Raw genomic sequence first — 556,084 nt, forward strand, 5'->3', positions numbered from 1 at the left:
GCAAAATAAAACAATATTGTGTTGAGTGCGATGGCACTTCAATATGCCAGCATAAAAAAACAAACATCCCTTTGCGTCAAATGCAATGGCGCTTCCATTATGTCAACAAAAGTCTCAATGTAAGATATGCAATGATGAAATTAAAGTTACTATTAATCAATGGATTATTAAATTGCCGATAAAATGATAAAATCAAAATCGATTCGATCCAAACCATTTCATCGACACTGACTTTTTGTGTGGATTAATAGAAGATCACGAGTATTGTTATTACGAAGATTGCAAAATAAAATTACAATTTTTAGAATGTAAATCAGACGCTACTACTATAGAACGATTACACAGTTCGATAGGTCATATTAAAAGCAACTGCGTATTGTGCTGCCTGTCTTGCAATGCTAAGAAGAAATCCAATAGACCTAAATCAGATGATGAACCAGAATAAACCGAGTTATTTTTTGCTTAACATTTGTTTTAAATTGCTTGAATCAGACTAATTCAGCATGGTTCCAACAATTTTTTATCTGTTTTAAATAAATGATACCATTGTTAGAATATATTCAAGTAGTTATTCAGCTACGTATTGCCCTAAATTTAACGTATTACACCTACGAGTACCTACACGCCAAGCAAACGTTAAACCAATTTAAAACACATATTTAAATAAATGGATGGTATCAAAAGTATACTCAGCGCAAAACCTGAATCCGCCTCCGACTCCCAGCCCAATGTTAAAGACCGACTATGCGCCGAAGTAGCCTCGGGCAAGTCTAAAAAATATTTCGAAAAGGAGTACACCGTAAAAGACTTACTTCAGCTGAACACGAAAAGCTGTTTAACTTGTATGAAGTTTGCTTAGGGAAAGACATTGTTAAGACGCTTGGTTATTCGATTTTGAGCCTATACGTGCATATCCTTGGAATAGCTACCCCAGTCGAATTCTTAGGATTTAACGTAGATTTGAAATCGGAAGAGGACCTAACCAAAGGCCTGAACAACGACCTTATGATCAGTTTACTTAACGAGCTGTGCTATAAACATGGCGCCTACCTATTGCCTTTGGTGGCCACATTGATTACAACGAAACACCTAGCTATTAATAAAAATCTGCCTATTATGAAAGAAGATGTCAACAGAAGAGAAACAATTACCAGCACCGAGCCCAGTGAAACAACAAGTTCTAAATGTTACGAAAAGTAAGAATCCCAAACGGGTAGCGCAAGGGAAACGTTTAGCGGAACATAACAAAAAATGGAAGAACAGCTCGCCCAGCTGAAAGTCGGTGAACCCGAACCAGAAAGTAAAATCTATCCATCTTTTGCACAAAACAGAAACTTGATTCTAGGCGGACTGGTGACCGGAGGAATAGCTCTAGCGTTGTTTTTAAAAAAGAAACCTCAACCGGCTCCGACTCCTGCTCAAACCGTAGCACCTGCGCAAGAAGTTTAGATATGAAGTAATTTAAAAACCGTATATAATAAACATAAGTAACGCAAAATCGATCGACGTAAACTGGATTGCCAACACGGTATATCACGGTGCTGTAGTCAGCGTCATTTCAGTGGGTTATGCCATGCTTGGTAAAGGCTACTGAAAATTAAACTTCCCGATCTAGACAAATTATCGGTAGAAGACGCTGCCAAAATGACCACTATCACCCGTGGTGCATTGGATATACAGGGTTGGCTCGTGGTGCAAGGTGTCATACTAGGTAGCTTCAGTTAAAAACGGTTTATTATAAAAGAAAATGGCAGAAGGTGGGTTTGACTATGAAGATATACCTCTTGACGAAATAACAGAGGAGCGAGAACAAGAAAACCAAGAATAAGTAGAATGGGGTAATTCAATTGATACACCGCAAGAAGAATCAACGTTTGTAGAAGGCCAAGGACTAGACTCGTCAGATTTAAGAATGGTGTTAGTCGAAGATAAAATCCATGATTTTTACGACGCGATTCAAAAAGAAACCGGATATGAAGCGCTAGTTAGGGATCAAGACATTCTTAATCTCGATAGGAAAGATCGTTTATATGTCAAGTTTGAAAGTAAAAAGGTTCTTTGACTCGAGAGCAAGACAATAGTAGGTTTATTAGTCTAAGCAACATTAAAAGTAAAACAAACACAGATTTTATAAGACGCGTTTTAGGGCTTAGAGTTTACATTGCTGGTAAAACCAAACAAGAAACACGAAAAATAGCTATTAAACGTTCACAAATTAGCCCTGAAAAAAATTGAGATGCAAGAAGCCCCCCCCCAAGCCAATCGAGTCAGTGATATCGTAGAAGAGTTTACTGATAACCGGGGAGCACAAACCGAAGGGTTAAACTACCGAGAGTTAGTCGCATTGGACCAATCGTTACAGGCGGTTAAAGGAGAGCTGATATTGAACCTTGGACGAAAAGATTCAACAAGTCAAAAACGAATTAGAAGAGGCAGCGTCAGCAGCAGAACGTGCACAAATTCAACAACGGCTGGATGATCTAGAAGTGGAAAGGCAAGGCAGGTTAGAAATTATCAATAGAAACACCGACCAAATTAGAACTCAAATCAATCGCATCAAAGAAACGATTAATGCAATAATGGACGGCGATTTGACATTACGCGAGAAAATTAGAACGTTGTTTAGAGAACAGGGCGTAACGATCGTTGCTATACGTACTATAGTCTCGAGTGTAGTAGCTGCTGTCAGGGCTGCTAGTACCCCAGCACCTATAGTCCAGAACCTGCGCCAAAACTCTGTCTAAAGGTGTCTTAACAGATTGGACAATTACAGAATTTAGCGAACGTATTGAAATAAATGGGCTTGAAAGCACTTGCAGCTTTAGCTGGCGTCATTGGGAGCGTATTGAGTTGGTTGTTTAATGTGGCAATCAAGGCAGTCGGTCGGTTGCTAGTAACGTTTAGACTTGATTTGTAGGTGTAGGCATTTTTATTATGACTTACGTGCAGAAGATGTAAGTGGGCAAAACAAGTTAACCTCCTCTCAAATTTGAGAGGGTTTTTTTAATGCCTTTTACTTTTTGGTTTACTCTAAAAGTTAATACCTTACACAACGTAACACCAAGTCCGGCTGCTGCAATAGCTCCTACAGTTAAAGATAATTTCTCTTCGTTGTGAACGTCTAATGGCTTCTTTTCTTGTGGCGCTGTGGGTGGTAATATATTTGGAGTAGGCTCTGCAGGTTCTGTAACTTCTTCATCAAAGTCGGTACGCTCGGGCACAACGCTAGAGTTTAAATTTGGAACATAACCTGCCTGCATGCCAGCTGTCGCAATTTGCAAATTATCATTGTATCTTTCAAATGTTCCTATTCTCAAATCCATACCGACGGTACCACATATAAACCCGGCGCAACCACAAAATTCAACGGCGTTTTTGCGTACTGTAAAGAATCTTGAAACTGGTCGATTGACTGTATGAGGTCGGGCCCCGAGTTAATTAAACATTCCACCATAGTTATGAACTGCTGTTGGGCATCTCGTCGGTGCCATGTGCCATTCCGCTTTTCTTTGTTTGGGCTTGGACGCCTAAACAACGAGTACACATAAGCTCTTTTGGATTCGTTCACCTTTATGATGCCTACGTCTATCAGGCAGGACTTTTTCGGAATGAAATCCCACCATGTTAACTTGACTTTATCAGACTGTTCGATCCAAGTTACCGTATAGGTACTCACGTGACCAGAGCCTTTTGGCGGTTTGGCCAAACCGAAGCCCATGTAAGTAGAGCCCGCATACTTACCATTGGTCACATGTAAATCGTGGGCGTCGTAGTTTTTATTTGGCACCGGTAGTGTAACTATTGTTGTAATAATAAGCTGTACCGAGCCCGTTTGATAGAGTATCTCGAATTTGTTTAAATGACTTCTTTTGGTCTACGTTAAACAGTCGGCAGGTGTCTATAAATTTCCGACGGTCGTAATTGTTGTGTAACGCGTTGAATATGTCGTCGCTCGGAATGGGCATAAGGCAGTCGTGAAAGATTTTTTTTCACCGTATAATACATATGAAACTTAAACAACGCCAATACGTATGGATTAGACGCAGACAGTAAATCGAAATCTACTCCACATGCTGGTGTAGCGCAATAGACCGCGAAATTAAATTGGTTATGATAAAACGAGATAGGATCTGTAACCAACGGTTAACTGCTTCGTCTATTGTCACTTTTGGTAATTTATAAGCCGCGGTTAAATTGGGAAATACGGCACTAAAACAATAGTCTTTATTGACCACTTTTGATAATTGACTAAAGTTGGCTCCCATCTGTTTTATATAAACCGGTTTTAAAAAGCAGGCGCGGTGGGTTTCCTTGGTTCATAAGCAGGCGGTTGTTCTTGAAATTGGACAGACTTGGTCAAAGTTATTCGCCAAGTTTTTTCATAAGGTCTTTTCTAAAAACTGCTGCCCTTTCATCATTGGCTAAAGTTTCCGCTTTTGCTTGCACTTGACAGTCAAATTCCTCGTTGCTTGTCGTTTTGTTTTCCTGTAATTTGGTCGTTGTATTAGACCTTATCTTTTCTTTCAGTTTAATAGTTAAATTTCCTCCGCTAAGACAAAATCAAAACTAATTCTTCTTGAGACACGTCACCGTCTTCGATAGCGTGAGAAACGTACTCGTCTATTGTAATGAGCTTGGCGTCGGCTATCATGCGGATTTTGTCGTACTCTTTGGCGTATTTCAGCAACGCATAAGCACTAAACGCTCCGATAGCGATACCCTCCATCACTAGTCCGATGGGTGCAGTAACGGCTCCTAACAGTGCGGGAATGCCTATGGCTGCCGACGCAGTGCCCTATGCTTCGGTTGCGTATTCCGCGTTATCGAGTGCTGTTAATAGCCGTTTGATCTGTTTATAATAAGCTTCTCTGGCATAATTCTCTCGTAAGATTTGCCCCACGGATGTCTGCGATCTTTTGAAGGCGGTAGACTTTGGTTTCTGCTTGTTCGGCTCCGTTTAACTCTAGCTTAGGGTATATGTTCGGCTGAATGTTTGTTGCCATCTCTTTTGATTACATACGCGTTTTAAAAGATATCTAGCTCAATTAAAATTGTGTCGTCTTTATTGTTGATGACTTCTCCTCGCTCGTTTCTTAACGAGAATTCAAAACTAGTTTTGCTTGGGTCAAACGCGCTACACAATACACATGAAGGCTGTCTGTTAAAAAAAATCAAAATGGTTGTTTATTTCTCGGCACTGTATTCAAAGCCTCCTTGAAAGGGTTTGTATTTATCTTCTCTTTGTAAATAACATTTGGAAACGAACCTACCTCTCGGTAAATTTAACAGTTTACCGACTTCTTTGCCTAACCGCAATTTGAGATTTGAATTTGTTATCATAATTGTCACTAAGTTTGAGTTCCAGTGAACTTTAAAACTCACACCCGGAATAGCTTTTAAAATAAAATCGAACCAATCCACGTTGCAAAACCCTGGAGGAATGATTATACCACCAAGTTCTCCTCCTTGCAAAAAATCACCAGGAGTCTTCTCTCTTGTGCAACCGATGCATCACTGGGGCATTAAAACAAGAAGTCGTAACGAAAAGAGTGTCTCTGTCGTCAGGTTGTGTGGCTCTAATGGTTCTCTTTCTTTCTTCATTGTCGACGCTTATGAACCCTTCCCGAATGAATCTCAAAGCGATGCAGCGGGCTTGTGTAATAGTATCGCTTTTTTCTTGTGATAAAATGATTAGATAAACTATAGTGTCATCTTTATCTTTATCAAATGCTTCGGCTTCTATCGTTTTTAATCTTGAACGATGGCCTACTAACGTTCTCATTTGATTGCTGAGGACATTTGTTTTTGGAAAAATAGTACCTTTAAATTCTTCTGAGTTCCCAGCTTATGCTCGAATATAATCTCTAATTAGATCATAAAGGAAAACTAAACTGTCTGCCTCTAATTCTGACAACGGCACTGTAAGTTCAAGTGCTTCTGCGAAACTTATAATAACATCTTGACTAGGAGGTTCTGTATTTGCTGCTCGCGGTTGGCGTTCTCTAACTCCTTTGGCTCCCCTTTCAGCAGACCTTCCTTCGAATTGAGTTCGTCATTCGAATTCGGTGGATTTTGTAATGTTAAAGTATCACGGGTGAAAGTTTTTTTCACTCCTTTAAATTATTGATGGTATTTTCTAATCCACTACGTCTGCTTGCTTTTGGTCAAATAAAAAGAATGCATTTCCATTTTATAATCAGCCGGTTTTAAATTTATTGACGGCATCGGAAAAGTGTTTCTCCAAGACTTGAAATAGGTCTTTTACTTTATCTGCAGGTTTTTTTTGGCACGTCTTGATAGCATACAGCAATTAAAGCGCAAAGTGGTTTGCCTCTCGAGATTTTACCTGCTAAAACTTGGTTTAATTTGTTTTCTATGAGACCCGCTTGTTTGGTAGTCAATTGAATTTCTAATTGTTTAAATATTTTCTTTGTTTCAGATTTGCTACTTCAAAATCTGTATAAGGCTGTAATCCTCTAAAACAATCGAGGCATTATGTGTCCGTTTTTTGTTCTTTTATTCGCATGTGAGTATGTGTCTTTTTCGATTTTCACATATGCTGATTTGGGTGGCTTTACGTTCAGTAAAGCATACAACTCTCTCGTAAACGATGGTAAATACATGTAATAGCCGTCCACTTTTAAACGTTTATTTATTTGAGGACGTAAAAAACCTCGCTACCACAAGGATAACGAGGCTTAAATTTTAACTACTTGGAGTCACTGTCAGATCCCAATAATAATTGCAATGCTGTTTTATTCGAAATGACATTGCGGTTATTGATCTTTAAAAACAACCTTTTCATTTCAATACCAGACGCCGGCTCCGCAAGGGCTCCATGTGTGCCGTAGTATACATCTTTGGGAAAAATCAAAGAAACCACGTCACAAAGTTTAGCGATGTTCTTATCGAGTTAATCTTGTGTTATTTGATTTCCATGTTGGTCTAACAGCGTAGTTGCGTTAGGTAACTTGACATACATGCTGATCTTGTCGGTGTACCCAGGTTTAACCACATATTCTACCCTTTTTAGGTCTTCTATATCGTGACTGGCTCTGTAAGCGTTGATCGTATTGGGTGGAATGTTAACTGTTTGCGTGCTGATGTATTTGTAAGCCGCAAAGTTGATATGATCGACGGAGTATATCCATCGTAGGCTGTTGAAGTTCATAGCAGATTTGTTGCCCAATGATATTTTCGGGAGTTTTTTCCTTGACGCCTTATTTCTAAGCATGATTCACGCCGTAGCAGAGTGTTTTTGGAAGTATGATCAACAGTTGATGGGCGAATAATGTTGCGTATGTTTGTCCCTCTTTTTAACTACGGGGTTTTCTATCACAAGTCTGTCGAGTTCAAAGGGTCCTTATACGACGTTTGGGTCTGCGTTTCGGGCATTGAGACGTTCGTTGAGATGTAAGTTTGGTTTGACATGGCTCTGGTTTTATAATATAGGCTATTATATTTTTCATTTTTTCTGGGGTTAATCTGCCACGTCAATTAAACATGTAGAATGGTCTTCGAGTAAAGGTTGAGTTGGAGGAAACACATCTTTGTCATATTCAATTATTAAGCCGAGTTTTTCTATTCTGGGTAGGAATCGTTGTTGTCTGGTGTTCTAAATCTCATCCTTTTGTAGCAACCACAACCAGTACTGTCGTCATATACAAATATTAAAAATGATTCGCCGTCTAGGTCTTCGCAGTTAATGCAATATTTACAATAGGTATAGTTATTACATTCGATGCAATTATTGGAACCAGTACAACAATAACAATTGTCGCAATCGGCGCAATCGGTGCAATCAATGCATTCTATGCAGTCTATACAATTAGTGCAATTGATACAAAAATCACAGTTTTTGCAACATTCACAAGGTTTGCATTCGTCACAAAATTTACAACAGTTACATTTTTTGCAATCATTACATCGATAGATATAATTAGAATATAAACAATGTTTGGAATCGCAAGCGTCTACCACGTTAACAGATTTACTTGTACTTGGCGCCAGCTCGGACCCGCATGGGACTAGCTAGCTGCCCGCTGGTATACGTATGTAAAGGGTGCACCCTGGTAATTAGGCCCTAAATATGTCCGCCGAGCTCATTAATAAAAGTTATACACTCAAAATATTCTATATTAGAGAGTCCTGAGAGCCATGAAATTGAGGAATTGGAGAAATATGGTACTGAACCACTGGCCCGGACTCTGGGCTTCAAATTCTGAGTAATTTGGATGCAGTTGGGTCCGAAAATGGCACTACTTGGCCATTTTACAGAGGGATGGTTTTTCAACTGAAATGGCTACTTTTCTGGGCAGGGACATTTTCTTCATTTTAGGGGTGGTCTGCTTCTGGTGAAAATTTCTCAAAAATTCATTGGTCAACCCCCGAAAATTGAAAGGAAAATGAAAGAGGACATGTGGAACATCATTTTTCTGTGCAGCCTGAACACCTGTGAGATTTGTGAGTATTTTTGAAATATTTGTGAAGTATGGGGATTTATCACTGCTGTCTATGGGAATTTATTTGTAGTGGTGCACCCCGAACGGCCCGCCGTTTTCCCGCCTCGCGCCTGCGCAGTCCCCGCCTAGACGCCTCGTGTCTAGAGCTTTTGGATCGACAGTGTTGTAACGTAAGAGAAATACACCCAAAGTTTCTTGGCCGGAACGGCGATTTGTGGCTACCCAGTTGCAGACAAATATAATACACACTTGGGTGCGTGCGTCCGTGTAAGCGTCAGAACCCTATCAGTAGGACACGCTACAATAGTAACCAAAGGCCCTTACGCATGCGCGGAAGTGCAGTGGACGTGAAGCCCCGTTGAAACAGTGTAAATAAGCACTGGCGGCCCAAATCAGCCAATAACATGCAAAACGACATCCCTTATATTTCTGAAACACAAATTAAATTATATCTTGTTCCTAATCTTTTACTTTCTTTTCAATTTTAGTAGTTCAACCAATTACATTTTCAATTATTCCCACAACTTGAAAACATAATCACCCCCCCCCCCAAAAATGATTTGTCCGAAGTCTGCTTGCAGCCGTTTTTCAAGTGACAACCCTCAATTGTCGGGGGCACTTTGGACCATTTTTCAACCGAAGTTTATAACCATTCTGGTCTCATATGAAAGTTTTTGTTTAAAAAATCAGCTGTTCACGTATATTATGCACTGCACCCCGAAGAATTTGCGGATGAGGGTTCGCCACTAGAAATAAATTCCCATAGACAGCAGTGATGAATCTCCAAACTTCACAAATATTTTTAAAATACTCACAACTCTCACAGGTGTACAGGCTGCACAGAAAAATGATGTTCCACATGTCCTCTTTCATTTTCCTTTCAATTTTCGGTGGGTTAACCAATGACTTTTTGAGAAAATTTCAACAGAAGCAGACCACCCCTCAAGTGCAGAAAATGTCTGCGTCCAGAAAAGTAGCCATTTTGAAAAACCATCCCTCTGCAAAATGGCTCAAATAGTGCCACTTTCAAACCCGATTGCATCCAAATTACTCAGAACTGGAAGCCCCAAGTCCGGTCCAGAGGTTCAGTCTCAAATTTCTTCAATTCCCTAGTTCCATGGCTCTCAGGACCCTCTAATATAGAAATTTTGAGCTATATAACTTGTATTAATGAGCTCGGCGGACGTATTTCTGGCCTAAATACGAGGGTGCACCCATAACGCCGCGTCAGAAATGGGCTTCCGAAGCTACTAAACGGCTAGGTCTGTTGTCTGCGCGTCTCCACGCATTTCCAATGGAGCGAAGACGTAGCTCTATACAACATAACTGATCGGCTGAACTTGAAGGCCATTTCGCTCATGCGCAAATGCGTGCCACTGGCCATGAACGTACGTCGTGAACAAATTGCGACACTGCATTTTATGAAATTCGGGATTAGAAGGCACTTGTGAACGACATTTAAGCTGTCTTCCCTAGGTAAAAATGTGCGAAAAAAAACGTTGAAAAAAATTTGCATCGTAGGCAGGAGGACTTATTAGTACCCTGGACATGCTGGGCGTTATTTGCTATGCATAGGCGACGTCAAACATGGAATAATATTAATACTATTGTTAGTAAAAAACAAAAATAGGGCCTAGGCCTAGTTTAGTATGTCTACCTCCATGGTTTAGTAAATTAACTGTTTACTTTCAGTTTAACTTTTATCTGAGACATTGTTAGGTAGAACATAGCTGCGGCATGTAAAGGTCGGATCGATCTACACGTACTCAAGCTTAAACCACTGCAAACGTCGGTTCATACTTGGTCATGTCGTGCATGTTGGTGAATGTGACGTAGACAGACAGTCAAGCATGTGCATGATATGCATTTTTTCCACATGTATGCTTAAATTTAGTATGCCTAAATAACGAAATTATTTATTTCCAACTAGACCTATGCCATGTTGGCCGGTTTAGATAATTAATTAGGCCACCGATGCGAAGTTAGTTCCTGGTTGGATGTTTGACATTCAGTGCTAAACAACTGAACAAGTAAGTGTTTGATAGTCAACATTGAATAAATATTAAGTAACACCCCCAGTATGATGTATTTCGTACATCCTGAAACACCTGTGCTACCATTGCATGCATCAGAACTCGGAGAGCTCGAGAGTGCCCTTAACCATGTTAACTGGGGCGGTTTAAGTCCCCTAGAAGAGAGAATGTTTGGATGTTTTCCATTTAGGTAAAAAGCATGCCTAAATCAGTTACTGACGAGGTTACTGATACGTATGTATGCAGATGACACCACTTTCACAGTAAACATGGTAAATGGAATGGGAACACGTACCTTGGACAACTCGTACCATCAACTCAACATAACTGCACCAACTCATACCTTTGCCGAGTCGCACCTTTGCTCATACCTTATTATTATTGTAATTAAGTTGAACAATAATCTGATTTCTTAGTCATGTGTTTGGCTCCTAATTTGCCGTTTTTTAATGTGAGACGCTTCGACGTCATGCATGTACGCACGAGGTCAGGCAACTGGCACTGGTCAACGTGGCCAGTCGTCGTTGCATGCAATTCAAAATCTTCACCGTGCACACTGTGATGATGGAGCTATGTCACGTTTTCGTTTACTTCAAAGTTTGTAAAGTTATGGCCCAATAAAAAAAAAAAGTTTTGATAAGGAAGGCAACTACCCCGCCCAAAAATTTAAAAGTGAGACCAGAAACTTTTTCAAAAGAAAGCAAGACCTAACAAGTTTTAAGTACTCCCTCCCCCAAGTTATTAAACACAACCCCCCCCCCAAAATTTAGAGTTTAGTAAAGTCCTTGCCCCCCCAAAAAAGAATGCTAATAAGGAAGTCAAGTGGTAAACGGTTGGGTTGTTCAACACCCATCACGTAAACCGACAATGCAAGTGCCCAAGGCAGAAAACCATGCTGGCGCTCAAGATCTCTTTGGGAGATTTATGGAGATGTTTTCTTGATATGTTTGTCAAATTTGATCTTAAAGTTAAACATCTTGGAAAGGAAGAGTGAAAAGTTACGACCCAATTGCAAACATGAAGGTATGGTCTTTACTCGAGGTACGAGTTGTCCATGGTACGAGTTGACTCAAAAGCAATGGAACTAATGTTGGTGAAGTTGAAGAATAAGTGACCAATGGTGTTTCTGGTTATGAATTGGATAAATGCCAACTGTCATGTGCTTAATTTAAACAAACCTAATGTTATGATTATTGGGTCCCGAACAAAACTAAACAGGATTGAGAACTTCAATGTAATCATTAATGGTATTATTTTAAAGCATGCTAAGGTTGCCCAATGTTTTGGAATTTTAATTGATGAGCTGCACTAGACACCCCAGGTGGACAAAAATACTAAAACTGTACAATTGAAATTAAGCATTCTTCGAAGGGTCAGACCATATGTTCCTTTAGAAAGTTTGACCCTGCTTTATAACTTGTTTATTCAACCTCATATGGTCAGAAAGATATTGCATGTATACTAAGCTTGAGAAACTTCAGAAACGTGCAGCAAGAATTACATTGAACAGGAATTATGATACTCCGTCTGTTGACCTTTACGCAAGCTAAAATGACAGGGCTTATGGAAGACCAATGTGTTGGTGAATAAATTACCTGATAAATATGAGTAATAACAACAATAATAAAAATATCTCCTGATCAAAGAGACCTTTTCTGAGGGGGCTTTGATAAAAAAAACTGTTTTAAATTACGTGTACATGTATTTCATTTTGTTTATAAACTTTGTACCATGTCACTCGATTTACTGTATGTAAAGGATCAATATTCAGAAAAATTGTTTCTGATGCAGTCTTTTCCCAATCTTTATGTCTGATTGCGGACTCCTCGTTGTTTTATCCCCAGAAGTAAACAGAAGAATTTCCTTCTGCTGAATCCAGTTAAAAGGATTCCCAGGGCAATTGTGGGATTCCTAAACCCACTTAAATTATCCCTGTTTCTCTCTTTCGGGAGATCGATTAAAGGAACACCACCAAGTTTCAAACCAGTCTCAGAGTTCTGCTGTGCACCACTTCTGCATGTGCCTGTACGCCCCTGTCGAGAGAAATAAGTCATTACTGCAGATTACCTTGCTCAAGAATACACCACCAATAAACCACAGTATACTGTATTTAAAATGTCATGACTCTGCTTGAAACATGCATCCAATACCTTGATTTTTGGAGGGGTCTCAATTTCTTTGCAGTTTCAGCCATTGAAGACAAGAATCGCATAAACCATGGCAACCTCATCATCCTTGGAGCCGAGTGTGCCACTGCCTCTAAGCCCTGACATCCTGAACGACCTCCAGGAATCCTCCAAAGACTGGGCCCTGACCCACGGACTGGTGGTCATGTACATGTCTCCCGATCAGATCTGTTGTCCAGATCGCATCACCTATGTGCCGCACACTCTCCTGCCCTCGCCCATCCCACGTCAGCTGTTTGAGCGTATGGTCAGTCTACAGCCGCACATCAACCTACTGATGCACAGAGTGGCCGAAGACCGGGAGTTTATGACTTCAGCTCTCAAAAGGTTGGAACTGTGAGATCAGTGAAATATCGCAGAGAAAATAACGAGGATGTGTTAATTTTAAATTCCCTTCAACTCCTTTCAATTATTTTCAAAAGATATTGGAAGATTAAGATGAACATCTTTCTTGTCGAAGTATTATGAAATATTGTGAAGAAGGTTCATCTCATGTCTGTAAATTTGTACCATCAATAATGTTTCATCACAACATCGTACCTGGGACAAACTAATGGTCTTGTTCCAGGTGGGTGATTATTCACAATATTGCACCAGTTTGAGCAGTGGGACAAACATTGTGCTATCTGTACATGTATTCTTAAAATTCCACCAAAACTGCTGTGGACGGATGTGTTGGGCTGTAGCTATGGGTCAGTGATAGCTGGTTATGGAGGAAAATGAAGCTTGGTTGAAAACACTGAAATATACTTGTAGTATTGTCTAACTTCCCTGCTTGTTTACTTAAAACGTGTGCATACAAGCATGTACATGTAGTCAGTTGGCCTACTATGCACTGTTTATTTTTGCAGCAGATCAACTAGCTCAGCCATGCGGTTCAAATGCAGCTGGCTCTAAAATGTTTTTTGCAGGTACAACCGTGCATGTATAAAATATTTGCTGGATGAGAAGCCATGATAAAGACTGGGCCTAATCAATCCACATGGCCGATACCATTCGCATCATTCTGTTTCCACACATTTCTGAATGTGCTGAAGTTGTGATGACTTGATTCAGTGACTTGCCTCGAGTCTGACTTGAATCACAACAGGCAATTGACTCAACTTGAGTCACTGAGAGTAAATGACTCGAGCCCCCAACTTTGTTGACTTGTCACGCTGGTAGAGTATGCAAATAACTTACATGTGTACATAAATTAACAGCATAAAACTGAAAATTTATAACTTGAGGAAGGAAAATTCCTTCAGCCTTCATTATTGCAAAAGACAATTGGATAATGACTCATTGTTGGTGAAACTGATGTAAGTTTTCTCCATGTTGATAAACTTTTTTGTGTAACTTTGTTTTTACCAGCACTATAAAAGTGGATGATTTCACTGCAAAATTGTTTGAAATATACGAAGAAATGCACCAAGCAGGCTTCACAAAGGTATGGTTAATCAAAAACATTTTCTCAGAGTAACTAAAACTGATTGAAAAGTCTACCTGCGCAATGTGGTAACATTTATGTGTTAGGTAGACCAACGAGTTCAAAGAACTTCTGGTCCACCCTTTTTAAACTTTTACAAATTTCTAAGTGAGCCTGATTTTGTAAAAAGTGCATGTACATACACGCAGGGTATGTTTTCATATTCTCAGCAAAGTTTCCAATGGAACACTGTCACTTTATTGTTGGCCATTTTCATTAATGCCTTGCTACTTTCAACAGAATGGTGGTCAATTTGTTTTGTTTGTTGCTGTATTTTTTTCCTACTATTCCAGCCTGTGAAGTTAACCCTGCTTCGCTCCGACTACATGATCGACACCTCAGGCCCACAGCAAGTCATGAAGCAAGTGGAGATTAACACAATGGCCAGTAGTTTTGGGGGCCTAGCAGCCAACTTGACCCATCTTCACAAGTCAGTAATGCAGTCAATCAGTCTCAGTCAAAACAGCCAAAACTCTGACCTCTTGGGTATTTTTCCCTAAAACTAATTCCAAATCATCAATCATTTATTGAACCTGAAGAGGATTTCTTGCCCTCACCATTTACTTTCCATCCTGGTGAAAAGTATTGAACCTTGAACAGTGTGGATCCCATACTGTGCCAAGATTTTTTTTTTGGAAAGAAACTTTGAGCACCTTTGTAAACAAGCACTGCATGCATGATCAGTGAACAATGAACTCCAACTAAAATAAGTCCACTTCTGCTGTGACGCAAGAGCAAACATTAGCTGATGAAAGAAAATCAAATCCCAGGCTATTGCTGGCTGTTAATAGCAGGTTAGTTGCTAAACTGTGTAAGAGTGACCTTTTCCGTATGCTAACCTGTTTGGAATGGGGTCGTACTGGAAATGGAATTGTTTAACACAGTTCTGTTTGAGTGATGTAATGTAAATTCTGTGAGCAAACTGTACTAGAGTGGTAGTCTTAAGTCTGGATATGTCCAAGACTAAACTTCATGTGAGGAACCAGTCTTTCAGGAAATGAAATTGATAGACTGAAGGAACCCACATTTTATTTTGTATCTATTCACTCTTCCATTTCCACCAATGCAGTGCATACAGTGTAGTTAGCCGCTGCAGCAGAGCACGGCAATCAGTATATCTGAGCCAGACGAACAATGGTTTCATTTTCAGTCTTTGACAAGCTTAGCAGTTGTAATCTGTGGTTGTTTTTTGTTCGTTGTTTTTATTTTAGTGTTTTTTGGTAGGTTGTTTATTTCTTTTTTCCTCTTTCTTTTTTTCAAAACTTAGTGATTTTTCAAAAGCTCTTTTGTTGCTGACGCTCACATCCCTTAGAGAAACCTGTAGAGAGAAGGCATTGGAAAACTCAGTTTCACTGGTGGGAGGCAAACTTTAAATATATATGTTGGGGGGACCAACAGAAAGTTTTAGGAATGGAGACAAAAGTCCAGGGATTTAAACCAGGGTCTCACAGGAGGAAGACAAGAAAATGACCACTACACCAACCTGACTGTCCACTGATCCATTTTCTCCAACAGATACAACTTGGGCCTGCATTCGGGTGCTCAAAGCAATTTTGAAGACAATTTGCCAAAGAATGAATCACTTGAAGCACTGGCTGAGGGAATGGTAAAGGCGTGGCAGTTGTATGGAAGAACAGAGTAAGTTATGAGAGCAGTTTGTTTGTCTATTTATTCAAGTCGTGAAAGTCATGCAAAAATGTACAACAAAGTCGCAGACCTCGGAGTATAAACAGGTACCTGGGAGGGTAAAGGTCAAATTACACAGATCTTAAACAGGTGTAGAAACTGATCACATGGCTCAGTGAGTAGGGATAATGGCATCAGGACCAATAAATGTTGTTGTTTATTTATCATTAAATGAATTGGATTTCCCAGAAATTGATTCCTTCTTCACAAGAAACTTCGGAAATTTTTTCCCCACAATTTAGCACTCGTTTTTCGTCTTTGTTTATGGGATAGGGCTGTGGTCTGTTATGTGGTTTGCTGTCCAGAGCAGAACATTTTTGATCAAAGGCTGTTGGAGTTTATGATGAAGAAAAAGGTGCCTTGTATCCGGGTGATTCGTCGAGGCTTGTCAGAGATGGGAAAGAAAGGCCACCTCTCTGAAGACCGACGGCTGTTTGTGTGAGTGCATCTTTTTTGTCTGTCTTGTGTAGGGATCGCTTTCTTGTGTATGCTGTGCAGTGTCTTTGTTTCTGTGCTTCATGGCAGGTTCAAACTTCAGGTGAAAGTGAACGCAAATGTGACATCACAGAAGAGTGTGCAGCAAAGTTCGCTGGAGTTGAAATGTGTTGAACTTCAGTTGGCTTGAGTTAGTAACACAGACATTTGATCTGATGTCACAGGTTTGCATTTGCGTTCGTTTTTGTGCTGGTTTTTATTGCGAGTGTCCCTCAAGTACTGCCCCTGTTCACGCGTGGTGACTGCTGTTTTGCTTGCAGAGATGGGCTAGAGGTGGCTGTGGTGTATTACCGAGTCGGTTATGTCCCCTCCCACTTCTGCTGTGGTGAAAAGGTCAGTTGGAGTTGAGCTCCTTAACCCTGCCAGCTCCTTCTAAATCCACCGGGGCATTTCGGAGGATTTGGCAGGATTGTCAAGCAGAGAAGGATGATGGACCTCAGCCCATGGAGCTGTATTAAATTACCAGAGCGCTAACTTCTCATTCGCTGCGCAGAGAAAATTTGACGCCTTCCTGGGAGCAGACATTATGAATCCATATGCGTGCTTGTGAAACATTTGAAATAAGGCAGAATGACTATCGAACTATGTGCTCTAAATGCAACGGGCATTGGGTACTGATAAAATCTTTATATTTCTATTCGCCCCCCTGGATGGGATGCCAGTCCATCGCAGGTTGCCTCCCCAGCTAATGCTGGCACCCATTTATTCTCCTGGGTGGAGAGAGGCAAGCAGGGGTGAAAAGGCTTGCCAAGGGTCACAACATACTGCCAGCAGCTGGATTCGAACCTCCAACCCTATGATTGGAAGCCACAAACCCTAACCACTTGGCCACATGCCCCCCTCGCTGTAGAGTGAGGGTTGACCTTAACAGGATATTTTTGGACAATCTTGGAAGGGATAGCTCCTAAGTTCTTGACTGTCCCTTGTCCAATCTTCATGAAATGTGGCCTGTGTGTAAAGACATTCATTGTGAGTACATTAGTGAACCACTCGTTGCCAGGGTTCCAAGTACTAGAGACTTCGGCCGTATATTCATGGCCAGGGTGACCTAACTCGTAACAAAAGACCAAACTGCTGGGACTTGCCAATCAAGGTTCATATGCTGTCAGCACTCTGTGCTGACATTGGCGGAGGTAATCCGTCATTGTTTTGAAACAGCACCATGGCTTGCTGCTGTGCGCGCTTGCGGATTATCAGCAGAGCTCTCCAGCGCTCCAGCGATGGGTGACACAATACTGCTGTACGCTCGTGGAATCTGGCCACATTACAGCACCACCATCCAGCAACGCACTGGGCCAATTTCCGGAACAAAGAGGAAATTATACAACACTGTGCAATGAGGGCTCTTTACTTGGTGGCGTGCGTGGCTGCAATACATCAGTGGAGGCTGCCTGTCAGATTAAAGTCCCCACAAGACAGTCATTCATTCGGGTGCACTCCACCCGGCATGGTGTGGTTAATGCCCTCATGTGTACCAGCCCACATGCATGGAGCACATGTCAAAGGGAAAAGATAGCATATTTTGCTAACCTGTCTGGAAAAAAGTAGGTCCGATTTTCATAATTTTTGTCCCTATGATCATAAGAAATTGCTGGGAAAACTTCTGAAAGCTTAATATTTAAATACTACAAGGATAATGAAGGAAATGTCCAGGACTGGGTGGTGCCCCCCCTGCAGATTTTTCAGGGTTAAAGGTGTTATCTTTAAAAAATTATCAGGAAGTTCTTGAACTCACTTCTGACCTGCGGATCAAAAAGTGTCTCATTCCAACAGTTCCATTTTTTTTTTTTTTTACATTACCTTGCTTCACGCAAGGCGTGGGATGCCAAACTCCTCGCTGAAAAGTCGCTGGCGGTGACCTGTCCTTCCATCGACTGGCATCTAGCTGGTACCAAGAAGATCCAACAGGAGTTGTCTAGGCCAGGAGTCTTGGAGAAGTTCCTGGATGATCCAGCTATCATTGCTGACATCAGGGCGACATTTGCCGGCCAGTACCACCTGGAACTGGTGAACATTTGTCTTGAGTTTCTCACAGTGCTGTGTTTTTTATGTCCAATTCCCTTGGGCAATGTTTGGCCAACAATAACTTTCTATTAATCATGGATATCTGTGGATGATATCCTGCCAGTGACAGAAAAAGTTGGAGGGCCTGATGTTGCAATCCTCGTACAGTTTTTATCAAAGGCCATCAAGAAAGATTTTGCAAGGGTTGAAATGTCAGACCCTCTAACTTTTTTGATCTGCTTACAGTCACTATAGCAGTTTTGCATTTTACATTTCTGCCAATGGTTTACAAGCACCAACTGAAACTACTAAGTATTTGTCTTAGGCTGATTAGCTTTGGTGAATCTTTTAATACATCTTCTGTCCCTCAAAACCTGACTTCATGATATTCTTACTGTTCAGATATAAGTGGTTTGCCAAAAAAAGTACTCCAACAATTACAAGCACTTGCTTGTTGCCAGATGTCTCAACAGAAAGGCAAGGATCTGATCATTTCCATTTCAGGTCCGAGGCCGTAAGCAGTAAAATAAGGAACGCATCTAAAGGCCACTGGCGCTTTCAGTTGTCTCTTCGTTCCATTTATCCCTTACCTCCCTGCCCTTCCTCTGTCAATACCACCAATTTTGTATGTCTCCTTAACTCTTTGTTGACAACAAGGATGAAGAGGGTGATTCAGCAGCTATCATGGGCATCCGGGACCCTGAGAGATATGTCTTGAAGCCACAGAGAGAAGGCGGGGGTAAGAGTCACAATTTCAGTTAGTTTTAAATTGATGTTGCTTCTTCGCCGACTATGCGTCTCAAGGTCTCTTTTGTTGGCATTCTGAGTTCTTGATTTGATGGTTTTTCTTTTACCCGCCTGTTTTGCAGCTTCAGTCACAAGGCATGTCAATATTTCCAATGTGGTATTTGTTATTCCCTATCCATCAAGTGAGTTTGCTGGGCCTTTTTTGTAGCTTGTTTGGTTTAATTACTGCTTAAAAATCCTTTGGTGTAGTTACTAATAGAATCAATTTTGATTGATTGTGTTTTTGTCATGACTTTGAGAAATAACCATAATCCAAGTATGATTCTGCTCATTTAGATCAAGTATGGCAGAAACCACCTTCATCCAATCAATGGTGTTTTTAATTAAGTTCGTTTGAACTTTCCTTGGTAGGTAACAATTTCTTTGGAGACGAGCTGATGCAAACACTGACAGAGTTGCAAGGGAAGGAAGAGCGAGCAGCATATATCTTGATGGAGCGGATCCATCCCCAGGTCATCTCCAATTATGAAGTCCGTGGAAATCAACCTGTACAACTTAAAGACATGGTCAGTGAACTGGGAATCTTCGGCATATTCGTGAGGTAAGATGATGTCTGTTTTCAAGTGTTTTGGTAGATGATTTAGATCAGATCATTGCCGGACTGGCTCAAAACTCACAAATGTTCACAAAATCTCTCCCCTTGCTATGTGGAGTTCAGTTGGCCAAGTGGTACTTCCCTTACCACTGTGACCTGGGTTCAAACCCTACCCAGGCCAACATGGGGATTGGTTTCCTGATTAGGCAATTGATGGGGTCTTATACCTGGTTTTATCAAGAATGATACCGTTCTGAGTTGTGTTTACCTCAGTTTGTACTGGCTTCATGATGATGATAAGAATCCATATTAAGAATTAAAAGCTATACAAACAGCGCAAGAGAAATTGTTAGATGGGAAGTATTTATTTGGTTCAAAACTGCCTTTTGTAGATTATATCCTGGATTTTTTTATGTTGCGTTTGTTCAACAGCAAAAGCAGCGATGTTGTTATGAACACATGCGCCGGTCACCTTCTCCGAACGAAAAATGTCAAGATAAACGAGGGTGGATTGGCGATGGGAGCATCGTGCATGGACAGTCCCTACCTTGTGTGATGCACACCGGGTGACAGCGAGATGGAGGGGAGAATCAGAGAATCGGTGTCTGGTTTGCTTAAGTATCATGTAAAGTTCCCTCCTCTGCTCTATGCAACATTCACCGAAGACTTTATTACCTCAAGGCGTGTTTGTTTTACCTGGATCTGGATCAGTGGTTCCAGCTCCGGTTGGCACCATCCATTGATTAGGTTCTTGTGTCAGTGAACCAGTGACGGATCACTGATCGAGACTTGGATCTGTGTGAAACGAACATGTCCTCACTTTTGCTATTGTGTTGTGCAGACTACACTTTTGATGGTTGGTTTGTGAAATGAAAGTGCTCTGTTCCTGCGCAGACTGAACCATGTCTTGAGATGACTAAATTAGTTACAATTCTGTTACAAAAGGTAAAACACAGTGTTCTAGGAGTTGCTTTTTGGTTTTGTTTTTTTAGTGATGTTAAGTTAGAGTGAGACCATTTGGAGCCAGCCGAAAAATAGTCAACCAATTTAGATTTTAAAATTGTAATTGGTTTGTATAGTAATGGCACTAAACCCATGGTGAAATGATTTCATCTTGCATGCTACCACTTTGAAGAAAATGATGGAAGAAAGTCATACTTTTCCAATGTGTTCTGATTTATAATCGGGCAAATCTGTGTGGTAGGGCAATATTTGACAAATCCTAGTACATGTATATTACTGATATACTGAACATATTACTGATGTAAACGCTGGAGTCAGGCCATAAAAATGTATGTAGGATCTATTGGTAAGTGGCAGTAGAAGTAATTGTTTCTGTAATTGTTTATTAATCAACTACCTCTGATTTTGTTTTGATATCTTGACTATAGAATATAGTTCTTTTTACTAAAGAACAGGAATTCAGAACGTTACACTTGCAAATATTTGAATGTTTGACTCAACCATTTCCTGTAAGACGACAGAATGCACACACACAAAAAATTCTGTTTTGCTTGCTGAGTGAACTGGACAGGACTGGTTTAGGCTTTAAGATAGCTGTGGTTGTATCAAGTCCCATAGACCTCGCTCAGCCCATATCAGGATAAGCAGGTCTGCTTGTAAGTCAGCGTCTGCCGAGGGGTTTGCTGGGAGGATTTATGTGTACGAGTGTCCAGATTTGTTGGATTGAGAAATAAGTGCACTTCGTCAAGAACATTATCTGCAGAGCTGAAACTTCATCGGTAAGATTTGAGATCTTTTGTTGCTTCACACCCCCAGAAGGCACTTGTAACAGAGGATGCATTCTACCTTTAAATCAATTTTCAGTAATTTTGAAGGATGACTGACTGAGGGAATTGTAGATATTCTTGATAAGCATTACAGTTATTAGCTTTTTAAATGATTTGATCTGTGTATCATACTTGGTTATCGGGATGTTTACCAGTTTGTTTGGCTTTTGAAAGCTTTTATTAGTCCATGTAAGCCAGGTTTTAAAAAAGACATTTTCCTGTCAGGCTTTTTCTTTAACAAGTAGCGGAGGCGGCCACTTTTTGGAAAGATGGGAGGTGGAACTTTGAACTCTTTTGCCGATACTTTTGTGTATCATGTGAAGGAATTTTAACCTGTTGAGCCCGTTTTAAGTTTGCATTAATAGCTAAAACATTGAAAAAGGGAGGAGGGGTGGGGGAAAAAGAAGTTGGGCGGGGACAGGAAAGTCCTTTTTAATCTGCTCAGTATGACATCATTCACGTAATGAACTAGTGTAACACAGGCAAAGAGAATCCATTAACTACAGTGAGTTAGTCAGGGCCAGCATTGACAAATGTAGGTATTTTTGTCCACTTTTTCCAATGAGGATTCTTCTCCTGACTTTTTCTCGGCCTGCCCAAAATGAGTTAAAAAATCTGAGGGATGTACCCCTTAAAACTGTTGATCTGCTCTTTAGACTATTTTCAAAGTGCTTGTTATGCTCATGTATAAAAAGATGAAAGATGATATTTTTCTATATTTGGAAACAAAAGAAGGGAGGTGTTGGTTTTAGATAGAAATGAGGTGATCAGGTGATGTCAGTTTCCAGTTTGATGACATCACAGAATGTTGATGTATGCCATCAGACTGTCTAGTTGGTCGCATCACACTGAAGCGAGATATCTGTAGTACATGTACTGTATGTTAAATGATCAAGTCAATTGAAGAGGAAAGGGGTCATCTCCAAATTTGGCCCTTCGGTGACTTCCTCGATGATGGCGTTACTATTTTGGAACTTCCCAAAATACTTTGTATCAAGTGGTTTTCATTTGCTTTCTTCAAAGTAAAGAAAAACATATTGCAAATATAACTTTAACTGTCTTTGATGTGCCAGAAGGGGGGGCCTTTCATTTTATTACATTAGCAATTCTTGTGTTAAATTGTCGCCCAACTCAAAATCTCTCATATCCCAAAATACACCATATCTGTAAAAGTTTGTGAGGTACTGCTGGTAGAAGATATATTGCTCTTAATTTGATACCAGATGATATCATATCATATGTGTATGCATGTGTGGGAATCGAGGTCAAAGTTCATATCAATTGTCACGTTTATACGGTATACTTCCTCAAAGAAAAGACGTGGAGAACTATCCAGGATAAGGGAGGAGAAAGACAGACCACAACAAACCCTATTAACCGAAAACATCATGACATCATGCTTTGTTTACATGTGCACTTTCCTGTGGGGCTTGATGAATCACATCGCACCTGGATGCCATAAGAAATGCATAGGTATGCAAAGCATAACGTCATTAATGACGTCTCAGGTACATAGGTGACCTGGCACTGCCCGATTACCTAAAAAGAGAACAAATTGCTGATTGTTGTATTAATAAAGGATTTATTATTTTGGAGTAAAATATTCTTCATTTGAGTATCAGTTTACAATCAAGAAAAAAGAACAAAAAGATAGAGGAGTGCTTAGAAACAAAGTTCAATCCCGGCCGTTAAACTTTTGAGAAATGCAGTTCATCCAGATATATCTTGAAAGAACTATATGGGTATACCAAAAGAAACCAAAACTTGGAAACTAAAATAAACACTCAAATTCAAATCATGTTGGATAATTCAGGACAATACATCTATGATTAAATTATGACCCTTCTCACTCTACCCATTTCATATCTCTGGCTAAATAACTAGAACAACTTTTTGATTTGGATTTGTAAGTAGAATGCATTACATTGGACTTGGAGAAATGCATGTACTTCCTACTCATTCTGCTGAATAACTTGTGTAAAAAACTCAAGTTATTCCTTAAACATACAAACATAGAATACAGGCTTGCAATTGAACATTTTTATACTGCTCAAAAGTGCCGACGGTACTAATTAATTACTGTATGATTTCAGCACCACATCAACTTTTGCCCTTCAAGAACATGCTGCCAATGGGAGAAAACCCTGAGTGATCTAAGATGGCAGTAATCATTGGTCATCATGTAACATGGGAACCAGCTAAATTAAGAGACTATCATTTAGGAATTTCTGGAAAAAAAATCATGCTAGAACCAGTCTAGAGGAGAATGCCCTCAGGCCTAAAAATGCTATGAACTGGTCAGTTTGAATACGAATATCTTGAAAGGTTTTCCATGACATTTGTATACCTAAATTTTATTCACCAGACCAGTTACACCATTGTTGTACCACACGAATTTGGACAAGTGGTACAAGACTGCTGTCTAGTTCAGGGATGTCTAAATCCTTTGTGCTACTTCTACACATTGTGTATTGTTACTTGGTGTCTCCTGTGCACCTGTGTGAAAGCTTGACCTGAGCCATTTCAGATAACTCTTTTGTCTGGGGAAATCAAAGTGCAAATTCCTTTGTTCATTAATTGGGCTGGATAGCACTCCAGATATTATTCTAAATCTCGAGGTTGATGCACGGTTGAAAACTGGCAACAATTCACACTTGAATATTGGCAATCCCTTGCCAACCCTGAGATTTTTCAACCAGGGTTGACAATTTTTTGTGCTCATTTCCAGGTCGAACTCATCCTGATAAGCTCAATTCGCACAAAAAGAGTGTGAAACAACGCGGGGTTGAAATCTCAAATTTTCAACCCAGGGCGGTCATGGGTTCACCCAGGGCTGAGTTCAACCCAGGTTGAGAGTTTGTAGTGTGAAAAGGCATTTTTGTGATAAAGGGTATTGGTCATGTGCGAAAGGCCTGTTGGGAACATGTGTTGGAACTCCATTCTAGCCCAGAACATGATGGACAAATTTGTCATTCCTATCAGGAACTTGACAAAGCTTTAAAAGAGAGGGAATGCAAGGAAAAGAAAAACTGTCCGCTTGAGGTTAAAAGAAACCATAGCACTCTATTTTTGGGAGGAAAGGTTTTGTCAAGCTAATTATGCATACCATGTTAATATAATGTGCTTCATTTATTTTGAAAGTTTTAAAGTTTCATTGCATCATTTTCAGTTTAAAGAACAGAAAATGTATTCCTTATTTTAGGTTTATAAATGAACCCATTTCCTTTATTAATCTTGGGTAAACTTTCTATTCTGTACATAAAAAAGGGAGAATAAATTTATTAGGGACACTGGTGGTACAAACTCTTGAAATAAATTCACTAGATACAGAACTGCCATTCATTTTGTTGGTTTTATTTGGTTGTTTGCTGATATGAACATACTTTGATCATGGTTTGATTATGCAGAAATGTATGTGTTTCTTTACACCCAGTCTGACTCCATCTTTCCACCTCTCACCAAAAGGTGATCGGGTGTTTTACATCAGTCACTTTCGGTACTGCTTGCTGCTTTTTCTGTTGCCTGTTCTCGTAACGCTTGCATAATGTTGGGATGGGGTCGATGAATCCTTGTCTCCTTGCATGTTTGATTCCCGTTGATTTTGGCCAAGATAACATCTTTATTGTACCTGTCAATGTACTGACTGACATAGGAGGGGCACCCCCGGGGGTCATGTGCCCCGTCCTGTTCAGGCTTCCTCCAGAATTGTATCTGCGCCTGGGAGACGTGGCGCTGGGAGTTCAGCTCTATCTCCTGGTGGAGCCACTCCCGCAGGTCGTCCGGGAAGAGTTCGCGGAAGGTCTCGTCGACGTGCTGGCCGCGGCACAGCCGCAGCTTGCTGGCTGTCCTGGGATGGATGAAGAGCTTGAATCCCCTCCAGATGCCCTCAAAGAAGATGCCATGGTTGACCCCAATGACCAAGCCCATCCTCTCCGGATAATGTTCGGCAACAATATGGTTCACAGCACGTGCTAAAATGGGATTGCAAGCTGCCAGAGTCAACCCTGAAAAACAGAGACACAAGAAATAAAACACTGGTCTGAAATCTCATGGTTAATTTCGTATCAGATCAGCCTTCCATCCTTTCTCACATACTAAGCCACAAATTCCTAACACTGATGGATCTGAGGGGGCCCCCCAGCAAAGATTTTGTTTTTGTTAAAAGTAATGAGAAAAAAAGCTAATATTTTGGAACTTTTTCACTTCTCTTCCTTCCAAAAGTATTAAACTGTCCCAAATAGCATTACCCTGCGGAATGGCCATAAAAGGTTACAGAAATTTCAATATTTTGGCCTCCATTTGTGGCCCCTCCCCTCTCCTAAAAGTTGATTCTGGATCTGCTCTCGCTTTCATTTGTATGTTTTTTAAGCAATCCTAATTCAGTTGGAAGTAACCGTGACATACTCTGAAAAAAACACTCAATTTAAGAATCGCCATTAATCATCTGTATGCCTCCTTTTCCAAGCTTACCAGAGCAGTCTAGTACCCAGACCCATCTGTATTCCTCAGGTCTCATGCATTTCTTGGCATTTTCCATCAGGAATAGCGTGTGTTGTACATTGTCTTCGGCCGTGAAGTGCTTCGCAGCTTGAACAAATGATGAGTACACAACAGGTCGACCCAATTTGTCAATTCCAACCTGTCTCTGTTAAGATGAAAATAGTATACATTATTTTAATACACATGTGCATTCCTTTTTAACTTAAGTTTCAATAAACCTTCATGAAAAAAATCTTGTCTCTGTCACATTGAGATCTGAATCTATTCAAAACATGTCACTTCATGAAATACATGTAACATCAATTATCCAATGTTTGAATGTTTGGCAAAAAGACCGTTTGATGCATGGAGCCATTTGGGGGGGGGTTGAAGAATGGCTGTAATGTTGAAATTTATAAGGAATGGAAAATAAGATGACCTCCGAAAGAAACTTTACTCCGCAAAGCAAAAATTAGCACTTTTGTACAGGGTAGGAAAACTGTTTACTTGTGAAACTGTTTTAGTTTGTCTAAAAAATAAAGCATAAGACAATGTGGAGTTCACTTCTGTGCAATGTAACAGCTTACCCACGAGTGAAAACCCGGTCTCTCCTCGCAGTACCTACAGTCGGCTTCCCATGGCCGGTGTTCTTGCCTCCATTCCAGCGTAGCTTTGAGTTTGTGATAAGCCGTGTCTACATCCCAATCATAGCCCCGTAGGTACCTCAATAAACTGCACAAAACACAATGCAGCAGTCAAGGCTAGTGTAACAAAGGTTTAACAGACTGTCAAAACTCTTTCGCCAAATGAGCTTCCTGTTTTTAAAATTCTGCATGCGGACTTGCGGAGAGTTCGCCATACAACCAACTATGACATGGCAGGCTCAGCCACCGTACTTTCACTTTGCCTGGTGCGTGAGAACATTAGCGTAATACCAGAAGTTTTCTTCCTTCAACAACAACAACAACACACCAAAACTTATCCTAAAACTTTACAACATATTTGGTTTCTACTTACGTGATTATATTTAAGAACTGCATATCTTGTTTATGCATCCCACAGGTCTGACCCAAACGTAATGTCATAAATTCATTGGCGTCTCCAGGATTTTTTTTGGGGGGGGAGAAGGACGGGGAAGTCCTTTTTCTGGGGATGGAAATTTTCGGGCGGGGCACTGATCAGCAACGAACTGATAAATCATTAAGAAGGGAAGGGCTCAATTTGGATGTTTTCACACAAATTAGTAAGTTTCCTCCCCTTCTATTCTTTTAAAATTTGTTTCGGTTTTCTTTTTCTTTTCCCACCTTTTTTAAATTTTCCAATTTCCCCCAAGCACCTTTTGCCTCTCTCCGGGCCCTCGGCCCAGCGAAGGCGATGCACCTATTGATAATTCGACCACCCGAGCTCGCACGACCAGCCACGGTGTCATATGTGACATTCCTAAATTCTGGACTACGGTAAAACCCGGCTCCCTTTCTCCTTCACCGGGACTTTCTGTTTTCGTATGGTTTTCCACTCATGTTCACCGATCGAATCCTTAAATGTTTTGGATTTACCCAAGTACATTGGAAACTTTTAGAGACAGCTATTTATTAAATACAAACTCTTTAGCTCAGATTGATAGCGTTCACTTTCAAGTTAGAATAAGACTGCAAGATTTTAAAATACCTGCACAAGGCTCTAACAGAAAGGTATATGACCAGGTGGGAGGCTGTCCTACGGTTTATACGCTTGAAGTATTCGTGTAATAAATTTGGTTGATGGGAAAAGTAGCAGAATCTATTAACTTGTATTTGTCATTCAAGAATCCTTCTTCGTCTTCCAGTCCTTCCGATCGGTGCTGCAGTTCGTTCAGCCGCTGACTCTGTTCCTCTTCGTCTGGCTCATGGTGATGGTGGCCGTGTGGGGCCATCTTATTTAAGCGCTGATTAGAAACGGGCACTGATTTTCCTGAAAAGGAGATCGTTCACGTTAAACACTTCACATCAGTCTTAAAGATTTGTGATATATTCGGGTTTGTGGGCTCATAAAAAAGTATCAGTCAAACTGCAGTGTTACTGATGCTATCGTCGTGGCAACCTCTTTATTTATTCTTAATTAAAAGCCCTTAAGTATCAGATATAAACTGTTTTCCCTAGGGCGCCGGGGGTGGGTAAGAAAAAATATTCCGTTTTAGACGTGGGAGCAGTGGCATATGTTTGTGCTGGAAACATGGGGGATGGAGGATGAGGAATTGTGGGGGGGGATGATTTTTCTGGCCGTGGAAATTTGAAAAACGGGGGGGGGGGATTGACACCGGCGAGGAAAGTACTTATCGCTGCGCCAACCTGACTCCCCGCGGTTTAAAAATCGAGAGTGAGCTTCTTTTCTTGTGTTTGAAAGGCTCAAGATGGAATAGAAAAATTGGTTTGTTGCTCCAAGCAACGTAATGCAACCACGTATCCTCGTTTAGGCAGCTACATGTACGTAAGAGAGGTGCCGCGTAAGGGACAAGATCCTCCCCCAACAATGTCAGCTTAAGAAAATGACACCCCTCCCCCAGAAAAAAAAAACCTCAGGATGTTAGAACATTATAGTAAATGTGCACGACCGCTCTGCGGGGAAAATGGGTCCTTGGGAAATTCCTGGGTGTCAGAGTATTGACGGCACCGGCACCCCCCCCCGTCTATTCTAATGCAGACCTCGGCCCACATGCGTGATGATATGAGCCTGGAATGTGTTTTGCCTACTCGACATCATTATGAACAAAATAAACGGTATATTAAAGAATGAATGAATAATCAAGAAGCAGTCCATGAATTATTTCACACCGAAATTTATGATTTTTCTTCAGTTAACATACAGATTTTGGGGGACCTGTGCATATATTTACTTTATATGGCAAAATACTGTGCACTTAAAAGAAAAATACATTTTAATTTAATTTATTTATTTTCAATAATGCGATAAATCTGTGATGGTTATGGTCTATTTTTAAGATTTGTATTATTGGTTCCTAATGTTCAGGGAAAAGGTGTACGGCATTTCAGCCATCAGAGAGTATCTAAAAATTCCATGTAAGAAAAAATCCTCCATATTTTACGTTTCTATGCTTGTATTGTTTTTGTTTTTGGGGGGTAATGATTATCACAGATGTTATTTGATTCGGATCAGATCTAACTTTACAGACCCTTCGGACCACTGGATATACAAGGAGACAAACAGACAAACCTAGTACATGTACATTCACACGAAAGCCGGCAGAACCAGCAATACCCAAACTTACCCACTAGTACCCCTTAACCCGCTTCGATGTGCAAGCAGTTATCAAGCTCACAGTCTACTTGTATCTGAGATTCAAGGATCCAGATGTGATGTCTAGAACTGAGCCACTCGCTTACTTGGAAAGTTTCATACCCAACCTCCAGAATGCGACACTGTTCCTACACCCACAACAATTGCATCAACACATGTATACTTTGTATAATCACGGAGGAATGGTATGATACGCCTGACGCCCTTTGATCCCCGCTTCCCTCTTTATATAGCCTTGGTGTACATTTCATATGCAAATGTATTGACTTTTCAACAAAGGGTACGGTTAGGGGTAAACGGACTGCAGTAAGTCTTTGTATGTACATGTAGTCTATGGGTGGTAAACTCATGACGTCAGTGACACCATAGCGATGTGCATTTGGAAATCCCGTGACCCGATAAAAGTAGAGATAAAAAATAAAAGGTAGCGTAAACTGTGAGAAAATGGACTTGCGAGTCCCTTTAAGTTCGAAACGGGAAATACGTAGTCCCGTACCGTGGACGAACGCACCTTAATCAAGGAAGCTTGAAGACAAGTCTTATCATGAGTGATTTCCGACTCTTTCATGCATTGTTAATAAATTTTATTTATATATGTGCAATGTTTATGACTGCATGGAAGTGAAACAAAGTAATACATGTACATTAATTTTAGCCAAAAGTGCAAGATTTCTCCTCTCATGACTCATGCCATGTGGGCTTAAGAATGGGAGTCCGGCCTGGCAAACTACGTGGATCTAGGACACAACTTAGCTAGTGGACCGTAGGGGGGGGGCAAATTGTTTCCCTGAAGACAGTGTAATATACCTGTGTAATATACCTTATCTAATATGCGCAAAAAAATTTAACAATCTTTCTTCTGACGGTGTGAGTGTCAAAATTGGATTTCATTTTCTACACAAGAATTGAACTTGATGAAACCACGAATTGAACCAAACTACAGTGCACATATAAACTATTCAGAAACTGATGATGGTACTAAGTTTCTAGGATAATTGTGTTGCCTTCAAGTTGGACTTGTTTTTAAGCTAGGTTTACGTTCCCGGCGGCCACGGCAATCACGTTTGCCTAAAACGTAGTGCACTGTGGGATTTTGGCAATTTCTTTTCGCCGTAGTCAAGTTTCATAGGTCCTGCTGAGTTTTCTCAAGGTCTATTGTACTGCCCATACAAATCATGTTCGGATTTAATATGTAATAAGCCACTGTAAAGTCTGCACATTTCTAAAGGTGATAGAAGTTGCCTTCAGCTGATTTCTCGACAAAAGTAGTTTTTTATCATGTTGCATGAATAGTTGCCCTGCCTGGCCGGGCTTTTATACTCCCTCCCCGACCGCGCTCGCCGTACGTAGTAGAACGCAACGTGCCGCATCATCCTGCGCACGGGGCATGTAAACCGTCACGCATTTGGACGGCACTGTGATTGGACGCGACGAAACGGCTACCGAACACCCTAGCTTGCCGTGATAACCGTGACAAAACGTGGCAAAACAGCGTGTCAAAACCTAAAAGGATCGTGAGATGCCAGGGAATGCACATACTTCCCGTCCCATTATATACAGACCGTCTCCAAGCTTCGTTACGGCCTATCACGTTCTGTCCGCACGTTTTGTTGCGTTCACCCCGTGAACTACGGCCTACTAGGTTTCTCATCCGCATCGTGACTGCCGTGGCAAAATGTTTGGACAGTTTAAAAATCTGGCCCAGCATCCCGGGCAATCACGGACTGTCACGTTTGCCTATCCCACTCCCCTGCGTTGTATCACGTCCATACCGTTTTGTCCACCGTGGCCAGAAATGATTGCAGTGGCCCCCGGGAACATAGTGTAAACCTAGTTTTAGATACAAAATGGAAAAAACTTCAAGCGGTCGGATCGGATTGCCGCGATCACGGTACACACAGAAACACTGTGTACAGGCAATGTATGCTGGGTCATTGGAGTTCAGCAAGGCCTTATGATTGATTCATGTATTTTGACTCACACACCTACGGAACAAAAATTCACAGGCTGCGCATGTCGTCGCGACGCGTGACGGTCGTGCATAAACAAGTAAAGTTGGCATCCCCAGTACCAAAAATGGTCGAACCAAGACTGAGGAGCAATCTTTGCCACTGGTGAGCTTACCGCATGCGCAATCTGATAAAGACAAACAGCATGATGAACGGATCGTCGTCGGGTGGAAGCGAGAGATCGGTGAGTAAAAATCTCATAAAAAAATACTCGGTCTCATGGTCTGAAATCCTTGTTCCACCCCCTTTAAGAGCTAAAGGTTACAGAAGTTTGCTGTCACGGGAAAATTTGATTTAAATAGCTTTGTTCCACCTGTGGATTATTCACCTTTCAAGTTCGGTTTAAAAGCAACCATAGCGCTGCGACTCCAAAGAGTATGAAAGAGTAGTTACTTTGAGTTCTCGGAGCATAAAATTATCATATCCCTTCACGTTGCAACCAGGGGATTGACCCACTTGATCACCCTCACTCTTTAATGTTGGGAATTCGGAAATGCGTATTTTAGGTTATTTCCAACTTAAACCGTCAGACAGAATGCAGCAGTGTTTGAGGAAAGGCCTACAACTTAATCCTCGTCAGTCCACCCCTTAGTCGCCAGCGTGGATTTATGCCGCTGCAAACAACTCACATCGACAAAAAGCCATGACATCTGGCGATACTGAAAGTTGTATACAACCTCTTTTTCGGCGTGGTTGTTTTCTAACCACTGTACCTGGTCGAATATTAATACATGTATTGGTGATTGAGTGTGCAATGACAAAATCAGCCGGGGAATCCCCAACCGACTTGCATACGAGGTTGACGATTTGCTATATTATTATCAGTATCCATAGAGTACATTTCCCTGGGATCAAGTGTGAAACAGGAATTTCCCGAATTTGCATACCTCATGTGAGGTAACACAAATAGTCAGGCACCCTTCGTCGCCTCCCTCAAGTTGTCCATTTGAAATATTCGCCCCAGTTTGTATGACGTCTCGGTTTCTGCAAAATAAATTTTAATTCATTTCCGCCGTTCTTGATGACATGAACAAGTACGACACCTTGTTTGGGAAGGTAAACTTATCAGGACAAACAGATGTTTCTGTGCCAGATTTTAGAAGTAAAAGTTAGAGTCTTTCGTTATTCTCGTTCATTATTCTTGTGAGAGAGTTTGGTTTCAATGGTTTTATAAAGTGTTGTTTTTCAATGATCGACACTAGATCAACACTAATGCACAATAGGCCTAGGCTAGGCCTAGGCCTATTGTGCATTAACTAATTCAATAATTGGCAAACAAGCCAACATGACCAATCGTTTCAGTGGCTCGCACGCTGCTGGGCGTGATTGGGTGAGCTGTGAGCAATCCTTACTTTTGCTTCTTAAATTAAAGTTCTTGGACACTCCCGGGAAGTTTTGTTATAATGGGAGAAATTATCCCTTTTACAATTGAGGAAAATTACTTCTTGAACTGTAAGGTTTACATGGTTTATGCAAACCTTTCAGATAGCCATGTACTAATTCCCATAAACATATTTTGGCAAAATTTTGGATTTTTGCCCTTCCTGACATGTATTTTAACACTGTATACTCAGTGTATGCCCCCGAAGGCTTGTGAAAAACCACAAGCGTACTCGGGTGGGACTCGAACCCACAACCTCCAGTTTACTAGTGCAGACATCTTAACCATGCGACCACTGAGCTTAACAGTATTAAAATACACATCGGGAAGGACAAAAATCCAAAAATTTACACCTTTCCGGCACAAATCCATCTTCTAAATACACATTTTGGCTGTTTTGATTGTGACAACTTAGCCTTCAATCATGTCCATCACAGCTATTAGTGCAACCAAATTTCATACATGTCAGATGGGAAGGTTTGTTCACCTTATATCCTCATCAAAATGGAGAAATTCTTGAGCATTTTGCCCATCCACACTACAGAAATCAGAAGCATCACTAGACTGAGCATGTACTCTCAATAACTGTCAGCTGTTCGACAGCTTGACCGATTCTAACACAGCTCCTATCTTTTCCTAATGTTTACCTGACCCCATCCAAATGAAAGCTGAGCTATGATTGGTCATTGGAATGGAAGCAAATTGGACCAATCGCAGTGTGATTTCAAAATAGCAGGTAATAACCACACCGTGATGATGAAAACAATCACCATGGTGATGTACATGCATACCAACCAGTCAGCGGATTGGGAAAACAATCTTTTCTTTGATCAATGTGTATGCGCACGCTTGTTGCAGTTGTTTCCATGGGCAAAACTTTTTTGCAAAACTCCTGGATTACCGCACCGCCTCATTTATAAAAAGGAAGACTACACGTACATGGACTCCAAAGGTAATTTTGGAATGGTTGTCATACATGTACAACATGTCAAGATGTGAGAAGTCAATAGGCCTAAATTCCTACAGCATGCATGTGAGAAGCCTGGATATCATTGAAATTGCTGACAGCTTTGCCAAAGGGCCCGTGATGCTATGCCGATAAATGGAAACATCTTGTCGGGGATTTTCCCAATCGATGCAAATTTCACAAATAGGGACAGCTATCAACTTAGCTGACTGTCTGTATTGACTCACCAGAGTAGACCATGTATTTTTGTATGCTGGCATGGCTGGCGCACAACAATGTCTTTGGCACTTACTGTCATACAGTTTGCCCATTTTCTCTGTATTACTAAAAAATAACACCCTAATTGTGAACAAAACAGCTGACCATAAATGAACTACATCAAATTGGTGTATCAGTTTGGTTTCAAGACAAGAGGTATATCTTAGGGCATTTCCAGCAAAAAATTTACAAGTTTCGGAAACCGTTTCCAGCAAAAACTTTACAAGTTTCGGAAACTGTTTGGTTAATTTTCTTGGTAAAATGACATTTCTTTGACTGTGTCTTGACATCTTGCATGTGGTTGGCATCCTGTCACAACCATATGGAAACTAGGTTTTAAGTTGAGGCAATTCCAGTTACAGCGTACAAGTTATCTATGTTGATTGCCTAATAGTAATATCTTGGTTATTTGTGCAATTTTTTTATCACTAATTTACTCAGTTTTGCATCTACACTTTTCACATCCAGCACATTGCACTAGAATTTAAAAATGAAACATTTGTGTCTTCCTTTACAAATGAAAGTGAAATGACCAGTTTCAACTGCGTCACAGCTTGTCATATTGGAAGGAATTGATTGTACATGAATTGCTGTTACAACTTGGAAGGTGCACACACGAACCAGCAAAATACATACTGCACGACAGCACCCAATTCAAGTTTCTATCCATGCTGTTTGCTGTAACCAATTAAACTGTAACCAATTAAACTGTTCCTTTTTCGTTTAGTCGTGTTACATGTACATGATCTAGGATGGCTGACCCCCTTGCTGTAGAATGGAATCACCCGGGTGCCTATCAAGTCCCTTCAGACACGGAACAGACAAGTTTGGGCTCTGGGTGGTTTCAGCATGTAAAGGATCTGCATGTGCAAGTGGAGAACTACATGAAAGCGCTGCCGGTGAACGAAGAAAGCATTAAGAAGGCTGTGGACACGATCGTCCAGGTGGACTGCCCTCTGCCCGCAAAATTCTCCAAGATCAGCATCACTGACCTCCTCAAGAAAAACAAGAACATCAGGGTGAGAATGCCATCTTTCGTAGCACAGAGAGGAGGCCAAGCATAAGTGAAAGCAGTGCTTCAATACTTTCCCAGCAACTCGAGTTTTGTCTTGACCTTCCTTCTTTTTTTTTTTTTTAATATATTCTGCACTATATCGAGCCCCTTTGTGATATTCTGGCCACACACTATCTTAACTAGTTGCTGTCCTGCAAACCAAGCTGTTGCAGGCCTTTTCCACTCTTGGAATGTGTGGAATGATCTCATTTTCATCTACATGTAGTTGCCGTCGCCCACAGCTCCTCCAAAAACTCCAACCTCAAATTGGAGGCTTTGAGATACTTGTGACAATTAAATGTAAGATGTTGCTAATGCCAAATCTGGATATATGTGTTTTTTAGGACAGTCAAACGAATTATGAATATTTTGATATGCTGCTGGTAGTGAACACAAGGATTCCTCAAAAATGTCAATGGAAGTTCAGCTTGTAAGCCTGAACAGACCTGCTGCAGAGTGCTGACAGTGAAAGAATATGCAGTTTTACATTTGGGAGGAAAACCCCAGACAGGGGTGTAGTGAGGGCATTTTCTTTGGGGCTGTGCCAGAGACAATTTGCTGACTGGTAACTTGTTCGCCAACCTGGTGTCGTGTAGAATTCACACAGTGCAGAAAATGGAAATCCGTAGTACTCTAAGTTTCATGCTTCTTGGGAAATGCCACTTTATGTACCACTTTTGGATTCATTTGCCAACCAAGGCTTTATTTGGAATTTGGAATAAATTATTGCCCCCCCCCCCCGGTCGCTACACCCCTGCTTACAGATAAATTTACCCCTTGGCCAAAATTTATAGATACCTTATCCACATGTCGGCTCAACCTCAGTCATTGAGTTGGAATGCCAGGAAAGTACCACTGTGTGCAAATCGTTGATGGAGCGATATCACTGCAGCAAAGTTAACACTTGCATACACAGATAAGGATAAAGGCTGATATGCCAAACACTCGCCAATCAGTGCAAAGCTTGCATTCATATACATGTACAAACATCAAGCTATTGATTATTGGCTTCTGTAATGCAAATAAATGCCCCTTCAATCCTTCACTGAGAATAGACCCAAAACATGACATCACACTTTGTTAATATGCACAGTTTCATATGAGGGCTTGATGGATCATGTCCTACGTGTACGTGACATGTGCATGTATCTCCCTGCCACTGGAAAGCACATGAGTACAATAAAAAGAAACCTGACATCATTATGTTAGAATGCTATTGAAATTGGCATTGCTGCCATCGTAGATCCATTAATCCTTAGTACCTTTGCAATGAGTGGGAGGCTTGTGTCAGAGGGCACTGCACTGTGAGGCTCGCCCACGTTCTTTGGACTGCCCCATCTGAAATAGGATAGTGCAGAAAAAAAATAGTAAAATGGATATTTCCAAGGCATGAGTCATTACTAGGAAGCCTGTTACGAAACTAGTCCTTGTTAAGAGAAGGAGCACAGCAAGAGTTGAGTCTTGCTTTACTAGCCGGTCTTGAGAACAGGAAGAGGTCAACCAAGGTATCCCCCTGGGGACTTGATTAAATTTCCTTAGTTAGATAACTGGTTTATTTTGCATATGTGGTTCCAGCTTTTTAGGGAGCCCTGTTACCTGATGATAGGAGGCCATTGACGCACATGCACGAGGCCCAAATTTTGGTCAGGTCCCTAGATTCTGTTCATTTATATGCATTTGAACATTCTTTTAAAGACTTGACCCATCCCTGAAATCCAGGGATATTTGTTTGTGTTGTGCTGTGACGTACAAGTGGTCAGCATTGACGTACATGTAGATATATCGGAGGCCCTATATAAAGCAAAACATGAAAATTTTTACATGAATATAGTGCTAACAGCACCTGTAGTACATTTATTTTTTTTAGTTCAGAGATTGCATATAGTGCTGCTTACAGTTTGCAACTTGCCTGTTGTTTTACAAATGGTGTGGAATATTTTATGTAAGTACATGTACGTGTATATTTGATTGAGGTTATGAAATGACTGGAGATGCTTGCGCCAAGCAACTTGTCTGGATCAGACATCTCAAGTTTACATTTGTCATTTATATCAATGATCTGTCTTGGGTTTTGTGGTTACTGGCTTGTCAGTTAGATGTGTGAGTTATATTTTACTGTGTGTCAGCTTAAACACACCCACGCACTCGGCAAGCAATCTCCACTTCCGGTTGAATCTTTTGGCAGAATGTCAAGAGGAAGAACTGCAGTTTCTAAAATTGCGTTTCACATGCATGCATACATGCCTGGCTGTTGTACATGATTCATGTTTTGTCATCCTGTTCCAGGGTTTTTTTCACCCACAAGGAGAGATTTCAACCAACTTTTAATCAGCAATGTCTCACTGAAACCCCACTTTTTTTATATGCACTGTATGTTGTGTAATTTCTGGCTAAATAAGCCTCTGTTTGGACATCAACGCTAACACCACTTTTTAGGGAAGTTTTGCTGATTCAAATAATACTACTGCAATACTTGAGTGATAGTTACTTAGAATTCGTACTTCTGGGCTGAAACTTTTTTGGCCATGGATTTCACCGGCTGAAAATGATATCATGCTCGTGCGTCAGACATAGCCTATGATTAAATGGGTAGTTCTTATAGCAACATTGTGGCACCCCGCTTTAGGACAGACTTTTAAAAAGTCTTTTAAAAAGACAGTTTATATACTCTTTATCCTGGGTTTGTACACAAAGGTAAGTTTATTCAAAACAACATCTGTAATAGTCAGGGCTGTGTGTTTATGGGTATTGTTTTGGACCAGGTACCTGTTATATGGCAATATTGACTACCTGGATGCCCTTAAAATGACAAATTGCATTGGGCACAATCCTGGCAGACCATGTGCCTGAAACAGGGCTCTTTTTGTCATACATAGGAAGCGGCATATTGTTTTAGACGTTAGAATCTCCCCCACCTTTTTAATAAACGAAAATTGTGTTACCTTTAATTTATAACAAAAGAGTATCTCCTTCAAGCTCTGACTGGAGTTATGACTGCGGTACCAGGTTTTTCAGTGGCACGATGATTCTTTGGCAATTCACTATTTAGGTTCACATACGTTTTTACATGTGGAATTTTCTACTGGTGCCCAGCCCGAAAAAAATGGAACAAGGTTTTGATATCGATGGGCGGGCACTCGGGTACCCAGGTACCTGGCACAGGCCTTGTAATCTACTTACAGTAAGTCTGAAAGAAAGTGTGTCTATGTGTCCTGTGTGGGGACAATAAGCATGGGTAAGGTAATATTATATTTCTGTGAATTGACCTACATGTACATGTATGTCCCTGACTGTTAAGTTTGATAGAGTTTATTTAAAATTTATCTCTAATTCTCATTATGAATCTGTGTGAAGCTAGAGGTCTGCGTGTGAACAAAAACGGTGTGTTTTCACCACTGGTGGTGGATGGGGAGGTTTCTGACTGGGGGCCCCCCTTTTGCATGGCATATAATGGGGTGGGACTTAATGGATGGGCCTATTATACAATGTATTATTAATAGCTGATGCCTGATGGTCTAACAACTGCCCCCCCCTTGAAATTGTTCTGCCGCTTTTGTTTTTCACACCGTATGCACTGACTCTTGATTGTAAGAATGACCAACATTGTAAGTTCAAGCGTGTATGGCTCTGAACACTTGCAACTGATTTTTACTGTAATGTACCAGTACCTTGCATGATGAAGGGTGCCCAGAAGAAATGGTTGCCCAAAAGTCTCATTCTTCTGTGCTGGGGAAATCTTTCCTGGCTGAATATGTAGAAAATTGAATGAAGCAGGTCTGGTACCCGTTACATGTACATGTAATCTCTCAATTATTTTTCAAAGGAAATGGATTTTGTCAATTAGTACCTGTAAATGAAGTTGCAAAGTAAAGCGACAGTTTTCACACACAAGGCGCAAGACTAGCCACCAGGGAAACATCAAGAATTACTTTGTCATTGATGTTCTTGTGTAAATTTATTCTCTGCTTTGGCAATTTTTTTCTGATTTCCATTTTTGTCATCTTTTGTGCAGGGTGACAAGAGTCTATCTACATTAGTCTCAGCTTTGGGACTCCTGGAAAAGTACGGGCGCAATTTACTGAAACCCGAACGTCCGCCACTGTGGAAGTGCATCTACTTTGCAAATAGTGTCTTCCGCACCAGAGTAGACATCATCAAAGTAGGCAGTTGATCACTTTTATTTACTGAATGTACTGCTGAGTTCTTACTGAATAATTGAGTTTGAGAAAATGAACAATTGTGATATTAGTCAAAGGAACAATGGTGTTTGGGAAAATGGACAACTGAGATATTATTCAAATGTATTCAAAATGAATTAAGAATTATTAACATGCATCATTTTTACATTGTAAGCTTGGTGATTACTGTTTGGCTTCTCAATTTGTAGCATTTTTGGCTTGATCCTGCTAAGGTAAATACAATTGATTTGATGTACATGTACCTCTTTTTTTTCCACTGCTCTTTTCTTGCGCAGGGTGCAAGAGATGTTTTGAAGCTTATGGGCTATTCAGAGGTGGTAGAAGATGGTCTGAGTTTCCCTTCAGATCTGGCATCACCCAACTTGGATCTGGTTGCCATTGTAACAGCTGACTTGGCAATTTCCAGGAGAGAGCTGGAATTGTATCATCAGGGAGAGCACCCTCATTCCTACCGTGTCAAGGATTGCTTGGAGGGAACAATGGCCATGATTCAGGTTCCTGGCGACTCTCCGACAGGCCGACCTCAGAACATCTTTCTGAGACGTCAGGCGCACGGCACCAGGACCATCTATGAAAATGTGGTACCACCTCCCGAGGGAGACATTTTGGAGCAGTTCTGTCAACTGTTGGACCTCGGAGGCAAGGAATCTGGATCGCCTGCATCTGAGCTGCCACCAGGCAGTGATGCTCAGCATGATCCCAGACCAGCCTCAGCTGAAGCTCCCACCAAACCTAAGCCAGTCACCTCTGCAAATCCAGCATCACAGGTTGAGGGCATTGTGCACAGGATAGGAGATACAGTGCCACGCTCCATGCCCACCAAGGGGGAAACTGGGCTTGGCTACTTCACAAAGACACCTAAGAATGTTACGCAGCCTCAGACAACAGCTTCAAACACAGAACAGCAATCTACACAAGTGCCGTCTCAGGCAATTTCTCAGAACACTGTAATTGGGACAGGTATGCGCAACTGTTCAAAGGGCAAAGTACAACAAGGGTACACTTCAGTTTGCAATGTTTTGCCGCAAGTAACATTAACACTTTGGGGGTTAGAACTTTACATTTTGTTGCAAGTTGTTTAAATCAGTTTTTTTCTTTCTACCAATTTAGACAAGTCCAGTGAATGTGTGATGTGTGGTAAAACTACCGCCAAGTTTCAGTGTAGCACCTGCTCTGGACTACGATGCGAATCCTGCGACAAACAGTGGCATATTCATCCGACCCGGCGCACCCACCAGCGGAAAGTGATTGAGCCCACCCCGCTTATCGATGCAACCACGTCCAAGTCACCAGTGCCCATTCTTCTCTGTCATGTGTGCGGAATTCAGCAGTCGTCTGTATTCTGCACAGACTGCAGCAGCTCCACCTGCAGCGGCAAGTACTGCAGTGATTGCGACAGGGTGTACCATGGACACCCACAGCGGCAGAATCACAGCAGACAGCCACTGAAGGCGAAGAGTTCAGAACCAGTTGACAAACCACCACCTGAAAATATTGTGCTGTCTCCAGTCAATGTCACCTCCTCACAAGATTCTCCCCAGTCGACAGAAGCAAGGTGAGCAATGCTGTTAATCCCGTAGTCAGCGTTCATTTTGATGAAATGGCGGAATTAATTTCAATTTTTGGTATAAATATTTGTTTTGGTTGGTACCTGTTTACCCAAAATGATCAAGTATGAAACCGAAGAGGCTTTAGCCACATTCCTTCTGGTATATCATCACCAAACTACAAATAGAAGTGTTTTGAATTGTGTGCCTAACATCAGAATCAAAATGTGAGAAAGTATCTTTTCACTGTCACCAATTTTCTTAACAAATGCTTGCTATTTTCGGAAGAGTCTCACAGTATTGCTCAAGACTTGGACATCTAACCATTAGCAGCCACATTTGAACGTTTGTTCTGTCTTGGTCTCTCACTGTAGTCCTGCAGCAGCAAAGAAAAGACCAGTCCCTGCACCCAGACGCTCTGTCAAGAAAGAATCAACAGCAAAGGAAGTGAGTGCATTGAATGGTTGGCCAACCTCAAATGTTATTGTAAAGGTAGAGTCCGAATTTAATTGAGAAGTATTGGGAGTGATAGGGTTTCCAGAAGAAAGACTAGATGCATGCAAAGTGATCAAACTAGAATGTTTCATCTTGTTTGAAATTACTCGAAATATAGTGCCATGTGGAGAAGGAGTTTCCTACCTTATACATGTTATACACTTCTATGTAATGTGAAGTTTAATCTGTGAGATGTACATTTGATTTTTTCTGTTGTAGCCCTCTGTGTCCCAGATACCCGAAGAAAAAGCTACATCGAGTGATGATGTTTTCACGTTGGACAAAGCAAATGAGATTCAATCAGATATCAAACATCCGCCCCAGGAAACAATCGTCCGATCCCAATCTGATTCAGCATTTGTGGATGCTTCATGTGTCCCCGTGTCTCCTAAAGCTTACCACTCACTCCCCTCCTCCAAGAGAGATCTGACATCAGAAATTGAAGCTCTAGTCCGGAAGGACATTGAGATCCTCCAGCAGATCCAAGTGCAACGAAATGTCATGATAACCTGTGACCCCAATTCCCCCGTGTATGAAACCTTGGCGGCAAGAATGAGCTCCCTGGTGAGCGGTCACGAGAGGATCTTGAAACAGCAAAAAGATCTAGAATTACTGGCAAAAGTCCAGTCCACCTCAGCAGAGATTGCTGTGAGTAAACTGCAAGGAGAGAATGTTGAGGTCAGGTATCCACCATCAGAGAGTTACAAGGACTTGCCTTCCCAGCAATCAAGCACCACTCCTGCAACTCAGATAAAGTACCCCCCAACCGATGTTACAACCACAAATAACACCACCAGACTGCATCATCAAGGAACCAGTGGGGTGGAGCCACTCAAGCAGGTTAATCAATCGACCGGTTCACAGCCTGTGTCTGTTGGAATACCACTCACTTTCATGCAAGAGGAGCCTACATCAAAGCCTTCCATTCCAGCAAAGCCACCAGTGGTTGTACCCATGACTCAGTCATCTCAGTCTCGGTCAGTTACTACATCAGGCCCAACGCCCTCTGTCAGAAATCACTTAGCAGTCAGTCCAACTAGGCCCCTGGTGGTGGGTAATGGTACCCCGACTGCACAGCCAGGGAAAGTTCAACAGATGATGAATCGCATCAGCTCGGCAACCACGGTCACAGGTGCACCAGACGGCAGCCAAGTACCCCTCAATGGCAGCCAGTCAGCAGCAGGAGCTTGGGTTTGCCTGCAGTGCGGCAATCACAACACAGCTTCGGCTGCAGCCGTCTGCATGACGTGCCGAGCTCCCATGCCAACAGGTGCCACGCAGAAACTTTCCGTGGCAGCTTTAGGTCAGCAGCTAGGCCCTGTTCTATCCATGGTTGCTATGCCACGCCCACTGCAGCAGCCTTCGTACCAGGCCAGTGTGAGACCAGCACGGACTGAACCACCTGCTCCGGCAGACATTCCAGCTGTGACTCTTCCAACGTTGCCACCCACTCAGCCGGAGACAATCAGCGTCTTCACTTATCTACAGATGGAGGAGGAGGCTGTAAGTCAGACCATTTTCACTTTCCAGAGGCTCTGTGCCATCTACTAGGCACAAAGCAAATCTTTGCAGCACTGCCTGGAGCTGATTCACTCTGTGAATTATTTTGTGTCTATTGATAGGTAGCAAATCTATTATGAGAGATTCTAGACCAACTGTTGAGACAGTTTATTTTTGTGACATTCCAGAGGTCTCTTGACAAGTATCCAAGAAGTACATGTATGACATCCAAATATTCAATTTTGTGTAATTGCTGTGTGAGGTTTATACCAAACATTCTCAGGATAGAAGATGGTTTCAGTAGTCTTTGTGTTCTTTTGTTTGAAACATAAATCAGTAACTGTCAGTTAACCCATGAAATTGTTTCACAGTAAGCACAGTTTCTCCACTGCAGTGTTGATTCCTCATCATTCGCTACAATTGGGACCGTGTATATTTTGGCTGGGCTTTTTTCCATGGCTAATTTGCCGTACCACCTTGTGTGCAATTCTTGTTCACCACTGGCTGTGTTTCTCTTTCAGATGCTGAAGGAAAAACAAAAGGCAAAGGAAGAATATGAAAGTCGTATGGCAGCTGAGGTTGAAGAGAAAGCCAAGATGCCATCGCCTCCACCGAGAATCAAAAAAGAATTGAAACAGGCTCCAGCAGACGCCCCTGTATCACCTCGGATGAAACAAGCACCCAGCCAAGGTTAGTGCTGACCAACACTTGTCCACTCCAACTGTGCTACCTCTAGCAGTGCCTGGCATTGAGTGCCCAGAAAACGAAGGCCCTGGCAGAGGCAGATTGGTGTAGCTTCATCTGAGATCAGATGAGCTTTCCTGAATGCATAACATCAGTGCCAACTTCTGTTTTGTGCTGCTGATGTTTAGATTTCAAATTACCCACAAACGTTTGCTTTTCACTTGACACAAAATTCTGTGTAGTAAATGGATCACACTATATCAGGGCATTTATCAAGATCAACATAAAGGAGACCATCTCAGAAAAGGGCTAATACATTCAACTGGTATCATGTTTTTTTATCCATGTTTAACATTTCCGGGGGGTGTTCCGAAAATGGGTGCAGCAATACCTTTATTTTCACACCAACTTCACTTAAATGGTTCAAATTCTCTTTGGCTTTGACAGTAACAGGTGATGCTCTCCTAAAGCCACACCCACAGGAAGTCTCGACCCCAGTGAGGTCAACATCTCCAAGAAGTCCTCACATCATGTGGGCAGAAGAGAAGAGGCGATTGGACGAGCAGCGATCTCAGAGCCTGGAATTCATTCAAATGTTGCGGGTGGGCAGTCAGATTGTTTCCAAAAGGCACAATAACGTGATAAAAGCAAAAGAGACACTTGATGAATCTTGGACTTTGGGGATGAACTTTGAAATTCTTTGTTGCGGTGTCATTGAGATTGCTGACAAAAGATTCATTGTTCTTCCAATAGGAAGCAGAAGATGAAGGGTTTTTACCTGAAGAGGTTAGTGCTGCTTCACAGCAGATGCAGGGGAATGGAGGGCAGACAGGCGGTGAACTTCTCTGGCTCCAAGGTAACTGGGATGACTACATCTCCACGGTAACCACCATGGCAACCAATCACTTGAAGAAGGAGGTTGGGAAGAGTGTTGGCATGGTGAGGAGGCAGGAAGCAAAACAGGCACTCCAGATGCATCATGGCAGTGTGAAGAAAGCTGTTGAAGAATGTGTCACTAGCCTGCAGAGTAGGGTAAGTGAACTACTTTGAAGGGTCTTTGCAATGTAATTTCATAAACCATATCGGAAATGTATTCATTATATGCGTGGCTGGGGTCTCTGAAATCGGACAAAGGGAACAGGGCCTTGTAACAAAAGACCATACTCGTAACAAAAGACCAGGCTGCTTGGCATTACCAACATGTTTTCACTCTCAATAGTGGAGATAATCCAGCCTTGTTTTGAAACAGTATACCACGGTTTGGGGCATTTAGAGCGAGCTGATTACCACCGGGGACAAAAGCCCTCCACCACCACAGTGATTAGCCACACTGCACCGCTGCACGCTAATCTTGCCTCTATTGAAAAGAGGTCAGCAGCGCACTGTGCCAGGTTCGTAAACAAAAGAAAGTTTCATAACACCGCATAATCTGGGCTCTTTTTACAAGGCTGCTGGTCTCGCTGAAATACTCGGGCGTCAATAGATTTTGTCTGTCAGGTTAGAGTAGCCACCAGACAGTCATTCGTGTGGGTTTAAGCGTCCATTAATTGAAATGATGAATTTTTGAAGAATTTTGAAAACTGAAAATCTTGAAAATGCCCTGTTTGTGTGCACTGCATTTTTCAAGCCACCCTGCAGCAAGTAATTAACAAGGTCGCATTTCTCCTTATTTTTTCCTTTTTTGTTTTGAATTTAAAAGGGTATGTTAGTACTTTCTTATTTTTATGCTAATAACGCAAATTGTCCTACTTGTGACAAAAATTCAGATTTATTTTTGAGCAGAAGCCTCAGTCTTACAGTTTCCAGTACAAACAATGGCTGGAACTTTTATTATTTTGCTGTCATATGTTTTCTTTCCTTTGATGTGTCTTGTTACATAACTCTATGACACTGAGCTGGTGAAGGATCCTTACTCACAATAATGAACAAATTTGGATTTACTGTATAGATGGGACATGCCAAAACTGAAAGGAGCATGTTCCCAGAATAATATCACAGCAACAGTGCTCTCAGTTGTTCAGAAAAGCACCAACAATATTAAATGTAGCAAATATTGCACTTTCCACCACAGTCAACTAAGAAGGGACTTCAAAACATTTTCTATACATTTAACAACAGTAGAGGTTTCACAACATGTGAAACCTCTAATGTTGTTCGGTGCTGATGGATTTGAATCCTCTTTCTTTAGGTCCTGAGCCTAGTGGACCTTGGCTTCCCTCACAAACGCGTGTGTGAGTTGCTTTGCAGTCGCGACGGAGGAGAGGACGGTGTATTGATCCAACTCCAGAAAGAGAGAGCCCAGGACTTTGTCGACCGCATCTGGGCACCCGAGAAGGTGGAATATCAGGAGAAGCTGATTGTTGACCTTGGTGTGGATCGACACCCTGACACAGTCGAGGTTGGTGCATGAAGGCCATTCTAGACATGCTCCAGACATGTCACACCAGTGCTGTGGACAATTCATTTCTCTACAGTTCAAGTCCAGTCACAAATAAAGTTTTCCAAGTCATGTTTTTAAGCCTGCCTGATGTACGTTATAATTAATAAATTGTTTGTACAATTTTTCCGATGTACTTAATAGCGTGACCGGTACAATGATTAGCAAATCAGGTCTGACCTGTCTACCTAAATTTTTCTGTCATGACCGTTAAACATACTGATATTTCTAATAAGATGTTAGTATAATGAAACAGATAGGTTTGCTTTTGCACATAAAAAGTAAAAGATACTTGTTTTCCTTATGTTTATTTCAACAAATTTTGGTAATGCCAAGGAGCCAAATGTGTTATTTTCTTCCAAGTTAAGTCGAGTTGTAAGTCAAAATAACTTTTTCTTTATGCAAGTCTCAAGACAAAAATGTAGTAAGTCTGAGTCAGCAATTCAAGTCAACAGCTCTGTTTAATGCATTGATTATGATGGTCACAGTACTGGTTCACTTTGTATACGACCAAATGAACAATTGTACCCTCAAACACCTGAGATTTTTCTGTTATTGTGAGTGCTAAAGGCTTGTTCACAATGGGAACGAACGTGATCACGAATGTGAAATTATGACATCAGATCAAGTAGGCATGCTGTAAATCTGTAAAAGTTTAAAACATGTTAACTCAAGTCAATTTCACTGCAAACATTTCATGGCGTCAAATTTGATTAGCTTTTGCATTTGTCTGAAGCATAAACTGGCTTTAATGCAGTGTTCCTTCTTAGCCGAACAATTGCAGGAGTCTGCTGTAATTAAATGACGGAAGTACATGTAGGTGTGTTGTCCCATGCTGATCGCCTCGTCTCAGAGAGCAAATTTGGTTGTATAGACACTCACCTAAGAAATAAGTCTGAAATATATCTTTCCCTCGTTCACAAAGTCCCGAGTAGCATAAGTCTGGTATTTCTTCCTACATTCACACAGGCCCTTGATAAGTCTGACACACTTCTCCTGTTGGCACACTGGCATATTACACAGGTAGCGCATTTTCTCATTGCAGAGGCGACTTCGCATCTTGTTAGCTGAATTTGAGCTGCCTAGCTGGGGCCGCGCTATCACCGCAACCAAACTGATCGACATGGCAAAATACAACACTGGTGATGCAATCATCGCAGCCAAGGAATGCGGCGATTTTGAAAGAGCCAAACAGTTCTTGGAAAAGGAATGTCAAGTTTGTTTTGCACAGTTCCCTATGAATAAGGCAAGTATACACAGTTTCATGGGAGAAAAAAAGGCCGTTACTGACATTGACCAAAGCGTGACTATCTCTTGTTGCCATTGCAATAGTTCTCCGTTTACTCCAGCAAGAATGGAATTTCCATATTTCTCTACAGAAATTCACCAAAAACGTGGAGGTATGATTTTTTGGTTGTGAAAGCAAATTTTGCGTAATCTTTATCTTTGGGCAGAAATCAGCCTTATAAGAAGTACAGATTTTGTGTACATTTTACCGATTTTTCTGTTTCCCGAAAACGGAAATGAGTTTGTTACTGGGGTTGGTAGTTTGTTTGTTTACTGTCTGGGGATTTGGGCTACTCGGGGTAATGCAGCTATTGGATTGTCTCAGGACTGGAAAGTGCCTGAATTAAAAAAGAGTAGGGTGAATAGGTTGCTTCTAGTTCAGTTTCTCTCACCGTTGATATTTCAGTTGAGTACGTTAATCAACTGTCAGTGCATGATTTGCTTGGAATGTCTTCATGGTCACTTCCACTTCGTCATCACCACTCGAAATATTGTAAATGCCAAGTGTCCCGTGTGTGATCAGCCAGATCTCCGTGGCGATGATCAGAATGCTACAGCAAGTTACTTCGCATTTCTTGACCTGCTGGTAGGTGGTTAGAATTAGTAGATTTCAGTGGTATGTCAGGGTTGTAGTCAGGGTTTTGTTGATATGGGAAACAAAACATTTGGGTTGAGATCTTGCCACTTATCCTCCAGATTTCCACAGTGCTCTCTCTTGACAACTTGATGGGATTTAATTTTTGAGCGCATAGTTTCAAGACAGAAATACTTTTTAAAAAAGTTATGTCCACTTAATGGTTCTTTCCTCACCTTCCAAATCTGCAACTCGGAGTTGAATCGGACATGTGGATTGGGTCTCAGTCCGTACCAGATTCGGTGGGCTCCCCTAATATTCGTCTGGGGTTTTCGTCAGAAAGCAGACCTTTTCTTTTGGATCTTCTTCCTGAGGGCCCCTTGGAGAGAACGGTTCCTCTTTGTTACTTACTGGCTACCTTGCTTTAACACATAATTCAATATGCATCTATGTGTAAAAGCAGTCTTGATTATCCCATAAACGCCAGGATTCTTGTGACAGCGACTGCTGGGCAGTGGTATGCCCAGAATGCAAAGCTCTGTCCAGCAGCAGGCCCCATTGAAACCGCAGCTGCATGGAGAATAGAATGTATGTGTGGTACATATATGCACTATTCCTCGCACAAAGCAGCGGCTGTCGACGGTTCCCGGTTCAAAGGGGTTAACAGCGGGTGAACATCCATATTTCTGTTGATATGTTCTAAGTTTCATTCACTTTAGTCTCTATGAAATGTTACAATGTTCTGTTTTTTGGTCAACAGCTGAAAGGTATCCTTGAAGCTGAAGCCTATCAGTTATTTCAGACCAAGATGCGAGACTGGAATCTGATGAAAGAAGACAATTTTAGGTGGTGCGCTCACGTAAGTCATTTTGGAAATTTCTTCTCAACCGCTTCACACTGCATGACTTGTAAACATACAGGGATTTCTTGTGTCATAATACGGAGCATGTTGAAACTTGTCTTGGCATATTCTTTATGCACTACTGGATGACATCTGCACTGGTCTCAACACTTGAGTGATTCCAGTTGAGTTTGTACAGACACAGACGTCTGAATGTGTCTGTGGAGGTTGAGCAACTTTGTGCCACAGCTTGGCATTGTAGAAAATATCACTTTGTGATGTTATCTCTGAATGTAAAAAAGCAAAGATGAAGCAAGAAGTGTTGCAAAAATCTTGAACAAATAACTACTAAGGGTCAGCATAGTCCAACCATATGAAGGATTGTAGCTGTGGTGCTTTGGCAGGAAATAATAAATACTCTTCACTGGACAAGTCCATTGTGGAATTATAATGTGGACAAGTAGAATATGACATGAAAACCAACCACTCCCCCTAAATCAAATTGGCTTTGAAGCAGACAGATAGTTTTGACTGTAAAGACTGCATCCTTGTCTGTTGTCAGTGTGGCAATGGTTTCATCAACGAAGCTCCAGGACGACGCAAGATGCGTTGCAACGAATGCGGCAAGGTCACATGCTTTCAGTGCAAGAAACCGGTAAGATATAACTACCCGATAACAGTCACATTGAGATAGATCATTTTATCTCAGTTTTTAGTATCAGGTTTTTGGGGGTTTTGGTGGGGGGGGGGGAATTTATTTATTTTCAAGCTCCATTGTATTTAGAAAGCCTTTTTCATTAAATTAAGGCATTTTTTCCGTTTTGTAATAGAGAGTTTGCTTTTTTTGGTCTTTATTTCCTAGTGGATGGATCAGCATGAAAACACATCTTGTGCCGACTTTCAGGCTTGGAAAGAGGCTAATGATCCCAATAGACAAGCCGAGGGACTAGCCATTCATCTGAGAGAGAATGGGATAGGTATGCACCTGAGGGGGCGGAGCTCTACAGAAAGTGGAGGGAGGTTAAGGCAACATCTGCAGAATGATTTTCAAAGTGGGGGGGGGAGATTAGTGTTATTAATGCTGTGTTTCAATCTAGTTGTGGAGTCCATCACAAGTCCATACAGCCATCACTAATCATCCAGTCATAAACTGTGTCACAAGCTCATCAAATGAACTGTGACATAAGCATTCCTTTATCATATGTGACCCACTGTCTGAAAATGAGTTTTAAGTCGCCAGAGCCACTTTTTGAGTTTTTGTTTGTATTGGAAAGAGCAAATTGAGTTCTTTGTTTTGATGTGTCACTCAGTCTGGCATCCTGGATACTCCATGGTGAGAAATGCTGTGGGTTCCTATTGATTTACACTGTGCACAATTACTCTAAAGGACTTTTAACTCCAAAGTGGCTCTGGCGACTTAAGGCTCATTTTCACAGAGTGGGTAACATATGGTCACCCTGTTGCCTATGAGTGGTCTCATGGAGGGACATGTGACTGTACTTAAAAAGGGACTTGTGAAAGGACTGGTGAGGGACTCAACGACTGCACTGTGCTCTCTTCCCTTGTTCTGAAAGCGTGTGAGAACATGTTTGAAACACCAACCTTGAGCTCCCGGAATGCTCTAATCAATTGACTTCACATCAGTTTTCACTTTCTACTGCACCTGTTCCTCCACAGATTGTCCCCACTGCAAGATGAGGTATGAGTTGGCCAAGGGGGGCTGTATGCACTTCAAGTGTGGCCAGTGCACTCATGAATTCTGCTGTGGCTGTAGCAGTCCTTACAAAAGAGGAAATGTGAGTATCTTATCTGGTAGTATTGAACTGAAACTCAGCTAGCTCGGGGTCCAGGAGGGTAGAGACAAGCTATGCAATCAGAACTGATGTATCCAATCAGTTTACATGCAAATAACACCCAACTTGCTCAGGTCAGTCATGTAGAAAATCTGGACTCATAGTGCGCTTTATCATCACACAGAGGTCACTAAAGCCACTGCCGGCCATCTTGTCTTCAATACCTTGCCCAATATAAATGGAACACAAAAGCGTACTCGCTATTGTAAATCCAAATTTGTTGGTGTCAACCCTCCTGTGGTTTAACAGCACAAATATGCACGAGTGCCCACAGTCACTCTCTTGCATTTGTTTCCTATATGGAACACAAACATGCACAGGTTCAGTGTGTACATAGTTGGTTGCCAGCACGAAATGACACAGGGTCTTTTATGCAGTCCTCTTCACTGCATTTGGTTTACTGCACAATGATGCACATGAAACAGTGAGGCACAGTTGTTGGACAGCACAAAAGTGCAATCTGATATTCCTGTGAGGGATAGTTCGTGCAGTGCACAACACAACACAGCTGTGCTTCTTTGTGCTATTTACCAACTGACCCAAAGAGTGACTTCAGCATACAATGGCAAATGAGCCAACTGTTGCCTCTGTATTCACCACAGTATTCCATTCTGTGCCGGAACAAAAGAGGACATGTTTTTATGTGAAATTGACAGTCCTTTGGTACGGACTCACTGCATAGGCACGCAAGTTAGTGCGTGTTTAACACGGGACACACCAAGTGCACACAATGAATTTATTCTGGAATATATGGTGTTCACATGCACGTTGAACACGTGCAAGAACCTGGTTGGAAATCTTCGTACCAGTCTGTCTTTCTTTCGCCAGTGAGGGCGCACTTCAGCTCAGGGTGGATATGGCCGTATTAGTTAGTACAAAGGCATTGCATTTCCAGATTTTTTACATCATGTCCATGAGTCCAGTAGGGTAGACAAAAGTTGCGAGTATCTATTTGGAAATATTTAAAAAGGCAACTTGGGTGACTTACTTCAGTAGGATAGAGTGTCTAGTTGAGGGTATAAGAAAAGGAAACATTCCACTCTATCGGATATTGCAAAGAAAAGATGGAAATGTCCAATCTAAATATGTACATGTACAAATGAAACAAACTCAGTAGGGAAGAGAGAAGCTGTGAGTTCCAATCTGATCACACGGAAGCAGGAATTTTCTCAAGATACTGATGTCTGCTTTTATCTGACAGGAGTGCGGGCGGTTTGCTTCATGCAGGGACAAAGGTATCCATGCTCATCACCCTAGAGATTGTCTGTTCTATCTCAGAGATCAAGACATCAAGTCATTGCAGAAGCTTCTACAGGTACAGTAATCCATCTTGTCAATGCAGACACCTCAGAAATCCTGCCAGTCTAGGATTGCTAAGGTCTATGCAGTGCAGTTATTTAAGTGGAAGAATCTTTCCTCTGAAAACAGTTTCTCAAAGATTATACCCTGAAGCATTTAGGGAGTTGTTTCGACCTGAGGTCTATTCCCTTTTCAATTAAACACTGTTATTAGATATATGTATAGTTTTCCTTTTATCCTCTTTGAGGAAATATAGGAAGCAGCTGCCTCCTGTAACAACATCATTAAAATTGTATCATTTCGGCAGCCCGCTGGACCTTGCCTGAAGAAAAAAATGATTACCTTTCCAGACGGGGAGTGTCATGTATCATACGTTTCTTTGCACAGAGCTTGCAACAAATTACCTTTGGTTTCCCTCATTCAATTTGTTTCCTGTTTTGGGACTGTCCCCTGTTAATGTGTGTAACCTTTGAGGAAGATGAAAACACAAGTATTGTCTATGTACAAAACCTTCTGTTCACGAGGAACAGAAAAGGCTTAACACATATAGGGTTCTTGAGATAGATAAGCCATCCAAGAACCCATACACAGTGGAGATATTGACAGAAAAAGAACACCTGAAGGAAACGAGGCATTTTCTTTCCTAAGCGAATTGGGCAGAAATCTGAGACACGTAGAGTCAAATCTTGTGTGTGTGTTGGACTGGTAATGTCGTCCTGTGACACGTCGTACAATGTGCATGCTTGCCTGTATGCCTTGCAGGGTAGTGCTTTGTTACGAAGTGTTTTCTTGCAACAAGGATGATTTATATTCTGGACATGAAATTTGTATAATGTCTGGAAGCTCATTCTTATTATCGTCAAAATACCTCTGACAACATTTGTTCTGAAAGAAAGAAGTACAAGTTGTTGAAAGTTGTGTCGTGTGACATGTTGGTAACCATGAGAATGGCCATGTCTGTCCAAAACCATCAAGAACACAAGACTGTTTTATTTCATTGCAAAAGCAGAAAATCATTTATTTAAAGCCAAAGGATAGAACAATAAATGAGTGGATGAGAACATAGCATTCTGAGCAAGCCTTCACTGTGGCACTTGCAAAACCAAGCGCCCTTTATACATGCCATCTTGACTCCTGACTCTCAACATGACATTTCAGGGTCACTTGCATATCATTAATATGTAATGAGTGTTTCTCAAATTAGCGATAGAAGTCTTCGTTGTAGCCCATGTTTTTGATATTTTCCTACCATAAATAGGAAAGCTGTGCCAGTTTTCTTCTTAATTTCATGAGATGGTCTTGTTATCTGCTTTAATCAGGCTCCATATCATGGAAAGCTGGGCGCCATTTAAATTCCTCATTAAAGAAAAACAGCAGTAGAACGTAGACAATATAGGCAAAATGCTTAAAATTGCTTCACCTTTGTTAGTCATGTTTTTCATTTGTTTAAGATTGTTTCTTCTCTTTTGATTCAATACATTAAATCTGTTGTATTTACTTTAATTTTGAATATGTAAAATGGATTTTGCTATCACTTTTTAAAAATAATTGAGAGGCTTCAAAGCTGTTAGATTGTGTTGCATAAAATGCATTTGAAACAAGCTTTCTCAATGAGCGAAAACTGTTTCGAAAGACATGTTGTTAAGACAGCTGTGAACACAAAGCCCAGTGCTCACTGGAAAGAGAAAAAATCCTCTTGGCCCACAAAAAAAGTTGGATGTAGGATATTTTTAACAGGATTACGACAGATCTGTGTCTCAGTTAGGACAGTTGAAACTTTCAGGAGTTGAGACACTGAATGAGGGACCAAGTTGACTTTGATCACCTTTCTGAACCCTAACCCTGCTAGACACAGCAGAGCGTATCAGGTAAAATAGTCTGATCTTCTTTGATGCACTTGGCAATCAGCAGTGGCTGAACAAACAAATGTTGAGACAATGGGAGCTAGTCCCATTGAACAGTGCCACTTTTGGATCTTGTGGTGACTGGCAACCACAGACTCCCAGGCTGTTTGGCCTTGGGGAGAGTTAACGTGTTGGATCTCGTTACACTGGGCAGGCAATCCACTTTGAAAAATGATGCCGTCTGATGGACTCGAAGGGTTTCTATCCAAGTACCCTTGGAGGGTTATGGTTAAAGAAATTTGCTTCCAAAAATTGTAAAAACAAAAAAAATTTCTTTTGGAAATGTCAACGTAAGTTTTGACATAAGGTAGACGAAAGAAGAAAATTCTCCCCTTTCATAGCCATCGATTAATTAACATGTGATGTCAAGAGGTGAACTATCTAGTGTTTAGTGATCAAGCCTTGGGCCCGATTTCATGGCTGCACCAACCACAGAATAACATGCTTCCTATCAACATTCTGCTCTTGCACTGCCAGCACTGAAATGCCTAGCAAGAAGCCCATTGACAGCGGCAGGAGGGAACAAGAAGGCCACTTGTTCCCCACTTTTTTTCACTTGGGGGTAATGCCCCCCCAACACACACCCACACTTTTGGCAGGGCCTTTAATGTGATGTCTCAAAAATGGCCGCCCCCTCCTTTGAACATTTATCCACTGACATTGAATAAGCCAACAGCAAATTTTTTCATTGTTTAAATGATCAAATGGTGGGTTCTTAATCTGAACAGAACCATGTACATGTACAGTGTATATTAACTTAGTAACACAGCAAAAGTGCCTTTTAGTGTCCTGAAAAGCATGGACAATTTTAATGTTTAAAAAGTGTGTTTTTCAATACACTTACAACCCTTATTTGGACACTGACTTCGTAAGCAGGGTCATTGACAGGTTTGCAAAGGGAAGAACATTTGAAAAGTACAAGAAATTCCTCATTCTGTTGAAGTCCTGTTAGTAATGTTGTGCACTGAATCTTTCCCATTTCTCGTCTGTACAGAAACACAACGTTGAGTATAAACGTGACAATCCAGCTGCTCAACAGACAGTTTGTAGTGTAATGGAGCAGCGGGAGACTCCAGACGGTCTTCAAGATGTTCAGTGTGGGAGAGATGTAGTGAATGCTGCACTCTGTCAGTGAGTATAGAGAAAGGGGCGGGGCTAATGTTACCTTGCACTCAGTGCCCAATGTCATGGCGCTGCTTAATCGTTTGTGGACAGTATAATGTTTGCCTGAAATTTTCGACCTTTGAAAAAGGCAAGATATACATGTAACTTTTAATATATGGCCAAATGCCCCAAATACAGCGTTGCAAGAGTCATTTGGATAGTATCCATGAGATATTTCTTACTGCAATCTCATATTTGCTGTTGGAAACGTGAAATGTTTCTGATTCTGCTACTAAGGAGTGCAAACCTTTACTTTTTTTCCTTTTCTCCTCATTTTTCTGGTATCTTCCTCAGTCTATGTTCTGCTCTGATCATCCCAAATACTTTTCATCTGATTTTTTTTTCTTTGTGGACAGACTTCATTACAAGGAGTACCTTGTGAGCTTGATCAATCAGAACCATATTGACCCAGTGGAGGAGTACAAGTGTGACGACCTTTCTCTCATCCTGAAACGGCATGAGTTTGCCGTGCCAGCCAGAGTAAACAGGGAGAATGAGGAAGCCTACAGGACTCGACTTCTTCAGGTCAGAAACTTGTTGAGAATAATTCTCATCATTCCATTCTCACTGTTCAGTCAACAGATTTGAATTTGCTACCTGCGCTCGGGTCAATGGTATTTCCATTAGGGAAGGGCAGTCCAAAAAAATTTGGACCGTCATCACCAAATGTCCATTTTATCCCCCCAATTCAAGACCTGGATACATCATCGGCAAGGCTGCCCATTTGAAACATATGTGATTCTACATATGTTAGGGGCTGTGGCTGAGGGGATGTATCAGATGTATTGTCCGTATTTGTTTGAATTGTTTCTGACAATTTTGGCAATTTTTTTTTCAATCACACCAGTTTTGTCAATCATATTTGAAGTTTATGCTCCTGTTTCTTGCTGTGGGGGACAGTCACTGAGGGGGCAGCCCAATTTTTGAAAGAAACGTTTTCATGGATTTTTGCCTTCCCCCTTGTTTTTAAAGAAACGTCTCTTAGTTCTGAATTTTTTGTCAGAGATTTGAAAGAATTTTGATATTGCATTGTTGAATTTTTCTTTTTGAAAGACTGGTTTTCCAAAACAAAAGAAATTTCATAAGGCATACAGTATTACTTTTCATCATAAATGAATGTGAAAATTTGATCCTTATGGCGTTTCCGAGCTAAAGAAGATAGTTACCACTTAAAACCTTCCACCTCAAAGCTTTTCACAAACTTTACTCTTCTTTTCGGTTTTTAATTTTTAGCATTTTTTTTATTGATTCGTTTGCAGGAAGTGAAAGAAAAACTTCCCTTGGAGAAGAAGAATCCTCGAGACAGAACCCAGTCGCTTTGAATGGTTTATCTGTGTGAAATGTTAACTTTTAGCATGATCTCCACAGAGCACCTGCCCAACAGAGATTTATCCGTAATGCCCCCAGGAAGGAAGTGATTTGACCAAGTAGGATTGATTAATACCATTCGTTGGTATGGGGACAAATGGGGTCATGCCCATCCCCAAAGGGACAAAAAGTTTTTGCCAGTTTGGGGAGCGTTTTCAATGGTTTCCTCCTCAGTGCGTGTAAAAAGCCCCCATGATTTCACTTTCATCCTATTAGAAGGTCACAAAAAATTTCATGAAGAAATTCCCAAATATTGTGCCTCCCCACCCCTCAAAAACTTTGCCCTTTCCCCAACAAAATTCGTGTCTGGATCATACCTTGTACCATGCATGCCTTGATCTTGTTGCATTAAATCCATTTCCAACTTCATCTTTTTGGGCAGAGCATCAGCCCCAAAAGGATTCTTTCAAGAGAACAACCTAATTGAATGCTACCAATATTAAATCTTAACTGTGTAAGTGGTGGATGATAACAGCACCTTTGTAATCAGGTCAATCAAATGTAAACAGCCAGTTATCAACGTGTATGTAATCAATGTTACTGTATTGCTGTAAACGTTTGATCTAGCATGAGGTTGTGGGTTTCGAGTCCTACCTGAATAAGCTTGTGACTTTTTCTCACAATCCTCTCCACAACATTGAGTGTGGAGTGTTCGTGTGCGTCGGCAAAGCCCCCCCCCCAAAAGCCCAATATAGAATGTTGACATAGCATTTACCCAGAGTTTTATCATTGTTACATCAAGAGACAAAGGTTACAATTACCGTCGGTAAATTGTTAATTAGATACCAAGGGGTGCTGGACAGCTTTTATTCTGAGTTAATACAGGGTTCTGAAATGACATCGCTAGAGGGCAGAGCGAAATATTCCGAAGTTTTAGAGGTTTGTTCATTTTCGGAAAATATCACTGTTGGAGTGAGAGGCTAATGGAGTTAGTAGCTGAGTAACTGATACACAAGGTTGGGCTTCACTGCAGTTACAAAAACTGGGTTTGGGTTTGAGCTACTAATATCTCAAATAATGTTCATCACAGAATAACGTCATGACTGAAAAACGGGGGAGATAGTACTCCGTGTTACATTACTACATGTGTATTGCTTGACATGGTTGATTTTGCTGAACTTTTAAAAACATAGATGTGTTTTCATTTGTTTTCGAATTAAATCATATATTCATTAAACCTCCATTGAGTTTGCCATATTTGGGCCTTCAGGATAATACATGCTCACATACAACGGTGGGGTAGTGTTTTGTTGCAGCCGTATGTTACTCAACAGAAGCTTGAAATTTAACTCTTAATATCCCATCAAGCTGGATGGCAGACAGGTCATTACGGCTACATAAAGACCACACAGTGACACGTGAAATTGAAAAATCAAGCCTCACCTTGCTTAAATAAGGAAATCTCAAATGGCGTTTTCTGGTGACTTTTATTCTTACCTTTTGATCCGTAGGAGGTGATTTTCGAGTTAATGGAGTTGAAGTGGTAATGGTGTGCGCGTGTGGTTGTATAATGAAACCATTAACGTTGCCACCCTCGAGACATATCGGAAAGTCTGTCAGTCTTTATTTCGATGGATGCTTAGGTAACTGGTTGCCCTAGCAATCTTGCTTTAACATTTTAGGCTCTCTGTTACGCCTGGTTTAACAGGTGGAAGAAATGCCATAATTTGCTTATTTTCTATTTAGTCATTTATAGGAAAATACATAACATCTAACGATGTACTAAAAGTTTTTTTCTGTTTTCCTATTTGTCATGGTAACAAGGATGTGGTTATTTCAACAGCAACAGTTCGGAGGTCCATAGTATTTCCTGAATTTGGATTTGGTTTTACTTGAGTATTTAGTAAATTTCGTACCAAGCTTTTTCTCTCTCTGGTGTAAACCACATGTGAATTCATTATTTTTTTGAAACATTTACTTTTTCGGGCAGCTATTAAGAAAGTACAGAGTTAAGTTTAACTTTTTTTTAAATCGTCAGAAAATACGCAGTGATATTTATTTGTGTTGAAATTTAAAATTATTGGCTGTAACCCGAATAAGCCAGCCGACGCTTTATTGACACTGTAATTTCAAATGGATTTTATTTGATCGTTCGATCGCTTGCAGTACTGTACCGCTGTACATAACTAGCTTTAATGCTGTTTGTATATATGCCGTAACTTACCGTGATTTCAATGAAATAAAACTTCTTTGTAGTTAACCGCGGTAATTTGTCTTTTCTTGCAGTTGAGCTCTTGTTCCAAACTTTGGAATGTTCCGCAATAACGGGTAAATCGCTTGTGTAAAACCTGTCTCGGGCTCAGTGTAATAATGATGCCGGCGTCAGATTTCGATTTCCGAAAAGGCAATTCTGCTGACTAAATATATGCAACACATATAATATTAATCGAAATTTGAATATCAAATTTCGGCTTCAAAAGCGTATTTTCCGGAGAGGGAACCGTTGTTATTAATCTTGCGTTCCTTTTTTTATCCGGCCTTGGTCAATTCACGCAGTGGAGACCGTCCCAACTTACCTTGATCACACGTTTATAACCAGAAATCATCTGCTCCCCAATCCCCATAACCATGGCAACATAGCTTGCATTTTGTGATCCATTGTCATGATTGTTTAAAATGGGGCAGCATCATTCCCTGAACTATTTCAAATTAACAAAGCCTGGACACAAACGAGTCCTTATCAGCATTCGAATCTCAAATGACTAAGGAAATCAATATTCTCTGCAAGCCTTTTTTTCAATACAGTGTGGGGTATAAGTTTTTGGTCAAAAGTGACAGCCCGCTCTCATTCAATAAACTATTCATGCTGAGCAAGTTGCTGCAAAAGAAAAAACGCAAACAAGCAAACCAGAAACAAAGTACAATTGAAAAAATGAAGGTGCGGAAAACATTTCTGAGTGAAAGTCGAAATGCTTTATGTGTTAAACTGTAAGGTAGTAAAAGGACGGGACCCACGCGTTAACAGAGCGGACACCATTTGAAAAAAAAGAGTCATAAATGACTTGATAAATAATTCAGTTCTACCTCTTCAGCGGCCGTGGGTGTGCGCAACGCTGTTCTACACTCACGTACACCGTACGTGCAGAGATTTATTCACTATTGCATACAATTGTGTATATCCCGTGATGCTCACGCATGATGTGCGTGAAGTGGGCGCACAAATAGCCACGCTGTTTATAAGAGCAGTATTTCATTCGTGTGTCACGCCGCCGCATGTTTTGCAAAAAATACTGATCACTCATTAGGAGATGGCTGGCAACGGAGGGGTGTCCGAACCAGACATCGGCCTGGCAACAGCTTACGGCCTGGTACTGGTCTTGGCTCTCCTCGGAAATGTTGCAACCATCTGCAACTTGAAGTTTAACGACTGGCTGAAACTGCATAAGTGTCACGTGTACATTCTTGGCCTGGCCGTGGCGGACTTGGGCACCGTCCTGGTCCCGTTACCGATGCATACGCTGATAGCTGCCCGGGGACTTTTGCCGTTGAGCTGGCAGGCTTGTATGGCCTATGACTACTTCAGAGTTGTGATCGAAAACAATGGGGTGCTGGTAACTTTGCTCATCAGTCTGGACAGATTCCGACTCTTGTGGCTTAATTTCAGCAGTTACATCAAAGGAAGCACATCCAGGCGTGTGCTAGTCGAACTAGGGCTTACGTGGCTCTTGCCGGTCGTTGGCCACGGTATCATGGCTTTGATATGGATCATCAGTGTACCTCATCATATTCGAATAAACGAAACCACTTCGGATTGCCAGGATGTACCCTCTGAGGCTGATATTCCGTTCAGCACACTATACGCCACACTCCTCATCTTCAGTCCAGGATTACTCCTGGCTATTTTGAACACTCTGACCTTCATCGGGGTGGTCCGTAAACTGAAGCGCCGAAGGCAGATAGCTGGCGGGACGGCATTCCGGGGTCCTCCTTGCGCCACCTCTGCCGTTAGAAAGGAACCTTCTGCAGTCACTGGACAGGGAAGCGATATTCCTGTCGTCTCTGCAATCAGGCCCCAAGGAGCAGAGATACTGTCAGTGTCTTTAAGCACTGCTAATCATCACCGAGCTAGGTCTGACAACAGCAAAAGATCTTTTAGACCTCACGCGAACGTCAACATCGAACAAACGGACAAACCCGGTCCGAGTAGCGCAGCGGAGGGGCAGATATCCACCTTTGACGGCTTTAGTCAGGAGCCACGGGGACCAAACTCGCTGGACCAAGCCTCAAACTCTCAAGTCCGAGATCACCAGCGTTACGTTGATCGACACATGACTCGCTACATCCGACCGGCGATCATGCTGGCCGGCATCGTGTCGGTTTTCACTGTTTGCTGGTTTCCGTTTGCGGTCTACTACATCTACGTTCATATCGTTTGCCCGATATGCTTCTCCCGAAAGATTCAGCTCTGGTTACGTTGTCTCGTGTATACCAGCTCGGCCTTAAATCCGTTCATTTATGCTCTGACTGACCGAAAACTGAGGCAGTGGTATGTCAAGATATGGCATCAGATGCGTCGGCGCTTGAGAAGGACCCCGTAAACCATGCACAGTAATTTACATGTACATTGTATGCTGGACACCTCTGTTATTACAAAATGCGAAATGTTTCTCACTCATCTATATCCAACATTGTAGTAAATATTTCCCAGTGAGGTAGTGGACTGTTTTATGGCTTATCCTCTAATCAGATCTTATCCTCTTATCAGACCGAAGCGTTTAGAGTTAACTGGTTGTGGCATAACGGCGGTTCAGTTTACATGATTGAGACACTTCAAGACCTTCTCTTCTCAAGAAGGAACTCATCAGTTCTATATTAATTGTCCTTTTGTCAAACTCGGGGCTGGAGTATCAACCTGTGGCCAGTAGCCACGCCACATAACCAGCTCAAGACTTTTAAGACACCCCAAAGCATCAGTACATTTGTCATATTTAATGAGAACTCTGACATTTCGTAGCTTTTGTTAAAAAAAGATCGCCTTTTACTGCTGAGTTACGTGCTTAATTACATACTTAATTACAACTGGAGAATGACTTCAAAACTGAAAATTTTATCCTTTTAAATGTCTGGCAGATGGGCATGGGCTGATCGAGATGTTAATTCTAATTAGTTTGGTTCGTCCTTGTTCTCAATCGTCACCATTCTTCTTCACTTCCACATGGTACCCTATAGATTTATATCCGCACTCAGATACACTCGTTCCCTCCTTCGTATTTTCATGTATCTATACATTCTTGGCGATTCCAAGGAATTAACAATAATTCTAGTTTAAAATTTAAGCTTTCATTTCACGGCACCAAGAAAGGGAATATTAAATTAGTTTCTTTTTAATGACACACGGTCGTATGAAATTATTTTGTAACATGTGACATTAAATGCGCGTGTATCTCAGTTACAGTACCAAAATGTATTCAAACATGCCGATCACGATGTGTAAGAGTTGGTGGTCAAATAACACAGGATATGACTGAACTGACGATAGAGCTAGGTCTGGGTATCCGCGTACAAATACATGGAGGCGTGATACTTAGCAGTAACTCTGGAAATTGGTTTCAGACCCTATCTCATCTTGGGTGTATGGTAGGTGCGATATAGGCCTACGGTACAGATAAACTTTACAAGCTGATGCATCAAGATATTATTTTCCCGGAGCAACATTTCTGCAGTGAATGGCGTTCACAGTCAATAGCCTGCTACTGTGAATATTTCTACGGCAAGAAGTGTTTCAAAATGAAAGGATCTTTGGTATTAAAAAAATAAAATGGATGAGACGGCTGATTTGTGAAGCGTCCATTAGTGAGCAACGAGAATCGCCTCTGTTTTCGCACTTCAGGCAATACACAGACCCCTTGGAGATCAAGGCATGTGCTTAATTGGTTAATGAGCGCACATTTACAAACACAGCAGATCATATCCTTTTTACCTGTGACGTGAGAGTACGCCATAAACGTTTCTAATTTAAGTCACAAACGAAACATCAAATTTAGTATTTCGAATGAAAACAAGTACAACATGTATTAACCCGCCCCCACAACACATAAAAAAAACGAACAGTGAAAGCATTAACGTTCAAGAATCATGGCATTCCATAATTGTAATCAGTCTCAGGCAATTAATATTCCACATTGGTTTTCAATGCAACAAGCCTGTCGCACGATGAGAACGAGTGCAGTGTGTTTGGGTTTTGAGGAATATTATCTTCTAATATTAAGAGCGAATTTAGAATAAGCTTTTTAAACTCCATATCTTTAGGATGGTAAACATCTTGTAACATCTCAAACAAAATACGTTTACCCCCAGGCTTTATTGAAGCACAATTTCTGTGATGTAGTGTTCACATAATTATTTGTGCCACGCAGAAAGCAGCAGGTAATTTGTCATCAACTCCCATGGGTCAAACGGCGCAGTTTTATACAATTGCTCACGAGGCAGATTTCTTTGTTGTGTCGAGCGGCTGTGTGTAAGGGATGCTTCTGCAGGTAATCTGTAATTATCTATTTTGACCTCGTAGGCTTCAATTTCGCATGCAATGGTAATATTAACAGAATGAGTATCATATGGGCGTAAATCGCGAGGAATGGGGGGGGGGGTATATATCTCCCACATTTTGATGAGGGGAAGGCGGAATGTGAAGAATTGTTCGGACTTCCCAATAACCGAAATGTATTCAATAGCACTCAAAAAGGGAGAACAAGTTTTGTAAGCCACAAATACGCCGTTTTGACGTATAAGGTCCAGCAGGAGCGTAAAACACAACACATATGAATGAATATCGCCGCCTAGTATGGCGTCAGTCGTCCCCCTCTCAAGTTTCTATGGCTGGTCAAGCTATCCCCTTCCCCATAATCTCCAATCCCCTTGTTCCCAGCGCAAATTTACACTACTGGATGCATCGTGTCGGTTCCATAATGTTCCTCAAGAGTATATTAGGCTTTTTGCCATGCACGTCTTTATAGACCTTCCATTTGTTTACAGTGATCGGTATTCTGTACGGATGGCCAAGCTTGGCAGAGAGTTCCTCTCGCGTTCAACGCTCTTCCACAAAATTAAAGTCTACATGGACGCATCATCTGTTAGCTGAAATATTCGTCATTGATGCAGTGCTTTGATGCTGAGCCTTGGCCTTAAGTCTGCCCTGAGGCTTGATTTTAGGGCCTTGGCCTTAGCCTTAAGGCGTGAGGGCAAATGCCTTGGCCTTAGTCTTGAGAGGTCGATTTCGTGTAAATTTAGAGCCTTGCTCTTCAAGGCCCTCTGATTTTATAAATCTTCCGGGTAAAGTTGCTTGAAATTTGTGCTGTTCTGCGAACATACGTGTACACCCTGCAGGGTCAGCTTTGAGGGGGCTGCAAAGTCTGCAGTATTTAAGATAATCATATTTGCCATGGAGAAAGGAAACACCCTAAATTTGTTCACTTGTACATTTACAGTATGAACGTTTGAAAGAACATTTTGCTGCTGCCCAAAAGAAAGTTATAGTAAGTTTACATGCATGTATTATAACTGTGCTTGTGGCCACAAGGCGAGGGAAATTATTCTTAACTTGCATGTGGAATACATGTAGACAGAACATCAGCTGATCTGTGTTGAAAATGGCCGATCGCTCTCCAAGTATACTGCCTCAGGTATTTTGCTAATTACAATGTAGGTCAAATTATGGGTTTCTTTCTATGGTCTGATCTTGAGCACGTCATAGAGAATTCATTTTACTTGTCACCACAGAGGTGTCGACTTCATAATAATCTGTAATAAAGAATAAATTGTATACAGCTTGTCCCCCCAAAATGCAACTCAAATGTTGCATTCATTCTCCCAAAATGGTATCAAATTAAAGCTGACAGTGTTTTCTATTTGTACTAAAAATTTCAGTTGTAGCTCATGCACAGGTATTTTCAATTACAACGCTACTCAGCTCAGTATCCTCATCCTGTGGGCCATTTTCAATGGTCTTTTGTGTTAGTGTTAAATGGAGCAAACACAGCTGCGTCTTATATGTATTAAAACATATATTCATATTTTGTTATATCTAACACAATGTTTTATTTACTGGGGACCTCTACTCGACAAGCAATGCTTTTTAGGGGTCTCCATCCATATAGGCTATTGTCTTCACAATATTTGTATCTTGTGGAAAATAAAGTGAAGTTGATGTGATGTGATGTGATCCCCTGAGGATAGAAAAGTAGTAGTCTTATAATCTCTCCGCAATGCCTCATTGGATGTAAGTGAAGTCTTCAGTTTTTAAGAGATAATATATTAAGTTTCAATTCGATACTCAAGCAACAATTTCCCTAGTAAATATTTTGGGAAAAAGTAAATGTCAATTCTGGGTTGCGATTCTTGCGGGGGCAAAGTTGTATCACAGAAGTAGTAATATTACACTTGGGAGCCTTGGCCCTAGCCTTGTCGGTAAACCCTTGGTCTTAGTCTTAACTTAAGGCTTGAGGGCAACGCCTAGGCCTTTGCCTCAGCCTTGAGGGTCAGGGCCTCAGCCTTAGCCTTGAGGTTCAAAGCCTTTGCTCCAACACTGATATTTGTTATGTTTTTTAACAACTTGTGAACAATTCTTTGGGGTTTTGTTCCCACGGCCGCCCATAGTTTTGCCAACTAGTGCTCCTGTGATGTTGGCAAAAGAAAGCTCTATAATCACTCTAGCAGAACCCGGATGCGCACTATTTTAACGCAAAATATGACAAGGTTCCCTTCTTGAGCAGGCTCATTTCCACTTCAAATAAAGTCAAGCTTGGTTTTATCTGGAAAAACGTTTTAAGTGAACAGTGTTGTACACCGAGGAAAGTGTGTTCACTTTGGGGGTTAAACTGATGGCACGGGTGGTTAAATCTTCCTCCGTTAATTTGTTTCGTGTAAATTTAAGGTAATTTTTGATGAGAAGCATTTGTGTTTCCATACGGTAAACAAACTGAAAACCACTTGACGAATCCGGCATGCGATAAATTCGTTTCAGTGTGGATGGGCGTGACTTGCGTGGCAACCGATTATTAATTCTATCAGCGGTTCGGAGTGATAATTGAATCATGTGTAGATTTCAAGCATTCAATTAATGAAAATTACAGAGTGATTTAATATCTGGTTCTCCTACAGTTGTGTATGTCACTAATGCGACGCCGATTGAGATTCGTGATGTACTTATCACGGAGTCGTCACTGTGCAGAGATCCCAACGGAACTCACATGACAGTGCAGTGCCTGCCGTAAGCAAAGTTCAAATGACCAACGCGGTTACAAGTTTTGTTGCCAAAACGTGGCCAATCTAGGGAAGAACCAAAAAGTGACAGGGAAGGATGCGACAGGGAATCTGAAACGAAGCGAGCAGGTGGCGTTGGAACTCGCAGGAACCCGGCTACGTCCGTAACAAAACACCCAAACCGCGTTTTGTCATCAATTATTTAATTCTTCCCACCAGATTGGCTAAAGTTTGGAACATAAACATTTCACTTCTTATCTGAGTAAACCACACAGCTGTGTATTTCAAGGGAAACAGACTGAGAGGAAAAATTGAAATAAACCAAACCTCATCCACAATGTGTTAAAGTAAACACTGGTGTTATTATCTCACATCCTTTCTCTTTTTGCATTCGTTTGCTCGTTATCTTGAGTATAAAGAATTATACAGGGACCCACACAATGCTTGTTTGAGGGAACTGAATATGAATCCATGTAACCAAGGAAACGAAAGGGCACGTGTCATATTAGTGAAAATTAAGCTGACATCATTATGCCAACACAATGCGGTTCTTTCGAATGGGCTTTACAGAAACCGTATACATGCACCGTCTTAAAATAAATTGTGTACCATACTCATTGTTAGTGAAGCGGATCGGACATCAGAATATCTCATGGCCAGCTACGATATGAAACGAATTAATTTTCGATAGGACGGAGGAAAAAGTCAAATTTAATAGAAACAGGTGTGAAGCAAAACAAGCTAGAAGATGTCTTGTCGTGTTGGCTAGGGTGCGGAAGTTGATAATCATGCCCTTTTTAATTTATACTGTGCGCGCTGATCAAATTGTCATGTTTACCGAATCTGGTCACAACATTGGAATTAAACGTGGGGTACAGATTTGGAAATTTGAGAAAGCCGCCCACGGTATGGTCAAGGAAAAATCCCGAGAGATTTTAGCTGAAAACCACTTCTACCCAAGAATAACATTGCGTCGAACCTAAAGCGAATCTCAATGGACGTGTTTTTCAAGAAACTTAAAATGTGTCGACTCTGTTATTGGATCAAACCCGAAAACTGATACTTTGCCTGAAAAGGAAAATAATGACCCCTTTTTGACTGAAGGAAGCATTGTCTCTCTTTTCATCACATCTCCAGCATCTCAGAAACGATAAGGGAATTCAGTGGTTTTAAGTTCTTCTGCTTTCCCCATTTACATCGGAGTCAGTGTCCATTGATTTGTCCCGCTCCTTATCTTGTTCACTTCTTTCTTTCCCCTTGTCGAACATACCCCCTTTGTAAGTGCAAGCTATTAACGGTGGGACTTCAGGCTATAAGGTTTATGTTCACCTTGCTTGTGCAATGTACCTCTGCCCTTAGTCTTTTACTGCGCCTAAACTAGACAGAAGTTGGATAACGGCAAATCAAAACAATTGCGAATAAACTCCCTCACGGTCTCAAGTCTAAAGTTTCGCAAGATCAGACAGAGGCTCGTTGGTACCGCCGACACCAAATGCGGCCAATGGGACATTCAATCAGAATGTGGGCAACCAGAATGAAACCAGTTTCTGTTGACAGCTTGAAACGTTTACATCAAGGACCAATTACTTAAAATTGATTTTAGATCAGACTAATTAACTTAATAGCGCTAGCGGTGACATACCGTAGATAGGGCCTTAGGAGGGTACCCGGGGGTGCACACATTTTTGTCAAGGGGCACCACAAGACATTAAACTACAGATGTATAGCTATTTAAACTCAACGGAGATTATTCACAGATTTCAATTTTACAGGTGGGGGGGGGGCACCCAAGGGCACGGGCCGCATCTGCGGGGGGGGGGCACGTGCCCCCTGTGCGCCCCCGCACAATTACGGTTGGAAGGAGGGTACGGTCGCAAACCCCCTTCTGCCCTTCTCTGGTACTGTTGTGAAGCAGCGAAAAAGAGAGAGAATAAAACTAAATTCTATACCTTGGTACATGTGAACAATGAAAATGTTACTTAAAAGTGATTTTAGGTCAGATTTATTAACTTAAGAGCGGTGCGATAAGCACGAAGGGGGTCGGGGCTGCTTTCCATTTCTTTCCACTCACATTGTTCGTTAAAATCGTCACAATGCACTTCCAAAACATTGCCACGTTTTCCGTTGATGTATTACTGTTGTGTTGACATCAATTTCATGAAACTATAACACACCATTCTCGCGATTTTTTTCTAAATGGGCTTATATGGACCATATACATGCACTCTCACGACCCGAATGAGAATGCAGACTGCGGGTGACCGAGTTAGAAGACTGCAAAGGGCCGCTGCTCTTACCGGTGATAGTCCTGTTTATAGCCATGTTTCACAGCTGTCACTAACGGAGAATCTTGGAATCTACAGACTACATTAGTACGCATTGCAGAGATGTTATTGTGGCGAATTTCCCCCGTTTCCCCCCAGAAGTAGCAAATTTGCTTTTCTACCGGGACCGTACAAGAGACACATTGCAACAGGTTGAGTTCTTGAGATAATCTTTCCAAGGGAATTCATACAAGGCAGATGAGTTCTACGGACAAATATGGGACGGCTTGCCAGAGCCGAATATTCGCGTAATGTTTGTTTCCTTTCTTCGTTGTCTTTTCTTAAGGGGGTAAATCAGTTTGGTTTTGGGTCGGTTGGTGTCGGTTTTACTTTTATCGGGTTGGGTCTGATTCAGAGAAGCTCAGTTACAGTCAAAAAGACTGCAACATGTTTTGGAGAAACGGAATGCATTAAACAAGAACATATTTTTCAATCTAATGTTAAATTTAAAACAGAGCTTATGTTTAAATTCCCAATGCATTCCCAAAACAGAGTGAAATCTAATAGACCTAACATCCTTTTTCGGTGAAATCTTACAGACCCAACATATTCTCAAGATTGGAACGAAATTCTACAAACGTAACGTTTCTCAAAATTAGAATGTATTTTCTCGACATTAAGTTCGGCTAAAGCATTTCAGAGAAGCAATATAAGCCGCTGACGGTTGAACTACATTAAAAGATAACGGACCCATAAAAAGAGCCAGTCGATCATGGCAATCCTGGGTGGGCATTTACGCGTATGCATTTCGTATAAAGGCCGGCGGCTATACATGATAATATACAGACCTGAGCGCATAATCGACTATTTAGAGAAGGCTTTCAGAAAGGTTCAAGTAAAAATAATGTTTCGTGACTATAACGATTTTAAAAGAAAACTGACTGTGCGTTCATAATCTTGAATTTCCAGTGAAAGACACAAGGCCAATCTGTTCCAGAGGGCAACTTTTTTTCGGTGTACGATTCGGCCTTTTCAAAGTGTATTTCCTGTAAACAACCCTATGTGTATTTTATCTTTTTTGTTTACAAAAAACCCAACTATAATCAAATTGGACCATTGTAATGTCCCCTCAAACACAAGCAACGCTGTCAAAATGGGGGTAAAAGCTGTGCTATTGAACCCTAATTGTGCTTTCAATGGATTTCTAAATTTGATAATTAAGCAGGAATAAGTAAAGGAATAATCGTCAAAGCGTTTTTTCAAAGTTGCATTTCTCCCCCGTTTTGAAGAACAGAAAGGATTGTAGATTCTTTCGCAATTGAAATACAAATCGTTTTCGGAAACTTTTTTGCCCCTCCCTTATCACAACTATTGCAATTGCCATTGCAATGGGAGTCACTATCATTCGTCGCTTTTCTCTAAAGAACCGTTTGAAATCCCAGTGAGTCTTTCGTAATCGTCCCTCCGGTCGTTGGTGTGGCATCTCCACCACCTGCTCCTCCGAAGCAAGTCAATCGTCAGCAAAGGGACTGGAAGTAATTCTATAGCACCAAGCACGACGAATGACGTATTGTAGCTGCCGCTGACGTCATAAAGCCAACCTAAAAACGATAGAAACAATCCCTGTCACGATTCACAAAGTACATGCAGCAGTAAGAAAAGCGAATTACATATATGCGTTATACGGTGGTAATTCACGATCGTTGACGACGCAGTGATAAGGACAATCGATTAAAAAAAGTGGCGCATCAAGCAGAATGAACGAATTTTGTCGAGTATCTATGGGTCGATCAGCTTCCGGGATTCGACTTGGTTTAAGTCTCGTCCTCAGAGTCTCACATTTGACACACAGCACACACGGCCATCCCGGTTGAGGGTTGCTCGTAGAAGCTACTCGAATGCACCCTTGATTTACTCTTCAAGAAATAATCTTGGGTAGGCCTACCATTGAAGTCACATAAGTTCGCCTTTGACGTGTAGAAAAGCAGATACGTGATTGCTGAAGGCATTTTGTCAACTCTTTGTTGTCATTTGTTATCACTTTTGTTCAAGTAAATACATGTACATGTATTGGTCAATTTGCTTTGGAGCAAGTACGACCGATCAAAGTCAAATAGGTCTATTGAACAGTTCAACATTGGGTCATGTTTGCTTTGTGGATTTAGCTGTTGCTTATCACATGCTTAAGTCAGTATTAAAAAGGCTAAGACATATAGCTTACCTGGAAAGAATCCCATGGGCAATCGAAACACTCCAAGAAAAACAGCACACCATCCTAGCGCTATCATGAACCTCTCGTCTCCCACCAGGTCCCTGAGAACCGTCATTCCCAACGGGTACAACGTGCCGACTGCTAGACCGTAAGTGACCCCCAATACAAACATGGCCGCGAAGCTATCACTGAGTGGGTCTAGCATCAGACTCAAGCCTGCTGTGACAACAGTGGCGAAGAGCAGAGTGGTACTGGTAACAAGTTTACAATCCATTAAGACCCCTTGCACCGCTTTGCCCAGCAAGTTTGCCACGCCAGTACCAGAGGGTAATGAGACCGCCTGGTAAGGGGACAACCCGGCCTGAATGGCGTGGGGGACGAGATATATCACCCACCCTGAAAACACCAACCTTTCGCAGCACAGTACGCTGACAACGGTGAAGAAACTCAGGTTCTTGAGGAGACCCAGGTGGTTTGATTGAATGAACTTTCGTAACCGGGAAACCGGGGCTTTTCCATCTCTAGAATGGCCCTCATCACCTGATACAGTATGCACGCACCCCCTTTCCTCGCCGCTGCTGACTACAACAGGCCGAAGTACTGCCCCACAAGCCACAATGTGAAGGGTAGTTCCACCCCATACCAGAAGAGTTCCTCTCCATCCGTAGGTATCTAGAAGCAGCTGAGCCATAGGGGGAGATGATACCACAGCCAGGGGAAAAGATGACAATGCCAAGCTGGTTGCAGTGGCATAATGAGCTTGGAAGTAGCTGCCGATCATAGCAAGGGGGGGATTTTCAACCAGACCCATGCCGATGCCTGAGACAAACCGGAAAAAAGTTGAAGTCATTATAGGGAAAGGCACTGAGAGAAAGGTAGGATATGAACAGGAAATTGTCTTGTATTTTTTGGAGATTGTCTTGTATTTTGGACAGTGGCGGACTTCAAGCGAAACCTTTCCCGTCGGTACTTCCATGAAGGAATTCCTTTTCCGTGGTACTCCACGTGCATTTATTGTAAAGAAGATCCAAGATTTCAAACAATTCAACAGTAATTTTGTACAAAAAAGGCTCCAAAAGGGGAAGGCGTTTCAACCCTGAAGGAGTTGCACGTTTTCAAAGCGGGGGGGGGGTTCTTTCTGCTAAGAATTCGACTTTTCGACAATAGATTGTTTTTAAATCTTGGTTCGCATATAAACACGTTCATTATGAGTACATCTGCGAAATTTCAATTCATTTCAGCATGGTTATATTGAAATTGTCACTTGGCCTCACGCATGCCAATCAAGGTGTATTGAAGACACCAATGGGAAAGGTATACATTTTTGGCTAACCTGTCTCGGAAAAATTGACGTTTTGCCAAAACGTATGTCTGATATTCACAAAAGGTTATGCAAAAATGACACGAGACATTACTGATGGCTCGGCGCGGAATAGAATAATACATTGAAACTATATTGGAGAAAATGTCTCGGGGTACATTTTAGGCTTATGGAATTCGTAAACGATGAGGGATGAAGAAAAGATCTCTTTCTGACCCGTTACGATGACTGACAGGAGAAGGTGGACCGTCCCAATCGCCAAAGAGCAAGAGATGATACCAACACATACCATCAAGCCACCAGTCATGACAACCAAACGATGACTGCTCCTTATGCACAGCCAGGCCGCAGGGAGACCTGTGGGAAGAGGCCCCGCAGCACAGTGGTACGCGTAGTTACACTTGCTGAGAAGTGATCCTTTTTTACTTTTTAAGAGAGAGCACTAATTTTGTGCTAAATCTTTTTGTGAACCGCAATAAATAGAAGGCTCAACTTGCGGGAACAAGAAATGCCAAACGCAGTCCATTGGTGGGAGCTCACCTCGTGGGGCGTGTGCGTACAAATCCATTGCAATTATGTTTAGTTTATTAGTAGCACTGCAACTGGCAGTGGAATATACAGGTTTTGGTTCCCGGTGAGACTAAGTGTGAAAAGAAAGAGGGACTGGTGGAGTGTTGCCCTTGTACTGCGACACTGCTTGTCCATGTACAGCTGTGGTAGAAAGTATACACTTTAAGTGTGTTTAGTACAGTGTACAAGATTGATCTATTCTTGTCAACTACCGGGATTCCTCTTCTAAAGCTTATCAATCAGCTAAGTGTACTTTCATACTTTATTTTCAGGTCCACTAAATAAAATTGGCACAGTCTCAAAACCTGTAAATGAACAATTTCAGTCCAAGTGTGTGTAAAATTTCGACGACCACTGCAAGCCCGTTCCCTGGGTGACATGTAAAAGCTAGGTAAACATGTATTTTGTAAGTTAGAAGGATACTGTTAGGCTTTAATTGTTCACAGCTTCAAGCAAAATCGGGAACTACTCACCTGTAAAGTCGGAGAGGGTCAACATGACGCTTATGAGTGAGCCGACGACCCAGGTGTCGAGCTGCATATCGTCACGAATGCTTGGGAGGAGTACAGCAAAGACCTTCGTGGTCGACATCCGAATGTAGAGAGCCATGAAGGCGCTTACCACTACAAACCATCCCCACACACCGTCCTTAGGCGCCATACTCCTGCTATCATTTGGAACACGGCGAACTCTTATAAAAAGGGATTGATTGGTAAGAAGCCACCATCGTTTGAAAAAATTTCCACAAAGAATAACTTGAAAGTGGAAATGTAGAGCTACCGAAATTCGACAAAGGAATGCAAAGCTAGTTATTTAATAGTGGCTAGCCAAAATAGTATCTACACATGTAATTTGTTATACAGTCAAATTTTGTGCCGTTTCAACATTCGTATATGTACTTCTTTGGGAACATGTTCAAGTTAAACATGGTGCGATACTGAGTATGAATATTCTCCAACAAGACATCAAATCACAGATTTACCAAAAACTCACCCAGTGAGGACTGTAACTTGTCCAAACAACCGCACCGGATGGTTCTACAACAAATACGCGAATAACAGACTGATGTGCCAGTTGGAGAGATGCGATCTACTCGAACCTATAAACTGGAAACAGCTTTTATACGTCAGTTGGAGAATATTTGTGATCTGAGTGTTTGACTAAAAAGGCATCAGGTGGAATGTAGTGGAGCATGAAGTAACTAAAAAGTCGTTGGGGAGAATGTGTGGGTGTTTCGAAGGTTAACCAACAGCTTGGATCAATGAATATTGGTCCCTCCGCACCACAGCCTGCGACTGTTGTCAGATGTTTCCCCTGCAACGAAGCTCAGTTGTGTCAGTAATCATAAAGCAGTAGGTTATTAAAAATAAGAGGCAAAAGGGTATATAAACGTTAGAAACGGGAAGGGATAGGCCTGTTCTTGGACGATACGCAGAATGTGAGCTGCGCCTGCCTTGGGAACGTTTCTGCGAAAGCTTATTGGACGCGTAATTGATTGCTGTTAAATATTCAGTACAAAGTATCCTTCCCTAGTTACGCCACGCCCTCACAGTACACAACACGTCGATGGAGGCCTGGGCCGGCCGGCTATAGGCGCCGCAGTAATCGCTGGTACTCAGGTTTACATGTCAAACCTACTAAAGGCCTAGGAGAGAACCAGCCACATAATCCGTACATATGTACATGTACTCATTCGTGGTCTGAGCTGAGTGGGCACATTTTCTCACAAATTAGGCTCAAAATGAACGTTGTTACCGCAGTTTTAGAAAGGCTGAACGAACAGGGAGGTGATCTTAATCGTCACCCTGGTCTTATGGACAACGGTGAACCAATAGCAGCAAAATCAGCGTTTAGTTACGTACCGACAGTACGAGACGATCCGAAGGAGCACTCAGTGTTCAATAGTAAACAGAAGGTAAACAGTTCGACAGTGACGTTTTCACAATCAGCAAGCACGATTTGTCATGGTGAACCTTACAACCTGGGTCTAATGGTCTAATCATGGAGTGTCTACCTCCATGGTCCACTTCAGTCTAGTTATTTTTAGCGTGCTGCAAGCGTTTCTGAGCCTTTTCCACACTATTTAGGGTCACTTTATACATATTTTTGTCAATGTCAGGGATAATTCTGCTTCTGTTCAACTTCAACAACGCTACCCTGCATAGGCCTAACCATGGTAGGCCCTAACTAGGCCTAGAACCCGAGGACTCTACTATCGCCGACCATGTCCAAATGTTAAGAAGCGATTCATGGAGTCCTAGTTACTTGGACTACACAGTGCCCTATAAATAGTGTAAGCCTTCTGCGCAATCTCAGAAGACTTAGGCATAACTGAGGGGAACAAGTTCATGACAACGTTGTGTAATGTTTGGCGAATGAATGCTTGCGACAATTTGTTCCCCTCAAGCATCGTTCACTTACTCGGTCAGGGGCGCTAAAATCAACATGGCGATGGAATGGGAAATTGGCTTATTGGGATATCATCACTGTATATGGGGCAACACGGACATCCGGGATTCTCGCAAAATGACAGGCACATGTGCCGGTGAAAACAGTGACCATGGCGACGTACACACAACTGAGCCAGCCCGAGGATTGGGTTATGCAGTCTTTTCTTTGATCAGTTCGTACACACGCGCTTGTTGCAGAAGTTTCATTGGTGTGATACTTGTGGTTGCTACCCACAATGTTGTGAAACTCCCGGATGTTCGTGCTGCCCCATTGGCCTAGTTGCAACGGAATAGCTAGGCTGGGCCAGAATTACTTGGCTATAACCTGAAAAGCTCAATGGCAGAATATCCTGCCACCGGCCACTTGGCATGATCACCCTCATAGCCAGGCACGGGTCAAAGTGTCACACTCTTCTCAAGGAGTTTTCACCTCGTACCACGTAACCAGTCATTCCAGGGTTGTTTTTTTAGAGTGGTAGGTTATTCTGCAATTACTCCTAGTGATGAGTCCAAGTCCAAGGCACCGAATGCATTTACATTCAAGGCTGAGCACTTTGCAAAGTCCGAGTCCAAGTCTGAGTCCGTATACTTGTGCAGTGTACATGTATAAACAAATGAAATGAGTGAATATATCTACTGTACATAGTAATAATGATTGATAATTTATAATGTGCCGTTTTCCATAAAAATGATCAAAAAAGCAGTACAGATACAACATAAAGAAATAAATGGATATTTAAGTATGAATGAATGTCACCACGCTAGCACCCAAACAGCAGTATTGGGATAGGCCTACCGGTACGTCTGTCCCTCCACCAGAAGGAAAATTTTTACCTAGACCTAACCCTGCTGGCATCAGTGATGTTTCAATCTTTCAAGGGGACAGATGCCGCTAACCTTACCTGCGCTATAGAGTTAATTACTTGATACAACGACACTAAAATTAGGAAATCACAGCTAAACCCACATGTAAATTAAAACTACATGTAAAAATACTAAACGCACTGGATAAAACTGATAAAAATCAAATATCTTGCAGTGAAACGTCATTGTGCAAATGCATCATTATGAAGACAAGTTTTAACTTTACTTTTGAAAACAGCAAGGCTCTGTTTGCTCCGTACAATATGTACATGTACAGTATGTGCCATGGCAAGGCATTCCATAACTTAGGAGCAGCCATTGCGAATGCCCTGTCACCAAGTGTGGCTAACATTTTACCACTAGGATAACTTACCAAAGGGCCGTTCTTTACTGACCTGAGATGATATCTAGACTTTCTTCTTCATAATGACAAGATCCTGTAAATATCTACTAGCAAGACCATAAATGGCTTTGTACAGTATGTAATAAAATGATTTTAAAGTTAATCCTATACAAAACAGGTAACCAGTGAAAGTGATGCAGTATTGGTGTGATGTGTCATGCAACATCCAATTGGTTTCCAATTGCTATGTACATAAACAACGATTAATCAGCAAAGAAGAAAAAACTTAGTCCAGAAAAATCTGCAAAAGAGCAGGACTTTTTGTGCACAAACCTACAGTATGTAACATTGAGTCTTTCCTGAGATGACATCACAGTTTTTCTCATGAATATGGAAATGATCATCAGCATAAAGAGCAAAAAGGCATTAGAATACCCTTTGAAATAGTGAAACCAAAGTTGAAAATAAGGTTTACTGAGGCACAAAGGTGCATTTTACAGATTTGTAATCAAAAACATTGATTGCAACTGTGTGTCGTTTGCATTACAATGAATGTCAGGCAAATGGTCTTCCATGATGTCAAACAGTCTAGAAGCATAAACAGTGAACAAAAATGGCCCTAAACAAGACCCTTGAGGACACCACAGTTTAGATCAAATTTCTCTGACAGAGTACCTTGAACAGAAATACGTTGGCTCCCCTCAGATAAATAAGATGAAAACCAGGCCAGAGCTTTGCCGTACCTGTACATATAGATGACAACTTTGGAATCTAAACACTGCAATAAGATGGTGTGATTAACTGCATCAAAGGCCGCACTTAAGTCCAAAAGAACAAGTGCTTAAAATGACCTGCTGAGGGTTCATTTTCAGCAGTATATCATTTTTGACCTTTAGGAGAGCCGTCTCGGTGCTAAAGTACTTCCTGTAAGATGATTGAAATTCTGGAAACAGAGAAGGTTAGCACAAAGTTGATTACACATGGCGCACTCTGTCAATTTAGAAATGAATTGTAGAGTACTACTAGGTCAATAATTTTTTAAAATCGGAGTGAGGTTATCTTTCTTTAGCAAGGGACGGACCAAAGCTTCTTTCCTGTCCCTTGGAAACATTTCGGATTCTAAGGAAGAGTTGGAAATTCTTGTAATAACTGGAAGCAACACATCAAGGCAGTCGCTCACCAGCGCAGTAGGTATTGGATCCAGTTCACATGATTTCTGTGTGGATTTCAGAAGTTGTTCTACTTGTCACCTACATGCAGTTAGTGGTTGAAATTGGTCAAACAGAATGCTACAAGACAACGGTGATTCAGGTGCTGAATGAGAAGTTCTGTTTGTTGTGGCTAATGCTAAATTATCAAGTCTAACATGGATATTAGCTATTTTCTTACCAAAGAAGCTACCCATGTCATTAGTAAGAGATAATTTATTGGCGTACAGTGGGAAAGGAACATCATTGGTATGCTTCAGTAGCTTTTTGATATTCTGAATAACTTCACTTGATTGGAACTCTTACTGTCAGTGAATTCTTGGTGAAAATTGCAACAGGCTTTTCTCATTAGGGAGGTGACCTTATTTCTTTGAATCTTGTATTAGATCACAAACCTTATAAGTATGCCGCCACTTTTTTCCTCCTTTCTATGCTGCCTCACTGTTGACTTAATTTCTTGATCAAACCAAGGCCGTTGAGGCCTAACTGTAACTGTTTTAGACTTTCAGGGCATATTGATTGAAGATGCTTTCTACATGTACCGGTCGGTATTGTAGTTTTAGAACACTTGGCAAGCTCTTCAAGATCCTGAGGAGTATTCAGTCAGCTTTCAAAGAATCAATTACAGTTGATTTGATGTTCCTGTAAACATCTTCCTCAACGGAAGGGCGGTTTCTGCCGTTTCTGTCCATGTATAACTTAAAACAAACACACTGTGCAACAACTGCCTTTACCGAGTAGTCAACACTGTGACGTTTTTTACATTTGTGCATATTGTCCCACTCTTCTCCGATATTCTCTTTTTGCATTCAATGACGGTGACAGCTTGGGTTTTTTTTTTTGCCCTTTCTTGCTGAATTCTCAATGATCCTCATAAGCTCACTTTATAATAATTAGAAATTGTGAACATATTCAACTGTAGGAAAGCTATGAAAAAGTGCAATAAAACTGAATTGTCAGTCCATGTGCGTGCATCATGGGAAAAAGATATGATACTCACAGAGCCCAAGCTTGGCTCATATCAACACCACGATTTCCTATAGTACAAGCTGTGGAGGCAGAAACTAGACAACTAGAAAGTTTCTTGTACCCAGGGCACGGTAAGCATTCTGTTGGCCGTATGTGTTACAGACTACAGAGTGAAACTGCTGTGTTGTGTTGAGTTGTACATGTGTTCAAGGTTGAGCAATGCAATCCTTGCCCGTCACCAGCACCTGAAAATGCTAGCCATAAAAGTGAAGTACTTGAATTTTTTTCTAGAGTACTTGGGTCAAGTACCAATAGATCTATGATATAACTAAGGGTCATGTACCCCCAAAATCCAAGTACAAAGGATTGAGTATGGGCCAAGTACAATTAATTTTTGAGTACCGATAATCGAGTATGGGCCGAGTACTCTTGCATACTCAAGTTGTACTCGAGTACAAGTACTCCAACACTGCCTTTAACTGTCAAGAATCTGTCATGCAAAATTAAAACTCTTTGAAGTAGAAGCAACTTGAAACTTGGTATGAATATAAACCTGATCCCAAGATGTGCGTATGAGTATGATGTCGTTATTGAATTGATTGTATCAAGTTACAATCTTTTGCTTCCAGATGTAACTGGTATCTCATTAACTACAATGAGTGGTATCACAGTTCTGTGATACATGTACCTTCAAACCAGAAGTCGATACCACCTTATTTTTGTAACTGGAACAAGCACAACTCTATCTTTTTTATTGTAATGTACATGTATTGGCAAATTTTTGGCAATTAGGGAAGACTTACACATGGATGCCGCTAAGCTTTTGCCTGCAATGAACTACTGTATTAGCCATCTACAAGCAATAATATGTCCTAAAGAGTCAAATTAAAGGGTGAATAATTTCAAATATTCGCTTAGAAAACACTTAGAATTTTCAGACCATTCTCATAGGGTTGCTTCACAGTGTGCCTGCACTTAGTATTTAAATGAGCACCGTTTCAAATTTTTCGCGGAAAAAAACAGATGTGGGTTGACGCCCAGAGCTAGAGATAAATCCATTCTTTAATGCTCCGTCGTAGGTTTGTCTAACAAGAATTTTTTTCCTGAGTGTTTAATCAAAACACCCATGGAAATGTTGATTGTGACATTTCTGTGGTCAGATAATTAAAAGGTGCATTACCTGGGATTCCTCTCTCTGAACATCTTTTACTGACTATCCACTGTAATGCAGATTGCTGAGTTGAAAGAGTGCAAGCTAATTTCAGTGAACTCTATTTTCATTTGTCAGTCGGGACCGCATTCAACCTATGACAGATTGTTTCACAAGCAAGAGGGGTATAACAACAAGTTACATCGATGTGACAGAGAACACGCCAAATCCAAGGGATTAACCGTCAATGATGAGGTAATTAGATTTAACCTGGTGCATTAAATGAGGCCCAAAAAGAAACTAAACATGTTAAGCATCAGAGTTTTAAGATCAGCGTATTCGTTTTAAAATTTCAGCCATCAGTGATGGCTGTTTCCACAGTTCAAAAATATTAAAATGCAACCGACAATTTGACAAGATATTTGATCAGAGAAACTTGTACATTTGTGACACGGTTTTGATGTCATGAACAAAGAGACAGCCAAGAAATTTGGACTCGGCCATTCAAAAATGTGTTTGGAGATAGCACGATCAACTTGCATAATGTGTGCATTGACCAACGAGGTCTCAAGTTAGAAGTTCCAAATGTCAACAAATGGTAATGGTTATGTAAATCAGAAAGCATACGCCAACGGCAAAATGAGAAGATTTACTGGTTTTAACATGAAAAGAAGGGTTGTTCTTGTATCCTTCTACAGAATATCCTCTTTGATAAATGCAAATACATTGTAGGAATCAGACGGCAAGATATGCCAAAGATACAAATTGAAATGGAAGTATGTTGAAATGGATTGATGTTTGTCGAAAATGAACCTCTTCTCAGGCTTCTAAAGAATTTGAAAGAAAGGACTATTTAAATTTGAATTAACTTTTTTAACAAATGACTGCTCAAAAATGACATGGAATGACTGCATTAGATGTTTGAATGTAGATATAAAAGTAACAATGAATCTGGGGTTTCCAGGCCAGAAAATGGAGTGTGTACTTCATGTATTGAAGACATGTTTCTAGATGAGTTCCTAGACAGACAGAGAGGGACACTGTCCCTAGAGGGACACTGTCTCCATGCCTTCCTCGTGGGCCTGCTGTAGCTGAGTTTATCACAGGTTCCTGTAAATCCACCACAAGCCCATCATCACGGGCCAGCCATCCAGTCGCTAAGCCAAGTCACAAGCTGTTCAAATGAACTGTGATGGAAACAATTCTTTGCCCGTGTACATCTGTGTGCTTGTGTCAGGACTAGTAAAAGGACTTGCACACGTGACTGGACTCCACAATGGGCTCAGCACTCCCCAGCCTGCCCAAGAGAAATTTCTTTTTGACACCGTCACAATTTTTAAAGCATTTGTTAGATTGATGTTTTGCAGGTTTTGGGAAAAATGTTGAACAATTGTGAAGTATCATCCTGTGAAACACCAAGTTTTTGAGGGTATTGAAAAAAAGGGGAAGTTTTTCAATGAACAAAATATCAATAAACATAGGCCTACAGTGGAACGTTGCTTTCATGAACACTGCTGTACCAAACATTTGGGCATACCGAATATCCCCCTTGGATAGACAATTAGAAATTTGCTTTAAATAAAGGAAACATATGGACTGCATAACTCAAAAGTTCAAGAATATCTTACAACGAACATCCACCATGCACGTGGTGCAGTCTGTACGTTTGCACAGGCGGCCACATAGACCAGCGGCCAAACACATACACTGTACATGTTCATTTATATACATGTACTGTACATGTACCGGTTATCAACACTTGCAACTCTGGCGCAGAAAATATTACATGATAATTGCTACAAAGCCGGGAGATTTGACCTAAGAAATCACCAAACTGCCAAAACAGAAAATACGTGTAAATGTGCAGATAAAGCCGCATTTGTTTTGAAACTTGCAGAAATCTTCAATTAATAGATGTACATCCATGTACATGTATCTTCAAAAAATGCTCGTTTCCATCATTTTAATGCTAGCCTTGCATTTCATTGTGCTAATAAAAAAAACATCAATCCTTCTCTCAGAAATGTTTCCAGTAGGTAAATTCTCGGTTCACAATTTGAATAGAAATACCTACCAATACATGTATACACTAACCATGTCTTCCCTACACGTAGATGATTTCACAGCGACAGTGCCGTCAGTTGCATGGATAATTTTAACTGTTTAAAAACATGCACTTTTCAGTGCATTTAACCAAGTACACATGTAGAAGAGTGTAAGAGTTTTCATACAACGAAGAAGAGTACGCAGAAAAATTATACAGGATAAAAATTCATTGCAGCTACACTCTAAAGTGCCATTTTGGCCGTAGGATCTACATGTACGAATTCAAACTGTACTGCATTTTTCATGCAATATTTAGGCGATGGCTCAAGGAAAACTTGATTAAATGATGTGATTCTGCTTCCGGGAAGGCTTATCCGAAAGGTGAAATCTAAAAGGAGATGAACATACATGTATTTAGTTAACAAAGTGTAGTACTATAGTTTCAATCTTTTGATTTTCAACTTTTGTGTGTGTACACTGTACATGGGTACGCTAACCTTACATATACATGTACATGTACCTAGTGTGGGCTTGTGAACAAAAGATGTCCACACGATGCAGGAAAGGGAGACGTTTTGTGGACTTACACACGTCCACAGGACGTTTCCTTTTCCCTGAAAAAGAACAAAGAGGCATTTTGGGTAGGGGTCGTCTGTCATAAAAGGATGAGGAATAGTCAAGGAAACCTTGCACAAAAAGCCAGTTGGAAATTGTGTTTTCCCAGTTCAAGAAAAACAAGTATTTTCACCAAGTTTTCTTAACTGCACGAAAAGAAAGGAATATCCACACTAGGTATGTAAGGTAAGTGTGTGTGTGTTGGTGGTGTATTGAAATTTGTGGGGCGGGTGCAACATAGAGCAAGCTTAGGATTCCTTGCATTATGATCCATACATCTGAATGGGCCAGAGTTCAGAGGGGTGCATCTGTGGCTGAAAATTGCTATAGCGAATGACCTCTCTACAAAATTCTTTTTGTGTGGACCCCATCATATTCATTATAGTGGCATTCTACGGTAGTTGAAATACCTTCTGATTTTCAGATGTACATGTACAATGTACTTAGCATGGATGCACTGAATAATATATGCTGTTCACACTCGAAAATCTGTCACTGAAGAGGTACCGATAGATCTTTTCCACTACCCTCAAGGGGAATATGGTGACAAAAGTACTTGGTTGTATGGAGCCAGTTCATGATAACATCATCCCCACATTATGAGAACCAAATGGTTGTTTTATTTGAAAAAATTCTTGTGAAAATGTTGGTTCCTCTGTCGATTCTTCATACATGCTGGTACATGTGTGGCAATCACAACACAGTGTTTACTCCGTCCGCTGAACAGTCGATCTGCACACAGTACATTTTAAACTTGGATGACGATAAAGGCTTCAATGCAGTTGATGATTTGTTCATAACAAAAGATCATGATTTCAAGAGAGTAGCATACTGGTATTTCCGCAGAAATATTTCCTTGTGGGAACACTGATAATATTCACCTACATGTACATGTAGCTGCCGGTTGATGACGGCTGCATTCATGTATCTGTCTTGCTTTGGATGCAGCGGATATTATCTGATCCATCATCATCCATTAGCAAACCACCTTAGCATCATTATGTGCCACAGTGACCGTCAAAATGATTGCCATTTTAAGTGGTTCCAGCTGGACCTTTTAAAGTGCGGCTGCATGTCAGTTCCACAGCGTAGAAACCTGGCACATTTTACACATTACACAAATGTACACATTTTACTTTACCACAGAGGACAGATGCACAGAGGGGGCAAACATAACAGAAGATTCCCCTTGTCCTCAGTGGCCAGTGCTTTGTTTAAATTTGTAATAAGTGCCTATACAAGTGGTGGATCCAGCATTGATAAAAAAGTGGGGTGGGACTGACATTTCCAAGGGGGTCCCTCCACATACACGGATGATCACTCCATATTTTAATGATATTTTATGCCTTTAAACTAACAGTTTAATTGTTGGCAGCAAAACAAATTTACAGGAAAGGAAAAAGCACTGGTGTCTTTAACCCCCCCCCCCAAAATGGGGGAGGAGGGAGGGGAGGGACACGCACTACGAGTAGGTGTGCCCCTTCTGGATCTGCTCATGTATGCTCAATGCATTCACAAGGGGGAGGGACACGCACTACGAGTAGGTGTGCCCCGTCTGGATCTGCTCATGTATGCTCAATGCATTCACAAGGGGGAGGGACACGCACTACGAGTAGGTGTGCCCCTCCTGGATCTGCTCATGTATGCTCAATGCATTCACAAGGGGGAGGGACACGCACTACGAGTAGGTGTGTCCCTTCTGGATCTGCTCATGTATGCTCAATGCATTCACAAGGCAATGACGTAGCTAGGATTTTATTGGGGGGAGGGGGTACAAAGGGGGTTCCAGCATCTTAGGGGGGGGCACCAGCTTTCAGTGATGTGGTTTTTGGGGTAAGCTTTTGTTAGCCTTGTTCAATATCCATTCATCCGGTTTTTGTTTCTTTGGGGGGGGGCACCGAGAATTTGTAGGGGGGCCCCCGCTTTGGCTACGCCACTGGTACATGTACATGTACAAGGGGAAACATAATGCCATATTTTCTGTGGTGTGTAGCAAACTGTGGCTGTGCATTTATACACTGGATCAATCTTTCTCCATACATACAGAAACTTAGTAGAAATTTGTACACGTTTCATCATTCCAGGACTACAGAGGGTTGTAAGACTAATGCAGAAACTTGAAAGTACTGGTAGTAAATTGGTGTTCTTTACATTCTTTGGCAGAAACACTTAATCACAGCTTGTACAGTACAATGTACATGATTCTTGAAAGTTAAAAAAAGAGAAAATGACAGAAACAGATTGAAAATGTGTTACTATCCAGCTCAGCGTAATACATGTACCATGTATACCAAGTTGTACTGTGTGAATGAAACAGTCAAACATTGCATTCCCTGAATCTCTTTTTAGATCAACATCCCATGCATTACTGAATTAATGCGAAGCTTTATCCAATTGTAAACATCTGGCTATACTTATGCATGAGGGCTAAAAAAATTCATTTTATTTGGCAATTTCAGGATACCAATTTGTCAGCTAGGCAGTTTCTCAATGCTTAATGTATGCTCCTGTCTGCACAGCATCACAAATTATTCATTCTCTTCAATTTAAAATGAAACTAAAATATGTTTTTTTTTTCAATGTAAAATCCTTTATGGGTCATGTGTTGAGCTCAGTGGCAGACTCTTTGTCAGACAGATAAGATTAATGATTCTAGTTGAATCCTAAATAATTCATAGATGTATATAAATTTAGGTGTGATACGATTCCCCCATCAGTCAAGGGTAATGAAACGTGTACATGTACATAAAAGAGCTGGGTGTTCCTTTGTTAGCTCAGTTTTTAGCTGAAAATGCAGAGATCACGGTTATGACTCTTATACCAGTTATGGATCCAGCATTGATCAAAAATGGGGGGGGGGAGGGGGTTGAGAGCTAGCTATCCAAGGGGTGGGGTCCTTCCAAATGGAGTTGAACCTAAACATGTATGATCAGACCATATATTAGTGGCAAGTTTCGTCTAAATTAACTGAATAGGGGTTTACTGGTTAGCAGCAAAGGAAAAACCAGGGAAATGACACGGCATCCTCCACAAGGGGAGGGGGGATAGAGACACGTACCGGGTGTGACCCCCCATGGATGTGACAATGTATACTTACCGTAGTGGCAAAGTGTTGTATCCTATGGACAGTGCCTTATATCCAGGGTGTGTAGCAAAACATGACTGTGACGTGTACTGCATGTCATTTTTTTCTTGAGAGTGACACAACAGGGTGCTTTGTAGCATTTGTAGAAATTATTACTCATTTCAGTATTCCTGGATCAACAAGGAGATAACAAAGACTGGTGCAAAGAGTATTAGATTCAAGCTCTTTAATTCTCTCACAGAAGTGCCTTGATCACAGTGCATAGTTCTTGAAAATAAAAGGAACAAGGAAGGGAAAAAAGTTCATGATTGTATTATGACAACTGTAAGAGACCGAGTCGTGTTTAATGGAATGAAGCAATGAAATGTTGTATTCACTGAATCTCTGTGCTAGTGTCCTATGCATTAACTTAAAAGCATGGCTTTATGCAATTATCATCTTGCTATACTCAGTGCTGTTGCAAAGGGTCAATGTCTCATAAAACAAACTTATGACAGTTTCTGCTTCTGTCTACAGTATTCCATTAACTCTGTTCAGTTTGACACAAAACTAAATACATACACGTAGCATTTTCCTAGTGTACAAGTGTTGAACATACTAGCATCTCCTTGGCCAGACACACAGCTGCTCCGTGGCCAGACTGACACAACTCCAGCTGAATCATAAATAATTCCAGGAGGCAATCACTTAAGGTGTGATATGACTTCCCCCGTCAATTGTTGATAATGATATTCTCAAAGAACTGTCTTTGTTCAGTAGCTGTTATTGTAATTTTATTTTGGTTAAGTGCAGCTCAGTTGCCATCAACTAAAATGAAAATAACAAGATCAAGGCTTCTTATTGATTATTCTGCTGACCAAGGGGAACACTATCTCTGGTCATTTGCTGTGGCTAGTGCCAGTAGCGGTAAGCATCGCAATGACTGTTGTACAAAGCTACAGTTCTGTAAAAATTGCTAGACAGAAAACCTGACGCAGTGCCCTAAGCCATTAAAGGGGGCTATCAGGATCGTCCAGTGAAACACTTGATTCATCTTTAGCCAGGGTGCCATCTGGGCGTCTCTCAGATTTTGAAGGTTACTGTGGCCACCCTGCTTTTTTAAACGAGTGCATACAACTGAAAATAACCCTTGACACCAACATTTTAAAAACCATGTTCTGTTTTGATTTGCTCCCTTTGAAGGAAAAAGAAAAGATTATTCCATCGCTGTCTTCCTCTGAATATGGGCATCGACTGCAGAACTTCAACGATCCTCCTGGCAGGGACCACGTCCGTATCGCTCATGTCCAGACAGAGTTCTATAGTCGGACAGGTATCAATATATCCAATGAGATGCACTGAGAGTGCCAATTCTGACCTGAAGTGGGATGCTGTAACTTTACTGTAGTTGAGCATTACAGACAGGATGGTACATGTAACAACCATGAACAGGTGCACAGTTGCATGACCTCCGCCAGTGAAAGTGAATACAGAAATATGACCAAGTAAGAGGTCTCTGGTTGGCATGCAATGCTGAGCCTGCAATTTCTCCAGTGTGCCCTTTCCTAGTGAGCATCTCTTACAAGTTCCACATTTGTATGCCGCAGTGCTATCCTCTTGAAGGGCTGGACTCGGGTGCACGTAATAGGCAGCGCCAACAGTGAAAAAAAGTGTCCTCATTTACATGTAGATGTTTTTTTTCCTCCTGAACGCTCCTCAGTTGCCCAAGGAGTGTATGCATTTTATCCATAGCATGTACAGTACTGGAACTGTGCGTCATGAATTTTTGTAACACATTTCAGTGGTGGATCTAAAGGGGGCACATGTGGGCTGGGCTTCCCCCATTTTCCTGTTTTCTTAGAGAAACCATTTCCCTTTCCCTAGATACTTCTTGTATTTTCATCTGGTTATTTAATAACCTGAAAAAGGAGATTATCACTTACATTCGTAAACCATGGCCTGTTTGTATTTTTGGGTTCACCATCATTTGGGTTCCCCCCCACTGCAAAAGCCTGGCATCCTGTTGTAACTGCTAGATGCATCAACAGAAATTGGCCTCAGAAGTAGTTGGACCACAGCAGCAGCATAGGCAGGATTCTGAGCGGGGGGGGATAGATGTTGATATTTCATGGGGAGCAACCCCCCCAGCCACTCCGCTGGATAACGGACAAGATGTTCTTGAACAGAGTGTGAAATAAACCTTTCCTTGAAAAGAAACGCCTTGGCCATGATGCCAGTTTGCCTATGCACTTACAGTAATTGAGTATTTGGTTTGCCCTTCGCTGTGGTCATTTATGAAGCACTGCGCATACAGCATGTATTAAATTAGCTACTGATCAGCAAATGAAATATTACAATATTTTTTGCCCATGCAGAAACTCCAATTCCAGTTGTGTACATAATTGATGCTTTTGCATTTAGTCTTTTATATTTTGAATGAATGTGCTCATGTATGTATCATGTAATTTTAGAACTACCAAATGAAGAATTTTATTCAATTAAAAAAACCCATCATCTAGCTGTTCCAACTGAACGTGGTTGAGCCATAAACATTTCCAATCCAGTTGACAAGCTGTCAGTCATCAGTGGAGTAGTAAAAGCAGACCTTAAGATGATTATGTTATCTTGTGTTATCTTGCGAGATACTTGGCATTCAGCAAAACGATTCCCTCTGACTCCCTTCTGACTTTGAACAGGAAAACTGCACTTACAGAGGCTTGATGTGGTGTTACTAATTTATTATGGGCAAAGTCTGCTGGTTCTGTAGGCCACCAATTAACACACCAGCTTTGTAGCACGCACACCCTGTGTGATGTCCATTTCTGATGTAAATGCCTTTTTCCTTTAAGTTTAATCAAACACATGTATGAACTGGATATTTTCAGCTATTTCCTGCAACTTCACTGACTGTACATTGCAAGCCAACTGGCTCCCTGAAACATGTAACAAATCTGAGATTAGATAAGTATTAAGCCATTGTGTAATGAGATATTTAAAAGCTTCAAGATAAACTGGCAAAACAATAGCTCTTAAAAGGTCACATTTACAGTCAGGTTATGCTATTATTTTCACTAGAAATAAACATGAGGGAAAGTCACATCAGTGTTTTTAAAACATATATCAAGTGTTGAAATTAACCCATTCTCTGATGGCTTATTTTGTGTATTGTGTGAATACGTAATTCATATTTAATGTTTGTTCATAATTTGTACAGGAAAAAAACTGGGAAAACTGGTGCCAAATCTGACACCATGTCAATGGTCCCTCAAATGTAAGCTTAGATATTGTACCGGTAAATAGTGAGAGGTTAGTCAAACAAACTCCAGACAGTCGACCCATTACTTTCATACGATTCTGGATGTGGATCTATGGATAAAATTAATTGACTTTCATTTCTTGTGCCCTTGGGGCTCATTCTAATTAAATACCCTAAGTATTTTTGGACTATTCACTGAGTGACTTGTGTGTGTAATAAAGTTTGAATTTAATTAATGTTTTTATTTGACATTTAGGTTGTGGGCAATTTTATTAATTTGGGGTCCAAAAACGAGACATTTTTATATCCCTGTAACTCCCAAAATGTGTAATTTGACATGCAATATCATGAAAATTGCCTTCAACTATTTTAATTTGTTTGACAAGTAGTTTGTATTACTTAATCACACTCAGAATCAAAGAATGTGTTCTGAACTTACAAACATACGTCGGATATGACAGGGACATGAAAGTAACTGCACCTCAGATTTGTATAATGACTCTTGTCGCAAAAGGGAAGAAAAAAAAATTAAAAACAGAAAAAAAAAATGAAAATCTAACAGGAAACAAAATTGCAGACACATATATAACAAGGATTCCATGAAACTACTGTTTAAATTTGCCAGACAGCACATGAGTACTTTTTTCCCTTAAATTTACAGTAACACGACACAATCCTGAATTTACTTAGGTAAAATTTCATGAAGCTTTGTGACATGTTCATGCCAGCATTCAACACACCAACAAAAGCAATTTCGCACACTCCCCAAATAAAATTGACCAAAAAAAAAAAAAACCACTGTAACAAAGTCATATGTTAAACATACAACATTACATTTGGATATATAATAAAGAATACTTTCCTTTGATTATTAATTTAATTATTATTAAATTTTGCAGTTCACTGATGCAAAAGTGATCTTAGATTTTGAAATGCACTGTTCCTCTCTTTACTTGTACGATGTCTGTGAAGACCGTCATTTAATTGCTTTTATCTACAGACACGCACAGTACAGTCACACTTGAATAACTCTCAGTCAATTTTTTTTTTTGCATAACCTCATCGTTATATTTTGCCATTGGCTGAAACTCTTGCGACGCTCATGTATGATGTCATTCAAATGAATATAGTTGCACAAAATTCTTGTAGCCATTTTCATCTGAATGGTTCCCTCTGTACTGAAAAATGAGACTTCTGACAACTAGCAATGCAACCATGCTGCAGGGCCTGGTGCCAAAATGGTCGACTACATGGTCCAAACCATCCATTTTTGTTGCGGCTTTGGTTGAAATACGGTTAACTTCAGTCGTCGCTTGAATTTGCCCACAAATATACAACTGAGTATACACCAGAATTGCTGTCACTACAACATACATGTACATATGGCCATAAACATCTCTTCAAGCTCTCAATTTACATTGTATAATACATGTACATATCAAAAGCGGTGCACCTTCATCATGTCTTCCCAATTAAAATACTTGGTCTATGTATTCATTGTAACGTCAGTCAAGTGATTCATGTTCACGGGCCATAGCTTTCAGTTTGTTTTGTTCACACATCTGAACTCAAAGGTTGCTATGCCAATAGCACTAACCAGTGATCATCATATTCTGTCATTACCCAACTGGCACCAAGCTCTCATCACCAGCATTATTAAAGTTACACATGCATGTACACACTTTGTCTAGTTGTGACCACACAATCCTCACGAGTACAAACACCTGATACCAACAATTTGAAGGTATGGCAGCAGTAATTGTGACAACTGACACTCCAGGTGACTCTGCAGATCCTGTAAGGGAGCTTTCCATATTCAATCTGAACAGGACACGGGGGATTTCAGAGAGAACCAGCTTGGGTATTGGAGCTTCCTTGGGATGAGACAATTATATGGAATTTAGCTGACCGAAGATGAAGAGGGCTTTTGCATTTCAGGCATACAGGAAAGGTTTATGTACACAGGCATACATGTACATGTATGGTACCAATAACACAAACCAGTAATCCGAAGGGGAAAAGGCTTAAAACCTTGCTCAAAGTTGGTAAGACTTAAATTCCTGATTTACGTGATAACAACACTGCAACTGTACATGACGGGTGGCTGGACGGTTTGAATTTTTTTTTGTTGCGCGTGCAGGTAGGAGTAAGGGTAACTGTGTATGTTGCCACTGTTGAAGAGATTTAAACTCAGTTTTGTCTCTACCCGAACAGGGAAATACGACCCATACTTCTAAGGGGTGCTTGCAACCTTTAGAAGTTGCGAGGAAAATGCCACAGAGGGGAAGGCCCCCCCTCCCCCGATTTGTGCCTGTAAAGCTTTCTGGGAGACTGGAAGCATCATTTGCTCTTAAAACACGAGGGCGCTATTCACACCTTGTGGATTGACCTCCATGAACTACAGGCATGACACGGGGGTCCCTTGATACGACTCTTCTCTCAAGGATCTGCTAAAGCCCAAAATGTATTTGCATTTGCTCAGCAAAAATGGGTTACCGGCCAAAATGGCCTGTGACTGGTCTGCTATGAACTTGTACAGAACTCATCAATTTTCTGAGCAGTCTGTTTTCTACCCAGCACCAAGTGTACGTGTACACGTATAACTATTTGTGTACAAATTTGGGATTTCATCGAGCCAGTGACCTTTGGTTTCAAACTTTAAACTTTCATTTCCATCCTTCAAGCATCCTGAATTTAGTGTTGCCCTAGTGCGGAAAAAACTCATGTGCACTATGAAGAGAGTGTTAAACTAAAACAGCGAAAATTTATGTCAAAATTTCAAATTATATGTTGAACAAGGGAATGAGTGGCCAATTAAAATCAAAGCTGAAAACGGCTAGCAAAATGCTGAAATATAAAAAGTTCCACCATTTTTGTACTGGCCAGGTGTACAAAAAAGCTGAAATTCAGGGTCAACTTCTACAAAAGCTGACATCAGCCAAAAAGCTGAATTCTCACACCCCTGTTGAATGAATCTCTCTTGAACACACACTGCTGAGCCTGAGAGGGTGATGATGATGATTATTTAACATTTGTGTTAATTGAAGTTATAGAGGTTTGCTGTGGCACCATGCAAGGGTATCTCTTTCTGTGTGGTTCTGAAAAGAACCTCCTGTTCTGCAACTTGCTGTACTTTCTACAGAACCTTCGCAATCAAAAGCTTCAAAGCTCACTCTTGTTAATTTGTCATCTACAAAAAAATCATTAACAATGGATATACGCATACATGTATGTGTACACTGCTCTCTATTTGTGACTGTGGGCACCCTTGATATACTTTGAAAAAAAAAAGATAAACAGGCTTCCCAAGCCCGACCAAGCATCAGTGATTCCTTCATCAGTACAGAACCGAAAGAGCTGAACACTGGACGCAACACAGGATACTTGATCGTTTTACATGTAGGTGCTATTCGACTGACTGCCAGCCCTTCAGGCTTTGCAAGATTAAATGTTGAATATATACAAGCATTTCTGTTGTTTGTCCATGATAATGGTATATGTATGTTACACTTACACAATAATGTTCTTAACGGAATAATGTAACTCATTGGCGGACTGTGTACCCAAGAGTGTTAAACATAAAACAGCTTCATTTACCTGTACACCAAAGAACTATATACATATTGCAGCAGGATCCATGGAATGTATTACAGCCTTGTTCGTTCAGGCCCATGACAGTCTCACACACGCTGATAAATGACTGTCTTACCCAATGTGGCTTCATCACTCTAATGCATGGGGGATTACAAGGCAAATTTGAGGAAAAGAGGCCCATTTACAAGATACATTTGCACATATACGCAAATAAAAAGTAGACTACGGGAATGTAAAGACACACATGTATGGGCCTAAGTAGTGTGATTCCTTGGACAGTCACAGAAATCTGACTATGTTCACTCTCCGGGCTGAATGCTTTGCCTGTGGCTGTCCATGCAGGCGCCTGTACTATGGAAGCCAGTTGTTAGTGGCTGCAACCTTTTAAATAGATCTATGTGCTCCCATGAGCCACAGCCTGAAGATTTAGACATGTCCACAGCCTTTAATAGCTGACCAGATAACCAGGGCTTGAACTTGTCACCTCAGAAATCCTGCCAGGTCACGGGTTCAGATTTACAACTAGTTCATTTGTTTGTTCTTACATGTAAGTCAACCTGGAAACAATTTATCACAACTAAGTAAGATTTGAATCTTTGCATGGTGGAAGAGACATGAGAGATAGGTTTGTGGGTACACCATGGAATCAATCTCTTTTGGGCGAGGTGTGGTTCTTAAAAGAACTGGTGAGTGTTAACTCAATGTTTCGAGTTAACATTTCGACGTTCACACTCTCCTGAGGACAGCAAGAGCACACTGGCTGAAATGTCAAGTTAACACTCACCGGTTCTTTTAAGAACCACACCTCTTCCCAAAAGAGATTGATTCCATGGTGTACCCTCAAACCTATCTCAGTTTATCAAGACAAACTGAAATCCTGGAGATACTAAACCTGTGCCAACTGATGCACATCTGAACTCAGTATTTGACCTTTCGTGATGAGTACTGACAAATGTGGGGATACTGGCTTGCTACTGAAATTCCTGGAGCAGTGGTATCATCTATTCAGAAAAAAGAAAATCTGAAAAGATGAGCTCTGAAATTTTTTATAGTGTGACTTGATATTAAATACTCCGTACATTTGATAGGCCTTTCTGCATTGAGGAAAAGATACCATATGGAATGAAAAGTATGTTCCCTTCCACTACAAAGAAATGATTTATATTCTTGCAGTGAGCCCAACGAGTGTTTCATACAACTATTTTGGGTAACATCTGTCAGTTCAGGTAAAGTATGTAGTTCAGATAAAGTGGTGTGTACATGAAAAAGTCATCTCATTTTTTTTTTACAAAGAAATTGAATACATGTAAGGGTGAAAGGTACACGCACAATGTCCTCTATCTCGCTATGTCTTTTGTCTCTCAAGCATATCAAGGGCAAAAGTTCATCATGTGGGCCTATCCATATTACAGGGTGTGACCAGTGCTCAACTTAAGATTTGAGAGCAGACACTGATGGTGTGACGAAGTAAAAGATTTGGTTCAGTTCCTCCCGGACATTTGTGGTACCCTAACCCCTTTGCGCCGGGACACGTTAAGACACGCCGTAAAAATTGAGACCCTCAGCCCGCTTTTCATCTATTATTCTCAACCCACACTCGAGCCAACACGGTGAAACAAGGCAGACCCTGGCTCTTGTATATGGTAATTGGCCTTTGTGTGTAGCCCAGAAATGAAAAGACCGAATTTGCATCATAATCACCAGCTTCACAATAGTCCCCACTTTGAAAAGAGGCAACAGGAATGTAGAAGCTTGAGTAGAGCCGCATGCCACCGAACAATCAGCCATTTCACTGTGTAATTCAAAGTGTGCAGAGCACGCTGGGCCACAAACCAAGAATTTTCGGTTTGGCAGGTGGCCTTCCTGGCCAAGCGAGGCTGGAATTCTTGGAGTCGGCTTTCGGAATGAAATTCCCGTCGAGAAGGGGTTAAGGACACTGTGTACTAAACTTATGTACATGTACTTAAGAAATAAGGGGAGCATCCTAAGGCATTACATTAAGAAAACAAGTTTTGCTTTGAATTGACAAGCCATTCAATATCATGTGCATGAATTTACCCAAAGGTTATCTCCATCACCCCTTTCGCGTTGAATGACCCAGGAGTCTTTCCTGCAATGATAAGATAAATACCCCAAAACCCGAAGTGCAGAGTACAAATTAGATGTAACGTGCATGTTACGTGCAATGTACGAGTGAGAAACTACCATTTAAATAGATACACAAGGAATCTGTCAGTGAAGCCATTTTTTTTTTCACTAGGGCTGCCAACATGTACATTTACAGATGTGACTACACTTACTGTTTCAGACACAGACTTTTGCCCTTCTAATGCAAAATACTTACACCAACAGTTTTATGATTAAACACCTGTCAAACTGTCCTTTTTTAGCCACAAATGAGCTTAGAAACTGTAGAATGAAAAGTTTAACTTTTTGCTGTCAGGACAGTGCACAGCACAATTGAGTAAATTTTGTGTTATATTTTTTAGTTATTATCTCATTACTTTTGTGTATGAAAAATCCTCCACAGATGGGTGCGATAGTTTGAGAATAACCAACATCATTTACTTAACCATGCTGAATTTGGTCTAGGTGCCTCCAAACTCCTACCGCCCCTACAACCCTTTTAGTTGTATAAACACTGTAGCACACTAGATCAAATATATGCTTGAGTGTGCACATTAATGTAGCACAAGATACCCCCAGGTGTGCAATCAGCAGACTAAAGGATTCACTCAAAGTCCACCAGCTCGTAACTGTCCGACATCCTCATGTGTGAAGACGCTGGTGCCTCTGTCTTGTTTCCAAACCATCTCGGCGGCTGAATGCTCCTCGCTCTCCTCTGACACTTCCAATAGGCGCCACGAGTCTGAGGGAGTTGCTTCATCACACGCTTCCCGTCCCCTGGCATGTTTCCAAGGAGAATCACTGTCGCTGTCCAATTCATCATCTTCGTAATCGTGGGATGATTTCCTTTTTAAACTGTGTCCTCTCACCTGTTTTACGACTGGTTTGCCCAGAGTCTGAGACGGATGATCTGCTGAAGTACTCCAAACAGTCTGTTCCTTGACAGTGTGCACGGTAGATGGGGCCCATTCCAAGCCAGGGAATTGATCTTTGGGAAACAGTAATAAAGAAACAAACTTTGATGCCAACTGAATATTAGGTTGTATCTGAATTTTGCTTTGTTGTGGTAAGCATTAACTTGGGTTTGTAATAAACTGTTGTAGCCAGCAGTCGTACTTCCACAGGCAAATGTTATTCCAAGTCGTATACTATACTTGATATAATGGGCTAAGCAACTGGTATTCTTGCAGTCAACGTATTTACAATCACCCTTAACATCCAGGGCATTTTGAGTGAGCTTTTTGGATCTGCCCAATCTAACATGCTGCTAACATATGACCAAAAGAAATGGGCATCAAGATGCAAATAAAATAAGTTATATTTCTGAGTCAAGTCTCAGTATGACCTTCTCCCTTGAGCTCTGACTTACATCCACAAAACTTTTAAGTAAAAAAAGACCTGTCAAGGAAAAACTAAAACCATAATAGATTTCACAACTACATGTGCCTTTGTACTTGTTTGTAAAAAAGAAACCAGGTTGAGATGATCATTACTTTACCATTTCTGTACTCAATATGACCTGAACAAATTATGAATCTAAGGTTTGAATAAAAGAAGTGTAAAAACAAACCTGTTGAAAGTAAAGACTGGAACTCCTCATCTGAATCATCAATTAAGCAGATGACATCATCATCTGAATCCTGATCATCATCTTGGTAAAGTTTCGTCTCCTGTCCCTCTTCCTGTGTTTCACCAGCACCCGAGTCCTGACCACATAACCCGTCACTTTGCTGATCCTGGCGTATATCCTCCTTAGGATAACTCATACAGGATATATCATCACAAACACCCCCTACAAATAATCTATCATTACACTGGCTTCCAAAACTGTCCTCTAAGTCTAAACTTCTCTCACTGAAAAACCTGTCCCGTTGCTTTGTCTCATTATTTATGTCACTTTCCTCTTCCTCAGTAGTACATGTGACTTGTTCAACTGCCTCGTCGGTTTGGCTACCATCAGAAACATTGTTCTTGGTGAGGTTCTTCTCCCGGAAAAACCTGTCTCGCTGAACACTGCTTTCAGCATTGCTGACACAGCTGTCCCAAGAAATACCATCTGCATACACACTTCCTTTTCCAGACATATCATTAAGTGTAGCATCTCCCTTGGTTCCTACATTTTGTATGACATCGGCTTGAGAATGCTCTTTCCGGTTGCTAGTCATAGGTATATCTTCTTTCCAAATGTCAGTCTTCCAGTCATTTTCTTTTAGACTCTTGTCTTTTTGGATGCTGTCTTTGAGGTTGTGATCCTCTGAAACTGTGTCCTTCTGACTTTTTCTCTTCCAGGTTTCATCGGCAGATTTGCTTTCTCCAGAGCTGTCATTTTCCAAGAGGGTTGCTCTAAAATCGTTATTTATTTGAGTCACACCATCAGTGGCATTATTTATCCAACTATCCTGGATGCTGCTGTATGTACAACTGGGAATTTTAATTTCACTGATATTGGAGCCTGATTTACTGTCCTCAGTGGTATGGTCCTTAATGTCATCATCTCTACTGTTACCTTCCAAATGGCTATCCTCAACTGATTGCTCCTTCACATTTCCCATCTCGGACAGAGTCTCCATAGAATGACTATTGTCTGAGTTTTTGGTGTCTGAGATATCTGCAGCAACAAGGATGACATTATCTTGATCTCTATTCTCGCTGCCAAAGCTACCTTCCACTGAGACTTTGTCTAGGGTATCTGATTTCAAATCCTGCAAATTGTCTGTTGCCATGACATTTGATATGGCATCTTCCAAGCTCTCAATTTCTGATGAAGGGTCATGATCTTCAATATCAGAAATGCAATTTTCTTGATCACTAGCTCCACTGGTATTGTCTTTGAGATCATTGTCAACAATGCCCCTCTGTGGTGAAATCATGTCCTTTTCTTCTCTTAGCAATTCAGAACCAGTATCTTTGCAAGGTTCTGATGGCAGTGTCTCCTCTGGTTTAGACCCGCTACTCTCTTCAAACTGAGTACATGTACTTGAAGAATTAGAGGGCTGTGAAGTACTTTGCTTAACCTGCTTATTGGGATGAAACTCTTCGGATTCAAGCGATTCTGATTCCACGGTACTACTTTCAACATTGATATTAGAATGCAGAGAGCCGCTACTCTGGGATGAAAATTCTCCAGATAAATTACTGCAATCACTTGTTGGAACTGGAGATATCACTTTGAGTCTATGTGAGCTGCAACTGTCTTGAAGCTTATCTGAGGTAACAGCTCCAACAATTTCCCATGTTGGGTGACTTTCTGTTGTCTTTTCTGCATCTTGATCACCTGCCGTCTGTGTCTCTGTGTCTTCTTCAAGCTTATCCACAGAGAGAGTGAGAGAAGGGGATTCACAAGTTACTTCCTCAGAATCTTGTTTCTCCTGGCTGGTTTTGGCCATCTCTTCATTTAGCCGTTGGTAGTGCAATGCCATCATTGTCAGAGGAATGTCTCTCTGGTTCATTCCATCCTTATCATCATCAATGTCCTCATCACTGTCACTCTGCTGTCCATTTGCATTCTCATTAAAACTCGAATCACTGTCATCATATGGATTATCCGAGGCAGCATCTTTGGAATCGTTTTCCTCATCAGCATCTACTTTACCGATGTTTGGTTCCTCACTGTTTCCCTCTATCATATTTGTATGCATGGATTTGTCGCCATCTTGTGTGTCATCTTCTTTGGCTTCAGCATCATCTCCATCATCATCACTGGATGTTATTACTACAATGTCATCAGTGGGATCCTTAGTTTGTATATCAGTGCCCACTTCAGTGTTGTCTTCCTGACCTTGAACTGAACTGACTGTAGGTATTTTAGATGCATGTCTTCCAGTGGACTTATTACTCATGCTGCTCTCTCCAGGTCCAACCAAATCCTCTTTATCTCCAAGAACTGAGGAACAAGATGGAGCAGCAGGTGTCATATTCACTTTCCTGGTCAGGATCCCTGACATTTGCTCCTTGGCAACCTCATCAGTTTTTTTCTTCCTCTTCCTGGTTGTCATGGGCAACATCACAAGTCCCTGGCCAAAGTCGAGTCCCATTCCTCGCTGGCTGCGCCTGCCCGGTATCTTCACGTTCAGAAATCGCTGAGAAGTTTTGGAAGGGCTAGTTTTGGCACTCTTGCTCAAATTCACACGCATGCCATGCTGCAAGAGCTTAGGGTGCGATGGGCTTGTCATGATACTTTCTTTCAGTCCACCAGCACGAGGCTTCCTCCTCACCCATAATTTGCCAGAGTCTTTTGGGCTTGGTTCAATCCATTCCCCCTCACATCCCTCTGCAGTTTTCAGAGAACTTTGGTACAGGTTCCGAGTGCCTTCATTGCTTCTGCCACTGATTTCAATGTGGGGAGTTCTGTGCCTTTTATGCTTCTTGTGCTTCTTGTGTTTTTCTCTTCTTCTCGTCTCTGGTGAAAGGCTTCTCTTGTGTTGGCTACGTTTCACAGATTCACGATGCAGGATTCCCCCTGTGCAGATATACTCGTCCAGGCTGCCATCATAAGCTGAGGTGGGTTTATTACACATCTTGAAAGGTGGAACGAGATAGTCTACCCACTCTTTGGCTTGTTGGCTTGTCATCCTTGTCTGCAGGATACCAAGCTTCCTTGTGTCATCTAGGCTTGTTATTGCAACACGCGGCTCAGTGTGCTTAGACAAGTGACTGCAAAAATCTTGCTGGTCCTCCATGTGCCGAGCATTCCCGAGCAACAGCACTTTGCAGATGACACAGGCACTGGAATACCCTGAAGCAGAGAGTGTGAAGAAGGCTGCCAGAACTGCAGTTGGGATGTGAACGATGGGCAAGATCTTTTGAGATGGAGGGTGAGCAGTGCAGTCAATGTGATGGAGCTGCAGGAGCATCAGCTGAGGAAAAGCTTCTTTGCAGCGAGCACACTCAAACTGGACACGATTGTCCAGTTTGATGAGATCTGCAGCTTTAAACATTTCAGTGTTCTTAAACTGGTCCTCAAGCAGCTGGATATTAACAGCTGGCTCTTGCAAATGAGCTAAGCACTCAGCTTTCTTGGTTGGATCTTTCTTAGCCTTTGTAACACACAATGGCACAACACTGGACACATCACTTGTTTTAGCTATAAGTCCAACAGACATGGGGGAAATAGACTTTATTTGGCCCAGTGAAGTGCTCAAGCCATCCAAGAGAGAAACTGGTTTCCCCTGGTGCGAGTTGGAAGTACTGGATTTGCTGAAAACAGGAGAGACTTCCCTATCAGATTCTCCAGCAGGTGGTTGCACAATGCACACTGCATGCTTCATGGTAGATCCCTTCTCAACTGGAAGGTGAACCATGAATTTCTTAGGAGAGTCGGTATGGTTTACAGGCACTTTAACCAAGTAAAGGGAGTCATCGTGTTTCTTCCCACTGTTTGACAGTGAATGCATCATGCTCTCTGATTGTGACTTTGGCACTCGTATCACATAAGATGCCATGCTGTCACCATCTAAGAGATGTCTCTGCACAGTGATGTTTGGCATCTCTTTACTACTTGTCACTAGACCTGAGGATGGGGTGGTTACTGTTTGAACTTTTTGATTTGCAACTGAAGCAGAGCTCTGATTCACAGAAGCCCCTGAGACATGCTGACTGGCAAGATGCGGCACTGTCTTTATAATAGTCATGGTTGATGGAACATGAACTGCACTTGCCCTGATCCCACTGCTTGGGAGAGAATTCAAGCCAAGCTTTGACAGAGTACTTGAATTCGAAACAGTATTAGGAAGTGCTGAAACAGAATATGTAAAGCTTTGTTTTGAAAGTGGCATGGTCTTTGCTGGAGCACTAGCATTAGACGACTTGATGAAATTAATTGGTGCTTTAGCAGCATCTGTGAGAGCCCGGGTATTGTTTGGGGAGCCTTGAGCAGTCTGATTTGAAACAATGCGAAAAAATGTCTTTGGATTTTGCTGACTGGCTGGCTGAGATGTCCCAGAGACATTTCTGACTTTCTCCATCACCTGTGAAGAAGCGGTGGACACTCCCAACCCTTGAGGAGCAGTCTTCCTAGGGACCACCAGTGAACTGGGCAAACCGGATGCGGTAATAATTTGTTGCTTAGGTGATACTGGTGAGGTCATGATCTTATACTGTTTTCCAGTATTTGCTCTATAAGTAATCTGCCTAGTGCTGTAATGTGTTACCACAGCAGACACTTGGATGGTTTGCTCCACCCCAGTCTTTGTGACAGGTGGCGCTATGACAGAATTGCCCACTTTGGACCTGAGCAAAGTTGGAGTCGTTTTTGTGCCCTGCTGATCATGTACTACACTGGGGACGACCGGGTACAAATTTCGAGAGTTGTTGTGCACACCACCTTGGGTTACAACAGCATTCTTGCCCGTTGTTACAATTGACACAGTCTTGGTCGCTGCTGCTGGGGTGGCATGACGTATTATGATAACTTTGTTTTGAGTATTGAGCTTTGGGACTGTGGTCGCAGGACATACTTGAACTTGACTTACAGTTGGAGTATGAACATTCATCACAGAGCTCACTTTGGGGGTGATGCTTAAACCAACAGGTTGGGCAGAAAGTGATGGTGTGTTGTGTGATAATGTAAGTACCTTGCTACTTGGCAGCATCTGTTTATCCTTTGTCTTCACGGATAAAAGTCTTTCATCTTGCCCATCCATACTTATATTGGAAACCCTCTTAATGAGGTAATGCTGCTTTGATGCAGGTGCTGCAGTCTTCTGTGCGCTGACTTTGGCAGGGTGACTGGCTTGTGCACCAGCTGTGTTATTCCCCTGTGATTGAGGAGTCTCTGAGGGGACTGAGGCTGACAAGGGCAGCTTTGTTATTTCCCTTGTTTCATGATTCTTGATATACCATTTAAGTGGCGTGTCGTGATCGTTGATGATGTGCTCTTTGATTTTTTGCCAAGTTCCTACGAAGGAACACAACTTGCACTTCATGTCCTCTTTCCGGTGAACCATGATCAAGTTGTGGACGCGCCTCACATGCAACTTTAGAGAGTTCAAGGTCTTGTTGTGATCACCACATATGTGGCAAGCCCACTGAGTATTTTGTTGGGGTGGTGTCTTGACAGTTTTCATAACTTGATAAGTTTTGGATGGTGAACGGGTGGTTGCTGTTGTGAGCTGCTTCTGCTTACTGGCTGAACTCTCAGTTTCTTCATCTTCATCTGAGCTTCCAATAGATATAACTTCTGGATCATCATCAAGTATGATTATATCATCGTCACTCTTCTTGTGACTTTCTCCTTCTTGCATTTGCGGGTTTACGTTTGTATTTTCTTTCTCTTGTGAACTAGCTGATATTTTACCCAGCTCGGAGAAGGAACCTTCAAATGTTACTGGATCTGTATCTGTTGTTTTCCAGATGGCATTTTGGTTGGGAGATTTTTTTTCTGAATTGCTGGGGGATTCTGGTTCTTCAGTTCTATGTGAAACATCTCCTTGGTCACCCTTGGAATGCTTGTGGATACTAGCTAATGAAAATTCCCTTCCCCCAACACTCTCACTACTGGTGTTCCTTTCCTGACAAAGATCCTGGCTTCTCCGCCCAACTCCTAACACCTCTTTTTCAGTGCCTTCATCTTGCTGCTTAGATGCATCTGTGTCTTGTAGACACTCTGAATTGCTGGGGGAATCCGGGTCTTCGGTTCTCTCTGACACATCAACTTGGTCACCCTTGAGATGCTCATGGATACCAGCTACTGGAGATTCCCACTCCCCAACGCTCTCACTACTAGTGTTCTTTTCCTGACAAAGATAATGGCTTCTCCGCCCAAGTCCTAACACCTCTTTCTCAGTGCCTTCATCTTGCTGCTTAGATGCATCTGTGTCTTGTAGACACTCTGAATTGCTGGGGGAATCTGGGTATTCAATTCTCTCTGACACATCTCCTTGGTCACCCTTGAGATGCTCATGGATAGCAGCTACTGGAGATTCCCATTCCCCAACACCCTCACTACTAGTGTTCTTTTCCTGACAAAGATCCTGGCTTCTTGGCCCAATACCTAACACCTCTTTTTCAGTGCCTTCATCTTGCTGTTTGAATGCATCAGGGTCTTGTAGACACTCAGAATTGCCGGGGAAATCTGGGTCTTCGGTTTTCAGTGAAACATCTCCTAGGTCACCCTTGGGATGCTTGTGGATAGCAACTACTGGAGATTCCCATTCCCCAACACTCTCACTACTGGTGTTCCTTTCCTGACAAAGATCCTGGCTTCTCAGCTCAACTTCTGAAACCTCCTTTTCAGCACCTGCTTCTCGCTGTTTGGATGCATTTGTGTCTTGTAGACAATATACATCACTTTTGGCATCACCTTCTTTGAGCATTTCTATATAGCATCCCTCCTTACCAAATTTGTCTTCATTTGAACCATTTACAAAATCTTCCTTTCTTCTAAGTTTTGAGTCGTCCTTGACAATGCATGGATCTTGCTCATCCCCCTCAACTTCCTCATTGAAATGGAAGTTGTCAACTTGACAGCAGTCTCCTCCTAGTTCTGCCTCAGCTTCTTCAATGTCTGAATCAGTAGCTGTTGCCATCAATTTGTGTTCCTTACCCAATTTGTCTTCATTTGAACCATTCGCGAAATCTTCCTTTCTTCCAAATTTTGAGTCGTCCTTGACAATGCATGGATCTTGCTTATCCCCCTCAACTTCCTCATTGAAATGGAAGTTGTCAACGTGACAGCAGTCTCCTCCTAGTTCTGCTTCAGCTTCTTCAACGTCTGAATCAGTAGCTGTTGCCATCAATTTGTGTTCACCATTTTTGTCTTCAGATAAAGTTCTTTCTGTTTCTTCTCCAACAACAGAAGTGTCCTTATCTGGTGATCCATTCTTTTCCTCATAAGAAACAGTTTCATACGCTCCATTCCCAGACATATGCCCAGGACTTTCAGTAGTATATCTGTCACTACTGAGTGTTGCACCAGTATCAAAACTGGCATCAGATGGTGAATTGCAGAGGAGCGAATCATCATTAGTTAGATTTCCTTCCATCTGGCCTTCGCATACCTGTACATGTGAACTTCTTGCTTCAGGCTTAGTGTCACCTTGGTGATCCAAGATGCGAGTGGTAGAGTCTGGTTCAGTCCTCTCTATGGTTTTATTCTGACAAGCTTCATCTGGCGAAGGAAGGTTTTTTATTTTTACATTGATGGGAGTGTCTTGTGTTTTATTGTCTGCAATCTCTGCATCGCACTCAAAGTCAGATATTAACAAGACGGATTCCTCTGAGGATAAAGAATTATCACGTTCCCTCAATGAGGATGCATCATCCTCAGACTGTCTGGGAGACGGAGAGTCTGATGAGCCTGAATTTGGCACAGGAGATATATCGTGCTGCAACTTATTGAGATCACTCCCAATTTTTCCATCGTGCTGACCAGGAGAGAGCTTGTTTGAGTTCAACTGAAACGATCTAGTGTCTGTAACGCTACCAGTAGAAGTCTTTGCTATCAGTTCAGATGCCAATTCCAACTCATGGCTAGACATCTCAGATGCTTCTTTGGTTGATGGGACATTTACGAATCTTGTTAAGGCAGAGGAGCTAGTATTCTGTGAAAGCTGTGGATCCTTCTCATCAACAGGGGAACCATTTTGTCTGCTTTCTTGAATATCCTTATTGTTTGTGTCCAATTGCAAAAGTGAACAATTAGACTCAGAAACTGTGCTACATCCAAGGTAAGTGGAACATGGGGAAATTTCGTCCTTATTCTGAGTCTCAATCTCTTGCTTCTGTTGTCCTCCAGATCCAACTATGTCCTGGAAACTGCGCTCAGGGGACACTGGTGACAAAGAGCTGCCATCTTGAACATTTGTAATTCCAGATGAATGTTCTTCATCCTGCAAGCTACTAGGATCGAAACACCACTGTTCTGCATTGTTGCTTATTCTAGTCAAATCTGCAGATAACTCTGGTGACTTGATGTCACTGTCTCCATCACTGAAACTTGGAGGGTCATAATTGAGAGAAAAGTCGTCACTGATTTTAATCCCTTCATCTGTTTCATTGATACCTCCATCTGACAGGTTTGATTCAATGCTGATAAAATCCTGGGTTGTTTGCCCTGCGTTAGTCAAATAATCACGCGACTGGCAGTGTCGTGCATTGGGATGTAAAACATCACTTGATGTCTGATGCACTGTGGTAAGTAGACTACTTTGCATTGGAATGTTTTCTTCATTTTTTTGAGGAGTACTTCCAAAGTTTGATGCAGCATGACATGAATCATCCCTTGCCTGAATGCAGGGTTCTGTAACCAGACCAACATATTCATTAGCAAGTGGAAGGCTTTGATAGTACTGATCTGAAGATTTCTTGGTTTGCATAGCAAGTTGTGAGAAAGGATTAACAGGTGGTATCAAGTCACAGTTTTGACCAATGCACTCATTTTCACTCTCCACAACAGTTGGTGTTGGCAAGAGGAGCTCATCAGCAAGGTGTGCCTCCTGCCCAGCCACGGTGTGGCTAGGGTTATCATATGACCTGCTGCCTGGTGCTGAATGCAATTCAGATGATGACATATCGCAAGACCAGGATGACTCATTCTCAGCTGACAGACATAAACCAACAGACTTAAGCTGTTCATTGCTTTCCAACTGTGCTGCTTTGGCTTCCCCACTATCGCCATAACACAGGTTTTCAACATCAAGACTAGGTACACGTACACTGTCCCCAAGATCGCTGGATGACTGCTCTGTGCTGTCCCAGGGAAGTTTACAGAAGTCAGGGAGCTCTGTGTCAAGGGACTGGTTGGTGAAGGGAGACAATGAACTCTGCTGGGGCTGTTTGAAGAATTCCAAAGCATCTTGGGCATTCCTTAAGGAATGACTGAGATGTGATGAGGATCCTTGCAGTTCAAATTTGTGTGCTGGAGAAAGTCTGTTGGGAACCGTTGCTAAGAACTGTGGAAGGGTTCCGTCAACAGACCAGTCGTCACCTTGACCATCCATTGTATTTCAACTACAGATCTGGGTAAGCAGCTGTTCCAGCAAACAAATGTGTTACAATGGACCTTTTCTCGTCACATATCCTCCCTGCAACAAAAAGGATTTCGACGTAAGACAAATGGATAACTAATTACTGGTAGCAGATTAAAAGCCAGACTGTGCCTAGCATATTGGAATATCTGACTACCTTAAATATGTAATCTATAATGTGTCAAAGAACAGTCAAATTACTTGCAGCAAAAGCCATATTCAGATACAGAGTACACTTTGATTACATGGTAGGAAGGTGGGAACCTTTATGCTGCTCTTAAAATACAGTGCATTCGATTTTACAGAGTCAGTGGTTCAATGTCACAGGTGTTTCTTATGGAAAGTCCCATTGACAGGTACTACACGGCATATCCAATCTGTTTGAAGGGACTGTTCCCCCTGTCAAAACTGTATGACATTTCAAGACTTGGTAATGTCAAATGGTAAAGGGCATTCAGGTGAATATGGTATTCGAACAAAGAAGTCAATTTTTAACGGCAAAAAGGGTGGCCCTTCTGATTTCCAAAGTTCAAGTTTCAAGGTGTGATTTCACTGAGAGTGCAATGTGTGGTCCGCCTGTGATTATGCTGGAACTACATGTACATGTACATGAGTACCAAAGTATGGGGTCATGTTCAACCAGGCAGTGGAGTGAAAAGGAATGGTGTATGAGCGTGCGGTGGTTCACGCACTAATGCCTTTTACACACAAAATTGTACACATGACGTGTTCACTTTAATATTCTATAGCTGAGGTGTACAGTACACGAGTCTGCCATGCAAGTATTCTCACTTCCATGAAAGCATTCAGGTGCATAGTGGCATATAGTGGGTGCAATAAGCTGAAGTCAAAACGACAGACAGGGGCAAATTCTATACAGGATAAACTTCATTCCAGGATTTTCTCTTTCCACACTAGGACTCTACCTTTGAAAAGGATCAATAATACAAACCCGATGTCAGGTCTTACAACTTTTCAGTTTTATATACCAGGCTGCAGGTATGCTTGATTAAAAATTGTCTTTGAAAAGATACATTTCACCAAGTAAAATGTTAACAATCATATTTGCAAAAATCAGTGCTCTTTGAGGGAATAAAAAATAATGATGTTGAATCTCTCAAGCAGACATCATTTTAAGATAATCTTGCTTGTTACATCTTGGCCAGGCCTTATTTCAACTACTCAGGTGACTCTAAATTCCAACTGACTTACCTTGACCTACATGTTTAGAATGAAAAGTCCATCAATTGCTACAGCCACCAGGTGAATTGTCCAGTGAGTTCTGATCAGACTCCAGGAATTGGTAGGTTTTGTGAAGGGAACCACAGCAGGAACAGGAGCAAATCTGAGAAACAGAAGCATTATTTAAAAGGCATCAGTTCTGCACAAAAGTTAGAAGAGGAAATATGAGGCTGGAAAAGAGTGCAATGTATTTGGGGTATTTCAGTCAAATTTCCTTGTGTCGTACATGTACATGTACCTTTCCACTGGGACTGTCATGAGTAGGTTCACACCAAGATATGGTACTCAAAGTACACACACATTAGGGGAGGGTGTGTCAATTGATCAAGTTCTGATGGTACTGTAAGTGATTGGACTGACTGATTTCTTCTCATAGCAATTAACACATGAAGCTTGGGACCTCTGGATCAGTGGAACAAGACTGAGGTTACCAGCATTTGTGTGTGTTGCTCTTTAATACCTAGGGGTGCAGGAAACTGTTGAGTATGCATTATCATGCAAACAGAAAACATTTAGCTTTCTGCTTTCATGAAATAAGCAAGCTATGTATGATTGTATATTCCCAGCCCGATCAAGAGAATGCTCACTACTTGGGTGTACATGTACCTGCCGGTCGTATTTCCATACATGTAGTGTGTGCAATACTCATGTTAACACAAGTAACACACATACATGCAAGTGTACATGTACTCCAATGCAACCAAAGTTACCAAGGGTACACAATGTGTAACATAACTATCCAGGGTTGGCCGATTTAAATCACATTGATTTAAATTGCTGATTTAAACCATGATTTAAATCAAATGCCTTTTTCTAAATCGCTGCATTTAAATAAACTGTTTGATTTTTTTATGGCAAAAATGTTGTAATTGTTTCCCCATATTTTCAACTCATTGATAACTTGAATTTTTGTACATACAGCAAATACACTTCCAAGAGTCTTTCAGTACCTATAGTAAATAAAAGAAAAATGGAAGCATACACACACATGCTATATTACAAGCTATCTTGATTAACAGCGATTTTTGTTCAATATGAGCCACTTGTTAGAATGGAAGGTTAGAATGGACTATTTAGATTCATCACATGAATTAAATGATTTACAATTAAGATTTTATCTACATGTAACTTGTAAGTTGATTTAAAGCTATACTGTCTGTGTTTTTAAGTTTACACAATATTGATTTTGTTTTCAAAGTGAAGTTTGAAAGACTGAATCAAGATGCTAGCTTTTTCATAATTGGTGGCATTTATGCACTATAAACAGTGGCCTTTAATATTACACTTAAGTGCAAAACGGTTTGTGTTGAAGAAATTGGTGATGTCATGAGAATGAATATCACGGATTTCGGTCCACCGCCTGCATACCGCTGAAACATCCCCCCCCAAAAAATTTCATTATTTTCCATTTTTTCAGAAAAACTAGGTGTTTTCGCGTCGGAAATTGTTAAAAAATGGCTGCAAAGTGAATCAGGAGTTTGCATTGCACCCGCATACAAATGGCGTGATGTACATGTAATAGACAGACTGAGAACTTGTCTGCTTTTAAGGTTGGTTCCCTTTGCATGGACGCTTAGTCGCTATCGATATAGGGTATGTACATCAACTAATGAATAATAAAATAAAGCCTCATGTGTTTTCAAAATTGTTCGGACGGAAATCTGGGATGTTCATTCTCATACACTGTACATGTTCTAATTTTCGAGGTCGGAGGTTGTTCCATTTATTGCACTCACGTCTGGGCAAAGGGGTAACTCTCCATTCACTTTGTACAGGGATTTGCATGTTTTCCTCATTTTTGCTGCAACATGATAAATATAAACCTTTTCAATACAGTGTTGGAGGTATTCATACTGCACGAACAGTGAAAGTTCAGGCACATTTGATGTAAAGGTTAAGAGTTTAGTCAATAATTCAGATTTTCCCCATAGATGGCAATACTATTTTTGCCCCTTTGAGTTTCGAGTGTAAAATATGGAATAGCCACCAATTGACCAATCAGAGAAAAGAATCAAGAATCAGTGACGTCATCCTGACAGCGAGAATGATGGAGTTGGACACAAGCACTTACTCAATTTATTGACAATCATGACAGTGTTCATAATTTATATTTCTTTATGTTCATCAACATGATGAAGTGTTCCTTGCACAATTAGTATGTACAGTAATTTTAAGAACTGATTGTTTTTTAGGCATATTTCATTGTATTTGTAAAAAAGTGTTAACTAACTCGACAGTCTTGTATCCAGATCAAAACTTGTTCAAAGCGATAGCTATTTAACAGAAGACAACAGCACCATACTTAAAAATAAAATCGTTACAGCGCCCTCATGAGACTGACTAGGTTTATCAATTAAATGTCAACATTAGAACAGCTCACGTAAGCACCAAAACAGGAATGGACATAAACGCAATAAAATTCCAAATGCAGTTACTAGTATCACTGTGTGCACTCACCAAAGATGCCTTCGTATGTTTACGAAATGACAGTGAAATGTTGGTGATACTTAGCACTGTCGTCTCCAACAAAGGCAGGGCAGTTCCCGTGTATACACAGTCCATACCCGTCCTGCCTGTAATACATGTACCAGCGAAGCATTTGTGACGTCACTAACTGCTAAGTCGAGCTGCACAAGGCGGTGGCATATCAATACCGGTTACCAGCGAAGTGATGTCGAGGCCATCAAAATGGCTCAGCCCGGTGGCGTATGTGTTTGTGTATACGTAGTACACGTATGCGTATGCAGGAGGCACCTCATGACCTAGTTGCCAAAGCTAATGACTTCGAAATGTACCTAAGTTGGCTGCCAGATAGACTGGTAGAAAGTTGTGGTACAAAGTTGGGCCCAAATTTGGTGCCCACATGAACTAACCAATACAAATCAATAATTGTTACAATCAATATTGGCCTACATCGATGTAGGACAAAGCCAATCACCTTTTGCTTCCCGTGTGGCCGATCGGATATACGTGTGCGGGTTCGGGTATAATTTTTAATAATAATGCAATTGCGTATGTAAACGAAACATCAAATTCATTTTGTTATGAATTCACCATATCGCCCATGCATGTGTTAACACCCACCGATATACCCTTCTGGTTATTTTTGAAAGTGATTTTGACAGAATAGGTCCTGTGTACAGGTGCATACGTGGGCCTACATGTCACCCTATGTACACTACACTAGACCATATGGTCTTGCAGGCGAATCTGCGGGCGTATTAATTAACCTTAAAATGCAGGCCGAGCAGCACCAGTCCGTTAATTAAAAATGTGCGTGACCGCTGACTTGTGTGAAGATATTATGACCACACAGACACATCTGTGGTGGTGGATCACCGGTGGGTGGACTTTTTGGGATCACGCCGTTAAGTTTGCATATAAGATCATAATTTGTGCTGAGAACAACCAATTGCTCCGTGCTGGTATCATGGTCATCTTATTTGTGTCTGACAGAATCTGAGGTATATCATTCATGTAGCTTATTCTTTGACAGTATTTGGGAGGCCGACAGGCCGTAGGGTCCGTGTCTGCTCGGACAATGGCCGTGCGCGCGGCGTCTATTTTCCAGCGCTCCCCGCTACTGCTGGCCGGCGCGCGTTGCGCTTTGTTTGTAAAATACCAACAGAGGGCGCTGTATTCAGGTATTCATAGGAATATTTTTGTTTAGCACAATGCGTTCGGTTGGAAGAAAAGTGAAGTGAGAATGAGATTTTGAGGTGTTTCGTGCTACGTTGCTAGTGCTGCACTGGTGAGTGGAGTTTGACACTGCAAAAGTACACCATGAGCCTAATGAGGAGTAACGATGTCCGAGCAAGGTATGATTTCCAGGATGATTGCGGGAGGAAAAATGTAGGAAACGTTTCCTAATTCGCACAATCGTGAATTCCATTCTCGAGGTCGGAGGTTGTTGGGCAAAGGGGTAACTTAACTCTCCATTCACTTTGTACAGGGATTTGCATGTGTTCCTCTTGTTTGGCAACAACGTGATAGAAATAATAAAATCTTTTCAGTACTGTGTGGGAAATGTTTATAGCGCCTAGGTGCAATTTCAGGCACATTTGATGTAAGGGTTAAGAGTTTGAGTCAATTATAATAATTCAGATTTCCCCATAGACATGATCATGATGGACCGCTACACTACAGTACATGTATTTTTGCCCCTTTGGGTTTTGAGTATGAAAGATGGAATGGCCATTAATTGACCAATCAGAGAGAGGAATCGAGAATCAGTGACATCATCCCGACTTTGAGAATACATGTAACCTACACGTGGCGGCTACGCGTATTGCGGCTACCAACATGACCAATATATGCCGTGTAGGCCGGCCTCAGCTTGCTCTGGCCTCATTGCAATGGTCGTCAGTGACACTCTCAACAATGCCATGGCATGGAATTCATGAATGTCATGTGCGAATAAGCCAATTCAGTATTTCGGTCGCGCATGCACCAATTGGCCTTGATGACCCTGTTTTGGATAAACAAACCATTCCGCTCCATTACAATGTACATGTTGTTTTTTGGACTTGCTGCTTTGGTTTATTTCATTTCATTTATCAGAAGATACATATAAACAGTTTAATAGAAACAAAACCTGAAGGACACATTATGTAACCTGCTCCCACTGGATTGCTCAAAAGAAACATAGTTTCTGTCAAGGGGATCTCCAACTGGTTAAATGGAAAACAGGAAATACTTAAAATTAGGCAAAATAGAGCCTTTAAAAAAAGAAAGTTGGTTGATGAAGTTGGATATTTTACAAGGCATGGATGATAGGGCCCGGGAGGGTTAACCCTAACCCCCCAAGGGTTGCTGGCCCTAACTTCCCCATTCACACAAAGTTAAAGTCCCATGGGACTTTGTGCACAGAGGCTGTTGGACTTTGTTTTTCTGAGGTATGCCAAACCCAATGCAAAGCCAAGCTGTTATGGGCCTACCAGACCTACATGTATCCCCACAGAATTAAACACTTTACTACTGTTTAATTGTGTGTGGTCATGGTGGTTGGGGAAGGTTAGGGTTAAAGAGGTGTTCACGTAAAGAGTGAAAGAAGTCTTTGGGGGAGGGTTCTAAACAGAAGTCTCGAAGTTCACGGAGAAGCGAATTAAACAATCTGGGAAAGAGGGCAAACAAGGAAAATTTCACACAATTAGTTTGGCAGGAGTGATGCTTGAAGAGCAGGGTGTCTGTCTTCCTTGTGTTAGGCTGTGGAAGAAAATGCGATGGGATGTGGATATGTCTGAAGAGGCATTTAATGATGAAGGAAACACCTAAAAAGACAACTCTGTCATAGAGGGGGGAGGTTAAGTTTAGACAAGTGTTCTTCGTAAGAGAGGGATGTAGCAATACTGTAAGGAAGGCAAGACTTTGTGAAGTGTTGCTGAACTGCCTCAATACATTGGATTTGTTTGGATTTCTGGAAAAGTAAAAAAGATCTACATGTACGGCGTGCCTGGGCAGTTTTGGGATATGAAAGTTGAATAAAGAATCCCCTAAATATTTCATTCAAACGCCAGGTCTATGCTATACCGTACTGTATAGGCCACATGGGTTTGTTTATCCAATTTCTATCCCACAGTTCCTTGCGCGCCCGAAACTCTGATCTGGCTTATTAGGAAATGTTTCCTAATTCAGAAACATGTCAATGAACTAGGAAACTTCCAGTAGCGGCGGTAGGGCCTACATGTATCATTAAGTGAGAAGTGCCGTTTCTAAAGGGTAACGTGGAACTCCAACCCCTTTGGTACCGTTTTAAGTTAGTGGCGCACACCTATTGTTTGTTGTTTGGGTGGTCGACAAAACTTGGGAGGGGGCTGAGACTGGGGGAAGATGGACTGGAATTTCACCAGCCCCTCCCCCCGCACCTGTTGTTTTTGGCGAAGTTTCTTTTTTTGAAGATGAAAATGAGATGATCGTCCCAAGTTTATTAATTCATCTACTTTACAATGTAAGGTTAATTACTGACACTTGGGCAAAAACTTTGGAAATAAAAGTGGAATTATGGCCCGAGTTGAAATGTTCTTGCAGTTTGTAAAGTAAATCCTTGACAAAATACAGTGTTTTATTAAAAATAAAGTTGTGTGAAAGGCAAATTGTAATGTCAATATTGAAGTGCTTTATTTCCTGTAATTTTTTCTAGTATTTTTTACAAGGGAAGAATTACAGCTAATTTTTTGATTGTACACTTATTCTTAATAATAATTTAAATAAAAAATCACAAATAGAAAAATGTATGTTAAGTTTTTGGACATAGAAAAATAACTGGGTGTCCGTAATTATAATGTGTAATTTGAACAGTAATTACAGCTTCTTTGTCTCTTCAAATATATGTAGCATAGTGATTGCACTGTAATTTATTATTCCACTGATGGTCAAAAGATGCATGTAATTGTGAAAAGTTAAAAGAAATTAACTGACTCTGCATTGCAGGGAAAACCAAGCCAAATTTATTCAGCAGCGCATCAACAATGTTGAAAAGCACTTTGCCGACTTGTGCCAGCAGTTTTCAGCTTACTCACGAAAGGTGGCCCGGGTGCGTGACAAGGGAGACATGCTGGCCAAGAGCGTGCTCACCTACGCAGAGAGTGAGGCATCTTCCACCAAGTCAGGCTTGACGGGCTTCGCCGAGAAACTGTCCTCGGTTTCCGACTACAGACAGGCGATGGTAATGATTCCTCGAAAACTGTGACTCAAGCAACAAGCTGAAAGTTCAAAATTGAAACATGCATGTTGTACCCTTGCTCTGTTGTAGTCGTCCTCACAAAACAGCCAGGAGAGAAATGTTGCATTGTTGTCTGTTATTGTGTCCACTGATAGAAAACAGTTGGCCTGAAACCTACTGTGTTGCTCAGTGTACCTTCAGCGTAAGTCATGGGATAGTTTTTCATGATTTCATCAGAAATTATACCTTTCGAGAAAAGTAATCAAAGTTGAAAGTACATGTAATGAAAGAGACAAATAGGCAACAGTACAGTGCATCTTGCTTTGAATTAAGTCTTGATGGTTTTTATTAATCTTTCAATTTATTTCCACTCGAAATGCTCCTCTCTTTGGACTAGAACCTACCCTTGTACTATCAGAATAAAATGCTTACTTTTTTGAAGGTTGACAGGCTTTCTCAACGGGTTGTTCATCCACTTACGCTTTATGGCCAGAACTTCAAACATACAAGGGTAAGAAATTCATCTGGAAATTGCATAATGAATTCAAGAATGTCACTTGTGTCTCATTATTATTTTGATTGTTCTTCGCAATGTGGAAAGAATAGCACCTTTAAGAAATTTGTTTTAATTGTCAATCTATTATATTGTCAAGACCTTTTGTACTGTTTTATTTCAATTAGAAAAAAAATGGAATAAAATTGAAATACTTTTCACATTGTTGAAAGGAACACGAAGAAATGAAACAGAAAGGTTCTTCTGTGAGTGTTTCCAACCTTTTTAATGTTGCTACCTCTACGTGATCTCTGGCCACATGGCATGCCATCAGGTGTATGGCCTCTGACACAACAAAGCTACTGTGAAGGAATGGCTTTTGACAGTTTCACTGTTGACAAACAGTTGAAAAAGTGTTTTTGTGCTTTTTGTAGGAAGACATGAAGGCAACATTTGCCGCCAGGACAAAGGAAATCAACGAACAGAAAAAGCTGGAAAATATCAGACGGAAAAATCCCAACAACCGGCAGCAAATTGTATCCTTGCATAAATCTGGATCATTCACAGTTTGAATCAGGATTGAAATGGGTGGCCGGTGTTAGTAAGGGTTGGCTTGTGGGGTGAGTTTTATGGGAGGGACATTGGCGAATGACTGGTACCTCAAAAGACTCCAATAAAAATCTTTGTCCTCAGTTCTGAACAGATCCCCCATGCCCCATGTGTTTTTGTTCACCCCTCGATGGTTCTTTTGTTATTTTACATTAACCTCCCAGAATCCACATGAGCATCAGGGAATTGGAAGTTAAATGAGCGCACTTAAACATGTATCAGTTGGAGAAGTGGAAAAGTGGGTCTTTCTCTACCATAATCAGTAGGCCATGAAGTTTGCATGCTGAAGAGTCACAAACAATTCCCAGGCATGCTGCTTTGAAAGTTTTGTACATGTATATGATGAACGGACTCATTTTTCTTTAACAGTAATTACTGCCTGACAGGCTCAAGCTGAATCCAAACTGCAGAGGGCCAATGTGGATGCAACTCGTTCTTCAAAGAACCTTGAGGATCAAATGGACTCATTTGAGAGAAAGCGATTGCACGACCTTAAGGTAGACTTTCAATGAATTGTCAAACAATCCCCTTTGAACATACCTTCAACCTTAAAGAGCCGGGCTGTTTTGAACTATTTACAGTTGAGGGGGGGTGGAGGGAGGTCAGGAAAACCCCCCTCCCCCAAGATCTCATCTGCCCCTTGCCTACTCTTTCTGAAACTTGGTATGTGTGTAAAGATGGTCATTATGAGTACATCTGTGAAGTTTCAAATCAGTCCAACATAGAGAGGGTCTTGTCATTAGTTCATGGCCTTGCACATGGTGGCCTGTGTGCACTGACCACCTCTAACAGAAAATTTAACTTGTTTAGCTGACCTGTCTCAGAAAATTGGGCACTGTGTGAGATTAGTTTGTCAGGCTTTCATTAACCCCTTCACAGCGGGATTATTTTGCTGGGCTATGGTATGCCCTGAATGGAGGGCTTTGTCCAGCAGCAGGCCCCATTGAACCAGCAGCTGCATGGTGAATAGACTGTATGCATGGTATGCACTGATCCTCACACAGTGGTGCGGTAGTAGCAGTCCTCCTTAGCAAAGGGGTTAAACTGGTGTCAAAATGATCGTGAGATATTACAGGAAAAATCTGTAAGGTTTGACACAAAAATTATTATTTAAATTAAAGGGACACATACAACTTTGATTTGTCGGTTGAAACTTAGTTAAATAGTGTATTTTCAATTTGCAAGTATAAAAATTCTGGTTCAAATAAAAAGAAAACACTGAGGTGATTTATGTGCAGTCAATTCATGTTTCTAACTGAAATAAAACTAAATTAATTTCAAAACTGCCCCAAGATCATTATAAACCATCAGAAAAAGTGGAAACAATAGACTCCAGGGTACAAACTACCATTAGACCTCATTTTGCACTTCTTTTAATTGGTTTATTTCAAGGAGAGTGATTTGTTCTCCTGAGAGATTTTAGGAGAGCGATTAAAAGCTCTCCTGGATTTTCTTGAAATGAAGGACTGAGAGATAGTATTAAAGGTTGGGAGGGGGCAACCCCTTCTCTTTTAGGGTTAAATGCCGTGTGAGTTAGCTCACGGACTAAAAACTTTTAAAATGAAAATTGCACAAATAGGGTAGATCATGCAGGTTTACTGCTCTTTGAGTTTTATTCAAAAGTCAGTGGAGAGACTGTTTCAAGGGACATAGGTTCATCTTAACTATTTCCGTAGTCTGTGTCAAAACAGATTATGCCAACCATTCTTGAACTTCCCATTTTGCAGAGTATCTTGTCTGAGTTTGTGAAGATTGAGATGCTGTTCCATTCGAAAGCATTAGAGATCTACACTGAAGCCTGGCAGCATCTGCATGCCATCAGTGACGAGGATGACCTGGAGGTATGAACCGCAACTAACACAGTAACACAACCTGCAGTGTTTGTTAGTGACATACATGTAACACCTACATAAATTCCTTACATCCAATTGGTGGGACATAGTCATGTGGTTACGTGTAATTGAATAATAAGCACAATGATCTAATGTTCTCATTGTTTGATAGAATGAATACTGGTTGCATGGAGGCCATCCTCCATACACAAAAGCCTCTGCCTTGAATGCCAGTCAGGTTCTTGTCAAGAGCTTGAAAATAAGTCAAAGGAGGCCAAAATACACCTTGTACATACCTGAAGTTAGCCTAATATTTCAAATAAAAAAACCTGAAAGGCTTTAACCTAAGCACTGGCTTCCCTGGTCTGCATGCATCACTCATCCTGTTGTTAAGCAATGTCATCTTTGCTCATCTCAGGAATTCCGGAACAGCCTTCGCCCATTCAGTGCCACCACGGGCAGTAGCAGCTCCAACTTGGCCAATTCCAGGACGTCGTTGAACTCGACAGACCGCAGCAGTACCAAGCCCACCACTGCCGCCTCCATGCCATCCTCCAGGCAGAAACAAGGCAAGGGAAGGCTGGATACCAGCCGCATCGTCGACATGGAGGACGACGAAGATGATGAAGACGACGATGAAGATGATGATGATGATTACGACGAAGATGATGAGAGTCAGTAATCGCATCTATTTTGAAATTCTGAAATTTTTGCATTGCCTGTGAACATTTTACCATGTTCATGCACTTATTGTTTAGGTTCAGGTGTCAGTAGCAGAGGAAACCACAGCCTACGTGTACCTGTATGTTGAATGTTAGAGTCGAGTCCCCCACTGTAAGGCCAGGGCAAGTCATTCAGTCTACATGTAGCAATGGCACATGCTAATTCAAATGAACTATGACAAAAGCGTTCCTCCACCATTGTTCACCTAGCTACTTATCACTGGTCTCGTGAAAGGACTTGTGAAGGAACCCGACTACAACACTGGAACCAAGCTTCGCATAGATTCATGTCTGTCTTGGTTAATGTTCAGCGAGCGTAACTTTTGGGGGAAGGGGGAAGCTTGTATTCAGAATTGGAAGAGGTGTGTTGACGTACTACTCTGATACATTTTTATCTGAGGGGAACGAAAATAGGAGCCAAGCTGACTTTGTTAGGTGTGTGGGCAAAATGTGTTGATGGGGTGGGAGAATAGATATGGGGTCAGAATGGTTGGCATAAAAGCTTGAGAAAGTTCCCAGCTCAGGAAGTATTTTGATGGGGGGGGACGAGAACCAGACACCGTGTATATGTGTTATTCTTTCTGGCGCGGTTGTATCACCCAGTTTGACCATATGCAATGCAGTTATTCAAGTTTGTATGAAAATTATTAGGGAATTCAACAGAGCTTTCTCGGGGGGGGGGGGTAGGTGGTGATGAAAAAAAAAGTACTATACATTCTGCTCGTCAACCATTGTGTGACGTAGCGTGCATTGCTGCCTCAAGTTCAATTTTGAAATTCACTCTAAAATTGACAGGCTAGGCTGACTGCAGATTGCCGTAGTAAAGCAGTGCCTAGATCTATTTTTCAAATTGTTTTAAATATTTAATGGACACAAAAGAATTTTTAATATGGTTTTTACTTTTCAGATTCATACATGTATTTTAAATATTTATCAAACTTTCAGAATGGCCTGTGGAAATCTTGACCCTAAACTGCAAAATGGTAATTTAGACCCACAGAGTATTTTTCAGACACGTTTTATGTTATATAAAATTACCATATAAAATTACCCTTTATTAGTTACTACAGCTGCCAAAGAAATTGTCCAGAAGATGTGCCCACATAAGAATGTGTGAATGTGGCAATTATGTAACAAAGAAATAGACGAACTGATGTTTGAATTTAACAAGAGTTTTAGGCCACACAAGAGACTTAATGTTGAACTAACGGCCATTCGTAATTTGCCTGCTAGTGTGACCAAATGTTTGCTCTTTCCTTTGCAGCCATGAGCTTAAAAGAGAGTTACAAGCCGTCCTTTGTAAAAAGTGCCTTTTTAACATAAAAGTGTAAAACTGAGTGCTTAATATATCCCTAGGACCTGTTGCTGGTCAGTTTGTAGAATAAATGGAAACTTCAGAGTGAGTAATATTGTACATTTGTTCAGTGTTATTCTCATTGTGACCTAGTATCCTTTTTTTAGATGCATTTTAAATCAATTTTAAACAAGTTATGTGTTTTGAGAAAAGAACAACCACAACCCGACACCCCAATAGACAGATATCTTACCCCAACAACCAACCGAGAAACAGGCAGGCAGACAAGTTAAGAATCAAAGGGGACTGGAAAATGACAGTGTATTGAAACTCTAAGAAAGCAACAACTATAACAACTTTTATTACCATCAATCAAATTAAACACACATGTGCCTCTAACCGGCTTGTGGAAAAGTATATTGGAGATGAGATTCCTTTAAACCTTTTTTCCAGGAGTGCAGTTGATGGTAATGCAGTGATCGGTTTCTTGCCGGAAAAGGTAAAAACACGTACTCGTACAGTTGATATGGAGAGTACAGATGAATATAAAGCACTCATAAAGAGCATTAACAATTTTAAAAAAGGAAAAAAATGAATTTCTTTTATAAAAACATGTCAAAAATCCTTTCAACTGGTGGATATTTCTTTAAAATAAACGTCCCATTAAGAATTGTATAACACACTAAAGTGATATCCTTTTACAGGATCAGTTAATCTAAAACTAACTTTGACTTCTAAGTATCTACTGTGTGTTCATCTTTTTCTGTAATGTCCTTTTTTTTTCAAGATGAAAAACTACAAAAAATACTGGGAACAACTTCATCCCAAAACGGGTACCAACTTGAAAACTTGTAACCTTTTTTCTCATGAACGTGAACCAAATATGCTTCCTTTAAAAGTGCCATAATAATAGGAAACAAGTAATATTATGTGTACTTCCTTGCACAAGGGTACTGACATTTTTCCCCTGGATGAGAATTAAGAGCAAAGCTCGAAAGAGTGTACAAGCACAACTGGCAACTATGTAATTACAGTCTCAATATCTGCCATGTGAACATGCACAGAACTGCAGAACACTATGGAGATATAATCTGTCTCCATTGACCAAAAAAAAAAACCAGACAGGTGGCATTATCACCACATACAGCAGTGAACTATTCGTCACTCCCCGCCCTTCCATACAAACCTCATTTAACTCCTGCACAACATGAAATTTACAAGTGGCACATAGAACTTAATGATTTTTTGTACCACACGTGTATGTATAGATGAAATGCTGTCCCGTATGCCTTTTGTCTAAGATTCTTTGCAGGGTACCTACATGTAAATGTAATTATGAAAATTTTAACAGCATCAAACGTTACTTTAGTCTGATATAACTACTCTACAAGTGTAAATAAGTCCTTAGCATACAGGAACAAAAAATTCAGTTTCTCTGTTTACATCCAATACAAACACCTAAAGCTAAATGGTACAAGGAAGCAATAAATACAGGCTGCACATTTGCAGACCGTCTTCCTTTAAAAGCTGGCCTGTATCTTCTCATTCACAACAAAAAATCCCATTAGGAAAAATGGCTGTGGATGGAGAGTCACAAATGTTCAAATTTTCCTACGCAATACGCAATAAGGTTATCAAAACTGCCGATTTAGTTAAATGTATGTACAGCTTTAAGTGATCAATATGATCACGATAAGTTGAAATTATACAAGTTTTCCTCTCTTGGTTCAGCAAAATGACCAGTTTGTGTAGCACCCCATCAGGCTTCATTTTCAAGGAAATGGGGAACAAGGGAGAAACAAGCTGCACAAAGTGGTATTTCCTAACTAAACCACTCGCCAATTCCACAAATTTCATTTTTATACCCTAAAGTTGCAATCTACATGTAGTTCACCATCATTATGGTGACATATACTGCAAACTGGACTGGGACACATTTCTAGACCACAAGGAACTACTGGAATTGAAGAAAAGTCTTGGAAAATGTTGCCAAATGAAAAAAAACCAAAATTTACTACCTGTACTGACTCATTTGACCCAGACAAGTCTCTTAAGTGGCCTTTGGCCTTCCCTCGTTTACAACCTTTGAATCTTTATTTTTGACATCCTGGCAAGGTTTCAAAATATAAAAAATGAGAAAATGTCTGATGCATTTTTTACATCCTTTAGAACCTTCTCCCACAACAAACATATAATAAGAACATCTTACGAGTCCACTTATCCAACAAAGATGCCTTCATTGTCTACAATTGCTATGGGGATAGCATAATAATAAAAAGAAAATTGACTGGAGCTTTTAGCATTTGCAGTTGTTGGAAGTAGAATATGCAACTTACTTTGTCACGGCACATTAGAATGTCCAATGGCATAAATTAGACTGTCCTCAAATGACAATACCCTTTTCCCCATCCTTGGATCAATCCCTCAATCTACTGGACTGACTGAAAAAAAAAATTGCAGCTGATGACTGCCTGCTACTCCTGCAGTCCACAGATGGCTCAGTTGGTGTGACCTGTATGTCCATTGCATCTGCGTGGTCTCTAATGGCTTTGTCCGGTAACATCTCTATACATGGAACCATGGTGACATCTCACAAAGGCTGCCTGTTAGATTATGTATATTAAGTACGTTTCAGTTTCTGGGATGAGTCAGAAATGAGGGTGTGGGATTTTGACTTGAACAATAAAGCAGTGTACTCCAAAAGAAAAGTTTTGGATGGTTTGATTTTTTTCTCCTCTGGGTTTTGTTTCAGTTTAAAATTTATGGCGGGCTGTGTGGAAAAAACACCCTTAGTTTTCCTTTTTGCGCAACTGGCATGGAATGGCTTTGTCTATAAATAGAATCTTAATCTTTTGTTTGTTCTACTAGCAGAATAGAAAAATACACCCCACAACCTATTCATTAACATTTGGTTTTCACTCGAGTACAAGCAAGGCCATGCAGTAGCTGATCTAGAGGAGGGTGCATCCCCCCTCAATTTTTGGGGGGGGTTGGAGGGAAGCTACATTTCTCTTTGACTTTTTGAGTCAATAATTAGAATAAATAATCACTAAAATATAACCCACTTGTGTGTTTTGCTTCACCACCACTTTGTGCATCCATGATTGTATTTTGTATGCACATATGATTTCACCATCATTGACTGGCTTGATGCTGAATGATTGTTATTGATCATATCCTGACACAAATCTTTCAGCAGGGATACTTATAAAATACAAAAACCGTTTGAGCATCTCCCATTTTCCTCCTGATAAAAAGCTGCAGGTTCTTGTATCATTCCACCAAGCAGGAGGTAGTTAAAAAAAAAAATCAGAAGTGATAGGCTAAATGTTTTTCAGCTGAGAACATTATGAATACTGTTATCAAAATGTTCTGAATGGCAACAACAAAATGGACTTCTATTCCTGTAAGCATCCTCCCATGCATGAGTCCATGTTTGGTTATAAATCATGGTTGTAAGCGTTGGTTTTTTCCTACATGCAGTACTTACATCAAATGCAGGCGAACAACTCTGCCTCCCAGAATACTTTTGTTCAGATCTGCTATTGCTCTGCCAGCATCATCGGCACTTCGGAAGGCTACCATGGCTTCTCCACAAAACCGCCCATGCTCATTGGTTTTCAGCCGCACAGACTCTGGTACAACATTGTGATCACCGAAGAAATCAATTATAGCTGGTATAGGAATGTCAAATGGGAGATTACTGGCTTCCACAACACAACCCCGTGCTATGAGAACCTCGACAGGAGGAGGTCTTGGGCCTCTCATTGGACCTGATGTGCTTCTCATTGCAAATGGTGGTGCTTTGCTACCAAGGAGTGGTGGCCTGAAATCCATGGTTGGATGACTACCAGGAGCACGGGGAAACGGCGGGCCTCGAGGTATGCCAAGAAGCCCAGGTCCTTGTGGAGGTGGTTTGCCCTGGGCAAGGCAATTCTTCATGTGTCCTTTTGTGATGACATTCATGATGATGTTGCGATCCTGGATACGAGCATTGGTATGACTGACTGCTTTATGGGCATCAGCGGCATTTGCCATCTCAACATAGGCCTGTCCATTTGGCCTACCATCTGGTGTGATCAGGAAGTGTACCATTAAGGGTTGAAGTTCCATTTCTTGAAAGAAGTTGTGGATTTCTTCATCTGATGTGTTATATGGCATGTTGCGCAGGTTGATGCATGATTTTTCATCAAGACTAGATGGCCTTGTCTCCTCCAAAGCCTTTGGATTCTGAACCTGTTGTTTGAAAACAGAATCAAGCTTTTCTTTTACAAGACCTCTAGATGACGCACTTTGTGAAAGTTGCTCTTTTCTATTTGGCTGGGCCTGTAAATCTTGCTGAGACCTGCTACTAACATCTTTGGAGGCACTTTCTTGGGGTTTGGTTTCAGTATCTTTTGGGGATGCTTTAGATCCAGGTCCTGATCTCCTGTTATCCGACTCACTGTCTCGCTTCTGTGGAATTGATTCTCCTGCAAACCGACTTTGTGAATCTGATGATCGTGAGCTCCCATCCTTACTTGGGTCTCTACTCTTGGACACAGATTGTCGAGAATCACTCTCTCTTGGTCTTGATTCTCGGTCACTGGTTCTCTGACTGTCTCTACCATGTCTTGATGGCTGTCTGGAGTCTCTGTCTTTTGAACTTCTGGAGCTGGATTCTCTTGCACTGCGGTCTCTTGATCCAGAGGATTTGGAGTCTCTTGAGGATGATCCTCGAGACCCTGCATTTCTCGAATTACTATCTCTGGAGTTACCTAAGTCTTTGGCGCTCGATGATTTACTGCTTGCTTGTCTGTCTTGGGTTCGCTTTTTATTTTCAATGATTCGAACATTCATAACTTCCTTGAGTATTGTCTTAACTTCAATCATGTGCCTTCCAATTGAATGTTCATTCTTCCGCAGAGCCCTCTCTAATGTTGAATGATCTGGGAACTCAACATAACCAATTCCAGTTGGAGAATTATCACCTCCTTGTGCAATGAATATTTTGTCATTTGTAATATCACAACCATGGAAAAAGTCCTTGATGTGGTAACTGTCAACATTATTTGGTAGACCTCGCAACTCAACACAGGTGGAGCGAATTGGTGAACGGGATCGAGATCTACGACTGCGTTTCCCAACATCTGAAGGATACCCAGGAGGTGGTACTGTGTGAGTTTCGGAACTGTCCCAGTCTATCTTCCGGCACAACTTAACTTCAATATATCTCTTTCCCATGTATTTCATATTGAGCTTGCATGCTTTAGTTGCCTCTTCCTCACTCGCAAACTTTATGTAGCCATTGCCATTTGGTTTGTTTCGAGCACTATCTAAAGTCAAGCGAATACCATTGTCAGCTATAGTTAAGCCACCAACAAAATCAAATATGTCTGTTGCAGTTACATTAAATGGCATGCCTGTGATGCGTACAAAACCTGCAGCACCAGATTTTTTCCTTGAATCTGAATGTTTGAGAGGGATGCTATCGAGCAGTGGGCTGCCTCTTGTAACCTCAAGATGAGCTGCAGTTGAACGTCTTCTCATATCGCTGTCTCTTTCGAGCAGTTCCTCTGGCACATGAATTCTTTGACCACCTGGGCCAAACCGACTTTCTTGGAGGAAACTAAGTTCCTCTCTTGATTCCAAGTAGTTGCCAGGAGCTTTTCTAGTGGTTGGATCTTGCTGATCTCTGTGAGGCCTTTCTGGAATCAAGGGGTCCCTTCTACCCATGGCTCCTGGGCCAAAACGACCGTCAGGTCTCATGCCATCATCTGGACCAAAATCTGTTGAACTTCTTCGACCCAAACGATTCTCTACCGGAAGTCCTTTATCACCTAAAAGACTAGGTCGCCTTTTATCTCTTTGCTCCCACTGATCTCCTGCTTGTCCCATTCTTCCTCTTGAACCAAAACGATCATTGGGATGATCTTCCAGTCCTCTGTGATCGAGGGGATCTCTAAAATTCCTCATATCTGGTGGTTCCATATCATCTTCGGGACGCAGGGAAGCAGGTGGACCAAACCTTCGTTCTGGACCAAAACGACTATTGATGCTCTTCTTCCCATCGGGACCCATACGGTCATCTGGACCAAAGTCATCACCCATCCCAAAGTGACTACTTGGATCAAACTGGTCATCTATGCGTCCACCTGGACCCCTGTGATCAGCTAATCCTGTACTATCTCGTGGATCCATGTGTTCACCCATGGGGTCATCCAAATTCAAGCGATCACCTGGACCAAAGCGATTACTTGAGCCAAAGCGATCACCTGGACCAAAGGGATCACTATGATCATCTGGTCCCCTACGATCCCTGGGCCCTATGTGACGTACAGGACCCATATGCTCTCCAGGACCGAAGTGATCTCCTGGACTCGCATGATCCCTTGGACCAGCACCTCCACGCCCATCAGGACCTCTGCGCACTCCTGACCCTGCACCATCACCAGGACCCATGCGGTTATCTGGATAAAAGGAACTATCAAAGGGACCATCAGGACTGATTTTTTCACCGAGAAATCTGCTTTCCTCTGGCCCAAGATGACCAGGAAATCTCTGCTCTCCTGAGCGTCCCTGTCTGTCTGGACCAATACGATCTCCAGGACGCCGGTGCTCCCTTGGCCCTCTCACTTCATCAAAACCTATGTGATCTCTCCCTCTGTGTTCATCTCTAGGACCTCTTTGCTCTCCAGGGCCTCTTTGATCACCTACATGCACTGGATCATCCACGTGCTGAATACGAGCCCTGTTATTGGCATTAAATGGTTCATCCCTCTTCCTGTAATCCTCTGGACCCATCTGCCCCACAGGCCCTCTCTGTCCAATATCTAGGCCACCTCGTTCACTTGAGAGATCTCTTGAAGCTCTGGGTCCTCTGGGATCATCAATACGTTCATTGAGACCAAAAGGATCTCCAGGAAATTTGCCCTTTTCTATATCCATTTCAGCTCTTCTCTGGTTCCAATGACTTTCTGGCTCAAAGCGACTCCTACGTATGGGACCCCTTTCATTCCCTCGGTTGTCTGCAAGTGGTTTTGTTGCTCCAGGTCCAGTGTTACTTGGTAATCTAGAATCTTTTAGGTCATCAGGAAATCCTGGTTTAGATTCTCCATATGGCCTATCCCAATGCTTACCCTCATCAAACCGGCCAGGCACATTGGGCTTTCCAAACTTCTCTTCTGGACGCATAGGACCTTTTTCAAAAGAAGATGCCTGACCTTGCTCTTGTCCTCTATTGAGTCGTTTTCTTTGAGGGTCATCAAGCAATCCTTCTCTACGACCACTGTAGGGCTCGAAAGGTGGTCTCCCATCTGGTCTGCCAGGCTCATGTTCAAGAAGAGGTGGTCTTCTACCGGACGGAATTCGTGAATCCCTATCACTTGTGACATGACCAAGTGGATCCTTGGGAAATTCGTCACGGTTTCTGAAGGAATGTCCCATAGATTGGTCTCCAAACTGTCTTTCCTTTCCCACATCAAAAGGCCCAACATTGTGAGGGTCATGACCACTTCGAATATCAAGCTGATGCCTTACGTCTAGCAATGGCCTGTTCTCCGGCTCTCCCTCTCTCGTCTTGTCTTGATAGATTTCATCACGTCTTCCACTGAAATGATCTGGAGTAAAGCCAAGAGGTTGTCGATTATGAGCTGGTTCAAGACGATGGCTGTCGTATGGAGGTATTCCCAAAAGGGACTTGTCCCCTCCTGGTCTCTGGGGAGGACGGCCTGGAACTCTCACATCTTCATTTGGGAGCACTGGCTGGTTTTGACCCTTGCGTTGAAACTGATCATTTGAGGGTAGACTCTTCGCAGGATCCTTGAACCCTGAATAATCTCTGTTTAGATTAAGAGAAACATTCCCAGGAGTCTCCATTGACTGACTGGAGGGAACTGGGCTCTGATTAGGACTGTCCTGTTGGAATGGATCAGACTTCAACTGAGACATCGCTCTGTTGCGTGCTATTACCTCTTGCATCTCATTTTTACTGCTCAACATCAAGGCTATTTTGTTACCGCAGAGGGGCTTGTTCTGTGTCTGCATTGCTCTACGGGCGTCCTCATCACTGGAGAATGCTATAAAAACGTCTCCATCTTCGCCACCAACAATGTGAACTCCTCCATCAGGGATACTCAGTCCAGTGAAATAGCGTCGGATATCCATGGACGTTGCCGACCATGGCAGTTGCTGCATTCGTAGAATGATCGTCATGGTGGATTAACTGTCTGGCAAAACCTGTATGCACCAAAATGGAAATTGCAATTTTGTATCAACACGTATTCAACACTGTTGTTTTCCATGGGAGACAGCCAGACCTCATACATCTTCTAACCACTGATACTCTGTCCAAGCTGATCGACCATTAGTAGTACGTTATGTCCTCGAACCTTACTCCTCAGTACGTCTGAAGACCTTCCAATACCACAAAGTCTGACGTCAAATCCTCCAACTAATCAAAGGCTGATATCAGTATTTTTATCTATGAAACTCACTTGCTTTACTTATCTTTCCCCAAAAATTTAAACAAAAGATGTGAATCCTTACTTTTAGGACACCTGGTTTCTTTCAAATTTTTAAACATCTTGCAACTTGTTTTTCAAGCGCGACCCTGCAGCTTGGGTAGTTTTGGTTTTCTCACCCTAATACTGTTTCTTACAATCATTTTGAGGATGTAAGAAACCATTGTTTTGTGGCCGAAGAGGAGAAAGGTTCTCTAATACTAAAACAGGTGAGATGACCGGCAACTTAAAGCGTGTCTAAGGGACAAAAGGGAAAAGTGCTAGCAAAAAGGAATGTAATGTTTGAAATTTTTCTTTGTGCTAAATATTGTTTTAATTAGATGTCTGCTGTCAGCAGAAGCAAGGGTCACAGTACGAAGATGACATAGTTATTCCTTTGGTTATTCCGAGGTTGATGTTCGCTCGTTTTGTAAAAAGTTGGGAACTGTGTATGTGCATAATTAAAGTTACCTGTACGCGAGATCACTTCAGTCATTGGAAACACACCGAACATTATTTTGCGGGTTCACTAGCAGTGATCAAGATGTCTGGCGCAGTGGCGTATCCAGTAGGTCGGGTGGGGCAATAGGCACATTTCTCTCAGCGAAACAAAATCATTAATTTTAGCGACTGAGAGAGCTAGCATTTAAGAAAAGGTAGCCTACTTTCTTCGCGTTGAGGATTCCTTTATGGATGAAAACATTAGGCCGCCGTTTTTATAAGACTTCCCTTCGGACCCAAGACCTGGTTACAATGCCGGCCAGCTGCTACTGCAAGCCTATAACATTAGAGACAAAGACGAAGATAGCATCCTGGATCAGTCTCCGACGATATGCAATAATATGGAAACAATTTATCGGAAATATCGACGCAGTCAGTCGGGAAAGTTGGATGAGGTTCAAGTTTGCCGACTGTCTCTGTAGTGTCGCCAGAAAAATCCTTGACAAACATACATGCTGGAATGACGGGCGTACGATGTCTCTCCTGTTTAGTACCACTTATTTTGCCCATTTTCTCATGACTAACATATGCAGCCCCTAATTGCCAACAAAATAGCTGACCATGAACATAATACATCAAACTGGAGTATCAGTGTAACTTCAAAGGCGGTACTGCTACCTAAAAAGGCATTTTATGGTAAACTTTCCCGAAGTGCGGACACGACGTTGTTAAATTGTTGGTGTTATCACGTCACGCAGCGTCTCTTCCAGACTGCGTCTTGACGCCTTGCGTGCCGTCTGTATTCGTTACGACCATGTGGAATACACGCTTTTCCAAACTGGCCAACAACCATCGCAAATGTAACAGCAAAGTGAAATAGACGTCACCAGATCTGAGTTGCAGTGTCTTCATCTTTTACGATAGCAGCGGGAATGTTTAATCTGATGTCACAAATTTGCGCTTTTTCGGTTTGAGGTAAGTCATTCGGTAAAATCGGAAAGGTGTACTACAGGCTTTTGATATCAAACAGAATTTCAAATTTATTGAAACAGGAAGGCCTTGGGCATATAAACGTAACCCTGACATCAAGGGATAAAGAAATTCGTTGGGATTTCCGGTGTGTGCGAAGCTTATTACGTTCAAAGCGCTCAACTCTGTATTGTGAAAGGAGCAGCTGAATGCGGATGATCTTTATTACGAGACAAATATAACTGCCGCACCAAAAATCTCTTCAGAAAAACCGAGACAGTTACAGAGGATTAAGATATTCAAGTTTTATCAATTACAAATGCCTGAAACCATGCAATCGCTACAGGCCGTAATCCGATTAACCGCTCCGGTTGGCTCCACACTGGAGTGAATAAATAGTGGAAAAGATGCGCGAAGAAGATGCGCAATTCTCTTCAGTAGTCCTCAGGAGTTAGCGAGTGATCCCCGCAGATGCGCTTAAAAATCACGAATCGGCGGTGGTTATTTGGCATAAGTCTGACGTTTTTAAAGTCAGTTATGACATTTTGCGCTTCACGGTAGAGAACAAATATTTATATCACAAGTCGCAATCCCAATGGTTCCTTCGGTTAAAAGAAGGTGGAAACATGCCGCATGAACGCATTTGACAACGTGGCGAGGTTTCATGCCTGGCCAATTGTGGCCAGTGACAGGAAGGACAACGCACCTTCTCACTTTTTTTTTTAATTGTCCTCTGGACCATTATTTTCCTGTCGCGTATTTTTGGAGAATTTGTGTTAATAATTCTGTTTATTGTTAAGAGAGACGTTTCGCGGATGTAAAGACGTAGACTATCATGTCAGCACAATCACTAAAATTATCGAAATCTAAGTCTCCGACGACGTTGATTTCCGTCTTGTTGCGGCCATGTTGAACGTGCGGAGGTATTACGTACACGCATGTGCGGTGCCCACAATCCTTTGCAAATGCAACTCCGAGCATTGCATATAGCCCGCAAGTGGCGCGTAATTTGTTTTGTTCTTGCAGCACGTGCAGTGTTGGCGGTGGCTATCATTGACCCTTTTGATCTCTGTATAACTTATTGACTTGAATGGCTCTGATTGGAAGATGCATCTCAACAAAAAAAAACGTAAAAATGAACACATGTACTTTATCACAATATGCCAACTTCACCCCCAATGATTGTACAGGTTTCTTTGCACTTTGTTGCCGATTGCCTGACAACTTCGAGCTGTAGTTTTTAATTTCGTGTACAGTGGGGATAGAGTACAGTTTTACAAAAGTAAAGGTAAAAAGTATTTCCTTCGGTTAAAATTCCAAATGTTAGAAGAGAAATGTGATTTAAATTAAAACTGGATGATAACCTCAACACCAGCTTTTCAAACTCGTCGTTGTCACGCATGTTGTTTTGCAAAACAAAAACCTTTCATTTCTAAAGACCATTCTTTTGGGGCTCATACAATCATATACACGTTCTATTACATCCCAAAGTTGGGCTTTCTTACAACCCGAAACATCACCAAAATCCACGTGTGCCATCCTCCTCACGTCCGTATACATGTACTCCATTGCCTGAAAATTCCTTAACAGGCAATCACAATACGTTCATTATTTTGGACATGTTGATCTCTACTTCTCTCCAAATTTGTTAACTGGCCGTGTCCACCCTTCATCTCAAATAGAAGTGGCATCTAAAAAAATTACGTCATCGCCATCTAGCTACGGAACCTGCTGTTATCTTGTTACGCCAGGGGACCGGCCTATAGCGCAATTTAGTGCACATCACAGATTTCAAGAAAAATATCTGGACCCATAATGTCATTTATCAGCACACCAAGGTCACTGAAGCCACTGTTGAACCAACTTAATATTCTACCAAATAAAGGGATAATGCAAGGGCGTGCTTGCAATTGTAAATTAAATTCGTTAGTGGCAACATAGCGCTCTGGTGGCATCAATAATTACAAGGGTAAGCGAGCCAACCATCACCTTTGTATTCGGCACGGCAAATAGCCACTGGTCAGTCAGTACTGAGAAATTGCATATCCAGATTTTTGTTTTCACATCAAGTTCCAGGCTGAAGTTTCATCAAATTGAAAACTGCAATTTAAACCGGTTTCACTACATTCAAACATGAAACTGTCCTCATATCAGGATGGCAGCAAGCACATTTTGTATGTTTCCTATTGTTTTCCCTTTTTCACTAATAATTTTTCCGTACTTAAAGAGAACATGTTTAACAAAATAGTTTCACTTCACCAGAAATTCCAAAGAGCATTTCACAATAAAAACGGGCAATAAAACGGCAATTTGATGTCGCAATATACTTCGCCCCTGGAACTAATGCGCCATAGAATCCCACGTAGAATATCCGTCAGCGTGATTTGTTATCCCAACACTTAAAAAGTAGTAATGTATAGTATCCATTAAGTCTCAAATTACTGACCCTTCACACACTTCTTTCACCGATTCAATTAGTCTTGCATCACTGATCCTTTTGCGCTTAGGCAAACCCATGTTAATCGTACACAGTCAGTAACACGCATTCATTATTCCTCCACGTTTCCAAACTAAGAACCGACATACGCATTCCCTCATAAATTCACAACTGCAATTATGAAAAGCGCTCAATATTGGCGTGCTGTGAAAGACATTTGCGCAGGTCCGTTTCAATAGTCACTGTTATTCACACTGCAACAAAAGTTTTTCAACCACTTCATCTTCCGAAGAGAATTTCATATAAGTATATCACTGCGTTACTCATGTAAATTGCCTAAAAAACTATTTCCGTCAATAAACACCACGCCAATGATAGGCTCTTGGGGCAGTAACGGTGGTTGCCATCACAATGTGGATATTGTACTGCCGGACAGGCATGTATACCAAGCATAAACATCATTCATTCCTGAGAATAAACCTTGTAAGCGTCTGTTCTTCTGAAGAAAAAACACATGAACTTAGGTGCAGAGGCCTCACTAAACAGACATTGACAACCCCGAGGACCAATTTTAGTTGGTGTCAGTTGTTTCGTGTCGATTCACACAAAATGGCTGTAAGGGTTACATGTACATGTTAATCGGGCAGACAATGCAAACGCTTGAACGATTTGCACTGCTTAGATTCACAAACAACAGTTCATGTGAATGGAAGACAATCCACAAATGGCGAGAGTCTGTATACCTTTATGTGAAAATAAAGTCTGGACGTGTTCCACGAGTCCGAACGGCGTTCGAGCCGTGAAGGTCATAGATTCCACACGATCGAAACGGGACAGTGTAGCGTATAGGAGTCCAAGATGGGGGCACAGTCCGTGCCAGCAAGATCCAAGGCATTGGAGTCATGTCTACGTGGATGCCATCACACTAAGACGACCACTGTATGAGCAACACATTCACGCTAGCGTGGGTTTGTTTTGCATCGAGGTGAAGTACATTTTCATTCGGCCCTCTCCCTTCAAATAATTATTGGCATGTGCATGCAGTTTAAGTACACGCAGGTTATCAGCAGCTTTTACTTGATTTAATTTAACCCAGCCTCTGAGCAGTTCCTGTGAGTTGGCGTTTGGTGGCTTTGTTGGCGATGCCTTCCAATGAAGAGGATGTTTCATCAATATCAATGCTGCACGCAACGCCCCAATGAAAGCATCGTTGATGGTATTGAGCAATTTACATGCCAACAAACTTGATATTGTTATGAGACGCATTGTAAACAATCATTTTCAGGTATGAATTTTTCAAGACTTATTGATCATGTAACGGAAGTATTAAAGACCAGCCTCTAGGACCTATAAGAAAGTGTCTCGCATGAACTTTGTAGTGGCATTAATAGGTCTTTTCATCGGTTAACCTCTCTCGAACCATTTTGTCAAACGCGGAAGACTGGGGTACAAGCACTATACACTGTATAAGGATCGATGCATGAACTTTCCATGCCAACAGTGAAAGTACATGTATGAAGAAAAATCTTCCTTAATGTTAAAGAAATCCATTCAATTAGAGTCCAAGGGAAGTACAGGTCATCAGCGCGCTCGAAGTGGGTGGAGGTTGGCGGAGCGATGCAAGCTAAACTGTAGTCACGTACATGAATGGCCCACTACATGTACACATACAACAAAAATTGTCCAAATGAAAATTTACTTGAACATCAGCCTTTCCTGCTCACCCTTTTTATTACCTTAACCAATGTTATAATTAGACGATTGCTCCATGATATAATGCTTGACCATATGAATTACAATCATGTAACAACCGTTCGCTTGTCATTTACCCGAACATACACGTACATGTACACAATTTTTTGGTATGTAGGTATGATCTTAAGATTTACAGCATATTGCCAGCCATAAATAGCCAGTCTGTATGCTTGTTGACGGGTATCTACAAACGCGAAGTGTACTTGTTGGGAAATGGGACGACCTAGGAAGGATAATTTTGGCTGATAACAATCCAAGCTGCACAAAATAATGATGCTCCAATTTTAGTCCAATAAATTTTGAGATTTACAACAGCTCCATTCCTCGTGTTAGCCAAGAATCCCCGAGAAGTAGCAATTTTTGCTCATGGTGTTTTCCCCCAGGAAACCAGTGCCTGACGATCAAGTCCACATTGAAGGAATCAGGTGGAATTGGAACCACAACACAATTAGAAGAGTCAAGAGTACATTGTATAACGAATGGCACCCCGGCCCCATGGGAAGTCGTTTTAGATTTTCAGTTCCTCCCGGTTGCTGACGGACGACCTCACGTTTGTAAACCTAAAACCTGACTTCAAACGTTTTCTTTTAACATGTGCGCCTTCCTACTGTAGTAAAGTGGGACACAGCTCATCAAGCCCCGATAGGAGAGTGCACATAATGAATAAGCAAACCGTGGCGTCATTATTTTCACGTCTATTATATTGGATTTGTTGGAACCCTCAATCCAGCGGCATGAAGGACGACTGATGACCTGCGGTTCTAGATACCACCTGCTTTCCAACGATGGAATGTATTCGACAGAATGGCACAATTACCTGGTTTTAGAGGCCGTTTTGAAACTCGGAATGCCTTTTGAAGATGTTATTGTTTGCACGAGGAAAGCCCGTTTTGAAACTCTTTACCAATCTTTTAAAGTATGGTAGTTTTGTCTAGCAAGAGCTCGTAGTACAAAATAAGACCTCAGTGGCAGCTGAGATACATCGTGCGTTGGCCTATCAATGCGACAGAGGTACTATGTGTAAATATTACCGTATGGAAAACCTTTTTAGCTACCGTCATCTGCACACGGTTGGCAACCATATATGTATAACAGAATACAAGATGGGCTACCTGAAGAAATTCAGTTCTCATGTTACAGAAAAGTGGTCTTAGGAATCCTCGATCAGATCGTGAGGGGGATAAAGGGATTCCAGACAGCTACATGTATGTTTCAACGATATCCAAACCATACAGAGAATTTCCAACGAAGAAAAACAGGTGTGTTGCTATTGATCAGGATCGTGTCTTGTTGTGATTAACTTCGAATCAAAGAATGTGAACCAAAAGGATTAAACAGCACTGGACGCACGTGTCGGCACTTTCTATGAAACGTCTAAAGCACCGCCTAAAAACAGTGATATGGCAAACGTTCGGAAGTGCAGATGAATGCAATGAAAAGGAATTTGGAATGCAAAGTTGGCATTGCATAGTACCTCATCGATATATAAAATAAATATTCAAAATCTTAGAAATCGTCCGGTGCCCGGAAGGTCGTCAGAGTGAATAATAGGTCAAAAGGTCAAAATCAGGTTTTTCAGGAAATCGATAGAGCACTGGAACATCTTTCATTTGGTGTACATATTGCCTCGAAGGGCTACGTCAATCTGACGTAATTAACCGAATAAAAAAGACGGATGATAGTTTTTCATCACTTTTACCTGGAATAAGGACGTTAGCAGGTTATAATATACTTTATGTAACAAACATTTCGCTGGCGTCCCACTGAAGTGTGGATGTCAGAGTATACCCCAGAAGGTCGTTAGGATTGAACATGTTGCTTAAGCGCACATCTTCGGCACGAGGAGTTTCCGGCAGGAGGTTGCTAGCATAAAACGTGCGTACTATTACAAATCAAGGTTTTATCCATAAAAACGCACAATATTATTTTAACTATCAACAAAACTTAATCAGTTTGAAATCAAGACTGGTGTGAATTTCTAATCAGAAAATTCGAGCACAAAAACTTTCAAACCGACTATCTAAAAAAGTCACATTTGCATGCCAAGACCCAATTTCACAGAGCTGCTTAAGAGCAGAAAACTTGTACTAACGGTAGCAGAAAAATTTGCTTAACTGAAGCACTATTTCATGGCGTGGTTGTGCTAAAGGTTGGGTGTGAATAGAGCTTTCTATTTTCACTTCACGAAGTTCAAGCAAACTTTTCCTTCAAGTTTAGGATACCTTTGGCTTTGCGTTCTGCTTACAGTCTCCATGAAATACGTTGAACCTGTTAGCGTGATATTATGTGCTAAGCAGCGCCGCGAAATTGGGCCCTGGACTGCTGACGTCCGTTTCACTGGCACACAGTTGACAACAAACCCTCTTAGTGTTTATTTTAAGTTTAATATTGGACTGTGGAAACTCAAATTATTTCCCATGAAAGTGGCACAATACATGTACTTTTTTTATTAAGGGAATTATTTGTGAATCTATACTTTCACAGCATTTCACAGTAAGCAACATTCTAACCACTAGGGAAAAGATTGCTAGCTTCCTGGGAATTTCACTGTAAAATGACTGCGGGCGTCAGCAGGCGCGCATTCATCGAGCTCGGGTCTGCGACAAAATGCTTCAACGAAAACCGACCAGCAATATGATCTTCGCTGTTCGTTGAAAACTTCAAACCAGGGTTGTTGCCAGCCATTTCTGCAATGGCACACCATAAATTGCTGTCCTGAAAAATTCATTCATCCATTTCCTTCCTTTTAATTACTACAGGAAGAAGAAATCCACACCGCATTACAGCAGGTAATACAAAACTCACAGTAGTAACTGCTTCAATGGTCACGCGCCAACTAACAGCACCATGTGAAAATTGGAACACGGCTACTTACGATCAAAAGAGCTCAAACTAAGATTTCACGGTAAGTGTATCGTAAGATGGACTCTTTTATGAAGAACCTACATGGACATGTATGTTACTTGTCAGTTTTGACATATATTGACCATTCGAAATTTTGATATACATGTACATATATTTTGTTTTTGGACAGATCGAACAGGAACTTTTTATCGGCTAATTTTTATGCAAGGTATAATCAGTAACAATCAAGATGAAGTCTGGCTGGTAGTTTTAAATAAAATTTGGTATACCGAGTAACCTGATTGCACATAAACAAATTGAATTCCCCACACTAAAACACTGTTGCTATACCTCGTGATTCGGGCAAGCTTTTGTAAGCGACCAACATTTCTGGAATGGACTGGTTTGGTGCCCTTTGCACCAAAACAGTGTATAGACCTTTTCTTCCAGTGATGTCATGATCGTGCTGGACCTCTGATGTGTTGTGATGGTGAAGAGTGCATAGTGTTGTAATGGTAATCTAGTTATTCGAGATAATGTAGTCAAGCATGCAGCGTTCGCACGTACGCTTGCACGTGGTTGAAGCTGCCCAAACGTATACATGCGATCACCGTGGCTAAGGCGGTCTACAAGTGGTGGTATTGTTTACATTTAGTCACGTGGGTGAAAAAGGTCTATTGGTGCAAGACGTCTCTTACGTATAAGCAAAAGCTTGCCCGATTCATGACGTATGGCAACAGCATATGCAGCAAGGTACGAGACGGAGAGAACCCCCCTGCTTTGTGTTGGTCATTGTCTCGCAGGAATCTGGGGAATTCCTTTCAGACATCTTGGGGGATGTGTTAAGTAACAATAGTCTGGAATGTGTATAGGGATTGGACATGTTGGGGGGGTACCCCTCGGTCTCATTTCTTGCTGGGTATAGGCAACAGTGTTTTTAGTATGGAGAACTCAAATTGTCATGTTCGCATGAATTCAAAGAACTCAGTGTACCAGATTTTATCAAAGGTTAACTCGCCAAAAGCTTATTCATGTCATTCAGTTGAAATAATCAGAAAACTTTTTGAGTTTATTCTACTTTTTAGCTCGAAAATATTCAAGATTTTTGGCTCAAGATGGTTTGGCAATTCTGTCTTTTTGAAAGGACACGCGAGTCTTTATTAACTGGTTTTGACTTATCGAATAGAAAAGTGCAACCGAAAAGAATGGATGTGTTGATTAATCTGGGACCTCATACTTGGGGGCCTGAGATGCCATCCAGAACTTTGCCCGGAATAAATTTTGTTTTACAGCACAAGACTGTTAGTAAATAAAGCCAGTTTTCTAAAAGGACAGTCAGAAGGCACATGAATCAAAAACAGCATTTCATCTGCTTTGAGCACTTTATCTGCTTTCCAAGAACAGATTAATTCAGTTTCAGATTCATATGCCTTCTGGAATTCTATGTTGCTGTTCTTCAGTGGCTGGGACTCCGTGATGTACCGGCTATGCACAGATTCTGATTACTTGTATTCCCATTTCCTTCAGAAAAATTTCCTGGCCTCTCGTGTGATCAATTACGATCAAATGGATACAATAATATTCAATTTAAAAGGGGCAGAAATCATGATTTGTTAACAAAGTTCGACAGGAAGATTCACTGGAACCTCTTTTTGAAAACGAGTTCCAGAACAACGACCCTAATGAAACCTTCTGATGGTCAGGGCAATCAGTTCGCAGAAGGCTCTGCGGTCAACACAGAACACTGCTTACAGATTCACAAGAATTGTGACATTTTAATGAGATGTTTGTACATAGGTCTATGTACATGTATTGACCTTGAAAGACCATAGTTTTTTAAGGGTTGAAACCAACCCTGAAAAAAGCTGAATCCAGATACATGTAAATCTTTGGCTGTGAGATGTGTTGCATGAGAATTTACACGTAAACGCATCTAGTGTTATTTTGGCAAAGTTCTGCACTGCTAAAGCAGGTTTAAAACAACAAATGCTATATGAAGTGCATGTAGTAAGTTACATCTTAAAGTGGTCAAATCGGATTAGGTCAGAAGTTGGCACAGAATGGTTCTACACCCTAAAAAGAATAGCAACTAATTTTACATGTTGCGTACAATACTGAAATGCGCCGTTCGCCCACTTGAGACCGTTGAAGACTCAAGAGAAATCATAAGCCCACCCAAAACATACATGTAATGTGCGTTACTGTATATGACAGAGTAGTAGTTACTTTTTATACATAGGGAGTTGAAAACCCAATTTTCTAACCCCCCCGCCCACTTATCTGTGTACTTGTAGGAGGCAGTTTTCATGACCTTGTCTTGACATACCAACATCATTTGAAAGAAATTAGAAGCTACCAAACATGCACACTCAAGAGTAGGTTTTGATGCACATGTACATGTATACATGTTCTTAACGTATATGGTGACTACCCGTAATGGCACCCGAGTGCAAAAATAGTAACAGAACTTGATTACACGGAAATAAACAAGCGCCATTTTGCAGAACATGTTGAAGTGCAGACACATGTATCATCAAGGGCAGAAACCGTCTGGGAAAAAAATCTTCTCTGCTCTGTGCCTGAGTAAACGTACTTCAGGAATCCTCACCCGTAGAGGAAAAAGGTTGAGAGTGACCGTTTCAAGTGGACACCAAGTACCGTTGCAAATATACCAAAATAAAATGGGTTACGGGTCCTTTACGCAACGGGAGGTTGAACCCAGAAAGTGTGCAGTATGTTACCCCGATGGAATGTCATTGCTGCCACATTTTTGTTCATGAATGAAATCCACAGGCATAATTAGGCAAGGAACAATATGCAATGAGTTAACGTATACCCACAGCATATTACATCTACATAAGGTATATGACATAATGACATTTTATATACATGTACGTGTACTTTCCTGTGGCAGTGAGATGGGACATGATATAACGACAGGCATGCAACTTGGGCTTTGACAAGAAACGAGGAAATTCCAATCCTTATATAAGACTTTGTACAGTGTTTTTCAATTTTCAGTGGCATGAGTGTGAAGTGAAAATGAGGAAATCTGCTGATCAAAGGAAAGTTGCATGCCTGCATGGAAAAGTGCACATGTAAACAAAGGGTGCGTTACGTTTAAGATCTATTACAACGTCATCATTTAATAAAAAAAATTACTTGACTGCAAGGCAAATGACAATGACGGTCTCCTTAGTGTGAATTAAAGCCCGCATTATGAAATCGAGTTTGTAAGCAGAACCCAAGAAAACATAATTTCGAATCAATCTCTAGGTACCAGTATCCTAAAAACCTTTCAACCACCAACGAAATTCCCGGAGTTAAAGTGTTCAACTTTTGCCAATTTGCAGCAAGAGGATTTGATATGTCACAATTTTGTATAGGTGATTGCTTTGTTCTATGTATACATGTACATGTATGTACCTTGCAAAAGGGAAAGAAAAACTGGGGGATTTATTCAGGTGTAAAATAAGTAATGGATGCTTCACATTCAAAGAATGTCACATTCATTTCATTCATTTGGAGTTTTGTAACATGACATTTTTTACCACAGATAAACTGAACCCAAAGGTGGGAAATATGCCTTTTCAAGGATTTATTCCCCTGAACACCCTATTTTGTTTTAAATGAAAAAAAAATCAAGAACTGGGGAAAAATTGCTAAGTATTTGCCAGAGTACACTGGGATGGATCACTTTGTTATCGCCCTCGTTCGCACTAAAAAGGCTTGATCAAATGTGCTTGAATCTGAACTTGTAAAAGTAAACTTGATACAGTCAAATCAAATAACATTGTGTGTTTCAGATTTTGGACACTGATGGCTTGTGTAACCTTTACTCCAGTTGCTGTCAGATTTTTGGATTCGGCAGGTTGTTCATGAAATTTGTTCAATACAAATATTCAGTAATATCTTGTCATTATTTTAACTGCACTTATAATAAGACAAAATGATTCACAACTCAAAATATGGTGCGTATCACGAAGCCATTTGTACAGTATACACCAGTACACACGACCTCAAGACGTTTTTGTTTAATTCAAGTACAGAAAATGTTTTCACTGTTCTCAGGCATGCAACTTGGACTTTGACAAAATTTAGGAAAACCCAATTTTTACAGGACTTTGTGCAGTGTTTTTCAATTTTTAATGGCAAGAATGTGAAGTGAACGAGGAAATCAGCTGATCTGAGGAATAGTTGCATGCCCGTGTTCTTAATGTCATTGTTTAATGCCAAAAGTTTGACTTAGTATCTGGCATATTTGCGGCGACCGTGTATGCATCAGAACTGGAAGATGGTCATCTGCTTTACGAATTTTTTCCTACTTGAAGGAAATTTTCAAGACCCTCCCATCAAGCATTTATACGTAAATATGCCAACATGGTTAAAAATATTCCATGAAATCCGGCAATTCAAGTGGTTTTTCAACTCGTGATAAAGCAAAAATTTCTAAATATCATTACTCACCCGGCTGATGATTTCTTCAAAGAGAATTCTAAGATCCTGACATATGCTGCCTTTAACAGGACGCTTGGAAAGTAGCTGCTTTATGTAAAAGGATGTTTTCGAAGGGGGCCATATACTTGATCAAATGTACTGATTTTTCCTGGTCGTTGCCACACGACTGCACATATCCATGCCACTGGTGAAGCTCTGTCAAGTCTCTTGACAATGTCCCAGGATAACGAATTCTCACAAGACTCCTTACATCGATTAAACTGATGAGCAACAAGATTTTGAATTCATGAAATTTTTGTCATTCAGAAACTTATAAATGGTCTTTCCAAAGTACTCGCTGTGTCAGAAAAATTGAACAAACGTGTACACGTATATCTTCAGTCCATAAAATTTGTCTAAAACTCCTTTGAATAACAACTGAGTTAAAGTCTGTGGAACACATGTACTGACTTCTGGAAGTTTTTCAACACAGTCCTGGAAATGGTGACGATTAAAATTCATGTGTCATTCAGTGCAGCTTCTTCTAACGTGCACAACTTTGGGCCAATGTTGATGTTCTTTGGATGGAGAAAACTCTTAGTGAAAAAATGTTCCTGATAAGATGTCAACCGTTGTTTCACGACACATGTCCATGTACCCATGAAGCCAAGAAGAGGAAGTCATCGGGATCTTCAATCTCACCATTTCACAGGTTTACAAGAATATTAAGACATATTGATCTTAAAGTAAAATACTCCCCCTATACATTGTATTTGAATAAGCATGTGAGCTAAAACAAAAGCAGCCTTTTCTTTCCAAACATCCAATGCTTCGCTCTGAAATTTGTTTTTCCCAAGTAGTTTTTTACTTTAATATTTCATGGAGCAGAATTCTGTCAACCGTTACAGTCATTAAGTCTCACAAATTGCTGTTGAATGTTGATTGCGTTTTGATACCAGAAATGATTACATTTTGAAATAGTTGCAGAGGTTACAAGAAGAGATGGAAATACTTGCTTCAAGGTTTTAAATGTTGAGGCTGTAATTTGTAACTAAAACGATACAAAGAACTCTACATGTACTTAAATCAATATCATGTTTTTCACATGAAAACAAATTTTTAAACAAGTCAACAACTGACTGAAATACCAGATGAGCTTGCAATCCACCTTGAGTTGAAGTGCACCCTCACTGGCGGAAGATAGACTGGTACGAAGTTTTCCAACCCGGTTCTTGCACGCGTTCAGGGTGCATGCGAAGACCGCACATTCTCGAATAAATTCATTGCGCTTACTCAACGCGCATTAACTTGCACACCTATGCAGTGAGTTCGTTCTAATTTCATTCAAAAGCACGCGGTCTTTTGTTCCCGTTCGGAGCAGATACATTACTTCTGTTTGATGGGATGACTGCATGATGTACAGTATCTACATTTAACACTAACCCGTTCAGTCATGAATCCTTCACCGGTCAGCGGATTCAGGACTGCGAGAGTTAAATCATCAAGTGATTACATGTACGTGTATGTGGAGCAAGGATTCCACAACTAATAAAGGACTTTTCCCTTTTGAACTGTTTCAAGAAAGTTCAAACTGAAAAATCTCGGCTGCAGTATGAGTTGAAGTACATGTATCAACAATCATGCACACAATTTGGGCATAGGATAGGGCGCTTCCTTGAGTACAAAATGTGTTTAAGTCTGTAAAGGGCTTACTGAATTGGTGAATTCTGCAACTTCGCCCTTGAGCCGAGATGGCTGTTGAAAAACTAGTTAGATCAAGTACAATCACTGTCACAAATTACTTATCAAAAAGTGTAAACTCTGCTTGTAAATACCCATGATTCCAAAATTGTCTGGTGAATTTGCACGTAACAATATCAGAATCTTGAGCAAACAGACAAGCAGCTGACCTCATTTCAAAGGAAGCATAAAATATATCCACTGCCTTTCTGAATTAGAAGATACATGTAACTACTGTACAATGTGTATAGTGTAAAAGTTGGTGAGGTGTGGCAGCCCTTTGGTTAGATCAATGTTTTTCAGGCCCTTAAATTTAACATCAGTTTTGGATCAAATGATTATTGCTTTAATTACAATGCATGTTTTTGTATGTTAACTAATTTTTAGGAGAGGTTTACAAATCCCTCATAGACTGGGAACAAATCACCAAAAGAAACATTTTTGAGAATTGTGTGTGGACAATGCCTGTCATCCTCTTGCATCTTTCAACTTCATACAGCCAGCCCAATAGCTAATGTTTGTGTATGTCCCACTGAAACAAAAGGAGATCCGTGCATAAAAAATAAATTTCACATTTTCTGATTTTTAAAATTTTGAAAATTCTCCTACACCTTATGAAAGGGAGCCTTTAATTTCAAAGTGTAATGCACGAAACCCCTTGGCATTTTTACGAGGAACCATCCTGAATCCTCTGAAATCCTCTGATTTGCAACATGAAAAAATTGCATTCAGCCCAAATCCTCCAAACTTTCTTGAAAATGTCATTTGGACGTGTGGCCTAACTGCCCAAATCCTTCAAAATCCTCCAGCGATTCCTACCATTATGTTAAGGCAGTGCAAATGGCATTCTTGAGCAGTGCGGTTGATTCAAAAGAAATATCAGGCTGAACTTGTGCTTGACTAAGCACAAACAACATAAGGTCTAATTTACGACCTTCACCTATGGCATCCTTTGAAATCAGCCATGCACTTTTGCCATACACCATGAATCCTCCAAATTCCTCCACTTTGCAGAAAAGGATTTTGGAGGATTTGGGAGCATTAGGGTGAAAAAGTAACAACATATTTCAAACATTTGAATACTTGCTGGCGTATTGCTTTCATACAGTATCATGTCTATGTCTATTCTGAAGGATTCAAAGCCATGGTTGAGTGTTTAGGTTCCTTGATTCTTAAAAAAAAGGTTTTAAAAATCATTTGGGTATTTACGCTCACAGATTCTTAAAAGCAGTTCAAAAAATTATGTATACTCTTTGTTAAAAGCACTGGGTTTAAGACAATGACAGGAAATATGTGCAATTTGAGAGGGTACTGCATTTCCTAAAATATGAAGTGAAATGTGCCCACTGACATGACTGTCTGCACTCCACTGCACTGGTGACGCATCTTGGCTCATAAACAGCAAGTGTGAAGACCGTAACCCATTTCTCCATGTTTACAGAATATGCGAGTCTAAATGGAAGTTGCTGGCGTCTTGTAACCACGTTACGACGAATAAATGCTGGCAGCGGAAGCATCAACAGTCATGCTATGAGGCGTCAACAAGCACCAACGAGTGTCAACACACACAATTAGCGATGTCAATAAAGCATCAACAACTTAAAAATACCCTGTAAAGATTTCAGATTCTCACAGGACAATGATCTTTTTTTTGCAATGTAACTGTCGGGGCTGCCAGCTTTCTTTTCTCTACTGTCCAAGCAAACAAGATGGCAGCCAGTTGGTCTGCACGAGCAGGGCCGACATCGTCTCTCAAATTTCCACACCCAAATATCATTTTAGATAAATGTGATGCAATGAATTCTAATGGTTGGAGGTTGTTCCAGTTACTACCCTCACGTCTGGGCAAGGGGGCCTACCCTTCCTTCATTTTGTACAGGGATTTGAATGTTTTCCTCATTTTACTGCTGCAACGTGATACAAATAACTGAAACCTTTTTGGTAGAGTGTGGGAGATATTCATAGCACGAATAAAAAGTGAAATTTCAGGCCCTGGTGTAAAGGTTAAGAGTTTGTCAATAATTTAGATTTTCCCCATAGATTAACACTATTGTTGTTCTTTTGAGTCCCATGTGTAAAATATGGAACAGCCACCAACTGACCAATCTGAGAGAAGAACCAAGAATAACACTCAGCGATCGATGTCATTCTGACTGTGAGGAGGAAGATTAACATATAGGCCTACTGTAGCCTGACATGCCTGAACTTTTTAGTTTAAAAGCAATTTTTTTTACATAGGCCTAAAAATGCTTCAATAATTTGTTGAGGCTTTGTTGACGCTCGTTCCAACTAAATAAATAGCATGACCAAGCATCACCACACAAAGTCTGCATTACATAATGCAGCATGCTGTGGCACAACTAGCTTGCCACATGCACGACGAACCAAACCACGAGGAATCGCCCATGTCGGCGCGACGGACAAGTTGGAATTTTAAACCTCCTTTAACGTTAATGTTTAGCAGATTTACACAACAAAATATGACCAGTTTCTGCTCTGTTATTTATACTTTAAGCTGCAAAAGTATTATAACTTGCCCGTGTTACTCTTTGGCCTTATTTTGCTTGCTTACCTTCGTCAAAATCTTCGACATCACAAAAAAATCTGCAAATATGGCGACGACACACGCTCAAAAAAATTTCATAGGTTCATTATGTATAAAGGTAATCATATTGTTTCTACCTCAAAAAAATTATTTGGAAAACGTTTTTTGATGTTATATTAAGTACTCCAGTTTTTTTTAGTGAATTATTAGAAATCTTTAAAAATGTGAAAAGCAAAGCCTTTCTGATATCATTTAATAATAGCAATTATTGAAAGAGGATACTACTAGTAGCGCATGCGCGTTGCTTGAAAACTGAGAGCTAGAGATGAGGCGCGTAAAAAGGTTTCAGTCTAGTCTATCTAGATATATCTAGAGAGCGTAATTAATGAATATGCACGACCCTGACGTAGCCCGGCCCCCATGCATACAGCACGTACGTTCCCGCGCGCGAATTTTCAACATCTGAACATGGCGAACATGTACATGTAAGTGATGACTATCGGTTAAGGGGGCGACAGTAGAAACATGGAGGAAGGAGGGGAAGTGGATGACAGTAGTAAGACTAAGAGGATTTGTCAAATGTAGACCTAGACCCGTAAACAGGGCCCGACAAATACTCCTCCGTCGTATACATGTACTGGGCCTGATTCATAGGGATATCTTTCGAAATGTTATCCGGGATATCCGCCATGTCCTGGGGCATAACTAAACATCCGCTTGATTTTATGAGCTAAAATTGCACCGGTATGTTCACTACTTACGGTGTAAACCATCCACTCGGTTGTTAATTGTAGAAAACTCGCCCTTTTCCTCATTTGAGGAAAAAAGTCGCCTTTTTTGCCGTTTTCCCACCCCGGACGAAGTTTGCCGCGCTCGCACAAAAGCGACGGCTGTTTCGTCACTTTCTTGTTAAGTTACAGAGAGCGAGCCGCGCTACCAATGATTTGCCTTATATAGTGTGTGACTGGACGGGGAACCAGCCAAGGGCGTTGCGTATTAGCTGCGACACAAAACAGCCGTAATTTTCTACGAGCACTTAAATCGACAGGTACTCTCGCAGATCTGAACGAGACCCGTAGGTGCTGGAGTCTGGGTGCAAGCTAGACAGGCTCTCATATCATACAGGTTACCATTACTTAACCATACAAAGGAGTGTGTGTAATGTACATGTACAAGTCAGGCGAAAATTCGTACAGAGTGGGAAAACGGCAAAAAAGGCTATATTTTTTCCTCCAAACGAGGAAAAGGCGAGTTTTCTACAATAACAAACCTAGTGAATTTTTTACAGCGTAAGTAGTGAACGTACCGGTGCAATTTCAGCTCATAAAATTAAGCGGATGTTTAGTTGTGTCCCCAGATGTCCTGGATAAAGTTTTCGAAAGAAATCCCTATTAATCGGGATAGGGCCCCCTACACGGGATCAGGTCAACTCGGACCCAAACCAACTCGGACCCATTTCAACTCGGACCCATCCCAACTCGGACCCAGGACCAACTCGGACCAACGCCAACTCGGACCCAATACTAACTTGGACCCACGACCATCTCGGACCCACAACCAACTTGGACCCACGCCAATTCGGACCCACGCATAATAGTTGGGCCGGCCCAACTACAACACAGAGGTCCAGTGTGCATGTGTGTGTCCAGCATGTGCCAAAGTCAAATTCATTGTTAACAGTGTCATGTCGTAGATAAAGTGCCATATTTTAGATGAAATGTGTCAAGTTTAAAATGCATAAACTTGGCTAAGGTTGAGAAAATTTCTATAGAAATTGGTAAGCAACAGTTGGGCCAGCTCAACTGCAGCACTACAGTTGGGACTGTCCCAACTGTAGTGGGTCAGATGCTATAGTATAGTTTGGGTGTAACAGCAATAAGGCTAATGACATCAGATTCAATGTAATCTCCAGGCGGGCCATGGGTATTTTATTTCGATGGTGAAAAATTTTTCTTCTGTTGAAGAAACTTCCTTGAAGAAATAAACATTCTGCCCGATTTCAACAAAAATCGTCATCCAGGAGGTGAATCCAAAATTTCAAAATTCTTTCCATTTTGTGATAGGAACAGGATTCCACTATACAGTCCCCTTTTTTCCTCAAAAGGCTGGGGGAGAAGAACCAACTTTGGTCATCTATTGTGATCATTGCCATACTTTTGAAAGGAAGCAGTATCCATGGTCTATCATTGTAAATAATTTAAACTGTGTTTGAAAAAAGACAAACACTGCAAACTGGAAGGATTTTTAAGCCAGAAAACTTTTGCAGAGCAGAAAATAAAGGTGATTACTAGTCATTACACCACTGGCTAATTTGGGTGTGACTGAATACTGCATTCTTTTTTATGTTTCAAACAGACTACAGTATAAAAAAGTGTTGAACAACACTTTACGCTTTAGGTGATGGTTTGTTTTTACTGTGGAGACTGTTAAAATTCTATTGACGATCCCTGACCAATGGGAACTAGTTTTAAATTGAGCGTTAACCCTGTCGATGGTACTGGTGGGTATGACGTATGTGTTACTGCACTGACTTTCCAACACTAGTTTCTTGTTAATTTCTGTCTGCTCTTTTCAGTTATTAACATGCTGAATTAAAGAACATGACACAGGCAGCATGAGTGAATTCAGGGTTCATCATCAAGTCAGCGAGCTCATCAAGATTCTTGGGTAAGATTGCTGTGCATAGGGGTATTCGCTATGGCTGTATAGTTGTCAGTATTTTTGACCTGTATGCCTCAGTCACTATAATAAAGAAGTTTTTGTGAGAAAAAAATAATAATAAAGAATAATAATAAAGAAAAATTTGTGAGGTACCTGTTATCAATTAGGCCATTTTGCCTAGTGCTTATGGTTTGTAACTGCCAATCAGATCAGATCCAGCCATGGAGCATATGTTGTGATCTTTGAAAAGTCACATTGCCCCTACGTGTACTTGCTTCTCTCAACCCAGGAGAATATATGGGCACCTGTTAGAGCAGAAGGTTCTTGTGGTTGAACAGCTAGTTAGTGCTTGAGATGGCTGCACCAAGCTGTATACTTCCCAGGAAACTAAGATGGTATAAGAAATATTCCTGTGCCCAGTGAGCAGGGATAATTATTATGTACAGTATCTTCAGAACCAGTACTGGTGGATGTGTGTGTGTGTTATAACTACCTCCATTGTTATTAAGCCATTGAGATCCAGTGGTGTCGCTGCTGTCCAAGTTATTGACGTACTGCTTTCAGGATTTATAGATCTTCTTCCCAAGCAGCAGGATGCTATTATTCTATTAATTCTGTTTTAAACTTCCCCAGAATGTTGAGATCTTATGTCACTAATTCTGTGACTATCTTACCCTAGTTGTGAGCCCAAAGCCTTTTCTCCTTGTTTAGGCTTCCTGGAGGTGCAGGCCCAGAGCTCTATGTTGACCTACTTTTGAAGAACAGAACGCCGTATGTCACGACACAAGTGTCCGCTCACAGCGCCAAGCGCAAGATAGCAGAATTCACTCAGACACCTGTGGAGTTCCTCCAAAAATATGATGAGTTGAAATCCAAAAAGTGAGTCAACTTGACAGATTTTTTATGCAAATTCAGTATCTATAGACTGACAAATTGAAACTTGTCACTCAAATACAGTTGAACTTCATTAAGTAGAACACTGTTAATGCAACATTCTAGTTATGACAAGGACATTTAGTTCCTAGTCTTTGTTCTTTGTTGTTTTCATTTCCGAGTAATAATACAAGGTTCCTTTTATATACAAGATAATCTGCATATTTTGAAGGACCTCTTTTTAGTAAGGTTCAGCTGTAGTTGTTTTTCTGCTCAATGAATAAATATGAATTGAATTGTTTTGTTATTTTTTTGGGGTTACAGTAATCGAGATCTGGATGCTTTTGTCTACCTTCTCTCCAAGTTGTCTGAAGACAAAGACACGGTGGCTGTCTTGCAGCAAAATGCCGTGGCTTTGCAGATGCCCATGGACAAAGTCGTTTTGCCTGCCTCTGGCTCCAAGATGTCGGAGCAGGAGGTGTCTGAGGTAAATAAAATAAGGGTCAACAAATTGATGGAGTCAATCTTCAATGTCAGCAAAGTCTCGGGAACAGGTTGCTGTTCAGTGGGTGTGAAGGGTGACAGAAGTTCATTTTGTGCTTTTCCAGCTACGTTGTAGTTAAATAAGGGACATCTCCAGATTTGAAACAGTTTCAAATGTTACTTTTGTAACAACCTTTGCCGAGTTAGTTGGAATTTAATTAGAACTATTTACATTTTCAAGTTTTCAAAGGCTTAAAAATCTGAGTGTCTGCCAGTTTGTCAGAAGAAAAATAAAAATCTCAAAAAAAAAAAAGCGACTTACAGATTACCTGGCAACTTCTGGGAAGTTTGCTTGTCCCACTGCCACAAGGGAAGGGTCTATTTCCTTTGGTTTAAATTACTTTGTGGCAGCTTGAAATTATGCACAGCCTAAGCCACCTGGACCGAACCTGTTTGAGGGGCTTTGCTTGCATGCCTGGTGTTCTGTTTTCTGATGATCCATGTTGGCAGGTTTGTAAAATGGTATTAGCAAGTTCTCAGGTGGAATGAGCTGTTCCTGGCAGACAGTCCTGTATTGGAATAGCTGCTGCAAGTGAGAACTTGGAAAAATGCCAGGTAGAATATTTGTTGCATACTGAGTTGCTGCCTTGACAAGTAGAACTGGGTTCCTGCAGATTTGTAAATAAAGCTAAAGACTTCATTTTGAGCGATTATTAAAAAAAGGAAAAGAAGTGAAGAGTTCTTTTGAATTGTGCATTTTAAGCACTTGCTGCTGGGGAGCCCAGTTTCGGAGACGTTGGCTTTATACGTATAGCTGGGGTGCCCGAAATCGGACAAAGGGAACTGGGCCTTGTAACAAAAGACCAGGCTGCTGGGAATTGCCAACATTTTTTCAGTTGTCAATAGCAGAAGAAATCCGTCATTTTTTTGAATGATTACATAATTGTTCATGGAATTCAGCGTGAGCGGATTACCACTGGGGCTAAGAGCGCTCCAGCACTTAAGGCATGAGCAATACAATACCGCTGCACACTAATGTGGTCCGCATTTGAAAAGACACCAGCAGCGCTGGTGTTTTTGGAACAAAATGAAATTATGTAACACCGCACAATCTGGGCTCTCTTTACAAGGTAGCAGGCCTGGCTGAAATACTCGGGCATCAATAGATGTTGTCTGTCAGATTAGAGTAGCCACCAGACAGTCATTCATGTGGGTGTAAAGTTCCAGTAAATGAAGTTACGAATTTTTGAAAAAGTTTGAAAAAGGAAAATCTCAAAAATCCCCCGGGTATATGTCATGCAACATCAAATTAAAACCGACAGCATATGATTAATGTGCATCATCTCTTGCGATGTTGCAGTTGCGAAACCAGCTATTAAGCGTGGCCAGCAGCGGAGCAACCAGCCAGGCCTCGGAGGTCTTCAAGAAAATGATGCGAGAGAAACAGTCCCGGAAGAACTGTGAGTAGAGAATGTGGCATCGTTGTTGCAGAAATACCTTTTTTGTTGCTTAACCACTCGTTGACAGTGTTATTTGTGGCTGAAAATTTCAACTTTCAAAAAGAGCAAGACAGCAGCCAACTTTCCACATATGGCAGACCATCTCAAATACAGGTTGGTTAGAGTCAGTTTAACAGTGTATTGACGATGTTTAGTACCTCACCTCATATGCTTCTACACTCTGGGGCCTGCCCAGGGATCAGTAATTGCTACAACACGCTGTACACTGCAGCCAAGGTCACCACATTATCCGCCATCACAGACTTTGTGTGTATACAAAACAAATGGGGGATTTTGTGTGCATAAATGTCAGGTGGAGGTGAGTTGAGGCATGCATGATGTTTTAACCTATCAGAAGTGCCTGTGATAGCCAGATCGTGTTCACAGACCCTCAGGCACAAAGTGGTTAAATGTGGTTGAGAGTTTACTCTGACAGCGGGCGCTTTGTGCCCGTTGAATTTTGAGTGTACATCTGTGTACTTATAATTGTGTTTTACAGTATCTTTGAAACTCCCTGAGTTGTCCTCGTGGGTCCTCGAAAGGCCTAACCTGACAGGGGACTTTGTGACAAGTCCAGGGACATCTGAGCCAGCTGTAGCTCTGGGGACGCTGCCCCTTGGGGTACAGGAATTGGCTATCGTCCAGGACCTCCTAATGGTTATGACTGTGAGTATTGTAATTATTTCCATTTAATGCCAAATTCCCCTCTTCCCATGAGCAGGGAGGAGGGGGGGACTGGACAATAGACAAGTCTGAGGACACCTCAGATGAATGTGGCTCTAGGGATGCTGACCTTAGGGGTACAGGAGAGAGCCAGTTCTATATTCCAACGGTGCCTGCAAACAATGAAGAATGCTGTTGGTCATTTAAGAATATGAGGTACCAGCACTAAATATAAACTGAACAATGTTTGAGCAGGTGTGACGTCAGTTGCTCTGTTCTTGAATGACCTTTCCTTTCTGAAACACCAAACTTGCTCATTGATTTAGTCCTGGGCCCCTTAACCCTAGGAAACTACAACCTGTGCACTGTGAATTGCTCTCATGGGTATTATCACATATCAATAACTGCCCATGCTTCCCCATCATAGGTTACTTTGCGACAGGCTCATGGACGTGCGGTTGTAATCAGGGTGTGGCTCAGGGGACACCGGTTCATGGGTGCAAAAGTTGTCCAGGACCTGAAGATTATTGTGGTGATGTTATAACCCACTGATCATTGTCTGAAATGTCAGGGTTATACCTGTTGTTGCTTTGGACAAATCCATGAGAAACACTTGTGGTATTACTTACAACTTCCATCCTATTTTCTATCTCGATTTTTGGATTGTATATTTCATTGAAGGGCACTGAAGGAAAGTACACCTTACTCCGTCCACCCCAGGACCAATCCTTAGGCCGCACATTTGTTGTTGACCAATCGCTGGACATCTCGTTGCGCGAGGTGGCCAATCGAATCCTTCCAGTCTGCACCATGTACTCCGCCGTGGTGCGGTTCATCGAAGACAAGTTATCCTTTGAGTACGGCGTGGTCAACCACGCCCTGTGTGGGGCCATGAAGACTCTAATAAAAGTGAGTATGACTGCAGCTGTGCCTTGCTGGCGTGTGTGGTCACTGGCGATTATCAGGGTCAGGGGTACTTATTTGGGCTATGCCTCCCCCTACCCCGACCCGCCCCACCTCATTGAGGGAAATTTCACTTGCCTTCCCTCCAAAAACTTGTAAAAAGTCTCCACATTTAGCTTCACCCTCCACAAAGGCATGGAAGGTTGCATAAAAATACTGAAATCCTGGTGGATGGTGTGCATGCAGGATTGTTTGGGATCCACGAAATTAAAATCCATGGGGTGTTTTGTTGAGTTTAAGATAGACATTGTTACAGTCTAACTGCTGTGAATACTATGTGTTTCTGCACGTTGCAATCTTATGATAAATGCTTGGAACCGGGCTGAATTCAGTTCTATTAAAAATGACATTTATATCTGTGTTATGGAAAATTGTAAATGTTAATTTTGCAAAATTTCCCATTGTAGCTTTGTAAGCTGTCTTGCTATTTTTTTACGGCTGCTGAAAAATTAAATCTCAGGAGTTTTTCTTTGTAAAACCCTGACAAGGAGGTAGTGTATGATCCTGTTCCGAGAACAGTGTTCTTGGCTCGTGTTCCTGCTGTTGGAGTGCAAGAACAAGAAACCCATGTCAAGAACTGGCCGCTTGAACTCGACCAGTGGTTGGGTGATAAGATGTCTGTACCTCCAAAAGAAGGTTGTTGGTGCGAGTCCCACCCGAGCACTTCAGATAACAAATGAATATACATTCTTACACGTCGCTGGTTCGTGCCAGTTTCAGAGAGAAGTCTACTTGATCTGATCAACTTGATTGATTAAATTTGTAGGAGTATTCCATCTTGACAGCACAGCTAGAGCATCAGTTCAGACAGGGCCAGCTTCCACTGCAGCGATTTTGGTTCTACATCCAGCCCTGCAAACAGACCATGGAAATCTTGGCCTCCATCGCCCAGGCCATAGACCGTGGGGCATCCACTGGGGGCGCTGTCCTCAGCTTACTTCATGAGAGGACGGCCGCTATGATAGGGTGAGGAGGCTGCAATTTGTTTCTGCAAGTAGAGGCTTGACCGTTTTTGTTCTTCTCAGGTCTCTAGTGCTAGTGCTCAATTTACTTCCGGTTCAGGATTCATTTCTTGTGATGGTTCCAGCTGATTCCGGTTCATGTATTTCAATCTGTTGTTTTTCATGACCGGTGCATGAACTGGATATGTATTAGCATGAAATTTGAATTTACATTCTGTTTGTTTGCTCTTTGTTTCTCCAATCAGTGACACGAGAGCCCAGAACCTTTGTCTGTTCTTGACGCAGTCGGCTTGTGCACCATACTTTGAGATTCTGGAGAAGTGGATCTACAAAGGGATAATTAAGGATCCTTACTGTGAGGTGTGTAGGACCCTTATCCTTTTATGTTTCTGCGCCTCTCCGATCTCTCTATGAAGCAAACAAATCTTTTCTGTGCTTGAATGCGCCATATGGAGTTGAAATTCTGAAGATTTCCTTTTTGTGACCGATTTCTTTCCTCAAATACTATTGCATGCATGAGACTACTCTGAGAAAGTGTCATTTTTCCTTCCCCGTGTAAACACTGGAAGAATAAAAGCAGAACCATGGATCCTGAGGTTTTAATCAATCAAAAGTTAGCAGGTAGTTGTAGTAACGATGTAGTGCTTTTGCATGTTGTAATATATTGAAGTAATATTTGTCCAAATGTTTTGTTTTAATCCTCCTTGTTTTAGTAAAATCAAAGGTTGCTCAAACAAGTACAGATGCTGTAGCTCGGAGGCTCAAGAAAACCCAGAGAGAGAGATGAAGAAGAATTTTTTGTTTTGGGAGGAAAAAATAACAGCACGATGTGCTTGGGAAACCACACTCAAGCACTTTAAGGACTGAAATCACAGTCTACATATTGGCCCTGGTGGGATTCGAACCCACGTCACAGAGGTGGAAGGCCAGAAACGGCACCATTTTGCCAACCTACCCCCCCCATGTGCCCAAGGTATTTAACATTCCACTTTTGGTTCTGTTGTAGTTCATGATTGAGGAGCATGAGGCCTTGCGCAAGGAGAAACTGCAGCAGGAATACAATGATGCCTACTGGGAGCAGCACTACACAATCTGCCGGGACAGGATACCCGTCTTCCTGGAGGCGGTGGCCGACAAGATCCTTCGGACAGGAAAATACCTCAATGTCATCAGGGAATGTGGTGAGGAAACTTATAGATTGTATAGCGTTGGTTGGGTGGGTTAGAGATCAGACCCGATCATTTTGTTACATCTTTGTCAGTGCATTTGGAATAATAAAGAGGGATAAATGTCAGTTAAAGTAGTTGAATTGGAATTTCCAATTTCCATATTTCTCAATTAGCAAAGAACAAAAACATTACTTTGTCAGCCCATTGTAGAATAGTTAGCTTTTCTTAAACGTTCGACTGACTCCTTTTTAAAGTTTCTTTCATCCCTAGCCCTAAAGGCCCCCCCCCCGGTAACTCATGGATTTCATTTGACTTTATCTCAAAGGTCGTGATCCCAAATGCCCTCATGCGGAGGAGATACTGTACACACTGAAGGAGCGACAGTACGTTGAGCACATCGAACGCGCCTATCAGTATGCAAGCAAGGTGTTACTAGATCACATTTTGGACGACAGAGAACTCATGCCAAGGCTCAGGTGTGTTGAACCTCACTGAAAAAAACTCTCACATTATTAATTACTTCTGGTAAGGAAACCAAGAATTTCTCAAAAGCATCCTAGGCACTGTAGAGAGCAAGCCATGAAGAAACCTGTAGAGAGCAGGTAATGGAGAGAATTGAGTTTATTAGAAGTGGGATGAAACCCCAAAGGAATGCTTTGGATCAAAACCCACAGAGCCAGGTAGAGACTGCAAACCCAGTCCACATGTTGACCTTGATGGGATTTGATCCTGTGCCATAGAAGTTAATGGTTAGGAAAGAAGTACTGTGCCCGACTTGGCTTAATCCCTCCCCCTGCTCTGAACCCATCGTTAGGCTAGTGAAAGGTACGTAACGGCTTTGCGTAAGAAACAATGAACTTCACTGAGGAAAGCAAAACAAAATTTGGATCAATAAATTCACAGAGAAAAAAAACTACCCTGAATTGTTATTGTGAATATCTGTACCAGGTCCATCAAAAGATACTTTTTGCTGGAGCAAGGAGATTTCTTTGTCCATCTGATGGACATCACCACGGAGGAGATGAAGAAGCAAGTGGATGAGATCATCCCGAGCAGACTGGAATCACTGCTGGAGCTGGCCTTACGCACTAGCCAGGCTAAATCGGACACGTTCAAAGATGACCTCAGGTATGTCAGCCCAGGCCAATTGATGGGCTGAGGCACTGGTAGCATGAAAGCCCTTGTAGAAAAATCCCTTTAAGTCCATCACTAGTCACCCAGTCTTAAGCCAAGTCTGATGCTCTTCGGGTGAACTGGGACAGCAGCATTGCTCACCCGGCTTCTTGTGACTGGTCTTGTTGAAGGACTTGGGAAGGGACTTGTGAACAGTGTTGTAGTCGAGACCACTTCAGACCTTCACAAGACCATCACAAGACCACCAGTCTGAATTCAAGCCACAAGCTATTCAAATGAACTGCAACAAAAGCATTCCTTTGCCGTTGTTCACCCTGTTAGTTGTGCCTGTTCCTGTGCCCGGTCTTGTGCATTGTCTTGTGTCTGGTCTGGTCTTGTGATGGTCTCGACTACAACACTGCTTGTGAAAGGACTTGACCACAACTGCTAAGAGCTAGCTTTGTTCATAGCTTAATCCAGCAACCAGGAAGTAGAAACGGGTACTGTGGTGGTACAACACTCATGTGCACAGGATCTCTATGACCAGGCAAAGTGCTGCAACTTGCCAAAAAAAATGCATGCACGCCTGAAGGGTTTAAGAACGCTTTATGCAAGAGTAGTGCCAGCGCAATAATGGCGTCTCCTAGGATTATTTGGAAAGCCTAGGGAACTCCCCGCATTCCTAGATTACCTAATGTTGAAATCATTCGCAGTATGGAACACTTCATTGCCAAGGGTAAATGCTTCAGTTAGTTTGTGTAAGTTTTGAGGACAAGATTGAATCACCGCATTACTGTGTCAATGAGAAGAACATTAAACAGTTAACAGCTCTGGATTATTGACATTGAAGTTTTCCTGTGAATTTTATTTCTTCAGGGTGGCATTGCTTCCCTATGATCTCATCACGCAGTTGCTGAGAATAATATCCATCGAGTCGAGAGTTGAAAAATGTAAGTTCTCAAAAAATTGGCACTTCAGTTGTTATCATCCACGCTATTCAGCCCCAATTTCTTTTGGCATCTGTGTGCTGTAACCGACCATTTCCTCACTTAGAGAATTGTGAAGTTGAAACTGTTTAATGTACAACTAGAAGGCAGTTAAACTGAAAGACGGGTGAGGCTGCGTTTGCAAAGGTTGAACGTCCACGTCCCAGTTTTGTGAATTGATTTGTCTGTCTGTGTTTACTCCATAATACCTGATTGATTTCCTCTCAGCAATCATTCAGGAGATTGACCCGACTGAAATCCACATCTCTTGTCTGGAGGCCTTCTCTTTTGATTACGTTGTCCGCTGGCCCGAGTCACTCATTCTCAGTAGAAAGGTCAGAGATTCCTTGTCAAGCTTTTGGTTCCGATTGTGCAATATGACCGACACTTTGTTACAGTTGCTTCACCTTGCGATAGAACAGTCTTAATTTTGAGCAAGCCTTATGCCTACATTGCATATAAACATGGCACTCCCAGCCATTATTCACACAGAATGCTCAACCCTAACCCTCCAAGATCCTTGAAAATCCTGCTGGAGGTTTGGCAGGATTTTGCAGGATTGAGGCTGTCCATAAATGAAATGCCGACTTTTCAGACCTCCCCCTATACGCTTGGTGCATGCAGTGGCTCCAACGTCCCCCCCTTTGTGTGTACGTACTTTATGGACAGCCCCTATTACCTGTATACGTAGGAATTGATGCTTCATGGAAGTTACAGTAAAAAAGCTTACATTGTGGGTATCCTGCACAGTGAAGGATTCGGGACAGTAATTGGCAAATATTTGGAGGGGGGAATTCATCTTTGTGTCAGAGAGAAACAGTCTTTTGTTTATCTTGAATTTTTTGTTGACATGAATACCACAGGCTTTGACACGCTACCAGATTCTCTTCAGACATCTATATTACTGCAAGCACGTGGAAAGGATCTTGTGCAAGTAAGTATGACTGCGATTTGCATTGAGCCCTTGACTGACTAAGGCGTAAAGTGCATCCTGTTACCTAGTTTTCCATTGAAGCTCTGGTAGATGAGTTGGAAGTGCAAAGTCACAGATTGTGTTTCTGCCTATATTCACGGCCTTACTTGAGTACTCAAACAAAGCAGTGCACAGCGTTAGTAAACGATGAAAATTATTTTTATTGGTATCACAGCAAGCTACTCTAATCCAGCCTGTAATCATGGATTTCTCTGCCTTGTTTTCCATTGCATATTGTTTCGCTTGCGTACATCTTGTATCTATCAAGAACTTCTGTCTCCGTTGTCTTCTGCCCACCCAAATCCTCCATAGTCTTTATACCACCCCAGACCATCCTAGAACAGTACAGTTGTGTAGCTTCATTAGCAAATAAAATACGAATTTTGGATTTTTGCCCTGCCCGGCGTGTATTTTAACACTGTATACTCAGTGTATGCCCTGAAGGCTTGTGAAAAAAACCACAAGCATACTCGGGTGGGACTTGAACCCATAAAATATGTTACATGTATGATAGATTTCAGTAATGGGTAAAGCTGTGTATCTCCAGATGCACAGCACTGTACTGACGACAAACAGACCTCTCTGAATAAAATGCTCAGTTTGGCCCCGAGAAGTACACAGCTCACAAAAGGTACAAAGTGCTAGCACAAACTTGTCAACTTAACCTCTTGACACCAGATGACGTGTAAACACACATAATTTTCCTTACGTGTTCCACGGAGGACGTGTACACTCGTTTGACACTTCTTTTTTCATTTCTGCGGTTGACATATTAATGCGTCCTGTTGGTTGGGTCAAAGCGCAGTCGCAAGTTTGAAGAATTTGCGGGTAAAAACCCACCATCAGCAGCTTTTTTGGGTAAGAAAATCCGAGGTTAACTGGCCAACAGACTTTCCACTTGGCGAACCTTCCTCTCTGTCTATCCTCAGCCTGTGGGTCTTGAATAAGGCTGCTAAGCAGTACACCCTTCACTCCTCCAAGTGGTACGCTGCCGCCTTTGCTCTGCGTCAGAGAATGCTTCACCTGGTCCAGAATCTACAGTACTACATGATGTTTGAGGTCATTGAACCCAACTGGCAGATAATGGAAACTAAACTGAAACAGGTGTGGGATAAACCGAACTTGTAAAAATGCGAAATTGCTACGTGATATTGGGTTTCCCCCAACAGCTCTCTGTATTGTTTTTGTGAAGCACTGTACACTCAGCTCTGTCTGAGAGCTCTAACTCAAATTGTGCTTGAGTGGGGCTAGAGTGTATGAGTTTCTCAAGTGCTTTTAGATATGATCTGCAGTAGTAAGCAGGAGGTTGTGGGCATGAGTGCCACCCCAGCAAACTTTTTTTCACTTCTGAGCTCTCAGACAGCACACACTGTATAGTGTTTACTAAAAAAAAATTACCTAATGGAAGGCAAAAATGATACTGAATTTACATCTCCCAAACATTCAGGGATTGACAACCTCCTGTATGCCAGATTTCAATAAGCCAGCCAACCTTGGCAGGCACGGCGGTTGAGTAGTTAAGACATCTACACATATGAGCAGGAGGTCATTAGTTTGCAAGGGTTTCTCCAAAGCATTTTCAAAACGGGACTCTTTATTTTTTTGAAGATTTTCCAAGCAAACAAGTTCTGCGCCATGTCTGAGCTGAACAGGTTTCAAAAACAGAGGGAGTGCCTGATTTTGGTAAATTGGTGTTTGTATCTCTCAGGTGTCAACCATTGATGATGTGCTTGATATCCACACTGACTTTTTGAACATGTGTCTGAAGGACTGTATGCTGACAGACCCTGAATTACTGAAGATCGTCAGCAAACTCATGCTGGTCTGTGTCACATTTGCCAACTGCATACAGGTAAGAAACATCTCAATAATGGAAAGCGCTTTGATCTTTAGTTAAAAGTGCTATATAAAAACCTGTTGTTATTTATTATTATCAATTCAAAATTTTGTAGATCTGTTACATTGATGGTCCAATAATGACAAGTGAGACATTTGTTTACATTAATTTAAATGGTACCTTGTTTTGTTCTTGTCTTTGTATTTGTTTGTTGAAGTCAAATCAATTATATTAAGAATGAAAAAAAGCAACTCACAAAAGTCTAAGGTTTCCCTCCACAGAACTAATTAGAAGATAACTATATGAATGAATGAAATGAGGGAGTTAACACCTTTGAACAGTTGCCTATCAGCTTTCTGGCCCCACTGGACCTTTGTTGGGAGCCAAGTTGTTGGAACCATCCTTGTTTGATGAGCTTTTTTTTCCTCTTTCATTTACACAACGTTGTGTCCATTGTTATCGTTCTGATTTGAACAGCGGATGACAGAGACAATGAATGTGGAAGGGGAGGCAAGTTTCCGCGTTGATACAACGGATGCCAAAACAAAAGACAAGGACAGAGCGGAGAGCAAGAAATACAAGACTGCGACCAAGGTATAGACAATGTGTTAAGCTCCCGTTAGAACAGTGTGTAACCTGCAAAATGGAATTACTTGATGGTGCTGCCATAAATGTTTGTCGAGTTGTCATTTCCAGCACTTAGACCTCCCTATATTCATCCAAGGCTTTGTCTGAATGTTGTAGCTGTGGCGGGCAATAACGCACAGCTATGGGAAGCTAGAGGCTGCAGGCACTGTGCATAATATGGCTGTGTGTGCTCATGATTAAAAAAGATTCTGTACAGTGCAGTTTTGAATGCAACCCTTGAAAATGCACCTTTACGTTTCAGTCAACCTGATTTTTAGTTTCCGTTTTTGCTGTTTAAAAAGGTATTTTAACTACTACCAGCCGGGGACTCTAAAATCGGGGTCTCCGAACTCGGACAAAGGAAACAGGGCCCTGCAACAAAAGACCGTACTCCGAACAAAAGACCAGGCTGCTGGGCATTACCGGCATTTTTCACTCTCAAAAGTGGTGATAATCCAGCGTTATTTTGAAACTGTATACCAGGGTTTGGGGCATTGAGAGCAAGTGGATTACCACCGGGGACAAAAGTGCTTTACCACCGCAGCGATGAGCCACACAACACCGCTGCACGCTAATCTGGCCCCTATTGAAAAGAGGTCAGCAGTGCACTGAGCCAGGTTCGTGAACAAAAGACAGTTGTATAACACCGCACAATCTGGGCTCTGTTTACAAGGCTGCAGGCCTGGCTGAAATACTCGGGCGTCAATGAAGGTCACCTGTCAACTTAGAGTAGTGCCTACAGATTACTTTGTGCGGCTATAAACGACCGTTAAATGGAATGATGAATTTTTGAAGGATTTTGAAAACGGAAAAAATGATAGATATGCCGGCCCAGCATCATCAACGTTGAAAAATGCCCCGGCACGAAGTGGTTAATGCAACTTTCCCTCCTTGATGTTTTGCAGTCCCAAATTTCCTTTTCTTTAGTGATTGATTATTGTCTAACTTTGTGGAAATAAGCCAGTGAGTGCCCCATTCTTGGAAACGTTTTCAGTGAACAAATTTTTGGTTCAGAGTTTGAATAGAAAAGCCTAAAAAAAGAAACAGTATCTTCCTCGAATGGCATCAAAGCAACAGTGCCCTCAGTTGTGTGTGAAAGCATGGAAATTTGGAAATTTTTAAACAGGTGCATTTTACTATAAGCCTTTACTTATTACTCGAAAAAGGATGTCAAATAGGTTTTATACTTTGAAGAAGTGTAAAAGTGCATCTAAGAAAAGTCTATCAAAGAAAACCACTTCACGCCGGGCCCATTTATCCATGTTTAATCTGCTGGGCCAAGTAATTTCATTTTTCTCTGTTTTCAAAATTCTTTAAATATTCATATCTTAATTTACTGGATGCTTACACCCACACGAATGACTGTTAGGTGGCTACTCTAATCTGACAGACAACATCTATTGACGCCGGAGTATCTCCTGCTGCCTTGTAAAGAGAGCCCAGATTGTGTGGTGTTGCGTATTTTTTTTTTTGTTCCCGAAACTGGCCCAGTTCACTGCTGGCATCTTTTCAAATGCGGACCAGATGAGCATGCAGCGGTATTGTATCGCCGGAGTGCTTTTGTCCCAGTCATAATCTGCTCGCACTGAATGCCACAAATTGTGGTATACTGTTTCAAAACAATAACCTGCTCTCTATTGACAACTGAAAAAATGTTGGCAATTCCCAGCAGCCCGGTCTTTGTGCCGAGTGCGGTCTTTTGCTACAAGGCCCAGTTTTTTGTCCGATTTCGGGTACCCCATCCGCGCGTATAAAGCCAATGTCTCCGAAACTGGGCTCCCCGGCAGCAAGTGGTAATATTTCATGTGATCACCCCTATCAGGTGGCGTCAGAGCATGTGGACCAACTGATTGGCAGCGAGGAGTTCGCCAGCACCATCGACAACTTTGACAGCAACTTCTCCACCCTGTTGGTGGGCCTGCTGGACCAGCTGAGCCTGTTCAGCACCACGGACTGCGAGCACAACATGACCAACATCATCCACAGGCTGGACTTCAACGGGTTTTACACGGAGGGATTAGAGAGGGTTGCCGCTGAAAGGCGGAGCAAGGAATACCAGGAGGAGGGACAGGACCAAGGTATGTTGTAACAAGTAGTAGTTGCAGTCCGAAGGAAATGTGTATATTCTTTGAATAGTTTTCCGAAAGATAGGATTCCTGAAATATGTTATGGCTCAGTGGACTCGTTTGCACATTTATCACATGCTATTGTGGTCACCACTCGCGCCATGTTCAGTTGTTATTGCTCCGATCCAGCACAGGTTGCTAGCTCCACACGTCTCTCCTACTTTTTGCCATTAATAAAGCTTTGCAGGCTTGCCTGCTATGTAAAAACAGTGCTTGATACTGTGGTCTGTGCGTATAACAGTGGTGGTTGTAATCAGGTCACAAGTCACTGGATACTTTGTCACATGCTATTGTGGTCACCACTTGTGCTATGTTCAGTTGTTATTGCTCTGTTGATCCAGCACAGGTTGCTCGTTCCACACGCCTCTCTTACTTTTTGCCATTAATAAAGCTTTGCAGGCTTGCCTGCTATGTAAAAACAGTGCTTGCTACTGTGGTCTGTGCTTACAACAGTGGTGGTTGTAAACAGGTCACGAGTCACTGGATACTTTGTCACATGCTATTGTGGTCACCACTTGTGCCTTGTTCAGCTGTTATTGCTTTGATCCAGCAAAGGTTGCTAGCTCCATATTGCTCTCATACTTTTTGCCATTGATAAAGCTTTAAAGGCTTGCCTTCTCATATGTAAATACTGTGCATGGTACTGTGGCCTGTGCTTACAACAATGGTGGTTGTACATCGGGTCACCAGTAAGTGAGATTGCCATGTTGGGAATTCTTGTAGGTAAACTTAGCAAGTTTCATTTGTTGGTCCAGCCTCTCTCAGTTTTCACCAGTGAAAAGGGGTACTTGTGTGCAATTGAATTGAGAAACTCATCAGAACATGTCGCACTCCTTCCATAAGCCAGTTTGTTGGCTGTAGTTTCAGTATAATTTTGCAAGATGACTTCAGAAGGACGAACAGAAATCTACAAAGCATAAGTTAGAAGGGTTGTAACAATGGTACCAGTATCAGTAAATTCTTGTGACTTTTCAGTTGTTTCTAAAGCTAAAAAAGGGTTGAGTTTTCTCACATTTTGTTGTTTGTACGAAAGCATTAAAAAGTAGCAATTCGCAAATGCCTAAGCCTTCAAAAGTCTATAAATTTTAAAAAAAAATAAGAATCCTAAAATTTGAAACAAATCCAGAGAAATCCCAACTCTGATCCCCCTTCCCATTTCTCGATCCACCAGGGGCATCAGGTAGTTCTCTGACCAGCGTCTCAAGTCTGTCGTCCAGGGCAAGATCAGATTCAGCAGGCGGCAGTCAGAAGCCAGGGGGTAAAGGAACGTAGCAGAGAAGAGATGTCAGTACCAATCCCCCTCCCCCCAAAAAAATGGACGAACAAAACCATTATGAAGGTGATGCTGATTGCTGATCCACCATGCTGGACATTATTCCCAGAGTTTTCAATTTCCAATAACTAATGCATACATGTACATGGACAAATTTACTGAGCCAGAGTCCAAGTGACTTCTTAAGAGTTTAAATGAGCAGAAAAAGTTTCTTGGAACTGAGACTCGGCAACTATTTGTACCATTAGTTATGCAGCCTCATATACATGTAATAGACCTTGAGAGTCCTAAAACTATGTGTCAATCTAACTTCACACACACCCCCCTCAGGGGGTTTGGACTTTGACATTTTTCTGAGATAAACGAGTAGGCATCGTTCACACACATAAAATTAGGTAGGGGCGCAGGCACTTTAGGGGAAAAAAGCAAAAAGGGATTTATCTGAATATTTGTCAATTTGGATGGAAGCTTAAGTGATATAGTCTTGAAAATTTCCATTCACATTTTGTGACTTCATGGCCTATGCAAATGTAAGTAGGACTGTAAATATTTGTTGATGCTCTTAACATTTTTGTCCTTAAAGGGGCAATCGTGACCTGGATTTTTTTCTCTAGATCAGTACAGCACTTTCCTTAGTTCTCCCGTGAAATACAGTCTTTTCAGACTGTGTGACAAGTACATGTATGAATGTCTTCCTAGTGAGCAGAAAATTTACAGAAATCTAATTTTCATGACAGCAGACATTAAAATGTAATTGTTATGTCAGGGGATGTTAGTTTCATATTTGGTGTTCTACACTTTACCCATGTACATTTATAGACACTGAACACAAAGTGTTGTCTGAAAGTTCGGAAAAACAACAAACATCACAAGTTTACTCAGGTGGGACTCAAAACCCACGATCAGCTTACTGGTGCAGACATCATACCAGTAGACCACTGAGCTTGCCGGGGCCGATTGGTCAGATCACGTAACATTAAGATGTAATTTTTTTGTGTTAGGGAGACATTGAGTTTAGGTGTTTTGCACAATTCAACTTGCTGGTTTTCGTTATTGTTAGAGTTTTACTTGCCAGTACATTTCTGTCTATGTTTCCGTGATGACTCGATAATACACCAATCTTTGATAACTGTGTAATCATATTTACAATTGAGATACATTCTATGGAATGATTCATGGATGGAGTGCAAATACAAGATGCCTGCAACAATTATATTACCTCTATATTGACATTATAAAGTCCTCATGAATCAAGCGTGCATGAAACGACCAAAAATGCAGCTGCCAGTCACCAATGCCACCAAATGGTTAAATTTGGCCATAATCCCAAGCACAGTGGTGAGAAAACTAAGTACATTCATATTCTGTATTTTGCTAAAAACTTGGCTACTCTTTAAAGCTGAAAATGTGATAAACATCATTAAAATCCTTTTCTTATTACTTGACCTAATATCCATTTTTCATTATAAGTAAATTTACAAGCACGTTCATGTAGGCATCGCAGCATATCTGATCTGAATAAACTTTTGTGCTGTTTCTAGTATGTTGTGTTTGCCCTATTGCGTTTTTGGACAGCAGCATTCATTTCCTTTAATTTTTTTTTATAAATTAAAGTGTTCACCAAGACCTCACAATTTGGGGATTAATTTTCTTAATCATCTTTTCCTTTTAATGCTTTATTTTTGATCACTAAAATAATAAATGCATTGAGAGCATAAAAAATAAGCATGTCTTCCTTAAAATGTACATGAAGAATCTAAGCTCGCCACAAATTTTCCTTTCTGGTTCCGAGGTCATGGCAGGGAAAACCTGGAACCAGGCGCAGTTCTGTTTTGAAGCCTTCCATCAACAGATGCTTCAAGCACAACACCTGCTTGTGTTTGTGAAATTAAACTCATGTCCCCCCCCCCCCCAGCAGTGGAAAGACTAGGCATTTACAAAGGCTAATAGGTCTTTCAGCGAGCAGGAGAGTTCAAGGAGGAATTCAGTTAATCAGTAACTACTCACAGGGTTTGGCTGGATACTCATTTATAACCAGCAGCTAGGGTTCATCTACAAAGTTGCCACTGCTCATTGAAAAGATGAACGGAACAGCTGAAAACAGATCCTATGAAACAATCTCAAACTACACTGTGCACTTGGATTGTTTAAAAAAATCAACTTGTTTTAAATAATCTTTTGATAAAATTGAGGGGACAAATGAAATCATTATTTCCCTGTCCATAGTCATTGCTGATTTCCACTAAATTTCCTTCCGTCTCTCTCAAAAAAAGAAAATATTCCAGATTCTGGTATTTGGACAGTTTTAAAATTATAACAGTGATACTGCAATACCTACTTACCCATCCTTAGAAGAAACTATTCAACCATCCAGATGGATGCTTTTTCCTACCCCCCCAGCATTAAGCTTGAAACAGCACATACAGAAATATCCTAATTGTCTATTTCTGGACAATGAGACATGCAAAGGTCAAACGTTAACCGTTGGACTTATTATTGTCATACAAATCAATCATCTATGTCTGCTGCTTTGGTGTTTTCTTTCTATATCTGCCAATGGCAGTCAGTTCTACTGAAATACCTAATTGCTTTTTATTCGTCGGCTGTAAATTGAAGTCGCCTCTCTTTAGGCCAGTACATCAACCACTTCACACAATATGTCATTCCTTTGGCGATGTACTTCTACATAAACCTTGAAAGTCAAAACGTGTGGAAGATTATTTTCTTCTCATTTCCAAGTATATTTTTTCACGTTTAATTACGGATATTGAATGTTCTACTTTCAAAAAATGCAATATTATAAACGTAATGATGGCTGAAAGAAAAATTAGGAACTAATTTGCTTTGATACTTGAAGACTTTGGTTTTATTTTTTCTGAACATATTTCTAATAATTTATTAGCAGAAATCCATTCTCTTGAAAGTTAAGTTATGCCTGCAAAGTAAATAATATGGAGTATTTCAATTGTCATGATGTCTTCAAAGATTTTATCACTGGTCTAAGAAAGGAGTTTATCATCGCTTTTCAGTCTTCTTTGCATATAATAGTATCATAGCCCCCTTTTCGTTGAGTTGCAACTTCAAACTGTGCTCCTCATCCCTGTTTCCAAAATTGTGGGGATTTTGCAGGAATATTTATGGTAAACACCAGAAGATTTGTCGCCAGTTTTATGCTGATGCCTCCTACAGTAGTTCATTACTGCTTCTGTTTTTGCAAGATGTCATCACTGAGCAATGCCTGCTGAGCTGTGTGCTGTTGCCAGTGACCCTAACCAGTATACATTTGCAGATGATTGGAGATACTGGTAATGAAGTCACGGCTGATCTCTGTCAGTGGACTGTAAGATCAATCTATGTGCACGTGTTTCCAACCTCGTGCGTCATCACCGTCTTCACTGACAGACGGAGCCGTGTAAAAGTCACATGTATTATTCTGAAGCCGGCAAGGAAATTTGAATACTGCAACATAGAAACATGCATGAAAGACAAAGACAGCCGTGTCTATAATTTGAAAAAGTATTTCTCCTTAAAGCTGGTAACTTGGTAAAAATGAAAGTGATGAAAGTGAAGGGAATCTTCTTGTAGTGGTCCTTCCAACCTTCACAAAATGTAATGACCAGACATCAGAGAACCAATTATTGGATTTACACGGCTTTCTTTTTCCTGAGTCTCCAAATAATATACAATACATTGTATTTTTATGAGTCCTTCATTGAGTAGATACATGTAATATATATATGCAAAAGATGAAAAACGGACAGAGTCTACTTTGCTGGGTTCACACACTTGCATTTTAATCATTACAAAATTGTGCCACTTTAAAAGGCTGGGTGTCAGGTGCTTTGCACAGCAACAATACTCTATGATGTACAGTACTTCAGAATAAAACACTGCATAGCTACATATTTTTTTAAATGACATCTGATGAAAAATAGCTTGAATAACATTTTAAGACAGATGAACTGGACCAAAAAATTCTTTTTGTCACGGTAGATTGGTTTACAATCTGCTCCAGTTTTTTGCTTCTTACCACTAAATTGAATTTGAAAATGGTACATGTAAGCTTTTTTGTCAGTGGAAGTTGTCTAACCATCAACTCTATTCATTCACAATTAGAAAGTTGGAGTAGGATGTGCCTGGTCAGATGTGAATTCAAGAATCACGGTCCAAGTCACTTATTACGCAGTGTACATGTACATGTAGTTTCTGACTGCACTTCACAACTTATTCGTGACTCCCATATTATGGCAGATCAAGAGCTGACGTACCGGTGCATGTACACACAATATGTAACTGAAACGCTCTGTGTCTGATGATTCAACTGTCTGTGCATGCATGATGACGACACGAAGTGTGACTTGATACACCGTTGATGATACATGCACATCCCTCGACAGTGGCAACACACACTGAACAAGCGCCTAGCCTGCCCAGTTTGTTAACATTGAACTACGGTGCATGTACATGTAGTCAGCAAGGATTGCACCTTCAATGTTGACCAACATCACACGATAGCAACATTTGCTCTGTAAACTAAAAAAAAAAAACAACATACGGCAAGTGATCACTGTAGCGACAAGGCCCATAATTACATTTGGAGTATTCTTACAAGCATACACTACAACCAACAACGTACGTCTATTTCCTCAAAGTAAATGTAAATAGTTGACCAAAAAACTAATCACTCTACGTACATTTGTCTTTTAGAATCCACTACATGGGTAACACATTTAGTGTAGAATTACATGTAAGTTGAAATGTGAAAAAGCTAAATTCTAGGCAGTTTTAATACTAAATTAGAAAGTTACATATAGTGCTGTCAGACAGCAAAATTTAATTTTACACCCTGCTATCATTTTTCATGTTGCACATGCTATTGCTGAACTCAGTTCAACAATTCTACTTTACTGTTTCAAGCAAGCAAAATAAAGCTGAGATCTAAGCAATTAACAATACACATCTAGCAAAAAGTAAAAAACCAAAATCTCTATCCAAGTATATCAAATTACGTTATGATTTTTGTTTCTAACTTTAATTTTAATAAATATAAATATTGCAATTTAATTGCAGAAATATTTCACAGGAAAGACAAACACAAGCACTGCTGCAGTACTATGTAACACTTCATCAGAGCTACATGTACCGGTATGCATCCCATTTCCACAATATTAATTACACCTTACATTAATTTTTTGGTTACTCTCAAACACTTAAAGCCAACTTCCATAATACATGTTTACATTATATTTTCTCTTGGTTTATACTCCAATAGGTTGGTGCTAAATGCTAAACACTGGGTAAGTAATTGAAGATACTATTAGAAAAATACTGTAGCTGTTTTAGAAACTGGTCTGGCCTACTTGTACCTTACGGGTTTAAAGCATGCTGAATAGCTGAGGGCAAGTTAAAGCGACGACGGAAGTTAAAAGCATAGTCCAACCATAAGTGCTTAGTTGCATTGCTGGTTACCAATAGCGTGGTTTCATAGATTGGCATTGAGGAAAGGGAAAGAGTTGCATGTGTTGAAGCTACTTGACACTCTGTGCACAAACCCCATGAGACTTGTCTGAAAAATTCCAGGTGTTTTTGTATGCAAAACACATGTACATGTTCTTCCATATTTTCCCTGCTGAACTTGACTTCTTAGGTCGTGTCACTGCTTTCAGATGGCTAATGGGTAATTGTAGTGCTGTCCCTATGGAACTCTTCCCAAGAGAAGCACTGCCATGAAAATAATACGGGCGATTCACAATAGAGCGCCACCAAGAGTTTGCAACATGTTAGCCAATCATAACGCATGAAATTTGTCGACCTAATGCCTGTTTGGAAACATGACAGGGACAGACAGAGTGAGGACAGAGAAAATGAATGCAATGAGAGATGAAACCAACAGCAAATGAGCGGGGTGATGGGATTTTGTGAAATCGTTCAATGATAGTCATATGAGGGCAATTCCACGGAAGCATCAACTGCTGGGTAAAAATTTCAAAATGGTCCAAATGTGAAATATTATGTATCATTTTGAAAGTGAAAAAAAGTTCAGAAGCTACAAGTAGGAGAAAATGACTTTAAAATTTATGCCCCTGTATATTTTCAATGGGCCACTCTACATGTAGCTTGTTGCTTCCACTTGCCATTTATATGCACGCACACATAAATTAGAATTGATTAGTGAACAGGTCTGGAAAGTCATAACTATGGGAGAAAGGCAATCCACGTGCAACATGTACATATAAGTATGTACATGTATGAGCGTACATGTACATACACTGGACATGTACAGGTGCAACCAGCATTGCACGTCATAGGGGCAATTTACTTTACAGTGCTTTGAACCAAAAACATCAAGAAGATTGCCAACTGTATTTTCTGTCATTCTGTTTCATTGAATACCTTATTATCCAATTTTTTTCCAGTTGTTTTGATAAGCGTTGGAGTTATCTGAAAGATGTGAAATGAGGTAAGCTTAGGTTTAAACTGATTACCTTCTATTTTTGTGAAGTAATTTCAGGTGTACGTCCAACACCACAAAATGTACGTCCGACACCAATGTAATACATGCTTTTTGTCACATGTCACAATATCTTGCCTTGAAGTTTATTAACAGGGGTCTAGTGAAACTAAACACAGGAAAAAGATCACCTCAAGTCCTAGCACAGCACAGAGTTTGTGATACAAAACTGGAAGCTCAAAAAATGAACTTTCTATGAGTACATCTGACACCATGGCGTTGCGAGTCAGTTTGTACAAGAGTAATAACGCTGAGTGGGTAATTGTTTTATTAAATCAATGTACCAACAACTGTTATCAAAATGAATATCTGCTTGAGGGTTATAATTCTCATTTAATTCACACTGTTGGAAGTGTCTGAAATGTACGTCCGACACCGTGGAATTGCCAGTGAATGGGAATGCAGTGTGCACATGCATTCAACTGTGCAAGTGGTGAAACTACATGTATTGTTCATGCCTGAACTTGCCTGAACATGTACTGCACACCCTATATTTCAATTCTGCATTTTCAATTTGCTCCAAGATAATTCATTTAATGCACCTGCATTCATAAACACGAAGTGTCACATACAATGTACACTGCAAGGCTTTGGGGCACGTTGACTAGTCGTTGAGAAATACCAGTAGTCAAGTCATTCATTTATACAATCAACCTGCACTAAAGTGACAATTCATACACAGCTCACAACGGCACGACTAAATCATTTACATGTAACACATGTACATTGTACGTTGTACTTTACAAGGTGCATACACCATAATGTACATGTATATGGTACGTGTACATGTACATTACTCTGTTACTCATGAACATTACTCTGTTACTCATGTACATTACTCATTACTCAGTATACATGTATCTCATACAGTGAAAGAAAGACACAAAGCACCAAGTTTTCCAATGGCAAGCAAAAATCAGCAAAAATACAAACAACTGATGATGGTAAATAATCTTGGTGTTTTAATGGCAAGCAAAAATCAGCAAAAATACAAACAACTGATGATGGTAAATAATCTTGGTGTGAAGACATTTATGCAAAGTTACAGTTCAAGCAGATTTTGAATGGAAAGTGACTGAACCGTTCCGATGTTTGGAATTGCAAGGATGAAGTAACATGGCACATGTACACACAGTACATTTGAATTGAGCTTAACAAGTGAAGCCAGATCTGTCATGTCTGTGACAGAAATGCCTACATGTGCATGTATGCAATGAATGCGTATCACATGTAAAAAGGGTCTTGGAAAAACAAGTCCCACTCTCCTATAAATCAATACTTGTCAAATTTGCATACTGAAAGAGAACAGATGACTGTACTGGACCTTGCTTCTGTTCTTGTAACAGACAGTGCTGTTGACACTTTCTTTGGCCAATGTTCTCTGACATCTGAATCAGTACAACGGAGGGCCTAAATACCTATGGATGGTCACTCCACATCCATGAACTCTAAGAGCATGAGGCATGTCGACGACATTTGACCAATAGTTAGCAATTGGACTGAATGCTTCAACTGAGGTCAGCGCCTGATAGTTCCGCATCCCGCCGGCTACCACAATCACGCCTTGCCTCTGGAGGGCCACGGCAGCAAAGAGATGCCTCTCCGTATTACACATGGTCATGGGGGGCAGGCAGATGTCTGTGTCTGGATCATAGACCTGTATCCCATTCCGACCACAACCACCGAGGATGTACATGTAACCATTGAGCATCAAGGTGGGGAAGTGACGGCTAGTGATGGGGACTGTTGTAATGACAGTCCACTGGGTGGTGACCGTGTCCAGGCACTGGATGTGACCGTAGGTTGTGGCCTGGCCTGTCTGGCCTCCAACGACGAACAGCTTCTGACGATGGGATGCGATGGCGGGACCACTGACCGGCTCTGGAAGTTCGGTGACGGTCTGCCACTGGTTGCTGCTGGCACTGAAGCTCTCAACTTCCGCAACAAAGCCTGATTTCTGTTCGCCGCCAGCAACGAAGATCAGGTCCTCTATGACAGCACAACCATGGTGCTGGCGGGCACAGGTCAAGCCTGACATCGCACCCCATCCGTCTTTCTCGATGTCATACCGGTACACCAACTGGGAGAAGCTGGATTTCAGCTTGCCTCCTATGACGTAAATACAATTGCCCAGACGGGTGACTGAATATCCACTCAGTGGTTCTGGGATACTCGTAAGGCTTTCCCACTTCTTAAGGATCGGATTGAAAAATCTGACATCAGTGATGCAGCTGTGGTCATCCCGATAACCTCCCACGACAACCATGACCTCAGTCCTGGTCGACGGCCTGGGCCTGGAACAGCTGACGCTCTGTGCTTGTCTCTCGGTTTGAACTTGAAGTTTTTTCTGGATTTCAATGGCCTGACTGACCAACTCCATGGTTTTCGAGCTTTGGGCGACATCAGGATCGCCTGCGACGGAATGCAGGAGTTTTGGGGGAAGATAGTGCAGACGCACACAACGGAGAAGCCTGTGCAGATCTGAGGACTTAAGATTCTTATTTGATTCCCTCCACTGTGCAAAGCTGCGATACACCGTCTCTTCTTTTGACACATTTAGTGCATCGTGGGAGAGATACTCAGCAAGTTGACTGGTTGTCATCTGCAGGAACTCTTCCTGCTTGCAGACCTCCTCAAATCTTTCTAGACTGTATGCTAGTGCAGCCTGGTAAAGCCTTGACAAGGAATGTTTGTCGGCAAAGCTCAGCAGTCCCAGGCAGTTGGAAGGATCAAGATTACTCTCCATGAAATCGCAGCATGCCTCGACAACTTTAGCAAACTGGAGGCGATGTGCGGCCTCCAGCAGTGCCTGGGCATTTGCTGTGTCAATGATGATGGTGGACGTGTAGGCGTACTCTACTAACAGCTCCAAGATGTCGGCATCCATCTTGTCTAAGTACACATGCCCTTCATCGCTCTCACGCAAGTCATTCGAGAACATAGCAAGGAAGTATTCACTGCAACAAGCCAGGATCGCTCGATGGCAAGGAATGGTCCGACAGCCAACGTGGACAGTTACATCCGTCAGCTGACCCTGTTTACGCATTTTGTTTAAAGTGGTCAGGATCTCCGAGGATTGGCCAGTGTCTTGGAAGAGTACATGTATGTTCATTTCTGACTTTTGTCCAGATGTACGTGTAGAATTAGTTCCTTCCATGGCCTACAGTCAAGAGACCTGAAAAGAAGAAACCCTAATCATTATCAATTACTATGATTCAGATTTACAGCAGGGAGCAGGTTTGATGTTTTAGTAAGAATTGGTACAGGACAAAATATAATTTGCTAACTGACTTTTTACAAAGCAAGCACCAAGTCCGCTGCACAAAGTTCCTGTACATGTATTCATTCGCTCTTGAAGTTCGGTCGCGGAAACCATGCTGGACCACATAAAGTATAAGCTTTGCTGGCTGTCATAATACATGTACATGCAGCTCTACTGCAAGGGACATGAACAGTGAATGCACCGGTTCATGTGCATGTGAGGCAGCACAGGTGCAAAGCATGGCCCTGTACATGTAACTGTCTGATCATTTCTTTGTTTCTGTGGACTGAATTCAATTAGTATCCAAAAAGTTCAATTCTTTTGACACCCTAGCAAAGACTTCTAGCTCTGAAGGATTTCTTTTTCTTTTCACCCCCAAAAGGAAGTGCAGTAAGTTTGTTGGTGGATATTATTGAAAAAAATGCATGTGTGTACATGTACCTTTACATGTGCATGGCCCTACCAATTTGAAATTCAGCCACGTTAACGTTATCAATACTGTCACAGATTTGAAAAAACTTATATTTATAAGTTATATTTATAAGGAAATATTTACATCCTGACCTCTTTCTGCATTTCATACGTATTTACTAACTTGGAGGGTCCATTACTGCAGTAATGTTTCAAAGACATGCATGCCCTAGTTTGCGAGAAAAATAATCTATAATTTTTTCTGAAAATGTTGTTGACTTTACTTTAAAGGGACTCTGCTACTACCAATATTCTCCAAATATGACTCCTAACTCAACTTCTGCCAAGTATAATTAAAAACTTCTCAGCTAGCTGCAAAGGTGATTTTGGACTGATACCTCACACACCTTGTCAGAATTTTAAAATCCATTCCATGAGTGATGCTAGTATCAGTAGCTCTATGGTCTAATGGTACTCTTTACAACATCAGGAATAAAGCACATGACCTTGACTGTTTCAAACAGGAATGTCTTACCATGGTCTTACCATAGCTCTATGTTGTTACACAGTGAACATGTACATTGTCTTAACTCTTAGGTGGGTAAAATTGGATTTTTGGACATTACACCACTACCTGAAAGACCCAATGGCTGCAGCTACATGTATTACATGTATTAGGGAACTGATTTCCATAAATACATAAAGGAATAAGTCTTACCTTGATTCTACTCACCAATACAAGAAAAACCGAGATAATAATCATCTTTCAAGTTTCATGCACACTCTCAGCTTCATGCACAGTACTGTACACAATTGTAAGTACTGTGTGTGTGTGGCCGTGGGCGCGTGTCCCCTCTGTGACCCCAATGTGCCTAGCGCCTACATGTGTATGTGTTGTACCTACCACTAGTACCAGCAGGGAGATAAGACTGCTTTGTTAATAACGTCTGCTCGCTTGGCTGTGCTACCGCCGTTTATCACCCTCCTGTCAGTAACAATTCCAAATCGTCCTTTTCCATCCACCAGTGTCCCGTCAAGCGAAATCAGCAACAGTCAGAGCCCCATGGTCAGAGCAAGGCCAAGGACGCCCACGTCATGCAAGTACAGCGAGGACGACTCAGTACCGACTATGTAGCACCGGTACCGGTGCGGATCTGTATCACAGACATTGATCTTGTGCAAATTTATCCACAGATACCTAGTACCTCCGAAGTGCCACAAGCTGTTTGGCGCCACCAAGCATCCCCATGTTTCTTCGAATGGACGGAAAAGAAACACAACTTGTGATTTACGTGAACTCAGACTTGAATTGATTGTTACTATCTTCATTCACTGATAGTAATCGTTCTGCCTCGTTACCTCAATCTCTTGTTTCTTAAGGGAAAAAAGACCATTTTGCTTGATGTTTTTGGTTCGTTTTGAAACTAGCTCTTCGCGCTCTTTCAAACTCTATAATCTTCAGTTAAACTTAAATTTCGAATCGGTCACCTATTGACACTACAAACAGAGAAAATTAGCATTATCTCCTGATAATTCACAAATTTCTAATTTTTTCAATGATCCAGCATTTCTGTTGTGAAAAACTGTATGCAGCAAACGTCACATGTTAAAAGCACGCCCGGTAATTCCCCAATTATGAAAAGGTTAATTACCTGCAATATAATTATAATTATATGAGACAAGGGAGGAGAGACTCACCTTGTAGGTTGCCCCACGTGATGCAGTCTGATCCGCCTGTTGAATGATGAAGTAATGTAATCGTCTCCCATTCACATTCAAACTTAAGTCAGTGCCAAGGTACAGACCAATGCACCCTCTTTTTGAAGTTGAATCGCTACGTCAGATCATTGTGACTGGCGACAGTTTAGATTGGTTCTTTGGAAGGGAGATAAACTTTGCCTGCATGCAGCAAAAGGAGAAAGAATAAAGGAGGGAGTGAGTTGAGTCTCTCCTCCCTTATCTTATATAATTCTAATTATATTGCAGGTAAGTAACCTTTACATAATTGGGGAATTATATTTCGCTAATCTCGGAGAGACTCACCTCGTAGACTATATTCAGAGCACATCTGCAATTGAACTGTAAAGCCGACGCCAGCACTTATTGACCATATTTCCTCCTGTCAGGATGTCTACAGTAAACTGGCTGCAACTTCGTCTTCGATGAAGCCAATCTGCCGTCTTCAGAATGTCACCCCTAACACCCACGGGGGTTGCCGCTGAGTGAGGACTATGCACTTCTAGTAGAGTGTGCTTTATAGCACGAGATGTTAAGCGTCAGCCATGAGTGATTTCAACCAATCTGCAATATGGTTGATAACGCAACTGGGTGATACGGTTTTCCACAAGAAATGAAAAGTTGCGTGAATTACGTACTCCCAGAACCCCGCAGAGAACCGTGCGATCTAGGTATTCATCCGCCGCCCTGACAACACACAACTTCCTGTAAGTAGGACGTTTACGGAGAACAATTTCTCTACTTGATCACTGCACTGAAGTACAGTTGGCTAACTTTTGTAGACAGAACACACAAGTACCATCTTGTTCTCTTCTTAAGAAGATGTCTAAAGCTGTCAAAGATGAACAGTTGCCAGCTGTTACAAGGGCTATTAACATGGCCAATTCCTGTGAAAGCTGTATGATGTTGAGACAGGTAGTTGTCAGGGAGTCCATTTAAATATCTCATGATAACACCAACACCCAGGTAGTATTATACCTCGGTTTAGGAGGTCTTAAATTAAAGACACCTTTGAAAAGTCTGGCTTTCCATCAACAAAACAATGTGCGGATGAAATAGCAGAGCGATAAACACTGAGTGTCCTGTACTGGAGGCCATTACTAAACAATTGTTGTAAAAAGGATAATACTTTTGCTACAGATGCCTGAACAGGATCCCACTTAGAACACCAGCTACACCTGCGTCTCCCTGCAGAATTGAGCTGTTTGTGAGTATTCCGCTCCAGGATGACAAAATTGTGTCGGACTCGCTAGGAGGAATTCCTCTTGTTGCCGTGGTTTGCCGGATAACCTCCAGGCGGCTAGTTGCATCTTGTGTGCTAGTCGATGTTGTTCGAGGTTGTGCGGTAGGCATACTAGGCAGGAGGAGAAGGTTGCAAATGGTCAGTTGTAATAGCAGCGGGTAGTAAGGTTCCGTCTTCCAGACGGGAGCTATCAGAACTACTTCTGCTACGTCTCTGCTCACTTTCTGAAGGCATCTGGCAAAGAGAACAAACGGGGGAAACGCGTAACCTGTCGGTCCAGGTCAGCAACAAGCGTCCACAGCCCAAGCCGAGGGATCGGGTCTCCAAGAGACAGACTTGTGAAGCTGGATGTTTAGCCTGGATACAAATATGTCGACTTCTGGCTGGAATGCAAAGCTGTTCATGATCTTCCGGAAGATTTGAGGAAGAAGACACCATTCGGCACTGTCGTTGAACTGCCTCGACATCATGTCCGCTGTGGCATTCTGTGACCCCGGAAGATTCTCTGCCGAGATCAAAGTATGCCCTGATGAAGATACCAAACCCAAATCTGTACCAACGGACGTGACAACTATTTCTTGATCTTGATCAGCATACTGCACAAATCGCCCCCGATGTGGCTGTTAACGTGCAGTCCCTCATGCATCGCCCCCATACTTAGGTGTTATCTAACATTGCCTTGAAACGTTTTCACATTTGGTGCTGATTTAATTGCAGATGGCAAGGCATTCCACTTAGGAATGGTACGAGGATACAGTGACTTCCTGTATCAGTCCTTATTGGGGGATCGTATAGTTCAAAGTACGAGTTGCACGTGTAGTCCGTTCACATTGATCAGTGAGGTGACCAACATTTTGTGGAACCAGCAAGTGAGTTTCCTTGTAAAGAGTGGTCAGTCTTGCCTTCCGTCTGGTCGTGTGTTCCTCCCTTGTGGGAAATATATGCCACTGTCGAAGTGCGGTCCGTGTGCTCCCAAATATGTTTCTTGCTGCAACCGGTCAGAAGCGACCTGAGCGCATACCACACTGCCAAAAGTTCCAAATAACTGATGTGATTGAAGTGTTCTTGGCGCGTCCAGCGCCTCGCCGAGGCACGTTCCCCATCCCACTAGAGATGCATCTGTTTGAAGGTGAAGCTCGGGGATGTCCTGAACAAATCAGTGACCATTCCAAACTTGAAAGGGATCTATCCACCACACTGAATATCTTCCTTCGAGTCTGCTGAAAGAATTACCGGTGACTCGTAGGACTTGCTCTTCTGAAGAACGCAGTTCTGGTCGTTCTGTAGGCAACGATAAAAGAGAGGTGCTGGAAGCACCGCTTGAATGGTTAGTGACATTCGGCCTATAAGACTCGCTACATCGCTGACGGTGATATCGGTGGATTGTTGAACTTGATGGCAGTGAGACACAATCTTGTCTAACTTTTCTTGTGTCAGGGATAGCGTCATGTGCTCGGAGTTTAATAATTAAGTTCTCTGGTTGGTTCCAGATGCGACTTGCAAAACTTTATTACAAAGCCTAGACTCTGCAGAAGTCGAAGTGTCCGTTGTACATTCGTTCTGCATTCTTTGACTGTATAGCTAGACTAGGCCTATCGTCCAGGTCGAACACACACCGGATTCCCTCCCGGCTAAGGAATATTATCACGGGTTTTAGGATTGTTGTAAATGTCCGAGGAGAACTGGACAGGCCAAGTGGTAGGCACGTAACTGGAAAATCTGTCCTAGTGTTTGACTAGGAGATACCGGAGACACTGACGATGAGGTGGATGTATCGGTACTGAAAAAATAAGCGCCGTTCATATCTATGGAGGCTAGGTAATCGTTCGGTCGTAGCAAATTTATTACACTTGTTAGGTCCTCCTTCTTGAAGTGATGATACCGAGTAGATTTGTTCAGGGGCCGTAAATTGAAAATAGGCCTCATCTTCATTTTTCTTTGGAATGAGGAACACAGAAGAGATAAACTGACCTGCAACTTGTTTCTCGCCGGTAATTGCTCCCTTTTTCAGCACTGACTCTATTTCTGCTGACATTGATGCTTTCTGTGACTCTTTTTGTATCCTTGTCATCGGAATGTGATTTTGTACTGGTGTCTGGAGGAGCTCGATATGATATCCGTGGATGCTCCCAATACCCATGGGTCCCGAGTTACTAAAAACTATTGGTGGCAAAAATATCGGAGGCGCCCAGCCTAAGGGAGGAGTGGCTTATCTAGTAGTTTTTTTTTTAACTCTGCTGTTCGAACGAGCGAAAGCTATACGTGCCGGTTTGGAACCGTCACTCCCTTTGATTTGATGTATTACGGCTGAAGCTGCGAAAGGAATTACGGCTGAAGGCACCACGACGTCCCCTGTTCTGAGATCGTGCTATAGCATGACGATATGGCACAAAATGCTTCTCCTTCTGGCAGTGGCGTAGCTAGTAGGGTACGGTACCAATATCTTATGGGGGTACCAGCTTTCAGTGGTGTAGTTTTGGGGGCCAGCTTTTGTTAGCCAATTGTTCCATATCCATTCATTCGTTTATTCAGTTGGGGCACCGGAAATTTGTGTGCGTGTGTGTGGATGGGGGCGTGCCCCAGACCCCCCGTGGCTACGCCAGGCTACCTTCTGGGTTGTAGGAAAGCCTTCAGTCACCCTCGCTGCTAATTTATTCGCTTTCTCAGTCTCTTCAATGTCATGTGGAACCCAGTAGAATCAAAGCTGAGGTCAAATGTTCAACAAGATTTTTACTCATTGAGTCAGGGCACTCTGTATGCACCACAGCATCAAATAGATGAAGAAGTGTCAAAGCCAATTTCAAAATATATCCGTGGGCCGACTTAAAATGGTTATCCCCTGAAACCTGGGACGAATTAGCTTGTTTGGAGACCTTTTTAATCCCAGCTGGCAATTCTGGAGGTTCAAAGTGGCCTACTTGATCAAATGTCACCACGAGACTGAGTTCTTTAAGGTTGTCTGGAGACTGTTTGTTCCAAGTTCCTTCCACCAATCTAGCACTTTATCAGATAAGGGCGTACCCGTGTCTTTATGATGGGGGTTGCGAAAAGTGCCCGATGCAGTAGAAATTGAGGAAGAATTGTCATCCTCCCCATGACTAATATCAGCCTCTGTAGTTCCAAAACTTAGTTCAACGTCGCTTCGATCACGCCACTGATAAGCAGAATGGGCGGACACATATTGTTGTTACATGGGCCTCATCCAAGGAACAGACATACCATAAGGAAACATACCATATGGAGGAACCATTGTCGGCGTCATGGTTGGTTGAGCACCATCCGTTTGTAGCATGCCGGGTCCCCTAGGCTAGCGGCATACACAGGAACGTTAGGCACATTCCACATATTGCCAAATGGCGCGAAAGTTGAAATGGGCGTTGGCACGGCATGGGTAAGAGCACGGCCACATGCAGCAAGGTATGAGACGGAGAGAACCCCCCCCCTGCTTTGTGTTGGTCATTGTCTCGCAGGAATCTGGGGAATTCCTTTCAGACATCTTGGGGGATGTGTTAAGTAACAATAGTCTGGAATGTGTATAGGGATTGGACATGTTGGGGAGGGTACCCCTCGGTCTCATTTCTTGCTGGGTATAAGCACAGCTGCTTCCGATGCCGAGTCGGGTGCTCGGCTGTTGCACTGGGTATGGCTGCCTGGGGAAAGTACTGTCATGGCTCGATGTTACATGTGGGACAAGGTATGGCGGCCCGACCCCACGCTCAATATTAGGTGCCGCCCATGGGGAGGTAGACACCTGTGAACTTCTCGTTGCTCCAAGAGTGACCCGCGGCGAGGTCGAACCTGCAGAAAGAGCCATATTCCTGTCCTCCTGATGTGGAAGAATCTCTTTCGTCGCCTTGGCTAGAATATCCATGAATCCATCATCATCCGGTGGACGAAAGAAAAATTGTTGCCCGTGTGGGTATTAATAAAGTTATGATCTTTTGAAGAATTTTGAAAACTGAAAATCTTGAAAATCGCCCGGGAAGTCGTCCCACATATGCAAATTCCTCCTGCCAGTGGCTGGAAGTGGTTAACAATAAGATATGATGGTGTATTTTATTTTCAGTTTTTGTAGTCATGCTGATTACAATGTATTTGGATTAGTTTTATCCCCTTTAAACATTTACATTTGTATGACTTCCTACTTCTCTCCCACTGCGCGATTGATCATTATGAACTTTGCACAAGACAATTTTTCATGAAGGGGATCAATATGTGCTTGATGAGGAGATTAGTTGCGTCCATTCCCCGAGCCAGTCTTGAATATTATAACACCGACCAAGCACAATTCCCATTCATAAATACCATTTTAGTTGGAGTCATGAATTTCCAAGGATTTTGTTCAAAAATTTACTTTCATTTTCCCGAACACCCCTGTCCATTTTTGGTATACTTCTTAAATATTCATTTTGTATTTTCAAGATTAAATTTAGTTGGCTAACCGGCCTTTGAAAAACAGCAAAAGTTACTGTACTAACATTTCCACTGATTTTTTTCTAGCGGCAGAGCATGTGCTATGCAAATTAATGACAAGCTATTTTAGGTCACATAACGTTGCAGGCCACTTGATCAACTACCAAAGACAACAGCGACTACTACCCTCAATTAATGAAAAACAAAATAAAATCAACATTTTTAAATTTATCCGACACATGTAGAGCTTAGAGTGTCACCAGTCATTTTCTGTACTTTTACTCCTGGGTAATGCTATGTCTTTTGGGGGAAAATTAACGTCCCTACCAAGATGATGTTACCCTTTTTGAGAAATGATGGCTCCACTCCATGGTAAAATAGACTCTTTTAGGGCACTGATTTAATCCAAATCTCACACAGACACAGATTCTAATTCCTGCTGGTAGCTTCAACTGTCTTTTCAAGAAACCCTCTCGTTCATGGGCCACAAAAACACTCTTGTAACAGAGAATTTGACACCATGCAAACTGTCATTTGGCACAAGTTAACTGTATTTACTGGCCTCCCGGTTTCTCATCAGCTCCCATATCCAACATCTAGCACCACATCCATTGTCATTTTTTCAGTTCTATTTATTCATTAAAAATTGAATGTTGCTGAAGAATTTTAAGTGTTGAGTTACTTTAAATTACAACAGGAAGTTACATGCCTCATTATTATATTTGGAGCCTCCAAACTACATCTGAAAATAAACACAAATGCCTTAACTGAACTTTGCAAAAACTCTGAAGAGAAATTTGGGATGATTTTTTCTGTGGCCTGATTTGAATAAGCATAGTCACTCCTGCTGCATTTTGTGCATTTGTCATGTTATGCAAATGGTATGTAGCTGCTCTTCCAAATGAAAATAATTACAACATCTGACAAGTTTTCATAAGATCAATTTAATGAATTCGTCCAATCTACAATGTTTGCACTAAAGACTGTGTTGAATTGCTATATGTAGAACATATGCCTTGTGGGTTGTTAAAAATAGAGGTTTAAGAGATTCAGGTGGAGAAATGGAAGGGAAAAAAAACCAATTCTGTATTCTCTCTGTTACACATGTGCACCCAAGACTTAGCCAACAGTACTTTTTCACACTCTGACAAGGGAATTCACAGGCAAGTGTGTACAAAATTGTGCCTGAAAATTATTTTCAAATGCCCTTTTAAAAAAATAAAAATGGACTAGATATGTTTTAAAGATAAAGCCAGTGGATGCATCAACCTGCAAAAAACACGACGACCTAATCTGTTAGTGTAGATCAATGTCAACTTTCCTCACACAACAAGAAGTCCTTGATCTCGTCTCGCATTCTGGACCTGGAGAAAGAAATGGACGACTGTAGGATTTACTGTAACAGTTCAAGCAAGCTGCCACGATATGGGGTCAGCAGTGGTACATGAACTGTGTATGGAAGATCCCAAAATCTTAAGGTACTGAATATGTACAAAACACAAATAGAGACTCGAACCTATCTCACACTTTACCATTGCCTCCATTTAACTGTGTAAGAAAGAGCCTCTGGCATGTGTGGTACCTAGTATCCATTTCTACACTTTTACACTTGCTACTTATTCCACCAGACTACTGAAAAATTGTCAACATCAAGGACCAACGATTTTGTAAGTAACTGGCACAATGCTTTACATAATACAAGGATTTTCCTTATGTGCGGTGATCATATGCCTGGATGCATGGATTTCAACACATCCTACTGACACACACAACAATTACTAAGTGACAACAGGGTCAATGCAGAAGTTTATAAAAGTGCTGTGAGAGTGTCACAATGGCTGGAAATTTGCAAGCATGCTCCCAGAAACATCTGACATTTGTCAAACTGAAACCCACAATGGGAAATGGAACACATACCTCCGTTCCATCTTGGCACATTGCTCCAAGACGTAATGTGGGAGCTGGTTCAAGTCTCTCTGCAGACAAAATAGTCAAATACATCAAGTCAGGTCATATTACGATAACATATTAACAGCATTTGTCCATTTTTGTCCTGATTGTCTCAATCTTTTCCTTAGCAATACTCTCATGCAACATTCAACCCAGAGAGCAAGAGCTTCCTAATCTCGTAGGGGCTCAAACTTCCAATCCACACAGTAGCCACTGAAGGAATCACACCAGAATCGGAACGTTCCAAGTTTTAGCCGTCTGTAAACTTAAAAATTGGGACAATTCTGATTAAATCGGAACGGTTGGCAGGTATGGAACTGTTTTGCATTGGTTTGGGAATATTTGGCTTGCCTTTTGCCAGTTGTAAAGTAATGACCATTTCCTGCTGACTATTTCGTGCTGACCATTGAGGTGCCTGCCAGGGCATACAAGCTGTTTAGGGTAAAGTTCAATTGGAAGATGTGCTGGTCGCAACTTACCACTTCCCTAACTGTCACCTGACAACCGTAGCAAAGTGTCTCATTTAGACTCTCGGCAGAAACGCTGGAAATACAAAAATATTCAGTCTTACAAGAAAATCCAACGATGGTAACAGCTTAAACCTTTCTCTTGTTGAGAATGGAAATACTATCGCAAATATCTCTCTATGTATAACCTTTTCTTCTGGTTACTATGGCAACTCCCATCGCCCTGTCCACAACACTGTCGTGAAGAGGAACTGGTACAGGTTGCATCATTTAGGCTGACTGACTTGCAAGAGTTGTCACCGGTAGAACTGTGCTCCTTCCTTGATAACTGCAAGGAGAATCGTGTGGCATGTAGAGCGGACGACTTCCCCACAGCTGTGTCGAGAACTGACTGTGATGGCCAAAAAAAAAATCACGGGGGGCCCCGTTTGAACTCAATTCGACTCAATACCATGTTGAGACCTGTTCCCGTTTCCTGCTATGTTTCTCTGAGTGCGTGTATGTGAGTTTGTTTCTGCATTCAATAGGGGACCCTGAACAATAGAGGACAATAAGGTCCCCGATTGACAGAGGGTCCCCGATTGACAACTGTGTACAAAACATATGGGTGGTCTTCTAAAAAAGTTAAAGTACAAACAAAAGAGGAACAATAGGGGGTCCCCAGTTGCAGGCAAATACACACTTGTGTGAGTGCGTGGAGTGTGCATGTGAAGACATTCATTATGAGCACATTTCCAAGGTTTCAATCCAATCAAACACTGCATTTTGTTGTTAGGTTCATTCACAGTTCCCATACTAACACATGCCAATGTGATGTTTTTCATCCCTGCCTTTCCATTTGTCACTATGGGGGGGGGGATTTGATCTTATGTACGATGCAGGTCTATGACATTTGATGCAAACTATGGGACAGAGAGAACCTCCCCCACCTTAGTGTTGGTCATTGTTATGCTGGTATCTCAGGAATTCTTTTCAGACATCTAGGGGGATGTGTTAAGTAACAATAGGCTGAAGTGTGTATAGGGATTGGACTTATTGGGGGGGTACCCCTCTGTCCCATTTCGTGCCTGGTATAGTCTATGGAGATCACATCAGCATTGTAACTTACCATACACAGACTGCATCGCTTCACTGCTTCGGGGTCATCTGATTCTGCAGAGCACATCTTCTCTCCTGTCCTAATTACAAGAGGAAAAAGAACTCCTTTGCTAAAGACCATACCACTAAACTTAAATTTGCCAATAATTCACATAAATTTAAGGAAATCAGAACGGGGGCAACTGATTGCAATAGCTTTATAACAGTATGAGGTCTACACCATTTTCATAAATTGACAGAAAGGAGTTTGAAATTATTCTCATGGAGTATAATTAAGCCAAATTTCTATAACTTCAATACGTGTATATAATCCAGCTGGAAAGTGTACAACAGTTTTTGCAAACTTGGAGATCTGCAACAAAGCACGGAGTACCTTCTCTATGCAGATGGAAAAAAAATTACATGTAGTCTAACTTGGGAAAAAAACAAGTAAAGAAAGAAGAATTTAAGAGGGAAGAGAAAAAAATAGAAAAACCCTCTTAATCAACACAGGAACTGTTAATGCCAGTAATTGGATGTGTTTGGAACCATTTGATTACCTGAATACAGTGCTGACTGTGGAAGGGAAGTTGGTTTGGAGGTCATTGACAAATGTCTCAGTCAGCGTGTCAATGCTGGCATACTCTCCGGCCATGGTTGACAAAGTTGGCTGGAACAGGGAGTCAACATTGAACAGGGCATTGTACACCGCTATCTCCTTAGAAGTGAACTCCCTAGCATGGTGAAAAAAGGTGTGTATCAGATGCCAAAGAGGGACAAATGTTACAAACAGGTACCATGCAAGTTGGCACATTACATTTATCTATGTCCTTTTCTGTACTAATATAGGTATTTTTCTTAAATCCGTATCTCCTTGTTGAAACTAGTATTATTGACAACAGTGCTGTAATTGAGACCATCACAAGACCAGACACAAGACCATGCACAAGACCAGTCACAAGCAACAGGGTGAACAATGACAAAGGAATGCTTTTGTTGCAGTTCATTTGAATAGCTTGTGGCTTGAACTCAGCTTGGAGGTCTCGTGTTGGTCTTGTGAAGGTCTTAAGTGGTCTTGACTACAACACTGATTGGCAAAGTATCAGCTCTACTTTATGGATGAAAATGAAATATCCATAAAATAACACCAGAGGTTGTGAGATCCCAACAGCAGCATAGGGTCTTGTGTTTGCCCAAAGATAACCCTTCATATACCCATTTTTTGTGTTATGTATCCACTTTTATCAAAAAAACTCTTTAAACACTTCAATTGTTTGAAAAATCCAAAAACCAAGAAGTTCCTGATGAAAAATCCCCAAATCAGGAAAAATCATCACAGATAAGGCAACAGTTTATGAATATTCATCACTCTATAGACCACTTGAATCACTTGATTCATACATGTACAAGCAATTTTTTTCAATTTTACCTCTCACAAATGTTTGGAAGAACTTCAAAATCATAGCAGACTCTTTTGAAGACATTTCAAATAATCTTACCTCATCGGTCTAAGGAATGTTACGTCACTGCATCTGTCATCCACAAATGCCATAGCAACTGGTATGGCCGCACCTTTCCCCTTTGCTAGGCTGGACAGAATTCCTGATGATAGCCTGGTCCCGCTGTCTCCAACAGCCACTTTGTGGTAGCCCAGCTGACGAGCTTTGTGTATGAGTAGACGGTGCCTAGGCCAATGAGTAATGAGGTAAGGCACTGTCACTGAAAATGTTCATTTAAATTAATCCTAAAACAGCAGAGGGATCACATTCCATCTCCCCATTTTCTTCAATATTGTTGGAAAGAAATTTTTCATTGTGCCAAACCTTCGGGAGATTGTACCATGGACATGTTACTGTAATTCTGACATCAACTTTGAGGCAATCAGGCATACAGTTTGAGCATAATATCCACCTTACCAAGATGGGTAGGCCAAAAATGTTGGCATTTTCCCCAATGACATGTGCTCAATGTACACGCCACCACACATGCGATTGCGAAGTTCAAATGACCATAACACCTTTTGTTGGAAGGAATCAGACTTTTGCAGATTCAAGGTTCAAAAGGACTAGTCACAGGCAGCTGGGATCATGGAGGACGGGGGGAGGGGGCAATCTGTACCGTCCACCACTTGTTGGGACAATGATAAATTTCAAAGATTGTCTTATTATATAAAGCCATGATTGTAAAATATTCCTCAGCAAATCAAATCATGGTAAACACCTAAGACATTTCAACCTGCATCTTTTGATGGTACCTACCTTAGATTACTGACGAGATCCTGCTTGGCAGTCAAGGACGTTACTGATGCTAGCAAGTCCTTGCACTCTTGAGTACAATCCGTCTCCAGGCAAATCTCTTCCAGCTTACCGGCCAGCTCCTCTGAACTGAGGTCTTGGTTGCCATGGAAACTGGCCCCTGCTTGACAGGCATCAGGGCTCTTCATTTGAACTGTGGTTTGGGCTGGAATTCCTAGCGCCTGGGAAATGAAGACAATGGGGTTATCACTGACTGTACTAACTTTTTTAATTTGAGTTTTGAAAAACTGTGATACAGAAATTTGAAAATTTATGGAGACTGCATTACAACATTACATGTACTTTAACAAATTATGAAGAAAATGTAACAATCGCCATTACTTGTAAAACAGCAGAAATAAGTTATAAAAAGATTCTTATTACTACCGAGCTTGAACTCCTCTGCCAACTCAATTCCCTGCCTTCAAACAAACCAAACCAAGAGGGGTGATACTTGTGTGCTTCTAACGACAAGCGACTAGGTTTGAAAAATGATAAGGCAACCTTCACTAAGGTGTGACAATGGCTTCAGACCAATTTGATTTAGCTGGAAATTTTCAATATTGATGTTTAATATTATTGTGATTAGCGGGAAGTTTCAGAACTGATATGCAGAAGTTTTCAGCATATCTGGTACCTCTTCCAAAGTAGCAATGAACCATGGGAAACCTGTCTCTCTCATCATATGACTGATCCTCCGACATGTTGTTGCCCGGTCCTCCTTGGATTGGCCAGTCACTACCCCCTCTGAAAAAAGTGGGGACTAGTTAAACAGAAAATGTGTGAACCACCCATTTTTTGTTATGTGTGAAATTAGTATTTTTCTTTTTGATGTATGAAATTGCTCTCTTATGGTGCCCTGGAGGGACATTGCCAATCGTCAATATTGGCGTCAATATTTGCAACCAAATTTATGCCCCACTCTTCAGTCACGAATATTGACGCCAATATTCACAACCAAATTCACAACTCGCTCTCTGGTCACGAATATTGCTGTCAATATTTGCGACTAAATTCACGACTCGCTCTTCTTCTGGGCTACCATACTCTCTTGATAACATATTAGCGAGTAAGAATGAAAAATACAATCCTTTTCTACTGTATTTCAACCATTTGGGCCCTTTATGTTGATGACGTTTACACAATCTTTCCATGGGCAACACCAAGACTGATCACTCACCATCAATGTAGATCAGAGCTGGTATGAATCGTAGTTTCTTGTGTGTACTTTGATCAAGCCCCTACAAAAATAAACATGTATTTAACAGAAAATTCAAGAAAAATTGTTACCTCCATGTAAACAATAAAGTGTTTATCTTAGTATTACAGGTGTTAAAGAGAAGAGGTTTAAAAAAAACAACAGAGTGCTTTGAAAGTTGATGGAGTAACCTGTCTTAAGTAACTCATGTTTTCATGCCAAGAATCATGTAGACTGCCCCTATAACATAAGGAAGGTGCAATGGAAGTTAAATGTCTTATAAGCCGAGTCAATACTGTGTACTTTCTGGGTTATAAGGGATCATGTTTTTTTAAGACTAACTTTGAGAAATACCATTTCTCTGACAGCACCACCATTTTGGTGAGGAAATTGATATAAATACATGTATAACCAGAATGTAAATGTAAATGTAAGCCTAGTGTGTTTCTGGTGATTCATTCCCCTGACCTTTGAGGTGCCATGTGAATCATGTAGAATCTTCTTGCACACGGCACGTTCAGGGATGGGCTATCAGTCATGACACTGACATCCATTTTTACCTCTTCTACATTTTGTCAATCCCACATTTACAAGATACACACTGCAGGTCTTTAATCAATGGGGTTTTTATCAAGGAAGCTGACTGTAAACAGCACCGATCTTCCTGCCCCTGACTTTCTTGGATGCTATCTGGGCCCAATTTCATGTCGCTGCTTACTGCAGAATTCCGCACTTAGGATCTCCATTCTGCGCTAACCTCTGAAGCACAGAATCCTTAGTTACAGGATGTATACATGCACACAAGCCAGAATTCCCTGCTAACCCTTGAAATATGTTTGCCGTAACCACAGAATTTTCTGCTTTGGTAAGCGCCGGCTTTTCGCTTGCGATAAGCAGCGCCGTGAAATTGGGCCCAGATGAATATTCCTCAATGTGACTTGTGACCCATGACCCCCTTACCCTTTTCACAAGGCTGACCATCGCACTTGAGCACTGACCGCCAGAAAAAGCCAGCAAGACCTGCCAATGAAGAGGAAAGGCTTCACCAGATGGGCAGAATAATGGACATGTCTATGGAAAATATCTCTGAAGCCACTGGCCACAGGAACACACGGTAATTCCAGCCACAACCCAAGTAAGTTAGACATGGCAGGAGACTTGAGAAGTCAATGATAGCATCCGTTTCAAATACACATTCTTATTTATCTTCTTTATTTATTATTTATGCACTTTTTTGATCTGATGTTGGGCGCGACTGGTCGATCATCATGATTGCCCAACCTTTGAGCAATTTGTCGATCTTACTGCATGACTTGCCATGAGCCGATCGCCTTTTCTTTCTCATGCACGGGTCGTGGAAGACCGTTTTGAAAAAGGGAAGTGAAGACCAGGATTTCATACAGGATCGACTGACAGTGCAACACGATTGTGTCCGACACTGATACATGTACATGTACTTGTGTAAGGTCGTGCAGCTTCTCTCAACACAGACTGTGTTCATTCCTTTGTATGTACTGACACACATACCTTATCTCCATCTCGTATGACCTTCGCTTTACCAAATGTCGCTCGGAACCTGTGAGTAAAGTAGTTTAAAAAACAGGACCTGCAAAAAAAAAACCACACAAAAAAGAGCACAAATCTAAATTATTTGCTAAGTGTTTTAACCCACTTTTCTTGATCATGAGGTGTATGGGGAAGGAGAGGATGGGGCAGAGGGGTGACTGTTCATGGGTTGACTCCAGGTCAAATGTGGCTGGAGATGCAATAGGTGGACAACATACGGTAGATACAAATGTTGAGCCTCAATAGACTGGTCTTAATAACTGTGACTAGTTTATAGATATAAGCTACAAATCAACAGAACACAAGGATATGGAACTGGGGGGAGATTACATCCCGAACACTTTTGACTTGAACGGATGGGTCGCATTATGATCTCAAAAACTTTGGACAAGGTACAAAAAAGTGATAAAGAAAAAGACGCCAGGAAGCGTCAAGCAAATGTAAACTTCACATAAAAAGATATAAAGAGATTAAAAATAGAGGCTATGTAATTAGATTTGGAAGACAGAACTGGGAAAATGAATCTCATCATCCTCTGCATAGTCCCTAGACTCAAACTGTATGAATTGATAGCGTACTAAGCTCTCTCATCAGTTTGTAATCCTACCCTCTTCTCTGTTACTATGCTAGCCTGAAGTACATGTACCTGCAAAATGGATCCTTGATCCTTGCGATTACCACAGCTTTCTCTCCACATTTCATACAATCTCTTGGGTTAACCCTGTAACAAAAAGAAATGTCATGACCATGAATATAACATGATCTTAAAACACTGGTAGGTTGTGAGAACTTGACACTTAAAATGCAAACCTGGGCAGGCAAAATCCCCCCCCCCCCAAAAAAAACTCCTTTCTTAAACAGGGTGTTCAAATAAAACCCGATTTGCATTTCATACAAACATCACAGGTGCCACAATCTAACCACAAGGTTATGCGTATGCACGTTCCTGGTGGTGTACATGTATGCATGCAGTAAACGTGACACGTGCTGTATGAACTCGAAAACAAGAGCAGTCTACAACAATGACACATTAACATTATTTCTGAGTTTATTTTCCTCAATGTGTCATCTGTAGTGGTGTGTGCAATTTTTTTTCGTCCTCCACGATACCATTTATGCAGAGATGTAGAACTGGTGTCATTGAAAAGCGAAAGTAGCGAGAATACTTCTTATTAGATTTTGGGAAAGAATTCCACAGACGGATGCCGCCCGACAAAATGACACCCTGTACACAAATCCTATACGACTGGTTTGAAATATGCCAAGTGTTTTCTAAGTGAGTGTCATAATCATCATGCCAATATTTCCACTGCTTTTTAGGTATGTTAGAACATTTTAATGCTTTACTAATAGGTCACAACAGGGAGAAATTAGTGGTGTCTGTAGGTCTGGCCCTAGGGCCTACATGTATATGGAATTCTTTCCAAACTTTGTTGCCCCGTTTTGGTCCATTCATTTTGTGGACTCCCTGTGATGCTGTAACGTAGTTAAAGTATGGTCAGGGATTCCACTGGGCTAGGAATGCTTAGGCCTAATGCTAAGCTTTCTTTGGCCATAAACAGAACACACGTTGTTAGCCATGTGGGCATGCGGAAAGAGTTCCATATAGGCCTACCATGTATACAGACGCCAGTAATTATTCCCAATCAGAAAGCAAAAACATGTCCAGAAAATGTTAATTTAGGAGGGAAAATACCAAGTCGTTTACTGAGAAAACGCTTCAAATTTTAAGACCAGTCTCTCAGCCTACATGTACATCATAGCCTAGATTTGGGTGTGTACAAGACCCCTTGCGTTAAGGCGGAGTCAGAGGCTAATCTTTGCTATTTCAATTTAATTACAATGAATGCACAAAAGGTTTACTCGAGCCTATCCTGAAGGAAGAAAGAAATGCCCTCTAGCGTGACGTTATATGCCATATGCATTAGGAGTCAAGTGCAGTGGCATCCGAAGTCTTTCCACCATGTTTTGTTAATTCAATAATTGGGTTGTCGTGGTTGTTAGTGTTGTATTGTAAGCTGGTCATGCTGGTTAGCCTTGCCTACCCCAAACTTGGTTTCTTCTCCAAAACGGATATTCCTTCGTCATCCACTTGACACATCGTCAGTTTTGTGGAAGCCTGGCAACAAATACGTATTCCTAATTTCCTATTCAACCCAAACGTTATACTGTTTTCACATGTTTCACTTGCACCTGTTTTCACAAGCTGCTGGATTACCGTTATTACGTACGTGCACACAGATTATAGACGTACATATACAGTACGTCCCGCAATTTCGTGCAATGCCTAGCGCCTATACGCCTGGGTTACCATACTCATTTTGATTAAGCACATTATGGTGGTCATGTCTGGTTTCTGGGCGAACATGGTCCCAGGCCGTGTCCGAAACGAGCTTCCAGAGCTACGGCTAGGTCTGCGTGTCTCTGCGTATTTCTAATGGAGTGGTGATAACTAGTATCGCAAGTCGCTTTAAGCCAGGCTATGATCACAGCACAACGTACCGTCACATTTTAAGACAGAGCCGGACCTGCGTGCATGGAAATCGGCCGAGCCTGTCAAAGTCTTGTTAAATGTAAGTTGTAACGTTAAGCCTGAAATTTAACTTTTTGCATACTTACGTCGCGTTATATGTCCACGTTTATACTGCACTCACACTGCAGTTACCCCCATTTTTCATTATGCCTTCATCCATGCTTTGATGAATTATGACTAATGTTTAGGTGAGCATTGTCAGATTGTATAAATCATACTTTACTTGGTCATCATGGTCATACTCAGTCGTAGACTCTACAAACATGACAAATAACATACCATTTGGTAATGAGGCAAATTGGAGTCTACGAATCGCCTTCATCCAATAATGGGAGTCGGATTAGTGGTCATGGTACATGTAAGATGGTGGTTCTGTGCTTGACTAGTACTTGACATGTATGTATTTCAGGCCCAAAAAAGTTATGCCCTTTATTGAAAACAGTGGTGTAAATCAGTTAGCCAGGTAAGTCGGTGCAGTGAATGGCTACCTAGCAATGGAAATTTGAAAAGGTGGGGGGGGGGAGCTACAGGGGCACTGTTCATGATAAAGATGTACATCTGTAATTTATATCAAATTCATGTAGAATCTTGCATCAGACATTTCAGAATGGTATATTTATGGCTTTAGAAAACTGTTTCCCCTTTAGTAATATTGCAAACATTTTAGTCGTTGGGAAATCCTTAAAATTCTTTACAACCACTTAAATTTTTTTGCTCATCACAAAAGAAGTGGGGGATGACTCAATAGCACATCTCCCCCCTCAAATGGTGGGAGGGGTATACATGTATATCCCCATGCCCTAAAAGGCTACAGGACAGAAAACAGATGGGATAGCCTTTTAAAAGTATTTTTGAGCAAAACTTGGAAACAAGTTTCAGCTTCAGATAATTATGTTACAAAAATTTTAACGTTAAATGTATGGGCCAGTGTAATTTTGTGTGACACAAAGGAAGGAAAAGTGGCTTCAGGATCCAAAATTTCTTTCTTTCCCTTACTGGTATCAGGAAGTTTTTTATAGTACTTTTCTGTCAAAAATTAGTCTACTATTGCAGCCTTACATGTACCTGCTCACCAGTGTGAAGTTTAAAATGAATATTGTTTCATCATTTTTAATAATTTTGTAAAGAATATTGGCAGAATGTAAAATTCTTGCCATATCTGGCAGTTAAAAAGTTCAAACTTAACGATTGCCATAATAACGGGAATGAAGGCACATCATGTACAATAAGCAAGTTCAGATATTGGTTGATGTGCTGATGATGAGTTTGTGCTGTCACTCAGTTGATTCATGGTTGATTGCACTGTACTGCACACAGTTTGCGCCAAGGACCAATTTCTGAACGCAGGATTGGGCAGTTGTGCTGGGATGATTTTGTCAACTTACATGTACATGTAATTGTGCAGTTGATGCAGAACTTCATTAATAGTGTTGTTGACCTGCTGACTTGAATTGCTAGCGTGGACTTGAGTCACAATTTTCCTTGACTTGAGAATTGTATGTATGGTAAACAGTTAAAAAATGCTTTTCTTGTGCAAAACCAAACTTTCCGTTGTTTACTACAGTGTACAGTATAGCCTACTGACTTTTTCTTGGAAATGTGAGCATTCTGCGATGGAAGAAGACAGGCAGACAGGCCAAGCCTTTGTTTTGCAAAATAGCATGGGTCACATCATCAGTAAATGGATGTCCAATCAAGTTACAAGTAGCATGCTAAGTATGACATCAGACTGGTGTGAACAATGAATTGGGAACTTGAGAAAATTGACTTGTGACGTGAGTTCGCTTGAGGAAAATGACAAGTGACTTGATTCACAGGAAAATGGCTTTGGTCACAACATACAGAAGTCTTGCACTGTGTCTTTCTCAATGGTTTGTGCAGCAATGGATTTCAAGTTGATCAATAATGCAAGAATTGATGATGTAGAAAGGTGTTTGTTTGTGCAAATGCCTCAAGGAATTTGGTTCCAGCAATGAGAAGATACATGTACCTGTAATGGCACTAGCTCCTTCCTTTTGCTGTAACCGTCAAAAACAGTCAAAGATTCCTTCCACTTGATTTCCCCCAGTACACAGACACATATGAGAAATTTGACTGGTTTTGACTGATAGGAGAACTGTGTCAAGAATGTGTCTTTGCATATGAGGTTGGCTAATGATAGGTTCTGTGCAAGTTCTGATCCTTAATTCATCATGGAGGGGGGGAGGTTGGCTAGAATAACTTGGAAAGTGAAGTGAGTTTTTACAAACGTGTGAAATAGGAAGTTAGTACACTGTACAGTACATCCTTGTTTCATGGTTAAGCATGATAAAGTTGGCATTGTTGGTTTAAAAATGAGAGAACAGGAAACACTCATGCTATGTACCGGTACATGTATGCATTGAAGGACAAATTACCTGTGGTTTTTCTTCTAAAAGTTATTGATGTACATGTTGTCGTGATTTCATTAACCTCTTCGATGAGTTGTGCTGTATGTAAACAGACTGATGGTATTTAAGGCTTGGGTCTTCCGGTATTGGTTATTAGTTTGCACACTTGATAATCCCAGAGCTTCCAGCCGATGTTTGCTCCGCTTTCAACACTTTCAGTGATCTCCACTTTTTAGCTTTCTTGATGTGTGCACTTTGATTTATAATGTCTGGTATTGTCACCTGTACAGTTGGGGTTGCTGTGTCGTAATTCTGTCGTCAAATAAAAACCGATAGTCAATTCTTGTGCCTGTATGATGTGTGGAAATTTTTGGGATAATCCCCTAGCTGCTTTTGTTCATTCTGAATATACAACCTTCAAGGAAAGTTTTTTTGATTTAAATAAGGTATGCTGAGTGTTTATTCACTGATAAAATTCTGCATAAACCATCATGACCATGAAGAACACATATGTACATGTGCAATAGGCCTGGTCCATTACCGGGCACTTTGATGATACATTTGTACTTTGAATGCTGTTGCAAAACACATAGCAAAATAGAAATTAGAATAGTCACTGCATTTGTATGATACATGTAGATGTATCTCACAAAGATCTACATAGAAATCACCCTGGCATAATAAGAATGGCTCCATTGACTCTTCTTGTCTCAGGTTTTTGATGTGATTAGAAAAAGCCTTTCATTCATGCATTTCATTTCTTAAAGGATGCAATGTTCTTCCATTCCGGTACATACCAGTAATACAAGTGCTTTGTAGTTCCATCATAACAGTTTTGGGATTTACATAGTACACATGTACATGTACATACAGTATTTGGTGGCTTGATTTAACAATGAAATTGCTTTTCCCAGAATAAGATACTTCCCCATAACCTTGCCATCATGATAGTGACAAATTTGACCTTCGGTTCGCAAAAACAGTCACCAGAGACCTGTGGTTTGTCATTTGTGTACATGTGTACTGTACATGTAGCTCAGTTTTCCTTCCTCTTGTGGTTGTTCATTCAATCTTGGCAACTGTCAAGTTACAAAGTATGCGGAACTAGGGGTTGCTGGGCTCAAACAAGCACTGCCGGACACCATAGCAGGTGTCAACACCGTGGTAGTACATGTACATGTACCAAGCACAGAGTGTCTTCAATTGATCAGCTTTGCTTTTTTTGAAGTCCCATCACTCGGTCAGACCGTGGTAACTTATTTCACACATCAGTTGGCCGTGTACTGCAAGTCCAAGGTTTGATCACTTTATTATTTCTAGCAGTGGTACAAGTACATGGACAGTGTGTAATTTTACAATACTGCGCCATAGTGTGGTGTGGATCCCAGTATATTCACTGCAATCGTTCAAGGTGGTTTGAGCCTTGAGGTACATTGTACATTGTAGATGTACATGTTTACATGTATGCATACATGTATCATGGTCCGAGAGGTACATGTACTAACATACATGTATGTGTAGTACATCATTCATGTTACCGTATGCAGTAGCAGGATTTCCTGCTTTAATTTCAGTGTGACAGTGTGGATACAGAATGCCCACTGCCGCACCATATTTGTTTATATCATACATGTACATCAGACACTCGATATTTTGCCTATTTTGTAGGGACCAAAAATGTTCTGCGGACTCAGAAATGTCCCCACAACTCGGTTCAAGTTTTCTTAACAAAAGACCTTGTCCCCTGAACGTGACGAATGCCTATCCACTAGTCCACTGTGTTTTACATACAATCAGGTTTCCTCATTGCTTAAATTTCAGAGCTTATTAGTGTAAGTGGTCCCTGGTTTCATCCCTGACCATGTTTACATATAAATTGTTCACTACTGTGTAGCTAATGCCAGTGCCTGACTGTACCAGGCAGTACTAGTGCAACACAAGGACATTGATCACCTGTCACTTTTTTTCTTTTATGCTGCATGCTTTGTGTTTGTGTAGTCATCTTGCAAGCTTCCCTGTATATAATCATAGAGCAAAATATGGTCAGTGAGGCTTGAGTGTGGGTGGGCTGCGCATTCATCTCCACAAATACAGAGTTGTTGGCCAGGGTTATCATTTCGACTTGCAGTTGTTGGAGAGTGAATAACCTCCTCCATGGTGTAACCACCTTCACGCTGTAACCAGAAGCAGTTCTGTGAACACACACTTGTTTGCAGGCTTAGTGAGTTAATTGTATATTGCTATCATATATTAAAGATGTTCAGTGTAAGTTGGCTTCCTTGCAAATGATTTGTACTGTATTATTTGTGGAATCTTTCTTGTGATATACTGTGGTTTCTTTGTTCTACAGTTGATTCACATTTTCTGTGAATATTCTTGTTATTGTCAGCTGAAGGGATAATCAACTGTACATGTAGTAACAGTTTGGATATTTGCTTGCATTCTTAAAGGTGAAAGTACATGTACACGTGTATTCTGCCATCTGACATGTTCTGGTCATTTGTGCCATGCATCTGAATTTTAGACTACGTGTTAAATTTTTAAATAGTCAACTTGTGCAAAAGACACAATTTTATTTTTATGGAATGCCTTAACATCAGAAGGTATCAACTTTTCACACACAACTGCTCACTTTACCTTTATAATTTACACATGAACAATTTATGGCATTGTAAGAAGTGGTATTGTATTGTGTATTTCACCCCGACACAAATACATGGGACTTTTATTGTATACATGTACTTACAGTATGTACATGTGTAATTGTTTGAATTACAATTTACATGTGAGACCTGTTCAATTAAGTCCCTGTTGTCAGAGTGTTTCAAAGAAACTTCACATTCCAATCATCAGTTGACCTACAAATTAGCTAACCTTTTTGAATAAAATAAACAGTACAATCTTTCAGATCGCAGCATGTTTTTTTTTAAATCTACATTTCGTAATTTTTATGAAAGGAATAACAGAATATTTCAAACCTGGTCCATGCAGATTATAATTTTTCACTGTTAGAATGAGCAAACACAGTTTCGGAGAATCTTGTATAGAGTAGATTGGTGTGAAATTCCATCCACCTGTCTGGGCAATAAGTGGGGCCAAAGGTTCATTGGAGTCATGAAGGCACGCAACAAGATAATTTTCGTTTGTCAGTGTTACTTTTGTGCGCTTTTTCTTTTTACATGGAAATTTATGTGGTGGATTTCCAAGTATTTTAAAATGGTGCATATGTTCAGTGTAGTTCATGTACATGTAAATTGATAGATAATGAAATATGAAAAGGAAGTTATATTTCTTCAAAATACATGTACCTAGCTACATGTATGAATTCAGATCAAGGATTTAAGATTCAGCTTCCCCTCTGTTAATGGGACACCCAAACTTCAGTGTCCCATTTACAAACGAAACCCCACATCGTTCATTGGACCATAAACAGGTTTGTGTACTTTCTCAAGGTTAAGCTTAACACGGCATTACTCTACAGTTAATTTTTTTAAAGAGTTCGAGTAACATTGGGATACATAAATACAACGTTTTCATTCCGGACGGCAGAATGTGTATTGATGTAGGGGTATAATGTCCAAATTTTTCTTGAAAATAACAAATTCTCAAAAGTTATCTAATGCTAAACCTGGTGTAAACACTGGTTGTTTAAAGTCATTTGTAACATATTTGGTACTGAGACACTTAAGAAGATTTTGTTTGCAAAACCTGCCCAGTGGATGCTGACTCTAGTGCGCCTTGCTCAGAATTATGGCTTTCAAATTTTGAACATTTTTTTATTTTGTTAATAAATCTATCCACTTTGAAATGTTAAGTTTGAAGAGGTATAAACTTTGGGGGTATAAGAATGGGGGTTTATGTTGTGTATTCTTCCTTGCCAAAATTCTGTCACTGAATTCCAAAAGTCATGGTTTCGCACATGTAATACCCACAAGTGGCCCCTTTTATTGAGTTTGTTACCGTACATGTACTATAATTCAAGGCACTGCAATTTCATTTAACCCTAACCCTACATAATACTACAAAATACTACTTGTAGAAAAATGTAGTAGTGAGCGCTGGCGCTTGTAGGAGGACATGACCTTATTGTGCTCAGAAGCCATACAATACAATAGATAAGATAATGTATCATACAATGCTCTGGCACTATGAATGGCTTTATTGTTCTCTTTACAAGTAACAATGGAAGTAACCTAGCCAGAAGTAGTAATCTGTAGCGCTAGGTCCTTCAGGCTCAGACTATAACTTAGTATTTTGTAGTACTGTGTAGTATAAGCCAAACAATATGCTTGGTGGTTAGGGTTAATGGCTGTGCCATTTCATGTTCTAAGTTCTCTGCTTAGCCCTGGTCAGTTTAGCATACTTTTCAAATCTTCACATACTGTACGTACTGCATGTACCGTACTTTTATTATTAGGCCCAATCCCCAAGAATCCCCAAAATATCTTTTTTATTTAGTTCTGTACACTTGTAGTATGCTCTTCATTTTAGCGACACCAAATACAATGCACTGCGCATTGTTCTATTTATTATGTGTGTACATGTACATGTACATGTACACTGTCACTGATTAAATACATATGTATGTAGTGAATGCAAACATGTAAATGTATTCGACACCACCTGACGGCTTCTTCTGCACATGATAAGTACATGTATGTTGCCTTCAGTTGCACTTGTTTTGTCATCATCAAAGTGTTTGTGGATACCAGTGCTGCAAGTGCAGGCTTCATTGCAGATACCGTCAGAGGCTTCAGTGGGGATGAACGTTGTCAGCCAAGTACAGTACATGTACTTGAATATCAAGACAGATATTCCTCTTTTACATGTAACACCCCTTCCCTCATCCACACATGCTACCCTGCAAAGAGGGGAGCGAAACGTGTTTCTGTTGACTTTACCTCGGCTGCAAGGGCCAGGAGCTCGTCAGGCAGAAAAAGTGATCTTTTTTGGTCACTTGAAAAAAGGGATTGTATGCGATTCATGATCCATATTGTTGCCATGGTAATTATATTGCGTTTGATGACGTACGTTTCAGCATCATTGAAATGCCAGTTGTCCATGTATCATGTCCATAGTGACCTCTATCATTAGAGGCTTTCTCGTCAAGGGACCTGATTAGCTCTAAGTACAACTGGAGCAAAATGCCGTGGGAGTCGATGCCCATATAATGACAGGAACAGAGGTTCAATAATTATCGCAATGAGTCTCAGAGGATCTGAGCGTATATCCGTATTGGATAATTATGGCACTCGCTCAATGGACATGCCCGTGGCATTTTCTGTGTTCATTCCCCACAGACATGCACTTTACCTTGAATTTATGTATAAAACATGTAGGATTTTTTAGAAAAATCATTTTGCTTTTCAATTTTTCACCCAAAGGCATTGGACTTCGTTACTGAGATGAACGTGATGATAGCTGCTGGTTTCATTTGCCTGGCCCTACTCACCCAGGGATGTGCAGGCCAGAGGCAAACCACACCGGCACCAGTCTATTCAAGGTACAGATATTACCATAAATACCTGTACATGCACAGGTTTGTGTACGCCTGAAACGTGCTGTTTATCCAGGCCTTTTATTTATTTTAATCATTTCTTCATGCATGACAGACCCCGAAGTGAGCTATGCTTGAATACATTGCTGTACACATGTTTTATGTGCACGCAGGTACTGTGTGCTTTTGTGCACACTTCACCTGCTTTATTGCATGTAGGATATTTTGTCTAGCACACAGTACAGTACATGTATGTACATTTATATGTTAATTCTGTGGGCATTTGGTGCATTATTTCTATGGGAGACTTTGAGACGCTGGTGGCTGCGGACGTACTGGTCCTTTTTCAAGGCATATTGCACATGCTTAGAACTATGCACGCATGCTCAGAACAACGAGCACATGCTCAGAACAACAAGGACTGGTACATGTATGTTTGTCGCCACCAAGCGTCTCAAAGTCTCCCAATCAGAGAAGCTGGAAGTATAGCGAAGATTGCACGTCTTGAAAACATTGGTTCGTCCTTTTTGAATGAAGTCCAAACGTGATTCACGTTTAAATTTACTCCCAATTTCTTTGGATCGTTTTTTGGGGGGTAGGACCTACATTGTTTTAGCTCCTAACACCATTCACCCTGGCCTACCCCTGAGCCTGAGTGTCTCCATCCTGGATGCAGCCAGCGATGTTGTGGTGACAGCCACCATTTTGAAAACTGAAGAGCTGACCGAGACTTCTGTGGCTTCAGTGTCGGAAACATTCTCCCCGGGTGCAACCAGAGTTGCTGGTCTTGTGGTGGGTTTTATTATTGATAACTCTGCTTTTGATTTTCCATTGTAGCCATAATTGAGAAGCTACATAACATTATGTATGCTGTAGTTTGTCACATTTTATATGGCTTTGTTTGGGTGGGCATATTTAAAAGGTCAGTGATTGTTAGAAGAAAGGTCCAATTTTTGATATTAGGCAAAAATCGTCCAAATCCTTTGTCCTGTCTTGTAGAGCTGTTCTGGTTAAGTCATGGCCATGTATAGTGCTTAAAATGTAGTCACTGGTGTGACATTGCATTATGACTTCATGCCAAACACATGCGATACCAGGAAAGAGGGAAAACAGCTATTTGGTTTCGAGTGGCAATAGAAACCTGAGAGTTGGATTTGTGACAATGAGGAAGACAGTCTGATACCAATTAGCATTTGCATAAAACGATGTACCGGTATGTGTGTGAATTAAATGTGGTGAGAGTAGAGTTTAAGACAATCGAAGAAAAATGCAGTGTGCGAGAATGAAATGTTTGTGCTAACTTTTTTGTGTTGAAACACGACAGTGGGAATAATGCTTGCATGGAAGTACGGTGAAGTTTGCTGTAACCACTTGTACATTTGTGTTGACCAAACAAGAGAAGCAAGATTAGCATGGTGGAAAGTGGAAAGACATAGAAATAGCAGAAAGATATATACAGTGAGAAAAGAGTTTTATTTAGGACAGCAATTGGCATTTTTGATAAAAATACTGTCGTCATCTCCACGATAAGTGTTTAGTGTAAGATCTTCACATGTATGTAAATTCTCTTAATAATCCAGAATCTGCTAATCATGACTCTTGCCATAAGGCGATGACATGTAAGTGATAGGGGCTTACATATTGATGTGAACATTGCATATTTCAAATGGCTTCCATTGTTTTATGATGAGTAAATCGCATTACTTTGTCCAATTTGTAGATGCCAGCTGATGAGCAGGGTGACTCATACAAGCTGCGCATCGAGGGGAGTGGAGGGCTTGAGTTTTCTCAGACGGAGGACTTGAAGTTCTCACCAAAGAGCTTTGCCATCTTGGTGCAGACGGACAAAGCCATCTACAAACCCGGACAGACAGGTCAGGCATTTTGTTGCTGGGAAGAAACATGGTTTTGTATTTTTGTCTTTGCTGTTTTTTTCCCCTGTGTATTACAATTGTGTGTGACCCCTGCCTTCAGTTTTCCTCAGACTTGTCGTATCCCGTCTGCTTACATTCCTAGATGATCTTGTGGTCATCTGTACACCTTTTTGCCCAACCAAACCGCTGATACAAAACGGCTTTGCATAAATGTACAGTGTACCTGTACATCACTGGAACAAATATAAAAATGGCTATCATGTTGGCTATGGCAAAGTTTCACATGTACAATCTCCATTATGCTTGTGTATGACTGCTGTAGTCCTAATTATTTGCAAAACTAGAGCACTGCCTATCCAGAGAGTAATTAACACCTGATTTCAGATTGTTACTTGTGACCACGATCGATGGAATTTCAAAGTTCAGTACATGTTTCAGTACACATCTTGCCATGTACATGGTACAATGTACATGTAAATTAGAAATGTTTCTTCCATATCATTGTCTTGAAATCCACCGGCATGTGAATCCAAAATATACGTGTACATGTGATGCATTCCATCTTGACAAGCTACCCCCCTCCCCTGGTACCAGTGTGACTGACATGTGTTCCCATGGAAACGAGGGCAACGTACAGAGTAGGCCTACTTCTGAACTGTCTGCCCCAATGTAACACCCACGGGAACCTCATAAATTCGGTCAGCTTTGTCTCTTCTCTAGATGTGTCACAGATTTTTTTCCTGCATGCTACTAGTACCATTTCTTCAGGCAACTCGCTGGCAAACAAATAGTCATTTTTCACTATGGAACTGCCAGATAACAACGTCTGTATAAACAACTCTACAAGTTATTTCCAGTTTTTAGCAACAGCGATCTACAATGTATGTCATTAGAAAACCCTTAATGTTTCAGTTCTATACAGTGTTACATATGATGGCTACACATTACTTACCACCATACCAAATCTATAATAAGCTACTGTAGATGAAAAATGCATGTACATGTACATGTAATAACTTATTCATTGTTACCGATAACCTCTTTTTATTTTGATTGGATCACTCATGCAAGAACACCTTCAATTACTACAAATGCATGTATGTTCTTCACTGCCTGTACATCAGCTAGGCTTGTTCATTATGATGATGCCACCTCTTCTTCACAAGGATGTAACAAAAGTACTTTTAAAAGTACTGTCACGATACATTGAGCCTTCCTCGCTAATTACCCTTTCTCTCTGCCATGTTCATTTCCGCTTGACACTGGTTCAGTTTTACTTCCACGACTCTATATCTTGTTTCAAGCTGTCTCTCCAAATTTGTGTACAATGGAGATTATGTCTGTATCCATAATTCATGTACACATATCTTCCCCGCGGATACTACCCTGCTGTCTGCCTTTCTGATTTTTCCAGTTGCTGTGTGACTTGCTAGCACCTTTGTTGCCCTGCAAAGAATAAAATCTGGTTTGCTGAATAGTGCTAAAGATAGTGTACATGTACCTCAACTTGATTACTGTTTCCTGTATTGACGTTTGCCACCATAATTTATGCAACATACATGTACATGTACTCTGCACCTCTCAAGGGGCACCTGGACTGATTCATCATTCTTAACAGCTTCATCGTGGGGCAGTTGCATGTACATGTATCTGCAGGAATTCCAAAATCCCACTAGCATGCAAGGATTCACGAAATTGTGCCCTCTGTGAGGTATACCCGTGATACACCTGTGATTTGATTAAAGCAGAACTGATTTTTTTTATTTAAAAAACGCTGCTAACACTGCCCACAATATCTATCAATATTGACATGTAACGCGTGTAGCCTTCACAATTAAGGAATAAGTACCAGTACACATGTGCCTAGTAAGTACATAGAACAAAATACACTATACTAGGCAGGCATGCAAGTGCATCCTCTGAACAGAACACATGTACAGTATGTTTAGGTCAGGCTAGATCTATATTAAGATTGCTCAATTGCCCCCAAAATGCCAAAGAGCCCCCTTTCTGTATGTTTTGTTTTTTTTTGTTTTCAGTGTAAAGTAATCAAGCATTTGATATTGATAATAGGAGGTAGTGTGATCTTGCTGAACTTGTAACTCCTTCCACTGTAAAAATCCAAAGTTTCCAAAATTTCCATGGCCTATCTGCAACATACAGCACTATGCAGCACTCCTTTTATCAATAATGCTTAGAGGTCGTTTAAAAATCTGTGATCATGATGTTGGATTTGGTGATCATAATTCATTTTTGAATGCACCAACTGTAAGTTGTCATGCTTTGATAAAGAAAATGCATAGTTTATTAAGTTATTAGTAAAGTTGATGATTTTCATTCCTAACCTTTGGGGGCGGGGCTGGGAAGAGGGAAAAATTGAAATTTTGAAATGAAAAGTAATGAAAAGAATTTGTATTTGCTTGGTCCATCAGTCCATTTCAGAGCTATGGCAATTTATCCTGATCTGAAGCCCTACATGGGAACATTTGACGTCATACTGAAGGTAAACAAGATACCCTGTTGCAATGCTAATGAATCTTTTCTGTAGTTAATAACATCTAACAACTCTTAAGAGTATGGGAAACTTTGGAAGGGTCATTAGCTGAAACCTCTAAAGGCATGTAAACATCTTGAAATTGGAAGATTTTGGACTTTTACGGTTAATGTTTTTCAAGCAGATGAAGAATTGTCCAGAGTAAGATATTAAAGCCCTACCCTCTATTTACATGTATGTTGTGTTTGTGTTGGGGTGTTGATGGGACATGGTCATCACTTTGTGCAACGATTATTCAAAGCAGAGTTCAGCTGAAGCAGTTGATTCAAAGCCTTATCGTAACTTCATGTAGTAAGGCGTTTGAAAATGAGACTGTTCTAAGGTGGTTTTTGGCTGCATCAAAATCATCTAGGTCTTTGCCCCATTGGAAATATATGTACATGTACATGGGACATGCTTACAATAAATGCAGCTGTAACTCTGGAAAGCAGTTTTTGGACACAGCCTGTTGAAAGAAAATTTGCTTGTACACTGTACTAGTCCCAAGCTGCATACCGCACACCCATGCTGTTTTTTCTGATTACAGGTTGTTGCAAAGCAACTACATTGTATTTTTATGCAAATTACCTTGCTTAGCTCTGCTAAATTAGCCTGATTTATGGTTCTACATTTACATGTGTGCCGAGGTTTGAAGGACGGAAGAAGAAAATTTATTTGGGAAGAGTAGGGGTGTTTGACCCTCAGACAGCACCATGTTATTTTGTTTTGTGATTGGACAGGATCCGAATGGCAATGTTATCCAGCAGTGGATGAATCTTCAGAACACTACCTACGGCGTTGTCTCTGGGGAGACAGTCATGTCAGAGACTCCTGTACTGGGGGATTGGGTGATCACAGTCACGGCTAATGTAAGTCATCAGCACTCAGGAGTTCAGCAGACTACTTGGTATAGCTCACGGCCCAGTCTGCGGAAGCAGTGCAGCGTCGTGTGTGAATATGACATCTATGAGTTTGAACAATATTCACAAACTCTTCATGCAATCAGATCCCACACATGAGTCGGAGGCCATGTTTTTCAATACTTCTGTTGAAGTTTGCCTTAGGAAAACCTCAGCTCTTTGTTTTGACGCACCATCCAGTTTTCCATTAGTGTAATTACTACTGACTGACATTGCACAAGATACTTTAAACTTAAAACTCAAAAGTACCTCTGGCTGCCACAGACTCATTTGGTTAGGTTCGATCAGACATTTGTTCATGCATTCTTCCCAAAGTTTGAACCAAACCCAAATGTTAAAAGTTGGACTGATTATGCCATTCACCCTGCAAGTTTTACTGTACACAGAGGAGCACATTGATGCTTAATCAAACCCTAAGAGTTGGAATTGATGCAATTTTCAATCCTGGCAAATTGCAAATACGTTTATTTACAAACTTTACCTGGTAAAGCAGTTGCCAAGAGAACCAACTGCTTTGAGCACTGCGTGAAAGTATGTGGCTGCTCAAATGTCTAAAATGTCAATTTATCTAAAACCTTAGCTGTTATTTAAAATATGCCTGTTGGAACCCTTGGCACCTGTCTGTTTTGTGGACCACACGTGTACATTTAGTGCAGTTAGTCGTGCTTGATGCTTCAGTTGCTTCCAGGCAATGGTTATCTGCTTAATGTGTCTCCTATGTACAACCGAGGTGTTATCGCAGTGTCTACACATTCAGTTGTTGGGCGAAAGTATCACCGAGTGTTTACTCAGTGACTTGAAGGCAAACTTTGACACCAGGCTTTTCAATTGAGCTTGGAGAACATCCCCCTTGGTTATTTTGAATTCTGTTTTTCTTACTCCAATACTCTCTTTATTTTTGTGACAGAACAATGCGTACGATCACACAATCACTATTGATGAATATGGTAAGAGAACCCACCAAAAGCTTGAATTTTTATTTGTGGATTTCTTTTCTTTTGGAGCATGCACCATTTATAACAAATTAGCAGACCATGTGGAAACAGCCATCTGTTGGACTCTTGCAATGTCTGTCTTCCATCATTTGCCAATGTTGTCCTATTCTCTCATAGCTGTTAATGGAACAAACATACAGTCAGTGAAAACCCACCTTTAAATTTTCCTGAAATCTGGGATATTTAAGAGTAACAACTCTCCTACTTCTCACAATGAGTTGTTGTAGGGAGAAGATTAACTAGACACAAGGCACTTCATCAGTGATCACAGTCTGTCCTGATGTTAGTAGGCCATATTACTGCAGTGCCATTGAGGAAAAACCAACACACCATATTATGAAAAGAGATTTATTTTCATTTGTCTATCCGTATACCGGTAGTTCCCTGTCACCCCGAAATCTTCCTCCTAGCTACTTTCAAGCTTCAAGGGAGATTCTTCGTACTCTGCAGAACCTTGAAACATAAATGAGTTCACTTAAAAAGTGATTGCTGTACTGGTGTTTTTTCCCACTTTTGTGGTTCCAGTTCTGCCCAAGTTTGAGGTGACTGTCACACCACCACCTTACATTGTTAGCACAGACACCCAGGCTACTATCTCAGTGGAAGCTAAGTAAGTACTGTATGACAGAATTGTAATGAGGGATTTGTGAGTGAGCTGTGTTTGGCACATCGACCATGCACAAGTCAACTCAAACAAGCACGCATCACCTGCAATCTGTAATTCTCCTTTTGTTTGATTGAAACTTTTTTGAAGGGCTCCTATAAGATTTTGTACATGATTTACCTGATTTTCCAATTTGGGACCCTGACCCAATCAGGTAACTACATTTATCATTCTCCACTGGTACTGTTGAGTATGGTAAGCATAGTTTGTCCACACATTGCGTGTCCAAATTGGCCGTTTGAATCAGCTGGTGTGCATAGCTGGATGGGACCTCGTTGCCAAGTAAAAGCATGTCCTTTCTTGGTTTTGTACCAATCTCAAGTCAAGAGAAAGTTGTAGGTCAGCTTCCCCAGAAAAACAGTAACCGGTACATTCAGTTCCAATTACTTGAGCCCCTTTTTATGTTATTATTATGATCAAACATTTCTGGTAATGAAACCAAGGATTCCTCAAAAGTGCCCTTGGGACTGAATCCCATAAGCCTACAAACATGTAGAGAGGAGACAGTGAGAAGCGGTTACAGTTTTAGAGGTGGGAAAAAAAACCCAACAGAAAATTCTGAGTGAAGCTCACCATGTCATCGTGAGCAGTATCGTCTTGGTTGCTAAAAATGGCCATAAAATTTCTTTGGGATCTCATCGAAGGTAAACTTAGTGGGTTTTTTCCCTTTGTCTTCCAATTTTTCTTTTTTTTTTGGTAGGTACACATACGGGGAGCCAGTGAAAGGAACTGTTTCAATGGACCTGCAGGTGTTGGGTGGTGGGAAACCATACCATGTTGAATTTGAGGTAAACTGCATTTGCAGTTAGTAGCTTTCTTAGATGGTGACATATAAAGCCTGTAAACTCCTTCCCAGCAATTGGAAAATTAGTCTTGGATGCTCATGGCATAACATTCAATTAAAGAGCAGTTGGATTGTAAGCCACTGATATTGTTTAGGTTTTTATATACCGGTATTCAATCCATTATGGATTGAAATGTGATTTTTTTATATCACTGGCATGAATGGTGTTTTCTCAGATCCTGTTTTCCCAGTGCATTTCCTCATGGGATATGTTCAATTTCACTTCTGCATTACCAAATGACTAGTCGGAAGCAATCACAAACCAGGGAATTTTCAATTTCTTCCTCTTGCTTTGCACTTGCTTTGCTTAATATGACGCTCTACAAGAACTCACCTTGCTCACTTTTTGAAACTCGGCACTGAAAAAAGGGTCGTGTCATGGTTTCTCCCTTCTCCTCCGTAACATTCAGATTGACGGCAAAGGAGAGACAGTGGTGACAAAGGCCGAGCTTGCCGATCTGTATTACGGCAATCTGTACAGATGGGTGAGGTTCACCTGCACGGCCAACGTGACTGAGTCCTTGACTGGCATCCAGCAGACCGGAGTCGGTTACTTCGGCTATGAGGAAAAACCGATTAAAGTGGCTGAATTGCCAGGAAACCCAGAGGTGTTCAAGCCAGGCCTGCTGTACACAGCTTACGTAAGTGTCGAGGGGTGATTTTGCAAGATATCTGTTTCCAGATATTCAAAGTGTTTGTTCCAAAATTGTGGATTTTGAGAGGTTTCATCATCAAGGTTTGGCTATGTGTGCTTTCTTCATTTGACATAAAAAACAATATGTACGAAAGAATTCATGCTCTGTTAGCTATTGAAAAGACCTGGAAAGTCATAGTATCTTCTCTAGCCTTTGTTAGAGCCATGCCGCTGGGTGGTTCATGGATTTCTCTCCCCCCGCCCCCCGTCTAATCCCTGGTGCATAGTAAACCAGCTTTGGTAGTATATTTGAAAAGTTGTAAAGTTGACATATATTTTAAGTGTTGATTGGCTCTACTCTCTTAAAGGCCGCTTTCTGCCATGTTCTTATGTTAAATTGTATTGGAGGAGATGGCAGAACAATAGACCTCTTTTTCCCTTTGCTTATAGGTGAAAGTGACCCATGTCGATGAGACCTCCTTAACTGATGCAGAGAGAAGGCGCCGGCTGGTGGTCACCCACAGTTACACGGTGTCGGGAAGCAGAGAGTCAGTCGATGCGATTGATGCAGAGGTGGTCATCCCAGAGGACGGCATCATTAAACTCGACTTCAACTTTCCCACCGAGGCGGTTTCGGCCAATTTCTTGGTATGCAGGGAGTGGCGTTCCCTTGATAGTTTCTTGCAGAAAAGTCTCGGGGTGAATGTGTCTCTTGATTGGTTCAGGATTATACACAAGCCAACTGTTGATCCTACTGCCGCTGAAGTGTAGGTACATGAGATGCTAGGGATTGGATGTAAGTTCGGTGGAGAAAAATGAGATCATTTGTTGCTGTTTGATCTAAAAAGGAGGAAATGAAGTTGTGCTGTCAGTGTAGACAAAGGTTTCTTTGCAGCGATTTCTGAAGCCCTGCACATCCAGTGCGTTGTAAGAAGAGGCAGTTTTTCTTGGAGCAGTGTTATCCATTGGTGAATGGGGAGGGGCATGGGACCACCCTCCCCCTCCTAAAAAAGGAACATACAAGAAGTTTTATTCTTGCGAAATAATGAGATACAAGCAAGTTTTTTTGGGGGGGGTTTATATCTGTTCCGAAAGGAAGTAAAAAGCTCTCAAGTATAGCCTCACTCCTCAGAAATGCTAGAAAAGGTAGCTTCCAAGAAATTCCGATTTTTTTTACTCCTGAAAAAAAGTCCTCCGTCCTCCATAAAATAAAAATTTGGCTCTAGATGTGCCCTTGATCTTGTATGTTGTTAAAACTTTCCCGTTGTCATTTTGTAGGTTGCTTATTACTACGACAACAATGAACGAGCCTATGGGTATGATGTGCAAAAGTATCTCAGCCCTGCCAACTCCCCAAGCAGTGAGTTCCTGCAGATCATTGCGCAGGGTGCCAGCCTTCAGGTAAGAGTTGCATATCAAGTGAATGCGGGAACCAGCTGTCACGTCTATCCTTGGGGCTTCCTTTGTTAGTGGTGATGCCTTAAAAGTGTGAAAGAGAAGATGTCGTCATTGTACGTTATGCAATGTTTGGAATAAGTATACTGCATTTTGGTGTTGGAAGTGCTTTTTTTTTTTAAATGTCGAAAATAGCTGGAAAGATCTTTGCCAATGAGCCACTTCGGTTTTTTGAAAAGGCATGGTCATTTGAAAACAATTCATGCCAGCTTGAGTGTGTTCTGTTTATTTGAGTGGATGTCGTATGGCTGTGCTGATTGGGCCAACGTTGCACGTGTGCACTGCTGTTTTGGAATGAGCTACATGTACGAAGCACTAACGTTTGGGCATGTGCTGGCAGAATACAGAACTGACCCCTTACTTTGCTGCTCAAAGTCTGAGAGTTGACTTCAGTGGAGTGCTGTCCCGGTTTGAAGCCATCTTTATGTCTGCTGCATTTTTATCTTTCCAATAGGCTGGGACTCAGGCCAGTTTTGAGATCAGAACAACGGAGGTGCCGCCCAAGCTAACTTATCAGGTGCGTCAGGCTTTGTCTGACATCTTGGCTGTGGCTGAGGTCTATGGTCCCAGTGGAGCCAGTGGCTTCCATACAGTCTGCAGCCTTGCACAATAATGACAGCCACAGCCAAGTAAACTTGTCACGTCATATTAAGGCAAAGGCTAGCGCAAGAGATACCTAGGAATCTATTATAGGAAAATGAGACGTCAGTGTCCTGATGTATGCAAACATTAAAGTTACTCTTTGAAAGCTAGAGTGAATTTGAATCAGTAAAGAGTTTAAATTTGCATGAAGTGCTTTTTTCTTGTTGATATTTAATGCAAAAGATTAAAGTCCTGTGTGGACAATATCGACTGTTGACATGCCTGCAGAGCAAGTTGACAGGCTGTAATGTTGTTGGATATGTTTTCTTTTCATTTTCACAAAAAAAGAGATGTGTCAAATTTTTATAGTTCTTGTCAGGTTTGACCCCATTTAAACCTGCTTTGGAATCTATGTCTTTCTCAGGTCTTTTCCAAGGGAAACATTGTTCTGGCCAGCTCCCTCACCAGTGTCACTTCCACTAATACAGTCCTCACCATTGATGTGACGTCAGCCATGGCGCCTCAGGCTCGTCTGGTTGTGTCATATGTCCGGCCCGACAATCACGAGTTAGTGCTGGACAGCATTAACATCAACGTGGAAGGAGCCTTTGAGAATGAGGTGAGGCCCAGTCCAGTGGCCTGTAACCTTGTGCCAGAACTGTAGATTGCACTTTGTTGCCCACTTGCGTATGCAAACAGTAGGGATTACATGTCCAAATTTCAGTTGAATGTGCACAAATCCACTGCATCTTTGTGTGAGAGGAGACAAATTCTGAGCAATTCAAGCTCGTTTATTACCCCAAAAACTCCACTTATTTGGAAATGACTGGATAACAAGTTGACAAGATTTCACTCTGATACCTCTGAAGGTGACGATTAATTTCAACAAGGAGGAGGTGGAACCTGGAGAAGGCATTAAGTTGGACATAACCGCCGAGAGAAATGCTTATGTGGGAGTCCTGGCTATTGACACCAGCGTTATGCTTCTCAAGACTGGAAATGACATCACACAGAGCTTGGTGGGTCAAAGATCAAAGGTCCTGCATGGATAACCATTGAGAAGCCTTTTTTCCTGCCAACTGTCCACTTCCCCAACCAAAATAGCTTTGTTTTCAAAGAGAATTTTTTGCAGAGAATTTAAACATTTTCACATTTTGTAGCTTTTATCCAGAAAATCCTTCAGTGAAATTATCACATCCATCATAATCATGTCTTTAATAAACCTCAAGCCCCAGTTCATGGACATATTGCTCAAGGCCTCCCTTAAATTGGGTACCCTTCAACTTGTATACGGTCTACACAGGTGGTAGATGCCCTAGAAGACTTTGACACAACTAGCAGTGGAAACGATGGCTATGTGTATGACGTTGGATTCGGACGGGCAGTGGCTCGAAGGAAGCGCTCAGCCTGGTGCTGTGGCTGGTGGCCGTTCCCCATCCCGGGGGATACCGCCCGTGAGGTTTTGAATGTAAGTTAGGCACCAGTCACTGGTAAAATGGTGAACATGAAATAGTAGTATACAAATAGCGAATCTTTATGATTGGGGTGGCAAAATTAATTTCATTAGGTGATATATTGGAGTTCAATTCCAGTAGGCGAAGCCAAATGCAATTCAGTCTGTGACCAGTGAAATTCTTTCCATTGCACAAATGTGAAACATTCATTATTTCCTCTGTACATTTGAAAAATTCTGTTTGTGTACGAGTCTGCATTTTGATTTCTCAGTCCACGTAAAGCACGTTCCAAAGATGTCATGTTCCAAACCGTGACAGAATTTTTTCATGAAGAGCCGCGACCATGCCCTCTGCATGCAGTTGCAGTTCAACAGTATATTCAACTTGGGTATATGCAGCAGTCACTGTTGAATGTGTCCAACAACTCAATGAACTGATCAGTGGGCGCTGATCAGTTCCCAATCAAACGACCCAGCCCTGCTCTAGACCAGAGAGTTAGGTGCAGCCATTGCTGGGCGGAATATGACCATTCAGCGTCATCCACACACTTGGTCAGGCTTGGTTAGTTCTCTGTGAGCAGATGAGCGAAGTAGAGAGCAGAAGAGGAAAGTTGGAAATATAATTTGGCTTGTGCTGTTGATGATATTGATGACTGTTTGTTCTTATTCCATGCAGTCGGCTGGCATACTGGTGTTCACTGATGCCCTGGTGTATGGGGAGACAGCACCGGATGTTTATTGTAAGTGAAATCTTGCTTTGATCACAAACCGTATGTCTGAATGGTCAGATTTATTGGGGACTTTTGTTACCTTGTATTATGTTGTACTTACTCCTTGATGAATCTGTAAATTCCTACACTGCTGGGGCAGTCAGAGGTTGTACAGGGACTAGGAATCGACAAAGTTGAACCATTTTGCCAGGTTTTTCAGGTGTAAAGACTGGCCTTTGGCTTACAATGAAATTTGTGGAAAAAGCCATCGATAGGTTGCGAAGATGGAAAGGCTGTCGGACTATTTCAAAGTAGGCTCAAGACCCAAAAAGGTTATTCTTTCGTTGAAATGCTCATTTAGATCTGTTAGAGGAAGTTGATGAAATGTTTTCTTGTGTTGCTATATTCACTGATTGTTTTGATCACTTTTTAAGCAGGGCGTATGGCCTTTGAGTATGCCGAAAGAATGCCCTCTCCTAGGGCTGATTCAGGTCAGGGCGTGGCACCCAAAAGGCCATCAACACCCAAGTCCATTCCCAACTCGCCAAAAGTCCGTTCTGAGTTCCCAGAAACCTGGCTGTGGAGCCATTATGTTGTAGGGTATGTCCAGCACGACCTTGGTACTCAATACTAATCTGCACCTCAGGTTTCTTGGTTTTTTTCATTGGCGATATAGAGTACCGAAGTGTGACGTCATTTAGAACCAGGAAGTGCCGTACAAACAAATGGAGTAGGCAACAGTGTTGGTTCAAACACTGGTGCTCATGTTAATGCCTCTTACATGCATGAAGGTGCACCTGACGTATTGACTTCTGTACTCTATAACACTTAAAATCCCTTGCATGGAGACCAAATTATGTTGTTTTTTTTTAATGGCTCTTTGACCTACTGCCTAATACATGAAATATTGCATGTCTTTTGGTTTGCTTGAATTGCAAAATTGAAGTTGCTTTGACAAAGATGTGGACGTCTGGCACCTCGACATACATGTACCTGTAATGACTTCTTGTTCATAACTTAAAATGGAGGATGGAAGTTAATTACCTTTTGTGAATGGAAAAGTATTCTTTGTGTTGAGATTTGTCTCTACATTCATCACTGTGCTGAGAGTTCTTACTTTGTGTGTTTCCTCAAGGAATTTTTCCAGGAAGTTAGATTTCTCATTTTTCTGAAGTAATGTTACAAAGCCTTGTGATCATGCCTGAAGAAATGCATTCCAAAAATTAACCGAGTCAAGGTTACAGCTTGTGTGGTGATTCAGTGCTTGAAGTTGTATAATTGGAAAACTACCGGAGAAAAAAAGGTCCCAGTTTTGTTATTCTTCTCTGAAAGTATCACACAGGAACCTAAAATCTTCATTGATTGCTACTGATGTGTTCCTTACTTTGCAAAATGTGCCTCTGCAAATTTTGTTCAAAAGGTTAGCCATATCAAACTGCCAATCCCCAGCACTAAAGCCACTCCTCAGATCAGTTGGTCAGCTGTAATCAACAATGTAATTGAAGAGAGGTCAACAGCAGATAACTTGCATCATCTTTTGTTTCACATGGGCATTGGGCGCATTTCAAACAATTCCAGAAGTGCATTTCTTGAGTGAATACGAACGTCTTAAGAGAGGCATTTTATTGCCACATCTTGCCTGCAGTCCAGTTTGTCTGTCTTGTCTATTGGTTCATGCCAAATCTTCCTGTTAGGTCAAACACAGTGCCTCTTTTCTGTCATTGTCCTTGATCTCAGTGCCTCCATGACTGTCTATATGCTTGGTTAAGTGCCTCTATCACTGTCATTTGTCTTGGTCACAGTGCCCCTGTCACCGTCATTGACCCTGGTCCCACTACAACTGTCAGTGACCTTGGTCACAGTGCCCCATCATTGACCTTGGTTTCAGTGCCTCTAAGACTGTCACTGGCCATGGTCATACTGTAGCTGACAGTGACCTTGGTCTCCGTGCTTCTATCACTGTCATTGACTGTGGTCAAAGTTTCTCTATTAGTGCTGGTGACCCTGGTCACACGATACATGTATCTGTCATTGACCTTGGTTTAGTGCCCCTGTCACTGTCATTGACCTTGGTCAAAGTTCCTTTGTGACTGCCGCTGACCCGAGTCACACGTTATCTGTCATTGACCTTTTTTCTCAGTGCCTCAGACTGTTCTGATACGGGCCACCGTGCCTCTGTCACTGTTATCAGTGACCTCAGTCATTGATCTGTCAGTGACCTTATTCATGGTGCCTCTATGACTGCCGCTGCCCATGGTTACACTATGCTGTCATCGACCTTGGTCTCAATGCCTTTTAGTACTCGCGATGATGACTCTGGTCATGTTGCCTCTTGGAATTTTCTTCACTTATGTGTACAGTGCAATGACTGATGACTGTGCCATCTGTTGCCCCTCTGACACAGTCAGTGTCACCTGTCATAGTGCCTCTATTGCCATCACAAGATCTTGGTCACATCGCTCCTGGGACTGCATACAGTGTCCAACATTTTTGTCACTAGCAATGTTGCCAGTGTCTTCCAGCAGTTTGGATGCACATCTTCTGTTAATTTTCAACCTGCAAAAATACATGTAAATCTAAAGTAAAGGTAGACCAGAAAGTGTCTGCAGGTTTTTTCAAACGTTTGTTAAGTGTTTGTGTGTACAAGAATTTATTCCACTGAAGACAGTCATCATTTAACAAGAGTTTCAGACGTTTGGGCTCAAGAGGGCTGTAACCTGACCTCGTAGCCACTCTGGAAGAGTCTGACCCTTAAAATGTGGCTCCAGATTCAGTCGGATTTAATTATTTCCTATTCAGTCGCCCGTGGCGATGTTCTGTTTGACGCCATACCTGCAGCAGCTCCAGGAGCTGCCGTGCCAGAAAGTGCCGAGGCAGATAGTGCCGGGGCACCTCCAAATGCAGCTCCGCCCCCTCCAGAGCCCCGGGTTCGCACTGAGTTTCCTGAGACTTGGCTGTGGAGTGACTATATTGCTGGGTAGGTCAGAGTTGGGTTTTTTTATAAATGAGTTTGTTGCTTTTCCATTGCCTCTTCACGGAAAAAAATCAAAGCAAAATACACTGTATATTTACAGTTGATAAGCAGGTTCAGGGTATAACATGAAACAATGCCCAGTATTGCCCAAATGATAGATGGTTTGGATCTGGTCAACCATTTTGAACCAGTCTCTGGGGCATGGTCATCATTAGGGGAATTTCGGTACAGAGTGAACCCATTCTGTCCACTGTTTCAATGTGTGTTGGTTTCTTTTTTTTTGTCTGGATCAATCCTTGTTTGCAAGTTAATTTGTTACTTTTCTCAGCTTATTTTTCGGGTAGCCTATTTTTTTTTTAACCGACATGTTCCATTTAAATCGTTTAAAAACTTTCTTTTGATACTGTCACGTTTTAATGTCATGTCGCATTTTTATTCGTTGTTTTAATTTTGTTTCATTTTTTTATTTTGTTTGTAAGCCCCTTTTTGTACATGTCAGTTCATAAATACTTTTTATTAAGAAGGCTTTCTTCATTCATTTTAATGATATAAGTTTGTGTTTCATTTTTCTTTTTTTAATGTCTTGATGCTATAAATTCACCGGCAATGCGGCCATATGTCGCTAACGGTGGATATTTTAATAACCATCATTGATCGATTGGTCGAACCATTCACATGAACATATTTGTATGAGGTGTCTTTGACCACGAATACTGCAAGAGTTGTAGCCAGTGTGACAATGGGATTTTACAGAATTTCAACGAGGGTCGCTGGAGCTTGACTGTGTTCCATGGGTGCATTATTAAAGAGCAATCGGGCTAGGGGTCAAAATAGAGTTTGTGTCCAAACTTGCCCAGTCATGGCAGTGAAGTTATAAGGTTGGCAGGAACAGTGCAGAGTGTAAAAAAAAAACTTCAAAACCGGACTTGAAACAAATGCCATATTGTCAGTGTTCCGTATGGACAGCCGTTGTACAGCTGTAACAGGAATGTGCTGATGAGGAAGCAGGTTGTTGCATCTTCGCCTAAAACTGGAAGGATTGTCTTGTATGCATGCTCTTATTTTGCATGATTAAGGCTTAATTTAAACCAGCATGGCAACATCATCCTTTCCTTTTCACAGCATCATTTTGATTTCAAGTAAACTGGTGTGATGCCGTATATAAGAACATAGAATGAGTAAATTTCACATTATTGGTGTCAGGCTGAAACACACATTTTGAGTGCAAATTCACTGAGTTGAGATTCAAGCATCAGCACCTCCCACTGATATTTTCTTTATTTTTCAACCCTGTCCCTCCTCTGTCCGCCATCTTGTTTCAGAGATGATGGGCGTGTAAGGGTGGCCTCCACCGTGCCAGATACTATAACCTCATGGGTGGCCAGTGCGTTCTCCATGTCAGCCCAGACTGGCATTGGCGTGGCGGAATCCACTGCTCAGGTAGGGACACTGCCCCTTGAGTGGGAGCTCTGCCCTTCTAACCTGTGCGTGTGTTAGGTAACTGTGTGTCTTATAGTTTGCTTGTCATGTGCCAACTTTGCCAAAAGCTAACTTGGGATAGACCCAGCTTTGTTTGGAAGGAAATGCTTTATGAGAAAAAAGTATAGGGTTAAGCTATCCTGTAATTGTATTGAAGTATGGGAAAGGAACTCGTGATAACTCGTTATGCGAAGAAGATTCAGAGCAAAGCTGCAACACTTGATTTTGATAATAGCTTTAGGAATACTCAAGACCCTGATTTCTACCCACCATTGATCTGAAGGGAGTAGCTTCATTCTTTATGATGACCATCTGACTCCTACTTCCCTCTCCAGTTGAGAGTCTTCAGACCCTTCTTTGTCTCACTGACGCTGCCGTATTCGGTGATTCGAGGAGAGAAGTTGGTTCTACAGGCCACTGTCTTCAACTACCTAGCCTTTCCAGTACAGGTTAGTATGGGAAAAAGACCTTCCCACAATTTTTTGGTGCTGAAGTTATTAACCATTTCCTGCCAGGTGCTTTTTAAAATGCAGTGCCTACATACGGGCGTTTTTTCAATATCTTTGGTTTTCAAAAATTCCTATCTCTTTTCCTGAACGCCTAAACCCCAAGGAGGGATTGTCAGGCTGACAGACAACATCTATTAATGCCCGAGTATATCAGCCAGGCCTAGCCGCCTGGTAAAAAGAGCCCAGATTGTGCGGTGCTACATGAGTTTCTTTTGTTCCTGAAACTGGCACAGTGTACTGCTGGCGTCTTTTCAGATTAGCATGCAGTGGTATTGTATCGCTCATACCTTGAGTGCTGGAGTGCTTTTGTCCCCAGTGGTAATCCACTCGCGCTGAATGCCATAAACAGTGGTATAATCTTTCAAAACAATGACGGATTTCCTCCGCTACTAGCAACTGAAAAAAATGTTGGCAATTCCCAGCAGCTCCGTCTTTTGTTCCGAGGACCGTCTGTTGTTACAAGGCCCACAGCTCTTTTGTTCAATTTCGGGCACCCCGTCTATGCGTACAAACCCAAGGTACTCGAAACCGGGCTCCCCAGCAGGATATGGTTAATTCCTGTTGTTATTATACTGTGGTCTGTTGATCAATCATGTGATGGTGAAGATCTGCCATCTGAAAGGTAAACCAGCTGCACATTTTGTAATTATTAGTAATAAACACGGTGCAGTGGAAAAGGAAAAAAGAATTATAAATATGAATTTCACCAAGTGTAAAGTAGATTGTCAGTTTGGATTAACAAATTGTTTTGTAAAAAAGTAGTTTATATCTGTTATTAACTATTTCTGTGAGCAAGTCTACACTTTTTTGATGCAGCATTTTGTCTTTGGAATATGTAAACACTCAATTTTGGTATCTTTTGAAAAACATCCATTTTTTTTTTACAGTTTTTAAGGTCATTAACTTGGCTTTTGGGTAAATAAAGCAAGGAACGTTGATTCTTCGATATTTGTCTTTTCTTTGCACGTCTCCAATAGGCAACTGTCACTTTATCAGGTTCTGTTGAATTCCAAAGTCTGAGCTATGACGAGAATGGATCTGAGAAGATTTCCAACTCTGATCAGGTAAACTATTGAGAGGAAAAATGCCTCAAGATCAATGTAGAATGAGTTGTCTCTGCTTTCCTGATCCTGAAGGTTTCTCTTCAGATTGGTTGGTGGTTCTGTTTGTGTCTGCAGGCTGGTATCTTAATTCTCAATGTTACTACTGCAGAATTTCAAAGAAAACGGTTGTGATTAGAATTGTTGATTTTTGGTAATAATGTGATTGTTTGTATTTTTTTTCTTGCAGTACGTTATATTGCTCTAAGTAGGTCATGTCCAGTTTGAAATCATGCACAGCTCTATTAGGTAGTGGCTTCTTCCATGGCTCATAGAGTCCTGTGTAATTACACCCCCTATCCAAGTAGTTGGGACAGGGCCTTGCGCTAGTTGTACTGTCTTCCGAGCATTGACCAACGCTCATATGTATCTGTATTCCTCTGCTTAGGTGAAGTCAGTCAAGGTCCCGGCCAATGGAGGTGCGACTGTCTACTTCCCCATACTGCCTCAGAAACTAGGTACGGTGGACCTGTCAGTCAGCGCTACCACAGAGAAGGCTGCTGATGCTGTGGTCCGGCAGCTTCTCGTTGAGGTGGGTCAATTATACTGGGTTCTGCGAGAACCCGGGTGTATGTTTGATTAGTCATTTTGCAGAACTGGGTCATTTCATCTCAGTGATTTTGTGATATTTTCACCCAACCTTCACTGATTGACACAGTATTTGATGTAATGATTGACCTGCATGAGAAACCTCCAGAAGTTTTTGTTTAAATTTCACTCTTTCATTTTTTTCGCTGCACTTCGTGTAGTTCTGACTCCAGTATCGTGCATACATTGAGTTATAGTGGGAGTTATGATTTATCTTGCCACATCCAAAGCAGTAAACACAGGTCATGCTATTTAGCATCAACAGACGTCAACAAAGCGTCAACTAAATATTCAAGCATTTTTATACAAATAGTTTTACATTTACAATATTAGGCTCCTACGTAACTTAATGTATCATATTATCAAAAATGATATTTGAAGGTGGAAATTTTAGCGACGAATTCGGGCCTGCTCATGCAGCCTGACCGGCCGCCATCTTGTTTTTGCGTGGACAGTATAGAAAAGAGAGATTCCGGCCTCCATACATTGCAAAAAAGTTTTGTTTTTCTGCGTGAATCTGGAAGTGAATTCAGTGTTTCTTTTACACAGTGGCAGGTCTTAGAATCTCTAAATTTAGATAAAACTACTTTTAAATCCTCAGAGGGTATTTTCAAGATGTTGACACTTTGTTGACCCTAGTTCAAGTACTAGTTGTATGTGCTGACGCTAAATACCATGACCGGTAAACACCGCGACATCGCTGAAACGAAGAATGCGACCCACAGCACTGCAGTCCTGTCAGACTCTCTCACAAACAAAATATACACCTAAGCCACAGCCAGGCCATGGCAGCAATGGTCACACCAAAATGAACTGTTGCGTAAATGCAAGAAAGCAACTGCTGTGAGCAACACCAGGAAATTATACGGTCCATTTAAGCCTGCACGAGTAAAGCACTAAAGTTCAAATAGTATGTAGTCACACAAAGGTACTTGTAAGCTTGTCTTTCCTGTATGTTTTGGAAAATACACATTTTAATTGAAAAATACACATTTTGGAACCTCGGAATACACTTCTGTGATTCTAAAGGTTGGCAGGTCTGGGAATTATTTAGCAGAAGTTGAGAATGTACCATAGAGCTGTATTAAATGACTAGAGCGCTAAATCATTCCCCCGTATGAAGTTTTGCTTACTGTTAACAGTCCAAGTGTTATGCGGTGGATATTTCCTTGGGCTCATTTTTGCTTAGAATGAACATTGGCTGAGCTTGACTGAGCCTTCATCAATGCTGTTGCATTGCACTTGCTCTTTCCCTCTCAGCCGGAAGGCATCCCTACCTCGTTCTCGGAGCCAGTCTTCATTGACTTCAATAGCACCCAGGGTACACTGTCAAAAGAATTCACTTTTGGATTTCCCAAGGACCTCTTGATTCCGGGATCGGTTCGTGCCCAGCTGACTGTCACAGGTGATGTTTTTTAGTTGTCACGGGGATAAAGGTTTCTCAGTGTGTGCAAAAGGCTTATAGTGTAATCAGAGTGTGTTCCTTATACCTTGGTGTTGAATGCTGTGGAAATTGTAGTTTTCAAAGAGTGCTGAAAAGTCATGGACGTTGGTTTTTCGATTCCTGCGGGGAGTCTAACTAGGAAGGGAATTGTTTGTTGCAATGTTCCTCCAGGTGACATCATGGGTCCCACGATGAGTGGGCTGGACAAGCTCCTGCAGTTACCAAGCGGCTGTGGGGAACAGACCATGCTGTCGTTTGCACCCGATGTCTTCATTTATTCCTACCTGGAGAGCACCAACCAAGACAACCCGACTGTGATGCAGAAGGCCAAGGATTTCATGAAAAAAGGTGAGAGCAGTTGACTTTCAGTGGACCGGAATTTCCCCCTTGACCTACGTGGCCCGATGCACATCCTCCATTGTCATAGGCACAGACCACAATGCCGGGGGCAGTATCTGCATGATCGGCAAGCCTTCAAAACTTCAGACACGGCAAAGCCTATGATGGAAATGTGGAGCAAGCTCCATTGCCTAGTTTGAACACATGATGTACAGTTGCTAACCAAACGCTTACAGTAATGATGGCTTGTCTCTAGGAAACTTTGTGGTCACTGGGTACTTGAACGTTCTTTGATCAAAGTATACTTTTTAGATTTTTTTTTGATCGAAAGAAACATTAAAGTCAAGCCAACCTGTGACGTACATTACCATAACTGTTCTTTGAAATTCCCCCCAAAAGAAGGAAAAGGTTTATGAATAGTTAAAGTTGAAATTTAGCCGTGCTGCACACTTTGCTTTGAACAGTAGTGGAGCATTTCTAAAGAGTGTAGGGTGTGCAATCATTTGCCTACTACAATAAACCAAACCTCTCTGTCAAATTTTAACTTACCATTGGCCAAATTGAGTTCCTTTAGTTATAAATCGTCTTTAACAGGAAATTAATATTAAAGTTGCTACATCACAGGCTCAATCAGGTGCCTTTTAATATTATTGAAATTTCGCAATCCAGCAACCTCAAACCCCGCTACTTTCATAGTCCAGGGATCACACCCTGACGCGTGCAACGTCAGCAATGTTGCAAACCTTAAAGTTGTATCTAAATAACTTTTTATTTCTTGTTCCCCTCAAGGTTATCAGCGAGAGTTGAACTATCAGCACACTGATCACTCCTTCAGCGCGTTTGGTAACAGCGACCCCTCTGGTAGCACCTGGCTGACGGCTTTCGTCATCAAGTGCTTCGCCCAAGCTAAGCCCTTCATCTTTATCGATTCGACGGTCGTGCAGCGCTCGGTGGAGTGGTTGATTGCCCAGCAGACCAGGGACGGAGTCTTTAACGAACCCGGAAAAGTCATCCATACAGCCATGCAGGTATCAGCCCTGTGCTCTGGTCATTGAGGGCGCTCTTTTGCTTACTGTGTGACCGGCAGGTACAAATGATAATGGGTGCTTGCACACTTCACCAAGGGCGCTGTTTGGTCTGGACGCTAAAAACTTCAGCCCGCTTTTGCATGATTGTCCCATAAAATAAAAGACAGAGATTTTGTGGAACTTTCAAAAGTTGTTCGTATGTACATGCCAATAGGTAAGCATCAGTCCCACATACACTGTACATTGCTTGTAATGGATATGAGCACTTCAAGGCCAGTTGAATGTCTGGGTAGTGATCCTTTTCAAAATTCTCCTGGTCATTTACTTAGGGTGGTGTTTCGTCGGATGTCACCATGACAGCCTATGTGTTGATTGCTCTTGAGGAAGTCAAGGGGCAGAGAGTGGCTTTAAATCTGCCACAGGTAGGTTTGAAACTGATGGTGCCTTCGTGAATGAATACTCTGTTATCAGTGTCGAGCTGTGGTGAGATTTTATGGTCTGCTACCACGAAGGACAAGTGTTGTTCCACGAAGGACAAGTGTTGTTCCTTTGGTGTACTACTTTTCTTTGCCTTCGGCTCCATAGATATTGCATATGATTTTTTATTTGTTCTGGGGCCTCAAATTCTGTCGTCATAAACTTGTTCGGAAGTAGTGCTCCCTCGAGAAACTTCAGTGCAGTGATAAACACTGCCATATTGTCAGAAAAGCATGGTGTGATCTATTTTTTAACCCCTTCACGCCGGGATTCTTTTGACCGCTACTGCTGGGCTGCGGTATGCCCAGTCTGCAAAGCCCTGTCCAGCCGCAGGCCCACATTGAAACCGCAGGTGCATGATGAATAGAATGTATGTGTGGTATGCACTAATCCTCCCACAGAGCCGTGGCGTTTGCCATCTCCCGGCTCAAAGGAGGTTAAAGCTTTTTTTAGCATGTTACACTTTTCGTAATGTCTCGTTTGCAACAGACGTTCTGGGATCACGTGGACAACTCTATCAGCCTGGCTGTGGGTTTCTTGGAGGAACAGTATAACCGGGTCTCTGGGGACGTGTATGCTGTGGCCCTGGTGACCTATGCCCTAACGCTGGCTGACAGTCAGGATACAAGGTTCCTTGATGCCTTGGAAAGATTGGCTGTCGTAGAAGGTAGGAAGATGTATATGTTGTCCGTATTCAAAATCAGTATTTCCCATACCTTCTAGATTTATGCAGAATGTCAATTTTTAGTCGCCAGAAGAGCTTTTATAGATCAGGACTGGACGGCTGTGCGTTGCTTTTGCAAACACTGGGAATAAGTTCTGTTTTCACTTGTGCATTATTAATCACAAGACATGTCGCCCATTGCTGGATATACAGGGAAAATAGTTCATGAAATTACCGAAATAGTTTTAGTTCATTTGCAAAACCTTTAGTAAAATTTGATTGCCAATCTTATCTGGTCTGTGAACATATGTGACCCAACCTATTATAAAAAATGATGTACATGCCCAGAGCCATTCTTGAGTTCAAAAATTTTAAAAGAATCTTGCACAGTGTAAATCCCTTAAAACCTTCAGACATTTTTCACCCATATAACACCTGTTTCTATTATGCTGCCAGACTGAGTGATAATCAAATCAAGGAGCTGAGTTTGCTCTGTCTCCTGTGCACACTAAAACCAAATAATTGTTGAAAACAGAACGAACCTTTAGACTGGTTTTATGGGATCTGGTCCCATTTTTAATCATCAGACGGAGTGAAGCATTGGGTTGATCCAGCCACAGCGGATGAGCAAGTAGACGGGTGGTTCTGCTACTATTACCCTCCGCCCTCAGCCGACATCGAGATGACGGGCTACGCCTTGCTGACCTACCTGGCCAGGAATGAGATTGCCAGGGCCGCCCCAGTCGCGCGCTGGTTGACGGACCAGAGAAACGAATACGGAGGCTACGGATCCACGCAGGTAGATTGATAGCAACAAGTTAAATGTGCTGCACAGGTTTTGTTTTGGACATAGCCTTGTACATGTGTAAAGCACTCTCTCTGGCCCATGTGATCTCCTGTGTGTCCACCATTCTGACAGGCAAAAATCGGTGCTGGTGCTGCACATGCCTAAGAGAAAGTACAGGAAAAAACACAGAGCCAATTCCCGGTACTGGATCAGCACGATGGCAGCCTTATATAATGCAAGTGAAGACCAACATGCAGTTTGATAAAGGATGAAAAACACTTGGTTCTTTTCGGTGCAAATGAGCACCACTGTCTAGTATGCAATGTATGACGTCCAGTTGGTAGCCAGATGCTTGCCTACTGCAGCAGTGGCCAATCTCAGGGAAACTGTGCATTCATGTGATGCTTTGATGTCTGTCGATCAGTCTCTATTGATCTTGATAGATAAATGTCAACTGAAAACAGGTCAAGGGATTTGTAAGCTTGCTGATGGCAATGTGACTACGAGGCAAAATCCAAAACTGATTATTACTATAGCATGGAAGGGAAGAACAGTCATTTGTAGACGGTTGCAAGATATGAGTGAGGAGCTTAAATACAGGATTTGTTATGACTGACAAGCATCAAGATATTTTTTTAAGAGTGAACGGTTCCAACTTTGTGGGCAGAAGTTAGGTCCCACGCTATTCCAAAATGCACTGAATACAGCAAGGCAGAGGTTGCTATGTCCTTTGGATATTACAAGGGATTAAATGTGGTCTTTTTTCCCCCAAATTAGCACTCTACCAAAGCTTTTTATACCAATGCATATTCATTTTCTGTGTCAGAAATGCAATGTCATTGGCTATTGTTATGTGTTTTTTTTGCGTATTCATGTTCTGTTTACATTCAGGACACTGTGATTGGTCTACAAGCTCTGTCTACCTACGCAGGCCGTCTCAGTATGACTCCCAGAAACATTTCCATCGATGTGACAGCAACCGATTCACCAGACTACAGTAGCAGAATCACCGTCAACGATGGTAACTCCATCATCCTGCAAAAGTTAGAGGTATTGTTGAATAAGTGTACAACCCCTTTTTATGCAAAAATTGGGGAAGAACTTGATACAAACACACCTCATTTATACAGCATTCGCTGGTTCTATAAATGACATCACATTTTAGCACTCCTTCATGGAAGTTTAATAGTGGTGGAATTGAATGAAAGGGTTTTATCCTTTCACCTAGAAACTTTAGCTCTGACCCCCTTTTGAAGTTAAAGAGAAACCAAAAGTTCATGTCACTGCACGTATTACTGGTGTGACATCAGAAGAGGTCATTATTACCTGCTGACACACAATATGCTTCTTGTATGAAAATCTATGCTTGCAGTAGCCCAGTGAGCTATATTAACCAAGAAAGTAAAAAGGACTTGGGCATTAGCATGCTGAAGACTAACATTTAGGCTATGAGAAGAAGTCATCGGCTTATTCGTAGCTTTGACTTTCCTGTGCAGACACATATGTTGGGCCAAGCCATCCAGTCAACCATGGCATAATGTCAACCTACCTTTAAAGCATGAGAAGTGTAAGGATTTTGGACTGTTTTTGACTATGGAAAGAGCAGGAGAGTTAACGTTTCTTTGTCCTTTGGTGTCCTTTTCCCCAGTTACCGGTTACTTCAGGGACTGTACAAACAACTATATCGGGCACTGGTTCCTGTCTCATGCAGTTCACTGCCTTCTACAATCTGGCCGAGGTCCAAGTGCGTCCTTCTTTTGAGCTGACAGTGACCATGCTGGATTTGAACAAGAATACAGTCAACATAATGGCCTGTGGCAGGTAACAGATGAGGAACATTGTGTCTTCACTTCCCTCCGTCTGTCTTTACGGGGAAAGATAAAAAATCAGCGGAACCGAACTTTTGTGTTGTGTCTGCACACAGGTCAACTTGTCTGAGAAGAAAAAGTCATTTTATTCTGTCAAATCAGAAAAACAAGAAATGTCCTCGCTGGGATGAACCTAATTTGCCAAGTGCTCTCGTGTGTTTATAAGCACTCAACCCATGAGTTTCTGCCCTGGGTTGAGGACCATAGATTCCAACATAAATGTAGTTGCTGCTGCACAGCATGCCCTGAGCCAGACATGCAAAACGCAGTGAGCTGCCCCAAAAGGACCGTCATATCCATGTAAAAACCTGCCCTCTCTTGTTCTTGCGCAGAGGGGATATGGTCCATTATGTAACATCACATTGTTACATAACAATAACATGTATAATAAATCTTAAATACAATTATTTATAAATACATTTATTACTAAATGCACAATACAATTAATCTTATTTTGTCACTTGCTAAATTATCAACTCTAATTAATATTTTGCTAAAAAAAATTTAGAGCCAAAAAAGAAAAGACTCAACCCCCTTCCTACCCATTTTTTTCCCCCCAGTGTTACAGGAAAACACAATTATAGCTTGTGGGCCGGTATGTTTCCAATCAAAACAAAGGCATTCTTTGTACAGTTTGTTCAAATGTTCTGCTCCTTTTTGCAACAGGTATGTTGGAGGGAATGACGTGACCGGAATGTCCATGATTGAGATCGGTCTGCCGTCTGGTTTCTATGCTGACGAGGACGCTTTGAAGAGCGAGGTGAAAGCAAAAGATAACCTGCAGAAGTACGAAGTTGGAAGACGGACCGTGTACTTGTACCTGAATGCTGTAAGTAACTTAATATAAACGTCTCGTTTGCATATTGAATACAAAGCCTGTTGCGGTGTTTTACCGGTTACTAAACAAAACTATTGAAAACATCATTAAAATCTGTTTCCCTTCATTTTCTTTTTAATAATAATGTCAAAGTAATGATAAGGTGAACAGTCTTCAACAGTATCTGACAACAATGTTGAGAGTTTGGAAAAAAACCTTGATATTTGGGGGGCTGTACATTAGGATTCTTTGTTAGTGACAGAATAGAATGCCTTACATGTATTTGATGCTAAACTGATTTATAATGGTTGGATATAGCATGCCTGCCTATATGGAAGCCGCAGGCTAGTGGCTACAACTGTTTTCCCATAAACGTGTGTAAATGCCAGCCAAAGCCAAGTATTTCGGACATGGCTTTAATCAGCATGGAGTCACCGCGGCCAGTGAGGTAGAATGTGTTAATTTTTTCACCTGCAGTTGACAAGAAACACTGAATACTGCTTCAATGTTGTGGCCAGACGGGACAAGATTGTTGCCAACTTGAAGCCCAGCAACGCAGTCATCTATGACTACTACAAGCCTGGTATGCAGAGTACTGCTTTAAAATCCTCTGATTTGTTTGCTTTGCTTGCAAATATTACAAACTTTGCAGTTTCTGAGTATTGCCTAAGTCTAAGTCTAATACAGTTAAAAAAAAAGCACAATGTATTTGTTTCCTTGCAGTGAACCTCAAGCAACTGTTGGCTCCCTTTGGAAAGAATTTCTGTTGATTCTTTTCCTTTAGTATCAAACTTTAGAGTTCTCTCAACCTCCGTGGATCGGTTTTGAGTTCTTTGTGTGTACAAACTCAGTGGTAATTACTCACGTGTTGAGACGAGTGTAGATGTGAAAGCCGGTGTTGCGTGCAGAATTTGCCAAAACATGTTTAAATGTTCTCCTTCATTACTGTCCAATGGAATTCTGCAGCCTGTGGCTTAAGTCACGGTGATCGGGTTGAAATTTGTCCAGGCAAGGAAGTGGTTTCTAATGATACCATTCTTGACCTTGCTGCTTGATATATCAAATCAGCTTCAGTATACCTGATGGTTTCATCTTTTTTGCCCCCCCCCCTTTCCTTTGCATCTAGGTGACCAGACCGTGGTGAGCTACAGTTCCAAGTCTCTCTCCGAGTCCTCTGTGTGCCAGACATGCCCGACCTGCTGCGGTCTGGACCCAGACAGCGCAGGCGTGCGCCTTATGGGGCAAGTCGTCCTTGTCGCCGTGGCAACTCTTCTCTCAATTCTCTACTAGACTGAGAGGAACCTCTTGTGTGGACGCATGAGTGAACCTGAAATATGTCTGTAAGGGTGCTTGCAATTCATATCTGCAGCTTTAATAGACATTCAGAAGTGATCATATATTGGGCCAGGATCTTGTAAAGGTGTCATCTATTCATTCTAAGAGGGGCAATTAGTTAAACATATATAAATATCTCATAGTTTTCGATTGTGACAGTCTTGAAAATAGGCCTGATTACATATTTGTGCTTTGATCATAGTCTGTCACATGAATGCAGTTTATCATATTACTGCTCCTAATGAATATTTCGTATCTTTTGTATTAGTAATATGGGTTGGGGCAATTTCTGTGAAGTGAAACAGTGTGTGAGAATTATTCATATTAAAATGTAATGGTTACAAGTTACGATTTCAATTGTGGTGGGATCATGGTTGATGGAAGTTAAATTGAAATTGCTCTCGCAAGGGAATAAGAGTGTGATGTGTGGCTTTAAATGGTATACGGAAAACCAGCTAGGAGCCTGTTAGGGTGATAATGGACCAAGGCACGGCAGAGGTCTGTTATCATTATCAGGCTGCTAGCAGGTTTGAGATGTGCTAGATTAAAACTAACCTGTCACCCTTTAATTCCTATTCACAAATGCCATTCTTTGGTGAAAAAGTAAAAACAAGCCAGATTCTTTTTTGTTCATCAGTTTTACCTTGTGTTTTGTGAAACACCCCTCAAATGTATCTATGATTTGTACCTCGAGCGCGCATGACCAAAATCCCCTCGTATGGGAATTTGCGCATGCGGTGCATTTGCTGGTGCGGAGGGAAACTCCAACCCACAAAAGGGAAAATGATCGGTCGTATTGTGCATGCCTGAAGTGATTGTCATGTACATGTATGAGGGCCGTCATCCATAAAAGAAGAGTCCAGCTTTCATGTGAAACCCAGAAAGTCTTTGAAATCAGTTGGTACATGCACTTTTATTATCTGCTAAAAAACCACCCATGTGACAAGGTCTCAACCAATAGGAGAGTGTAAACCGTTTGAGCTGTATATTAATGGACATAAATAGTTGCATCTTATAAAGTGTAATTTAACTGCATGATGCATTCTACTCATTAAATGTATTGGAACTGCATGTGTTTTAACTTGTAAAATAGTGCAGAAACAGTTTAGACTATTGCAGAGCGGTATTCAGTTCAGCCTTGTCTCTGAATGCTGACAAATTCTGCACATCGGAATACCATCTCACGCAACTGACAGGGCAGAAGGGATACTTCAAATCAGTTTGCTTTCTTGGCCTGCATTTTTATGAATTCATTTATTTTGGGCTTTGTTAGCATCATGGCCCTGGCTTTACACATCTACAGCCTCTGCATCCCACAAATACAATGGGAATTTCTCGGCGTACAGGTACACCTTTTTATAACCAGGTCCTAGAGACTTTACGTGTTTCTTTGTTTCAGCTAGAACCTTTCATTATCACGAATGGCAAAAAAATTACAAAGGTACACGACCTGAAAGTTTCCTTGTTACAAGGAGAATGTTACATCAGTAGAGCAGTTGTGACAAGATCCATGCTACTTTGGTGGGCAAAGCCAGTAATAATCATTTCAACGGCATACATGTAGACCCCCTTTAACTCTAACCTTCCCCAACCACAGAGAATTAAACAGTAGTGTTTAATTCTATGGGGATAGGTCTGGTCGGCCCGTAACGGCAGGCTTTTGCATTGGGTTTGGCATACCTCAGAAAAACAAAGTCCAACAGCCTCTGTGCACAAAGTCCCATGTGGGTGTTTAACTTTGTGTGAATGGGGAAGGTTAGGGCCAGCAACCCTTGGGGGGTTAGGGTTAATGGCAGTCATTGTTTGGGTAGCTTTCATTATTTAAAAGGTCCTATGGCTGTGTACTGAAAAAACAAATTTTCAATTATTTAGTCATCAATTGCAGGTTATATTTTTACGTTTTAGTTTGGAGCATTTTGTTTTGTTTTGCAGATGCGTATTTGTATATTCAATGAGCCAAATTAGTATGCCATCTCAGGAAGAAATCTCATTAGTATAGTTATTTCTGCACCATCATGTGCCAGATTTCGGGCAGTTTTGCTTTTTTCCTTTTTGTCGTAGCAGTTCATAACATTAGGCTGGTATTAAGAAAGTTTTCTCATATAAAACCTCCAGTGGGTGAACGGAGCACGGACGTGTGAAGTCGGTTGCTATGTTGTTGGCTCTACACATTAACTAGTCGGCTGCACCATCCATTGCAGAACCACAAGGATGCTGCTGAGTGACTTTTTGTTTTTACGTCCACCACCTGGGCAGTGGAAAAAAAGATGACCTATTCATCTCCCATTTTGGGTGGGTATCGTAAGTCCGACACCTCAAAAGTCCGAATTTTCGGACTTACGAGGTGTATTAGAAAAATTCACCAAACTTGGATCTATTAAGGGAAAAAAATCCTCTCGAAAGCACAAAAGCATTTTATCATGCCCACTGTAGAGGAACACAGATTTGCCCTAACTTTTGATACTAGATGAAAGGCCTCAGTTACTGTGCTTTTTGAAATGACTTGACTTCAGTCGTTTGAGAAGCGTGAAAAGTAAGGTTCAAATGTTATTTCAGCACTGGACTTACTGAAATCACCCGGTGGAGTGATGAAAGTTTAAACACATGTCCAACAATACTTGACTCTGACTGCACAAGACCAGTTGTGTCAAGATTTGTAAGCAATTCCAGGAAATGAACACTTGCAGTTCAAGTTGGTAGAACGTTTTCATTTGTGACATTTAAAGCGCGAGTCTAGTGCCATCTTGTGTTTGTATACATTTGGTCAACAGTGAATTTAATTGATACCATTTTGTGATTTGCTCTGTGAAAATCAGTCACAAGACAGCGATTCCTATTTTTGTTTGTATGAAAAAGAGCAACTCAAGCCTTACGTGTTGATGTATCCCTCGGTTTGGCATTTTGAAGAAAATGGACAATATTGGGGAGAAAAATTTGGCTTATTGTTTTACATTGTAAAAGATTCTTTCAAAGGCCATTAACTTTCAAGTGGCTCTGGCGACTTGAGACTCATTTGCACAGAGCAGGTCAGATATTTGCTTGTTATCTGTAGCTGTAAATTTGCTATGCACATGTATATTTTTGGCTGGCATTGAACTTCAAACTGCCTTGAAAAACTTTGTTGAACAGATAATTTTGATACTAAAGATTGTGGCATAATTTCCATGGGGTTTGAAATTGATAGCATTGTATATACTCTGTCAAGTACTTGTAATTTTAAAGTAGACATTTGAAATAATTAAATGATGCATATTCATGAATGAAAAACTTCTCAATCTCTCCTCTCCAACTTTTTGATTATTTTACTGTAACAAAATGTCTCTGTTGGGAAAAGAAAGAAAGAAAACCAAAATATTTTTAAGAGAAAATTAAGCACATAAGTCCACTGTTACTGTATCTCATAATTGATTTATTCACTAACACACTGCTAACTAATCCACTCTGTAATAAAGGCCGGTTCTAATGTCATGCATTAACCAATTGTCACCACAAAAATCTTTCAATGTGATGACCATTAGCAATTGGTCCCCACTTTTATCATTTGTAAAGAGTGGGGACTAGCCTTTGGTGGTTTAACAATAAACAGTTTTGTCATCCTGTAAAAATGCTTTAAGGGCTGCAGGAGGACTTTATACATCCCTAAAATAAGAGAAAACCCAACTTTGTGTGACGTTCACACATGTATGACCACTCTACAATGTACTTCACAGACACTTTGGGTGTTGAGTGCAGTGCTATCAAACTGCTACAATCGACAGCCAGTTAAACTGAGCTCCCCAACATTTGTTATTAGTACAAATGGCTTTGCACATTAGCAAAGATTATTAGGCATAGAACTTTGGGAAAAATTCTCTTCACGTTCCAGGAATTGCATGTGGTTTATACAGATACTAATTTACTGAAAGGAAAAAAAAAAGCACAGATATGTAAATAGGTGGTTGCTAAAGAAGCTGTGCAGACAACAAATACATAGATTGCCAAATTCAATGGGTATGATTGAAGCTAGAAATGACCAATTATGGTTATTCCTAAGCAAATGTCCAAAAATGGTCATAAAAATAACTCACAGCAACAGCTCAAAATGTGTTGCTCTTCTGTCAGACCATTTTGTACTTCTTACCAAGCCCCCCTTCAACGGACGCTCCAAAAATGTACCTTCCCATCCCCTCTATCAGTGGCCCCGCCCATTAATTTGCTTTGGCTCTGATCTGGGCACGCTTGGCTGTGACTGCCTGGTACCCAGACTTGATGCTGGTTACTGAGCAACGCGACTGGCACCTCTCGCACTGGAGGAAGAAGAGACGGTTTTCTTTGTGGAGGAAGGTATCTGACGATCTACACGTATGGCAGGTGACATATTCCTCTGTGGTTGAACAAGTGTGGAGGGGGAAAATAGGTAAAATTTCATTCATTGGGATTAAGCATTTCCTGCTGGAGTGCCCGGTTTCAGGCACATAGGCTTTATACACCAAGCCGGGGAGCCCGAAACCGGACAAAAGAGCTGGGCCTTATAACGAAAGTCCGTACTCAGAACAAAAGACCAAGCTGCTGGGAATTGCTAATATTTTTTCAGTTGTCAACAGCGGAGGGAATCTGTCATTGTTTTGAAAGATTATACCACTGTTTGTGGCATTCAGTGCGAGCGGATTACCACCAAGGACAAAGGTGCTCCAGCACTCCAGTGACGAGTGATACAATACCACTGAACGCTAATATGGCCACTGTGCCAGTTTCAGGAACAAAAGAAACTTATGTAACACTGCACAATCTGGGCTCTTTTTACCAGGCAGCAGGCCTGGCTGAAATACTCGGGCATTAATAGATGTTGTCTGTTAGATTAGAGTAACCACCAGACAGTCATTCGTGAGGGTGTAAATGTCCAGTAAATGTACTTATGAGTTTTTGAAGAATTTTGAAAACGGAAAATCTTGAAAATCCCCTGGTTTTATGTCATGCAACTTTAAATTAAACCCGGCAGTAAGTGGTTAAGCTTTGAAGGTTGATTATTGAAGTCTTGAGTCTAATTTTATGAAGATTTTTCACCAACCAATGGAGATAAATGCATGTAGTAGGGTTAACCCCTTCGCTACCGAGGACTGCTACTACCGCACCACTGTGTGAGGATCAGTGCATACCACGCATACAGTCTATTCACCATGCAGCTGCCTGGTTCAATGGGGCCTGCTGCTGGACGAAGCCCTCCATTCAGGGCATACCACAGCCCAGCAGTCACGGTCAAAATAATCCCGACGTGAGTTAAATCTCATTATTTTACCACAAAATGACAACCAAGTAACACACTTCGTGGAATAGATAAGTCAGTTTTAATGACAAGCTCATGCAGATGACTTCAACTCTGAGCTTATTTCTTTATGCCAAGGGTGGTGCATGATTGCCATGGGTTGTATTGCTTTGGTTTCTGAAACCAGATGACCTTCCAAAGAAAATATCAAGGACTACAGAAAGATGTTGTTTGAATGTAGGGAGGTTTACCACAAGGAATTCACAAAATCAATGTGATCATTTTGGCCAGCACCTGTCCCTATTGTCAGCTAGTCTTGTTTTCAGAAGATTTTGAAAGACTTACTGATGTATCTGCGTAGGATGTTCTCCACTTGCTTCTGCTGGAATCGTCCCTTGATGATCAACTGGTTGTTGCCATCGATGGAGCCGCTGGCTCCCATCTCAGCGAGGAGGAAGGCCAGTAAGTGCTCTGTGGGCCGATGCAGCCTGACCGCAGAAGGAAAAAGATTCTTTGTAGAACAAAACTGGCAAAAAGCGTGGTTCCCATGCAGGAAACTTCAAGCAACACTGTGTTGTCTTTCTGTGAAAGCCACTTTGGGATATATCACGCGCATGTACTTTTTTTGCATGGGAATGGTGTGGAGTTTGTGTCTGTGACACCAATTTTCATCTGAATGCACACAAATTCACACTGCTTTGTCACATAGGGACTGCTCCCAGACATAACTGCACACTGTAAATAAAAGAGAGTACTTATATGCCACTTTGACCAAGGAGGGGTAGTTATACATGCCGCTAATCAGCTTAGTTCATGATTCAGAGAGGACACTTAACCTGGCAAACAACACCTCTTGGGGCTAATGACACAGGCCAAAATTGTGCATGACAGTGATAGCCACATGCAAACCCTTTTATAGTATGAGTACCAGGGAAGGCAGGGCAACTTCTCTAGGTCCCTCCGATGTTATTTCTAACTCAGAACTATCAAGGAAGTCAGCATCGGACAGTCAGCCCAGCTTTTCAGTTGTTCATGGGTGGAAAGGTACTTGTCTAAGGAACCTATACATTGCTATAGGACCCACCAACCAATATCAGGAATAGTCGCGTAAAAGTTTTCATCTTTTCTTCGTCAAAACCGGATATAATTTCGAAGTTCTCTCACAGCCAAACACGTTTTTCATTACCTTCTAAAACAAACTGGTACCTTTCTCATGCAAGCCTTGTTAAGTTCCGCAATAATGAACCTTAACCATTCATGCCAAATCATTCACTTTTGCTTTGTTTGGTGTAACTTATGCCACCTAAAATGATTGTTAAATGATTTGTTGCACAAGTTGTGGACTTATGCAGAGTGTAAGTTTCGTGAAATCACTCTTAATATGTTGCGCAAAGTATGCAATAAAATGATGAGTCAGTGACGGCTCACCGTTGTGTAAAGTTTCATGAAATCGGCTGCAGAATGGTCCCTGCGGTCTTTTTGCTAAGTACTCACATTTTACAGATGTCTGTGAAATTGACAAAGGAGGTTTTCTTGGTTCCCACCCTGACGACCTGGGGTGGCCGCATGATGAATCGTTTCTTCTCGCCGGTCACCATATCAGGGTTCTTGGCCCTTATGATGTCAAACACTCTCGTGAGGAGCTGTTGGGGGGGAGGGGGAACGAATGTACCAGTAAAAGTTTTTGAGCAAGATTCTAGTTCACAAATCGGAATGGAAAACGTAAGGTTTGTCTTTCTGTAGATGGGCATGAAAAAAGGTATGCTGTGAGGAAATGTGCAAGGTCCTATTTTTCCGAATACTTTTACAACATTATTTGGGCTTGTAGTCAAGATTCAAAGGAGTACTGCAACATTTCAAATGTTCAGAATTTCTCACGATTCCAGAATTTCAGGTCATTTTGTATTTCAACAACTCAAGCTAATTTCACAACTTTCTTACTCTGACTTTTCCACAATTATTCCCAATGTACATTAATCAACTGCACGGACATATGAGTGACTTTTCTCCATATCAGGACTGGCTCATACACACTGCAGACACAAATGCAAATATCAGCATATGTCATCAATGCATCTGCATCTTATGATCTGCAAAAATCTTAACACACACCGACTGTCAAAATGTGCTCTGAAATGTTTCAGGACTCCAAATTCACTGTCCCTATTCTCACCTCATCATACAAATAGTCCCTTTCGGTGCCTGCCCATGCTGTACCACTTGTATCTTTTAGCTCCGTCTTCTCTTCGTTCTCCTTGTTACTGTCATCCAACGTGTCTGCCCCCAAGTCATCCAGCTTCGGCTAAAGGAACGTCCCCAAAGGACAACAAATTCAGGTAGATGGGATAGTTAGGCCGTTTATGTGAACCGTGACTTGTGCCCAGCATGACGCCAGATTCAGGTAAGGTGCTGCAAGTATGAAAACTTAAAAAAACTCCTCCCACATTATGGTTGCTTTCAGTAAAGTACATTTACTTCGTTTGCGATTTGTGCAACACTGTTTGGACTACAAGTTGGCAAAGTTGACAGTTATTGGGAGGGAGGACGCCTGGGGTTTCACTGTGAAGGATTCAAGAAAACAAGGGCCTACATGTACGTTTGTCAGACGGCGATGTGACACCTTTCATCTGAGCCAATAAAAACATCTGATGCAATGAAGTGCGACAACTGACATCTACAGAAGATTTCACATTTGCCCCAAGCCAAGTCAAATTATTTCTTGAATCCGTCTTAATGCCAACAATGATCTAACAATCAGGGGTGGGGCTGTGGGGCTCACTGAAAACTGTATGTAGTGTCTGTGCATGACAGAATAACGATTCCTTGTTGGTAAAGCCAAAATGTACACCACTTGCTAAATACTGCACAAATATTCTGCACTGGTAAACCGCCCGAGGAACCAGTATACATATCCATCCACACTTTCCTTTTGTAGTATCAACGCCTGCTTAGTTACCAGAAACCGACGCTATGTATTTCCTACCTTCTTCTTTTTCTTCTTCTTCTTGGTGAGATCAAAGTCTAGGTCTGCGTCAAAGTCGTTGGTTTCCGCTGGGGCTGACTCTTTTGTGGCTTCTTGCGACTCACCATCTACAGCATTTCCCACCTCCTGCCAGAAGAAAATCGCCAAAATGAGATATGGGTCACACTGCGTCGATAAAATATGAACTGACTCGCAAACAGAAACAAATCCTACTCTCTCTGTGTACGTGTGGCGAAGCAAGAAATTTGAGATTTTCATGAGTTCACATCTGCTTCTTCTACTTTCCACATGGCGTGCCCCTGTCCAAGAGTAACTTCTGCTTCACACTCAGTGATGAGTTTGCAAACATTTTTCATTACCATTTCCCATGCCTTCAAAATCCTCTGGCTGGTTTTGGAGAATTGTGAAGGATTGAGGCTAAATGGCACATAAAGGTGTGGCAGACTGCAAGAATACGCTGTATCAATGTCTTGGTATGGACCTTGTGTTGTGTTTAGCCATCCATAAATTCAGGCCTGGCTTATATCTGAAATCAAACATACTGCTCCGGGATGCCATTCACGCTGCCTCAACATGGCAACTGGGCCTTCAATTTGAAAGTTTATCACCACCACGGACGACGAAAGGGAAGTAAAAAAGAAAAACGAAAGGCAGGCATAAGAGTTCTTCATGACCACTTACGGCCAAAGCATCGTCCATTGCATCCATGTCAAAGGTCTTTTTCTTTTTCTTCTTCTTTTTCAGGCTGAAGTCCAAGTCGAAGTCCATATCTGCAATCCAAGATGGCAAAAAATACATTGATGGTTCCAATTTCATACAGGCAGCTAAAAACAGAGATGCCAAAGGGTCTGCTCGAAAAAAAGGGAACTTTTCAATCCTGGCAAATGGAATCGAAGCAAATGACTGAGTGTTGTGAGTGGAATGCGTAACCAGAGGGGCTATCTTCCATGACAATCATGTCCAGTTTCACTTACTTTTCACGTTTGATTCGATGGCTATTATGTCGCCGTTCTATCTAATATTCTACATTGTTCCATATTTTGACGCAATCTGTTGCATGAAGCACACGCATGTTATGAAATTTGTAACTCCAAACCATGCACGGTTACATAATATTGCAGCATGGCTGTAGCCATCAATCGACAGCCCAGCATGGCCAGTGAAAAACACACATGCAGGACAATGACGAAGTTGGTTCCCGACTTATTAAGTACAATATTCCTATTCATACAACCACTGCGATCGGGAACCGCTGACTGACATGATAGACTTGAATTCAAGGCTGTGTGATAAATGTGCTCAGCAAGCTACATGTAAATGCCCACATAAGGTGTGTGGCACGGCACAGTACAGCAAGCCCAAATCGACTCACACCTCCACATAAGGTGCGTGTTCAGCCAGCTCACTGTGTCTTGCAGTACTTGGTACACATGGCATTCTCGATCTTTATAGTGATTCAGTGTATCGCTCAGTGTTATCTGGTTAAAAATAACAATGGTCAGACAGGTCACGTGGTATTTATTTGAAATGAAATGAACAACACTGTCAAGGCTACAGTAGTTGCAAGCATCAATATTAGGTTTTGTTGAACTGTTTCCCAATTTCACACTTCCCAAAAATCTCCCCAAGGAAAAAATGCAGGTTGCATCGACAAAATATGTGTGGGAGCAAGTGACATATATGTAGTTATTCTTTTTTGGGGGGGTGGCGTAAGCAGGAACTACTGCTGAGCACCTTCATGTGCCAAGCAAACATTGGATGCGAACTGGTCAGGACGGGGCTTTTTGGCTGGTGTCCTGCTTCTGCTTAGCAAATATTCTCTTTGTTTACAGCCTTTTTGTGCTTACGTGTACATGTAGCAGCTCCATAAAAGTACATTAGGCCCTTATTAATTGTGGGCACTGGCTCTTCACCCAGGCTTCTCCCCTCATCTTTATAACTACATGTAGTTCGATCCCAACCCCCAGCTACTCATCCCATGATTGTCCCCCTGACAAACAGAGCAACTAAGGTGACAACGACATGCCAGTCTTCAATACGATCAAGTCCATGTGCAAGCAGTGTGGCTATCCGATGGGAGATTGTCACTTGGTGCAAAAGTTCCTGCTTTTGTACACGCACAGAAACCATGCACATGGAATCTACAAGTCTATTGGGTCATGGTCTAGCTATCAGAATTCCCAGCAATAAATGTTAGACAGAATTGATTACTTTATTTCAAGCTGTTACACGTACATGGATATGGGTAATTCCCGAATTAGGGGTCCAAAAGATGACATTTTTGTGTCTGTTACATCTGACCTTTGTTATTTGATATGGAAATATTGCCGGAATTGATTTCAATTTATTACTACATGTATTTGTTTGGCAGGTAATTTGTATAAATTCATCACTCTTGGAAATTAAAAAATATGTTCTGAACTTACAAAATCATATGTGAGATGTGACAGGGACACACAAAAAATAGACCCCTAATTTCTGGAATTACATGTACCCCAGTACGCAGTACCGGCACACTCTTCTACATGTACTTGACACAGATGAAATCAGGACAGACAAACGCTTTGTAAGTTCCATGTTAGTTCGTTCAATGTTTGTGTGAGGTTACGTATACTAGTCTACTGTGACTATAATAAGTAGCCAGATGTACATGTAAAGCTTCTGATGTAACAGTTGTGCAATCTAGTTTTGGCAGGTCTTTAGCAGCAGCTATGTCAGTGACCTACATGTATACTCTCAATATGGGAAACTGTCTGATGAAATTCACTTGTCTGATGTAATCATGGGTAATAGAGGCAGCACTGACACAAACAGCTAGCTTTAGGTCAATGTTTACCAGTTTCCAGATCCTTCAGAGGCCATGAGGTGGCCCTTGTAGGACTTTGCAAGATTGAGCGAAGTGTAGTTCAGACACTGCAAATGTACTTCATATTGGGCTGGATGCCACTTGAATTTTAAGTACTGGCATAAATATGTGTATGCACCTTCTTACACTGATGAGGATTTAAGAATATTCAGGAAATTTCTGGCAAACTTCAGGACTTTAAGAGTTGAATTCAGTTTAATACAATAAAAAAAAACCTGTTCGGGGGAGATTCTAATGCAATATCTCTGCCATAAACGATCAAGAGCAAGGAGATATGAGGAAATAACCATTCCAGAAAGACTACACTACAACCATATTGAGCTTTCAATAAATGTATGACCAAAAAGAAAAACCACCTACACTGTACAAGACTAACCACATGACGTTTTGGGTTGAATAGGCCAGATGAGAGAGTTCTTGATAAATGTTTTCCACACTATACAGTGTACATTCATGTACACGTACAGTACATTCGCTCATGGTGTACAGAAAAGACAGTTAAGCCAGTTTTTGACTCAATCACAAATTGTATATAAACTTAGTTGTTTCACCATCTACTTGGCTTGCTGTAATCTCAGACAGTTGATTCCCCCCCCCCGGATTGTTTTTTAGACTGCAGCTTAAAGGGTTTCCCAAGGTGAGGGTTACCGCTTGGCAGGATTCTATTTGTAAAAAGTAATGAGGAATTGACAATGGAAAAAGAAATGAATGTGCGTGTGTGTGAAAAGAAGAGATGAGATTCAATGTACCTTCTGTTTTCTTGTCTGCCTCATTTGCCTCTGTGTTCTTGGGTGCCTCCTCCTTTTCGGGTGCCTCTGTGCTCTCCTGTGTGTCACCGCCTCCCTCCAAGGCTGCCTCTAGGTCAAATGGCATCTTCTTCTTTTTCTTTTTCTTCTTCATGGTCGGGTCAAATATCTGTGAGGAAATCATTTGGGGTAGGGAAGGCTGAAGTTGCTCCTGTCCAATGTGGTTTTGGCAGTATGTCAAAATTGATAATCAAAGGTGACAGCAAAAAATTAACTGTGAACCATGACTGAAATACAAGTGCTCTTATTCGATATGTAACTACAATCAAGCAGGCAAGTGCATATTAATGTACCAGTAAATTCTTTGTACGAGACATGGTTCTGAAAGGCAAATTTTATATTATGGCCACAATTTTCGGCTAAATGCGCATTTCTGGAATGACTAACTCTTCATTCTGAGATACAACTTCATTCCTGCCAATGAGGCAGTTCGATGTTCAAACAAAGCATGCCAAGTACAAGGCTATTTGGGAACAGCCACATATCATGGCGAAAAATATCCTACACAAATTGGCACAAAGCAGCCACAAGAGGGCACAACAATCATCTCATTACAGATTTAGCAGATTCGTTCGACAAAAACTTCGATTTCTTTGATGTGAAACTGAGGACTGACACCCTGCTGATTCTCTGGTGGCAAGGTAAGTATGTATGAAATCGCCCCACTGGCTAAACATGTTGAGGATGAATTAGGGAATCGTTGGCAGTACGTTTGGTAGACATGGGACGAGAGTGCTGAGTGTGCCGCATGAATATGCAAGATTGATATGGGATTTTGATGCACCCTACAAGCGTGATCGTATGCACGTGCGTGCGTGTAGATCGACGTGTAGGGGTTAGTGACTTGCTCAAACTGCTCCAGCAATATGCGTTCAGTGCCTCCGTGAGGCCGGACAATGAGCTTGCGCGTAATTGCCATGTGGTCGCTGTGACATCACCGGCTCAGTGAAGCGCATGCAGGGCTGAGCCAACCAATGACTGTCGCTCTAGCACTGTGCCTATCTGTGTTTCAGTACCAATGGGGAAATTTTCGCCATGCACACACGCGCAAAAGTCTGTCTCATCAGTGTAGCCATATGGTGACTCGCGCACACTTTGTTCCTGAAAGACCTTAGCTTATCTAAATACAGAACTGGCTCATTACTTAAGATTAAAGCCACTAGCCATGCTAGGTAAATTATTTGCCATTTGGGACATTGATTACAAAGTATAATTAAGAGCCTTTGAAAAGGGATTATAACATGATTGAAAAAAATGATGCTGAGTTGTCCCATCGGTCAAGTTGTCGCAACAATCGAGTTGTCCCAAGTCGAGTTGGTAAACGGTCAAGTTGTCTCACATCCACTTCAGTCATGTCAGTCATCATGCACGTCATGGTCATGTCAGCAGTTGTCTGGTTGTCAAGGTTAGTTGTGTAACCAGGCTGGCTAACTGTCCTTACTGTTAGTGTTAGGCCTACTGTTATGGGTTAAGTTTATGGGAAATCAAGAAAACTTTCTTCTATTTCCTAACAAAATTGGATTTTCTTTTCAGCCCCAGATTTATGTCCGTTCAGTATTTCTATGATCATGACGATGAATGACCTTTCTGTGATGATGTTAGCCCAACTAGTGTGGCACGGACTCTCACTCCCAATCCATCCTTAGCCACTCATCCGTGTACGCAATTTCGTGTCGACGTATTGAACATTTCGACGCACCCACTTATCATCGTGGGCGCAGTTTCTTTTGCACACGAACATGATTCTTGACCTTTCCGCTTTCTAAAAACCATTATTGAATGATTTCACTCACGTTATTCAGGTATTTTCCGAGTCTTTTTGCCCCACACTAGTGGGGCTACGATGATGTGCGCCTTTCAGAAGCTGCAGGCCTAGGCCTGTACTCTGAGGAACTTGGTGATGAAAGACGTGCCTCCATGGACATGATTAATTACTGCATGGAGGCAAGCCATCATGGCCAAGCATATGCCATTAACATGATTAATAATATGACATTTTTTCGATTGTTTTTTCCTAGTAATTAGCATGATTAGGCAATGGAAAAGAAATTAAATTACTTACCGCCTCGTCGTCAGCCATTTTTACACGAGTATACTTTGACTTGGAAGTTCGACAATACTTTATCTGTCTATTCTACAGAATATTCTGAGTTCGCCGACAGGCCGATCACCACAGAAAATCAGTTCATTTGCTAAGATCAGAAAACGTGGGTACAAATGTACGTAGCTAGCTAGCTACACACTGTACTGTGACATATGGACTGTTGGTAATCTGAAAAAGGCGTGCAAGTTTCTTAAGGAACAGTGCGGGAACCATGTAAGGTATTGAACATATAGCCGGTTCAAAACCCAGACCCGAGCTATTCTTAAAACACTAACTTTGCTAATTTACACCCGACTATGTATTGCATCATTTTTTCTCAACTTTATATCAATAGAGGGGGCTATTGTAATTTAGCCGAGGTGAGGATGCGAGTTGAGACTGGACTTTAACAAAGCAAACTTCGGAATCTTTTCCAGCTGCCCAATTCCGGGTCCAGAAATTGAAGACCCCAAAATACAAACCATGTGAAAAATATCGAAGCACTGAGTGGCTTCATGTCGCAGGACGTATCATACACCCAGATTCTCCAAAATAACCAAACTAACGGGGTTCAAAATGTCTCTATGAGAGGATGACTGCCATTTCATTACTCCAAATATTCCATCATCACCGAGCAAGATTAAGCCAATGCAAAGGATCCAAAGCAGCTTAACCTCCTTCCCAAGAAAAATACACAAACTAAATTTGTATAACGGTACTACATATTTACCTCTCAAAACTACTTCTTTATGATGATAGAGACCCAGGACTTGTTAAATAGTTCAGTTTGAGCACAAGGAATGACCATATAGTAAGGAAAAAACGGTGTACACACATCAAGAATTGAAAGATACCAATCTTTATTTTGAGGTTTCAACAATTACATGTTTTTACATTTCTATAAAGCTCAAATTAACCAGATATTGCGGAATCTCATAATTTTATGCTGATGACTACAAAGCAAAGTAAAATGGATCAGAAAAATGGTAAGTTTTCATATTCAAGAAGTTGTTCCCATCTTCAAAGACTGTTTGCCTATTATATTTAGCAGTGATGTTATGGTGTACAATATGGGAGTTACCATGTGGTCTTGAAATACACATGGAAAAAAAGTAAATCGTATACTGATTACAGAGATAGCCTACTGTGACTTCTGGATTTGTAATTTCTGAACACAATTTCAGACTTTTTTCTAGAAAAAAAAAAGAGGGAACCGTTTGAAAATGGCATCTGCAGACAGTCCTCCAATTTATTTATTTTTTGCGGCCTTTTTTAGACCTGACTTGATTGGGGTTCCTCCTGTGGTGGGCTGCATTGCTGACAAAATTCCGCACTCCGAGCTGCACCGACTTACTGGTGGTGTCCTTCAAGGCAAACGGGGAATTGCCGGCGATGTAGTCTGTGTTGAAGACGTCCGTCTTCATCTGGGCCTTGCGCGACAGTCGATTCTGAGGAATCGGCTGATCTTCCACTAGGACGGGATTGTCAGCATGCTTGCCTCCCTTGGGCAATGGTAGTGGATACTGGTAATAAATAAGAAACAAAAAGAGAAACAAAAATAGGAAACTGTCAGAAGACCTCGGTCATTTTTTATCCGGAACACCCTGTGTCTGATCTTCATGATGGGAACAGTGTAGGGCATGACAGCATTTTCAATATTTAAATAACAAAGGCTGTGCAGGTTGATGGCACTGAAAAAAAATCTCGTCCAAAGTTGGAGTCCTTCAAACATCCAAGGATATACGTGTGGATATTCCAATGGAATATTACTGAAGACTGGATTGTCTTTATTACTATGGTGCATTAGACCAAACACAAGCTATTCGGTGTGGCCTGGCAAACGGTATTTGGTAAACTGTAAAACTGTGAAAAAAAAAGAAATGCCTGAATGCCTTTTACCAGGCCCATGACGATCTGCTCTGGAAACACACTGACAACGTGTAAACCTTGGGAGAAACAAGCAGGATAAAGAACTCTGCTTCAGGGAAGATGGCCCTTTATTAACGGAAATCGTTTCCAATTTTAGAAGACTCGTCAGTGACATGATCAACCCTAAACCGTCCAGGTCCTTTAAAATCCCCCGGGAGGTTGTGAAGGATTTTGAAGTATCAGTGGCGGTGTCGCAGCCAATCAAATACATGCGTTGCCTTCAAGTTTCACTCAGTTCAGGCGCTGAGAATGTGCCAAAGGATCCCCTACGGGGGATTTATCAGTGGATTCGGGCACACCCCTGACAAAAGTGCCCCTGGAGTTAAATTAACAGCCATATGATAATATGGACACATAATACTGAACTTTAGGCACTGCTCTATCTGGTGTGATTTAAAAACTGATACTTAGAATTGATCTTGCACACAATATCAGCTTATAACCGTACAGAGAATCTTTTTTTCTAAGGGCATAACACACATGGAGTCCTATCATTGATGTAAATGTACCAGTGACCAAATGGTTCCCCTGAGATTGACCGCCATAGCAGTAGGTGAGCGTTTGATTGGCAATCATACACTTTACATTGTGACACTAGACAGAGAGGTTTATTTTCGTGTAAAATAATCCTTAGTTAATTTTCTTTATTCAACTGGCAGGGTGGTTGCAACAATGGGGGACATGGGTCGGGTCGCACACCCAATTTGATCAAGTAGGGGCACTTGAATTCCTGCATACCTTTAGGCCCCTCTTGTGGATGACCTTCCGATGGGACAGATGAATGTGTTGGGTACCATCTTCCTCTGTTGTCACCGTTACTTTGTCCAGTGTCTTGTTACCACAGTGGGGGCAGAAGACTTTGGTCATGTTGGTGGTGATTCTGTTGGTTGGAAGAAAGTAAAATGGTGCAGACAGAACTTCAGATCTACTGGTGCAGATACAAAGGAGTGGCAACCCTAAAGATGGTCATGCAAACTTTCTAACCCACATGTGTGACTTGAAGCTTTGCATGGTGTTGATACTTAGGTAGATGAAAGCTTGCCGGTACAAAAATGTAACTCTTCTTTGAGGGAGTGCAATTCTAAAGAGCTGGTAGTGAGAGTCCTCTCAAAGTTCTAAACTTTGCTCTTCTTCAGGACTCCCCTTTCCTCCTGAATGCTGTATGAAACATCAAGAATGTGCTTATGACCAGTTTTCTTCGGAACCCCACTTCTTCAAATAAGAGTTACATGGCTTTACCTGAACATTATCATCTACATGTACCTCAACCCACAATTTGTTTCACAAACTCTCAAATCCAAATGAAAAATCTGACGTCGTTCTTTAGACAGAGTTGTAATGACTTGAGTCAATGACCTGACTTGAATCCGACTCGAGTCACAATTTTTGACCAAATGACTCGACTCAAATCTCTCATGGAGACTTGACTCGAGTACAAGCTTATGAGACTTGAGTCTGAAAAAAATTTAAAGCAAAATTTCAGTTGCTTAGATACCTGCCGCCTCGATTTCTTTTCAGTGGTTTAATGAAAATAAAAATACCAAAAAATGACTTACGTGTAGTTGTGTTTTTGTTGTATTTTGTTCAAAAAATGTGTGACTCAAACTGACTCATGCTCGGTACTTGACTCAACTCGACTACTGTACACAAAGTGACTCAACTGAACTTCTTGACCTAATGACTCGACTCGAGTAAAAATGTTAAAATGACTCGACTCAAGTCACCGAATTTAGTGACTCATTACAACACTGTCTTTAGAACACCCAATCCTCTTCTGAAACAAGGAAAAGCCACATGAACATGCTCATTTATATTTGGTTTTGAACAAGGCATGCAGGAGTAGAAGTGGTGGGGTACTGTGTCATGTAGCAATCACTGTCACCCCAGCCCTCCCAGATCCCTCAAAATCCAATGGGAAATTTGAAGGATTCTGTAGGATTTAGGAAGATAGAGTGCAGCAACTATACACATTTCTTTTCATGGGGTTTGATGGCACCCCTTGTAAGTTTCAATTCAAAGAATGCAGCAATAATTTCCTGAAGAGCTTTCAGGAAGGGTGTTGAACCTTAATGGTCCTCAATCTTCCAACAGATGGAAAATTGTGGCCTATTGGGTTAATAAATACTCACTTGAAGCAGCTGCGGCACCGTAGTACAAAGCTCTTGGCTTTCTTGATCAACATCCCCTCCACGGACAAGACCGGAATGCCCATCTGGATCAAAACATTCTGCCATAAAGGGAAGCAGATGCAATATGACATACTGTATGTAGCTTGCGAGAAAGTTGGAACGCTGTCCGTTTCATTTACAAGGGTAAAGTACAGGTGCATCAGTTAACAGAACGAGGAAAACATTTCTGCATTTGACTTGAGTCAGTCAGCTCAACAGGAGTGAGATCGGGGAATGAAGAGAAATCCATGAAAATTCAGCAGCGAGGTCATACATGTAATAACAGTGCTGTGACTATCAGGGGCTGCTGACAGCTAAAAAAAGCATGAATTTTCTCACTAATGGCTGTGATTATGTGATCTGGCTGTTAGAATTTATCCAATTTTGTTCTATATTGACTATAGAAACTGACTTTACAAATAAAGTCATACTTCAGCGTATTTTGGAAACACAAATTCACTAAATGGTACAGAAGGTCTCTTCACCTGCATGGCAAAATCGGCAGTCATGCAAGCCACGACTATGCTGTCTAATGTCTGTTCATTCCTGGCTTCTTGATGTATCCTGTTGATGTTTCCAGGGGTGATCCATCCCTCGTCGTCTCTACCGTCGTCCTCACTTCCTACGTGCTCTTCCTCCTCAACATCATCCTCATCACTGAGGCTGTCATCTTCAACATTTTCCTGGTCAACTTCTGCCGCCGTATTGGGCAAGGGTTCTGACGTCTTGCCCTGAGCTACCCTGTGGTTTTCTGAAGCGACGGTACATGCATCTTCCTTGGACTCGTCTGGGAACTCTGATACATCACAACCCGAGTTATCCTCGGAGACGTCAGCATCAGTGTTGATCTTAACAGCATCCCCCCATGTCTTGACTTCCATGCTGCCTTCTTGAGATTCATGGTGTGTCCTGCTGTCTCTGCCTTCATCTTTCCTTGCTTCAACTTCAAGTTTACTCAGGGTGAGTTCGATGTCACCTTCTTCTTTGCCCAGTAGCTGACTCGAGTCTGGCACTTTGGTAGTTGACTGTTCTTCTTTGACCAGTGGATTTGTGGTATCCTAAATATTGGATAAAATTTTCAAACAAAATTGTTCTGATTACCATCTCCCTTAGGGAGCGTTTCATAATTGCTGAAGGCGGTATTTACTGCGGTACCGCTGTTTTTTTAGCTGCACCGCACTAGTTACCCGAAAGGGCTTAATGCTGGTACCGCAAAAATACAGCGGTATCGGAGTAAATATCGCCTTCTGTAATTATGAAACATTTCCCTTACTTTTATCCCATGGAAGAAACTATGTGCTATTCAAGCACAGTGGAATAAGGCATGTGCAAGTGGGAAAGATACACAGAAATGACAAAGTTAAATCCTCAAAACTTAATGAGTAATGGACAAAAGACTTGTTTATTTAAGACCCACAGTTATTCATACGTCTACAAAAACTGACTAACATCTGCCCCAAAATTCAGCATCTCGTTTGACCTGATTTTCAAAGACAGTCGGCACAGTGCCCGAGGAGCGAGCATCACTGTCCATTTTACCTTTGGTGGGAGATAAAAACCAACTATGTCAGTGGCCCTCTGCAGTGGCCTTGCGTTGCTGGTCAATGTCACCTGAATTGGATAAGAAAAGAAAGCAACATCTAGTCAGCCATAACCTTTCCAGAAGCCAGCACGGTCCACCATCCCAATGATGGGTGTTGCTGATCCTGACAGGGAACAACATCTCTCCAAAGTCTGTTTTCGAGCGCTGTTTAACACCATAACGACAAGTATATAATATCCCATTAGTGCTCTGATATGTGGCAATCTCATATTTCAGAGCACTCATTTGATATTATATTCTTGTCGTTATTCTGATCACGGTGCTAGGCTGCCCTTCCATATTTCTCTGTTTAACACCATGTTTGGGATATGTCCAATGCAAGGTATCAATGAACAGCCAAGTAAAAAGTTAAGGTCTTCTTTGTGACTTGGACAAAAAATGCTGATCATGAAGTCAAGGCACTGCAAACCTTTAAGCAGCAGTTGCTCTCTGTATCAAAATAGCTTAAAAACTGTGCAATGCATAAGGGCACCTTGGTTCTTTGCTTCTCACAGTTTCAGGTCTGATAAATCTTTCAGGTTACCACCAATGTAATGTCCATTCCTGATGTCAATCAAGTTTGGACAACTGTCTCTCCAAAGTCTTGCTTAAGTCAAATTTTGTAGTGACACAACACCATGGCCCCATGCCATCCACAAGCACCATGGATTTTTTCACAATCAAGTCTAAAATACAGTGACTCTGGATATTTAGAACACGGTTCTAATGAAATACTGTTATAAATGAATGCTGAGAACCCCAATAGCTTGAATCCTCATGTTTTCTTTGGTTTTCCGATCCTTTTATAGAAAAAAAAAATAGAACGGCTATGACAAACTAAATTTTCTGGTCCCTCAAACTTTGTTATGAGAGTTGACTGAATAAGGCGACCCACTTGAAATGGTCTTCATCAAGGGGGAATGCCCTGACTTTTGCCAGCACAATATGTCAGTGTTGTGGTCGACACCACTTAAGACCTTCACAAGGCGATACAAGACCTCCAGTCTGAGTTCAAGCCACAAGCTATTCAAATGAACTGCAACAAAAGCATTCCTTTGTCATTGTTCACCCTGTTGCTTGTGACTGGTCTTGTGCATGGTCTTGTGCACGGTCTTGTGTCTGGTCTTGTGACTGGTCTTGCGCATGGTCTTGTGTCTGGTCTTGCGATGGTCTCGACTACAACACCGTCTGAGTTCAAGCCACAAGCTTTCACATGAACTGGAACAAGGAACAAGCATTCCTTTGTCATTGTTCACCCTGTTAGTTGTGACTGGTCTTGTGCACAGTCCTGAGTCTGGTCTTGTGTCTGGTCTTGTGCATGGTCTTGTGACTGGTCTTACGTCTGGTCTTGTGATGGGCTTGACTACGACACTGCAACATGTACCTTCTTTTCGGGGGCCAGTTTCAGATGTTCAATACCACAGTGTTCCTTGGTCAGCTGGTATGCCAGAGCCAGGACCTTAAGATCCACAGCAGACAGACTGCGATAGTCTCCAGTCTTCTTGGCAAATTCTGAGACTACAAAGACACAGGTATATAGCGTAAATACGCAAAATGTGTAAACATGACAGGTAACCCAAGCAGGTTAGAGGCGCAAGTGACATTATGGCTTAGATGAATATTTGTCTGTTTCATGAGTGAGAAAATGCATTGAGGTGATTTCTATCTCAATTTCCTCCTCACATTGAGCATTTCAACGAGCATAGGCTGATGTAAGGAGAAAAACATTGGAGCTCAAATCACCCGCGGCAGTAACCTGCTTCTTTTAAATTAAACTCCCATTTGAACCCTTTTTTGTGATGCAAACTCAATCTTGCAAAATCATCCAACTACCTCCTACAAACACTGGATATACATTTAGCCTCAACCCTTCGATAAGCTCCGTTATTTATTGGATGTATTCCTTGGGGCATGAGCAGTGACCACTGCCTCCATCCTCCAATGATTCAAGTCATTATGTTGAGGCAATGGCATCATGCTGCAGTTCAAATGATTTCAAGTACATGTGTAATCAAGGCCTACATTTACGCATAGCTGAGCATTCAGGCCTAACCCCGGGTGACACAGTGCATCATCAACAATCAGCCACACATTTGCGGCAAATCTCTGAAATCCACTACTTGTGCAAGGGATCTTGGAGGATTTGGGAAGACTAGGATTGCCTAGCTACAGTGGATAAGGATCTTGTGCGCTGAAAGGCATCTTCAAACCTGTCTCTTCAGTGATCTTCTTGATGGTAGAAGAACTTTATGTTTTTTTTTTCCTCTGTGGTATTTCCACCACCATTTGTTACACACTTACTGATTTTGACACTTTCCGGGGAGGGTTCCCGATACTTGAGGTCATAGGGTAAGACTGTCAGCCTCTGCCTTGTTGCAGAATCTTTAATCTCATTCACTACTCCTTGGGTTGTGTAAACATTCTCAGCAATGTTCTAGAATAAAAAATAGTGATGCGACATAAATACATTGTTGTTACCCTGGGTAAGGACTTGGAAATGTTTTTTCAATGGCATTATAAATTAGTCTGCTAAACAAAATGACACCTCATTTGTCAAAATTTATCCACCCAGTCGCCAGCTCTTCAAATTTGAAGTTCTACTTAATTAATTTGTTTTAATTGAAATAAAGGAAAGGACTGTGATCTGTTGTTGTATCTTTTTATTTCATTAACATTTATTTGTTTTGTGTCTTTTGTGGTATTTTGGCCATACATGTATAAACCACACCTTTGTATAAAGAATAAACTATCGTGAATGAATAAACTCAGAGGTACTTCAACTGGAAAAAGTAATGTAAAATTGCACAAAATCTGCACCAAATCTGCTGAAGACAAACCGCTTCGCCATTTGTTTGCATCATTGTCAAATCAGATTACGTAATTTGAGTCACATGACATGTAGTTTAGCTAGTACCAAAAAAATCTGCCTTTACCACCATATTTACATCAGCAACATCGAGAATATAAAACCTTGGTCAACACTGACACTGTAATAAATAAATTGTGAATATGCTAGAAAAGTCTAATTAGGTTCAATTTATATGATGTAAGGCATCTGAGTGTTATTTGATAAGTAATTTGATAAGTTTTATAGCTGATGTTGGTACCATTCAGCGCCCACCATTACACTTCATCGGCACCACGTCGGTCAGGCTGGGGCTAAAAAAATTCCCTTTCTACTCCCTAGAATGCACTGACTATTCTATGGATTGAAACATTCTAATGATGCATCAACCTAATATTTCAATGCAAGTGAGTGATCAAAAGTCACGAAAAAAAGCAGCCAAAGTGAAAAATTTGAGGACAAAGGTTGAAAAGGAACTCCCCCTCAACAATACAGCAAGTAGTCTGGAGAATATACCACCAGTACACCAATGAAAAATGCTATTCTTTATGGTGAGTGGTGAACCTGGCAACGACGCTGTGTACAGGTGCAATGGGAAAAATGGCTGCCGCTGAGTCTGGGATTTCGAAGTCACTGCACAGGGTGGGGAAAAAGCTTTTAGGCCAAACATGCCTAGAGGCAGAATTTTGGTAACCAACAACCTATATGTATGTACAGCAACCATGAGCATCTGTGACCAGACTCGCCACAACAGGTGGCAAAATTAGGGTCCTGCTGATTATACAGTCACAGATATTAATTCTGCAAGGCGGCAATTCTGCTTGATATTTGTATACTACAGTGTACACGTAGCTGCTTACAGAAATAATCGTGCATGACCAGACTGGCCGATTGTGTGAAATGATGATAAACATGTACATGTAGCGACACTGTTAGACACCGTCAGACCTTGTGAAAGTTGTGCATGACAATCCCTAAGCAGATGGATGAGACTGGTTTAGAATGTCTAAGACTTGCAAATTAACATGACTTTTAATGACTTTATTACATTTTAACGGATAAAAAAGCACTGAATGGGAAAATTACCTATGTCTGTGTATATGATATATCGAACTTCCAGGGTATAAAAACCTCCTGCCCTAGCAGAATTTTTTTCAGTTTTTTTCTTACATTTTACGGCGGAGGCAGCTCAAATGTCGTTCACAAGTGCCTTGTATCCCAAAGTCCATAAATGTTGTGTTGAAATTACTAAATACGCCCACAAACGACATACGTGTATTTTGCAGGAAATTTAGCGCAACTCCATCCTTTCCGTAAAACGTTGCAAAGATTTACCTACCTGTTGTCGATGGGTTCCATGTTCAGTTGATATGACATAACGCAATTATTGTCAGCAAATGTTAAATAAATATTAGAATCTTTTGTAAAAGTAGATTATTGCTTTAGGTTTATTACCTTTGGCTTATAAATCTGAACAGTTTGTGAAATATTTTGATCTGTTTTTATTTCAGCTTTTACTGACAGACTACTGGTATCATAAAATTTCAAAACATTCATTTGCATACGAAACCGCCTCATTGGACTATTCCTCATGTATTTTAGATTTTTGGAGGTGATGGGTCCATTTTGGCAGGATATTTCTTTTAGGTCAGGTAATTTTCCAGTTTCTATAAATTTTACTAACAAATATTTTCCAAAGCCCTGTTTCCAAGTTGGATTTTTTTAGAAGTAACTGCACGAAAAATATTTCAAATTCTAAAATGTGTGCATATTATTTTTCCTTTAGAAGCACGCCATCATGATCAGGAGACAACCTTCAAGCTCTAACTGTGGGGTCCACCGACTGCTTCTCTCCCACATGGGAAAGGAGCAGACGACGGACCCCACAGTTCTGGGGGTACGTTATTTTAACAAGCTTAACTAAATTTGAATGGAAAATTGGGAGAAAACAATTCAAAATAGCATGAGGATATTTTTGACCGCTAAGCCCTCTTAGGAAAAAGTCCCCTTTTAAGGAGACATTCTCAGTAAACACGGATAATCTCTGAGTTGTGATGTGCGCCTCTGTCCTGTCTACTAAACTATAGTCTAATGTTACTGTCCAGAAACTGGGCACAGGATTTAGACAGAAATTTAGTCGAGTGAATCAAAGTTTGATCAAGTAACCATTCATGCAGGAAGAAAAACGTGGCTTCGACTTCAGTAACACCCGTTCCCCTGGTTACACGAACATTTACTTGCCTGTAACTGAACATTTCTGAAGAAGGCAACGGCGTCGATTACAACGTGATTTGCCATGTTTTCTTTGGTCCTTTCGCAATCACTGGTGATGAGGGCGCTGTTTTCTTCACTTGGCCCACCCGTGTCAAAGTGCACTGCAACGCTTCCTGTATTTTACTGGTGAATCATAGACCTGTTGTGAGTTACTGTACTAGTTCCCATCGTTAGTCGGCAGAATACTTCCCCAAAAATAGGCGTACTGTTGAGTATTATAGTTGTCTTCCTGCAGATAATTGAGACTACTTGTTAAGATCCTCAACAAATACAATAAAATGTCGAAAATAGAGGGTGAGTTTTGGACTGTTTCTAATCTAAGAAGATGTTTGACTTAGCGCTTGGTTAACTTAGTCATCATGTGATGATGATGTCCCCCCCCCGTTGTTTTTCCATCATGTCCATCGTATCCATGTCCGGAGTTGGTTAATGATTTGACAGTGTGATATCTAATGTTGGATGATTTACAAGCACAGAAGCTGCTGCGTCTGATGATAAGCATCCTTGATAGCCGAGAATAACTAAATAAGATAGAACACCATTTTAAACGATGGTAGATTGACTTGTTAGGCACAAGCCTGTTGGTGCTTTTCAATAAATTTCATAATAGAGAAGTTAAACTAAAAACAAAATAGTGCTACGAGGTTTAGGAATTTACTCATCCACGGGTAGCATTTGATTCCCTCGATATGTTTCAGTTATTTAGATCTCTACATATTTGACAGTTTGCATTCAGAGAGGCATTTTCTGACAGTTGCTCTGTTTCTCCTTTCTTTCCATCTTGGTGTTTTCTTTGGGCGGAGCAGATGTTTTGTTCCAGTTGAAGGTAGGTTCAAGAGTAACACTGCCATGACTATTTGATATTTTGACACATTTTTACAGTATTTTTTCTGGAATTTTTCCACTGAATTTCAAAGAATAATCTTCACTGACTGTGTGTTGTCACTGTGGATATCAATTTTTTCCAGTTTACTACCAAACAGCTGGAGAGGTCGGCCAAAAAATGTGAGAAAGAACAAAAAACGCAGCAGGCAAAAGTGAAGAAGGTAAAGAAATGATAATTGACCGAGTGAGTTGGGAGGTGCAATTAGTCACCAGCTGCCTGTTCATGGGGACTCTGTGCCTTAATTTAAAGGTTGTGAAAACATGGTCTCACCTCTGACAACCACAATCTGTTTGAATCAGGGCTCACTTTCACAACGCCACGTAACAGCACAGAAGTTGTGCTTACTGTGGCATAACATAATTTTGGTGCTTGAGCTAACCAGCGATACACAGAATACATGTAGGTGTCTTTAGTGAAAATTCTGACCCATGAATGTTTTACTAACTTCAACATCTTAATATCGTGGCAAGTAACAGAAGGGCAGTCTTTCTTTCTTCGAAGACCGCTAAATGTCAAACCTCAGTAGACCTTGGAGGTTGCTAAAGTCATGTGTGCTCCACGGGTGCTAAAATTTCTTCATCAGTCAGACTGGTATTTGCAAACTGTTTCAAGTTGTAGGTGGATGAACTCTTTAATTGGCAGGCCATAGAACAGAAGAACATCGAGGGAGCCAGGATATATGCCGAGAATGCCATCAGGAAGAAAAACGAAGGGCTAAATTTCTTGCGGATGGCGTCGCGAGTAGATGCCGTCTCCTCTAGAGTGCAGTCGGCAATGATGATGAAGGATGTGAGTTCTGTTAAATTCAGAGGTTTCTTTCTTTATTTTGTTTCTTTATCAAGTAGACCCAGACAGTCAAAGCTGGGTTCCTTTTGGGCCCTACACTTCAAAAACTCCAAATTAATCAATTAAACTTCAAAATCTGAAATTTAAAGTACAGTCCTTTAAAAATGTAACACCATTAACAGACGAGCAAAAAACAAGCCAACCTCAAAATCAAAGGACTGAAATGTGAAAAAGTAAAAAAAAGTAACTGCAAGTTCAAGTTCAGTGAAAAGAGATGAGAGCAAGAGATGAGAGTTTTGGGGTTAGGCGGGGGAGTACCCCTTCCCCCTTCGCTAAAAGAAATTTTAATTGGAGGGAAAGTGGAGGAAAATGAGCAATCTGCTTGAAAATACATCGGAAATGACCCCCTTCCACTATTCATAACTTGTCTGTCTCCTGCTGATGACGGATTTGCTTTGTCGCCTTCGCAATAAATCCTGGCCAATTTCCTGGTGATACCTACCAGCTTGCAGAAATGTACTAACTGGAGCAGACAGTTTGCCCTGATTCACTATTAAAGCTCCCATGTTCTCCCTGGATATGCCAGGGTTTGCTTGTGCGTGTGGACAGTCCTGTGGTAGTGTCCTTCTCTGAAAGAAAATTCTAATTCTGCATCTTTGAAGTCCCAGGTAGCACTCCCTTTGATGTACCCACTGCTTACTGATGAAATAAAGTAAAGTTTCAAAATAAAAACAAATGTGAGCACTTTCCGATGGTGATGAAATGTCACCCATTCGGAAGTTGCTTGACCCTTACAGTCTAGTCAATGAAGAGGAGTACATCTTTAAAGGAGATAAATTTGCTACAAGAATAAATGCAGCTATTTCTGTTTTCATGTAGCTTTCAAAGAGCTTGGGTTCGGTAGTGAAAGGACTGGACTCAGTAATGAGGAGCATGGATTTGCAAAAGGTACAGTTTATAGCTTTTGTTCATAAATTGACGTATGCAACTTTGAAGGCGCTTATAAAATAATTTGTTCAAACAAAGCTCCAACTGTGCCATGTGAAATGTGCTGGAGTGTGACTCTTTCCAAAGTGCCGTCATCCACCCCAGTAGAACAAACAAAAGAAGAACTGTAAAGAAGATCCTTTGTTTTAGGGCATTCCTGGAATTGGGAAGAAATTATTTCATCTGGGGGAAAGTGTCTTGACGAAGAATGCTGGCAGATGCAATACTCTCAAGTCATTTCATGCTACGTTGGGAATCATGACATTTAGGTGTGCTCTTATTAAATCATGACTGTTGTATTCCTGACAAACTTTTGCACTCACTGAACTAATTCCACATACTGTTGGAGTTTTCTCCCAGTGCTGAAGCATTCTATTTTAATTTGTGTGTGTGTTTGAATTAGTCACCTGTAGGTAGGGTAGGCTAATGGGAAAAAGTCAGCATTTTAGTTTTGGTTGCTTGTAACAGATTGCAGGCGTCATGGAGAAGTTTGAGAAGCAGTTTGAAGACTTGGATGTGCACACCCAGGTAAGCGTTCATTCCTTGAAGTCAGTGTATCAGACTAGGTGAAAACAAGGATTCATTGTAATGAATGTAGTTTATATGAATGTGCTTTAAGTTCTGCTCACCTGCAGACTGAATGTTAATTTGTGAGTGTGGTTATCCTCTAGAGAGAATGGCTGACACTTTGAAAACTTGGATTTCTTTGCCCTGCCCGACGTGTATCTTAACACTGATATTCAGTGTATGCTCCCAAAGGCTTGTGAAAAAAACCACAAGCGTACTCGGGTGGGATTCGAACTCACAACCTCCTGCTTACTAGTGCAGACGTCTTAACCACTTGACCACCGAGCTTGCCGGTGTCGGCTGGCTGGTTCGAATCAGATGTAGCAGCGGGTACTGCAAACAACTATTTCAAAGATGGATTTGCGCCGGGGAGATTTAAATTAATTTTGGGGTTTTTTGGCCCTGCCCGACATGGTTTTTTCACAAGCCTTCAGAGGCATACACTGAGTATACAGTGTTAAAATCCATGTCAGGCAGGGCAAAAAAAAATTAATTAATTTACATCTCCCCGGTGCAAATCTATCTTTGAAATACTTTGAAATCTGTCCCAGTTCTTTTGTGTGGTAAATGTTGTCATACTTGACTGCACACTGCCTGGTCTGGTGCATCAGGCCACTGCTGTAAAAAGTCCGGAAGCTTAGGAAAAGTCTGAAAGTTCTTGTGGAGGACTTTTTGAACCGTGATAGACCAAGCCTTCTGAGCGCTGTATGACTTGAATGCTCTTGGCTCACAACAGGTGATGGAGGGTTCGATGGGACAGGCCACCACCCTGACCACTCCCGTGGACCAGGTGGACAAACTCATCCTGGAGGTGGCCGAAGAGAACGGCCTAGAGATGATCTCTGAGCTGAATGAGGCACCCATCGCCACCGGATCACTCTCAGTGGCTTCAACATCGAGAACGGTCCGGGATGAAGACCGGCTGGATCAAAGGTTAAGGGCTCTTAGGGAGTAAAATGAGTGGAGGGGGAGCCATTGCTTGGAAAGGGGAAATGGTGGGGAGGGGTTTGGGGTCATGGGAAGAGTATGAGAAGATTCACTGGGGAGATTAACAGGTGTAAATGTTGCCTTGATCAGCCCACTGTCGTTCTTACTGTAACGGAATGTAACCATTTCAGATTTATTTGACTATGATCATAAGCAAGTAGCATAAATGTTTAATTGGGAATCAGAGCTTTCTAAAATTGAAGCCAATTATGCTTTGTGCCGAGAAATACCAGTAGGAATGGGAAGGTGAGTTGCCTTCAGTGTTTGTCTAAGAAGACGGTACAAATTGTGGCTGGCCAGTGCTTTTCCATTTTTTTTGGAGGGGGTAAATATTTTTATTATTTCTTTATGTCATCCTTGTTAGGCTAAATTTTGGGACTTTTCATGTGGCTTGGGGTCGAAGGGAAGTGAAGTAAAAATCATCCTTTCTTCACCAGGGAAAAAAAAAGTCGGGGGGGGGTTTAGCCCCATTTCCTCCCCCCCCATCTGCCAGTAGTAGTCATGTAAGGCAATGCTGATTAGCAAATGTGGGCAAACATCACCTAGGGAACCAGTTGCAAGCAGCATACATCGTGTTACATCTTGGTCGGTACCCTGTTTTTTGCCAAGCAAATATTTTCTGCACTTATCAGATGACCATGTCCATCAACTCTACGAAGTTGGGCCATCATGCTAGGCTGTGTCCAAATGACTTGGCTGTGGCTAGATGTAATACGCGCACCTATGGAAGCTGCTGGCTAGTGGCTTCACAGCAATACCCAGAGAAACGTGTTATTTCCAGCCATAGCCACATCATTTGGAGGTAGCCTTACATTTGAGTTTGATTTTTTGGTTGTCATAACAAAATTTCTACATTGAATCCAGATGCCCCCCCTCAAAACTTTGTCACACTTATAGACTTGAAATAAGTTACTCTGAACAAAAATACTTTAAATAGATGTTTAAGTGCATCTGTAGAGAATACATAAACATGTAAATACATCTTTACTAGTCATGTTTGGTGTGTTTTCAGTTGTTTCATTTAAAGTCTTTGAGAAATTATCTTGTAGAATTCTGTATAAACATTCACTGTTGATAAAAATAAGTAATAGCTGTTCACACAAGAGTTTCTTTAAAACAGAAAATTTACATATAAAAGTTGTTTTCTTTAAAAATGTACGGATTTGTTCCTTAGCTTAGTATTTGCAAAAGCTTCGGATGTTTACCTAGAATCCCTTTAGGCTAGTGTCAATGACATTGTCAACTTAATGATCAGCAAGTCAAAAAAGTTACCATTGTCAATGTAGACAAATTTGTCAACCTTTCTAACAATGTCAGTGTCACTGTACTTGATTTTTAAGCGTACGGAATAAAGCAGATGTATGCACACCTCATTTCATATCTTGTCATGGCAGTCTTTACGCAATGTAAGTCTGTGCACCGTTCTGAGTCTGCACGTGCGGTATGCCTGCTTAAAATAAGCAACTTTGCTCATTGACTATGCTGTCATTCCTCAATCTTGTTTTTTTTTTATTCATGTTAGCATAATTGTGTTTAAGTTAACGTAAACAGCAAACTTTGACAACATCAAATGTTGGTCGTCTAGTTTGTGTTTTTGAATCAATTAACTGAGCCTGCGTCTCGAAAAAATGTGCAGGGGCCTAGAGCAGAGTCGGGTCAGTTTCTCCAGGATAAAGATAGACAGCGCAGCCCGGGGTGGTGCACTGTGGCGAGGGTGGGGATTTAAAAAGCATAGGACGCTGACAGGCGAAACCGGTGCAGCAAATGAAGTACAAACGTAAAAACGGGGGGATGAAAATACGATGTACTATTCTAGAAGCACTGAATGCAACACTGAAACAGTGTCGACATTTCTCTCACTAGTTTCTTCATACTGCTCTATATTTCTGTAATTGAACGTAAAATTGCACGTGGGGTGATTTATTTCACAACAAGCCTAAAAAAGGCCTGGCTGAACATCTAGTCGTTGGTCTAAACTTGTTTTATTCTCACTGTCATCAGAAATTAAGTGGCCGCATAAGTGTCACGTATACAAAGAGGTTTCAAGCATTGCCTGCTGAGTCTGCCGTTTCTTTTAACAAACCACCACTTTTGAAAAAGTACTCCACTGCTGTATAATATACTCAACTGTTTACTGCAGAACAGGGGTCCAGTGTGTAAATGTCTTCTTTCCAACCAAAACAAAACCTGAAGTGAAGTGAATTTCCAGCATTTATATTTGCCACATCTTCCTGCCCCTGTACAAAAGCTCTCCAAAAAGTGACCCCCCCAAAAAATAAAAAACCTACAAGCAATGTATTCAATTTCCTTTTGCATGTACGTTTTATAGTTAAAGGTAACTTTACTTAGAAATACTAAAATAGGCCCCATTACCATGCTTAAAAAGATAATCGTGAGAAAACGTCTCATTTTTAGGTAATCTTCATTCATTGAGCTATTACACTGGTGTTCGCGAGTGCCACACCGGAAAAAGCAGGGAAAATTTAAAAGTAAGTACACAAAAATAATTGTGCAACATTTCTGTTACAAAAGAGATAAAGAAGACCTGACCAGAAGCTGTTGGCTGTGTACGTCCTCTTAACATCCTATGTCGCGCATACTGACTCCAATGCAGGCAATCTTTAATCTCTCGATCGTCATACTGGGCTACTCACGAACTCTTTTCTGGGTCAAAGTCAATAATTATGTGGTTCATTCACTGGAGTACCACCTCTTCCAGATTATTTCACTTTTCTGTTTCTGGTCGATGAGTTGACAATATTAAACGAACTGTGATTAGTCACTTTTGTCTGCTATCTTCTTACTCGCTGTCCGGTCAGTTTCACCACCTCCAACCCCGAGTAACTTCGCCTCGCTGGGGGGCTTTATCTTGACAGCCGACGCCTTCTTGGCTTTGGCAACGTTTCCTCCAATGCGGCGGAACCAGCGATTTTCCCGTATCTCGCTGATGTTGATCCGTCGTTTGGCCGGCGACAGGATCCGGCAGATAAGGTCCTTGCAGTCTTCTGCCACGTTCCGGTTCGACGGGAACGCTGGGGGCTTCTGCACCTGCTGCAAGAGAATTTTGTGGTTGGTGTCGTCGAACGGCAGCCGCCCAAACATCATGGTGAAGAGGACCACGCCCATACTCCAGATGTCTCCGAGCATGGGATCGTAGGGTATTCCTCGAAGAATCTCCGGCGGTGCGTAGGCGTAACTACCGCAGTAAGTCTCGCTCAAAATCACTCGCTTGTCGACTGGTTTCATGTGGCCGCGTGCGAAGCCAAAATCTGTAATCTTCAAAATGTTGTTCTTGCTTAGGAGAATGTTCTCACACTTGAGATCCCTGTGGACGACCCCTTGGTCGTGACAATATTCCATACCGTCCACAAGCTGATGGAACCAAGTCCCAGCCTGAGACTCTGTCACGGCGCCTTGTGCCTTGATGTAGTCCAGAAGATCGCCGTTCTCCGCCAGCTCCATGATGAAGTACACTCTACTCGTGGTCTCGATCGACTGCAAAAAGCAGACCAGGTTAGGGTGTTTAAGGATTTTGACTACCTGAATCTCTCTCGGTAGGAACTTTCTGAGGTAGTCCTCGGGGGCTTTCCTCTTTGAGACGATCTTGATGGCCACTTTGCTTTTGTGTCGACTGGAGTATGCAACCTTAACTGCGGCATAGGATCCGTGTCCGACCGTTTCTCCGCTTGTGAAGCCGTGCTGTTCTAGAACCGACAGTCGCTCCTTGGCAGAATTGTCTGCGTTTTTGCGGGTAGCCGCTGAGGCCCGTGTATCCGGACTTGCTGAGTCTGTCGGTTCTGCTGACATCTTAGAAACGACTGCCATGATGGCTCATCTTGCGACGACTTCGTTCCATTTTTAAGGATGCAAAGGCATTTTTATTCAGTAAAAAGGGGATCTTTAACCAACTCTGTGTATTTTGTTTCCCGAAGAACATGACGCGTGACGCAACTCACTGGGTCTGCGTGTCTGCGCGACCTCCTTGGTTATGAATAAAAAAAAAGACTGGATGACATGGCCATAAGTGTGTTGATGACATGGCCATTGATCTGCATTATAAGAACACCAGTGGTTATGTACGTATCTAAAACGGGCAAAAACTCAAACCAATCTTAAGACATTGAAGACAGATGCCTCTTAGTGCTGATCTCCATTCAATTGTTATTGATCATTAAATAAAGGGGTGTTCATAAGGAACTGTTTCATTTAAAGCTACAATCTACAGCGTTTCCATTATCTATAAGGATTATTGAAGAACTTTTACTATTTTCGATATGTGCACCAGCCCTTTGTTTAGGGAGATTCCAGAAAAGGATCCCATTTCAGCTTCTCGCTGCGCGCTGATCCCCTCACTAAATTAACACCCCTAAATTCCATGCATAACAACGATTTAATTTGTAAAATGTGTAAAGGCCTCACCTGCAGACTGTAGTCGTTTAAGGGAAATTCTTCCCTTCAACATGACCCTTTTTTCACACCGTCTTAAAAAACGAGTGATGCGTCCCATTTAAATTTTGTCCATTGCTTTTGGGTACGCGTACAGTCCAAAAAGTCTTCACGTTCGATCAAAACTTATAACTTAGTGCATTATAAGCGTGTTCGCGTGCAAGATGCAACAAGTTCTTCAATAACCCTTGTAGATAATGGAAACGCCGGAGACTGTAGCTTGAAATGAAACAGTTCCTTATGAATAGAAAGAGGGAAGAAAAAAAGAAACAGTTCCTTATGAACACCCCCTTTAATGAATGTAATAGGCTTACAGGCCGTAGTAGGCACATCACGCGCAAACGCCTTCCGCCCCCCATGGCCCCAAACAGCATCTTTACTGTGCGTCAAGTTGCATGAAGATAAATTCGTTATCACGTTCGCGCTCGTTTGATAACTAATAGTAGTGTCCACTGCCACGCTGCCACACTGCCCGAGGTTCAGAGGGTTAAAATGCTCTCGGGGGCAAGCCTTGAATAAAATAATGGCAAAACAGCGAATGTTACAACACCTCACCCACAGATTCTGTATATTAATTAATTGGCCGACGGTGTGTCATGTGGCGCTTGCCAGTTTTGCTATTGTACAACCACTCCAAAAAGACTACATACATGCAGCCTCGCTCTGAAAATGAACTATATCCGTAGCAACAAAATTTTGGCTTTGTCACTCTCGAACCCGTTGAACCAGGCTACGTACTAGCTTGAAATTGAAAAGGTTAAGAGAACGAAGATGCCAATAGTCAGGTCCGGTATGTCACGTATAATATACGTCGTCGGTACACACTTTCTAATGTCACACACGATTTGCAAAATGGAGCACCGACGATTTGCCATTTGGTGTTTCATTACTGATTTTAGCTGAAATCGTGCAGAATCTGTAGGTGACGTGTTATAAAACAAAATAGGCCCATTGACTGCTTTATCTCCCGGTATCCGCCCCGAGCTGAAGTGCACCATCAGTCGGCAAAAGAAAGGCAGGCGATTGCAAGCGGGTGGGTTTACGCACACATCTGCGTGCGCGCAAAGACCACACATGCCAGAATAAATTAGTTATGCGTACTCCGCGCGACCCGCGTCAAACGGGCATGTGCTTGCACGCCTCATGGAGCGCCTATGCGGTGAGTTCCAAAAAAAAAAACACGCCCTCTTTTGTTCCGCTCGGAGTAAAACTAGTCTCCCTCTGTAATCCATGGAGTATTCTATTTTCCCTCAGCGAATATTTGTAAACTGTGTGGTTGGCCCCTTAAGACGCATTTCCAACACTTGGGCCAAGCGTTTCCAACTCTTGCGCCAAGCTTTGCATATCCGTCAAAATCACTCCAGGGTTGAACGCATCGCACACGTGTGTTATGCTATAATGGAGCCAATTTTTGAGTCTCTGAAAGTGAAACGCATAAACGCATTGTGCACGCAACGCACCCCCAAAACGTACTGTGACGACCTCGGGTCGTCCTTTGTACGGCTGTTTTATAATTAGGTGCGTAGGCTCTATTGCGCGTTTCCACCACAGGCCACTCCCCTTTCTCGCTAGTGGAAATATGATTGCGCGTGCGCGCTCTTGCGACTCAGCTCAGCAGTGGCAGTGACCCCGCTCCACTAAATTTGCAGCCAATCAGGGATTAGGGATGGTTTGCATAGTCCAATCACAATTAAGGGGTGCGAGTTTAGGACAACTAATTGCTCAGTTATTAATGATAGGGTCTCTATTAATGATTACCCTCGGGAAACCATCGAGAGGCTTGAGCGAGACTCTCACCAGGAGCAGATCCAGGGGGGGGGTTGGTGTTGGGTTTGGTGGATCAACCCCCCCGCTCTGAGACCAAAAAATGTAAAAATGGGGGGGGGGAATAGAAAATAACTTAAGTAAGTGCACCAATACCGTTGTAAAGAATGTATTCCATTTATTATGTTTCATCATTGTTTCCACTTGTCCGCAAAAGTGAGACATGAAAAAAAAAATCTAGCCTGATCCCCCCGAAAAAAATTGCTGGATCCTCCCCTGTTCACGCGCCGCTGCCCAGAGCTGTGCCACTGACGTCATGCAACAAGGTGCAGAAATTGTTACGATTTGGCTCAGCCATGTCCTGCGTTTGATGATTTGGAGGCTATACGATATTCTATTTATATTTGCAGCTTTCACACCTGTCTCGTCTTTTGACCCGCATTTTTCAGCCAACGTAAATGAGTTACTGTCAAGCAGTTTAAGTGGACGTCCAGAAAAAGAGATCCTAATACTGAAACTTCTCGCTGTGGCTTTGGCAACAACTTGAGTAAACAAGATCTCAGTTACATCCCTAGAATAGACAGCACAGCGACAATATAAGGCAGTCACGCATATACCAGTAATTTAAACAGGCGATCGTCATTTCAACCACTTCATAGTACGTGCTGAAATGTAATACAACAGCTGAATAAGTTCGTTTTTGCACCAAGCCAGGATCAATATGGCAACACTGCACACCTTCGCATGGATAGTCTCATCACTTCTTTTAGTGGACACACTGTGCTATCTGGTAGATACCCAAAGTAGGTTGATTTTCTTTCCTTTTTTAAACATAATTTCTTCGTTATTTCGGCGTAGGCACATGCATGACGCACAAGGCGGCCGGTGGTGGAGTACCCTTATACTACCTGTTGTATTGTGTGCGTACTGAAAAATTACCTGGTTAAATTTTATCCCAAGAAAGGGTGAAGACTGCAACTACCAAGATATGGGCTGTGTTAACCCAATTTTTGGGATGAGAATTACTTTCTGTTTCATTTTTCACCCACAAAAGGAGTGGATACCAACCATTTTTTGGTTGATAAACAAACCACAAATTAATTTCAAGAAGCATTTTCGACACTGGATAAAACGTATCTAGCACGGTTGTCGGAAACCGATGCGGCTGAAATTTGCCTTCGAGGTAGTCACTGAAAACCGAATTCAATTTCTCTACTCTCCTGAGTTTGCCGAAGTAGAATTTAGTCGGCCGCATTGCACTTTGTACGCGTACATAGTACGCTCAAGCACCGTGAACTGGGCTTCCTTATTAGCAAGCCGAATGTGTAATGTGGTACTGTTATAATACCGACGTGTTTATCGCATGGGGAATTTAATGCACAAGCCCTACTTATAAACAGCGGTGGGTAGTCTGATCGGGTGGCCGCTGTCTTTGGCTCCGCTGATCATGCGGCCTGCATTTTTACAGAATTTCAAACATATTGCATTTGTGGCCAATAAAGTCTTATTCGAGATGAACTGAGGCAGATCAGTCCCTGTTACTGTGTGAGGTACATTTCCTACATTTACAGAAGTTGGGACATCGTTCACTAATATTTCTGAAATTTTGAGGACAGCAATGTTGTAGTCTTGGATGGACAAATAACTGTTAAGTATCCCCCTGATGTCTAAAGACAAGTACAATTAGTAGCCTACAAAAATGTTGCATACAGAAATAGGAAAAATTTTACCTGCTTTTTGCTCTATATCCGCACGCCCCTGTGGTGGATACAGGGAATCACTCTTACTCATACAGGCACACCTATTGTGAATCGCACGTACTGTTGCGATTTGGGTCACCCTCTATGTTCGACGATATAGGCGATATTATATTCTATTTGCAGCTTGGACACTAGTCTTGTCTCTTGACCCGCACTTTTCAGCCACCGTAAATGAGTTACTGTGCAGGAGTTCAAGTGGATGCATTTTAGAAAACGAGCAAACACTGAAACATTTCGCTGTGGATTTGGCAACAACTTGACAATATTTCATTGAAATCGAGAATGGTTTGCGGGTACACCACGTGGAATCGTTCTCTTCAATCAAAAGTGGTGGTTCTGAGAAGAACTGGTGATGGTCAACTCAACGTTTAGACCAAGATGCTCTATATATAACTCTATGGTCTCCATGCAGTCTGTTTTTCCTCTTTTCCATTGTCTGCAGGTTGCCACAGTGACCAGTACAGGTGTTCCAACGGAGTGTGCATTCCTCGTTCTCAGGTTTGCGACCACTATAACGATTGCGGAGACCAATACGATTCAGATGAGAATCCTGCATTGTGCTCCTCAGATTGTAAGATATGGTTACAGGGTGCAGTCCACTAATTCAAGCAATAATTTCCGCCAGGCTCATTAGCATTAAAAGTGCCCCCACAGTATCTTTCGAAAAAGGGGATTGTTTGGCCCCCAAAATGGTGAGATTGTGTAAATCTTTGCCAGGATCGAAACCCTGGTTTTTTGGGCTTCCATCTGAGGGCGGAAGAGATAAAAAATACGGTTGACAAATGTTCCCAAAGGACCGAGAAATTAGAGGGTTGCCATTTGAATAATGGCTGCCTGCTGACTTGGGAACTTCGACTTTTGGGGGGTTGGTTTTGTTTTGGGTGAATAATTAAAAATGTAATTGGTTAACCCCCCGAAAATTGAAAAGAAACTGAAAGATTAATGACTGAATAATAATTAAATTTTTGTGTGAGACACCTCAGGGATGTTGGCTTGCATGTTATTGAGCTCTGAAGAATGGTGATTTTACACTGTTTTCAATGGGGCTGGAATTAGTGGACTGTACCCTACAGGCATTACACCATTTGCTATTTAAAGTTTGGCCTCGAATCGTTTATAATTATATGAGTCTGCGCAATGCACGCATACTGGCACGCATGTAGCCAAGAACTTCAAATGACCATAACAACAAAACTTTATGTCTGATTGACTTCAAACTTATAATGATTAGGAGTGTTTGTACGTGCACGCCAAGGTTAAAAACATTGGGCATGGTACAGCCGAGTTGTTAGGGGCTGAATCCACCCCCTGGCTGTGAGATGGGTCAAATTAACCCGGCTCTTTGACGGTTAATGACCAAGGCCGAGGAAGGACGAGGCCCAAATTGATGGGTGGCACTATATAACAATGGTACGCTTGTACATAATCAGGGATATTACCGCGTTTGGACAGTCCACCGCATATGATTCTGATACATTGTTCTGGTTCTGTGTTTCGGTCTCGCAGCAAAACGAGCTCCATCTTTATCCAAAACTCCATGCTCGTGCTAGATTTTTTAATCCTCACACACCTTGAAATGGACGTGATCGATCAAGCAATTGTTTGACTGGCACTAGCCAAGGCAAAATGCCACAATATTTTGTCAACTTCAATGCTGCATATCTCGAGTTGGCGCTGATCAATTTCTTATCACACTTCTAGAAGTGCAGATCAGAACATAAAAATGGTGTCTGTCCTGCCAGTTTCTTTGCTCAACAAATGGAACCATGTTGCCATGGAACACTTAATTTAGTGTTTTTTTGTTTCATGCATTCCACTCCATGCCATGGAAACACACACACAATCCTTTTCAGGCTGCTGGAAGAGAATTCCTGATTGGTCAGAGTGTGATACGTGCGTGATGTAATGGCCATTTGAAGTTCATGGCTACATGCGTGCCAGCACGCATTCATTGAGCACCGTAGTGGAAAAAGTAGACATTTTGGCTGACACATCTCGGAAAAAAAATACGCACTACGCAAGAACGGTATTTTCAATTTTTGCAAAAATGGTGTGCAAATGATGACAAAGTGTTACTCTAAAAACTCTGAAATGCTCAACTTCTGAAAAAAATTGCACAACAGCGATATCGGAAAAAATGTCGGGGGGGGAGGATTCTGCCCGCGACTCCTTTAGGGGATTATAACAATAGTATACAGTTCCAACATGATCGACGTTGAAACCAAACTCTCGCAATTGCCAATTTCATTGTTCAGACCGATGGCACTCGGCTACATTTATCAACATCATTTAGCATGATTTGAAAATTTTGATCAAAATTGGAAGCCCTGATATAAGCGATAACTTTCCCTTTTACGCTTTCTATCCATGTATCGCTTTGAGACGAAACTTAATAACTATTGAAGACTGGTAAAGATTCGTTTGAAGCAGTCGATGTCCAAATTGAACTAATCAAATTCAGTCACGCAGCGTTGATACCAAATTTTGATTTTTTTTTGTCACGCACAGCTGACATTTACTGCTGGGATCGCAGTTTTGCAAGTATACTGTGCATTGAGCGAAACACCACTGGCCTATTCCAGCATTCCTTCTTGGAAAACGATACTGCGATATATATATTTACTGCGCCTACAACTTACTCCCAGTACACGTACCTCACTGAGGTAAGGTATCCTTCCCTTTGGGTGGGAGACAAGTTCAGTTAAGAGGCTACAAAGTTTGTTCCCCTTTCTCGATTTATGGTTAAAATTGGAGAGGGAGGACACACAGGGTGCAAACATTTTTCAAGGGGGTTAAAACAGTACTGCGGCTTGCACATGATTATGTGAGTTGTGTTCATTTCAAGATTTCAAGGTGGCAAGGGGAGGAGGGCACAAACATCGCTAATGAGTAGCATCTGCCCCTCTCTGCCACCATGCGTCACATACCACTGTGCTCAATTCTATTCTTCCATGGAAAAGGCAGATTGCATTGTGCTGGGCAAATAAAAGCAAGTTTTTCAACAAAAGGCTATAAACCAATAATTGGAAGACTACTGAAAGAAGAATAAGGAGCTCATCGATATCCCTTTTGAAGTTGGGGCCTACTTTTGTCTCATTACCTCTCGGATTAATTATCGGCTTGTCTCATTATTTCCAAATACCTTGTGTCCACTCCAGGTTGGCCTGAATGTGCCGGCCTTTAACTTGTCGGGGCTGGGTGACAAAACTGTGATGGTCAGCATTTCATCGGCTAACTGTTTGCAGACGACTAGAACTTTCGTAAGTCTGCAGAAAAACAAACAAACAATTTTTGTGTCGTTGATCAAACGCCTGCAGAGTTGGTCTTCAAACCTGAAGATATTACGACTGTCCCTGTTTGTTTTTGCTTTACGACGCTCTCTTGAACAGCCGGTAATTGCCTGGCTCGATTCATATTGGGTCATTTCAGCAGGCTGCATTTCTGAGGCAATATTGGATACAGTTCTTTTTGCTTCATAAGTCAAAACAACACAATTACGTTCACCTGTCTTCCAGCAAAAGTTACCCAATTCAGTGAATTTTTATGAGTTTCAAGCAAATTTTCATTATATTCGTTTTATTCATGCAGATCACTGACTTCGAGCAGATTTCCAAGAAACTACGAGTTCCTCTCCATGTTGAGTCCGAGGAAACAATCCGTGTCACGATTGAGTACTTCGTGGATATTCAGAGCCGTCCTGCAGTACCAGTCAACGTGACATGCAATGATTGCATCGATTTGTATTTCCGAACGCACTTCAGTGGCTGCGAATGTCTTAGGGATTACGCCGCCTGGAGATCGCTTATTGCTTACAGGCAGCTCTGGTTCAACGTCACTTGTAGCGTGCCTGAAACCAACGAAATCTTCTTTTCACTGTACGACAGGTGTCTTGGTGAGTTCTTACTGACGCATGGGTTTTTGAAAGTATCAATGTGTTGCGTAGAACGAGGCAATTAACAACTTGCTTTGCACTTGTTTTCTTGCATCATTTCTTTGTATACGGTTGGTCAGTTAAACATCATTTAAACGACGTACCTGAGGTTCCCAGGGATGCCCTTTATTTCAAACTTTAAAAAGCAACAGTTTATTTCTCTTTCAGTGCCCTCTCAAAAATTTGTGTGCCCCTAATGCCCCAGAGAACAAAATAATGATACCGAACTTAATTACGCCCCTGACGTTAATTTTCAAGACAAGCTATAGAATACTTTAACAATGCAACGCTAGCCAGACATATTGCCACGTTTGAAATGTTTGGAAATGATTGGAAATTATGTTTGCACATAATTATTGATTCAAAGGATTATCTGTGTGTTTTCGTATTTTGTTGTAATGCAATAAGCATAAAGATCATTAATAAGGAGACTTAGCATATTATGTTGAAAGAGTTTCACGTGACCGACTAGCCGGAAACCAGTCTCTACTTTAACCTTCATTGGGCAAAAGATAGATAACTTGATACGACATGAAACTACTTTGAGTGGAACATTCCAGATAAATGAGTTTTTCGATCCTCTTATACTTTATTCATTCAGGACCACCATCTTTCGAATACATTAGCCCTGATGTGACGTCATTTCTAAATGATGAGATCGTTCTGTCGTGTGTGGCAATCGGTGATGTTGCCCCGGTTGTAAAATGGGTCGATGAAGAGGGAAACGTGCTGAACTCGAGTCTGAATGGAGTCTACTTGAAGACTGTGGTGACTGACTCCCCTCAAAGGTAACACACTGTCATGGTTTTAATGGTCAGATAGTAATGCAGCTTTCAAAATTTAAAGTCCATGAAACTACGTGCTTTGTTAATACAGAGCTAATCAGGTTTGCTTGCCAAACACAAACAGCCTCGAATCAGTCACAAACTTTGATCAGTTGACCTAACATCTTCGAAGTTGAATTTGCGAAATTGTGGCTTTTGCTCAAACAGCTTGAAAAATATGCGACTGCGATTGTAGGTCGTTAGGAATGAAATGAAACAACTGAAAGCTATCGTAAGTCTTCAGACTAATTTATTTTCAAGACGTGAGGTTCAGTTTGCTCCTTTTGAATCGACCTGTTTTTCTGTTTGAGCCATATTTTAACTATGAATTTCCCGAATATTGCAGTAATTATGACCATTATTTCACACAGATTTAGATGTGTCCTGGATGACTTGAAAATCAGTAGAGAGGTCACAGTAGCCAAATGGGGTAAGACTATGTAGGCAAGAATCCTCAAAAATTCCAGTAACACTAAAATCGTTTTCGTTTAAAAATATGTCACCACTTAGAATGCACGATAATGTCTGCTTTCCTTAAATCGTACACGTCCTGTAGTGCATGTAGAGAGCCCTGACGGCCAAAGCGAAAAAAGTGTGTAAACGTCACTTCATATCTTAGCAAAAACGGGTCGTGTTTTTGTAACAAGGCATCATGCCACCATGTCAGGCAGCGGTGACTTTCGGAAACCGTGTGAGCTTGGTAGACCTAATTTAAGCCTTCCTGTCAATGAAGTTGTGACAATCGGCAACAGCTCACAAGATGAAAGACGCAAACAGTCGCGGGAGAGAGTCGTTCGACCAGAAACTGAAAGAAAACTGTGTACGAATCTCCTCAAGTATATTCGTCTGCAATGACTTTCTTGATACCACTGTATTTCATTAATTTTATGGTCAGCTGTTTTGTTGACAATCCACTCCGAGCGAAACAAAAGAGGGCGTGGGTTTTTGGTGCTCACCGCATATATGAGCGTTTGACGCGGAGCGCGCTGAGTATGCGTAAGGTCTTTCTTTCGTCGATCGATGTTGCACTTAAGCTCGGGGCGGAGAGGGCGAACGTATTATCTTACTGATAGAGAAAATGGGCCAAGTGTGTTGTACTGGTATTGGGACATCGTTGCACACCCGCCATGACAGCAGGGAGCAATACTGCCAAGTTGAACGCGATCATGTATTGTGCCGACTAACTGGGCTTATGTCACTCGCAATGATGTGTGTTTCCATAAAAGCTTGCTTTTAGACTGGCGATGCTGCGTGCGTCGTCTAGCTCTTTATGCCAACGCAGAAAATCAGTGCAGCTAGGCTTTAGGTAGAAATACACAAATTAAGCCTTATTTTGTTTTGAAAGCCCCTAGTTATATTATCTCATCAAACTCTTTCTCTCTCTGGCTTTTGCAGGGCCCGTTTGCGAAGATATTTACAATGTGAAGAATCTCCGTTACTATCGTTCTGCACCTAAGTGCTACTCATCGCGACTTCTTCGAATAAAATCTTCCAATTTCAGCCTGATTCGCCCTGTGATAGCACACCACCTGAGTGTCACATACCTCTCGCCACCGACCCTGCACTTGAAGTACGACGCTCGAATGAGATCGTTTGGAAATGAGTATCTTCTGTTCTATGACAATCAAAAGGACGGCCATGGCACGGTGGTCAGGTTAAATGACACTGCTGAGAAATTTGACGTGCAACTTGTGCCCCCAGCTGTCCTAAAAAATGGCAGCTTTGAATTTACCTTGTCTGGAAAGTTCCTCAATAAACAGTTTCCAATACCGTTTGTGGCGATGTCTGCAGAGCTGTCAGTGATCGATTGCCAAGAGCGAGACAGCTGCGACGAATTCTTTAGAGAGTGGACCAGACTCGAGACTGCGTTTGTGGAGTCAAGTTGCGGTAATGGACTCCAGCAGGAGTATCTGTCGTACTTGCTGTGTCGCGAATCCACATCAGACCCCGGACCAGGTATACTTCTCAGAACGGCTGCTGATTAAATATGCAGAGATTAGTGGGGCTGATTCCCGCTGTGGGTTTTTATACAATACTGTCTTTTATGACTTGCTCTGGTGTTTGTTTTTCTTCAGTTCCGGTCGTTTCATCCTCTGCCCGGCATCTGATTGAAGCCCCGAATGATTTGCTCAGCAACCAGCCCTTCCCGGTTGTCTGCCCGATTGAGAATGCCGCCAGCTACGAGTGGTATCGGATCGACTCTGACGGCCGGCGCAACTTCCTCACCAATGGCTACAAGCTCATCTTTCCTTCGTTTGAAGATCTGAGGGATCAAGGGGCATATATCTGTGTTGGGAGAGGGAGAAGTCCTCTCGTCACTGCTACGGCGGAGCATCGGACAGTCGTGTTGAAATCAGGTAAGAAGTTGTTTACTAATGTTGGTTTACGTACATTTGCTCTCTGGGTCATTTGATTTGAAGCACAAGATTTGAAATTATATAAACCATGTAAGACAAAACAAAATTTAATAAAGATCACGTTGATTTTATTTTTAAGATTTCCATGTCTTTGCTTACGTAAAATAAAATCTGTAACTCAACCTACACCTTTAATAGCTTTAAATCTTGGAAGTTTATATAATGATGTATCAGACTATCTGCCTTGAGCAAAGGTTGGCTCCAAAAGTGGTGCGGCGAAGTGTTTTTTCCGTCACAGTTTTTTCCTGTAAATGATGAACGTATAACGTGCGATGTCCATCGCCACGGCATGCTTACGTATCGCCGCAGCGCAGCCAACAATGAAATAGACTGGTCCTTCGCTTTTTAATCAGCTTGTAGATGTACTGTACTCGGGACATAAGACCATAAATGTATGATATAGAAATGACGTCATCGGCGATGTTCGCGCTGACTAGAAACCAGAAACTTTAGGGGGGGGGAGCTAATCGGTTGAAAAGAGCCATAGGGGTTGGGAGTATTAATTTTGTTGGTAGCCATGCGACCATAACAAGTGCAAGTTATATTCATTTGTGAATCAGCGAAATGCAGGTTCCCACATGAGCCTACTTTGCTAGGACAATTGCGCCCTCTCTTGGTCTCGCTCAAGGCGGTTAGATTCCTGAAATAATGTACTACATACATTTTGTGTCTCCAATACATGAAACAATCTCCTACAGATATACAATATGCCTGTGTTATGATACATTCTCCCTCTCTCCCTGCTTGTGCATAAAGATGCATTTCGTCGATCCTCTTTGCACATAAACAACTGCCGTGTATTAGTTCTTCAACTTCAATCCTGACCAAATCAAGCTCAGCCCCCGCCCAAGGCCCCCGGCTCAAAGTGGTATCTCATTGCGCGGGATACGTGCTCCCGCCGGAGATGACAACATTGACCGGAGGAGTTGAGAAGCTTAGGAGTGTTTTCCTAATGTCGGAATCGTAGTTACGAGACTTTTTTCCATCCTTACAAGTTCTCTTGTAAGGTTTGGCTGCACGATTACACCCTCCCAACAAGCAAAAACCACAAAAAACACACAAATACCAGAGAGCTTTAAGGCAAACTGTACATATGTATTCTGAAAAAAATGGTTCATACTAGACTTTCAATGACGAACAGTCATACAAATTGATTGATTCACAAAAGTAAGCAAATTATAGGCCTACAATAATGGTAGTTGCTGTCAGGGGTGCAAAAAACGTTGCGGGGTTAGTTCTCAACTTGTTCAATTTTCTTTTACTCAAGAATCTTCTCCAAACCACAGTTCCAGCTTATAGACATGCTCTCTCGAAAGAAGCGCCTTTTGTCACACTTAGGCCTACAGAAGGGGCATTAACAATAATTTTGTCTCCTGTTTCAAGGCATCACCACATTGGCTGTCAACTTGACGCTGAAGAATGAAACATTCACTGACGATTTAAGTAATACATCCAGCATCGCTTTCAGTACCCTGAAAGAGAAAATACGCAGCCAGGTATGCGCTAAATGATACCACCCAGTGATTTACTGTAACGTCATATTCACACATTTAGGAAATGGGACACTTCTCCAAGATATCATCCGTACAAGCTTCAACCAATAGAGAAAGGAAAGCAAAGAAGACACTTCCACACACCCCAAAACTCGACTGTCCCAGTCTTAAATGCGACAGTAGAAACTTGTCCTCAAAACTGTTAAATTTCAGTGTTATATTTCTTGCAAAAGTATGATACTAAATTTGATTTAGTATCATATGATTATGAGTATGATATGATTATCGCTTTGGGCACACTTCCGATGCCTCTCGGCAAAGTGTTTCCTGCTGAAACCCTTTCTTAGTAACTTTGAAGGCAAAGTCGCCTGCAACGACGTTGTAACGTCACAGTCTCGGCCGTTATCGGCTGATTAGCAACCAATGGACGGACAGAGCGATCAACTGAACATGCAATAAACCTATCTAAGCCTACCGTAGCTCATTTACTTACTAATGTTTCTTGATCGATCCTGTTTATTTGTGTGATTAAATGATAGGTCGACCGGTCACTCAGTCAAACCGAAGGAAATATACTGAGATTCTTAAAGATGTAACCAAACCTTATTTTCACTTGCTGACGGCTGTCTCTTACATGTCCACCACCTGGTTTCAATTTTATTGTAGTTGCCATTGGATGTGATATATACGCCTATCATAGCTTACGATGTTGTGCGCTTCTACCCGGGCAGTGTTATCGTCTATTTAAGAGTAATCTTAAGTTCTCAGATTAATATGCTAGACGCTGACTCTGTAGCATCGCTGCAAATGGCAATATCTTCCAATGCCTCCAGTCAACCTGGACTGGACATCGATCCCCTCAGCGTAACGGTGGTTTCACTCTGTAAGTGCAAGAACATGTTTTGTTTTGAGCATTTTTGAGTTTTAAGCCAGTTTGTGAAATCCAAAACACTGTCGTTTCCCTGTTGTGGAAATGTAAATTGGAATAACTACAGCTAGATATGAAAGCAGCTTAAACCCCGAGGGTTAGGATCGTATTGGATTTAGCATGGATCAATTATATTTTTAGAGATGAATATATTAAGTGACTGCCGTATAAAAAAGATGTTTGAATTTCGTGTTCACAGCTTCCTGTCCTGTCGAAGTTATTGAAATAGCAGGGAGAGATGTGACATTCCCACAGACCAGAGTAGGACAAAATGTTGAGTTGCTGGAAGAATGCATCGTTACCGGAAAGAAGGGTAAATGCAATAAGTCCGATTAATGACACATTGCTCGTAAAATTTGGTTTGGTTTTAACTGTTCGAAATCTCTTTATTCGTTACGTACTTGCATGTCAGAAAAAAACCATTCTAACGTCATCTTTTGTTCTAACAATATAAAATACTTTCACGGTCAAGCTATAGCTCAAATCTGATCAGTGAAATTTAATTGCAAATCCAGAGCAAGACTCTTGTGAGCGGAGGCAAAACTAGTTTATTGGTGTTGTTGGGGAGGGGTTCAAACAGGTACAATTTACTGAGTAACGTTTCATATCCTTTCTGAGATGTGAGGCTACATTTTGGGGTTTTCTACATATTTTGGGAAGGATGGGAAATAGAATCGAACGTCTTTTTGTCGTGGGTATTTCAGACGAATAATTTTCGGGGGGGGGGCTTGGCCCCCAAGGCGAATAGGATGAAAGGAAACCTTTTCAACAGACTCTGTAATGATCCGTACGATAAATGGAAGACCGAAATACAACCTATGGGCACTAATCAAATGAGTTCAAAGTAAATCAGCAAGCTCTTCAAATGTGCTCTCTCCTCCTTCCATATATAGGTGTGATTTTAATTTCTCGAACGTGCGAAGGAGATTTCACCCAGAATGCTCATTGGCTTGAACCCGTGTTGGGCAGTTGTAACGTTAATGTCACTGGCCAGCTGGATGATTTAAAACAAGTGAGAGATATCTTTATAGCGACTACAGCCCTATAATGTGTGGTGGCAAATGGTTGGATAACTTTGACGTTCAGTGTTCTCTAATGGGACCTCAGTTTTTAATTCGTCATTTTTGATCAGAGCACCGGATGTTATTTCATAACTAAAAACGATGTAGGAAGATCAGGACTGATATTTCATGAAGCCAGAAATCACCCAAGTGTGGACTGAAAACCCACAGTCGATTATTTGAGAACAACTACGGGGTGAAGGATTTTGAAATATGGAATGATGGCTACAGGAAACTGGACCCATCATGGCATTAGTTTCAGCGAGTAACATATTTTGTGCAACGTTAGCTCATCAATGTAAGAAAAGTATTTAACGAAATGGTACAGTGGTTTATCTTTTTGACAAAAACAGCAATAATGAACACTGGAAGTTCTCCATTCTTTTCTCAATAAACGAGGCACGATTGCTGTGAATTCCTATTAAAATAAAACTCTGATGAAGTTTTCCGTTCGAATCGTTACCCCAAATTCGCATATTGAGAATATTTGTGTGCAAACATTTATGCTTACTAGACTACAGTCATAGACTGAAACAATACCAAACTACACGTGCTCCAAATGCTGGCAATCGTGCACATTGCCTTTGAAGCTTGCTATGCTCCAAGAAATAGAATAGCCCTTCTCTTGAACACAGGGCCCCAAAATGCCCAAGTGCAAGTGACAAGTTTAATAATTAAACATTATAGTACATTTTGGGTCCCACACCACGAACTGACCAGTGTTTAGAATTTGATATAATGGTTACTGGTATTAATTTAATATGGCTGTATGGTGTTAATAAGTGCACTTCTCTCGCACATTATAAAGAACGTAACCAACACCAGTGTTGACACAGCGCGCGAAAAAACGGGTGTTAGTTTGTTGTACGAAAATAAATCGTTTATTATGCAGTTTTCACAAGTGCTTCGATTTCACTATGATGACGACGACTACAGCATCACGTGGTGCTATGGTCCTTTCACTCTTCCAGATAAATGTAACGAGTGATAACGTGGAGGAGGTGGCTGAATCTCTTTACACCATAACCAGTAATTCGTCGCCAATTGATGACGAGGCACTTTCATCGGTAGCTGACGTCCTAGATAACATTCTCCACGTTCGGGATCCTTCTCCTGAGGTAATTGGAATTCAGTGGAGCAATGCCATCTGTCAACAGATCGATTTTTTCCATAGCACAGATTATTTAGCTTTTCATACACAAAGTCTGAATAAATTCTGATTGAATCCTTACTAAATATGCCCTGCATATGTTATGTGGCTGAGCCTCTTTGTGAGGTCATGAATAGTGTGTGTGTGCAAATGGACGGATACGGAACGTCTTTGATCGTTTACCTGTGGAATGGAACGTTCCATTTTTTAGTGCGGCCCGCCACTGGTCAGATGCCGAGCAATTATTCAAGCGTTGCATTAAAACTTTTCTTGTGCTACGACTGACCTACTGCGTGTGTCCGTGCTGGAAACACGGGATTGCATGGCTGTAATAATAGACAGGACAACTGTCACAATCCAGCTGAATTTCCTGTTTCAAAGAATTCTCTTCTAACATTGGTCGTTTTTTTTCTCTGAGTTTCCCTAAATGAATATTGTACCTATTATTTGTTCAAATACCAAGGACACTGCACTCTTTCAGCAAAAAATTGGGCTGATGTTCTTCGCAAAATGCCGCTTCCTCTTCTGTAAGAATATGGCAATGAATAAAACATTTTCTTCGTGCATGCCCAACTAAACAACAATATTTAAATCAAGAGTCATTACTCATTTAATCATGAGTCTGTATTTCCCAATTGATAGGTAACATTGAATGTTGTAAGTGCTGTGAACAATATCCTACAAGTCGGCAGTGAAGTTTTTGACAAGCTGTCGGACGGTGGTTCAACCTCCCGCATTGTACAAGCCGTCGAGAGTCAAATCTCGCATGTTCTCGAAGACGGTGCGAACTTCACCGCGGTCAGGAGTACCCTCGCTGTCGCAGCGCTGAACATCCCTCCGAGTTCCTTGGGCGAAGGAGTGGGTTTTGTTGTCACGGGAGAGATTTCTGATAGCGTACTGACAAATGACAGCGTCGGTATTTATTATGGCTCTGACTTTCCTGTCGACGAGACAGTGCAGTCATCTATTCGGCTTCCAGGCGCGGTATTACGGAAACATCCATCGGGTAAGTGCCCTTGCCGTATGAAAATGAAGAGACGATAGAAGTACTTTTAGGCAAAGTTCCTACTCTGACGAACCTCACGTCGTCATGGCCTTATGGCCTCAACCTGCTCATTATATATAAAAATGTTCTTTGTCACAAACTATAAAGCCTGAAACTTGACCTCTCTGGCGCGCTTCCAGAACCTGGATAGGTAAAATAACGTGCAAAAACCTTAGAGTTTGCATAACGTCCGTTTTTGTTTTGTCTTGTTTTTTTACTACCCAAATACAATTAACCTGCTCTCTATCCCCTTCCATGTACTTCACACCTGGCAGTCAATATTCCGGTACCCATAAGCTTCGTGGTGTACCAATCCAGCAAGTTATTTCACTCGAGGCTCATCGATGAAGCCGTCTCAAGTGGTTCCCTTCGGTTCGTTGGCAGCGCGGTGATTTCTGCCACAGTGATCGGTGTCTCAGTAGACAATCTTCCTGAAGACGACCCAGTCGTTGTCACTTTCCAGCAAAAACCCGTAAGGCCATGAGGGATAATATCACGGAAAACCAGTGTTCAAATGAGCAGTACAGGTAGCGGGGGTGGGTGGGTGTTGCAGAGCTGCAGAGTGCACTGGGTTGCAGATTTTAAAGTAAAATCGGGACGCTGATAGAAACAAAACATGACAGCCAAACAGATTATAATATGCAAAACCGCAATATACTAACGTTGTTTGAATGCAACAGTGCAGTAAAACAGTAAAAATGCATTTAATACGCCATACGTAAGCTGCTATTGTCTTACCATTGTTCCCATTTCCTTTTATTTTGTGATTGAACCGAAAATGGACACAAAGTGAGCGAATGAACATAGCTTTGGCTTCGCCACTAATATAGATAGGCCTATTGGCGAAGCTAGAAAAGAGCCAATCGCAACTCGGGTAACAAATGTGACAGGTTGAACAAATCAAAATTGGAATAATTTGGAAAAAAAAAAAATATGTCACTAAGCATCAAAAATCACTTTTATCCTGGGACTGAGACAAAGATCAAAGGCTCTTTTTTATGCATGTGCGTCATTTTAACGACTTAATCCTTGGAGACTAATTATGCATGTGTGCCCATTGCAGCTGACAGAGGGAACGATGCAGTGTGTTTTCTGGGACAGCCAACTGCAAGGTGGTGTGGGGGATTGGTCGACAGAGGGCTGCAGACGACATGCCTCAAGCGGCGGGAGGACCGTGTGTCACTGCAGTCACACCACCAGCTTTGCTGTTCTGGTGGTAAGTGTAGAGTTAGTCTGGCCATGGATAGTCGTACCTCCATGGTCTAGCTCCCTGACCTGAAAATTCCTGACGGCAGCCGATAAAATCTTAGGTCAGATATCACTTACGGTTAAATATAAATCATGACGTAACATGCCAGGAGTCAGGGAACACCTGTTTGGGCCACGGATCTCCGTAGTCTCGCCTCTAAGCCATTTATTTCATTTTGGGGTGTACTTTACATAATACAATGTGGCACGAAATACACAAGAAAAAAACTGCCCTTAAGACTGACGAAAACAACTTTCCAGTATCATGTAGCCAGCCCCGCTGGATTGTCACTGCTGCGCAGCATTTATAACGAGCCAACGAGAGCTTTCAGTTTAAGCGTAAGCTCACGATTTCCAAGTTCTACTGCTGTTCATACGTCCATTATGACTGTTTATGTTTTTAAACGTGTTTACTTATATTCGTCTACTGATTAGTACGCAACACGGCCGACAATGCCCGACCATTAACGAAACCTTCTGAATGTTGACGATAAGGAGTTCGAAATATTTCTGATATTTTTGGATTTTTCAGAAAACGAGGAAATGCCTCTGTTTTTGTTGAGTGACAGTGATATCGGACCCTTGAATCGGAAGAGAGTAGCAGGTTCATTGGGTCTGGGAGCCAGACTAGTTAAGAGCAAATTATAGGGAACAGGCGACGAAGCGTTCTTAAACTCAGCTTTTGTGCAATATTATGTTGTCCTTCAATGTATGAAAACGACATGTACCTGTAACCCATTTTGGGTGAAGTTTGTTGGAAATACACTTTAAAATTGCTCATGTTTTTCAACTAAGGAAGTTGTTGCTGTTGCCTCTACAGGACATTCACGGCCAGCGTAGCCCCATTTTGGCTCTTGACATCATCAGTAAGATTGGATGTGCTCTGTCGATTGCTTCCCTGGCTTGTACCATCATCATATACCTTGCTATCAAGTAAGGATGACAGAATTAATTATATGAAACTCTGATTATTTCTAAAATCAAAACTTTATCAGTCTCAGTCTTTAATTTCTTGTGTCAAAACGAACACAATCCCTAGACAAAAGCCTTTAACGTATTTCAATTATGCGTATTGTTACGATATTATAAAAGTTATTAAAATGAATATTGATCCACTGATATTATTAACGTTTTAAATTCCTATCTTGCTCTTAGTTTTTCTCAATGACATGCCATTTTTGGAATCTCAAGTGTAGGTGATTTAATCTCAGAAAAGTTAGATCGCACCGTCGTCCCAAAATACCCATTCAACTGCTTCAAATTGGATCGCAGGTCCCTGCGAGCGAAGACACCGAGTCGCATCTTGGTCTGCTTCTGTCTGACACTCCTCTGTCTCTATCTGGTGTTCCTCGTGGGCGTCGAGCAGACGTCTTCCCGCGCGGGCTGCATCATCGCTGCAGTCTTACTGCACTACCTCTCCTTAGCCTCCATGGCCTGGATGAGCGTGGAGGCAACCAATCTCTATCTCAAACTAGTCAAGATCTTCAACTCGGACGTGAAACACTTTATGATCAAGGCCGGTATCGCTGCCTGGGGTGAGTAGACATTTCTGTTTCGTAATTGAGGGGCATCACGTGTCTCTGACTGGAATCACGTGAACAAATTGAAACTGAAGGGTTTGATCTTGGTCGGGAAGCGGGCTGTAAGTTAACGACTGTAAGTCCAACAACAGTCCCATCTCGTCCAATCACGCCTGAAGCCTACCATTCGTCACAAAAAAATTACAAAGACTAGATTGTTAACCAAATGATTTAGAAAAGATTGCTTTTGCTATTGTGAATCTGGAGTAACATTTAGGATTCACATAATAGATATCAATGGCAATTACTCGATAACCCCTGAGTGATAATTTCCCGGTCTGCCAAAAAGTCAGGCCTATAATGTCGGACCCATTACCAACTTTTCGAGGCCAAAATTGGGGATTTCTTGGTACCTTTTATGGTTTGCTGAGGGATGAAGCAAAACCTTGGGGCTAGTCTCCTCACTCACCCATTACAAAACTAAAAATCCCCCTTTGGAGGAGGGGGCGCGGCCTCCACTAGCCCCTTTTCATCCACCAGTGATTGACATCAGTTCTGGTTCATACCAGTGAGTGATTATGAAGGCTCTGATCTGAAATTCCAATTTTACATTCTTTTCATTCGTTAGGCTTGCCAATGATTGTTGTTAGTATAATACTGGCGGTGGATTACACAGTCTATGAAAATGAAACCAGGTAAGATTTGTGGGCACTGATAGTTTAAAATAATTGTGAATACTTGCAATAAACTTTTGCGAGTTCAATTTGAACAAACTACGGTATACTGAGTTATTTGACTGCATATAAACATGATTTAAATTCCCCATGCTAAAGCCACTGTTGCAATACTTCGTGATTCAGGGCAAGCTTTTGCATAGCTTGCACCATTAGGCCCTGAGCGAGACCAAGCAAGGGATCGATTTTTGGTACGAACTCTATTTCGCTGGTTCACGAACGACTAAACTGAGATGCATGAGTTGCGTACGCGTCGCTACCAACAAAATGAACACTCCCGACCAACATGGCTCTTTCAACCGATGACGGGGTCCTTCTGCTCAAGGCGGCACTGGTTCCTGTGTGCTCGTCTTTTCCATTGAAAACAGTGTATTGTTGCAAGGCGTCTCCAACTAAGTAAAAGCTTCCTCGAATCACGAGGTATAGCAACAGTGTCTTTATTACGGATAATTCAAATGGTGTGTTCACGTAAAGTGAAGAACTCAGTGTCCCGAATTTAACTTGCAAAAGGTTTTTGTGACAGACGAGACGACCCTTACTCAGTATGTGTAAAAGTGCTTTCCAGCGCTCACTTGAGTGTGATTTCTCGCAAAAATATGTAGACATCTGTTGCAAAAATTCTAGATAATCCACAAAGAAAAAGGGGAAAAAATCCTTGAAAAATTTTGTCAAGATTTTACACTGTAATTTAGATTCATATGCTCTGCATATCTTCCAAACGTCAATATGATGCTCGTCTGCAGATGATAAACTCCGCCAACTACAAATATAGCTCACGTAAATTTTGCATCTCCATTTGGATCTCCAGTTGCTTTTTGAAGCCTAGTGTAGCCTTCTACTACGGTCAGCTGCTCATGATTGGCCTGGTTTTCCTTTATAATGCCATCATCTTTGTCCTGGTCGCTCGTCGTTTGACCTGTAAGGCTGACAAGATCCAGAGTTCTTCCAAGAGAGGTAAGCGGTCCAAGATTGCCAAGCGCCTGCAGAACATGGTTTCCGTCTCGGTATTGCTTGGCCTGACATGGGCCTTCGGCCTGTTGGCCGTGATCGAGTCCTCGACCTTTGCCTTCCAGATCCTCTTCTGCGTCTTCAACTCCCTGCAAGGCCTGTTCATCTTTCTGCTCTTCGTCGTCCGACAGGACAAAATACGGAGTCAGGTTCTGAGTTGCTTCCGGGGGAGGAAGCAGAATTCTGGTAAGACGACAGACCGCCTTGTATTGCCGGTGCCCCAGTGCATCGGCAAGCAACTGCCTCAACTCAGCGATGATGATGAACCGAAAGAGAATGAAGAGAAAGAGACGATAAAGTTATAGATCAATTGCAAATGAACTTGATATTTCAAAGTACATGTACCTCATTACAGTGCCAGCATTCGCTGCATAGTTTGATTAGCGATAAATAGTGCCATTTCAGTTGCTTAGTTCATGATAACATGTTATTGATAATTTAATAAAAAGATACATTCCAATTACTATGTGTGATAACACATTACCCGTTTGCAGATCTTTTTGGTATGAAGTTTATCCAGCATCTGGAGCACGTGCATGTTTAAACCAATAAGTTCCACGTGCTGGAAGGAAATTTAAAAATGCGACGCCGGTCACCGTCGCATTGTATTACATATGCGCATCTGCAGAGGTGTGCAACTGCAACAAATCGTTTGTCTTGAAGAGCGATTCAGGAATGAATGTCCGCATTTTTAATAAACTTTCTCTCAAAAAATAATTTTTTTATTCTGAAAATGTGAAAACGATCATTTTCTGAATACACGTATAATAAAACGCATGACGTGCCAGGAAGAGGTTCTATACTTCAGTAAGATATTTAGTTAAAAGTCACGTATAGATAAATTTTTACTGTAATTGAATTGTGCTACATGATTAGCATGACAGTCTCTGTAGTTTTAGCGGTGTCTTAGAAGTGGAAGCAATTTTAATTCCACGTTCATTTCTTGTAAACTAGCAATTACACGCTCAGTGGTGCTAGCCATATATCAAGTTATATTTTCATTTCCTTCTATAGTTTGAGTTTCGAGTGTACTAACAGACCAAATAACAGTTACAGATAGGATCCCTCAAATACTGGGCATAATCGTGCATTTTTTGGTTACATGAAAAGCATTTTGAGTTATTTGCAGTATAATTCATGCTCGTGGGTATTTGTTAATTATGAGAAGTCAAATAAAATTTTTAAGGTTTCTGAAATATTTTCAGCTGTTTAGTTTCAAGGTTCTGCGCTCAAATGTTATGTTCCAAGATTATGCTTGTCCAATCACTATAACTGCGACATAGTTTTTAAAATTGTTACAAGTATATTGACTTTAATTTATTGGTTGAGAGTGATTAAATTGAACTTTATTGGTTTAGAGCAATAATAATTTCATTTGTTGGAAACGACGAACTTCAGTTGGATTCTTCTCGAGCTGTCTTTTGTTGAGAACGTCGTCGATACATTTTTGGGATTAACTTAAATGCAAGTGAAATAGCCAGGTTTGCATATTTTGCCACAAGACGAATCGCCCTGAGCGTGTAATTACAAATTTGTAATAGGATTACGTAATAACATGCGATATAATGCAGTTAACATTTAAGCTGGCGACAATATACCAACTGATCTTTACCTTAGAAAGTGTTAAGGAGTGGTTTTAAACTGGTACTTCTGAAAACCGGAGAAAGGCCTAGCGCAAAAATGAGCAAAATTGGGACTGCCGTGAGCTCGCCCGGTTAGCTCAGCCGCCGTGTTGAAGTCGAGACCACTTAAGACCTTCACAAGACCGCGCAAGGCCAACGCAAGACCTGCAGTCTCAATTCAAGTCACAAGCTATTCAAATGAACTGCAACAAAAGCATTCCTTTGTCGTTGTTTACGCTGTCACTTGTAACTGGTCTTGTGCATAGTCTAGTGCATGGTCTTGTGCATGGTCTTGTAACTGGTCTTGTGCATGGTCTTTTTGTCTGGTCTTGTGGTGGTCTCGACTACAATGCTGCTCATTCGATACAGCATGGACCTAGTCCCAATTCCAGGGTCGTTGGTTGACCCCACCCCCTCGAGTTTTTGTATAAGGGTGCCACTGCATGGGCAATGTTTTGGTATAAGATTTCCAATTTTTCGTCGAGAACATCGTCTGTTTTTAATTTGATTGAAGTCCAGTCAATCTTGAATTAACCCCCAGTGTCCCATAAGATCCCATACAATTTGACCACCGATTAGGTTTACCACCGGTTAGGTTTTGGGTAGGAAAATCGATTATTTACTACCGTACGTTACCATTTGAATTAGAATTTGAGTATGCGTTGGGGTAAACGTCAGAGGTAGAGGGGTAGTTGCCCCTGGAGACATGTTGGCAATTAAAAACTACATGTTGGTTTATCTTCAAAACCGGATATTTACTATTAGTTAGCATAGGCCTACAGTAAAGCCTTTTGTCATTTTTACTCGGTTTGATAGTTCGGAAGTGACAGAAGGCCGCCATATCGAGGAGTGAGTGTTTCAACTGCGTCTAGCTGAACATCTGACTAGCTCTCATGAATCTAGCCTCTTAGAAATAGCCTAATGGAGATTGAAAATTGTCACGTTCACAACTCTTTGAAATCTCCGAAATACGGCAGCTTTCTAAACCGGGGGAAAATAAATTCAGACGAAGGCACCTAATTTTTACAGTCACGGATACACCCCTTACAATGACTTTCTAGTCGTTATACGTTGTTATTGGTTGGGCTTAGTTCCTTTCCAACCGCAGACTTGAAAGAGTGGAGTGTTATGCGTGAAGAAGAAGTGACCCGCGACAATTCGAGAACGCGGTAATGTACCGTCTTCAAAAAATAAAGTGATTAGAATGGATCGAGTTGGAATATTCTCGTCATGCGAAACCCGGGGGGAATGTCACTTCCCCCAGGAATGATCAGGGGGCCGGTCCAGACGAGCAGTGCACCGCCGCGCTGCTCGCCGTTGGAATGCATGTACCACAGCCGAACACGCAGGGGAGTTGCACCGGTGATCAGAAGCTGATTGTTGTCGACTCTTCCTGCATCCTCAATTAGGTCCAATGACGAGATAACACGCTCAGAGAGGGATCGCTTTTCCACGCGGCATGATATGAGTTGACTCTGTCATTCAGTTAGAAATATATCTGCAAGATTACGGGCATTCGAGCCTTAAGTGAGGCACGCTCACTCTTCGGAGGGTTTAAATTAATTAACCTTTTAACATGCCCGACTTTAAACTTGGGGCGGACGCACTATCCTCAATCCTTTCTCATTTTTGAAAACTGTCCCAGGAAGGGAAGATTACCCGCTGTTCTGTATCTGAACCTATCTGTTTTTAAAACAGTACCAACCACTTCAACATGTTGTTGCCACTTACAATTTTTGGAAATATTACCTTTTTTGTAATTTGCAGATAGAAAGCCGAAACGAATCGATGACGCAAATGGACCAAACAGATCGTTAATGTGAGATTTTCTGTGAAAAGATTCACCTAAAATTATAGATATTCCCCACTGTGTTAAAAAGAAAGTGAATTTCCTTGAACATCCCTGACAAGATTACTGGTGCATGTGTGCCGAGGGCATTGACTGAAGGTGCTCTGAAATATTAAAGGGCGTATGGAGCGCCAGGATTCTGACTGAAGTGCCACCTATTTCAGTGCCACACACAGACACAATGGAAAGCCCAAAGGTGAACAAATTTAGCCAAAAAAGCTTCAAATGCTTCAAATTGTTTGTGGCACAAGAAACGGGAGAGGGGGTATCCTATCCCAAAACTGTGGGATATTTCCTCCATCCCCAGGATTTACGTGAATGGTTATGGCCTCTGTTCGAAAGTCTTGCCGAAAGGTTATGGCCCTAGCGCGTTGTGAACGATTACTCAATAGAATACAACCTCGTGCTTCGTTTTGAAACAAAGGCGTTGTAGCACTGGCAAACTGTGGGGAGTATATTTGGGTCAATCTCATCGTTTGCTTCATAATATTATGACAGTAGTGCACGATGTTTTATTTCTCCCAACGCGTAGACGGGCAGCGAATAAGCAAGTAACTTCAGGATTCCATAATTTGAGTCGTGTTAAGCTGAGGCTTTCAGGGGGATTGAATAACCATAGCGTCGTGTATATGCGTGGTCCTTCTGGAGCAATTATACCCTTCTATTCCGGCTCGAATGGCATAGAGGCAAGAAATAAAGACGATCGGCATTTCTGCCTTGCCAGTCCGTTTTGGAGTATTATAGGGTAAGCATGTTAGCGATGCCAACCCGCTTAATAATTTTAACCGTGGAGGTAGAGGAAGCGAATATGCATCGTGAGTGCATCATTATCCGGTTGAAGGACAAAAATGTGAACTTGATGGTGTGTATGCTCCTCAATGACTAAACTTAATTTGGCGCACTGGATTTCCTTCCTTTTCTTTATTTTTTATATTACATGGATTTTATTAACATAAGCCGTGACCTATCATTGTGGAACGGTAACGATCCTTTGTCTCGGCACACACACCGATCCATTATACTCGTGCTGTATCATGTGTCACAGATGAGGGTTGTAGATATAACCATGGAAACGATGGGGGGGGGCATGGCGTTGCTAGATCTCGTGCTGTTGGATATGTACTCCCGATGAGCCCTACGAGAGCTGCGTAGGCTATGCGTCGCATCCGAGCGTGCGAGGCGTGCCTTATCACGGATGGGTGGACTTCGCACTCTGTATGCTAAAGCCAGCGCAGATAATGTAGTGGGATTCGGATTAATCAACTATTATCGTGGAGGGGAGATGCAAGGTTTGATACCTGTGTAACGTATTCCGAAAACAACCCGCTGGTCGTGCGCAAATAAAAGCAATAAGCCTATGGTTTTGTCGAGGAAATTGATGGTCACCTCTCGATTCGTCTTGGCGCTTTTATTCATTATTTGATGGTCGCTGTTGAGGCGCACGATGGCAGACAAGACAGTGGAAGTGTCGACAGTTAGCCAGCACACCGTGGTGACAGCGTCCACGACCACCACGGCAAACCTGCAGGGGAACAGCGCCGCTGGCGCAAAGTGCACCTGCGACATGAGCTTTCTTCGTTCCCTCCAGGGCATCACGAAAATGGCAGAAATCGTAAGTGTGGGAGAGTGTATTTTGGGTACCCGTGTGCAATAGATCTGAACAACCAAAACTTGCAGGGGGTTGAGTGGGAACCTCTAGTGGATGAAAGGAGGTTCTATTTTTGATTTTGACATTAATTGTTAATAATTAACTTTTTCCCTGCTTGTATCCCTGTAACAACCTCAAACAGCCGGAGAGTAATTAGTCATTACGGTATGGGTGAAGTGAAGGCAGAAATTAAATCACACGACCAGCTAATTTCCACCAGAAATGAAAGCGTGTTCTTTCCTTGGTGAACGAGAAGAAGAGTGAACCTGAAATTGCTCACATATTGTTATTCCTTTTCCTTCAAGGCTATGAAACCCAATTTAGATGCTAACCAGCTTTTGTTACTGACCGTAGGGTTGCCTTCTTTAAACCGAAAATCGGTGCAGGTGAAAGGTCGGCTATTATGAATGCTTTACCTGTATAGCACCCACTCCATTATTTGAAAGGCGTTTATATAGCCTAAATCCAAAATAAAGCTTGCTTACTTAAATCTAGGTTTTTCATGAACTGACTGCCACGCGTTGCGTCAGTAATGCCACACCAAGATGCTGGACAGTGGCAGTGTTTTTTTTAAATCCTAATTTTACTTATTCTAAGAGAAGCCACACAACAGTGGTGTGTTGTACAGCTTTAAGCTAAAATGACCAAGAAACAGCCATAAAATGACGATGCGTAGAATGGACATAAAAGGAAAACGGGTCGTGAATTTCCTTTAAAATCCATTACATAGGTCTTTTCAAGTCTCGCACACATGGCTGATTTCTGGGATTCGAGACCTTCACATCAGGGATGACGAAAGGAAATTAATTAAATGAAACTGGGCCGAGGTAATGGGATCTTTCCCATGTTTAACATAACAACGTGCCCTCAGCAACAATGTCAAAATCGATTGCATGATCTCCACGAGTTTGCCATCATGTATGCACGCGGTGACCGTGAACCTCACAGGCGGGTTTACTATACACAACTAGACACGCCGAGAGGCTGAAACGTATTATTCATGCATGGCGACAACGGCTGGCGACATGCATCCGCTTCTACCCCATCGTCATTGTACAGTGTACGGAGCGTGGCTGATGATCGGTAGTTGGAAGTTTGAGTGATTCATGCCAGCATCGTTTTATGCCCAAAAGACCACATTCAAGCCATCTGGGCGAAATACTCATTTATATGAAAAACAAAGATATACGTTGGGTAAGGGCAAACCTGTTATATATAATTAGCATCTCCCCAACGCAAAAATACATCTTGAAAATAGTTCGCAGTACCCGCTGCTTCATTTGACTCGGACCGGCCAGCCGATCCCGGCAAGCTCGGTGGTCGAGTGGTTAAGACATCTGCACTAGTAAGCAGGAGGTCGTGGGTTCGAGTCCCACCCGAGTAAGCTTGTGAGGTTTTTTCGCAAGCTCTCGGACAAGCACTGAGCATACAGTGCTTATTAATATACGTTGGGTAAGGGCAAACCTGTTATATATAATTAACAAAGAAAAACCAAAGCCATACAAATTGAAGCACAGATTACATAACGAGGGGGGATTATCCCCGAAAAAATGAAGCACCTCTTCAAGGAATGTTTCGACATAGCTTCACCAAAGTTCCCCTTTCAGAAATTTGTAGTGGAGTTCTTGCATAATTTGATACCATGGAAAGTGTTCGTAAGTCTTATTTAAAGCACATTCAAAATGTGCACATTGCTCGCATATTAAAAACGTAGAAAGGAACAGAGCTTCTTTCACCACACATTTTAAAGTTTAAATGTTTTCCATTTGACCCGTTTGTTAATCCAGTGACTTAGGAGGAGGGGTCTGCCATTATTTTATCAATTAGACCAATCTTTTTTTTACAACATTACCACGATAAGCTCTCATTGTCATTTTAGGTGCTGTCACTGGTTGCCTTCATAGTCATGTTGTCCTCGCGCTCCGATCTTCGTAATGCTGGCCTCAACTTCTTTCTCTTCGTTGCCATAGCTGCTGTGTTGGTATCCTCACTCTGCTTAGCGCTGCTTTCTACCCGCCTGCACCTTAAGGTGCCTCTTCCCTGGAATCTTGTGGTAAGCAAAGCAGTCATCGTTGTGAAAAAGAACAGCAGCTTTTGAAATAATTGGCTCTGTGCATTTGAGTTTCAGTGCCAAAGTCATGCATCTGTCTACCCGCCTGTACCTCAAGGCGCCCCTTTCCCAGAACCTCGTAGTAAGCAAAGCGGCCATAGCGCAAGAACAGGCGTTCAAACTTGACCCTGTGTATCATCAGTTTCAGAGCCATAGCATTTCGAACCAAACGTTGTTGCCGATGAAGGGTGAAGTTTTTGAAAACTTGCCCGTCCAGCGTATAAAATGGTTACCAATAATAAACAAAAGAAAAGTCTTGAGGTGTCTCCTTAAATTAGTGGCGATTCAATTAACATGCGGTGTTTCGTTGTGCCTCTTTGTCTCTTTCTCTTGCTCAGTTCGCCGGACTCTACGCCATTATGTTCCTCGTGTATTTCATTGCATTCATCCTCGCCGCTGTGAATGCCATTGACGCCAAACATGGATCTGCTGTGGTAAGATCACTGTAATGGTGGACAGTGAAGAATGGGCCAATACGGGCGATTCCCAATAGTGCGCCTCCAAGAGTTTGCAACGCGTTGGCCAATCACAACGCTCGAAATTTGTCGACTCTTTCTACTGCCGCGCACTGGGTGGACAAGTTTCGCACACTGGAAACCAGATTTCAGATAAAAACAGCACTGGGTGTCGCTGGGATTTTTTCCAGGGGGCAAACACTTTTTTTGGGGGGGGGGCTGATTTCCAGAGGTGGGGGGACACTCATCGGCAACAAGCTAATAAACCAACAGTAAAAGAGGGTCAATTGTTGTTTTTCCCTCAGCAACTTAGTTATTTTCATGATCTCTGATCTCTTTTTCCTTATTTCTTTTACTTCTCGCTTTTTATTTTTCAATTTTCTCCCGGGAAGCGCCCCCGTGTCGTACCCTTGCAAAGCCCATGCACAGAATGAGCAGAAGAATGTGTCACGAAAACGCAACACACTACTTCAATCATAATGCATAATGTCAAGCAAATTTTCTCCGCAGAATGTTGGTTCCATTGGCTTGCCATATGTGATTTGCGATGAAATTTCCAGATTTTGAGACACACATGGGCTGGTTAAATACCGAAATTGCAAATATTAACCTGCACCCAATGCCTTTTATTCCTTAAGAAATGTTTACACTGAAACATTTTAAGTTTCCTCTTTTCCAGACCCTTGGATTCTTTGCGTGTGTGGCCTACTTTGGCAGTCTGTTCTTCGCTGTACAGGACTGGCGTCTAAATCGGCAGATGACCCAGGAATCCCAAGGTGCAACAGGGACGTACACAGAGCAACATGACACACCTCCTGCTTACGAAGCCTCCTACTGAAGGGACGAAGCAGAGACGTCACTGTGGGGAAGTTTCTGGAGGTACCTGGGGTACACGCATTAAAGGGCCACTAATAGCAATCAAACTTTGGCTTCTACTGTAGACTGTACGCATTTAAAGGTTTCAATGGGGATGGGGCGGCCAGGGGGGTAAGGTCAACCGCTGAGGGAGGGAGCCCAAATGGTCGCTGCCCTCTTGATCCCTCTTGTGTATAGTTCATGCCACTGCGATGAAGCAATCTAAAAAATCTCGTTGTCGAGGCTCACGCCTCTGTAAGTCATTTCTACCAAACGCGGGTGTCGTTTTAAAAGGAAGAGAGGAGGCCGCGAAATTGTCGACAGACGCCAGCGATAGGGAAAGACTTGGCCGCATAATTTTCCATGAAGTTGCCGACCACTGAAACTGGGGGATACCATTTAATGTGGGGGCGCTTTTCGGAGTGGACGGTTCTACATGCACCGAGTCTCACACCGGGCGGTGCTGTTCATGGTAGCCTCTCTCATACCGAGTCTTTTCCATAATTATTCTGCTGAGAATCGTTTGATACTGCCAGCCTTCTTAAATCACAGGTATACTGCAACACATGCAGTTTTTGCAGTGCAGCCAACGCTGCTTAACAAGTTTTGGTCCACACTTCTCAGTCACGAGCTACATCCATTTTTTTCTTGTTAGTTTGTGAAGAAGGATAGTGGCTCCTTCCATTCAGATGTTTGCTCTCTTTTAATTATTGATAAGAGGAAATATTTCCACGAGAATCTCTATGAATTGCTCAGAATAGCCACTGGAAATAACTGTCAAGGCGTTATGACTTAGTACATGCTTCGAATTTATTCAAGCATGCAAAATACCATGGTTCAATTCAGAAAGGCCTTATCGAAGCCTGAAAAGCGAAATGGAAAAGTTTGAATTACTGTGCGCTAAAACATCACTGTTATTTTAAGTTATGAGTTTTTGCGTTTTTGCTAAGGTTTAAAATACTGCCGTCTTTAAATAAGCCATGGTATTTAAGTGACCATCTTGAAGATGACGAGTTTGCGTTCACGTCGTTCTCGATGTTAATATCACGTTTGAAAAATTTTATTTCAACATCTCGTGGACTGAGGGCCAAATAACATAAATGTTACAATAAAAAGTGATAAAATGGTCATCCATAAAAACTGCACACCAAAGCCAAAACAAAATATTTCGAAAAACATACATTCACACAAGCAGGTCTCATTATCTAAAAACAAATTTTCTAAAAGAAAAGAGCAAGAATTATGGTTTTTGCTTGTTTAAAAGAAAGGTACGGGACTTTCCTTGAAACGGGTAGTTCTGGAACGAATTTTAGAAAATTCCCACCTGTTTCTTAAAATGTCTTCCATGATCTTCAAGTCTGGTCGGCGGTAGCAAACAGCAAGTGCGAATGTTGTTACCCAGTAAGTCGAACAGAACCCTCAAAAGTTTCGCCCATTATTTCCCATTTTCATTAGGGAGCCAAAACAGGTACTATGCAGCAGAAAAAGGAATTCCGTTTGCATTTTCTGCGCGCAAACTAACAGAATTACCATGGACTCATTTTGTGTGATCCGGTCCTATATGAAAAGGTGTGGGCTCGGATCACGGTATACACTCCGAATAGGCCAAGTTTCCTGTAGCTGCTATTCTAAAGCGAAAATGGTAACAAGTTACCTTTGTATAGTCGTAATGATAACAATATAGGGAAAATCTCAGTCGTTCAGTGATAGGATTATAAAACAGGATTATTAAATTATGTGTACAAGCTTTAGTTATACTTTTGCATAAAATATGATTAAAGGAAACATGCAGTGATATCTGGCTCAACTTATTTTCATGCATACTACTCTGTGGTACAACAATATACGAACAAGATGTAAATGCTTGTTTTCACTGGAAGTGAAAGGGAGGGGACATAGGTTTTCAGTGAGTGTCAAAAATACTTTAATCAACGTATGCACTGGGGGCGCTGTTTTCATATTATCAGAGCTGTGGTTGTCATTCAAAGAAGTCCTTGTCAACAGAGCGAAAGACCAGTACAAAAATCAGTCTTTCAAACTCCCCCACCAACAATGTTTTGAAGAAATAGTAGCCACTCCTATTGGCAAAGTAAGTGTTTAACATGAAAACCAAGTATCTACTCCAAGCAAATGAAGAAAAATGTGATACATAATTGAATACACAAACCTCAGAAGACACTCCTGTTCTCCCTTGAATGACATCAGGCTTTGGCTTATGAATATGGAAATCGTCCCTAGCATAAATTTTAAATGCTGAAATTGTTCCCTTTTATTTCTGCAAAGGCGGGAAGTCATTGTAACATGTAATTGTGATACGTGTATTCGGCCATGATCTCACTACATGTACGCAGCTCTTAACATACGTGTATAAATTTGGGTTTATGGTTTGTAGAATCCGTCGTCCTTTCCTCCGCAGTTAATCAACGACCTCAAATACAAGTTTGTACATTTGCACTTCCCGCTGATTGTTATTTACACAATTTTTGTGCAGAGTGGATTTTTTTAAATGTTATCAGCCTCGTCTGTTATCCATTGTAATATTCCAAATATCCCTAATGTGCTTTCTCAAGCCAAACCCTTATGAGTTTGTTCGATCTGTTTCGCTTAGACTGGTTTTCATGAACGGGAAACCATGCAGTATCCAACGAGGTAAACGGAAACTTCCAAGAGGAAAACCTTCATACAACTAGCATTATGAGCATTGCTTGAGTATTTAGGGGCTATCATTTCATATATGAAAAAAAAAGATTCGCAATACGTTTACTCAAGCAAACCTAGAATTTGTGCAATATTTCTTCACAAGTTGCAAAACATATGTAGATTTTTGAAAGGTATCAGCACATTAGATTATTTTGGGTAGCCTTTGTTGCAGCCTTTGGTGCAAAAAGCTTTTGGTACATAAAGAAATAATGTATTTCATCTTCCTTTATCTGCATCTAATTAAAATGAACTTAATATTCGCTTTAAATTTTTAGGTACAAAATACAGCTTTATCGTAACGGTACATTTTCAGTGTTTTCGAGTACTTTGCAGCTTGTTTCTGGTGTGTAATTATGTTCGCTTGGTTTTAGCCCGCTGTTTTTGTGTTGAAGAAATACGGTAATGTATTTACTATGGGGACAAATCAGCGTCAACTCTATTATTACCACGCCTTTTAAAACAGCTGCAACAAGCTATCTTAAACCCTTGCCTGAACTTCTTGTATTTGAACTCGTAGATTATCGGGTTAATGACGGAATTCAAATAGAAGGCAAAATTACTAATTCCTCTAAAATAAATATATCTTGTTGAACCACAGAAGGCAAAAAGGGCGTTGTCTGATGGATACAGACAAATAAGACTGTTAATGTAACTTGGTGTCCAAAGAATAATTTGAGCTCCTACGACAATTGTCAGCATGTTGACCAGACGCTGTCTAGCAATTACCAGATCGTAGGCTGCAGCCCTTGCATGCTGCAGGTTTAGTGCATTGGCTTGTCTTTTGAGAGTGACTTGCATCTTGTAGTAGGCAAAACTCATCGACATTATGGGTATTAGAAAGGAAATGAGAAACAAGAATACACCTACAGAAACTGGATATATCAGGCTGGGATATCCAAATTCTAAACAAGCCTTGTCAGGATCCTTGCTGGATTCTCTTGAGAAGAGAAGAGGGGTAGAAAAAAGAAACGATGTCGTCCAAGACAGAGCAATCAGAAATGTCATCCTTGTAGCTGTGAGTTTCCTTTCATATTGTAATGGATGTACTATGGCGACATACCTTTCTAATGTTACCACACAGAGATTGTAAGCTGATGCGCAAGAGAAAGCCCAGCTAAAATAGCGAGATGCCAGGAGTCGACAGAAAAGTTCTTTCCCACCAACGTTTGTAGGAACAATTCGAATCAGTGCAAAGTTTTCATGCACAGCAAGGCAATTAAACACTGAATACAGACAAAGCAGTGTATCGGCCACTGCCAAATTCACCAGGAGGTAGTTGGCCCTATTGTGCAGGAATTTGACGCGTAGAATCACGAAGCACACTAAGAGGTTTCCTATGAAACCAACGACTCCTTCCAGTGCCGTGAGCAGACAGATCCACTTACCCGGTGTTGAGCCCTCCACTCCACGCGTTGCGTTCATTGCAGAATTGTTTGTTGTCACTTTTCCATGAAGAGACAACTCTGAGTTGATATTGTAAAATCAGGTTGTTGATCTGTAAATTACAGGGCTTTTAGTTCTCACGGCATCCTCCTCCTCTGCGATGAGATGCGCCACCCCGAAGAGAAAGTGTGAAGTCGGAATTAAATGGAAAGTAGTTCTCAGCCGCTTTCCCGTCAGCTTTCTACAGTTTTTAACACACCGCTCATGTGAAGATAAACATATGATGCACGTGTACTTTGACATTGGAGCGTTAATGAAATCCTTAGTATTTTAAAGTCGACCAGAATATGGTCACAGCTACAACTTGAACGATCGACATCAAGTTGCATAGTTGCTTGATCGTCCCATCTGGTCTCTTGGTTGCTGCCAAGGAGTCGAACGATATTTTCCAGTATAGGCAGTGGTTATCCCAATTCCTCAAGTCAGAGTAGGCAAGTTGGTCATCACCATTGCTGGCTGTGTGGACTGATCAGTTCTCCTTTTATGCTCACTCTGGGCAACTACTATGCTCTGCGCAGTGCCCCGAGCCGGACCAGCCTAAATGCAATAGCGTAGAGGATGGTCAATGGCTACTGCACCTTGACACTTGATACTTCACCGCAGGATTCGGAAATAGAGCCTGGCAACGGCTGTCTGGTTGTCACAGAAGCGCTGTCCTCATATTCGTTTTTTTAATTGAAAGACCGATGGGCACGGTTCATTTCATTGCTGACCAACATAACGAATAGCGCAGAGTAAACATCTTAATGAAAATGGAGTAGCTGAATGCATGCGCGTAAATCTCGGGGAATGAGACGCGTCCACGTTTTGACCAGTGGGGGATGGGCTCCCTTCCCACTTTTTCGTGATGAGAAAAAAAATTAAGGAGGTTTGTGAAGAATTTTTCAGACGTCCCATTCATCAAAATGTATTCAGTAGCGCCATGGACTTAAGTCATTCGGGGATGGGGGTACATTGCATCACGATTGATGCATTGCACTTAGACCCTGCCGATATTGAATTAAAAGATTTTGAACAAGCTGCGTAAATGTGACCTGTCGCCAGAAAGTGAGCTAGCACTTGGAGTTTTTAAAAATTGAAAAATTGATATTTTTCACTTCAGTAGAACCAAAGCTTTCCAATTGTATAATTGTATGCGGCTTTGCGTCTTTGTTTTAAACCAAACTCCCAACTTGACCCCCCCTTCAATTTTAGATTTTGAATTGTTATAGGAAATAGCCGAGTGCAACTCTACGCTCATTTTTTTCGTCAGGGGTCACAAAACAGATGATCCATAGATGACTGCTGGAACCAACACTAATTTGCTGTCAGTCACCGTATCCGTGCTGAGTTATTTGAATGATGCAAGTGACAGTAGACAAGCTGAATATGATTGTTCATAGCAGATGGTCAACGTTCACCTGATGGTCAGCAATAGTTGTTCGTCTAATGCCATATCGACCATCGGTTAATATTTGTGCTTTGTGAAACAGAGACTCTCTGTAACTACAGTAAAAGAAACCACTCTTTGAAAAGATGTTTTATACTCGTTTTCGTGTAATCTACTATTTTATAAATGAAGCTGGCATCTTTTCGAGTGATTTTTCTCAGTCTCTTGCTTAGAGTGCCACCAATCCCAAACACCCGGTTGCAGTTGTTCCTACAGACCTTTTTCCTGTGATGTCACGATCGTGCTGGACCGCGATGTGTTGTGATGGTGATCTACTTATTCAAGATGAACTAGTCAAGCATGCAGGGTTTGCAAGTGCGCTTGCACGTGGTTGAAGCTGCCCGTGGGAATATTTACGATCACCGTGGCCAAGGCGGTCCACACGTGGTGCTATTGTTAACATTTAGTGCAATTCAGTCACGTGGGTGAAAAAGTCCATGGACTGTTTTGAACAGTCAGTTGTATTACGTGTATAATTATAACCCGGTTTGGTGGACACAATGCCAGTCCAACAGCTTGAGCAGGTTGAATTGAGGTTCAAACAATAATACATGTTCAAATCTAAGCCCCACGCCCTCTCCACAAACCCCGCCCACAACCATCTCCACCAACACTGAACACTGCATCCATACAGCAACTCCTGAGACTGTTTGAGGGTCTGGGGTTAGTTTACTCGGCTTTGGCTAGCTTTGCACACGTGCATGTATAAGTTTACTCCTAGCTCAAGCCGTTTATTGATTAACTCTTTTGCTTGGTGTACAATTTTTTTTTTCATTCATATACAAAGTGCATGCTTATGAAGCCACACTGGAATGTAGTCGATACCTTCAGTGGATTGCAGTTTGTACGGAGAGAATTCTGTGTACGGATGACACTACGATTCGCTACAGTGACCTATCTGAAAGCAATAGAATGTCCCGAAGAATTTCGGCAGAGAAAAGATTTTGATATGCACTTACAAACAAACTTGTTTTTATACCAGTCTATCTCGTAGGGTTTGCGCACAGGGTGTCAAGTGACTTCCATATGTTAGATTCTTGCCAACATATTAATAATATTTATAAGTGAATGAAAGGAGGGCTCCACTTTAAATGGAAGGTTGTAATCGCAACAGACAATGTTAGCACTGCAAATCGAAACATTTAGAGCGAACACCAATTGGTAGAACGTCTAAAATGCTGTACTGTAAGGATTGTTATAAAACAAATTTCATTGCATGGATAGTTTTGACAAGTAAAGGCAGTTGAAAATTGAATTTTGTCTGATTTCAGGGATGATGACCAATTCAATCCGATATTTTACATACCACGCTGAATCTGACCCGATCCAATTCTGATTCGGATCGGACAAGAAGTGCACTTCTGAAAAACCAACATTGAAAAATACAGCAACGCCGATCTAGTTTTACTTACATGATTCGTAGCCTGACAATATCCATTTTTCAGTACTACAAATTAGTCATGAAATCATCATGTTGTCACAGATATGAAAAACTGTTGACGCATATACTTACATGTACCTCCATGTCTTTAGGTGGGCAACTCAAGACTTTCTTAGCGCATGCAGGTAGGTACAGAATCATTTAATGTTCTTGGTGCTGTAGCTTTAGTCGAATAGCAACCAGCATAGACGTCTCTGTATTTTATAGGTCTGGTGAGGTGTGGTCAGGAGCAACACTCAATCACCGTGGATCCAAGCAGCTAATGTCATTAGTCGTGCTCGTATTAAGTTGTTCCTTTCTAAGTTTTCCCAGATGTCCTTGCTATGTTGTTTTCATCCCAACCGTTATGAGCTCGGACTATTTGTCTCGCTTAGACTGGTTTGAAACAGGAAACCAGTACCCAAAGAGGTCGGGCGTACTCATGCGGCTTTGTGTAACAAGCATGAACTAGACGCTATTCTCGTCCCTTTTGAAGTGGGTAACGCTATGTTTAATAATTTAATTTCAATTCCAAAAGATTAAAGAACAGCTGTGTTTTTGTTTAAAATAAAACTCTTTCGAAATTTGAAGAGGATGTTTGGTTATAACAACAAGAAGTGGGGTTTACAGCGAATTCGTCTGTCACACGTTTTTACCAAAAATTCATAAAAATGGTTTCGGACACAATGTTATTGCAAATAAGACTTACAAGTGTTTATAAGGTCAAAGGTTATACTGTTTATTGTTCATTTTATTACCAGCATAAGTGATACAGACACCTGTATAAGCCGTATGTACACCATCAATAATTGCTGTTCCTGCTAATTTTAAATACTGTTCACTAGCTGTTGGTGCTGAGTCTAGTCTGTTATTAAACCTGGAGCCTGGATACATATTGAAGTGAACACTGTCCGGTGTGTTGTTCTTGATTGTTTTTATCCTTATTGGCCAGCAGTAATATCCGCCCCCCCATGTCTACACCAACAGAAGTAATAGATCGCAAGTGCCTAACTGGAGTCAGTGAGTACCAAATAATGCACAACTTTGCGCAACCTTGCACTGGTAATTCTACAAATTTGGTCCTTCGAGCCGGATTATTTGGAAGACCTGACTGTCTTGTGTCAGGTGATTTGGCAGTCCCATCTCTACCTATTACCATTTGGATGCAACGCAGTCATGGACAGTGACTCTGCTGTTGTTACCACCCTGCAACAGTCCCCCAGTCTGTCCCAACTCCAGAGCTCTATCAGTAGCTCACAGGATATCTCCTGCCAGGATGCCCATCCTCACCTTGCATGACCTACAGATTCCAGGAGGCCACCTTCATTATTCAGTTGCAATACATGTAGGATCTCAAGTTCTGTCACATCACACTCCCCATTAGAACTGGCCTGGTGGTTGGCAGAGCAATAGTCATGTTAAGGGCTTCTGGAGCTTGCGAGGGTAGTGGAAAATTAGTGAGCGATGATTCACATTGAGTCAGAATCATTCCAGCAAATAGCCAACCTTGCACATGAGGCAGATAGATTTTGAGCTGAAGAAGGTGGGAAGCCAGGTGAATTGGAATTGCTCCTACAAGAACTTCAGGAGATGCAAGATATAGATATCTGGGAGAGAGAAGCTGAACTCCTTTAGAGTGACCAGAAAAGCTGAACACTGGACTGGGTTAATGGCAGCATAATTTCTGTTCCTAACCATTCTAGCCCCATTGTTTCTGCAAGTGAACCTGTAACAGTAAGTATGAGTTTCCATGGATCAGTGCAATCAAATTGGGGTTTTGTTGCTACTGTGGGGGGTAAGGTCACATGTTCCGCTGAGATAAATCCCTCAAGTGTTTTGCCAAGATTGTTTTCAGCCATCTATACCTTTGCTTGCCAGCCAACATCTGTGCCGTCAGAGCTGCAATCCTCAAAACCTGCATTTCTGTTCGGTGATAAAGGGGCAGCAAACTTGAATGTTACATCAGTGCCCATGGGGATTAGTCCATTGTCACTACCTTTCACTCTTTCTGTCTTAGTTACCTCAGCTACTCCACAGCCTATGTATGTAACAGATGGAAGACCGCAGAGTGCCCAGCCCGTGATGGTCTTGTCACCCGCTGATTAATCTCAAATAACAGGAGGTGTGATATTCCCCGGAGACAAGGCCGGGCCAACAGGTATCAAGTTGTCCAGGTCATAAAAACACTCACAGCAGGATCAGTCTGGTTGTATTAAATCAGCTAATCCCAACCTGAGTGATTCAAGTGATGCTTGTACCTCATCTGATGATGATTCTCATTGCACCTGCAAGTAGAACAAGCGTAACAGCAAGGTGTCTCCTTCCCAAGCCACCAGACGCGTTCCTGCAGTGTACCACCTACATACGGGTACGGCATGCTCAGGGACAGCTTACCCAAACTTCACATCCGTAAGTTTGACGAAGAGCATAACATCCAACAATATGTAACATTCAAATCACTATGGGACAGCATAAAGAACAAAACCGAGTGTGGGTTGCCAGAAGCTACCAAGTTTGCTTATTTCAGAAGTCACCTAGGTGGGCGTCCATTGGCCATGGCAGATAGAAATCTCTACCACAGTGAAGCAATTTGATAAAGGTTTTGGGGAACCTGAAAGAGTTGTACAGGGCTTGCTAATTCAACTGGAGACGCATTCTCAGCTCTCATACAATGACTGGACTGGGCTGCGAGACTTCTCTGATGAGGTAGCCACAATGATTGAGACTTCCAAGAAATTGGGCTTTGAGGTGGAACTGAGACATCACAAGTATGCTGCTGAACTGGCCAAGAAACCTCCAGAGCAGCTTCATACAGATTTCTTGTCTAAGAACCGTGACCTACATACATATCCTCATGGAGCATCTCAGCCTATGGTTGAAGAAGAGTGGTCCCGTTGGGCTAATACTTCTAGAAAGGTCAGAGGTCAAGTCCAACAAGGGCTCAGGCCAGAAACAGTACCGTGTCACTTAGCGGCACCAAAAAGGGCCTGCAACTCGTACTCTATCATCAGCAAAGACATATGTAGCCAAGACTCTTTCACCAAAATCTGAGGGAGCCACTGTACTGAGTGCCAAGGTTGCTGCACAGAAATCAGCAGCAGTTGGAGTAGCTGATGGTAGTTCAGCAAACTCGGCAGCCAAAAGAGCAACTTGTCTGTTCTGCCAGGTCAGTGAGCCAGGTCATTATCTGGAGACGTGTGACAAATTCCTGAAGTTGAGTCAGGATCATCAAAAGTTGAACTAGCTAAAGGAAAACAGCTGATGCTTCAAGTGTGGCAAGAAACATTGCAAGGACCGCCAGTGCAAGGAGTGTGAGGGTGATCACCGAAACAGCTTGCATGAAGTGGCTACAATGTCAGTTGCTAAACAAAAGGTTGTTGCGCTGTGTACAGGATTTGGCAATAAACCCCTGAGTCTTGACTACGAACTTGACGTCTTGATAAAGACTGTTACACTTACAGTCCAGGGGGTAAGTTAGAAACCTTTTGGGTCCGAGATGAATGTGCAGCGAGGACTATGATTGTTCCTTGGGCTGTAGAAAGACATCATATTGCATAGAAAGAGGAAACTCTTAGAGTTGACACGGTCATGGGAGACACCAACTGGGCAGGCAAATGTGTGACTTTGCTTTGTCGCTGAGAGGAAATGCGTTACAGCGTTTTGGTTGAAAGGTTGCAATCAAAGTGGCCACATCTGAGGAACATACCTCTGTTCTCTGCCGATCGAGTGAAACCAGGGGTGTTAATGGGGGCTGATAACATTGAGTTGACCCTCTTATCTGAAGTGCGCACTGGTCCCAAGATGAGATCTCCAGTTACTGTTAACACACTTTTGGGGGGACAGTTCAGGGCAGGCAGGGCTTGCAGTATTCCAGAACCCTACCTGAGAGCAAGCAGATCTTATTCACGACGTGTCAAGACTGTGAGCACGAGTTCCGCCATATGATGGACCTGTTCATGGCCATCGATAGGTTGCCAAATGTCAACTCAAAGAACGTAACCTGCTCAAAAGAGGACATGCTGGCAATCCAGATTTTTGAGGAAAACACAGCTTGTGTGCAGGTGGATGGAATCCGACGTCTACAAACCCCACTGCTGAGGAAATTCGGTAAGAGATCTTCCACCTGGTACTCCAGTTTCTTCTTGCATTGGCCCGTTCGCACCAAAGGAAGACATTTGCAGACCCTGCCTTGGCTGAGTATTGTCAGACATACATGCAGAGGTCGGGAGACCAAGGGCATGTCCAGTATTTCGGTCCTGTGGAGGACATGACGTCTGATACCTTAAGATTGTACATACCCTGTCATGGGTGGTTTTCAATTGTTCCTTCACCTATGCAGGTCAGAATTTGAATGAGGTGTTATTGATACAGGCCCCACTCAGGGTCCATCCTTGCTAGAAGTGCTCGTGCGTTTTCGAGGGAGACGAGTGGCAGTGTCAGGAGACATTACAGCTATGTTTCATCAGGTGGTGCTATCCCCTGCAGGTTCAGGTTCTTGTGGTGGGATGAAAATTGAAGAAGTGGATTGTTGCAGAGAGAATGGTATTGCCCTTCGGTGCTGCGTTTAGCCCTTGCTGTGCAACATTTGCCTTGTAGAGGCATGCCAAGGATTCCAACCAGGAGCATCTTCCCGTCAACGCCAACCACCAGACACTTACCAGGTACAAGCAAATGTACCTAATGGATCATTAACAGTAGAAGATGAGAATAAGGTCAAGAAATCAATCTTCTGTGGTCTAACAATGATTGTGTGGTTGGTCCAGTGGCAGATGTAGACTTACGTGTCTCCAATGGTTGGGCGGGTCTAGTGGATGCAGTAGGAAATGAGGGTTATGCCCAGGAAAACATGAATCTCATTGTACCCAGTCCGAATCACATTTGTGAAGTAGAATGTCAGCTGCTGCGGCGAGCCCAACAGGAAAGTTTTCTAGAAGAACTTGCCGCTCTACATGCTGGAAAGCCAGTACATCATTCCTGTCACGTGCTTGGTCCAGAAATTGACCTTCCAGCAAACTTATTCGAGTCGGTGGCCGTCTCAAAAGTTTGCCAAAAGATGCCTCAGGGTCCTTAGACCCTCACCCTGTAGTCCTTGATCCTCATCACCCAGTGACCAAACTTCTTAACAATCAGGCGGATGAGCACTTCAGCCACCAGGCCAGGACAGATCAGGTATTTGTCCATCTAAGGAGAACGTTTTGGATCTTGCGTGGGCGAAGTGCAGTAAAGGGTATTCTTAGCAGTTGTGTTCAGTGTCAACGCTGGCGCAAAAAACCGGAGGTCCTTTGTATGCCAGATCTTCCCAAGTGACGATTTAGGTTGCACAAGCCACCTTTTTGTTCAATCGGAATGGATTGCCTTGGACCTATGATGGTCAAAGTCGGAAGGAGTGATGAGAAACGCTGGGGTCTACTATTCAAGTGTTTGACGACTAGGGCTGTTCATTTGAAGTTGGTGGCTAATATGGATACTGACCATTTCCTTATGGGGTATCTGTGTTTCGCCTCCCGTCGAGGGGTACGGTATGAGTTGGTTCGTGATTGTGGCACCAGCTTTAAGGTTACAGACACTGAGATCCATAATTCTCTTAGGGAGATAGAACCAGCTTTGGTGGGGAAACACTCCAAGTTTAAAGTTTGTGTTTGATTTAACCCCCAAATACCCCCATTTTGGTGGGACCTGGGAGCAAGATGTTCGCTCTGTGAAGGGGGATTTGAGAGCTGTGCGCCAGGACCGTACTGTTCCAGAGCCAGTTCTACATACAGTCCTCGTTGAGGTGGAAGGTGTTGTAAATTACTCTTAACATGTTGCTGATGGGGAGGCGGGACCCTGCCTTGCCAATGGTTGTATATGATGTCTCTGAATTGAGGGGATGACGCAGTTGGCGACATAGTCAGATACTGGCCAACCAGTTCTGGCGTCAGTTCATTTGTTCCTACCTTCCCACCCTATATACCCGCCAGAAATGGCTGCAGGAAGTGAAGAATCTTGTTGTCGGTGATGTTGTCATGATCATGGACCCCAGCTCACGAGGTCCCAATGGCCAGTTGACAAGGTGACCGAACTACTCCAATCTAGTGACGACCATGCCAGGGCTATGCGAGTTAAGGTTGGTAGTCGTGATTATAAACGCCCAGTAGCCAGTCTTTTCCGGTTGGACAAATACAGTGCAGATCCTCCAACCAATGAAGCTAACATGGTGCTAACTTAGTGTAGAGTTCCCTTTTGGCTTGTGACCAAAAGGAGCCTGCCCAAGGCAAGGTATACACACATATGTTTTTCAATTCGTTATTCCAGGTTTTGTCACGCTTTCTTGTGATCTACCATAGTTCCCGTTGGTGAAGTAAGCATTCAAATTTTCTTCCAAAATTTGAGGGCGGCCGTGTTGGAAGTTAAGCGCGCTCCCTTTTTGAGCTGCCATATTTTGAGGGATTGAAGTCTCAAATCCATTCTTATTTTTCTATAAAAGGGGCATCTTTGCCTGATTGAGTAAGTCACGTATTGCCATAATCATTATATTCAATGGTTGCATCTGTAAGAAACAGAATGGGTCCAGGAAACTTACACTTAAAGGAGATATTTATCAATATAATTGTTCTGTTTTATACCGATATGTGGCCCTAGGCCTCATTATGTACTGTATAGTAGTAGCGGTAAGTAACCAATACAGGGAATTTGTCACGTACTTACCCATGTTTTAACCATGATTTTGAAAAGTATCAGATGATAGTGTACTGCACCTTTCCACTCAAATTGGGAACCTCTGTTTTGAGTCATTCTCTTCAGTTTAGTACATGTACATGACTTGTCACACTGAAGGGATGTGTGTTCTCTCATTTATCTATTTAATCTCAATAGTCCATTGACTCACTCACACCCAGTTGGTCGTGACTTCAGGTTATCTACAAGTGTTGTTAACGAGGTCAAAGTTAATAGTGTTTATTCATTTTATTGCCAACATAACTGTACAGACAACTGTATAAGCCATACGCCATCAACAATTGCTGTTCCTGCCAATTGTTAACTGTTGTTCACTAGCTGTTGGTGCTGAGTCTAGTCTATTATTAAACCTGGAGCTAGGATACACATTGCGTTGTCCGGTGTGTTATTCCTAATTGTTTTTATCCTTATCGGCCAGCAGTAAGATCCGCCCCCTGTCTACACTAACAGAAGTAATAGATCACAAGTGCCTAACCGGACGTGTTATAGAGTCGGTCAATACCAAATAATGCACAACCTTGCGCCGGTAATTCTACAATGGAGGTGTTTCGAAGTTGTGCACTTGACTCAATTAGGATGCTGACGCCGTCCACACCTCTACATTGGACAACAAGAAGAGGAGAAGGAAATCACTTGTGGCGCCCTAAATTTCCTTAGGACCGCCTCATATAGAGAAAGCCTCAAGCACTGAACGTGGAAATATCATGTCGAAACCAGGGATGTTTTTAGGTTTTGGGTCAATGGGCAAAAACAATTTTAGAATAGAAGAAAAAATTTTCCCCTTCCGTTAAAATAAATTCATTCTTGTCAAGCACGATGTGAAAAATGTTGGGAGAGTGCATTGCAAAAGTGTAGCGCATTAAATGCATGGTTGTTACTCAGTGAAATGTTTCCCTCATGCTTTATTTTTTACTCAAAGTAGCTCTTAGTTATCCAATGCCGTTGAACATACTAGGCTTATGGCTGCAATAAGGTAATACGTGCAGCGACATGCAGCTGCACGTTTTCAGTGTTGCCATACTCATATCATTGTTACATTAGACAAATATCAGCGTTTACAAGCTCTCACTTACTGAATACTGAGACTTTTTGCATTATACATAGAACTGGCCTTTTTAAGTCGGAAGAGTTTAACAACCAGTTGTTGGGTAGAAACTTACGCCAAGGATTGGGCAAAGTTAGATACTAACATTATTTAACATTATTTGCCAGATTCGTTCTTGTCCTTTATGTTCACATTTGAATTTAATTTATAAGGTCGTCATGATAGTCAGCATTGATTCAGCGTTGTTACCAACTTTATTCGCTAGAACGACCCAAGAAGGTTGCCATAGAATTGTAAGCTAACTGTTGACTGAATTAGATAATTGAAAAGCAGACTATTACTGCATACTGGATCTGGATACTGAGGAGCTGTGCAATGATGCAGGACTTATATACAGTTAAAAACAGGATGTAGTTAAAGTCACAAAACTTACGAAAGGAAAGTCTTAGTCACATGTCTTAGCTGGATTCTTAGAACAATGACCGTGAATAAATAATTTCACCTTAAAACAAAGCCCTTTGTGGATGATAGCACAAGCTTAAATGAAGCATGCTGAAGTGTGCCTAGCCTCTGGGCCAACAAGGTCAAATAGGCGGAAGCAATATACACTGTACAAGACACTGTGTGGGTGTACTCTTACAAGGAAAATGCAGTGAGTAATGTGTCTAAGAAATGGCAAACAGGATATATACAGGAAAAGAAAAAGTTACCAAAGTTAAGAATGAAGATTCTGAATGCTAAATTCACTAAAAGAAATAAATGCAAATAATTCAAGTAATTGTGCAGAAAACGCTACAAATTTATAAAGGGGGATGGACATAAATGTCAAGCCACATAGGCTACATGTTGGCCGATTTATGCAGACTTTACAATCGTGCTGGAGGACCAAACATGACGTAGTATTAACACCCTACATTAATGTACATTCAAATATGAAGAAATTGGTGTGGGGTTTTCCGCAGAGGACAGGGGATGGGCCATTTGGTAAACCTCCTTAATTACTCACAAATATTAATGTGATGGAAATGTCACTGAAGTCAAAAAAGCTACAAATGCATTGATACAAACGTTTGTTTGGAGGAGAGCTCCAAAACTTTTTACCGTGGCTAACATTTCCACACAATAATAGAATAATGCACTACGGCTATTTGTCATTCCGAAAAAGCTTTCAAATGCCTATATTTCCTACCAGGAAAACTTGAATACGGCAATTATGCCTGTGGGTGTTTTTGAACACTAGAATCATAAACATTACTTGTGTATTTACGAGCTATCGTCATCTCCTCATGTCATGTACATGAAATTTACATCAAATTTACCAAAGCAAACTGAGAATAACTGAGGTTGTAATGAAGATAAACTTAACTTTTCACAGTTCATTTTGAGGTAATTATAATACAGCTTTATCATTACCGTACATTTTCAGTGTTTTCAAGCGTACTTCACAGCATATTTCTGGTGTATAATTATGTCCACTTGGTTTTAGCCCGCTATTTTAGTGTTGAAAAAATAATGTATTTACGATGGGTTCACCTAAAAGTCAACTCTGTTTTTACCACACCTTTTAAAACAGCTGCAACAAGCTATCTTAAACCCTTGCCTGAATTTCTTGTATTTAAATTCGTAGATTATCGGGTTAATGACGGAGTTTAAATTGAAGGCAAAATTACTAATTTCTCTAACATACATATAACCTGTTGAACCACAGAAGGCAAAAAGGGCGTTGTCTGATGGATACAGACAAATAAGACTGTTAATGTAACTTGGTGTCCATAGAATAATTTGAGCTCCTACGACAATTGTCAGCATGTTGACCAGACGCTGTCTAGCAATTACCAGATCGTAGGCTGCGGCCCTTGCATGCTGCAGATTTAGCGCATTGGCTTGTCTTTTGAGAGTGACTTGCATCTTCTGGTAGGCCAAACTCATCGACATTATGGGAATTAAAAAGGAAAGGAGAAACAAAACTACACCAACAGAAACTGGAAATGCCAAGTTAGGGTATTTGAATTCTAAACAAGCCTTGTCAGGATCCTTGCTGGATTCTCTTGAGAAGAGAAGAGGGGTAGAAAAAAGAAACGATGACGTCCAAGATAGAGCAATCAGAAATGTCATCCTTGTAGCTGTGAGTTTCCTTTCATATTGTAATGGATGTACTATGGCGACATACCTTTCTAATGTTACCACACAGAGATTGTAAGCTGATGCGCAAGAGAAAGCCCAGCTAATATAGCGAGATGCCAGGAGTCGACAGAAAAGTTCTTTCTCACTAGCACTTGCAGGAACAAAACGAGATAATGCACAGCTGTTATGCACAAATAGGCGATAAAACACAGTGTCGAGACAAATAAGAATATCGGTCACTGCCAAATTCACCAGAAGATAGTTGGTCCAATTTCGTAGGAATTTGACGCGTAGAATCACGAAGCACACTAAGACGTTTCCTATGACACCGACGACTCCTTCCACTACCGTGATCAGACAAATCCAGTTACCCACTGTTGAGCCCTCTTGCTCACTTTGTCCATGCGTTGCATTCATTGCAGAAAATTTGGCTGGCACTTTTTGCGAAACAGTTGGGTGTCAAAAGTTCAAACGGAAAGAGAGCCACTCCGACTTGATGTCGTAAAATGAGACCTATTAAACAGCTTTAAGTTTTCACGGTAGCACCCTCTTATTGTATTCATAAAATCCTTGTAATTTCCAAATCGACCGGAATGGACACAGCTAGATTACAACGATCGACCTCCCAGCTGGTCATTCGGTTGCTGCCGAAGGATATTTTCCATATAGGCATTGGTTATCCTAATTCCCCAAGTCAGAGTAAGCAAGTTGGTCATCACCGTTTGCTGGTTGTCTAGATTCATCAGTTCTCCTTTCATCTTCACTATGGGCAACTAATGTTTTGTGTAGTGCCCCGGGCCAGATCAGCCTTCTTGACTTTAAATCCAATAGCGTAAAGGTGGTGTATGTTCACCGCACCGTGAAAATGCGTTCCCGAAATTAAAGATCAGGATATAAGGCTTGCATGGCAACGGCTATCTGGTTGTCACTGAAGCGCTTTCCGTACGTTCTTTCATTAATTAAGCGAGACACTGATGGGTACGGTTCTTTTCATATATGACTAACATAATGAACTGCGCAGTGTAAACATCATCTTAATGAAAATGGAGTAGCTGAATGCATAGGCGTAAATCCCGTGGGATGAGGCGCGTCCACTTTTGACCAGTGAGGGATGTGCACGTAGAGTACGCTCCCTAGTACTGCTTAGTAGCAAGCTGCCGCTGAAAAACAAGAAGCCAGGGATAATGCAACTGAAAACGGTACTCTATGGATCGTACCCTTCTCCGTTGTTCATGATTACTTGGTCAAAAACAATGACATCGATCAGCGGAGTGTCTGGTAACGGAATTTGATAGCCAGGCGCTGAAGGCAACGACAGAGGGCGGTGTTGCTTTTATCAAGGTCGTCTCGCCAGGCTCACCCTTCTTACCAGGGGGCCAAGTTTCTCCGTCGTGGTCTCCTTTTTCCCCAGAGATGCAGAGGTCAGGATTTGGACCTGGGCCGCCGACTCCTGCTTCACGTTTCGGCCCTGACGGCCCAGTCGGTCCAGGGACACCATTGTTCCCAGGAGCTCCAGTCAATCCGGGAACGCCTGGTGTTCGGGCGGGCCCGGATAACAGCAACAGATATCCTCAGATGGAGACCTTAATAGGCCGTCACCCGGTTGTGCTCGGCAAAGCCCCGCGAGCACTAGCACGGTCAGCACTCTGTTGCCCTTGAAATGGTTAAAAATAAAAACTGTACCAGATCACACACTGGAACTGCAACAAAACAATTCCGAGTTTTGTAGATTAAATTATGGGGAGTGGCAATGCTAATATGCGATCCACTCATGAAAATTAGTCAGAAGTCGCCAGAGTCACTTCTGACGTTTTAGTTAATATTTGGAAGAGCAACCTGAGTTCCTTGTTTTGATTTATCACTCAGTTTGGGTGACAGGTGTTGAAAATGCGCAAGATTATTCAAAAGACCTTTAAATTACTTACAAGTTTATCTTGATCTTTAAATATTCATACTAGTGTACATTTTTCCCAACTCTTCTCGTTCGTTTGAACGAAATTTGACATCCTTTTCAGTTACTTGTGAAAAGTGCACTTTTAACCATCGGAATTTGTCCATGCTTTTCGGGACAGTTTTGATGTAAATCAAGGAAGACACTATTTATGTTCATTTTTTCTACTAAATTGTGAAACCAAAATTTACTCATTGGAAACATTTCTGAGGTGGGGTTGCTCATTACACAATTGCCGTGCTGAGCCGTCTGTGCAATTTATAAACCTTGATCAGAAACAACGCCCCAAACACCGTGGATCCAAGCAGTTTAATAATGTCATTAGTCGCCCTCGTGTTCGGCTGTTGGTTGTTCCTTTCTAGGCTTTCCCACATATTCCTGCTGTTTTTTTTTCACCCCAACCGTTCTGAGTCTCGACAATATGTTTCACTAAGACTGGCTTTAATTAATAAACAGGAAACCAGTATCCAAAGAGGTCGGGTGTACTCACGCGGCTTTGTGTAACAACAATGAACTAGAAGTTATTCTTAGGAACTTTTGAAGTGGGTAAAGCTTTAAATACAACTTTCAGTTTCAAAAGAACATGTTGTTAGAAAGAGACCGTTTTGAAATTCGAGAATGAGATTTTTGATTATAAAAAAAAGCCAGCCAACCAACCAACCAACCAACCAACCAACCAACCAACCAACCAACCAACCAACCAATTAATTTGCATCCATTCAAAACGTACCATAATGTTTGCAAGTTGCTACGATGAGACGCGTTGGTTTCGACCTCAAGACATTTACATTACATACATACATTTTTCCGTGTTCCCAAGTATTTTTCAGCCTACTTCTGGTGTATTATTGTGATCACATAGTTTTAGCCAGCTATATTTGTGTTGAAAAAATAATGTATTTACGATGGGTTCACCTAAAAGTCAACTCTGTTTTTACCACACCTTTTAAAACAGCTGCAACAAGCTATCTTAAACCCTTGCCTGAATTTCTTGTATTTAAACTCATAGATTATTGGGTTTATGACGGAGTTTAAATTGAAGGCAAAATTACTAATTCCTCTAAAATAAATATAACTTGTTGATGAACCACAGAAAGCAAAAAGGGCGTTGTCTGATGGATACAGACAAATAAGACTGTTAATGTAACTTGGTGTCCATAGAATAATTTGAGCTCCCACGACAATTGTCAGCATGTTGACCAGACGCTGTCTAGCAATTACCAGATCGTAGGCTGCGGCCCTTGCATGCTGCAGGTTTAGGGCTTTGGCTTGTCTTTTGAGAGTGACTTGCATCTTCTGGTAGGCCAAACTCATCGACATTATGGGTATTAAAAAGGAAAGGAGAAACAAAACTACACCCACAGAAACTGGAAATGCCAAGTTAGGGTATTTGAATTCTAAACAAGCCTTGTCAGGATCCTTGCTGGATTCTCTTGAGAAGAGAAGAGGGGTAGAAAAAAGAAACGATGACGTCCAAGACAGAGCAATCAGAAATGTCATCCTTGTAGCTGTGAGTTTCCTTTCATATTGTAATGGATGTACTATGGCGACATACCTTTCTAATGTTACCACACAGAGATTGTAAGCTGATGCGCTAGAGAAAGCCCAGCCTATAAAACGAGATGCCAGGAGTCGACAGAAAAGTTCTTTTCCACTAGCACTTGCAGGAACAAAGCGAATTAATGCACAGTTTTCGTGTGCAAATAGGTGATAAAACACTACGTAGAGACAAAGCAGCATATCGGCCACTGCCAAATTCACCAGGAGGTAGTTGGCCCTATTGTGGAGGAATTTGACGCGTATAATCACGAAGCACACCGAGAGGTTTCCCACGATGCCAACGACTCCTTCCACTACCGTGAGCGGACAGATCCACTTACCCGGTGTTGAGCCCTCCCGCCCACTCTGTCCGTGCGTTGCATTCATTGCAGAAGTTTTCGTCGATGCTTTTCCCGAAAGAGGGACACAACTCTGACTTGATGTCTTAAAACCAGATTGCTAATCTTCGGATTACAGAACTGCTAGTTCTCACGGTATCATCCTCCTCTGCAATGAGATGATCCACCCCAAGAGGAATTGTACAGGTAGAAATTAAGTGTAAGTAGAAATTTACCTAGTTCTCAGCCGCTTTCCAGTCAGCTTTCTACAGTTCGTAATACACAGCTCATGTCAAGATAAACATATGATGCAGGTGTCCTTTGAAAATGTTGTATTAATGAAATCCTAAAAGTATTTCCAAATTGACACAGCTAGATTACAACGATCGACATCAAAGTTGCGTGATCGTCCCAGCTTGTCTCTTGGTTGGTGTCGAATTAGCCGAAGAATATTTTTCAGTAACTATAGGCAATGGTCAACTGCCATATGCTGGTTGTTCTCCTTTCATGCTCACTATGGGCAACTAACGCTCTGCACAGTGCCCCGAGCCGGATTAGCCTTCTTGACTTTAAATCCAATAGCGTAAAGGTGGTTTATATATGTCCATTGCGCCCTGAAAATGCGTTCACGGAACTGAAGATCCGGAAATAGAGCCTGACAACGGCCGTCTGGTTGGCGCTGAAGCGCTGTCCTTATAGTCGTATATTAACTGAGAGACCGATGGGCACGGCTCTTTTCATGGATGACTTACGTAAATGAATTGTGCAGAGTAAACATCATCTAATGAAAACGGAGTAGCTCAATGCATGGGTGTAAATCCCGGGGGATGAGACACGTCCACTTTTTGACCAGTGAGGGATGGGTTGTTGAATATCACTTCCCATTTTTTGGTGGTAAGAACAAATTAAGGCAGTTTGTAAAGAATTTCTTTTCAGATTTCCCAACAACCAAAATGTATTGAATAGCACCATGGGCGCAAATCTCTCGAGGAGGGGGTGTCTTGCATCTAAACTCATTGATTGCATTTACGTAAAGACCCTGGCGACATTGAAATAAGAGGTGAACAAGCTGCGTATATCTGATATGTGGCCACACAATGAACTAGCACTTGGCGTTTTCGAAAATTGAGGTATTTTTAGTACTGTTTTTAACTTCAAAAGAAAAAGAAAGCTTTCCTATTGTATGAAGTACACAGAGTGACAGTAGGATGACATCATGGCACTATTCTGGAGGCTTTTTAGCTTTCTTTTCGATATTTTTTCAACGTTTCTGACCAGGCAAGAAAATGACATACCTGATCCTGCTAAAAATTTGAAATTAAATTGAAGTATTACTCTTTCGAAATGTTACCAAACTCTAAACTGGACCTCCCCTTCAATTTCAGACTTTGAATTGTTATAAGAAATAACCTAGTGCAACTTCACGCTCATTTTGTCGTCGAGGGTCACAAAATAGTTGATTTAGAGATGATTGCTTTCTTAATTGGTGCCAACATTTATTTTGCTGTCAGTTATCGTATCTTCGCTGAATTTGATACAAGTAACATGAGACAAGCGGTAATTACTGTTCGGTTATGGGACGATGAAAGGAACAATCTCATTAATTCGTGGCCTTGTTCCAGTCAAATCTCTCATTAATCAGCCGTGGTTGCAATCATAATACAAGAACAATGTTGTTTTTTTTTAATCACCTTCGGTTTACAGTTTGACAGAACCAACAAGCTATATTTTCAGTATTTTGACAATTAATGTAAAGCAGAGGAGATCGACGTAACTTTACAAATAAGGTTATACGGAAAGAAAGACAAGACGACTTGGTTACTTCTGTACATTCAGTACACAGTAAGCACAGAAACGTGCTAACGGAGCACCATTGCCTTTTTTCCCCTGCAAAACGGACAAAATGGCTTTCCGTGCTCACTTTTTTTCAAACGAATTAAGCCACTCTTGGCATTTATAGTCCTGTTGAAACTTTTGTTGTGTATTGCGTGTATTGCTTGCAAATTTAGGGCTAAAAGGTCACAGAGTGGTCAGCAGTGGCTAAGAAATAACAAGAAATAGCTGTTGTTAGCCTTGGAGTCCGAGCGAGCATGCATAGATAATAACAAGATGTACACTCTTTAGTGCTGCTTATAAGACCGACTGGTGCATGGCTGAGCAGTTAGGTTGATGTATGCCCTGCGATGTCGTGGTTCTGTACTCCTCCTCAATATTTTTCTCTGTCTCAAAACAGAGAAAATGAATTTCAGGAATTATTCTATAATATGGGGAAAAAGAATTTCAGACAATGACCCAAGTGTACATTACCAAGACTGCTCAACAATGCACAAGTTCATCTTAGTGAGCAGCACTAAACAGTAGACACCTTTGTCGTTATTGTGAATGGGTGTTCACTGCATTTCCAAGACTCACAGCAGTCACTTGTCATAATCTTCAGTAGGACTGCCAATATCTGAGGCAGTCGGTGAAATTCAAATTCCATTTATTATGAAGTTTAGATTCTCTTACAAACCTCTTACATGTAAGTTTGAAACCTGCCAAATTTAATTAACAGGAAGTAAGAAATAGATATAAGGCTGGATCACTGATGACATGCGCATCTTCTCTATGAGCATCATCTTCATGAGCAATGATTCTTAGGCGTGGTGCTTCATTAGGATGGGAAGTTTGATCATATGAAATCTGACATATAGTACACAAACAGGAGAGACAAAACAAATGTACTTATTTCCCAGAGCGCAATGACGATGGTTGATTCATGCAAACTTGCTACATGTTGCGTACCTATAACACTATTTGTACAACCAATGCTCAATTTCATGGACAAAGAGATCAATGGATTTTTGATCCATCCCTACAGGTGTTGATACTGAAGACACCTGTAATGTGTGTTTTTATTGGTGTTTTACACACCATTTGCCTGAAAGAATTCAAAGCGAAACAATGTTTGGATGTTTTGAAAAAGAACCAGCACCATTCATGTACATGACCTCAAGGTCACCTCGTGTTGTAGTGCCTGTATTTCCAATTTTTCTTTGCTCTATAAAAATCTTTACAATAGACACCATCAAGAATAACACTAGCTGAGCAATAAGATGACTTATTATCATTTCAGCCAATATTTATCATTTGGGGAAATCATACGTCTCACTTTCATTCAATTTCCTGGCCTTGCGTGGCAAACATAAGATGAGCAATTTCGGCTCTAGCAAATTCTCATATTTTTGGGTCTCGAACTTGATTCGGTCAAACAGAAGATTTGTGTACCACAAGACAAGGTCAAACCCCTTTGTTCGCAGACTCAGGTTGTGTTATAGCCAGTTCATTAGTTCAGATTCAATCATTGATTGGTTCACTGAATTTTGTACAAGGCAATTCCTCCTGGGCAGGTTTTTTTGCACTGCCTCATTGCCGTTCGGGTAGCAGAAGCTATTTTTATGAGCTTGTTTTTTCTGTCATTCCCCTAAAATTATTATATTTTCACATTTAAACGTGCGCTTTAGTGTTTTTTGTTTTTCTGCAGATACTGACTGGATGTGCGACTGCCTGGCTGACTGGATGTTCGATTGCCCGATGAACAAAGTTGAGTAGTTTATCCTTGTTGTTCCAGGTAGCCGGAGTCGCTCTTGCTACCCTCAGGAGGTGATCGGCCCTGCCCTTGCGAGATCACTTTCGTCCTGTTATCTGTTTTTTACGTTCTGTGACTCGTTTATGTAAATGTTTTTTGTGCCATTCCCCTAAAATTGTAGTTTTTTCAAGTTTAAACTTACGCTGTAGTGTTTTTGCTTTTCTGCAGATTCTGACTGGATGTGCGTCTGCCTGGCTGACTGGAGATGAGAATGCCAGACTTACTGAGTGTTTGACTGCCAGACTGATTGGATTTGAGACTGCCAGACTGACTGGATGTTTGACTGCCAGACTGATTGCATATCGGAGTAATTTGCTGATATCACAGCTTGTACTGTACTGGATGTGTTGCTGGTTGGCTGATTGTAGCTGAATGTGTGACTGCCTGGCTGTCTGCATATTCGGCTAATGTGCTGATCACAGCTTGTACTGTTTCCTTTAGGCCGAACGTGCAACTCTATTTTGTCCAAAATATTATTGAATGGACTCCACACTTAACTGTCAGGCTCATACCCTCTGGAATATTTCATGTTTGGCTGATGGGGTGCAGAGTTTCCTGAATGGAGTTTTGACTAAGCAGATGAAGAAGCGAGACATAAGTTTACGCAACGTCCTCTTTTATTTGTAACTGTGAAATGTTGTCCAGTGTGCCTGTATTCCGTGGTTTGTGCTTTTCCATCGCACCCCTGTCCGGATAGAGGCACCGCTTAACCCCTCTTCAGGTACACATGCATTCCATCCAAACTGCTCCTGGAATAAGTGCCATCATCTGCCGCTCCCAGCAACTTGTATGTCATCGTGCTCGGAAGCCCCATCCGCAGTACACGACCGTGGCTTGATCAAAGGCTGAATTCACCTTGCAAGACCCGCACACACCACCTCACACAGAGGAGTTGTGTACAGCAGCCGTGACATGAGCCTCAGGCTGCTGCTGACATCCCACGGTTTAGATACGCAGTAATGAGATGTGCTTCTTGTACACTGTGTTATTTTACATATTATTCTGAATCATTCAATTCAGTTTTTACTAAAAGGCGTGTTTTATTGCAGAATCATTAAATTTACGGCAGCATGTTCATCAAAAGCCCCAGAATTATGAAAGACATTTGCCCCGAAATCCAAAATTCCCACTAGCAAACATTCCTGGCTTTCAAAAGTTAATTTCTTCCATGTAGGCCTAATAGTAATAATATGCATTATTATGTTATCTATTGTTCTAATTCATTGCACCAATTTACATTGCTCGTATTTGCATTGGTTCCTATTCATAATTCATGATCATGCACACATGACTGTTTTGGAAATCGTTTCTACATTGATGACAGCTGTAGTCAGTAACAGCAGCTTAGAAAAATGTTTATGACAAAACATGCAAGAGATATCCCATGTATTTTTAACATTGACTATTTTGCCATAGACTGCCATTGACTAAATTCACCATGTCCCTCATGCAGCTTCATACTGCACTACAACATAATAACCCTGTCAGACAGATTACTAGGTAATTGCTACATGTATGTACTTAGGCGGAAGACATCCGACAGCAGAGATTCTTCAGAGAAAATGCACTTCTATTTTTACTATGAACATTTTGGAATATGACATTAAAATAAGGAATCATAGAAGCATTTATTTTTAACTACATGTAAGTAAGAATCCAGGTATATGCTAGAACAGAATTCTTTTATCCTAATGACTTTTAGTGAAACAGCTTGTATGCAGTTATTTGAACTATAAAAAGTGGTGGTGTATATTTCAGTTTCAGTTTTTGTAGAAATTTTAATTCATTTTGAATTAGTTTAAACCCTTTTGAATATTATAATTTTGCTTTGATTCTGTTATGGTCGATCATAGTTGCGAGTTGCATAATACAGATTTTTAAATGGTTTGTTTAGCAGATTTGCTTTGACATTTTACCACAAGTACTAAGACAATACAGTATATAGCTGCTCAATAAGTGCAGTATTTTTTTCTTGTGCTAATTGTTATTCTTAAAGTACTGTAGATGCAGGATAACAGTAGACCTCGGTAGCCAACCGATGACACCACTTGGTTTACAAGTGTGCTTTTCTATGGTGTTCGGTGGACGTGGGCCCCTACTGGCTCCATAGGAAAGTGTACATGTAAACAGTGTGATATGTCATCAGTACATCTAGACCTATTGTTTACCTCACTTCACTTGAAGTTTGTAGGCAATCTAATATTTTTATTTCAGCTGGCTCAAATGATTTAAGCCCTTCGCAGCTTTCTTTAAAACCTACCTTCTCATCAATTCATTTCATGAAGTGACAACCTTGATCTCGCAGATCTTTGAAAACCGGAGAATGTAATTAAGACTTACGCGGCCAATATTGTAGTCTTCATTAAGCCACCTACTTCAAATCTGTATGCATAGTTAATGTTGGAAAGAGACCCTACCCTTAGAACTTGAGCTCCAGGGAAGCCTCATTGAAGTGTGTACAAATTTAATTCCTTTCTGGCGTTTCTTGCAGCTAATTCTGCTATGGTTGTCAATAAATTGTTTGTAAATTAGTGATAAGTCACGATGTAGGTTGCCAAAGTGCTTCATTATGTCTTATGTGTGCCCAGGAAACTCGGTTCAACCTATTGGACAAGCAAGTTGTCCATAAAACAAATTTATATTCGAGTATAAATGAAATGGACTGTTCATCACAACTGTCCGTAGGAAAAATCGCAAGATTTGTTAGAGTTGGCAGCTCGCATAGCCTTAATAAAGAAAAAACTCTACTTCCGGCCGCTGCAATCCAGTGGCCAACCACAAGGTTAAATTTACACTGACTGCCGAAAATGTCTTGTTTAAAGCAAAAGGCAAACGTTAACTGTCAGCGGTGTTTTTGGGGAGGCAAGTTTTTGTAAGCCTTGTTTAATATCTATTCCTCCGTTTTTTGTCAGTGGTGGTGGTGGGGGGGGGGAACTAGGAATTTCATTGCCCCCCTCTCCCGTGGCTACGCTACTGAGGAGGCCTGACCCTCTTCCTCTCAGCGTCACCCGGGTGTAGCACGCGCTATGGGCGAATCCTTTAAGTGCCACCAGAAATCGCCAGGCAACATGTCCGTGTGTGGTGGCGAGTAAAGGGTTCAGTCTACAATGACTTTACTCATTTAAGCGAGAATTTCAGGCTGGCCAGCTCATTAGCATATAAAGTGCCTCCACAGTACAAAAGGAGATTGTTTGGCCCCCAACATGATGAGATTGCGTACATCTTTTCCAGGATCAACTCCCTGGGCCTCTGAACTTTCATCTAAGAGCAAAATGGGAAAAAATGTAGAAAAATGGTCTTAAGTGCCCGAGAAAATTGATATGAGGGTTGCCCCTTGAAAAATGGCCGCAAGCAGACTCCACAAAAATCACTTTAAGGGGGTGATTTTGTTTTGTGAGAATAACTAAAATGTTGTTGGTTAACCCACAGAAAATTGAAAAGAAATTGAAAGAATAGGGACAATAATTTAATTTGTGTTTCAGAAACCTCAGGGATTATGTTGGTACGCATGTTATTGGGCCCTGAACAATGCCGATTTCATACTGTTTTCAATGGGGCTTAAATTAGCACACCCACTACACGTACCCCCAGCAGCAGCTGGTTTCGAGCGCCCTCTGTTGAATTGCAATTCTCAGACAGGAAAGATGGCGGAGGAAAACATGGGCGAGCTGTTGTTCTGTGACACTTTCAGCCACGAAAATAAAGAGGTGAGTCACGCAGTCATGCCACTAAAGGATTGATAGATTTAAAGATTGTAGAGAAACAGGAAAAACAAGATTTCCATAAGTTTGACTCAGAATCCATAGCATTTGTTGGCATAATTTACAGTCCTGAGTTGGACCAGCTCTGTTTAGCCTAGCAAGGCCTGCATCATGTACAGTAATCTAGCCCAGGTTGGACGTTGTCTTCATTTCATTACGACTGACATCCAGGGTATAAAAGTTGTGTACAAAACGACCACAAATTGGTTCTAATTTGTTCTTGGTTTACCTTGTTGAAGAAACAAATTTTTCACGTTTACAAATTCTTCGTGGCCTTATCTATCCGTCTGGGGGGTTAAGGAATTCCAGAAGGACATGAAGGAACCATGGACTGCAAAATCAAGGAAATTAAATGGGACAACGCTTCTTTTATAGACGTAATTCATCCATTCTTGAGTTGTAAAGTGCACGCACGTACAGGAATCCGAGCTGCGTGTACGCACTACGCGTGAGTGGTTTCCAGTTAAGGTCTGTTGCATGCCTGCTACACTGAGGCCGTGACTGGTACCCGGCTTTAACTCGCGTGCCAGCGAGACGATATAGAAATGCAGTTCTGGTTTCGTCGGATCGGGGGCTTCAGACTGACCAATTAATCCACTATTGGTTACCCCTGAAATGTGCAGATTTTGTTCAGCTTTATATTTCGGTTTATAAACATAAATTTGTGACACAACCTGCTATTTTATGAGAATAACCCCCGGTTAGAGTAGAAGGCTTTGTATACGTGTATGCAGGGTTCTTGTACGGGAATAAGTTCATCACTGATCTCTCTGAAGTGTTGAATATGTTTAATTTGTTCGTAGAATTGTTATTGGTTAACTGGTTAAAGATGTATAAATACACAATATGGGAGAGATCCGATTTTCTTTAAAGTGTAACGACCACCATCTCTGGAATGGACTGGTTCTTTTCTGCCTTTCTTATCCATTGAGAACAGTGTATTGTTGCAAGGCGTCTCTTATGGAACTAAGGAAAAGCTTGCCAGGAGTCACGAGGTATAGCAACAGTGGTTTTAGTGAGGAGAATTCAAGTTGCTATGTTCATGTGAATTTAAAGAACTCAGTGTACCAGATTTGGGTCAAAGTTAACTCGCAAAAGGCTTATTCTTTCTGCCAGTGCTGCACTTGTTAACCAGTGGTGTTGTACAGCATGAATCCTGTAAAACATTGAGCAAAGCCCACTTTTGTGCACAGCAAACTGAGTGTCTTCAGTTCTTACAAGCCAGTATTTTTTTAAAGTGTTTTTCCTTGTTGTTTTTGCACCTTCAATCTGAAGCCTAGTACAGGGCTCATGTCACAACAAATGCATTCTTGCCTTCGGTGCGACATTACATCGACCCGAGTAACATGCAACATTGTGGCACGGGAAAGCGGGCAAAATACGTGTACCTCCATGCTGCATGCTGCTATCCGCTCCAAGCGGAACAAAAAAGGGTGGGTTTTTTTGGTACTTACCGCAGAGGCGCGCGTTTGTAAGAGAGATCAATGGCGTGTTTGACGCGGAGCACGCTGTGTATGCGTAACAAATTTATTCCAGAATGTATGGTCTTTGTGCACTCGCAGAGTACGTTTAAGAACCCGCTTGGAAAATTTACGACCATCTGTCTTTATTTTGCCGCTTGGGGGTGTACTTCATGCTCGGGGCAGATACAGATGTGCATCAGAGTTCCCAGATGTAATGTATGGCTGCAAGCATTGATGCCATTATCTTAAAAACAACAGGTGGATGATTCCAGCCTATGGCGCTAGAGTTGGGCTTGTCAGTCAGTACTTACCGTGTGTTTGATGTTGGGATCATGGCCGTAGTTGGGATTGATTATGTGTCAAGCATTGCCAGACCTGATAAAGGTCTGGTGACTTGACTATGGAGGGATAGTGTCAAACAAAGTCTTGGTACCACATGTTACTTTTGACAGAATGCTTAAGAACAGTAAATATTTGATGGCTTGTATGCACGACAGCAGTCCATTCACTTGTGTTGCTTGTTTTCACGTTTTGAAGTTTTTGACTCCCATCTGTGTACATACTATTTTCTTGCATCCACATTTTTGACTTTTTGAAACTGAAATCCCAAGACGGTAACAATTTCAACCAGAGGCCACAGATCTAAATCCCCCTGTTGTTTTTGTTCAATCAGACATTGGACGCAAGTGCACTGTAACATGAAGAAGATGGTCCAACGACAGTTTTGACATTTTGATGTCAGACACCTTTTGATGTCAGCAGAACGTCTCCCGTTGCAGTGTGAAATCCCTCAGGCAAACTTTTTACAGTTGTTTCTTTGTATCTTGACCTTCAACCCTTAGGACTTGAACCTTGACCTGGTGCAGTTCCCATGGCCGGTATGCATCAGTGAGGTTAGGGTCATACCCAGGGCAATGGTAGCCCACCCGGAGCTGCAGGATCAGGGCAGACTGGGGTAAGTTCAATATCACCCAGCTGTAAGAGGAGATTCTGCACCCAATATTTATCAGACCATGTGAGAACAAGAGCACTTTTATTTAGGATTGGTAGTACTTGAGTATCAACATCAATATAATCCCTTGCTGGGCAGTGGCGGAGCTAGGATTTTACTGGTGGGTGGCACAAAGGGGCACCAGCTTCTTATGGGGGGGGGCACCAGCTGGCCGTAATACTGCAATGGTTATTTCATGTGGGCAGCCCAGTATTTCCCTATAAAATCATACCGTTTTATCAGTGAACATGTACTATTTATTTACGATGCTATTTCTTGATGTGCCCTCTTGCCTCTGCAGTCATTAATATCCAGATACTTTTCTTTCCTATAATAAGGGAGACCAGCCCATCTACGTTCAAACTGGAGCTGTTTATCAATAACCTGAACAAGCCAGGCTCTGCCGTCTTTGAACAGCTGGGGGTCTTGGATTACGTAGATAACTCCAAGATACAGCTCATCCCCAGCTCCACGGTAGTGTGCCTGCTTCAGAGATTTTTGATTTGCCTGCACTAGTTGTTAGATTGGGATAATAATTTATGTAATTGATACAGTTGCAAACCAATTACTGAAATACCTGTAGTTATGTTGACCTGCCGGTTAATCCTTTGAAGAGTTACTTAGTATTTGCTATACACACAAGCCTCCTTCAAAATTAGGAGGACAAACCTAGCTTGCCAGCATTTGTTAAAATGAAAGATAAAATTTTCAAGAGCTACACGTAAACATGCTCTTTGTTACTTTGTTCTTTTGAAGAAACGGATCAATTTAAAAGCCTGATTCCCATATGCAACACCACTTTTCATGCTAAAAGTAACTCTGTCACCCTTTGTTGTTGCGTTAATGCTGAGAATGTTGAAATAACACAAGGCCGGGCCGTATGTTTCATTTATTTTTGTGCCGAATTGGAGCCCCTGTATTGATCAGCACTTGACATCATGCTACCACACTTCATATATATTCATGATGGAGAGATGGACTCTCATTGGTTCATCATCACATGCCACTTGCTATTCCGCTGTTTACCAGGCGCTTGCAAGAGAGGATCCATGCTCGAGTCAAATGCATGCTAGCACTGAACTTTTCCCCAGAAACAGTTCTTGGAACTGTCGCACCGATGAAGTACCCAGGCATGAGCACTGTCCTAGCTATGTTACATGCGCACTACACATGAACAGGTAGCAGCGCACAATCATGCTACTTTAACCCTTGCTTCTGAAATTTTAATGGCAACAGAATATATCTGAGCTATGGTAAAACAAATCCAACATGGTTAATTTGGGTTGGCTCATCTAGCTATCTGAGGTATTAGATATTGACAGACTAGTTCCTGAGGCTTCGTTTGCAACCTTGTAATACCTCAGGGAGCTAAACTTGACTATCTGTAAATACAAACCATGTCTGTGTACTACAGTCTATTAGGTGTCTCTTCTGGGAGTTGGTGCTTGGGCCATTGGATCGCCTTTTCCAGAAAACGATGGGTGCGATATTAAGAAACATCTCGCTCTTTTGTAATTGCCTCATTGCTTGCTATTCACCTAGGCCCCCACTGATGGAGTGGTTCTTCGAGGCTGGTACCACAAAGTGACAGTGGCCATCTACGGCATCCTGGCATCTCACAAGAAGAGGGCGGAGGAGAGAGCCGTCTCGCCCCCTCCGCCTCCCCCTCCTCCCAAGCAGAGCATCCACGGGTCCAAGCGGGCTGGTAAGATGAATCCTTCTGTTGTCTTGCTGGCTTCCCATCCCGACCTTTAACGTTCCTGAAACCTTTGAAGTCTTCGAAGGGATTTTTTGGAAGATAAAATAAACTCATTTCTTAAACAAGTCGCCTTGAAACTCCTTGTCGCTCCAACTCCAATTTGTCTTAGAAATTTAGAAATTGATTAAGTCATGGAATTGTGACACTAAAGTTTACTTTCTATCTGATTACAGCGGATGACACCACTGAGTTTTTGGCCCACGAGTTGACACAGAAGCAGCCAATTCTCCCGCAACAGCATCACAAGTGGGAATGGGAACAACAGGAACGTGAGCAGTCTGCGCCACCCAAGAGAGCCCGTTATGCCGAGCCGGCTGCGGAGACGGAGCGTCACCAACCCCCACCCGCTTCCCACGCCATTCCCAGCACCGCCAGCCGCCGGGGGCCCAGGACCCCCTCCCCTCCTCCCCCTGCCCAGGAGCAGTGGGAACCCTCCCAGCCCCATCCCTCGGAGCCCTGGTCCTCGGGGGATGCGGCCAAGGAGTCTTGGAAGACCCAAGATACCTGGGAAGCCGGGGAGCCAGAGGAGCAAGGTGGACAGGGCCGCGAGTGGGAGACCAACGACACCTGGGAGACTACGGACACTTGGGAGCCGGGAGATGCCACCGAGTGGGAGGAGCAAACGACTCCTACCGAGCCACCTTCTCAAAAGCCATCGTACACGGATCCATGGCATGACGACCACACCCGATTGCCCGCTACCTCCGGTGGCGGCAGCAGTGGGAGGAGCCAGAAGAAGCACCGCAAACACAGGGGGCCCAGGACTCCACCAGGAGAGCCCCAAGGCTCCCCGTCCCCACCTGACTATGCCCAGCCGGGCGAGCAGTACCAGGAGTCCAGGCGGCACAGGGAGAGCTCCAGGCGGAGGGGAGGAGACAGCCCCCGCCGGGAGGCGAGGCGAGACAAGGAGTCCAGGAGAGAGGTGGACGCCAGGAGGGACGAGGGCAGACGGGACTCAGAGGAGCCGCCCGTCACCGCCGAACCAGGAGAGATAGTGCAAGAGACTGCTGAAGTAGAAGAACTCTTTGAGCCACTTACACCAGAAACCTCTCCCAGCCACCAGTTCTCTGATCGAGAGACCATGGAAGGTAACAGAAAGTATTCATACAATGCCTGAGTACACCCCTGTTGCGTGACTAGCGTGTTGTTGATCATGTGTCAATGTACCTCCCAATGTATTGCGAGGCCACATTGCAAAAACTGAAGTCCCATTCCACCAGTAAATGGAAGTTCCATTGCTCAGTCACAAGACATTTCTAAACTCACATATGCTGTAAAAGCGTTTATTCTCGAGGGAGTTTTTTCAGGACTTGTTCAAACATTGTATGAAACAAACAATGAATGTTTAAAATTCGTGCAGTGGAAAGAATAATAGTATATAGTGGGGTCATTCCATGAGGTTGGGGCTCAATTTGTGATGATGTCAATTGTTACATGGGTGCCATAAAAACGAACAGCTATTTCCCTGCATGTGGATTCCAAATTGGCATTGTTAAACATCTTGCAAAGCTGAATGCAAAGGTGTGTGTTATTTTCATAGAGTAAATGACCTACTCTACAGGTCATGACAGACGGTAAAAGTTACCTGTGTAACAAGGACACTGTGAAAATTGTGCCCCAACCTTATGGAATGACCCAGTGGCAGAAGGAATGTTCCATTCAATTCATAGAATGTAAACATTCCATCTTCCCGTCACCTCATGGAATTATGCTAACCATGGCACTCCTAAATTTTTATCATTTGATAATTATACAATATCAAATGTAAAAACACAACAAATTGGGAGCAAAGGTGGCCCAGTTTAAGCTTTGATGTTGGTTGGTTGGTTTCAGATGATCGGAGCCGAGAACCCACAGAGGATACGGAAATGGAGAGCATCGGCCAGCCCTACGAAGAGATTAGCGATGAGGAAGGGATGGACGAAGTAGGAAGTCTGGATGGCTTGATGGACACGGTAAAAACATCTTGTCTTAACAGGGTGACATTGACATGCAGTAACTGCCCATTTGCAAGTTCTCCTTTGCCACTTCCAAATTCCCCCAAAATTAGTTATCCCAAAATACCACCATTTAGAAAAGGAATGGGAAGGATTTTTTTTTGGGGGGGGAACTCGTCTCTGCCAGATTACAGCAGTCTTGGACCTGGTTGTAGTTTTTACTTTTGGTCTGTCATTGACTGCAGGAGGGCCTCGAAGTGGATGGTCTGGAGGGAGAATCATGGCCGGACATTGTGACCTTTGACCCCTTCCAAGTGGAGCTTGTGCCGCTCACTGTAAGTTGATGTTAGGGATGGAGGACTTTAAGAACTTTATTGATGTCTCCATGGGGAGACATATTTTTATTATAAAAGGAGTACTTTGATATCAGTTCATGAATGCGGTTAGCAGTTTGTACACATGTAATTCTTCTGTAGACTAGCATGTGCAAGGCTCATGGAACTCAATCCTCCTTCGGTGTTGGTGCTGTTTTTTATTTTCACTTTGGCTTGTACCAAGTCTAGCGTATTCATTGGATCAAATGTATGAGTTAAATTTTCCTGTGAAAAATAGTTCCAGTGAAATTGCTCAAATGAAACAATCCCGATCTGTAAATTTAAGTTGTGTTTTACTTTCAAAACTCTAAATCACTGTTATGCAAAAAAGTAGGCGCATGAACTGTTTACTGGGTGAGAAAGGTGTAGCCCATGAGTTGACCTTTACACCAAGTACCTTGGCATTCTGGCTGCCTGACACTTCAGTTTGCTTTCTTGTGAAAGTTGCTCATCTTGCACAGTACAAGAAGATCAGACACATCATCTATGTCCAAGACCAAATGGTGTCAAACTCTGAGGTTGCAATTTGCTGCATCTGTGGCTGCTTTCACAAAACTCGTTGTGTCTTGTGGCTCACCTTAAGACGAGTCTCTGCTCCAGGTCTCTGCTCTTGGATCAATCTTGGCTAAGACGCATCCCAAGATTGATTTCACCAAACCCATCTAAAGTCAGATGCATCAGAATTACCCATTCGATGGCTGTTTCATGTTTGTTTTTAATGTTTGATAAAAAAAATTTGTTGGAGAGAATTGTGCAAAGCGAAACTTTCACCAGAAAATTACTCTAATAAATTCCAAACGCAGATATGTAGTTTGATGCAAGATATGATATAGTCATTCATGCTTTCCATCATTTTCATCATTCCGTCTTAAAGTTGACGAGAAGATGTCAAATCTGTTTCTACAGCAGTGTTCTTCATTAAACCTAATACATGTATGTGATCTAGGACAACATTCGCTTTTATAGTGACAGTGATTTCTATATGTATAGAAATATATAGAAATATTTCTATATGTATTCAATATTAAGTTAAAACAAATTGAACAGCATTGCTAAGGAAGTTAGGAGGTGTTGAAGGAAACTTAAGTTTGGTGAAATCAATTCTAGGACAGGCTGCAAGTTATAAAGATGAGTTACCCTTCCTAAGACATGTCTAAGAGTTTCTTGAAAGCGGGCCCTGGGCACGTTAAGTTGAGGGAAGTGCTCCAAGAGTAAGGCTTAAAAAGGTCAGCTGCCGTCACTAGCCCCTGACCTGTGTGTTGTTGTTGCCTACCACCACACCGTATTAAGCTGCTTCTCTGCATACAAATTGTAAGATGTACATTTGGCGTCCAGGAAGTATTAAGTTTCCATTGGTTGGTTTTGTTTGTCACCAATGTACATATTTATGAGCACTGTATACTCTGTGCTGACTGTGAGTTTGTAAACAAATTGCCACTGATGATGCCTCTTGATTTCTCGCTCTTTTTCTTTGTAGACCTACCCCGCTCCCTATCCTGTTCCCCAGGACCAGGTCACACCAGCCAAGCACGATGCCTCCATGGAGGATTCCAAAGCTCTGCTGGACGCACTGAAGGAACATAAGGACAAGGAATATGGACCCAGGTATGAACAACCAAGAAGACCAGTCTCTAGTCAGAGATAGCCTTGTAATCCAGTTGTTTGGGAATCTGGTGGTGAAACCGATGAGTCAGGCTGACGCGGTGATTATTTTCTGTACCCTCCATCTCTGGGATCCCGGGTTCAAATCCCACCCAGGCTATAGCATGGATTTGGTTTTCAGTCCCTACCTGATTGCTGTGGTTTTCCCCCTGAATACTTGTGCGGGGTTTTCCTCCCAACTCGTTACTTTCTCTAGTGCACCGACGGAGAGCAGTGTACATGTAACTTAAAAGAACTCCGTGGCTGAAGGAAATCTGTTGCAATGAAAAAGCTTACGTGCACGAGTAAGAACGCAGGAAATGACGCAGTGAACTTGAGATTTCAGTCAAAGTGCATCAGTGTCAAAACCACAGAGGGGCCAGTAATGTCAGCGCTATTTCCCCATTATTTGATATGATTGCTTTTAATATTACTTGAACACCCCAGCAGCTGTTTGCATATGGATTACGTTGCTGGGCTGTTTCTGCTTTGAATCCATAGCAGTGCTGTACGGAGAAAAATAAAATGAGGAGCCAAAATGAGGAGCCACTGGCTCCCGGACAGACAGGCTTTGGATTTTGTGCTTGTGGAATAAATAAAAAATGGCAACCAATTATGTGAAGGAAAAAAAAAAAGGTGAAAGAAAATACAAGGCACGTTTGTTCTTTTACATTTGAGTATTTCATACCTGGGACCGGACCTGACCAAAGGCAGCATGAAACCTGGTTTCAAACTTACATTTGGGACAGAAGCAAGTTCATTGCACCGGAATTGTGGCATGCATAGACTGCTACTGCATCTAATCAATATGCGAGATCTATCAGTTCCCCACACTCACTCTATTCAGCGTGCGACCACAAACCAGTCGACTCGGGTACCTGTACGTGCCTGTATATACCTACATGTAGGCTACGTTGCAGGGAAAGTGGGCTCATGCTGTGTACATACATGTAGTGTTAAAGACGGATAAAAAAAAGCTTGATCATAGAGACATCGCTCTGTGCACGTCAGAGAAAACTGGGCGGCGATTGTTCATGAAATACGACTGACAAGGTGGGCGACAAACGGACACAAATCACGGTTGCCATTGGCGATAAGAATTAAACATGTGGTTGTATGTCATCATTTTTTAGGCGCGAATGTGACTGTTTTGGTCACACCGTACGGTGCTGATCCATAGTGCTGTTTTTGATCCTCTTTTGTTTGTTCATAGTTAAAAACGGACCAAGGAAAAGTGCCTGTGCAATTCCGACCGAAAGGGGAGACTAATTTTTATTTCAACTCCTCTCTCGAAATACCTGCGTGAGAATATCGTAAGGATGCTCAAACTCCTTTCTCTTGTAGATGGGTGGCAGCCCTGGAGCCTTTACCAGCCCTTCTCCCCCAGGCCCTGACCGGTCTGGATGACCGCTCTCTGCTCACCTTGGCCCAGTGGTCAGTGGAGGCCCTCAGCCAGGACAGGGCCAGGGGTCAGCCCATTGGGGTCAACATGAGGCAGCTGAAGGCCGGTATGCGGCTGTCATCGGCGCTGTGCGACTGCGGCCAGCGTGTGGCCGTGAAGCTCTTGGTGAGCATCTGTTTACGTGTGGGCTCGGTCTGGCTGTCCACATGTTCTGGGACAGCTGAGGGATTGTGGCATGCCGTGAGTCACTGCTTGGAGGCATTCATGTACACATGCGAATCTCCCATGTGTTTTTGCGCGCCTGCACAGAAGTTTCAGAAGTCTGTGGGGACAGACTGTGTAATTAAAGTTGATCAAGACCATGGCACATAGCCCATTATTGCAGCATATATGGCTGAAAGGCAGTACCCCAGAGTGTTGCTAAATGTGAGGTTTGGGTGGGGGATATTTTTTTTTTTAAATCAGAAGTTTCAGTCAAAATGATATCCTCTGCAGTGTCTGAAGAGTTACGTTTTTCATTTTGTTGCATTGTAAATATGCTGTTGAAGGTGTGATGACAGGTATTGTTGAATAGCCTTATCCTTGAAGGCAGTGTGCAGTCAACTGATTCTGGGCAATGCCCAAGAAGGAAATGATTGGCAGACTTTCAGAAATTATTTTGAAGAATTTCCCCGAATTCCTGCATACGTATAGTCTCTGTTCCATCAAAGAGTCTTTTTTTTATGGTTATTCTGTGAAGTAGCTCATGGAAATTGTCTGATGTGATTTAACGCTGTTGATACACGTAGGTTACATTTAGGGCTTTGTTTGAATCACAAAAAGCATTTTTGTTAACAAATGGTGTCTTGAGAATGGTGTTGTCTTACGAACCAGTTTTGAGAACAGCTCGTGAATAGTTTCCTCATATGAGATGTATGTTATTTCTGTTTTATGTAGGAGCTTGGAGTCTTAGATGCATTGATGAGTCTGCTCTTTGGTGATCATGTGGCGTCCTCCTTGAAACTCATGGCTCTCAAAGGTATTGGAGATTGGAAGGATAGGCTGATCATGTTAAAAGTTCAGTGCACTCAAAGGAGAGAACCTTGCCATCAGAGTATTACTACACAATGACTTCCAAAATCTTTCACTTTGGGGATGAATTATGTTTATATGTGCGTCTTTATTTGTCATTTGGGCCAGATTAATACAATGGCATTGGACAAGGCAATATTTTCAATCAGCATAATGCAAAACTGTACTGAGAATGTGCTCATCTTTGTTGGTTTCGCGTGCTCTTAACTGAATGGTTAAGTGTATACACTTAGTGAAATAGTGTTGTACCTATTCACTCTGTTCATGACACAGGTGGATGTAGTTTCTCTGCATGCAGTTTGCCCTGTGGCTTAAATATTTGTTTGACAGACAGGTTTGCAATAGCCACTCATGTTGTTCATAGTTTCTGCCCAGAGCCTGTATTTAGACAGTTGCTATTGCACAAAAGCAGCATAGAAAATCCTTGCAGATTGACCCTGAACGAAGTCTTTCAAAGAGGGCGTTAATATGCTTGCACGTGCAGCCTTGGACAGTGCCACCAACTGGCGGGAGGGCATCCAGCGTTTCCTTGGACCTTGTCCCCCAGTGGATGGGTTAGGCAACGCCCCCAGGACCTACTACCAGCGCCTGGTCAAGCTCCTGCTGTCGGAGCAGACAGTCCGGGTCGTCACGGCAACCACTGCCCTCTTGAAGAAGATTCATGTCTACGAGGTGCTGACGACACTCCGGGACACCGTCGATAGGTGAGGTGTACACGACCGGCATAGAGCACTCAGGTGTAGATCAGCTGATGTGTCCTACTAGTCTCTGTTTATATGCACAGTGATCTGATGAGATGGAGGGAGGGCGCTGTTCACTTTGTCCTCATGTTTGTTCTTATATTGCATACTGGGGATACATGTGAAGACATTTTTCTGCCGTTGCCAGTCAGTCCTCGGTTGGCAGTTGAAAACGAGGAGCTGTTGATAATACTGAACTGTACTAAAAAAGTAATGCCTAAACCAGAAAAAATAAACAAAGGAACAGAATCAAGGAATTAAGTGAAGAAGTGAAAAAAAAAATCAGTATTTGAAATGCCCGATCTCTCTGCACCAACAGCATCTTGGACTCGGACGCTGAACCCTCCTCGTCCCCAGCAGTGTCCCTCAAACAGTCCTCCAAGTTTGACTCGGGGGATCTCGACACCCCCCAGCAGCACTCCTCGGGCCCTGGCACGCCCCTTGAGGGGGAGGTCCTAGGGGACTGCGGGGGCGTGAGCAATACTGACATTGAGACCATCCTGGACTGCCTGCAGGAACTCTGCACAACACTCAGGACAGCCTCCTATTCTATCGTAAGTTTCCCCACTGATTGCCGCAATTTTTTGGGCTGGTTTCTAAACTGCCTCTAAATCAAAGCATTTATTTGTGTATTTGTCATATTTTAACAGGGTGGCCTCAACAGCTACAAAACTGTTATTCTCTGTAGTGGGCTTTGTATGTAAAACAGGAATAATTATGCTCATTATTACATACAATTTCAAATCAAAACCACGTCGAGATACAAATAATGTACTAGGCAAGATATGGGACGGAGGGGTACCCCCCTTACCTGTCCAATCCCTATACACACTCTAGACTATTGTTACCTAACACATCCCCCAGAAGTCTGTAAAGAATTCCTGAGATTCCGATCAAATAATGACCAACACAAAGGCGGGGGAGGGTTCTCTCCGTCCCATATCTTGCTTCAAATGACAAATAAGACTGTATTGAAGAAGTAATAGAAAGCCAAATGGAACAAAATATTACAGAAATCTTTAAATATCAAGAAGTCAAGAAAATAAACAAAACTGTTTTGAAATGCGATGAGATTACCATTGCTGAATTGCAGAATAAGGAGGAGAAATCTCATATAAAAAGTAAGATATGCAACAAGTAACAATAAAAAGTTATATGGATTACTGAAAATGGGTCACTTGGGAGACCATTCCCATAGGAACATGCACAAACTTTACTGTCCCATAATTAAATATTCCCTATTCTGATCTGAACCAAACTTTGTATGTATTCAATTTAGACCCTAATCCATCATCTCTCAAAATTGGGACGGTAAAATTCGGCCTCCTTCTGGTAGTTACCTTCTGGTAATGACCGATGTCTCCCTAAGGTTTAAAAATTTACCACAAAATGTCTCCCTAATGACCCATTTGTAAGAATAATATCAAAGTATTTATACAGTGCACAGTATCTCACTGTATCTGTAATGGAAAGGTGCCGATATGTTATCAGTATCCCTGCACATTGGGCTCACATCATCTGAACATTCCTGACACCATCTCAGCTCCCTGGGGAGTATACTAGCCCGATGCTGGTAACCATATCTGTCCTCACAGGTACCCACTACTCCTGGGTGGAGCGAATACATGTGTGATAAAAAAGAATTTTGAAAATTATCAAAGAAAGAAGAGAACCCTGACTCGTTTTGGACCCTTCCTTTCCAAGTGTGGGTTGTAGCCGTCATGACCCTCAATTTGCATGCGCACACAGTTATTCAAACTGTGCCGTACAGGATCTGTTAGAGCCTCCTCATGGTTTGATACAAGTTAATGTGACAAGTGAAACATTCCAAGTATTAAAACACTCTGCTTTGTGGTTCCCGAGAAAGTTGTAATCTACTTGATCACAAGTCAATTACAAGTCAGTTGTGAGTCAGATTCCACACCTGGTTGTATATAATGTTGGACAAGCTGTGACAGAGAATTGAAGGGAAACGCTAAGGAGTTGTCAGTTTTGTGCTTGTGGCTTTAGATGGCAAGTGATGACACGGGGTATAACCTGTTGCAGGGATATGGCTAGATCAAAACTCTGCATTTTCATTCTTGCAAAAATTGTCCAGCTTTTATGGTTCCAAAGTTCATTACATTGTACCACTTTCTGGTTCTGTGTGGATGAAGGTACAACCACCGATCAAGGCTTTCCCCACTACTGCCAAAGTCACCGGGCCACCCAGCTCAGCTGACCCATACCCAGTGCTGTATCACATGTTCCAGACAAGGTAAGCATGCTGGACCCATTTTCATGGCTCTGCTTACCTTTAGGGGAAAATCGTCTCAAGCTGTTACGGAAATTTTAGTTCAGCGAGGAAATTTTGGTTATGAATGCACATGCATATAAAGTGCAATAGCGTTCTGTGCACAAAATGATTATAGTCAGCTCAAAACTCTGGGTAGTAGACGCAGTGAAATTGGGCCCCTAGGCCCACTATCAGCTGCTGAGATTTAAAAATTGCTCAGCAACAATCAGCCAAGACCCAGCTAAAAGCAATATGTGCCGCGGTACATTTTAGCCAATGACCTAATTCTTCGACGCACATATTTACATGCTTTATAGCACTTGTGCATGCTTATTGAGGTCCTGGCAATCGGCTCCTGATCAGGCGGGTAAGAAAGTCAACCCATGGTCTCTCGGTGCAAGTTTGGGCCTGTCAGTGGGATGGAGATACACTGTATGCCAATCCCCCCGCCCACGCAGCCAAGTGTGTATTTGCCTGCAACTGGGGACCCCCTATTGTTCCTCTTTTGTTTGTACTTTAACTTTTTTAGAAGACCACCCATATGTTTTGTACACAGTTGTCAATCGGGGACCCTCTGTCAATCGGGGACCTTATTGTCCTCTATCGTTCAGGGTTCCCAATCGCATACAGGAACAAACTCACACACACAGAAAGGGCTTAGGAGGACGCTTTACCGTGTCAGCAAAGACTATACATGGAGTGAATTAGAGGCTACCATTTGCACATGGAAAGATTGGCTTTGCATACCTTGGGCTTGGAGTGTGATGTGGACTTCCACTATAGTAGCATTTGAATATTTTTTCTCCTAAACGTTATAGGAAACTTCTGGAAAGTCTCCTGGTGCTAGTGTCTTGCCCTGCCACCTCAGGTAACGAGAGCATTATGAGTGCCGCAGTGGAGTTACTCACAGCCATCATGAAGTCACTCAAAGGTAGAGCCTCATGCTAGTTTTTGCTGTAAATCAAAAAGCACATTCAAACTGATTGTGGACCAAAATCTGTAAAGCAAGAAAGTCAGTGGCTCTTTGCCTGGGCTTCACACGTGATCTTTTCATGCACGTCCCATTTGAATTCTTGGCATCGTTTGCAGTGAGTGGGACCCCACCTCTGGTGTGGAAGTATGCGCCATTGCAAATGGATTCCATTTTGTGTCTAGCTTTTTGGGTACTGGTACTTGCAAGACCACAATTTCTGTGAAATCACCGAATGTGTGTTTCCCTTGACCAAGAATGAGGAGAAAGGAAATGATATTCCTGTTTTTGGAAGCCTGGTGTGACTCTGTTCTTTCCCCAACCCACCCATCTCCCTCCAAACCAGGCCTGCTCTTCTTCTCGGCCAACCAAGCGGCCACCAAGGCCCTCTGCCAGTGCCTGACGGCCAGCCTGGATGAGGACTCCCCGCAGCAGGAGGATGGGGGAGGGGGTGGGGCCAGCCCCCTGCAGCAGGCTGGCCTGCAGCTGCTGCACAGCCTGGCCTGCCTGCAGTACTGCGACCAGCTGCGGCAGGCTGTGGGCAGGCCTGGTTCGGACTCCTGGGGGCAGGACCCCGACCCCAATAGCAATGACGCAGTGGAGGTCCTGCGGGGGCTGTGCTCTGTCAGCTTCGTCACAGCCGGCCGGATGGCACTGGCCCACGTCTTCACCATGGGGGACAACCTGGACTGCCTCTTGAGCTTCGTTGAACCTAAAGGTGAGACTTTGGGGAGCGTGCTTCGTGTTAGCGATCTTTTTGAACATTTCTAATGAGAAATTGCCAACGTTGGCATAAATACTTGCAAAGGATGCAAGAAGTGATTGGACATCATCAGCTTTTGGTCTTTAACTCATCAAGGTCAACTGAGGTGGGACATGCACAAGGTCATCCACTTGGTCCATTGACCAACTATAATTTGACCATCTGGAATGGCAACTTGACACTGTTTGCACGAGTGCATTGCATCCCAGATAAACTTGTATAGAGCCCAGCAGCGGGGGCACCATCAACTGTTACTCAGCATCCAAGGTTGAATGCTGCCATCAAAAACCCCTCTCTGCCTTCCCAACTCTCCCTGTCAGCACTTAAACCTAGCCCCCAGTTCTACTCGGCCTGTTCGTTGAAACGTCTGTTTCCCCAGCCTTAGAACCCAGAGACAGTAATCCACAAAAAGTCACATGGTTCAATCGCTGATGATCTTTCCATGAAAAGCAATTAGGTGGACACCAAGACATATTCCTTTATGTGAACACAATCAAAAGAGTGACCATAATGATTGACGGTTGATTTTACACACGCAGACTGAACTGCGAGGTGTTTAATCTTTTTGCCCGAATGGCTAAACTCTCGCACTTTCACAACCGCCAGAGCGAGGAGAGAGCCCGACCAAATCCAAGAAGACGGCATCACACGGCTATGCCATGCAAGTCCTGTCTTGCGTCGTCCAGTATAACGAGAACATTGCTGCACTGAGTACCTACCAGGTCCAACTGGAGCTGTGCTGTATTGGAGATGCAGGTATGTGGAACAGCGCTGAACACATTAAGATATTAAACAGCACCTCTAAAGGAAAACATGTTTTTCTATGATTTCTATGAAATCATCCAAATCGAATGCAGTGTCATTTGTCTTCAGAGCTGAAGTGTAACAAGCTAAAAAGGGCTTTTTCCTGTTCATGCCAAGATGCGAATTCTGAATGTAGATTGCGTCATTCTGAGAAAAGAGAGAAAATGAAGGGAACCCTCACCCTGTGTTCGTAGCGGATAAACCCTTGTGCTTGCCAAACGATGGCTACATGCATTGCTTTGTAGTTGTGCCCGTCCTCGTGCCCCCACTAGTCCATCACATGTAGATGAGCTGTGACTAGAGCGTTCCTTTCTCATTAGACAGTTTCAGTATCCAAGTTAATTTGTTTGTGTCCGTGCATATATCCACGTAACACAGTGCATACACGGGTACGTATAAGGTTGCAAAAATGTAGTTTCGGCATGACTCGCACGTCCGTACGTAGCAACATTGGTGGCCCTGATTTTTAAAAAAACTAAATTTGTTCTCCTCAAATTTAACTCAAAGGCATTGCTATCAAAAGAAATTGCACATCTAGTCTTGCAAGAAGAAATTTTTGTTTTTAGGAATACAGTTTGGTACTAATGTGTGTGCAAAACCGAAACTTCATACGTACCGATTTCATACCAAGTTGCTTCCATATGTTGTTGTCGGTCGGGCTTCTCCGCATTATGTTTAACAAGACGGCCTATGGTGATGAGGCCATCAGCGAACAAGACACAGGTTTGTGATACGCGTGCGCATTTTCTGTTTGCCGAAACTGTCTGTTGTTTAATCTTTTGATTGTGACTGCTCTTGTCGAATTACCCGTAGCTGGACTGGTGAAGGGTCTTGTGAAAACTTGAAAGACTTGTGACAGATTCGACTGCAATACCGGTGGTCACTGATCAAGCTTGCTCAATCTATATTTGATTTATCCAGATTTGGTTTTCCCTGCTTTGCCTGCAGCCTTGTCCAAATGGTTGAACCCCATCCGAGGCGTGAAGCTGGACGGTGACTGCATCAGCAAGATGATCGACTACATCAACAAGGAGAGCGACGAGTTGGGTCACAACCTCCTTGGGGCGGGACCAGGCATCGTTACCTGCCTGAGGGTGCTGAGACACCTGGCCTGCGCCCCACTGGATATGCAGAGAGGAGGTGAGGCACACTGGCATTAAACCAGGGGGGACGGGGTAAGGGAATGGAGGAAATCATACCCTCTGGGGGGAGCCCGGAATTCCATTGGAATTAGAATGTTTTTGTAGGCTTTTGTAGGATTGAGGAATGTGCATCGTAGCCATTCTTTAAAGTTTGGTTGGATGCCCTTTGAAAAGTACATCAAACGTTTCATTTGTTTCCCATACAGTAGTCAGTTTTGGAGCATTCAGAAATATTCTGTAAAACTTTCTTGGGAAGGTAATATACAGAAATCATGTTTTCTTTAGAGTCCTGTTCAAAACGTTGGTTCAGATTTCAAGCAAATGCATCATTTGCTCTCTTTCATAGATTGCCAGAAGGATCTTCAGTACAAGCTTGCTGTCATCCAGCTCTACTCCTCCAGTGCCATGAACGCCTTCATTAACATCATCAAGGTAGTCAGCTCATTCATGGGCAGGTGCCAGAATAGGAAATTATGTGGCGTCTGTCTGGTAGCATGGACCGTGGCGTGTCACATAAAGATCAAATATTTGTGTCAAGCTGGTATATAAGACATTACTCTAAGAGTTAACCGCATGGCGGATGTTGTTCTTCCTCCTTCTTGTTCATGACAGAGGCTCGGTGATCGCCTCTTGCGACCGTGGCAGCAAGGTTACTCCCTTTCAACCACTCAGGTCCACCTGGTAGAAGCCTTGGTGTCACCTGCGCTGCAGCTCGTCAAGGTCATGCTGTCCGAGCTACTCACGACTGGCTCAGTGCAGGTGAGTTTGAGTTTCCTGTCAGAAGATGTGTCTTCTGAAGTTATTTTCATTTCTGTATCAACAACTTCGAATGTTTTGGAGGACAGAGCTGCAGAGATGCCAACTTGTAGGATTTAGGCATAATTGTTACGATTTTGTTTAGTCCGTTTATGAGTGTACGACTCCGACTAAGATTTTTACGATTTCCAACTCGAAGGTACAAAACCATACAGTTGTGTATAAACTCTGTGTAAGCTAGCACTGAGCCGGCCTGGTAATGCGCGCGTCTGAAATGTGTCGCTGGCATCCCGCTGTTTATGCATACAAGCTGCGTGAGAAGCGGTAGAAACCAGCGTGGTTGAATCACCCGTTTGCCCCAATTAACGCTATGATGAATAGGGGGCAAATAGGTACGATTGCACTGCATATGCAATGTGATTGTGCATGTCCATGCATTATACGTGTACCGATATTGTACACGCGTGTGTTGAACATCAGAATCGTGTTGAAAATTGACTGGAGTGGAGAGCTGTTGAGAATTTGATTCTTGGATATTTGTTGAGCAATTGGACTTGATTTGCACAACGGCAATAAGTGAGCTAAAGTTCAGGGACAAATACACCACAAAAATGGGCCTTTACTGCAAAGTCTTGTCATGGAGAACCTTACATGTTTTGCAACGCACGTAACTGTGGTATGAAAAATATTGCCCACGCTGGATCTTACGACACCGAGAAGCACATTAGATAGGCCTAGAAAAAATAGCTCTGCTTCCGATTAAATAGGGTCTGGTAAGGATTTTTTGACAAGTTTTTGTGCTGATTGAATGGGACGAAAGTTGCCAAAAATAGCCACAAAAGTGATTATAATAAAAACTTAACATAATCAACCGTTAATTGCAATTTACACTTGCACATTACTAGTCAGGTAAAAACAAGTGTGTTGACATGAAAAAAAGTTGTTGACAGATACTTATTTTGAAAGAAAAGACAACAGGATGTTTTAAACTTTCATTTTTTTTCTAATTTGCTGCTGAAAATTTTTAGGGTCAAGGCAAAAAATTAGGGTTGGTCGAGAAACTGGAAGTGCAATAGGATTACACTTTTTCATTTTGAAAAGTTTGCATCTCGAGCTGTACTAATCATAGTCCTTCAGCAAAATTGTCAGCCAAGTACAGAGTTTGTCCGGAGACGTTAGCTCGCTAAACTACCTCCAACACATCACAATACTCAATACTTTCAATCTTTTGTCTTGTAGTTTAAAGATGAGCGTCTGGTAACGTGCCTCTTGCCGTTACACACGGTGCTGTGTTCGGTGCCCAGTAGCATCATGCTGCCATCTGACGCTCAGCGGATCCAGTCCGACATCATTGATATCCTGTTAAGTTACACAATGATGCCGAGCACCCAGCCAGACACTGAGGAAGGTACAACTATGGTTCTTTCTCAACCTTTCTTATCGTTAACTTTGGTTTCTTTTTTTACTGTCACAATCCCTATCTTGTGGCATTTATGTCATTCGTCATAAATACGATGTTGTTTGGGTGTAAGTATTATTTACTAGTGGGATTTATACATCTCTTGCTACTCTGATCATCTAGTCCTCAGATTTTCTCAAATTTTACAAATACTTCAGCAATCAAAGACAAATTTAGACACTTTCAACATAGGGCTTGATATAAAGTTGGTATTGTGTTCCAGTGGTCATGATTCAAACCCCACTCCAGTCAGTTTTTCCCATGATGAAAATAGTTTTAGCAATTAAGCAACCTGTAGAACATAAGTGAAAAGTCTACAGGAATAACAGGTCCTGTAGTTGTATCCGTGATGGAGGGGGGACACAGCTCCTTGTTGAATGCATTGCCAGATCTCTCCCTTTGGTGCATGGGTTCTACATAGCGTGTTTGTCCTTGCAGGTATTGCAAGCAGTAGCTGGACTGTCATGCTGAAGGAGGTCCTGCAGTACATCCAGTCTGCAGCCTGTGCATACATCGGTGGGCTGACCGTGCTGTCTGAACTGCTTCCGCTGCCACTTCCCATGCAGGCGCAGGAGGTAATGAAACAGTGGGCAGAGTCAATTATACATGCTTTTCCAAATTCTTTGCTCATGCAACGCAATGCCCATGGAGGACTCAGTGCTGGGACACCTCATAAGTTCATCATTTAAATATACCGTGAGCTTGACAGTTTTAGTATTTAGTGGATACTGCATTTTTAATTTGAGCTTTACCAAAACAACTTTCAACTGCTGAGTAGAAACGAAAATTAGCCTGTTGCTGCCGAGGCACAAACCAAATTATATAAAAGATTGCTCGCAACCTGCCCAGATTATAAATTAAATTTTACCGTCAAGTTGTAGACAAGATGGGACTTACATGGCAGATTTTCATGTGGGCGATCGATCACGGGATCACTGTCCAGGCCGTTCACATACCGGGAATGTCCAATAACATAGCAGACGCTCTCTCTCGGGGCGCTGTCCACCCTACGGAGTGAACTCTACATCCGAGCGTAGTCACCCAAATCTTCGCAGAGATCGAGCGCCCCCACGTCAACCTCTTTGCAGGGGCCGACCGTACCCATCTTCCAACGTTTTGCTCCAGGTTTCCACACCCACGAGCTTGGGTGACGGATGCTCTTCAGGTGAATTGGTCCGGCCCTCTGGCGTACGCCTTTCCTCCGATATCCCTCATTCCCAGAGTCTTATCCAAGATAGAACAAGATCCATGCCGGATTCTCCTCATTGCCCCGTTCTGACCTCGCCAACCGTGGTTCCCGAGACTCACAAGGCTCCTGGTTCGTCGACCACTGATCCTTCCACACAGGGAGGATATTCTTTGTCAACCCAGGTCAGGAATCCAGTGCCCACCGATCTTCACTTGATGTGTTGGACATTGTCCAACGATCGTTCAGAGCGTCAGGCTTTTCTGCAGATGCTGCATCCATGGCAGCACGGGGCCAAAGACTCTCCACATGCAAAATTTACAACAGTCGAATACAACATTCTGCTAGATGGAGTGACGACCACGATGTTTCTCCAACTGAAGCTTCTGTAAGCTCAGTTGTGGACTTTTTCTTGTATCTCTTTCATTCGGGCCTCCAGACTGCTACTCTCCGCAACTACCGGTCGGCCCTGGCAGCTGTTCATTCGGGATTCAACGATGGATCAACAATTTCTGAGAATACTGCCATCCACCATCTACTTCGTGGAATGTTTGTTGAGCGTCCTCACATCAAACGCCTTGTTCTTTCTTGGGACCTTGGCAACGTCTTGTGCGTTCTCGCCGGGCATCAAGCATCATTAGCATCAAGCTGTCATTCCTCCTGGTGGTCGTTACCTCCAGACGCAGCATTGAACTGCTTTTCCAGCAGTTTCCAACTCATTGTTTAAAACTTATTACAGCTTTCTGCACAGTTTGTTTGCTGCAGCCACCTGTGAGGTGTGCGGTCATCTGGGGTCTTGAAAAGGAGCTTAGTATTAAAATAAATCTGCTTAGCATATTGCTCAGCAAAAATATGTCAGCAGCCAAAAGTTTATGGCAAGTGTATCACTTGTGAATGAGTCCCTGTCAATTTTGGCCTTACACATTAATTTGCTAAGCGGTATTTTCTGCTTGACAGGTCCACGAGATTGGACCCGCCACGTGTCAAAGCAGGTTCGTCAACTGTCGCTATTTTTGTTTCAAAGGGAGCCTTATATGCGCAATGCTCTTTACAAAAAACTGTTCTGCATTGAATATTAACCTAATTGCTGACGTAAATTGTGGCAGTTAGTCTTGTGCTAGGGCAAAGTGGCCCTGCAGATCTGAGTCAAGTGTTACCCTTGCCAAGTAAACCAGATTCAACGTAACACAGCATTGTTTTCCTGATGCTGTTGTGTTTTATTTCCTCAGCCGTTGTCAGCCACAGAGGTCCAGCAGGCTCTGAACCTTCGGCGTCTGTGGAGTCTGCACCTTCACTCGGAGAGCGTTCACATCCAGCAGATCATCAAGGACTTGGGAGGTACACAGATGACTTTTTTAAATACATTTCGGATTCACTTAGGGCCGGTGACCATTTACACCCGGTTTGAAAAGGGCCCCCCGGTAGCCCGCCCTGTATAATGCCTGCCCGGTATTCAGGCTTCTCCAGCCCGGTATCAGGCCTGTCTGCACATCGGCCTTTCAAAGTCCCTGATGGAAGGCTTCCCCCACCATGCTTCCACAGATGAATAGGGGTCTAAGCAGATTAGTGTAAACATTGTATAGTGCTGAAGGATTAAAAACCACAAGCAGGTTCCTTCTGGGATAGATTACATGTACTAGTACTTGCAAACAATAGACCCCAGGATGGAGAAGTTCGAGATCAACAACCAGTCCAGCATGAAAGGGGTTTTTGCGACAGGGCGAGCTTACTGGGGGGCCCTTTTCAAACCGGGTCTAAATGGTCGACGTCCCTTGAATGTTGTGCACATGCCTCGTCCAGTTGCACCTTCTGCATTTCCTTTGGTTCATTACATAGAAGCGTTGCAGTGTGATCCATTTCCATCGCCTGCTCACACTCAGTGCTTCATGGGGAACCGATGCAGTCAAGGATCCATGGGCCCTGTCCAAAGTATTTGGCTGCGGTTTGAAGTAATGCATGTCCCTATGGAAACTACCAGCTAGCGGCTGTAGCCGTTTCCCATAGATCCTGTCATTTCCAGCCCTAGCCAAAAAAGTTTGGACATAGCTATTGAACCTGTGTACACAAGTAAGCTTAAACGTGACTGCACACCTGCTACTTGGGAGCACTGCTTCTGTTTACCTGGTCTCTAAATCGTGCAAGTACCCTAAACATTGCAAAATGGCCTTGGCCTGTCAAGAATGAAAATTCTAGTTATTCAGAGATCCACATTTGCTGTAGTGAAAAGGCCACACTGAGGGACTTTCATTTGCCGTAGTCATAAGACGCTGTATGGAAAGATGCATTTGATCCTGGACACTGCCGTTAGATTAAATTGAGTTGTCTGAATCTTTGGAATCTGGCTTCACTAGTAATGATTTTTCTATTTTGTGTCCAGGTAGCAGTTGTCCCCCACTCCAGCAGATCTTGCGCAGAGTCTGCTGGCAACTGGCTGACCTGGCCGCACCAACAGCTCTAACAGTTGTCAGGTAAAAGGCTTCAAATGTTATCATCATTCATCAAAACTCTGCATCTGATTTGTTAATCTCAGTCAGCTGTGATGGCCCTCCTTGCAGTGGGGAATTTTCGGTCTTTTGCTCCAAGAGTTAAGTGAAACAGGTGGAATACAAAATGCTTGGAAAACTGGTTATCTCATCAGGTTTCCAGAGAGAGCATCCCATGATTAGCCAGGTACTCACGGAGGATTTTCTGCTTGAGTATAATTTAGCTTCAATCAGGAACTCACTGAGCAGGAGAATTTCAAATGGAACTGAAGCAGTTTCATCTTACCTAAAATCACTGAAAAATTTGAACAACCAAGAAGGAGGTGCTGTTCATCATGAACTTTAAATTCAGGTCCCTGCTGGATGTCTTGATTGAGAGCTTAGCCCAGGGGGAGGAGGGAGGCAAGAAGGCACAGCCAGCTGGCGAGACCACCGGCGAGGGGGAGGAAGCCAACAAGAAGACCCAGCCATGCAACAGCGATGCGGCTCGCATTCTGACACTGGTCGTGTATCTGGTGTCTCAGCCTGCCATCAAGGCCCCGTTGCTGCATCTCTTCCGATCAAGGTAGATTTGAAATTGAGCTTCGATGCCCCCCATCCCCAGATATTCATGATGCTGGTCATGTTTCTGGTGTCATGGGTGGCCGTCAGGGATCTGTTGTTAAATCTCTCCCGATCAAGGTAGATTTGAAATGGAGCTTAGATGCCCCCCATCCCCGGATATTCATGATGCTGGTCATGTTTCTGGTGTCACTGGTGGCCGTCAGGGATCCGTTGTTAAATCTCTCCTGATTAAGGTAGATTTGAAATTGAGCTTCGATGCCCCCCATCCCCGGATATTCATGATGCTGGTCATGTTTCTGGTGTCACGGGTGGCCGTCAGGGATCCGTTGTTAAATCTCTCCCGGTCAAGGTAGATTTGAAATGGAGCTTAGATGCCCCCCATCCCCGGATATTCATGATGCTGGTCATGTTTCTGGTGTCACGGGTGGCCGTCAGGGATCCGTTGTTAAATCTCTCCCGGTCAAGGTAGATTTGAAATGGAGCTTATTTTGGCCCCTCTCATATTCACCTGTGCTCTGAACTCAAACGTTAAAAGTTGTCTTTGTGAATCATTGGAGGGAGCAGTTATGGGTTAAACTGTCTGGAATTTATTATTTTTTTTCTAAAGAAAAATGTATAGTTGACATTTTGCTGATAAGTTTTCCTCCAAGAGGCTTTCTGAAATAACCTTTTTGGCAATTTTTTGGATTTACAGCAGCTCATGGTTGCTTGTTGTCGGTGTGGTCATGTCGGGGTTGGATTTAACGTAAGACTTGTTTTCATTGTCGTTTCCAGTTTGAAGTCTGATGAGAAGTACTCTGAACTGTTGCCATGGCTACTGTCTTTATTGAATGTTGTGTCAGACTCGTCGTTCCATCTCCAGGCACAGGAATGCATCGTGGTAGGCCTGCTCGTAATACAATACTGTAGCCTGTCCAGAAATCTTCACTGATTCTGGGTTGCACGTTCCTCTCTTTAATTCCTTCTATGAGTGTTTTGAGGATTGACAATTCTTGTTTTTAGTGTTGCTTTGAATTGTTTTCCTTTCATTTTACTTTGTAATCAAGGCATGACCTTCAACTTTCATTTCTATACTCTGTACAAGCAGATTTTGAAAGGAAAACATCAGTTTTAAACTTATATAATATATGGATTCTTGTCGGCCTTGAGTTAAACATTAAAAAAGAGGAAGAAATTAGAAACTTTTAATCCTTTTCAGTCTTAAGGCCGGTTTACACAAAAATGAACACGAACACAATTTTATGATGTTAGATCGAATGTCTGTGTTGCCAAATTTGCTATTAAAAGTTGAACACACTTCATTAATCTCCAGCAATTCAAATGTGTTGTGACATCAAACTGGCTTCACTTTGGCCTTTACCTAGATGCATTCCATACTCCTCCTAGAACCTCTCCTTGTCTCATCCTTTCTGTGCAGGCTCTGCTGCAGTCCATCTGCGGTCCAGAGATCACCCTCCTCTCCACGGACACCCTGTCAGTCAACGAGCAGCTGGCCAATAGCCTGCCGGGCAAGGAGCACATGGAGATGATCTGCTCCGCCCTGCTGGATCACGTGACCAGCCCTGACCAGTCATATGCCAGCATCCTGCCGTCGCTGCGGACCCTGTCCATGCTGCTGGACCACGACTATGGCTTCCTCTTTGTGAAATGGTAATATATTAGGGGCTTAATGCATGCTGGCAGAGCCACTTTGTTGCAGCTTGAAGTTAGGCGCAATTCTATGGAAATGGCTGCAATCACTGCCCATAGAGTTGTGTGTAGTTTTAAGCCACAGCCAAGTAATTCAGCCATGGCCTTTTGTATACCGACTGAATAAATCCCTGTTTATATCTAATTGTTGGGTCATTGACCATGTCAGTGAGAAATTTGCCCCAAGACACAACATGGCGCACAGCAGAAATAGAAAACTCTAATCTATGATGCAGAGTAAATAGAATATTCTGTTCTAAGATCAGGTACAATCTCTGTCCTTTTGATTAAGGAATTTAGTCACGTTTGGAAATGGTTTAGGATTTATTTTAGTGTTGTATGAAACAGTAAATATTTGGCATTTATGGAGTGGAAAATTCATTTGGTGACAATTTAAATGATCAGTTCCACTCTGCTTGCCTCATGGAATGGAATATTCAGTTTGTTTAATCTCAAGAGTGTACTCTCCTATTGCACTCATAAACATTCATTTTTTTCATGCCATCACATTACATCCATACTCATACTCATACTCAGATCCAGTTAAAAATACTTGTTTTAAGCTACACCCCTCCCACGTTGGCCACAAATCCAAGTGCTTGTAGCTAGTGACAGGCTACCTTGTCACATTCTGTGCTTCTTTCGTACAGTGCGCTGGACAAGACCCCGGGCGCCTTCCACTCCCTCTTCACCCGTCTCCAGACCTCCTTCCACAAGGACAGCTCCGACTACCTGTCCACCCTCTCCACCGCCTTGGACCTGCTGCAGATGCTGCTGACCGTGGAGGGCGGGGGGCCGTCGTCTGAGGGAGAGCAGGAGCCCTGCCCCGAGGAGGGAGGGGCAGGCGGCAGCAGCGCTGGGCTCTACAGGACCAAGGCGCTGAGTGCGGCGCAGCTGAAGGAGTACCTTGTGTGGGGTGGCAAGACGCACCCGGTCAGCCAGCTGGAGAAGACGCTCATTGTGAGTCCATGATGGGGGTCAGGGTCAGTTATTGAAAGGGCCAATGCACTGTCATCTGGTTTTAGGGTCATTCTTGTGAATGTTCCTTTGTGCCCCATTCAACCTGATTTTCAATTTTGGTTGTGCCATTTTGAGGGCATTTTGGCGCCTCTGTAATTGTTACGGTAAAGCAAATTTGGATTTATGAGCAAAAGTGTGATTTGTAAAAGTGGGTGTTTGTAGGAAGAGTGAACGTTGAGAGTGCTGATTGTTATTCATTTTTGGCTGAACTGTTTTTGGGGGGCTTAAAGTTGGAAAATTATTCTAGGACCCGATATTCTAGTTTGATATTCTTTGATGGAGAAATGTTAAAATCTGTCTGGAAAAACTATGTTGAGTGTTTTTGTTGTTAAAACGAATAATGATAATAAATGTGATTTCTGTGGTGCCATTCCATTTGGTGCTTAAAAGCAACACCAGCCAATGATAAAGGAAAGGTACAAATATTAAATGTTGATAAGTGTGTCATAAGCTGCTTATTGAATGAGGATACAGGGTTCGGATAACTAGCCCAAACTGCCAAGTGCCTTTTGGCTAGGATACACCCTCAGTCCTTTGAAATCCTTGTATTTACCCTGTGGAAGCATTGGATACACCCTCAGTCCTTTGAAATCCTTGTATTTACCCTGTGGAAGCATTGGATACACCCTCAGTCCTTTGAAATCCTTGTATTTACCCTGTGGAAGCATTGGATACACCCTCAGTCCTTCAAAATCCTTGTACTTACCCTGTGGAAGAATTGGATACACCCTCAGTCCTTCAAAATCCTTGTACTTACCCTGTGGAAGAATTGGATACACCCTCAGTCCTTCAAAATCCTTGTACTTACCCTGTGGAAGAATTGGATACACCCTCAGTCCTTCAAAATCCTTGTACTTACCCTGTGGAAGAATTGGATACACCCTCAGTCCTTCAAAATCCTTGTACTTACCCTGTGGAAGAATTGGATACACCCTCAGTCCTTCAAAATCCTTGTACTTACCCTGTGGAAGAATTGGATACAGCCTCAATCCTTCAAAATCCTCCGATAGTTCTTGAATTTGTTTTGTGGAGGGGTGTCCACTGCCTCAATCCTTCAAAATCTTCTGGTAATTCCTGTCATTATGTTCAGGCAGTGTGAATAGTATCCTGGAGCAGTGTGAATGATTTCACATGCAATCTAGGCATGAATATGCGCATGGTGGAGCATAAATGATGCACAACCTTGAGACAACCCAAAACCTTGAGACAATGCATCCTTCACAATCAGCAATGCAAAGTTTACCGTGCAGCGTCCGAAACCTCCCAGAGGATTTTCGGGGATTCAGGACCGTCAGGGCTTAAGTGTGAGACATAACTAGCTCTCAGTTTTCACTCGAAGGATTTCTTTAAGCTCCAGCTTGACCCTTTGTCTCTTCACCATCAGGAATGCTGCAAGGAGGACGAGATCCTGGAGAGTCTCCTCGATAGCATCAGCGGCCTGATCCAGACCCTGGACTCCCCCGAGGAGCCCGACCCGGCCAAGACCGGTCCTGGTCAGTCTCATCGTTCCCTGCTCCTGCAAGAGGTCACCCTGCCGGCCCCGCTCAGCTTCTCGGAGCAGTTCAGCGCCCGCATGGTGTTCTTTATTGGGGATGGGGAGGACGACCGGCTCAATGCGGGCTTCTGGCTGGGGCCGCCGGGGCTCGACGATGGGGACATTGAGCCTGATATGGTAAATGCCCTGTTGGCTTGAGCTGGAGTGAACAGCCTCAAAAGAGAGTGCAAAGAAGATGGTTCCCAGGCTGTCCATTTGGCTGGGTCTGAAGGGGTCCTCCAAAACTATGGCTATGTTTATTGTCAGTGTGCGGCCAGAGTTAATACTATAAGACCCAGATCTGGGTATAAGATTTGGATGAGACCTTTATTGGAGAATTTGAAAAGAGTGGGCCAAAAAGAGTCTTGAAGCATGTGAAAAGTGCTGTTGCTTCATCTGAAAAGTAATTAACTTAGAACTGATGTCATGCGGGCTTACACAGCATTGAAAACATCTGGTTTTAGTCCCTCATTCTCCGTTAATTGGTACTTGTGGCACTATTGTGCCAACCAAAATTATCCACAAGTTTGTGAATTGGCCTTGCTTGTGAATTTCTGCAATTCAAGGTATAATCAGCACGTGACAACCGTAGTTGTTGATTGGTGTGAGGTAGTTCATTTTAAATAACATGCTGTACCCTGTCACTATGCTTGGCTTCCCATTTGCTCCCGGTGTTTGTTTCAAAACTGTGTACTTGTAAATAACCTCTCAAAAGAAAACTTCTGATGTGGTTTATGGGGTTTCCTGAATAGTCTGTTGTTTTTATGTCAGTGACTCTATCCTGCATGTGGGAAATTGAATGAAATGGAATGAAAGACGCCGTGTCATCTCCCTTTTAGGTTCCATGTGACCTGGAGGAACTTCGGTTGACCTACTTACCCGACTTGGATCTGAGAGCAGAACTGGAGAAAGATCTGAGTGCTGAGAACCTACCCCGAGAAAAGGACCAGAAGAAGAGGTAAGAATCCGACGGAGATGACATTTGATAAAAGGTGTATTTGTAAAGCACATATTCACAATCCATTTTCCTTAAATCGTTACATCTCCTCGAGGGGCGTACAGTTTTCAGCTGGCAGTTCAGGCACAAATGGCTATTAAAAATCAATGACGTGTTTGCCCTCCAAGGTTCCCCTTTCCTCATGGGTGGAGAGAAGCAGTTATTGGGCAAAATGCCCTGCTCAGGAACACAATTACTGCAAATCCACAGGCTATTCTTTAACCACATAATACTTCAGATCATGGCACAGAGCAGTCTTCACAATTTCCTTTTTGTTGGGTGAGTGGTTAGGAAGGTTGTTTCTTTATTGGTCAAAGACCGTGAAATTGAGTTTTTTCAACTGAAATGGCAGTGCAAGGGACTGGGACAGCACATTTCTACTAAAAAATGTCCATAAAAGATGTACCAAACTCTATCTAGACAACTGTTTAAAAACTTTCCAAGTGGCTAAGAAATTCCCCCGTCTGGTCAAATGTTTCTACTAAAATGTCCACATTTGAGGTTGTTATTCCTGTGATATGCAACTGGAACTGGTGTTAGTAGGGAAGAAACAGAAGTAGACTGCTGGATGGAGGCTGCGTGCATGCTTGAACCTTCATACACCTTTGAGCTGTGTGTCAGTTTGATCTTTTCATTTTATAGGAGTGGTAGAAGACGATACGAGTCCCTGACCTCACGATCCCAGTACCGCTTCAACTACGGCATCAAGAGAGCCCATAGTATGTCACCTCTTACCTTTACACCCTGTCTGCCCCTGGTCCTTTGAAATTGACCGGGACAAGTTTGGAGGATTTTGGGGCGGATTTTTTAAGGGGAGAGCCCAGCCAATTCATTACAGAGCGGTCAATGCCTCTTAAACGTTTTGAGCAGAAAGGATGTGCGATTGGTTTCCTGCATACTTTGAGGACTTTGAGGATCCAGAATGGGTTCTTGAAAATTGTCAAAGACGTGGAGGTTACAGAGTCTTTGAAAAGACACTTTAAGTTGCCCCTTATGGACCGTTTGAAGACACTTTTGTTTACAAATTCTGATTAGATTTTTGAAAAGTTGGTGGGTAAAAATTGACATTGACTCGTGCGTATTTGTGGATTTTATTGAAAATCTATCTATTTTGAAAATATTAGATGGCTGAGTACAAAATATATTTGACGAGATAGTTGGAAACTATAGACATTGTAGATCTTGCCTTCGAATGTCCTAACATTCTGCTGTGTTTGATTTATATTCTGCAGATCAATCTTCCAACTACGGCCGTCAGATGCCGGGTCGGAGTGGTCGGGGCTATGACCTCTTCCGCCAGCGTGCCCAGAACACCAGCCGACCCCCCTCCATGCACGTTGATGATTTCCTGGCAGCACAGGCCATCGAAACTACAGATACCAAGAAACCCCAGAGGGTACTCTTCATTTTTTTGTGTGCTCATGTTTTGATTGTGAAGTGAAGTGCAAAACTGAAGTTGCCCAGAAAATCGCATTTATGACCGGATCCCACAGAACGAGGGGTAAAGGCCATACGGTTGCTGAGTCTGTGTCAATTTGCATGGGAAAGAGCAGCGTTGAATTCTCTGTTCCGATGTTTGTATCACCCCATCGCGGCATCCGGATGAAAATGCACAACGTAGGGGTGAAAGTTTGCCCAACAGAGATCGTCGTGATGTGGCTGATTTCAATAGATTTTGTCAAAAAGACCTCGGCAAATGGCCAACATCAGATAATCTGATCATTTTTACCCCAAAAGCAGAAATAAAAAAAAAATGAATCAAAAAAGTAATCATTTACGAAAGGGGATGAGTTGTTAACCCTTTGCCGATGGGAATTTCTTCCCGAAAGCCGACTCCAAGAATTCCAGCCTCGCTTGGCCACGAAGGCCTCCTGCCAAACCGCAAATTCTCAGTTTGTGGCCCTGCGTGCTCTGGACGCTTTGAATTACACTGTGAAAAGGCTGATTGTTCGGTGGCATGCGGCTCTACTCACCCTTCCACATTCCCGTTGCCTCTTTTCAAAGTGGGGACTATTGTGAAGCTGGTGATTATGATGCAAAATCGGTCTTTTCATTTCTGGGCTACGCACAAAGACCAATTACCATATATACAAGAGCCAGGGTCTGCCTTCTTTCACCGTGTTCGCTCGAGCGTGGGCCGAGAATAATAGCTGAAAAGCGGACTGAGGATCTCAATTTTTACGGCGGCTATAGCCGCCTCCCGGTGCGAAGGGGTTAAGAGCTATTCCAAAGCCTGTATGTAAACAGAACACATTGCAACTCCATGATCTGCTGGCCAGATGGGCAAGACTCAGGCAATCCATTCAACTGATCCAATAAACTGCCGAGGGGGTATTTTTGTGTTGGTTTTTATTCCGTCTCTTCAGAGATCTTTTAGTAAGGCCTTTGAGGAAGTTTTACAAGCTGTAGTTCTCTTTGAATCCTCGCAGGGACCACCGCAGGGTCGCAGTGGGCGAGGAGGGAACTTCATGGGTGGTGGTGGAGGTGGCGGCGGTGGCGGAGGGGGCGGGGGCCAGAGAGGTGGAGGAGGGGGAAGTGGCTTCCAAGGTGGGAGGGGCCCCTGGAACGGACCGGCTGGCAACTATGGCAGGAGAGATGGAGGTAAAGGACACAGGATGGGGGGTTACATCGGAATGGGGGGGTTTAGTAGGGTCCAGGGGCTCAGAGAGGGTTGCTTGCAAGGTTAGAGGGGCACCTGGAATGCACCTGCTGGCAATTACAGGAGGGATGGAGGGAGGGTTGGAAGGAAGATAATGGCAGAGGAGGTAAGATTGGTGGGCGGGGCTCGACTGGTGGCAAGTGCTGGAAGTTATCCCTCAGGGTCACAGAAAACACAGACCTTTTACCTTCTGTGGCTGTGCGCATATGAGATTAACTCTGGTGCTGTCAACATATACATGTACATGTCACTTAGTCTCGGGCATACCACAGTCCTACAGTCTCATTTGCGTGTATTCAGAGCGTTGAAGTGAATGCCTCTTTTCAGGTTGCTATGTGAAAGTTCCAACAGCATCATCGCACAAAGCGAAATGTAATAAGCATTCTGGTGTCTCCCAGGGTATAGCCAAGATTGCAGATTGCAGAAAGAAATGTACAAGATAAAACAGATCATGTTTTGGAGATGCAGGTTTCAGAGTAACTTTTGCCCATTATGCCGTCAGGCTAGATGCTCCGTCTGTCTTCATGTATTAGCGTTAATCCCTCGTAAACAGTAATGTTGTTTGGCAACGTTTTTTGTGGGTCAGGTGGGAACAACATGGGGAGTGGTGCACAGCGAGGTGGGCGGGGCGGAGGGGGCCAGTGGGGAAACAGGCAACAGCAGCGGCCCGGCTACGGCAGCGGCGGCGCCAGTGGAAATAGCCAACAGAGGAACTTTGGCCAGAGACGATGGGAAGGGAACCAGTCAAGGTAAGGACACCAGTGAATCACTGGTCTTTTGCATCAAAGATCTGGACTGTCACTTTCATTGTCCGAATGACATATATTTTTCAAAGGGAGGCTGTGATTATATTTAAAAATTATCAGGCTACTTCCCATTTCATATTATATCGTAAATAAAATCCTTTTTTTGGAGTGTAATTTGTGAATATAGCTCTTGTAATAACAACCAAATAAAGACATTACATGTACTTTGTGAAAAGAGGATCATGATGACTCCTGAGGACATTTCACTCTCATTTGGTGACTAGCGACTCACTTTGGGGGCAAATATGCTCGTGTATGAGCGCAGTGTGTGAATCTGTGTGTCTGCAGCACCAATCACTATGGGTCAAATTTGTTCAGCGACCAGTCGTCAACCACTGGTCAACCACTGGTCAACCACTGGTCAACCACTGGTCAGTATTTCCTGTTACCCAGCACATATTTTATGCACAGGTTCCTGGGCACAATCGATCATGGTTGACAAATGGTCATTGATTGAACTTGGCCTCTGTTATCAGTTCTGAGGAGCTATTTAAAAAAAGACTTGCCAAGATACATGCATCATGTTCATACTCTGACTGGCCTTACTCAAAAATCTTCAAGTGCTTTGTAAGGGGTAATTAATGCATGTGACAGGTGCATGAGTGTTGTGACACGTTATAACCATGCTTTTCTACAAGTTAAAAAAGTGATAAGGGGAAGGTGTCACTTTCATTGTTAACACTTTCTGTGTCGCTCGTACATGTTTGCCATATTTTTGATGCAAACTGCACAGACCTGACAATAGAATGGACAACAGGCAGGAAGGTCGTGGGCCCGCCTCGGGCCAGCAGCCCTACGGCCGAGCGGCTGGAGACAACCGCAACCGGGAGGGATCTTACATGCAGCGGGGCGAGCCGCGGGGCAGCCTGAGAGGGAGCGGCGGTCAGCAGCAGAGGGGCGGAGCCAACATGAGGCGGCCCGGCCCGGGCTTCCGACCGGGCAGTGCTGGAGGGGGGCGTGGCAGGGGTGGGGGCAGTGGTGGCGGTGGCGGATGGTCTGGCCAGGGCAGCAAGGATCAGTACTCCAGGTGAGTGACCTTTGACCTCTCGATTTGTGGATGGCTACTTTTCTCAATGGAGTGGGAAATTCATTTTTCAAAGGAGCCACTTAGAGAGAGAGAATGTTTTAAATAGGCAAACATTTTCCATGTTTTATGATACATGGAAGGTGCCTGACATTCAAAGAGGTGTTTCCTCTTGTAGCTGGTTGCTGTTTGCATCTTTGTGACTTTTGACTGGAAATTTTTAGTGTTTGTGGCTACTCTTCAAACTAAGGATTGAGTACTATCTTAACCATGGAAACCACCGTGCTATTACACATATCTCTGTAATCTGCTAAGCCTATCTTGATCTGAAAACGCCCAACTACAATCCGAGATAAGGGACTGCAAGGGGACCGGCAGTTTCAGTATTTTTTCTCAACTCAGTTTTCTCTCTTTTCTTACCGATTTTCCAGGTTTCAACAGACACCAAAAACAGGGCGTGGGGGTCGAATGGGGGCCCGGGAAAACCAAGGAAGACACAGTCGATCCTTCACGAGATAGAAAGCATCGAATGCAGACATCTGTGAAATTAGAAATGCCTGTAGTACAAACCGCTTGCTTCACCACACCTTCACTGCACACACCAAACACATTTCAGCATTCACATGGAAGTGTTACTGTCCCATCGGACAGCAGGGGTTGAAGAGTGTGTACACCTGTACCAGTGTATCATGTGTACCCACGCCATGACATCGGAAACTAGACCAACTGACGTACTCCTGTGGCATGCTTTTTTTGTCGGACATCTGAATACGTGAGCAACGTACATGAAGAGAAGGTGTGCATTATATGAGCTCTGCTTGAAACTGCTGGAACTGGATAATTTGTCTCGTTAGACATACATGTACCACACCTGACGTGTTATGTCGAAGTGGAAGGACTGTTTCGTCAGTGAAAAACTGTGAGTTGCGATGTCAGTGTTACAAAAAGGTTACTCTGACTTGCCAGATCACATGGCTGTAAGGGAGCATCTTGTAAGTTAAAATGCTGTTCTAACACCGAACACTCACTGTTTCTACTGAGAAATAATGTGTTTTCCTGAAGTCATCTGGATGGGCCATGCTAGTTTTCTCACCCAGGTGACATAGGAGGCCGGTTGCAAAGTTTCTACAGACCATGCGCAGACCTCAGCTGTCTTTGACAGGAATGCCAGAACTTCTTATCTCAAGCAATTAGTTTTTCCACATTGGTGACTCAGTCCAGCGAAACGAGTCACAAGTGGGAAGAGGTGCTTCTGCGTAATGAGTATTTTGCCGTGTCTCTCACTGTGGAAATCAGGTGTCATTGCTTTTGATCACCTAATGTCGGTATTCATGAGCATGTCAGACTGAGGGAGACATCCGGTTGAAATGGAAACAAAATAAGACTCAGTTTGTGGGATCCAGTCATTTTTTTCGACACCAACTGTTTCATTTAATCCAGGGCAATTGGCCACACTTCCTAAACACCTAAGGACAACAATAAACAAATCAGAAATCGGCATTTGTTGTTTACTTTTGTTTATGACACAAGGAGTGCAACATGTCATTTGAGTTCATTTGATAAATTCGGCAAGGAGTCACCAACTGAGCTGTATTATACTTGCTTGTCACTGGCTGCCACTTGAACTGACCAAAAAATGATGAAAGTCAACAATATGTGGACTAACAGCGTACTGGAAAACTATAAAATAAACTGTCACCATGTTTACCACGAACTGTTAATGCGCTTTCATGAGATTTGACACATACAGGGAGTAGACAGAAAATATGAATGCACTGATGTTCAATAAACAGACCAGCAGTGTTGAAGAAAGTGTCCTTGGTGTTGCTTCCTTTTTCTACTTTAACCAAGGGGCCAAAATGACGGACCCTTGCCCAGAGAGTGCAGTTTAAAAATGTGCATTGAGGTAAACTTCATGAGCTGCAGTTGACCAGTTGTGACGGCTAAAGAAAAGAAGAATGATACTCAAATACTGCAATGTACGGCACTTGTCCTCTCAGCAGTGGACTGAGTTTCACATGGTGATGTTCTTTTCACGAGTTGCCCATGAGGCTTGGTATCCAGTGGGGCTTCCAATACAAGTACATCCAACAGGGCTTCTATAGGAAGGTCAGGGGGCCACCTGCATCACTTCAGGTGTGCTGCAAACTATAATCCCCAACATTCCAGCACACACACACTCGTTTCAGTGGCTCTCTCTGAATTTTCAGAGTTGGGGAGAGCTTTGATCTAGCTTGTTCATAGCTTTCTGCAACCTGAAGCACCAACACAAACTTGTACATGTGCATTGTTCAGTTTCTATAACAGCCATATATTACACAGTGAAGCAAATGGCTTGGGAGTTGGTTACAAATGTTAAAGTACACACATGTATGCTTTCCTCCTCACTGAAAACGTCTGAAAAGGCCATCAAGGGATCGGTCTGATTTTAGTATTTGTAGTTTGAGAAACACTGTCTATCCGTTATTAAAATTCATATGCTTGCAACATAATATCTTCATGGACGGAATGTTAATATAAATACAAACAGCAATGTTACTGACAGAAATATTCATCTTATTCTAACTACTCTTCAGCCATAGGATTTTTAAAATTGAACTGCAAAAGCTCTGTTTATGATGAGCATAAAATGCACACTAAAACAACGTAGGATATCCTTGTGAACTTTGCTAAAACTAGAAAGTACTGTGCGATGTGAATACATAAATAAGGAACAATACCATGCGATTCCATTTACCTGGCCATTATTCTGTGAAACCGTGTAATACTAAGACTGGAAATTTGGTACTGGCCAGACTGCGTTGAACAACATTCCAATACTGGTGCATGCAGTTATGACAAACATCTCTGAAATTGGCAGCCGTGGCCTTCACACCTGTCGATCTACATGTATCTGGAATTCAGATCTACCTCTGGGGAGCAAAGGTGTCTGAAGATCACGTAGCCATGACATATTTCATAACATACATGTATAACATATTTAGTCATATTTTGGTTTAGGAGACTTCCACAAGTCTTAGTTATATGTACATATGTACATGTAAGTTCATGTATTTGCCAACAATCATAGCAAGGTCTTTGTCCACAATATCTTCATTCAAACTATAACCAGCAGTCCAACTTTGCCTCAAATCGGCTGACTGCCTAGCTTTTTTTTATTTCATATGCTTACCATTTCGAAAAAGAAAAACATACTATTTCCTTTCCTGTGCCATGCCTGTCTAATTCACCTGATTCTTACGTGGTTAAAAGTGCTCATGGAATAAATACTAAATCTTTTCAAAACTAGTGACATTTTATGAGCAGAAGTCAACCACTATGCTAAATTGCAAATACATAAATAGTACAAACTGCAATGTACATGTATAAACATAAAACCCATATCTGTCTTTGTATAAATAATATGGACATCTGCCAATTTTTTTGTAACTGGGAGCAATAGATGTACGGAGGTTGGAATGTTATGAAGCACATGGCTTGTGTCTAATCCTTGACTTCTCTTCTCAAAGTGCCACCAAATCAATAGATCACAGTGACACTCCTATCACTACTAAATGCGTGCAAATGATAAGCACTCCAGACAAACACTCCACACACAACTGCAGACACAATACCAACACTAGGCAGGGGTTATGAACCCTGACTTGCCTTCACAGCTCCCCTACTGCGCCTGGCTGTAGACTGGTGCAATAAATCGTCCCCTAGGTAACAGGTGGACAGCATGTACACGCCTGTTTAAGTTAATCAAACTCCTTCAGCAAATACCAACTGCTGTGGGACTTGGCACATTTTGTTGGGCCCAGTCAAATGTCAAATGTATACAGATGTCTCTCAGCACCTACATACATTGTACATATACATGTAGACCTACGTTTCGCACTACGTGTTGGTATGGGTGTTTATGTGCGCGCAGACAAAAGTGTTAAAAACTACACAGGATATAAAATTTAAAAATATTTCATCAAATATAGCTCATCAAATAAGTTATAGAGGTGTAATTGACAATAGTAAGAATGCATTGCAAGCAGTGGTTTCATCTGTTTTGGATGATTTTGTTCACAAACTGGAAAGGAGGTGATATACTCTAATCCATGTTCTTGTACTTGTATGCTCCATGTTCACATGATGTGAAGAAGACTGAGCCATGATCCTAAGATGACAGACTATACTAAAGAAAGCAGTGCATCACAAGGGTTATTTGATTACGGTTCATTTTGCAAACTCCACAAAAATTCACTGATTAAAATTTCAGCTTGAAAAAACAAATCAAGGGCTTAATTGTAAAACATCTTTGTACTTGAGGGCTGATAAAATCTCCACTAATCAAAACCAGAATTGATCGTCATAAACTAACAACTCTGGAAAGTGGAAGCAAGTATAGTTTATTATTTTCAATTCAGAATAAACTAAAAGTTAATTTGTAACCCACTAAAAGTCAATGGTTTAAATACTAGTCTGAACACCTGTAAACTTCTGCATAATTGACGTCAAGAGTACTTGCATATCATATACATACAGTGTACATTAAAAAAATGAACATTCTCCAACAGTTTGAATACATATCATACAGCCATTTTCAGATGTGAAATAAAATGAAAACGCATACATAAAAATGTGTGAGTAAAAAAACTCTACCTTTAAAAAATGTGAGTAAAAATTAAACACAACAAGGATTGGAATACACAGAATTGAGAAATGGCAGCAATGCATGGACGGAGTATGACATCTACATGGACGCTGATTAACAATTAACAATACATAGAATTAATGTGGCATTAGTTTAGCACCTGATTATTAACTACAAGTAATAAATTATTGTCTTAAGTGTGATACCTTATTCAAAACATTAATCCTCTAAGACCTTTCAAAATCCTCCATGATGCTCTGGAAGATTTACAAAAATAAGGAAGGCACAATGTAGTGGAGGGGCGTTAATTAAATCTTGGAAAATTTGAGTATAGAGAATGTGGCACTGGTTTCCTGTAATGTGAGTGATGTTGACTGACTCGGTCAATGTGAGTGATGTTGACTGACTCGGTCAATGTCAGTGATGCTGACAGACTCAGTCAATGTTTTAAAGCAAATATACTGCATGCGTATGTACCGCCACTGCCTCACTGGGCCCTCACGCTTTGTTGCTTAAAAGTCTTTTCAATTTGTATACGTAAACAGGATGTAAGACCACTTCGTTTGTCTGGTCCGAATCGGCCGGAATTACACACCGAGTATTTGGCTGCATCCACAGCCAGTTCCCATAGAATCATGCATAATATTAAGCCGCAGCCAAGTGATTCGGGCACAACCTTCATGTAAAGATACACAAATGACGTCATCTGATAAGAGTGCCCAACTGAAATGTATGGAGGCCTACGGGGATTCCTTCACCATACATATTACTCCACCCCACCCATCAAAAACACGTTAAAATTACGCGGTCGCAGAATTCCAGCCGATCATTTAAGTTTGACACCTTTGGGAAATCGTTTTATGCAAAATAAAAAAATTCTTTCTTTTGCCGACACGCAGGTCTACGGCAAAGCGCACAGTGACCAGAAACTGGAGACTCCTTTTTTGGCCTTATCCAGTGTCAAACTTTGCCAAGCTGTTGTCGTACAGTAGCCTGCTTGAGAACACAAGTGTTGGGATCCACTGAGGCTAGACATGCTGGAATGATGACACAAGTTTGCAAACTGGTCATGCAGGCGAGGAACACTCCAAGACATGCGCCCACATCTGCCTAGAGGGCCGTAATCCTGCAGGTGTTGGCTTTGGCCAGTTCGTGCTCCTCCTTGAGTGCCTTCAAGACCTCCAAGAGCTCCTTCTTCTCCAGCTCTAAGCGCTCCATGTCCTGCCCCCTCTTCCTCTCCAAGGCACTCAGCAGGCGGACGTCGTGCTGCAAGTGGTCCACTTGCCCTGTGGTGGCAGGAAAATAAACCAAACCAGAAAACTGTTTCAGCACCTGTACTTTCAAACCACTGCCTCACGAATCATCGTGCGCCAGTTACATGTACCTTTAAAATGCTGAGTACAACCTTGCCCACCCCTCAAAAACTCCATATTAAAGAAATATTAGCAAGTCTCCCCGAAAAGATATCTAGCTTGTGGAAAGTTAGTTCTTCAAATTTCCTGTTTGCTTTTGAAAGCCAGAATGAGACCAAGCTTGTCAGTACAGAATGTCACTGGGCATACAACATTACAAAGACAAAGTGCAAGGATATCAGCTCCAAGTGAAACTAAAGACGACATGCTGTGCATACAGCAACAGTGGTCTTCTGAAGCAAAGTCATCGCGTGGATACCGTGCACGATATGGGGCCGATGGGTACCCCCCCACATGTCCGATCCCTGTACACACTCTAGACTATTGTTACCTAACACATCCCCCCTAGAAGTCTGTAAAGAATTCAAGAGATTCCGATCAAACAATGACAAACACAAAGGCAGTGGGTTCTCTCCGCCCCATATCTTGCATCATATGATCACGTGAGTGCACAGGTTTAAGCATATTTGGCATGGTAACATGCTGAGTAGAATGTATGGTCTCTGCTTTTGTGCTTAGATGAAACAATTCCCACCACCTATCTCTTCATTGCTGGGGGAGGGTGCTTACATTAGGGCAGACGGATTGATTTCAATTGCATTGATTTTTGTGCGATCAGGCAACCACAGGAAGATGGCTGTTTGGAAAGCATGATTACTGCCTACAATGATCATTACTTGCTTACTTTTCAGTTCATCTATCTGCTGCTGCATCTCGCTGACTTTGTCCACCATGTGTGTCCGCTGCGAGTCCAGCCTCAGCTTCATCTCGTGCTTCTGGTCCTCACTCCGTCCAATCATCTCCGAGCGCAGCAGCTCCATCTCTGTTCGCAGCTCGGCCACGCAGTTGTGCGAGTCTGCCTCTGAATTGAGGACGGTCAGCCCGCAGCCGCGCGGGCAGACGCGGGTGCGGTGCTCGCACACTTGCAGGTGGGCGTCCAGCTGGCGCCTCTCCAGCTCCATCCGGCAGCTGGCGTTGGGGCAGGTGATCCGACCGTACCCGCAGCCGGCCTCATGACGGGCCAGGCCCTCTAGGCTGACTGCCTCAAGGCATCCTGCCGCCCGGTTACTACAGTGCAGCGTTAGCTGGTTCAGGTCATTTCGCATGTAGCGGAAGATGGGCCGGAGCTGGTCCTGGATCAGTGGCTGACGGTCCTCAGGGCAAATCTCCTCATGGACCAGCCAACCATGAATGCAGGAGGCACAGTAGGCATGCTCGCATGGAGCCTGCAGTGGGTCCTCAAGAACATCTCGGCAGATACAGCACAGAAGGCCCTCATTCACAGCGCCAACAAAGCGATCAACATCGTAGCCCATCTTACCAAATCCTACTCAGGTGTGACCTGCCAACACCATACAAATACTTGTATTGAAAAATATTGTAAGGTACATAAGGTTGAGGCAGGTGCCCTGTTAAAACCTTCACACCATGTCATGGAAACATGCAGGGATTTCAACATGGTGGACTTAAAAACATGTTTCATGGCAAATTTTGTATGCTGGACAAGGTGACCGTCTGCACAGGACCCACACTTGAGTGATTTGTACACACTCAAAGAAGTTCAAATTTGTCCAACGTAGGCATGGTAGACACCTATAAAGCCACTGACTCGCGGCTAGGGCTACAGCCTCTCCATAGTTGACATGTGTTATCCTACGACAATAACATGAAAAACACACAGTCAATAATCAATGTTCCGTCAATATTCTGGTTGATGTCCAACGTACATGTATCCATCTTTTGCCTGCATTTGCCTTTAGAGGTCACCATCTCAGATACTGAGTACCCTTCACCTGTTCACCAGGACCCGAACTACTGAATTTCATTTTTTTCCTGATAGCATCGGAGTTTGGAACAGTCTTCCACGAGACCTTAACTGCACATGACACGACTATAAGGGGCTTTAACTTCAAGCAGAATTTCAATAAATGTGCAGACAGTCCACTTGGTCCAGATCTGCTAAGTGGTTAGCCCATTTCTCAGTTCCTTCCTCCATGGTCAGCAGGATTTTTTTTTAATTTAATTTTTTCATTGATCATTTGCACATACTATGGTGTTCATTACCTTTAGCACCCTGTTCCTATAGTAAGGGAACACTTTTTCAAAACTTGTTTAACAAGTTGTTTGTGATGTCCTCTTTCATATCAGAAAGAAAAGAGAACAGGGCTTTTGGTTTTTGAGGGAAATTTTGGGGTTAAACAGCAGCGTACACAACCACCCCGAAGAGCTGTGACCTGGATGAAGATTTGTTTTGATGAATCCAATATACCTGAGTCACGAGAAACAAAATAGCATGATTTGACTTTGTTGTCTTTTGTCTAACTCGAGTTAGAAATTTGTGGCACACAAGAAATTTTGTGGAAACATGCTCACTTCAACATGTCCAAGTACGAGCAAAACAATCTAAAATTAAACTAATGAAATAAATAAATACGCACATAGACAAGATACTAAGAATTAACGTGAAGAAATCTTGCAAACATTGATTTTTTTCTCAATGCGTGACAGATCACATAAATGAATGGTCGCCGCAGCATGAATAGACTGGTCGCCAGACTCCATCATGCATTCTCTTACACGGGTGCAGCTTTGCGGGAAGCGGCGCTTTGCGCTTGTGTTTTTACCACAGCGACAACGAAACACAAAAAATTTGGTCGGGAAATCAGAATCATTGTTTAGGCCTTTGAAAGTTGGATTATCCGATCTTTATTTGGGTACTCAAACATTGATGTTTTTACTTGTTGCATCTAGGCCTATGCTTCTGTTACTGAAGAACAGAATGAACGATAATCAATGGGGCGAAGTGGTAATGGGGCAAAGTGACCAACACCTCACACAACCAGACAACCATCGCAGCATGTAATAGTAATACAGGCCTGGGCCTCCTAGCAGCATGTAATAGTAATACAGGCCTGGGACTCCTAGCAGCATGTAATAGTAATACAGGCCTGGGACTCCTAGCAGCATGTAATAGTAATACAGGCCTGGGACTCCTAGCAGCATGTAATAGTAATACAGGCCTGGACCTCCTAGCAGCATGTAATAGTAATACAGGCCTGGCCGGCCTCCTAGCAGCATGTAATAGTAATACAGGCCTGGGCCTCCTAGCAGCATGTAATAGTAATACAGGCCTGGACCTCCTAGATGTAGAAGAAGCAAGACTGCACACAGCGCAAAAGCTAGATGTACTAATATACTAGTGCTTATAGTAGCTAGCTACAGCCAGCCACAGGCCTAAACTCTCGGAATTGGTCTACATCATGATGTAGGCTAGCCTACAATACATTTTCGACACTGTTCACGCGGACGAAAAACGACACCACGCCAGGCCAGTTACTAAATAGAAAATGAGAAGATATTCCTCACGCGATCACGATGTATCGATATTGTACAGACTGTTACTTGCTGAAATTTCTAATTGAATTCATACTCACAGAACCTTTCAGGTTGACGCCCGGGCTTCAGTGTTTGGTTTCACTCATGCTCGTATTTACTTCATGTACTTGTTTATTTACGAATTTTTCATACGCACTGCACTGGGGAAGCGCGCGCCCCCATCAACACACCCTTAGGATAAGCGTCAATAGAGGGCCCTATTTCGAAAACCGTGGGGCATAACTCAGTAATGGGGAAAACCACGCCAATGCCATGCGATTAACTGGAGCGGAGTGTTCATACTACGCCCACACAATTCAGACGGCTCATTAAGACAGAGATCTCATAGTCTTTTTTTTCACTCAAATGTAATAAGAATTCACTGTCAACACTAATTTTTAAAAGCATTTTCTTTATGAAAAGTACCCAATTTAATATAAGACAATTACCTTTATAAACTCGCAATGACCTGTGAGGAAGATTTTGGCCAGGGGCGGGCCGTGCCTCCTCCAAAACAGAGCCAATATCTGTTTTGACCTGTACAAACAGAAAGGCTCTTTTTAGGTCTATTTCATTTTCCTTATTTCCCGAAGCCTGTACCCCCATGTATAGCCTTTTTGCGCGGAGCGTTATATTCTGTTCGTTTAAAAAATGGATTTGTTTTCAAGGTTGAGAAAATATCTTAACTCCGGCAGTTGCGCGGGCGTAGCTACTAGGTTTGATGCCTCTTGTAAAAGTTAAATGATGTCAATGTAGTCGAATTACTTTTTCCAACGCATTATTCGGTAGTTTGGTTACCTTGTTCAACGTCCATAGTATTCATTCACGGTCTATGTTGTCGTAAGATTTTGTTTCCTGGTTTTGCCTTCAAATTTCCAGGCTTTTCCATTCTGCCACCCTCCCAGTCCTCTTATGCTACTAGTATCCACCCTAATTACAGCGGAATGGGTTCTATGCGCCAACTTCTTCGCACAGACCTCAGTCAAGTGAAATATTATTACCGTCGCGAAATACACTGGATATTCATACCCACTTGCAGTATGTGCAACCACATTGGATATTCATACCCACTTGCAGTATGTGCAACCACACTGGATATTCATATCCACTCGTCGTATGTGCAACCACACTCGATATTCATACCCACTCAAGCGGTGTGCACCAACCGCCTGTAGAATTTAACATTCAACCGCACTTCAAACTTTTGAAAAGGGTCATGCCCCCCTGGCGACTGAAGATTTTTCAACTTTAGACATCCATAGTCCATGCTGCGATTACTTTGTGGACTCGTTTGACTTGCTGGATAAAAGTATTCCAAAGTGCGCGCCGGTACCTGGAGTCATCGCACTTTCAACTTTCAATCGCTAGATCGTAGGCCCACCACTACAAGCGTTTCAATTCGCATCCCATGTCGGTGATAGACCTTTACCATGGACGTCTCTCTCCTTCTCCTTTGGCTGGCATCCATTCCCGTGGTGTTTTACATCTTAGCTTTTTATGTCTCACCACGACCCCAAGACGGCGAACCTTCTGTTGGCCTGTGGTTCCCCGTCAGATACATCTGGCTCCGGTGGGCCCTGTTTTGGTCCAGGCGCAAGTCCCTGCACCTGAACCGACGTGTCACAAGCTACGACAGAATGGTGGCCAAGGCGAGAGAGATGAGCCGACGGGAATTCGGTGCGGTTGGAGCGCGCCAGACACACGTAAGTTAGGTAGGGGTGGCGTGTCATTGAAAGAGCAACCCTCAAGTGTGTCATTCTTTACGGTGGCAAATTCATGAGCCCAAGGGTGATATCATTCAAGGCAGAACAGGAGTGTCTCAATAGCCTTGTATAATCGCAGTTATTCTACATTTTCTCAGAGTAAGTTTTCACTCTATTCATTGTTTCCATGTTCAAAAACTAGTTTAGAGAAAAGTATTAGGAGAGACCAATATTTCTGCAGAACATTGTTGGTGGGTGATTTTTTAGAAAGTTTTTTTTACTTGCCTTATGCCCTTATGACAAGGAGTGCCTTGTAACTATGACAACATCAAAATAGTGCCCTCTGGCATAAGTTGATTACAGTATTTTTGAAAACTTGAAAAACTACCACCCTCTTTTCACTTCCAGTTTAAAATAAGTATTTAGGTGTTATTTCTACTGTTCTAACACATGGTAATAATTATGCACTACTGCATCTTTGATGGCACTGACTACACCACCGTTTTCCAACAAATTAGTTTTTATGTTAAACTTATTCTTGAGGTCATCAAAAGGTCAAAAAATTACCATTGTCATCGATAATAAAGATAAAAAATGTATTGACTTCTGCAGACTCTCAGTGCTTCCAATAGATCTTTTTTGCATACGTTGATATTTTTTCTTTATGATAAAGAGAATGAGAACATCAGAAAGAATTCTTTTCAAGGTGTCTTCATGGGGAAAAAAAGGAGTCAAAGAAGTCCCTTCGAAAGGGAGCGCAGAAGAGTTTCCAATAACCTTACGGCATGAGGGCTGAAGCCAAGTTATTTCAAGGCGTTCTTGTACCGGTGATCCCTAATTAACATTCAAAGATACGCATCCCGCCAAGGGGATGATCTTGATTTACTTGATTTGAATTCATTTCATCATCAATAGTTGGATCGGGTGTTGTCTGGAGTGTTTAGGGGTTGGGTTTTCAGTTAAAATGCGGGGTAGAAATTATATGACGAAGGGAATTTTTTTAAGTTAAATTGAAGGAAACAATGTGTAGCGGACCACCATGCCGCGAGGGATCAAAGGAAAAGTAGCATTTTGTGGTATGACTTTTGAAAGTTGTGTTGTTATTTTTTTTTTTAAATTAAACTGTCCCTTCAGGGTTACACATCGTTGTACATCAACGGTTCCGACACTACCGGCGATCACCGCATTGTGGTCCGTGTAGTCCTGCGGCCTGACGGTCGACGTGAAGTCTGCTTCTTGCTGCGCGTCCGTGGCGTTGGAGATCTGGTCCTGCCCAAACACCCGGCCTGCTTATTTGACCGCGTCCCAGCCGAGGGGTTCGTCGGGGAGGGGCTCAAGTGCTCCGCGCTGGAACCGCTGAGGACGTGGCGGATTAGTTACAATGGACTCTGCCGGTAATGTTTTTGAGATCAAAGTTCTCTCTTATCAGAGAGTATTATGACGGGAGAACCTGGGGGCGGAGGGGAGCTGGGCTTGCTTGTTTTAGGGCACAGAATTGGGTTAGGGTCATACAGCTCAAGATTTTTCTTGGGAAAAGATGCTTTAAGCTTGGGGAGGTGTGGTCAATGTTGTACCGGTAGGTCTTTGGCGGTCTCGATACCTAATGGTCTCCGGTCTTGATCTCGGTCTCGGATATTGGAGGTCTCGATATTTTCCCTGTTCTCGAGCCAAGAGCAGTCAAAAACCAAAGATCGACACCATATTATGCACCACCTAATTCAAGGATTTGTATTACACGTTTTTCCAACTCCGTGTGCGTTGCAAGTTCGAAGGTTGCGCTTTGCACACACCTTGCATTCTGGAGTCTTTCGAGATGTCAAGCAATTCAGCTGTGATCAAATTTGGTTTTAGACACCACAAAGAGTATTTCGATGCGAAAGCAGTGTAAGCAGTCAGTTTCCACAATGTGGCTATAACTCTAACAACTTTGTTTTGTTTTAGAATGATTGGGGGGTTGAAGCCTGCTAAAATTGAACTTCGTTTTACAGATTTGTGTTAAATTGATTTCACTGATGTATCATAGCACTGCTATCCAGGAGCTCGCCAAGTGATATACGCCCTAGTGAGCAGTGACAAAAGCAATCATCATTAAAACTGTTCTTTGAAGATTAATGCGTGGTGCCGCTTTGTCAGCACGTACAAGGAGCAAGAAAAATGCTTCCTTTAAACCAGACAGAGAAATCATGATTGTGCTGTAAAACTCATTTCATTTAGGTTCTGCATTTATTTGAATTATGCAGTTTAAACACAAGGTCTCGAGGTCTCGGTCTCGAGTGGTGAGGTCTCACCACTCGAAGTCTCGGTCTTTGTCCTGGTCTCGGTGCTCCTGCTCTCGGTCTTGGTCTTGGACTCCCATTTATGAATATCATGGATGTTTTATGTTTAAAATGGATAGTATTCGCTGGCACCATTTTTCCCAGGACGCACTGTAGTGCAACTTAACTCAGCTTGGGTTGATAATTGTGCGAAGATTTTATTATCGTTTGTGCAAGGTCACTCAAACAGTAGAATAACCACTGGAAACTCTGGCCAAAGCCTTTCGAGCAAATATACGCTTGACATAATGCAGCGTCGCCCTCCCCCGACACGACCACACATTATTATGAGTTTTGCTCACAGCTGACTTCGCCCACGTTGGCCAGCGATACATCCTTCGATGGCCTTAGCAGATAATTAGCGTAAGGCTTTCCACAAGTTACATTGATACCCGGGTTTCTAATCATAGAAATGATAGCAGAAGCCAGATGTAGCAGAATGCCACGAGAAAGTGTTTGTTGAAATTCGGGTCTCTTCAAAGACCTGGTGAATCCGGACTGAATCCGACCCGATAATGGATTATTTTGGTTTGCTTATCCAATGTTTGAGAGATTTTTTTGTTAATCCGTGCTTACGATAATGCGTTCTAATCATATCATATTGTTTGTCCGATTTTGTTTTATCGTACAACTGTCTTAAACGTTAACTTAGACTCGATTTGATTTGTTTGGTTTTGAAAATTTGTTTTCATTTAAAACAACGTTAGGTTAAAGAATCGTTTGGCCCCTTGTAACGAGGAAATTGAGTGAAACCTGTACAAACTAATTAAAACCTCGCCAAGCACCACGCCCATTAATTTCTTAAAAACGCCCACATCAGTGGGTCCGTATTAATGGGCGGTCGAAGGGGGGAGGGATTTGTTCCTATACATTTCATGTTTCAAATGATTTGAAAATTTCAGTGTTGGAATAGCGAGAGCGGTGGGAGGACACGATGACCGGCCACTGGTTCACGTGCGATGCACGTTTCTGTAAGTATATTGAGTACCAATCTGCACTCCATCTTCCCTCTATTGAGCTTATTTCAGTGAGGCGTGGTAAGGGAGCGGGTCATAATTTGGAAAAGTTGTAATGAACGTCTCGTTCTCATTCAATAACGGGGGTGGGGAATACAGCATCCGTCAAAGCCACAAAACTCCCTTAAAATAAAGAGCAGTTCTGTATTACCTCTACATACCGAAATGCTTTAGCCAGTGTATATATGGAGCAAAAAGTTCGTTTCCTACCATCATTGCTGAACGCCTTAACCGCTGCATTCTTTGAAAGATATTGCTTGACAAAAATCGTTTGTATTTGCGGCAGTGCCTTTACCGTGTCTCCCAATATTCTCTGTTTAACAGGTGGAGTGCTTTCACCTCTTACTTCGACTTCTCTACTGATGTCCACCCTCGCTTGGCCGCAGAAAATCTGGCAAAAGTGCCAAAGAGTGGAATGGCAGAATCTATATTTGGGTGCGTTTACTGAAGCTGTTGTGATGACGGATATCAAAATTTGTTTATACCGCACGACGAAACAGGAAGCATGTGGTACTTGCTCAATTGTGTCTAAGATTATTTTTGATTTAACCTTTGTTTTTAGCTCCCCTTCAGTATTTTGTGTCCTTAATTTTCTCACGGTTTCATTCGTTACGGACGATTTATGATAACCAAATTGTTTAAAAACCCCTAATAGGGACATCAGTAAAAACGCGTATTGTTTTCGTTTCATCTCTCGTTAGGAATACGTTCAGAAAATATAGCCGTTTAAAAATTGGACTCTGAATATAGAACAGTACAGTGACTGATGTATGGTGAAGTTGATCAAAAGACTTTTCATCTTCCTCACATATACCTCACCAGTTCATCCGAAGCAATCTTCGAAATCAGTTAGGCTTTCCATTCCTGCTTTATTTTCTTCGTTTCGTACACGCCATTAGCTGGTGGCCTGTGCAGGCTTTGCATATACAGTGTGGACCTCTGCACAAAAGAAGTCTGCATAATGTAGGGTGTGATGACGTTGTGTGTGTTCACAAGTATTGCAGTGGAGTTGAAATATTTTCTTAAGTTCTTGAATTATAAAGAACAAGAACAAATGGTAGACTTGAAATGAATTAAGTCCCCGGCAACTGGCCAGGTTAGGTCCACTATGGCATAACGACTTGAGTTTAAATCTTAACAGTAAACAACGCGACCAGAATTTGCTACCTGCGACTGGAATGTTGTTTGCGTGATGATAAGAGATTATCATGGGTGGGGGCGGGGGAGTTCAGGACATGCAATTTTTTTTTTGGATACACAACTAAGCTGGATACGTTGCTGGTTATCATTTGCTCTATTGAACCTTTGGAAGTTTTTGCCGGTTGTTTTCACAGGGATAATCAACACCAGTATCATTATGAGCAATTTGGTATGATCCATGGCGTGATCCAGGTCAGAGGTCAAGACGAGAAGACAGTAGTCATGCGCGGTGTGAAATCGCATTCCTCCGGAACACAGCAGGAAAAGGCCGAGCGACACATCGTGAACCACATGGTACTTGAGGTGGGTTTTAAGCTCGACCACGCGACAAAACATCCTGACTTACTCCACCAAGCAGATGGAGTAAACAGATGGTAGATTTGTTGGTTGGCTTGGCCCCAAAGGGAAAAAATACGGGAATTGGGAGAGAGTGTTGAAATAAAAGAGAGAAATTAAGGACAGAAAGGAGGAGGACAGTCAGTACATTGAATGTCTCGGAATTGCCCCCCCCCACACCGTTGACTGTTTGCAAGTCTGCTACCATTAAGTTTGCTACCGTTAATACCTGCACGGCGACGCCTGCATCTGCCCTGCACTACGCCCAACACCTCCACGCTAAAACATTCGTAGATATTATGTTGTATGTTTTCTCCACACTACTAACTACAAACGTTTGTCCCTCTCCTTGTAATGATTAGGATGGGACTTGTCTACACGTCGGTGCATATTGTCAAGAGGACTCAAGGTCAGAATTTATTCATTTTCCTCGAAGAAACACTGTGAAGAAATGTGATTAATTTAGAAATATATTCAGCGTCAAAAGCTTCCACTTCCTCTAAATCAATTTGAAAAAAAAAGTGATGTGGATCACAGAAACAATATTCGATTTTATGAGCGCAAGCTGGAGCTGAATGGCTGTGTAGCCCCGCCCCATCTGAGATGTTCATTTAAGCCCAATATATATAAATCTCTTTTCTTACAGTATATTCTCTGGTTACATGACCAAGCCCAACGGCGCAATATTTCCAGCTGTGTCCGTGGATCTGTCCGTTCGTAGACTGCTTGACAAGAACAACAACCAACTACCCAAGACCTTCTCATTTAATGTGCGGTTCGAAAGTAGGTTATTTGGAACTCTGTCGTTTTTTATTTCATAAATGTAGGCTGGAAGAACACTTTACAAAGAACTGTATTAGGAACTTCAGTGCCCTTTGTGGGAAAATGCATAGTTATAAAAAAAGGTTAAGCCAATGAAATCAAGCAGAATGCAAGAACTTCACTTGCCGTGTGATGGATTTTATATGATCGGGTGTCAAATACAAGACGTGGACACCATGTGATCAAGGGTTTCACATTTATCCAAATAAACAGTATGGTTAATATAAATAAACTCGAACATGAGTGACTGCCGCAAAGCGATTCCAAAATTGCAATGGTGGAGGACAGAAAAAGGGACCGTCATACCTTTAAAGTTCAGGTTTGGATTTTGCGATAAAAACTAGTTTCTGATCTCATTGTAAACTACACTGTGTAAACCTCCAAATGCTTTATACTCCAACGCCCACCCATAAACTGAGTATACAAACAAATGAACTGATAAATATAAGTGCGAATGGTAGCCTTGATCACTGCGTTGGTGTGGCATGCCACTTTCAGCGACATTTGTGAATAATGAGATCAAATTCAAGTTAGCAGGTTGCATACATTTCGGGGACCTTGTAAATACTATCCATAAATCATGGCGTCGTCTGGACTGAAAGGAGAATAAAAAAAAAAGAAACACCATAGCGAGCCATTCAATGTATATTAAGGTTCTCTTAACACGAATGTATCCGTCCTTGTGTTTGTTTCTTTAACTTGAAGTATTTTTCCAGTTTTGATATATATGTCATCTCTTTTGTGTGTGGAAAATGTGTGTTCCCTGAAGTAACATCAAACAATCGCGGAGAAGCAAAGGATGAGACAATTTTATTTTTCATCTTTTTCAGTCAGGTGTTAGCTTAAAGAGCAGTTTTTTTCAGTCTAAAGTCTGTCTCCCGCTTTCAGCGGATGTTTTCATAAAATTCCTCTTCTTGGAGTTTAGGGAATGTGACCAATATTGGTACAGACGATACCGGAATGGAGCGGACCAACATAAGACAGGGTACAACTGTTGCCATCATTTTTTACCGAAGACGAACTATAACCAGAACCTTAATTGATATGCGTGCTTCTCTATCACAGACAGCTTCACCGTTAAGATACAAGCCGAGATAGGGGAGAGAATGCACTTCGACGTGGAAAGAGAGCAGAAGTTGGCAGAGTGTGTGGCCCTGACTAGTTACCGGGCCAACGGCGTGGCTGGTCAGGGAGTCTGCCAAACGATGATCAGGTATACTCTTCATATCACTAGTAGGACACCCCTAACACATTTTAGTCACCAGTGAAGGGTATAGATGGTGGTGCCGAGCCCATCCCGAGATGTAAACAATAATGACAAGAAAAGTTATAGATATTACACATCGATATATATGAGAACAGTTATATTTTTCTCAGTATCCTTAAGGAACGACCTTTTTTTCGACAAACCCCATTCCATTGTCACTTTTCGATACACCTGCAAAGGTTATCATATCTAATGGAAAAATCAAGTAACATTCAAGTAATTTCGACTTATCTTATAGGTCAAACGAAAACTGCCGTACCTCTCCCCAAGACACTCTAAAACTCTATAAGGAGCCAGGTTGGTAATGTTTACAATTTAACGCACAGTAATACAGCTGTGTAAAAATAAGGATGATGTGGCTTTTTTGTGGAACGCGGCAAGGGGTATTTTTTCCTTTGGGAAACGCTCAGAGATTAGGTTCATTGGACTTGCCTTGCCAATTGAAAACTGGTTCACCAGGGCATCCTGCACACTCACCTTATATTACAGTGCTTATTACTGACGTATCGGTTCCTCGTATTTTGAGTTTTACTGCCAGTGTTTTCTTTCATACTTTTGTGATAACCAGAGAACCTTTCTGCAGATGACTTAGCTGCCTGGGTTCTGCCGTTGGCGGCGTCCTCATGTCGCGTTTCTTCGCTTACGGGGGGCAAGGGCTCACAACTTGCTATGTTGATTGAACTCACGAAACACAGGGATGTCGAGGTGGGAAATGTTTCTAATGTTCAATTTCAACAGATATATTTCTGAATTACGTGACAAAAATAAGAAATGAATGGCAAAATAAAAGTTATTCTGCTCGTACGCACTTCTCTATACTCCGACAAGGGCTGGCGTCCTTGTTTTTCAAGCCCCCATTTCATTGACTTGAAGCTTGTTTGCGAACTTCTGCGCAAATGTCGATACCTGAATACTGAATGCGTATGGACATTGACTTAAAGCAGAAAGCCAAACCATCGACGATAAAGGTAGGGCTACTCGTGTAAGTTTAATGAAAAAAAACACAACGCTTAATTAGCTGTTATCGGGCTCCTTGGATATAGTGTTGTGTGGGAGGCAAATCAGTTTTAAATCGGCCTATCTATGCAGCTTACATCTAATATTGGTACTCTGCATGTAGAAATTTACATCATTATTTTCATCAAATGTTTTGTCTCCAAAGCAAGATAAACATTTCGCGACTTTGACCAGCATTTTGAAGTAAGTTTTGCGTGATTATTTTAATTTTTCAAATCGCATCCCAATATTGTCTTTTTCCCAAAAGTTTGAAGTTCCCAATGGATTTTGCCTTACGACGACAGCCTTCAACTGGCATCTTCAGGTAACTCTATGCATTTCACTGTCTATCTTATTATTGAACAAAACAACTTTCTGAACTTTGGATGAATTAATCGTGGATGGTATTTATCGAGAAAAATGTTATAAAATTACACCACAAGTCCTACAGAACTGTTAAGTTTGTACATGGTTTCATTCCCTGGTTGTAGATTTCGTTACACCAACCTTCATTTGTGTATTCTATTTAAGAACCTCTTTCTGGTTCCCTTTTAGCTTCACGAGAAGTTGCAAACCGCCATAAAGACATTGAGCGAGGTGTCTTGTGGGATACAAAATGGGGACTTCAAGGCATCATGCGACAGGTAGCATTGACAACATATTTGATCAAACGCTTAACAGAAAACAACACAGCCTACAATCGACACACTTACGACATGTTTCAGGAAAATGCAAGACCAGCTGTATATTTTAACCAACCCCCCCAAAAAAACAAAAAAAAAACAGTACTAACATTCCAATAATAACGAATAGATAATAAGTAGCAAATAATCAATGTTTGAGTTCGACTCGTTAGCACTGTGGCGATGTTCAGCGAAGCTGAGCTGGCAGACGACATGAAGATGGTAATTTCCCACCAATTTCGCGAGGTCCTGGGAAGTCCCAAGGAGGGTCAATCGTATGCCGTGAGGTCATCGGCAGTGGGTACGTAAATGTTGCACCCAGCACTATCCACATGAGAAGAAATTTCTAAACTGTTTTCTCCAGTTTCCGAGTATGAAAAAGGAAACTGGCTCTAGTAGTTCTACATTATTGAACTGTATATATATTGCTGATTTTTAATGCCCCATGACATGAAAATACATGTACCTAATAAAAACGTTTAGCTCAGTAGCCTTTGTACTGTGTGTGACTGATGCATTTACACATTAGTCTCAAATTCAGTCTCGATCTCGTAATAAGTTGAAATGATTGATCTTCTTGTGGTGAACTGAGGACGTCTCACTCTCAGCATTTTTTTCGAGTTTTCTTTCCACTTTGTTATATTTCTCAGCGGGGTTTCCTCTTCTAAACAACCGTTTTGCTTATTATTACTTTTTCTTTCGACATTTATTTGCGTTCTTAATTTCTTGGAAGGCGAAGATACCCCTCAGATGTCAGCGGCGGGACAGATGGAGACCTACCTTGGCATGGACTCCATGGATAAGGTGGAACCACAGCTCTCGAACTTACATTGCCCGATGAAACATTTATCTAACAGCCTGTACGGTTAATCAAAATCAAACGCAGAATGATCAGTGTATAAAACTGGTTGGAATTTTGTCAAAAAGGCAGTGACGGTAATTGCAGTATTCTCTTGAACATGATACTGGAAAGTTTAAGGTTCCTCTGAATGGAATGTAACGAGGGCGCTCGTCACCTTTCAAGGTCCTTGTGCCTCCCGCTTGAAATGTTAAAGTTTACAGGAGTTCTTTTTTAAATTGGATTAAATCCAGCTTAAGACCCCAAACGACGAGGCTTCAAATGCCCTACCAACTTTTATAAGTTTTAAGCCCCGTATTATGCTTTCTTTGCAGAAACGATTATTTTTGAATATTGCAAAATGACCCTTTGTCTCATCAAACTTCAGATTTTCAAGGCTGTGCAAAAGTGTTGGGCATCACAGTTTTCATTCCAGGCCGTCCAGTATCGAAGGTGAAAACCAACATTTGTCTGTCACGATTTCTTAGATCATGCAACGTAATGAAGTAAGCCTGATATGAAAGGTATAGGTTTATGAAAACGTATTATTCAAGAGGTCAGATGTTACTGGCAGAGTCGCAGCGACAATTTTGGTTCGGATTTTAGGGAAAGAAAACCCAGGTACCTGTTTTTATGTGTCAAAGTGCACCTTTTTCAATGCAAAGTGAAGTTAATCGGATGGACCTTTCCTTGCGCAAACACTATTCCTGTTAACCATCAGCCACCAGTTTTCATTAGAATCTGCGGACCTATTTCTTCTTTCCATCCACTTAACTATATGTCATTTTTCGTACGTCCCAGACAGTACGGCCAACCTGTGGAATCCTCCATGGCGGTGGTTGTGCAAGAAATAGTTCCCGCAGAAAGTGCAGGTGCGAAATCAATTTGGAATTTTGGAAAAGTATATAAAAGTCAATACAATAAGACTTTAATGCATCACACCCGAAAGTCATTGCACTGAAGTATTGGAATATATGCTGTTCAGAGATTGCCAGTTCATAGCGTCATCGACAGATCTAAAAGATCAAAAGCATAGGAAGACACGAAACAGCTCGGCCTTATATGTTTATTGTCTTAATCAGTTATCACTAGATTGATGCCAATTCTTTTAAAGCTCAAAATCAGTGTGTCCATGCTATATCCCGCAGGTGTGGTGTTCAGTCGAGATCCCATCACTGGAAACCCAGCACAAATTGTCATCAATGCCAACTTTGGGCTCGGTGAGGTACGTTTTCTCTCTCCCTCCAGTGCAGTTCCCGCCATAGAGTCTGCGTTGCTGGGAAACTTGCGCTCTTTCTTGGTGGAGCTCGGGGCTCATAGCCCTGGGCTGGGTTTATTCGTGTTGATGTTTCTGCCAGGCCTGACTTAGGTTGTCCTCACTTTGGTCGAGGGGCGTGATGGCATAGGGATAAGACAAAGAAATTAGGAAAAAACATCATTACAAGTCTTATCCAATATAGCCGCTCGAAACTCAAAGAGAACGTACTTTAACATCAGTGTGTAAGGTTTAATGATTATAGCTATTACAACATACTTGGAAGTGGTGAACCGCGGGGTCAAAGATGGCTATTCAGAAGTTGTTGGTGTCATTTTTTTTTTACAAAGTCCATAAACTGCCGACATTCTCCGACATGGACAGCCAACACACATAGGCAGACACAATGAATACAGAGAGTTATTTAATAATCATTTACCATTATTTCAGTCCGTGGTTGCCGGTGTGAGCGAAGCCGATACCATCACACTGACGGTGGACGACCAGAAGGGCTTAACGATAAGCGAGAAGAAGATAGGGAGGAAAGAAGAAGCGATATTCGTAGGAGGTGAGTTCGGTTACATCGTAACACATGGCAAACTAATGTCGCACTATATCCAGTCTCATGATCCACCTGAATGTACCTGATTAGAGGCAGCTGTCACTCACTATTTGAGAAAGCTTCACTGAAGGCCCAACTTTGACTATTGACAATACCAATGGTCTGCCATGCACTGGCCCAATATGAAAGGGCAGTGAAATGCTCATTTCACCTCAGTGATTTTCATTGCGTGCAAGGGTTTCAGATACTCAATCAGCTGTTGGAGAAATAAGCGTGCCACTCTCGAGGGATTCTACAGATCTAACAGATATCTCTTTCCATATTCTTCAAATGGATGTGATCTAGACGGAGGAGGCACCAAAGTGACGTCACTGCCCTCGGCTGAGTCTGCCAGATGTGCACTCTCAGATGACACGTGTTTGAAGCTCGGCCGCATTGCGCTCATGGTAAGCAAACAGTCGGGGTATTTTTTCGTAAAAAGCATCCCCCCAAAAAACCTGTTGACTTTATTGGCGCACCATTTTGCACTTTCATTTTATTGGTCGAATTTCCGCGACAAATCGACATTACGATTTCCGGGCTAGCGCAAGGGAAGACTGAGAAGTGTGCGTGAGCTCCAAAACTGGACCGATCTGACCGTGCACTGGACGACCGATTGAAATAAAACATGTTTTACTTTTGCTTACAATTTCACCATATCTGACATCACATAGAAGAGATACATGGGAAAAATTCCGATTCCACTGGACGTAATTTTCAGATACGCGAAGAATTCAGACACATGACTCAAAAGGAATCCCGGTAAAATCTGGGCCCTGTCATCATTTGACGTATCAGCATGGGGGGAGGGGAGTAGCCGTGCGGTGTACTTCGGCAGTGATAAGAACCAAACATGTGATGCCGCGGTCCGTGGTGATCCTATCAAAATTTAGGAACAGTATGGCTGGGCTCTACATTTTCTCTTTCACTTTTGTTCCAGTTGGATGAGTATTTCACTGATGCCAGGGATATTGAATATGCAATGGTGGGAGATTCAGTATACCTTCTACAGGTAATGCATGTCTGTTTTCTTGTCAAGCACAGTGTCATCCTAGGATCATAACACTGATCTGTCTGAGTTTTAAGGGTTCCAAATGCCCGGGGGGATTGAGTACTCTTTGGAAGATGGATAAACGTGGAAACTTGTTGAGACATTTTTTTAATAAATGGTGTCGACTTCCTTTTTTGTTTGTTTTGTTTTTGTAAGAAAGGTACACATTTATTACAGTTACAAGCTTTTAAAATTGAGAAAGAAAATGCGGTTCATTAGATGAAATTTATCCTACAGGCACGTGCTATAACAACGTTCGATGTACCGGGCCGATACGAGCTGCTACACGAGTTTGATACCGGAATGCCAACCGATCGAGTCCTCATCACTACAGGCAATTTGCAGTAAGTCATGAGTTGACTTCCACGACCAAATGGCTGTGGTCGTCCCACAGGATTCTTTAACATCGACGACCATGTAATGCTCATCTTGGCTACAAAGTTGACTGACAAGGAAGTCCTAGAGGGACATGTGCAAAACTTGAATCTTGTACCTGATTTGTTTTGAGGGACATTCCCCCTCGGGCTCCGTAGATTTACGATCCTTACCTGACGCTGCTTTAAAGTATGACTGAAAACTTCCGAACAGGTTTTCAGCCCGAGCTGTAGTTTGCCGTCTCTTTGTTGTTTGCGAGTTTTAAAGGTATAACTACGTTGATATTTGAAGTTAATCATGGTGAAGGTGGCAAGTTAAGTCATAGGCATGTGGTAGCACCAGTCGCAACATCCTTTGTGTGATGTTTAGTTCCAGGGGCAGATCTAGTAATTTTTCCGGGGGGGAGGCAGGCTAGAGGTTTATTTTAATATCTCATTTTTGCTGACATGCGGAAACGGTGATGAAACATTACCCGGCATACATTGTTTACCGTGGTGGTGCACTCACCTTGTACACATAAGCAAAATCTGTGGGATGCTATCTTGTTTTGGAATTTATTTCAGTTCTTTTTTATTAAATTGCCTACCCCATTTTTCAAAACCATTTTTGTCTCAGAGCAGGGGGGGGCAGGGGGACCCCCAACCCCCTGGATCCGCGCCTGGGTATACGTATACTCACCTATTCACACACTACATTTTTGCACAGTGCTACCGCAAACCAATTATTAACTTGTAACTACGTTCTTTCTCAATTTAACACGTCAGTTCTTGCTACTTATCGGTCTATAACCCTTTGTATAAGGAAGTGTCTTCTGCCAAATAATAACCCGTTTCCACCCCCCATTTGTTAACAATTTGGAGTGTTGTGGGCCCCAATCTGGTTTAGGACAAGGGTATACGAAAGCTATGCAGTGCATAGCCTTTATGTACGAGCTAGTGCATGATAGACCAGCAACGGATTTTGGCGTCATGGGAAATCTTTGGTGTTGTCATGTTCTGATCTCCAGAATTTTGTTGGAAAATACTTGTTAATCCCCCGTGCACAGGGAGATGTGTCCTGGCAGCGTTACGCCACTGACATTCACTCACTTCTTTTGGGAATGCGAACTCAGTTTCCAGGTAAGATTAAAAAACCCAGACAGACTACTTTTTTTAGTATCAAACTGTGTTGTAGAGAAATAATTGCAGAAAAGAGCAATGAATGCAGAAGTGTTGCTTAATCTGTCATGAGCTGAGAATACTCTAGTCATACTGTTTGAAACCCTGACCAATCCCGTCCAGGAAACCTTTGAGAAACCAAATAATCAGAGCCCAAAGACAGGTGTACTTAATTTGGTGTTTAAACCTTTGGTTTTACCCCCTTTCAATAAAGCCAAGGAAGCAAAGATCCGAGAAACAGTTGTAACCAAATATTTTGGAAAAAAATAATGAGACGTGTTTGAGAAATTCAAAATAGTGCCCGACTTAATTTTTGGAACACTATTTTTGCTCCATCCAGCTGGAACACATTGGACTCGGTAGGCCTATGATTCTACCCAACTTCAGAACGGTCTACTCCTTCTATAACCAGGCATTCTTCAATTTGACGGTAGGTAAATGATTCCACAAAATAGTATGAAATTGTCTCTGCCCAGAAATATTCCACAAGTCTCCAAACGCCAAACTTGCGTCTGATTATTCGGGGATTGATTTCTTTACTTTCAGGACCTGGTTTGCTTTGCAACACGAGCCAGCATGTTCACAACGAAAGAGATGGGACCTTCTATAAGCGGCCAAGTGAGTACCTACGCTGAAAAATTGCCTGGGTTAATTTAACCCAAGCAGGGGTGAAAACTGCAACTACCCAATAGTTCAGGTTGTTTCAACCTTATTTGGATGATTGAAATTAATTTCTGGGTAGTTTTAACCAAACAACGGTTAATATACTCTCATTTTGTGGGTGTAAACTGAAACAGAAAGTAATTCTCAACCCAAAGTTTGGTTAACACAGCCCATATTTGGGTAGTTGCAGTTTTCACCCTTAATTGGGTTAAAATTTAACTCAGGCAATTTTTCAGTGTATGCAGCCTATATAAACATACCCATGTGGTGTCGAGTGTACAAAGCGAGCAAGGGTTGTCTTGTAATTAATCAAAGGAAAGCCCACCAGCCGAAGCAAAGCTTTTAGAAGACATGAAATATCAGATCGACAAAAAATCCTAGAGATGTGAAACGCGAGTGTAGACATGCTGCTTCGATGAACACGCCCCCGTCTGACATAGCGTGACCCGGTACTACTCTAAAGCGAAGCCCAACCAACCCAAGCCAGCCTCGACCGACTGGACCCAATCCAATTTGATCTGAATCCACCCCAACCTCATCTTTTTTTCAAACTAGGCCCCCGCTCAAATCACTCATGAAGTCAATGTTTTTCTACCCTCTCTATCTTCAAAGGAATTAGAAGACGAAGACCTTGATGAATCGACCAGGATCATATCAGATCACTGTCCTTTGCCCGGTTGGCGCTCTCACCTCAACACGCTCAAGATCCTTAAGGTACATGAGAGGTCGAAGGTTGGATTTCTGTGTTTGTTTTGCTGTTTAGTTTTATTTTTAAAATATAGAACTCAAAAAACGCCTTAATGATTTAATTCTGTGACCTGTGTAACATGTTTGAACAGGCCAATGGACCTCGTTCCGAGGCAAATTAAAAATGTTCCGTAATTTTGTAATTTGGGGGTTTTATAGCAGTTTGTCTTCGAGGTATTTAAGCGAGTCGGGCCAACTTCGGGTGCCTCTCAGTATGTTCTTTTTACTTATTACATTTTAATTGACGCACAAATAATGAAGCAAATACCGCCAGCGAAGTGGTGGGTGGTGGGATTTGTCCCACTTTACTAGCATAAGAGATGGTCCTATGTTCAACTTCAAATTCCAGTCGGGCATTATGATTTGTTTGCAATTGTTTTCTCTTCATCTGTTGTTTAATTTACCATACTTAATCACTACGATGCAGAAAATGGGGGAAAGTCGACGTGGCCTGGACGCGTTAGTAGAAAGAGTTTTGCAGACTCTGACTAAGCACTGGACGACAGCGCAAGAGCAGTTTGATGACATCATGGCGAATATGAACTCTGACATTGCCCTGGTAAGAGGCGTCAAACATGCGTTGAAACTACATTTTCTACGAAAAAATCAGACGAATACTTTTAAATGTTTGCATGAAGTATGAGATCGATACCGTATAGGGTGTTAAGATGTAAGGGTATACCGGTGTGAAGAGCATCTCTAAAATGGCTTCGGTATTCAGAGAGAACATCGTGAAAAGTTACTTCAAACTATTTAAATAAACATGCCTTTTTTTGCTCAAAATGAAATTTCAGCTACCTTTTTAAATATTGGGATCATAACCTTTTCCAGGGGACGACGTACCACCTGAATGAAAGTACCAAGTCCTCAATCAGCCGACGGGTCATCATTGAGATTCTCAGCCGAGCATCAAAGGGTACGGTATAGAAAACTTTGAATATTTAAGTGAGGGTGGCGATTATGCCACTCTGCATGCGCATGCCCAGAGGACAGTGAAATTATCAAAGATTTAATCAACAAGAAACCAAAAGAAATTGATAAAAAAGTAAGATTTGTGTAAGGATCCGCCCTTTTTGCCCCGTTTCTGTCGCAGACCCCATCTACGAAAACTGCAACTGCTTTCAAAAGCTAGAAAAAGAATGCATGGTGTACTTTTAACAGACTCTTGTGGAGTTAAGTCGGCGAGGCTCAATGTAATAGAGGAGTGCGCGACATTACCGAAATGGCATTAGGTGATTTATGTCAAGAAATATTTGGTGCCGTGAGGACGAAACCCAAAGCCATCTTCACAAAATACGCTATACAAATAGGCCTGGATCTGTCACTCGTTACGTCACCAACGCTGTTTTTGCAAACGATGGTTGGCTAACCCATTGCTGGCCATGAGTATAAAACCAAGAATTACTTCATAAAGTTTTGCAATCAAGTTTCACACACATAATAACCCACCCAAATTAAATACTTCTCTTGATGAAAATGACTTCCATTTCAACACTTTCTTAAGAAGCAAATGTACATTTTAAGGCAAAAGTTGTCGCTAACAACGGTTGAAGTTTCTGCAAACTTTGGGTGCTCTCATGAAAATGGTGGTCAATGTCTGAAAACAAAATAAAGAGTTACAAGGATGAGGCCTGAAATAGAGAAAAAAATGACGGATTGCAAAGAGGAGTCAAGGAGAATGCCAAAGGCTGCCTAAAATCTCTGTTCCCCATGGTGATCTTTACCGTGCTCGCTTCATTCCATAGATATAAATGCGGATGGTGCGGCCGCCATGTTGCTCTCCTCGTGCCCAGGGGTCGTGAGTGCCGATGTACCTCTTGCCATTGAGGTTTGTGTTTTGTTTTGTATTGTTTTTTAAGGAGTATAAATACATATGTTTCTAATACTGCACAATCAAAGTTTTTGGATGAGAATCAGAAAAAGGTTTCTTTCCCTTAGTGTATGGACTCTCCTTACAGGGACAAACATACGAAATGCTCATAGTTGTAAAGATGAATTATTGTACTTTGACCGAACGAAACCTTAGCATGAACAAATAGTGGGGTTGGCAGATTTGGTTTAATTTGAAAACTCTTCTTAGGCCTATAGTCAGCAAATTTAAAGCAAGTGTAGGCCTATACAGCTTTCGCGTCACATACCTCGAATAGTGTTTGGCATAAAAACGTATCAAGCATACCAAGCTTGGTTGAAAACGACCCTAAAATCTTCTTTTGGACGTTTAAATTCTGATTAAATTCTGATTCTCCCTTTGAACAGAGAGTGGGCTTGGCCATAGTTCACGAAGGGATGGGCGACACTTTCCGAGATATGGCCCCAGAGCAGGCACTAGCTTGGATCCAGTCTCCCTCCAGTGGGTCGGCCGGAACTGCCTTCGCTGACTTCTTGAAAGTCCATGGACATAGGTGCATCAAGGAGGTCAGCTCAGAAAAATAATCCTTTTCCCTTTTCATTTCAAATAAACGTGTAGAGAACTCCACTTATATAGCAGTTTGAGTCACGAGATGATGGTGCAGACGAGCAAACTGTTATGAACGACATCTGTTACAAATCTGGGACGACGTGGACTGATCTGAGGAGACACCGTAATGCGGGCGTGCTATTGGCGAGTCGCCCTTTGGGCGAAGAGGCAAACGCACGCGTATAAACTATCCAAAGCATGTTTTCACTGCAGTAATGGCTTCTAACTGTGCCAAATTTCTAAGCTGTCATTTCAAGAAGAGTCAGCCGCAGGTTAACTTCTGGGATTCGTTCATCGAAACAGCGCATATTATTTTGCCTCAGTCCAACAATGTCTGTGCAAACTTTCCCTTGTACAAACCTCCATGGAAACATTGACCGATACTTATTTTAATAATCCGGCATCTCCGAACCACCTCCGCTCTGGGCATGTTATATAGTTTTTCATTGGTAACTTTCTATGACTGCATGCGTTTACTTGTTTTTTTTTATTACAGATTGAGATGAGAGAAAAATCCTGGGGGATGGAACCAGTTCAAACTATACCAATTTTACAGGTTACCCAGCCAAAATGTCTGCTATGTAATACTGATTTTTACTTGAAGCTGATAGTAAGAAGAGAGGGTACACCTGTAAAGTAATTTGCTTTTAATCGGGCCAACGTAGGTTGATAACCAAAGGCAACAGCAACTGCATTGGAGCTTTGCTAAAGGCCGTACCTAGATCGGCCACAACTGCAGCCCATTTTAAAACATGTAAACCGTATCAAAGACAGCTATACTAGCCTCTTAGGCCATCTTCGACTCCAGAAGAAAACCAACTTGGCAAAATCTGCCCTTTCGTCCTCATTCTTTTTTAATTAATTAAAAGTTCGGTTTACATCTTAGGCGGCAGAAATCTAATTGCTAAACATAATTTTTATGTCTTTCGGTTTTACTGATCAAAAGTACTTTTAGCTTTACTTTTTAGACTGTAGTATATAACAATTTTCCTTGTTTTGTCTTTTGTCCTTGTGAGTCGTAAGAGTTGCGTTTTGCTAGTTTCGTATTATTCTGCTCGTACAGACAGTATCAAATCTTTCTTTTAATCAGTTTGAAGGACAAACATTTTGCTGACCCGATGGTTTTCAATTACTTAATTACGGCATTAAGATTTGCTTGTTGCAATTGCAATTGCACATGTCAGAAATTATGTCCACCCGATAAGCTAATTCAGGATTATTCAGAATTGTAGAATTACATTTTCGGTTATAAACGAACCTTAAAATGCTCTAATTTCGTGTTTGTTGAAGGCTATTTTAGCGTCTGGTTCCCTTTCAACGTCCACAAACAAGACATATCTGAGTGCCGAGGAGGCTGTCTCCCGACTCGAGGTTCCGCTTTCGAAGATAGTAAGGTAAATCTATCCAGCTTTCATATTTATGGTATTGACGTATTGTTATTGGAATTTCCTTGACGAGAAAATTTCCGTTATGCTGTTGCTGTTGTTTTAATCACAAATCGAGTTTAAGAAGTCCCTTTCTGGGTGATACAATTGTTTTTCTTTACTATTTTTGTCATTATTAATAGACTGCTAATGATCAATTTACTCGTTCCCTGGGCCCGCAAGTCCGTCGCGAAAAGAGAATTCAGCAAGGTGAGAACCTGTGACAAAAATGCGATTGAACAACTGACGACTGAAATATTAATCTCTTAAAGTCAACTACTTTAAAACCGGAGGTCAGTGCGGTTTTTAATACTGTAGAAAAAAGGTTATTTCTATTTTTTCGACGAATTTTGTCGACTTGGTTTTTGTTTTCGGTTTTTAGTCTTTAATTGTACGACTGAATCACCACAAGAAGGAGGCTTACTGGAGACTTGCAAGACTCATGGTCAAAGAGGTAACGCCGCGCGTTGATTAAAAGCCATTAATATAGTAATCCAGCGACCAGTTGTATAGATAGGAACATATGTAAAATGACAGGATCGCATTGGTAATTATGAGTGGGTATTTCATCACGCTACATGGATAGCCTGACATACCATATTATTAGAAAGGCAAGTGAAATCCCGATATTTTCGCACCCAAAAACCGACTATCCTTAATGGTGACTGTCGGGATCGTAACTTATATTAAATTTATAAAATCTTATAGGCCTAATATTTAACCTTTTAAGTACATGGATGGATGATTTTTCCATTTGTCTGCATTCTGTATCGCATGCAGGGGCGCCTTCCTGACGAAGATTTGTTGTTCTTCTTTACACCAACCGAGATGGGTCGTTTACTAAATAATAGATCACCCGCTCTAGTTTCGAGGTAAAAACCACAGTTTTTTCTAACTAAGGTTACTGTTCATATATCACATCTTACTTAGTGAGGAATGCTGTTCTTTGTCATTCACCCTAACTTTCACGCTTAACCACAGCTGTTGACGCATTGGCGTTAGGTCTATAGCATATCATGTGGGGTAAACCAGTCTCTCCGGGAGACTATATCGCTACGGCGGTCGAATAAAGTGTTGATGGCATCGCGTCATCATTGATTTTTCTCGTGGTTATTATTTGTTCGCTGCACCTGCCGATTATGTCTGTGGACTTTTCAGACGAGCAGAGTGGCAGTAATTCAATTCAGGGTAAAAACTGACCAATTTCTCTTGACCCAGGGCTCTACGGAGGCGTCGTATCTTGCCCGAGCAGAACCAGTTCAGGTTCCCGCTCATCTTCAATGGAATACCGCAACCGGTTGGTACAGTTTCAGAACTTTGGTACTCAATTTTTTGAATCAGAGTTAGACATTATCTTGAGCCTGTCAAAATTCAGCCCAAATGTCCTGAAGAAAAAATATAACTGCAGAAGACGCTTAGTTTTAGAAAGACATAAAGTGCCAGAACTGAGACGCGAGACAGAAGTATCTTTCATGAGAATGCAGCCTAGAAATCTGACCAGTATTCATTCCTCGGAAATTTGTCGTTTGTTCCAATTCTTGTGGAGAAATAGAAGGAAAGAATAATTGTTTGTCAGAAATTTAATATATCCTGCTTGATGATTCTTCTAAAGATGCAACTCAATATTCCATCAATCATCACATATGGCCATTTTCTGTGGGCCTATTTGTTTCAAATGTTAATGAACATTTACCACTTTCTATCACAGATTTCTGAAGAAGCAAATTCAGACAAGGCTGAGATACAATTACAAGGTACTGAATAATTTTTGAAAGTATTATAAATATAATATCACTTCATGGTAATTTTTATAACTGCCATTACTTGCAAACCCTTCAAAGTCCCCTAACTGATAGATATCGCACGATATATCTGCCAAATGCTCAAACAAATATACATATACTTGCATCCGAACGAGGGATTGCAATCTCTAAAACTGATGTTGTGTAAATTTTGCTCCACAATGATTGTCTATAACGCTTGATCGTTCAGGTTTGCCCATCAGTCCAGGGGTTGTAAAAAGCACAGCCAGGGTCGTCACAACTCTGCAGGATGCGGCCAGCATACAGGTGATACCATAGTACCATTGTAGAAGTCATTGACACATGACTATCAATCTTCAGAAAGCAGTTAAATTGCTCTGTGATAGCATAGCAAACGCTGGAGTCATGGGTCTTGTATCGGCGTAAATACGTAGACATTGTTGCACGCTGGGATGTACAAACTACAAAGTAGTTACAGTAGATGTGTAATGGAAACATTTCCTAAGGCAGTGTTGCCGACACGTTTACCAAACCAAAAGAAAAACCGAAGTTAAAATTTCCGCTTATCTCCATGTGCAAGCGAAGATATGGTCGCCGATGGAAACACTTTACAATCAGTCTCGCAACGCAATGCAAAACAAGAATCATACTCAATAGTAAGCCAAGCAAGACGGCGGACGTAACTCTGAAGGTACTGTTGCGTTCATGATGATGGTGGCATTAATGATATCACAGTATTATGCCATGGAGCATTCTTTCATCTGGGACGCTTTCATGCACTCAATACGTCCGTTGAGATAAGGATTCAAGCTAGCCCAGAAGGCGTTAAGTTGAAGAATGCTGGCGCAAGCATTCGAGTCCAATGCATCTTCAATATAAACACCTCCTCTGAAGTTAATTCAGTTTTTGGTTTATACAGCAATATGTATGTGTTTTCTATCACTATCTAGCGAGGAGATATTCTAGTCACAAGAATCACAGACATTGGTTGGAGCCCATACTTCCCTCTCATTAAGGGTCTGGTGACAGAGATAGGTGGAATCATGTCTCACGGTGAGTGGAGAAAGCCAAGAGATTCATTATAAGCTTTAGGCTTATTTGAGCCAGTTTGACATCAAGCTGCTTTTGGGAGTTCTAGATTTTCATTTGGAGACAATTCCACGTTCTGATTTATAGAGGGCAGGAACAAAGCTCTCGATGCATTGGGGATTTGACTTTTGCACACTTTTTTGCGGAACAAAGCCCTTTTCATGAATAATTCACTTGCTTTGAAATGGAAGGGCGGGTTTCCAATTTCGTCCGTCACAGAATTCAGACAATCACCAAGTTTGAAAGAGATTATAAACCAAAACTTTGCAAGGGAAAACGAAAAAGTGCCTGTTAACCCTTTTTGGAGATTCAAATGCGGGTCCCTGGATCGACAGGTAGATGCAACACCGACAGGTCTGCAACAGGTGTTCCGAGGTCAAAGATTCTTCAGTATGACACAGTCGTCGTGTAAATCTGAAAGTCGTAGTGACGCCATTATTCTTTCCTAAGAATTTTTGTTCCATCGAAACTTCTGAATTGCCCTTACAAATCGCCTTATCTACCTATGGAAAATGTGCCTGGTTCCGTCAATCATTTCATAGAGTGCCGAAGTCAATTTGTTCAGGTGGTTATTGTCATGAGGCATGCTTTACTCGGATTTATTTCAGGTGCCGTTGTCGCTCGTGAGTACGGCCTGCCTTGCGTTGTCAATGTCCAGCGGGCTACCGTTGTCTTCCAGTCAGGTTGGTCAAGGATAAAAAAATAGCGAAAAACCACTCTTTTCAATTCAGTTCCGACAGGGGAAGGAGAAGAAGGAGGGAAAGTTGAATTTCGTAAAGTTTGCAAAAGTTAGCCGGTAAAACAAACACATATGCCTGGTGTGGACCTGTTTTGTAATCCAGACTGGCGTCGAGTTGCATGATTACAGACTTTCTCTGTCGGCATAATAAAGGCCTGTTACTAAATTTTACCCAGTCACAAAATCTTTAAGGTGTACAGGTTTTGTTCAACGCGGAGAATTGCCTCTTTTGCCACAAAAAGCATTGAAGGGCTTTAATGCCGCCTCAAATTGGTCTTGCCGATTTGACCATAAAAAAGGGTCTTTGCCCGGGTTTGAAATATCAAGTCATTCTCCAAATTGAAAGACGAAAAATACTTGCAACTCCATCCTAGGGATATGTAGGTCTGCTTATTTTATGACACTTACGGATTTGTATTCACAAAAATGCCCATGCTCTCTTACGCACTCCCGAAACCCCGAATGTGGTGGACACTGTTTCTCAGTGGTTCTGTTTGTGTTTTTGTCTCAGGTGACGTTGTTCTCCTCGATGGAGGCAAGGGGACCATCTGTAAAATACAGAGCGATGAGGACTGAACGCGTCTTGTCAGGGATAGATATCCTATACAGTTCATAAACGGAATGAATACCTTAGTATAGATTTCCCAGCTTTGAAGTTGGGGAGGAGGCCCGACTGTTGTTCCACGGCCATATTGGATGAATATTTTCCTATTAATTTTTCCTCGGATGTGCATTGTCATTGGTAAATGAATACCGCTTGTGAGATGTTTGTCGGTTTGGATTTTACTGTGAAACAAAATTCTGATTGTGCCTAAATTTTACTCTAGTACATGTGATTATTGAAAGCAATGAACATGCATAACGTTGAAATTATGATTTAAATCGCCAATTTTTTTAATGCACTTATTCCGCGTTTATACGTCAGCGCACACTGTTCATAAAATTCGATTCGTAACAGCGGCGTATTCAGTTTTGGTATGGGGGCAGGGATTCCAAAGCGAATATGGCTTCGGGCTTATTCAACATGATGTTTGGGGAGCCAAAAAAACCAGAAGCCTTTCTCGAGGTCCCGGTATCCTAGCTTTTATTTCCTGACGTTGTTTTCTCATGGCTTTGATGCTAATGTTATACTGCTCGCTTATTCTTTGTTTTTAAATCCGTCGAGGGGGCAAGATGCCTCCTGCCCCCCCAGCTGTATAGGCTACTTGGTTGTAAAAGTTTTTCTTCCAATTTAAAAGATTTTTTTGTAATCTAAGCGCAATAAACACATGTGCTAGCTCATTAAACTCGTAACAAAACTATTCTAAAATAATGCACTAGTGTATCTTATAGTGCCATTTCGTAGCGGAAGTTTTTAAGTTCACCGATGTGAGACCAAAATTTTATTTTATATCGGGCAAGCAGACCACTGACCATCTGCCTGACGAATCATTGGGAAATTGTAGTTCGTGATTTGAACAGCGTCACAAAATCGGTATGTTAAAATATCGAGCAAATTGACGAAAATATAACGTGGTGTATGAGCAGAATACCTAAACTCTGTAAACCATTTGGGATACCATGAAAACCAGTATGCTTTCCGCTTACAATATTGTTTGGTTTCGCAAATGAAGAACACAGTGTGTTCGTTGCACTTTTGATTTTTGATATTTTCGTTGAAAAGTTGACGACCGAATGGGATATGGCACATGGGATACGATATAACACCAAATTGTATTATAAACTGGCAGTGAGCTCACGAGTACAGTGCGCGCCCATGCACGCCTTCGGCCTTGGGAAAAAGGGCCTTCTTCTGGTTACTCACAGGCCATAGGGGGGTATTGATGTGAGCAAGTGTCCAAATTACATGTAGGCCTATGCCAGTCCACATGTGTATTATAATGTACCTTAAACTAAAATGTAAAATAATTTTTTTAGTGTTTTATAAGTGAAGTGTTTTAATTCAACTTCACAAGTAATTAGCCATTCAACAAGCAATACAATAAATAAAGGAACGGTTTTTGTAGCCTCTTTATAATTTTGGACATGCGTGTCATTGTTCTCGTCCTTGTAACTATCAAACAATAATTTGAGTAATAATGCCTGACCGGGCAATTGTCTCTGGGATTCACATGTGCGCGATGTCTTTTCCAATTCACCCTGACGCGGCCTGTATCCACCTCAAGCAGAAGCACCCCCCCTCATCGGTTGAAAAGAGCCATATTAATTGGTCGGGAGTGTTAATTTTGCTGATAGCGACGCGCCCATAACACGTGCATTTCAGAGTCGCTTTTGAACTAGCAAAATGCAGTTCCGATCAAAGGGCTGAGTTTGGGCAACCTGCTCTCGTGTGTTCACTTCCAGTACCTTCTTAAATATGCACGCACAGAGGCAATTAACATAAAGTTTTTACTTTTTGGCGCTTCCCGTGCAGGCAGCGTCTACGTGCTCCCTTTGCATTTCCTTCGATTTTGTGGTGGTTCGCTACATAAATGAAAAAAAACAAAAACAACCCCCCCCCCAAAAAAATAGCATTTATCCTTTAGCTTTATGTATTCAACCTGGAAAATTGCCTTGTGGGTCTTCACTCAGGAAATTAAGAAAAGATGTGGTGAGGGAAAAATCCAAAAGTTATGCGGTGTTGACCAAGCATTCAGGCGCACGGACTCCTGAAATTCGCTACGAATCGCAGTTACCGGCTTCCATATAGGACTCTTCTGGGTCTCGGGTTCCCGGCCCACCGCACTTCCTCCCTGCCCATCCATTTAACCCAAAAAGGGTCGAGCGACCATGCAAGGGAGGAACGAGACAGGCCCCTAAGCCCTGGCCGCCGAGTCGGCCATACGTCTCGAACCTGTACTAAGGTGCTCACCTGGACTTCGCGGACAGTCCCAACCGCAGAGCTTACCCAGTTGGCTAAGGTACTGTTGGTATTTGATGAGGGTGAATTAGAGTCTCTTATAGCTACTCACTGGGAGCAAGTATTGGGAAAATAAAAAGCGACCCCCCGGGATTCGAACCCACCGTCTAACTAACGATCTAATGACCGCGAGCTTAACCACTCGGCCGTCTCAGATATACTGCTTTTGACTGTTCATATTGAGATCATCAAATCATTGACCTTACTTCACAGAATGCGCTATGTAAAGACTGAGTGATTAAACGCTACAATAGTGCATCACGTAGCAAAAATACACGTACACACAACTAATGGTCGTCAACATTATATGTTCTCCCTGACAGCTTCTCCTTGGTAAATTAAATGCGCGCGCATCAATATGGGAAAGTCCCCGGACTGCCGTACGTCTGGACACATGTCTACATGTCAGAGCAATTTATAGTATTATGTGAATGACTGGCCATTTTTCCGGGGGGGGGGCTCTTCACTAGCAACAAATGACAGCGGAAGGTTGAATCAGGAACCCAATAGGCCTAGTTCTGCTAAAGAGCATGTCATAATGTGTGATGACCCGAACTGTGATTTAGTTCTTCAGATATGGAAGAGAGCCTCTTTGTAGCAAATCCCTTCTCTGTAAATAAGATTTACTTTAAAAGTGAGCACTATTCCTGTCATTTTTTAATTCGTTTTTAACATCGCAGACCTTAAGTTGTCGTATTTTCAGTTGTGTGAAATCTTGATGTCACTACATCAATGCTCTTATTCAAATTGCATCGAGGTTTTCTTCTAGGGATAGCGTCACAGTTGCGCTCATGAATATGGGAATACCGTTAGCATGAAAAAGAATAGGCAATAAAACACCCTTTGAAAATAATGAAACAAAAGTTGTAAGTCAGGTTTAATGAGACATGCAGGTGCATTTTGAAGGTTTACATGAAAACAAATTGATCGTAACTATCATTTAAATAAAAAGCTGCAAATTCAGATTGTCAAAACGTAACTTGGATAAAGATGCAAAATGGGATTGTTAATGAATATTCAAATTCTATTTAGAAATCACATGATCACCTCATCGTTTATTCCATTTCACATATGTCAGTCTGAGTACAATTAAGCCAGTGTAGGACTAAAGAATTTGATCCTCGAGGCCAAGACTTTGACCCTCTTAATCCTAGGGGTCAAGGCCCTGCAGTGTAAAGTTACTACTACATCCACACAACATGTCACATCATAAAGCATCGTGGCTCAAATATCGCCGAATAGGTAGCGCTAGTTTGCTCGTTATTTTATTACAGTGATATAACATCCTGTGATAGGTGACAAGTATACAATGAGTTCTGCATGACTTGTGTAAGATAAGTTCACGGCGTGGAGAGTTAGGTAATTCTAATTAGCATAACATCAGTTTCCGTGCGCAGTATACTAAGAGATGTGATCTGCAGTCCACACCATAGATCAGATGATATTCTTCTATCCTGGCCAAAATTGTTGGGACTCGTAGCAATACAGACATAGTTACCCTCCCCAGGCCCCTAATCCCCGCGCATTGATACCCAATTATTAAGAGGGGGCCTGGAGTTGGGGGCCCAACGAGATTTGGCCAGGATTGCAGATTGCAGGAACAGCTCTGCTACAGTTAATTGCATATTCATGAAATAGTTTGACAGCTCTACAGTTGATTGGTCAATAGTAGTCAGGTGAAGATCCTGAAGTGGCTAAGTTTGCAATGGAATTCTATGCAGCAGTAAACATAACAGAAGCATGAAGGCGGCCGACAGGAAATTGTATTTCAAAGTTTACAGCAACGGCTTACTCAAAGGTATTAAATCTATGCATGTCCAAAGTACTTTAAACTACCTACTAAGAAATGTGGGAATAATTACTATTATCGCTTAATGAGAAAATGTCTTCATTCAGACAATATATATGCAAGTGGGAACACAAATATCAGAATTTCAAATGCACTGGACCTATCTACGGAGCAATTGTTGCCTTTAGAGAAAAACTCCTTGCTACAGAAGGCAAATGGTTCACAGTCTTTACTTTCAATGTAAAAGCTTGATTTATCATGGTAGAATCAGTAGCGAAACTTGGGGGGCCACAGGGGCCACGTGCCCCCCCAGAGGATGCCCCTGCCCCTGGTGCCCCCCCCCAATCTGTGAACAAATGCTATAGTAGCTACAGCGCATTTTCTTGTGGCGCCCCCTTGAAAAAAAAACATGTGCACGAAATTTATAACCAGTGTGCTGATGGGGTGTCGATATATAGGCCCTATGCTTTAAAAACGAGCGATTTAAATCATAATTTCAACGCATGTTCGTTGCTTTCAATAATCACACGCACCAGACTGAAATTCGTAAATAATTTCCAAAATTTCGTTTCATGGTAAAATCCAAACCGAAAAACATCTCACAAGCGGAATTCATTTGCCACTAACAATTGCTTTCACTAATCTCAAGCACCAGACTGAAATTCGAGAATAATTTCCAGAATTTTTTTGTTTCACAGTAAAATCCAAACCGACAAACATCTCACAAGCGGAATTCATTTGCCACTGACAATGCACATCCGAGGAAAAATTAATAGGAAAATATTCATCCAATATGGCCGTGGAACAACAGTCGGGCCTCCTCCCCAACTTCAAAGCTGGGAAATCTATACTAAGGTATTCATTCCGTTTATGAACTGTATAGGGCATCCATCCCTGACAAGACGCGTTCAGTCCTCATCGCTCTGTATTTTACAGATGGTCCCCTTGCCTCCATCGAGGAGAACAACGTCACCTGAGACAAAAACACAAACAGAACCACTGAGAAACAGTGTCCACCACATTCGGGGTTTCGGGAATGCGTAAGAGAGCAAGGGCATTTTTGTAAATACGAATCCGGAAGTGGCATAAAATGAGCAGGCTTACATATCCCGAGAATGGAGTTGTAAGTGTCCCCGTCTTTCAATTTGGATATTCCAATTTGACCTGAGCAAAGACACTTCTTTGTGGTCAACTCAGCAAGATCAATCATTCGAGGCGGCACTGAAGCCCTCCAACGCTTTTTGTGGCCAAAAAGGAAATTCTTAGAGTTGAACAAAACCTGTACACCTTAACCCTGGCTGAGCTGAGGGCGGAATTCACCCCTCAACATTTTCCCCAATATCTATGCAGTGCTTTTGTTTCAGAAGCCGAGCCTTCAATAGCTTTTGGAGTAACTCTTTACGGTCATTTTGATACCAACTTTGTGAAATTTGAAGCAACCTTTCTTCTGAAGCGCCAATTTTTCCGCGACATATTAGTGAAAAATGTAAACTTTTTCCACAGTGGTGCTCAATGCACGCGGGCTGGCACTTGGGTAGCTTTGAACCTTTAATGACCGTATCAACAAACCATTTATTTTATTGACTTCGTACTTGCAATGATAAGGAGTGTCTTTAAATGTCTGCCAAGTTTTAAAAGATCAGGCTTCTTACAGTTAAGTTCTTAGGGGGCGCAATCCGTCCCAACCGGCTGTGAGAGGGGTCAAAATAACCCCGCTCTTTTTGAGTTAACGATTTTGGTGACATTTGGTAGATGTAGTATACAGTGTACATGTATAATGTGGATAGAATAAGTAAGATAAATGCATGCTAAACGATCAAGATTACAAAACGTGAATACTTCATTGAAAAAAGTGCATTTTCGTTATTTTTTTTTAATCCTTGACCAACCTGACTGGAAGACAACGGTAGCCCGCTGGACATTGACAACGCAAGGCAGGCCGTACTCACGAGCGACAACAGCACCTGAAACAAATCCGAGTAAAACATGCCTCATGACAATAACAACCTGTACAAATTGACTTCGGCACTCTATGAAATGATCGACGGGACCAGGCACATTTTCCATAGGTGGATAAGGCGATTTGTAAGGGCAATTCAGAAGTTTCGATGGAACAAAAATTCTTAGGAAAGAATAATGGCGTCACTACGACTTTCAGATTTACACGACGACTGTGTCATACTGAAGAATCTTTGACCTCGGAACACCTGTTGCAGACCTGTCGGTGTTGCATCTACTTGTCGATCCAGGGACCTGCATTTGAATCTCCGAAAAGGGTTAACAGGCACTTTATCATTTTCCCTTGCAAAGTTCTGGTTTATAATCTCTTTCAAACTTGGTGATTGTCTGAATTCTGTGACGACGAAATTGGAAACCCGCCCGTCCATTTCAAAACAAGTGAATTATTCATGAAAAGAGCTTTGTTCCGCAAAAAAGTGTGCAAAAGTCAAATCCCCAATGCACTGAGGTCTTTGTTCCTGCCCTCTATAAATCAGAACGTGGAACTGTCTCCAAATGAAAATGTAGAACTCCCAAAAGCAGCTTGATGTCAAACTGGCTCAAATAAGCCTAAAGCTTATAATGAATCTCTTGGCTTTCTCCACTCACCGTGAGACATGACTCCACCTATCTCTGTCACCAGACCCTTAATGAGAGGGAAGTATGGGCTCCAACCAATGTCTGTGATTCTTGTGACTAGAATATCTCCTCGCTACATAGTGATAGAAAACACATACATATTGCTGTATAAACCAAAAACTGAATTAACTTCAGAGGAGGTGCTTATATTGAAGATGCATTGGAGTCGAATGCTTGCGCCAGCATTCTGCAACTCAACGCCTTCTGGGCTAGCTTGCATCCTTATCTCAACGGGCGTATTGAGTGCATGAAAGCGTCCCAGATGAAAGAATGCTCCATGACATAATACTGTGATATCATTAATGCCACCATCATCATGAAGGCAACAGTACCTTCAGAGTTATGTCCGCCGTCTTGCTTGGCCTTACTATTGAGTATGATTCTTGTTCTTGCGAGAGTGATTGTAAAGTGTTTCCATCGGCGACCATATCTTCGCTTGCACATGGAGATAAGTGGAAATCTTAACTTCGGTGTTTCTTTTGGTTTGGTAAACGTGTCTGCAACACTGCCTCAGGAAATGTTTCCATTACACATCTACTGTAACTACTTTGTGATTTGTACATCCCTGCGTGCAACAATGTCTACGTATTTACGCTGATACAAGACCCATGACTCCAGCGTTCGCTATGCTATCACAGAGCAATTTAACTGCTTTCTGAAGATTGATAGTCATGTGTCAATGACTTCTACAATGGTACTATGGTATCACCTGTATGCTGGCCGCATCCTGCAGAGTTGTGACGACCCTGGCTGTGCTTTTCACAACCCCTTGGCTGATGGGCAAACCTGAACGATCAAGCGTTACAGACAATTAGTAAATTATGCATCAGTTTTGGAGCTTCTTATCTCTCATTAAGATGCAAGTAGTATTTAAACATTTCGTAATACATGTAGCACCATGAGATTTTTCTATTGGATTATTCTGAAGGGCTCCGAAAAAGCTATATTACATTCGAAATATTTTCGAAGTTTTCGATACCTTGCAACTGAATTTCAGCACTGTCCGACTTTGCTTCTTCAGAAATCTGCGATAGAAAATGGTATGCGTTCGTTAACATTTCCAACAAATGGGCCCGCCTAGACAAGAAGGACGTATCTGATGATTGATTGAATATCAATATAATAGGTTCCGAGGAATAATTGAGCATACATTACAATTTTATATTTGTGTTTAACTTTAATGTGTGCATGGGTAAGTGTATACTAATTTGCTATAATTTTCCACTATGAACTGAAACGGCGAAATTCTTAACGATGAAAATTGGTCAGATATTTGCAGAATGTATTCCAATTATAGAAAGAAAACAGCTTTCTGATCTGCCAATGCTTTCGTGTGTTATATTCCTTTCGTTCTCACAATAACTGGCTTCTACAGTTCTATTTCTATCAGCACATGTAGGCATTTTCTGAATACTGACGGGCTTAACGTGGTACCTGAGTATGATTTAAAAAGTTGAAATTTCCAAAGTTCTGAAACTGTACCTACCGGTTGCGGTATTCCATTGAAGATGAGCGGGAACCTGAACTGGTTCTGCTCGGGCAAGATACGACGCCTCCGTAGAGCCCTGGGTCAAGAGAAATTGGTCAGTTTTTACCCTTTGCGCAATTCTGAATTACTTCCACTCTGCTCGTTTGAATCATCCACAGATACAATCGGGGCAGGTATAGCAAACAAACAGTACACGAGAGTAAACTAACCTAACGATGCCATTAACACATACATATATTTCATTCGACAGCAGTAGCGATATAGTTTCCCTGTAAGCCTCGATATACTAGACCTAATGCCAATACCATAGGGACTGTGGATGAGTGTGAAAGTTAGGATAAAGAACATGTAACATTCCTTATTATATAAGATATACGAGCAACCTTATAGCAGTCAAGTTACCTGGAAACGAGAGCGGGTGATCTATGCTTGAGTAAACGACCGATCTCGGTAGGTGTGAAGAAAAACAACAAATCCTCCTCAGGAAGGCGGCCCTGCATAACATGACAGACGAATGCAGACAAACGGAAAATCATCCACTCATAGCTAGCTGCAAAGGCTGTTTGTTTCACACAGATATCTGGATCGCAAATCAGTGGTCAAAAAGTTGGTGCGTGTTGTGGGTTCTGCTGTCAGTGAACAAATTTCGGATCCGTGATCGCGATCCGGATCCGTGTGAAACGATCTGGCCTTCAAGTTTGTAAGACTTTCATACATTAAAGATGCATTTCTATCCCGAAGACTGCCATGACAAATGCACATCAACTTGTCGTGCCGACATTTTGTATTATCCACTATCCACTTGCCTTTCTAACAGAATAGCATGTCACGCTATCGGTGTAGCATGGAATGTCTTTTTAGTCTGACGAAATACACTCTAACCGATGAGATCCTGTCATTTTAGATCCCTTTTCGTCGTTCCTGTCTATGTAAATAGTTGCTGAATACTCTATAAATTACTTGTAATCAACAAACGGTGTTACCTCTCTGACCATGAGTCTTGCAAGTCTCCAGTAAGCTTCCTTCTTGTGGTGATTCAGTCGTATTACCATAGACTAAAACCAAAAACAACATTATTTTCTAAAGTATTCAAATTTGCTTTGACCTCCTTCTTTAAAGTGTTTTAATTTTGAGAGATTAATTACCAGTTTTCAGCCTTTCACCTTTATTCTTGATACAAGTTTCTCACCTTACTATATTCTCGTTTGGCGACAGACTTGCGGGCCCAAGGAACGAGTAATTTGACCATTAGCAGCCTATTAAAAAATGAAAACTTTTTTATTTGGCGTTTTACTCTAAATTATACTTGAACGAGTTTCTCAAACATGACTTATGATTAAATTTAACACCAAAAACATTAAACAAAGCTGTTCACGGGAATTCAAATGACAAACACGTCAGTACCATAAATACGAAAGTCGGATAGATTTACCTTACTATCTTCGAAAGGGGAACATTGAGTCGGGAGACAGCCTCCTCAGCACTCAGATACGTCTTGTTTGTGGATGTTGAGAGGGAACCAGACGCTAAAATAGCCTTTGAAACCACAAATTTGTGCATTTCGAGTTTCATTTACAAAGAATTATTTCTCAATTTTAAATAATCCTGCACTAACTTATGAAATAATCTTGGACACACATTCAATATGCTTTCACAACATGCAAAGCTTAGTCCTTGGCGTAATCCAAAACCATCAGGTCAGCAAAATATTTCTCCTTCAAATTGTACTAAAACAAAAATTGAAATAACATTAAAGCTTTGGAGACTCTCTGTACACTAGCAGGACATGACGAGGCTAGTAATGCACAACACTCGAGACCAGACAATGACAAAAGCAAAAGCGACGAAAACTGTTAGGTTAAACGGTTTCCAACAGTGTAGAATACGAAATTAAAGTCTTGCTAATCTGTTAATATGGGAGACACAAAAATTGCGTCGAGCGATCAGGAGGCTTCTACTGAGTAAACGTAAACTCAATTTTAATAACTTCTGGACAAAAGGGCAGTTTTTACCGAGCTGGTTTTTTTTTCTGGAGTGGAAGATGGCATGTAAGAGGCTAAATTGCTATTTTTGATACATGTTTGAAAATGGACTACAATTTTGGCCGATCTTTGGACAGCTTTCACGATAGCATCAATGCAGTTGTTAATATGGACTTAAAGATCAAAGCATTTATAATTGTACCCCGTCTCCTTAAGTATTGGCTTCAAGTGCGGCAAAAATATTTATTAGAAAACAGTCAGGCATTTTGCTTGGGTAACCTGTAAAATCGGTATTGTTTGGACTGGTTCCATCCCCCAGGATTTCTCTCGCATCTCAACCTGCAAATAAAAAAGATAAAGGTATACGCAGTCATAGTAATATATCAATGAAAAATGATATGACCTGCCCAGAGGGTACGTGGTTTTGGGATTTGGAATTATTAAAATTGGCACCGGTCAATGTATTTCATGGAAGTTTGCTTAGCCAGAGTTGGACTGGATGAATGTATGCGCTGTTTGGATGCACGAGTCCCAGAAGTTCATCTGCTGCTGACCTTTCCGTGTTATGGCTGTTACAGAGAAATTGGCCGGCAGAATTAGAGAGCCATTGATGCAAGGGTACCGTGATTGTGGATAGGTGATACACGAGCGCATTCTCAATTGCACGCGTGAGTCGGTGTGGTACCACCGCAGTTACAGCGTCTCATCGGACCAGTCCATGTCGTCACAGGTTTGTCACGGATATCGTTAAACTGATTGCCAAAGTATTGCAACAGACTAGCACGATGTGACACATACGGTCGTGCACAATATGTGCATCGTGAAGACGTAAATGAAAGTTACGGTATTTGACCAAAGTGGAAGTTATGTCGATATTTGAACACGACTTCTGCTGCCAATTTAAAATGTTTACTTCACTGCCTCATCATCTTGTGACACTAACTGCTGTATGAGTGGAGGTCGAAAGCAAAAAAAAGAACAAAAAACAAGAAAAAATGTTTTTCAGAGCTGACCTCCCTGATGCACCTATGTCCATGGACTTTCAAGAAGTCAGCGAAGGCAGTTCCGGCCGACCCACTGGAGGGAGACTGGATCCAAGCTAGTGCCTGCTCTGGGGCCATATTTTGGAAAGTGTCGCCCATCCCTTCGTGAACTATGGCCCGGCTAACTCTCTGTTCAAAGAAAATACGATACTTAATCTAAGTTTAAATCAACTAAATGTGAAAAAGATCTCGACAAGAACATGATGTACATTTTAGGGTCGTTTTCAACCACGCTTGGTGTGTACAGTGTGTTTTTGTGCAAAATATCATGTGACGCGAGATAAATATGTTTTCTTGGCTCGCTTAATTTGTTGATTATATATTCAGCAACCAAACGTGTACAGTTAGGGTTACTTTTGCAACAGAGAACATTTTACCAGAATTTTCCCTGTAAGAACAGCCTATATTCCCAGGAAGAGAATTCCTTTACAGGATTCACATTCCAAAACTTTGATAGCGCGGTCTGGAATACATATTTTCACGTAGTATTATACTCCTTCAAAACAAAACAAAAGGAAACAAAAGATACACAAAACCTCAATGGCGAGAGGTACATCGGCACTCACGACCCCTGGGCACGAGGAGAGCAACATGGCGGCCTCAGCATTCGCATTTATAACTATGGAATGAAGTGAGATAGCAAAGATCACCATTGGGGGCAGAGATCACATGCAGCCTTTGTAACATCTCCAAGCTTAGTCTTTTTTTCTTGCAGGCGTTATCCTTGTAAATCTTTCTTTCGTTTTCAAACATTGCCCATCATGTTTTAACGGTAGCCAAAGTTTGCAGAAAGTTCACCCTTTGTTGCCAACAACTTTTGCCTACAACTGTACATTTGCTTCTTGAGTATTGAAATGGTAGTACTTTCCTGTAAGTGTTTATTATTTAGTATCGTGATATAATTCATACGTGAGAACTTGTAAAACACTGTAAATTATTCTACGGTTTTGTGCTCACGGTCTGTCGTAATTTTGCCAACCTTGGCTTGCAAATGCAGCACTTGTGGCCGAGCATAATAAGATCTACAGCGTGTTTTGTGAATACATCTTCGAGTTTTGCCCTCACCGCACCAAATATTCTTGACGTATTTAATCGCCTGATGCTATACTGTAAAAAAAGGCGCTTAGAGTTTAATTACATTTCCAAACACTTTTTCTGTACCCATTTTTCACACGCGTTTCACCCACGACATGTTTAGACACTTGCACTGAAATGTGGTTAGGAATGTGTTTAAATACTGAGCGGATCTCGTAAAGCTGAAATATGAAACGTTTAACGTGTTAAAAAGCGGACATAAATAGTGTTTAAACTCTAAACGCTGCTTTTAGAGTGTATTCCCATATTTTTTCAACACTCCTGTTATATTAAGCATTACTGCAACAAAAATCTGTATACATGTACTGAAGGTTTCTACACCCTACCCGTTGATGCTCTGCTAAGGATCCCGATGATGAACTGTCGGCTGGTTAAGGTCTTGCTGCCTTCATGGAGGTGGTACATCGTGCCCTGAAAAACGTTATAATCACACTCTTTAAAAAGAGAGCTGAAATTTCATTTCGACCAAAACGGCAGGGCCAGCGCCTTACTTAGCATGACTGACTAAATATATTTGCGGTATTAACTTTTCACAGTGTTTTCTCTGAATACGGAGGACATTCAGAGATATCCTTCACATCAGCATACACCTACATACCCTACACGGCGCCAATCAAAACTACACAATTATACATCTGCCTCACATAGTTCTGTGAGTTGAAATACAAGTTGGTCACTTCTTACCAGAGCAATTTCAGATTTCATATTCGCCATGATGTCATCAAACTGCTCTTGCGCAGTCGTCCAGTGCTTAGTCAGGGTATGCAAAACTCGGTCTAAGAGAGCTTCCAGATGTTGTCGACTCCCCCACCATTTCTGTGTCACAATGTTGTAAGCAGTAGGGTTTAACAATGAAGATAATATTTATTCCAGAATATCGAAGTGCTCCAACTAGGATTTGAACCCAGGACCTTTGGTAGACTCGATCAAGTGCTCTACCACTGAGCTATCTACCCTCCCTCCAAATCAGAGTGACCATTCCACATGTTTTGCCCATTTCCTATCCGCACCAACCTGTCTTGTGGCCAACCGCTCCAATGGCGGTAAGAGATGGCCATGTGTGGGATTATTCAGCTTCGACGGGAGCTCACATAGCTTAGTGGTGGAACATTTGGTCGTTTATACCAAGGTTCCTGAGTTCAAATCCCATGCAGTCGGGGCACTGTGATTTTGCTAACATTAATTGCATTCTCTTGATTATTTCTGTACCAAATCAAGAAGAAAACAAGATATAAAGATGGGCATGATAAGAGGGCCCGAAGTGCAGATAAGCCCCGAAGATGCATTACTTTAAAACCCTAAATTACAAAATTACAGGAACGAGATCCATCAACCTGTTCGGAAATGTTACTCATAAATGTCAAATAATTTTTATCACTTGTGGCATTTTTGAGGTTTACATTAAAACGTGAACATAAAGATAAAAGAACAGAGATTCTGCTATCGATCTCAGAATTACCATAATGGACTTGAGCGTGTTGAAGTGCAAGCGCCAACCAGGCAAAGGAGGACGGTGGTCTGAAACAATCCTGCAGGATTCATCTAGGTCTTTGTCTTCTACATTCTTTGAAGACAAGGAGGAGGTGGAAAGGTTAATTTTGTGTTTGGTTTGAGACGGGGCTTGGTTGGAAATAAAGGTGAGGCAGGGGTGTGATTTTTTATTTTCTTGATTCGATCTCACACTCTAAAAACTTCTGGGTCAGATTGACCCAGAATTGGGTCCCATTCGGTATGACCCTTTCTGGGTCATAATTTGACCCGGAGAAAGGTTATACCGAATGGGACCAAATTCTAGGTCAATCTAACCCGGACGTTTTTAGAGTGCAGCTGGGTTTGGTTAGATGGGCTTGGCACGGTGGGGTTGGGTTGGCTTGGCTTGGCCGTAGCTTTTATGTTTTAATTAAATAAATGTACAGGGTCACGTTTTATGTGATATTGGGGAGGGCTCATCGAAAAACATGTCTAAGCTCATGTGTTTCGCTTCTCTTGGATTTATTTTAACCATATAACCCGCCAAACTTTCTGACAGCTTTGTTTCAGCTGGTCTGCCTTCCGTTGATTAATTATGCATGTACACTCGATACGACGTGGATGTCTTTGTTTATGCACTCACTTTGCCGCTGATCGCAAGTCCCATATCTTTCGTTGTGAACATGCTGGCTCGTGTCGTACCATAAACCAGGTCCTGAAAGTGAAGCACTACAAAAATTGACCTACAAATAATGAGATGCAGGTTGGCGTTGGGGACTTATAGAATATTTCTAGGAAGAGACAACTTCATATCATTTTGTGGAATCAACCACCTACCGTCAAATTGAAGAATGCCTGGTTATAGAAAACGTAGACCGTTCTGAAGTTGGGTAGAATCATAGGCCTACCGAGTGTCAGCTGGTCCAGCTGGGTGGAGAGAAACGGTTAGGGACCTAAGTCGCTTACTGTTTGCAGAGCAAGATTTGGATTTCTCAAACACGTCTCATTAATTTTCTAAAACGTAATGGTTACATTGCTGTTTAATTACAAGAACTGCAGGTCCAACTGTTTTGCTGATCATTGATTTCTTTCGTAGTAAAATCTTGTTGCTTTATCGAGTGGAGTAAAGGTTTGAGTAAAGGTTTAAGTATTTTCGGTCTACACTGGAGTCTTGGTTTCGGAAGGTTTTCTCGATGGGTGTGGTCAAGGTTTCCAGTAGCACAGCACTGTGTTTGTCCACAAACTCTCAACATGCATGGATCAAGCAAGACAGCTACGATTGCTTTTCCAAATGGCTTAATATTAAAAAAGCAGTCCACCTGAGATTGCTAAGCTTACCTGGAAACTGAGGTCACATTCCCAAAAGAAGTGAGTGAATGTCATTGGCGTAACGCTGCCAGGACACATCTCCCTGTGCACGGAGGGGGGGTTAAGGAGTACCAAAATGTTGTGGAGATCAGAGTATGACACTGCCGAAGATTTCCCATGACGCTAAAAACCCGTAGCTTGGTCATTTACCTATCATACGCTTTAGCTCGTATATCGCACTGCTTTTGTATGCACTCGTTCTAAACCACACCTGAGCCCATAATATCACGCTAAATTGTTCAGAGAATAATGGCGAAAACCGTTATCATTTGGCCAACGGCACTAACGTCTCGTGCAAAAAGGACGAACGAATACCAAAAACTGACGTAATTTTATAATTTTTAAAAACTCGGATACAACCAAAGAAACAACAAACTACAGTTTAAGGTAAAACGCGTTCTGCAAAATGTCCAATGGGACGACCAGTGCTATTTAGTCGAGGAAATTAAGTGACTTGACTTACTGCAAATTGCCTGTTGTGACGAGGACTCGATCGGTTGGTATGCCTGTATCAAACTCGTGTAGCAGCTCGTATCGGCCCGGTACATCGAACGTTGTTATAGCACGTGCCTGCAGGATGAATTCCATCCAATAGACAGTATTATTTTCTCAGTTCTCAAAACCTATGCTTGTAATAAAATGTGCACCTTTCCAAACAGAGGTCGCCAACGCTTCTGTTTAAAAAAACCCCTTTAAACCCTTAATTTAGTGTTCCGATAAATTGGTGTTATGATCCATGGAGTGCAATATGTTTTGACAAGAAAAGACAAATTACCTGAAGAAGGTATACAGTATCTCTCACCACTGCATACTCGATATCCCTGGCGTCGGCGAAATACTCATCCAACTGGAACAAAAGTCAAGGAGACAAACAGGTCTCATTAAACAGACATTAAACAAACCCTGAACATCCCAGTCACACCTTTCCTTTTTGACAGGATCCCTTCGGACCACTGCATCACCGCTTTGGTTTTCATCACCAGTTATGTACACCGCACAGCAGTGTTTAGCCTTTCCATATGCGCGTCAACACTCGGACAAGGCGTTGCGTATCCGTCAAAATCACTCCTGGAGCGATTTTGACGGTCGAACGCAACGCACACGTCTGTTGTGTTGATGGGGTCGATTTTTGCGTCCGTGAAAGTGAAACGCATGACCGCATCGTGTACGCAACGCACCCAAAAACGTACATATGGAAAGGTGCCCTTACCCACCACATGCCGACAGCCAATGATCAGGGTCTCTACTTTTATTGGGCTTCCGTCTGAATCATGTGACTTTCTTCGCGAACATCGCATCCGGTGGAATCGTATATGTTGCTAGTGGACCTTTCTTATGTGATATTGGATCCAGGTGAAAATGTATGCAAAAATATAACCTTTGAATGGGTGCACTCGCCAAGTGTATGGTCAGTGGACCAGTCCAGTTTTGGGCACGCGCACCAGGGGCGTAGCCACGGGGGGGGGGGCTGGGGGCACGTGCCCCCCACAAATTCCAGGTGCCCCTCCAAAAAAAACCAAAACAAAAAAATGGATGAATGGATTTTGAACAATGCTAACAAAAGCTTGCCCCCAAAATGTCACATCGCTGAAAGATGGTGCCCCCATAAGATGCCGTTGCACCCCCTTGTGTCCCCCTCATAAGAAAATTCTAGCTACGCCACTGACGCGAACACTTCTCTGTCTTTCCGATTGATCTCCATTATAGACTGGATAGGACATCGCGCATTGTTTGTGCACAACATGGCGGCGCTTCAGGAGAGTAGTGTGATGCTGTATGCATTTCTGGTCAACATAACCTTTTTCTCGTGGGATGATGGCTAAGCCCTCGGCCTCCCTCGCGAAACAAGCCAAAAATAAACAGAAAATGCAAAAATATTTCTGGAAACGACTGACCATTTTCTTATTAACTAACCCACTCGAAAGCGATAATGTAAACCTGTTTTTTTGTGTTTTTAATTCAGTTTTGTTTACACCTACTGTCTACGGTCTCGCTTTAGCCTATTTCCCTTTGGGTCGGTTCAGTCGTGATTTGTTCAGTGTGTAAACCAGGACATGTAATAGGTTTTGACAGTAAATATGATGTCCAAACTGTCCATGTGTCTTTCCGTCTGGTTTCAATGAGCCAACACTGAAAACATCATAAATAAAAGGATTTAAATTTTACACACTCTCAGGAAAAATTGTTCATTCATATATTGAGTAAATTTTATTGAAAACCGACATGCGGCATACGGAAGTGTGAGAATATTTTCTGTGAGCACAAAGTGAGCGCAGCTTTAAATGAGCGACCAAACTAACTTACTGCCGTTTTTAAAACAGACACTTCTTAATCAGCTTAAAAAAATTAACTTCACAACCGGACTCAAAGATTAACATTTATCAACTACTTTCCGGCATGAAAAAGTCAGTTTTAACTGAGAACAAATAATTTTGTTATGTAGACAAAGTTTCTTTCATGGCGTTGACTTTGAATTCCCTTGTTTGTAACTTCATTCAACAGAAACGTCAGCACTCTGCTTCTCACTTTGGTTTCATCTCTGCCCCGACGAAGAATTCTGTCACTCATATCACATCGTCTGTCACACGATTTGGGTTCAGTGCGTCTTTAGATCCGACAAACACAGTCATGGCTGTCTTGGAGATTTTCCGGTGAAATGTGGGGAATATAAACGACAAATTAGTCATTCAGTTTTTGAAACCACTTTTGCCAATAAGTAACATTTCAGACGGTCCCAACTTCGAGATAGAGAAGTTTCATACATAGGCCTACAAAGCCTGATAGGCTAGATGGACTGTCATAAATTTCTCACTAGGCCCACACAGGCTTAAAGTTAAGCATTATAAAGTACAACTTGAGAAACTTTCTGAACAGGGACTCACACTTCCTTCTTTTCCTTCTTTCAAACTATACGTTGATCTCAAGTAATTCACTGCTCAACCATTATTCTTTCCAAATTTATCCATTCCAAGTGCAGAATTCAGTTTTTCTTCGAAATCTGACAATTGAAACACAAAAGCTCAACCGGTTGTTGAAAAACTTGATTTGAAAGTACACGCAACAAAATTCGCAACGCTCGTCATTTACCCTCCTGAAAATACGCATACCCAGGATGCGTTTTGGACGGGCCTATCCAGTCTATATGATGGAGATCACTGGTCTTTCCTTACGCTAGCCCGGAAATCGGAATGTTGTATAGAATAGGCTTGCGTTGAGGGCAGTACTAATCTTTCCAACGTATCCAATGCATGGACAGTTTGCGCGTCGAAATTCAACCCATAGAAAGAACAAAATGATATGCCAAAATGTCAACCGTCTTGCTTAGCTCTCGACTGTTGGCTTACCATAAGCGCAATGCGGCCGAGCTTCAAACACGTGTCATCTGAGAGTGCACATCTGATAGACTCAGCCGAGGGCAGTGACGTCACTTTGGTGCCCCCTTCGTCTAGATCAAAGCCATTCGAAGAATATGGAAAGAGATATCTGTTAGATGTGTAAAATCCCTCTAGAGTGGCACGCTTATTTCTCCAACAGCTGATTCAGTGTCTGAAACCCTTTCACGCATTTAAAATCACTGAGGTGAAATGGGCATTTCACTGCCCTTTCATATTGGGCCAGTGCATGGTAGACCATTGGTATTGTCAATAGCAAAAACCCTAGAGTGAAGCTTTCAATAAACAACGAGCTAGGGGGCGCTATATTCGGACACATTTTGGTGGCAAATGAGACTGGATATAGCACGACATTAGTTTGCCATGTGTTACGATGTAACCGAACTCACCTCCTACGAATATCGCTTCTTCTTTCCTCCCTATCTTCTTCTCGCTTATCGTTAAGCCCTTCTGGTCGTCCACCGTCAGTGTGATGGTATCGGCTTCGCTCACACCGGCAACCACGGACTGAAATAATGATAAATGATTATTACAAATCTCTGTCTTGATTGTGCGTACCCTTAGCCTCGTCCGGCGTTCACGATTATGGATGTGCGTTGACTACCTGTGTTGGAGAATGTGGGCAATTTGTGGCCATAAAAAAAAGACACCGCCAATTTCTGAATAGCCGTTTTTAGTTCTTTTGGAGTTTTGATGGGCCATTTTGGATTAAACTCGTAATGAATTTTCCTGAATTTTCTTGACTTTTCCGTGTCAGGACGCCCTTCGATTAAAGTAGGGGTGAGGGTACTTTTGAGTTAGGCATACAACAAACATTCACACAAAGAAACTCGACCCGAGGCTACATTCACGATACTATAGAATAGCACCTTCTTCCCACTATTTGTTTACATCAGAGGTGGTTCTGCATAACGGTTGACTGACTGAAAGACGGCATGCTTGGACGCCAAGAGAACACCTACCTCACCAAGTCCGAAGTTTGCGTTGATGACAATCTGTGCTGGGTTTCCAGTGATGGGATCTCGACTGAACACCACACCTGCAGGATATAGATACAGTATATTAACGCCGATTTGGAGCATGCAGAGATGAATGGATCATGCGAAGATCATTGGATAGACATGCATTGATCTCCCAAGGAACTGACATCAATCTACACATGACAGATTAAGGCAATACAAATACAGCACAAATTATGTTGTCTGTCATGTCTTCCCACTTTGGCGGGAGAAATAGATTTGTCGATGAGAATATGAACTGGCAACCTCTTAGCAGCAGAGTGCCACACTTTACAACCGTGCATTTCGTTGTGCAAGGCGTCAAAGTCTCCACCCCATCGACTTTCCCCCCTAATTTTGTCCAAATTTCAATTTTATAGCACACCTGCACTTTCGGCGGGAACTACTTCTTGCACCACCACCGCCATGGAGGATTCCACAGGTTGGCCGTACTGTCTGGAATGTGGGAGAAAAGACAGATAGATATTTCCACCAGAAACATGGGGACGGATGGTTAAGGAAAGCGTTCGCGCAAGGAACTGCCAAGCTTCGACTTGCTCAGAAAACAATGTGCACTTAATTAAAAAGACCCAAAAGCAGGTCCCTCAGTTTTCTCTCCCTAAAATCCCATACCTATAATGTCAACGTGACTCCTGCAGTAACTTCTGACCTCAAACGTTTTCAAAGACTGATACCCTTCATATCATCTTTATTTAATTACGTTACATAACTGAGAAATCGTGACAGGAAAAGTTGGTTTTCACCTTCGATACTGGACGGCCTGGAAGGAAAACTGTGATGCCCAACACTTTTGCACCGCCGTGAGAATCTGAAGTTTAATGAGACATAGGGTCATTTTGCAATTTTGAGAGAAGAACTACATCTTCCAAAAAATATAATTTGGCGGTTTAAAACTTTTCTAGTTGCAAGGGCTCTTGAAGCCTCATTGTTTGGGGCGCATGCTAGATTTACTCCAATTAAAACAAATAAAAAACTCCTTTTATAGTTTTTCTTAAAATTTCAAGCGGGAGGCACACCAGCCTTGAAAGGTGAGGAGCGCCCTTGTTGCGTGCCATTATGGAACACCTTAAACTTTCCTGTATGAATTACTTGGCAGGGAATTATCCCCCAGAAAATTCCAACCAGGTCTAGACATCAATCACTCTGCGTTTGAGTTAACCATAATGCAAGCCAGAGCTGTGGTTTGTACTTTATCCATTGAGTCCATGCCGAGGTAGGTCTCCATTTGTCCCGCCGCTGACATCTGAGGGGTATCTTCGCCTTAAAAGGAAAAGAATTGGTGAACAGTTAACGCAAATATTTTGAAAGACGAGAAAAGGAAATGCCGAAATATAAGAGTAAAATGTCTTCAGTTAGGCTAACCACAAAAGGATCTCAACTCATATTTATTAGGCTGCATTTTTGAATAATGCATTATGTTTTTCATAATCATTTGGGCAATATAAATCAATAATATGCACAGATTATAATGCTGTAAAATTCTAAGACTTTTTCCCCCTTTCATACTCCTAAGTGGAAAATTAGAGAAAACGGTTTAGAAATGTGCTCTCAGGTGGCTCCGTACCGACTGCCGACGATCTCACGGCATACGACTGACCATCCGTGGGACTTCCTAGGACTTCACGAAATTGGTGGGAAATCTCCATCTTCATGTCGTCAGCCAACTCGGTTTCGCCGAACACTGCTACAGTGCTAACGAGTCGAACACAACAATAGATTATTTGTCGCTGATCTATTTGTTGTTGATTAAAATGTCACTACATGTAGTTATTTTGGTCATAAAGCAAGTTCGGACTCAAGTGGAAGTCGGATCTTAGGAGCATGTAAAAGGAATTTTTAAAAATAAACTGCTGGCCTTGCAATTTCTAAGACATGTCGTAAGTGTTCTGATTATGGGTGTTTTGTTTTTTCTGTTAATCATTTGCTTAATAAGTACGTTGTCAGTGCTACCTGTCACATGATGTCTTCAAATCGCCATCTTGTATCCCACAAGACACCTCGCTCAGTGTCTTAATGGCGGTTTGCAATTTCTCATGAAGCTAAAAGGGAACCAGAAAGAAACACAAAACACAGATAAAGGTTGGTGTAACTAAATCGGCAACCAGGGAATGAAGCCTTGTATAAACTTTGTAATTTTTGTTGGACTTGTGGTGCATTTTATGACGTTTTCTCGATAAATACCATCCGCGATTAATTCATCCAATGGAAACAGAACACACAAATAAAGGCTGGTGTATCTATACAACCGGGGAATGAAGCCACGCGTGCAATTCACAGTGTTTGGAGGAATTTTGATGCTGCTTTTATGAAGCATATTTTCTTTAGATTAATGCCATCTGTAATTAATTTACCCTACGTTGAGAATTAATTTGCTCTATAATAAGAAATTTCAAATATACCTGAAGATGCCGGTTGAATGCTGTTGTCGTAACGCAAACTCCGTTGGGAACTTCAAACTGTTTGAGCAAACAACAATATTGCGGCGCGCAATTGAAAAGCAATATAAAGTAGCCACATAGCAGGTACTCCAATCATGTTGGTCAAGGTTGCAAAATATTTATTTTGCACCTGGAACGAATTTTAATAAACGGTAAATGAAAATGCTCTGCAAGTTTCTCCATGCTGAGTGCTAGTAACAGGCTGTGAGCTACATGGATAGGTCTATAAAAAAGTGATTTCTCTCCCACACGACACCATATCAAAGGGGCCCGATGACAACTAATTAAGCCTCGGTTGAACATTTTATAAAATATACACAAATGTTGCATATTTCATTGTTGATGGGTTAATCAAAGCCCATGCACATTCCGTATGCACGTGTTATGTTATGCGCGCAGTCTGCGTGACAACTTCTAGGGCTCGAAAAAAATATGAGGTTGCCGGTCCTTGCCGGAGTAGGCCTACGGGGAAGTACGCATGAGTGGAATAATCTTTATTTCGTCCATTCATTTGTTGTACTTTTTGTCATGTAGGCCAAAAACATAGCCTTGGAAATGAATATTAGACAGAAACACTTCCTACCTCGACATCCCTCTGTTTGGTGAGTTCAATCAACATTGCAAGTTGTGAGCCCTTGCCTCCTGTCAGCGACGAAAGGCGACAGGAGGACGCCGCCAACGGCAGAACCCAGGAAGCTAAATCATCTGCAGAGAGGTTCTCTGATCATCATCATCATCACAAAAAGATAAAATAAAATAAAAAAATTCAAAAACACGTACTGTCGGTGAAACTCGAAATTTTGGGAGCTGATAAGCCAGAGATAAACACCGTAATACATATGTGCAGGTTGCCCTGGGTGATTTGGACAAGTTTTCAATCTGCAAGGGATGTCCAATGAACCTCATCAGAGAGAGTTTTGTTTTCAAACGAAAAATTACTTGTTGCCTTCATATCAAAACCCACCTTTGATTCTGTACATTAAATTGTAAACATTACCAACCTGGCTCCTTGTAGAGTTTAAGCGTGTCTTGGGGAGAGATACGGCAGTTTTCGTTAGATCTATAAGATAAGTCGAAATTACTTGAATCAATACTTGAATTTTCCATTGGATATAATAACCTTTTTAGGTGTATCGAAAAGTGACAATAGAACGTGGTTTGTAGAAAACAGGATCTTTCCTTAAGAACACTGCGAACGATATAACTGTTCTCAAGTGAGAATGCACAATGACGTTTTTCAAGATATAGTTTTAAAAATCAAGGCAGTCTCCAGCCAATGCGGCTCATCAGGCCGGTATTACGTGTCACGGTCTCATTTTTCCAGCATGCTCAGATATCCGGAAGAACGCGGCGGAAAGTCGTACACGTATGCATACGCACGGGGTCTGGTTTCGCATTTGGCACAGTAGACGGAGAAGACTGGAAGGTTGTTTGATCCACATAGTCTAAATATCAGAGCTGAAGGAGGTGGTGTAATTTTCAGTACTTCCAGTAAACACAATTAATACACATAATCTATGCTCTATTACTTTGACTGAATTGCCACAACAAAGAGCAGGTGCTTTCACTGTGCCCTGCAAATGCCGCCGTCATAATTGGATATAGAGCAAGATAGTTATACCTCCAGAACTGCATGGAGGGTCTGTTATCCGCGGCGCTCAGACAACGGACGATGACAGACCCCACAGTTCTTGGGGTACTTTTACACGTCAAAGTGTTGGGATGTGATAAATGTATATTTGTTTCGATGATCAATCTGTCGGAAATGGGAGTTGCAAATGCCGGAATGGGCCTTTTTCGGATGTTTGTCCAGCATGCACACCCGCCTGTGCGTAAGGGTACGCCTGCAAAAAGGTCTATGCGCCGCCATCCCGTCTGCTGTAGGAACTCAGCACACCCATAATGTGAACTAAACGGAATTTACTGCGTGTCGCAATTCAGGTTGCTCGGCGGTGTTCGGCTACTACCCAGAAATCCAAGCACACCGGAAAAATGAGACCGTTACACCGGTTTCCTTGGCATGCATTAAGAAAGAACATCTCTTTCCCTGGATGGAATGCCAGTCCATAGCAAGTTAGGTACCACCAATGTACACCTCTGGGTGCCAAGAGGCCAATACAGTGGCTTACCCAAGCCACAGACTACATATAGTCCGTATTTAATCAAACGTCTGGTCACACAAGATGTTCATCACCGCGCACAATGTGTTCAAGCAATGTTCAGCAGTTTTATTCCTCGGGTCAACTGCTGTTGAATTATCAAATAATATTGAGTTTATTCCGTGGAATGTAATAAGCCTTTTAAGACCTAGCTGACAAAGACTAATGGACAGAGGCAAAAATATCTTTACATTTTGTTGTAATTTTTGTTTTCTACCCTCCTCCGGTGAGTAGAAAAAAGTGTTTGGGATACCGCACTGATATTATGAAGAGTATACCTGATCATCGTTTGGCAGACTCCCTGACCAGTCACGCCGTTGGCCCGGTAGCTAGTCAGGGCCACACACACTGCCAACTTCTGCTCTCTTTCCACGTCCAGGTGCAGTTGCTCCCCTATCTCGGCTTGTATCTTAACGGTGAAGTTGCCTGTGACAGAGAATGCATGCATATCAAGGCTCCGGTCAAAATTCGTCTTCAGTGACAGAGACAGCAAAACTGGAACCCTATTTTATTTAGGCCTGAACCAATACGGTCCTACCAACAGGCCACGTTCTCTTAAATCGGAGAGAGGAATTTCACGAAAACACCCGCTCTAAGGGGGAGACAGACAACAGACTAAAAATCATCCTAACGCTTGACTGAGAAAAGATGAAAAGATGTCTCGTTCCTTGTCTCCTTCCAATTGTTTGATGTTTCTTCAGGAAAGGCAAACTTTCCTCACACACAAAACAGGACATACAATATTATCATAACCTGAAAAACCTCAAGTTCTAAAATCAGACATCCGAACGGCTCCATTCGTGTTATTCATTCCTAACAAAGATTTGGAGGTTTACACCGTACAGGATTCTGTAATGCGAAATAAACCGTTATCGAAGAATACAGACCCGAACAAAGTCTGAAGGTATCACCCTTAAATATCGACAAAACAATTTCTTTCACAATTCGTTCAAGTTTTCGCTAATTTTAGAACTTTGGTTTGTCCTCCGCCAGTGCAGTTTCTGACGTACTTTGCAGAAATCGCTGTACTTTTCGTATTCATTTGTAAATAAATTTACTCATACTGCTCATTTGGGTAAAGGTGAAACCCTTGACCACATGGTGTCGATGTGATATACTCGACACCATGTATACCAAGTCCATCAGCAAGCGGGTTAATGGTTGCCTTCTACTTGATTTCATTTGTTCGACCGTCTTTTGGATAAGGATACATTTCCCCACAAAGGGCATCGAAGTTCCCGTTGCATTTCTTCGTAAAGTGAATGAACAACTCTTCAAGTTCACGTTTACGAGATGGGAAAAGGAAACTGAGCCAGAAGCATTAATACGCCTACTTTCAAACCCCACACTAAATGAAAAAGTCTTGGGCAGCTGGTTGTTGGCCTTGTCAAACAGTCTACGAACGGAGAGATCCACGGACACAGCTGGAAATATTGCCCCGTTGGGCTTGGTCATGTAACCAGAGAATACACTGTCAGAAAAGAGAAATAATTTATTAATAGTTTATAAACATCTTGGATTCATAACTTCAAATATTGTTTCTGTGATCCACATCACATTTTTATAAAGATTTTCAAGAAGAGGAAACTATCGACGCTGTACTTAGTGCACTTCCAAATTAATTACATTTCTTCAGAATATTTCGTTGACAATGAGAAAATTCTGACCTCGAGTCCTCCTGACAATATCCACCGACATGTAGACAAGTCCCATCCTATTTATGAAAAGTAGGGATAGGGTACATTTTATGGTTAGTAGTGTGGAGAATACATGCAGACAACATGATGTCCACAAATATGTTTAGCCTAGAAGTACGGTGTCGTACTACTAATAACGGAAGTGGACGTCGCATTGCAGGAAAGGATGCAGTTCTGTCCAGGGTTCAAAGTAGTAGCAGACTTGCAAACCGTCAGCAGTGTTGGAAGGGAAAGTCAATTCCGAGACACTCTATGGATAGTTCTCCATTTTTACTTCATTTCCCTTCTCTTTTCTTTCTACCATTTTCTTATCTTCCACATTTCTATTTCCCATGGGGCCAAGCAACCAACAAATCTGTCACCAACCCGTTTGCCCGTCCAACCTGATCTGACAAATACCCTAACCATGCTTAGTGGAGTAAGTCAGGATGTCGTGTCGCGTGGTCGAGGTTAGAACCCACCTCAAGTACCATGTGGTTGACGATGTGTCGCTCGGCCTTTTCCTGCTGTGTTCCGGAGGAATGCGATTTCACACCGCGCATGACTACTGTCTTCTCGTCTTGACCGCTGACCTGGATCACGCCATGGATCATACCAAATTGCTCATAATGATAATGGTGTTGATTATCCCTGTGAGAACAACCGGCAAAAACATCCAAAGGTTCAATAGAGCAAATGATAACCAGCAAAATATCCAGCTCGTGTATCAAAACTATTGCATGTCCTTAACCCCCCTTCTAGTCAGGGTAATCTTTACTCATTATCAGTCAAACAAAATTCCAGTAGTTGGCAACTTTTTCGCTGCATTCTGGCCGCGTTGTTTAGATTTTGAATCAAGTCGTTGGACAGTCGTGTATCTTCAGCGCATGCGGGCTAAACTTGGACGGTTGCCGACTTGAATTTAAGTCTACCACCAGTTTTTATTCTTTGAGCTCGAGAAAAATGTAGCATTTGTTAACGATGGTTTCCAGATATGCCTAAAAAGTGGTGGATGCGAAACAAAAGAAAAAAATGTAAGAATGGAAAGCCTATCAGATTTCCAAGACCGCGTAGGATGAACTTTGGTCAAACGAAATTATATCGAGTACAATAAGATGTGTATATCAGAAAAACAAAAAGTCATTTGATCGCATTTGCTTTATAAGTCAATGTACTGCATAACAGTTAGAGTCCAATTTAAAAAGCCATATTTCTAAATATATTATTGTCCTAACAAAAGATTTTCTTTAATGGAAACATCAAGAAAAAAAGCGTATTGCTCTTGTTTCTTAAAAATGTTTTACAGTATGGTTAATAAAAATTGTCAGTAATGAAGAACTGAAAAAAATAATGACGCAAAACATGGAAGGGAAACTGAACGTAAAAGTTTTAATAATTAATATTAATAGCAGACACTAATGTGCGAGTACGAAATACCCTCTGTTTGGTTGTGCTATGTAAATACTTTTTGATATTGGTAATCACGGAGTGTTCAAATATACCTATGCATAGATTCCATCATTCCGCTCTCTGGCACTTTCGCCAGATTCTCGGCGGCCAATCGAGGGTGGACATCGGTAGAGAAGTCGAAGTAAGAGGTGAAAGCACTCCACCTGTTAAACAGAGAATATTGGGAGACACGGTAAAGGCACCGTCACAAATACAAACGATTTTTGTCAGGTAAACATTTTTGAAAACTGCAACTTTTGAGAGCGTTCAGCGATGATGCTGTGAATAAAACTTTTTTCTGCACCAGTGGTAACAGTGTGGTCAGTAGCAATAACACACACAGGGTAAAGCATCCCGTTATAGTAGCGAAATGTTGTTTATGTTAGGTGATTTTTGAGACCTTCATGTAAGGCTGATAGCCGAGTAAATGTTGAGCATTTTCACTTTTTTCATTCTTTATCGCTTCATTTTTACTGTTTTGTCCTACTCAACTAATTTTCAAATTGGAGTAGATTTCAGTAATTCCTGTTTGACTAATGGCTCAAAGAATTTGGACGTGAAAAGCCTCATACTAACAAACAGCAAGTGTATAGTAAGCCTGGTTTCCATACCGACGTGAGAATAGTAGAGAGCAGCGCCATCAAGACGCAAACTGCAACACAGACAAATGGGAACATGTCAAACGGAATGATTGCCGCTAACGCAAACCTGCAGCCTCAGACGGATCGGCAAAGTTGAGCGCGATTCAACTTTGCCGACTGTCTACGTGAAGTCGTTGAGTGGGCCGATATAAACACGCTCGCTGGAATGACCGGCGTACAACGATGTTGCTCTCGCTTAGTACCACTCATTTTATCCATATCCTCCTAATTGCTAGCATATGTATCCCCAATCGTCAATAAAATAGCAGACCATACATCCAACTAGAGTATCAGTTTGGCTTCAAGAGGCAGCCTTGCCACCAAGTACTCTGCAGCACCTAAGTATTCTGAGTTTCGCACGCCATTTTGTTTTATTTTGTTGGTGGAATGACGTCGAACAGCGTCTCTTCCGCGAATGTCTAGGTCTTGACGTCTTGCGGACCGTCGGCGTTACAAACGTCCATATGGAAACCAGGTGTTACATGGTCAGAGATTCGGCACCCCTGCAGCTACTGGGCCAGTGGAAATGCGCAGCTGTCGATGATCATTTCAAGGAAATTGCTTGCGTTAATTAAGACAAGAGATATTCAGTTATTCAATCCGGCTGCCTAACTGATAAAGCTGCAAGGCAAAAAAAAAAAAAAAAAAAAAATTGGCAAGAATTGAGTTTTCTTTTTAAATAACTGTAGCCCAACCTTTCCAAATTTGTTTTGATGGGGCTTTCCTCTTTTCAGCACTTAAGTGATACGTAAGCAATTGTAATGCAGAAAAAAAAATCTCGTTCACGTTTCGTTGAACCATCGGAGCACTCGCGTTTCATTGCAGGATTTCTGCAAGAGGGAATGGTCCACCTTGTAAAGTGACCATTCCGAGGCAGTGTTCCAATGGGAATACTGTGTTCACCAACCTCTTCATTAAATGAGAATAAGGCGTTCGCTCCAACTATTCCGAATTATGAGATACGCCTTTACACTTCGCTGATTATGCTCAATAGAGGGCGCACTGTATCTGTAAACGTGTATTTCACAACTGCCAAAATTGTAGTAAGACTGGGTTGGGCCAAAGGGACACACGTGCCTGTCAGAAAACACTTTGAGAAGGGATGTAATTATGGTGGTACTAAGCTTTGTTTACATGACGTGTGCTTTCCTAAGGCAGTAAGACGACACAGGATCCATCGATCTACAGTAAGAGCGCGCGCATTATGTAAACAAAGCCTGACGTTTTAGGTCAATGGAAAATGGAGTATAGACTGGTACGCGATATACTTACAGAAACGTGCATCGCACGTGAACCAGTGGCCGGTCATCGTGTCCTCCCGCAACTCTCGCAATTCCAACACTGAAATTTTTAGATCATTCGAAACTTCAAATGTACAGAAACAAATTCCTCCCACTTCGACTGCACATTTAATTCATTTGTACAGATTTTTTTTCAATTTCCTCTGTTGTAAGAAGGAAAAGGTTTCTTTAACCTATCGTTGCTTTCTAATTTCAAATAAAAACCGAATCGAATGAAAGTTAAAGCTGAAGACAGTTGTGCGATAAAACAAAATCAGACAAACAATCTAATATAAATATAGCCACATTGTTGTAAGCCAATATGAACAAAATCTTTCAGACATGGGATAAGCAAACAAAACTAATCCGTTATCGGGCCAGGTTCAATCCGGATTTACCCTGGTTTTCAAAAAGATCCGATTCCTAACAAACACTTTCTCGTCGCATTTATTGCTGCGGTCTATTGTTGATTCTTGGATTTGAAGCCAAGCTATTTATGCAACTTGTGGTACCGGGATATGCCTTACAATGATGATCTGTTATGGAAGCCATCGAAAGATGTATCATTGGTCAACGTGGACGAACTTCAGCTGTCAGCAAAACTCGTAATAATGGTAAGTTACAATCCTGGACAAATCTCGTTGGGCCTCCAACCCAAACTCATTTTAAATGAACGAAAAACATCAAGTTTTGCACAGTTACGGGCAGATACGACATGGTGCATCGTCTACGATGCACTCCTGCAAAACAGTTGTGATTGTAGACGCACAATACAAAATAGATGATTGTCTTGCTTTTTCTTGTACAATTTGCCTGAAGTATTCATTTGTTATACTTTTTTGCCATGGTTGTAGACTATCATCATTCTGATTTATGGTGTGGGCTGTAAAAAATGACTGGCGAGAAAATGCAAGTATTAATACGAAGAAGCGCACTGTCGTATTCAAATCAACATTTCACAGCACTGAAAATGCAACTTTATAAGGTCTCGATGCTGAAAATGAATTATAACATGACAGAAAAAGTGCTTGTTCAACTACATTTTTTAAGAGAAGGAATTTGCAAAGAAGTTCTCTTCACAGGACAATGCGCATAAAGAGCCATTCACCACACATCAGATCCACTACACATCACTTTATTTAGCAGAGCTATTGGGTTCCTGATTCGGCTGTCATGTTATGCTAGTAAAGGAAACGAGAGAAAACGACCCCCCCCCAAAAAAAAGGGAAGGGGGAAAAATGGCGTGTCATTCACAAAATACTATGAAAAAGTTGTAGACAGGTGTATAGACGTGGGCCAGAGGCTTGCCCATATTGGTGCGCGTTCATTTAAAAATAGTAAAGAGAAGCTGTCAGGGAGAACATTTAATGTTGACGACAATCGTTTGTGTGAATGTGTATTCACTATGTAATGCACTATTGTAGCGTTTTAATCACTCAGTCTTTACACGGCAACATTCTGTGCAGTAGGTTAATGATTTTATTAACACCTTAAAATGAACCGCGAGTACTATCTCTGAAATGGCCGAGTGGTTAAGCTTGCGATTATCAAATCGTTAGATGGTGGGTTCGAATCCCACAGGTGGCTTTTTATTTTCCCAAAGCTTGCTTCCGGTCAGTAGCTATAACAGACTCTAATTCACCCCATCAAATACCAACAGTACCTTAGCCTACTGGATAAGCTCTGCGGTTGGGACTGTCCGCGAAGTCCAGGTGAGCACCTTAGTACAGGTTCGAGACGTATGGCCGACTCGGCGGCCAGGGCTTAGGGGCCTGTCTCGTTCCTCCCTTGCATGGTCGCTCGACCCTTTTGGGGGTTAAATGGATGGGCAGGGAGGAAGTGCGTTGGGCCGGGACCCCGAGACCCAGAAGAGTCCTATATGGAAGCCGGTAACTGCGATTCGTAGCGAATTTCAGGAGTCCGTGCGCCTGAATGCTTGGTCAACACCGCATAACTTTTAGATTTTTCCCACACCACATTTTTTTTCATGTCTCGGGGTGCAGAACCCACAAAGCAATTTTCTAGGTTGGAATACAGTGAGCTGAAGGATTGATGCTAATTTATTTTAATTCATAATCTTAATTTCCTTAATTTTCCACAATGAAACCAATCTCGACTGTGTTCCGGTCCATTTCTTCTCAGTGATCTCAGTGTGAAAGCTATCATGGTGTATAGTGAATGTTTATTATTGATGATTCAACAGTAGGGTGACAGATCCGGCATGGATGGCACAGCTGGGCGGCACTCGCTTCCCTGATAGAAAATATTGAAAGAAAATATTTTCATTTGTTATAACAATTTCCCTTGCTTTCAACTGCAGAATAATTTGATATTCTCACAAAAGATATGTCTCATATCTTATTCACCCGAACGTCGCAACAAAGGCGTTGAAACTGCCGCTCTTTCTTGTAAATGGACTGTCCAGACAGGTGTCCCCCAAAACCACGAGCAGGAAAATGATGAAATAAATTCAAAAGAAACAAACAATTTCTAGTTACTGGAATTTCAGAACAGAAAATGACACCGAGAATGCAGTGGATGCCAAATCAGTCAAGCCAAGGGTTTTACCCCATTGCCGCCTCAAAAGACGCACCGCCCATTCAGGTTTTCCCCACGGTAACTCATGTTATATTTTATTTTGATCTGACTGATACCTAATGTCATTTTAGTTAATCTGTGCCTCACTGGCCATAAGTATAATATCGGAATTCGGAGTAACAAAAATGGCACGGCGAAAAGTCACCATTACATAGTCAAATGTGACCCAGTACATCGTAACCAGGAATAAGTCTCTGAGGCCATTTTACATGGCCGAGTAAAGCGGGGATGTGGTTAACTGTTGAAAAAAAAATCGATGTGGCGGTTTTTGTTTATATTGGAAGTGTATGTATGAAAGGCTACCGTCAACACACTTGTAATGTGTACCATTTGAAAGCTTATAAAATTCTCTTTCTGACCATGTGCATATCTCAAAAGGTCAACTGCGACTTATTCCTGATTTCGAAGTACCGGCTCACAAATAATTCCCATTTGGAACTCATATAGAATACTGCCAAAATGTATCTGTCAATTCTCAACAGTTCTAAAAATCAAATACAAGTGCGGAACATTCCACATTCCCGTAATTGATTTCCGTGAAAACGACATGGTGCACAGCGAAAGTTGTTTCTTCACCAAAATGGGCCCATCGCATTAACGAAACGTATAAATTTTGCACAGTTATGGGCAGCAATGCCATGATGCATCGTCTACGAGGCACCCCTGCGAAGCAGCTTTGACTGTACGCGAACAATACAACATGGATAATTATCTTGTTTTTTCACGTACAATTTGTCTATACTTACAGCCGGCTTTCATTTTAGTTTTCCACAAACAACACCAGAAAGCACACACCAAAACGGCACGGTAGGCACAACATTGGGTATATGTGCACTGTCTGCGCTCCGGCTGGTCATGACAACATCGACCGGGAAAGCCTGGGAGAGCGTATGGCTATTGCCAAGTGTCCCAACAACTTTGTCCAGGATTGTAGGTTATATCAGTAGAGGACGACATTACTGCATTACTCCACCCAGTTCTTGGCTGAAAAGGCTTTAGCCAGGGAATTTGACAGCTTTGCTACTGTTTGGTCATGTAACCTTGCACAAAGGAAATCATTACAGAGCTATCAGCCCAATTAGTTGGGTTACGTTGCACCATAGTGTGTCCCGGAAAAGAATAAAGAAAACATATCCTTGGCCTACCCATTTCAAACATAAAACGTCCACTGGCGATATTAATGATTTATACGGTTATAAAAAGAATACTCTTAGCTTAGCGACTTTATCGGTGTTTGTTATTCAGAAACATGACCCAGTAAACACAAGCCCTCAGCTATGAGTCTGTGCTGTGTTGGCATGCGTTGGGCTACAGCATCTCCTTTGAAATAAAATCTGTACAGGAGAAGTGCGTGCTTTGTTACTTCAATCATAGTTTGAGTGATCCAGACTGGCGCACACCAACTGAACTCGCGAGCACGCACTTCAGCCAGCTGACGATAGGTTGACAGGTATTCATTTGGGACAAATCGAATGCCCAAGCGACGAATATTAGCCAGTAACATTTATAGCACCAATATCGACTTACAATGCACAATTATCCAGGAACCCGATCAAGGCGCCGTACAAGCTGCACGACGTGAACAAAGCTCGATTGCACAAGGTTTTGAACATTGTAGCAAAAAGGTTGCTCACTTAGTGCACACGAGGGCGGATCCAGCATTTTCCGAAGGGGGGGGGGCGTGATCCCGGATTTTCAAAAAAAGGGAGGTGTGAACGAAATCAGCAGCGGCAAAATACCCACAAGCTCGTATAGCGTGAAGCCCTTACGGCGTAGGGTCCGGGGCATTTTTTGGATGCTGGCGCTCTGTGATGCAATTTCTCTTTTTTTCTTCTTCCTCCCTGTTCTTCTGTTTTAATTAATTAATTAATTTGATGGCACCCCCCCCCCGGGATCCGCCCCTGGCAGATAATTCGAAGTCAAATGTTGTTGTAACAAAGTGTATTGAAGTAATGTGGATACGTTCCGGTTTATTTTAGGAACAGCAAATTCATTTGTTGGCTCAAATATTGACGACAGTCTACATAGACTGTGACGTAACGAAGAGGGCGTAGATCATACCTCCTACCGCTATGTGACCCAAACCCAAAAATGTTAGCCCTAAAACAAACAGCCCAGCTCCCCTGGCCCTCCGCCCCCAAGTTCCCCCGTGATAATACGCAGCTGATAAGAGTGTACTTTGATCTAAAAAAAAAAGAACATTACCGGCACAGTCCGTTGTAGCTAATCCGCCACGTCCTCAGCGGTTCCAGCACGGAGCACTTGAGCCCCTCCCCGATGAACCCTTCGGCTGGGACGCGGTCAAATAAGCAGGCCGGGTGTTTGGGCAGGACCAGATCTCCAACGCCACGGACGCGCAGCAAGAAGCAGACTTCACGTCGACCGTCAGGCCGCAGGACTACACGGACCACAATGCGGTGATCGCCGGTAGTGTCGGAACCGTTGATGTACAACGATGTGTAACCCTGAAGGAACAGTTTAATTGAAAATAATGATGAAAATACAACATTCAAAAGCCATACCACGAAATGATACTTTTCCTATGATCGATCGCGACATGGTGTTCCACTCCACGTTTTCTCCTTCCATGTAAGTTAAACAAAACCCCTTGCTACTATAAGTTGCTAACAAAAGGGCAAAAATAATGTTTTGGCCACTGAGAAATCTGGTGAGGTTTTTGACTCACTTTGAAGTAAAAGGTTTTTTTACCATTATAAAAATAGCATAAGGATAACACTTGAAGTAATCTTTTATTTTCTAGTAGAGGCAAGGATTACACTTTGAACTGATATACTTGGCTCTGTGAAATAATTTTGCATCTTGGTTAGGTGGACTTAAATCGAAGCTAAAAACCAGTTTTTCAAAGCCTTAAGTTGGTCTAAAATGTGAAACACAGAAAATGAACTGTTTCCAAAGCAACAAGCTATGTAGGGATGTGAAAAGTCTTGTTTGTTTACTTGCACCCCAAGTCCTTGCATCCTACAAAGTATGACAAAAATTGACCATGGACACTTAATGTCAGTATTCGTGAAAGGGCTCTTACATGCTTAATATCACCTCGGGTAATTCGGGTGACCATATAATACTTGCACATTTTATGTGCAGCATGTGCATATGTATGTACACATACAGGTGCATGAAGTGAGAGCAAACGCACTTTAGGTACCCAACTAATACTTCAAGCACATGGGGTGTCGCGCCTCAAAGAGTATCTTACTTGAAAATGTCATGCGTAGTACACGTATGCATACAGGTGCATGGGGTAGGGATAATTTCACTTCAGGTACTAAACTAATGATTAGAGCATATGGAATGGTACACTTCAAATATTTAACACAACCTCAAGTGTCAGTATGTTGCTAATTGAGCACTTCAGGTGCAGCAGGTACATACCTATGTGTGCATACAAGTGCACTAAGTGGGGGTAGTTGCACTTCATTTTTATACTTTGCTCGAAACATTTAGTATCACCTCATGTATTTCAAGTGCCTATATGTTTTCACATACACATCTCATCTGCGGCAAGGTACTGAATGGATCCACCTAAGTGTGAAGTAGCGTTGAATTCAGGTTTGGGAAAAAGGCTTGACAACAACACAAGTGCTCATATATATCCCTCCAAACCAAGTCCCCCGGGCTCCACTAACTCCCCACTACAGCTAATTTCTTCGTCCCGCTACCAAACGTGAAGATGCACAGTTAATAATATAATTGAACAGCGACACTCTTCAAGGTGCTCTGTAAATGACACGCCATCGCTACCAACTTACTTGTGTCTGGCGGGTTCCAGCCGTGCCGAATTCCAATCTGCTCATCTCTCTCGCCTTGGCCACCATTCTGTCGTAGCTCATTACACGTTGGTTCAGGTGCAGGGACTTGCGCCTGGACCAAAACAGGGCCCACCGGAGCCAGATGTATCTGACGAGGAACCACAGGCCAACGGGAGGCTCGCCATCTTGGGGTCGCGGCAAGATATAATGAACTAAGATATAACATAACAGTGGCGTCGATGCTAGCAACAGGAGAAGTGAGAAGACGTCCATCCTAATGGGTCGGACACCGATATGTGAGGCAAATTAAAACGCTGTGTCGTAGTATGATATTCTTCGCTAATGATTGAAAGTTAAACAGCAAAGTGCAATGGCATCAGACACCAGTACGCACTTCGGCATACTTCTTATGATGACTCTATCCATGCTATGGTGTTCTATAGCCGCCAAAATTAAATATGCGCCGCCTCTTTCTATCGCCTCCTTTCTCATCACTGTTTTATGGTGTTATATAGCCGCCAAAATCGCATCACGTCGTGCCGTAGCCCAAACGTTACGACACAACGCTAAGACGGCTCCGTCGCGTCGTGGCTTCGCCCCCTTTCTCATTACTTTTATCATGTGTTTAATGTGTTGCGTCTTGCCGTCGTGGCGTCGCGTCGTTGTGTTTCTTGGTGCCGTCGCGTGGTCCCGGCTCGTCTTTATGTCATATCCTGCCATCATGATGTCGCGTGGCGTCGTCGTCCGTCGTATTGTGTGCCATCGTGCCTTACTGTTTCTTAAAATGGCTGGTGATCATTAAGGCCAATGGAGGGCGTATGTCACAAGTCCTGGAGTAAATAATGTGCGTGCATAGGGCCTACAAGATTTGATCATGAAATATCTATTGGTATGGAACTTGACTCCGTCTCCAAGGGGGTCCCCTATCTCCATCAGTAAAGAGGCAACAGGGAGAGAAAGATGCGACGGCACGACGGCGTAATGCACTAAACACAGCATAAAAGTAACGAAAAAGGAGGCGACGCCTTGATTCGACGGTACGACGCGACAGAGCCGTCGTACCGTCGCGTCGTAGCGTCTCGTCGTAGCGTCGGGGCGACGCAATGTTGGGCATCACAGAACACCATACTGTTATGCTGTGTTAATACATTGCGTCAAGCCGTTGTATGGTGCCGTCGTGCCGAACTGTTTTTCTTGAAAGGGATAGTGATTATCACAGTCATTATTAACAAAGAGCGTAGGCCACGACTCAGTGAAAAGTAGGCCGTATCCGAATTACTTGGCGACGGCTTGAAATTACACATGACTCTATGGGAACTGGCTTCGGCCACTTCCATAGACTCGTGCGTATTTTCAATTATTTAAATTAATTTGTTCGTAAAACATTTTACAGAGGCATTTTTCTTAATTCATTTTTAAATAAGTTAATGAAAGAGAAATACTTAGAAAAAATAATTCAGAAAAAGTTCTAAACTTGTAGCGAAAATAAGAATTTTAATGAAATATTTGCACATTATTTCCCTGACCACGGATCCCAAAAGCGGTTACTTTCAGAGGTCAACTTTCAGGCTATATCAAAATTGACTTGGTGACCTTTTGTGATCATTCCCCCCAGAAAACACAAAAACTGGAGCCTACTACCAAACCAACCAAACAATCCATCGCGCAGTGTAATGTGACCTGCATAGAACACCGTAGTATGCACTTTGGACGTCTAAAGGCGAAGAAATGTATGTTGGAGTCATGAACTCTTTTGAAAGGCGGGGTAAATATTAAATTTTGTAGACTTTGGTTTCAATATCATGAGTGGATATAAATACCTATTTCATATTACGGCGGTGATCATTACACAGGCTGTTGCGAAGAGGTTGGTTCATGACAAGCACACATGCTGCCTGTTCATAGGTCGCTTTAATTAAGTTGGATACTAGTAGCCCCACCTTTGTGTTGGTCATTGTTTGATCGGAATCTCAGGTATTCTTTTCAGACATGGGGGGTGCGTTAGGCAACAATAGTCTAGGGTGTGTATAGGGATTGGACGTGTGTGGGGGGTATCCCTCCATCCCATGTATTGCTGAGTATAATGCTATGCCCCACCACAGTGTTTGTTTGAAGAACTACAAAATGCTATTCATTGTTATTGTGGCATAATATTGAAATCCAAGACTGGCTACACATTTACGGGATACAAACTGGTGGATTATCTACCAGGGTCAGGTGTCGTAGTTCATCAGCTTTTGGTGCATTCTGGAAAAAGTGTGCACCCCACAAATCTCATCTTATAAGCGCAACTTACCGAGAATGTCGATTCTCCCATTTTCCCGTAATATCTCATCCACCACAGAAAAGATGGTGTCCTCCTTCGTCAGTCACGTCCAGTTTTGTGCATGCAGAAAACACGTAGGTCACCCTGGAAACACAGAAGTACAGAAGTCTTGTTGTTTCTCCTTAGCTAGACATACAACCGTAGCTATTCCGATTTTAGCCGAACAACCAGAGTGGTCAGCACGACTTTTGAGGTCATTTTGATGCATCACTCATACAAAAACAACCAAGTAATTACTTCCCTTTTGAGTTCACAAAGTGGAAGTGAAGTAACCGTTTTATTTTGAAAACTCTTAACTCTACAAAACATTTACAACGAACAATAAACAAACACAGAGAAAAACACACAGAAACACGTGCACAATTGTACCAGGATCCTTGGTTTTGGTCAGGAGTGTTTTCCTAATATAATTTAATAGCTTAATAGGCACGAATCACCCCAAAAACGTTCATTGGCCTGTCTTTGATACGTAGTAGGAAATGATGTCAATGGCCAAAATCCAAGATGGCCACCAAGGTGGCCAACAAGATGGCCGACATATTTGACGCGAAGAACATCAGTAACTACACACTCTGACGATTCTAAAAATGTAAGTTAGAAAAATATACAGGAGGTGCATGGGAAGCCTATGATCTTCCCCAACTCTCTGTTTATCCTACATGTATATTATGCCGTAATAATAATGAACATCAATGACACTGAATATAATGCTATAGTTCAAACGCCATGCTACTGTGTTGCAAAGTGTGGAATGGAGTGTTTTTGCCGTTTAGGTTCAGGTGGCTTTTGTTTAAGTTCGGCGTTGTCGTATGCTTGGAGAGAGTGTGTGATTGAGCTTCTCTCAGTGTTCTAGATTAAATCTGGAGGGGCAGACCTGATCATTATTCTATTACTGAGCGTTCAGCACTATGTCTCTTAGGCATCGTTCGTACATTTCCAAAATTGAGTCATTTTTAGGAATACTTGATGTGATGTGTAGTTTGAACGGCTAGTTGCCTTTAGCACCGTTGTTGGTGGCTCAATTATGCGTACGTGTATCTACTCCAAAATACTCATTTCCAAAAAAGGTTATTTCTTTTTAGTTAACAATGCTGGGTACAGCGGTGTCGACGGGAACGACATAAAGCCTTTGGAGTGGTGTCATGCCATGATGGATACCAACTACTGGGGCGTGGTGAGAACCACCAGGGCGGTTTTACCAGCGATGAAGAAACAGAAGTCAGGTCGAATACTGAATTTCAGCAGCGTCTCCGGAGTCATAGGTATGCAGAAATTATTTTTCTTTTATTAATTTTCTAGTTACCCTTAAAAGTTAAGAGAGTATACATGTGTACCGAAAAATTAAATGTACTGGAGTATTTGAAACGTGCGGCAATTTATCGACACTTGCTAAAAATGAGAAAATTAGCCTCGGAATTGTTGTCATTTAAATTGACATCCCAAGTTTTGTATTCTCTTCACGTGGATTTTATCTATTCCTTTAAAATTGATATTGGTGTGTTTCTCATTCAATAAGAATAGTACAATGGTAATTTCACAATCGAAGCCGTTGACACACTGGCATTGCTTTTGTTATTTAATATAAGATCATTGATAGATTTACTAAGAGCTTTCGTATGACAATATCTCAGGATTTTGTTTCTTTACATGCCCAACAATGATCGGTAAGGCCATTAGAATGTTTTCAGTTTTATTGCGTAGTCTCTGTTGGCAGACAAAGGCAGTTAAAAATACCATTCGAGTGGTTTTTTTTTTATAAATCGTGTTTGTTCTTGGTCCGATCCTTTTTACTCTCTATACAACTCCTGTTGGTGAAATTCCTCAGCAACACAATATCCAGTCACATTTTTATGCAGATGACACCCAGCTATACACTTCTTTCAGTCCCAACCTTGAAGATGATGATACTAAGATTTTTGATTCTCTCATCACATGCTTGCATGACATCCAGAAATGGAGGCTGGCTAATTTCGTGAGGTGTAACCCACACAAGACAAAGTTCATGAGCATTTCTTCGCCACAACTTCAACACAAATCAAAATCCAAAACTTACAAACAGGTGGCGCTGTTCTAGTACCTAGTACGGATGCCCGCTATCTCCGTGTGATGTTTGACGCTTTTTACACTGATAAGTTATTATTGAACTTAACACACTATCACTAAATTCGTTATTAAAAATCGGTGTCGATGAAACCTGAATTTTTGCATTGAGTTTTGTTTACTTCTGCGTTTCAGGAAAAATTGCATTTTTGATAATCAAGCCTTTTGTTGGCACATTCTCCAATACATTTGTCATGCCGCCAAAGTCATTCAGTTCGATCAACGAGAATTCGGTCCCAATGAAAAAAAATGTTTTTATTCCCTTTACACTATTTGCAGACTTATTTCCCCCTTGTACGCTAAGTTGATTTTAAAAGAATTAAGCAGACATAAAACAGAGCTGTTTGCTCGACGTGCTCGACGACGTAGTTTCTAATATTTTCTATCATCAAATACTAGCCTCATTTCATTTCTCTCTGTTGTGCCAAAGGAAGGACTGATTAATGAATGTGAAAAATGTATCAAAATGGCAGGTAATTTTGGCTCTTCAAACTAATAATGATTCTTGTCACATTTTTTTTCTTTCCAATTGCATTGAGCCTTCAGCGGGAAAGACGGTGGCCTCCATGAGAGTGCATGTAATACTCATGCATCGGGGGACCAGCTGAAAATGGGGCAATTCTGCTAAATCTGACAAACATCTCTCAAATCATCTAAAATAAAACAAAATGCATTGTAAATGCTTGAAATCACATGTACATGTTAACAATAAATAATCTCTGATCTCGAAATGATTTATCATAAGCAATTTATACATATATATAGATCGGTAAATAAATACATGTAACAGCCGTTGATTAAGGCTTAGGGAAATTAGACTGGGTAGTATGACGTTATGGGCACAAGAAAGCATCACCAAATAAACTAGCTTGCCTGTCCCGTCGTGCATGGGTTTGGAAATTCAACAAAATTGAATTTCGTTTGAAAAAAAAAGAACTTGTTCAAAAAATATATCTCGTCAATTTTCTGCCAGGATCAAAGTATTTTTAAAATTCTAGTAGAAAACTGTTAAAAATACTCATTTTGCTAAGTCTTTTGTCAAAATCTTAATTTCTTAATCTTAATCTTTTTTAATACGTCAAATTTGACCGAAAATATGCAAAAATGGTCACCCAGGCATATACTTAAACTGCGAGAGTGGCTTGTCAGTCTTTATTTAATTAACTGACAAGCCGTTCGGTCTAATTTGAGCTTGGTTGCTGGTTTCAGAGGTCACACCGAATAATCGCAATGCCAGGGTTCCAAAGGTCAAATGAACAAAGCCGAACTTCCAACTGAGTAGACACATTATTGTAGGCTCTGCATCAGCACACGTTTGTCCAGCGCGTGAAATCCAAGTTTACAAAAACAAAATGGCACCCAAAGTCGTGCTGATCACTGGTTGTTCAACTGGAATTGGACTAGCCACGGCTGTATATCTAGCTAAGGAAAAACAACATGAATTCAAGGTAAGTTGGGATAACTCTGATGTTATGTTCTCGTGGAGGCCTATATATACGTGCTCTCTGTGTGCATTTTAAACTCAGTAGTGATGAACGTAGCATTAGATTGTGTGCTACATGCACTGATGATGTGACGAGATGTAGTGATGAACGTAGCATTAGATTGTGTGCTACATGCACTGATGATGTGACGAGATGTCAGATTTTCTGTGAAGTCTTCCTCCAAGACTGAAGCACGAGGAACAATCGTTTGAGGTGCCTTGTAAATCGAAACTACAGACAACGGCATAGTCAGGCCTTACCCTTTTGATTGCAATCGCTTATGTTTGCCACTTAAAAGGTGTATGCGACAATGAGAAACCTGGGGTCAAAGGGCGGCCTGGAGGCAGCAGCTGGGGACACTCTGGACAAGACGCTCTTCATCCGCAAACTCGACGTGACTAAGGAGGACACCATCTCGTCCGTGGTGGACGAGATCTTGCGGGAAAATGGGAGGATCGACGTTCTAGGTAGACCTAATTGTGTTCACCAATGGCGTGTTTGGGATGACATTTTTAGGGTGCACCTGCCGGTGCACACATTTTTTTCGAGGGTACTAAAAGCTGATAAACGGCGACAAATGATGAACTCCCCCAGTAGTTACTCCAACGGTTTGTTTTACTAATAAATGTTCTGCAAATGGGTTGCCAGTCTGTTTATCCTATATTATGCCGTAATTATAATGAACATCAATGACACTGAATATTCATAGTTCAAACACCATGCTACTGTGTTGCAAAGTATGGAATAGAGTGTTTTTGCCGTTTAGGTTCAGATGGCTTTTGTTTAAGTTCGGCGTTGTTGTATACTTGGAGAGAGTGTGTGATTGAGCTTCTCTCAGTGTTCTAGATTAAATCTGGAGGGGCAGACCTGATCATTATTCTATTACTGAGCGTTGAGCACTACCTCTCAGTCTTAGGCATTGACTGTGCGTTTCCAAGAGGGCTGAGTCAGTTTAGGAATACTTGACCCGACGGGCTGTTTTAATGGCTAGTTGCTTTTCAGCACCGTTGTTGGTGGCCCAATTATGCGTGCGTGTATCAACTCCAAAATACCCATTTCCCCCAAAAATATTATCACTTTTTTAGTTAACAATGCCGGGTACAGCGGTGTCGACGGGAACGACATAAAGCCTTTGGAGTGGTGTCATGCCATGATGGATACCAACTACTGGGGCGTGGTGAGAACCACCAGGGCGGTGCTACCAGCGATGAAGAAACAGAAGTCAGGTCGAATACTGAATTTGAGCAGCGTCTCCGGAATCATAGGTATGCAGAAATTCTTTTTCATTTTTTAAATCCTAGTTACCTTTAAAAGTTAAGAAAGTATACATAAGTACCGAAAAATTAAAAGTACTGGAGTATTTGAAACGTGCTAAAATTCATCAATATATTCTTGCTAAAAATGAGAAAATTAGCCTCGGAATTGTTGTCACTTAAATTGACATCTCAAGTTTTGTATTCTTTTCACGTGGATTTTATCTATTCCTTTAAAGTCTATATTGGCGTGTTTCTCATTCAATAAGAATGGTACCGTATACTGGCAATTTCACAATCGAAGCCAATGACACAGCGGCATTGATATTTGACATTTAACATAATTAAGAGTTCCCGTATGACAATATTTCATAATTTTGTTTGTTTGCCCAACAATGATCAGTAATGCCATTAAAATGTTTTAGTTTTTTGCATGTACTCTGTTAGCAGATAGAGGCAGTCAAATACCATTTTAGTGTAATTTTGTCGTCATAAACCATATCTTGGGACGGTTTGAAACCTGTGCTTTACTCCAATCGATATTTTGATGCAGAAGTATTTTGTCCTGTCGAATAGGAACTCCTTTTTACGCCACATACACGTCTAGCAAATTCGCAGTGGAGGGGTTCTCTGAAGCGATCGCACCGGTCTTGCGAGATGGTTACAATATCAGGTATTACTTCAAATTATAAAGCCACAATGTACGGTTTTATCTTGGGTGTAAAGAGTTCTTCAATCTTAATGATATTGTATTTTACTTCGTTGAATACAGCCGATGGGCAATGGGATATTGTTGAATAACTGGTTCAGTCATCGATAAATCTCCACCAGAAACAGTCTCACGATTTCAGATTTTTCCCTTTTTGTTTAACTTTTTGAATGACAAAACTTTTCTGTTGCCTTTGGTAACAATCATAGTTAAGCCTGGGCCAACCCTCCCGAATTTCAAAAATTTCTAATTGTCGCAGGGTGAGTATAATTGAGCCAGGCCCGGTCAAAACTGTGTTGATGGATAAACTCCAAGCCGACCCAGAAGGAGACGCCAAAGATTTCGATGACATCACGCGAGACTTGTTTTTGGCCCGGAGGAAACGAATTGCGTCCCTCTTAGGCGCAATGGTTCAGACCGCGGACGACATCGCCAAGCTGCATCTTGAGGTAATACTCAGCGAGAACCCACACCTGCGGTACCAGACGAACGAGATCATGACAAAGATGGTTGCAGGGAAACTTGCTGATCCTACCACTGACGCACTGCTGAATGTGCTGAAACAATAAGACTACGTAGCATCGTACCCTAGGTAAACCCAAGTATAAAAAGATCTCCACATATTTTGCCTACGCAAACGTCGTGGTAGTGTTTCGAAGTGTTTTAAATTATTTCATTGTCAATGTATTTAATTTTTAGATTTCAAGATAATCGCCATGTAAGGCAAACTCAAATTGTGTGTCACCTGATAAAACGTAGTTAATGAAACCTTGGTTTATGGCGTACACAATATCTCGTCGTTATGATCACGGAATTTGTAGCGTTTATCATGACTGTCACAACAGGGGTTTCCTCCCTAATTGTGTTCGCTTTCTACTTTGGAAATAGTAGTGACAATTATATTTGAAGTTCAGCTCATATTGTATGTTGGCTTTCTTATAGAATAATCTTGTTGTAGACGCTTTTTACAGTGATAAGTTATTATTGAACTTAACACACTATGATTAAATTCGGCATTAAAAATCGGTGTCGATGAAACCTGATTTATGCATTGAGTTTTGTTGCCTTTTGTGTTTCAGGAAAATTGCATTTTCGATAATCAAGCACTTAGTCAGCACATTCTTCAATGCATTTGTCATGGCCCAAAAGTAATTCAGTTTGATCAACGGGAATTTGGGCAAACAATAATATGTATGCAATGAATTGATTCCAAAAATAGACATCTACTGATAGCTATTTCTTTTGAAAAATAACGATGAAAGGGGATTTGGGGTCTATTTGATTTCTCTCTCTTCCGAAACCGTGTGTAAAAAGCCCTAAATGTATCGCCTCACCCGCCTCAGAAAGACGACAAAAGGTAACGTGAAAAAAATTCAAAATTCTATTGGCCTCCAGAAACAAGTCCGCCCCTGAAATTCTCTTCTTGATCAGCCCTTGTGGATCAATCTAGCCGCCATGAGAAATGTGCAGAGTCTAAACTTTGTGAGGGAATATAAGTGGCATCCTCTCCACAAGAAAATATAGAGGGAGACGTCCCCCGTTCTATTCTTGCTGGGATTTTCCAGAGGGATTTTAATACAGGGAAAGGAAAGCAAAGCACTTTTCAGCTACAAACTAAAGAAGTATGAACGGTGGAAGCTGATATTTCCGAAGGATTTTCAACCAAATTGATGATTTTCCTCCATTTTTTTTGTTGTCCCGTTTTCCTCTCATTTTTTATTGTTATTTATCCCCGACCGATTCCCCATCCCCTAAGTACGCTATACTAAGGATGAAATTTTAACCCAAGAGGATTGCACCGAAACTGAAAGAAATATCAGACGAAACCTCCAAGTGTTGCAAAAATGTCTGCTGGAGATTTTGGAAGCCCATGGGTAAACTCTGAAGAAAGGCCACTTTTTTTCTGATTGAGAACATTTTCGAAAGGTGGATTTGAAATAAAACGAAAATATATTTCCAATTTCATGTCAGCCACTCTTTTGTTTTGGTGGGCTGCTTAACAAGTATTCATGGTGATATTTGCCGTGATACTGTAAATGTTAAATGCCATAGTTCTATGTTCATTATACATTGTATCTGCAATTACCACAAGTTCGGTGAAAACAAATTAAATTAAATCTATATCAGAATCGAATTTTAGTATATTTGAAATTTCTGCTCTATAATAGATGGTGGATTCGCAATCCAAAAGACAGGAAAATATCAGCGTTACCTAGAGCTGCTTGAAATATAGAATTACAATATACCTTTACGAATGACTTGAAGGGTGTGCAGGGAGAATTTTGTTAGGCACTTGCCGTTCACTGAAATACATGTACATGGGGTTTCGATCAGCAACGTTATCAGGCCCAACTGACCCTTCTCGCTAAAGTTTACTCTTCCCGACCTGTACTTTTTGTGGTTGGTTAGCCGTGGTAGGAAGAGGTAGCCCAAACTGGGGGCTATATTTAGAGTAAATTTTCACAGCGCACGCTCAGCAAATACTGGGACAGTTTCAATGGAGAAAGTCAACGAAATGCTGATAAACTAGTGCCCTTTGTGATGGAAGGTCACGTTCGAAGCTCCAACAATCAGCGCATATTGCAAAGTCATGGTCGCAACGGTTGATTGAGTTACGTTTCAGCGTTGACATGCGCGTGAGCTTATGCATCGCCTCGTGAGAATAAAGCACATTTTGCAGCCGCAGTTGGAAAAGCATCCACTTTCTGAGTGTAACAGCAAAATGGCTCCCAAAGTAGTACTTATCACTGGTTGTTCGACTGGAATTGGACTAGCCACGGCTGTGTATTTAGCCAAAGAAAAGCAACAGGGATTCAAGGTAAGTCACAGGGACATCTCTGATCTTTACTTGCGTGGAGGCTTGCATTCTGATCCTCTGCCTGCATTGTGAAGTAGCAGTGCCGCAGTGCTAAAAACGATCAACTGATGCCAGGGGGATGGGGGTATGTATTATCTCCACTGACTGAGGAAGGGGATGGACCACTGAACCATCCCCTTTTTTTGTGATGAGAAAAAAAATTTAAGACTGAAGAAATTTTAAGATTTCCCAAAGACTGAAATTTTTTTAATATCACTAAAAAGGGAAAAGAAATATGTCTTTTGATACCCATTACGGATGTATGGACATCTGTATCATGAACATATTCCCCTCTATATGGTGTATCATGGTGATACACGTTTCCATGGCCAGGCAAGTCATCTCCCCCCCCCCCCCAATTTTTAATTTACGCCACTGAATTGTGCACTATTTCCAGCAAAAACCGATGTAATATATTTAAGAGTAGACGGGGGCTTTCTTGGAGGAGCATGGGAATTTTAAAGCTAGGCGCCTACTGCAATGACCTGGTCACGGCCCTGCATGTATCGCCATGTATTCCCTTATTCGCCATTTTAAAATCATTTTGAAAGGTGTACGCAACACTGAGGAACTTGGTGTCATCAGCCAAGCTGGAGATAGCAGCGGGGGACACACTGGACAAGACGCTCTTCATCCGCAAACTCGACGTAACTAAGGAGGACACCATCTCGTCCGTGGTGGAAGAGATTTTACGGGAAAATGGGAGAATCGACGTCCTGGGTAAGTGACGAGCTGCAGTACTTTAGCAATGGATTCCTGTGACACATTCACACAAGTTTTTAGGCTAAATTTGGTTCAAAACAAGTAGAATTACTGAGGTGAAGGTCGTGTTCATGTCAAGGGGAGACTAGAGAAGCGTCGATCTCAAGACCTGAGTATAGGCGATTTTGCGCTTTACTAGGGTTCAGCGGTTGTTATGGCTGATATTTGGGACTGGGGTCTCGCTCATGCGTCAACCTTTGGATTGTTGGACGACAATTTCTGTCACCAATTGGCACTTCTCAATTAGAAGTAAATGGGTATTATACGGGCAGAGGTAGTAATTTTGTTTGAGCTCTTTGCGTAGTGGAATCGAAACACCAAAGGTGCATATAGTCCTTATAGGGAACTGGCCAGTGTTAGCAATGTTTATTGATCTGATGAACTGGGGGGTGCCACTCCACAGGTGGATTTCGTGAAATTCGTGCATGGACAAAAACAATATCCATTGTACCCGTTCGCACAACTTTATTCCAGTGAATAATGCAGGGTACAGTGGGATTGACGGCAACGACCGAAACCCTTTGCCATGGTGCATGGCCATGATGGATACCAACTACTGGGGCGTGGTGAGAACCACCAGGGCGGTGCTACCAGCGATGAAGAAACAGAAGTCAGGCCGAATACTGAATGTGACCAGCGTTTCCGGAATCATAGGTACACCGACCTTTTAATATCCAAGTTAATCTCAAAATTGGGTGAAGTATCAAGAAATAAACGTTTGGGGGTTAACAGGAAAATAACTTTTTCTCGCAACAAAATAGTTTGGATGGAATTTACGCCAGTTATGATAATGTGCTACTTTTTGGGTATTAAATCATTGTGACTTCAATGGTAAACCGTAAACATATAGCAATATTGCATGTAGACTTCATGTCGAGACGGGGAATACGTGCTTTATTCGTAGTTGACAGCCTGTCCATTTTCATTTTCTTATGACATAGGTACTCCTTTCTACGCCACATACACGTCTAGCAAATTTGCAGTCGAGGGGTTCTCTGAAGCGATCGCGCCGGTGTTACGAGACGGTTACAACATCAGGTACTTGGATCGTAATAACCTCAAAAATCTTGTTTTTTTTTGTGTATTTTCTTGTAAAACCGATGTGTGATGTATTTGTGCCGTGATATCTGCTGACAAGAAATTGCGGTTTTGGGGAAATTATTTTATATACACCGGATAGATGCAACGCCTTGAATCAAGTCCAACAGTGAAAGTTCATGAGCGTGAAGTACGGTGTAGCAATGCAGCGTCCAGCATTGTAACCAGTTTCGTTTGAGTATTTTGTTCTCCTTCACATTAAAGTTTGCCCCTGCTGACTCTTCAAAAGACACAGTCGGTTCTATTTGTCGTCTTTCCCCCCTTGCTTTACAGGGTGAGCATAATCGAACCGGGCCCGGTCAAAACCAACCTGATGGACGTGGTCATGGGCGATCCGGAAGGGGACGCCAAAGATTTCGATGACATCACGCGACAGTTATTCCTTGGTCAGGTGAAGCAGATGCAGCCCATCGTTGACGTGGTGGTGCAGATCCCGAAGGACATCGCCAAGCTACTGCAAGAGGTGATACTCAGCGAGGATCCGCACCTGCGGTACCAGACTAGCGAGGCTATGACTAAGATGGTTGCTGGTAAACTGGCCGATCCTACCACTGACGCACTGCTGAACGTGTTGAAACAATAAGACCCTGCTACGCCTAGCCATCTTTGAAGTGTTTTACTGTCATATAAAATGTTAATTGTAAACTTTCAGGGCAGCTCGGACTTTATGGGAACTTTGATTGTAAAATTGTTGATATTAGTATAGATTATTGTCTCACTGCAAGTCTGCTGGAATACATATTTATTTGGAGGGATGCTGGATTACATCCAGCTCTGATATAGCTGTGAACCCAGTCCCCTGTGGTGCAGCCAGGGTTGGCCTTAGTACTGAGCTAATTAGGGCAAATTCAGGTCCGACTCCTCAAAGACAAATCCTGGGTAGGCCACTGGAGGGAGCGAGTGCATTATCTTAGGCCTTTACGACTTTAATATTTCCAGTTTTTAGAATAATAAAATCTAGTAATGTGGAAAAATTCGAGAGTTGAATTCCACCGTGACATATTATATACGAGACTGAAGCACTCATGGCTGCCGCCATGCATTGCCAAAATCCAATAATGCACGGCGTTATGGGTTTGCCCGTTAGAGTGTAGCACTAATAAATTTGTTTGAATTCAAACCTTCAAAATTCACTTTTCTATTTCACTCTCATTTTCAACTTTTGTTTCACATTTCAAAGAATATTCTGCTGCTTTGTTTGTTTCTACGCTAAAGAATATTTCAGTATTCATAAACAAAACTGTGATGTCATCCCAGGGAGAAAGTCTATTGTCCCATTAGTTTGTACACAACGTCCTGAATTTTTTTAATAGATTTTTTGTGAACGACATTTTGTAATTTTTGTTGATTCGTTGGTGATTGTGCACGTAGCCATAATTGAGCACCGATGCTTTTTTTCAGAAATGTTTTAAGTAAGTGAATTCAGAGTTCACAAGTTTAATAGTAAGATTTACGTAATGGAATATGTCTTCCCTGGATGACATCACAGCAACAGCGTCCCCAGTTGCCCCGGAAAGCATTCATTGACTAATTTTAAGTGATAAAAAAGTGCATTTTTTCAGTGCATTTAACTAAATGGGAGTGCAAAAGAGTGTTCATACATCAAAGAAGAGTACAAAGTGGCAGAAACATTTGTGTCAAAGAAAAATTCATTGCAGCTACCATTTAATTAAAAGCACTGCGTGCCAATTGCTCAGTTTACGGTTACTCCTCGTAGACGATTTCATTTCGTGTAAATATTCTGGGTTGCTAACCACAATCCAATCCCATCCCATTATCATAATTGGACCGAAGGCTCTCATACAATACCTTTCTCCTGTTTTGTCATAGCCGTGTTATTTGCTTTCTGGACTGCAATGCACACAAGATGGAATTGTTTTAATTAAAGGAATATTGGGACGCTAGGGATGCAAAATAGAGTCCACAAATTTGATTATAAATGACAAAATTGGGACTTTGAGAAGAGATGAATAAAGAGCGCCGAATGATATTGGTAGCAAGTATTTTGTAAGGAATATTATCCTATCAGAAGGGGTAGGATACTAAGGAATTGCTTGCTTGTCCCTGACATTTCTTAAGATTATTATTGTCATATCATTTCCCTTGGTCAGAGACAAAAATAAGGTTGATCGGAAATGGGAAACCAGACAATTATCTACTGACGCCCTTATCTGCAATGGAATGTAAACAGGGTAGCTTTTTCCTATTTTCCAGCGGGAAAATAAATCTCGTGTCTGTGCGGATGCCTAAAACTTAAAGCTGGGAACTCTACGAAGCAGTGTTGCTGGCATTAGGTCACTTGTCGACTTAGATCTGAGGCTTAACAGAGGGCAATTTCTCACACCACAAAGCATACAGGCCCGTCTGACGTGACAAATAGCTTCGGAACGAAGACAAATATTCTGAAAAATGAGGAAGAATATCAGGGGCCAATTTCATAGAGCTGCTTAAGTACAACATTTGCTTAAGCGCAAAAAAATCTTTCTTAAAAAACAAAGGTTACCAGCTTAAAATCTATCTGATTTTCATGTTAACCAAACGACAGGTGAATATCATTGCAAAATTGTGTGCTTAAGCAGCTCTATGAAATTGCTTAAGCAGCTCTATGAAATTGGCCACATAAAATACTGTGAATTAAACCCACTAACTGAAGTATGACGGTTACTTATAGGTTTACAGTCATTTTCAAAAGTTTAGGACCACCCATAGAAAATGCATTATCCTGAAGGAAAACCAAATTTAAAGCAATTAATCATGGCAACCTGTTTTTATTTTCAATGTGTAACTTTGGTACCTTGGCTGAATATTTTTGACTTTGACATTTGACATGTTAAATGTCTAATATTCAGTGTGCCCTCCCTTATTTCTGATTGCTTAGACTGGCTTTTTTACCCATGCTGCCTTGCAGACAAAATGTCACACAAGACCTGCCTTTGCAAAAAATTCCATTCAAATGGGTATATATCACTACACTGATGCACCACTGTAAAATCATGTTAAGTAATCATTCAGTGAGACTGTGTAATGCAGGCCCAGTGACAGAAGCATCAATAAAATTCAAGGTAGTCTTAAACTTTTGCAAATGACTGTAAAATGACAGTGATAAATCATTTGTAAATGATAAATATCGTTATTATCAAAGCAAGTTTAAACAGAACTTATGCTGTTTCTAAAAATATACCTTGAGATAAGCCCGTTCATTCAGAAACGTTTAATCGGGTCAACCTGATCCGACTCACTGGTCTCAAGAGAGCTTGACCCTGCGTATTGTGCTATGGGGCTTCGTAGGTATGACCACTCGCGTACAATTCATCGAACCTTTCCCCTACATGCAGATGGACAAACACTGATAACATCATAGTGTAAATTTCGCATTGCACGTCGAGCCAACGCCAACAGGGTCGTTAATGGAAGACCCATCGCGAATCCACTGCCTTGAGTAGGTTTGTATCGGAACCTATACAGAGGTTAAATCGAGCAAAGTTCAGGTTCACACGGCTGAGTGAAATAAATGCTGAATCACCTCGCAGGAGCCTAGGAACATATCGCAGGTTACCTCATGCCACAACGAAACAGATATAGCTGTGAGTGAAACAGACACCAAAATGGCGCCCAAAGTCGTACTGATCACTGGCTGCTCATCTGGAATCGGCCTAGCCACGGCTGTGTGTCTAGCCAAGGAGAAGCAACACGAATTCAAGGTAAAGAACATTGGGATAACTTCGGTCTTCGTGATGAGCGGGAAAAATGAATGAGTTCCACTTGTCAGATTTTGTCTATCTAATAAACTTTTTATGTGATGACTGTTGATTAATGATTCATAATCAATGCTTTTAAAGTTCGTATTTAGTTGGCATTTTTCATCCCCACACACATCAATTTTGATTTGCTATTCAATTCAATCTGCTTACCGAATTCATGTGAAAAACCACCGGACAAGGGTTCAAATTGTGTATTTTGTTGAGTAGTTTGTGTGGTTTGCTTTTAAGTAAAATCAAAATAAACTTCGATTTTAAAATAATACTTTCGTTGACCCATCCTCCACTGCTTAAAAACAAGAAATAGTCCACGAATTGTAGTTCCTCCGTAGGGTTGTTTTATTTACTGCTTTATTAAACACCACATGGCACGGTGGCATAACGATCAACTTAAAGGCAGGAATAGCCGGACACTATTTTGCAGACTGCGAGTCGGCCTCGATACAATTGCTGAAATCCACAGCGAGTGGAGTGATGGGGGATGATAGGCGCTGTTAATGGTGAACACGTACGTGTACATCTTCTGTGGACGGACGTAATGTGCCTAATATATTTTAACTGAGGTCGCGGCTGGGTATCTTTCCAAGGAATTATGCACGGTACGCTCTTTCCATCATTATGTTATACATTTGATGAACAGTTAAAAGCTGCAATTAAGTTTGTTACCCCCAGAAACGTGGGGAAGGGGACCAAAATGGCCCACCAACCAGGCTAAAAGTGAGTGTTCTTGGGTGTGGGGGATGTACAGCTCTTTCCCCTGCCTTGTCAATTTACGTCCATGCACGCACGGTTGGAAACTGTGCACTTGATGCTAGCAAATTTGGATTTGCGGATTTTTAAAACTTCGATCCCCCTATTGACGTTGACCTTTACAGGTAAATCTGGTTCAAGTGACACTACGGTGGCCGCTTTAAAGGAGAACATTTAGCGGACCCGGAAATTTAGAAAGATAACAGGGCCCCGTAATCATATTCACAGGCTACACGGTTCAACGGGTTCAGAGATACCAGAAAAACGGGAATGCTTGGTCTTCTACTTAGGCCGATGTTCACCCACCGCAACGGCTGTTGGTGTACCATTTGTTAATGAACATGACTACATGACTGCCAGTAATGAGACAAAAGCCTAGTTGCTATTTATCATGCTCCTTTTACACTGTAATAATAAATACATCAAGCAACAGACTTAAATCAGTTCTTCTCAGAACCCCACACACTCAAAGAAAAGATATATATCCATGGTGCTACCGCAAACCCATCAAGTTTACTTGTTACTTCTACCATGAAAAGCTTCAAATCTCATCCAAGCAACAGACTTGGTCGTTGAAAACAGCGGTGTAAAAATCTATATGAAAACTCGTCCACGTTCGAATTTTCACTTAGACTTGAATCAAGTCGGATTTACGTTGCCCTCCCCCAGTCAGCCATTCCTTTGCTAGCCAATACGGTGGTCACGCTTGGGCTCTCGCATAACTCTTATATAAGGCGCCCTCATTTGATAGCCTTTATTTTACAACGTGTATTATACATGTTCGTCTGCAATCAGTAAGTCCGACTTGACGGATAGCCCCGTATGAAAGATGCAGGTATGACAGATGTAAAAGCTAGTCCGGCAATTTGATTTGACCGCTACCATTTTTGGGAAATATTCACTCGCTGTGTACAAACGGCTGGCAGATTGGTCATGCCAGGATTTCTGTACTCACAGTAATAAATGGACTCAAGCAAGTAACGACGCACAGCCTCCATATCCAAAGCATAAACGCAGACAACTTTACAGAGGATCCCGACTTAGTCAAGTCTAAGTTTAACTGGCTACGGCCTAAAGTTACGCACGAGTCTATGGTTGTGACCATGCCAATCGCGGCTGAAGATGGAGTCGATAGTCATGTGTGATTTCAGACTACAGCCAAGTGATCCAGACATGGCCTTGGGCGGACAAGACAGAAGTAGAAGTCGTGAGCCGACGTCTTACGCTGATTATCTTAAGAACGGAACGCGTGATTTGATAGGCCTATTTAAAAACTTTAATGGGTTAGATAGTAGTTTTCTGATTTGCGTTGGTAACAAGTCCTAAAGTGCAAGTCCAAGCCAGGTCACAAGTCATTTTTTGCAAGTCCAAGTCAAAGTTGTGGACCAAAAACTGCTGGTCATAAGTCAAGTCACGAGTCAGAAAAATAGGAGCTCGAGTGCGACTCGCCTCCCAGTCAAGTGACTCGAGTCAACAACTCTGCCATGCAGGAGTTTACCTTCCAGATGACCGTAGTTTAACTGATGGAAATGGATAACATATCAACACTGTCAATTGTCTTCATCTTGCAGTCTCTCCCCGTCCAAATAGGTCTCGGTAGGTATACCTGAGATTGGTGGAACCACCTCTGACTCTCATTGGCCGCCTGTCGTACTCGGCTCAACAGCGAATGATAAAATGCGAAAAGAACAGTGCTTCAAAGTACTTCTGTTAAATTCCTACTAGGGCCTATTTTCGTCGCCATGAGCGGACAAAATTTCACGATAATAAAAGACAAATTTGTCCTTATAGGGGCACCTATAACCGTATCAAGGACACAATCACAATTTACATTTTTAAAAAGAATGAAAAGTACTGGTAACAATTCCAAATTGAATTCCCCACTTTAGCCTTGTAAACAGTTTAAACGAAACAGAAGTTCTATTCAAATGAATGTGCCTGTTGTTATGAATGCTTTGACTTAGAAAACTTGTTGGGTCAAGAATTCCTCGAAAAATTCAGTCGCCTCTATCTGTCATTTCACAGGTGTATGCAACAATGAGAAACCTGGGGTCAATGGGCAGGCTGGAGGTAGCTGCCAGGAACACCCTGGACAAGACGCTCTTCATCCGAAAACTTGACGTGACTAAGGAGGATACCATCTCGTCTGTGGTGGACGAGATCTTACGGGAAAATGGGAGAATCGACGTTCTGAGTGAGTGCTCTTTTTCAATTTCCCTCAGATAATCACGTTATTAGCTTCAGACAGAAACACTCACTACTCTCCACTAAAACACACTCAGAAAATGAGCAACTTCTGTTTAATGTTTGAAGATTTATCTTATAAATATGCGGCGAAATTTCCCCAAAACGATGATCAAACCACAAAAATGTCACCCAAAAGAGTGTCTTTGATTTGCAAGATGATCCAACCTCTCAACTTTAAAAATAAAGCAGTTAAAGGGCTCGTTTCATGTAGATTTCCATAACAAGCTCACAAAGGTTTTGAATAATCTTATGGACCGAGACTCTTATGATTGTTGATGCTGCTCAGAATTTTCACGTCCAATTAATAAAAATAAACAAGGGAAGAAAACATTTAGCAAAGTTGGCAATGGACACCGTTTCTATCCATGACATCATAACTCGTGAGAAACAAGATACCTAACCACTCAGTAATCTAGAAATTGTGTCATTTCTGCCCACTACGTTCGTATCTTTCTGTCTCTAAAGTAAATAATGCCGGGTACAGCGGTGTAGACGGCAATGACGAGTGGCCTATTGAGAGGTGTCAGGCCATGATGGATACCAACTACTGGGGCGTGGTGAGAACCACCAGGGCGGTGTTACCAGCGATGAAGAAACAGAAGTCAGGCCGAATACTGAATGTAACTAGCGTCGCCGGAATAATTGGTAAAGACTAATCTGAGGAGACGCCATAATTGCAGTAGCACCACACTGTCGCGGGCATCCTTAAACTTAACGCAAGCTTGCTTTTGGCAGCTTATTGGTAGTCTTGGTTCCAAGACCTTCCAGTAATTATTCCGTGACACGAACCACACACATACACCATTAGAGGGCGCTATCGCCACAAGAATTTTATCACATGGAAGCTTTTGGATATTTTGTTTTCATGTCTTAGGTTTTTCATTGTTTTTACCTAGACTTTTCAAGGGAGCCAAACAACAGCTTCGTTTGAGCCTTGTATTGAATCATTCAGATAAGTTCATGTCGTCACTCAAACGAGAATTGAAAATAAAAAGGGCGTCCCGATCTCGAGGTTCGAAAGTTTCCAAAGAAAATGCCACCCTTAGGTCATTGTAAGATGCCTTTAAGATACACCAATAGATTATTTTTAAAACAACTTTTCATATTCAGCTATTTGTTTATCATTTACCCGATAAATTCCCAGGTTTGGGAAAAAAGTGACCCATTCGCAGAGCTAAAGCGAGCAGGGACATCACACATCGTGACCGTACTTTTCTTTGGTTTTATGCGCTCATGGCAACTTTTTGACTGCTGCCCCGGGCTATAGAAGCATATTTTTTTGTGATTGCTTAGCTATAAACATCCTTAAAATATGTTCACCATGATATTGGCCTGTGTTTACTAAATAAGAAAACTTAGTTCTTGAACACGAAACATAATGTGCGTAACTCCCGCCGATCATAAGTCACGTGATATGAATAATGCATATCCTACCTTTATCACCATATCTGTTGCCGCCTGGAACCTTACAAAATATCCAAGACCTTGTACAGTAGGTGTGATGGTTCAGTTGTGATGGTTCAAACAATTGGAACGAAGACTTATACTTATTGGTCGAAGAGGTATGTAACGCGTGCGTACCACCTGTCCGCGAGCTACCGTTGTGCCACCGCAGTAATGACTGCTATAAAGCCTACAGTTTCCATATGGCACCCAAGACACCAAGACGCAGACAGTCGTTGAAGTGACGCTGCGTGACGTCATTCCTCCCAAATTAAAAAAAAAGAAGCCTGAAACGCGAAAGAAAATTTCAAGTGGCAATACCAGGTCATGAAGCCAACTGATACCCAAGTGTGATGTTGAAAACTGCATGGGGCTGCATGTATTACAGATAAAGACAAAATGGGCAAAATGAGTGGTTCTAAGCGAAAGTGACATTGTTGTAAGCCCGTCATGTGCATGTTTGACTAGATCTCTGGCGACCCAATGCAGACAGTTGGCAAACTTGAGCCTATTCCAACTTTCCATACTGTCTGTGTCGATGTTTGCGTTTGTCACGATGAAGTGGTTCCGTACGCTTGCGTATCGTCGGGGACTGTTCGGCAATGCTCTCTGCGTCTCTTTACGTGGATATGGAAACAAGGCTTAATTCTGGTTTGTCGGATTACTCTGTAGTTAGATCTACTCTGAACCAACATTCACTAAATAGATAGGTTACACTTGGTGTAATCGCAAACCTAACCTGTACTGAGATCTCTTCATACTCGCTTTAACGTATGGGTCTAAAATTCACAAATATTTTTTCCGCGGCGGATTACAATTCCACTGGGGTGGATTTTTATTTCGTTGGGGTGGGTTACTATTGTTATTAAAATTGTCTTCTGTAAGTAACATGGTAGTGTTATCTGCACATGGAGTGGTTTCAATTTCTCTTGAAATCCTGATCTGTTAATAACTAGGCTAATCTTTCAGAATGAGAGGTAGCTATAATGGTGCTATGGGGTTCATAACGGTCGAGCTATCTTGTTTATGGATCCAGTTAATGTAATAATTATATTCAAATACGCTACCCTTGAGTTACTGAGTGTTTATACTTTCAAAATAGCGTCGCTACAGTGCCTCATCTTGCAACGACGAGGGCAACTGCCAACCAACAGTGATCTACTCAAGCGTGTAACCTCAACCTTATGAAGTCACATGAACTTGAGAGCTATTCTTCATCAGACTTCTTTATCACCACTACCAAGGAGTGGCTTTGCATGGCAGATAGATATCGTCTGAAACCATTTGTGTACTGCGTAGACATCAGCTCAACACGGTAACCCATACATACTTTACTGCTACTGGTAATCGAATGGCACTTTCCCTTTCGCCAGGTACTCCTTTTTACGCCACATATGCCTCCAGCAAATTCGCCGTGGAAGGGTTCACTGAGTCGATCGCTCCAGTGTTGCGAGACGCTTACAATGTCAGGTATGGGAGCAGTTGAATGGCCCTTTTTAGCTCAAATTAACCTCTGTGTTTGTATGCGTTACTCGGAAGAAATCTCAAAAACAGCGTTTGGCAATGGTCTGCTTTGAATAGGCCTTACGAAATGCGGTAATCAAGGCCTGGCAGTGAAACTTTACAATCATAAGCGGCGATCGGATGATTTGTCGGTCTGATGTTTTGGAGCCAAGACTAGATAATCAAGAATGTGGTGATCCTGGACTGGGATCATACGCATGCGCATAGCGTTTACGCATTGAATGTACATATAATACTGTATGTATTGATTTTGGCAATGCATGCATAAAGGTATCAAGCACTATGCATCTCTACTGCAGAGACCGTACCAGAGTATTATCTAGGACACATCATGATGATAAACCACCACGAATCTCACTGAAATTTTACTACAAATAAATTGTATTGTCGCATGTATATAGATAAAAATTTGTGTACGCTCCACGATTGGTGACATTTCTCGTTTACAATCAATGCGCAAACTTAAAATCATGTCAAGTGCACATTGTTTCGAACTTTGCTGCTACAGGATGAGCATTATCCAGCCGGGTCCAGTCAGAACCGAACTGATGGTCAAAATCCGGGCCGATCCAGAGGGGGACGCCAAGGATTTCGACAGCGTCACGCGAGATATGTACCTGGCACGCAGGAAGCAGCTTCGACCCCTCATGGACCAGGTGGAGCAGACCGCCGAGGACATCGCTAAGCTGCACTTGGAGGTGATACTTAGCGAGAATCCGCACCTGCGGTACCAGACCAGTGAGGCCACGACTCAGTTTGTTGCTGCTAAACTAAAAGATCCTACCACTGACGCTCTGCTAAATGTGCTAAAGCAATAAAACACAGATAAAAACCACCCTACGGATCCTAGCAATTCACAACGTCTTTATTTGAAGTGGTGTTTTGTAATTTATTCCTGATTCCAATCAGTTTATGCATTCCAGTTGTCGAAGAATAGTTATAATTGGTCATTAATTAATCCTTATTGATCGGTGAATAGGCCCTATAGGTACCATTATTCTTTAATTTCAATTTGCTGTTAAAAAGAGAAAAAAATTATACCCCAAGGACCCATTTGAATAATATTTTCAAGTGTTTTGAAAGGAAAAATATCTCAGGGAGATTTTCTTTTGGTCAATAAAACTTGGTACAGTGTAATGGCTCGCTACCGGTTGGTAAAATGTAGAACTCCGTCAAGTTGACGGATTATTGCGGTGAAGATTTCTCTGTTACGTCTGTGGGTGATATGCTGCGTTTTAAGAGGATGGAACAGACTTGGACCAACATTGGTGAAAGAAAAAACGGGAGCAAAGGCAGGGGATTGTTGTTACCACCCCCCACTCCCAAAGGAACAAGATTTTCGTTAAAGGCATTGACGTCCTGTTCTACATGCTTGCATTATCCGTACTCGTCAAATGGCATTGTTCAAACCCATGCAGAATAAGGGCAGGGAAAATGAAAAGAAAAGTCTGAGGTCAATAATTCTTGAGCACGTTGCCTTTGTCCTGAATTGATAAGTTTTAAAAGAATGTTCATTTTTTTCACCGGCCCTGTAGTATTAAGCATAGTATCAGGTAAAACTGTTTACGGAAGTTGCTTTTCAAATAGTTTCTTTGCACCTTTCTTGCACTAAAACACTGAAACGTTAAATGATTTGCAAATATTTCATTTGAAGATTTAGTTTTTGTTCTGCTGTTGTATGTGGAAAATGTTTTGTAAAGGAAATATTTTGTTGCATTGTGGGACGTTCCACTGTGTCCAGTGCATGTGTGAGGTCGGTCAAGACCTCATGTACTTCTCATGTGCGAGATGATTCTTTCTCTACGGGCAGGCCTATAGGCTTAATTTCTATGGCTGAATGCCAAATAGGCTTAATTTCTATGGCTGAATGCCAAATACTAATTACTTCAAAACAACTATTCCGTCAAAACAACTATCCCATTACCCCACACAGTATTTTCAGCCTTCTCGGTACGGAAGTTTCCGCGACCCACAGCTACGGTGAGTTTGGGAGTACTTACGCTCGGAGCTTAGTCACTGCTGTTTTGGTGACCTCCACCAAAGTTTCCCTTATAACTATCACTTCAATATCATCCATGGAGAGATCTTTTACTAATAGTTTAGCATAATGCAATAATTTCGCATTTCATAGCATTACTATAAAGCATTAATATCAAAACTGTCCAATTTATGCCTGTCATACGGTAGTCATGTGGGTCTATAATTATAATTGTTACACAGAATGATTATTGGTTTTTACAGACAGACTCTGCTGCACGAATTTCCCGCTCTAGTCTTAGAATAAGACCCTCATACAGCTGGCTTGGCTCCTGGACATTTGCAAGCGCGCTCTGTTGGTCCGACTAGTCTTGATTTTTTTTGCAACGTCGTGAATTTATTCACGACTTGTTGCGAATAATATTTGAGACGTCACAAAATTATTCACGACTATTCGCAAAAATTTTTGTAACGTCGTGCATTTATTCGCAAATATTTTTTCTGTAACTTGAAGGTTTCGACATTTGCCCGACCGGCACACAGAGGTTTTCTAAGACCGTCCGAACCAGGCTTCCAGAGCTACCGCTAGGACTGTTGTCTGTGCGTCTCTGCGTATTTCCAGTGTGGTGAAGACCTAGACCTAGCTCTTGGAAACAATGCAACGAGCCACGTGAAAAGTAAACCTTTTTTTTTTTTTTTAGACATGTCGATCGTTTCCGAATGCCATTGTTTCTTTCTGAATGCACAGTTTCACTTTCCACTTGCAGGCATCGCATGTGGACAATCATACAATAGTACACGTGCGTGGTCACTGCACCGCTGTACATCCATTGTGCAGGATACTCATCATCAGGCTAGGCAGGCGCTTATGATCATGTATTTGCCGTTTGTTATAAAAACACTTTTTACCCTCCAGGCTAATGGAAAAATGTGGAGACAAAATGTACGACACCGCAAAATATGCACGACTAGTTGTGAATAAATTCACGACATCGCACATTCGTGACGAGTCGTAAATTTTTATGTCCCTTCAGGGCCACCATAAATAATCGTGTTATATCAGCTAGCTTTTATTGCTACCATCGCGTGGGTTATTTTGCACAATGTTCGAAAAAGGCACCCTGGGAAGGAAACAGGAACAAGCATTGTCATTTTTCCTTCCTATAATAGAGCAAATGCATACGTGTGGTTCAAACGGTCAAGTGACTGTAATGCTGAAATCACATCATACGAGTCTACAAGGCACATACCGCAAAATTCTAGTACAAGTGTAAAAACGATTGCTCCGTGTGAAACAAGCAACAAAATGGCGCCGAAAGTCGTGCTGATCACTGGCTGCTCATCTGGAATCGGCCTAGCCACGGCTGTGTGTCTAGCCAAAGAGAAGCAACATGAATTCAAGGTAAATATACTGTTGCGTTCCCTAAATATCAATTCGGTGGTAGCATGGATTTTATTAGTGTCTATGGGATGTGATATTTGGGGGTCAACAATTTATTAATTAAAAGGTGGACGTGAAACAAGGGGTTTGGGTGACAGTCAAACTGTATTGTTGGTTTATTGCTCTCACTTCTCTTCATCAAAGTTCAATGTGGGTTTGAAGAAGGTGTAGCTCAACATAATACAACACACAAAAAGCAAAGTTATAGAGAGGGGAAGTTGTATACGAGTGTAACTAAACTACAGTTTGGCAGGACCATTGGAAATGCAAGTCAGACGGAGTGGGTCACGGTACGAGTGTGTAGCATCGCACAGCTAGGCTACACTCATCGGGCCGGGCCGTGGTGGGAGCTGTCCCGGACCACCACGGTGACTAGCAAGGGCTGGACGGGGCCAGCGCCGGTATGTACCCACCGCACTGCCGCTCAGGCCGCAGAGGGTTGAGCGCAATGATAAGATCGCCGCACTGTGTACCATTGGCTCAGCGTAGAGACGGGGAGGACTGGGCTAGTTAGCAGGACAAGGGTGGCGAGGGACACGGGGGTGTCTCGCCCGGCGATCGGTTCGGACGTAGCGGTGACGGGCTGCTACGACTCTCGCTAACACCCCGAGCTAATTCGTACCGCTCTCGCATCGGGCTATAGCTAGCTGGCCATTCATATGGTTACTATCGCACTTCTCTCGGAAAGGGTCCAACCGCTGCACTACGTTAGGTTCCGCTCTCGCGACAAAGGTTTGGTTCGCCGCACGTGACCGACGAGCTAGGGAAAATCTGCTGTATTTATAGGATTCTAGAGGCTTAGGAATTAATAAAATATGAGCGTCACTGAACAGCTCAACCAATGAAAATCTTCCATCTCAAAGGGTCACGTCACTTCCTGCTGGAGTCGTGTGCAAGAATCTAAGTGTCGTGTGTAAAAAGGTAAAATACAGAATAAGAAGTCACGTGTACAAAGTGTAGAGCCGGGTGCGTGAAAGTGCTTACCCGGTCATCTGTGGCGAATGATTGACAGTTACAAAGTCTGAGGTTTCTGAACATTAGCATTTCAGGGAACCTTACCACGCCCAACCACGCAGCCACGTGGAGGGGAATTTCGACATGCCAAAACTGAGCAGAGAAAACACAAGGATAAAGGAGTGAAGGATCACGCCAGAGGGTACAGCATGAATAACTTAATACAAAATTAGCGTCTCTGCTACATGTCCATAATGCGTAGCTGAGCTACATAATATATCCTGAGGAATGCAAGGACCGAGAACAAGTAAACTAGGGGGCGCTAGAATTCCAAGATTTGTGGGTGCGCAGCAATACATTACGATAGTGACAATCATTGTTCGGGGATAATAGGCCTCATAGCACCATGACTCGAGAGTCATTATGTGCTACTATATGCAGATGCGAGGTGCTAGTCCGGCAACTTGACTGGCACCTGGGGTGTTTGAAAATGCATACCTCATGTACTTGAAGTGGGAGAAGGATCTCAAGTGTTTACAATTTATGGACAAATTAGGCAGTGCTATTCATTATTTGCTAGTGATTGTATACTAGTCGCGCAAGGTGGTATTCCTGGAACTTGACTTACACCTACAGGGTACATAAAAATGTAGGCCTATATCTCATGTGGCAGAAGTACTTCAAGTGTTCATGATTTGGGGACAAAGCTAGTGCTAGTCATTTTGTTCTAGTGACTATATGCTAGTCAACAACGCTAGCACCAAAGGTGCATAGAGACATTTGCCTCAAATTTAAATGTTCATGATTCACATGTTGGGAGTTATTTATTTTTGTTTTACAAAAGTTGGCTTGTTACAAAAGAGGGTGTTCAAAATTATCACTATATTATAATGACGTTCAATTTCACGAACTGGCAAGCATTTGCGAAATTCGTGCAGTGTTATTCGTTACACGTGAAACCTTCTAATTTTTTTGGGACTAATCCATGCAAACTATTCTATGGTTCACGGCTAGAGATCTCTGTAACAATAACAATTGATCAAGGTTTATTTGCAAATTTGCTAATTCGTATTTTTTCTGTTTGAATTGTTATGAAAAGAATGAACAAACAGCAAAGTAAAATTATTTATATCACACAAATGGACAAGGTGAGGAAATGTCTAAATAGGATGAGAAAAATAGAATGCAACATGAAAGCAAAATTAATGCTTTAAAATGTGACAAAAACGAAAATAAACCACCATTTAAGAGAATCCGAACAATCTCAGCATACATGCACATGATGAATGGACGAGAAATAATCAAGGGTATCACTTCGTATCATGACAAAACTGAACAGCAGGTATGAACATGGAACATTTTTGTTATGGTCACGTCATCTTACAGTCTTCCCTAGCGTAGTTCACCTGGACAGGTGTATCTTTGATTAGTGGAAAACCTCTGGCTTTTCTACTTCACGTTTCGAATGACAAAAACAGAAAAACTGCTCCGCAATATTTTTTATTGCATTTTTACCATTTCCCTCGTTGCAAACCAATTTGAACAACAAGTGCATTAAAATGCCTTGTAATTAACATGAATGATAAAAGACGAATTCACTTTATTGCATTGGAAACTACTCACAGGCAAAATGTAAAGAGACCAAATAAAATCTAAAACCTCCTTTGAAAATTAAATCACCTTTATTTGTCGTTTCACAGGTATATGCCACAATGAGGAACTTGGGGTCAAAGGGCAGCTTGGAGACAGCAGCCGGGGACACCCTGGATAAGAATCTCTTCATCCGGAAACTAGACGTGACTAAGGAGGACACCATCTCGTCTGTGGTAGACGAGATTGTACGCGAAAATGGGAGAATTGACGTTCTAAGTGGGTGATAGTGCTCTGGTAGTAAATGCTTCAGACGAAAATACCCACTACATTCACTCTCTATATTCAAAACATGAAAATGACAGTTTGGGTTTCCATTCTGTTATAGTTCTGTTGAATGTGTTAATCAGATGAATTTGGGTGAAATCTCTGACAACCACGACCAACCTGCGAAAACAGTCGTCCTAAAGAATGACTGCGATTTTCAAGATAATCCCTCCTCCTCATTGCAAAAAAGAGAGCAACACAAGGGGTCACAAAATGAACAAGCTAACAAAGTTGCCGGACCAAGATTTCGTAGGGTGTTTGCTTGATGCTTTTCAGCATCGTTACGTTTAATACGAATGATAGAAAGCAAGACAAGATCGAGCACACTTGTTAATGGTATCCTTGTCAGTACGTGGTACGTCGTGACACTCAGCAGTTCCAAAGTTATTTGAATAATTGGATTCCTGCTCCTCTTTTGTGATCTTTCTATCTCTGAAGTAAACAATGCTGGGTGCGGCGGTGTAGACGGAAATGACCAGTGGCCTCTTGAGAGGTGTCAGGCCATGATGGATACCAACTACTGGGGCGTGGTTAGAACCACCAGGGCGGTGTTACCAACCATGAAGAAACAGAAGTCAGGCCGAATACTGAATGTGAGCAGCCTCTACGGTGTCTTGGGTAAACCCCAGTCCTTTTATCCAATTTAACCTAAGGCAGTTGCAAAGTTCTGTGATAACTTGCCAGTCTTAGCTGAGAGGTGGCTTAAATTTCTCATGATGTCTACTTTTCGTCAATAGATCAATTGTTAATCGAGAGACGGTGTCATAACAGCACTATAAAGCGAGAAGGGGGTAACATCCGTAGAATTTTCTCTTTTATGGACCTAGGTTGGTTTTTTTTACCGCTATAACATCCGTAGAATTTTCTCTTTTATGGACCTAGGTTTTTTTTACCGCTATAGGTGGCCCCTTTTACGCCACGTATGTCTCCAGCAAATTCGCCGTCGAAGGGTTTACTGAATCTTTCGCTCCAGTGTTGCGAGACGCTTACAATATCAGGTATGGAAGACGTATAGAAGTAAGCTCTGATGGCCAGATCTAAGCCGATTACAAAATCCTAGTAAAACAGCTGCTTTTGGCAATACGGCGATTTCTCCCAACGATCTGCTTTGAATACCGAATCAAAGCCAGACACTGAACTAGTCCAATCAAAAGCAGAATTCATGCACCCTTTGGCACTGTAATACATGTACATGTAAAAGCAACTGAAGTGATCATGCATAGGCCTACATCCAGAAAAAAAAAGAAAAACAGGAAAATTACGGAAAGTACATCAGTCGAGGTGCCCTACGGGACAATACCGAACTGGCACTATACAGTTTTTTTATATGAGAGCGCAAGGTACCATGCACCAATCGCCTTATGTAATGGCGTTGGTGGATGTATGGTTTCGGAACTTTAGTGAGCTATATAATCGAGAGTTAGTTGGGTCAAAGTTCCGAATGTGTATAACACGAGCGCATTGAACGTATGGCCAATCCATTTATTTGCATAGCTCCTACAAGCATTCAATTGTGTTGAAAGGATTAGTCACCGTAAAACAAGAATTTGTGACGTACTATGACGATTAGGCCGAACGATCTTTCAATTCAATTTTTTCCTGGAAAAAGTAGAATGTTTTATATGTATAGTAAACAAAGAGGCACTACTTGCGTTAAATATACATCAGAATAACCTACCAAAATTGGTGTATATTCCATGTTCAGTGTGCCTCCCAATTGCTATTGCAGGATGAGTATTATCCAGCCGGGTCCGGTCAGAACCGAAATGTTGGCCAACTTCCAGAAAGACCGAGAAGAGTCCATAAAGGATTTCGACAGCGCCACGCGAGAAATGTACCTGGTACAAAAGAAGAAGATGAAATCCCTTGTGGAACAGTTGGATCAAACCGCCGACGACATCGCAAAGCTACACCTGGAGGTGATACTCAGCGAGAATCCGCACCTGCGGTACCAGACCAGTGAAGCTGGTACTCAGATTGTTGCTACTAAACTTAAGGATCCTACCACTGACGCTCTGCTGGATATGCTGAAGCAGTAAGATGCACTTTACCGAGGCAAACACTGCCCTACAGATCCTTTGCATGCACAGCGATCTTTATTTTTACTGATGGTTTATGATGTATTTCTGATTTTAATGTGCCTTGGAATGTAAAAAGCCTCGGGGATTTACATTAACTCTTCGGTGTGAAACCTTTCTTATCCTAACACCAAATTAAACCAGAACATTTCTCGTCTGGTCTAGCCATTGCAAAGAACATTTGAACGCTTTCCACATCTTTAGTAATACCTGTCACTGTTGATAACAGAACGTTTGATTGTTCTACAGTTAACTGCACAAAATTGAGTCAGACGATCAACATTGACTTGATGGACTCAGAAATTGCAGTTTTGACATTGAATTATTTCAACGTCAGGCACAGTGAGATACGGTTTAACATCGTTTGAGACGTTCTACCAATAAATTTTTTTTTTGCGTTTTTCAATTTACCGAGTTAATATTTTCTGTTATGTTCGGTGGCGATTTCAGATTTTCATTTCAAGTGGAGGACTCATTTGCATTTTTATTAAATCACTCCAGTGACGTCACCCTCTTCAGAAAGGTGTCGACTATTCATAATAGAATATACTGTAAATTGCGCAAAAACTAAAACTTTGACTTTTTGACTCATAATGGACTCGATAGACAAAAAATTGCAATTGTGGAATTTAAGTCAAGCACAATGAGAAACGCTCTAAACATTTTGATACGTACATGTATTCCGACTTTATTTGCATTTCAGTATTTGTCGTCATTTTTACTTATTTATATGTTAATTATGCGTAATGTACAATTTTTATTATCTGTCTCTGTGCTTTGTTTTAAAAATTCGCATTTGGCTATTTTACTTTCAGTATAACCCCAGTTTCAACCTTTTCTCAGTTTTCAAAATAAATACATGTAATTTTTAAAAGAGAAATAACGATGACTGTTCAAGTGGTCTTCATTTGTAAAAACAGTGCGAACCTGTTGTTCTCAAATTAGCCGCTTGTTAACCTGCTTGGTGGTCGTGTTAAACGTCCCCTATTCCGTACAGTCATATCTGTAGCAGTGGGTAAATGGAATCTGGCATGTTTCCACTGCGGACTTTTATATACAAATCCATTTCCCCTCAGAGCGAGACAGTGTATGCGCCCTCCAGCGATGCACTGACGGTGCCGACTGCGTGTCCGTGTGTGCGACTTAAATTCAGTACATGCACACTGTACGTGCATTAAAAAAAAGAAAGAAAAGAATAGTTTTGACCCGAGCGGAGGAGTTGTACAATGGCTTGAGCCTCAGGGGTCAAGCTCTTACGTGCACGCAGATGTACAAAGCTAACCAACTCAGGGCAGTAGATCGAATCATCTCAGGGCTCAAATCACTAGTGAACAAGTTTTTGTTCTCTAATACAAATTACAATGGGCACTAGTGGAGTGAGGGACGTGGTTTCATTTAAGGAGAAACGGCTCAAAAAGTGGAGATTCTTTGTCTCAAAGGGCGAAGACTCGAATCTCCACTTTTTCGTCGTTTCTCCTTAGCCCTAACAGTCCCAAATCCGCCAATTTCAATATGATTTTACATACACCCTAGGGGGTTAGGGTTAACATAATTTCCTTGCACTGTTCTTGGATGTCGTTATACTAAAATATTAAGATTTAAAACGATTTTCCAATGTTTCACAGAGATTTAGTTTCTGACCTACTGTCGTGTATCTGCATACCGCAGTGCTGTCAAGGACATATAGCCTACGTTTCTTAACACAGTTACCATCTCAGCAGTCCCGCGGTGTCATGCGTACATTTTGCACTGCTTATTTGTTTTGCACATAAAATATAATTTTTTTCTGGTAAGCTATATGCTACGGTTGGAAGGAAACATTCATACAACTGTTTTGTCGTAGTATCAAGTACAAAATTAGTGAATATCAACGTCTTGGCCCGGCTCTTTTTAAAAATTGCTCTAGACGATGTTCTCCTACATGTCCTATGAAATATTATTTGATGTATTTGTACAGAGAAGAATTTTAGCAACGGTGTTCGACAGTTGGCAGGTAGAACTCCAATGATAAACTGCACAAAACTATAATGGATGACCTCTGAAATATTATTTGGGTTCTGCAGTGATCACTGTCTTAAGTAAATATACGGAAAAATGCAAACTTTTGTCGACTTATCCACTCCTCAAATGGTATCCAATATATTGCTCCTGGGTGTCTTCTTCTTTCACGGGTTAGGCTACCTGCCGTCAAGTCTCTTTTTAATTCCATGGTCCTCATTTCAGCCCTGTTGTGGTTTTTTTTTTTTGGTTCCTGACTGAAGGACAAAAACAGCAAATGCCTTCTGACGAACGGGATGGAATTGAACCAGACCAATGCCAGGAAAAAGGGGAACTAGGCGAGGTAGTAATTATCGTTACTAATATCTCACTTTATTTGACCCAAACATCGATGCCTTGCAACGCTTTATAAAAGCACCGACGTGGTTTTCCATTCTACTCGCTTGGACTTTTTCTGGACACAGCATACTTCAAACTCAACTACAAGAACTCCTTCAGCATGCATATTTACACGAGTATATTTCATCAGGTTTATAGCACCATTCTGGCATTAATTCTTTAGCACCATGGTGAGTAGAAAAAAAATGAACTGTGAAGCTGAAACGGAGGTATTTAGTTCTTGATCATTCTGCATAATGCCCGAAATATAGTTTCGAAAAATTTATTCACGGTAAACTACTTCATTCAATGGGTTTATCAAGAAAACTGCTCTTGGCTCACACTTCCACAGCAAAGACTGCTTTCAAATTTCCTTAAATCGTTCTTGAGCGTCCATTGATAGTGTTACACGTTTTCGGTTGTAGTTTGGACATGTGTCATCTGTCGATGTAGCTTTTGTCTCATTTTTGTGTGTGACGAAGGACGTGTTGTCTGCAGAAAATTCGTAGGGTTTGTCAGCAAACTATTCTCTACACCAGTTCGCCCTACTTCTAATTTTCTTGCAAATTGTTCCAATCTGAAATTTCATCTATCATGTGTATACTGTTTTAACACACGAACATGCCAAATATCCAACATCGCCGAATTACAGGCCAAAGCTTCATTTACACTTCTCGCTTGCCTCCTTCTTCTGATGTGCAAAAGAAAAAGACATCTACAGGGGACAAAATGAGGGGGAAATCCCAATTGTATGTTCCCATACGCCTCCACGGCCGAAATCACTCTAAATAATATTACCGGAACGCCGGACACCCGAAAAGAGAGAAGCTAGGCTCCACACACGCCTTTGCTACAGGCAGGAAAGCACTTCTTCTTCCCACATAGATCTTGCAGGCAATCAAGCTGCGAGCATTTCGATTCTTGCCGAGTTATAAAGGGTAGCTGCAATCAATTTGTTTTAGTACAGACCTTCAAATTGCACCTTTGTGTCTCAGTCAATCTTATGTTCAACTCTTGTTTCACTATTATAAAGGGTAATTCACCGCCATTTTGTTTTTATGCTAATGAGTATTTCCGTATTCATGAGCAAAATTGTGATGTCGTCCCGGGGAGCAAGCTTTGGTGTTTCATTGGTTTGTGCACAATAAAATGCTGCATTTTGGTAGATTTTGCGGGACTAATTTTTCTCTTCTTTGTTGATTTATTGTTGCTCATGTGTATAGCAATAATAAGGCATCAGTCCCTTTCTCAGAAACGTTTTGAGTAAGTAAATGAGTTCACAAGTTTTACTGATAAATTAATGCACAGAACATTGTCTTGCCTAGATATCGTCAAGGCAACAGGACTCTCAGTTGTCCAGGAAAGCAGTGATAATTCTTAGTGTTCAAAAATTATACTTTTAAATACATTTAACCAAATACGAGTGTCAAAGAGTTTTCACATACTGAAGAATAATACTGAGTTACAGAAAGGTTGTGTATAAAAAAAAATCATTGCAGCTACACTTTTGGGGAAAATTCTGTCAAATAAAATGAAGCCAGTCCAAAGTTCCAGCCAACAAATCTCAAAAAGGTCCAAAAATATAAGAGCGTGTCAATGTTTCCAACAGAATGGGAAAAAATAACAAACTTCGAAAAACTTACTTTAGCTATCGATCAATGTAAAAATGTGAATAATCACAAAATCTCAGAACCACTAATACTAGCACTACAAGACACATAAACCAGCAGGGAAAAACAAGAAAAAAAGGAATACATTAAAAACTAATAAAGGTCCTATGACAAACAGTTGCATAGTCCCTAACTGTATTTGATTGAACTAGTTCAGTTCGGCATCCCTTCCCTGAGTGTTTCTCTTGCGCGGTCTCTTGTTCTTGCGGGGTCGCGTGGAGCCTTTCTGTGGCCTTTTGGTGCTGCTGGTCGCCGGTCGCCGCCTGTTCTTGTTCGATCCCTTGGTCTTCTTCTTGGACTTAGCTTGGGGCCGGCCTTCTCTCACTGTCTCGGTCGGAGGTTCTTGAGTGGCGGTCTTTCAGAAGTAAAGAGAGTATAAATAAATAAAACTTTTCCACAGGGGGAAGATTTCAAGGAAAAAGCTCTTCGCCACTAATAATTTTGTTCGCAGCCGGTGTGTTTTGTGCGCATTCGGGGAAATATTCAAGGGCCAGTTTCTTGGAGCTGCTTGCCGATCAGCAGTAATATTTTCCAACCACTTTGTCGAAAACCCTCAATGAAGGTTTCAGACTGGAGAGATGGTTCAAAGAAGGGAGTCTGTATGCTTGCATGTAGAGCTGTTACAATGTCAGGATTAGGCAAACTCTTCGCCTTACTGCGCGCTTTCCGCGCCTTTCAGCTGTGGCTATTTAGGACTGGGGTTTCCTCCGCAAAAAATCAGGTTCACTTATATGAGGTCCCCCCATGTAGCGCAATGTTTATAACATGCCGGAATACAGTTGAGCAGACGGTCATTTAGGATGCTTAACCATGCAGAGAGCTCACGATGTAGCAAACGATGCCGGTTTGTCTCGTTTGACTGAAATCTATATTTGGTGTGTTTTAGTTGATTGCATCCATTAAAACACTTCAGTGAAGTCCTCGTCGGCCTGCTGAGTATCTACAGAAAATACCAGACAGTGTTGTGCTTACCTCATCGGAATCACACACCCTACAGCTGACCTTACAGAATTTGTGCATGAAGTTGGTATTTTGGTCGCAGTAGCCGCGCTTTGCCCACTTGGGGCACTGCTTGTGGGTGTCCGAACACTCTAAAAAAAGAAACGGCGGGAAAAATGCTGATCAGCTAACAAGCTTTAATAAATGATTCTTAACCTTCTGAAATATGTCTACCTGATAAATAATGGCACGCACTTTTGTTTTGTGAGTATACTGCTCCACCTGTTTAATTAATCATGGTTTAACTGGGATCACAACTTCCTAACTATCGCTGCCTTACGAAGTGTAAGGACTAGCCGTACAAATGACGAACCTATAAAACGTAACTGGGAAAATTCTGGCAAACTGTTTGTGTTTGCTGTCGTACTGAGTCTGCTGTCGAAAATGTAGTCTCCACATTGCTCTTGAAGTCACACATCGCCATTTTTCAACTGCATATACAACTTCCGGAACGTTCCTCGATAAAGCGTTTCAATTATACTGCACCTGTTGGACCTCTTCCACAGTTCCCGCAGCTCAGCGCACAGGCTTTCGCCAGTCCCAGTGGATTGGACAAGCAGTCGCCCCTCTTGGCCCAGACTCGGCAGTTGGCATCTTTATCAAAGCAAGCTGGAGCAAATAACAGAAAAAAAAGAACGCAGAGAGACTGAATGAGAACAGAATAGAAAAAAACATGCAATGCTCCTCAGCACCATCGAGACTGACTTGAAACGACTCTTCGAAATGTCACGACTCTAAATCAGGGGAAATATTTCCACTTGTCACGTGGTCGTTCTTGTGGTAGGGTCTCGTTTTCCATATTTATCAGTCAGTTGCTACAGTTGGTCTATGTTAGCTTGTCATTTATTTGATGCATAGAAAGTTTTTTCAAGGTGTTTTCATCAGGCCTAAGCGCCAACGGTTAATTGACTAAGTACGCAGTAAGAAGAATGTAAATGTTTTGATACGGCAAAACAAAAATCTTTAAACATTTTCATATACGCAGACATCAAAAGCCCAGGTTTCCAGACCACATTGTCTAATTTCTCAAGTTCTCACTCCCTGAGTTCCCACTCAAAAGGCTTACTTTTTCAGTCCACAAGTCAGACTCCAGAGAGGACTTGGGCTGAACATGGAATCTTACTGCACGGTACATATCTTGACTTTTGTTGCTCTAAGTTCTTCGTTGCCTGTCACTTGCTTGGATGTCTTACGCTTAAGATAAAGGGGTTACTATGGTTGCTGAGGTCGCTATAGCAGCCGCTGTTATCGCTGCCATATACCTGAAACTTCTGTGCCGTCAAGGCATGTATTGTCATTGTCGTTGTCATCGTCACTGTATTTTTACCATTATTAAGAGGCAACTGCAACAAGCCACTCACTGGGACAATAGCCGCAACTTTTCCTGCAGTGGTTCTTCATGTATCGCACATTGACGTGACAGTTGCCGTTTTGGTACCACCTTTGGCAGTGAGGGTGATAATCCCTACACACACCTGTAGGAGAGGAGTCAAACAGGTATTGAAAAGAGTCGGATATGAAGTACACGTGGGCCAATTACATGTACAACCTGCGGTGGGAGAGAAGTAAGTAAACATCATCCTGTTTGGCCAATAAACTCCCCGTTAAAGCACCCAATTTCTGCCTAACACCGAGCAGAAGAGTTGTGCTTACCGCAGCAGAAATTTTCACTAACCGTAAGCACTAGTTCACGCCGAGTATGCTTGGCGTGCTTGTGCTTACAGTTGCGCGCGCATGAACATTTCCACTTTTTTGTGACTACTTTAAGCAATTTTCGCCCGAGGTAAGTTCTGCATGCAATCGACAGAGCTTCCGTCAGCGTAAAATCGTATGCTTAACAGCGGCATGAAATAAGGCCCAACTGTTTGAAGGACGTCTAGAATAGAGAGCAATGTCACGCTGAAATTTTTTATTTTCAAATTACCAACTCAGCTGGTTTCTTTGAACAAGTTTGCTAATCATACACGTCTGCTCTACGGGGAAAGTAACACGCCTTTTAAACAGGCACGCACCGTCTGATTGAATGCCGGAATGTTGAAATGTTCTGTGAATATACAGAAAAGTAATCCTGCAGGTTTGGCTAATCTGTGCAAAGTATTTGAAGTACCACTGCCCTGGTACGCAGAATCTGATTGGGTCAGTTTTGCTGCGCAAGAAATTCGTATGTGTCTCGGGCTCTTATTGGCGCACAATCACAAGCTCACGTGATCTCCAAATCTCATAACAGCCTTGACATGTTTGTTTAACAAATACAAAGTTAAAGAAAGTACATGTATGCCATCAAAATGATTGAGAAGTGAGACACTTAGACCTGTATGGGTGGAAAAGCATGGCACAGCAGGATCGATTGTGGAAAATATCAAAACATGAAAATGAATAAGCGAGGGAGGGGGGACTTGCCGATGAATGACGAAGGGATGAAATTAATATGCGAAAAAGGCAGACAGATTTGACACTGATGAGAGAAAGCACAATATCCCTGAAAAAACTTCAATTTCATGAAATACAGCACCTTAAATGAATTGGTGAATTCAAGACTAAAAAGCCACGAATATCATCTCGCTTCACTTCAGATTTAATATGATTTTTAAAAAAATGTAAAGTCAACTCAATTATCAACGTTACTAACTCGTTCACATACTCTTCCGCATTCTCCCTCAGACTGTTCATAATTCTCAACACACTCACATTATGATTAACTTAAAGTCACCAACATTTTTAATACACTTTATTATAATCACGTATAATTACTGAAACAATTTGCAAGGGTACTAAATGACATTTTCACTATAGCAAAACTGGAGATTGTTAACATACGGCATTCCTTTCTGAACGTAACCAAACAGATGTTCATGATTTTCCCAGTGAATGTCATAAATCATCGTTTGTGATATGCAGGAACCTTAAATAATTGTTTTCAACAAAACCACATCTTTTAAATTATACCCTTAAATGTTTGCTTTTCGTAACGCGCTCTTACACCTCATGTGACAAGGCCAAGGTAATTCGTTAAGTTTGCAAAAACTTCACAGTACTGAAAAGTCTAACCATGAAGACATGAAAGTGTGCCATTTTAGACACCATGCACAACTTATCAGTTTATGAGCTTTCTTTTTCTGGGTATGGCTTCTTGGAAGCCGTTATTTCATGGCCTCTTGTTGCAAACTCAACTTTTATTGATACAGAGCATATCGTCAAACAGTTTCCTCTAGAAAATGTCACCCTACGTCACGGTAGGCCTGCACTGTATATACCTCCCGTGCTATTTAATTCAGCCGGCGTCGACTCGTTTAGGGCGGGTGCAGGCGGTGGCGGGGCTCGGTCGTACACTCCACAAAAGCCGCAACTCAGCGGGCAGTTGGACCTCATCCATCGGGAGTTGTCGCCCCTGCAGCCCCCGCCGTCGGCGAGCCTCTTGCAGCGTCTGTAGTGGTCCAGGCACCCTGATTCGTCGAGGAGGAAGTAGTTGAACAGTGGTTGAATTGGATAGAAAGTGACAGCTGTCAGTGGCATACGATTACAAATATTAACACTGTGGGAACAATAATGAGTGCTACAGCAGAAGCCATCTTGGTTACTCAACTGTTAAGGAAAAACACTCAGACTAACATTTGAGATGCTCAAAGAAGATTTAAGTAAAGCAGTAAAACAAAAATAAAAAGGTTAATTGACATTTGTTTGAGTATTTGGAATAAAAAAAGCTTTTCAGACTTCTATTGATGCTGATTAAACAAGTGCATATTAAAGCAGGACTTTCATTTAAAGTAAACGCAAAGGACAAGTTACATGGCGCCAAACGGAAACAGGGGTGCAAAATTAGAAAGTTACAAAGGAAAAAAAGGGACCAACGTGGACTGAGTGAATAGCCGAACGAATCCAGATGTACACGAAGGAGACAGGCGCATACGGCTCTGTAAATTGACCGCGTTCATCTGAAAGCTGATAAATTGGGTAGCGGAGAATAACCAAAGCAAGCTGTTTGAGCAAAGTAAATTAACAAAAAAAAGCAAACTATTTATGTGCTGTAAACAAAAATAAAAGGTGAAATACAAATACTGTGTACGAGCAAACTATTATAATACATATTCAGTCAAATTAAACAACAGAGGTTAAAAGAGAAATTAGGAATTCACTACATCACAGCAGCCTATGATCTGGGGGATATGGAGGGGGCTATAGCTTGTTAATGTCAAAGGATATTTTTCACCAGACTGTCAGAAGACGAGCCGTGTCTCACTGGCCGACGACCACTTAGTGTACCTGGCAGGGTTTTTCGTTCGTGACAGCGCTGACAGGTTTTGCGACAGTAGACGTTCATCCAGCCGGGGTTGTACTGACAATCTCCCTTGGCGGCCCACGCCGGACATCTCTGATAGGAATCGGTGCAGTCTGAGACACAACGAACAGTCGGTCACATTTCCTTCACTTGAAAACTGATTCAATAAAGAGCCTCGTGAATAAAATCTGATTTTACCCACGTGGCTGATCCAGAGCTAAATTTACGGGTTGGACAATAATTATTTTGAGGGTGGCCAAACATACTGGAAGTCGTTTATGAACCTTTTTATGGCTCTATTGAGGGTTGAGGCACACACGCAGAAGGGAATGCAAAATGAAATCCCCCGGCCAATCACCTCACTCTCATTTTTTTTCAAAAACAACAAAAACACTTTCCCCTTTTGGGGGTTGGGATATGATCCCACCCCCCCATCTGCCAATATTTACTATACACGACTTACAATTCTTTGACTTCCGATGTCTGGTTTTGTGATAGTCTCGAGTACAACAATGCCTATCAGCTCCGTGAATGGAATTTTTTTTTGACACAAAACTGAGCCAAAAATCTGCCCTCCCACCAGCCAGGGGAAGTTACGATAAGTACCGACAGACGGTGGCATGTACCTTGGTGTGCCTCCTCGACCTCGCCCGGGCAGGCGTCGCAGCTCTTTGGGCAGTTCTTCTCCATCCATTCGGTGGCGATGTCGCACTCGCCGTTCCCGGCCCAGAGTTTGCAGGTGGTGAATCGATCCGCGCATTTGTTCCGCTGCTTGGCCGTGGGAGCTACGGTAGAACCAGAAGGAAGTGGAAATGAGAGCTGAAGAGGTTTAACCTTATCAAAATGTGACACTGAAATTTGCAAGGGACATCCACTATGAAGTGGCGAAATTATAACAGTAACTCCCCCCCCCAAATAAAATAAATAAATAAATAAACTGTTTAGTCTGCATAACATTACCCGTCATTCTATGCGGTCAAGACTACCAACGTATTGGCAATGGATACTTTATTTTATAGTATTCGCAATCCACATCTTAAAGCAAACTAGTCTATTCCAAGCAATAATATTATCATCAATGATTTATTACTGATTACAAATCATGATACCATTAATGGGAACAAACGTCTCGTTCATGACAATTTTCTAGTTCTCTCATTTTCCGTAACACAAATGAGACCGTTTCGAAACAACATGTAGCGGTAGCACTCCTCACTGATTGGCGGGAAAGCCTGTGATTGCGTAATGCGAGGGAATCTTGAGCGTACTAACTAATGTTGTTGGCAGAAAGCAGACGAGAAAAGCCAGCAATGCTTACTGTATGCCAATATGCCAACGAGCAGCAGCCGCTATGGGCAATGCCGGCAACTTTAATACATGCAGATAGCGTTTTTGCGTTCAAGTTTCGGACTTTCTTTCACCCAATTACCTGTCGTCAGAACAGTTGCCATGGAACAGTAACCGCAACTGATTGGGCATTTGACCCTCATCCACTCCTCGTCGTGTTGACAATCGCCCTCTTGTGACCAAATGTTGCACAGGCTGTGCCGGTCTTCGCACGGGGGAGTACCTGTGTATTGTGTGTGGTCACGAGGTTGTACGCAAAGCATCCCAATGTTTTTTCAAGGGTTAGATGACCAAGGTTTAGATTGTTAGAGTTTTTCGAAATTGAAATTGTGGTCCCTTTCTTCCTTCCTCCGCAGTGATGTGTCTAGCCAGCATGCTGGTTAGCTTTACATGTGTTTGTGCGTTTCACAAAAATGTAAATTGCAACTTTTGTGTCATGTCTCATCAGTTCACATTAACAGGCGTGCCTTGGATCTGTCATTTGTTGTTTTGTTTGTTGGGTGTTTGTTTGTTTGTTCGTTTCATATTTTATTCTTCCCGGAATGTTTGTGTACATGACTGTGATCTTTCTGCACTCTATAAAGCTAATTTCAAAAGAGAAATGAGTTGTTCCACAGCAAAACGAAACTGCATTTCAAACAATTGGAAACCAAAATACGGCAGCAACATAAGGGATATGAAAACGCGAAAGCAAGCGAAGAATAGTTTTCTTAATTGGGGAGTTATGTCAATCAAACCACACAAATCTAGCTCAATCGCTGATCAGTAACTATGGAGGGGGGATAAAACAAGACCCACGGGTGTACAACACGCATTGCATTGCTGGCCTGGAATCTCCGGAGGTTTCAAAGTTGTCCAATTGATGAAATTCTCAAATAAGTTCGTCCTCACCGTCCAAACATTCGGTGTCGTTTGCAGAGATTCTTAGCCAACGGTCGAGCGCACGTCCCCACGGGTCCCTCATGCTACAAGTCTGCCATAAGTCATGCAGTCTCGAGTTGAGTCAGAGCGCCGTTCACTCAGTGCTTCATTTGGAGTGCGACAGCCTTGTCATTTTTCATTGGTCTGTTATGACCTGTACGCGAAGGGACTTGTGATCAGACTTGTGTTGGACTATCGGCAACTGTCAGCTGCTCTAACCTTGGGCGAAGTGTATTTGACATGCATGTGCGTATACGGTGATTTCCTTGTGTTTTTAGAGGCTTGTGGATGTCCTTCAAGGTATACACGTAAGTCTAGCGAGCGCTTCACTATGAGCGCTCCATTCACTGCACGGTTAAACTGCGAACAACACGAAGCAGGCCATGCGAGTTATTATAATTATCACCTCATTCATTCTATCTACAAAGTATAATCAAGTGGTCCTACAAGTCTCGAATCCAAATGTCCAATCCAATTGTCTAAGAATTATCAAAGAACATTATGAACTAAAAAAAAAAGGTTTGAAAGTTTCCGTTCGGAGATAACAAATAGCAAAGATTCGTTGTCTTTTTCTCTTCTACTTTCTCGAAATGTATGCATATTCTAAGGCAATTCCGTCCAGGTTTCCTCCCACGGACTGGTAAAATTTAAGACGTATCGCATCGGACTGACCTTTGACCCCCGTGACCCGTTCATCAATGCACATGCCGCAGCTCTTTAGACATCGCTTGTACATGAAGTCGGGCTCCCTGGTACACCGCCCATTGTCCGCCCACTGGTCGCATCGCCTCATCTTGTTCTGACAAATCTGGCGGCGGCGAGCAGGTGGCTTCTGGGTGCCAGACCCGTCTGTGGGACATTGAAAAAAGGCAAAGGTACATTGCTAAGGAAACTTGCAGACGAATTTATATCTTTATGTGCACCTTACGGGTGATGCCTACCACCTACGTTCTAGTGTGGATGAGAATTCGACTTCGATAACGTTTTCATAAGCAAAATCCTTTTAGCTTGCATTGCCCAATATTAAAACTAAGTCTGTGTTAATAGTCCTAGCATGTACGTGTAATTTAATAAGCGTGATTTGAAAACTCCTTTTCAAATCTGCTTCTTATTCAGAAAACCCGTCAATACCCCCTCCCCCGAATTCCATTCTTCGTAGACTCACTTTGTTTTCAAATTAGCGGCTCGCATATCTTAATTTTGCTTCGATAATGTGCAAAACTTGCACATTATCACAAAACCTGCACGAGGCTGTGGATGTTTTTATGGATAAACTTGTTTTTGTCACAAAACTGGACCGTTTCGAACTGACTGAGAAAACAGACACATAACAAAGAAAGTTGTGCAAATCACTATACTCTGAAAACAGACCGTTTCCGAGATTCCACCATCTTTGTGATCTCAGGGTAATCCTATGACCCTCGTTGCGGCATACTGCACTCCATCATTCTCAGAATACAGCAGCTTGATTGGATTTATTCCGCTGCAAGGCCCCATGAATTTCCATATGACCGCGCAGATCGCAGCCACCGTAAAACGACCCACACAATCACCTGTCTCTGTGGTAGTGTCGTCCCAAATTTCCACGGTAACCCCGGTCTTGTTTGCACATCTCCAACAACTAAGGGCGCAGTTCTCCATCATCCACTCCGGGTAGCTCTGGCAGACGCCGTGTCTTGCCCAAATATGGCAGAGGGGATGCAAGTCCCGGCAATCTGGAAGATGCCGTTTGTTACATTTCCATGCCCGAAAGACAACATTCTTGACAAAATTATTCAGTACTAAACAAATTGGTACAAAAACCTCACTGTCACAATGCTTAAAGCACATTGGCTCCGCAAGAGAACAAGCAATCTTCCTGCATTGAATACTTTGAGGACAGTATGCGTCACGTGCCCGGTACCGGCAGCCTCGAAATAGCTACGCTTAAACGTAAGAACTGTTAGAAGACTACAAAGAATCAATTTATAGTACACGTATTTGTTACAAGGTTCCAGATCTCTGTAAGGAAGAAAATGATAAAAGAAAGTAACACGTCTATACACCCTTCTGATTCCAGACACTCTACAAACGAGTCCTTAAATGACTTCTTAACTCCTGTTCACACAAGAACTCTGTATTTTCAGTCAGTCCCCACACTCTTTTACGACATCTCTGTCTCTGTCTTCTCTCCCCTTCATTTTCCCCTTCAAATTCACCTGTTATTTCTCAATCACTCCCGCATATAAACAGCTTTTCTTATTTTAATTGTGAAAAGCAGATAAAATCAGAGAAAGTCGGAGCAAATGTTAAGAATTACAGAGGGAAGTATGGCGTTTGCAACAGCAGGTGATACGAGGAAAGCGCAGCTGGAAACAAAAGCAGTGATGGGTGGGGAGAATTAGACAGCGTGAGAAAAAGTTTGGTGAGTGATGTGGTGTCAACAGCATTTGGCTAGGTACAATGAACGCTACATGGTATATACGCGGATGAATACCGTAACAAAGGAGAGTGGATAAGGGTATTGCTTCAAAGTAAACCGAGGTTGACTATTTTGCCAAGATTTCTGGGTTCTTCTCGCTATCAAAATGTTCTTGAATTTCATTAAAAGTCATACTACTTTTATCCATATGTTGGAGCCATTTAACGGAGCACTGCGCACTAATATTGTTTCTATCGTATCAATTTTGTTCCTACTAGAGTTAAGCCTGAGAAAAATTACAGGACCTCGCTTCGTTTTCGATTGAATCACGATGGCCTACTCTTAAATAAGGCGAACTATACAGGCTCTAATGCAAAAGCAAAAGCATAGCTTCAATATTACAAATTTTCTGTTTGACTTGTACCTCCTAGAATTTCAGACACAAATACTTGATTTCAGACTGCTACTATCCTGTCCCTTCCTCCAGGGGAAGGGGAACTTTTGGGAAGGGGGATCACCATATACCTCCATCACCGACAGTATGGTCGCGATCCGTCTCGACGCAGACCCCACAACTCTTGTGGCACGTCTTCTTCATGTACTCGGGATTGTTGTAGCATTCCCCCAACTGGGACCAATCACCGCACAGCGGACTGTCATCGTAACATTCTGGAACGGCCAAAAGTAAGTGCATCGAAAGACAAAGTTAAAAGTCTAACTCGAGTCACATTTTTGGAGACTCGACTTGACTCGAGTCACCTCAAGTAATGGCCTCGACTTGATTCGAGCCTAACATAAAATTCGGTTGACTCGTTGAAAGAAAGCATCAGTTTCAAGCGTCGGTTTAATACAAGAAAACGATATACGCAAAAGCACTTGTGAATCAACTTAAGATTAAAATTAAAATTGTGGATATAGAATCCAGGCCGTTGAAATATAAAACTTGAAAACGCATTAAGTGGAAAGGCGATTTCTTTACGTCTGACACGTCGATGCGCAAACGTCGAGTAGCATCGTCAACATCGCTTTGTTAAGGTGTTTCTTACAACTTTTTCCACCTTCCTGTTTATTTGTGGACAACGGCCTGCAGAGGGACCTTCTCCGGGGTACAGTTCCTTACTAAAATGATGACCAACCTCTTCTGGCATGTACATCGTTGGGAGCTTTGCAGTAACCGCAGCTCATCTTACAGTTGTAGCTCATGAAATCCGGGTTACGGTCACACTCGCCATGTGACGACCATTTCTCACAGTTGTTGGAGTAGTCCCTGCAATCTGAAGGATACTGAAACACATTGGTGTTCATTCATAACGAAGAGAACAGTCATTACCACACAATTTCTTGTATACAAAGAAAGGAAGAAATCCGATTTGGACACTTGCTGTAAAATCCATGTTGTGCTTAACAGGAATACGACAAAGTGTGTTTAGAAAGCTTTCTTGATAGGATGGACGCATTAGGGAGCCAAATGAATTGTTTTTACATGGAGCCATTATGGGAAGGCTGGAAATTTTTTTCGGCTTGTCTATTTTCTAAACAATTTTAGAGCTTGATAAGGTCGATGCAGCTGAGGTTGGGGACGAGCCAGCTGACCTCTCCCTAGCCCTGGGCCCTCTGGACCAGGTTGAAATCACCGTGCTCACCTCCACCGGAATACTCGGCCTTGTTGCAACTTTCGCAGCTAAACGGGCAATACTTCTGCATCCAGACGCTGCTACGGCGACACTCGCCCATGATGGCCCAGGTTGGACAGTTGTCCTTGTCAGTGTCGTAGCACGCTGATGTAAACGAAATCAAAGTGAAATTGAGAAACAGACAGAATAGATAAAAAGATAGATATAGATAGAAAGTATATAATGAGTCATACTTTCGAAGAAGGGTGCTGTCTTATCTTAATTTTTTCACAAACCGTGTATTCACTATTCATGCACAGAAAAAATTAACAAATGTACCGTAGTTTATACAAAATACTACGATCAAGGGCGAATCTGGGATTTTCAGAAGGGGGGGGGCAACTAGCAGGGTCAAATGTGAGCGTGCAGAGCGAATCCCTTAGTCAGAATGTAAATGTAACGGAGCCCAATTAAAATTCATTGTCGAGCAGGCGGTTGGGGGCGCACCCGGTGCGCTCCCGCCCCCCCCCCAAAAAAAATCAGCCAATGTACAACTTGTAAAAAATGTACAGAGCATGTCTTAAGCTACACATCAAATTTCAATTATAAAAATTAACTACTCTATGGCCGGGGTTTGAAGGGATGAAATCCGTCTCTGGCTGTGGGGCGGCCAAACGTAAAGTCATTGTGAAAATGATTTCCTTACCTCCACATCTGTAGAGTGCCGTGATGCGGTAGACATCAACGTAGCTAAAGTCGTTCCTAGTTCCCGGCTCCTCGTAGGTCGGGTAAATGGTGCCGATAGTCTGGCCGCCGTTCTTGCTGAAGGCGTAGGTCGGATAATGCATGAGGGACAGGTAGTCGTAGCCAGTGTCGAGTAGTGTGACGTCACGGCGGGAGTACTTAGCGAAGTTGTCCCACATCTCTGTCAAGAGGACGAAAAAGAGCAAGAGAAAAAAGGGTCGAGGAATTATGAGAGAATCAGAGAGGCATTACGGTGCAAACATTAAATTTATCATTAATTGAATTTAGTCGATATTGCAAGAGACACTAAGAAAACGCGTATGTGCTCAGAAGCGAGGCTAATTGTGCTAAAGGTCTAATTTCCATCAGAAGAAATTTGTTTAAAGGCCTAAAGGCCCTTAACTCCAGAGTAGCATTGGCAACTTGCGGCTTGGGTTATCTACGTTTGAGGTACATAAGACCAAAAGCAAAAGCAAAAGAGGGCGTACTTTTGTCGATATTCTGCCAGTATAGGACCACATAGTTGTCCCTGTCTGGTCGGTTGTGCTCGTGTCTGAAGCCAAGGGCATGCATCAGCTCGTGGATGATGGTGCCTCGGCTGTTTTTGCACGTGCCTCCGATCGAAACCGTCTGGCGCCCCCCTCGCCGGCCAATCATCGACCAGCACCTGAAGAATATCACGAACGAAATCATTAGACTTGAAAACTTTCAGAAATTTCGCCTCTCCATGCACAAAAAGCAAGTGAAAACGTCAGGTATTTTGATGTGATGACAAGCGACATAATCACACTTTGCTTTGAAAAGAAGCCACGATTGAAAACAAGTAAAAGATGGTGGCTCGTGCACCATAACTAGGGGTCTCGCTGTACGGTTCAATTTTCCGGAGTGCTCGAGATCTCATTTCTGAATTGGGCAGTCAGTGGATTTGATCAGTCAAACAATGCAATTATCTCTTCCTTCAATGGGGGAAGACAAAGGCGTCAATCTGAGTGGTGGGCGCGCATGGCCCCGCCCTCCACGCCTAGTCCCCTCCCCTAGTCTCATGTATCCACAAGGCACACACGCAGCTGCCCTTAATGGGACAGAAGCCAGAATTTTGGCAAAACAGGACATTAATCAACCACCGTCCAAAACTGCACAACCTCACCCTTCACCCTCCGTGATTACGATGTAATCTCGTTCGATAGTCCGGGGTCGGAACCGAATACACGTCTTCTCGTGGAATCGTTGCATCGCTGAGAGAATGAACACTCTCTGTTCAGTAGCTTAAAAAAGGAGCAGAAGGAGGAACCAAAGATAACAGGTGTCAATATCAGATTAGACGCAAATACGGGCGTTTCACAATAGTGCACCTCAAAGAGTTTGCAACGCACTAGCCAATCAAGATGAGCAAAATCTGTGGACCCGTGCGCGTTTGGAAAGGGTCGACAGATTTCGCGCATTGTGATTGGCCAACGCGTTGCAAGCTCTTGGAGGCGCACTATTAAGAATCGTTCGTATTGAGCAGCTGTTAATGGCGAACCTCTAATACAAAGCGCTGATATTATGTCATTGTTAATATTCCTTTAAAAATAATTAAGTAAGTCTAAAAAGGGTAAATTTTAATTTATTGAAAAGCACAATGCTGCGAGGCGCAGTAAAGGACATTTTTCTTTACTTCATGCGCAAAACATATAAATAAAAAAAATCGATAAAGTTAGCACAATGAAATAATCATATCTGGAAGTTTATAGCTGATCTAGGACGATTACAGCCGACTTTCCAAGGATGGTGTTTCAGTTCGCTTAGTGCCTTTTGTATATGAAAGTTTGGAGGCATATCCATACGCTTTGTTATGGACAAGTGGCCCCTATTACTTAAGTACAGTTCGAAATAGATTCGAACCCTCGAGAACGAAGAACAGCACACATGTGTAAAAATGCTGGGGGTTGCCCATCACGATTCAGCACCCCGTTTGACCCCCCCTGCTTTCCTGGGCTGCCCTCAGCTTATACTGCAATGGTGCAATAGTCGGCAGTACTAAGGGTTGCGAATCAAAGCTTAGCCTAGTCCTGAGCCCTGATATTCATTAACGTCAGGGCAAGACTGTCCTCTGAAGTTCAAATCCAGGACATGACGCAATGACTTCACAACAAATTGTGAAAACTTCCCCAATGTCTCTCTAGGGCCTTTCGAATACACTGTTTCAGATTACTGGCTTCGCAGTAACAGCATTTTCATATCAAGATAATTGGTGGCGGAAACATCAGACCTTTACCTTGGCAGAAAAAGGGGATATCAGCGTGAGTGATTTCCCAGTGCTGGGGACTGTCTGCCCTGCCCATGGCAGGGGGAAAACACTTAAGTAAGTTGTCAAATTTCAAAGCCACCATGGCTTAGACCCCAACCCCTATCTCGCGTCAAGGGTGTTTTATTTTCAGTGTTAAGATTCAGGATTTATTCTGAAATCCTGGAATCTCTGGCGTTGTCGCTGAGCCATTACTAAGCCACTAAGTCTCAGGAAACATCCAGGAAGCTTTACTTCGAAGTTATCGTTCACCATGTTGCACATGTATCCCTGACATTTTCAACTCAAAGTGCTCCGTATTTTGTCAGGGCCGTATGCAAGTTAAAGCTACAACGCCAGCATCAATTTAAATTTACCAATTTCTGTCCAGACGTACACTGATCACACAGGCTGTAAATTTTCACGCATCGAAGGTTTAGTTTCCACATTTTGGGGGATACATTACACAATCTTTAAAATGCTCGTTCTCGGGGAAAGGGAAGTTTTGAAAATGTTTTCAGCACGCATCAGGAAAGTTTAATAAGGCTTCAGATTTTCTCCAAGCTAATCATTCTATGCAAAACAGTGATCACAAGTATAACAAGTTAAAACCAAATTGAGCAAGATTTAATCGATATATTTACCAAAGGAGAACTCGCAGTGCAGTGAAAGCGATATGCCGCGTGATATTTGGCATTTTATGGCCCAGTCACACAAACGAGCAGTTACTTAAAGTGTTGACAGAAAGTGAACGCTAGGCTAAATGCATGACGGAAACCCTCTCAGTTATGACGGCAACCCTCTCGATTATGATGTCCACTCAATAACATTAGTACCCCACGTGATGAGCATGCGCTCACCCGTGACAGCCACCCTGTGACGTCATACCTAACAACACCGGTGACTGGCCAGAATAATCTGTCTCAGCTCAGAGCGGTATCCGGGTTTGAAACTTACTCAGTTTTTTTAAACACGATGATTTACAGCCCCAACACGCGGTTTATTCGCTCTCGTTGTAAACAGCCTTGTAGGAAACCAGTGTGTTTTATGTTTTATCGTGTCCTCACTGCAAAATATCGCGCGATATAGACTTCAACGCAAAAAATCCATCAACTGTTTCCGTTTATCGCTTGGATGTGAACACTGGCCGTCTAAACTACAAACGGCAATAACGCATCAGCTTGAGGAAGCCAGCAAATCAACTTCCCATAGACGAGCCTGAGTGAGTTAATGCTGGCCGTGGCCAAGTATTGCGGGCACAGCCTGTTAGCACTTACAAAAGTAACCATCGATTACGTATGGTACCACGCCTCCTGGCCATAACCTCCGCCTGTCCGTTATTGCATTCCGTCGTTTCTGTAGGAAAAGATCATTCCAAAACGATGGTTATTCGACTGAATCAGGTTTATAACCCATTGAGCGTGGTTGGGAAAGGGGGGGGGCGCAAGGCCATTTCACGGTCAAGTGGCAGGATTCTCTGAATTGAGGAAGGATGTGCAGGCAGGCCTTCATTGTGATTGGCTGCGACAATGACATGAACTCGCTATTTTTGTAGCGTGCACCGTCGCTTGAAAACGTTGTATATTTTGTTGCCTTGTCGTTTTTTTTTCTGCTGGGAATTTCCCTGAGTTATGAAACATTATTGTCCAACAGACATTTTGTTGCAGGGGGTAAAGTCTTGGTGAAGCGGATTTTGCTTACTAGATGGAGTTTAAGTTCAACCCTGTGGTAGTCGTTATACGTAAGATGAGAATAGGTGACGTCCCCAGTCAAAAATGACTTTTTCCCTCTAAGCTACCCCAAGGGTGGACCCAGACCAATTTTTCGGGGGGGGGGGAAGGAACAAGTAAGCAGTATCCCCGGTTCACTTTTGCATTTGCTGATCGCACCAGTCACAAATAGGGGCCTAGTAGGTGCTCAAAACAATTTCATGGACAAAATGGCTCTTTCCATTCAAAACCATCTCAATTTAAGCCTCTTAACATCTGAACTCTTATTGATTAAAAAAACAAAAAAAAATCTTCATTTTTTGGGGGGGTGGCCCCGCCCCCCCTGGCTACCCCAAGCTGTTTGGCCGCTTTTAATAGGTAAATCTAACCTCGACTGTTGTATAAATACAGGAGAAAGATACGGATATCGCCCACTCAGAAACCCTCTTGTCTAATTTTAGTGCATTGGTTCTGGCAAGTCCGCCCTTATCCAGCCGGCACGTTTCTGCTGCCTGTAACTTCGACCTCAACCCTCAATACCCGGATGTCACGCCGCGCCACTCGCACCCGCCGCCAAATATAGCTACCGGGGAAACCTCGTTTCGCTCTGTATACGTTTTGGGCTTTGCGGGCGAGGCCCCACGGGCCACGAGGAGAAACAGCTGTACTATGCTGTACCCAACCCGATGTTATTTGTTCACGATTGCTGTCGCGATAAGCTGGCTGAAAGATTGAATTTCCAGTCTGGGGGCCGACGTAATTTTTAGCAAGCCCGCTTCGCTCTCGCAGACCAGATGATTCGTTATCCATGTGGTCGCATGGGATGCCATCAACGCACGCGGGAAGACAGACGACTTATGAGAGTTTGAATCCTCACTGGATGTCTTCTCTGTCAGACCCTAACTTTTAACAAGCATTATTTAGGAGTTATTTAAATACCCTATCGAGGGGAAGCAATTCCCGTCCGATGACAGATACAGGGGTGTCGCATGCCTCGGATGAAGGCGATAATGGCCTACAAATTGAATTTTGTTCTGCGCCATCCTGGAACCTAGATTTGCTGAACCGCTGTTAGTCTGCACAAACGGTTGAATTTATTGAACGAAATCCATACAAACCTTTGTCTCATGTATGTTTCAACTTGCCCGAAAATAGCGCGAAAGTATCGCCCGTAAAACCTCTGCTATTTTCGAATCAACCTAGTTTCCCTTGCGGCTTTTGAAACCAATTTAGCTTTGCCTAGTTCTTTACGCTCACCCTTGTTTGATTGGCTGTGGGGTCATATATATCACCATCCACGATAAAGTGATTCTTCTTTCCCTCTGCAATTTCTGTAGTTAAAAAATGTACAAAAAGGTTATTTAAGTGTCGGTCTTGGGAAGGAGAATGTATTGGCAATTGCCAAGTCGTTGTTTACCAAATAATGGTTCTTATTACGAACACAAAAATGATGACAGGATGGAATCTGGTAATTATTAGGCCTACATGTATTACAAAAAAGCAGCAGCATAAGAGTAGTCTTCAACAGAAATTATAACATCGTCGATATGATGCAAAATGTAAGAAGATTATAGCGTCAGGCGTGAAAAAAAATGCACACATTGACCACGTCTCGATAATCAAGCGATCTAGGAATAATGTGGCGCGTATATCCCTAAATAAATACCGTCAAAAAGTTGATGTTACCTTCAAAGATTGCCTCATTCTGTTCTATGATTGTCTCCATTGCATCTGGCCCTGCATCCAAAGCTGTAGGAAAAATGTGTTATTTGATTTCAGTTTGGAAGCAACTAATTGCGAAGGACTATTGATAGAGTAGGTTGACATACATTTTTTTTATGAACGAAGGAAAAAATGGTAACCGCGAGTTGATATGCCGCTGTAGCCCCGAGTAAAGTCAATTAAGAAAATGTAGTATATTTTACTTTGAAATTCAAAGAATTTCTTTGGCAAATTTGGCCATCAAATCCTTTGTTATTCTCTATTAAGACCAGAACTAATTTGGGGGCAGAAGCAACCGAACTCTCCGAAACTGATCTGTACACTACAAAAACCAACAGTCCCGGTTTGTTGAGTTGCGACCCTTTGTAAATATTACTACTGATGTTTTCGTTTTTTTAACCAATCCAATCGTTTTTAACCAATTTCCAACCATCGAAACGTCGAGCACACAACCATTCTTGTCTCGTCTTTCATGCTTAACGTTCACACAGAATCCTTCAGAAGTTCAAACACACTTCTGCCCTTAGTTATCAACTAAAGGCACCGTTTAATCACGTTACCAACTTTCCATCTTGTATATTCTTATTTATTTGGTGGACCAGGAAAAGGACTTGTCAACGAACTCGTCCTTTACATCCCGCAAACAACAGTAATGATCGCTGGATATTCAGTTGATGTCTCCCCCAGTTTTAACTAATTCGACCCGAGTAAAAAAGTCTTCCCACGAAATGTGATCGCGTGCAATAACATCGACTCAAGGCCAAGGCGATGACAGCTCGGGATTGGACGTGCTTACTTGGTGAAGGTCTACATGCAATCGCGGTGTTGGTTTGGGCATAAAGTTAAGGTTTTCGTGGCAGTATCCGTTGAATGCTTAACGGGACGACTGACGGCGTAAATTGTTGGATGGTAAGAAAGATTACGGCTATTCATTTATCCTGGATGCTTGCTCTGAATATGTTGCTGACCAATTTTGCTGGCAACAAAAAGAAACAAGACACGTTTGGAAGCTTTCGAATGGTTGAAGTTGTTATACATATTTACGCACTCATTAATTTCCTTATAAAGTTTGACGGGTACCTTTTCTGAGGTCAGATGCTACTCAAAAAAATGTACAATTTACATTGATCCCTGACCCACTAGACAGAATTTTAATTTCCAGAAATCTTGTTGGTTTGCTGAGCATTGGTATTCAGGTCACAAGCTAAGCGATGGGGTTTCACCCCATCACGCCGGAGTCATTCACTTACTTTGCGGTGCTGGAGGCCCCACAATGACACCACTCTGCAAAACAATAAAATAAGATACCGGTAATTAGAACTGACAGCATTGTGAGTTAGCATCCAAGGGGTGACTACAGGAGAGGAGAACCTATTGACAGGTTTCTTGTGTCGATTGGTGGCAGAAGACAGGCGGCATTTTCCCTTCTGTTAGGTCATCAGATTGTCGGCACACTCGTGAAAAGGGGAGGGGTACATCACTCGAGAAGTATGTAATTTGCCTACGTTGATCGACACACTGTCAACCGCCCGCGAAGCTCTTCGGCAAATTCTTCCTGAAAACGGGTTTCACTCGATCAGTTGAGGATATTTGATGCAAATTGTCCATTTAAAATTTTCTGGGAACATTTGACATGAGCCACTCCCTGGTTACCTTGCATTGGGTGGACGGGGCTTAAAAGGGGGCGGGAGAAGCTATACTTGCAAAAAAGATTCTTGTAAGGCGCTGAAAAACTTTGGTGCGGTATGACAATAGTAAGTTCATTTCAAGTTTCAAGTCACAATTTTTATTTTTTTTTTCATGTCACAAAGGTTACTCATTTTAGTCATAACGGTTGATAGTGTTTTTATGTAATTACACTGCATAATGGAAGAAGCTATGAAGTTTCCATTGGAACAAAATTCAATTTCCGTATCAGATTAGCCCAGCAGAACATCCGCTTCAGCAATCAAAACGAAAATCCCCCCTCTCTACCGTTGTATCACGATCATTTACGATAATTGTCTTGAAGGCGAGGGACTCGTTTTACTCTACAGAAAGAAGGCTAACCGTATCCCACAGTCATTCGGCTTATTTCCCTCACGTGGCGAACATCACATCCACGGCATTCCTGTACTGACTGGGAAGGCTGTTTATGGAAACCGACTGAAAACCCGGGACTCGACCGTGTAATTTGCCGGGCGAAGGCACAGTCGCGGCGCGGCGCGTCGGCACGAACGTTCCCCTATACCTCGCTTTGATAAAACTTCAATCCCCATTAAAATGTCATTTCATGTGGTAACTCGATTTGCGTTATGACAACATGCGACGCATGTTCAGGGAAGGGTATAAGGACAACTTGTACGCAGTGTCATGGAAAGTGCAAGCTCAAAACACATGCCTCAATCAAGGGAGAATGTCGCACATAGTGTATAGGCCTATTCCCTTTTCCAAGTGCAGCTCTTGATGTCTGATTGGTCAAACGCCTAGTCTCAGTACCCTGTTTCAGTTTCGCTAAAGTACTCTCATTTTTTAAAGCGATTTACGACAGGGCTTTGCGTATTATGGTAATTTGACAAACCGGGAAACCGGTTGAAAAAATCTGACTTTCAGATTCTTAAGTTCCATAAATCTCTGCACCAGTAAAAAAAAATAAACAAAACTACTCTTCCCAGGCATTGGTTCATTATTTGTGAAACGGTCGTTTTCATTACTATTAATTTTTCAATACTTGGCAATGTCTTGTAGGAGATGAAACCTTGGTCACGCTCCTGGTTCACGGCAGCGCTGTTTATATTATAGAGTGAGTTGCGACATGAGTGTCTCACTTGTGGGAACCAAAATGGTGGATTATGGGTCAGCGGCAGCGAACATGGACTGCTAGCACACGATAGCTACGTGCTGTACTGCATACATAATGAACGGCCATTTTGGTCCCAAACTCTGGAGTTGGCGCCACTTTCTCTATGGGTGCACTGTCTCAATTCAAGGACAATTCTCCACCTGGCGGAGGCGCTTAAAAAGTACCCCTACAGTTTCTTTGAAAAGAAAAGGGGGCTTGTGAGGGCCAAGAAATTGTGGGAATGTATAAGTACGGCCCAGGAACAACTCTCTATATTCAAGGGCTCCCATCCGGAGGCAAAGATGTCATTGACAAAAATGTCATTGAAAAAAATTGTCAGAAGAGCCTGAAAAAGTTAATTGATGTCATTTGAAAAATAGCTGCTGAGAAGATTTGGGAACATTCACTTTCGGGGGGGTGAGTTTATTTTTGGAGGAAAATTAAAAAAATCATTGGTTAACCTTCTGAAAGTTGAAAATGAAATGAAATGTGAAGGGCCAAATGCCACATTGTTTTTGTTTGCGACACCTGAGGGGCTTCGGTTGCCCGCAATGGGGCTTCGAACTTGGTTGATTTCACACTGGTTTCAATGGAGCTTGAATTAGTGCAGTGCACCTCTTATTAGTAGTTCTGGTTCACAGGATGGAAGGGCGCCATCAATATTACTTATGCAGTAAAATAGGGTACGGATCGGTATTTGTGATTTAATGTTCCGGTCGCAGAACAGAAGAAATATTTTCTTTCTGTTTTTCCTGGAAAATATTTTCTTTCTGTTTTTCCTGGAAAATATTTTCTTCAAAGTAATCCGTGCGGACCCCTCTTTTTGGCTGTATGTTTCCGATGGAGCGATTCATTGCCTTGAACCCCTCTGTCGTGCAAAGGCACGACTCTGTCAAGTCAGACTGCGCGATCGCAGTCTCAACAGACAGCGATTGAACCACTTATTCCATGCATTAAAGAAGTGCATATAGACAAATAGGCTCCGAATCGGCCAAGCCGGACCTGACCATATTATGCAAGCAAGACGTTACATAATTAGTTTTTTTTCTCAACTAACCAGGGATCAATTTCAAGGCGCTGCTTAACACAAATTAACTGTAAGCGTATTTCACTATCAACATTTCACAGTTACTGAGCAGAGGACAGAAAATTACATGGGCACACATAGAGATTTCCATTGTTACGTCAAATTTAAAGTATACCTGTAATGAATTTTTCTTCATCACAAATTTTCTGCATCTTTGTGCTTCTCTTCAATGCATAAAAACTCCTCCACGCTCCTATTTGCACTGAAAGGTGCATACTTTTAAACAATCAAATTATCCATGTTTTCCTGGACAATTAAGGGCGCTGTTGCTATGAAGTCATCTAGGGAAGATGGCTCAGTGTAAAGGTAATTCTGTTCAAATTGTGAACCCAGAATTTACTAACTGATAACATTTCTGAGAGAGGGATTGATGGGTTCTTATTGCTGTGCCCATAAACAACAATGAATCAGCAAAAACGAAAAAACTTAGTCCAGGAAAATCTACAAACACGCAGGACTAGACGTATACAAGCCAATGTAACACTGAGGTTTCTTCCTGAGATGACATCACAGTTTTGCTCATGAATATGCAAATCTCATTAACATAAAAACCAAAAGGCATTAAAATACCCTTTCAAACAATCAAATCAAAGTTTAAATACGGTTTACTGAGGCACAAAGGTGCATTTTACAGGTTTGTGGTCAAAAACATTGATTGCAGCTACCCTTTAATTAATTTTTAAAGCAAACTTTTCTTCCAAAGGTTAGTAAGTCGTTTGTTATACTAACCACTTGTGTCTCCATGAAAAAGCGTAAGCCTAAGCCTAAGCGTAAAATAGTCCGCTTAACAGCGCCGTGAAAATAGGCCCGGTGGGTTGGAGAAAGGCAACGATCGCCAAAGGGTTGTAGAAAATGAATAAACGTCGTATATTAGCCATGAGGTTGATGGGTGTGATTTTTCTTGACTTTTATTATCACAGGCGCAAATATGCAAGAATTTCCTTTCATAAGGGTGTATGACCTATTCATTCATACATTCCTCAATGAAAGGAAACTCTTGCATGTTTGCGCCCCTAATTACTATTGAACTGCCCTGCACAGCGATAAGGCTTCTGTGGTTAAATGTAATCTAACAAGCTCAGAACATATGTTCAGTATATACCATTCATAGCCCGCGACCTTGCTACAAAGAATGATGCGACACTATGCTGCATCAAACAAATTACAGTTACGGAAAGTCCGAAACTCAATCCAGAACGGGCAGAGAAATGTGAGGAATTTTTCTACGCTAAATTTTCAGGTTCACTTTAAACACATTTCCTTCCTACTTTTGTAAGATGGAGTACTTGTTTTTTGAATGCACCACTCGGAGGGAAAGCCGCCAATTTCCGAGACTGACAGAAAATTCCGGCCGTTTCGAGAGCGCTAACGGATAAATATAGCAAACACCCAAAACAGCTTCAGCAGTTCCTGGGACGATGTTATTTTATAGTTATGCAGGTGGTAGTGAGCACTCAGGAAATGCTTTGGGTCAAAACGATTGGCAGACACCCCTGCCAGGTTTATGCCATTAATATTCAGCTGTAAATCTCGTTTGGATTTTACGTGACAAGCCGCTTTGCCAGAGGGGGCCATGTTTGACTCATTAGCCTCTGCCAGCCGCCAGTCCTTGTCGTCACGGGCACCCTCCAGATAAGCCCCATAATTTGCCACGTTTGCGTTTTTCTGTCTTTCCATTCCTCCATTTGCAAACTTGTTGACAAATCTGAGGCCTGACAGTGTCGGGTGCAACGTACTTCACATCGTCATATCTCCTTGTAGCACATGCTTGCTCATAATCGCGCCGTTCCGCGCGTGAGGGTTTAAATGTTGACGACGTGCTCCATATTAACGAAAAATCCAATTCTGTTAACCTTTTGACCAAATCCATGGAACTAATTGTCTTTTAACGCTAGAAAGAACTACAGGCAGTTTCTATGTACAATTTACCGCTCTAATTTGACTAAAAAGTAAACAGACGGCCCCTGACGTCAAAAAGTAGTGAGTTTGATTATGAAAGGTCCAAGAGGAACCTTACGGTGCTTGGTAGAATTGGCCTACTGTACGTTCCTTCTTTTCAGTGTCCCTGATCCACCTCACCACATTGTCAATGAACTAAATCTATTCTGAGGGGCACTGCCCAAATTAGTAGAACTCAAAGGGTACAAGATTACAACCAAGGTGGGCTGCGCATGGTGGGCGTTAGGGATTATATGAACGCTCTGAAGATAACCTGCCTGCATATCTGGCTACAGATAATAAATGTGGTAGGGCGTTTTTGTGCCACAAAATAATTGGGATTCCATCCATGCTTTCGCTGGAAGGGGGTTCGTTGAATTCACTTTTTATCAGTAGTACAGATTTCATTGATGGGAACCGTTTTTGTATGGACGTTCTCACAGCTTGGTCAAAATTCACCCAGGCGCACACCCCCATGACTACTGAAGACTCTCTGGTTAATACTATTTGGCACAACGACAAAATCAGAGTTGGCAAGAAGTGCATTTATTACAAGCACTGGCAGTCTGCAGGGGCCAACTTTATTTTCGATCTCTTCGAAAGCGGTAACTTTCTTTCATGTGATGGATTTAAAGCAAAGTTTAATGTTAGAACTATTTTTTTTTTAATATAGAGGTGTAATTAGGGCGGTTAAGATAGCATTTCCAAATTATTGAATAGATAAATGTGTTATTCAATTACCTATCATACCTTGCAATTAAGGTACTCTTTCGAGAAACAATAAAAGGCTCTTGTAGAAAGTTTTCGGTGCTGACTTCTAGTAAGAGAGCCACCAGGCAACGACTTTTTTTTGTAAAGGCTGACACATCTGACCGGCAATTGCATCTCGTAGGTTGCGTCACGAGGCGTTCATCTTGTTACCAAGAACGACAGGTACACTGCTCCAAGCCCTGTATTCTAACCCAGAGGGGATAATGTCATTGTGAAAACGGGAACCAGACGGTCAACCCCAGGCCCACATTATAATACTTGCAATACAGTCTTCACCATCAGGCAACGTTGTGCTTTGTCACGCAAACATGATCTATCAAGTGGTTGTAAACAAATGTCAGTGACAAGGTAACGGCTATGGTCAGAAGCTAAAAGATAGCATTACGGGCATAAATCATAAGTCGACCCACCTGTGACGTTTGACTTCACGGGTCACAGGTCCTGTTTTGGTGCCCGATTTATGTAGGCCTACGGACTGGATTGCGGCGCTACTTGGTCGAAGTAGATATATACCCAATGAGTTATGACTGGATACATGGGAATGCTAAAATCTAGATAAATACGTACTTGCATAATCCAACAAAGCTAAACGGAAGATCTCGAAAGCAAAGCTTGCTTAAAAGATATTTTAAACTCAAATTTAGAGAAAGAAGAATTAGTATGGGAATACGGTCGACCATCATAGGTATACGCATTTGTCCATGTGCAGTCCATCTCCGGGTGGAATGTTATGGGTCTTCCGCATGCTAAACATGATGATTGGGTTGAAACCTTTCTAGGTTCGAAGTCAAGAGCGCAGACATTGCGACATGTATGCCATCTGGTGCATCTATCAGATCAAACATGTGCTTGCATACCACGACCAACCGGCACACTTTAACTTAAGTTTACCCAGACGAACATTTCGCCTGGCGGAGAACAGGCCTCAAATTTCAAGGCTTAGCCAAAAGACGCGTCCGGGCGAAAAGATCCCATGCCGTCAGTTTTCATTTCAGTGAGGACTTTAACAAGGTTTTAGGCGGGGTTGCCTTCGCTGGTTCCCATCTGCCGGAACCTCCTGATTTCGCGCGGCCTTCATTAAGACGCAGGGTCCAATGGACTGCGCGATAACCAGCGATGGATAAATTGAATCAGAGCCGGTGTCAAAGTGGATAATTCACGCACGTGTTCGGGAGTTTCAGCTTGCGTTGGTGGTAACGACTGGCGACCCGCCGTCAATTTAGAACAGTGAACTTGAGGTATGGGGTCAGTCTGAGGACATTATACATGTATCACAGAGCTCTCGAGGGTACATGAGCATGTGTGTACTGGCGGGACGTGCCCACTCGTGTGCACGCATGACAGACTTTAGAGACACTACGAGTACGACAGAAGTCGGTTTGAAAGTGTTTGAGATAGGCCTACACTATCCTCTGCTGGGGTGACCAAGAAAATTACTCTGTTCGCAAAGACGAAGATCATCCCAAGTTTAAAGTTCAGTCACGGCTTAGATGTATGATGCCTTATATCACAATTTATCACGGTTAATTGAAAGCAATTGACTTTTTAATATCCAATATGATATCATTGACATGGAGTAGTAATACTCTTAGATATACTTTGCCATTCTGATGTGAGGTTATTCTTACAGACGTGTGATGACGTTTTGCAATATGGAATATCACAACTATTTATGTTAAATGTTGGGGATGGGCTTTCACCGTTTAGTTTTACATCCAATGCGCAGTTACACTATTTGGATGGGGACTAGGGTGATGCCTGAGCTGGAGAATAATTATTTGTACATTTCAAAAAGGAACCGTATTTTTTTTAAGAGAAGAGTCACAAGTGTAACTACTGAAACTCTGCTTTCACGGCGTTTTTAAGTGTTGCAAAGATAATGGACAGGTACTAGGCCTATAGGCCTATAGTTGGGGCTGCTGCGAATGGATCCAGAAGAGAATTCCCGGTGACTTTTTTGAGTCAGCGGAAAAGTACAACAAAATCTCAGAAAGTTCTAACTATTTTAAGTACAAAGGCTTTTGAATTTTTTAAATAGTGTTTAACTTATGAACTTCAAGCAGTGTATGCATGGAGATTGGACTTACACGCGCCTCATTGGGCTTTTCACATGGCAAATCCTTCCATTTGCCCCCGGCTATTTGTGTCTCTGTTTAACTTTAATAAGTGGCTGACAATTGGCACCTGCTCGTACGGGAGTCGTGGCAGCAGACGTGACAACGACAAGGTCACTAAACGTCCAGGACAAAACAATAGACGTTCGCCGGTCATGAACTGCATAATTAAACTTACTTATACAGTATAACGAAGAAAATGCGCAACACTGATGTAACTAGGAGTACAAGATGCTTCCGAAACATGCATATGTTTCTAGATTTTTTATTATGGAAAAACTGAATACAATTTTTAAGTAGTGTGTATTTTGAATTGCCCAGATCGTTGCCATGTACGAATAGACACCGAGTACGAATTACCCCTTGCTTTCTAGTGACAGTTTCTGCAGTGTATCCGTACTAATGCAAAGCCGGAGTTAGAACATGGCCGAACTCCGGTGGCACGTCAAGCGTCAGACTGTTCGCCGATTGAAAGCTTCCTTTTAAAGGAAGATATTTATATCCAGCCTCGCCTTGTTTCCTACCACCCCTCTCCCGCCTACTCCATCGCTGCGCCGTCGTGGTATGACTCACTAAATACATGACAGTTTGAGTCATCCGTATCACGCAACAATAATTGCACTGAGAATTTTGCGTGGAAAACCTGTGACATCCAACTCGTTAGTTTAACACTGCCGAAGATCGTCAGCCTGAGGGGAAAATTCCATGGAAAAATCACACCGAAGATTATGCTCAAGACAGTAGTCATGCATCATTAGCCGTCGTTAGACCCTTACAGTGATTCGTTTCACCCGTGGACGCATTACAGGAGATTACTCGTCACCTTATTATATATTCTGGTTTATTAACATCAAATATTTGAATAAAATGGTCCTAAGACCAAAAACCATTCAAATTTACAAAACTTATACATTTCATTTAAAACACTAAAAATAATAACAAAATCAATAAAAATTGTGGAAAGAAAAATAAACTACAAAATTGTAGTCAATGAGGGTATTGTTTAGCGCCTGTAACGTTCAGTGTTGTAACCTGGGGCTATAAAATTAGAGGTTGTTCTGAGTTGATAACCTTTTTCTCGCCATGGTGGGAGCATTTCGCCAGTCCTAGATGTCATTGTAAAGTTATTACAAAATAATAATACTTTCGTAAACATAACAGGTGAGAGAAATGTTCCTGTTTAGTGCATGATAAGTAAGATTGGTATGCCATATGTGCCACCGGTATTAATGCACAAACAGTATTCCTTCAATGAGGCAATACGAGTTCAACCAATCAAAAGGTTGATTAGAATTTTCTTCGAAAATTCTAATTAGGCAAAATATATTACAAATTATACTGTGAACTGACATACAGCTTTCACGGGTTTTGAGTGTTAAACAGTGGCGTCACGGGGGGGGGGTCGTGGCCCGAGCGGATGTCTGTTTCCGCTTAGTGTCCCCCATTTAAAAATTTGGACTGAATACGATCTACATGCAACTTACATTAATTCTCACTTGTTTTCAGTGCCTCCTTGAAAAAAAAAGTGTCTCTCCCCGCCCCCCTCTCCCCAAAATAAACAAACATCACCCTGTTACTATCGACCAGTGATGAGACAGGGTGTAGTGCTGTTCAAAGTAACGGTACCCGGTACGCAATTTCTCTTCGTTCCTCACCGCCTGGCGCATGTCCAAATATTCGTTAATCTTTTCGTCCCCTTCCTCTCCTCGTTTCAATTCCGATCTGTTTTTGTAGAGATGTGCAAAAAGCGTGTGCGTGAAAGTTTCACCGCGGGACCTCCTGACCGGTTCTACGAATTTACCATGTTTGTTGGATGTATTCCACAAGGCAAGGCAAATTGAAAGCCTCTTGGAAAATATTTCTAGTTCTGATACTTCGGCGAAGTGAGTTATGTGCTCAGTGAGAAAGTGCTCACTTTGGGAGCCGCCTACCAGGGTGTCAGACTCGCTGAAACATCTGCAAAAGCGAACGTTCCTGCCCGTCTTTTTTTTTCTGCACGAGGAGGACCTCTGAGGTCAGGGGAACTTAAATGCAAAGTTTCCGGGATCCCATCCAACCGATAGCAGAAACACCTGGGGGAGTCTGGAAGGCTTGAACTCCCCTCGACGGCGGGGCAAGCGAATTCCCTCCTTCATCTACCGAATTCATTACTGACCCTACCGCGCGGATTTGTCATCGGATACAAAAGTCTCGCTGGGTGCAGTGGCTTGACGATCAGGACGAAAACAAATCTACGAATGCTTCGGTAAAAACCAGACATCTTCTATCGTTCCCGGCCTCGGCATGGTACGTGATTTCGAAGCAGGGTGTCAATTATCTCTGGGGTACAGGGCCCAGTGTCAGAGGTTACCGAGGTGGAAGAGTGTGTGTAATGACAACTACCACTCATTGGCAACCACCAAGGATTTACTAAAGCTGTAGATATCGTAAATTGATTGGCCACCTTGAGCTCCCAAGTAATTTGGTAACGAGGGAATTGGAACACAATCGTTGAAGTCTGCACAACAGACTTAGTAGTGCATGCCAATACAGTGACAGAAGTGGAGAATTGGCCCTAACATTTCTTTCAGAGATCGATCACTTCATTTTATGGGGGGGGGGCTTTAACCTGTATTTTTCACGTTTAGGATACACTCGAAACCTTGAGTCACTATAATTTGTAGACTTGAGCAAAGGTTTTAAAGCTAGCAAGGAAAGGCTAAACTTCATTAAATACGTCGAAAAGCAAATAATTTATCCTGATTGTCTGACTGCGTAGGAAGATGTGGAATGTTCAGATCATCTTGTGTCTGTTGCCGTTGGTTAACACTCCTGGCTTTGCAGCCTAAATGAACACAGGCCTACATCTTACCGCTCCACGCTCTCAGCATCAAAGAAATACGACACCCAGCATGGTATAGTGCACTTTGACATATCCTGCCGCAGAGTGCCCGCACGCGAGCCGCACTCGCTCGGGCGTGAATTTGATTTTGGAGGATGGTGGAGTAAAAGCAAAGGAAACGGCAGTGCGGCCTCATCTTGAACTGAGAGGAGATGTGATTAATTTTATTCATCCTCTGGAAGGAAACCGCAGAGACTGATTCACTGTCATTGTTCGGCGGAAACGTCAAACCACATACGGAAATTCACAAAGCTTGAGAACATTGTATGCACGGTCATGATGGATCCTTGAGGAGGGGTGTTAAGCCAAAAAGAAAGGAGAAAAAATAACTGTACCCATTTAGTGATACAAATGAGTTCCTCTTGTCGTTGATAATAGGAAATTCATGACAACTGTTCACAGTTCACATTTGAATGAATACAAATAATTGCACCCCCCCTTTTTCCTCGTTACCTCCGCCCACATGGTGTATTCTTAGCTGGTTGGTTGAACTGTCATGCTGTGTAATGCATATTCCAGAGACAGGTCTTATATACATGATTAAGACCAGCCTAAACAATGTAATACAGCACTCATGTTTTCTTAACTTTCTCAGCCCTATTACTCGCCCCAGCATGATGTTTAAGGGAAAGTATATTCTCCAGTTTAGGGAAATAATGGATGATACACGGGGGGAATAAAATCTCAAATGCTATCCAGCATCTCCCCTTCTAAGAAATTTGTTTACGCTCCCCTTTCCTGATTTCTCAGCATGCTTACTCGCTCTTGGCATGTACTGACCATAGAGCAAGGAACAGAGCTCTGTGTTCTGACCAGGCACCACACGGCGGTTGTCCTACATTTCGCAATCCAGGAAGGTCTTCATTACAGAAAACTTTCTGCTGAGAGTGAAACACCGAGTGTGTATGTACATGTACAGTGTACATGTACATGTACATGTACATTCCCACTGTTTGTGCGTCCTTCAGGGCTGTTAAACGTATCGTGAGAAAGTGGACTCAGGCGTTTGGTGAAGACATGACAGTGGTGGATTGTACTTCTGGGGGCGTGCAAACCAGATAAATTTTATGAAGTACTCTACACGGTACACCTATAGTCCAAGAAAAAACGCTGTACTTACCTCGGATGCCGTGCAAGCTATCGAACTGAGGAGAATGAGAAGTAGAAACCATGGGTGGCGAGGAGCATCCATTTCTCAATTAGCTCTGTGCAGTTATTTTTTTCAATCTGTCGATGCAAAAACACCTTAATCACATGCGAGTGAGCTTTAACACCTTTTCCCGGTTCTTGGTCAAAGGATGTTGACAAAATAGAAAAGTGCAAGCACCTTGAAATATGAAACGCAAATGTCTGATCACTCCTTTTCAAAGTCTCTTCTTAAATGATTCCACAATTTATTCTGTTTAAGTTGTTCCCAGCTGATCAAGCCAAACTTCCCATTCATCGGCCACGAGAGATGGCACTGTCTGGTCAAACCGCACCCGTACGTGCATGCCACGCATCCAGAACACCCCACAGCTAGCTCCAACCTCCAAAGAGTTGGCCAAGCTGTGTCAGCAAGTCTTCCATCCACCGCACACCGCCGGCCCTGATGTCAACTTCCCCCGAATGAGTGTCCACGGCCACAGAAAAACCGGCGCACGCACCTCTCTCCCTCGAGCTCTCGGCACCGAAGGGGTGAGCGTATAACGGAGCCCGGCCAACCTGGCTGGTGCACACAGCACGCCGGGTAAATCAAGCCCTCATCCTGCAGTGACCTCCCGTCCCGTCTAGGTCAGCCACCAGTCGTCAGCATATTATTATCCCCCAGCCCAGCTTGGGGGCAATGTACATGTACGTTGTACATGATCTTGGCATTATCATTTTCTGTGGCTTAACCAAGGCATTTTCTCACCCCTGGGATTTTATTTTAAGGCTCGGGGCCAGACCCTGCCTGACTCTATCCGAGAAGGTTTCGTCAAACCTGACCCCTCCTCTTTAATTGTCGGGTCGATGAAGGTGTTTATTATTCCATGCCGGGAAACTTGAATGTTACTGTCAGGCAAGCGAAGGAGAAAAAACGATGTCACGCATCCGCAGCAGAAGAGCCAAAACAAAACAGCTGAAAAAAAGGAAACGCGATACACATTCGCCAATTAAGTTAATCCTCTGGTTTTGTTCGTACGGAATTTCAAAGAACCTGTATGTGATTGATGCGAACAACCTCCTTGATGTACTGGAAGAACATCCTGTACCGTGGATAAATAAGAGAAGGAAATAGGGTCAGAAGTGGCAAGAGACGCTGTGCCATGCAGTGCGGGAAGTGTGCTCCGAAGGCACAGGCACAAACATTGCTGATTTAATTAATACAGCAACTGAAAAGTGGGACTGACGCATAAGGGACAAACGATTTCCCTTTCACCCTCGCATCATTTTCCCCAGTACGTTCCTTATCCTGTTTGTAGTCTTGCAAGTCACGGTTAAGAAACGTTCATAACCTGGAATCATTATTCTGAAGTTCCAATTTAAGTTTTTTGAAAAAGGGTTCTATGACAGCGTTGGGAAATGAAATCTTCATTTCTTGGCACCCCTTCGCATTCGCAGGTTCACAGACTCTCGGGAGGGGGAGCTAGCGGTGACTGCCATTTATTTTGATAAGTTGCAAGTGTTGTATCGTCAGCAAGCATTTCTTTCTATCAAGATCCGTGGTATTTTTTTGTACAGCCCTTTATTCGACGAAAGTCCTAAAATGATGGATTTGTACTTCAACCCGTAGCCTACCCAGCGGGAAGGGGGCAATAGACACAATAATATGCCCAAAACGAAATGGTACTGTCATCTTTGGGGGAGCATCGATGATTCTTTTACGGCTAAGAAAGTTGGACAGTCGGTCTGGCAAACAAGTTCCAATCAGCCCTTTCCCCGAACCAACTTAGACCTAGGTACCTCATTCCCCACTCTATGTCGTCCCTGAAGCACAATTATCAGTTATCCGTCACCCTTTTTGCTGCAGCTCCCTGTATATATATTAAACTAATTCCAGAAAACCTGATTAGTTGACTGTTTCAGAGGGTTAATGGGCTGTACAAATATGTATCGTCGCGACGCCGTTTGATTAGGGAGGGATCTCTGAAGGTGATATGGTGCACGTTCAGGGTTCACACAAACTAACATTTCATTTGGCCCGACCATCCTTGCTTCCGTTTTTGATACGTATTTTCTGTTTCCTGTCGGCTATCAACACTTCAGCCTATAGTAACGCTGAACTCGATGAATCAGGATCGGATTTTTTTTTTCAGATGAAGGCCAATTTTACTTTATCGAGAGCCATTTATAGTTTCATAGTTTCTTACAGAATTCAATCCAAGTTGCACAATCTTACCTGGCCTTCAAGCTCTCGGTTGGCTTCCAAATGAACTGAAAGCTCTCTTAGTCTTATGGGATTAATTGGAGCCTTCTTGCTTTGGCACAGAAATAGTACTGAACCTTGGTCAAAATCGGAAGCGTGTTCCTCGTCGGTCACGGTGGATATGTCCACTGAATCGCCAGGCAGTGATGATTATGGTACAGGTGTATCATGAAGGAGTTTCCTTCCTCCTTGGGTGCATTGAGCGAACGTGCACAAGCCGGGAATGAAGAATGGTACATGTACAAGGTATTTGGATATATATACCCATACCAGAGACTATTGTTATCCTGATAACCAAGGAAAAGGCACAGAACGCCATTAGTTACATAATAAGTGGAATCGGGTCTCATGCAGATAGGCGTCAGTGTAAACTGCTCTCTGAGTACATAAAAGGAACCATACTTTCCGGTGTTTTGCTGTTAGCCTGGGCTGCTTGCAATGCTGCCTTGATTAATTACAGGACAACCATTATAAATGAACAACTGATCTTCGCTTTGCACAGATTCTCGTATTCCTTTACTATCCCCGAAACTGTCAGATGAGAGCTGACGAGCACATGGCAGATAGCAACAGCGCCCTCTGTTGTCGGGAAGTAAAAAACTTAATGGCGAATTAATGTGAAAAGTCAAAATGGCTAAATAAAAAACGAAAGCTCGTGTTTTGGAAGCATGAATAGGTGGATAAACATGTGTCATCTCAATCCAAGGGTGCCGTAAAGAATCTGTCCGTGACAATAAAAGACCAGGGGGGGGGCTGTGTCTTTTGCCTTTCCCGGTGACATCGCTTCGTCGGCCTCGAGTAAGCCACCTCGACTCGACCTTGTCACCGTGACCTTGTGCCAGTATCCAGCGCTACAGAGGATGTTTCCCCGCCCTTCCCTGCTGACCCCAGGGGGTTATAATTAACGGCTGGAACTCGGTCAGGTCAACTCCGGTTTGGAAGGGGGGCCAGTTATGCCCATCCTGCCCTTCGTCCCGAGTAGAGCGACATGTGTTGCTCTTTGAGTTGACGCGGGCCTCAGGGAGTTTGGTACATACTGTGGTCACACTTTGTATGTCTTAACGGTTCCCTTGTCTGCCTGTTTGTGTAAAACTTAACTGTGTAGAGACGGATGAGGATATGGGTAATTCCACAAATTAGGGGTCTAAAAGTGTGACTTAATTGTGTCCCTGTTACATCTTACCTTTGTTATTGGACATAGAAATATCACCGAAACTGATTTCAAGCTATTACTATTTGTTTGGCAGGTACTTGCATTAATTCTTCACTCTTGGAAATTAGAAAATGTGTTCTGAACTTACAAAATCGTATGTCAGATGTAACATGGCCATGAAAAAAAAGCTCATTTCTTGAATTACCCATATCCGATTCAGTGAACATTGTTCGGCCCTTTATGGGTGGAAACTCCAATGTGAAATATTAACCACTGAAATGTTCTCTTTGGGAATATTCGTTTCGCTTTTCTTGCACTCCCCTACTCTCGCTGAGTACAGGTATATAGCTACGATAGATATGAATACCCCTGCAGGCTCGAGCAGACTGGTCAAAACATAGGGACCATCACTACTGATAGCAATATACGATAAGAAGTTCTTAGACGTACTGTACGAGCTGAACTCTCAGCAAGTAGAAAATTGTGAGAGGTGCGAACCAGACAAGCACCTAGCGAGAGTAGACAAACAACCCACTGTTCAGCAGAATTATATCGCTACATGGCATGACCGCAAACAAATTCAAACACTGATTGTCATCATGCATATAAATCCTCAAAGCAAATAGTCAGGGTTCCTGCCGCATGCAAACTGATGCATAAGGCTATCAACACATTCGCCCAAGTGGGAGCAATGACGTCGCTGCAATTTTTCACCAAAAGCTAAAAAGAAAACAAATGTACCCATATCTAAATTCAACCAAGTCAATCGTTATGCTTTTATGAAGTCGCACAAGTCAAAATTAAAGACGATTGGTTCACACAATTATTAACATATTTAAAACCAAAGTACTGTTTCTGACATAATAGAAACACAATAAATAGAAGAAATATGTTAATTAATGCTTAAACCAATAATAATTACAATAATATTAAAGCTTATAATAAGTTCACATGTAGGGATATCATTTTGTTATGGCATGACAACATTAAAGTGCATTCATTTTTACTCAAAGTTAAATCTGTATATTGTCAGCATCGATATATAAAATACGGGGAAGCTAGCTAAGTTGAAGCAAACACATTGAATTATGGAATTTAAATATTAAATTCGACGAAAATGACTGAGATTTAATTGTCTTAGATAGCACACAATTTTGGATTGTATCTTACTAGAATTACAAGAACGAATTTCGAATCTCCCGCAGTTCAATGCTAGACTGGTTTCCTGCCCTGAAAACAATCGACATCTCTTTCGTTAAGACAGGTAACGCCGCTACCAAAAAGTATATATGACGTAGTGTTAGGACGTCTCAATATAAGACTCGAGAGTTCGTCTGTGTTTATATTTCAGCCTCATCAAGCGTTATCAAAAGCAGCAATAATCATTAAGAAGCACTAATAAAACTGTATGAAGAAGGGTCAGAAAAAAAGTTGTTCTAGATATTTACCAACATAGACGATAAATAACCTTAAATCCCGGCCAGCAAAATGGGTTCAGACACTTTTTCGAAAATGAGAAAAATTCTTATACTTTTGATCATGTGATCCTGATGGCCCCTGGACCCAACGTTTTCACAGATTATTGGAGTCTTTTGGTCTAGGAACTAGACTATTAAGTAAGATCCACGTGTATGGAAAGCACGTTCCAGTTAGTGTCCTAGTTTCATTGTTTTGTGCTTGGTAAGCACACATCGGTATAGACTGCGGAAGTGAAGGAAATAAGGGGTATATTTTGCACCCCTAGTTTTCCAAACTATTGGTTTTCTTCTCTAGCTGCTTCAGGTTGACTCACCTGAATCTACAGAGATGTTTGTAACATTTCGTCCATAAACAAAACTTTTGTAAATCTCTCGTCACCGCTGTGCAATGGAAACGGTTCCATGAATCTCAGGTGAAGCAGGCAACGTCTCAAAACGACATGGACTATTTAAAATCTGCGTTGCATTTGAAAAATAACCTTTAAATGTCTTTTCCCCCAATCAAGAGCTGAGAAAAAGTTAATACCGTGGTGGTGGCCCCGAGTTGCAGCTAACATCCTCACTTGACGACTAAAAAATGTTCCACTGTTCTCCGAATTTGAAGACGTGTCTATCGAGGGCGCTTTAAAATGAGTCCGTAGCAGAGTATGCGGGTCACTCCTTGCTGTCCTTCGGGCTGCAAACTCTGCAGGTACGCTTGCAAAGACGTCTTACTTTCCTCGTGTGACATTTAGCCTTCCAGTCGTTGTGGTTACATCTAGGATGTTTGTCGATGCATGCATTTTCTATAAAAAGAATGGCATTTGGTCAAATACATTCAGTCTAGCGCCACTATGATTACAAAAATAAGAAAGCATAATATCTGTGTTATTTGTACGAATTTTCTTGGAGTCAGTGGCCTTATACGGAAGGCCTCACTAACTTCTTCGTTATGCCTGGTCACTGAGGTCAACCCATGGGTCAACTGAATTCTTACTTGATCCCGGTCCACAAACTTTGCAGCTCTTCTTGCAATACTCGAGCATGTAGTCTGCTTCAGTCACACATCTCCCTTCGTTGGCCCACCGACTGCATTGGGAATCCATATCTCTGCAGGCTATAAGAGAACAACAGAAGGATAAAGGGCTGAATGAGAAGGACCCAAAACGAATGAATCAAGGAGTTGTGAAATTAGTGGCCAATAATGCAAATGGAACATGCAACACGATAGTAGTTCAACCTTCCCTTGGACCATGGACCATGGGCGTACCACTTTCACGATACATTGCGTGGTATCAACAAGAGGGGCTATTCCCCTATCCTGGCTCTTCATAAGGCTATGGTTTCGCCTCTGGTCCCGAGTTCAAACAGAACGCAAATACACGATCGATCGTCGGCCGTGGGGGGGAGGGGAAAAGATACAGATTAAAAGCTAGAGAAACAACAACAGGGAGGGAAGGGGACACAAAAGAATCCAAAAAACAAACTCACAATTTGAAAGCTGTCAGTTTCTGTGCATTCTGATCATTAGAGCATTTTGTGATACGTGGACGGAGTGGCTTGTATTTTGTTTTGTTTTGTTTTAAAAAGTGGATGCATCCATCACGTTCGGAGTACCAGCTTTTATTCCTGAAAAAACTTGCTCGTTTCGAGAGTGATCATCAATTATTTTCAAAAAAGGCGATGGACTTCACAACGGTATTTAGGATTGGTCATCTTCAGATAGAAACATCTTCAAAAGTTATCGATTAACTCACTGAAAATTGAAAAGTAAATGGAAGATAAGGCGACGAGTGGGGCGATATTTACTACTTTTGTCTGTGTCAGTGTATCAAATGGTCTGCAACCCTGTAGACGTGTAGAGTTTTGAATGCCAACTTACTGCAATTATAGGATCGTTTCAACTCAATCGCGTCAATACGGCTAAGACCTCTCCTGTTGCCCATGACCATGCCCATTTGAGCATTGTTCTTGGGCACAATCGTCGGTTGGTCGTTGACACTGAAGGCTTTGTTTCCGTAGTGCATGACGGAGTGGAAGTCATAAGCCGTATTCAGATCTTCCAGGTCGGACATGCTGTACTTTCGGAAGTTATTTCTTTTATCTGCAAAATCCAAAGAGAGGGGATGGCGGTTGAGAAACAATAATTGAGAAAAGAAAAACATGTACTGGTGACCGTGAACTTGCAGGCAACATATTTTAACGCAGTTCTTGTTAATACATGTACTCCTCTGTGTCCCATTAAACCAGATTAAATTTTCATTTTTATAGTGCCAATTTGATGGGTTTTGAGGCCCCTTTTATTTTTATGCTAATGCATGAATTCATTCAAGGCAGAAAGCTCAGTGTTGCAGCCGTCTTCACTTAAATGGGCCTACATTGTGAATGTTGGGCTGTCATAAAGTGTGTTAACTTCGATGATTTGATAGGCTGGTTGAGCACACAAATATTTTCAAGGAGAAAGTCTAGGATTCGATTTGAAAAGAAATACACCCAACTGGGCAGAATCTTCTTGATATGACACCATAGAAACAGCGAATTCGTTTTTCAGGAAAAACATGGAAAGTTATGAATGTTCAAAAAGTCCGCTGTTCATTAAGAGTAACCTAAAAAGCGACGCTTTTTTATGAACGGGTTACAATTGACAGTTGTCGACAGGTGGTCGCCTCGCAAACTTGCCCTCCACTTGACAATCACTTTAATCGGTTAAAATATTCTCCGGGTGATTAATTAACAGCCCATGCTACGGTCAGAATGTGAGTGGCGGGAATGTTGTTTTTACTATCTCCTTTCCCGGCGTCTGTGCTCAGGGCCGAGTGGTGTGGCCAAGTTTTTTTAACCTGGCGAGGGACAAATTGAAGATTTTCCTGAAACGATTGATCAATTTCTGTTTCCATTGTCAAAGGAATCCCTAAGGAAATCAGGGGCGGATCCAGGTAGTTTTCCGGGGGGTCATACCCCTCAGGGTTTTTTTAATGTATGTCCAGTTGCAGACCCATTTGCTGACCCCCCGGATCCGCGACTGGAAAGTTAAAGTAAACCGTTTCTAAAGTGTTAAAGCTTTCAATTTTTTTCTTAATGAAATTATGTCCCTCGGGACAGGTCTCACACTCGATAAGAGATTATTGAATACTCACCAGCCTGGATGTTTTCCCAAATGATTTCGACGAATTCATCCCTATCCGGCCGAGATTGTTCGTGCACAAACCCAAGGGCGTGAATGAGCTCGTGCACGACGCTGCCCTCCCATCTGCGGGAGAGACACGACTTAACAACCGACAATTCCTGACGTCCTCCTTGACGACCGATGTAGGACCAGCACCTATAGCCACGAAAGAATGGTGCAAAAGATGCGACATCAGTTTCAAAAAAAGAACTGCTTTACAAAAATGATTTGAACGAAATGAAGAAGACCTATGTACTTAAATATTTTGTAAATTATGAAAAAAGGCAGACTGTCTTTTCAAGGACGGATCCAGAAATTCTTCCAGGGGGCAGGCCCCTCAGATTTATTGTTGTTCGATTGTTACGGACAGGCAAACACGGACAGTGTATTACGTTGCCACGGATATAGAAACAATAACCTCTACAGGACACCAGTTTTTTTATTATTACTTAAACTGTTACTTCATTTTTTGTGTGTGTCAGAGCAGGAGGTCGACCCTAATCCTCCCCCACCGGACACGCGCATGCTTTTAAACTCGATTGTCTCAAAATGTAATGAATGCTCCTGGTCTTGCATCTTTATACTCGAAGAACGAAGTGTTGACTGGACTAGAGACACGACAAAGATTTACTCTTTTGAAAATGTCCGAGGGTATGAGCATTATAAAAAAAGTGGACCAAGCTTTTTTCTTCTTGTTTAAATCTCAAAAGTGCCCTGTTGTCACCATACTATTTATAATGCCCGTGCTACTTCGTCGTTGCCTTGAGGTCACTTAAGACAATGCACCGGTTTCTGCTTTTCTGTAAAAATGACGAACCTAAATTGAGTATGCTAATACTACTTGGTGCATGAAGTTTGCTCTCAGGTATTTTATGATTGGCCCATTATGTCGACAAGGACAGCAAAGACGCCAGTTCCAGGTAGCAATATAAGGCTCAGCTTGGTTGGCAGGTTGTCTGGAATGAAGTTTGAACATTCTCAACGCGACGTGAGCTAAAGAAACAGAAACTCTTACTCGAAAATGTTCGAGGGTCTCTTAGGAGACCTTATTGACCGACTATGTTCAAGGGTCTTTTAGGAGACCTTATTGACCGACTAGCTGAAACCAATCGAAGCACGTTGGTTCAAGCCCCACATCCTTCGTATCTCGGTTTCTATTTTTCTGTCTGAAGAACCGTGTGCAACTCACCCGTTCTTTGGAAGTATGTGAATGTAATCCCGTTGGTCAATCCTTGGCACGAACCGAATGCAAGTGCTTATGTGGATAATGGTAAATGCAGAAATGATGTGCCGTCGGGAACTATCATCTGTGACCAAAAGCAGACAAACGAAAAAAAAAAACCTGTCACACTTCCAACGAATTGAGATTTCACTCTTAAAAGAAAACACACTGGAAACAGCAATAAACCAATATAAACAAACCAAACAAAACGGCAGTGCTGGCTAGGGCCGGCACTTTGTTGTGTAGTAACGACGAACGTTTACGCCAACAGTCATGGGCGTAATACATGGAGGGACGAGGAGTATTTATCCTCCTACTTTTTGACCGGGGCTTGGGCTATTGAATCATCCAGCCACAATTTGTCGTGGTGCATGAGATTGTGAAGAAGTTTTGGGACTTTCCAACAACCGAAAGGTATTCAATAACACTCAAAAGGGGAGAGCAATTTAAAACAAATCAATAAATGAGCCGTTCCAATGTAAGATTCTGCAGGAAAGCATCACACATCACAGATGTACAGAGTATATCTGTGTGAACACCGCCCCATGGTATACAGTCGTGTCATATAGTGTCAGCACTCGCCCACAGCTTTTCAAATTTCCATGGTTAGGCAAGAAATACCCCCCCCACACACACACACACACACATGCGTAAACGCCTTCAATCGTGGACTCCCTATTGGTCCTCTTTTGTTCATACTTTTTCGGAAGACCTCCCATATGTTTTGTACACGTTTTCCAACCGTGGACTCTTCGGCAACCGTGGACCCTATTGTCCCCTATTGTTATAGGTCCACGATTTATTTAAATGTGTATACAAACTCCTCCTTACACAGCTATACTGGTGGGGTATTTCCTTTGTTCTCGTGTACAAAACTCCCACACAACACGCAAAAAATTTCAAATCACTCCAATTTAAACCAAAGTCACTTTCCTGGGTCGAAATTTCAACCGTATGTCCCTTATATAAAACACTTCAATTTGCGACAGATTTTTACCCATCGAAAATTTCCCCTTGTTGAGTTATTTCCAAATATCAGTTTCATGAGATTCTTCAAGGGGGTACCAATTTTGGTACCCTACAAGGTAAAAACTGGCTTTGTGGGGTACTTCCCATCGTTCCGGTACCCCACAAGGCCCCATGTATAAGCGCACCCACACATATAATTTCCCATCCCTGCCCCCGTTTACTCTTCGTTGGTTGTCGCATGTTATTTCTTGCTCAGGACACATACAATAGAGAAAACGGAAAGATTGTTTTCATCCGTCCATCGTCGTTCTCATTTTAAAAACCCACAGACAAACAGCCCAACAAACCATAACAAACAAACAGAGGTCGGCAGGGCCTCTGTGTTGTGAGATGGCATTCGTGCACGAATTGGTAACCTTGCGAACTAACCGTATGAGTCGTCTATTATGTAGGGGACTATACCCTCTGGCCAACGCGTTGAGCTTTCGTCGAGAGCATTTCTCTTGTAGATTGTGTGCTGCAAAAACAGAAGTGGTGGTTTAATTAATTAATTAAGTTGAATGTGTAATACCAGGCTACTGCTCATACAGCAGACGTACTTCTCGACCTTGAACGAGCCACGTTTTTCACGGTGCCGCACTGCTTAATAGTCTGCTGAAGTGTTTGTAAACTTTAGAGCAGGAGTATGTGGGGAGGGTAAAAGTTGTTAAGTTTGTAGAATTAAACTGATTTAAGAAAACTTGGTAAAGTTGAAATTTCTCTTACAAAAGGGGGGGGGATAATGTAAAACTTAAAAGAAAAATGAAAAGCATTTTAGTTAGAAACAATGAAAACATGCTATCAGGTAAATTTTGCCATATTGACATCTCAAGTATATCAGTCGAAAAACAAAAAACTGAAAGCAAACTTCATGGGGCATAGAAGGAAAGGGTCTTTTAAAGAGGATATTTCTGGAGGCAGAAATAAGCTTTGCTCAAGAATGACGTGTCTTGATCACTTACATGTGGATGTGTACTTTCAGAGGAGCTATTCGGGGATGGTATCATGATATCTCCTTCAAAGAGCTCATGCTGGATTTCTGAAAAAAAATAATAGAAACGAAACTAGTAGTTGTAGGAAACAAACTTTGCGTACGGCAAAAGGTCTTCTGCTTTTCCGAACGAGGAAATTTAATTTCAAAAGGCCCTCATGGGAAACTTGGTGGGCGGTAGCCGATGGGAATTAGTTTGAGACGTCAGTTTTCGACAACAGACATCCGGGTGCAGACCACTAATATAAGTGAGAATTTCTGGCCAGCTCATTAGCATTAAAAGTGCCCCCCACAGTATCTTTTGAAAAAGGAGATTGTTTGGCCCCTAAAATGGTTAGATTGTGTAAATCGTTGCCAGGATGAACTCCCTGGGCCTTTGAGCTTTCATATGAGAGCAGAATGGTTAAAAACTACGGTTGAAAAATGGTCCTAAGTGCCCGAGAACGTTGCCACTTGAAAAATGGCTATAAACGGACTTAAGAAAAATCACTTTTCGGGGGGTCATTTTGTTTTATGGGAATAATTAAAAATGTAATTGGTTAACCTACAGAAAAATTGAAAAGAAATTGAAAGATTACGGACTAGACAATAATTTCATTTGTGTTTCTGAAATTTCAGGGATGTTGATATGCATGTTATTGGGCCCTGAACAGTGCTGATTTTACACTGTTTTCAACGGGGTTTGAATTAGTGGACTGTACCCATCCAAGCCCTTGTCGATTTTCAAGTAGGGCGCCCTCTCATGACTAGTTTGGTTATTCTTTGCTTTGACTCTCTTCTCAGTTTTGTGGTATTGACAACAGTTCCAATGTGTTTGTCCTCGTTTCTCCCCATTCCAAACTCGTTCTTGATATGCTTGAGGCTTTCAGTGCTAAGTTACAATAAGACATTAGGTAATAGGTATCATGGGGGTGGGGCCGCAGATATGAAGTGGTGCTCCCGGGATATGTCGTGGGGGAGGGCTTGATTCAGAATCTACTTACCCCCAATAGTGCTTGAGCCTACCCCCCATGCCCAGTTGCGACACGGTGGATTGGGATGTATGGCTGTATCAAAGGTATAGATTTAGGTTTTCTTAAAGATGGAGGTGAATATGTAATCTTTATCATTTATCAGAAAGTCAAATTTAAAACCTGGTGGTGGTGGGGGGGGCTCACACCCCGAGTCCACCATGGGTGCGCCACTGATAAAATCCTGGTATAGGAGTGAGGTATACTTACCATCAGGGACGTTCTCATTTGCCAGCAAGATGAGATCCATCGCAACCATCTCAGAGCTATTGCTGATATACACCGAAGCTGTGAGAGAGAAAAAAACAGATACGCACCTGAGGGCTGTTTTGATTAGTGTGGTGTTGGTGACGTGACGACGGTGGTCAAGTGGGGATCCCGAGTTTACATCAATGTTTCCCCATTATTTGCCACCCCCCCTTGAAAAAATTACCCCTCCCCCTCCTTGATATTTGGTTCCTCTGGCCGCCCTTGGTGGTGACAGTAGCGGCAGTGGTAGGCCTACTGAGAGGACAGTTGTGGGTTGGAGAGGGGGCGTGATGGTGATTTTAGCAATCGATGAAAAGTTCATTAGCAGGCATGTACGATAATTGAGTTACTTTTTCTAATCTTAGCCAATTTCATCCAACTTACCATTGAGTGTGGTGTTTTCTAGTACGATCTAAGGAAAGAGAGAAAAAAAAATCAACTTCAATTCAATCAATTTGTTTTGGATCAAGATATTTGTCAACCTATTGCTTTAGCGTTCACAAGAAGGCGGAAGGAACGGAATCAGTTTGTGAGTCCGTGAAATACTTCTTGGTCAAAGTTAGTCAGGGTCATAAGAACAGAGATTTCAAAATGAGACTCGATGTAATAGTTTGGCTGTACATGAACATAGATAAAATTCAGGGTACAGAAAGACGTAAGGCGTTTTGTGAATATGAACAACACAAAGCAAACTGTGTTGCAGACAAGAAGCTGATTAGTTCTATCTGCATGTAATTGTCAGTATTGTCAAAATGATTTCCAGCGTTAAATGGTCTCACCTTTGTTTCAGCTTCATCTTCTGGAATTATGCCACTACCGGTCGACGTAGGCAACGTCGATTCCAGGCTACTCGAATACAGATCAGATGAACCAACCTAAAACGAAGAAGAGATACCGGTACGTCAATATTTTGCATCACTTTAGCATGACTTTATGCGTGCACTAAATTTCTTGAACCGAGCAGGTCCGCCAAATTCGCAGACCAGCTGAGCAGAAGATATTTGCGCATATTATCTTTTGGATTGAGTGGTACTCAAAGACCAGCAAACATGCATTGTTTTGGGTCTACAAATTGTTCCTGGGGCGCCTTGGGTGGAGACAAACTTTCCCTGAACAAATCTTTCTTGTGCTGTCGCCTCAAGGGCGGATCTGGAACTAATTTTGAGGGGAAACAAATTTGAGAATTTCTGTATGTAACCTTTCTGAAGGAAAGGCTAAAGGCACCTCTCTGAAGGAAAGGCTAAATTTCGGAGTTTCTACGTTTTTGACGGGAAGGGAAATTAATAGTCGAGGCAAAAATTGGCTTTCTCATATTAGTTTTCAGTCCCAGGGGTGGCATGGCTCCCGCTGGCCCTCCTGGATCTGCTGACAGTCATTCAGTGCCTTGAGCAGCTGTCTGAATTTTGTCTTCACTGATTTTATTTGCAAAATTAAATTTGAAAGTCAAGGATATTTCGCAGAGATAACAATATCAGCATGACCGCCATTACAATCGTGCGCACACTCGCGTGACAATAGGAGTTCTGATTGTGCAAAAGGTGAACATTCTATCCGTGAATCCAGGCGGAGGGCATGCATCACTAGAATGAATGCACACGATGTCAAGAGGTCGCTCGTGCCAGGTATGTTCAAGCACACGACCGGACGAATATGCAGTGCTGTCTCACTTTCGTTGATCGGAGTCAAGGTTTTGGGCAGGCCAGTAGGGAAAACAGTGTCCAAATCTTAGGCAAGGATACTTAAGCTTAGATCACATACAAGTGCACAGGTTTGCTTCCCTGCGTTTTTCCCACTGTCAATAATACAACCTTTATATGGTTATAATAACGGATATTAATGACGTGTTAAGTAACACCAATATCCATAAAATCTAAAAGTAGGGAAACGAATTAAAAATACCTCGCTCTTAGTATTCAGTACTCGAATTTTTTTCTTACCAATTAAAATCTTTGCAGAAATTCTCGGACTGTCCGTACTTCAATGATTTCAATAATCAAATCAATAAAAATGTTTTACAAATTATCAAAAAAAAGAAAAAAAAAACTAAAAAAGGAACTCTCAATCGTTACCGTTAGCTAGAAAATACAGCTTCTGGGGATATAACTCATGATATCAGCAGTTTTGTTTGACAAGCCAATATCTCAGGATGACTTTTTCAATGTAACGTGAGCAACCGCAGCATTGCTACCGTAAACTTCCAATGACCACAATAATAATTGGATTTGCTGTTCAATCCTGTCTGCAGTCGGAAGGGCCCAAGATATTCTCCCCACCTCCATTGTTGGATAGTCAGTCATCTGTTATTATATTTTTAGACCTAAAACATAATGACCTCACGCTATGTTAACATGTGTGCTTTCCTGTATCGGTACTGGAAGGATTTCGTCCCACCTCACTGTAACAGTTTAATACGGGCGTTTCAAAATAGTGCGCCTCCAAGAGTTTGCAACGCGTTGGCCAATCACAATGCGTGAAATCTGTCTATCCAATGCGCGTTTGAAAATGGTCGATGAATTTCGCGCGTTGTGATTGGCCAACGCCTTGCAAACTCTTGGAGGCGCACTATTGTGAATCGCCCCTATTCGACAATCAGAAATAATAGAGGCCATTACTGCGACAGCACAACGCACACTCGTGGACAGGAGGTACGCGCGCGTTACATACCTCTTTGACTAATTGGGTGTCGTGATATGCCCGAAAACACGCGTGCGTCAAGCTGAAGAATGTGTGTATGAGTGCGGTACGTGCCACTGCAGTTGTGGGGTCTAATCGGATCAGTTTATAGCCTAACATAGAGCACATGGAAAAACAAAGCATGACTTCATTATATTTTAGGACCATTGACAGTTGATAGTACATCAGTTTTCTTTCTATCCACTAACAGGGGAGTGAAGGGACACCCTATGGTGAACGCGGTTTTTTTCGGGGGGGGGCTGACAGCTTGTACACAGGCTGTGTGCATTTCAAACGTTTCCAATGCGGGCACCTGGGGGTGTGCCCAATTTCCCTCGTGCCCCTCCCCGCGGTAATTACGCCACTGAAGTCGCCACGTAAGCAGTCTAAGTTAGGGAAATAAAACTCACAAGGTCAGTGAAACTTCATGTACACAAACTGTCCCCTTGCACAACAGTTGCGACATTTAAATGTTGCTCATCCCAGTGAAAATCTGTGTTTTGCATTAACAACGCCGTGTCTGACTGATATTCGGCGAAAATGAAAGTTCAAGTCTACTTTAGTAGACGGATAACAAACAAATTTTGACAGAAATGCATCATCAGCAAGACACAACCTGTAACAACAGGATCTATAATGTCTGTGTTGAAATGATGGATTTCAAGCGAACGGACCATTGATAAAAAGGCTTCGTTAAATATAGAAATCTGGCATCGTAGGCCTTTTCATCAACATTTTCTCGGTGCGATTTTTATTTTTGGTATTAGCTTTGTGTCATTTGAAGATTTGGTTTGTGCAAACATCAAGTTGGATGCTACAGAACAGAGCTGTCGGAACACTGTGTTAAAAGATAGTCCAAATAACACCCGTGTGTCGTTGAATCCACACACTTACCTCTAAATTTATCGTATGTTTTGCTATGCATAAAAACCCTTGAACTGATTGACTACAACAGTGTACGTCCTGCGTCCCAACCTCAGGCGAATATCATAATACCAGGTACCACATAGACAGCGAAGTAAGTAAACAGTTTAAAGAGACGGTGCTCTGTCCAATCAGGCTTTTCAGTTAACCTGAATTATCTGACCTCCGAGACAGGCTTTCTCAAGACAAGACATGCCTGTGCATGTTCCCTGTTATGCGGCTCTGGTTTACCCCTAAAAGAGCTGGAGCGGAATCCAACCTCCTCCCCCGATATTTTCTCCGATACTGTCGCGGTGCATTTTCTCCGTGCCGTGCATTCGGTGGTTTTTACCAGCATGTCTTGCAATCACTTTGACAGAAATGCTGTGAAAATTGGACATGAGGATCTCGCGAAACCCCTTTTTTTGCCGAGACAGGTCACAGCCCGAACCGTTAACTTTTCCCTTTGACGTGCTCAGCACTCGCGGGCCGACACAAAACTTTGTTTGTCAGAGGCCGTGAAGTACGAATAGCCATAAGAATAAAACTATCTGTTGGGTTGACCTAAAACTTAAGGATGCGCATGCATGCCAAGATTGAAAAAAAAAGATTTGGCTGGGACAGTCAAGTACCTAGGGGTGGAATCCGCCCCCGGCTGATGGTGTAAAAAAAACTCTGCATCTTTTAGGGTTACCTAGAAAATAAACACAATTTTGAAGGTGTATTGAAGTTTTTCCGAAATGGAGATTGCTAGTAAAAATGTTTCTTCAGTCATACATTAATGCGTTGATCCTGGAGGGACATCATCATAGCTGGCAAAACTTGGACTGAGGAATTCATTTATAATGATTATGCAGAAAAAAAATGTCCTTGAAAGTGCGACCAGTAAACCAAGAACTTCCTCGACCGGTGTATTCGATATTTTTAATAACAGCCATAATTTTCATCCTATAGAAATGGCAAAATTAAAAGTTTTCCCCTTGGTCACCCTTCAACAGTTTGCAAGAGAATGTTGACAAACATACCAAAGAGCAAAGATTGCACTGAATCGCGTATAGAGCAATGTTCGTCTAGTACCTGTTGCTCATCTTATACTCAAACAAGCCGTCTGACTGGATTAAAAATCTGCACTAGCAAGCAGACGGTCGTGGGTTTAGGTCCCGCTCGAGTGAGCTCGTGAAGTTTTATTTTTCACAAGCCCTCAGAGACTTTTTTGAAAGAATCCTGGCAAACCAATGACAGAAAGAACATATGAAGAGCATCCTCCTACAGGCATATTTCATATATAGCAATCGATTGTATTCTACTCACCGGGAAGGCGATAACTAGAACCGGCAACAGGACAGCGCACACGGCGACTTTTATCGTAAAAGCATTGCTCCCCACAACGGGTGCTTCCATATCGGAGTTTGCCTAGAGCAACCACGGCGAGAAAAAGAAATTACAACTAAAACACCAACTTCCAAGACACCCCGATGGTTCCAGAGGGAGTGAGAGCACCGACGAGCATGGTGCAGACTCTTCATCTCTCGGCCTCTTTTATAGAAGATTCTCCAATCATTCGAGGAAGCTTTCCACATAATAGTTCACGGGATGTCCGAGTCATAAAACAGCCTTACTGGTGATCTACAAACGATGAATGGCTCAGTCACTACTGTAAAAAATGACGTCATATATACTAGTACCACCACCAGTTAGAACATGTTTGACAGATAGGCTATACGTACAGTACATGTACAGGTACATGCACATATGAATACGCCCACACATTTACAACTCGACCTTGCTAACTGACAAGGCACTGTCTCGTGTACTTTCGCTTCACTGGCAAGCACACCTGTTTTGCTTTATTTTGTTTTATTTTATTTCGTATGAAGTCCGAGAGATTTTTAATTTTTGACTTAATGAAACACTTGTGCTAATGTCCTTGCACAGTGGGGAACGTTTGGCAATGCTCATCGGAGGTATAGATGAGGTTGACTCAAGGTTAACTGTTACAAACACATTTCATCAGAGGGTGTAGTGGATTCCACTTTGTAGTTTTGGAAAGAGGTTTACGCGGAGAAAGCAGGGACACAAATTTGATCTAATCTTACGAGGTGAAACCCCATATTTATCAGCAATTAGGCACAGTTGAAAAACGGGCACTGTACTACTGATTGTCTGTGGCTATATATAGTTAAAACTTACTTTAAGCTCACACAATTCAGACAAAGCCATTGCGTCTGATAAGAACTTGTCTCATGTAGGTAAATTAGACACACCCAGTCCTACCACTCTTACAATTTTAGATTTATTTCTAAAATCTTTTTAATTAAGCAGGAATACTTTTATGTAGGCCCAGACACATCACTGTCTGCGGATTTGTCTTTCCAAATGCTATGCTCGGCACACGGATGACGAAATCTCGTGCAAACCCGATGATATTTTGATGATTTTGTTCCATCCAATGTCCTGGAGAAAAGGATTTTTTCAATCACAAGGACATATCAAGTGAAAGTAAAAACTTGGGGGAAGCCCGTTATTGCCAGATATTGCGTAATGACCGAGAGTCACGACCAATGCTTTCAAGGTGCGTTCAGCTAGCGGTTGATACGGGAATTGCTCCTTTCTTTCTTTCCCGGCTGACACATTCGCGGATTGATGTGACCTTAACCCGAAAAGAGCCGAATTTCCCTGGCATTGGCTATCCCGTGACCTGTCTCCTTCTGTAGACGTGGCATGGGTTTGCATATGGAAATACACCCAACACGAATACAGCTGCTTTGCAGTTTAATCCGGGGAGGGGAAGGTGTTTCTTTCTGGTGTGAGTATTCATGATGCCCACCCTGGCGCGCAGTGTCGGTCCATGTGCATACGCCAGAGTAGGAAAGCGTTCACATTATTTGGCCGACTTGTACTGGTAAAAATGGGATATCGTGAGCTCTGTCTGTTCGATTTTCATTCACTTGGTGTCAAATTAGTGACGACACATCCTTGAAAAAAACTCTTGAAGGTTCGCCGCGTTGAAAAATAGAAGACATCGCGAGCAATTTCGGGAAAATGTACAGGTGGAATGGGCCGAATTCTGCTCGGCTGTTTTTATGTTACGGTACACTGACTTTAAGGTCTTGACACCTGCTCAGCGGCATTCGGGGAGTAAGGGCCTGAAGCCTATCGAGGTTGTAAATGGCTTTATATTTTTCACATAAAAAACAATACATGTTCCTTTTAATTTTGACTGCGGGTCGTATATTAAAAAATGGTTCCATTGGAAAATGGGGCAGACACTTTTTTGAAGCTTTTTCTGATCTGGCTTTCATGCTCATAACCTCTGGCTTTTTCAATTAGAAGAAATAATTACAACTCAGTTTTTCAAAAGCATAAAAAGGAATACATTTAGGAAATGCACGATGACGTACACGACATTAACTGACATTTTCATCACTTCTTTTCAACACACCACGCCATCTTCATTCAATTTTCTTTTTTGTTTTAGAAATGAACAAAGGGAAATCCGCCTCAGGATGTCGTCTTCCTTTTGTGAGCCTTCCTAATTATATTCTGGACCTAACTGTTGCCGGTGAAAGTCTGATTTTTGTCGGTACCACCGGCACAAAGATGACTAATCCCATCATCCTGTCCGACAAAGCATTCAGTATTCTGAATTATTACATCTCTAGCGCAAATTGCAAATCAATTCATGACGGTTTCTCCAAGCCTTAGGTTGAAATATTTAACATGGTTATGTTGGCCTCCGAGCATTTGAAAACTACATGACACTCGCTAAAATAGGTTACACCACTGTTTCTTGACTGTGTCACATAACTTTTATTTCACCACTAATAATTTCTTCTGTCTGTATTTAACGTACACTCTTAGTCTTCTCATATTTTGGACGTGGAAGAAATGAGGCCCTAATTAAAAAAGGACACACACTAGTTAAATGGAATGTTTGAACAGAATTATGCTAAATCGTCAATGCATTTTCGTCTGCAGGAGCACCGAGACCTAATCACGTACAGTCTGCGAATTACCAGACCTCTGTACACCACGTTGGCCTGAAAGCATTCGTAGAATCTGGGAGCTCGTTCATTTCCAGAATTCTCTGAAGCAGTTCATATTCCTATTTGTCAAGTTCCAGTAAATGGATCCGCCCCTGTTTAACTTGATTTCTTCTATGGTTAGACTCGGCAAGGGCACGCGGTCTTTTCAACTCTACTATGAAATATAGGCCTAGAAGGGTTCCCGATAAACAAGTTACAAGGAAAATATGGCAGAGAAATCAACGGGCCACCAAATTAGGAGAACAGTTATACTTCTGTATTCAAAATCACGCCCATTCCGAGAAAATCGAAGCCGTTAAAAATGCGTTCTGTTTTCCTTTAACAAATTACCCACAAAGTCTCACTCTCTGGAAAGCACAAACATGTTCCAAAATAACAGAATTCTACGACTTGCGTCGACCGTGCGGTTAGTCAGAATTTTAAAAAAGGAAAATTTCTTGTAAATGTGAGAAACTGTCTAGTCTGAATAGTATTGAAAATCCTACTATAATAAGCGCATAGTTTTGCCAATTCTGTCATCGTGACAAGTGCAGCTTTCCGTGTACTGCATAAATATTAATTTTGTTACGCTACGGGTATTCAACGTTTTGTCTTACTGCGCGGGCATGTTTTTGGAAATAGGTTCTGATTACAATTTTTCAAAAGATTACTACATGAGAAGAACTTGAACAATTCAACTGTGGTCGTCTCTTCCAAAAGTTGAGAATAGTTAAAAGCGTTCCTACTTTTTCCTAAGGTGTATAGGTCGCTGCCATTGATGTAAATCCCTGTTTGACCGGGGGATGGGGTAATTGAATCTCCCCCCCCCATGCTGACACACAGACATACTTCCTCATGGTGAGAAAAAAGTTAAGGAGGACGGCTAAGAATTTTTCGGACTTCCCAACAACCAAATGTCTTCAATAGCACCTAAAAAAGAGAACAATTTTTTTAAAAAGCCATAAATGCACCGTCACTTTGATGTAAACCCATGCAGGAACCTTACAGTCATCCTGTTTAAGTATTTTGTATAATCCCCTCTCCCCGGTTCCAGGCACACTTTACGCCACTGCCCACTGCGCTGGGAAACCTCCGATCTTCGGATTTCGACTTTGGCCTTTCTTTCACACAAGGAATCCCCGATCATTTGCTATAGGAACGGCCAGAGTGTGGAGTCCAACCCATCTCGAGCTCAAGTGTTCGGCAGGATTGTCGGTGAATTATTGCCGCATCGGTGTTACCGTCAGCATTGTTTGCTCAATTGATAACAAGCGCACCAAGTCGGACAGCATCATTTACCAGTCCCAGTTTAGATACACACAAGTGCTATGAGAGCGAAGTTGTTGGCGAACGATTTGAGCCGCCGACGTACAGTACATGTACATGAACATGTGCTGAACTGTACGGCCTTTTCTATGCTTCATCAAGGACACAGTGCCTAAGGCCTACGAACAATTCGGGACAAATAAAATAACTGAGGAACTATACGAAAATGCACAGATGAACCATGCAGCCCGCATCTACCTAAAACCTAGAAAAGTGTTAAAGGAGTTTTAAAGTCTAATTTGTCAATTTTGGGACGGCTTTTTTGAGTGGGGGGGCTAGGGGGCACGTGTCCTCCACAAATTTCCGGTTCCTCCCCAACTAAAAGGCGAATGAATAGATATTGAACAAGGCTAACAAAAGCTTGCCCCCAGAAAACCACGTCACTGAAAGTTGGTGCCCCAATAAGATGCTGGTGCCCCCTTGTGCTCCCCACTACGCCACTGCTTTGCATCCACATAAAATGTGAGACCCCAGCCTGGCAACCAGTATGGAATTGGTGATGGTAATTAGAGAAAAGGGCTTGACAAACTCTAGTGTCATTGAACACACGAAACATTTAACCTCTCCTTGCCAAGTCTAGGTACAGGTGCATGAGTACAGATATCTAAAGAATGAAAAGGCCGGCCATTTGGAAGAGTTTTACACACAAACCAAATTTAAAATCAACTTACTGTCGCCCTGTAATTTTCAGCGATTTTAGCAAATCAGCATTACGTCAGCAAAATAAAACAATATATCAATCGATACGCGTCTCACTCATTCTGAAACCGAATGAGACTCGTGCCATAATTTGTACCATAATAGCAAAACTTAGTCTTAAAAATTTAATTAATAAAACAAAGTAGGCCTAGTTTGCCTAAACAAGCAGATGCCTTATTGTTTGCATCATTTAGGAGTGTGGTCGGGTGATCAAAATTACACGGCTACGGCCATTAGCATCTGTGGGTCCATCCACGCCACGTGCTCTGTCCACGCACCCAAGTGTGTATTTGCCTGCAACTGGGGACCCCCTATTGTTCCTCTTTTGTTTGTACTTTAACTTTTTTGGAAGACCACCCACATGTTTTGTACACAGTTGTCAATCGGGAACCCTCTGTCAATCGGGGACCTTATTGTCCTCTGTTGTTCAGGGTCCCCAATTGAATGCAGAAACAAACTCATAGACACAACTTCCGGGCGCGCCCGCGTTGATTTAACTCACACAATCTAAGGGAGCCATAGTCGCCTCCTATACGAGTGGGTCATCAGGAATGGAAAGCCAGGCGAACCTTTCAAAGCGAGCAAAACAAAGTAGAGATTAAGATGATATACAAAAACAAATGAAAGATATTTTCCACCTTGCATCTAGGAATAATTCCAGTAAAAAGAATGAATGACACGTGGTTATGGGTACGTTTTTAGCAAGAGTGGAGGAGAAGTTTAAGGGTGAGGTAATTCTTGGCATTCTAACATACTGAGCCTCCTCATTTTAGCAGTATATACAATAAAAAGAATTCTCGCCCATATTGTGGGGACCGTCCCCAATCTAACTTGAGCACCTTGTGGTTAGAGGGGAGAGAAATTGTTTCGAATTTAAAGTCCCCCAGTTAGTGTTTCCTTCTACATTGGGTTTTGTGTCATAATGGTCGTACGTACGTGCTAATGTCATAGTCGTGTTCACGGCTTGCCGAAATGCACCGTCACTGGTAATTGTATGAGGCACTCAGTCCTCAGCACTATGTACCGACAATCAGGAGGAAAATGTCATGAAAAGTAGTGGTTTTGGTTTTCTGGCATTATGAAATAAAATGTGGTGACTTCCAAACAACTGAAAGCGGGACTTTCCCGAAATGTTCGTTACAGAGAATTGTGACTGATTCCACAAAGTACTTTTTTGTTACTTGCAAAACGATTGCCACAATGCATATCTCTTCTTCCATGAAACAACCCTCCCATCCATAAGAGAGTTTGATTTCCATTTCTAAAGTATTGGTGCGTTCAGTTTCCTCTGAAAATTATAACCTGTCTCCGGAGGGCAACTGACTCTGTGCACTGTGAGCGCAATCAAGCCGTGGGTCGCGTTCTCGCAGGAAGAAGCCACGAGAAAAGTCAACAAGGGTCACCTGTCAAAAATGTGTCTGGTGAAGGTTGCACTGACGTGAGATCACACTGATCGGATCCCCAACAAAACGACTGAAAAGAAGTACCGGCGTCAAGAAAAAAAGGGGATAAATTGATGGCGGAAATAATTAATGCTAACGCATGAGCCTCGTATTTCCCGTACGTATCTGACGTATCTGGTGTGAAGTCACACGTTGCAGTTCAGACACTGCTTTGTTGACTGCTATAAAAGGAAAAAAAAGTCGCCCGATGAATGGAATGTCCTTTGTTGGTTTTCTTATGATAAAATTGTCGCAGTGATAGATTTCCTACGGGGAGCTAGGTTGTGCGGTTTTTCCAACAAGAAACGAACATGCGAATTTGCTTATTCAATACATGTGCGCATCAAACTGTGCACGTTTCCGTTCTATTGAAATTCCTGAAATATACTTGGACAACAATATTTCATATTTTCTAGAATTTCTACTAAATTCCATAGAGGAAATGCAGTCAGTTTCAGGAAACACTAAAGCAGTCATCATTTCGACATTTGAGTATCATCAGTTCTGTGCAGCCCATTCCTAGTGTGCATGTGTAGATTTTGTGCGTGGCTTAATTTTGATCGGACAAAGGAGTCTGCATTGAGGTTGTAGCGTGGATGATAGAGGTCAACCGATCCAGTTGAGTTACAAACAGGGAGGCCTCTTAGGATAAAATGTATTCCCGAGATTCTGACTCGGAAAGGTTTCTGTTTGTTTTGTACAGATTAATCTTCTGTCTGCCCCTCCCCCTTTTGTCCACCATTTGTTTTGCGCTTGAAGAAGAAACATGGAGGGCCAGCATTATGCTCTGTATCATAAAGCAAGCGCCATTCATCGACTACCAAAAATGTTCTCTTATCAACGGCCGAAATAACTTCTGAATGCATCTTTTGGTTTTTTTCAACGACCTGTCAGCTCACTGAAAGCACCGATACGACGACACTAAGTGACAGTGGTTATGGTCAACAGAATGATGTCAGTTACCTCATGCACAATTCATTGCAGGATCTACACAACTGTAATTTTATGAATCTATTGATGCTGTTAATGAAACAGGCCAATACGGCAAAGTGACATTTTCTCCATCAGAATGGGTTCAGTAACGCCAAAATAGGAGAGAAGTACACATATGTAAAAGCAATAGAGAAGGACAACCACGCAGTTTCATTGACATTTTGGTAGGAAAGAGGAAACCGCTAGTGGTCTTCCGGAGTCAATAAAGGAAGCAACAGCAATACCGCTAAAGCAATCCAACTATTTTGGAGTTTCCGATCCTGCTGGGCGCAGCGTCTTTCCGTGGCAGTTGGTGACAAACACTCTTCCTTGAGTCTCCGGATGTAGAAGGTCCAAGGAGCAGACAATATACCAGGCATCGAGTCCCAGAAGGCTTCTGTCACATATCCATAAAATCGGTACCATTGTGTACCAGCGACAATCTAAACCGGGTTGGACAATAGTGAAATTGTGTCGTCCGCGGTACATTGCACTATAGTGGGATACAATTTCTTTCCCAACTCTCTTGTCCTTGTGAATAATTTTTTGGTTCAATATAATGTATTAAAAGTGCAAATTTTTAGCCTTCAACGAGCCTGGGGCGGAATCTTCCCCTTTCAGCACTTTCTCCAATAGCGTCAAAATACATTTCCAAGAGCTAAGCCACAGGGAATTTTTATTAGTAACATCTCGCAGTTATTTTCATACCAATAAGTAAAAGGTCACGCAGCGAGCTTCCGGAACCCTCGCGCGGTCCTCCTATGGGAATTTTACATTGGGCCGTCCTAACACGTTCGATAATTTTTGGAAGAATCATTCCTAACTAAGTCCACCCTCTGAAACACTAATGTTAGAATTTTATCTTTGTCTTCCTGAGGTAATAGTTAGGAGAAGTCACCTGGAGATGGGTAAGAAACGAATTTCATTAAAACGACCTTTCACGTCCGGCGATTTCATACCTAGGTCTCCTTGTTCATGTAGGTTACGTTTGTTTCAACTCCCCGTGCTTTCGTGAATAAGAGATTGTACAACGTTGCAACGGTTTACCTACCTGCAGTCGATGGGTTCCAGATTCCGTTGTTGTCACCAAAGCTTAGATAAAATATTTGAATCTTTGGTAAAAGTGGAATATTGCTTTAAGTTTATTACCTTATAAATTACAGAAGTATGTCAAATATTTTGATATGTTTTTACTTCGGCTTTTACTGACAGTCTTCCATAAATTTCAAACCGTAACTATAATGGGTTAGTTTTTGGCAGGATATTTCTCTTTCAGGTCAGGTGATTTTTCAGTTTCTATAAATTAATATACATGTGCTAGCAAATATTTTCCAAAGCCCTTTTTCCAAGTTGGATTTCGTAAGAAGTAGGCCTAACTGAACAAAAAAATATTACAAATTCTAAAATCTTTGCACGTTATTTTTTCCTATCCAAGGGTTCCGGAAGCGTGCCATTAGGGGTCAACTTTCACAACGCGCATTTTCCCAGTACAGGTCAGCCAAAAATCTGCACTTTTTCCATTAATGACCTTAATCCACGCAGGCCAAAACGCTTTGAGACCATGAACTTCAAATAGCACATCAAAACCCTAGGTTATATCTTACTGAAACTTATCGGTTATCCATGTGCTGATAATGAGTGTCTCTGCAATCAAACTAGTTTCAAACCGATCAGGCAGGTAAAAGTCTTGGGGGCGGAATCCGCCCAACTCCGCTGTGAGATGGTCGCCAGATCCCATGCTTTTCACAAGATTAAAAATTTAACGATTTTCCATGCTTTTCCCGACAAAGGAGGGCGCCGTTGCAGTGATGTCATCCCAGAAAGACACTGTTCATTGTAAGGAATTTTTAGCTCAGACTGTAAACTTCAACTTAAGTTTAATTTACCAGCGAAACGCTGTTTGCTGACCGACTGTTATGAAATAAAGTAACAAATAATCACCAAAACACAGGAAGTTTAAGGGTAGCAAAATATCCAATTTCTGGCAAATTTTGCTGCTTAATTTAAAAAGTTACAAGTAATACTAAAGATCACTTTTTGCTTATGAATATTCAAATTTATCAGCAAACAACGCCCCGATTTTAAAACGACGCAACAAAATTTGAAAATAAGATTAACTACGACAAAGAGGTGAATTTTCATGGTTTTCTTTGAACAATTAATTGGACAGACTTTTCATACTTATGCACGTTACAGCTGTTTTGGATGTTTTCGACATACATTTGTCTTAGGGGAGGGCGCTGTTTGCATAGAGGCTCGGTTGGACACACAGATATATGCACCCATAGGGGTCAAGACCAATAAATAAGTTGCCCATAGACAACAAGGAAAAAAAACACTTAAAAAAATCGGGAGAAATGCTTCCCCCATTATGTAGAGTACTTACCTGCAATATATTTGGAATTATATAAGACAGTGGAAGAGAGACTCACCCTGCCGTATATTCGGTCGTTGTATTTCAATCTGACCACCCTTTGAAGCTAATGGAATAGTCCTCATTACGTATTCAAAGTTCGCATAATGCCACTCTAGCTTTATTCAAAGTTGAAGAAAGGCTTTCCATGTGTGCCCCTCGCTCCAGCAGTGGGTTGTCTTTTTGAAGCTTGATGAGCAATGTTGACTGGCGGCGGCGACCTGCGGCCCACTTTCCCGGGAGGGTCAAATTGCCTGCAGAAGTGCACATACGAAATACAAGGGGAGGGTGACCGAGTCTCTCCTCTATTGTCTTATATAATTCCAATTATATTGCAGGTAAGTGCCGAACATAATAGCGGAATTATATTTCGCCACTTCGGGAGAGACTCACCCTGTATACTTCAAAGCTGGTCATTTAGTGCCGACGCCAGAACTGCTTGACTAAACTCTGGTTGTGATGAGCTTCTGCAGTTGAAGTTGGCAAAAGTAGTCACTGATGACCAGTCTTGAGTCTTGATGATGTCTCTGAGTTGTCACCCCTGCATTTGCAGCTACTAAGGTGGGTGCACTCCTGGTTTAATGGGCCTTGAAACATGAAGTATCAATGCCTGCCTCATTGAGAAAAGATTTCAGCCATCTAGCCACCGTGGATGGGACTACTGGATGGTAAGGCCAGCAGTCCCATTCTGTCTAACATGAGAAGTCCTGTCAAGGTATTCCTTCAGAGTGCGCACAGGGCAGAAGTTTCCGTTGGCTCCAAAACGGACAATCTTAGTGTCGTGGAAGGATTTGTTGACTGAAACACTTTTAAATGGTTTTACCAGCCAGAAAACATAACTTCCATCAGGAGACCTAGACATATGATTTACATCAATTGCTGTGAGTGACGAACAGCGACTAGCCGTAATAAGTGCAATTAGCACGACCAATTTATGAGTTAGCTGTCGGATCAATAACCGACAATTGTCAGGTAAAGTCTTGAAATAATTCCACACAGTCTCCACATTCCATGTGAAATTAAAGCGTGAATGTGGAGGACGCAAATTTAAGACACCCTTGAAGAAACGTTTGACTGGATGATGTTGCCCAACTGGGGCTGCGTCTGCAAAAGCACGTGCTGAGGAAATTGCCGATCTATACACATTTAGAGTTCTGTATTGCACCCCTAAATCTAACAAATGTTGAAGAAAGGATCAACATACCGCTACAGGGGCTCAAACAGGATCAGCTTGACTCTGAAAACACCAGCAGGCCCATCGATTCCAAGCTGAATCATACTGTTTTTGGACAGTCCCTCCAAGATAACATGGCTGTGAAGGACACTGACTGCGAAATGACCTCTGAAGAGAGATTTTCCCTGATGGCTTCCATGCGGCTAAGAACATTTGATCCGCAAGTGGGTGGATTAGTGTTCTGTATTGAGGTAATTAAAGATCTCTTCTCCTGGGCAGAATGATGGGATTTTGAACAACCATCTCCAGTAGTCGGGGACACCAGATCTGCGTGCGCCAGACTGGGGCGATGAGTAGAATCGTGGCTTTCTCCTCGCTGATCTAGTTCAAACACCTGGGTAGAAGAGCGAAGGGGGGAAGCGTAACCCTTTATCTCCTTCCAGTTTAGTAACAAAGCATCTACATGTATTCCACCAGCCATGGGGTCGGGCTGCCATGATAAGAAGGTCTATGTGGAGTTGGGTACTTAGTTGAATTGCAAACAAGTCGACGTCTGGGGTAAACTTAGTCTGCTGAGAAATCTGTGAAATATTAGTGTGTTTAGATGAACAAGATGCCAGATGAACAAGATGCATTGAGTGCGTTCCACCCTTGTGGTTGATGTAAGAGATAGTCTTGGAGCTGTCCATCTGAAGTCGCACATGCAAATCTCGACGATCTCTTAAATGCGCTCTTAGCACATGGAAAACCGCCAACAGCTCGAGCTAATTGACGTGGTTGATCTTTTATTGAGGTGTCCAGCGACCCCCGACTCGTTGATGGTCGAGGCAGGCTCCCCAACCGTTCAATGATGTATCCGTCTGAATGGTCAGATCTGGAGTCTGCTGAATGATCGCCCGGCCCGGCATTCCGTGCTCTAGGAATTGCGTCCACGCACGTAGTTTGTCTTTTGCCTCCTCTGACAGGGAGACTTCCGTCTCGTAGCTGTAGTGTTCCCACAGGGACGCTATCTTGTGTATCTGAAGGTGCTGGTAGAACAACGGGGCCGGAAACTGCCTCCACGGTCGCTGACATCTTCCCAATCAAGCTGGCGAGATCGCGGACTGACGTTGTGCGTGCTAGCAAGACCTCTAAGCAGTGGGTGATGATCTTGTTTATTTTGGACTGATTCAGCGACAAAGCCATGTTCTTGGAGTTTATAATAAATCCCAGGTACCCGGTTTCCTGTGTGGGTATTAACTTGGATTTCTCCATGTTTATAATGAATTCCAAGTCCTGGAGCAGTTTGACTGCGGTATTGGTGCTGTAAAAACAATTCTGGGCTAAAGTTCCCATGATGAGAATGTCGTCCAAATAAAAGACACAACGAATCCCTCTTTCCCGTAGTGCTGATGCAACTGGTTTCAGGATTTTGGTAAATGTCCTTGGAGCACTGCAAAGGCAGAGGGGCAGGAATGAAAACTGGTAAGTGACTTGTTTCCAACAGAAACGGAGGAACTTCCTGTGGGTGTGATGGATCGGAACGGTAAAGTAAGCATCCTTGAAATCGATGGTCGTCAACCAGTCATGCGGAATTAACAGATGCTTGACTGATGTGATATTCTCCATTTTGAAGTGTTAATATGGCATAAACCGATTTAGCGGTCGGAGGTTGAAGACGGGACAAAGATCTCCAGTTTTCTTAGGTATCAAAAACAAAGATGATATAAACTGACCTACAATTGATTGTTCAACAGTTACAGCACCTTTCTCCAGCGTTGTCTGCACCTCCAGATCGAAAATAGTCTCATGAAGACTCGACTGGACCTTCGTAATAGGGACTTTACGTTGACGAGGCACTGACAAGAGTTCCAAACGGTAGCCTGAAATAGTATCAATGGCCAGGGGTCATGAGTGATAAGTAGCCATAGATGTTTAAAATGTTGAAGAACTGACTGGAAGATCACATTTACATGTAGTTAGTTTTTTGAGGATAGGGTGTCTAAAGGAATTTTCTGCCTATCAGCTCTTCCTCGACTCGTAGACGACTTGCTGGAAATCAGGCCAGTAAAGCCCTTATTATGTGGGCTTCACAGGAATTGAGAACCGTCGGTCTCTAGACGCTCTATACACAGCTTTGTAGGGGGAGAAACGCTTGTATTTGGAAGAGCTTGAGTGACCTTTACCACTAGTAACTTTAGGTTGCTAATTTATTGGCCCTTTCTGTCTCTTCAAATTCCTTCATTAGTGATGAACCGAAGAGCTCGCCCATGGAAGGTTGATTCCGCTCAAAAGTATCAAATTTTTTATCAAGAATGTCATCGAAGGCACGCTGACGAGCAGTTGCACTGACTGCCCTGGCTGGCAGAGCCAAAAAAGAATAGGCCATAAGAAACTAAATCCAGCACCATGTCCTTGTTAATCTCACTGGGACCCTCAGGGTCGGCAACTGCATCAAATAAGCGTAGAAGTGGCAGGGCTGCTTTCAGAGCGTAGCGTTGAACAGTTTTAAGTCTGTCATCCTGAACAACAACAGAGGGATTTACCTGCTGAAAACTTTCTTGATTCCAGCTGGCAACTCTGGAGCAGAAGAAAAGAGGTCAATTCCTCCTTGTGACCTTCTGGTGAAAGTTTGTGAGTTCTCAGATCCTCCCACCACTGAATCACCTCCACAGAAATGGGGTTACCCTTATCATTTTTGTGAGGAGCACCAGAAGTTTCCGAGTGCTCCTCCTCGCTGTCGCTGATATTACAGCAGAGTCGGTGCGAGCCATGCCAGTGCTGGTGGTTGATGACTGCACCAGTAGACCAGTTGTGGTGGGTAGAGTTGTCTGGGGAGTACCTGACAATCGCAGATTTGCCGGTGGTGACGTATCATTGCTGGAAACCACTGGGGAGGAAAACCCCACGGGCTGTACAGGCTTGGCGGTACCGGTCCCGGGTTTGCAGCCATGGGCAACTGCGGAGTACCTCAAGGGCTCAAGTTCCAAGGCATGGCCGGGTTGGAAAATGTTTGTGGCTGTGACCAGGCTGATGCATAACCAGCCGGGTTTGCTGCAGGTCCGAACGGGCCCTGGGAGTTGCCGATGCCGCTAGGCGGTGCGGATGGTGTAGGTTCCAACCGAGCTTGAGTAGCAACAGCGGCTTGTTGATGAGGTGGTGCTGCACTGGTTGGGATATGTCGCTAGATGAAGTCGACTTCGGACCTGAAATAGAGCCTGCATTAGGTTTTGGGCATGACGACCCTTCACCCTGCCGCTAGGTCCTTCCCCTTCGCTAATCTCTCATGTAGCCAAAGCTAGAATATCCATAGACGGTGGAGGTTCATCAGGGGGCCTGGGGACTGTAACTGGAGCCGTGGAAAGGCGTACACGACGGGAAGACATAGTTCCCCTGCATGGAGGACACAGTAAGTCCAACGGTAAGTACATGTAAATGTACTATAACTACACGGGCGTGTATACGCACGATGTGATTAGATTGCGACACAAAAAACGAAAGACAACCAAGCGTTGGAATGAGGGGCACACATGGAAAGCCATTCTTCAACTTTGACTACAATTATGCAAACTTTGAATAGATAATGAGGACAATTTCGTTAGCTTCAAAGGGTGGTCAGATTTCAATACAACGAAAGAATATACAGGGTGACTCTCTCCAGAATTGGCACAATATAATCACAAGTTTGACAGGTGTTTAAGACACATATCAAATTAAAGCTCACTTCCTCGTCTTTCATTTTCCTTTTTATTTTCAGTGGCTTAACCGATGACTTTTGAAGATATTTCTCTCAAAGAGAAAATCACCCCCAAACAGTCAGGAGGGCCATCGCCATTTTGGAAATCGATGCCTACACTCCATGGCAATTTGGAAGGCCCCTTTGGTCCAATACTTTCAGAAATACAAGCTGACAGTCCTGCCCCTGGATTTCATTCACCTTTTGAACAAACCACTTAGTCCACGTGCAAAAAATGCTCTAATAGCAGAGAATGTGGACAGCTACACATCGTGATTTGGTCCGCCGCGGCGCTGGCAATTTTGGACCAATTTACTGGCCTGCAACCATAGACGGGCAACCACTATTAAAAACAACAGCGGGATACAGTAGCCGAGACGGCACCTGACTAAATCCAAAAGCGTGGGCATATTCGCCCCTCGGTCTAGGGATTTTATGCACAGTTGAAGAATTCGAACTAAAAAAGCCATTTTTCGATTGTAAAAAAAATCCTCTGTTTACTTTGGGTTCATCCATTTTTTTTCATCATGTACACGAGCGTACAAACTGTGTGCTGGGGGGGGGGAGAATTGGTTGCGTACGCTTTAGAAACATGTTACCATGACGATTATCATAGACTGGCCAACTATCAACCCCCCGACTATTGCGTGTGTGCAGAGAGTGCGCAGGAGTCTGATGCATCATTCATACAAGCTCGAGAAACGGCTATTTCTTAACCACTTTGCCTGAATATGCCTGATGTCATATAATAAAAAGATACACAAACAAGTACCAGGCAAAATTCATTAACGTTGAAATCACAGCCACGTGTAAAACAGTCTTCGAGCTTCCCCCAAAGAGTACACTGTACCAATTCAAGCATCTTGAAAATAGTATAAAATCAACAAAGTTTGGAGCCCTATGGCAGGCAACTTCATTTGATTTTATTGATTTTCGATTTTTAGTAAGTTAACTAATGATTTTTTTTAAGTATCCACCAAAAACAAACTCACCCCCCAAAAAGTGAATGTTCCCAAGTCTTCTCAGTGGCCATTTTCAAATGACATCCCTCGCCTTTTTCGGGCTCTTCCGACAAATTTTAAATCTCATTTTTGTCTGCTTTGCCCCCAGATGGGTGCCCCTGAATCTACAGAGATGATCCTGGGCCATACTGACACAATCCCACAATTTCTTTGCCCAAACAGACCCCTCTTTTCGAAAGAATCTGTAGGGGTACTTTTTATGCGCCTCCGCCTGGCGGAGAATTTCCTTGAATTGGGACACTGCACCTGTTATATACACCCCCTTTTCACTGTCTGGCATAAAAACAACACTGATTGATTGAAAATGAATCAAAAATCTCAATTTTAGAAAATAAAATGGAGAAAAAGTCCACTGGCTGTTTTATGGGGAGTAAATTATCAATGCTAGCCAATGTGCAGACTACTACAGACTGCCTGTACATGTACACTTACTACTAGCGAAACAGAGTGTGCAGTCAGCATTTGAACATTACACCTTTCCTCATGAATAGCTTCAACTAACATTTCCTACTGATAAGGCCCTTTGGCCTTACACAACCAACAGCAGAGGTCAAATTCAAGAAAGTCATAAAACTTCAGCCATGCTTTGACATGAAAGCTCTATGTAGAAATTACTCCAGTTGACGCGCTTCAGCCCAAGAGTTGAAAACCTGAGCCCAAAACGTACTTTTTAATACACGCAACTTTGTACATGTGTGTAACGATGCAAAAAAAAAACATTGTAACCACATAACTCTACACTTTTAACCACTTTTTATAAGCTTTTGTGAAGAAGAAAAACATCAAATCAAAGGTACATTTGCTGACTTCTATTCGTGGCCACAAAAATTGATACTTTTATTTTAAGAAAAAAGTACCTGTCCATCGCACAATATTTGTCCTTAATTTTTACTTGCCCGAACTGAAAGAAGAAATAATTTTGTCCTAGGCAATCGGAAGAACTGCGAATGTCGAGGCCTGTCATTGACACTGTTTTCCTCCTTCCACTATTCTCTGGTCGTCCACTGCGCATTAACAGCCATACATTGTGAGTTAGAATGGGTCCTGGGGCACCACAGAGAAATCATTATTTTATTTTGTACTCTTTTAGAGGGGGGGCAAGAGTACGCTTTGTGTGCTTGTGAAAATGATGATAAAAATCATGACGACATCGTGAAAGTTGAATGATGACATCCTCAAATAATTTATCATGGGATGGCGACATCCTAAAAGTTGCCGGGATGACCACATCCTGAGTTAATTTATCAAGGGATGAAGACATCGTAAAAGTGATGTGATGTCATTATTTGTCAATGGGTGCCTTGACTACGGAGCTCTGGAAGTGTCATCCGACTTGCCGAGATCCTGACTTTTTTTCTGGGGATAACGACCTAATAAACGCAAAATGTCGACACCCTGTGGTAATGTATCACGGGATGACGATATCATGAAAGTGGGATGACGACATCCTGAGATAATTTATCATAGGATGATGACATCGTAAAAGTTGGATGATGACATCCTCAGATAATGACGATAATTATTAGCTCAGGATGTCATCATCCAGAGACATCCACTAAGTGTGGTGTCTACTTCATTACTTGTAACAGGCTGTAAGACATCATGGCGTTTTATCAGTCTAATTAATATCACGTATAGACATTGCATTGAAAAACACGAGCATTTCAGACCACCTGTTTTCAAGGTAGTTTGTCATGGCACCCATTGACAAATAATGTCATCATATCACTTTTATGATTTCGTCATCCCATGATAAAGTAACTCAGGATGTGGTCATCCAACTTTTAGGATGTCGTCATCCAATGATATATTATCTCAGTATGTTGTCATTTCCATTACAGGGTGTTTTCATTCTGCTATAAAACATCTCATGATGTCGCCATATTGCCCGTAATAATGTCGTCTTCCTGAGATAAAATATGTCAGGATCTCAACAAGTCGGGTGGCACTTCCAGAGCTCCGTACTACTTAAGATTTCAACGACAATTTCTGTCCAAAATTCAGAACTCAGTGTTAACTTATAACAGAAGCACAGCTTTCAGCAGTACAGCTTTCTTGAAAGCTCGAAAAACAATAATATATTTCTGAAATGCAGAAATACATGATCACATGGAAATCACAGTGCCCACAGTACAGTTATCAGTGAAGAAGCACCTTGCCTGGGTCGCTTTCGTAACTTAAACGTTCCACAGACAGCTGTTACCCTTTCTGACACGGTCAGGCTGTTCCAGAACTCAATAGCGCCCTCTTCCTGTGATCTATTGTACGTTTCAAGACGGTTGATGAGTGTCTACCTACATGGAAATCATAAGCATGTGAATCGTGGTTTCAGCTTAGTGAAACCAAGTGCTTGTTCTCTAAAGCCTGATGCTTGCCGAAAGTATAGCTCTCTCAGTCGACTGTGAGAAATGTGTAGCGTATCGGCTACGAGTTAAGAATTCCGAGGAAAATAGTAACTGTTGATGAATATAGTTTACTTGGGTGTGTGTGTCTGTGCATGTTAAACCTGCACAATCAAGTTGACGCCCGTTCGCAAGTCCCCATGCAAAACTAAACATTGAGTAGCGCAATAGGAATGAAGCCTAAGCCCCGGGGCTCTGTTGGCTTCTGGCAAATGAATAGAAAAGCTAATAGTTGACGATTTTGATACATAGGTCGATTGATAGTAATACAAATTAAGAAACCGGTCAACTGGAGTTACGTGAAATTTTTCACAACTCATCCAAGTCCCATTCACTGGCTGACGGGTGATTTGGTGCAGAGGCAGAATCAATGCCTCTGTTGCTGTAAAGGCGTCGATAAATTTTCGGATGATCGGTTTGTAAGCCCACGAAATTGTTGCAGAACCACACGGCGTTTTTACTTTCAAACTTACTGTCCTTAAATATCAAGATTAATGAACGGTCACATTGCCCAAAGTATCTGATTGCAAGGTTATTTTGCTGGGGGGTAGACGTGACCAGATGCACTCAGCATCCCCGCTGAAAGATAATTTTAAGTTTTCTCGAGGTCACCTTGCAGCTGTAATTTCCTGTGGTGGCGCTGTTCAAAGCAGTATCGGGTAAAATTGTCACATGAAGCAAAATATGGGACAGAAAGAACCCACCCCACCTTTGTGTTGTTCATTGTTATACTGTTATCTCAGGAATTCTTTTCAGACATCTAGGGATGTGTCAAGAGACAATAGGCTGGAGTGTGTTTAAGGGTTTGGACAGAGGTACCCCTCTGTCCCATTTCGTGCCTGGTATAAAAACTGTCAGGCCTCAGGATGGCACAATTACAGCCATTTACGCAACGTTCTAGTATAATAAAGGGCTTTCGCGAAAAAGAACACTTTTTAAAATATAGGTTGGGGTTGAGTACCCCTGTTTTGGGGCCCTGCAGCTGGATGATATGCCACTTGGCCATAGCATTTTACGGCTCTAGAACTTGACATGGGATAGTACTCGACGGCGGCTCAAACACGTGAATTCTTGCCGTGTCTGAAACGTGTTTCGGCAGCTCACACCAACCTATATTATATGCATCAAACAAGACTACCAAGACATTGGCTTTTTAGAGACAAGTTACATGCACCACTCTGCAAGTGAGTATTCCTATAGTCCTTGAACCCCGGGTATAGTTAGTTGGTGAACAGCGAACAGAACTGGACTGAAGACAGTGGAAGATGGAACTAATTTTACGGTACCCTAGGCAGCCCTAACGGTTAAAAATCGTGCAGAAAGGTTTGGACTAATGAAAACTTTTGATTAAATGGCTAAGTTTTATTCATTGGTTTACGTTTTTGACATTGAATTTAAGCTTTCCTGCCCACTAAACTAAGAAGTAAGTAGATGAAGTTTTGTTTCAAGTTGTGGTGCAGCTCGGCCACCGTTGGAATTTGGTTCAAGCAGGCCGGCGCGCAGGTTGAAATTAATCGCAGGAATATAATGTTCACGTCTCATCAGTGACAGTGCCCTTTTCCAGTACGAGCATTTATACCTTCAATCTTATATAATATGTATTACACGGAACGTGCTTTGCGTGTGTACAAATAAAACAGGAAAGAAACTTTAATTAATAACGAACATTCTCGTTGAGATGTCATGACAGTGAACTGGCACAAAATATTGAGGGCGCCATTCAACTTGCAAATGAGCTGAAAGCGATGACAATATGAGAGTTATTATAATTGCAAATGCCCACCAACAATGTAACAACAAAGCAAACAACAGGGGGTCATTTCACAGTATATCCACAGTACATGTATTCATCTGAATTCCCGCCCAGCATTTTGGTAATAGACTGAGTAGCAATCCAACCCACAGTTCAGTCTTCGGCCTGGATGTCACTTTCTATCATCAGTTCCAATGATTGGCTGAAAATGGAGATCGATGCTCGATTTGTGTGCAGATTGTGGCTAAGGGGTTTGAGAATAGCTTTCACGCGGGCAGTATACCATCTTGACAAGCTTCTATATACACAATTGACCCACGTGATGCATGCAAACAAAGCGGCATTTCCGCCCATCTTGAATGTCCATGAAATGCTGTGTCACATCACAGCGTACGTCAATAACATCGACAATTCTGCCAGTCAGTATCCTGCATTGCTAGTTTTACTTTTACTTGGAAGAAAAAAAAATCGACAATAAACGTAAAAAAGTTTGCGAGTACTGCAGATGTATTGTGGTAGTGTACTACCTCTTTTAGGTCAGCGCGCGAACCTTACTGACAAGATAATGAGCAATGCATTCTCGGTTGTGCAATTGCCACTATTCCCGTCCATTAATTAAAATCGCATTTCGTGGCACCTCCAGGGGTGTCACCTCCAAGGCATGTTTTCTCGACCGTTTTTTGCTTGAAAATGGTCATTTGTTGAGCATTTTCGCGACTTTAGTTAGACCTGTTTGACGCCATTGTTCCGACTAACCGAGAATCGAAGATTGGAGTCGGATCTTCTCTGGTTCAAGATGGCAGAAAATAAGTAGAAAGTTTTGTTGTCTCTCAACTTTTGTCGCTATGCAGCGAACTAAACCCGGGTGTTTTTAGTATGTGAAAAGAGAGAGAGAGAGAGAGAGAGAGAGAGAGAGAGAGAGAGAGAGAGAGAGAGAGAGACGAGAGAGAGAGAGAGAGAGAGAGAGAGAGAGGAGAGAGAGAGAGAGAGAGAGAGAGAGAGAGAGAGAGAGAGAGCGGTACATCGTTTCAGACGTGTGCCAAAAATTGAGTGTCAACAATGTCGTCCGCTACCTTGTGCTTCGTCTCTGTCGGTAGACATGACCATGTCTGGTTCGACGCTTGTTTTTTTTTTCGCGCTTAATATCTAAACACCTCTCTGGCTGTCACTTTGACGTCTCCAGCAAGTTCTTTCAAATCCCCAATGCTTTTTCCAGCTCGATCTTTTTTCATCGGTCGAACACTTTTTTGGATTACCACGCCTTGACGGGCAATACCCAAGAAGTTCTTTGTGGAAGAGGGGAGCACGCATGAGCAGCTGACTGACGAACCATAAATAGTGGAAGGGGGTATATTAAACACTGGTTGTTAGTTTGCCTTTCTTCTTTTGCTTTTTGCTTCCTTTTCTAAAATGTTTTTTTGGTTGTTGTTGTTGTTGCTGCTGCTGTTGTTGTTGTTGTTGTTGTTGTTGTTGTTGTTGTTGTTGTTGTTGTTGTTGTTGTTGTTGTTGTTGTTGTTGTTGTTGTTGTTGTTGTTGTTGTTGCTGTTGTTGTTGTTGTTGTTCTTTCCCCCCCCCTTATTTTTCTTGTTTTCCTATCTTTGTAGGGCCCCCTTCCCCCAGGGCACCACACGAACCTGCTCGAAATTTCATTGAAGTTGTTTCAAAATTGAACGGAGATCTACCTTTGTGATCCCGATAATAATCATATAAGGCATGTCATTATTCTGCCAAGTACCAGAGTGGGTCGCAGTACTATCAGTGCGTAGGCCCTACATCCATTACGGCATTTTTCATCCGATTACCCAGTCAGGACATGTTCGTTTCCTGTTCTCCATTGTCATGTCCCGTGAAGGCCCAGCAGGTATCACATGCGCAGGGTGATGTTTCCGACCGTCGAAGGTCACATAAGCCCGGGCACATAATCTTTGGACAGGAACTAGGTAAAACGTCTGTTTTCATCTGGGGGTTCAACGCAAGAGCACACGCAGTTGCATTTGTCGCTGTTAGAATTGACGCTGTTATCTTTTTTATCTTGACAAGATTTCCTGGGCCACAACTCCTTTCCAAAGCTTTGTAACGTACAACCTCGTTCTCAGTGTGACCCTAATACGAATGCTTGAATTTTGCAACGCAGTTTTCCAAGTTTTGCAGTATATAATAACGTGTCACCGTTCCCTCGCTGATATCAATGAACAATCGCATTAAAAAGGAAAATTCTGTTACCATTTTCATTAACAATATGGGACTTGGTTTCGGATCCAAGTTCATTTTTCAATATTTAGGACTTTTTTTGGACTTGACTGGGCTGGGACTCGGTTGGTGACTGACTCGGACACGTTAACGGAGTGGACAAGGATGCCAAATCACAAAATGAACTCCAAGGAGAAAGTGTCGTATAGCCCAGGTGTCAGTTTTAGCCACTATACAATTATTTCCAAGGATGGATTTGCCCCGGGGAGATGTTAATTAATGTTAGAGTTTTGCCCTGCCCGACGTGCATGATCACACTGTATACTTGGGGGCAAACACCGAGTATACATTGTGATAATACACACCGGGCAGGGCCAAAATCTAAAATCAAAAAAGACAACTTGATAGAATAAATCGGGGACTGAGGTGAAAAGAAATAAGTGTCAAACTGTGCGATAAGCGAAAAGAATTCACAAGCAGTTACACACCATAGATTGCCGGCTCCTCCTCGTTAAGTTCCAGTTAGCATCTCAAAGCCGTCGGCTGAAAAATAGTCTTCAAATTCAAGGACGCGGGATCCAAATGTGGATGTCCCTTTGTGCTTAGCTCACGCGTTTTTGCCATAAACATTGTAAGAGATGCACTGCATCAATTCCTTGACGTGCTTCAGGCGCAATATAAGTCGGAGGGAGATTATCAGTCTGTAGGCGACACGCAAAAATGCCTGCGAATGCATCGCTACGGTTTGTATTTGCAGTTTTATTAGTGCATTTTTAGTTTGCTTCTAGTTGCCTTGAAGCTTCCAGTGTACCATTCTAAATGTTATTGAGCTGGTTAGGGCTGGAGCCTCGCGTTTCATTTTTATCCGAGCTTTACAAAGCCACGTGGCTTGAATTTCAAAATTGGCAAATTGAAGGGAAACGCCCTAAGTTAGCAACTTTTCGTGTATGTTTGCATAGGCGTTTGTTTTAAAGGGCTGTTTCGAGAGCCTACGTATGGCTGGCCGTCATTACAAACACAAAGATTAATACCCAAAATCTTTAGAAAAAAACTCTCATGCAACTCTACAAACACTAAAAAGGATGAAATATGCACCCTAATGAAGCAAGCTGTCGTTACAGGTCGAATGAAATTTCTCGACACTTTGTCATCGCATACAAGATGGCATGCTTGTTAAGGAAAACAGATCCATAGATACCGTCACTTGCCGCGCGTTATGGATGGAGGGGAACATTACATAACAGTGAACGGGAAGAGCCACTTCTCCACACACCTGTACAGAATTTCATTTACGTTATCAAGAAAAGTCAACGTTCACAAGAATTTTTTTCCAATTTTTCAAAGCCAACTGCTCGGAATAAGGAGATCTTTTGGTATATATGCTTCCGGCGAAATTCGTTCGCCGATGTCTCTTTCCCAGACCCCAGTTGTTACCAAATTACGGCTGAACATAATGAGATACATGTACCTCGATTGAAGCACCGGTTAAACTCTAAGATAATCACTTCAAAAGGCATTTCATATGAAATGTTCCAGGATGTTGGACGCCGTTTTTGTTTTTATTTTTTTATTTTTTTTGTATCCAATGGCGTTGCACACCGTTTCTTCCCTGTCAACAGGCTGATTGCAACCAATAAGTCACGTGACCTACAGTGGGTATTACAGCAACAAACACGGCGTCCACCCAAAGCAAAGTGTTTCATGAGTATCATGTACCAAAAATACTGGTGTGCTGGGTACTTGCTATGGGGTTGATACCCATTATAGGTCACGTAATTTAGTGGGCGCAATCAGTCTATTGTCTGCGTCTTGACATCTTCCATGCTTTCTGCGATCGTTTACAACAAATAGCAACTGGGATTGATCCCACTTGCCACTTCACCACTGAGGGCATTAATAAACAGATTTTGTTTCTGTAGCCATCTAGATCGCATAGCTGAAAAGCGCATGAGTCACCAATTCACGCGTCAAGACGGAAATGAAATGTGCATTAATGTGCGTGTGACGTACCCTGAATTAACCTTGCATCTTTATTGCAGGCCAAGTTTGCATTGTAACCCTTTGTATGCGTGAACTCCGTGGGCACAGGAACCATGCAAAAGTTGATTGATTGCTCGGTGACGGACATCCGTTCCTGCTGTCAGTTCATGCGTCATTTGGCCGTGTCAGCCAAGTCACTCAGTTTGAGAGCCAATTGGGAACATTTTGTATACCTGGCATGGTCTCATGTTCCAAACTGAAACATTGGCATTATTTAAATGTCATTTGACATCTTCAAGGTCTAGACTTTTGGAGCAATAGGCCTATACGCACTGTTCTTCGCATGCGTAAGAAGATAACGCGTGTGTATACGCCATAGAAGTCGAAAACAAGGGGCATGCTTCCTCGAATGCCCCACTCCCGTACACACCAATACCCAAGCTCATATCACGTACAAAGTGTGGACATTCTGTTGCTTTCATGTGGTTAAGAAACATTGTTCCTTTTTCTCCCATTAGGAAACTCCTTAAAGCTAACTTTTTGAAGATGACGATGATATCCTGGACATTTCCTCTTCAAGTTGCTACACAAAACCCAGACCCATTGTTTCTTAAAGTGTTTCTGAAAGAGGGGAGAGCACTCTGAAGGTATACGTTTGAGTCCACTCATCGTCTACTAACCCTACATTTTGTGGACTTCTTTAGTTCGGAGGTCCACATTAGATATTATAACATCATGTAAGGCTATAGCATACCACTAACAAACACGTACAAATTTAATCTCCTGCCGTGGATGCATTTTATATGTACTCTTACATTGTATAAATTTCGGAATGCAAACCTAACTTTGCTCATTCGCTCTTGATTGATATTCCAACTTTACTGTTAAAATATTATCCCACAGTGTATCTTATACCGCAAGAATTAGTTATATTTGTTCACTTGTCAAGATTTATCTTCATATACCACCTCCAATTGCAGTCATTTCGAGGTTATTCTAACATCCATATTCATTGAAATGGAAAATACAAAAATGTCTACTTCTGTCGATTAAAGGATAGCAATGCGACTATACAGTATTATGTGGATGCGTGTTGCCAAATAACAGCTCTGACTTCGTGACCGAGGGGTCACTTTCACCAGACCAGCGTACTTGCAGCATTGGAATACTAAATAAATTTATGGAATGTAATGGATCACTTTCCTGAGCTACATGACTATACATGGACATGAGCTGCATCTACTGAGATCACCTTTAATGGGTCTCAGTGTCTCTGAGGATTGCGTGGCTTAGAAATTACAGATTATCAAATCAATGGCTTTTTGTCAGCATTTGCAAAGTTCCCTAATTTCCAAGACTGTGTTATCACGTCCTTATTAATGACTAATTTTGATGAACTTCCCCAATGGACAAACATGATCACATGTCTAAACGGCCACGGACCGCAACTTAAAAGTACAGGCCTACCGGTAAAACTTAGAAAGGGTTTTGTGCAAAATCATGCAGGCCTATGAAGTGATAGCATCCTAATCGCTGACCATATATGGACGGGGTTGTGTCACTTTCACAGTCACAATTACACCACTCACAATACCTGACAATGATACGGGGGTGAATGTGAACATCAAATCGGCAATTCATGCCCAGGCAGCCGGAGACCGGAAGCCGATTACGAAACTTGTCCTGTTCTTTGCTTCGGACGGGCGCGATAATAAGCTTCTCATCAGAGGTCTTTGACCGTGCACGTCAGAGAAAAAACCCTTGGTGGTTATATAAAGCGGAGCCCCGGTGTCCAGTCAACCAACTGTGTCAATTCAACCACTTTCGTTTGGACGAGGAGACGAAATTCCAGGGAGGAAAAGAAGAGAGCCTGACACGCAAGATGAGCTTAGCCAGAAAAACGATCGTGCTCCTTTTGGGAGCGTACATGACTGCAGCATTGCCGGTAAGTTTGCCGTTTGCCCGTTCGTGTTGTTGACAATGTTTCTGGTATAGATTCCTCGTTGCCTTCGCTTTTGTTCCTTGGTCGCTTTTGACTGATTGATTGATGATTGATACGATGTCAGCCTTCATTACAACCTGTTTCATTTTTTTCTGGCTTTGTCGTCACAAGGAGAACAGCTGCACAAGTCCTATATTTTCGCTTGTTTTTCGGGCCTTGTCCTGAGAAATCAAATCGCAATAGGCTGTTTTTTTAATGAACCAAGTAAACAGCTGCATGGTTAAATGTCTGCCGGAAAACCATTGTGAGATAACATTCGTTCATTTGGGAAGAACTTACGCCTAGTTTTGGGGAAGAATTGGCCCACGAGTGTAGGCAGGGAAATTTGACGAACATTGGAAAATAAATCAGCTTCAGAAAACCCCAATTAAATATCGTGTCTTCCTAAAATGACGTCACTGCAAGATTTTGCCATGAGAAGCTCTACAGCTGTTTCACACAGTGCAGTGTTCAATTCGTCTACTCAAAAATAAATGTTACATAATTTTTTATACATTTAAAACAAGTAGAAAACTGTACCAAATTCAGATTAATACATGGGCCCTTAGAAACGCACATTATTTTGTGTAATCAGATTAGGACTTAATCAATAAAAAGGTTACGATTTTCTTCTCGAATAGCTCCCTGAAGAACCGGACACCTTTGACAATGCTACATTGGATCTACGCCCCAATGGAATGCCTGCATTTGAGGTATGTTAGTACTTTGCTGATTTCAAAGACACATTTTGAAGTTGGTTTGACACCATTCATTGCCAAATGTCACAGACAAATGCAAAACGAATAGCCACAGTTGGTTAACTTGGATGCTGCAATTCACCATCCCACAGAAAGGAGAAAAATGAAATTCCAAATCACTTCTGAAATCATTCGTTTTAACAATGATATGGGCGATTCGATAAGTGAAGTGTACTCTTGACAGGCTGGGAAACATCTCTTGCCGATTCAAATTTAATTTTTATCAAACATTTGCTCACTTTTCCCAAGTCAAGCATTACCTGTCATCATACATGCAGACACTTTGTTTTCATGGCCGTGTCGGCCATGAGACACAAGTGGTGCATGGCCCTTGATTTACAGCCAGTTTCACTTACTTCCCATTACAATGATAGCTTCAAATTGTCTGGGTTTGTGTTTACATTTCGTTATCTTTGAGCACGACGTTTCGAGTAAAGCAAACACAAGCGTTCCGAATTGCATGTTTTGATTGTTTCTTTTTCACGAATTTCACTCCTCCGAAAACTCATTTAAACGTTCATAAGTCCTAACCTCAAGGGCAAGCAGCATATCCAACAGTGGGGACCCCCCATGTTGCAAACATAAAACGGCAAAGAATCGACAACGCCGGCATTTTAAGAATGGTACTCCTTCTGTGGGGGTGAGAAATTTTGGGATGAAAATGTTTTATTTTGAAAGTCGTTTTTAGACAAATTATTCCCATTTTGCCCCTCCCCCTCCGACCGAAGATCTGGACACACCACTGCAGATTGGTACAGCTTTTTGCAATGACCTCTTCTGAATCGCTAAATGTACTGTTGTACGCCAGAATTGTTGGAAGAATATAGTAAAAACTGATCCACATGTTTTAACAACCCTGCCACATTTTCTGACATCTAACCACTTCCTGGCACTCTTCCGTTACTGATGTGTTTGATTCATGTACCTCAACCAATGATCCTTTTCCCCCTTTACCGCAGATCATCGCTGTGGAGCCAACATTCGAGCGTAAGTCAGTTTAGCGTTTGTGGTGTTTCATTTTCGGTTTTCAGCCTGCGCAAATATGACTCACCTACCTTCAAATCTTGACTGTCTGTTAGCCTAACCACACTTGAGTTTGGGATGGGAAGCATAAATTATTTTCAGACCTTTTAATGTGGTAAAGGCTCTTAAGTTTGTTTGACAAATTGCAGGTCCAGTTTTATTTAACTATCTTGAAAGGCTTATCGACTTTGAAGAGCAAACAGTGGAAAATCTAACAAAGCAAAACTGTGAACAGTGCAACTTTTTCGAATCACTTTCGCCAAAAAGAAGAGGACATGTTCAGCAATATGTTTTGGAAATCGAGTTAAAGACCAAAGCATCTTTAGATTGAGGCATTTAAAAAAATTATGAAAAAGTGTAGTTAACTATCGTTTTGAGAGAGAAAGTGGAAATGAAATGTCATGGGTGTTGATCGCGAGCCCGTCGGTTGTGGATGTGGCGGCGCTAGCCCATTTGACAGCACCGATCCTTGCTGTATCATCTTTGAATGTTGTCAATCAGCACCCAAGGACTCAAGAGTTATCAGTCTCAATAAAACCAGTTTTAGAGATCCATGCATGATCAGGTTCAGAAGGTAGGCATGATCAAAACTGAACGGCGTCGTGGGAATCGAGCTCGAGTAACTGCTCATGGATGGAGGTGCCACCACGTGAATTTCGAGCAAAAAAAGGACTGAAGTCAGTCAAGTGGATGACATTTTCATCTCTCTCCTTTCTTTTGTTTTTCAGAGATGGAAATGTTTGGGACAAAAAATGAAGAGGACAGCATGGACCTGATCGTGAAACAGTATTTTCAGATGACACCAGGTGAATAACTCCATCCAATCTTGAACTGTCTTGATTGTTTCCATGACAATGTCAGGGATTACCTTAATTCCAGTTCATACTTGGCACAAAAGCGAACAAAAATGCGACTTTGCATTATGAAATCAAATATTGGTGATCTAAAGGTGATTAAGCACATTTCAACAAGAGCAAAATTTTGCTGCAAATCTTTCGTGAAGTGAAATTCGCTTGCTTTCACATGCGCCCAAAGTATGAACCTACCTTTACACGAGAAAAAAATAAGATGTTGGTTTTCCCACTTATCGAAGAGCAGATGGCTCTGTATTGCCAGCGCAGGCGCAATTATACCAAAAAGGCCAGCTCATCCTTCAGGCGAATGGGAAGCAAATACGACTTCAGAAAAACAGTTGCAACGAACTTCGCGCCAGTCGGCGTGTTGCGATTTCGCTGAATGTACCTGTACTGTTTGGATCTGACGTCAAAATATTTCGCGCGTTGTCTCTGCTTTTGTGCCGAGTGTGAATTGACCTCTAAATTGGGAATTACCTGCTTGGAGCTGAGCCTTGGTCTCAAATATCCTTGTACCCCACCGACTAGGAAAGCAATAGTCAAAACGATGATACTTTCTGGATGTTCCTTTTGAATGTAGAAAGCTTGTCAGCATTTTTAGTTCTGTGCTTTTTTCAACAGATTTACGAAACATTACGTTTGAAGGCGACGTTGTCCTTGGTTTTGACGTCGACGAATACAACATGACGGTAAGTACGGTGCTAGTTATAAATACACATCAGATTCTGTGATATTTGGAGCTGGAAGTACTGTATATTGTCCGACTGCTGTTGGTTAGTACACAAAGTGGGTGAGGAAGTCACTTTAATACAGTAGTCATCGATGTCGGTTCTGTTTTCAATTAATCGCGAATTGGAACCAGAAGTTGATGACACAGATGACTCCTTTCGCGACGAATTGTTAAACCGACACGGCAATCATCTTTTCAGTGATGAGATTTGATATTTGGCTGTGGATATTCAAATGAAGCTACTCGATCAATTTACAATGGTTCAGTCAGTTCTATGCCTGTGACTGATCATAACTGACTTGTCATGTGTCTAATTACCATCAACAGCGCCCACTCGAGACCGCAGTACGCAACCGTAACAGGCGCTGGCCAAACGGCGTGGTGCCTTATTTCATCGACAATGCCTTTGGTAAGGACCGTCTACAGTAAATATCGGGCAAGTTCGGGGGACAAACATTTTTCAACTACATGTATAAGTGAATTAAGTTTGGCACCCAGGATTAGATACAGGTGCATGCTCAGACAACTGTTACGTTTCGTGTGATTTTTGTTGTCTTAATTTCTTCTTGTATACCGGTACTTTCTCCGTCAGATGCTGGAGCGAGGGGCCGCATCTTAAACGCCATTCGGAGGTACCACGAGACCACTTGTCTACGATGGGTTCAAAGAACCAATCAGAGAGATTATGTGCATATTGTGCCAAGGCAGGGGTAAGTTTACTGTCACGCGGTCGGTATACAAACATACAGCTTATCACATGACCCTGTTCATTATGCTTCTGAAAGTACTATAAGTGAAAATGTTTACCAACACCTCCACGGCCTAGACGCGGTAGCGCTGCAATGGATCTCTTTGCCCTACACACGACAGCAGCTACGGAGGCCGTTTTTCACCACCTCACCTCCACCTTCCGCTTACGACAATATTTTTGTTTGCAGTCATGATGATGAGTGTGTCTAACTCCTCCTGACTTGTGAATGTGTTAACATTTTTAGTTTTGCAGTTTGGGAACAGGTTAATTTGAAAGCATTGTGAGGAGTGGATAGTTCCTCTGGACTTCTTACGATGTTCTAGTTTGTCTACCCCTGCTTGGCAATTTCCTTAGGTGTTTCTCGGCAGTCGGTCGTCGGGGCGGGCGACAGGAACTCTCCGTGGGTGGAACCTGCAACTTTGCCCGTGGGGTCATCATGCACGAGATGATGCACGCCGCGGGCTTCCAACACGAGCAGACGCGGACGGATAGGGACCAGTTTGTCACCGTCTTCTTACAGAACGTCATACCGGGTAAGCGTGGCTGTGGCCAGGGAAGAGATCCCTATCTGGTACGGTCGGTGGGTTTCTGTGGGCCAGTGGTTATGGTGTACCGCGATTGCACTCCTGGGAAAAGAGACTTTGAAGATATCGCAACTCGCCAAGCTTTAGCGAGTGCCCGGGAGGATAACAAAACAGATTGCACTTATCTTCAACAATGGAGAAATGATCCGATGGCCTCATGAACAAGGTATTGCTGTAATACTTTTAGGTTTAAAGAATTGGACGTATTGCGAAGTTCCTGAATATGTACCGCATTATTGTATTCTTTGGTAGTCATCCTTGTCAGAGATTGCATCCGCAAAACTGATGTGAAGTATTTATGTACATGCTTGATGAAATAATTAAACTTCTAATGAAATGTTTAAGTGCTACGCATTGCAATTTGAAGTCAACAAAAACATGAATTTAAGAAGATATCTGCTTGGACTCCACTGTATATTCATCCTTCCAGTGTGCACGAAATGCACCTTTTCCTGTCTAATATCTGTAGGAAGTCCGATAAGCACTCGCACTCCTGCCCTTTCGCCTTCCTTGTCTATCACAGCAGACCTCAAATTTCGTTTGCTATACCGGTACCGCTCCAAGTTTAGCGTCAGAGTTGTGAACTTTCCGTTGTACGGGGTTGGCCTGTGGGAGACCAATGGCCAGCGGCAAGGGCTACTTCCCACATACGCCTGTGATACTTGCGGGCCGTAGCCAGCTGATTTGGAGACGGCCTTTCTACGGTAGTGAAGCTCATTGTACCAGGCTAGCGCGCAGGCTCAGACTTGTGATAAACTTGTAGTTGACTCTTGGTAATTTGATGTCGAGTTCCTGACACATAATATTCCTTTGTTGTCACCTGATCAGTTTAGGCTGTGTGATTATGATAACATTCAGAAAGATCAGAAAGATGAAAGTCATTATTCACAACAACCATGTGTACCCCTCAAACTGTGTAGTTTCTGAATGATTGAGACAGAGACAAGGAAATTCGAAAGTCAAAAATGTGACTCCAGAAAATCGAAGGCTAGGCGACCAGTCGCATTTCCAGTCGCGTGTTTCTGTCAAACGCGTTCACACAAACGTCTTTACACAAAGGTCTTTACTGAGTGGGCTAAAACCATTTAGTACTGGCTTATTAACTGTCACCCGTTGTGACATTCTTCCATTTGTCTGCAATGTGGGACTAACTGCATCAGAGACGGAACCAACCCATGTGAAGCGCCTGCACGGCACTGGTCTGGTGTCTAGCATTCGTGGTGCAAATGAAATACTGATATAGCAGCCTATAGGGGAACTTCTGGTTTGTATGCACTGTTGAAATACACAAACGTAGAACAAAAGCTCAAAATAGCAGCTGTGTTAGACACAAACAAACTTTTTTATCCTTTCTCCGTACAGGAAAGACATTGGGCTAGTTTTCTGTCATCCGAAACTTTGAATATATGCGAAGGCAAGTTTCGGCGATACCACTGTTGGCTTTTGTCTGTGGAAATTGCTGATACGGAACGATCGACTCCTAATAACACGCCCTCCCCCTTCTTATGCAGGCCTTGAGTACAACTTCCAGCGCTACAGCGCCGACTTCATCGACAACCTCCAGACCCAGTATGACTATTTCTCTATCATGCACTACCCACGGAATGCCTTCACCAGAAACGGCCGGGACACCATCGTACCACGCCAGAACGTCGCCATTGGTAACAGAAATGACTTCAGCACCACGGACATATTCAAACTCAATACCTACTACGAATGTGGTAAGTCCAGCCCTTCTGTTTGGGCACTGCAACAATCTCCGCAAGACATTACATGCCTCTACGGGAGATGCACGAAACCGCTACATCCGGTACCATGCACCACTGTGATATACCGTGCACCAAACGGCCATCTAGAACAGTAAACAAGGAGATCTCTGTTTGTTTGTTAACTGAAGACACGAAGGAGTGGAGATGGTGCAGTGAAACAAATTACTCATTGTGCTCTGATTTATTTCAAACATCTTTTCTGACGATGGGATCCGATCTCTATTTTTATGTTTTTTATGTTCAGGTGATAGAAGAACCGGGACCGGGACGACACCCGAAAACAGTAAGCACTCGTTTTTTTTTCTTCTTCTTCCTTTTGTGCTCTGTTTTGTTTCAACTATCGCTATCCTGTGGTGCAGATATTTAATGTACATACGGCCTACAAGGCTGAGATTAACGAAGAAATCTATCCGTGGCTCAGGATGTCTAGCTTGTCTCTTGAAAAAAAAACTTGCTTGCTGTAGAATAATATGATTTGCTTGTTTGGTTTTTAAATGTTTGACACTGGGGGAAAAACTGATAGAAAATCATGGTCAACATGAAATGAAGTATAGGCCTAAGACTATTTAAAATCGAAATCTGCAGAGGTAATAAGCTGTTTATTGTAAGCTCGGGGGTTCCAACAGTGACAAGCAGTTCTTTGACAGCGAAAGCGATACTCTAGTAAATTACACGAGCTATGTTGGTGGTTGTAAGGGGTTAAGCCGTAATATCTTTTCAAGTCGTCCCAGTCTGTTTATTTCAACTGTTCCCGTACGCTATATGTTATCATTTTTCTAAGTACTGTAATTCTGAAGGGCTGATTTGGGATTATAGTTCCAACCGGGAGAGTAATAACTCTCATTCTGTAATGCCAGATTGCGTCGACAACAATGTCAACTGCCAGTTCTGGGCCAGTATCGGCGAGTGTCAGGAAAATCCAGCCTACATGACCGTGAACTGCCGCCGTAGCTGCGGCATCTGCAGTGCCGGTAGAGCCATCACCACTCAAGGTACGCCTCATTGCTTGACTGCCACCGGCAAATTGGTGATGCCGGTGAATTTCCTCTAATTTTGAGTGGCGTATTGTGTTGAGGAAAAAGTGAGCATGGAGTTCAATTCGTCGATTAATTTCTAATGATATATATTTACCTGATAACAAAAGTTATTCCGAGTAAAGAAGTCGAAATCCTCGATTAGCTTTTGCCTCTAATAAACAATAATGTACAGAAAACAAATGAATTAGTCATATACAACTGCGCAAGGCTGCACGATGAACCCCCAGCAAGTTATGAGAGAGTGATCCGGTGAAAAGAATAGACAGATGACCCACGAAGATGCATGTAATCTAAAATCATTGCAAGGAAATAAGACTCTAGGTTAATGAAAATATCTGACTTTGCGCTGTTGCAAACTACAGGCTGTATTAAAAAAGTTAATTTGGCAAATGTTTGGTCGTGGATGATCAGAACTAGTTCCCAATTGAGAAGATTGACAGAGCAGCATTGGCTTTGTGTGCAAACTGCCTGTGTGATTAATCGTCCATCACGGAAGAAATCGGTTGATTTACATTTGAGTAAGATTTGAGTTACATGAGATTTAGGCTTACGGGTGCACCATGGAATCAATCTCTTTTGGAAGAGGTGTGGTCGTAAAAGAACCGGTGAGTGTTAACTCGACGTTTTGGCCAGGATGTTCTGACGATTCTCAGGAGAGTGTGCCTGACTCGAGTGGAGAGCTGGGTTATAAAGGTAATCCCGGAAGCGGTGGAGCGTGGGACGGGATTCGATTTGTGTAATGCTGCGCGTCCACTGGGACATGAAAGTGTTGGATCCTGTGGTGGTGCAGGGATGCGTTTGGTGGAAATTACATGAGATATAGGCTTGCGGGTACACCGTTTGTTTATCTTTACAGATTCCGTGTGCATGGATATGGACGAACGCTGTGGGCTGTGGGCCAGCCAAGGCGAATGTCAAAACAACCCCCAATGGATGCTGCCCAACTGTGAACAGAGCTGTGGCCAGTGCACGCAGAGCAATGTCGGTGAGTATCCGCCTCAAGCAGAAGCACCCCTTCATCGGTTAAAAAGAGCCATTTTGTTGGGCAGTGTTCATTTTTATGTAGGTAGAGACGCGACCGTAAGGCGTGCATTTCATAGTAGTTTGTAATCAGCGATATGCAGTTCCCGCCAAAGGTTCTATCTTTGCAAATGAAATTGCGCCCTCTCTTGGTTCCGCTCGGGGTTCATAGAATAAGACACAGCCCCAAATACATCTAGCCTAAGTGCGGTTGTAAGTCATGACAAAAAAGTTTAGAGAAACTAACAATTTCGTAAACATCCTCTGAGGCTTAGGGGCCCTCTTGTCTTTGCTCATTGTAACTGGTGGCAAAACCTAACCATTTTATGACAATAGACAGTTAATAGTGAATCAGAAGGCAAAAGGACAATAGTAAACATTTACAATGTTTGTATTATAGTCAGTGAAGGTTTGACGAAGCAGTAAAACGTAATAGATGTAAACATTCTGTGGATAATAAATAAAGTCGAACGTAATAACTGTCACTTCACAATGACCCTTCACAAGTGCATGTGATTCTTCTATCGCAGCCTGCATGGATCTCAACGAGAACTGTGACATGTTGGCATTGAACGGCGACTGCGAGATCAACAGCGAGTACATGACGGAGTACTGTCAATTGAGCTGCGGGTTGTGCCAGGGGGGCCCCGGTAGCGGCGTGGACACGACCAAACTGCACCACACCTGTCTGCTCCTGGAGGCTGTCCTGCTCTTCGCCGTTTTGCTTAAGCAGTAGTCCGTGGCGGTACCAACCTTCCTGACTGAATTCGGTGTGACGTAATTGCCCGATTTTGTTCTCACACATGTTCTTATAATAATTGCTGCCATGACCAGTGATGACTGCAATCTTAAAAGTGTTATTTTTCACAGTCATGTATTTCTTTCAATACACGAACAAATAAGAGGGACCCAGAACTAATACGCCGAGCTATAATACACAACCTGTGAGCTACATTATTATTGTAATTCAAGCTTTTGAAGATTGACAAGGTAGACATTTATGCAGTATTTTATGGGAAGATGTAGTACTCGACAAATGGAATGCTAAAAAATGAAGGCAGATTTACAGTCTTTCACAATCAAATAAAAATCCTGTCACTTGGATGCACTTGCCTGGCAGCCACAAGGCAAAATATGGGTCTTTATTTAATTTAAGACACTCACCATAATGAACACGACATGTAGTACTGCAGGGAACATTGTATTAGAAAGTGGTTCATCTTTTCTCCAAGTCCTATCAGCTGTTTTTAGATTACAAATCCCGCCCTCTGCAGTATGGCGGCCCTCCTGAAAACTGCTTCGAGTTTTATTTTTATATTATATTTATTGTCTCTCAAAATTGGCATAGTTACTATTTTGATGTTTCATAGCTCTCAGTCTTTTATGAGTACTAAATATATTTAATTCAATTATAACTGTAAATTTAAATCTCATAAAAGTGTATTTTTTAGATGTAAAAGATGATATTTGTCAGATTGGACAGCCTGTTTTCAAAAATACCGTATTAAAATTACACATAAAATTGTGAAACGTCCTGAAAAACATGTACAGTATTGCTCTGTCCCACGAGTGAAATGCTTCCGAAAACCGTCTCCACCCAAGCTCTAAGCAGTGTATTTCGATGGCGACCTCTGTTGGTGATAAAGAGGGAGTTGGCTCTACTCTACAGCTCTGCTTGTCTTCGGCGTGTCATTAGGCCTATAATGAGGCCTGGCGGACACGATAGAAGAGCGCTGTTTGGTTTGGGTAAAATCTGTTGCGTCTACTCCAAATTTACTCACTTCAAATAGCGCCCTCCTGTTATGTCCACCATGCATGCTGCGAAAGGCTCATTACTGCATCATTACAGAGCATTTGTCAATATTACGTTTGCGGTGGTAATAAACTTCCGCACGAATACGGACGAATTTCAGTGTTAAAACAGATTCATTGGAAGCATCAAACTAATGCCAAATGCACATGCAGGGTTCTCAGGCTTGCTCGTGATGAGTTTTGCAGTGCAAAACCTTTTATTCTCTAGTAGCGTAGTGAAGGGGGGGGGTACGGTTGCAAAGTGGCACAATATCCTATCAGAGATGTAGACAAATCACGAAGAGATTTTTTTGCAATAGAACCTAAAGGGGAAAATTCTGTTTTATTCATTATAAGTTACCTGTAGTTCATATCACAATTTTTTTGTATTGTTTTTCAATTGCTTGTCTTTCAATAATTATCGTCTCAACTAAATCCTAGCAAACTCAGAAACAGAACCAGTTATATTATATTGGCTACACTGTACAAAAACTCCCCACCTACCCCAAGACAACAACAATCTAAACGCATTGATACTGAACTGCGGTGGCATTTTGATTGCTGGTAAAGTGACTATGGCAAGATCTTCCCTCATGGGCCTTTAGGCTACGATTGAAGTGGATACATCTCAGTGCACAGAGAGCAAGCACATAAAATAGTGAAAGACAAAATTATGTTAGCTTTGAAAAGAAACGTTTTGAGGGAAATAAGAGCTCTACCTGCTAATCGGGTTTTAAACAAGAATACTTTGACAAATCCAGTTAGTTAGGATGCAGTGGGTTTCCAAGTGGGAGTCATGTCGGCAGCCACATTGCTCTAACAAGACCACTGTTACTGTAAAAAAAAATGTCCTCGCAAGAATCTGTCAACAAATCGGACACTTTGCTAGGAGACTCGAAATAACGCACCAAGAATGCGCGTGGGTAAAGTTTACTTAGGGGGATTCCTATTGCTTGCCCAACCAGTTTACTCAGCAAGTACAGATTAACACTAAGCAAACAGATCCATTCTCCTCGACACAGAAAACAAGGATGCCATGCTGGTGCGTTGTCCTAAAATGGCAGAATTTAACTCACTAGTCCGGACTACTTGGTCACAGCACATAAGTTTTTGATTTATTTTATTACCTGTACCCACATTCTATCTGCTAGTTTTAAACAACGAATCGGACTATACCATTAAGCATATATTATTATGCCGTCTTCTTCAATCAAACTCTCTGGACATGATTTGACAACTGAGAATTTGTTTTGTAAAGGAAGGGTTCTGCTGGAGAGTAAATATTTTGCCTATGTTAACCCCTTGCAATAATTAAGTCCTGTTAAAAGCTATCTAAGCTTTTTTACTGATTGGTTGATAGGTAGAAAGATTTCCAAAGTTTGGGACCATCAGGAATCAGCCGTATAGAGTGATCCGTGAAGCTCCCGGCTCATTATATGACCTGCCACAGGTGTATGTTAATGGTCCATGCCTCCCTCCCCCGTCAAAAATGTACGGGGTACTGACACCCCCTTCTTCCACCGTCCGCGATTACTGACAGCAGCGGAGGATTTCACAGATCGAGTTAGGGTTACAGATAAGGAGGCCAGAAGTTAATTGGAGAGAGTTAGGGTTATGGGCCTAAAGCTGGACCAAGAGAGGGCGCTATTTCCTCAGCAACAGAGGCTCCTTTGGTATCAGTTGTGTGTTGTTGGTTCACCGACGACTAGGCAAGCGTTGCAGTGGCATCGCTATCAACAAAATGAACATCCCCGGCCAACGCGGCTCTTTTCAACCAATGAGGGGGGGTGCTTCTACTCAAGGCTAATACGCGGCTAGGTTGAAGATTCTAACAGATATGCGGTCAGGTTAACTGGGTGAGGAATGGAGAATTTACTTGACAGAGTTAAGTTTAATCGAGAGTGCAATGAATAGGGTTGGAGTTAAGTCAAGAAATGAAGAATTCAACTTTGCGGTAAGAGTTATCCACCGTAAGGAATCAAGTGGGTTGGGTCAGGAAGAGAAAATGTATAATGATACGGGTTGAGGTTAGTCCTCGAATACGCATGGGGTCGAGATTTTGAAACGGTGGAACGTTGACGAAACGATGATTATAAGTGTACAGTAAGGTGCAACAAATATTAGCGATAAACTGTAATTTGTAATTGAATCTAAACCAGGTATATAGTCTACTCAGCAACGGCAAACTAAACCTGATTGCGTATTTGTTTTAGGGTAACATTTTGGAGGCTAACATTTTGGAGTTCCGCGAAGAATTCACACAATAATAAAATGATAACAATTGAACATATCCTGAGCCGCATGCTCGTATCTACATAATACCTTTCTGGATTGTTCGTCACAGTTCCAGAATAGTCTGCGTGCAGCACTTTTCATTTCGATTTTTAGGGACCAGTTACCTTTGGGCAATTATTTTGTAATTACCAGAACCGTGAAGATTTGCCTCCTATGTATGGCGCAGGTGCCAATGATAAAAATAATAATTTATTCTTGATATAGGGTCTCACATTATAAAAATCTCAAAGCGCTTCACAAGAGAATCGTAAACAAGCAATAAGAACCAAACATGAATTAATTGATATAAACATCAAGTAATACCTGACAAAATTTGATATCTTAAATACGTCAATTTAATTCAAAATCCCAATTATCATATTATCCATTTCCACATTCATATAATTAGTAATTAATAGTGAATTAACGAATGTAAAACATAACAATATGTCCTAAAAAGAAATGTCTTCAGTTGCTTCTCAACAATAAGAGGTCCAGTCCGCTGAGTGCGTCAGTGCCAAAAGATTGGAATGGGAGGGCCACAGAGGGTGCATTAAGAAAACATATTTGTGTGGGGTCAAACAGAAATAAAAATGAAACTTCTTTACCTGTGAGAAACAAGGCTAAACTCAAGCTTTTTTACACGCTTTGGGAAGGAAAGGAAGCTAAGTCCCCTCCCCTTAAAAACTTATCCTTTTCTCAGTGTTTTTCCCAAATCAAAACAATCCCCTCCTCGAGAGGCAAACCCCCCGTTGCCCCCCACCCCCAACTTGCCAAGCCCCTCCGGATCTGCCAATGCAGGCCACAGGGATGTGCACACAAAGACCGCTCTGTCCAGTAGTTGGAAGTTTCGTTTAGGTTTTTAGGTTTAAGACACTTCCATTGAAGTAAATTCAAAGTTTAAAAGGCTATACGTTTGACTTTGTGAATGTTGAGGGGATGACCAGGGCATGGTCACCGCTGTTTCGGCCGTTGTAAAAAGCCAAATACGGTTATGCACATGTCACACTTTTGCAGCCAGGTCAAACAAAATACATAATTCATGAGTAATGACCCAGCGAAGAAGCGCCTTAAAACGTTTGTCTTGAATATTCACATTTGGGGCGGTTACTTTCACAGAAGTTCATTCCTAAGAGTTCTCATGATGTAATGGATCCTCGAAACAGAAAAATATTGGTATAACAGGCGCGAAACCTGAACTCCGATATAATAGTTTTGTCAGTCACTGTCCAGGGCTTGTTTTCAGGAAAAATATGTCATGGGTAATGTATACGTAAGTTTTCACAAACTCAAGCCGTTGCACCACTTCATGTAAAAGAGCGGGTTATGATCTCTTCAAATCATGTATTTTCATAATGGCAAACCTCACACACGAGAAAACCCAAGCCCTTGAATAATTTAATATATGTAACCCTGAGCGGGGTTTCCCGCGAAACGTGCAGCGTGGTCCAGCGGGGTGCCAGCTTAAGGGGCCGAATCCGTTGTTCATTGGACCATTTGGCCATACGCGATTCTAGACCACGGCTCCCAAGCGGTAAACGTAATGACCCAAAATATACTCCCTAAGTACCCGGTAAATCCCAAAAGAAAACTGTTTGAAACAGACCAGCATCAATCATAGAGTGCATTTTAAACAAAGAAAAAAATCTAAATACCCAACATTTTAGAAATATTTTGCTTGATTACAGGGCTCCATTTCTATTCCCCTCTAAACTAAATTATTGAAATAAACTATGAAAAGAAATCTTAAGTTTAGCGAGGCCCTATATTTTGTAAGCGCCCAAAATTATTTAACTATAAAGCTATATAGGCCTATTTATCCATACATATTCAATAACGAAACTTTTTACAAGCATGCTGTTCACTTTAACATTTCTATGCTGAATTTTTTCTTAATTGTCAAGCCTACTATTACGATATTGTGTTTAATAAATATTTGTTTACTTTGACTGGAATATGCAATAGCAGTAGCCCAACAATCTGCAAATGTCCATTGCTATGGCGTGTATTATATGTGGTCATGGTGTAGCGTGCCTGATTTGTGTCGCACAGAGCGGTGATGAAGACCCAAAGGACCCTTCTTCACCTTAACACTGAGCATTTCTTCGGGATAACTTATTTTATACCAGTTTGAGGCCCATAGAAATCACCTTGAAATCGACCACAGAGCACGAAATGAAACACATCCCCCGACTCTTCGGCAGGCCGCTCACACAACAGGATGTGTTAACATGGTAGAATTGACAACTGTTTAAGTGCCACTGACACATCGAATGTAAAAAGAGAAGTAACTCTGAAATATTCATGTCCTTCTTTCATTTGTTAGCATTTTTGTGAAAATAACCTCCCCTTTTCTAAACATGTTAGTCGTCCGTTCCGTCGACAGAGGGCAGACTCCACGAAGAAAATGTCGCGCACGCGTGCAACCGTATTTCACTTTGGAAACAGCGGTGAAGTATAGAGACCGTCTCCCTTCCCGGAACAGAAGCTTAAAAAAGGTCCAAGCGATGAAAATAGAGCACTAGGAGACACGCAGCAGATAGCCAAAAAGCTTTCCTCTCAAGAAAGCGTGGGCAGAGGACGATCAAAAGAAACGCAGCGGCCAAGACAGCCAAACAGAATCCTACACAGAAAACAAAGACATCTGCTAAACTGTTTCCGACACTCACCGTGACTTTGTTTGACGGGAGAAAAGGGATGAGTTCCCATGGTCAGAGAGCAATTTATTCACGGCCTTCTGTCAATTTAGATGGGCTGAAAAGTACAGCACACCTTATACTGGAAATGGCGTTTTTCGGCAGTGACAATTGTCCCGTAATCACATCATCCCCAATACAAAAGGAGGGTCTTTAGCCAACAAATACAGATCAATTAACTCTCAGTTCTTTGGCTATAACCATGTTCCTATTGACTGACTGAATACTATTAAAATAAAGTAGCTAAGTCGGTTTTTTTCTTCCTCCCCCCTTTCATCTCCCGTTCTCCGGGGTCGCGTGACTCGCCCCCCCGGTAAAACGGGCCGATCGGCTTGGCCGAGTTTACCGCCTGAGGCTCACTGGGTTCAGTGGGCTTTGCTCCCGCGTGCTGTTTGGACCAATATGCCGGAGGCCTGATTGCAGTCGTGCAGTTCACTGAGAATACTTCCAATAATACAAATCCATATAATTATGCTCTGAAAGAAGGCCAGGATTTTTTTGTGTCGGCCAGTGCGGAGTTGCAAGTGTTTACACTGATATTGTTGGTGAAGCAAAACGTGAAAGCGACACGCGGGCTAACTTTTTGCCGACTAACTCTTCAAACTAACGCTGTGACTTCCAGCCAGAGCACCGTTGGAAAGAATAACTATACGCACCAACATCGAATGCAAATGAAACATCATCTCTGAAATGCGGCAAGCCGCGTGTTGGTTCATCCTTCACACAGAATATTGCCTTTGACGTTAGTCTATCCCCTTCCTGTTTCACTCTTATCTAATTTATTTCACGACAAACCCAGTTGGGCAACGAAGTGTGTCAATTTCTGGATTTATGTAGCGTATCTGTTATTAATTAAACAAAATGCGAATACAATTTGAAAGATTTGTTTTAAATGCCATTAACATTCACAAAATACTATATCTGGCTATAAATCAGCCAATTTATGCAGATTTTCAAAGAGTTTAAATTGTTGACATTTTATTGTCAGCAAAAGATCAACTTTAATATGTCTGGTTTTTTTTCTTCAGAGAACACACTTGCCGTCTTGGAGAGGAAATCATCATTTCGCCATTCATTACACAAATCACAATTTGGGAATATAACAAAGCCGTGGAAAATTAACGTCCTTTCACGTATAATGTCGCCTAATATTTTTCATTGAAGGGGAAGGGGCCAAAATGATATCCATTCTCTATAAAAGAATTATCACCGAGCAGTTGAAGGTTCAATCTCTGTGACTATTGGGCTGCTCATCCTCGTTTAGGCGTCTGTGGTATTGTCTGCGTAGCAGGTGTTTTTCTGAGTGAGAGGAAAACGGCTGATTGCAACGCCTCCCCAGATAAGCTATAACTTTCGAAGACCTAGTAACAATCGACATTGAGTTTAGCGAGTTATTATTTTGATATAGCCTCGGGCACCTGTCAAAAATGTTGGACTTCAGTTATACTTCTCATTTCAAATCTCCTCATACCAGTCTACTTTAGATTTTCAGTCGATTCCTTGAGTGTCTCCTCCCCTTACGCGACCCTACTTCTGAAAAAAAAGTTGAAAGGAAAGAAAACGGGCGGGAATTGCGCTACCACATTATGTGCCCCTCATAAAAAGCCGTTGACATTTCGCTTGTAAACCCATGCATCATGTTCCGAATATACAGTTTCAATCAGGCTTGATTATTCATGGCCGTACCTCCGCATACTGGACGCACGTGTGGAAACGAGACACCGGCGGGTCTATATTGGGGATCGAGTAAGCACCGTTCCATCAGCGCCGAGTGCCAAGCAGTGATTCCCAGGGCGAGAGGGTCGGGGGCAAAGGGACTGAGGGGGGTGGGATGCCAGGATTGATGAATTCACATTCATCGGTCCGGAGACACCTGACTTTGCTTGGCTCTGTCTCTCCCCCCTTTTTTTCTCTCTCTCTCTCTTACTCGGTCCTCCTTCAATACACCGTGTCGACTACACCACTGGAAGGTCCCGGGACGGGCTCGCAGTGACTGTGCCCCCGTGCAACTCCGACGGTGCACGGCCCGGCCTCTCGCTCGAACAACAAGCGAGGGACACGGGCCAAGGAGTGGATGGAACCGTTCCCGGCGCTTGATGAACACTAGAAACCCAAGTTAGGCTGAGTGGCGGGGTCCGCACACCTGCAAGGAGTGAATTGAAGCCCATTTAGGGTCTCTCCACGGGCGCCCCGCACCACGTGCCGCCGAAAACATTAGGGGGCTGGTATTATGGATCCCCGGGTATGCAATTATTGCCATTCCCGCCACTGGTTTAGAAGGGTTTGTCAGTCAGGCCATCAGGCAACAAGACAGTCAGGGAAGGGGTGGTAAGGAGAAAGGGTTACCGAAGACACATTCGTCGACAGCGTCCGGTTTACAAGTGCGGCCACAGCTTGAGATTACAGAAACTGCTTTGCGACCACCGTAGTTTGAGTTCAGTTCTGATCCAGCATATATTATGGGGGATCGGGTCAGATTGCTGTCATCGTCACCTCAGGGCCTCTTCACGCAGCTGTCACATCCCTCGAAAATGTATTCCGCAGATCGAGTGGCTTCTTACATGATCGTCGGCACTCAAAGTATTTCCTACAACGGATTGGTGTGTGATCAGAAAAGTGGAAACCGACCCCGCCGATCCCATAAAAATATCCAGTTAAAGGTGCACACCCCCCAAATACAAATCTACAGTTTGGAGGGGCGGGATCAAGAATCGCTTCAGTGTAAGGAGCGGGGTAGAACGCCCACTTGAAAAGATAATTCTCTTTGTTTTTCATCAGAAAAAAATTCAAGGAACAGTTGCGTACGCAATCTAAATTTAAGGCAGGAGCTTTGTAATCGCGTTGTCCTTATCGCAGTTTTCACGTTTGAACAAGGTTGGCGATTTATGAGTGTTTAAAGTGATGAACTTTTTACCAACGATTGTCCATACATCTGAAATGGAGACACGTAAGAAAGACAGAGCAAGAACGGAAATGAAATAAAGCAAACATTCATTTAAGCAATGTGTAACTTAACCGAGATGCAGAACAGCAGAATGGAGCTCAAGCAAACAAACCCAAATGACTCCTCTTTCGTGTGGCCAGTGTCCCCGCACTTAGGCGAGAGTGACTTGGCGACTGGCTCTTTAAGTACGGCCTTGTAAGGACACGATGTAGCCGCTTGCTCGCCAGTGACTGTGCTCACTCCTCCGCCTCCACTTCCCCCCTGAGTCGCCTGGCCACACTGACCTAGCAGCGTACAATACCCCGCCTCGGACGTCGAGTGCAGCCGGGCCGTTGAACAGTCGTGCTCGGACACCATAGTCGGCACAATGACCACGCGGCAATACGATAGCATGGAGTCACTCGAAACCGTTCTTCCGTTGTCCTCCAATGAATAAATGTCAATGTGTTCTTCTCTGCAAATGTTTTCTTTTCTTTCCCCTTTATTTTCGCTCTCTAGGCAAGGTCCACCATTCAAACCTCGCAGATGGTGCGAGTTACAAGAAGTACACTGACAAGCACTTTCTCGAAAAAAAAAACTAAGCTGGTTAGACATTGAACGTAAAATTTCATGCTTAGTTTAAAACTTTTTGTTAATTATTAACTGAAACAAGGAACTCCATGCGGTAAACTTTTGTAGGAGTTTTTGTACGGAGAACTCCAACCAAAGTAGTAACGACTACCCGTCTTTATAGTTTTATTATTATTTTGCAACTCTCTAAAGACGTGTGAGAATGCGCTCATTGAACTCTTGGGAGCCCCATCTATTAGTCAAACAGTTTTTTTTAACGCTATCTGGGCCAAGTTAGATCGGCGACCGTCGGTCAACCACAGGTACACCTCGAATTATCTTTTGGCAAAGGTTACCAGGCAAAGTCACCCTGTGATTGACAAGTGGTCACTGTTCGGACTTTGCCCTATTCAGCTTTTAACGGCGCTGCCTATAGCGGGGGCGCAAGAGGAATTTCCCCCTCCAGTGTCCAGAGGGAAAAGTTCAACAAAAACTACGAAAAAAGCTACGAAATCAAATTGGTGACTTTTCAGACGGAGATATGGCTCCATTCAACTGTCGTCATTGTAACAACCTTTATAAAGCGCTGTTGTGATCAAGTAATCACGCGTTATCACGAGTCGGCCACAATTTAATCACGATATCAAGTAACGAGCTTTTATTCAAATGAAACTGCAACAAAACTGTTTCTTTGCCACTGACCACCACCCACTAACAGTGACCTGACTTCCCACCTGATTTTGTTAACAACTAAAGAGGGACCCACCTAATCCAAGTCTGCCCCAAAAGAATGTAATGGTTCATAAAATAGTTGGCACTACCTGTCGACATTTCTTAATCTCGGAGCAGTATTTTCTCATCGACCGCTTTCTCCCGCTAAGAGAGCGGTCCCAACACGGCCCTTCACAAAGTTTTGAGATATCCTACAGCCGTTCGCCTCTGACGAGACACAAGAGTTCGTCCCCGGAGACGTCTTGTACTTACGAAACCCCAAGAACCCCCCCCCGGCTCATTGGGCCTCAGAAAATAAAATAAATAAGCCCATTATTCGGTCAATAACTACGGCCTGTGGTCCAAAGCGACTTATGCACGAGAAGACCTACGAACGTGGCTTGCCTCGGATTGAATGGATAGCCGAGAAACCCCCACACGAGCCTGACACCTCCTATACATTTTTCATTGCATTTTAAAAAAATTTAATTTCAAGATCCGAAGCTCTCAGACGGTAGAAAGTAAACAGTGTGTTTGCAATTGCTGCCTAGCTGAAAAAGTTTTTTTTTGTGTGCCTTTCTTTTTTTTTCTGCTCTCTTCTCCTCTTCTCTGGATTGGGCCGGCAGTGGGGTTTTTCTCGCCTCGACGTCCTTCCAGCTACATCGCGCACCGCCCCACAACACAACGCGTGTATTTATTCGTCAAGTCCAACGTTAAATCGCGGACTATCCGGACTCGTGCGTGACGGCCTGCCCGCATCATATCGCATTCATCCCCCCGCTTGCCCAAGACAAATACTCGCTATGCAATGAAACCAGGGCCGGCGGTCGTCCTGCCAATATTGGAAAACACCGGTCCGCGTATAATTTTACTATTATAGGCATCTAATGGGCTAATCCTAGTCATGGCTGAATGGCGAAGACGAAGCGAGACACGTGCAGTATTCTCCTGAGTTTGTATTCCCCGACACCGGTTCCTAAGGCACCCCTCGCCCGACGCACTCAGATTGCACTGAGCACAAAATCAATTAACTTTTCTCCGAAGAGAAAAAAAGGGAAAGGAGAAGAGATTGAGAGACAGAGTGGAAAAAAAGTCCAATAGAAGTCTTCCTTTGCATAAGAGCTCAGGCAGATACCGTAGTGAGCACGGCCCGGTAACAATGCAAGTGGGGTGCTGAGGGCTGCGGTGCCTTCAGCGTGGGCCTCGGTGGCCGAGTGACGGGAAAGACGGTGGTGAGCACCATCGCACGTGTATTGTAGCCATGTCTATTAACGACAGGCAGGCAATCACAGGGACTGACATTCAGACCCATCCCTGCCATCATACACGATTGTTCAATCGGCTGTAACAAAACAACGGTATTACTTCGTTAGGTTGCCCTCCTTTATTGTATTCAACCGGTTGTTTGTCTCGTGTGTGCCGAACCTCACTCCAAGAGCCAAATTTCGGCATTGATGGGGTCTATAGGCCTAAATCAGGTTATGCCTTAATACTCGTGGCTTCATAGTGTTGCACCAGTGAAAGTCTAGAAACCTTGAGTTTTAATTACAGCAAAAATATTTAGATTTAAATCGAACACCTAGTGGAGGAGAATGCATCCTTCGAGAAAAAACGTTCCCCGCTTTAAGAATCCGGAACAATTCAAATTGTCTTCTTTATAAGGAAAAAACTTTAAAATCATCAAGCTTTGAGTCTTTGAATTGCTTTCTGTCGTCTCAACGAGGACGGAGACTCTAGTCTAAATCAAACTATTCCGTTACGGATTTCCAGTTTTCACATCAGTACAAAAACCAGACGAAAAATCGACGGAAAGATTTTATCAGTTTCAGATCGTGCCTATCTTGCCAAACTGTTGTAATGGAGAAATCGTGTTACTGCGGCCGACATCCTTCCGCTAGTCACTCACCGGGTCAGGGCACGGGCTCCGCGACTGGCTCTCCCAAACAACGGCCAGAGGAAGAGCCAGACTGATTGACGGATCGTGGGATGGGGAGAGGAAACTCGGAGAGAATCACCAGGGAAAGAAGAAAGAATAGCGCTGCACTTCATTTCTATCGCAAATACTGCAAGGAAGTGACAAATACTGTTGTTGCCAAGTTCAAGACCGCATAAAAGAACATGTTGAAAAGCTCATTATTGATCTGTTTCAGAGCAAACCCGAAGTAACTGAAGCAAAAAAACAGTGTGTTAGGACAGACTGAATAACAAACATTACCTCCAGTCGACAGAGAATGTTATTGACATAGACACAATACAGTACGGGCCAGTGGAAGACTGAATACACTTTGAGTTGCGTAAGCATTGCAAATGTCAAAGTCAAGAAAACAATCCTCCATGATGAAGAGTAGAATATTGCAACAGGAATTCTCATCACCGCAAGAGAGGTAACAAAGTAGTGCAACATTAAAATGCCAATTAAGCCTGAACAGGGTCGGCTTTGGATAAAAAAAAGTTTGATATTCGGACATTAGCGGAATCCGCCCCCCCCCCGAAACATTTTTCCTGATACGGCCACAGTGCATTGTTTTCAGGAGTTGAGCCTTTAGGCGTTTTCAGAGTATTTTTCCTGATACGGCCACAGTGCATTGTTTTCAGGAGTTGAGCCTTTAGGCGTTTTCAGAGTAACTCTTTGCGGTAGTGACATCAATTTTGTGTTGCTGCCCCAATTTTCACCCAAAAATAAATACATACATAAAAAAAGACAAAGAGGGGGGGGGAGGAAAAATAGAGGGTCATACTACCTGAAATAGCACCACAGAGCGCCAAGAATCCTAGAATCCTAGAAGTGGCCCCGGACCGCACTCCGTAAGGACTGCGCGCTACGCGCCCGCGGGCTTTTTACCATATCTGCTTTAGTTCACGCCCCCCCCCCCGGAAAATCCTGGATCCGCCCCTAATGATTGTCATTTCATATGAGTGAATGAGTTCTTGTAATAACTAAAATTGAAGATACTTATTAGGAAATACTTTCCAGTTCAAATTTTAGAAATGAGTTCGACACCAAGAATCTGTTTGTTTCAAATACTTTTGAGACAAAATAAAGAACTTATTTCTGATAAAATGCTCCGTAAAATGCTTCTCATCCAACAGATGGACAATAAAGCTGGAGGCCTTTATGTTTCTCTCTGATATCCAGTATATAGCTCCAGCGCTAGTGTTCTGCTAAGCATCAGGACACTTCTTGAGATCATTTCGACGGCAGTTTTATGAAATCGGCATACCGTTCTCAGGAGAACTGCCCATTTTTCCAAGACAGGTCTGCCAAATCTGCTAGCTTCTTTTTGGGGGCTAAATGCACAGATCTACAGTCATAAGTGTGAACCCATGACCTGAGAGAAAAACCAGATATTGGATAAATTGAAAGTTGGCAGATTTTGCTTCTCATGGATGTATTTCCACGGATTGGCCATAGTTTATGGAACAGCTGAGATCTGGAGAGGGGAATTCATCCCGGGCTGTGAAATTGTCCAAAAGAAAGCTGGCCATTTCAAATTTCAAAGCGCTGGCGGCACTGCTGTTGAAGTTAGGTGGAGACTCGATGGACGAACTGAGATGGCCAAGCTAAACGACCCACTACACAGCGACGTCGACGCGGTATCCTGTCAAGAATGCTGACTCACGACCGCTTGACTCGGCGGATTCGTGTCAAAGAGTAAATCAAGATACTAGAACAAACTTTTCTGGAGTTTTTGTTTATTGCCGTGCTGTTTATAAACGATCCATCGCCAAACATTCTCCTTCTTGTCTCTATCCGTTCCGCTCACATCAACGGTGCACGGTAAATAAACAGTGTAGCCGCGGACAGAGGAGTTGGTCAGGCGGAGAGCAGACTGGTCAAACACGGCCACCGTCTGGTCAGTATTGTCCCCCACACTCACGAGATTACGATAATACAAACATCACACAAGCGCTCATCAAAAGGACCCAGCTAAATATACCCTCTTTCCCTGTCGATATCACAAAAAAGATAGGGCTAAGATTTTGAAAGGGTAACGTTTGCGCAGCCTGGGATGAAGGCTTAATTGTTACCGAGGCGACAGTGGTTTGGGCGGGAGGACGACGTCTGTCGAAATACTGCCGATGGGGTGCTGCAAGTAGGCCATATTTTCAGTGAGAGTTTGCAGAAATGCATTATTATACGCATCTTTTGCATCTACAAAGTATTCTTTATTTTTATATGACAAACACTTAAACACTCAAACACTTTAACTCCAAATTGACGACTTATTTCTACAGTCTTTCTATCACAATTCCCAATCGGGCATTTCACATCTCATTGTCAGCTTCTTTCACAAACATAATTGTACCTTATTAGATGTCAGATTTCTTATGTGGCCCACATATGAGTTTTGCTGTCTCCAAAATACCCGACACACAATGTCAACCACCGCGTCACAGATTTGGTGTGGGCATGTGGTCACCTCAATAAAAAATGAATTGAATGAAGAGAATTTTTAGTAGAACAATTCTTAGAACCCTAGGTTCAAAAGATGTGTTAATTTCATCAAAAATAGGAAGGGGGCGGAGAAGGAAAGGAGCCTGTCCGCCTGTATTCCCTCTATTTCCCTTGTACGAATAAACTTCGCGGGTATTCCTGCCAGCGTAAAACTTCAGTCCGTGCAGCTACCAAGCACAGCTATTTTCACCGTAACTGTATTCTCCGTGCAAATTTCGTGAATAGAGGGGCAATTAATCTAATTCACACTGTATATTGGTCCAATTAATCAAGACCACTCGAGGCGGGTAATAATTGCAGTTTGATCACCATAAAGGGAGATCATTTCGGTCAACACAGCCAGGTCGGTGAATGTGGACACGCGATAAGGACCGGTTATTTGCGAGGTAGAGCCCAATTTCTGATTGACGGCTGTTGCATGCAGGGAGGGGCTGAAAAGAACGTTACCCGCAATATGTCAATGTCAACAATGAAGGAAAAGAGACATTCCTTGTATATCCCGTGCATCATGCAGAACTGAATATTAAATTCATTTTTTGATGTGTAATTCCAAAAACGCGTAATTTTGAGACATGGAACGGTGAATGTTGCATAACCTCAACGCGGTTGGCAATTAGGCCTTCATTCCGTTTCACACTTTGAAGAGACTAGAAGGGGATTGGAACCTACTTTCAAATACCAGCAGATTTGACCAAATTAGATGAAAAAGGGCCACAGACAATAATACCTCCTTAATTTTGTACAAACAAAAACTGAAAACCAAAGAAATTCCCTTGACTGACGGCAATGCCGCCATCTCTCAAAGTATAACGAGGTTAAAATAAAAACTTCTCTTCCATGTCATCAATGTAGCTTTGGGCGGATATTATTCTGTTTTCTGTTGGACAGTTTTTTCATTTTTTTCTTTTCTCGTTGTTGCTTCTTTCGCGAGGTCACCGTGACGGTATAATGTCATTTGAAATTAACCAGGGAAATAAACTGAGTGCTTATTATTTTGGATAGTTTTGCGGGTTTTTGTTTTTAGTTTTATCAATTTGCTGAGTCTAGCTGTATGAATCGTTCAATCTGTTACATTCAGTACAGCGTCGTGTTCTCTCACTTTAATGCGGAGTCACAGATGCTGTTTTAAGTTATTTGCACATAAAAGGTTTGAAATGAATCGAGGGATAATTGAACATGACAACAATTATATCGGCCGTGAACTTCTGACTCGGCTACCGTAGGCAGCAAATCGACATATCCATTCATCCGTGGCCGACAGGAGAGACCTACTGGCCCCAGTCCTTATCGGTACCACGGTGAGAATATGGGTGCCCGGTTTGCCGGCCGGGGCCTACGTCCATCCCCCGGAGCACCCTATAATGACCGTTAGCTTCGTGCCCCAGGCGATGGGGTGTGCGGGTCAGCTCACCGCCCACTCACTTTGCCTGCGACGCGGTGCGTGGATTCCTGAGTCCCCGTCACGGACTTTTGCCCGCATTATAACTCAGCCTTATCAAAAATTGACCCCTTTTTGATGGGCCGGCTAGAATAATGCGGCTCCAGAATTCGATTGTTGCCATAATATTTGTAATGGTATTATACTTTTACAGTTTGACAATTAACTGTTAGCCTCACTAAGACCAAAATTGGCAGGGCAAGATTTGTGACCATAACAACACAATAAAAGAGATTTATGCGATTTTCTACTGCGCACCCAACGTCCAGTTCTGTTTTGTTTTTTTGTTTTTTGTTTTTTTGGTGGGGGGGGGCTGATTTGCTCTCCACGTTTGAGAATAAAATGACTTGCCCTCTCTCCCTCTGCTTTCGCTGCTGGATGATATTCAGGGGTTGTGTACTTGAAAATAGTTATGAGTAAATCACTTAACAAACACAATTTCCGAACACGAACTACGAATGTGTAAACGGATTTTTTTCTTCGAGTTTGGGACTGTCACTAGAACGACAGGCTCAAAATTCTCCTTAAACTGGACAAATTCAGTTTGTGGGAAGTGCATGGTTGATTACACCAGACGCGTTGCTTCTTATGCAAATGTTACTGCCGCGTTTGGGGCTCTCTGTATTGAATCTAAATCGAAGTCACATTAAAGAGTTGATTCGGGGCTTCTTCTAACGTCACTTGAGGAGTTTGGTATCTGCGTCTCAAGTACTGCAATCGCTTCACTTCATCAATGTAAACCAGATGGAATTGGCAAACACGTCAAGTATATTGATTGCTCGTTCGAGGGTCGGTGATCCGCAAAGCACCGTTACCTGGGTGCAAGGTTGACAATTCCCATGCATGCTTGTACAGCACACGTCGGGAGCCCACGACAACACGTAATAGTCGCATAAGGACCTGTGTAAACAGCGAACAAAAAATGTGTCATGTACATGTACAATAGCAGTTGGTCCGGAGTCATAACAGAGGGTAGGCCCTATGATGAGAGTAGGCAGGGGCAGGGCCCAAGATCTGTCAGGAAGGGGGGGGGTTGCGCAGCGTTTCAATTCAAGACTTTTGTTCTTAAGATTAATACTCCTTCCCAAGACAACAACCACATGGTAACTGTACGTGACAGTCATTGGTCCATTTCGAGAACTGTAGTTCGATTCTACCGGTGAATTGACTCCAGCCGGTGGGACTACGCGGCTCAAAACACAAATGGCATGCAGTTACCTCTCCCCGACCGGCGTTGCACCGGCACCTATGAGGGAAAGATGGTCCGTGAAGTCAGCCGTTTCCGCCCTGATGTGGCAGCAACAGGCTACGTGTAATTCATTCTCTGGGAAGATGGTTTTAAGAATGTTTATAGGCCCGGTGAGCTGGGGTAATAATGTGTTACAGCCTTGAGCATCACTGAGTACTGATTGATGCATTGTTGGTACACGTTATTCTCTTGCATAATTACTATTAATTCCAATCCATTAAAAACAAACAAATAAACAAACAAACAAACAAACACAAGAGTCCATGAGTGATTTCTACAGAGGACATCGTACCATTCACCATGCATTTCATGTGACAGTCGCGGCCGACACTGAACACGACAGTAGCGCGTACCGAGAAGTCAGGGGCAACCGGGTTTACCGACGAGGCAGCGCACGGTAGGAGGTTGCTACTATGCAAGGTTAGGGCGGAGCTCATTACGTAAAATCGGTCGGCAGATTCCAAACTCCGTATCTCATCACCCCGGTACGAGGTAGTAGGGCAAACAGTCTCCTTTGTAAGCCGTGGCAGCTCGGCCACATTGTGGGGGCCTATACATGTAGCTGGAGGGAGTTCAGTCCAACCTAATTTGGCAGTATCAACTAGCATCGACAAAAATTTCAATACAGTCTGCTTTTTGTATCGTTGT

The 556,084-nt window shown here is 42.0% G+C and overlaps 33 protein-coding genes, 2 long non-coding RNA genes and 1 pseudogene across 66 annotated transcripts; 18 read left to right on the top strand and 18 right to left on the bottom strand.

Annotated features, from left to right (window-relative positions):
• The first annotated feature begins 9,783 nt into the window (after positions 1-9,783).
• Positions 9,784-24,798, top strand: LOC110975626 (glutathione synthetase-like). Of its 3 annotated transcripts, XM_022228240.2 has the most exons (12): positions 9,796-9,938; positions 10,393-10,492; positions 12,680-13,008; positions 14,035-14,110; positions 14,443-14,579; positions 15,665-15,787; positions 16,109-16,273; positions 16,591-16,663; positions 18,146-18,337; positions 18,992-19,073; positions 19,493-19,682; positions 20,109-24,798. In XM_022228240.2, the coding sequence occupies exons 3-12, from the start codon at positions 12,713-12,715 to the stop codon at positions 20,230-20,232; spliced, it is 1,458 nt and encodes a 485-aa protein (XP_022083932.2). In that variant the 5' UTR covers positions 9,796-9,938; positions 10,393-10,492; positions 12,680-12,712; the 3' UTR covers positions 20,233-24,798. The 3 variants fall into 3 exon arrangements, with proteins under 3 accessions (XP_022083933.2, XP_022083932.2, XP_022083931.2); XM_022228241.2 differs by lacking the exon at positions 10,393-10,492 and having other exon boundaries at positions 9,784-9,938; XM_022228239.2 differs by lacking the exon at positions 9,796-9,938 and having other exon boundaries at positions 9,961-10,492.
• Position 24,799: 1 nt separating this feature from the next.
• LOC110975628 (uncharacterized) lies at positions 24,800-29,450 on the bottom strand. Its single transcript, XM_022228242.2, has 5 exons — positions 29,211-29,450; positions 27,733-27,895; positions 26,533-26,677; positions 25,937-26,111; positions 24,800-25,470 (listed from the first exon to the last, which is right to left on the bottom strand). Exons 2-5 carry the CDS (start codon positions 27,855-27,857, stop codon positions 24,950-24,952), a joined length of 966 nt encoding a protein of 321 aa, XP_022083934.2. The 5' UTR covers positions 27,858-27,895; positions 29,211-29,450; the 3' UTR covers positions 24,800-24,949.
• Positions 29,451-30,906: 1,456 nt separating this feature from the next.
• Positions 30,907-58,260, top strand: LOC147798800 (uncharacterized). Of its 4 annotated transcripts, none has more exons than XM_087138322.1 (21): positions 30,907-31,432; positions 34,582-34,873; positions 38,921-39,067; positions 39,383-40,067; positions 40,218-40,662; positions 41,029-41,101; positions 41,369-42,652; positions 43,171-43,339; positions 43,781-43,935; positions 44,087-44,365; positions 45,522-45,731; positions 46,816-47,016; positions 47,464-47,643; positions 48,392-48,490; positions 49,035-49,127; positions 49,335-49,449; positions 50,150-50,268; positions 51,527-51,640; positions 54,523-54,659; positions 55,049-55,217; positions 55,952-58,260. In XM_087138322.1, the coding sequence occupies exons 2-21, from the start codon at positions 34,607-34,609 to the stop codon at positions 56,012-56,014; spliced, it is 5,004 nt and encodes a 1,667-aa protein (XP_086994448.1). In that variant the 5' UTR covers positions 30,907-31,432; positions 34,582-34,606; the 3' UTR covers positions 56,015-58,260. The 4 variants fall into 4 exon arrangements, with proteins under 4 accessions (XP_086994448.1, XP_086994447.1, XP_086994450.1 ...); XM_087138321.1 differs by lacking the exon at positions 30,907-31,432 and adding an exon at positions 32,145-32,304; XM_087138324.1 differs by lacking the exon at positions 30,907-31,432 and adding an exon at positions 32,145-32,304 and having other exon boundaries at positions 43,787-43,935.
• Positions 58,261-59,308: 1,048 nt separating this feature from the next.
• On the top strand, positions 59,309-60,598 carry LOC147798801 (alpha-2A adrenergic receptor-like). The gene has a single exon (XM_087137808.1). The coding sequence runs from the start codon at positions 59,309-59,311 to the stop codon at positions 60,596-60,598; it is 1,290 nt and encodes a 429-aa protein (XP_086993934.1).
• Positions 60,599-67,117: 6,519 nt separating this feature from the next.
• LOC110975695 (monocarboxylate transporter 13-like) lies at positions 67,118-73,120 on the bottom strand. 2 transcript variants are annotated; one of them, XM_022228396.2, is made up of 5 exons: positions 72,619-73,120; positions 72,099-72,292; positions 71,272-71,412; positions 69,744-70,553; positions 67,118-69,123 (listed from the first exon to the last, which is right to left on the bottom strand). In XM_022228396.2, exons 2-5 carry the CDS (start codon positions 72,283-72,285, stop codon positions 68,924-68,926), a joined length of 1,338 nt encoding a protein of 445 aa, XP_022084088.2. In that variant the 5' UTR covers positions 72,286-72,292; positions 72,619-73,120; the 3' UTR covers positions 67,118-68,923. The 2 variants fall into 2 exon arrangements, with proteins under 2 accessions (XP_022084088.2, XP_022084089.2); XM_022228397.2 differs by lacking the exon at positions 72,619-73,120 and having other exon boundaries at positions 72,099-72,495.
• Positions 73,121-73,275: 155 nt separating this feature from the next.
• Positions 73,276-87,781, top strand: c5orf49 (chromosome 5 open reading frame 49). The gene is made up of 3 exons (XM_022228357.2): positions 73,276-73,540; positions 78,748-78,864; positions 85,538-87,781. The coding sequence occupies exons 1-3, from the start codon at positions 73,367-73,369 to the stop codon at positions 85,694-85,696; spliced, it is 450 nt and encodes a 149-aa protein (XP_022084049.2). The 5' UTR covers positions 73,276-73,366; the 3' UTR covers positions 85,697-87,781.
• Positions 87,782-88,201: 420 nt separating this feature from the next.
• Positions 88,202-108,105, bottom strand: LOC110975609 (uncharacterized). Of its 4 annotated transcripts, none has more exons than XR_015425514.1 (4): positions 105,488-105,620; positions 94,882-104,332; positions 93,243-94,299; positions 88,202-92,185 (listed from the first exon to the last, which is right to left on the bottom strand). XR_015425514.1 is itself a non-coding variant. In XM_087137517.1 (4 exons), exons 3-4 carry the CDS (start codon positions 104,246-104,248, stop codon positions 93,920-93,922), a joined length of 9,747 nt encoding a protein of 3,248 aa, XP_086993643.1. In that variant the 5' UTR covers positions 104,249-104,332; positions 105,488-105,620; positions 107,975-108,105; the 3' UTR covers positions 88,202-93,919. The 4 variants fall into 4 exon arrangements, 1 of the variants encoding a protein (XP_086993643.1); XR_015425515.1 differs by having other exon boundaries at positions 88,202-91,318; positions 92,077-94,299; XR_015425516.1 differs by having other exon boundaries at positions 88,202-89,464; positions 91,188-94,299.
• Positions 108,106-109,164: 1,059 nt separating this feature from the next.
• cibar1 (CBY1 interacting BAR domain containing 1) lies at positions 109,165-117,248 on the top strand. The gene is made up of 7 exons (XM_022228356.2): positions 109,165-109,335; positions 111,947-112,181; positions 112,621-112,689; positions 113,106-113,207; positions 113,667-113,777; positions 115,008-115,121; positions 115,531-117,248. Exons 1-7 carry the CDS (start codon positions 109,301-109,303, stop codon positions 115,792-115,794), a joined length of 930 nt encoding a protein of 309 aa, XP_022084048.2. The 5' UTR covers positions 109,165-109,300; the 3' UTR covers positions 115,795-117,248.
• Positions 117,249-117,452: 204 nt separating this feature from the next.
• LOC110975671 (uncharacterized) lies at positions 117,453-143,660 on the bottom strand. 3 transcript variants are annotated; one of them, XM_022228346.2, is made up of 4 exons: positions 142,804-142,871; positions 138,522-138,772; positions 120,619-125,345; positions 117,453-119,731 (listed from the first exon to the last, which is right to left on the bottom strand). In XM_022228346.2, the coding sequence occupies exons 3-4, from the start codon at positions 125,319-125,321 to the stop codon at positions 119,719-119,721; spliced, it is 4,716 nt and encodes a 1,571-aa protein (XP_022084038.2). In that variant the 5' UTR covers positions 125,322-125,345; positions 138,522-138,772; positions 142,804-142,871; the 3' UTR covers positions 117,453-119,718. The 3 variants fall into 3 exon arrangements, with proteins under 3 accessions (XP_022084038.2, XP_022084040.2, XP_022084037.2); XM_022228348.2 differs by lacking the exons at positions 138,522-138,772; positions 142,804-142,871 and adding an exon at positions 143,538-143,660; XM_022228345.2 differs by lacking the exon at positions 138,522-138,772 and having other exon boundaries at positions 142,804-142,877.
• On the top strand, positions 143,143-162,527 carry tubgcp2 (tubulin gamma complex associated protein 2). 4 transcript variants are annotated; one of them, XM_022228350.2, is made up of 20 exons: positions 143,143-143,261; positions 145,352-145,443; positions 146,149-146,316; positions 146,635-146,797; positions 148,154-148,253; positions 148,792-148,958; positions 149,637-149,864; positions 150,685-150,884; positions 151,126-151,240; positions 151,887-152,061; positions 152,375-152,525; positions 152,998-153,177; positions 154,039-154,112; positions 154,377-154,483; positions 155,012-155,082; positions 156,051-156,225; positions 156,830-156,973; positions 157,436-157,552; positions 159,408-159,663; positions 160,883-162,527. In XM_022228350.2, exons 2-20 carry the CDS (start codon positions 145,391-145,393, stop codon positions 160,981-160,983), a joined length of 2,745 nt encoding a protein of 914 aa, XP_022084042.2. In that variant the 5' UTR covers positions 143,143-143,261; positions 145,352-145,390; the 3' UTR covers positions 160,984-162,527. The 4 variants fall into 4 exon arrangements, with proteins under 4 accessions (XP_022084042.2, XP_022084044.2, XP_022084045.2 ...); XM_022228352.2 differs by having other exon boundaries at positions 143,164-143,332; XM_022228353.2 differs by lacking the exon at positions 143,143-143,261 and adding an exon at positions 143,905-144,023.
• A 2,225-nt stretch (positions 162,528-164,752) lies between these two features.
• Positions 164,753-173,053, bottom strand: LOC110975673 (kelch-like protein 24). Of its 2 annotated transcripts, XM_022228354.2 has the most exons (3): positions 172,867-173,053; positions 172,073-172,421; positions 164,753-170,670 (listed from the first exon to the last, which is right to left on the bottom strand). In XM_022228354.2, the coding sequence occupies exon 3, from the start codon at positions 170,650-170,652 to the stop codon at positions 168,889-168,891; it is 1,764 nt and encodes a 587-aa protein (XP_022084046.2). In that variant the 5' UTR covers positions 170,653-170,670; positions 172,073-172,421; positions 172,867-173,053; the 3' UTR covers positions 164,753-168,888. The 2 variants fall into 2 exon arrangements, with proteins under 2 accessions (XP_022084046.2, XP_022084047.2); XM_022228355.2 differs by lacking the exons at positions 172,073-172,421; positions 172,867-173,053 and adding an exon at positions 171,887-172,066.
• A 5,891-nt stretch (positions 173,054-178,944) lies between these two features.
• Positions 178,945-189,371, bottom strand: ctu2 (cytosolic thiouridylase subunit 2). Of its 2 annotated transcripts, none has more exons than XM_022228422.2 (14): positions 189,159-189,371; positions 187,760-187,834; positions 187,075-187,153; positions 186,508-186,567; positions 185,530-185,590; positions 184,987-185,096; positions 184,314-184,531; positions 183,555-183,740; positions 182,616-182,789; positions 182,087-182,156; positions 181,167-181,369; positions 180,991-181,054; positions 180,479-180,537; positions 178,945-179,925 (listed from the first exon to the last, which is right to left on the bottom strand). In XM_022228422.2, exons 1-14 carry the CDS (start codon positions 189,212-189,214, stop codon positions 179,874-179,876), a joined length of 1,467 nt encoding a protein of 488 aa, XP_022084114.2. In that variant the 5' UTR covers positions 189,215-189,371; the 3' UTR covers positions 178,945-179,873. The 2 variants fall into 2 exon arrangements, with proteins under 2 accessions (XP_022084114.2, XP_086993646.1); XM_087137520.1 differs by lacking the exon at positions 189,159-189,371 and adding an exon at positions 188,977-189,140.
• Positions 189,372-189,531: 160 nt separating this feature from the next.
• cd109 (CD109 molecule) lies at positions 189,532-228,852 on the top strand. 7 transcript variants are annotated; one of them, XM_022228218.2, is made up of 33 exons: positions 189,532-189,686; positions 197,400-197,518; positions 198,112-198,304; positions 199,233-199,386; positions 201,819-201,889; positions 202,660-202,788; positions 203,747-203,786; positions 204,360-204,444; positions 205,199-205,286; positions 205,753-205,983; positions 206,427-206,624; positions 207,255-207,377; positions 207,886-207,948; positions 208,438-208,632; positions 208,883-209,032; positions 209,317-209,481; positions 210,143-210,206; positions 212,976-213,153; positions 214,473-214,590; positions 214,965-215,078; positions 216,116-216,202; positions 216,627-216,770; positions 218,087-218,231; positions 218,442-218,618; positions 219,399-219,637; positions 219,967-220,059; positions 220,604-220,781; positions 221,366-221,577; positions 222,457-222,615; positions 223,214-223,386; positions 224,100-224,262; positions 224,728-224,833; positions 225,377-228,852. In XM_022228218.2, the coding sequence occupies exons 2-33, from the start codon at positions 197,421-197,423 to the stop codon at positions 225,538-225,540; spliced, it is 4,497 nt and encodes a 1,498-aa protein (XP_022083910.2). In that variant the 5' UTR covers positions 189,532-189,686; positions 197,400-197,420; the 3' UTR covers positions 225,541-228,852. The 7 variants fall into 7 exon arrangements, with proteins under 7 accessions (XP_022083910.2, XP_022083913.2, XP_022083912.2 ...); XM_022228221.2 differs by lacking the exon at positions 189,532-189,686 and adding an exon at positions 189,814-189,834; XM_022228220.2 differs by lacking the exon at positions 189,532-189,686 and adding an exon at positions 193,108-193,311.
• On the bottom strand, positions 228,410-239,735 carry eif2s2 (eukaryotic translation initiation factor 2 subunit beta). The gene is made up of 8 exons (XM_022228223.2): positions 239,545-239,735; positions 237,426-237,591; positions 234,492-234,580; positions 233,811-233,936; positions 233,001-233,129; positions 232,322-232,470; positions 231,173-231,315; positions 228,410-229,948 (listed from the first exon to the last, which is right to left on the bottom strand). The coding sequence occupies exons 1-8, from the start codon at positions 239,560-239,562 to the stop codon at positions 229,773-229,775; spliced, it is 996 nt and encodes a 331-aa protein (XP_022083915.1). The 5' UTR covers positions 239,563-239,735; the 3' UTR covers positions 228,410-229,772.
• A 673-nt stretch (positions 239,736-240,408) lies between these two features.
• Positions 240,409-250,448, bottom strand: nob1 (NIN1 (RPN12) binding protein 1 homolog). Its single transcript, XM_022228317.2, has 8 exons — positions 250,331-250,448; positions 247,546-247,678; positions 246,629-246,762; positions 245,202-245,273; positions 244,148-244,720; positions 243,624-243,721; positions 242,233-242,374; positions 240,409-241,088 (listed from the first exon to the last, which is right to left on the bottom strand). The coding sequence occupies exons 1-8, from the start codon at positions 250,385-250,387 to the stop codon at positions 240,819-240,821; spliced, it is 1,479 nt and encodes a 492-aa protein (XP_022084009.2). The 5' UTR covers positions 250,388-250,448; the 3' UTR covers positions 240,409-240,818.
• Positions 250,449-250,516: 68 nt separating this feature from the next.
• Positions 250,517-255,954, top strand: LOC110975658 (charged multivesicular body protein 1a-like). The gene is made up of 7 exons (XM_022228319.2): positions 250,517-250,657; positions 251,170-251,189; positions 251,332-251,409; positions 251,892-252,038; positions 252,915-252,983; positions 253,491-253,550; positions 254,326-255,954. Exons 1-7 carry the CDS (start codon positions 250,642-250,644, stop codon positions 254,542-254,544), a joined length of 609 nt encoding a protein of 202 aa, XP_022084011.1. The 5' UTR covers positions 250,517-250,641; the 3' UTR covers positions 254,545-255,954.
• A 468-nt stretch (positions 255,955-256,422) lies between these two features.
• tssk4 (testis specific serine kinase 4) lies at positions 256,423-258,523 on the bottom strand. The gene has a single exon (XM_022228318.2). The coding sequence runs from the start codon at positions 258,399-258,401 to the stop codon at positions 257,352-257,354; it is 1,050 nt and encodes a 349-aa protein (XP_022084010.1). The 5' UTR covers positions 258,402-258,523; the 3' UTR covers positions 256,423-257,351.
• Positions 258,524-261,184: 2,661 nt separating this feature from the next.
• On the top strand, positions 261,185-282,385 carry LOC110975718 (uncharacterized). Of its 2 annotated transcripts, XM_022228433.2 has the most exons (21): positions 261,194-261,589; positions 262,989-263,117; positions 265,055-265,209; positions 265,705-265,806; positions 266,135-266,438; positions 267,079-267,265; positions 267,673-267,731; positions 268,697-269,257; positions 269,377-269,658; positions 271,102-271,214; positions 271,878-272,094; positions 272,339-272,452; positions 273,033-273,151; positions 274,172-274,318; positions 274,993-275,356; positions 275,671-275,867; positions 276,459-276,611; positions 277,464-277,576; positions 277,916-278,178; positions 278,792-278,858; positions 279,706-282,385. In XM_022228433.2, exons 1-21 carry the CDS (start codon positions 261,508-261,510, stop codon positions 280,208-280,210), a joined length of 4,233 nt encoding a protein of 1,410 aa, XP_022084125.2. In that variant the 5' UTR covers positions 261,194-261,507; the 3' UTR covers positions 280,211-282,385. The 2 variants fall into 2 exon arrangements, with proteins under 2 accessions (XP_086994573.1, XP_022084125.2); XM_087138447.1 differs by lacking the exon at positions 278,792-278,858 and having other exon boundaries at positions 261,185-261,589; positions 279,706-279,848.
• Positions 282,386-284,517: 2,132 nt separating this feature from the next.
• On the top strand, positions 284,518-296,336 carry LOC110975703 (CKLF-like MARVEL transmembrane domain-containing protein 4). Of its 2 annotated transcripts, none has more exons than XM_087138272.1 (4): positions 284,518-284,988; positions 286,904-287,077; positions 287,473-287,568; positions 288,326-296,336. In XM_087138272.1, exons 1-4 carry the CDS (start codon positions 284,821-284,823, stop codon positions 288,425-288,427), a joined length of 540 nt encoding a protein of 179 aa, XP_086994398.1. In that variant the 5' UTR covers positions 284,518-284,820; the 3' UTR covers positions 288,428-296,336. The 2 variants fall into 2 exon arrangements, with proteins under 2 accessions (XP_086994398.1, XP_022084102.1); XM_022228410.2 differs by having other exon boundaries at positions 284,524-284,988; positions 288,269-296,336.
• On the bottom strand, positions 291,556-292,566 carry LOC110975702 (trace amine-associated receptor 7e-like). The gene has a single exon (XM_022228409.2). The coding sequence runs from the start codon at positions 292,564-292,566 to the stop codon at positions 291,556-291,558; it is 1,011 nt and encodes a 336-aa protein (XP_022084101.2).
• A 5,937-nt stretch (positions 296,337-302,273) lies between the features above and the next one.
• LOC147798802 (trace amine-associated receptor 7e-like) lies at positions 302,274-307,774 on the bottom strand. Its single transcript, XM_087138271.1, has one exon. It carries the CDS (start codon positions 305,737-305,739, stop codon positions 304,732-304,734), a length of 1,008 nt encoding a protein of 335 aa, XP_086994397.1. The 5' UTR covers positions 305,740-307,774; the 3' UTR covers positions 302,274-304,731.
• Positions 307,775-307,992: 218 nt separating this feature from the next.
• Positions 307,993-309,698, bottom strand: LOC147798803 (trace amine-associated receptor 7e-like). Its single transcript, XM_087138365.1, has one exon. The coding sequence runs from the start codon at positions 309,197-309,199 to the stop codon at positions 308,189-308,191; it is 1,011 nt and encodes a 336-aa protein (XP_086994491.1). The 5' UTR covers positions 309,200-309,698; the 3' UTR covers positions 307,993-308,188.
• Positions 309,699-316,414: 6,716 nt separating this feature from the next.
• Positions 316,415-351,860, top strand: virma (vir like m6A methyltransferase associated). The gene is made up of 35 exons (XM_087138112.1): positions 316,415-316,485; positions 318,845-318,957; positions 319,332-319,467; positions 320,536-320,698; positions 320,926-321,840; positions 322,586-322,707; positions 322,935-323,024; positions 324,541-324,668; positions 326,049-326,271; positions 327,043-327,124; positions 327,662-327,881; positions 328,237-328,471; positions 330,074-330,174; positions 331,011-331,123; positions 331,509-331,880; positions 332,532-332,681; positions 333,678-333,869; positions 334,218-334,303; positions 334,484-334,630; positions 335,867-336,035; positions 336,525-336,661; positions 338,502-338,610; positions 339,650-339,740; positions 340,108-340,320; positions 341,094-341,199; positions 341,737-341,969; positions 342,659-342,968; positions 344,413-344,700; positions 345,402-345,520; positions 346,202-346,278; positions 346,792-346,955; positions 347,989-348,160; positions 348,805-348,967; positions 349,758-350,051; positions 350,480-351,860. The coding sequence occupies exons 1-35, from the start codon at positions 316,423-316,425 to the stop codon at positions 350,565-350,567; spliced, it is 6,384 nt and encodes a 2,127-aa protein (XP_086994238.1). The 5' UTR covers positions 316,415-316,422; the 3' UTR covers positions 350,568-351,860.
• LOC110975680 (RING finger protein 151-like) lies at positions 351,455-359,642 on the bottom strand. Of its 3 annotated transcripts, XM_087138113.1 has the most exons (4): positions 359,225-359,513; positions 358,152-359,188; positions 356,773-357,429; positions 351,455-355,961 (listed from the first exon to the last, which is right to left on the bottom strand). In XM_087138113.1, exons 3-4 carry the CDS (start codon positions 357,401-357,403, stop codon positions 355,786-355,788), a joined length of 807 nt encoding a protein of 268 aa, XP_086994239.1. In that variant the 5' UTR covers positions 357,404-357,429; positions 358,152-359,188; positions 359,225-359,513; the 3' UTR covers positions 351,455-355,785. The 3 variants fall into 3 exon arrangements, with proteins under 3 accessions (XP_086994239.1, XP_022084058.2, XP_022084059.2); XM_022228366.2 differs by lacking the exons at positions 358,152-359,188; positions 359,225-359,513 and adding an exon at positions 359,522-359,642; XM_022228367.2 differs by lacking the exons at positions 358,152-359,188; positions 359,225-359,513 and adding an exon at positions 359,527-359,632.
• Positions 359,643-360,780: 1,138 nt separating this feature from the next.
• LOC110975696 (uncharacterized) lies at positions 360,781-385,984 on the top strand. Its single transcript, XM_022228398.2, has 40 exons — positions 360,781-361,165; positions 362,300-362,559; positions 364,383-364,451; positions 364,821-364,931; positions 365,831-365,999; positions 366,395-366,441; positions 366,679-366,815; positions 367,920-368,067; positions 368,360-368,418; positions 368,690-368,826; positions 369,386-369,442; positions 369,673-369,761; positions 369,974-370,101; positions 370,534-370,604; positions 371,027-371,091; positions 371,440-371,510; positions 371,787-371,863; positions 372,344-372,461; positions 372,801-372,901; positions 373,435-373,506; positions 373,783-373,889; positions 374,966-375,038; positions 375,418-375,507; positions 375,624-375,695; positions 376,353-376,454; positions 376,915-377,046; positions 377,319-377,403; positions 378,233-378,315; positions 378,744-378,902; positions 379,442-379,501; positions 380,236-380,339; positions 380,513-380,579; positions 380,752-380,823; positions 381,150-381,241; positions 381,588-381,666; positions 382,078-382,123; positions 382,362-382,438; positions 383,083-383,185; positions 383,830-383,904; positions 384,472-385,984. Exons 1-40 carry the CDS (start codon positions 360,893-360,895, stop codon positions 384,534-384,536), a joined length of 4,002 nt encoding a protein of 1,333 aa, XP_022084090.2. The 5' UTR covers positions 360,781-360,892; the 3' UTR covers positions 384,537-385,984.
• A 1,717-nt stretch (positions 385,985-387,701) lies between these two features.
• On the bottom strand, positions 387,702-420,867 carry LOC110975708 (uncharacterized). The gene is made up of 40 exons (XM_022228414.2): positions 420,155-420,867; positions 418,590-418,849; positions 413,779-413,847; positions 411,919-412,029; positions 410,899-411,067; positions 410,408-410,454; positions 410,075-410,211; positions 409,019-409,166; positions 407,583-407,641; positions 407,165-407,301; positions 406,543-406,599; positions 406,094-406,182; positions 405,708-405,835; positions 405,333-405,403; positions 404,887-404,951; positions 404,508-404,578; positions 404,087-404,163; positions 403,514-403,631; positions 403,077-403,177; positions 400,508-400,579; positions 400,196-400,302; positions 399,703-399,775; positions 399,202-399,291; positions 399,008-399,079; positions 398,354-398,458; positions 397,579-397,710; positions 397,221-397,305; positions 396,336-396,418; positions 395,770-395,928; positions 395,036-395,095; positions 394,207-394,310; positions 393,964-394,030; positions 393,758-393,829; positions 393,177-393,268; positions 392,772-392,850; positions 392,265-392,310; positions 391,995-392,071; positions 391,256-391,358; positions 390,538-390,612; positions 387,702-389,621 (listed from the first exon to the last, which is right to left on the bottom strand). The coding sequence occupies exons 1-40, from the start codon at positions 420,425-420,427 to the stop codon at positions 389,557-389,559; spliced, it is 4,005 nt and encodes a 1,334-aa protein (XP_022084106.2). The 5' UTR covers positions 420,428-420,867; the 3' UTR covers positions 387,702-389,556.
• Positions 401,915-403,046, bottom strand: LOC147798804 (uncharacterized). Its single transcript, XR_015425565.1, has 2 exons — positions 402,615-403,046; positions 401,915-402,364 (listed from the first exon to the last, which is right to left on the bottom strand). It is a non-coding gene; the product is annotated as an uncharacterized LOC147798804 (long non-coding RNA).
• LOC147798805 (uncharacterized) lies at positions 418,838-420,450 on the top strand. The gene is made up of 2 exons (XR_015425564.1): positions 418,838-418,973; positions 419,911-420,450. It is a non-coding gene; the product is annotated as an uncharacterized LOC147798805 (long non-coding RNA).
• Positions 420,868-421,778: 911 nt separating the features above from the next.
• Positions 421,779-429,069, top strand: LOC110975683 (retinol dehydrogenase 8-like). 3 transcript variants are annotated; one of them, XM_087137671.1, is made up of 7 exons: positions 421,782-421,884; positions 423,563-423,742; positions 424,540-426,028; positions 426,363-426,531; positions 427,150-427,329; positions 427,894-427,990; positions 428,286-429,069. In XM_087137671.1, the coding sequence occupies exons 3-7, from the start codon at positions 425,933-425,935 to the stop codon at positions 428,593-428,595; spliced, it is 852 nt and encodes a 283-aa protein (XP_086993797.1). In that variant the 5' UTR covers positions 421,782-421,884; positions 423,563-423,742; positions 424,540-425,932; the 3' UTR covers positions 428,596-429,069. The 3 variants fall into 3 exon arrangements, with proteins under 3 accessions (XP_086993798.1, XP_086993797.1, XP_022084064.1); XM_022228372.2 differs by having other exon boundaries at positions 421,786-421,919; XM_087137672.1 differs by lacking the exon at positions 424,540-426,028 and having other exon boundaries at positions 421,779-421,919.
• Positions 429,070-430,621: 1,552 nt separating this feature from the next.
• On the top strand, positions 430,622-434,743 carry LOC110975649 (retinol dehydrogenase 8-like). Its single transcript, XM_022228299.2, has 5 exons — positions 430,622-430,844; positions 431,435-431,603; positions 432,120-432,299; positions 432,587-432,683; positions 433,017-434,743. The coding sequence occupies exons 1-5, from the start codon at positions 430,671-430,673 to the stop codon at positions 433,324-433,326; spliced, it is 930 nt and encodes a 309-aa protein (XP_022083991.2). The 5' UTR covers positions 430,622-430,670; the 3' UTR covers positions 433,327-434,743.
• Positions 434,744-436,050: 1,307 nt separating this feature from the next.
• Positions 436,051-443,706, top strand: LOC110975651 (retinol dehydrogenase 8-like). Its single transcript, XM_022228301.2, has 5 exons — positions 436,051-436,444; positions 439,277-439,445; positions 439,964-440,143; positions 442,315-442,411; positions 442,974-443,706. Exons 1-5 carry the CDS (start codon positions 436,349-436,351, stop codon positions 443,281-443,283), a joined length of 852 nt encoding a protein of 283 aa, XP_022083993.2. The 5' UTR covers positions 436,051-436,348; the 3' UTR covers positions 443,284-443,706.
• Positions 443,707-445,508: 1,802 nt separating this feature from the next.
• On the top strand, positions 445,509-451,715 carry LOC110975650 (retinol dehydrogenase 8-like). Of its 2 annotated transcripts, none has more exons than XM_087138190.1 (5): positions 445,509-445,844; positions 448,538-448,706; positions 449,193-449,347; positions 449,637-449,752; positions 450,484-451,715. In XM_087138190.1, the coding sequence occupies exons 1-5, from the start codon at positions 445,749-445,751 to the stop codon at positions 450,791-450,793; spliced, it is 846 nt and encodes a 281-aa protein (XP_086994316.1). In that variant the 5' UTR covers positions 445,509-445,748; the 3' UTR covers positions 450,794-451,715. The 2 variants fall into 2 exon arrangements, with proteins under 2 accessions (XP_086994316.1, XP_022083992.2); XM_022228300.2 differs by having other exon boundaries at positions 445,511-445,844; positions 449,193-449,372; positions 449,656-449,752.
• Positions 451,716-453,180: 1,465 nt separating this feature from the next.
• On the bottom strand, positions 453,181-486,216 carry LOC110975648 (uncharacterized). Of its 3 annotated transcripts, XM_022228296.2 has the most exons (22): positions 485,816-486,216; positions 485,609-485,715; positions 474,127-474,160; positions 472,841-472,903; positions 472,412-472,485; positions 470,723-470,801; positions 468,327-468,444; positions 467,668-467,846; positions 467,142-467,360; positions 466,466-466,600; positions 465,959-466,096; positions 465,348-465,491; positions 463,975-464,136; positions 463,094-463,270; positions 461,583-461,723; positions 460,780-460,938; positions 460,138-460,266; positions 459,132-459,320; positions 457,239-457,352; positions 456,364-456,486; positions 455,851-455,969; positions 453,181-455,233 (listed from the first exon to the last, which is right to left on the bottom strand). In XM_022228296.2, the coding sequence occupies exons 2-22, from the start codon at positions 485,678-485,680 to the stop codon at positions 455,027-455,029; spliced, it is 2,775 nt and encodes a 924-aa protein (XP_022083988.2). In that variant the 5' UTR covers positions 485,681-485,715; positions 485,816-486,216; the 3' UTR covers positions 453,181-455,026. The 3 variants fall into 3 exon arrangements, with proteins under 3 accessions (XP_022083988.2, XP_022083987.2, XP_022083990.2); XM_022228295.2 differs by having other exon boundaries at positions 485,609-486,216; XM_022228298.2 differs by lacking the exon at positions 461,583-461,723 and having other exon boundaries at positions 485,609-486,213.
• Positions 486,217-489,777: 3,561 nt separating this feature from the next.
• Positions 489,778-503,317, bottom strand: LOC110975601 (high choriolytic enzyme 1-like). The gene is made up of 11 exons (XM_022228186.2): positions 503,020-503,317; positions 498,912-499,007; positions 498,517-498,544; positions 498,094-498,171; positions 496,845-496,921; positions 496,273-496,360; positions 494,842-494,959; positions 493,624-493,808; positions 492,369-492,590; positions 491,484-491,603; positions 489,778-491,292 (listed from the first exon to the last, which is right to left on the bottom strand). Exons 1-11 carry the CDS (start codon positions 503,107-503,109, stop codon positions 491,162-491,164), a joined length of 1,233 nt encoding a protein of 410 aa, XP_022083878.2. The 5' UTR covers positions 503,110-503,317; the 3' UTR covers positions 489,778-491,161.
• Positions 503,318-512,950: 9,633 nt separating this feature from the next.
• Positions 512,951-514,089, bottom strand: LOC147798806 (uncharacterized; annotated as a pseudogene).
• A 14,440-nt stretch (positions 514,090-528,529) lies between these two features.
• On the top strand, positions 528,530-538,870 carry LOC110975711 (low choriolytic enzyme-like). The gene is made up of 13 exons (XM_022228416.2): positions 528,530-528,766; positions 529,444-529,515; positions 530,520-530,547; positions 531,312-531,389; positions 532,059-532,126; positions 532,495-532,576; positions 532,760-532,877; positions 533,273-533,451; positions 535,014-535,223; positions 535,516-535,554; positions 536,129-536,263; positions 537,165-537,293; positions 537,859-538,870. Exons 1-13 carry the CDS (start codon positions 528,704-528,706, stop codon positions 538,062-538,064), a joined length of 1,407 nt encoding a protein of 468 aa, XP_022084108.1. The 5' UTR covers positions 528,530-528,703; the 3' UTR covers positions 538,065-538,870.
• Positions 538,871-556,084: the final 17,214 nt, after the last annotated feature.

The sequence above is a fragment of the Acanthaster planci genome, linkage group LG06 (assembly GCF_054643075.1).
Source record: "Acanthaster planci isolate LZ-2023a linkage group LG06, COTS_SCS, whole genome shotgun sequence".
Lineage (NCBI taxonomy): Eukaryota > Metazoa > Echinodermata > Asteroidea > Valvatida > Acanthasteridae > Acanthaster > Acanthaster planci.

What these genes read in the sequence shown, in the direction of transcription:
- LOC110975626 (XM_022228241.2), top strand. Translation starts at nt 12,713, where the DNA reads ATGGCAACCTCATCATCCTTGGAGCCGAGTGTGCCACTGCCTCTAAGC. An exon ending in ACCAAGCAGGCTTCACAAAG is followed by an intron (nt 14,111 to 14,442) that starts GTATGGTTAATC and finishes CTACTATTCCAG; the next exon opens with CCTGTGAAGTTAACCCTGCT. An exon ending in ATCTTCGGCATATTCGTGAG is followed by an intron (nt 19,683 to 20,108) that starts GTAAGATGATGT and finishes TTTGTTCAACAG; the next exon opens with CAAAAGCAGCGATGTTGTTA.
- LOC110975628 (XM_022228242.2), bottom strand. Translation starts at nt 27,857, where the DNA reads ATGGCCCCACACGGCCACCATCACCATGAGCCAGACGAAGAGGAACAG. An exon ending in TTCTTGAATGACAAATACAA is followed by an intron (nt 26,678 to 27,732) that starts GTTAATAGATTC and finishes TGTTTTGTGCAG; the next exon opens with TTTATTGAGGTACCTACGGG. An exon ending in GACCGGGTTTTCACTCGTGG is followed by an intron (nt 26,112 to 26,532) that starts GTAAGCTGTTAC and finishes TCATCTTAACAG; the next exon opens with AGACAGGTTGGAATTGACAA.
- LOC147798800 (XM_087138322.1), top strand. Translation starts at nt 34,607, where the DNA reads ATGGCTGACCCCCTTGCTGTAGAATGGAATCACCCGGGTGCCTATCAA. An exon ending in TACAGATGGAGGAGGAGGCT is followed by an intron (nt 42,653 to 43,170) that starts GTAAGTCAGACC and finishes TTTCTCTTTCAG; the next exon opens with ATGCTGAAGGAAAAACAAAA. An exon ending in CATTGCAGAAGCTTCTACAG is followed by an intron (nt 51,641 to 54,522) that starts GTACAGTAATCC and finishes TCGTCTGTACAG; the next exon opens with AAACACAACGTTGAGTATAA.
- LOC147798801 (XM_087137808.1), top strand. Translation starts at nt 59,309, where the DNA reads ATGGCTGGCAACGGAGGGGTGTCCGAACCAGACATCGGCCTGGCAACA.
- LOC110975695 (XM_022228396.2), bottom strand. Translation starts at nt 72,285, where the DNA reads ATGGCGCCTAAGGACGGTGTGTGGGGATGGTTTGTAGTGGTAAGCGCC. An exon ending in GACCCTCTCCGACTTTACAG is followed by an intron (nt 71,413 to 72,098) that starts GTGAGTAGTTCC and finishes CTCTTCCCACAG; the next exon opens with GTCTCCCTGCGGCCTGGCTG. An exon ending in CCTGTCAGTCATCGTAACGG is followed by an intron (nt 70,554 to 71,271) that starts GTCAGAAAGAGA and finishes GGTTTGTCTCAG; the next exon opens with GCATCGGCATGGGTCTGGTT.
- c5orf49 (XM_022228357.2), top strand. Translation starts at nt 73,367, where the DNA reads ATGAACGTTGTTACCGCAGTTTTAGAAAGGCTGAACGAACAGGGAGGT. An exon ending in TGTTCAATAGTAAACAGAAG is followed by an intron (nt 73,541 to 78,747) that starts GTAAACAGTTCG and finishes TTCATTTGTCAG; the next exon opens with TCGGGACCGCATTCAACCTA. An exon ending in GATTAACCGTCAATGATGAG is followed by an intron (nt 78,865 to 85,537) that starts GTAATTAGATTT and finishes CTCCCTTTGAAG; the next exon opens with GAAAAAGAAAAGATTATTCC.
- LOC110975609 (XM_087137517.1), bottom strand. Translation starts at nt 104,248, where the DNA reads ATGGATGGTCAAGGTGACGACTGGTCTGTTGACGGAACCCTTCCACAG. An exon ending in CCAGTCTTTACTTTCAACAG is followed by an intron (nt 94,300 to 94,881) that starts GTTTGTTTTTAC and finishes TGTTTCCCAAAG; the next exon opens with ATCAATTCCCTGGCTTGGAA.
- cibar1 (XM_022228356.2), top strand. Translation starts at nt 109,301, where the DNA reads ATGAGCCTAATGAGGAGTAACGATGTCCGAGCAAG. An exon ending in CCGACTACAGACAGGCGATG is followed by an intron (nt 112,182 to 112,620) that starts GTAATGATTCCT and finishes ACTTTTTTGAAG; the next exon opens with GTTGACAGGCTTTCTCAACG. An exon ending in AGCGATTGCACGACCTTAAG is followed by an intron (nt 113,778 to 115,007) that starts GTAGACTTTCAA and finishes CCCATTTTGCAG; the next exon opens with AGTATCTTGTCTGAGTTTGT.
- LOC110975671 (XM_022228348.2), bottom strand. Translation starts at nt 125,321, where the DNA reads ATGACGATCATTCTACGAATGCAGCAACTGCCATGGTCGGCAACGTCC.
- tubgcp2 (XM_022228350.2), top strand. Translation starts at nt 145,391, where the DNA reads ATGAGTGAATTCAGGGTTCATCATCAAGTCAGCGAGCTCATCAAGATT. An exon ending in ACGTTCAAAGATGACCTCAG is followed by an intron (nt 153,178 to 154,038) that starts GTATGTCAGCCC and finishes TTATTTCTTCAG; the next exon opens with GGTGGCATTGCTTCCCTATG. An exon ending in GGAGGAGGGACAGGACCAAG is followed by an intron (nt 159,664 to 160,882) that starts GTATGTTGTAAC and finishes TCGATCCACCAG; the next exon opens with GGGCATCAGGTAGTTCTCTG.
- LOC110975673 (XM_022228354.2), bottom strand. Translation starts at nt 170,652, where the DNA reads ATGGAAGGAACTAATTCTACACGTACATCTGGACAAAAGTCAGAAATG.
- ctu2 (XM_087137520.1), bottom strand. Translation starts at nt 189,038, where the DNA reads ATGCATATGGCATATAACGTCACGCTAGAGGGCATTTCTTTCTTCCTT. An exon ending in TTCCTTCAGGATAGGCTCGA is followed by an intron (nt 187,835 to 188,976) that starts GTAAACCTTTTG and finishes TTTTTGTTACAG; the next exon opens with GGTTAACCCAAGAGATTGTA. An exon ending in TGTGCCAAGATGGAACGGAG is followed by an intron (nt 179,926 to 180,478) that starts GTATGTGTTCCA and finishes TTCTTTCTCCAG; the next exon opens with GTCCAGAATGCGAGACGAGA.
- cd109 (XM_022228215.2), top strand. An exon ending in CGCAGGGTGCCAGCCTTCAG is followed by an intron (nt 207,378 to 207,885) that starts GTAAGAGTTGCA and finishes TCTTTCCAATAG; the next exon opens with GCTGGGACTCAGGCCAGTTT. An exon ending in TCCGGCAGCTTCTCGTTGAG is followed by an intron (nt 216,771 to 218,086) that starts GTGGGTCAATTA and finishes TTTCCCTCTCAG; the next exon opens with CCGGAAGGCATCCCTACCTC.
- eif2s2 (XM_022228223.2), bottom strand. An exon ending in GGGACTATTTGTATGATGAG is followed by an intron (nt 232,471 to 233,000) that starts GTGAGAATAGGG and finishes CCCCCCCAACAG; the next exon opens with CTCCTCACGAGAGTGTTTGA. An exon ending in TTCACAGACATCTGTAAAAT is followed by an intron (nt 231,316 to 232,321) that starts GTGAGTACTTAG and finishes TTCTGCGGTCAG; the next exon opens with GCTGCATCGGCCCACAGAGC.
- nob1 (XM_022228317.2), bottom strand. Translation starts at nt 250,387, where the DNA reads ATGGCAAATCACGTTGTAATCGACGCCGTTGCCTTCTTCAGAAATGTT. An exon ending in CCCGGAAAGTGTCAAAATCA is followed by an intron (nt 246,763 to 247,545) that starts GTAAGTGTGTAA and finishes GTGTCTTTGTAG; the next exon opens with TCTCAGAATTTGCCAAGAAG. An exon ending in CGGTGCCGCAGCTGCTTCAA is followed by an intron (nt 242,375 to 243,623) that starts GTGAGTATTTAT and finishes TCCAACCAACAG; the next exon opens with AATCACCACCAACATGACCA.
- LOC110975658 (XM_022228319.2), top strand. An exon ending in CGGCAATGATGATGAAGGAT is followed by an intron (nt 252,039 to 252,914) that starts GTGAGTTCTGTT and finishes GTTTTCATGTAG; the next exon opens with CTTTCAAAGAGCTTGGGTTC. An exon ending in ACTTGGATGTGCACACCCAG is followed by an intron (nt 253,551 to 254,325) that starts GTAAGCGTTCAT and finishes GGCTCACAACAG; the next exon opens with GTGATGGAGGGTTCGATGGG.
- tssk4 (XM_022228318.2), bottom strand. Translation starts at nt 258,401, where the DNA reads ATGGCAGTCGTTTCTAAGATGTCAGCAGAACCGACAGACTCAGCAAGT.
- LOC110975718 (XM_022228433.2), top strand. Translation starts at nt 261,508, where the DNA reads ATGGCAACACTGCACACCTTCGCATGGATAGTCTCATCACTTCTTTTA. An exon ending in AGTACACGTACCTCACTGAG is followed by an intron (nt 265,210 to 265,704) that starts GTAAGGTATCCT and finishes TGTCCACTCCAG; the next exon opens with GTTGGCCTGAATGTGCCGGC. An exon ending in GGCCGGTATCGCTGCCTGGG is followed by an intron (nt 278,179 to 278,791) that starts GTGAGTAGACAT and finishes TTCATTCGTTAG; the next exon opens with GCTTGCCAATGATTGTTGTT.
- LOC110975703 (XM_022228410.2), top strand. Translation starts at nt 284,821, where the DNA reads ATGGCAGACAAGACAGTGGAAGTGTCGACAGTTAGCCAGCACACCGTG. An exon ending in TCACGAAAATGGCAGAAATC is followed by an intron (nt 284,989 to 286,903) that starts GTAAGTGTGGGA and finishes TTGTCATTTTAG; the next exon opens with GTGCTGTCACTGGTTGCCTT. An exon ending in CCAAACATGGATCTGCTGTG is followed by an intron (nt 287,569 to 288,268) that starts GTAAGATCACTG and finishes CCTCTTTTCCAG; the next exon opens with ACCCTTGGATTCTTTGCGTG.
- LOC110975702 (XM_022228409.2), bottom strand. Translation starts at nt 292,566, where the DNA reads ATGAACGCAACGCGTGGAGTGGAGGGCTCAACACCGGGTAAGTGGATC.
- LOC147798802 (XM_087138271.1), bottom strand. Translation starts at nt 305,739, where the DNA reads ATGAATGCAACGCATGGACAAAGTGAGCAAGAGGGCTCAACAGTGGGT.
- LOC147798803 (XM_087138365.1), bottom strand. Translation starts at nt 309,199, where the DNA reads ATGAATGCAACGCACGGACAGAGTGGGCGGGAGGGCTCAACACCGGGT.
- virma (XM_087138112.1), top strand. Translation starts at nt 316,423, where the DNA reads ATGGCGGAGGAAAACATGGGCGAGCTGTTGTTCTGTGACACTTTCAGC. An exon ending in TCAGCCACGAAAATAAAGAG is followed by an intron (nt 316,486 to 318,844) that starts GTGAGTCACGCA and finishes TTCAACCCTTAG; the next exon opens with GACTTGAACCTTGACCTGGT. An exon ending in TCACGACTGGCTCAGTGCAG is followed by an intron (nt 334,631 to 335,866) that starts GTGAGTTTGAGT and finishes TTTGTCTTGTAG; the next exon opens with TTTAAAGATGAGCGTCTGGT.
- LOC110975680 (XM_022228366.2), bottom strand. Translation starts at nt 357,403, where the DNA reads ATGGGCTACGATGTTGATCGCTTTGTTGGCGCTGTGAATGAGGGCCTT. An exon ending in GCAGATAGATGAACTGAAAA is followed by an intron (nt 355,962 to 356,772) that starts GTAAGCAAGTAA and finishes CTGCCACCACAG; the next exon opens with GGCAAGTGGACCACTTGCAG.
- LOC110975696 (XM_022228398.2), top strand. Translation starts at nt 360,893, where the DNA reads ATGGACGTCTCTCTCCTTCTCCTTTGGCTGGCATCCATTCCCGTGGTG. An exon ending in AGTTCCCGCAGAAAGTGCAG is followed by an intron (nt 371,511 to 371,786) that starts GTGCGAAATCAA and finishes TATATCCCGCAG; the next exon opens with GTGTGGTGTTCAGTCGAGAT. An exon ending in AGGATGCGGCCAGCATACAG is followed by an intron (nt 382,439 to 383,082) that starts GTGATACCATAG and finishes ATCACTATCTAG; the next exon opens with CGAGGAGATATTCTAGTCAC.
- LOC110975708 (XM_022228414.2), bottom strand. Translation starts at nt 420,427, where the DNA reads ATGGACGTCTTCTCACTTCTCCTGTTGCTAGCATCGACGCCACTGTTA. An exon ending in TATTGTCAGGAGGACTCGAG is followed by an intron (nt 410,212 to 410,407) that starts GTCAGAATTTTC and finishes CTTTTCTGACAG; the next exon opens with TGTATTCTCTGGTTACATGA. An exon ending in AGGTGGAGTCATGTCTCACG is followed by an intron (nt 390,613 to 391,255) that starts GTGAGTGGAGAA and finishes GATTTGTTTCAG; the next exon opens with GTGCTGTTGTCGCTCGTGAG.
- LOC110975683 (XM_087137671.1), top strand. Translation starts at nt 425,933, where the DNA reads ATGGCACCCAAAGTCGTGCTGATCACTGGTTGTTCAACTGGAATTGGA. An exon ending in TGGGAGGATCGACGTTCTAG is followed by an intron (nt 426,532 to 427,149) that starts GTAGACCTAATT and finishes TCACTTTTTTAG; the next exon opens with TTAACAATGCCGGGTACAGC. An exon ending in CAGCGTCTCCGGAATCATAG is followed by an intron (nt 427,330 to 427,893) that starts GTATGCAGAAAT and finishes CCTGTCGAATAG; the next exon opens with GAACTCCTTTTTACGCCACA.
- LOC110975649 (XM_022228299.2), top strand. Translation starts at nt 430,671, where the DNA reads ATGCATCGCCTCGTGAGAATAAAGCACATTTTGCAGCCGCAGTTGGAA. An exon ending in CAGCGTTTCCGGAATCATAG is followed by an intron (nt 432,300 to 432,586) that starts GTACACCGACCT and finishes CTTATGACATAG; the next exon opens with GTACTCCTTTCTACGCCACA. An exon ending in CGAGACGGTTACAACATCAG is followed by an intron (nt 432,684 to 433,016) that starts GTACTTGGATCG and finishes CTTGCTTTACAG; the next exon opens with GGTGAGCATAATCGAACCGG.
- LOC110975651 (XM_022228301.2), top strand. Translation starts at nt 436,349, where the DNA reads ATGGCGCCCAAAGTCGTACTGATCACTGGCTGCTCATCTGGAATCGGC. An exon ending in TGGGAGAATCGACGTTCTGA is followed by an intron (nt 439,446 to 439,963) that starts GTGAGTGCTCTT and finishes CTGTCTCTAAAG; the next exon opens with TAAATAATGCCGGGTACAGC. An exon ending in CGAGACGCTTACAATGTCAG is followed by an intron (nt 442,412 to 442,973) that starts GTATGGGAGCAG and finishes TTGCTGCTACAG; the next exon opens with GATGAGCATTATCCAGCCGG.
- LOC110975650 (XM_022228300.2), top strand. Translation starts at nt 445,749, where the DNA reads ATGGCGCCGAAAGTCGTGCTGATCACTGGCTGCTCATCTGGAATCGGC. An exon ending in AGAAGCAACATGAATTCAAG is followed by an intron (nt 445,845 to 448,537) that starts GTAAATATACTG and finishes GTCGTTTCACAG; the next exon opens with GTATATGCCACAATGAGGAA. An exon ending in TGGGAGAATTGACGTTCTAA is followed by an intron (nt 448,707 to 449,192) that starts GTGGGTGATAGT and finishes CTATCTCTGAAG; the next exon opens with TAAACAATGCTGGGTGCGGC.
- LOC110975648 (XM_022228296.2), bottom strand. Translation starts at nt 485,680, where the DNA reads ATGGATGCTCCTCGCCACCCATGGTTTCTACTTCTCATTCTCCTCAGT. An exon ending in GTAATCACGGAGGGTGAAGG is followed by an intron (nt 467,847 to 468,326) that starts GTGAGGTTGTGC and finishes GATATTCTTCAG; the next exon opens with GTGCTGGTCGATGATTGGCC. An exon ending in CTGGCAGAATATCGACAAAA is followed by an intron (nt 467,361 to 467,667) that starts GTACGCCCTCTT and finishes TCCTCTTGACAG; the next exon opens with AGATGTGGGACAACTTCGCT.
- LOC110975601 (XM_022228186.2), bottom strand. Translation starts at nt 503,109, where the DNA reads ATGGAAGCACCCGTTGTGGGGAGCAATGCTTTTACGATAAAAGTCGCC. An exon ending in CACATACTTCCAAAGAACGG is followed by an intron (nt 493,809 to 494,841) that starts GTGAGTTGCACA and finishes TCGTGGCTATAG; the next exon opens with GTGCTGGTCCTACATCGGTC. An exon ending in AGTTTGTGGACCGGGATCAA is followed by an intron (nt 491,293 to 491,483) that starts GTAAGAATTCAG and finishes TTCTTTTTATAG; the next exon opens with AAAATGCATGCATCGACAAA.
- LOC110975711 (XM_022228416.2), top strand. Translation starts at nt 528,704, where the DNA reads ATGAGCTTAGCCAGAAAAACGATCGTGCTCCTTTTGGGAGCGTACATG. An exon ending in TGTGGAGCCAACATTCGAGC is followed by an intron (nt 530,548 to 531,311) that starts GTAAGTCAGTTT and finishes TTTGTTTTTCAG; the next exon opens with AGATGGAAATGTTTGGGACA. An exon ending in TCGACGAATACAACATGACG is followed by an intron (nt 532,127 to 532,494) that starts GTAAGTACGGTG and finishes TACCATCAACAG; the next exon opens with CGCCCACTCGAGACCGCAGT.